This window comes from Takifugu flavidus, chromosome 5 (genome assembly GCF_003711565.1).
Source record: "Takifugu flavidus isolate HTHZ2018 chromosome 5, ASM371156v2, whole genome shotgun sequence".
Taxonomy (NCBI): domain Eukaryota; kingdom Metazoa; phylum Chordata; class Actinopteri; order Tetraodontiformes; family Tetraodontidae; genus Takifugu; species Takifugu flavidus.
In genome coordinates, this window is record NC_079524.1 from 5,647,908 (window position 1) to 6,187,967 (window position 540,060).

The window sequence follows — 540,060 nt, forward strand, 5'->3', positions numbered from 1 at the left end:
CTGCCCTGGGGCTCGAACCAAGAACCCTCCGCTTCTCAGCCCAGTTCCCAACAGACTGAGCTGCCACCAATGTTCCTAAAAGGTCAGTTTTGTAAAAAAAAATTTTTTTGTAAGCTAATTTTAGGGGAGCTGAATTGAACCAAACGTATCATTTTGCGGCGCCTCAGTAGGATCATAGTACGGAATTCCATCAATGTTCCTGAGCTGTAACGACTGGTTTTTATTAGTAGTGACAAACTGGCACGACCCCAAACGTGACCCCCAGGGACTTGAGTGACGCTGTCCCCGGCTCAGGAAATTCCTGAGAACTCGCAACAGAGACGCCTCTAAAACAAAGTGCGCTGCGGCAGGTTGAGCGACTCGGTCTTTTTGATGTGGGAACTGTCATTCCTGCTAATAAACTCTACAGCCGTGACCCATTTTCCACCAGAGGGAAAACCAGTAATCATTAACTAAAGGATTCTGTGTGTTGCTGGGCAGCCTGGAAATGTCAGCCCCCATCCCCTCCCCCTCCGCTGTTGGCAAACCAGCGTTGACTTGGTGATGTCCTTCACTTTCATAGACGGAGCTTCATCCTTTTGATGCCATCTGCCTCCTGAATCGAGGCCTCTCCTGTCACCATCTGGCCGCGGCGGGCCAGAGGATCAGCGCGGCTTCCTGATCTCGGCAGTCACGGCAGGGCGGGAGACACCTCTGTGGACTTTGCAACGTATACGCCGCGTCCTGCAGGGAAGCGGGGCTGGCCCGAGGCGCCGCCGCTGCTCTGAAAATGAAATCACAGATTTCGAAGAAACTCCATCTGCAACGACGCAGCCAGCAGAGCCGGCATCTGCTTCCATTCAACCACGTCACCATGAAAAATGTCAGACTCGAATCTTATTTCAGAGGCCAAATTCGATTCTTTAAGCCCAATAATTCAAGTGACTGCAGCTTTTTGAACACCCAACACATTGAGTAAAAGCGTGTTTTACTGTTGTATCACTGAAAGCACTGGAATACACTGGGCGTGTCTTGGAAGACATTCGATGTGTCTTCCAGATCTTTGGAGCGGCCCGGTGCCGTGTCCAAGACCACGTTACTGGTTAGTCCATCGCCACGTGTCACTTGGCCTAATGGTTGCCAGTGGTAACGTGTCAGGATTTTGTCTGACACTGTTGTTAGCCAACAGCGGGCGAAGGTATCTGGGGTTGGTCGCCTCACATGATCCATGAAGATTACATGGACTGTGCTTCCAAGTACGGTCGCCTACACATTTTCCAGGAAAGCGGGCGGACTTGCCGTTTGTTTGGGTAGAGTATTGTCTTACGTGGGCTCAACTGAACACACAGTCCACCAGACATCTGATCTGAGAGACCTGTTTATCTAAAAGGTGCATTGGGGTTATTACGTCGGGACATTTGTTGTTGTTTTCCACAGAGAGCGATTCTCTGCTCACCACCCGATTTCCCAACATGCCGAACATATGTCTCCACACTCAATCACAGACTTTATTCTTCAAGTGTTTCCACCTGTTCAAACAGGATGAATCTATCTCAACTATCCCGCAGCGTCATCACATCCGTTTGGCAGATGGAGTAAAGATGCTCCTTTGATTTATGAGAACAAAGAGTTGGTTTGTGAGTGTGAATGTTGCAAAGTTTGGCTCTTCCGGCAACTCCAAGACCGTCCGAGCGAGTTCCCAGTTGTATTATGAGACTATAAAACACGTGAAGTGACTGACGGAGGCCACGGAAGACGGCGCTGAAGGAGACCAAACGACTGCTGCTTTGCAGATGGTTCCTAATCGTTTAGACCCGTGTGCGACGTTTGGGACAAACACCCGTTTCCCAGCTGGTGGAAACACGAAACCTCATCGTTAAGTGAAATTCCGTGTAACCGGCAGTTTGAGACAAACCTGTCTTTGAAATTCCAAACACCTTCTGCATGCCCTCTGTCCCCGTCATGACAACAAAGGACACCGTCTCCCCAACCAATACCAGAACCACGGGTCACATGCTGCGTTGCACTATCTTTAGGTTTGTGCTGTACATACCATGTTTGTTTACAGTTGTTAAAATTACACTGTCACCTGGTCCCTCTGTTGTTTTATGTAAGAGGGGGGTGGGGTCCGTTTTCCATGAGTGTTTTCCTACCTGATGGGTGGACGCATCACCAGCTAGCACCGCGGTGTCACGTTCCCCCCTAAATCTGGCTAATGTGGACTGAACCAGGCATCAGTGTCCTGTTAGGGACCCTCGCAGAGGTGGGTCAGGTGTTCAGCTGCTCAGTCACAAGATCATTCCCAGGGTCGAATTCCCTAGTCGGACATGAGAAAGAAGAAAGGTAGTGAAGAGCGGGATGAGGCGAAGCTGGGGTCATTTTCTGTGGATAATCTAAGTTTTAATTAGAGACTCTTTTCCCAGAATTGAAGCTCTGGCTGATTTGTTTCACTTTGATGCAGCGCTGATGAGAAATCAGATTAAAGTTAGAACAGAAAATGGTTTATAGTGTTGCTGTCTGACATTTTCCAGTAAAAGCAAAGATCTTTTATGGTCAGTTATGGTCAGTTAAGAGGAGGCGTGTTAGAATCAGCATCGGCTCTTTGATGCGGGATTTCCCCAAATTAGATAAAAAGATGTACAAATGTCCAAGTTTCTGTTTGTTCTTACTTTGGTTTTTGAAGACAACACCGAGTAGTAAGAGAATAAAATCAGGAAAATGAGTAAGAAAAAGAAAAGAAAATTCCTATTTTACTCATGAGTGAACGAAAACAGAAATGATTTTGCTCTGATTATTGTACATTATTAAAGGCACATTTATGTATATTACCAGATCGTTCTGTAAAAGATCACTCATGTTTATTTCTTTTCCTAGTTTAGTGGACTGAGTGTGTCAAGCTGCTCCTCCAGCTGAGCGAGAGATATATAAGAGCAGATATAAGGCTGCGTTCTTTATCTAACTCTGGAACGTTCTGTGTTCTCCTGGAGAAGGTTGCTGCTGTGGAGACGACGACTCTGCTGTTGCCTCCTCAGCAGAGGACCGAACAGAACCTGCTGAAACGACACCTCCATCACCTGAGCCTCTGCTGACCTTTGCCTTTTCCTCGTCTCACTTTCTGAGTAAGAACCTTGAAAGAACGCCCCACCGGCCTTCTTCCCAGAATATCTTTTCCCCATTTTTAAAGGCAATTTTACGAATGTGTTGACATTCACAAAAGGCCGAACGTGCACCAACATGCGTTTAAAAAAACCCCCATCCGGCTTCCTTTGTGGGACTCTCCCACACAGAACATGAATGTGGACGAGCTGTTCCTACGCCGAGCTTCTCCATTTCTCCTATGGCTGCTTTATGGTGCCGTGACTTTCTCATGGGAATGTGCCAGAGAGGGGTCAGGGGAGGAAAGAAATGCCCTTCTGGCTGAAAGGGAGAGAAAAAACAGATGATCTGCTGAGTCTGGGATTTGTGTATCACACCCAGGATACACCCCGGCCTTTCTCCAGGGGGATTTTTTTTTTTTTACTTAAATTCTCTTCTGTCTGAAACCGGCTTATACATCGGCGGGCTTGAAAACAAGAATTTCAGGTCTGTTCTGAGTTATAATCTGGGTCTGCATTGGCAACTTTCTGGTCTTTGGCTCGGTGCTCGGCTTGGTCAACATGGCAAAATTAGTCCTCAAACTGGACATTGGTCTTCGATGGCAAAGATCGGAGGGATGATTTCTGCTGCCAAAACCATGCCAACATCCATGTATGTGTGCACGTAGTCGACTCTGGGGTCACATGGCTCCATTCATATGATTTAATAATCACAGGGCCCTTGTACAGTAGATCAAACACCGTGGCTGCCGTTGAATTCAGAGCTCCAATCAAAGGGAATTTTTCTTTTCATCAAAGCGAAGCTGCGGGATGGAAGGAGGATTTACTGTTAATCTTTTAATACCGTCTTGTGTTCCAGAGGCATCTATTCCCAGAGGAGGACCGGAGGGAGGCTGTAGGTGATGAGGAGCGTCGCACGCTTACAGATACGGTCGTTCTAACACAACACTGGAGCTGGGAGCAGAAGCCTAAAGGCAAAGAATTAAAGCACCGTCAGATACGCAAACAGGACGGCCTTTGATCAAAAGCGCACCAGCATCGATTCCCACCATAAAAATCACATCAGAAAATCTCTGTACGCTTTCTTTTTTTAATCTCTTTTAATCAGAAACACATGGAGGAGATTTATTCTCAGCTTTCCATGTCTGGAAATGAGCCACTGTTGCCCCCGGTTACTTTGTTATTCCCACCATTTCCCTTTACATCGCATCTACACTGAATTATTACTATATTACCTGCTAAAATGTCCAATATTTCATCCTGTGATATGATATTTGAGCGTGTTGTGGTGTCATAAACATGTATTTTTACAGCTGTCAAAGCCTGTCCGACCTCGCAGGCCTCAACATTCCCATCCTGCAGCGTTCCACTGAGATGGGAGATTCTCCGGGAATCTCTGTTGAGCAAGAAACAGAAACAGCCATGTGAGGTTACCCAACTGCTCCTGAAGGTATATGATGCCATTTCCGCTCCAGTGGGACATTTGTGCATGCTCACACACGCCTTTAAACCAAACTACACACACTCCAAATGTTAATGCAGCGGGAAAATGGATGGAAGCGGCGAATGGAGGTTTACGGAGTTCCCTTTGTGTCGTGTATTTTGTGAATGGGTCACTCTCTCTCTCTCTCTCTCTCTCTCTCTCACACACACACACACACACACACACACACACACACACACACACACAATGGCGTGCCAGACAAGCTGAATCAGGAGAAGGATGGGAGCTTTAGGGGGAACAGAAAGCGACGGCCTGGCACACACAAACAAATGATAACCACTTCCGGCTCTGGGGGCGGGTTGTTACTCATGCAATAGTATCTCAGAAAGAATGAGAGAGAGGAAAAGAACAAGAGAGGGAGAGAGAGACATAGAGAGTCAGGGAGAGAGGAGCAGCAACTTGTTGATTGGCTGAGTTTTGGCTGCCTGATTTCCAGCAGGCTCCTGATTGGCTGTGAGCTGTGGCCTCACCTTAAGACGGGGTTACTCCCGTTCATTGACACTGACGTTTTCATAGGTGCTTGTGCGTTTTGGCGTGGCTGCCGTGAAACCCAATATTCACAGAAGGACACTCCTCGAATTCTTGATCTCGCTATCACGCTGTCTCATGCTGACCAGAGCTGTAAAGGCTCATTTTCATGTTGTGACATACGGAATGAGAACAGCCTAGTTAGCCCATCGCACCGTAATAAAAGACACAGATGTGATAACCTAACCGAGAGTGTTTTTAGCGACGCCTAATCGATAGCTTCCGTCTCGGTTTTGCCGTCCAGGCGCTCACGTGTGAAGCGTAGCATGTCAGGCTAACCGGCTCTGGCGTGGAGGCGAGTCTGTTTAAAACCACCACCGCAGACTATAAAATCCGCCTTCAAGCCAAATTCATTTGCTGGCATCTGCATGCATCTCTCGCCCAAATCCAACCCTCACCCTGACTCTTTCTTCACTTTCCTCCACCAAACCTTTAAACTGACCCTAATCCCTGAACCGTGACCCCCAACGCCTACTCTGAATGTTGCTAACTGAATGTCTGGCACTCAGTCAAACAAAGGGACTTTGTGTCTGTGACTTGGTGGGAAAGAAGCTCTAATCAATGAGTTCCCTAATTAATAGACATCGCTTCCCAAATGTACGGAGATGTGTATAGATAAAACACTTTTAATGTGGAGCAGACAACAGGACACCTGATCACAATCACAGCTGAGAATTAAAGATAAAAAGTAACAAACTTTATGTAAAAAAATGAATTTTAGATGGCAAAACCTGCTCCTTAAAGTACCATTTTTCAGAATTTGCCTCTATGAAATGATAGAGTTGATAGAGAGTTTTTCTGGCACCAATTAGCCTAGCTCACACGCTAACCTCCCTCCAACGGCAGATTCCTGATACTCCCCAACATGTAGAATCGCTCCCATTTGAAATTATGGGTTGAGTTCCTTTCAAGTTCAGGCTCCAGCAAGACGATACATAAATCCACCAGGGTTGCGGGTAATCTCGTATTTTTCGTTTGAAGTGTGCAATGAGAGATTGAATCGGACAAGATAAATAAAATCATTAGGTCGTTGTTTCAAAATGACACAAAACCTCTTTTAGCAGGAAAAAGATCATCATTTTGCTGATTAGGCCTCGCGCTATCGCCGTTCCAGTCATATCCGCTGCGGAGGAAATCAGTGAAGATCAGGTTCTGTGTGTACTTGAGTCTAAACACGCGATAAGCTGTTTGAAGATGTTTGGAGAAAACCTTGTAAATTAACCAGAACAGACTGTTTCTGAGTTCCATTTCTCGCCCATCAGAACTGAAAGTGCCCCGGGGTTTAATTTTTGAAAGAGGAAGATTAAATCCTGCTATTTGGGTTTGCGAGAGCGGGAATGTCACTCAGCAGCTTTAGAAATAGCCCCTATGAAGCAGTCGCCCGTGATGAGTTCCGTATTCTTCATCACTGAATAGGAAACTTAGCGAGAACTGGAAACCAAAGGGCCGTATCAGTTCCTATACCTTTGTGTTCCTGGCAGCACCTGGCAGCAGCGTGCACGCTCCTCCACCCACCCACCAAAACACACAAACCATGTTTGGACACACACACACACCCCCACGTACACACATTAATGCTATTTATTTATAGAAATCAAATATTAATTCCCTTTTGTTTGTGAAGCCAAAATGCAGAGTCCAGCAGTTACTCATGCTTAGCCTTGACCCTAATTGTGACTATGGTCTGTAATCGTGCTGACTCATTAATCAGTGTGTTCTTATTTCGTTAGAAGTTTGCTTTAATTAGTATTACTGTCAGGGGTCATTCAGTGTCTCCAAACCTCACAACACAGCTACACACAGAGAGGGACATTGTGATGAGGCTGATGGGTGCTGGAGTTCTTTAGGTGGGAGGGGGGTTCTGGCCACAGCCTTGTGGGGGACCTGGAAATACTTCGCAATTTCTCTTTCCCAGAATACGGACATTCTGTAGGGGAAGTGATGAGGTTACGTATTTCGCTGATGAATGTCTCCAAATCGTCCAGGACCGGAATTCTAAAGAGGTCGTGAGTGGGTGAGGATGGGAGGATGTTATCCTGGTGTCAGCCATCCTTACTGGACTCTTCTCCCAGTTCCCGCTCAAACGTGGGCCTGTGGCTTCACAGCTGCAGGACCGTAGAGAGTCGTGGGTGCTGCCGTGACAGACACACGGAGACGTTCCTGCACGTCCCTCCTGTGAACATCAGGCTCAGAGATGCTTTGCCTGGGAAACATCTGCACATTTTCCTGGAAAACTCCAGGCCAGCTGCAGAGCCTGGAAACACTTCGGAGCACCAGTAACCAGGACCCTAACATATCTGTCCCATCTTGTGCTCGATAGGAACCACATTTTGTGCCTTTTTTTCGTCCAGACTTCGGGAAAATGCCCCGGTTCACTCCCAGATACACCGATACACGTCCGCGCTGAGAGCAGCCGTCCGAGCGTGTGCAGATGTGAGACAGCTGCAACAGATGTGCTGATCCCTGATGACCGAGTGTGGCAGATGCTGGAGGTGGAGTTGGGAGCGATCCAGGGTACCGTCCGGGAGCAGATCTCCCAGGCTGGAGTGGGAAGAGGTCTCACACAATCCGATGAGCTCCCTTCTAACGAGGGCAGCGTCATTAGCGGAACGGAATGCGGCATCAGATCAGTTCGCTACGAACCGCCGTGTTTAACCTTTGTTCTCCGCCACAAAAAACCTTTGGCTGCAGCCGAGGTTTCCCAGCGGGCCGCCGTTATCACAAAGATGCGTGTGTGTGTGTGTGTGTGTGTGTGTGTGTGTGTGTGTGTGTGTGTGTGTGTGTGCGAGCGTGCATGTGCAGTCATCTGAAAGATACACTTGACATCGGACCATATTGTCTGTCTGTCCGTCTGTGGCGTGCGTGGCAAAGCCCCTTTGAGACCTCCTACCAGCTCGCTCCAGGTCACCTCACGCTCAGTTCACCAATGAGTGGTGCTGCTGTGGTAGCAGGTGTGTGTGTGTGTGTGTGTGTGGGGGGGGGGGGGGTTACAAAAGTAAAGAAGCAGGTTTCCTTGCTAATGAAGACTCGCTTCGCGTCCGTCTCCACTTCGACCTCTGCTTCCTGCAGGAGGCACATTCGCCACTGACCTTGCATGACCTGGCGGCCATAGAGCCTTAATTGTTTCCTCTTTATTGTAACACAGTTATGTGCCGTGATGGTATTTAGCGGCTATTTCCCAAACACCACCAGACAATTGCCCCAGTCTGGAGAGGAAATAGTTTGAGGCTTGTTGACGCACACTGTGCACTACTGGGAATAGTTTTGTTGGGCAAGTTCCCTTATCCGTTAAAAATGAATCACGAACTTTATGATACCAGAATTCTGATGTGAAACTGTTTAATTTAGGCTGAATTTGCTGATATTGCTATCCGGTTTGGAGCAGAACCCGGGAAGGGCTCCTGTGTTGTTGGAGTTGTTGCCGTCGCCACGGAGAACTCTGGCGGTAAACACGTATGTTGGCTCGGTAAATGGGTCACTAGCATGTTTGAAGATTCTGCGGCGCACCGCTTCCATTCACGTGCTGCAGGGAATTGGGCTATTTTCACTCAGCATTTGTTGTATATTAGCGTAGCTACCAAGTGTGCTAATGGGCCCCCAACGATGCCATCAGTGAGGGGTCTCTCTCCTCGTACACATGGAGAAATATTAGATTTTCCACCATCCTCTGCTTAACGAGTTTAAATGACTGCAGCACCACCTTTAAAATCATCCTCAGCCCCTATAGACGGGCTGTGGACGTACACTGGCGACCTTTATCCTCCTGGTCAACAAAGCATGATCAGATTAAGATGAAGATACTCAGCCATGTGTTATTTATAGAAGCTGCACAGGAGGCGTGCTCACCAAAACATCTGGCAGACTGTGGCGCGTTTGATGACTACTCCAGTAAAAAGGACATTAGCTTGTCTCATATTTCAGTGGATCCCGAACATTCCCAGTGACTTTGAGGCGTGTGGCACCACGTGGGTCAGCGGAGGGACGCAGGGCTTCATTAGCATTACTAATGCAGCGTGTCTGGGCTCCACACATGGCCTTTAATCCTGTCTGCCGACAGAGTTTTGAGCTTTTTCCCCCCAGTTTTTCCTTTCGTTGGTCACATGATTCAGACTCCAGCTCTGATTGGCTGGTACGGCCACAAAAACACACCATCGCATTTTGACTGCGCCTCGAGACAAAATACGCGTCCTGACTTGCAGTTTGATCTGAGTTGATCTGAAAATATACCAGCGGATCGCTTATGAACAGGGCAGCTGCACAGAGTCTAATTCCTATTCATTTAGGTTTATTTCTAGGTGTTCTCAGACTTTTCAGCGCTGGTTTTTGATTAAGCTGATTAGCGGCAGAGGCATCTGACATTTAGGAAAAGCACTTGCTCACTTGCTAAGCCTTAAAATGCACATTCATTAACATTCACGTCGCTCCCAGAAGAGTGAGTCACTGGCCAACTTACCCCAAACAGGTTTTAAACACTGAAGCAAAGGCGGCCTTGTGCAAAATTACGTATCACACACATGCAAACTGTTCGAACGTGCTGGTTTATTTTAACCGATTGGAATTCCAAAGTGGTGAGGAATCGTCAGACAGCAGGCCACAAAGACTTCGCTTGAGGGATTACAGCAAGGGGTTGTGTGTTGAAAGGTTTTGCAACGTGCTGATGCAGGAATGTGGAAATCTGAATTTCTCCATTAAAATCCAGCATTTTATTTTTAGTTTATTACAAAAGCACTTAAAATGGGCCATCGGTGGCGAATTTGTTAGCATTGCTTGGAGGTTGCTAGCATCCGCTGTTACTGCCCCCGGCCGTGAAGGCCCCTGCACAGCGGACGCCCTCTGCTCCTCACGCACGCTTCAGATCAAACTAAAAGTACCTTCGTTTATCCTCATTCTGGGAGGAAGTGTGATACAGGCGTGCTGGAGTCAAGCAGGCAGCAGGTGAGAGGCAGGAATAGGTCCCCTGTCCATTACAGGACACACACGCCGTACACACACACTCACAGGTACTGTACTAACTGCCCCACCGTCGCTCTCCTCTCGCTTCGCTAGCTGACACCAGGAGGGAGGAAGTAACCGGTACCGAGGGCTCGGCTTCATCCGTTTTCTGGTTTCCTTATCCGATCACAGGACACAGCGGGTGGTCGTAATTTAATACTTAATGTTAATACTTCTGCCGGCAGTTATCAACCAGCCCAGCTTTCCCAGAACGGCCGTCACACGTAAAAAGGGGAAACAGTAAGACTATCAAATATGTGGTTTTCAATGCTTTGTATGGCTTTGGCTGCTTTAAACCAGGTAACCTCTAAAACAATCCCTCAAAGCCTTAAAGTTTGTTTAAAAAATGACTGTCTCTGTATGTGCTTAAGGGTTAGCTAAATATGTTAACGCTGGTCACCTGAGGCGAGCTCGTCAGGTTAACCTCTAGTAACCATCGACCGCCGATGCCTGGGTGGATTTAAATCATTCTGAGACAAAAGGGGGTTGAATTCTGTTGTATTAACGCAATGTCAGAACGTTAGGGAGGAGAGAGGGTGGTGCTTTATGGTTCACCTTTTACCTGCCCACAGTTCATTGGGGTGGTGGGTTTTATGGGGAAAGCTCAGAGGAAAAGAAAAGCAAACAAAGCAAGGGAAGAAACAGATAACCCGGCAGGAAATGTTGCGTAAGTAAATGAATAAACACATCAACAAACAAACAGATAAATAAAAGTACAGATGACACTAATTAAGTTCAGAACAGGAAACGAGATGGAGGCCGGAGCAGCCGCTTCAGCTGAGAGTGGAAGCACTTGGAATGGCGCTCGCTGCAGTTTGGAGGCCAAACCCGAATATTTTGGTGGACGCGACACCTGTATTTGTGCTGCAGCTGCCGGTTCTGGTGGAAAGTGTTGTGGTGGGCTCTCAAAGTGAGCTGCGAACACTCCGCTGACCCGCTGAAAAGCAAAGAAAAGGCCCCAAGTGGAAACTTTACGCAGCACCGCTGGATCATCAGCATAACCGACAGTTGGGACGATTCCAGTTTGAAACTATTCCCAAATGTTCTTTTTAAAATACAATTTTAATGCTGTAGCTGCCACGGCTGCCTGATTATTGGCGCTCTACTGAAACAAGTGTTACTGGGACACATGTGGAAATACCCTTTACAGAGGATTGAAATAGACGGCCTCTAAAATAGACTTTGTTTAGTCTGGTTATGTCACCTGAGCGGGCCTCAACGGCAGGAATAGTCTCTGTTCACATTACGAGCGACATTAATAATATTTTATCCATGCGCTGCACATTTACACATGGTCCGGTAGGACATCTGTGTGGCCCTGATGGAAATCAGCACCCAGGCGCATCTTCGTGCACCTGTGCACAGCTTCAAGCCTCGCGGATGAGTCCGCATGAGTGGGAAAAATGGCTGCCAGATCAGATGATTCTGGCCTGACTGCTCGGCGCCATCGTGCAGCGTATCCGTGCACGTGTGTGCAAATACACAATAGACATGTGATTTTCGCCCACTCACTTCGCTCAGGAAGAAGAATTCTAACGTTCTGTTGACTCAGTCAGTTCATGATGGAGGCGTGACGCACTGAAACTTGACCTCGGACTATATTAAGACAAAAGTGTCACGGAGAAGGAGCACACACACACACACACACACAACACACACACACACACACAACACACACACACACACACACACACACGCACTCCAGTGTTGTTAAAAATATCTCCCAGATTTGTGAGATAACATGTTAATAATACACCGAGAAGTTAATAATTCCATTTTCTAAAGGTGTGAAGGATAATTGAAGAAGCTGCTTTCATTAGGAAGAAGCTAAAGTGAACTGCTCAACATGTGACCCAGATCCTCCTCAGCTGCGCTGCACCATAAGAAGCCGGGCTGGACCCAGAGCCCGGACTGGACTCCGGGCTCTGGTGCACCTTGAACGTTTCCAGCAGTGTGTGTGATGGATTTGCTGGGTCAGTTTCCTGATTGAATGTGTCGCTCCTTTCTTTCTTAAGAATGCTCGCGGACTTGTTAGCATTCATCCTGAGGGTCTGACAAGAATAACCGCTCTGTTTCTCTCCAATCAACCAGGGGCCCCCCCTGAAAAACCTGTGCTGCTCTCCAAGTGCCTTCCAACGCTGCCGCTGCAGCTCGGATGTGATTCCAGGCACAAGAATTCCTAGAAACCGTTTCTTGCCACTGGTGCCAGTTTCCATGGTTCCCTGCTATCAAAGGGAGGTTCTTTCTGGACCCGATGTGCTTGTGGAGTCTCCGTGAAAGATGCCTCTGTCTCTGAGCTCACCGGAGGCCTGATCCCTCCACGGTTCCGAGATGGGGGTTGTAGGGCATAATGGACAGGAAAGAAAGCCGTTTAGGTTCTGGTTCTGGTTCAATGCCACGCACCAGCGAGGGGCTCACAGGGCTGGGTCAGATTAGAGGAAGGAACCATCCAATGTTTACTTGTTTACATCAGTAAACACGAGTCCAAACAGCCACACCTGGTAGGTAAAGTTGACATTTTTGCTCTTTGAAAAGCTCATTTGCATAAAGCTGAACACACAGACAATCTGCATAGTTCTGAAGAGCAACACAAATCTTCATTTTTGTTTGAGGCCCCGTGTTTGTGCTGAGGAAAAGCAAACATTGCCAGTGTGCTCTGCAAACTCTGCTCTGCTGAATGTCCACAGAACCACCAGCGGAATGTGGAGCTGCACCGGGACTCATCCCAGGATTCGGACCCACGTCCGATCATTCTTCACTCCTTCAGCAGAAAATTCCTTTTTACGCACAGAATTCCCGTAGCTTCGCATCTGTGTTTTACTAATCTTAACACATCCCTCTGGGCTACATTCCTCTGGCCACAGCTCTTTAAAAGGTCCTGCCAGCTGCTGGTCTGACTTTGCATTTAAGGTTCTGTTTCCAGTCTGACACCAGTGCAGCACCTGGGCCTCCCTGCACGGTAGATGATGCTCAGGCACCCACTCCTGAGACTGTCCCTGGGTGGCCAAGCATAATAACCCTCAGGATGGTCAGCTCTCCTACACTGTTCTCCTTTCACTGGTTTTATGATGTTGAGTCAAAGGTTTTCCATGATCGTGGCCGAGGAAACATCTGCCCGCTGCTGTGCTGCACTCTTTTAATCCACAGAGAAGTCTTTGTTGTAAATCGTGTTAGTAAAGCGCGTTGGTATAGGACATTAGACAAAGGTCAAACATCCAGTTTTAATCAGGTAATGAAGCGCTGCATGTTCACGCGCTTCCTCTGTGACTCTACCCACAAACATGAAGCCTTTCTGAGCCTTTTTACACGAGTAGATTCTCTCAATGGTAACAAGCATCGGCAGGAAATAGAAGGATGCGTTGTTGAATACCCCTGTAGCTAATGTGATGTATTGTATGATCAGGGCTGTGCACAAACATTGCCTGCCCAAAATTACACGTTTATAGTCCATTCCCTCCCTAATCAGTGTGATTGAATGAGGCTCATCTAGAATGTAAATGACAGCGTGGTAACTCCCCCTGCTGGTCATGTGCAGGTAGTGCTGCTTTCAGTAACTTTTATTAATGTTCTCCTAATGTTCTTCTAATTATTTTTTGTGGCACTAACACCGTCGTAAGTAACACCCTTATCTTTGCATTAACAGTTAAATATTACAGTATTTGTTTTTCCACGTTCTTATTCTGGATAAGATTTAAATTAAAAGTTTTTTTATACAAGCTGCTAAAATGCAATGTTTTGTAGTCATCTTAATACATTTAGAGACAAATGTGCAGAAATGGTTAGGATTCATAAACCTTGAGTTTGAGTGTGTGTGTTGTCATATTCGACGTTGAGGAACAGGCATTTCCGGGTTCGCAGACCAGAGAGAAGTGACCGTGACAAGAGGACAATCCCTCATCGCTTCCGCATACGCTATGAATGCGATCCAAAAAAAAAGGATTTGCGTGGTTTTGTCTTTGCACAGCTCATCTTAATAACAATGTGAAATTAAAGCAATGGTCGATCAACTGGAAACAAATGTACACACGCAACAATGTTCTACAAATTGGCATAGACCGAACCGGAAGTGTTAACTTAACACCAAGTCGGAAGCTGGTGGTGATTTAATTTCTCAGAATCTGCTTTATATTCGCGTGTGTCAGGTCGACGCTGGTTTATCGCAGCTCTTTGATCTTGAAGTAGTGCTCTGTTCTTATTACCACTTTTTTCGAATAAGGGAAGGATTTTAACGATAAACGACAGCACAGCTCGGACACAAGGATCTTCTGTTGAACGTACATGTCATTACGTTTACGTTGATTTCCTGCGCTTTGCTGACCTTTGTGGTACATTAACAAGACAAGGCTGCAGAGCTTAATTTGGCAGCATAATGTCTTCTGTTCTTGCGATGGATTTTTTTGTTTGTTGTGGCTCTAGTTTTGATCTAATTTACTGCAAAAAACAAATACAGCTTACTAGTGCAATGATGCAGCTTTGCATGTCTGTAAGCTAATTTAGCCGACATGATCACCTGATTCCTTTTATTTGAAGATAATCCTAAAATATTTTAATCAAAGAATTTGCAGTGCTTTTACTTCCATTTAATTATTTTTCATTAGGGGAGAGACGTAATATTCATTCTGTTTAGGGAGTAAAAACATCTTCTCAGTATTATTATAGATGACACCACTAGATGGCGCCATTGTGTTTACGCAACGAAGTTTTTATTCGGTTTTACAATAAATTCATTTTATTGATTAAATGTATATATATATATTTGTCCCAAGCGTTAAATTATATAAAGAATTGTTAGGTGGATAATCTAAAGGCTGAAAGATATGGACATCGGCATATATTTTCTAACAATTATTCTTTCAAATTTTGTAGGTAAGCTATACTGATCAGCTACATGTAAGTGTATCTCACGTTCAACGATCTCTCATAACTCTAAATATGAATATATTTCGTGTATGATTTATTATCGTCTTTCTTTTAAAAAAAAATTGAGGTCTGTTTTAAAAAGTCCAGTGGTGCTACCTGTAGCTGTGGGTCTCCTGTTGGTGGCTGTTCCATATTCTGTCTCAATGACTGTTCAGTGCATTTACGGCTGGCCAAACAAACCGGGATATAAGAAGTACATAGAAGCGTTAAAACCCAGGTAATTCCTAAAGCTGCCGTTGAATTTAGACTGTCACCGTCGTAACTGCTTTGTTTCTGTTCCGTTCCACAGACGGATCTATTGTATGACCAAAGCCGTGCTGGAACGTCTCAAATATCTCCAGTACGGGAGACTTTACTTCCAGTTGAAGTCCTGGTACGAGACTGACGAAAACAAAAAGCATTATGAAAAGGTGTGTCAACACTGACCGAAAAGTGTTTTTGATTGGTTTACCGCAATGTGCATAAATGCTAAAAGCCCTGATGCTGTGGACACTTTGAAGGGCATCACATTTGGCCGCCGGGGCCAGAAACTGGACCTGTACTTCCCTCCCAACGTGAGCAGGTTGAACGATGGGCCTCCGCCTCTGGTGGTCTTCATCTATGGAGGCGCCTGGGGCTCTGGAGAAAGATCCATTTACTGTTTGCTGGCCAGGCAGATGTCTGAAGAGCTGAGCGCAGTGGTCGTCTGCCCTGATTACTGCACCTACCCACAGGTGAGAACCAGCCAGCAGCCTCGGAATAATCAGCAGGGACGACTGGAATATGAAGTCCATATCCCTACTCCTGGAGGCAGATGGACGGTAAATTGACTAAATTGACTTTGATGGTTTCTTCCGATCGCCAGGGGAACGTATTAGGGATGGTCCAAGATATCGCCGATTGCTTGGTCTGGGCACGCGAGAGCGGAGCGAAGTTCAACTTTGACAAAGTACGGAAACTTTAAACCGCTTTCAGGCTGCACTGCGGCCAAGTCTGAATATTTCTGACGCCAGCGTCTGACCTTGAAGCGCCCCGTGTCCCGCTCCTTGTCTCTTAACAGGATAAAATAGTGCTGATTGGTCATTCGGCAGGTGCCCATTTATGCGCTTTGACCGCGCTGTTTCTGGCTGATGAGAGAGAGGAGCTTCTCATGGAGGCTGGCGTGCAGAGAGAGGTGGCGGAGTCCGTGAGAGGAGTCATCGGTAAGGGTCGCTGTGCAGTCCACCATCACCGCGTCAGAATACGTCCACCCAAATATATGCATTCGGTTCTGGGACAGGGCTGAGCGGCGTCTACAACATCCTGGAGCATTACGAGCACGAGCGGAAGCGAGCGGTGGAGTATGTCTCCACCATGCACAAAGCCATGAACGGAGTGGAGAACTTCCCGTACTACTCACCCACGCACGTCCTGAAGGAGGTCGGCCAGGAGAAACTGAGCAGGTGAGACAGCGGGAGCAGGCGGGCCCATGGTCAGCCTCCATGTAGCAGCAGCGTCTGTGAACCTGGTGACGTGGTCGGGCTCTTTTCCTCCAGATTGCCTCCGTTCGCTTTGCTTCACGGGAGCAGCGATTTCGTCGTTCCGGTCCAGTCCTCCTGTAAGTTCTCGGCGCTTCTCAGCGGTCTGGATGTCAAGGTGTCGCTCTACTTGCTGCCCGGCCTGAATCACATGGACATTGTGACTGATCTGATGTCAGCAGATAGGCGCTACTACCATCCCATCTACAGCTGCATCAAACTGGAGTGGAGGAAACTGAACCTCCTTCATCCATAACAGTTAATATGTTCATAACGGGGCCTCTGTTTCTATCTTTATCTATTTGGAAATAATTATATTTTACTTGAATACTCATGGTCTGACTCCATAATTATGTGTCCTGCAACAATTTCTCACTGATATCAGCCTGACACATGGACGGACAGATAAATGGACAATCTGATTTATTAGATATGTGTTGATAACATGAACACAAACATGTGTCATATGAACATCTCAATTTTCCTAATGTAAATGACTAAAGCTGAAATGTTGACTGTGGTTGCCAGGGTAACCATGGTGCAGGCAGCGGTGCTGGCAGCCTACAGCCAGAGGCCTGGAATAATCCCGTCGCAGGCTGATGACCACGTGATCTGTAATAAACGCGGGAGATCTGACGTCAGGATGAGTGTTTTGACGGGAGCATCCAGCTGGAGTCACATTTGACGTCAATCTGATTTCACTTCTGGATCGGATTTAAACATGATTCCCCCCCGCAGAAACGACCAGATTCCAAACCTGTTCCTGTCTATTTAATCCCAAAAGCCAGAGTTGAGCAGGTAATCCGAACAAGATCTATGACTATTATTTTGAAAACTGGGGCTCACGCGCACACCCATACACGCGCGAGCCGCTGGGGGCGGAGCCTAACAACCTCCGGGAGTCCGTCGGTTCATTCCCGGGCGCCGCTCCGCCGCTCCGGACGCGCGTTCGCCGCTTTGGGGATCAACATTCACCGTGTGGCGGCAACAAAGCGCGAAGAAACAACAACAGGCCGGTAAATATGTAAGCGCTCGGGTTAAAGCCAGAGTTTCCTCCCGGGGGAAGAGCGAAAGATGGAGCCCGCTGTGAAACGTACCCAGGAGAAGTTGTGGCTCGGCGGTCTGCTCTGGTGGTCGCTCCTGCTCCAGCTCGTCTACGGAGGTAACTTTTTTGTCCTAGTTTGCCCTTCGAACAAACCTCAAGTTTTACATGACAAATACATGACATATATATATATATTTTTTATATATATCTTATATATATATAAGTTATTTTTACAGCCACCCCTCAGTTTTCTTGGGTTTTGAACAAGTGTCCTCAAGTGTTTACCTAGTGAAGCGCCCCCCTCCTGTCTGGAAACGGTAAAGCTCCCCATGCACATGCTGGCGTTATTGTCAGTAATGAGGGTACTAATGCTGCCAATGGGGGACAGCAGAGTTTGCGTGCACGGTGCACGGGAAGGCGGTTTTCGGGCTGCAAAAGCGAGGCTGCAGCAGCAGAAATAGGACTGTGCTGCCCACTGCAGCGGAAGAACTATCTGACTGTGACAGCAGCACTCTCAGCTGACATCATGGGAGCAGACAGGAGGATCCAAGGTAGAAAGTTGTTAGATGTGCATTGTCTCCATGTACGTGCTGGCCTCTCTGCTTCACTTCATCCCGCGCATGTGTCATTGTGTTCAGTTCATCCAAGCTTTGCCCCTCGGTTAATCAGAAGCCACTTTACCGTGAATCGCCCTCAGCCTATCCTTCACTGAAGATATCTACAGTACACATTGTGGCTTTGCTTCAGGTCACGTCATCCAGAAACGACTGCGAGGTCAGAATAATGACATCCTGACTGCAGATTGCGGAAATTTGATCGAAAAGATCTCGTCCGTGCGTTTCATGTGTGCTCTCTCGTCTTTCACAGAAAAAGTGACGTGCGTTTGAATTTCACGAGCAGAGACCCGCTCTCACCCCTCAAATTGCAGTAACCGTGACTGTGTGTTTGCTTAAAGGTCACTGGCTTCACTGTTGTTAAATCTCACAATAGAAGGTCCCCAAGACAGCAACCCACTAACCCTGCAGACATAGATTAGCCTCCAACCCCCCCCGTCCTCTGTTAAAGGTGGACTCTTAATGGTGTCACTACTGCCTTGGGCTAAAAATCCCACAACTCAGAATGTTAAACAAAACGTGTCTTAAATAGAACTCTGAGGATGACCATCTTGTTTTTAGCCCCCCTCACATTATAGTGACGTCAACACTTACAATTAGGCGTGCATGTCCATCCTGGTAAATTTAACCAAGAAATGTCAGCTCATTGCTGCTGGCTGGTCGTACAAAATCTCTCTACCCTCTTAAGTATGCAGAGGCAGCTGGAGGAATGGAAATAATGGGTACGAAGAGTGCCTGTTACATGGATTGGGTTGTAAATATGGGTGACGCACGATGAAAAATAATCAGCGTGGGTCCAGAAATCACCACAAGCAGACTCTTGTCCGCTACTTATGCTGACGAAACTTGACGATTAAGTGTCTTGACAGCGTGGACGAACTGCTCACACATAAAACATCGCGTTTCCCCTCATTTTTAAACAAATCCACATACATGTGTCCTTTGCTGTATGTGCGTGTGGTGCCATTTGTTGCTATATTAGTTATTATACGTTCATATTATTTTTGATTTGTGTGGATGTTATATTCTTTAATGCATTTAGCCAAAGGTTTATTAGCACGCTTTGCTGGGTTTATGATCATAGTTTATGCTGCCCCATCCACACTGATTGGATTTGGGGTAGCAAAGCTCCCATTAGTGCATTAACCCTTTAAAAAGTATGCGTTAAGTCGTATCAACCACATCTGTCCTCTTCAGTGAGTCACTGCACCGTTAGCTGCAGTCGCGCTCTTGCCCCGGCTAATGAACGACAAATAAATCAGACGCAGAATTGGACGCGCGTCTCCGCGGAGACGGGTGTGTGTGTGTCAACGTTTGGCTGTGCGTGGGATTCTGGAGCTCATTAAAAACTTGGACTGGTGGTGCTGGGGCACAGAGGCGCAGATGAGAAATCAGAGCACGTTAGTCCAGATTACAGGGTAATGTGAGTGGGCCGGAAGGTGCGGGCGAAGAAACAGCTGGGCCTGCTCGCCGCCGCGCCGCCGCCCCCGAACACAGGACCTCCAGTAATGTCAGAGCCTTTCATGTTCAGGTTGATGGTTCCTGTCAGTGCCGAGCAGGCCCGAGCACGTCTGATTCTTTTGTGCCCACCTCCACATTTACTTCCTCAGTTTGTACACAGCTGTTGTGGCATTCACGTCAGACGGCTTTAGGTTTTATTTATGCCGTTTCCACGGTTCTACACAACACACACACAACTTTCTTTGAGAGCTACAACACAGGAGAAATGCCTACCTGCCATCTGATCTGTGGGAAGGAGGGTTTTTTTTTTGTTCTAAGTTTAAAGTGGTTATTACTACTGCAGGAAAAGCTTTAATGTGTCATAATTATACCTTTGGCTCACTTGGATGTATGTAAATCATCGTGTTCCAGTGCCTCAAGTACAGACATCTTTTGGACACCTTGAAAGCTGGAAGATTAAGAGAGTTTCACAGGCATTCTTTTAACTCTGAGGTGTAATTTGTGTGTGTGTGTGTGTGTGTGTGTGTGTGAGAAAGAGAGAGAGAGAGATCCTACTTGCAGGGACATTGCTCTCTTTCTCAAGGACATGATAATTAGCCTATTATATATGTAAATGTCATATGTTGGCTATATTTAGAGCACCAGTGGCTGATTTTACTGTTTGCTGATGCTCTGCTTTGTTTTCACACCACGACCTGACATTAAATTAGTGTAAATCACAGACTTCATCCTTATAAGACTCTAAAGCCTTTGATGATACTCTTCTTATTGTTTTTTTAATTGGGGAAAACCCCCATCTAATGTCTCTTTTCTCAGCTTCCTTCTATGGCGACGGCTTTGTACAGCTCAAGGCAGCTGAGTCATCCGAGCGTAACACGCTCCGCGTTCGCTTCCGGACCTCCAGCACCAACGGCCTGCTGTTTCTCGCTGCCGGCCAGACTGACCACTTACTTCTGGAGCTCCACGCTGGTCGCCTGCAGGTGGGTACATCTGTGGCTCCAGCACGTGTTCCAGCATACACACACTCATCTTTGTGCCTGTATTCCCCTGTGTAAATGTGTTATTATCTCGTAGAAGGTCATTTTCCAGAGGTAAAATTAAACAAATGACAGGCAGTGGCTTGCAGATTGCTTTGTGCTCACCACTGAAACATAAACTGACGAATCTGTCGCACTGTTCTACATTTGTTCACACAAAGTAAGTGGTTCTGTAAAGATCTACAGCTAATAAAGCCCCGCAGGTTCCTCTCAGGTTGGGGTTGTTATTCCCTGTGTCTTCACCAACAATGTTTTTGCTCCACAATCGCGCGCTTCAGTAGCAGGGACGGAGGAGCGCGCTTCGACGCGCTTGTCGCCTAAACGCACCATCAGCCGGGACTGTGACACGATGCTCGGAGGGCTGTGCTGCAGGCGACGGCACCTAAATCCGGCGTTGCTTTATCATAACGTCAGTTTGAACCGGCAGAACAAAAACGCTGTTTGGTCAAAGTGACTGTTGATGGTGCCAGAGTCGGATCAGGTTGCCTCAGTCTGAGCTGATGATTTCCATTCTAGTTAAAGAACACTTCAGCTACACAAGTGCAAGGCTCCTTCTGGTGACTCCTAATATTTTGTTTCCTTTCCTTAGCTGAAACTGGACCTTGGATCAGGGGAACAAGTGTTACATTCGGAGAAAAGTACCCAGCTAAATGACCTGGCCTGGCACACGGCGGAGGTTCGCCACACGCATCAAAACCTCACTCTGACCGTGGACAAGAACTCTCACGCCAGTCTGACAATGCCGAGCTCCCGGTATGATCTTCACATCTCCGATGGCCTCTTTGTTGGAGGATCCGGAGGCTTGGACCGAGTTTACCTCCCTCGAGACCCCACTGGCTTTCGAGGTTGCATGGACGAAGTGGTGTTCAATGAGCACGACGTGCTTTCGTCACTCAGGCCCTATGCTGGGTTCAAGAAGGTGTACGAGGTGTCTCTGGGGTGCAGCCCTCAGTTCCTGGCCACGGAGGAGGACCCCATCAGCTTCTTCAGTTCCAGAGCTTACATGTCACTTCCGACTTGGAATGCCCAGCAGGAAGCCGTGTTCGAGTGTGTTGTGCACACATCGGCCAAAGAGGGAATAATCCTGTTCAACTCGGCCAGGGAAGGGGACTTTGTTGCCGTGGAGATCCGGGAAGGCTTACCAGTGGCTATAATCGGTAAGGGTGGAACCAGAACTGAGCTGCGCTCGCTCACCTTTGTCAGCGATGGAAAGTGGCATTTCATTAAGCTGAGTTTCAGTTCTAAAAACTTGGTGCTGACTGTGGACGGAGAGGTCGTGAAGAACAGCCTCAGGGCTCGTCCCAAGGGCTTCCAGCTCAGAGGTTACCTTTTTGTGGGCGGCGTTGACGATAGCACCAGAGCGGAAGTCAAAAAAGTGGGTCTACTCTCTGTTTCCGGAAAGCGCGTGAGAGGCGGTTCTTTCAAAGGATGTCTGAGGAACATCCAAATCAACAGAGTGAAGATGGGTCTCTCCAACGCCATAGTCACCAGGGATCTTTCGGTCGGTTGCGAGCCAGAGAAAGAACCCGAACCAGCGACGACCGTGAGTCCAAAAACTCCTCCAGGTTCCCTCCTTCATATCATGACAACAACACCATCACTCCAGGTCTCCACCCTCGCCAGAGGCTTGGACAGAAGGTACGGGACAGATTTTATTCAGCTCAGAAATCTCGTGGTCCAGGAAGGCGGTCGGGCGTCTCTCGAAGCCAAACACGTCAAGGTGCATTTGGATTTCAAGAAACTTGGCATCCGACAGTCTCAGATCATGTTCAAAGTTGTGGAGCAGCCAGTTCATGGTCAGGTGAGACTAGACGTGGATCCAGATCAAGAGCAGAACACTTTCAGCATGTTGGATCTCTGGCATGGTCGAGTCATGTATATCCACGGCGGATCAGAGGAGCCGGAGGACTTCTTCATATTTTCCATTTATTCCAGCAGCAGGAGGGAAGTTCCCGATTACCTGAAGGAGAAAAGATTGTACCGCTATAACATTACCGTGTCGCCCACCAACGATGCGCCTGAACTGAGCCTCCCTGAAGGAAATCTGTTCGTCCTGTTGGAAAACACCAAAAAGCGTCTCACTACGGACGTCCTGAAGGCCACGGACATTGACAGCAACCACACGGACCTCGTCTTCTCCGTGCTCGGTAACCTGAACGTAAACGCCGGCTATTTAGAATTGGAAAATAGTCCTGGAGCGGCGGTCGCCTCCTTCTCCTACGTGGATTTGGAAGAACTGAGGGTGTTCTATGTTCACACAGGGGTCTGGAACTCCAGGATTGTTCTGAGGGTTAGTGACGGGGAAAAGGTCAGCAACACTGTTGTCCTGAGGGTCATGGCTGTAGCGCTGGAGTATAAGGTTGCCAACAACACGGGCATCGACATCATCCAGGGGGAGTCTGTTTTAATCGGCTCAAACCAGCTGGCCGTGCAGACCAACGCCATCAGGCAGGCTGTGGACATTCGCTACGATATGAGCGAAGCCCCTCAGTACGGAGAGCTCCAGAGACTTCACTCGAGCGGGGAATGGAGACCGACGGATTCCTTTTCCCAGAGGCTCCTGGAAAAAGAGCGCCTGAGGTACGTTAGCACTTTTCAGGAAATCCAGACATCCAGTGCCGCGGATCAGGTCAAGTTCAACGTGACTGTGGCTGGAAGAGCAACCACGGAAGTGCTGTTTCCCATCACCGTGAAGTGGGTCAGGTACCATTTAGTGCGAAATGTCGTCTTAGAGCTGGATAAGATTCGTAAGGTCACACTGGACTCGGACTGTCTTTATGCTACAACGGAAGGTGTGAGCCTCTCTGAGGACGACCTTTTTTATCGAGTTCTCACGATACCAAAGAAAGGAAAACTTCTGCTCGGCGCCACGGTCCTGGGGAAGAACTCCACCTTCAGCCAGAGAGATTTAACAAATTCCAAAGTCCACTACGAGCTCGTGGACCGACCTCACGAAAACACAACCGACAGGTTCAAATTTCAGCTGCTTTCCAAACACGCGCAGTCGCAAAACTACGATTTTCAGTTCTCCATTAAAGCTGATGCTAACAGCGTGTTTCTGAGGAACCGTGGCCTCTCCGTCCTGGAAGGAGAGAGCAAACTCATCACCAAAGACAAACTGTTTGCAGAGACTTTGAGCACAAAAGACATGCACTACACAGTAACGAGCAGCCCAAAACATGGGAAGCTAGCACGCATTAGCCACTCGAATTCCAACGCCAGCTACAGCAACATTCTAACGTTCAGTAATCAGGATGTACTGGAGGAACGCATAATGTATATCCACGATGATAGTGAGGCGACTCAGGACAGCTTTGCCTTCATAGCCTCCATCACTGAGGGGTTCCGATCGTCCATTACAGACCACGACGTTGGCACCAAAGCAGGAACCTTCAACATATCCGTTCGGTTAATCAACGACCAAAAGCCAGTACGTGTTATAGATAAAGTTTTCCACGTCGTGCAAGACGGACAGAAGTTGCTCACTATCGAGGATTTACGTTATCACGACCCGGACTCCGATTTTGATGACAGTCAATTGATCTACACCCGACGAGGGATCCCGATGGGAGACTTGGTGCTGGTAAACGACACCACCCACAGGTTGTTCCAGTTCCAGCAGAAGGATTTGGAAGAAAAGCGCGTCCTGTTCATCCACAAAGGTGCGAGCACCGGCCGCTTCGTTCTCTTTGTTTCCGATGGAAAACACTTCATCTCCAGCCTGTTGGACATCAGTGCTCGAGAACCATTCCTGAAGGTCGCTAACAACACCGGGCTCCTGGTTCAGAAAGGCCAGTCGGTGACCATTCACAGCAGTAATTTTAGCCTGGAATCAAATTTGGATATCAGAGATGATCAGGAAGTGGGGTTCAGTCTGGTCGAGGGCCCTAAATATGGAGAACTTCGCTGCAACCGGTCAAACGTGGATTCCTTTACTCAGTCTGACTTGAAAGAGGGTCTGATCTCTTATCAGCATGATGACAGCAGCCACCTGGCAGATTATTTCAATTTGACAGTCAGAGCTAAAGATCTTCAACTGACGGTGCGAATCAGCGTGAAGGTCTTCCTGGAGAGTCACCAGAGGCCGCCCATCCTGCACCATCACGGCACCATACTGGTGGAAGAAGGGAAGCCAGTCAAAATCGACGAGTCCGTGTTAGAGGTGAGCGCATCGTAAATATTCAAGCATTACATATTTATTGAAACAACATTATATCTTTTTAAAGAACCTTTGATTGATCAGAGACAATCTTTTAATACACAGTTTTGTTCAAAAATGTTCAAAATCCTGATGTTAGAATGCTGCAAAATGACAATTATAATGTGATAAAATGACACAAAAATGGTGACCTAGCTGACAAAAAGGGCTCAAGAAACCTCAAATGGGAAAACAAAATGGTGTGAGCCCAAACGATCATTTCCTCTAATGCTAATGCTAATTCCTCATGAGCTTTTGGGTGTCAGAATAATTATTTGACCGGTTTATATAATGCAGGTGTGTTTAATTTAAGTATAGATATTTAAAGTACAGCATTTGATGTTGCCTGAGAGTGTCTGAATATAGAGCTTACATGATATAATAAACAGCAAATTCTAAAATCCTTCATTTAAGTCACAAACAAATAAAAAAAACCTCAGCAGGGTTCCGGATTTTACCACTCAGTATTACGCAATCGTTGCAGGTCACTCACGAAGATAACCTGCCTTCTGAGATCGTGTTCACAGTCACGGTGGCGCCGCCTCACGGGTTCCTGCGGCGCTTTGACAAAGAGCGCTACATCGGAACCAAAACGTCCGGCGTCACGACATTTACCCAAGAGGACATCAACGGCGGGAACATCCAGTACGTGCAGGCAGAGCCAAATAAAGCCAGTGACGCTTTCGTCCTCCACGCCACCAACGGGGTCACTCACGTCCGTGACATTCGGATGTCTGTTGACATCATCCCCTGCCTCATCCCACTGCGAGTCACCAATATCACTGTGAAAGAGGGCGCCTCCAGGGCGCTGACCCAAGACGTGCTGAGCGTCACCAGCCCACACTTCTCTGGAATCAACTTCCTGTACAGCGTGATTGAGCCCCCGCAGCACGGTCACGTTGAGCACTCCCGACATCCCGGCGTCTCCATAACCTCGTTCACCAGGAGACAGGTGAGGGATTTATCCTGGAGGAGGGAGAGGAAGTCTCCAGTGAGGAAGAAATAGCTTTAAAAAAAAAAATCTTACACCTGATCTGAAAATCCGGTTGTTTTTGCCCGAAAGGTCTTCGGAGGTTAATAATTGTAATAATCATTAATCTTCCCGCTCCTTTATTACCAGGTGGAGCACGAGTTCATCTACTACGTCCACGACGGCAGTGAAACCGCGACCGACAACTTCACCGTGGGGGCCAACGACACGGGCCTGAGGAAGCACAGCGCCGGCCAGACGGTGCACGTCCAGGTTACAGCTGTCAACGACGAGCCCCCTCTTATTACAGCCAACAGGGTCCTCAGGGTGAGTCGGCACTGCTGCGCTATATTTAAACCCCTTTTTTGGTTGCAGGTAGGCCTCTGCTGTAGCGTTCTGTCAGTGGACTTGTGTGCAGGGATTGTTGCAAGTTGCCAGGGCCGGCTGGGTGGGGGGAACTATGCTAGTTATGTGGAGGAGGGCCCGGGGGCCGGCGGCGAGGGGCTGGCCTTCATTTGGAAGGGTCCCAGATTTAGCTGCAGCTAAGAATAAAGTGAAATTTAAAAAGTTCCTATTCGTAAGTCTGTTGACGCTGCTGGGATTTGTATGAGCAGGGTGCTGCCGTTTTATGGTTTGGGTTGACTTCAAATGATCTCAAAGTCCTCTCATGATCGCAAAAGCATTTTTAAAAAAGACCCCAGGACTTAAAGTGACACACCACAGAACGCCGCCATGATTTAGCCCCTTTTTACAGCATCCAAGTGTGGAGTGACATGATGGAAACAGCACTTACTGTGAGCTCACAGCTTCAGTTTAATCCTGTTTAAACTCTGTCCCCTATTTGACAAGGAGGGGTTGGGGGGGTTAAGAAGTTTAGGTCTCTATTGTCTGTGCAGCTTTTCTCCAAATGCTTGAAATTCCTCAAGAATCCAGCACCTTGAGGACAATTTCTTACCCACTTTATTATTCTTTTTAAGTCTAAAGTGGATGGTTATGTTTAAAGGGAATTATTGTTTGAGCGATGACTGAAAACTGACCCATTTATGAGCTCCATCTTCAAACCAACATTATCTTCAGGTGAAAGTGAAGGTTACCATAGTTCCAGCAGGTGGCTCTCTGTCCCTGCACTTCGCTCAGCTCCAGTCAGACGCTCACAGGCAGCAGTGCAAGATAGTCCTTCACATATGTGTGTGTGTGTGTGTGTGTGTGCGCGTGCATTTTTTAAGGTGTGCTTTGAATTATATCCCCAGATGACAACTATCTCTATTTTGTGCAGGCGCCCACACAGGAACGCATGAAAAAGAGCCTGATGAGCAGCTTGTTCTGGTCTTTGCTCTGAATTTGTGCAGTTTGATGTAATTAGTCTTTTTTTCCCATGCAGTGAGTCACACTGAAGTCTCACGGGACCGGTCCGGCTGTGACTTCCTGTAAAATGAGTGATTCGCTGAGGCGTATCAACCATATCAACACTCCTGCGGCGCTGGGGCGATGTGTTCAGTGGCTAGATGTGGTTTAAAGCGGCTAATTGGGAAAGAACCTCGGTTGTGAAAGCTGTGTTTTATTCAGCTGTTTTAATGAGCAACAGTGACATAAATAAAACAAAAGCAATAACATGATGGTGTGGAAAATGTGAGCTTGACCAACAGGACAGAACATCGTGGTTTTATCGTAATCCCCAAAGACTCAGTTCTTGAAAACATCAGTAGCGCAACAGGCTGTCCTCATAGCTCATGACGTCACACAAACTTAGGCAACTTTGACAGGAAGTTAAACTTAAATTGGTGAATATTAATCAGCACAAGGAGGTTCAGCTGCAGCCTGAAAGTTTAATCAGCATGGATTGAGCCCTAATTTATTTTAAATAAGAAGGGGCAGTTAATCAGGCCGTTAGCATCTCTGTGTTTATCCGTCTCGAAGCTCTGCATCCCTGCAGTACTTGGTGCCTCCACGGCTGGCATGTTATGCACCTGTTGACCTGGATAGAAGCTCATTCCTGGTGTGTGTGTGGGTCACTGATTGTGTTTTTTGTACGTCAGTGACCCTTTTTGTGACGACTCTGGTGTCACCTGTCCTCAGCGATCACCAGAGGGTAAATTCGGGCCTTTTCTCCCTCTCCCCCTCTGCAGGCCCCACCCAGATGTGGTTGCAGTAATCTTTTCAGATCCTTCCCCTTTTGTCACACACCTCAAGATTGTCACACACATAGTTTCAATCCCATCTGCTCCCATGCAGAAGCTCGGTGCTGCTACCCAGACCTGGTTCTGATGGCCTCTTGGCCAGATTCATGCTCCCTTCACATTAAAGAATCATCTTAACTGTCCCTCACAAACACTCCTACTGTGTTTCCACTTGCTTTGTGCTATATTTAGTCTACTTAATACTTAATGTGCGAAGTTTCTGAGATTACAGATTGAATCTGTTCTTCCTGTCCAGGTTTGGGTGTCCTCGGTGACAGAGATCAGGCCAGAGGATCTACAGGCGCACGATCTGGACTCGCCACCGGAGGAGCTGCACTTCATGGTGACCCCACCAAGCAACGGGCACCTCGCCCTGAAGAGTGCCCCCATGGCAGCCGTGCTCAACTTTACCCAGGCCCACATAGAAAGAGGACAGCTGCTGTTTGTTCACAAAGGTATAAACCTGCCCGCACATTGAGTTCCTGGGATCAACCCCAGCCTTTTGTAATCACGCTCATTGAATTTGCAGGTGCCATGTCTGGTGGATTCAACTTCCAAGTCAACGACGGCGTGAACTTCACTCCCAGGCAGATCTTCAGCATCACCGCCCAGGCTTTAGTTGTCAGTTTAGAGCGAAACCGTCCACTTAAGGTGTTTCCAGGTAAATCCTCCTGCTGATACATCCTCAAGTGTAAGACTGTAAAAATGATGGAACAATGCATTTTTAATTGCCCCTGCCTTCAATATTGACTTCATTAGCCTGCTAGAAGCTGATTAGACCTGTCCACGGTCTCTGTAGTTGAGTATTTCAGCACTTTTCCAGGAACTGCTCATTGATTAAACCAAAAACCAAACCAAATACCAGAAAAGCCAGATTTTGATGTACAGTGAATTTGTATGGTGGTAAAACAAGATGATGTCATCTGTGCGTGGGGTGGGTTATGCGATTTCCCCCAGTCCGGCTCAGATTTGGATGGAAGGGATGGTTACGGGGGGCAAGCTGCCAGCTGGCGCGCTCTGCTGAGCTTCCCAGCCACAGGCAGAGCGGGGGCTCCAAATGCTCTGTCAGTCCGAGGCAGCGCTGCTTGTGCCCAGTGCCAGGCGGGGCAGAGGGGTGGGGGTGAGCGCTGGCGTGATAATAGCTGTCACTGGTAATAAAGTGGGGGGGGGACCGCTCGTACTGAGGATGTTTTTTTTTCTGTTTGAACCCATCAAACCCCTTTTTCTGATGTGGAGCATGTTCTTGTTTTTAAGATGCGAAGCTTCCAACTATGCAACATTTACATTTTAGTCTCCTTAGAAAGGCCATTTGCAGTCTGACAGTCTTTATTATTGCTTCTATAAAATATAACAATTGGGGTTTTTTTACAATTTGCTATAAAAAAACCAACATGAAGGGACGCATAAAAACCCTGTCTCAGGGTAAAAACCCTGTCTCAGGGTTAAAATAGACGTGTCGACCACCCGCCTGTTTTTCCTATGACCGTTAAGTTTGAAGATCCTCTGACTCAAAAGGAATCGCACCCTTATGAATCGAGCTCTAAAGTCTTGGGTTCGTGGTTGCACGTGTGCAAAGCGCTACGGCAACGCTAGCACTTCTAACACACTGCAGCATCCTCAGTCTCCTCCGGTTCACCTGGTTTCTCTAAATCTTTCGTGTTGTTTGCTGAAAACCAGCCGGTGCCGATACGGAGCCGGTCAGCACACATCGGCAGGAGATGAGAGACGCGCGTCTCCCTCTCTTCCTCCGGATGGAAATTTCCCGTGGGAGACAGCCGAAGGTGGTGGGAGTGCTCGTGACAAGTGATGAATGAATTTCACTGTGCATCAGCCCCTCGTCCTCTCTCCTTCATTGCCTTCCCGATTCCCGGCATTGTCGGAGATCCACGACAGTTCATGTCAAGCAGAACAGAAGCTCTCAGTTGTTTTCCCCTGCTGACAGGATTTCTGTGTCATTCCCAGTGAGCAGATTTTATTTTTTCCCCTTCTTTTTGAACTGTACGCAGCTCTTTAGCAGCGATGTAAGACGCCAGCGTTGATGGGAGACTTCAATGGCCTCATCCCGCCGCTCAGCAGCTTGTTGATCGCAAACTAAGAACCAGCTGGAAAATTAAGGTTGGCAGCCGCTTTATCATCTATTTAATTAATTCCATCTCGCTTCTTTTAAGGGTCTTCGACAACCCTCACCAGTGAGGATTTACTAGCGGTGACGAACGACTTCAGCAACTCCTCAAACAGGGTCATTACGTTCAACGTGATTCGCCAACCAAAGCTGGGCCGTCTGGCGATGAGGCGGCCCGACAATTCCACATCAGACATTTCCACTTTCACACAAGACATGGTGAGAACATCCTCAGCGTGCTTCTCTGGCACACGCACAGTGGGAATATTTTCGAATCGTTTTGTGTCTAATGTATCATTGGAACACAAAACGGGCGCCAGGTTAGAGTGAGGATCTATTTCCTGTTTGTGCCTCAGGTGAACAGAAAAGAGGTGGTGTATGTTCAAAGTCCCATTGAGTCCGTTGGGTGGGAAGCCATGGACTCCCTGACCTTCCATGTGACATCAGCGCCTGCGTCTCTGGACAGTCAGACCTTCAGAGTGGACATTTCCTATGAGAACACTGGACCTGAACACAACACCGTCCTGCTTGCAAACACAGGTATGAACCTGATGTCAGCTATGCTAGCAGCGCTCTGCCGCCTCGCCGATTCACACGTAGAGCTTGATTGATGTTTGCTGGGTAACAGGTGCCGTGGTAACAGAAGGGGAAAGCGTCGTCATTGACGAATCCAAACTAGACGCATCCAACCTGATGTCCAAGCTGCCGACGCCTGAGCGGAGCTCCCACGAGGTCTGGTTCCAGGTGCTGTCTCTGCCTCAGCATGGCGTCATAGTGGTGGGGGAAAGGAACCTCACTAAGGAGAAACCCAACTTCTCTCAGTTCATCGTTAATAAGTACGGCATCACCTACCTGCACGACAATTCAGAGACGACCCGGGACTCTTTCATATTCAGCGCTTGGATCAATCCGAAGGGCAAAACGGCGCAGCGCCCTCACGAAGGCAGCAACGTGGTGGAGGAGCGGTTCAACATAACAATCCTGCCTGTGAACGATCAGCCGCCTCTGCTGAGGACCAAATCTCCAGGTCTGAGGGTGGTGCAAGGAGACACAGTCGCTCTCAAACCTGAGGATCTCCATGTGGAAGACCTGGACGACCCTCCGGAGGACATTCGCTTCTCTGTCATCAGCAAACCAAACAATGGCTTCCTGGCTCTTGAGGGAAGATGGAACGAGTCGATAGAGGCGTTCACACAAGCCCAGATCAATAATGGAAGTATCTATTTCATCCACGATGGAAGCACCGGCTCAGGGGTGTTCTACTTCAGTGTTACAGATGGTCATCACAAACCGCTGTACAAACTGTTTAACCTGGAAGTGACGGAAATCACCATTTCTCTGGTTAACCACTCACGGTTGTGGCTGGAACAAGGCAAGACCTTCATTTCTCTGAGCCAGGATCACCTCGCAGCCCAGTCCAATGGGAAAAACGTCAGCATCCGTTATCTTATCACCAGGCCCCCGCTCTTTGGAAAAGTCTTGAAGGAGAATTTGGAGGTCAAAGAGTTTGAAGAGGAGGATCTGAAGTCTGGAAAGCTCTCCTATCATATGACCTCTGTGGCCTCCGCTGAAGATAGCTTTGAGTTCACCGCCTTCACCTCAGAGGCTAATCTGACTGGACAGGTGCTTAACGTCACTGTAGCGCCCCTGATCCAAGTGGGAGAAGGTGTCAGGATTCCCAATGGGATCACTGTCAAACTGGCGACCAGCTTCCTGAATGCTTCAGCGCTCGCAAAGATCTGTGGCAGCGACCCCGTCTTTGAGATCAAGACCCATCCTAAGTATGGCAAGGTGGTTCGGCCTAAACCAGGCGTGTCCCACACATCTGTGCCAGTTCAGTCTTTCACCTTTCAGGAGGTGGTGCGGGAGGAGGTGGGCCTGGAGCTGAGCGCCAACCTGACGGAAGTCCGAGAACTCAATGATTCGTTCTCGTTTCTGCTGAAGGCCGACACCGTGCCACCCGCTGGAGGGGAGCTCCACTTCACCGTCGTTCCATACGACCCAGAACTTTCTTTGACTACAAAGAGTCCCGTCTCAGCTACAGCACCAGAGTCTCAGACACCACTCCAGGAATCCAGGAGTGGAACGACCTTCCCAGCTCTGACTACTGCTTCCCATCCAACCCAGCAAACGAGCAAGAACCAGCAGAAGTTCAAGGGACAGAGCCGCTGGGGAAACGCCAACAGGACCAGCGTCTTCAGCACAACCCTCGGCAAACCGACGCACCGAACTGAGGAGCATCCCTTCAGAAACACACCCGTCCGTGTGGAGTCGTACCCTCAGAAGCCCTCCAACCCCCTCCTGGTCATCCTGCCCCTCCTGGCTCTGCTGCTGCTCGTCATCATCTTCGTGGTCCTGGTCGTCTTTCTGCGACACCACAGGCAGCGGAAACAGAACACGGCTACACCAAAGGACCCGGACTCCACTGGCCTTCAGAGCAGCCAGGCCTACCAAGGACAAGCTCAGAGGAGCCCAGCAGTTCCCACGGTGACGGTCACGCCCTTGACCCGCACATCCAACGGTGGCCCGGTGCTGGATCGGTCACTGACGCCTGACTGGGGCTACGCCCGCCGCACGGCTGATTCTAACGTGCAAATAAGTTCTTGGAGGAATGGCTTCCCTTCCTCATCCTCCCAAGTTCTTCATCCCAGCACTCCAACGTTGCAGAAGAATCAGTACTGGGTGTGATCTGCTTCAATTTAGCTCACGTTTTATCAGTTCAAGCTCTGGTGTGACACACAATCACACCAACTAATCAACACATCCGTCACTCTTACTAAGGTAATGGATGCAATGCAACACAATGCAAGGCACAGCTAGCTAACGTCCAAACCAAGTGAGTCACGAAAGGCTTCCCGAGGTCACGCCAGGATTTCTTTGTTCTATTAAGACAAACTTGGCCTAACGGGTCATTTAAAAAGAAAACTGCTTTGGCCAAAGTCCTTTGCACGACATTAATTATTGTCCGCTAGGCTCACTTTTAGTCAACCATTCTTGCAACAAATGTCATTGTGGTTTAGTGTTTGGTGCCTCATCTATGACATCATCTGCTCCTCGTGCACGTAGAGCTCGTCCATTAATGATCTCACCTCTGAGGGGATTTTATTTACTTTAGGAACTAAGACTGAGGTCGCTGTAACCACTGTAAGCATTTTGATTGCATAGATTTAATATTGTGTCAATGGTAACACACATTATTGTGAACTCAGGCGTGAACATTCAGTCGTGCGATTGTTGCTGGTTATTACACTGGTGTGGTTGTGGGATGTATTTAAAGGGAACAACAACCACTATTTACGGACCTTTTTATGCAGTAATCTGGGTCCACTTGCAAGAGAGTAAACACTGTTTTGTTATGTTGTTTTTGTTACTGCGCCTGGTGGCACTTTGCTAAAAGAGATCGCAACACTGACCTATAACCCCCCCCCCCCCCTTTGTTCAATTTGCCAGCTGTTACTGTAAAAAAAGAAGTGCAAACTGTAATGGAGAAGTGCAGAAAAACTACCACAATCTTTAAAAATACCTGCAGCTATTTACGAGAAACGGAGGCTGCGTTTGTTTATCTGTGCACGTGTCAAACAGTCCAGATTGAGTTGTAAATCATTCCAGTGGTGAACGTGCACGGTTGTCCCGTTGTGGGGGCCGTCGCCACAGGAAGCGACTGGAATCATGCACTGTGTGTGATTAAATCTTTTTTTTTTTTATGACTAAAATGTCTGTGTCATGTAAAATGTCCTGATTTATCTGCGCGTGTACTTATTTATCTGGGTCAGGTGATCCTGCTCCCCTCGTCGTGCTGTCCTCGTGGGAACCGCGTCATGTTTGGAGGAGCTGTGGGATGTTTTTCTGCAGCGTCGCTGCTGTGAGTCAGCCCTCGTGATGGGATCTGCAAGCGCTCGGTGCTGTCATGCTTGTGCAGCCGCGGTGGAAGGTGACAGCTCATGATTCTGAGTCGCTCCACAGCTTTGGACAGCATTCGCTAAAATCTACAGCCGCGGCCAAGAATGTTGACCCCTCTGCTTCCAGGAATAACTCCTCCAGATATTGGCCTTAATGCAACATAATAAGCTAGCGCGTGGTCCAAAAAGCAATTTGCTCTCTTTTTTATTTTTTACTGCCCCCACATCTGACAGACACTTAGAAACTCAGTAAATCTTCTTTACCTGCCAGCTGGAGCTGCTGCTCACATAATACCCCGGGAGAAAAATCAGATTTTTCTTTTATTTATTTGACCGTCTCGAGCTGTTTTTATTCTGTCGCCATGCAGAATCTCACCACGGTCAACTTCAGCATTTATAAGCTAAATAAAAACGGGGATTTTTCCACTCGGTGGAGGATTTTATAAGAAGGCCTCGGCCCTCCCACCCACTTAACACACACAAAGTTGTTTTCTGTACTCTCTTCATCTCCTGTGTGTGTGTGTGGTGTGTGTGTGTGTGTGTGTGTGTGTGTGTGTGTTTAAAGCAAATTTGGCTTTGTTTTTTCCTGCTGATTCCCAGCAGAGGAGCCCAGTCAGTTAGTACCAGTCTGTCCCCGTGCACAGATGTGGGTTTAGAACCTTGTGAAGTCGAGCAGATTCAACAGTTATTGGTCACTTTTCGGTCTTTCGTAGTCATAAAGAAGGTTTGACTCGGATGTTTCGTTTTATTTATCATTGTTCTTGGAAAACCAGACTTGTGGACCGTGTCCCACTGTAGAAGCGGGCAGAGGAGGGAAGGAAGGCGCCCACGCAGCGGCGGCACAGGTGTCTCAGTGGGACCCCCCCCAAGGTGGCCTGTGACCCGGGGACACTCCCGGGGACGAGGTCACGGGGGGAATCTGGAGGCCCTGGAGCCTGCATGCATGGGTATGGAGTCAACAACCCAATGTGAGCCTCTGCTCGGAGAGGTCGTCATGGTTCTGCTGTGACACACAAATGGGTTGCCTGACTTCCAGAACCCAGCAGAAACCTCAAGCCCAGGAGAACCCTGCAGGAGCGAGGAGCCCTGTGTCTCCTTGGTGTGAGAGCTCAAAGGCTTTTGCCTGAGACCATGATCATCCTGCTTTGGTGCCTCTGAGTCCAGGCCCAAACCACTGAGCCACACCTGAGGATGCCCTCCACCCTTTGTGGAGGAGGAGAGACCCTCGTTGTTCTGAACTGGTTTACCGTCTGAAATCCGGGATTATTGTCTTATTCCTAATGAAACAGTCCATCCTTGAGTGGTCTGAGCCTCTTTCGTGCCTGATGGTGTCCTCCAGCAGCACTGAAATCTCCCCATTTAGACCCAGGACCGAGGGTCTGATCCCGGGCCCTTCCAGTGACTCTGATGTGGTTGGAACCTGCAGGCGCCCAGTTCTAGGGGGTCCTGTGACCTCTGAGGAAGCTGCGACCTTTGAGGCTAGTGGCCCAGGAGGCAGAAATGTCCCTGGTGCCCGTCCCCTTTATCAGGCCGCACGCAGCACCCAGGTCATGTGACCTGGTTGTATAATGCTTTGATCTGTGCATCTGCCTGAGGAGGAATGAAACAGAGCTGGCTGTGATGTACCGACCCGCTCAGCTTTGGCTCCCAGTCGAGCCTGACCAAGATTCCTGCCATGATATCGTTACATAGTAATTACAAAAATGGCTTTAGCACCGTTATCTTCCCTCGCCGGCCTTTAACGGCCTTCACTTGTTCATTTTTGGGATTCTTGAGAAGTGTTTCTGCTTCCAAGAACAAAAGTCAGATTTTGGCCCCAGAAAGAGGAATTCGAGTGTTGAGTAAATGCTGACGCCTAAGTGTTCAACGTAACCCAGACAGACAGGAAGCAGCCACAGGGGATAATTAGAACATGTTGTCACCCTCAGACGTTAGATTTCAGGGTGACGACGGGCGTCGTTTGTGGGTTAGGAAGCACGCGCGCTCCAGTTGGCCCTGGCCTCCCGCTGCCTGTCGCAGGCTCCCTCTAACAGGTGGGAAGTCCTGCCGACACCAGGCAGCTTTTTATGAAGGACGATCGGCTGGCGGAAAATTCTGCAGAGGCTTTCAGAATGTGGCACCTTGACGTTAAAGGTCTGCTGGAGGAATTTCGGAGGAAGCGTCTGGGCCACCCGTTCTGAGGAGGCCGTCTTCTGCCTCCCAGCTGTCGCGGGCAGTAATTAACAGCAAACGACCTTTAGTTACAGGTGCACCACAGGACACAATCGCTCACACCTGCAGGCCAGAGCCCCGTCGACGAGCTCATCCTCACCGCCACGAGGAGAACACGCAAACACACGAGATAATTAGCTGGTGTTCCTATGGCAACAGATGATAAAGCTGGTGACCTGGGTGGGATCAGGAGGAGGTGAGGTTCCACAGGCCAGACCGCCAGTTTCCTGCAGCACGCTGTGGTTCACAGGGCAGCTGCTGGTCAACGCTGTGTGTGAGTGTGTGTGTTTGTGCTTCCTTCAGAGTACCAAAGTAAGACTTATTTTACCAGCAAAGTGAGGACATTTGGGCTGGTGTTCAAAGGTTAAGACGTGGTTTGAAGGTTAGGGTTTAAATCGTGTAAAAGCCTGGTTTCACAGAACCGAAAAGAGAAGCAGAGAAGGCGCGTTACAGTTTTAGGGCTCAGCCTCAACCAGAGAAGGTCGCCCCCACCGTTATATTTAGAAAGAAGAAACAGTTTAAGCAATTTTTAGGTGCTTTGCAGGAACTTCACATGTTCTCAGTGCGGATGACTTAGTTTTAGCTTGAAAAAACAAACATTTTTTCCCGCTTTGGGACGAGTAAATATTTAGCCTGGGCCGTATCACCGAGGCTGATGTAAACAGGGGAAACGGCCTCTTCTGGATGTTCTTGCTTGTTTGTTGTAATTAGAGCTATAAATGAAACCCCGAGGAAGGAGGGGACGCAAGGAAGACAAAAGAGTGTGTGTGTGAGTGTGTGTGAGAGAGTTTTCTTTTCCAGACGGCATGAATGAGGCCCCAGCGGAGAGCACTTCCTGTGTGAGGGCTACAAAAACAGAGCGAAGGACGCCGTCGCCCCCACGTCCCCGACCGTTCTGCAGGTAGCTGCTGCTCTTCTTTTCCCTGACGATACAGAAAAACAGTCGTTTCCTCTGAAAACACCGACCCTGAACAACAAAGTGCGACGCCGCTTCCACTGGGGGAGCGTTGGTGGGTGGGGGATGCCCGAGAATTCTGCCCGCCGGCGATGAATTTTGATTGGCCTGTGAAAATAGAGCCAGACGTGACATCGTTCACTGCGTGACCTCGAGCGACTCACACCCGCCTCTTCCTCCCGAAGCCGTTTTAGGGAGGAGAAATCCGACTTCAGCCCTAAAGTATCAAGACGTGGCGCGTTGGTGTGATGCTGCAGCGCTGATGTCAGCAGATGATGTCATGGAAGCGTGTTTGTCCGGTCCCACTTCCTTCAGAAGCACGGCAGGGAGCCGACGCTGTGGTTGGAATCAGCTTAAAGTCCTTTTCAGCGAGTTCTCTCTGGGAGTTCCAAAGTTGGAAGGAATAAAAACAGCTGCATTGACTCATTTATTTATTTTCAAGGCAGCGTGACTTTGGAAATAGCCGACAAACGTTAAAGCTTGTTGAGGCTAATTACCTTTGAGGCACATTTGAACCCACGGACACCGTTTGTCTTCCAAACACGACAGACATTTCAGGAATGTTGTACTCCGAGCAGGCGGCGGGGAGAGAAGAGCGGCGGCGTAAACATTCATCCTGCCCTCATCCTCATCGTCAGCCATCAACACACAGACCAGCCCCACTTCCATTACCAACATGTTGGTTCCCACACCTGCAAACCCAGGAAAGGGAGCCTAAATCCCCTCTGGGTAGGGGTCAGGGGTCAAACCCAGGGGAGGGGTTGATGGATGGTGATTGCTCTGGAGTCCCTCAGCTTTGGCAGGATTGGGTCGGCTCTTTTTGCCCGAGTCAAGACCAGAACCGGTCCGCTCTTATTGAAAACAGACTCAGCCAGAATCCCTCCAGCAGGAATATGCTGAGTAGAGGGAAATTTTGAACATTCCGAAAGACTCCGCTCAGAATGAAGGGGAAAAAAGGCCGTACGTTTGCTTCTACCTCTTATGTGCTGTAGCAGTCAAGGTTAGCAGGTTAGCATTGTTAGCTCACAGTGAGGAGGATTCAAGGTTTGATTCCAGGAGAGGAAAAATAATGATGTTCCAAGTAGATAAAAACCTACTTTTCCCAGGTTCTCAAACAAGAGCTAATTATTTTTCGTTCTTTCCAAGCTATAATTATTGAATATTTTTAACTTATGCTAATTAGCTGGTGCTTTTTTTTGCTGATACACGTCATGTGTGGGTGTTTAGGCTAATTTGGGTTTTTTTTTCACTCGTGTTCGTTGAGTGCATCTTTATACAGAAGTGTCCTGTGCGGTTTATCTGATACATTAGATTAATTCTAATTTAATTATGCTTCCACTTGCACTGCCAGCTATTGAGAAAAACAAGCCCGAGTTCAAGAATGTGTCCCAGAAAAAATTGAACTAATCAAGCGCTTTAACCAGCAGCTGGGAGACGTTTACGCCAGATTTCTTCATTTTTGGATCATCCCGTGACCACAAAGAGGAGGTTTGTGATGTTTCATCAAGTTAAAACAGGACATAAGAACGGCAATATTCAGAATTCCTTTCCCGCTGCCTTGACCCCTGACCTGCCTGCCTTTAGCATTCAAACCTCAGGCTGCAGAGAGCAGGAGGGGAAACGGGGGCACCCATTTCCCCGGGCGCTGGCAGTTCTCATAGAAAGGCCTCAGGGACGATGACTGAAGGCCCTGAACGTCCCATCGTAGACAGAGAAAAACAGGGATTCTACCAGAAGAGACGGACACAGAAAGATGGCGATAATTAACTCTTTGTGGACAGAAGGCTAATTACCATGCTAACACAGCTGCTGCGGCTGTTGTCAGTCAAATCTCTATTTAACAGTGTGAATGTTTGAACTCTGACCAGAAATGTGATCATTTCAACAATCTGGTGGTAAATTGTACTCTTCCTGTACTCTTCCTGTTTTTACACTGTCGCAGATAAACACAAGTGCTGTAGTTGATAGTTCTCAAACTGATAACATTCGGAACCCACCTTTTTTTTTTCCAAAAAGGGGTGGAGCCTGACTGTTAGTTGGCCTATAGATGACCAATCGGAGCAGAATGGGCAGGGAAAGAACTGAAATATTTGCACAAACACTAATTAATGTTAGTGAATCTGTCCAATTTGTTGCATCAAAGAGCCGATCGATCTGTTCTAATCTCTTCCGTTGCTACTAGTTAATAGTCTCATACTCTGAAAATCTATTCGCGTCTCCTGCTGTGTCAGTGCTGCGTTAGCACGCTAACGTGGGAAACCACCTTGGAAAAGGAACAGCTTTTTTAACACAGTGACATCAGCAAACGGGCGCTAACTAGACGTATCCGAACGTGTTGCATAAAAACACTGACCGACAGAGAACAGCTCACCAAAAAAACCCAGTCATTGTCTCGGTTTAATGTGCTAATGACCGCCTCCTCTCCCTCTGACCTTTTCCTGTTTCGCTCTGGTTTAGCCGTCATCCATCCGGGCGTCTCTCTCACTGGCCAGATGTCCCAGATGGCCGGCTGCACGCCTGCGTGCTGTCAGCAGATCTGCGGGCCAAGTGCGAGCGTAGCATGAAACCCTGACATGGCACAGCAGGCCTCCAGAGATGCAGCCAAGGAAACCTGCAGAGCTGTGCAGTTTGCTCCGTCCGAGCGGCTGCCTCATGTAAACAAGCACTTCCTGTGGTATTGGTTACGGCACGAGGAGAATCTCGCCAAAGCAACACACAACACTCAGAACCAGTGAAGAAGGGCTTTATTTAGCATCTGAGCGTCTACGTTAATCTCTCCATGATGAACAGCAGTACAACCAAAAGGTCTACAAGAGCGCTATTAAAACGGCGCCACTGTTAAAACAGGTGGACCCTGGACCCTCAACCAGCCTCACCACAGCACCTCAGAGTCTGCGAACTAACAATCCAGCGACACGACAGCACACGTAGCGTTGAGCGTCCGTTCTGCTCCCCTTTACTTCCACAAACCTAAATAATCACCAGTGCTGAAAAAGTGAAAGACTCTATTATCAAAGCAGATAATAACTCCCTTTCTCACGCAACCCTGCGGCCGACAGGCCAATAAACGACACGACCGCTTAGCATTATCCCATAAAAGTCGCTGATCGGACTATATTCCAATATAAAGCTTTTTAGTATCCTGTATTAAAAAGGCCAGAGGCATCATCAGAAGGCACGGTGGGACGATGGTGACAGCCTGCCTGGTGAAGAGGTTGTAAACATTCCATCCTGTGGGTCACAGTGAGAGATTCCAGGAAGGCGTTAACAGGCAGTGAGGTGGCCCCCGCAGCGTGGCCGCGTGGTCTCTGAAACAGTCACTTACAAACCGTTGAAAGGCTAAAAAACCCTGTTGAAATAGGAAATCCTGGAGGCCTGGATACAAGGATTACACGGATGGGGTCAGATCTGCACACACACCAGAGGCGCCTCCATTAACGCTGCTTCCCATCCAGTAATAATCGAGGATGTGTTGTTAGCTTGACTAAAATAACTCAATTACAGCTCCCCTATTAAACACGGACATCCACTCCCATAAACGCATGCTCAACAAGCACAGAAGCCTGGATTTCTTATTAGCACAAGACTGTAAATCTCCATAAGCGGCTCGGCCGACGCCCGACGCCGCCCTTCAGCGGCGGCTGCTGCAGCCTCGCCACAGTCTGAGCCGCCGTCCCCTAGACGTCGTCGTACTTCTGCAGGGCCTCCTCCAGCTTGCCTGTGACTCTTGTGAAGAAGCTGATCTGCTGCTGCAGGTAGTGCTGCATCTGCGCCTTGAAGTCTCGCACGCGGATCTGGTGGAAGTGCTGGATCTCTGCCAGCGTGGCGCAGGAGATGATGTTGCAGCGGTCGTTGATGCCCTCGGCCTGCGCGGGGTCCATCTTGCCCTCCTCCACGTGCTTCTGGCTTTCCTTCACCTTTGTCAGGGCTCCTGTGGAGAGCAACCAGGAACAATCAATAATGTTCGGTTGCAGAAAACAGATTCCATGAAGGGAAAACACCATTTATTTTTTATAAATGTCAACGGCCAGCTAGCCCTCGGTGTGAGGGAAACAAGGTGGATTCCCTTAAACATCTGATTTAATCAGCACTTGAGGCTATTAGACGTTAACAGGAAATGTCATTCGGAATCTGAATGATGCGGTGTAATTTGCAGGCGGAGCCGGTTAAACAGTGTGTTCCAGACAGCCTGAGAACCGCTCCTGTGTGGGGGGAAATATCCCACACATGAGGTCACAGAGGCCTTTCAGAAACAGCCATTTAAGGGGATTTGATAGCATCTCGCCAGCGACTGCTGGCATTTCCTTAATCCTGATCTCAGCAGGCAGAGACACCCTCCACGGAGACGCAAACGAGGCGGGCAGACGGAGCGGGACCTCCAAGAACGGGTCAGTTCATCAAACAACCGCCATCGCGCCGTCAAAGAGGTCAGGAGGTCATGGCGGGCTGGGGCGGCTGCTCCTGGATGAGCTTGTGTTGTTTTTACTGCTGGATCCACAAATCAGGTCCATCTGCTCGATTCCGCGTAGTTTACGTTTCTGTTTCCTGATTCAATAGGACGCTGGTGGGAAGGCATGGCGGTCTGGGGCGTTTCAGCCCCCCCCCATGTGACCCAGCTGGCTCAGGACCAGTGCTGACGCACGTGATGGTGACACGGTCAGCAAGTGCAACAGCGCAAACGTGACCTGCAACAGGCGGCCGGGGCGCACGTCGCCATCAGGGCTGATGTCATCCCTGGGTAATATTTGTGCCCTGAGGAGGTTTAGTTGGACCGCCTGTGCTGGCCTGTCTGGGGGGGTTTAAAGTAAGAACCCTCCCTGAAAGCTGAGACAACAGAGGACGGTCTGACCTAATCCTGCCCTCTCTTGGCACCTGCTCACAGAAAATGTAAGATTACGCCTCACCCTCCGTGTAAACGCTGGCAGAAGTTCCCCTCATCGACTCCTCCTGCCCCCCCCCACCACCCACTCCCCAGGAACACGCCTGTCTGCCCTCAGGCTTCCTTTTCGCTGCAGCCCAACACGGATCTCTGGAATTCCTCTAAAGCACAAGAACGTGAAAGAAAAGGAGCGACCCGGGCCCGGAGTCGGCATAAAGGGGCCGACAAACAAAGCAGAGGGAGGTGTTCAGACGCGTCCAGGGTTGGGGTTAGGGAGGAAGGGGTCCACAGCAGCGGGCCAGCCGGTACCTCCCTGTCTGGACAAGTGGGGCCGGTCGTTATTTTCCAGATTTCCCTTCATCAATTGTGTTTTACGGCTATGAAAACGCCACAAAAGGAAGAGGACTGAGTTGATTTGGGAGCCAGCGACCGTGGTTGTGACCCCTCTGTCAGCAGCGTTGTGCTAACCGGAGCGTCCGCAGGTGTCCTGCTGTACGTCTGCGTCTGCCGCTCACACACGGAAGGCTGCCAACACGAGCCGCGTCTCACACGGCCGTCCATCAGCTTTATTACACGTTGCAGCCCGGAGCCGCTCCTGCTGAAGGTTTCTGACTCCTCCTGGGTGTTCAGAGGTGGCGGCTGGACTCACTGCAGGCCGCAGCTTTAGCTCTTACGTAATCGCTGCTTACACAACCCCCCCCCCCCCCCTCCCAGCCGTTGCGGGCCTTTGACTGAGCGACCAGCAGAGAGCCCACAGTCGTGCCCTTTTTGTGCTCTGGAGGACATTTAACCGCCCTCAAACAATGCGCGGCCCCAGACGGACTCGCAGCGCCCAACAGCTGACTCAGGGAAACCCGGCTTTGCAAAACGGGCGCGTTCTACGACTGCTCGCTGTTGTCGCCGCCGTGACGACAGCGAGAACATCAGACAAAGCAAACGCAACACCGGGGAGGTGAATTAGCGCGGCTGGTTTGGAGGTCTGCTCAGCGTCTCTGCTTTTTTTTACACTGATGTGAAACCTTCAACGTTTATTTGCTTTTAAATTCATTTGAGGCCACAGTAGCGGGTCTCATTTAGGGATACAGACGTCCAGCTCCGCTTGTCTGGACACCTGGACCGTAAATCATGACTCTGCCTCACAAAACATGAAATTTGACTCCACATTTCTCTGCTGGAGTGCTTCCTGTTTGCTCTATTCGCTGGAGGTCCTCTTAGCCAATGTGATCTGAACAAATACAAAAAACAAGTTACTCCACAAGAAAGAACTGCAGGCAAGATAAATATTAGCCCGATAGCTTTAGTGAAACATTTCCACTGTGACTGGATCCTAAAAAGCACATCTTTAGTGTTGGGTTTCCAAATAAGGATCCAGCTCTCTGAAACGTTCCTGCCACACAGGTCGCAGGGAAGCTAAGCGCTAACGGCTACCAGCCCCTCCTGAAGTGGAGTGTTTAGTGTCCCTCGGTGGGGAAACTCACACATCGCTGATCCTGGCCGTGACATTAAACACGAACTTTGTGAAATGGATGGAGTTCAAATTGGAATTCAATAGAATCTCATAAAATCAGGCCCTGACCAAACACACAAGCTACGGTCTGAACCTGCCTCCATCACCCTCAGACAGCTCTGGCGTGCAGGTCTGGAGTTTCGATGCGATGCTGCTGCAGAACCGTGGGTTGTTAAATAAAGAATGTGGTCTGGCCTCTCTGGGCTGTGAGCGGACAGCGATAAACCCCACTTCATGCGAGCAAGTGAGGACACTTCCTGCGTGCCGTTTCAAAACCACAGCAACAGACGCAAGACTCACACACCAGGATGGAGGAGGAAGCGTCTGATTAAATACAGAACAGAAAAGGTGGATGGAGGTCTAGACAAAAAAAAAAGATCCAGACAAAGAAAGAATGCCTACGTGGCTGGCACAGAGTATTGTCTCCACACAATGAGCGCTTTAAGCTATAGGTGTTAACAGCTCCTCTAAAACCTTCTTTTCTTTCATGTGACTTTAATTACAGTCATTTGGCGGCAGAGTTAACCTTTAACGGTTCTGGAAGGTTCTACAGAACCGACAGGTGAGACTTTGATAGTCTCGCCTGTTAACTGAGGGGTTAATTGAGAGTTTTAGAGCCTGCTGCAGATGCAGACATAAAACATATTTGCAATATGGTAACACGCTAAATAATATTGACTCCTGCCATTTGCCTGTGGGCAGAAGGAAATTAGAGATGAATCATTATTATTTTATTGTCACTGAGTAACGATTAGAGGGCTAGCTTAACTAAGAGTGCATTAGGGTTAAGATTAAATGAAATGTAATTACAGCGCTGATTAGTTCACAGCTTCACCTGTAAAGCTGTTCCTGTCACTTCACAGCCGCGTTCCGAGTGTCTGTGCACGTTAGCGGAGGGAGATCACGCAAGGTTCAATAAATAGCTGTTATTTGGGCTGCACGAAGCCGACGTGGCAAGCTAGTTGTGAGCCGACGGGGACGCCAAAAACAGGGCCGGTCCTGTCTCCCCAGCGCGGCCCATTGTGGAGTGAATGGGCCCAGTGTCTGCAGGGCTGCCAAAATCATAAACCGGGGCGTGCACGGCCAAGGTGGGGAGCTGGGGAGCGTCACCACAAACCTGGCCAAGGTTGCTCTAAAGCCAGACGTCACGCCCCGACGCATAGATGAACAGATCTTCTGACTCTCATCAGAAGATCAGATGACACATTCATGCCGGAGCGTCTGCATGAATGTACACACACACTGTTAAAGTGTAACGCTTAAACCACAGTTTCCTTCTAAGGCCGTTCTTTGTGTCCATGCTGCTTTCACACGAGCGTGACGTTTGCTTTCGGTTGGAACCGCACGGTCGGGTGGGCAGCTGATGAGTGTGTGACGCCGACTTTCTGTGACAAAGCGAACAATGATTCACCTGCAGTGGAAAAAAATCATGCCTGGTCAAATAAAGCTCCGCCCATTCTCGCCACCAGGAAGACGGGGGACAAACATGAGCGACGTAAGCTGAGGCCGCCTGCAGGCTGCTGAGAGACCACCTCGGTCAAATCAGCCGCTTTTCATTCATCGCCTCTCTATTTGTGTCTTCCTGGTCTCCGATTTTAGCCTTAACTTAGACTGGGAATGTTACAGGTGGCGAACAATCCCTTCTGCCGTGTGGTGTATTTACGAAAGCGCCGTTTTTTTTTTACCTTTCTGGACATGTATGATGTCTGGGAAGTTAGCTAGATGTCCTTGGTAGAGACCTAACAAATCCATGATGGGGTCCAGGTCCTTCCTCGGCTGCTCTGCAAAATAATCCCCGATGGCGTCGTAGGTGTCGGCGGTGAAGGAGATAGCCTGGTTCAGCCCAGCGGAGTACGGCTGCTGGTCCATTTCAAAGGCCTGGCTGAGGACCTTGAAGGACAGCCCCATTTTCTGGTATTCCTTCTTAAAGCCGCTCATCTGCTTGCGGGCAAACTCGCTGGCGGTGGCGCTGAGCTGCAAGGCGCTGTCGTCCATCCTCTTGGTGAAGGTCTTGAAGCCGTCCACTTTGCTCTCCACCTCCTGGAAGTCGAGGGGAGCCGGCGGGGTGCTGATGGTGAGGAAGAAGTTGGCCCCGACCATCTCGTCCTTCTCCGCCTTCCTCTTCCCCTGCTTCCAGGCCTTTTCGTCCGTGCTGCTGCAGGTGAGGAAGTGCTGGAAAACATCGCACCTGGCCAGGACGGGGTGGCTGGTCATGTGGTTCATCCACCATATGAGGCCTTTCCTCCGCTTGGAGATGAAGTCCTCCTCGAAGCGCCCCGTGGCCTGCTTCTCCGGCAGGTGCGGCACCGAGATGACGGGGAACTTTTCGGCCAGGCGGGCGTACAACCAGTCAAAGTGCTTATACCTGCGGTTCACCTGGTTCTGCGTGTGGGTCGGGGTCAGCTTGTAGGAGATGTAACTTTTCATGCCCTTGAACTTGGTCTGTTTCGTGGGGTCGTCGATGGTGCAGGTGAAGGGGTAGGGGTTCTCCTGCCACTCGGGGCCGTACTGACCCATAACCACACAGAGCTTGTCTCCATCCTTCACAAACCCCGACGCCTCCCCGAGCACAAACGCCTCTCCTCCCGACTTCACAAAGGTCGAAAACCTGTTCAGGTTTCTGCTGACCGTGGCGGAGCTCTTGGCGTGCTGGGCGTTTCCTCTCGCCATGGAGGACGTCGACACCCTGTAAGTGGACAATCCATTGCCGTCAAAGTCGTGATACCTCCTCCCCGCAGAGCCCGGCTCGTCGGCGACGGTGGAGTTGTCGTCCCAGTCGTCGTCCCAGTCGTCGTCGCTCCCCTGGCTGGCCTGCTGGTAGGGGGGCTGCTGCTGCGCTGGGGGCTGCTGCGTCAAGGTGGAGACACCAGACGATTTGTCTTCAACTTTCTGAGGGGCGTAGGACGCGTCAAATCCCCCTGGTGGGATGTTTGCATATCGGGAGTCCGGGTAAGTGTCCCCAGATGTGCTACAGCTGTTGTTGTTGAGCGTAGAGTTGGTGTTATTCCTCAAGATCTCCACGTAGGACGCGGGGAAGAGTCCCCTCTCCCCTTTGCTGTTCGCCCCTTCGAGCCAGCCGTCAATGTCCTGCTCGCTGTACAAAGTTAGGATTTCGTTCTCCCTCACCGACACCTCTCCCGGGTTTTCAGAGTTGAAATCGTACAGTGCCTTGGCTCTGAGCGCCATGATTTACCACAGCTGGACCGGAGCGGGAGCTGGAGCTGGAGCTGGACTGGAGCTGGAGCTGGAGCTGGAGCTGGAGCTGGAGCTGGAGCTGGGGCTGGAGCTGGAGCCGGAGCTGGAGCCGGGGCTGGGGCTGGAGCGAAGCGCAGCGCAGCGCCGCGGGCAGCCAGGCGATCTCACCCGACTCTACTCTCCGAAGTCAACGCAGGAACTTCTGGTTGTGTGAGAATTTTCCTTCTCCCCTCTCAAGCCGCCTCTCACCTTGGTCAAAGTTGACAGGAAACGGCGGCGTGTTAAACCGCCCTACTGGAACGACGGCGTCTTCCTCGCAGCAGCACTAATCTGTTCCTTTCTCTCTCAGACATGAGGAGGACGCTGCTCCAGCCTACACGCTGCGCAGCAACAGCAGCAACAGCGCCCAGGCCAGAGCAACCGACCGCGGAGCGACGACCGGCTGCGAGCCTGCCAGACCAAACCAATCAAATACCAAGTCTGTCACCCCCACACCCAAAGAACCTCAAGATTAAACCCATTGAATGCATTTTAGAGCCGTTAAAATAAGTGCTCCATAACTCACCATGTACAGCACAAGCTCCTTGAATAAATATATTATTTACTCAAGTTTATTATCATTTATTTTAGGCCGATTTGATTTTTGCTTATATAACTAATCTTAGATTATTCTACAGCTTTTGTGATTTTCAGAAAGATTCGCCATTAGGGATAAAAATGAAATATATCTTGTCTTGATAAAACAAATATGCATATAATATCCCAAACTGTATTAAGAATATTACAAAATTTATATCCACATTTTTCTGATATATTAAGAAATGAGCCTGGTATCAATATTATAGTGTTCTGGAAGTATTTTTTTTTAACATAAGATACTAAACACTCTTTGTATTTAAAGGAGAACCCACGATTTAGTAGTAGTAGCAGTATAAGTAGCTGTAGCAGTAGTTGTTAAAAAGATAAAACGTTTAAAATGGGGTAGTGGAGCAGATCAACAGCGACATCTTTCGCAAAATTGAGCTTGCTGCGTTAGTTTTTTAGTTTTACATTAATAACATCCTGACTTATTTTGATCACAGTCTGGTGAATATACTCTGGCTACAATAAAATAAAATAAAATTAATACTTCTATAGATTCCAGCGAATGAATAATGATTTAATGGTTAGGATTTATTTACTAAACGAGTTAAATTGAAAGTAAATCAACATTATATATTGATATTTTACCTAAAATTAGAATTCAACTTTTGCATGTAGGACTACAATTTTTTTAATGAAAAAAAATGTATTCAGTCCAACATTTTTATTTGGGATAAATAAACAGAATACCACATTCTCACATTGTGGGCGATAGTGCCCCCTTGTGGTTATTACGCTGCTTACGTAAAACTGTGCTACTAATGATGCTACGTACAATATTTAAAATGTCAATTACATGTTAATATGATTGTACTTCTTCCTTTACTCTGTGCTCTGTCTGTCTGTCTGTCTGTCTGTCCGTCTGTCCAGATAGCCTTTTCAGACTAGGTTAGAATTTCTAACAAGACAATACGAAGTTATTTGTAAGATATGTAGCAAACATTGGGTTTAGCTCCTCTCATATCTGTCAGACATCATCTTCCACTATGTTGTGGATGTTCTTTTAAGTAGCACAATGCATAAAATTTTAAAGAAACAATCCCCCTATGGAGCATAATAATAATCTTATTTATCCTAATTGCATCCCACACAGTAAATTCACCATTGTCCCCAATCAGAACTAGAATGAAACCTGACAAATGTTTGCTGGACATTTCAAGCAAACTAAATTGATTTGCATTACCCTTTTCCATGCATCACTGCCTTGATGTATATGAGCACATCGAAACCAACAGTCTTTGACTATGAACTGTTCTTGTGCTTCTCACGCTATTGCCTTTCATTCATTATGTATTGTGTAAGAGACTGTACAAGAGGTTGCTGCATTCTGTGCCGCTTTATGATGAATAATACAGGGAGCAGCTTTAAAGGCACGAATGTGTACATGGGGTGAGATTCTTGTGCAGGGTAAAATAAATAACTGTGTTTCAAAACAAATCCTCTAATGGTTTAAGAAGAGAAGAACAGTGTTTTCTTTTTGAATGGTTTCATTATGTTCACTCCAATAATTCTATTTTTGAAAGTAAGATTTGACCTTAGCTGGGCTTTTATACAGTATTACTAAACAAGTATTATCATGCTTGTAGTGTTCTAATTATCTTTAATGTCATATATCACCTATAAAGCTGCATAACATATATTGCTTGAGTGAAATATGGACTGCATATAAATTCATCTCTGGTTATTTTGACAGTTATTGCTTCAACTCCCTGCAATGTTGCAATGCTTTATGACTTCACCTTGAACTGTCCAACTTATTTTGAGCAAACCATGGTTGATATATTTTTCATTAAACAAAAATAGCACTTTGGATCATTCAACTCATTTACACGGAGTCTCTTGATAAGAGCATTTTCATTGTCAGGTGTGGCCGGGTGAACCAGATTAAAAGGTTTGATAAAAGGTCAGGAGTTAAACAGATGTTTGCCTGCAGGACCAGTTAACACATATCTCCATTTACTCAAAAAGAGACTGCGAACACTTGAATGACGAACAACAATGATTGTACATGTTACATTTGCAAAAAATGCACATTATACATTTACATTAACAAGAATTCAGTTTGACAGAAATGACTCAGTAAGGCAGATTAATGAAATAGTGAATTCTCAAGCGTTAACTCGATCTCACATTTAACATAACGCGGAAAAACTAAGATTTCACTTTTCATTTCAGATGATTAAGTTAAATCGTAGTGTTAAAAGAAACCATTTCACTGTGTTGTCTCTTTAAAAAGTACTCATCACAAAAAGTTGTTTGAATAATCGCGATTTAACAACAAAAAAGTAATGATATTAAATATAAATAAGTTGAAAAGCCACACAGGGGGACGAAAATAGGAAGCGCACCCGCCATGTGTTTGGTCATGTGACCACGCTACGTGCTAAAAGCGACGTGCGTGACGTCACACTGGAGGCTTCGCTGGTTTCCTCACCCAAACACTCAACTGATAATTTCTGTCATTAAAAACTGGAAGTCAGCCGCTGGAAGAGAACCTGTCGGTTCCGACAACAACGCGCCGACCTGTCGACCGCCGTCGTTCCGGACAGACCCAGTCGGTTCTGCTGAGAAACTGGGTTCCGTAGAAGAAGGACCCTGCGTGTAGACAAACCGACGCTTCTTTTTTTTTATTATTTTGCTCAGGCATTCAAAAGGCGCGGAATACAAAGCGACCAACGGCCAAAAAACGACCTATTTCGGAGTGAGCGAAGCGGCAACGGGACCCCTGCGAGGCCAGTTCTGCTCCTGTGACTGCCCGGTGACAGTTCATGGATTATCTGGTGAGTGGACCCCTCCTGGCGGTGGGGCTTTGTGTGCCTCTGCCGCCTGTTCCCGTCTCAGTTCCCAGGTGTGTGCGGGACCCTCTAAACCCGGGTTCCCTCTCATGTTTCCCAGTATTTAAGTGCCAGTAGTGTGAAACTGGTTGACCCAGATCCTGGTGTGTTTGCATATGAAACACGGGAACCAGCCTCACCCTACCTGCACCGTTTAATGGCCTTTAACATTCACTTGTTATGTTGAGGACAAAGCTGCAATTTCAGACACAATGTGGTGAAATCCAAGTGTCCTCCATTGTTCTATTCGTTGTTATGGTCGATGGGCGTGTCTTGGAATACTGTTTCTGGAATTAAGGTTATTGGGCCTTTGCCCAGATGGCAGGAATGGGATGGGTGCTGCTATAAAAAGTGCAACAATAGAAAGGAAGCCGTTCCGATGGCTTTCTGTGGGGACAAATATCGACTGTAGAACGTCCTGTCCTGTCCCGTCCCGTCCCGTCCCGTCCCGTCACGTCACGGTGCAGAAGGCAGGAGCATCTGTCCACCCACTCTTATCAACTTGTTGACAATGGGCCCCTCAAGACGGTGTAAAATGCCCCAAGAGCAGACCCAAAGTGTTGGACCTTTTAGGGAACTTTGAACTTCTGCTACACTGACATTCCTCAAGATTACAACTGGCAGAGTCCAGCGTGGGGCGCCGGGAAAGGCGAGTGTTTTCCAAACAGGCTGGTTGCTGGATGCAGTTCAGCTCCTAACGATCCGCTTTTGCTGCTTCTTGCAGGGCTTGATGGTGTCGCTCGTCTGAGTGATGAGGCTTTTTGCTTGTTGGTTTTCTGTGAGCAGAGTTTTCTGGGGACAGCTGTAACTCTGGAGTCAGGCACCCGGCAGGCGAGGGCCTCTCCTCCCGCTGTGAGACGCTGGAGAGCTTGGCACAAAACGTTCCTTTCTTTCCTACAATTCATAAAACTGCTGAGAGGCTTCCATAAGTGTTTTGAAGCGATGCTTTGCAGTTTTAGGATGCACAGGAATAGAAACGCACAAGTATCACACATTGTTGGGTAATAATAAGTAATAACTGTGGCATTAAGTTATGTGCAGCACCGTCAACGACTGTACTCCCACTTTGTCATAAAAATAAGATTATAAAGCAGCTTTAGCAGAGTCTATGCATTTTTATCCCACCCAGGTAGCTTGATGCAAGTCTGCCATTAATGCTTATAACAGGTCTTTCAGGGGGAGACGGCTATTGGAGGAAATGAAGGGCTTCTTCCTCCCTGCAGCCTGTGGTTAACTGTGGTATTATATTGGAATCTGAGAGCAGAATGACACTGTGGTACATGCGAGTGTCAACAGGCAGATACGGTAGGAGCCCCCACTTGGTGGCCAGGGGCTGTGCCAAGGTAATTAGTGGAAGATGAGGAGTTTTAGTGCATGTTTTCTGCACACAATCGGTTTACAGGAAGCAGACAGACAACAAAGACTGCACTTTAGAAATGAAATCGCTTGTTATTCTCTTTTTGACTTGATATTAATGTGTTTTTCTTTTCTTTTCTTTCTTGGGACTCTTTTAGTAACTGGTGGCCATTATTCAGATACATTGTATAACGTAGTGCTTAAGGCTAAGGTAAAAATGCTACTGGTGATATATTTACGATGAAAAAAGACATGATTGTACTTTCTTTATAAAGGAAGGGATGAGAACAGTCCCAGAGCCAGAGCAGAGCCCCGTGTTTGTTATCTTACTCCCATTTTAAGGTCACCTGACTGGTTACCTGCTGCCATCAGGTGGCGTCTGTGTGTGTGACACAACACGGAGTGAGTTCCTGCTTTGTTTGTTGCTGTCCAGTTGTTCCTCAGAGCAGCACCTTCGAACAGAGCTTTTGCTGCAGAACGCAGCAGGAGGGAATTCATGGCTGCATGCAAACATATTTTGGCAGTCAGGGATTAGGGCTGGATTAAACCATGTGATCATTACAGCATTGGGTATTATCACCATCTTTTTTTTTAGGTCAGAATTTAATAGCAATTCATTCTTCTTCTATACTCGGAAATCCCGGTAGATGACTGTAATATCTGGTGTTTTTTGGCACACGAATGTTGGGATGATGGTGTTAAGATTAATAAAGGGAAGTTAGGAATAGTGTTCTTCTAGTTTCAGGTTCCTACTGCACCTCATTGTCCTCTGCTCTGTTTTCAGGTGTTCTATTCGATCATTTGCTTTGTTACTGCTAGCTTCCCTCCTACTTTCCTGCCTCTCTTAGGAGTTTGAAAGTGTTTGTATGAGTTGCACAAGCCCTGCATATCCAGCAGCTAACAACGCAGGCTCCAGTGTTAGCCACCTGCAGGTAAATCCAGTATTTACACACATATAATGCAGCCCATGTTCTTTGTGACCAGCAGATTGCATGTTTAAATATTGCGCCAATCACCTGCCAGCCTTGTCTGAGATAAATGCTCATGATATCTTGTTTTCCTCTCACTTGTGTCCTCTGTGGGCTACAGGTGGTTAGCCTTTCGCCTCGCTAACAAGAGGCATTCAAAAAAAGGTTTTCTTTTCTGTTTGGATAGAATCCAGCAGCGAGGGTGTGTAAAATACCTTTGTGGAGAACAATAACATTCCATAAGCCATCCCTCCCTGACAGCAGCCGCGTGTACGGCTTGTTTCAGTATCTTTTGGTCTCGGAGAGACCCCGCGAGGCAGCATCTTCAGATTATTAAACTGGATTTATCTTATTTCTTCTGAAGGGAAAAACAATAAATCATGGATCTTTTTTTTTCTGTAATAAGACCAAATCTATGAATGCTCTCAACCCCTGGATTTAAACGGCAGTAATTAGGCCTTATGGAGCTACGGTTCGCTCGGCTAAACGCGTTCGGCTCGTGACTCACGGTCGTCCCCGCACGGACCAACTTGTGATAAGACGTCCTATAACTGTTATTGAAGTCCCAGTGGCCCAGGTGAGCCCCTTCATCCTCCTCCTCCTCCTCCTCCTCCTCCTCATATATAAGCAGTGGTTTTCATTCTTCGGAGCCAGGGATGCGAGACGGTCAGAGTGTGGGATGGTAATGGTGCCTGATCCAATTTGTAGTCTTATTTCAGATCCCTAGTTGTCACTGAGCCCTTAATCTCTGTGGAGGGACATTTCACAAACTAATCTCACGCTTGCGTCTGTCCGCCAATCCTTGGAGGATATGTTTTTGTTCCTCCAATGAATCACCATGGGGACCACACACATGATGACCTTTAATCTGGCACATCTGCACACTCACAGGGTCCCTCCGTAGAGCTCCTGTCTGTGAGGACAGAAGACAGCGAGACACCTCGGGGCTGGACTCATGTTGTTGACTTCTTCTACTCTTCCGTTCGCTCACTCCAGAGGCTTTATTTGTTTGTTGCCGGGAGTTACGCCTGTCGCCCTGCGCGATGTCGGAGCATGTGCAACTCTGCCTTGCCCTCTGCAGGATTGGGCTTTACACGGTAAGAACCACCCGTCAGGTCCGAAGGAGTATCGGGGGTCGTATCGGTCACGCACCTGATCCATTACCGTCAGTTTCGCTGCAGTTTAATCGTCCGTTGTTGCGTTTTCTAAGACCACAAACGAGCAGCAGCTGCCTGTGCCTCACTGTTGCCTGGCTCCTGAATAAAGAATACTCTCTGATTCATTCAAGGAGGTGTGTACAACCATACCAGGCGTCAGTGGGATGTAAATTAGGCCTAAAAAGCAGCAGCGGCCTTTGATTAGAGACAGTTTCTGACAGAAGAAGAGGACTCCAGACCCCTCTAACTGCAGGTGCTGGCTGCAGGTTTGTTGAATAGTGGTAATCCAGGCGCCCTTAAAACCAGCCCAGCCTCATCTGAGTGTCCTGTAATCCGGTGCCCCTCCAAATATCCTCATTCAGATTGATTAATGGCATTTTTAGAAGCTATTATTTTTATTTTCCCAGCTCTGTGCATGGTGATATTGTCACGCGGTGAGTCACGTTGAACATTGTCAGGTCTGTTATTGGCTGACTAGCTGGTGAAGATGATCAACTTTACTCTGTTCTTCTTGACGCGTACACCACAAACACAATTTAGATGCTTTTGCTTTTTCAAGGCAATTCTTGGATAAATCATCAGGAACTTTGTAATGGGAGTGAAGCTCAAAATGGAAATATTAACTGAATATGGATGAGCAAGTGAAGCATCATCGTCCGGGTAACTGGGTTCCCCGTCTCCTGTGTGGTAAAGAGGTTCTTTTCTGGAACCATAAAGGGTCCATGTGAACGTATTAGACCCTCCACAGTCGCCTCATTATGTCATTAATGGGGTGGAAAATGGCTCTGGCTCCACATCATTTACACCAAAGCGCTCCGGGCCGGTTCACGCTTGATTTAGAACGAAACCTTCTACGTCTTCAATACGACGGTGTGGAAACAAATCGGGGTTGCTATGGCAACAGCCAGTTGCGCTTTTACAGCGAACTGGTATTTTAGCTGAAAGGATCCCTCCGGTGGTCAGTATAGGAGTGGTCAGTAGTGTTTCTATATAGAGCAGAACTGCTGTTAATGAAACGTCCAGGTTTAAGAACTGCAGACGGGACAGCCAGAACTTTCCATCGGGCTTGTTAGTGTCACATCACCTTGTTTTCAGGACATTATATTTTTAACTCTCTCTCTCTTTCTTTTTGTTTAAAGTCAGGCGGCACCAGGATGCCGTCTGCTCGGGTTTTAATGATGTTTTAGCGTTTGGGTCGGCCTGTGTTTAAATCCAGCGCCGCGTTGGATCGCGACCTCCTGGGAATCGGTTTTATTTCTGAATGGCAGGATGTGAGCGGCCAGCTCCCCATCCTGAAAACCAAATATTCCGCCTTTCAAAATAACCGTGCGGCTCGATGACGCGATGACGAATAAGACAAAGGTCAACAGCCACTATCAAGCACCACTTCCTGAACTGCAGCGCTTTCTGATTTCATCTTGTTGCGTCAAGGACGTTTTGCCATGGAATTTATCTCCGGGTGTTTGAGAAAGTACAAAGGACGATTTCCCACTGGAGCTGCGTTGGCTCCCCAGCCTTTGTATGCCATGTATTCCAGGAACTCGTTGGAGGTGTTTTTGAGGGCCACATCCTTCCTAGTGGCAAATCGGATCCAGTAAATATGCCTGTTGAATTGTTGGAGGACTGATAAAGCACCACACAAGGCCGGGCTCTGGTACTTTTACTGTGGCCACATTACCTGCAGTAGGGTGATGGACGGTCAGTAGCTAACGCTTCTTCTCTTAAACCGCACAAAGCAGGAACCAAACACTTTGAATTATGTGTGTTTGTGCGTGCGTAGGATACCTGTATGACGCACTCAGGACCTAGTTGTCATGAGGATTTCTACAAGACACTCGAGGCTGAGATGGAGATGCTGTGGTATCACACACATTTGGTTTAGTTTGGTTAGTTAAGCCTCATGTCTTGTTTCCTATAAGATGACCCTAAAATAAATCCTCCATATTCTCGTGTTTTAAGGTCTCTTCTTGTTAATTGGCTGGGTGGAACTGACTGGTGAAGAACAGCTATGGCTTTATGAATTTCTAATTGTCTCACAGTGACTTTCACACTTGTCTTGATGTCTGAAGGACTCCTAATTGTGACATAGGAGCTGTCAGCTGCTCCAGTTACTATTTCAGCAGTGATGTCTGAAAGGAGGTCCTATTGCTCTTCTTCTCAGCTAATCATTTGTGAAACTTGTTAAAAATAAACTCTTCAGACAGTTCGAGGCGTCGGCCTCCTCATTCCACATTCCTCAGCTGTAATTTTGCCTTTCTTACACAATATGTCTGTATTCCTGTGCCGCCAGTCTCTTTGATATTGTACTAATAAGGAAATGCTGCTTGAACTAGTTTGGCTTCTTTGAGGAAGTAAAGATTCAAAGAGCAATGGCGCCCTCTGTGGGCGAGTTGGGAGCACTTCAACAACCGCTGAAGAAGTGCTGAACTTGGAGCCATTTTTTCCTTAATCATCTAAATTCTTGTTGCATGTTCTCTTCAAATATGACGTTTAGATTTTCAGATTAACCAAAATGTGAGAAAAAGCAGGTTAAAAAAAACCCCCAAACCTAAATAATAGCAGGTTTTTGTGGATCATTACTTATTAAAAGACTGGGTTGGACAGAGACTTGGAGCAACAATACATTACTGGTATGTCTCACACAGACTCCTTAGGTTTAAATCTGTGTTGTTTTGACAAGATCCTGGCTGTGACTTGTGTGTTGCAGCTCCGGCTCGGCCTTCTCTCAGCAGTCTCAGCATCAGCAGCACGTTGGCTAAGCTTCACGTGTGTGCGTGTACAAGAACAAGCCAAAGAAATGCAGTTAACTTCTTGAACATCAGTATCTGAAATGCAAAATGTTACCTCGGAGTCTCTGGGAGTCTCTGATTACTTTTCATAATTGGCAGTAAGTTTAAAACTGCTTTAGTTTTCCTGCCATACTCGCTGGACCTGAACCACTGAGCTCTCTGGTGACCTCTCCATTCAGAACAACGTGTTCTGACACAGATGGAAATGTGTGAATAGTCCAATATTCCAACCCAAGTGTCAGGGTCCTGTGAACAAAATGTTATTTTGCTGTGCTGTTTCTCTGCTAGAAACAGCTGCTCTCATAAATGGGATTCTTGTTTTTTTATTATATTTTTTGTGCTATGTTAGGTTTTGTCCTGATTTTGCCACTGATGTATCTGTATTCATGCGTTCCTTGCTCTTCCCCGCCTCACCTCAAGCATTCCGGACGCGTTCCTCTTTCCTTCTCTGGTAGTTGGTCTTCTGGGTTGGTTTCCTTGGTTTAACCCTCATCTGCCTTTGACTTGTGGCACAAAATCCCGTCCTCAGAAATGCACTCGAGCATCCTCTGGGTGGAGCCATGCAGTCACCGATTAGCTCCCTCCTGTTGCAGATTTAGTGGTTTGCATCATTTCCCCTCAGGATTATTGTTGCATTTGTAGATTTCACCGGGGTTCATGGTCATTGGTTCTATATCTGACTGGGGGAACACCACAATAACTGAACATTAGACTCCTTACCCATCAAAACCACATTTGTTTAAGTATAATAGAATGTGTGAGAATGTCGGTCGGTCGTTTTTTAGTGCTCAATGCTCACAAATCTCGAGGTGCACAAGGAACGCGTTGAGCTTTTATGCACTCGCATGAAAAACCACAAAAATCAAGAGAAAGAATTTCCCTGGCTGTCTAAAGGAAGGAATGCCGTTTTCATTTTCTTCCCCTTTAAGCTGGCTCATTATGTGCAGTTGTTTTCATGCTTTTAAACCCAAAACAGACACATGTGAAGTGTTTTAAAACCTCGTGCATCATCGGTGATTAAGCCCTGAAACTATTTGCCCTGGTACTTCTTCAGCAGCTTCAGGGCGAAGATAATTCAGCCCTCTGAAATGGATCTACCAGCAGGTTAATGGCAGATGCTTTTCATTAAGCCGGTTGGGTTTTTGGACCTCGAGAAGAGCTGAGGATGCCTCTGAGTCAGGTCGAGCTGCGGAGCGTCAACGGCGCGCCTGTGATGGATCATGGCACAACTGGCGCTTGTTCTTTCCTGTCTTTGAGTAAACGCTTCCCTCTGTGCTCACTCATTTATGAAGCGTGTTTGCGCAACAGCACCATATGCACATTTATCCACCAGCCTGGGTTTGTGTTGTGACTGGAGCACATTTGAGGTCCAGGTGTTGCTTTCCGTGCTTAAACTGCACATTATTCATACTTTGTACTGTAAAAGTCATCTGAAGCCGGAGCTGTATGGCATTTTGAGACGAAGCGTTCGAGTCGTTCCATTGGATTAGGAGTGTGGAGTGGTTCGGAGAGGACTGCTTCCAGGGTTTTTCCTCCTCCGTTTAAAGGAGGAGACCGTGCATGCTCATGTCTTCTGTTAATTTTAAAGTAGGAGAACATGTGGAGTCCATCGACTTCACTCGAATACTCCCTGTGTGGCATTTAGTCCTACTACTCGGATCGTGTTCTCGCCCGCCATCTTCAACACATGTGCGCTGGGACCCCGTGACACATGTTTTGTGGGACTGACTCCATCTCCACAGCTATGATGTGGACCTCAGTATCAGTTACTAGACGATGAATGAAAAGCAGCACAATTCAGCCGCTGGCTCCGAATCATAACATGTTATGATCCAGAAATGGGCTGCTGCACTGCCATGTTGTGACTCCTGTCAGAAGAATGTGAAACACCTGTACGACGTGGTGTCGTCTGAGCAGGCCTTTGCTGAGAGAGGCCTCGGTCTGGGTTCGATTTGCTCTTGCGTAATCGCTTTAAAACTACCTTTAAGCAACTTGTTCAAAGGAAAATAGCCAACAATGTGTTGCCTGCAGCCGGATGGTCTCAGTTTGACCGGTTGAGATCAAGTCGGAGCTCCGCAGACGCGTGGAAGAGGCCGAGAAGGGAAACGACTATCATGACAAGGCAGAAACCCGTTCAGCTGTCATGCATTTTTGCCTAATTGACTGTTTGGATGCTAGTTATTGTTTTCTCTTTCCATTTTGTTGTGGAGGAGGCGCCGACGCCTCCCACTCCCCGTTTCTGACGACCAGATCTCCGTCGGCTTTCAGCTTCACCCAGCAAGAACCTTCCGGAGGTTCTTTTGATGGCAAGAATAGCCCCTGGAGATCTGGGGGGGGCTCATCGGTCTTCATTTATGTATTGGCACCATAATGCTCCTTTCCAGATTGCTGATGAGGAATGAGTGAGGGGGGGGGAACCGAATGTGTGGAGGCCGCACAGCCAAAGTGAATGTGCTGCATGTACCTTGTGTGGTGTGTATGCACGGGTGTCAGCATGGCGCTGCTTTAAAGTGTGTAGCGTGAAAGGAGAGGCCACGGACCGCATGGCGGCGCTCCTCATTTGCATAATTAACTGTTGACGCTAACTGTGCTTAATGAAGGCCCATTGAAGTGATTTACTCTTTTACCCAGTTTGCCCCTGGGAATCGGAGCGCCGCTCCTCCCGCGAAGGTTAAAACAATGCGTCTGGTCAACTTCCGACGACCACGGCGAGAAGCTCCAGAACGCCCACCTGATGAAAACAGCCGTCATAACAAGTGTCAGTTTTATTTTTATAGGGGGAAAATTTAAACCTCTGGGGTGACGGTTGATTTTTCTCTCGTGTGTTGTGACTTGACTCTAACTGAAGTTGGAGTCAAGTCACATTTTTCCAGTTCAGGTATGATTATTATTTTTTTTTTCATCATGTATTTATTTAGCAGATAGACGACCGTATGGAGGAATCATACATTCACTCACAGGAGGATACTTAAATGCAGCTTGGAAACGGGCTCTTTTCAGCTGTGGAATCCGTCTGAACTGGACACGATCCACCCAACGCTGACATGACGGAGCACCGGCATGCAGACGCGTATGCTGGGCTTTATTTCACGCAGTGTTTGTAGAAACTGATAATTCCCCGTGGGGCAATTAACCGCTTGGAGCTCCCAAACAGTCGGCAGCGACCCGGAAGTGGGGGGGCAACGGACCTAACCAGTGTGGTTTTTAGAAGTTATGACAGGTTGAATAATGAGGTTTCCTCTGACCAAAACGTTTATCCGAGTAAGACGGTGTAAAAATACTGGCTGAGACCAGACGCAAAGAGATCCATTTTATATGGAAAGAGATGGCTCCAGGAAAGAGTCCCACCCAGGACTCGTGGATCCTCGTCTTTCTCCACCGGCGAATGCCCCGGGAGTGATACGGGGGTCATTTCCCCTCCTTGAGATGAGTTCACGAGTTCTGAACGAAGCATAAAAATTTCAGTGTGTGCTTCTGCAACAAAGTTGTCAAACATCCCATCCCTCGTGATTGCAACAGCTTCGGAATCCAGCTGCCGCTGATCTGTTGTGACTAATTCTTATTCTACTGAAAACCCCTGGTGCTCCATTAATGCCCAGCAATCCTCCAGGGTCACGCTCCTTCTCTTCCTGGAAATGTTCCTCTGATCTCCTCTTGATTTCACTATTTGTGGTTCACTCCTAATAATGGCTTTTCCATTTTCTTGCTCCCAAACGTCTCCAGAGGCCTATCTGTTATCCATCACGGTCTGTCATGGGGGTGGGGGTGGGGGTGGGGGGGGGGGCACTCTCTCTGTCTCTGGCTTTTTATCCAGTTCCAAACGCTTTTCTCTTTCACACTTCCTTGTGTTAAAGAAGTCTGCAGCTAATGAACGTTTTGGTCTGAATCTTTTAGCATTATAAGATCAACAGTTTCTGTATTCTGTGATATACTGTGATATGTTCTAGTGTTGAAAAGGCTTAACGAACTGGCTCCCCCCACTAATCACCCACATTCTCGGCTCCTGCGCTATATATGAAAACAGATTTATTGTTCAGTCGGTCCCCACCTATACTCTCAAAAGGGTCTCGGAATGGTTGAGGAGAATTCTTTCACGTTTTATGACAGCTTCCTCAAGCTTGAAATGTTCCCACACTCGTTTCAGGGAGATCGGGGGCCCTGAGGTTTTTATTTATTGAATTTTTAGTTAGTCGTCGATAGTTGGATGCTGTATGAAAATGTGCCATAACTGATGTAAGTGGGACAAGTGCCCTCCCTATTCACCCATCCTTTTTATGTCTATGAGATGGGGCGCCCCCACCCCCTGTGGTCCCTGCACACTGGTTTCAGGGCCTTCAAAAGGGGGCCCCTCAAGCTTTGATCCTCTACATGGGTGCAGAAAAACATTTTTTTACCCTACGCTGTGACCAGCAAACCAAGGTGTTGGCCATCAAAATGCGCAAGTCCAACCAAGTTAATGATTCCTTCAGATCAGGAGGTTTACATAAACGGTTCCCTAAATCCGACCGCGCTCGCTTCTGCGGACGCTCAGATGCCCCATAGAGCGAAGGTGTCTTCTATTCTTGCATGCAGCTGCCTTGCTAGCACCCCGATCTTGCTTTCTTTGAACAAAACGAGCCTAATATAAAAACGTTTTTGTGGACGGGCCCCCTGATGCCCGTCCCTTCAGTCCTCTGCCTAATGTACTTTTCCAGTAAATGTCATGATACACGCAGGAGCTCCAAGATAGGCTCCAGACGGATAAATGTGTCGTGCTGGGGGGATGACTCTGGGCTGTGGCCCTTGAGTCCCCCCAGCATGTGTAGCAGACCTGCTGCATAGATTATCTGATTCATTATCTTCTATACTTGTAATGAGTGACCTTCTTCTGAGTGATTACCTTCTTAAAAAACATTGAAATGCACATAAAAGTCCCAGTGATGTCATGGTATATTGAGCTTTGAGTGCATTTTTTCCTTCACTGGATTCTTTGAATTTAATAATGTATTCCAGCCGATACTACTCGGTTAAATGGTGGTCAGTATTCTGGATGCCATTAGGATGGGCCATTTGCATACAACTATGGGGTTGTATTTACTGTGAGGTAAATGAATAATTCACATTATATGGAAAGTTCTTAATGGTAAACTGGTCCAACCATGCTGATTGCGCAACGCTGTTAGCATACGCTGTGGACTCAGCGTGAATGCATGTGAACTGTGACAGCGGACACTTGCAGCGCTACTTGCAGATGGTGGTAGAAACAAACAGGGGTACTCTGTAGGACCTCTCAAAAGAACTGTCTAGACTGGTCCCTGTCCAGACGGACACAGCCTCCCATCAAATTAGTGTTGGTCAGATTTATGGAAATGGTCCACAACAGTCTTCCTGTCAGTGACACGAAGATTTACAGCAACACCCGACCCCCATCCCCCTGCCACACAAATGCACACATACACATGTATGCTATCTTCGTGAACAGGCATTATCCCACTACGCCGCCCCCAACACACACACTCACACACTCTTATTCCCCGCCGCCCTCCATATCTTGGTCACGACTGTGCGCTACCAAGACTCTTCAACCATCAGTCCGTGTCTGTGCAAGTTGTGGAAGCAGTCGTGTATTTACATACGTGGAAGTGGGTTAAAAAGTCTGTGAAACCCCCCTCCCCGTGTGCAAAAAAAAAAAAAGGGGAACCATTCGGGGTGGCAAAACCACCCAGGCCCCCTTTGCCTCCCTAACAATGGGTCATGTCAAGGTTTCGTGTTAATCCTCTGTGATGAAGCTGGAGTGTTTTTGGGGTGATGGGCTGTGGAGGATGGTTGTAGTGCTGCACAGAAGTGTGTGTATATTGTGTATGTGTGATGAATGGGGGGTGGGGGGGGGGGCATCATGGGGTTTTAGCTTACCTTTGTCAGAAAAGAGAGCTGGAATGAGGCAGCGAGGCATCGCTGGTGCTATGTTGGTGGTTGACCAGACGGCCCCGTGTGTGTGAATTAGCATGGCCTCCTTTTTCATGTTGCAGTTTTCGGTGGGTAACCTGATCCCGGGGCCCTAGCACCAGTGAGCCCAGTGGGAAAGTCTTCCTGACAGATATCTCGTCCCCTCTCGGCCCAAATGTTTTCCCAAAGCTGCGCCGCCGCCTTTGATCTGCTCCCCTCCTGAACTACACAGGGTCACAATACTCCCATGTCAGAGCAGACGGGAGCTGCTCAGTCGCGTACAAAAAAGGGAAAGGGAGTTGGGAATTGGGAGAATAGAGTCATTACAGGTTGTTATTTCATAATCTTGGCCCATTGCCCAGTAAGACCAGTCATGGCTGTCTCCATATGGTCTGTCACATCACCTCATACTGGCTGATAGAACCCCCCTATGCAGAAGTACTGTTCTGCCTTTCTTTCGCGTGAATATTCTAGTATTTGACTTCAGTTATTAAAATTTGTTTCTCTTCAAGTTATTTGGCTTTTTAACTTTTATCAGTACATTATGTGTACGTCGACAGTACGTCGCCGTGCTCTGCAGTGTAATATGCAATGTGTGGTAACAGACCGCCGGGGGGCGCTGTAACTTCACTCCGTAATGTCCTGTGTGTGTTTTCGAGCTTTTCTCCTTGTCCAGACACCTTAGCGTCAGTGCAGCAGTGTCGGAGCTGAAACCAGGGTCCTGCAGACACCACTGGGGTGGCTGAACGGGCTAGTGGGTGTGATGGTGATGGAGGGAGAGCAAGCAGATGCCCTTTCAGTATAAAGGAGATGATGCGTCTGTGAAACGGTGACAAGTAAATCAGCTTCAAAACAGGGCCGGCTCATACGCAGAAGCACAGGGGTAATAGATCGTGGGCCATTTTGTCAGGCATGGTCTCTTTCAGCGGACGGTAACATCGAGCCGGTGCCGGCTGCTGTGATCCCTGCGTGTCTGTCGAGCTCTGCAATAGTGACAACAATGATCATTTTGAAATGACCACTATTTGTGGGATGGTACACTGCAATCTACTGCCCCATTTAATAGTTAATTAATAAATGTGCTGGTGTCCTCCCTCCCTTCTTCTGTATTTCTGTGTGCGTGTTCATGTCTGTTTGTATTCAGATGCCTGTTTGCACAGCCATTTATTTCTGATGCAGGGGTATTTCACTTTCCCTACGGGGATGAATAAAGTACATCTTAATCTTAATTAAATGATTCCTGTTTTGAAGTCTTGCATTTCGTTGCCCAGCTACCTAGTGCACACCACAGTGGCGGCTACCAAGTACCAAGTTTTTTTGTTATGGTTCCATTTAAGGTTTGAAGAAATGAGTCATTTTTGCCTGTGGCAACAACCATCACCCAGATGCTCGTGCACGTGGTTGAAAAAGGGCGTTGAAAGAAGCGTTGGCAAGCCACCATAATTAATAAAAACAGTCATGATGCGTTGCTCTCTGTCCCTTTCGTACACAGGTGGTTCCGGACCGGCTCGCAGATGCAGCCTTTATATTTCAGGATTCAATATCTTGCTCAAGGACACTGTATCATGTAGTAAGTGTGCAGGTCTCCGGGATTGAACTGACAACCTTTGTATCACTCGAGCTGTTAATGATTATTCATGGGAAAAGTCCAGTGAGCTGCCTCGTGTGTCTAGCATGTCTCTCTTAGCCCTCTAACGAGAATGGCACGCAGGGAACCCCAAACACCCCCTCCCTCACTGTACTGAACCACATTGTGCCCCACCGTGCCCCCCCCCCCCCATCCGACTTCAAAGCAAATAACAACAAGGAGAGAGAAGATGAATGAGGTTGAATGAATGAAGGAATGAATGAACGAATGAATGGCATCCCCTCCCCCCTGCCTGGACGTCCCCTCCACCATATCTTCCTCTGCTCGGACTGCTCCCCTCCACGTACCGCTGCTTTGGAAGGCTTGTGTTATGACTGTAGCCAGTGTGTATTACACACATAACTCTTAGCCAATCCTCCGGTGGGATGCCCATATAAAGGAGTGTCATTTCCAAAGGTCAAGAGTGAGCCATGCACACAAGTGTTGTCCCGACACTTGGTCCGGAAAAATAAAAACAGCCTGCTTGCCCGTCCTCGTCCTGTGGTGGGTATGACTGTAGAGGCAGGTGTCTCAGATGTCCTTTCCCATTTCTCCTTATCTCTTGTTTCTTTTTCCGCTGTTGTCGGGAAATCCCAACACACGGCTTGTGTAAAGCCTGGGTGGATGCGGCGGGTTGCTCTTTGGTGTGCCTCGGTATAGGAGGTAGTGGAAATACTATACTGCAGATGTAAACAAACATCATTTCCATTGGTTATAACTGTTGAGATAGAGCCTCTAACCTCGGTCAGTCGGACCTTGAACTTCTGAGGAAGCATTTCTGCTCCTGTCCGGACTGCCTGTTTCAGCTTAGCAACCTCAGCCTGGAGATGAACTGCAGCGTTGTCTTGCAAGCCAAGGCTTTAACAATCCTTGTAGCACTCACTCCTGACCACAAAAAATGTTTTCTTGGAAAATCCAGCTGTCAACACCACGTTTTTACCTCTGTGTCTTACTCCCATGAGTAGCTTCGCACATGTTAAAACAAGGGCAAGATGCCCTATGGCAGCCATCTACAGAAGAGGACATGTGTTGCAATGCTCTTATGAAACACTAGGGGGAGTAGACCAAAACATACCGTTATTAAAATGAGGTTAGTTTATAGTTGTTTAGTGTAATGATAAATGTCTGCAGCAATGAAGCCTGACAAAATTTGTAATATTTTAATATGGCTGCCTATTAAGGGAGTTTGTAGTGATCAAATGGGTCATTATCTTGTTTCAATGGACTCTACTGTTACTGGTTTTCTTGTTTTTTTCCACGCGAATCGGTAAAGGTTTGCCGTTGTCTTTTATGTCTAATCACCAAATCAAGGTGTCTGTCAGTAGTGCTGGAGAATGAGCCTTCACGGACAGTCTCATTTGGCATCTCCCTTGTATCAAATCGCAACGTTTGTGGTTAAAAGGACAGGGCCATGACTTAGGTTAAGCAAAGGGCTTTGGACGTATTTATTTTTCTCCTGTGAGCCTTTTGAGCAGCCTCTCCTCGTCAATCTTGTGCTGTCAATGAGGGCCAGAGGTGGGTGCTCCCATCTCTGTCTCACTCACACACCCAGTGGCCGCTGTGTACACGAGGACCCCAGGGTCGTGCCCTGGATGATCCTTTGGAAACTCATCTAAAGCATGTGCTCAATATGAATGTCCTGTTAGTCCTTTCTGCTCCTTGATCCTTAAATGAGGCACTGTTCCAATCTGGTGCTTTCTTTACCGTACAGATAGACCATAACCTTGACCTTCCACGCGTTTCCTCGGCTTATGCGTGTGTTACTGATCATGCCATTTCCGTGGAAGTGGAGACTATTTCCTGTTTGAGGGTTCATGGAAGAGTCGGGGGGGTCAGGTTGCCGCGGCGTCGTCTGGTTCTGATGAGGCAGATTCCCCACATCTCCATCAAACGGCAGCTCCGCTTTGGCATGGCTCTAAAAGCTGACCCTGGCGATCGCTGACGTCTGGGGCTGTGATGGAGAATCGAGGCTATTGGACTCTCTTCCACCCAGCTTGGATGAATCAGCGGCTTGGTCAATATCTGAGTAATCTTCCTAATTTCTTTCATTAATTATTATTAATTCACTATCTTGTGTTTTAATGCACCCATTTCTTCTTATCTGTTTCTCATCACTACGGTATACATTAGTTATTTTGTACCCGTGCACACCTGGAGAAGTAGTTCCTGTACTCTCGTGCCTGTTTTCCTTCTTGTCAGTCTGTGATTGAGCAGATTAGCTGTGTTGAAGTGTGTGTGTGTGTGTGTGTGTGTGTGTGTGTGTGTGTGTGTGTGTGTGTGTGTGTGTGTGTGTGTGTGTGTGTGTTTGCGCCTTGTTCAGACTGGTTTCTGTTCTGCTAATAAAACCCTTTTTAGTTCTGAATGTTGACATTTAAACCGCACAGCTTTTTACCTGCATGTGATGCTCAGCAGATCTTTCCTTTCCCTCTCATCAACGGGCTGTCTGGTCTTCCTGGAAGTTTTAAACACTCTGCTCAGTTTTCTTTCCTTATCGTATCAACAGCTACGCAACGCTGCTACTCTGTAGGTGCTGGAGGGTGTCTCCGTTTCTGACAAGCATCCATTTGTGTTTTATCCCTCTCTGTTGCATCATAACCGAGGTGCTTGGTGTATTGTCAAGGTTTATAGATACGAGAGCAGCGCGATCCAGCGTGGGATCAATGCCACGTGTGATTGAATCCCTCTAAAGTTTCAACATGCCTGGAAATCAAATGCTGCGGTTTAATGTGTGGCTGGAGCCACGTTTTTACCTCCGCGAGGAGATTATCTGACAGCCGGTGTTTAACTGTCTGCCTGAACAAAATAACTCTTAAAAGTAAATAAAAGTTTCAGGAAATGTTGATAATGGGCCAAAGACGAGCTAATGAAAATTTAGTGCTGCTCTGAGTTGTGGAGGGACCTGGACCTTTAATCTTCCAAATATCAAAGCCAAAGGACTCTATGTTTTGTCAGTGAATGTTCTATTATCAAGGTCCAAGAGAATAATCTGTTTTGTAGACACATCTGTTTATTAAATTAATATAAACAGTTCATATAACATGTTGTCAAACCATTAATACTTTAAACGATCAATTAAATGATCAATCTCAGCTGTTTTCCCTCATGACTGATCACGTCTTGCTCAAACTATCAGAAACTTGATGCATTGTGTTGTAGCCATATGAAATTGATATACAAACATCATCATACTGTTTTCTTTTTATTTATAGCTATTGCAAAATCCAAAGATACAGACACATTTCAAAGTAACTGCCTTTAGATTTTATGTCTATTCTTGTCTTTGCCAAAATGCTTTAAAAGTTTGCTTAGTGAATTGCATAAATGGAACCTTTTGTGGGCATAAAAACAACAGGTTAAGTGTTTTCCTGCGCTGACGCGAGCATGCTAGTTTCCAGGCGTGGACGCTCGTCCTGTTGCTGCATCAGCTCGGTTTACTGAGCACTGATTAATTTAAGGAGGCTTATACCTTCAAACGATGTAGTTTTTGTTTTTATCGGATGTTCTGACACAGTGTTATGGTGATTTGTTCTGCAGAGTGTTGTGTGTTTTGCTGGAAGGGAGGACATGAACACCCGAGGCGCAGAAGTAGAATGGAAGTAGTCGTTCACAGAGCCAATCGTTGAAATGTTTTAGGCTTGCAAGTGAGCAAATCCCCAAACTGATTGGGCTCAGTATTCCTTCCACAACTCCTACAAATGACCTAGACAGATGTCTCTATGATCTAGCCTCCATGAAACAGGGATGCTTCCAAAAAAGAAAAAACCAAAGTGAAATTAAGGTGCATGCAAATGATAAGGGATAAAGAGGTGTCGACACTGAAACCTTTACTGTGTGTGCATATATTTGATACACTGTGATATCAGGATCGTAAAAAGACTGATTTGACGTGTTTTTGGTTTTTTTTCCAGTGTTTTCGGACGCTGTGCTGTAAAGGACCACCGCCACCACGACCAGAATATGATGTTGTGTGCATTGGCCTGACAGGTGCAGGGAAGACAAGCCTGCTGTCCCGGTTGTGCAGCGAGGCCAGCGATGGCATTGTACCCACAACAGGTATGTACAAATAACCTCTCTCATGCTTATGTTCAGTCATTTTAAAGAACGATGTATAAGAAGCCAATAAACAGCCTCTTTCTTGATTTAGGTGGGAGTCGAGGGTTTACTATGTCCATAACAGGAGGCTTTAGGGTTAGCACATCAGACTTTTTGCCTTTGCTCTGTTTTCCATACATGTAGTGTAATCCTTCAAGGACACAAGGATTTCTCGTCCCTCTCCAGGTTATATCAGCAATCAGCTTTGAGCTTTCACAGAAGCCCACCTTAATTTAGTCACTGTGCACTTTCACCTGTAGAAACTCCATATAAACTATTCACCAGGGAGCTGCCCCTAGCTGCTAGCGTGTTAGCCGCAGTGGCTCCTTTAAGGGCGGACATCTGTTAAATACATCGATTGCTTACCTTAGCAGAGAATTATAGCAGCAACTTGTCTGACTGAGATTTAGCTGTCAGAAATGTGAAAGTGGAAAAGACTGAAGAGGAGATCTCCTGTTTTATTATGTTTATCGCCACATGATTTCTGATATAATCCGCTTACACTTAAAATGGATATTTTAAATATTTAGAAAATTCATCATTGTTCTTCCCAGTTTTCCTCCTGTATATGAATGTTTAAAGTGAAGGAATTCCTCTTGCTACAGTCTAGCAGGATTTGAGCAGCATTAAATCTCTTCCCTCATGCTTTCCATGTCCCCCATCATTTGGTTGGGAAGTCCGTCTCTACCCGTGTTAGACAGACAGTATTTACTTGTTAGTTCAGTAACGGAGTTCTTTTTTCACTTCCTGTTAGGTTTCAGCATCAAAGCAGTGCCATTTCCAAATGCCATCCTGAATGTAAAAGAGCTTGGAGGTAAGAAACTGGTGCAAACATGACCCAAAAGAGCCTGATTTTCACTTTTCTTCCATTGGAAAACCTTTTTGAGTAAAACCTGTTATGAATATTATGACTTTTTAAATGCAGATCTTTAAAAAAAAGCTTTCTTTGTACAAACTGTTGCTTAAATCACATTGATTGTGATAACTGATTGTGATGAACTTGTGCTGCTTTTCTTTTTTGCACCTGTTCCTCAGTATTTGTTTTTTGTGCTCCAGTAGCATCACTTTTCAGTGGAGGCGTCACATTGGTGTACAGACGTCAGACCTGTTAATGTTTTGCAAAGAGGCTGTATAAACTGCACACCGTCGTTCCTGGAAAATGTAGAGCACTCTAGGAAGCTTTAATAAGCACAGGCGAGGGATCTTGAAGGGGAGATACGTAAACAGAGCCAATGTAGTGGGAGGCTTCCAGTCCTTAAAGGGAGACTTGAGAGCGGGACACATTTCTACTGTCCCTTCCTTACACAGCACACAGAGCAGTGACGCAAGAAAATTGTTTTGCTGATCACCAAAATAATTTGTTTTCTAGCAGTAGAGGAAACAGGTGCAGGCTGTGAGAGGTTCACCCACACTTTCGTCCTTGAAAAGGTGCAAAACACATGAGCGCATACGCACAAAGGCACCGGTGGACCACCAACAAGGCTGCTACCACATTTGGACTGAATATATATAAACACTTCAAAGGAGTTTTCACATTTTGCATCGCAGGCAGCACCTCTGCTGGTTATCTGTACAAATAGCAATATATCATTTGCACCTTATGTATGTAACTGATGCCACAGCTGGCTTACTTTCTCACCTTTAGTGCTTTTATCTACTTCTCCTTTGCATTCCTCAAAGGCGTATTCACACAGGTTACATAATAGAGTTGGTATGTACCACTGTGAAATAAAAACACAACAGCCTAAACCATAAAAAGCACCACTTCTCGTGGAGAAAAGGGCTGCAGGCCAAGATGAAGGCAGCACGGAGAAAAGTGAGCCAGACTGATCGTTATTCCAGAATAAGCATATTTCACTCCCAATAGCCAGGTTAGATCATGAGAGTAGATCTACCAAAAGAATTTTGGAAGAGGAGTAAGTAATGACAGGAGCAAAGTGAGGCAAGAACATCACAGATCACAAATTGGTGCCTTTTGAAGGTCACGTAAAATGTGGTTAGGGACATCAACCACAGCTAGAATAGCAGATTACTAGATTATAGCCACTGATACCACCTCCATGCCAGTGAGCTAATGGCCAGTTGCTATTAAGACCTGGCCCAGGAATCTGATCCACCGATGTTCAAGCAGTGAAGCTCCTCATAAAAGAGAATACAGCTAATGAGCTTATAAGTGACTAAATCAGGCAACGGCGAGCTGAGGGATAGAAGCAGACAAGAGCAGGAAGGAAAGTAGGCACCCCAGATTAAAAATGGTACAGAAAACTGGTGCACAGGGACACAATTGATGGAATTCAGGGTCTACCACACCAGAGGGGATTCTGGGTCTAGGCTAAATGGAAACGACTGAGAAAAAGCAGTTAACTATAAGGTGTAGGATGTAGGTTATAAACATGTGGAATGATGTATGTACAACTGGATCTTAAAGGTGTTTTCAATATGGAGAGGCTATTCAAAGCATCACGTGCTAATGTTAGTCTAGCTGAGAGGTGTGAGAGTGAATGAGTCCAGATCTAACACCTTGCTTATATGAATTATATTACATAGAGATAAATAACTGCATAAAGGGTATAGATCACCAAGCTTATAGGTAACTTGTGTCTAACCTGTACACCCGTAAGGTGTTGCTGCTAAGCCGCATAATGTATTTTTAAGTCTCCTTGACTTGAGTGTGCAGAACAGATTTTCATAAGCACAAGCTGTCCTTCAAATTAGAGGCAAAGCAGCTTATGGTCTGGCAACTCTGATGGTACGGCGCTCCTAAAGATTCAAACTTTATTCGCTCCTTCTCATCAGCCAGCTTTGTTTTGGAAAATATGCACTGAAATCATCCATGAGTTTTAAGACAATCTGTTTCTCAGATTCACAAGTCAACCCAAGTCTGCAGCTCAGTATTCATCTGACTAGAAGTCTGTTGTTTTTAGATGAAAGACACTGAGAATTCGTAGCGGGAGCTTTTGTCTGGCAGGTATTTTGCTGCTATTCTGGTATGTCAGGTATGGGGGTTAGATAGGAAGGGCACCTCTGGGGAATCAGCAAAGGACGTCTTAAAGTGCGTGTGTGTGTGTGTGTGTGTGTGTGTCTGGACAGTGACATGACGTCAGGTCTAGACACACCATTTCACAGTATTCATTAACGCCACACAATGACCGCTGATGGAGAAGTGGTCCTAATCAGCTTTTTTTTCTGTCGGTGCCTTCGTGTTGAACGTTAAACCTTTGCATGCACAGTAATCTGAAAGAATTTTCCATCAGCTATAATATTTAGATTTGAGTAGATTACTTATATAATTTTTTGCAAGTGTATATTTATCCGGTTTACAGGCAGCAATGCTGTAGAAATTAGTTCTTTTTAGGAGATGAGTGTTGGAATGAATCCAAAGCCAGTCCACAGATGAGATATCTCAAAACTCTTGTGTTATAAACTAGTTGTGTGACTGTTGTCATTTTCTGGTGTAGTTTAGTTTCCCACAGGCAGGATTTAGAGCGACATAGGTGAATTTTTGGTCGGATGTTTCAGCCAAAACACAACATTGGTAATCTGGTGTGGGGGTGGCTTCAGTTGAAGCTGTTTTGGTGCGCTGGTTCTGGTTTTGTTCTGTGTGTGGTGTTAACCCTGGTCCGCACCAACCGCCTGGTTTGAGGTAACAGCTTGTTGGTGTCTTCAGACGTCACGGTTCAGGAAGATTAAAAGCAAATGAGCAGCACAAGCAGATGATACAAAACTCTTTTTCCCTGTTCTGTCAGTCGTCATGGAAACATGACGCTCTGCCAGTGGTGTGGCGTTTGGACCAGAGTGAAATCACACTGCCTGTTTTAGCTGAACCTTTTTTTGTTCTATTGTGGGTCTTTGGTCTGCATCTGTATGTGTAAAAACGCCCTTAAACAGGACTGAAGCACCACGGAGGGTTTGACTGATGCAGGCAGTTAGCTGATGTAATTTATTATTAATAAAATTGTCATTTTGGTCTGTCATTCACACACTCTGCTCCTGGTTGTCCACGTCACGGGGAAAATGCTTGCAGATGTGTTTTTGTCCTTTGTGTTTTTCTCAACATCGGGTCCATGAGGAAGAATGTTCAACTGTGTGAACCATAAATCTAGATGGGATTCAAAAGTTTTTTAAAAACAGATAGTAACTATGTCCAGTTGTGGAAATATTGTTTTGTTACGTGCACATATGTAAGCAATTTCCAGTAGTAGAATCTGGCCTTAAATATGCTAAAAACTTTTATTGGAAGTATGTGAGCCCATCGGAGTCAGAAAGCACATTTGAGGTTTTTATAGATTGAATGTGGTCCTTATTACTTGTACATAGGACCAAAGCTTTACAACACTGTTACAACAGTGCTGTTGTGTTTATAACATGTGGACGTGTTAAATCTGTCTAAATGGTACACAGATAGAAAACAGCTTTTACAGTTGACTTTGGAGATCGTGCGTGTGCAATAACAGCGAGGAAGTATTAATGCTCACATTTCTCTAACAGACACTTCTGAAAGTAATTTGCCCAATAAAAGTGGCCAAATTATTCCTATGCAATAACACAGATAATTAGTTTCAAATATTTAGAGGTGCCACATTTCTGAGCGTCGGGCTTGTCACTGGCGTGCACGGTAGAGCGGAGCTGATTTGGGTTTTGGGCCAGGCCTCGCACAGGAAGTGTTTACTCTGAAGAGACGCAGCTGAGGCTGCAGGTTGATGGGTGGTTCGGCCGCTGAAGTGTTTTCCACCTCCCTCGCGCCTCAGCCCCAGCTCATTCCTCAACCAAGTAAGCAAAGCTCTCGCCAGGACCTCCCTCCGTTCTCGCCAGCCTGGCCGCGTTTTGTCACGACGGCGAAAAACACGCTTGGTTCCACGTAGAGAAACCACGGACGCAGCCGTCGCCAACGACCAGGACGTTCGACAGTCGCCACATTAGTAACAGATGAAAACGAGACAGTTGCAATGAGTCATGTTTTAAATGGACCATCAAACAGTTGGCAAATTAAAATTCCACTTCTGCTGTTGCACTCGGCTCGAGCGTCTAGCTGTGAGCTGCCGATCTAAATATAGATCATTTAACAGTTGTTTAAAATTGGTTGTCAATCAATTCAGCTCCAACCCAAAAGCACGTGAAGGTCGTCCTGAAGCGTTTGATTGATGCAATGTAGCCAAAGAATCGCCCCGCTTCAGTTTTAGAAATCCCGCTGTCACCAATAGGTGGCAGAAGCCGCCAACAAGATTTAGTGAGCCGTGCCGGACATTCCACCATTTCCAGACAAAGATGACACAAACTACCTAGTCAATCTCTCAAGTGGCACTTTGTCTGATAGGTTTCCACTCCAGAGAGAGGTGTGAGCGGGGGGGTGGAAGAATGGGGGGAGAGCATGAGGGTAGGGAGGTAAATGTCACTGACAGCACTCTGTAATGGTTAAAACATTTACCAGCCTCACGCTTTGTCACTTCTTGGCGATTACCTTACTATGAGCAACAATAACAACACAACAGATCGCAAGATTGCAAAGGAAGTGACCTCAGCAGATGGGGGAGGATAATTTTAGCCAGATAAAGTACAACCCCGAACAACACGCGCATCGCGGAACATGTGTTAGAACCTCGTGTGTTTCCATGTTTGCGGGGGCTTGCAATGCGCGCCTCGGTCAAAACATGTCCTGGAAAACACGAAAAAGGCGTTTCATTAGATGAATGAAGCGTGAAAGAGGGTTTTTAGTGCGAGACGGCGATAATGAAACCACACAGGTGGTTCAACCGTGAGAAATTGTAAAGTTCCCCAGCGTTTGTGATTAGAAGAGGAATTTGAATCTGCAGAGAATCTTTTGCGTAGTTTTCTGGTTAAGGCCGGAGACTGAGGTCAGCCTGTGTTCAGTCACAACAAAGGAGCAAGATGTCCCAGTGTTAGAGCAGCATGAGTAACGTGGAGGATGTGACTGGCATATCGGGATTTGTCAGCGTCTTGGACAGGGAGTGACATCAGACGCTGTCATCGGGCTGTCGATGCAAACTTTTCGTACCTTACTTTTTCCATACGTGCCGTGGAACAAACATTGCCGGTCCCGTTTACAGGTCTGAGGTGAAGCGGCGACGTAAGAAACGGGGTTTTTGCTGTGTTTCTGAGTTGAAAAGCAGCGCTCGGTGTGAGAGGGCCTCTGGTCGGGGAGAGTTTGTTAATATTTCACAAATCATTACGTCATTACGCTTTTCTCCAAATTTTCTGATTAAGTCGAGCTTTGTTTGAGGGACTGGAACAAGAAAAGGCCACACAAATCACTTTGTTGAGCCGATCCAGCAATCAGCAAAACGAGAACTATAGCACATCTGCGCGTCGGTTCCTGAACATTGGAGGCGGCGAGGATAATTGTCTTCTGCGTTTTACCCGTAAATTCGACTACAGACGCCAGATCATTGCTGCTATTACAGAAAATGTTTCAGGCTGTGAGTTGGACCTGAGCTCATGACAGCACGTCAGGCATGTTGAGATATTTTGTGGATACAGTCGAGGTTGTTTGGTGTCGAGCGAACCAGCGAATATTCTTCCTCTTAATCAGAGCAAACACAAAGCCTGCTCTGTCAACGCAGTGTTGGGAAGGTCCGAGCTGTGCGCCGCTCTGAAGGACGTATTGTACTGGCGGTTTATAATGTTGAACTTCCCAAAGCTTCCCATTTAACAGCTTCCCATTTTGTCTATAGGTGCTGACAACATCAAAAAATACTGGAGCCGTTACTACCAGGGGTCACAGGGCGTCGTGTTTGTGTTGGACAGTGCCTCTTCAGATGAGGACCTGGAGGCAGCGCGTAACGAGCTCCACTCTGCCCTTCAGCACCCGCAGCTCTGCACACTGCCGTTCCTCATCCTTGCTAACCACCAGGACAAGCCCGCTGCAAGGACGCCAAACCAGGTAATGACAGAATCCATCCCACTTAGATAAGTTACACGTTTGGGCAGCTTCCAGGACCTATTGCTTTTTGAGCTGTTCTTGAAGAAGTCCATCAGTCTTTTAGTCTATTTACGATATGGTTTTATCTGAAATCCTCTTTTCTTGGACAAGGCACCCCTGCTCAGTTCTTCCACTGCTAATCCATCTTCAATGAGACGTCAAACTTGGTTATTGCTTTAAAACGACTGTTTTGATAACTCTCAAGGAAGGACTGGGATGCAGTGGGAAAAGCACCGCTGCCCCTGCTGCAGCAGGAACAAAACTACTGTCGAAGGACTTTTGAGAGTCATGAAGATTGAGGATCGCGGGCCTGGACAGAGATGTGTCTGGCCGTTGGATGACTCAGGAAAGAGGAGTTGGGGCTTCGCAGCAGGGGATCAGACTGCTAACCTTGACTGGGGACATTACTGGACGGTGTGGGAGGAACACTTGTAAAAACTTTCAGGCTTGACAGACGTGCCCTCTGCGGAGGAGACAAAGTTTTATGACTTACAAACTTTGCATATCTTTTTTATTATTGATAATTAGAAAGCTCCCGGGGGCCGGCTGCCAGAGGTAAAAACAGAGTCACATTGAGATTCAAAAGGCTGTTAATGTTGTCGAGCAGTCGTGGTTGACATGCCTCCTCATTGTTGTGAGCATCACACTTTAAATCCTCCTGAGGAAGTCGCTTAGCCAGGTGTCTGGGAAAAGAGGGTTCAATTCAATGTTTTGTCCTGCAGTGTGTACAAAAATAATGGGAGGATCATTCTGATTATGGAGCTGCACTGCCTGATCCAGGAGATGTGAAGAACAAAACCATGATGGCAGAAAGATGTTCTTGAGCTGAGGAACCCACATTAATCTACAAAATAGATATATCCAAATTTCCCACTTTGTGCTCCAGCGTGTCCCCCGGAACTCCTTCCACTGGTGTTTTTTAAGCACATATTAAAATTTCATTACAGCAACCAATTCCAGCTGTCTGCACCAGCTGGATATTAATCATGTCTGTTGTCAAAGATAAGGAATTGGGATTTTCATAGGGAAAGGTCAAAGGTGAACCTGTTGTAAACATGATACGTTACATTACCTCTTTAATTTGCAAAGATGATGATGATCAGTGATGGCACTGACTGTGAGATAAATCATCCAAACCTCCACCAGAGGTTTACGTGTTGTTTTCTCTCCCAATTGACCGTTCTTTCATGTAATGTTGCAAGATTTCCAATCACATCTCTCACTTTCTGGTAAATTCATCTGTTTCACAGATTACATGAGCACCATGTGCTTTCATGATGCTTCCTTTTTCTCGTTGCCAGTAATTATTTCACGAGAGGGGTCACTGACTTTGGAGCAGATTCCTTTTCTTGCAATCCAATTTCCTGTTTAGTGTTTCTCCCCTTTTCAAGTCCGGCTCCAAATTTTTCGCTGTTACTTTTAGCTCTGCAGAAGTTTGTTTTCTTCAGAAATACGTATAACGCTTACTAAAAATATAAAATAACGTGAGGCCCGTGTGACACCTGAATCATTTTTACTCGACTTTTCAGAATGCTGTGTGTATGAACCCGCTTCTATAGACAGAAAATGCACTAAACTGATTGCAGCTCTGTGCTTTAGGCCCAACAACCATCGTTTCTCTGGTGTCACTCGTATGGTCTAATTAATCCAGTCTGGGAGCTGCACTCACTTGCCCAGCGGTCCTGGCACGATACCCCTTTGCCGTATTTGATCCGTCATCGCATCAGTTTCAGCAAGTATCGACTTTCTGAACTGTGTGCAAACACGACACGTGAGATTGGGGACAGAGGGACGAGGTGAATGTCAATTACAGATCTTTTTGGCACCGCGTGGGGACGAGCCATTTCAGTTCATGTCTTATGTAAAGTGAATTGATCAGCTCGTGTTATTACTGATACAGTTGGTTTACTTTTGCCAATTAACCATAGTAAGGATGGCAGAATGGGGGTATTGTCTTCTGTCTGTTTGGGTTGGCAGTTGTTTTATATAGGAGACACACAAAGCAGTTGCTGGAGACCCAGATTCATTGATTTTGCCATGTGATTTGACTGACATTGAAAATGTGTCACAACAGCACCTAGTGGTGGCTGCACACAACAGGGCCAACTTCAACCAGGACAATTAGGATAGTTTTTTAATTTAAGTTTTGTTGAATAAATGAAGGGCAGTTTCAATGAAAAGTTAGATTTCCATAATATTTTAATTATAAAAATGACTAAAAGGAGAACAGTTTTATAACATTTAGGGACAACTAACTAACTGCAGCATAATGATTCATCATATATAAACTGGGGTTAACAGAACCGCAGATTATTTTGGACAGTGTATAACATTGTGGAACATTAGCAACAAGCTAGCAGATTTTGTTTCTTTTGTCAGGGGTCACTCAAATTGAAGGTTTATTGCAGACATGTTGTGCTTAAACTCTTTGAAACTCTTGGCCAGATGCCACATCTGTGGGAATAATGATATAATTGGAATTAAGATTTGTTTGAATGCATCATTAATGCTGGTTGTGCATGTCTGCAGAGCTCCTGTGTCCTTCAGGCCCCACCTTCTCCATGCTATGAATATTTATGTGTTTCGTGACTTATTGATAGAGGCTGTCCAAATGCTTTAATATTAAATGAAAGTTACACTAAGAGTACCGATGCTGATTTCAGCCAGAGGTGGCAAAGCTACAAAGATACTAGTTTCCACCAGATTTTATCACCCTAAACATGGGCCATTAAATGATCTGGAATACCTTTGCCCTGCTGAAATAAAGGAAATTATTAATCCTACAAACCCATGCAGATTACGACAATAAATGTCAAGAAGTGCCTGTGCAGTCATACGTCTCTGGCTCCAAAAAAACACAAATGCTTGCACCCTGAAAGTACACATATATGTGTATCCAGTATGCTATGTCTGTTTCCATTATTCATTAGCATTTCCTGTAGTTTTTTTCCCCGAGTAAACAAGTCCAGCTCAGGGTCACTGCACATTGCTTTGAGACGAGCGGAGCTACTGTACTTTTCTTAAACTTTGACGTCATATAAGTTGTGCGCTGTTAGCTAGGTCACCGGCGGGTTAGTGGACTAACAGCATAGTGCCGTACGTTTTAGAGAAATTGAATGCTTTCTTTCCTTTAACCCTTCCCAGTCTGTTGAGTAATGAATTATACATTGATTGTGGGGGTGCGGATGTTTTCAACTTTTAAATGCAAAATAAATTGAAGGAATTTGGAATCATTACACAAAAGTGAAGGTAATGAATTGCACTTTGTAATAGAAAAAAGTAAACGTTCCTCTAATCCGTAACATGTTGGAAATACTATTTTCAATAAGAGTTATAACCACTGTAACAAGTTGCTTTGTAAAACCTAGTCTGGTTTTATCCTCGGTAATCCCGTTGAAATGTTTAAACGGGTTAAGCACATCTAAATGTTTATTTGACAGGTCAGTCTAAATTAAAACAAGAAGTCATACGTAAGGTCTGTGTATACCAGATGTGATGCATGGATTTAATGCTGTACATCCACACAGAGCCTTCCGACCCCTCATTCACACATGGACTTTAAAATTATGCCTTTTTTAGGTTTTCCACAGTTTAGTTTAATTTTTAGTTTAAATGCATTTTACCACCAAAAGAAAAATCATAATATGCTATTAAGTTAGATCATTTGGAAACACTTATATGTTTAATTCTTTAGCTCTTGGATTTTGATATTTCCCTAAGCCTTTTTAATTGTATTCAACACGACAGAAGGAATTTTCCACGATTATGCACATAAACGGACGTGCATCATCTTTCTGCTGGAAAATTCTTGTTCATAGTTCACCTGGTGGCAGTGATAAAATGCAAACACCATGTGTCAAAACCTGAATAACTTTCTAGCCACGTGACCTCCAACCGTCCCAGTCGACCTGTTTAAGAACCATCGCTCTACTATCGAACCCAAATGCAGTTTGAACTCCAAAAGTGATGGTGCGTGTGCCCATGTCTCCTTGTTGACCCTCTTCTTACAGCAGCCACCCTGTTGACAGAAAGAGGCGGCTCATTTCCTCCACACGTGCACGTGTATTTTCGCATTGCTGTTTTCTGGGGCGCTCCTTCTTTATGGTGTCATTTTAGTGACCTGTGGTGTTTCTGGCACTCCTGGACTAAAGGGTGAGAGAAGGTTGCAAAAGGGTAATGCAGCTCAGTGTGGCTGTTAAGGGCTCACTGGGGCCCTCTGTGCTGGTGCCAGAGTTTTTCAGGGTGGGTCTGGAGGAGGTTGAAGGAAATGTGGGACAAAATTCCTTGTTGACATCAATCTCCTGCCTTTGGGGGGCCCAAGGAAGCCAGGGAGGAGTGGAGGGGAGGGTCGCCCTGTTGATATAACACCTCAACAAAGCAGGTCTGTTTGGATGGATGGGACTAATGGACTGCATCCATGAGAGCGTTTGCATGGAAAACGCTGCCAGTGTAGCCTTTTTATGGTTTGTCTTATCTGAGGGAAAAGATGGCAGGCAAACAGAAGTGATGATCCAGTTCAGTGCACGTCAAAGGGCAACAGAGTCCGAGAAGAGAGCACATAACAGTTTAAAAAAAAACAGGTGTAGAGCTGCGTGTGAAATACAGGAAACAGGAGTGGATATTTTGATTTTAAAAAGCAAATGCAGGATAAAGAATGGAGGCTAATATCAAGCACAGGAAACTCCCCTCCTAAAATTAAAGACAGAAACGTTGAGCCCACCCTCAGACTCTTTTCTCTTTCATCTTACTCACACAAGCTCAAGTGGATCCGATCTAGAACAGTCCCTTTTCCTTGGGTGCCTTGCGAGAATTGGAGCACATCTGTTTTCAGTGTATCAGAGCTCATTGCGGTGTTGCTGGTACCTTTCAGACGATTGACACTCCGCAGACGGGCAGCCGGTCGGATGCGTCACACACTCGTCACTTTATCTGCTGCAGCATTAAGTGAGCGATAGAGTTTTGGTGGAAATGGTGACGTGCACGGGCCGCGGATGAATTGCTGAAATGCCTCAGGTATACCCAAAAGGGACTCATTTTCTACTGAATGGAGGATGCAGAGGATGCCTTCAAGGTTTTAAACTCTGCCATTTCTTCTTTCTGAGCGAGGCTTTCTGCTCACTGCCCTCCGCTCTTTAGACTCTCTTTCTATCCCAACTGTCTCTTTCTTCAGTTTTCAAACTTGGAAAGCTTTCACTTTAAATTTGTTGACTCCCACATTGTGAAAATGTGTAAATCATTACGGACCAGCTACTAAACAGCTGAGCAGCTCTTGGTGCAGCCTGTTCTTTTCTCCTGTGGCTCAGAAGAATGCGGCTTACACAATAGTGCAAAACTCCAAACTGAATCCCATTCAGAGTTTTATCCAATCGAAGCCCGCATGCCCATTTCTCTTCATTTTCATCTTCGTCAGCAGGAAATTTATAGACTGCGAACATTTGCCCCAGTTTGATAGAGTTGTTTCCGACTTGTGATGAGTGAAACCGTCTGTGACAGCACCAGATTAGCCTACCACTACAGATTAAGTGGGTGGTTGGGTCATGGTATAGGGATATAGTTAGCTTGCCTTTTTGTCTCCATTATCAAGCTTTCTGAAATGGAGTGGGTGGAGTGGTCGGGGGTGGGGGGTGAGCTTTTTGATCATTGATCTCCGTGACCCTGTTTGAAAGGTCTTAATCTCAGTTGACCTTATCAGGGAATTTTTTTTTGAGTGAGGGTGACGGAGTGGATATTTACCAGGAGTGAGGATGCTGTGGTGAAATTGACGGGGGTGTTTTTCCACTCGAGTGGAGATGGAGGGATGTAATGAGCTTGCAGGGAATGTGAAAACATGCATGCACACGCACACAATAGTATGCAAATCTGAGGTATGGAACTCAATACAAGCTTATCTTTCTGAGTGTTTAACCACAGGCAATCACAGCCCAGCAGATTTCACCACCAACGTTTACATAGGCCACGCTTACCTGTGCTCAAAGAATTGCAGAGGAGGTATTTTCCTCTAGCACACACATGCCTTCAACCTTCTGAGGGTTTGTTGTGCAATTTCGAGTGAAGACTGGTCGACATCACAGAAATATGTGCTGCCTTGATTGATACTCCAGATAACGGCTGATGTCAGTGATAGCCAGTTGGCATAAATAGAATCTACTAAAGATGTTTTGGTTTTGTTTCCACACAGATGTCTCATTTTATCCTCAAAGGTTCAAGGCCCACTTCATTTAAGACTTTGTGCCTCACGTCTTCAGGGACATTTAAGAGACAATCAATAAAAGGGTAAATATTAACATTTAGATTAGCGGCCACAGAGAGTAGGAGAAAAACATCCGGAATTGTTTTCTTTGAGTCCCCCGCCTGCTAATGAAGTGACTATCGTGATGAACTTTTCTTTTTGAAGACACTCGCCCGAGTGTCGTCAGACGAGGCGTCTCGCTCAAACGCGTCGGTCTAAGAAGCAGCTGCGCGGATGTGCTCGTTTATTCAAGCGCTCGTGTTAAACAACCTCTGGTGTTTTTCATCAACAGCTCTCGCAGCCTCAACTCCCTTTCATTGTTATGTCACACCCCAACGTGCACACCACAGTGTCATGTGGTCAATTCGGCACTCGCCCCGAGGAACGCCGCAGCGTTCACGAACACACCAGATGTAGACGCACACGTATACAGATGCCGGAGCGTCACTCTCCATTGTGGAACTGGAACTCAGAACTAAAATCTCTCCATTTTTAAAACAAACTCATGCAACTTACCATAAAACCAACAAGAACGCTTTTGGAGCAGAGGAAACCCGCAGCGCCGGGCGAATATAATGATGTCTCTTTCTGGTTTCTTGTTTTGAGGTGAGATACTGATCTCAAGTCGTGTTACCCAAGATCCTCAGCGTGTGCACAAGGCCCGAGGAAACGGGAGCGTTCCAAGGAAACAGAAAGCTTCAAATGAGAATGTCATTGCCCCAGAACACCCCTCAGCTTATCTTCCTGCCATCGTCTGGGGCTCTTTATCAACACACCAATTGTATCCAGGCAGTTTTAATATGCAGCCTTCCTTTGACAGTGTGCAGGAAAACAAGTTTGTGGATTTATTGCCTCATTTAGTAGAGTCTTTGGACGGCTCCTGCCTTTTCATTCATTACCGGGGTGAATCATTTTAATTGATCTAGTACTTTCAGGCAATAATATACAGTTTACAATGCATTTAATTACCTTAAAATAGCTTGTGTAAGTTAATCAGGATTCTCATCCGTGAATGCTGTAAAACACTCCAGAAAACAGATGGACGAATGTCTGGCAGTTATAACTTATGTTAAAATATATAAAGATGCCATATGTTCACGTCCAGAATAAAGTGGCATGTTTAATAAATAACTTTAATTTAACATTTCCTGAACCTGCTGTTTTAGTTTGCATTTTCAGGTTGCTGCAAAGACTCTTGGAACCACACATTGTTTACATTTAACAATAGCATTGTTGTTATTACCAGTAATTTAATAGTAGTAACAGCACAGTACAGTAACTCGAGTACCATCCCTTAGGAGGCGACTACCTCCAGATGTTCTCTTCCTATACTGTACATTATACCCATGTACATTAAAAAGTAAAAGGCAGAGGATCCCTGCACGGGTTGGATTTCCCCTATAAAACCACTTATTTTGCCAATGTTTTTCATCCCTTCAGAAGTCCTTGAAATAGGAGCCCTTGAACACGGCATTCTGGATAAAAGATTAAGAACTCCCTCACTGTCTCCAGATATGCTCGCGCTATTTTCCTTTAAAAGCAACTCTTTACCTTTTAGAGTCTCCCTTTTATTATTTAGAAGATCATCGCGGAGGGTGCTTTGCTGAATATTTTCACTGCTTTGGCTTTTGATCAGAACTTCGTTATGTCTCAGTTCATGATGAACTTGAGCTTTCCGAAGCTTGTTGGAGGTCAGCTAACGGGCGGGTCCGCGTACGTGCATCATGTGCAAGAGCTGCACCTTCGGTTCTCTGTCTGTCCTGCAGGCCACTTCCTTGCCTGTGATTGCAGACCAGACTGCAGCCTTGTCATGTAACATCAGTATAAAGCTGGTGCCTTGTGACGCTTACGGTGGCTTGCCAAAAGCTAATTGTGCTAATTGGCAAGAGCCAATCCTGTAACAAGGCTTTGAGGGGTGACCCACCGACACAGATGAAAGGGCTAAGATTTGTCAAGGACTTGTGGGTAATCGGTGCAGCCGTTGACCTGTAGGCCAAGAGGGCAGCACTGCTGCATCGTGGTTAGTCTGCGTGTAAGAATATGGCTCAGAAAATTACCTTTAGAATTCTGATGTGAATTTTAACAGATCATTACAAGTAAAGATTTGATTCCAACATTATTATCAGGTTTTGCTGTGGGAACGCTTTTTTATGAATCACATTAAAAATTCACCCTTTGTTTTTTCAAGCAGCTTAAAATAAAAACTAATAGTGATGCTACAATAAGTTCTGTACATATTTCAGTCATTAATTGATTCATTTTGTCTCTGTCCTGGAGAGTCCCTTACTGGCCCCTGATCGACACACACACACACACACACACACACACACACACACACACACACACGGCTGCTGTGGACCATACAGTGACTCTTGAATTTGTTCGTCATTGAGGTTAGAGCTCATGTCTGGATCTAGGTCCAGACCAAGCACCATTTCACATGTGGAGAGCCCAACATGGACAAACGGTTGCGGGTGGTAGCACCTGGAGACATCTGGGCACTCACCGCCCTGTCTAAAGAAAGTGCTTCTAAAGTGTTATACTCATTAAGTGCGTTTCCACGCGCATCTAAGTCGGACTACACTTCTCGCTCAAATGGCGTGAATAATTTATGCAAGCAGACTTTCTGTCTACAAAGCAGTTGGCAGTCGCTGGATTACGGGTGGAGTCGAGCCGCCTCCCCTCCGCCAGGTGGCGAGTTGAACTTTAACGTTGTTGTTCTTAGGCCACAACTGTGGACCTTTTACACCACACCACAACCATCCAGGAGGAAGTTAGCCAGCGAGGTAGTTAAGTCAACAGGGATGAGTTTACGCGTCAGGACTTGGCTGCCGTTTGTGTGTTATGAATAAGCATCGCAACGGTCTCCACGCCTTCCAAAAATACTTTGCCATCGTTCGCCAGGTTCCTACCGGTTGCTACCACACAGAGCAGACTGGTTTTAAACAACTACAGTAGGCGGGATGCTTCTGCTTCCTGCTCAGAGAAAAATAAGTAAAATGTAGCGCGTAAAATGTGAGGGACCTGGGGGTGTTAGTCCTCTGGGCCGATTTTAATGGAGCGCAGGCATCCATGTGCATTTTCTGTAATGGAACTAACACAGGGATACGATTTTCTCACCTGCACGGAAACAAACATATTGTTTTTTCTTATGGCTTCTGCATTCCATCCCTTGAAGCACGTTTGCGTGCACTTCTCATCTCCTCTTTTTCCTGGTGGGCAACAGAAAATACAATTTCACTTCATTTTGGAGGATTCTTTTCATATTTGGCTCCATCCCTACGTATCCAAATATTGGTGTACACTAAAATAGTTTTCTCTCATGCTAAATTGTACAGAAGTGCCGCACTCATCGGTAAGGCCACATCACCGAGTACACTAAACTAAAATATTAAACAAACACGGCTCACCCTTTGACTCCGTTACGCATATGGCAGCACATGTTGGACGAGGTTAAAGTCTGTGTGCCAGAAATCAAATGAATGCACAAAATACTTGGCAAATCACCCTCCTCCAGTGCAGTGTAGCTACATGAACATGTAAACTGTCTGAGTTTTGCAGACATCGCTGCAGGGCAGAGGGAATTACACTGTCACACAGAGGATATGGAGTGGCTGTGATATCCTCTTGGCACATAGTTGAAGACCGTCCAGGTGGAAATTGGCAGGCTCTGCAAAGAGAGAGGTTAGGAGTGAGGTAGCTGCGTGGGAGGTGCTCATCTGCATCTGCGAGCATTGTCTCTCATCTAAACAGTACATGGCTTTACCTGTCGGAGCCGTGAGAGCAGGGGGAGATGGTTCCTGACGTTGGGTGTCGAGGGGAGCAGATGTTAAGGCTTGTGTGCAGACGTGTCAGCTTTGCACACCTGTAGATGTTTTAGATTTGTGTTCACATCTGTCAGTACACCAGTCTTTCCACCCGACGGGGATATTTTCACGCCACTTTATAGCTTCATACTTACCACGAGTTGGTAGAAATTTTACTGACAAGAATTGTAACTAAGTACACATTCAAAACAAACTGATAGAAGGCTCATGTATTAATGAGAGTGCAAAATCTATGTTAATGTGCAGTAATTGTCACAGGGCTATCCTTTTTTTTGGCAATAAGTCTGATTTCGTCCGACTTTTTCAGACAGATTAAAGAATCTCTCGATATTTTTATATGTATAGATAAAACACAAGGAAATTATAACGATGACTGAAATCATTAAGATTTACTCGGGCACTACAGTATTCCACAGATTTTGATCATTTTTATGGCGGCAGACTTTTCCTTTTTAGAGACAGATGAGTTGGATGTGTTGAATGGTTCGGGGGTTTGGTCCATCCTGTCTGGCACGTCTCAAAAGTTGCATTCATCAGCAGAATTAGTAGCATTTAACTGCACAAAGAAACTATAAAGCGAGTATAACATTGTTTACGCTGTCATATAATTATATTGCAGATAGTTCATGCAAGTTAAAAAACAAATGATGAATGTCATATTTAGGCTATTAGCACTTGACCAGCCACCACTCATTGAAGACAAATAGGCCATAGACCTGCGATGAACGCCTCATTGCACAACACTCCTCCATCAGCACTGCCGGTTAGATGGATGAGTGAGTGTCTGTAAACACGGCCTAGTGTCTCATCAGAGGAGCTCACATGGAAATCTTCAGACTCCTCTCAAAGGACTTGAGTAGATGAAAGCCATCACTCAGTACCTTCGATCCTCTGTTACCTCCGACAGTCTGAGGTTGTGTTGTTTTCCCTGGAAAATGCTTTAAATTTGCTGTAAAATAAACTTTAAAAAAAATAAAATAACGGCTTACCTCGCTTCCTTCTCCAAACATTTTACACGACCTCAGTTAATATGAGGTTTGACTTCATATTTAATGTGCACTGAGAGTCACAACTTCACAGTTTTACTTTTAAGGACTGACTTTTAGCCCTAAAAGTTTTTCCTGACCCAGATCGAGGGACTAAGGACCCTCGGTGTCACAACTGTGCAGCTTTCAAAGCCCTCTGATGCAAACAATGCTCTAAATTTGATTTGACTATAAATTTTACAGCATGTTTTGATTTTTGTGGAGCCTGTCAACTGGACAAACGTCACAACAGTGCGAGTAGTAAAGATGGAACCAGTGAAGGTCCTCTGAGCAGAAAGAATGAAGGAAGGGGAGTAACCTTAGTCTGTCTGGTACATTACCCATGAATGAGGCCTTAGCTTTTCAGAGACTCCAGGAGGATGCACTTTGGCCCCAGGACACAAAGAAAGGGCACGGTCAGTCACTTTGTAGCACTCAAATTCACCGATCCTGTTTCCGCAAATTCACTTCAGTCACTTCTGGGATTTTTGCCTCTTTGGAACCTCCTCAATAAGTGCGGGCATTTAAACTTGTTTCAGTTTTTCACTCATCGACGCGCAATGACAAGAATCGGTCAAGCAAACAAAAAAACACATTTAGAAATAACAAATGAATAAACCAACCCAAGTATTGAGTTGTTTTGTCTTCCTGTTGGTGTCGGACTGGAACCGTACAAGCCTAGCTTTCATGTCTCCCCAGTTTGTATCTACGCTGGTGGGAAAACACCTTGTAAACAAGTGGCTATTTTATCCATGTGCCCCTTCTCTCTCCACTTTTAGAACAAAGTGGCCCCTTAATGGGGATGTCCCTGCTGGCACAGAGGTGTCCAGACTTGCATACCCCTCCCCTTCCCATAAGGATTGAAGGTCCTTGCCATGAATCACAAAGATACTGCTGTGTGATGGATATGCTTACATGAAATGACCAGTGACATTCCAGGTGTATGAAGGTTATATGATCATAGCCCCGTTTTTGTCCCTGGCTTCTTCTGTGCCGATGTTGCCCAAGAACTCTGTGACATATTTATACACAGACTTTAAATCCACGACACCAGCAGGGGCGGTAGGATCTGCGTCCTCTAATCCAACTAGTAATTCTGTAGTGGCGATGATTCAGTTTCAGTTTCAGTTTTCATCTGAGTGTTGGCAGCTGTGGCAAAGTGAGAGTCAGAAGTCAGATTTCCTTTGTTGTTTTCTGGTTTTGTTACAGCCCCTTGTGCTCCAGATGCTGGTTACTCATTGTAAGTTGTTAGTCCTTTGACGCAGCCTATTATAAATGATATCTACTGTGTGGTATTCATTGGTCTTACTCTCGAAGTACTCTGCAGTGATTTAGCCCCTGTGGTTACCAAGTAGAGGGGCTCAGTTTCTGTAGGCTGTAAGGCTGTCATGATTAGTCTACATGGGACGGTTTTAAAAATAACTGACGTCACAGGTAATTTCAGAGTAATGAGTCACTTCCCCATCATTCCAGTTATGCCACAATAGCCATAGTTTTTCATGGAAAATATCGAGGTGAACATCGGTTGTTGACGCGGTTGACATTTAACTAACCAGCTAATGACGGCATCATCGATTTCACCCGCCTCTAAAAGGTGCACCCAGACTTTTTAACAAACTGCAGAGCGGTGCAGCTGAAACACAGACATTGGCTGCAGACAGTATTGTGTGGGACTTGGCAGACACCCCCTGAAGCGTCTTTTCAAAGAGGTTACCTTGTTTGCTCCTTGAGCTATTTTCACTCTGCCTCTCTGTCTGGACTCGCCGGTCTGTGAAAATACTCCTCGCTAACCTTAACCACCTCCTCTCTGCCTTCACGTCTGTCATGACATCACCACCAAAATCAGGTATCCAAAGCAGATGGCAGTAAACACTGTTTTTGTAATAAGCATTATTAACACACCTGCTTTGAAGCACATTCCTGATGCTCTAATGGAGGGGCATTTCAAGTAGGATTATCACCCCAGGGGGCCTTCACCTGAACGTCAGTCCTACATTTTCTGTATGTACAAACATCCCCTAATCCGTACAAAAATGCCACACACAAGTCCATTATAACCAGAGTTAAACTTGATCAAAAAAGTAGGACTTTGGAGGGCAAAACACTGCATAGTAAAAATCTTGTATTTATTTATTTTTTCACATTTGCTAAAAGAGCTGATATGATTATGCAACTGTAATGAGGTTTTAATGGTCTTGGCCTAACAAGTAAATGCTGCACTGTGTTTCAAAAGCGAGCAGTAATTCGAGCTATTGGACGCCACTGGTTTGCATTTAATAAAGGCTGGTTAAAGCTGTCAAATGCTGCTTCCCTCATTAGGCCACACAGTAGAGACTAGAATTTATTGAGACATGTCTGTCATGACGCAGCCTTGAGTAGAGGCCTCACTGTGGTGCAGATAATCAACCACAGAATATCAAATCATGTCATCTTTTTTCTCATTCATGCTCTGTTGTTAAAACTGGTTTGACCATGTTTATTTGTCAATCAGGGCATCACGTGAGGGAGTGTGTGACCCCATGCTGGTATGCTTCACAACAACGCTCATGACCTTGGGCCAGGTATGGGATAGCTGGAACAAATAAAGTAGAAATGAAGATATCTTAGCTCGATTATTACTTCCAGAAATAGATTTAGAATGATGACGTGCAGCAGTTATTCTCAGAGAATTCCCAGCCTGAGCCGTGGTCAACAAAGATTTTATCCAGTAATTCAAACATAATAATTTGTCCTTGTGGCTTCTGCTTTTATTGTGATTCTCCCACATTTAACTCCAAACATTCCCTCTCGTTTGAATGAAAGTAATACTGATATTAATCCTTCTATTTAACAAAAAATGCCGCAGCCATGTTTCTCTGCAATAATGATCATGAGGGGTTTATGGTCCAGGCTGATCAACTGTTGGATGAACTGAATTATTTTCTGCACGGAAACGCTCTTTAACTATTGTAGTAATGGTCAGAGTTGGTAAACTGTGAGTGATTTGAAATATGACGCATCTCCTTCCTAGCCACCTCATGTTCTTACTCACCCTCAACAGGTGGTAGACATCCAGATGGCTACTTGAATATTACATCTGATAAATCACTTGCTTCCAGCCATTTATTTATGCATTAGTTCCCAGCTTGAAGCACAATGTTATCTTTTCAAGTATGAAATGCATTCAGCCGCCTGCCCCACCACGTCAGATTTATGGCGCTCGTCACATGTAGGATCTTGTCTGCCTTATTTGTAACGCCAGTATATTAGACATTCTAATCCTGTGATCAAATGTGAGTAATTCCGTAATAACCCTTGGCAGAAAAATCTTCTGTTAAAAACAGGTAATTTGCTGAAATTGACTCACTCATTCATATAATGAAGTTTCAAACAGTGACATGTTGATTCAAGCCTGAAGGTCCGGTTTGTTCAAGGTAACTCAGAATCTTCTACGTTGATTTACATTCAGTTAGTGTAACGTTTGGCTTTAAATTGTAATTGATTTTAGAGATTTTATTTTGCCACGTGCACACCCCGTTTCACCCTTGAAATACCCCGGATTCGCTTTTTTTTTAAATATAAATATTCAATGACCCAAAGAAAACTTGTGACTGGTGTGTGCAGAAGGTGCGTTAATGCGTTCCGGTCAAACTTCCAGGACGGAAGTGGCCAGTCAACCACTGTCCTCCGTCACACTCATGGTTAACTTGCAGGTTCCTGGCACACGTTGGGTGGTGGCTGTGCTCGGTGACTCATGTGGCACCCAGTGTCTGAAATTTTCGTCAAACGTCTGGCACATGGTGTGTGTGTGCGCGCGTGTGCGTGTGTGTGTCATTGTGGCCGGTGACGCTGGTGTCTCTGAATTATCCGGTGGACGCCGATTGGCCGCGGAGATGACGAGGACCAGGTAAGGGCCAATCGCTGAGCCCTCAGTTGGAAACAACAGTGTGTGTGAATGATTCCGACTAACTTGTTAAGATTTTAATACCATGCACTTGCGTCATTACCGGGCGGAAATGTCTTATTATTGCCAACTCATATAGTCTAATCAACAGTGCAGAAGTTGTTTAAAAGGTGTTTATTCGGCGGAGAGTTTGGGCCCTTGGCGAAACGGTAAATAGGAGCTGTGAAACATCGCTTCATATCACGCCGCTTCGGACGTTTAATCATCAGATCAGTCTTCGGGTGAACTTTTTGTATGGATGGAATCAGCACCAGTAAGCAATCAGGGCCAGAAGACATCAGTAATAGTTTGCTACAGGCCTGTCAAATGATTCAGCAGATGTCAGTATCTGGGCTGCTTATGCCCCAAGAGAGTAAAGTAATGTTGCAAACGTAAAAGTGAGCCAATATAATCTGTCCTCTGTCGAATGGTAATTAAGAGAGTTTCCACCGGGGCTCTTTGCCAACTGGTGATGAGATCATTGTCCAGTGTCAAATAATTTTTATCAGCTAGACTGACATTGATTGGGTCTAATGAAAACCTCAATTTGAGTGCAGTCAGCATTTCAAAAACTCTTTTGAGTTCTGCTAATTTCCCATTTAAGCCTCTTTTCGGGACACCAAATGAAGATGGATGTTCTCTGAACTCCACAGGTCCAGATGCTGCATAAATGTTTTAGGTGCAAACTTTGGACACTTCTGGAAGCAAGTGCGAAGTTATGCCATCACATGCTTTTACACAGGCAGTTAAAGATAGGTGTGTTACACCTCTGGCGGACCTCAGTGATTCATACAAACATTACAGAGGTGTAATGCGGCGGTCAGCAGAGGTGGACACCACATAAATACTCAGTCCCATAAACATTTGTGCAGTGAAAGACTGTTTTATGTGTTTCTGAGGACGTATGAGGCTGTTGCTAGACGACCATGCCAGGGTCAAACTGGAACTGGAAGGGGATCCTGGTTTACCTGGAGGAAACCTGTGCAGATCAAGAGAGAAAATGCACAATACATGATTGTCTCCTTGGTGTCATAGATCGTAAACTGCATAAAGGGAACAATAAATGTTTTTTGTTGCCGTTTAGATGCTAATCTTCCGTCTCATCTAGACATTTTGAAGAGTAAACTGTCGGTATAAGAATATTGGTGCATCGCTGGTCAAATTCTGTCCACGTGCCTCCAGCAAGCAGTCTGATGGAGGCAGTGGGGGAGAGACTGGGACGAGCTGCAGGAGGGGAACAGGCGGTGGGGGGGTGGGGGGTGGGGGGTCAGGTGGTGTGACTTGTTACTCTGCAGCTCACTGACCTTGACAATGAAGCCGCAGCCAGCAACTGGGATATCTCCCTCTGATAATGTCGCTCTCTCTAATGTCTGTTTCTCTGTCTGGCTCTCTCTCCCCAAACACTGCCCCCCCCCCCCACACACACACACACACACAGTTTGCTTGTAGCGAGACCTGTTTGTTAAGCTGCCGCAGTCCAACAGCACCAGCATCTCTCTCCTGCAGCGTTCCTCCCTCTTACCTTGCATCTGTTCCCTTTTTTCCCCCCAGTCAAGCTGGTCTGAACAGTCGACTGCATATTGAGCCGTCTAGACTGAAGCCAGTCAGCAAGTAACCCTCCCCACCTCCAGCTCCCACCTCCCTCCCCAGCCTCCAGTGTGCGAGTTGCTGGCTACAGTGGAAAAATGGATGAGGAGCAGGTGACCTTGCCCGGCTCATTTTAACCAAGTGTGAAATGGCGCGATGGCCACATTATGCAAAACAAATGATCCACGATGCATTTAGAACTCAGGTCCTTCTTTATCTCATCTGCGACACCAAGTAGGTGTTCTGGGAGGTTGATTCTGGCTGTAATAATGCAGTAAATCATAGCTGATGGAAAACCGTTTATTGTGGTCAGCTCCTCTTCCAATTTTAAAAAAAATAAATAAAATTGAGTATAAAATCCGCATTAGAATTCCGCAGTAAATTGCTCCACTTTTTACTTTACAATGTGTTAGCCCTTTAAATAAGAACAAAAATAAAAAAGCAAAGCCTCGTGCCAGTGCAGTTTCTCATTACTCTTTTTGAAGTTTGGTTTTATGAGTCATTTTCAACTTCCTGTTTTAGAAGCTGGTAATGCTTAAAGTGATTTAGAGTTAATGGATGCTTGTCATTTTTGGTCTGTGACGTTTATAATAAATTTAAGTAAAATCCTGGACTTGGAAATCTTACAAATAAAATCCGCTTAGCCTTGATTCACAGTTCTGTCTGGTCCCCTAAGAAACATTTAGCTCTCAAGTTGAAACAAAGCAGTAAAAGAAGCACAGCAGGAGCAGAGCTATCTGGGCTGAACGAGCCAATCACCTGATCTGACTTCATCCCTCTGAGTCTGCAGGAGTACCGACTCACCTCAGCAACGGACCTGAACCAGAACGTGTCCGTAGAATTCCACCTGTGCATGCGGTGTGTGGGGTGGCTCGGCTTGAGCATTGGCAGCTGTGGAAATTAATTGGAGCAACTTCTGCTTGTGTTTAATGTTTTTGAGGTATTGTTGTTTTGCAACAATGTCTGAAGCGGGAGCGTGTTCACCTCCGGGTTCTGGCAGCAGTGCGTGCTCTGTGGACCCGTCCCTCCAACAGCTCCGTGGTGCTTTGGGGGGGCAGAAAGATTGCTTTCTTCCTACAAAGATTTGCTTAAAAAATGAGATTGGTTTAACGGGTCTCGCAACTGAAGGACCGTTGTCATGATCAGAGATGGGAGGAAAATACTCGGGATTAAAATGTGCACAGCAAAACTGGCGTCGGTTAGACTGAGACTAATCTAAAAGATTCCCGGGGCTGTTTCTCTGCGTGAGGAGGGTAACGTCTCTCGTCTCAGCTTCTGTTCATGCGCCTCTCTGAGTTGTGTCTCAATCACAAACAAACCCAACCTCTGAGCTGCGTGTTTGTGTCGGCACCAACATCCCAGTGCACAGGTTTGCGTGTTCAGATGTAATTACGCTGCTCTTAATTCCCCCTTTAATGATTGACGGTGTTGTTATTGATTGCGTGGTTGTCTCAGCAAAGCACACAGGCTCAGTTCCTCATTCGTCCCACTTTTGGATCCAAGGGTTGGAAAACCAGTGGAGCAGCACAAATTGATTTCCCTCTAGAGAATGTGTGCTAGACACTGGAAGAAGAATAAGTGAAGCTACTTAGAATTTCTTCATTTCTTTGATGGTTTGTGTCGTTCACATCTTTGTCTGTCCCGCCTGTCTACCTTCATCTTTGCTTTCTTTCCTTTTCCCACCCATACAGCCTTTTTCATCCTGTCATCCCTGGGCTGGTGGTCTGTCACTGTGAGGTTAAGGGGCACCGTGGATGAGAGGGCAGTCGGCAGGTTGTGCGGGCATCGCTCCGGCTGTTTCCCACAGGCCGCGTCAAACGCAGCTGAACCCTGACCCCAGCGGGCCCTCGCGCCCAAAATCTGTGTGGAACGCAATTCAGCCGGCCAGACCCTATTCAGGACTGGACTTTCCATTAGAAGAGAAAAGAATCTCACCCATTTCAATTGTAGCCATTGCCCTCTCTTTGTCTGCTGGTCAAGCAGGGTCGGCCACTGGCCAGGACAAAACTTCCGAAAAGCCTATTCAGCATGTGATTTGACCCCCAGGTTCCACTGCTGACTCACATGGATCAAACGCTGGGAATTTCTAGGCATTCTCCTCCATGAAGGTTTGCGCCCTTTGAAATTTACCCTTCATTCAATTCAAAGTGACTAATGATATTTTTGTTTCCCTTTTCTCTCTCTGTGGCGATGGAATGCTGTGGTTGAAATCGTCAGTGCTGCTGTTGGTTGGACCACGCAGTATAATTGACTAAACACTCTTGATTTCGCTGGCAGTGAGTAAAAAAAGAGTTACAGAAGCAGCCCTGTTACAGAACAGGCGCTCAAAGGTAAACACATTTAATAAAGTGCGTAACAATTCACTCATGCTGAAGGAGCTTTGTTTCTATTCAAGGATTAAAAATCTGAGGCGCCACTTAAAAAAGAGCAGATTCTTATTGGGTTTGTTGATTTGTTATTGTTTTCAGTGTGTTATCTTCTTATCCTGAACCTCCACAGAGACCCACAATAAGGTGGGGTTTAGTAGAAGTAGAGGGTAGTATTAGTACCGGTAGTATCTGACTGTGTGTGTGTGTGTGTGTGTGTGTGTGTGTGTGTGTGTGTGTGTGGATGGGTGTGTGTGTGTGTGTGTGTGGACTCCATTTGGACTAAATCTTTTTCAGCATTGGATCACTTTTATTTTAAACCTTGCATGCTAAAGCAAAGGCCCTCTTCAGCTTTTAAGCTAGTCAACTGTCAGGACTGGAGTGTGAAAGGGGGCCCCCAGAGTGAACGGGCTGGAGGATCTCTCTAGGTGGGGTCCCGGAGGAGGAGGGGTGACTTGTAACAGACCTCCTGGACTTTGAGGGCCCCCTGTGTGGGCTGGTGCAAGGCAAGACGGCCCCTGTCACAAGGGAGGGGTTAGGGAAGGTGCTGGCATGTTGGCCCCCTGTAACAAAAAGGAGCCTGGGCAGGGCACCAGTTCACCCATTCACACCACACACACACCAGATGGTTTCTGCCATGCAGCTCTTGGTCCTTAATAAAGTGAGTTACTGTAAAATAACAGACATTTTGCCCTCACCTGCTTTTCCAGCATCAGTCAGGTCCGGCTCGTCTTGGCTGCCAAAGCTGCCAGTTTTTGTTTGTTTGTTTGTTTGTTTGTTCAGTCCTCATGGTTAAAACTTTAAGCTTGGGTTTGATAATCCAGGTAGGAACAACCCCAGCTTCTACATGTCGTCCAATCTGCTGCTTTAGAAATGTAAAAACCGATGCCTTGGTGCTACCGGTTCTGCTGTCAGGCTCAGATTTACCGTGCCTCTGAGAGTGGTTCTGATCTGGCAGCCATCGTTTGGTTTTGAAGAGTAGTGCACTTCAAGTGAATCACTTTGAACCGGGAAGCGGACGGAGCCCCGGGGACACCCGCAGACCCATATGAGTGGAACAGGGCAATAAATCTACATGCTCTTCATTTTTTTTGTGGCATTACGACTTCATTCTTGTGTCCTGCTAAATCCCCTGTTCCATCAGTTCTGCTGTGGCTCTCCTCCAGGATGACCTCAATGTTTTTACATGCTGGCTAGCATGGATGATTTCCACAGCAGTTGAAAAGGCCAAATTGAAAGTCCATGTCTCTTCATTTTGACTTCTTCCATCCCTTTGTGCTCAGGTTGAGTTTAGGATAAGCTTGTTGTGATGCAACTACTAGAACCTGCACCCTTTAGAGAGGTTGCTGCTACATGCTGCTTGCTAATTTGAAGCCGAGCTGGTACAAACCTCCAGTTATCATTGGCATGCTGACTTTCAAGTGTGCGTAGACATGAAGGGTTCTTCGGATGTGTTCACCCACCACAGCGTTGAGTCGCAGCTGCTGCAGCAGGAGCCACTCTGAGGTCTTTATCCATCCCCCAACCATATTTTTGTTTGATTTTCCTAATGCACGCCAATCAACGCTGCAGGCTAGACAAACAGGAAGGCTGGTGTCTGTGAAGCGTGCTCTCCTTTGGTTTTGTGTGACATTGAGGAGCTGGACCACCCTCTACTGCTGCTTGTCTATTGACACTGCATACAGATCCATGGACGACGTATCAAAAAAAAATAGAAATAAAATCCTGGATCCAGAATTAAATCATATAGAGTGACACTTTTAGTTCTCCCTCCAGTCTTTGTACATCTGAGGGAATTTGCTTAAAACCAAGCAGACAGGCTTTTTTTTCCTGTCAATGTATCAGAAGTGGATTATCTCTTTGAACGCTGAAGGAAACGGCCAATATCTTTGATGTTTTTACTCTTGTAATGGTGCATAATGAGTGATAAAAGTACCTCAACTGTTGCTAACACTTTCACTTAAGAGGTGCTCAGGTTGTTATCTACCTTGGTAAGACTTGTCGGCACTAATCCCTTCACATGGAACACCTCCGATGTTTCCCAAGGTGTGACACGCCAATGGCAAACTGGGTGTTATTTGCCGACTGGTGGGTTGTTTGATTTCACAGGCCTCACAGTTGGAGGTGCCATGTTTGTTTTATCGCCCCTTCCCCAAGTATCTCTCTTGGGGACCTCTGGGATCTCTCATCTCTTTAAGGCTCTTTAGGTAAGCGAGGAAGCCAAACAAAGGCATATCTATTATATGGTAAGTGGCTCTCGGGTTACCTTCACATTACAATGCAGTTGCCAGTGTGGGCCACTTTCCGTGTCACTGGTATTTTCACAGGGGGAACATGTCAGGGGATGCTCTAATTGATTGTCTTGGATATTTGAGTATGGCACTTTCTCTCCTTCAGTCTAGTTCCTCTGGACCCCTGAATGCTTCCGTCTGCTCCTGTATAGCTCACGTTTGTCAGTATAGACACCAGTATAGGCGTGAGGTCTTGTTTCAAGGTCATGGGAGGACGGATTTGGTGCTGTTTGAAACAGTGATCTGTAAAAGCTATAATTATATGTTATTATATTCTGAATATGTGAGGCTTTGCCTCAGCAGTGTTCTACTTTGGCTTCTTTTTTTGCACATGTGCCATGAATTACCATTGAAGCAAAATGCAGTTTTTTGGCTTTTTTTGGGAATCCTGTTTAGATTCATGCAACAAAAATCCAAGCTGACATTATTGTTTATTGAGTAAAACTTTGCATGTTCTGCAGAGACATTCTGATGGTGGCCTGCAGTTTACTTTTTAAAGATGGTTGAAAGGCTAAATCTTCTCAAGTGAACATTTCCTGTTCCTCCATGAACAAGCGTTTTCCTTAAACAGGAAGACATTATTACTATTACTGGACATAACTTAATTTAGCTTCGTTATCGCTGTCAGACTTTTGTAACCCACGGCAACGGCAGGAGCCCGATTTCAAGAAAAGATTGCCCTGTATGAGAGTCTGACATTAGATTGAATCCATCTTTTATCATACAGATGTGCTGAGTGAGGACGTGGGGGTGTTGGGCTGCAGCACAGCTGAGCTCCCTCTCGTATAAATGAATTCTGCTGAGTTGCTGCACAATCACATGAATGAGGTTTTAATTCTGTGGCCCATGAGAACATTTTGATTAAGCTGTTTTTTAAGAAAAACCTGAATGGGGATTATAATTTTTAACGAGCCCCAATAGAAAAAGGAAAGCAAATATGCTTTAAAAGTGCGACGGCCCGGCCGAAGTTAAACCCTTCAAGGAAAATCTAATGTGACCGCAGCTTTGGACGGCTGAACGACAGCAGCTCCGTCCTGCAGAAGGACGCTGAATGTGCCCAGTGTTGCCATCACGCTCTTGAGAGGGGCATTTAGCTGGGGCACGTTCAGCTGCCCAATAGATGGATGCCTATACAGGGTAACGAGGACGCGCCGCGGGTCATGGGTGGTGGGCGGCAACAAGGAGTGATCCTATTTGGCTGACGTGTCCAACATTTGGACGTGGACACGTGGACATTCTCTGAGTGCTCTTGTTTCCTCCCACAGTGTTAAAAAAAGCACATTAGGTTGATTAGAGACTGAAGGGCTCTAGATGTGAGTGTGACCTGTCCAGGCAGCATTTCTGCCTCTTACCTGCTGAGATCAGTCCAACGTCCACCTGTGACCATTGGGGATTAACAGAAAATGGATGGGGGGGACATTTCTGCTGCGTCCAGTCAGTTTTTTCCTCCTTATCTGCCTCCCATGTGCATTGACTGTGTCAGGAGAGCTCATCTCTGTCCGCAGTCTTCGTAGCCAATCACAGGCAGCATTTTGAGTTTCAGCATCCTGCTCAAGGACACTTGGACACGTTACCAGTATCACTACAACCCGAGTCCTCCTCACTGTCAGCCAAAAATAACAACTTATGATTTCCACCAGATTTATTTAGCAGAATTCTTCTTTTTTTTTCAAACCGTAAGGACAGTTTAGAGTTTCTAATCAACCTAATGTGCAAGTCGTTGGAGCGTGGGAGGAAACTGGAGAACCTGGAGAAAACCCACGCAGGCGGGGAGGGACCACGCCAACGCCACGTGGACTCAGCCGCCACTGTGCAGCGTAGATCATGAAACCTCCTCGACTCAACGCGCTTACATACCTGATGCTGTTGAATCCCCGGCTGGGACATCTATGTCGTAAATTGTGTGATGGGCGTCTTTCTCTGGTTCCATCAGTAAAGACATTAGATTTAAACTTGGATTTACGGCTGAATGAAATCACCACTGTCATTTTAATCGGCGCTTCTGCCGCTCCGCCTGTTTGACACGGAAGTTGGCCGTTAGCGTGTATACAGTTGACACAGGTGATTACAGATTTTTTGACGCCCTTATGTACGTTTAAGCCGCTTTCTCTCGTGCACAAGACGAGGCCCCCAGTCTGTATGACCTAGAAGGAGCTAGACTGGCTGACCCAGCGGTCATCCTAGGTGCCATCTGGCAACTTGTGTGGCTTACCCTTCCCACTGCCTCACGCGATTCCTTAAGCAAGCATAAGTGTGCTTAGTGGGCTTAATCTGAGGGAAACTGGTTTGGGCCACACTGCTGACTGCCAGTGTGGATGCACCCAGCTGTTCGCGGGTCACGGGGCTCCTCCCGTCATGTGGGACGGTTCTTCCTGTTTCTACGCGCATGACACAAGCGGCTGGATTGGTTGTGCTCTGTCACTGGGGGGGTAGCGTTGTTGTTGTTTTTTAATGTTTAAATCAACCTGTTTTCCTGACCTAATGTTTTTACATTAGGACATTGGTGACACCGCTTCAGTCCTCCTGGGTGTGTTCTGTTGTTGTGAGGAAAGCAGGGGACGTGAGGCTTGAGCCCGTCTGCACTTGCTCAGAGGTCACTGCTGGACTTTTGAGTGTCTGCCAGGGCAGGGGGCAGAGTCTTCCAGAGGGCCGTGGACACATGCGGGCCAGTGAGTCAGCCAGCCAGACAGGCAGCCAGCCGCATCGTCTGCAGTCTAGGTCTGGGGCTAGAGCCCGGGCTAGAGCAGCTCAGGTTACCCAGACAGATTTGTTAACACTGTTTGGGTCTGCTCAGCTTTCTTAGTGGGCCTCTGAGCCAAACGTGGCCGAGGTGACTTAATCTGTCATTAAACTCACATTACACCCGGACAAACTCCACTCGGAGGCAGAGACGGCGCTCGCTCTCCCCCGTGCTGGCAAAGGCTGGTTGGACCAAATCAGACACAAAGAACCCCCCCCCCCCTTCCTCATCCTCTTTATGCCACACACCATGGCACAGCGAGACAGCCCAGAGTGGTCTAGACAAAAGCAATTTCACTTGGAGCTGAAAGGCCATTTGAGTGTGTGGTGTGAAGCTTCCCGGTGGCACATGAAAGATTGGATTCATCACTTTCTACTGATGAAGCTAAAATAGCTCAGATAGCTTCGGTGCTGAGGGTATCGACCTCTGGGCTCTCACAATTACTGCATCATCAATACATCTTCATTCAGTGAAACACGACGCGAGCCTGTTATCAGGATTTATTCAGATGGGATTAAAACGGTTACTTGTTAGACATGAAATGATCCAGACAGGATAGATGCTCTTTCAGCGGAGCTAATTAGCAGCAGAGAGCAGAACGTCTGGACACTTTCATCTGTCTGGTGGTTCCTCAGATTTCCTCAGGAAATCTGCTGCCATTCTCCCCAATATTTGTGTTTTCCCAGCAGCATCGTGAAGTGATGATGTCCTGGTGGTTTCTGCCCGCAGGGATCCAATGATGTCTGTAAGATTGTGTTATCTCCTCTCGCCTATCTCCTGGAAACGGTAACTCTTCCAGCTGGAGATACATCACTTCCATGCTTTTCCATTTAATTCTTTCCTTTTTTCTTTTGTCTTTACGCCGAGTTGAAGGCCTGAGCCGCGAACGGCCTCCGGTGCCGTCGGTGGAGGTCTGGGCTGTTGTTTTTTGTGAAACAGCTGGTTCTGTTTCTCCCCTCAAACTCGCCACACCCCATCTGTCACGAGCTGCTAAAATGCAACATATGATCTTTATAATCAACGTGACCGAGGGGAAGCGACGCCATGCCAACAGCCCCAGACCCCTCAGATAAGAACAGCGTGTTGGTCCGTGCACTTTTGTTGTGTTTTATTTATTTATTAAGCGAAGTTCCGCTCCGAATGAAAAAGATGTTTAGACAGTTTCATGGCTGCAGCTTCACGTGTTAGTGAATGATTATGTGAAGAAAACATATTGTGCATGGAAAACTAATTGGGAAAAGGGATGATACGCAGAGCTCTTTTTTTTGTTTGTTTTTTGTGTTTCTTTTTTTTTTCTGCTAATGTTCTTGGCAAAGTGTTTCCTCTGGGAACTCCAGCGCTGAAGCTTTTCTCAGCCTGAGGTGGACCTAAAATTAAAGAAGAAAAAAAAGGAGAAGAACTTGTTTTATTGAACAGAACAATGAAATCTTTTTACAAAAACGTATGCTGGTTTTACGCCACTCATCTACGAGCCGCTATCGACGCAGATGTTAGTGCTACAGAAACTGTTTGTCACATCACTGGTTTGCTGCCAGTATACAGTCCCGACGCCAAGTTTCCACTGGGCGCACTAGCGGCATGTGACAGCTACACCGTGGCGAGTGGAGTTAAGCCCTGGCCGGCACCGTAGCACGTCTCAGGAGCGTCCCAGAAACGGGTCAACACGGCGAGTCTATTCTTGACTGCCAGGCCAACTAAAGTGAAACCCCTCTTTTTAAAAACAGTAAACAAGACTCCATTTTGGAGGTCCAGAAACAGGAAAAGGAATCACCAAATATCATGCAGCAAGGAAAGGATGGCAGTGGGGCTGCAGCCACGTGGCCTTCAGAATAAGACGGCCTCCCTGGAGCATTTAGTGTTTGTGACTGTACCCGTCTAAATGATCGAGACAGGATGTACCTGAACCGCTGTCCCCATTGTGTTTCTGCCGGCAGGTCAAGAAGTATTTCGAGCTGGAGCCGCTGGCGAGGGGGAAGCGCTGGATTTTGGAGGGCAGCTCCACCGACAACATGGAGGCAGTGAAGGAGAGCTTCTCTCAGTTCATAAGCCTGCTGGAGGACAAGGACACGGAACCCGCCAGGATATGAGGCTAACGCTGCTACCGCGAAGAGACATTAGCGGCAAACGACGAAGAAACACCACCCCCTGCTGGTGGCCCAGCACGCGCCACGACCCACAGACACGATTCCGAACACACACACACACACACACACACGCAGGAACACTGCAGATTTTGGCCTCTTTGACAGCCGTATTGTGTATTCTCCATCCATGTTACGCCTGTTTTTGGAATTAAGAGTTTGCACAATCAGCCACGGCAACCTGATGGTCAAAACCACCCAGAGTAAAGTCGTAAACGCCTCGTGACCAAAGCGGAAATGTTATTTGCTATTTTAGGTGCCATTGTGATGACAGCAGTGGCTTTTAAGACATTGGCATTCCTGCACTCACCACACACTCTCACTCTAATACTCTCATACACACACACACACACACACACACACACACACACACCAGGAGCCCAGGTCCTCTGTAGATGGGTCACAAGTCCAGTAATTACTTTCCAGAATGTTTGGCTGCTAAACGCTGATGTTTTCTCCTCTGAGGAACACTAACTAGCCGTCAGATGTGCTTCTCCTGGACTCCTTGACAGCAGATATCTAAACGTGGAGGTTCGTGTTATGTACGGTCGTTGCATATCGTCGTGTCTGAATATCTAATCACAGTAGCGTAGACTGAGTATCCGTGTGGAGAATATCTAAATTCCAATGAGCGTATTACCATGTACACTAACGCTGCGAATCATCTGACCACATGGATCTGGGAGAGAAGCCGGTCAGTTAGGGAGCGCGGGAACAGGTCTGAATGCTTTTTTTTAACGTGTTAGGATCTATTTTATAGCTTGGTATGTTATTGCTCTAGATCTGCTTTCAGATTATTTTATATACGATCTTGAAGTTATTTCAAATAAAGTAAAAAAAAAAAAAAAAGCCAAAAAAAAAATGGGGATGATTGACCAGGCTGGATGTGTCCACCAGGTAGAGAATTATTCTGGATTTATAGTTTAATTTCAGTGGTGAGCCGAAAAACCCATTTCTACACTACAGTTTTTTTTCTTTCTCTTTTAAAATCGACCTAATCCCCCCGGCTACTGACTCCAGCCTCCCATCAGGACGGAATACAAACTCAATCAATCAAGCGCAACAACAGCTGCATCTGACAAGTCCCTGTCCAACACCCTAATGCCTTCCAACTGTCTGCGGAGCCCCCTCCCTGTCTGCTTTTCAACATGGACCCCCTCCCAGCCTCATCCCAGCCAGCGCTGCCCCTCTGCTCCCTCTCCGCTCCCCGTCTCCATTACCGCTGGGTTTTTATCCCACATGTCATGTTTCATCACCGGCCGCCCTCGCGTGGCCTCCGTATTGCTAAATCGGGTGAAATCGAGCGCGGCACAGGTGTGTGGCGGCCCCGGAGACGCGCGGCGGTCGCTGGAACACTCGCCGCCTCTTCCCGTGCTTTGTGTTTTTAATGTTCCCGCCAGGATTTTGACTGGTTCTCCGGCTCCAGTCGCCCACTGCCGGTTCCTGTTGTGAAATCTGCCAGGCGGTGTTTCCTACGCCCTGGATGGAGCCCTGCAATCACTGGGATGCCAAAAAGAAAAACAAATCTGTGCATCAGTGCACGAGTCTCCGACCACATATCATGTCCACGCTGACACTCGATTTACAGATTCACTAAAGCCTGAATTTTTGCTCCTTTTTTTGAGTGTTCAATTTTGTTTAGTCTCAAATTGTAATTGAATAATTAAAAAAAAAAAAGGAATCAACTTTGACTCGTTGCCGCTTTATTGTTTGACGTTGTGATTGTGTTGATCACGGTTCTGCCGCTGCATCGTCCCTCCAGGTCGGTTTGGTGCTGTTGAACGTGTGTTGAGGTGAACATTTGCTCACTCTGATGCGTATTTTAAGGTGACCTGTGCAAACGAGGGGATAGATATGAGTCCAGAGGGGCGTCGGCCTGGAGCAGCCCGACGCCGTCCGTAGCCGAGCGTGGAGTTCCTGCTACCTCTGCCTCCTTTCCTCCACCCCGCTTCCATCCCTTTCAAATTAACCGTGTGGCTTTAATACAATGTGTGTCGTGCAGGTTGCCGTGGCGACTCTTTGATCCTGTTTTCCAGTCTCTGCATCTGGGACAGACATGGTTCTCTTCAGTCTGCTGCACACCAGCCCCCCCCCCCCCCACACACACACACACACACTCACACTGTTGCTCTCAGTTTTGTTGAGTCCCCTCCATCTTTTGTTTTAAAGCATTTCCTGGTCTGGGTTGGTCCCAGTTGGAGGTTTTATTCCCCAGTAAAAGATGCGGCCGCTTCTCTCCTTCGCCCACTTTTCTGCCTGGACCATCTTGACCTGCAGGAGCGTTCCGCTGCTCTGCTGCTCCACCACTATGTTGACACACCGCACGTATGCTAAACTCTTATGCTAACCCACTTATTCCTAACCGGGGTCATGAGCGTGTTGGAGTCCTTCCCAGCACTGGCTAAATATCTGCATGTGCACATTCTGATTCTTATTGTGACTACAGTGAGAGGCGCTGATTCATTTCAGATTTAGATTGTAATATAAATCTGAAATAAGACATAAAACTCATCCACGACGGTTCAACATTCTAATCTATCAGCAGCTGGTGTTTACAGCAATAAAAAATAAAGAAGTGATCATTTTAGCATCTCCTTCAGGGGTTGTGGTGAGGCAGCATCAACCGCTGTCTGATGATCCATCCAGATGTTGCAACCTTTGCACCGCAACATGGAGCCCAGCTCCAGTTTTATCTCAGCAGCTCGTACCAGCGCTGCAACATGGCACGCACGGCGTGGATGCCAGACACAACGGGAACCCCCCGAGCTTTGTGAAATGCAAACGCGCCACCTCGACAGGGGACCGAGCTTTTGTTTAGAAGACAAACAAAAGCCGGCATGTTTTCTTAAACTCTGCGGAGAATGCCCCCCCCCCCATCCAGTGTGTGTGGCAGAGTTGCTGCTGATAAGACCCGGCCAGGAGGTGGAACAGATGTTGGCCTGACATCCATCTTGGCCTCGTACGCCTGCTCTGACCTCCCACGGGCGATGCTCCACTGGACGCCCTGCATTCCCAAAGCCCAATACACACACGACCACAACGTGAGGAGCTGTCGCACGCAGGATGTCTGGGTTTGTCTGAAGCCATGTCCTGCTCACTCACGCACACACACACACACACACACACACACACACCTTTGAAAAACAAACACAAATGCATCAATATGATGTAAGCTTCGGAGGAATTGTTCCCTGGAGCGAATAATCATTCCCAGATATGGTCGAGGAGGCTTCACCACATTAGAATTTTGCAGCACTTTTTGACGTTTTCCCACCGTTGCTGAAACTAGAGGTGACCTGCCCGGGGGGGGGGAGGCGGTGACGGCTGATAAACAAGCGCGTTCTGATGTTTTCAGGTGTGCAGATGTGGAATCCTGCAGCCTCGTGAAATGAAATGAGATGCAGCCGGCCCGGTTCAGGCCGACCGGTCGCGTTCATCTCTCCTTTGCATCTGATGCAAAACCGGCGGCGGCGATTCAACCGCACAGTAAATGAAATTAGTCTGAATGGAATCTAATTTAAGCATCAGTGGAACTGGGAGCTATCAGACACCGAACGCCAGACAGCTGCGTCGGTCACTGCTTTCCAATCAATCCTAAAGTGGTAGCTCAGACGATCTAATTACCATTTAACGTGACTTTTGTTTTCTCCTCGATTTAGGCTCCCTAAAACCCCTCACAAATGTGTTTATGTCTGGAACAGCCCCGGCCTTCTGAGCTACCCCCCCATCCCGACTCACCCCCCTCAACAAAACTTCACAAAGATTTATGAAGCAGGATCTTCACGCGTCTGGAGGAACTGCAACTAATCCGTAGCAGGTATGTCTCGCTGGACTTTACATGACTTTTTATCGCCTGGAGATGAGAAAGAAAAAGGAACAACAGACGGTTTTTTGGGGGGTGTAAAATGAAGCCGATTTTTATTTTTCTTTCTTAAGACATCTCTAAAAGTCCCGATATGTTCAGGTACAGGTTGTTCTGACACCGCAGCCTCTCTTAGACCTCTGTGATGAGAGTTTCCAGCGGAAGTCGGTGCGACGCTTGAGGCTCTCTGACGTGTGTTTTGGATATTAAAGGCCTTTGGAACGTGGGGGGAGCCATGCTGTGCAATTCTACTCCCACCCTTTGTGGTCACCTAAACGCCTCTTGTTTTTTCTGCCTGTGTGAATGCCCGGGCTGTTGGGTGACTTCCGTGGGATTCCAGCAGGCTTGTCACTCAGATTGTTTGTCCTGGGGACGAGATCTGTGTGAGTTCTGTTTCTCTTCCTCTCTCCTCCGCCCGAGTGCTGATGGAGACCCGCATCCCAGGTGGCCCACACATCAAAACAAGAGGGATCGTGGCTCTTGGTTTCCAGACAAACATCACTCACTTTCTTTGTTGTCGGAGGGACAGGGGGCACGGCGGTTTATCTCCAGAGGATCTCCCCCCCGCTATCGCCTTCCACCGGCCCGCCGCCCCATCACACAGGAGCTGCTAAAAGCAAATGTCAGTCAGGGAGAAGGCGTTGCATTCCTCCCAGAGGTCAGTCCGTGGTGGCCACGGGAGGATCATTGCGCCCGAGTCTTTCCCAGCGCCTGATTTATTTCCTCATTGTAAAACAAAAGCCGGGTTCTGCGCGACGGCACCCCAGCCTGTGTTTTGAAGATGGCCGCCCCGCGGGCCCGCAGTCATTCGTCGTGCTGCCTGATTCATGATGCGCCGCATATGAAACCTATTGCTGCCTGGGGCCGTGTGATGTGGGGCCCGGTAGCAGCGCCGCCCCTGACCCGGGCGTGCAGGTGAGTCCTGCCTGGTGTCTCGGGGACTTTTATGAGCGTGACCTTAACAATCCCGTTCTGGGCGGTCCAGACCGGCCGCTCTGTTTACTGGACCTCGGTCCAGCGTGACTCCCCGACCATCGTTTGTCTGAAGGTCTTTTCAGAATTTACCATCACGGTTCAGGAAAAGGGAGGGAACATGTGCAGGGAGCAGCTGCGGTTTGGCTGCCACCAGCTTCACATTTGTATCTCGGCAACGCCGGAGCATCTGGATGGACAGATGTGAGAGACAAGCCGAGAGGAGTCCAAATTGAATCAGATAATTGCCTCATATTACATAAAAAGTGACTCCGGCGGCCGTCACGTCCGCGCCGTTTGCAAAAGCCTCTGCGTGTTTCCTGAGAGGCCACAGGTGATCGGTCAGCTGCTGCGGCCGTAAATATTTAATTGTTGCCTCTCAATTGTTGATTTTTATCGGTTCGGTGTGTTTGCCGAGCAGCGTGGCACGGTGCCAAACACCGTAGGTGGATTAGCTCATTGAATCCAAACAGTTTATGGAGAGAGCAGCTCCGGTGACGACACTATGTGGGCAGCTCTCGAAACACAAACATTCCATGTGAGAAGAAAAAAAGAGCCAAAGTCTTTCACAGGAACGGTCCAGCAAAAAGAACGCCAGTCTTTTACCCAGGTCTCTGGCACGCCGGGCTACAATTGGCCCATTTGACCCGTCGACGACGACGGCGGCGCAGCCTGAGTCAGGCTGAGGAGCGCGGGGTCGGTCACAAACAAGAGAGGAGACAAACACGGGCTCAGAAAGTAGGAATTAGCTTAGAGCCCGTGCCAGAAATAGTGCGGAGGATTAGCGCGAGAGGTCAAAAGTCACGTTCAGCTTGACTTGGATAAGTCAGGGAACAGTTACAGTCCTGAGGCCGCTCGTGCAGCAGCCAGCAGGTAGCACAGAGTTCATAAAAGCCTCTTTATTTTTGTTTGGATCGGCAAGAAACGTGACGTAATGAGTCAGCTCGAGCCGCGGGTCACGGGTTCAGCGTCCGCATTTGCTTGTTTTGAAGCCGCCGGATGCTGAAAGGTGGCTACAGTAAATAGTTTGCAGTGGATTTGTAAATTGTGAGGTGTCCCCGCTCCGGTGTTTTGGGATCACGCGGCACATGTGCTCGCCGTGTGTTTACCTTTGAGAACGGAGCCTAAACATCCTCTGATGGGATTATTCTGCAGGCGAGAGCAGCGGGGAGAAAATCCATCTTTACCTGGCAAAAGATGAGCCCCAGTCACAGCCCAGGTCATCAGCCACTGGGACGACTTTTATAGGTGTGCTGGGTTCACGGGACCTATTTCTGAAAGCCCCGCCCACACCAGGACGCAATAAAAGAATCAAAAGGGGTTCCTCTTTGATCTTTGCTTTATCAAGAGTTAACGTATGCTTTTAATCGACGAAACGTGTGAAATTAAGTGAGTTTTAGTGAAACTGGGATGACCGATTATCTGAAGCTGCGATGATTCGTGGCCAACGACCCTCCTGTTATTGAGCGAATTCTGTAAACGGTGATTATTAACCTGCGGCCACAGACAAAAACGCCGCGTTTGATCCGGACCCCATCTGCAAAAGTGCTGTGAGCGACGCCGAACGCGAGAAATTGAAAGTAAAAGATGCGAGCTGCTGAAAGTCTGCCTGGTTCACATACCCAAGATTAAGTAGCAAAAGTGACATCCAAGACCAATCAGGCCACCCAAGAGAAGCGCACCAGCAGAGAGGCTGTCAGAGCCCCTTTTGCAACATTAATCTTCCAGCCTCTCCCGCACTGCCAACTCACATCTCCTTCAAACGGGACGGGGAGGTAGAAAACTGAACTTTTCCCTCCCTGAAGGTTTTCTCCTCTCCATCAATTAACTCTTTGGGGGACAATTCATGGCCGGCCGCCATGTGCCAGACGACTTCAAACGCTGGCAAAATGGATTGCTTTTCCAGACACTTTGGAGGAACCCCCCCCCCCACCACCACCACCACCACCAATGAGCAGATTAGCATGAGCTTTCTGTTAATTTGTAATAATCCTTAATGCCTGTTCGAGGAGGCGCGGGCCCGGAATGAAACCCCACATAGTTAATTTTAACGTGATTTACCCCGAGAAAGTTTTTAAACCTCAAAAGTGCTGCTGTGCAGAGGCGTTCTGCTCCGCCCTCTTCACAAATGAGACGTTGGCGTCGAAGAGCCGTTAAAATAGACGTCAAGGGATCAGCGTGCTAACCCAGCTACAGCTAGCCGGTCTTTGTTCTTGGCCGACCGAATAGCGTCTTTGATCTCTTTCAGGGGGAAATTGCCCCGTGTGTGTGTGTGTGTGTGCTCTGGGGCTCGCGTTGACCCCCTGGGGGGGGGGAGGGTGTCACGTCCAACCTGATAGCGGTGTGAATAGGAAAACACAAAAAGATAAATCCAGCGATTGCTAAAGAGCAGAACAGGAGTGTTATGGCGCGCATGCCTTCGGTCCCAGGAGGGCGGCTTCCTAACCCCAACCTTCCCTCTGGCCCAGACCTGAGCAGCAAAGGGAGACGTCGCGCTATCTCACAGCGGCCCTTTGAAATCAAGCAGCATGCCTCAAATACTTTCTGCTAGTTTACGGTGAGACTCTTCGCACATGGCTGGAAACCTAATCTTTTGGAGACGTTTAAAGGATCTGGTGATATTTTGGTTTTATTTACCGCGGCGCCAAGAAAACGCGCAGAAAAACTGTAGCAGACAAGTTTATAATAATTAACTTCAGCGATCTAAGCGCAGTTGCTGGTTTAAATCGTTTCTCCCCTGAGCGTACGGTCTTTATACTGACTTATTTTCATCTTTACTCCATCTTCAGTGTCTCTGTCACTCATTGGAGCATAAGAACTAAACTTTAAACTTAATTTTTCCATACATCCATGACCATAAACCCCTGAAATGGAAATGAAAAAGTGTATTTTGGTCCTCCACAGCCACCGTAGGTGACGAGGGGGTTGATAACAGGTGTCAGTCTCTGTATTCTCACCACAACACCTCATTTAAAGTATCATAAAATTTAGTAAATGTAGCAACCTGCCACTTTTAGCCAGACTAAAAAGAGTTATTTAAACATTAACCCGTAATAATCTGGCGTGTGTTGGTCACACACAGATAATATCATTTAAATAATAACCGAGGTTTAATGGAAGATAATCTATGATGGAGGAACTAAGAACAGGCCGGTGCTGGTCAAGCTTGTTTAGATAACCTGTTGTTGTCTTCCATTACACACACACACACACACACACACACACACACACACACACACATACACAGAAAGAAGTGGCTCTCTGCCTGCCTGCCTGCGTTGGGGAGTTCACAGCAGCCACAGACGGCAGCGATGGGGGGGTGGGGGGGTCATCGTGGGTCGGGAAGCGGTTTGCGTGAGTGAAGGTGTGTTTGTGTGCGTCATTCAGAGAAGCTCCATTAGCAAGCATCTAATCACCTTGGCACGAGTTCAAACCCAGACTTTCACATCAGGCCTCCCGTCCAGCTGCTGTGCAAAAGCAGGACACACACACACACACACACACACACACACACACACACACCACACACACACACACACACCCCTGAGTGCAGCACCCGGCTGTTTCTGATGGATTAACATTTTATTTCCAATTGAAAACAATATTTGTAAAGAGCGACATTCCTCTCCTTACTCATCTGAAGCGCAGTTGGACTTTTAACGTGAGAACTGTTGCAGAAATCGTCTCCCTCCCGGGGGCCCACAGTTCCCAGTCAGCGTTTTTAAAATTGGAGAGGCCGAGCGTGAAGCTCTGTGGTCTGTTCCACAGTTGCCTGCTGCAGTTTCTCAGCCGCGTCTTCCAGCTGCTGCGGCCAACGATTACTTAACCTGTGAAATTATCACGACGTCGGTGACCGAAAACACCATAAACAGTAATGAGCAGGTGTTACACTTTATTAGTCGTGGCAAAGCCCGTAATGGTCCCCAAATCAGTCGGCACATACGTAACCGGATCACACGTATGAACATAAGCGCACGTGTGTGCGCACAGACGCGCGGCTCGGATACTGGGTTGGCTTCGATCCTCGGTCCGAGCGCGCGTTCTAAAGTTTGCCTCGTGTAAATAATCCGTGGATTTGATCCTGGGATTCGCTGCATCTTCGCTGGGAGAGTCGGAGGAGTCCAAGTGCGTTGATCCGGGTTCTCATAATCAGATTACTGCTGTTATCTGATAAATCATGTCGCTCTCTGCTGGTGACACGATCACTCCCAACTCCAGAAGTCAGATTATGATGGGAGTTTCCCGCCGGGTGTCATCATCAGGCTGCTAAAGGTGACCCAGATAGGCAGATGGGTTTTCCAGGGCCAATCTTTAGGTTCGGTCTCAGTGCTGGTACCGAGCGTTGGACCGATGATTTCGAACAATGCCCCCCCCCCACCCCCGAGCCGCCATTTTCACCGCGCATACTTCCCTCTGCTTATAGGCCAAGACGGGTGGAATGCTTTCAACTTTTTATGAATCAAAGTTGTGCCAAGAGCGTTCCCCCCCCCTGCTGCTTCTCTTTTGAGTAAGGGGGGGTTGAATAATAGGGGGAGGGGGGGACACACACAACACAACACATGCTGTCATTAATGTCCCGCCATTCTGATGGGCCATTACGCTCATATCAGACTCTGATGTGCCGAGCGACAGAACAAGATAAATAGAGAGCGCGAGCCCGTTCGAGGCTGGCGGCGCAGCGCCGTAATTAACGAGGGCTTATACCAATTAGACGCTCATGATTGGTGCGCGAATGTCGGTGCAGTCACGCAGTTCGGGACTGGGCGCAGAGTAACACCACTGTTTACTGAACACAAAGGCCGTAAACAGGCACTGGCAACAAGTACGAGTGTGAACAGCCGGGCATTCAAACAGGAATTTACAGCTTTTCCAAAAGGTCTCCACATGCTTTCGCAGATTAGTAAATTATTGAGACCAGTTCAATAACCTTTCAGCGGCGCCTGCGTCATCCACGGCATTAAACGCCGGTCGGAATTTGGATGGAAAAACAACAGTGTTGCTGACATTGCGCGTTTAATGCGGCCGAATCCGCAGCTCCAGACGGTCTGAATGGACCTGAGCCGATCGTCAACGGGTATCTACTCAATCCCGACGTCAGAGGACCGGGATGGGGATTCCCAGGACTGCAACAAGATGGCGAGGATTTGCTGCCTCTTCGTGGGACGGGACAGCGAAAGGTGCGCCCTTGATGAAACTGCGACAATTTTACAACTTTTGATAGATGAAAGCACTCAGGAGGATATTAAATATCAGTTGGATTCCGCTTTAGTAATACTCCAGCTATTCCGCTGCTTCGGTGTATCCAGGCGAACGTAGTAAAGAAATCAAAATCACATGTTTTGGGTTTCGTAAAAATGGAATAATAATTCAGGTTAATGCTCATAAAGGACACGGTAACCTCACTTCACAGATGTTTCTAAAGCTGCTCCAAGTTCCAGTCCTGCTGTTTTCCAAACACTAAAAGAATCCAGGTAACAGGATGGAAACAAACACTGGAGCAGAGAAAAAAAACCTGTTGCTGGGTTTGGCCTGCAGAGAAACTGTATTTATCTCCCAGTTTCAGCCTAATCTAATCGTAATAATACGTTTCCCTTTGTTTTGCTGCGGCACAACTTGAACAAACACTTCATTAATCCGGAGGTTCGTGTTAGGAAGTCGGTAATGAGGTGACTGTTTGAAGAAAAAAAGCGATAATGACCCAAATGTTTGGTTCTGGTGTGTATAATTATGTATTTATTGACAGGGATAGTACAGATCTGCTGCGGTACAAACTGAGGTCAAGCCCAGGAACAGATGGGATCTTCAGTTTACTTAGCAGACCTCCTGCTCCTCTTGTCCCAGGAAAAGTTCGCTCCGTAGGATTTGACCCGGGGCTTCGGGTTCCTCTTCTCTGTGATGTCGTAGCTCCAGCCTGAAAGGACAAACACCAGAGTAAGTGATGGGGGGGGGAGGAAGTCACGTTTGTTCACTTTGGAACGCTTCCAACCCCAACGAGGTGTTCTGGAGATGTGGACGGGCCCCGTGCACTAATCACTTTCACGGTGCGATAAACAGAGCGAGCCCGGTTTCCTTTGCTGCGTTTGAAGCAACTTTCCCAGATGGTCCCCTTCCCTGAGTGAGGGGGATTTCCCTGTGACAGGACGGCGGTGACCGCGTCGGACCCTCATAGGGACGCGCAGTGTTACAGGATCGGGGAACTACAGACAACAAGAGATCCGCCCACAAGTGATCTAATGTGAGCTGCGTTCATTCCCACTGATAATACAGTCGGTAATAAACCCAACACGCCCGAATCGTCGCCGACTGGCTCCTCTCTGATTAAACGTAGCGAGGCGAGGAAGCACCAGCACGCCGACCGTGCACGGCGCATGAAGGCGCGCAGACGGGTAAAAATCGGTGGGATTTGCGACTAACGGGGTGCAGAGATGAAGAGAAAAAGGGATTTTTAAACCTGCAGTGGTCCTAAATACATGTTACAGTCAGTGTGAAGGGGGGGGGGGGGGGGGGGGGCAGTGGTGTTAACCTCTGGAGTGGACCTGGGCAGCATGAGAAAGCAGCGCGCCCCTCCCAGGTGAGTTGTTGCTTTACCGTTTTTCTCGGCGAAGGCGACGGCGTCTTCCTTGGAGGCGAACGAGAGAACCATGTTGGATAAGGGGTCGGCTCTGAAAGACGGGAAACGTGTGAGACTAAACCCATCAACCATCGGGCTCCTGCGTGCGGCCGGGGGCCTTACGTTGACGCCCAGCCCATCAGCGGGTTCTCCCAGCGCTCCCTGGTGTCAAAGTCCATCTTCCATTTCTTGGTGCCGTGGACCCCCGACTGCATGGAGGACTTGGCGGGCACGAAGATGTGAACTTTGCGCGTCTTGATGTGCTCCTCCGGCACCCCCGTCAGAGTGGTGATGTCCTGCGTGGAAGAAGCAGAGGTGAACGTCAGCGTGTTGGGAGCAAGCTTCAGACGATGACGCCGTTCAAAAATACAGACCCTGACCAAAGAAGAAGTGATGTAAGAAGATTTAAATAATGAGAAACCAAACACGGTCAAACCTCCCCCCCCTTTTTTTTTCTTGCCTTGATAGATTGTGTGAGAACAGAAGTTTCTGACATGTTTTTGGTCGCGGACCAACCAGCTGACTTCCAGAAACGTTTGCTCTTCCAGCTGAACGGTGACTGATGTCTTCTTCTGTCTCTCTGAGGGACACTGGAGGTCACGCTCAGGTGTGTGTGTGCGTGTGTGTGTGTGTGTGTGTGAAGGCCATCTGAAAATCAGCCTGCAGGTGTTAAACCCTGACAATATGCTGCTCGTGGCCAGAAAACCAAGGTGGGAAAATCTTCAACGGCTGTATGGCGTCCTTAAGCAGTGGGGGGGGTTATACACAGTCTGTGGAGATTTACAGCCAGGCTCCAAAATCAAGGTCCAAAAAGCTCAAATACATGTTTGATATCACAATAAAAACCCAGAAATATTCAAGAGGCAGATTTTATGGGTGCAGTAAAACAGACCCACGAGGGCAGAACTGCTACAGCTACATGGAGTCTGGGCCTGAAGAGCAGGACGAATCAAAGGGAACCGCGCGGCCATCTTTAGCCGTGCTCGTTTGCATCAAGATGGATGAAATTAATGCCTAATACTGGAGGTGATTTATTCCAGACCATCAGAAAGTAGGCCAGTGCAACAAGAGCAGGAGGCGGGGGGGCTTTGAGTGTACTAAATGCATATTCCTGAACAACTGGAGCCCCTTCAAGCTCCTATCAAGGATCTGGTCCAATTCTTGAGGGAATTAGCAAACAAGCAATGGGAAGTCGGCGACAAAACACAGACGAACCTCCCAGCGCACAGGCACCAGCCACCCAAGACTGAGGGCTTTCCAGGGCGCTCTCTTTTCAATGCAAGAATTTTACACGTTTCAATGGCCATTACAACTTCAAAGAATCAAATTTTCATCATTGTCCGTCGTCCGCACGTTGATTTGTGGAAAGGGGGTCGTTTCGCGCGAACCCCCCACACAAAAGCCAGCCTTTTCTTTTAGCCGTCGAGGTTCCAGCGGAATTTAAGCCCAGAAAATCTCGGGCGAGACGTAAAACTACTGGTGGCGGTGGAACGTCTCTCGCCGCGCTCGGAGGCCGGTCTGAATTTAATCATAAACAAGATCTGCACATTGAAAAGATTGTTAAAATGAAAGGGAACAGACGAACAAAGGGGAGGGGGGGACCTCTTCACAAGTGCTTGGTAATTATTTCCGGCTGCCCTATCTACTTAACCTTAACAATTCCTTCTTGTCACAGAGAGGAAGAAAACATGTTCTCCTTACCCAAACAGGGTAATGGATGATTCATGACACAATAACACGCACAAAAAAGTGTGAGAGCAGCTAAACTTGCTGCTTCTTATTAAAAAACATCTCCAATAAAATGTGAATTCTGTTCATTTCACTTGAAAAGACCCCCGCGAGGACGCCCAAAGCCCGCTGCAGCACGGCCGCCGCCGGGGAACACGGACAGAGGGGCGGACAAACGGCACTTTAAGAGTCGAGGTAAATCAAATCTGCAGTTTAAAGCGGTTGCGGTGGAAGACTCAGGGGGGACACGACTACAAAAAAGAACCATCTTTGAGACGTATTAGGAACGATACCCTTGGGATTAGCGGGGCAGACCGTGGTAGCTCGGCCGTGTTGCATAAAACACTGCTGACACATGAGGCCCGTCGACGGTAAACCTGCGGCCATTTGTCCAGATGTAGCCGACTTTAAATCACGTCTTGGCATTGACGGACATAAAAGGTCCTTCGCGAGTGAGGGAGGATGTGTCAAAACAAAAATGTCCGCCAAATCGCTGAAAGGCCTTTGCTTATTATCCCGGTCTAGACTCATATGATACTCGCGCATCGCGCTGGAAGCTAGCAGGGCGATCGGCATAACGGGCTCGCCCACAATACCCGGATTCACAATGAGGTTGCGGTTGGAATGTAGTGTGTTCCCAGGAAGACTAGAGGGGGCCGTTACAAAAGGAAAACCCACACGGTGGGCACTTTTTCTTCTGCCATGTACAGGAAGCAAAATGAGAACGATCAAGTTTGACACTATTCACAGGGCCTTAACGGGGCCCGACAATACCTGGCTAGGCAGGCAGAATGCTGGGCTTAAGAGAGGGGGGGCAGAGGGCTGGCGAAGTCTCCGTCACTTGAAAGCGTGTCGCTATTTCTGACACCTCCAGGCTGCGTGCCAAATAAAGAGCATAGGGGCTTGTCGCTGTGGGGCCACCGGGCCCAGCAGAATGCTGAATGGTGGTACCCCTAATGCCCCAACACAAACCAGCACTGGGGGAGTTCTGCAGGCGGCAGCAAAAACCGGGGGGGGAGACGAAGTATTGAAATATTAAAGGTTTACGACAGGAGGCTGCGCCGATGGCGACAGACACTCCATTAAAGTCGTTTCAACCAACGAGACTTGATGTCAATCGGGTCGATCCCGTAAATGTGAAAACGCCGCCCTCGAGTGGGGGGGGGGGTTCGTGCCGGAGCAGAGCTGCGACTTCCTGTACTGTTAATGTCACGGCGAGCTGGAGTTGTTATTCCTGAGCACAGACCTGCAGAGCTGCATGGATCTCATCATTGCTTGTCTAAATACTGTAGTTTGTCTCCGGCGGCGCTCCAGGACGCTGACGTCCCCACGTTCAACCCGGAGTGCAAAACTCTGCTGGCTCTTTTCAGGCCGGCGGGGAGGGGACCCGTTACCGTGCACGGAAGACTACGGCTGCGGGGGCCTTTCAGCGGTAATCTCTGCCGCCCCACATGTCATCTCACGTGTCCTTTTTAAGGTTTTAGATGAGCAACCGGGGAAAGTTAGCCTCGCAAATCATAAATACACAACAGAATTATAATTATCTGTCCATTCACAGTCAGCTGGAGCGCCTTCCGTCTATAATCGAGGGTATTAAGAGTAAAAGATCGGGTTTTTGAGGCTCACTGGTGACGTGAACGGCGTAATTTTCTGTTTGTACCGTAACCAAAACAAGACAAACAAACAACAGATGACAGCTGACACGACGGGCTCAGACAAAACATTTATAGCGTCACGGCCGTGCTGTTAGGGGTAACACGTAAAGTCATAACACAAATACAGTCCGGCCGTCACACCCGCAAGCCAGAAACCGAAGGCCAGCAGCTGAGACGGGTCAGAAGGTCAGCGGGCTGAATCATGTTGAGTCAGCACGCGGTGAAAGCTCAAACACATCACCCTTAACCTCTCGCTGTCCACCCAGACCGGGACCCTCACTCATCAGCCTCCACCTGGGTCGCACGTTCAAACGGCTTTCAAGTCGACAAAGCTCGCCAATTACTGATTCAACGTGGGGGGGGGGGGCTGCGATAGATGCCAATATTGGGTTGCTTGCTGGCCGGAGGGAGCGGCCCGACGCTGGAGAACAAGGAGCATCTGGCATGAGGGTCATCTCGACTCTCACGTTACACATACCGGCGAGGATGCGTAAGAGGACGGGGGGTCGTTATTGGGAATGTCGGTCGCAGACGGACGTCTTGTTTGTGCGCCGCCAAAAATATTTCCCGTCTTCGTGGCAACGGCATTCACAATTTTAGCAGCGCCTCTGGTGATTTGTCATTCAAGTCCAATCCTTCTCTCTTACTGTCGCGGAAGAGAAGCGCCCGACGCACAACCGTGAAAGAACACCAAAAAAACAAACAAACCACGTTTATGAAACCACAAACACGGCTGGTAGAAGATGAAGAAAGGGGGCTGCGTGCGTGGAACTCCTGAATAAAGGAAAGTGTGGGCCAACAGAGGTAGTTTTTATCTGCTCTGCAAACACAACACTTAACAGCCAGACACTTCCTGAAACTCACAGCGCTGACAGAGCCGAGGAGTCCTCTTAAGAAGCTTAGTCTCTATGGACGAGAGTGTTAATGAATGAAATACCATTTAGTGGATGATACATAATAAAGCCTCTTGTCTGGCACTCTTCACAGACAAACATCCTCTGACCCACTACTCCAAACTTGAGCTGGGGGATTTTTTGAGGTTTTTTTGCATAAGCGCGTCGTATGAGAGGGCAACCAGACAAAACAGACACTTAAGTTGTCTATGCGGGAGGGTGGGGGCAAGGGTCGGAGAGGAGTGCAGGGGGGGGGGGGGGGGATGGGGGGGTGAATGTGGTCTGCTGCACTGTAGGTCACTCTGTGTCTGAGGCCAGACAGGCTTAGACAACATACACCCCTGTACCGTAGACTTAAACTGCCTGGGCTAAATATATCCTCACGCTGACGATAGCTGGAGCTTTGCTGCGCGCCTCCGTTGCAAAATAACCATTTTGATGGTGCGTAAGTAGGGAATGACCTAGCCTGCGTTACCAGTGCAGCGGCCAGGTGGCGATAGCGGCATCAGAAACATGAGACAGCGTGATGACGTGTAGCGTTGCAGTGAAACAGGACATCTCGCAGTAAACAACTAACGCTAACCAGACAAAGTAACTACACGGCACAAAATGGCTGGTGGTAGTTGTGATCACATGGAAGCGTTCGGGACCGGTGCCCTCTGCATCCCATAAAGTCGGACGGCCCGGGCCATTTATTTATGCCAACTTTCTGACAAATCTGAACTGCACCTTTGGAGTGACCTTCAGTTCACGGAATGTACCGATATTTCTGGATGACGAGAGAGGAGGATGTGAGCTGAGTCAACCTTTGTTTACCACATGCTGCCCAGATGTCCCGACCCTTTTTTGCTCCACATTTGCAGCAATCCCAAAGTTTCTGAAACAACAAATTCAGCATCCCCGCATCCTCTGGCCCTTAACTGATTAATACCCTCTTCCCATCTCCCCTCCCATTCGATTCCACCCTCCCCGCTAACAACTCTCCTCCTCCGTCTCGTAAAACCTCAGAGCCTTTCAAGAACTCTATAACGAGGCTTCACAAGCGCTTTAAGATGATGGTGTTGTCTTTACGTGGGGGGAGAGCGGAGCGCTCCACCATCATCGGCATCGACGTTGCATGAAAACACGCTGGAGCAGCTGCGCAGCTTTTTAGCGGCAGTTATTTCTGCGGAGGGCCAGACAGCAACGCATCGGCCTGCCTGGGAGGCTGCAGACGTTCCGTGTAAAGCTGTGTACCCGTGGCCACCCAGTTGGACCCTGGGAGCTGCCCAGCATGCTTAATCAAACAGTAATTACTAACAAAAGCAGGTCGGCACGGGCGCTCTGGAGAGCCCCGGAGCTCCATCACGAAGGTTCAGACTTTGCCTCCTCATTCTGAAAAGCAGCAAAAAATAAGCGGAGACGCTGCGTTGACAGGTTAAAACGGGTTATTTCTTAATGTTTCTTATTGTTGTGTAAAAACGTGTTATGAACTTTCTTTTTTTTGGGGGGGGGGGGGGTTGTATTGCCATTGCTTTGAAACTATTGGTACATTTAGTGACATTTATCCAGCGTCTGCTTTTTGTCCGTGTCGTGCTGCTTGCCAGTGCTCGCTAGTGCTCGCTGGTGCAACATGGGATTTTAGTTGCTTTTTCACTGAAAACAGCTGCTTAACGCCGCTTAACACTTGAGAACGGAGAGTAAAACCGAAACAGCTGTGAGCGAGAAAACCAAAACGACGGCCCGAAAATGCAGAACTCAGAAATGCAACTCCGCTGGTCTAATAGTTCCCTGCTCCAATTAATTATAAATTCAGCTGGCATTTTGATTTTTTATTTTTTTAAAGTGAAAAACCGCAACGTAAATCCTTGAAAAGGAGACAGATCGACCGTGGAGACATGAGTGAGGTACACACTTGGTGGACTGACAAGAACAATAACGGGATAATAAGTATCACAAGAGCTTTGAGACAGAGTTTTTGGAGCGCGTTCAGAATATCATTTGACCCGGCCAAAATGCAACCTCATCTAAACGAGGTAATTCACCACAGAACAAGCTGCTCATCACTTTCTCCTCGGGACAGCGTGCAAACTCCACACAACCTCCCGGCGGATCGGGACCTTTGTTTGATTGGTCGAACCAGAATGCAATTCACACTTATTGACGGCCTGGTGAATGAGTAGCGTGTTAACCCACGCTGAATGCCCAACGGGGAGACCGCTCTCGTTGCCCTCTTCCATGTGAGATTGAGACCACTGTACTGTAAACAGCTGAGGGCCTCTCGTTTCGGCCCGTCTGGGTGAGCATTAGCGTATATCTCGCCGCCGCCACAAAGGAACCTCTGTGGCTGACAACACTGAAGTGGCCACTGTCTTTTTCCCCGAGTCTCCAAGTGTCTCGCAAACTTTTTTCTTTTTTCTTTCCATGCATGCTTCTTTTCTTTCACCCCTCCCCGTTTTTAGAGGCCCTTTTCTCCTCTCCTCTGCTGTTCCTCTCAGTGGCCCCTACTGAGAGGACAGAGACAGACACTCCGCCCCACCAGAGGTTTGTCTGCCAGTATGGTCAGCTTTGGTCTTAAACAAAAGCGCACAGACGCTGCCCACACACAGCAGTCCCCCCCCCCCCCCCTCCAACACATGTCCACAAGAGAGTTCCAAACTCTACCCATTTGTCTCTTCTCTCCGTTATTTCATATCTCCTCGCTCTTGTACCGACAGCGTTCGTTTGACACCTCTTTGTTATGCACAGTAGGTGCAGTGTGAAACTTGGCTGCTTCAATAGCAGGATTACCGCTGTGGCGTGATCCCGCTCGCACGAAAAATCACAGTTTTGACCTCTTATCGGATATTTTTACGCGCCGTCATATTAAATGTTGTCCGGGAGAATTTCTGTCTATGCAAGGAGTGATATTGACAAAGACAAAAAACACAAGTTTCAACATTTGGCTGCACTTGTCACCAGGTACATCACTAGTTCTGATCTAAGTTTCAGGGTTCCACAAAAAATGTGGAGCTACAGGTGCATTATATGGTATCAGTCCAGATGAAAGCGGTTATCACAGCACGGAAAATGTACTTTGTTGGTGGCAAAACTAATGATCTGCTACATTCCTCAAAAAGAATTTACACCCTAATGCTGCAACACTACAAACTGAGACGGGACAAAATAAGAGAAGGGATTTATTTCAACGTCCCTGTTTCTGCGTCACCTCCTACAACGGAGCTCCTAAATGTGATTGAGGAGCAACCTGACAGCTGGAGGCACAGCAGCACTGGCCTTGGTGCTGATGGGGTTGCTGGGAGACGACGCACGAGTGAACACACACAGAGAAGGTGGGTCGGCTCATCTTTAAAGGAACTTAATATTTCCATCATTTGTTTCACCCCAGGTATCAAACCAATCACCAATCTTTCACCAATCTGAGAATTATATGTTGCAAGTAGTGAAAGCAGGAAACAAAACGAGGTGTTAAGCAGCAGCAAACTTAAATGAGTTATTATTTGGTGCACTTTAACAGGTTTAGTTGCGTCCACAAAAGAGAGAAGAGCTCACACTGGAACAACTCTACAGAAGATGTAGCTTCATTTTCTTATTAAAATATCCACAGACTCGGTCTTTCTGATGCTCCAGCATCTAACAAATCATTTCGCTTTTTGAATTTCTATTGCGACTCGTTTGAGATCGAGTAAACATTAATTATTCAACGCAGCTTGTTATAAAATGTCTGGACGTGAGCAAAGAGGGGCTTGATGGGAGCTGTGCGCACACAGGGCTACCCAACGATGACATTTGCCATTACCATCATATTGTTACAAAAGCCTACTGTCTAACACAAGCTGGCTTTGGCAGAGGATTAGCAGGGGTTTGGGATAGTTTTTCCAGGAAAGTAATTGGAAGATCAGACAGACACCCATCTGTGGGTCACGTTGAACAGGGAGGGATCCTTACCAATTTCTCATCAACAGTAATAAGTTGCGTGTCTTGTCCTGGTTTCTCTGCCAGCCTTGATGTTGATGTGCTTGTAGACCTGAAAACCATTAGGAGGACAATAAATGCACAGCAAAAGCTGTCAAACGAGGACAAGGGACGGCTACGTCGATCAAACAAATTTAGCTATCCGCCGCCGACCATCTTGGAGGAATCAGCAAGGCAAGGATACGGTGAGAAGAAAGAGACGAGGAGGGAAATCCCCCCCGCCACCTATTAGTTCTGTCTGGTGCATCCCTGGCAGACTCTCGCTCTCATCCTAATGACAGGACGTGCTTCATCTTGGCTCTGGTCAACTGTCAGGCAAGGACTGAGTAGCTCTTTGTGAAAGTGCAGCGATGTCCTGTCACAAAACTGCAATTTGCCACGGCTGAAGCAGCGAAGGGCAACTTTAGGTTATGACAAGCCACAATTTTACACTCCCATAATCCTTTTTTAAAAAGTGGTTTTAGGCAATTAAGAGATAGATAGATAGATAGATAGATAGATAGATAGATAGATAGATAGATAGATAGATAGATTTAAAGGAGTTCCATTTTATATCTTTATGACTGTCTAAGATCCATATTTATACCATCTAAACTTCAAATTTTCAGTTGATAAAGCCTGTAATTTTAGCAGAGCAGTTATCTCGTGTTTAGCATTGCTTTATTTTGACATTACTAAAGCAAATCTGCTTCAAAATCGCTGCGTTCACGTCATTATTGTTTCAGGAGGGTTTATTTTTTTTAGGTGTTTAAATCACTTGTGCTCAATGTTAAAAACTTCTGGGAACAGATTTATTCCCAGTTTCACTTTTATCTCTATCCCTAAAGCAAGAAAACATGCCCGTGGTAGATTACGTATCACGTTTTAAAAGGATTTACTTTTTATTTTAAAAAATGGTCTCATATTGCAATTCTTCATCACTTTATCATTCAAATCCAAGCTACTGCTGCATGTTTTTGGTTTATTTGTTTAGTTTACAATGCATTTTTATGTATGAAATAGAACCTGTATACAGTGGCTGGTTGATTGTGACTATGCTGAATGTTGGGGTAAATAGAATATTACAGAAAAACTTTAAGATGAAACTACCTGCTGTTAGCTGATATCTATATGGTGTTGAGGTTAACCACGATGAGATGGTCAGTAGAATGGCCCTCATTACTGTTTATTTAAGTAAAGCAAGTGGCCGCCACATCATGAAAACAATGTTAGATAAGATAAAGTTCTCAGTTGATTGTGCAAGTTAAAGGGGTCTCAATATTAGATTAGCTAATTAGCTTTACTGCGGATGCGACCGCTCAGAGGACATCGCATTGATAATAAATACCATTAACAGCTGTTTGACCGTGTGCTGAACTTCGTTTACTATACTGGTAAAGGGTGAAATCAAGGAATACGTGATTTGTTAAAGATTCCCAGCTGCACAGCACATTAGTTGTGCGCCCTGCTAGCTTCAGACACCTCGGCTCGGCTCACGCTCTCTTCCTTCGGCTCCAATCAGCTCGGGAGATAAATGCGTTCAACATGACTATTCTTAATAACAAGCACAGCTGTTAAACTTATAAACACGTAAAGAATTACCTGATAGAATTAAAGGCGAGTTTAGAAGCTGCATTGAAGAAAGACAAACGTCCCAAGCCAAGAAGTGACATTGAGGACGCCATGATTGTTGTCAACAACGGCGTACGGTGTCCGTGAAGGATCAAAAAGCGCGATGGTCAAAGTCGGCTGTCAACGAGGCAGCTGAGCAATGGCAGCAACTAATATTGTATTACAGCATTAAGGACAAGCCTGGGCATGTCTGGCTCTGTTTATGGCTCTCAGGCTATCTTTTCACAGCCCACTCACTAAAAGGATTCAATAGATAGTAATAGGAGACAATCTTTACTTTATTCTTAGTGAACTGAATACAGAAAGCACATGTTTTTCTTTTAAAATTTCACCTTGATGTAGTTCTCCATCAATCAGTGTTAAAACAGGGCTCTCGATTCATTGATTTTAAGAAATTTACTGTTGAGCTATTGGCCTAAAACCTTATAGGTTTTTTTCACTTTATCAATTTGTGAAGCGCTGAAATATTTCTTGCTAGTTAAGAGAAGAGTGAGTAAATGAATGACTGCTAACCCCAAATGGTACAAAGACATCGGTCCTCTCCATCATTTGGATTTTACGATTTACAGGTGAATTTATTTGAATATCATCATATGATACTCTCAAGCATAAAAAAGATTCTCAAACCATATAAGGAAAAAGGAACTTTTATTGTTTCACTCTTCATATCTGTACAAATACCATCAAACTTTGTATGTACATATGACATTTACATAAAAAATACAAAACTATATATTCATAACAGATTTTTTTTATTTCTCTTGTGATGCTTGAAAATAAAAATGCATTCATGAAAACAAGATGAATTCTGATATATTGTTGAGTACTGCAGTATGTTATTCCTATCTGAGCTCCCAGGGAGCATTTATGGAGCACATTGGCAAAATAAAAATAGTAAAAATGCACAAATGTTAATGGCACATTGTTTCCAAAATAATCAAGTATCCTCCAAAACTTACCTCTGCTCTAATTCAGTGGGACAAAATACATGCTACTGAATAATGTCTACAAATGTCATGACTGTGTAGAAGTAATACTAACGAGCTAGAACAGAAGAAGTAACCTAAAATATAAGGAAAGAAAAAACAAATGGCTCTTTTTCTCTTCCATTATGTTTCTGCTGTGTTGCAACTTTTACAATGCCGTCTTGCAAAACCATTGAGAAAATCCCTTTGGTCAGTTATCGTGAGTTGTAAACAAACCAGAAGCACTTCTATACATAAAATAATTGATATTTTCCTAATAAATAAACACACAGACTAAAACATGCATTTTACCTATGTGTGACATAAACATCTGTGATAGAGATTTGACAGAAAGTAGCAGATTTTTTACAGCACTGGGGAATGCAATTTACAGCTCGGAGAGGACTTCTACTTACATGGCAACATGGCAAATAAATAACACTGCTTCTCTTTGGACAAATATATTTCTTCATGTTAACAAAAGAAAGTAACGGGACATCAACAAAGTGTCGGAAAAATGAGTGGTAACACAAAATATCATGGTAGATAGTAAGCCTGACATTGTAAATGTATAAATTATAAAACACAAAACAGTATAAATAAACATCTAGCAGACTGAACTATATGTATACTTCCTTTTTCTTTAAAAATAAATAAGCATACACACAATTTACAGTATGGACATGATTCCTTGCCCTAGGACAGTTTCCCTAGTGATGGGGGACCTATCCATCCAGTATAGAAGATATATGGGCATAAGCCATGTAGTCTGAGTCCTCATCTTCATCATCCTCATCATGGTCTTCTGTGATGGCTATGTGGGAGAATATATGGTAGCTGTCACAGAATTTTCTCAAATGGTCAGTCTGTGTGTGTGTGTGTGTGTGTGTGTGTGTGTGTGTGTGTGTGTAGCAATGTAGAGTTCAGCAAATGGGGATAGGAAAAAGCGAAGGGGAGAGGTGGGTCGGGGGGCTGGGTGCGAGGAGTCGGGAGCACCGTCAGGTTCTTATTTTAGGATCAATTTCTGAAAGCAGACACACATCACAAGCAGGCTTCCGCATTCTCATATTTTCATCTAATTTATATTTTGTTTGCAGCTAAAGCGCTCGGGTATAGCGAGGATTCTGTCACAGCCCGGCCTTAGATCATCAACACAGTTCTGAGGTATTTCCTTTTTCTTTTTACAGAAGAAATTCACATGGAGACGTGAAAACAAAAGCACACAACAAAGAAAAATACAAGAAAAAAAACAGGCAGTCTCTCATTGATCCGATGGATTTCTAATGTTTCGTTGAAATTTTGGTAGACGACACATCCACTAGTAGCAACACAAACAAACGTTAGCTAATGTGGTTTTTTTGTTTGTTGTGGTTTTTTTGTCTTAATATCTGAATAAATGTTCTAAAAGCTTCTTGAGCACATTTTATATTTAGCTCATGAGGTTGTCACCAATTTGGTCCCTTGGATCCTGGAGCATACCTCAGGTCCGTGTCATGGGGGTAATAACTCAGGAGAAAGAAAGCAACAAGGAGACACTCTTCTTGGAATGTAAATTTGATACTTCCTCAAGGCTAATTGCTCAATTTGCCAGTTAATCCATATCACCATGGACTTGGATATCTGTGTTATAATCTACTAGGATCATCATGAACATGGTGCCAATGTCACCTTATGCGAATCAGGCGGGTGGAAAATTTCTGACGCGTCGGCAGAGTGGTGTGTGTCACGAGAGGCCAAAAGGAGCAAAAGGAGACATGATTGGAAACACAAATGAGCAATTCACTTGAAATCAGCGATGAGACCATGGAATTTACAAGCTGTAAGCAGTAAAACACACCATTAAACCTAAAAAACAAACATAAAAAAACCAAAAAACATAACTGCATGAGTTTCAAGGCAAGCTGCTCCTGCAGATCAGCATGACCATAAATAATCCAGGCTTAGATATCAAGATTGTTCCAATGCAAAACAGAATTAGTTTTCCTCAGTCATTTGCATGAATTAGCTGAATTTTTCCAGACTAACGTGAGTCTGCTGATTGAATTGTCGGCTTTTCTTTCACCATTAACGTCACATCACTTGCAGGAGAATAAAAGAAAAGGGGAAAAAAATCAAAAGAAAGAAGACAGCAACAAAGACAATGACATGCAGGTTCTTCTAGTCCCAAGTCCTTTCTGCTCGCTTAAGCTGTGCTTGGTGGTGTGGCAGGAGTGTGAGTTTGGGGAAAGTTGGATTGGGGGAAATCTCAGGGGGGGGGCTTTTCGTTGAGGAAGCAACATGGAATACTGTCTCTTGCTCAGAGAGGGAGGAGGGCGTTTTCTTTCATTACTCAGATTCTATGTTTGCTGTCTACTTACAGTTGCAAGATCCCGCGTGCTTGATCTCCAGCAGAACTCCCATAGAGCAAGCGGCCTGTTTCATGGCACATTCGCTGGGATATGTGGTGTTGTCGCTGGCACACACCGCCTCGTCCGTCCTGCTCTCCGGGCAGGTCTCGTCACACAGCGAGCAGCGGCCCCGGCTCATCCGAGCGTCCCACAGGCACTTTTTCCCAGCGCTGCACTGGATGTCCTCACACGACTTGGCCTCTAGAAGGACAGGGCGAATAAGCGATGGGTGAAATCTTTAATTGAATGATTATTGGGCTTTTCAAAGGGGGTCAGATGGCTGGAGAAAGAAGGTCTGGATGTAAAATCCTGTTTTAAAATGTTACATCTTGTGGACTGGAAGTGAAAACAATGGCGTAAATAACATCTTGATATTGACTCCATCCCGTTAGAGAGTCCATCTGACTCAAATATATCTAAGTGAAACACAGCACCACAGCCCCGAGCACTCCTCTGCTGCGCCCACTCCCCTTTTTCCTCCCCCTTTTCCCATGTAGTATCGCTCTGCCAACATCAGGAAACAATAAGATGTCTATCAATTCTTGAGAAAACATAAGCAACTACCAAACACACGCACTCCCAGACCAGCTCCTCTGAGGAATGTTGGCAAAGACGTGAATGTTGAACAACTGCAGAGCTGGTCAGAACTGAAATGGTACCATGGGGAGCAAAGTGGTGCCCAGTGGAGGACTTACTGATGCATTTCCCCTCGTATGCCACTCCAATTGACCGACCAAGGAGACAGGTAGCTCGTCTCAGGTGGCAGGCGCTGGCGTAGATAATCCCGTCGTTCCCACACAGGTAGTGCTCAGGAGAAGTCACTTCTGGGCAGATCCGATTACACGTCACGCAGTACGCGTTGTTTGTTTGGTCTACGACGCACGTGGAACTGCCGGGGCACAAGACATCGCGGCAGGTTTCTGAAAGAGTAAAAACAGTTGTGGCAAACTGAAACACAGAAAAGGGTATTAACATTTGGCAAATGTACTCGCAATGTTTCTTACTCTTGCACTTTCCCTGGTACTGTACATCCAGGTCAGGGTGTCCTTTGCATTTAGCCTTTAGCAGCGCGCACTCGTCCTTGTAGGTCTTCCCGTCGGTGCCGCAGACGGGTCCCTTCCAAGTGATGTTGGAACAGTCTGGGGCGCAAACGCAGCGCGGCTTACTCCTCCTGTTCATCTTGCATCGCTTCCCGGGGCCGCAGTCAACATTGTCGCAGGTTTCTACGATTCAAAGGACTGCGTTATGTCATGCGAGGGGACATTTTCGCCTTCGCGCGTTCAAATAGCCAACTCTGACGCGCTACAACGGTGAACATCAAGCTCGGCCCATCACTGGGAAAGCGGAATGATTGTGCATTGTGAGAAAACAAAGGGGAAATGAGTGCACCTCCACCTTAGCAAGGTATGCAATTGGGAGCTCCGCCATTGAAGATCATCCATCTAAAGAGCGTGCTGTTGGGGACGTCCTCCTCGGTCCAGGAAGTCCCCAGTCTCCCGCTCCGACAGCACTCCTCCCTGCTCATCCCGGGCATGTAGAGCACCTGGCACCTTCCGTTCTTTCCCTGCTGCAACCAGCAGTTTCCAGCTGTAAACAGAGAAAACAGCTCGAATGTCGCATGTTGCCCGTCTGAAACCGCTGACCCAGACGCACAGGACTCACAGCCCGTATTATCCGAGACGCTCCCTCCCTCCCTTTCCGCCCTCCCAGCAGCGTTTTGTCTGATTTTTTTTCTTTTCTTTTCTTTTTTTCTCTTCTTTTTCTTTTGCGAGACTTAACACTTGCCTAACTCACATGTGACTGACAGCCCAGAGGACAACCACAAAAGTCTGAATAATTTTCAGGGGTTAGCGTTACTCCTAAAGCCTGCATAAGAAAGTGGAGCGTCTAGACAGTGTGAAATGGCATCAATTCCCAAGCAGAAAAACAGGGATTTTCGGAAAACACACCGGCGCCGGACACCAATGAGCTCCAAACGATGTCCTGCTTGTTACCAAATCATTGTAAACTTCATTTTACGCATATTAGCTCCCAATGATATAGTTGATCCAGCCGACGTAGAGCGAACAGGGCATAAAGTGGCGATTAACTGAGGTGCTTCTCGAAAATAAGATCATTTTTTTAAATTCAGTAATGGCTCTGAAGTTATTGAGATGTTTGAAGCCTTTATTTACTACATCGGGGATGGCAAAGATCGCAAAACGTATAAAATACGTAGTCGGGAAAATCCTGCTGGATATTTATTCAAGTTATTAATATTAACATCCTTACTATTTTTCAGTTTAAACACAGCTCGAATATGATCAGGTACTGAGAGGAGCTGAAACAGCCTCCGACAACAGCGTGGCGGCTTTACAGCGCGCCTGGCGAGAGCTGCAAAACTTGCCATGTAGACTCACTTTGAAGTGTCCCATATGGCACCTGTTTTATGGACGCTTTACGCACGCACCGTCGGATGCGTGCAGGGTTTTCCCCCCAGCAGAAGAAAGAAACAGGAGAGAGGAATTTTGATGATGAAAAGTTTGCCAGTGGTTCTAAATGTGCCGCTCGGCACTGAGACGCCCTCTGAGTCTGACAGAAGCCGAAGTTTGGGTCAGGAAAGAAAAGGACAGAATAAGAGGAAGACTGATGCGGAGGGCTTACCTTGAACTTTTTGATGTTCCATGAGGTGACAAAGCCACATGAACAAGAGCAAAATGCCCGGGTGGAGGTGGTGTTTCAGCATCCCAAACATGATGGAGCGGCAAAGTGAAACACAGAAAAGGGTATTAACATTTGGCAAATGTACTCGCAATGTTTCTTACTCTTGCACTTTCCCTGGTACTGTACATCCAGGTCAGGGTGTCCTTTGCATTTAGCCTTTAGCAGCGCGCACTCGTCCTTGTAGGTCTTCCCGTCGGTGCCGCAGACGGGTCCCTTCCAAGTGATGTTGGAACAGTCTGGGGCGCAAACGCAGCGCGGCTTACTCCTCCTGTTCATCTTGCATCGCTTCCCGGGGCCGCAGTCAACATTGTCGCAGGTTTCTACGATTCAAAGGACTGCGTTATGTCATGCGAGGGGACATTTTCGCCTTCGCGCGTTCAAATAGCCAACTCTGACGCGCTACAACGGTGAACATCAAGCTCGGCCCATCACTGGGAAAGCGGAATGATTGTGCATTGTGAGAAAACAAAGGGGAAATGAGTGCACCTCCACCTTTGCAAGGTATGCAATTGGGAGCTCCGCCATTGAAGATCATCCATCTAAAGAGCGTGCTGTTGGGGACGTCCTCCTCGGTCCAGGAAGTCCCCAGTCTCCCGCTCCGACAGCACTCCTCCCTGCTCATCCCGGGCATGTAGAGCACCTGGCACCTTCCGTTCTTTCCCTGCTGCAACCAGCAGTTTCCAGCTGTAAACAGAGAAAACAGCTCGAATGTCGCATGTTGCCCGTCTGAAACCGCTGACCCAGACGCACAGGACTCACAGCCCGTATTATCCGAGACGCTCCCTCCCTCCCTTTCCGCCCTCCCAGCAGCGTTTTGTCTGATTTTTTTTCCTTTTCTTTTCTTTTTTTCTCTTCTTTTTCTTTTGCGAGACTTAACACTTGCCTAACTCACATGTGACTGACAGCCCAGAGGACAACCACAAAAGTCTGAATAATTTTCAGGGGTTAGCGTTACTCCTAAAGCCTGCATAAGAAAGTGGAGCGTCTAGACAGTGTGAAATGGCATCAATTCCCAAGCAGAAAAACAGGGATTTTCGGAAAACACACCGGCGCCGGACACCAATGAGCTCCAAACGATGTCCTGCTTGTTACCAAATCATTGTAAACTTCATTTTACGCATATTAGCTCCCAATGATATAGTTGATCCAGCCGACGTAGAGCGAACAGGGCATAAAGTGGCGATTAACTGAGGTGCTTCTCGAAAATAAGATCATTTTTTTAAATTCAGTAATGGCTCTGAAGTTATTGAGATGTTTGAAGCCTTTATTTACTACATCGGGGATGGCAAAGATCGCAAAACGTATAAAATACGTAGTCGGGAAAATCCTGCTGGATATTTATTCAAGTTATTAATATTAACATCCTTACTATTTTTCAGTTTAAACACAGATCGAATATGATCAGGTACTGAGAGGAGCTGAAACAGCCTCCGACAACAGCGTGGCGGCTTTACAGCGCGCCTGGCGAGAGCTGCAAAACTTGCCATGTAGACTCACTTTGAAGTGTCCCATATGGCACCTGTTTTATGGACGCTTTACGCACGCACCGTCGGATGCGTGCAGGGTTTTTCCCCCCAGCAGAAGAAAGAAACAGGAGAGAGGAATTTTGATGATGAAAAGTTTGCCAGTGGTTCTAAATGTGCCGCTCGGCACTGAGACGCCCTCTGAGTCTGACAGAAGCCGAAGTTTGGGTCAGGAAAGAAAAGGACAGAATAAGAGGAAGACTGATGCGGAGGGCTTACCTTGAACTTTTTGATGTTCCATGAGGTGACAAAGCCACATGAACAAGAGCAAAATGCCCGGGTGGAGGTGGTGTTTCAGCATCCCAAACATGATGGAGCGGCAAAGTGAAGTACGTATCTGACACAGGCAGCGCAAAAGTAATCTTCTTACGGTGGCAGTGTTGAATAAGTGTCAGTCTGAGAATGCAGCGTCTCTTTTTAAATCTATAAGGGGTCTGGGGTTGACTGTCTCTGGTGGGCGGGCTCCTCTTCTGTAGGGGTGGGGAGATTTTTTTTCTCCTTACCAAAGTTCTCTCAATCCTGATGGTTACAAGCAACTTTCTCTCGCCATAATAATAAAGGAATGTGGCAATTAAAAACAAGGCTTACAGGGCTTCATGTGTGATATAAAAACACAGTTGAATGGGAACAATAACAACAACTGTAATAATGATAACAATACCAATGTGAACGTGTATTTATATGTCAGTGTTTTATTACTGTATAATTAAACAAACGGCCCCGCAGCCAACATACCTTTCCGGACGTCTTTATTAATGTCTCTATTCCGTGGTAACTGATATTTTTTCCACCAACTGCAGACAAAAGTGTAAATCTTTTGATGAGAGTTTCCTCTTGGAATACATCCGAGCCCAGACAATAATAGAATTCATAGTAGCCCGCAGCCTGCCTGCTAATATTAGAACAGACAGTTGTTTGAGTTTCTCTCCCGGGTCAAGCTTTTAAATATAATCAAACCTTTTTGAGAGGCTTCAGACTGAGGAGCAGGGTGTTGCATTTCATTGAATGAAACGCACACACGTACATACACACTCTGGCGCGCACAGGTCCCTCGGAAGTCCTTGCGCGACCTCTTCAGCGGAACTCTGGTTACAGCTCTGAACTAAACGGACTGTGGGAATGCCCGCCGTTAAAGCACATATCAGGTGGTCCGTCATCTCAGAAAAAACAAGCTACCACGTATCCATGAGCCTGAAGCATTAGCTTTAAGTGGCAGTAATAGAATAAAACATTACGCACCTGGCGCGTCAGGCTGAGGGATCCGTTAGTTCAGCTGCAGCACGATGGTTTCCTGCCTTCTGATTGTAACAGTTAATCATCCATCTCCTCTGATTTGGACTGAAAAAGGTCATTATTTGTGACAACAGCTACTTCTGTCAACATTTTTTTTAAATGTCATTCAATACGTGTGTTTGTGAGACGGGCCTTTGGACGGCTGAGGGACTTTTCCCGAACATTTCTGGCCGCTAGATCAACTTTAAAGTGCTGGCCAGCGTCCCAAAGCCACCAGAAGAGGATCAGCAGATGAATGTGTCCCAGTCAGCTCACAGACAGACAGACAGACAGACAGATGATAGATAGAATAGCAGCAATAGTGGTTGAAGTCCTTTCAATTATTAAGTAACTCATGAATAATCTGGTGTGTATTCATACAATTAGTATTGTAATAGTGATGATGATGGTGGTCATGATGCATCAGTGTACTTCCTCAGCCCTGGGTACTGCGTCCTGCGTCCTCCCCCTGCCCCCCAATACCACCCACTGTGGAATTGTACAGTTTGATGGCACGGGGGAGGCGGGGGGTACAAAGGAATTCTTCAGTCTGTTGGTATTCCTCCTCTGGAGCAGCAGCCTGTCAGCGAAGCAGCTTCTCTGGTTGCTGAGGACGGTGTGCAGGATGTCTGACATTGTCCAGAGGAGCCAGCAGTTTGGTCCAAGTCCTCCTCTCTGCCACTGTCACCAAGGAGTCACGCTTCAGATCCACAGCAAAGCCATGACAGATGACCTTTATTATTATTGGAAATTGATATTTCCACTATCATCTATTAAAAACGGTCAGGGGGGGTTTAATGGATCCCACTTCTTGCGCCTTTTTCAAACATGCAAAGGAAAATGTCCAAACTTTCCTAATCAAACCCATTATGTGAAAAATTCATGACTCGACGCCCCCCTTCATGCCATCTCCTCGATCATTTGTCAAGTTAATGACAATCCTCTTTAAAGTCTTTTTTAAAAGCTACAGCAATTACAAGGACACCGCTGAGGATTACAGCCCAGATTTATGTAAAGCTGGTGAGCTGGGGAAAGAAAAGACCCGCAGTTTTCCTATGACATAATTTCAGATTCATGACGTTTGCAGCAATTTGCGAGCCATCATGCAAGGTCAGTAGTTTGGCCGTGGCTGACACTCATCTGCAGGCATTTCCTGCCGGGATGGGCTGACAAAGGTGTTTCTATATCCACTGATTTCATCCACGATTTCCACACAACTCCCAGTGCACATGGAATGTACCTGGATTCCAAAGGAGATTTCACAAGATTGCCGGAAAAAAAAAAAGAGTTGTGAAACAGGCCAATTTATCCGATTCTGCAATATCCCACTCCACAACAAGGAAATGAGCCCAAGCTAACAGAAATATGCTACTTATTACAGACAAGTAACATAGTTCAACTTGCCAGTTCCAGAAAAGTGAAAGCTGGAGAGTCTGCTGGGTGGTGTTGTTGGCTCAGGCGTAAGTAAAACAACCAGAAACATATTGCAAAAGAGTCCAGGGACAAAGAGGGGGAACTTGACAGTTACAAAAATGCGAGAGGAGATTTGAGGGAAAATATAAAACTGTCCCTGATGCCTGAAGAGAAGCGGTCCAAGTGGGGTTGCATGCAGTATCAAGTTATTTGACAGAGTTCCAGGAGGAACTGACAGGAGCCAACACAAGGCAAGACAGGACAAGAGAAGGAGACATTTTAGGATGAATGAGGAAATATGGTGTTTTAATTGGAGTAGGGATATATTGAGGTTGTTAAAAGAGCGGCGAGCAGGACAGCTGCATTATGCTGCCACTTAGTGGTGAGGTGGTGGTAATACACAAGAACCTGGCCTACAACAGCGTCAATAAAATAGCGACAGTAAAAAGGACAGTAAAATGACTGATTGAATGACTGACTGAATGATTATTTTAGAAACTTTATTTGTTTTTCATACTGCAGCAGTAAAGGGAAAATCTGCAGGTTTGGACCAACATCAGATTTAAATCAAATCACCCACAAACTTAATCAGCAGATCGTAGCCTCAGTTTTGAAAGAAAATTTAATTTGTTTTCAAAAACATTTGTACCTGACATGATCTACTATATGTGGTAAAAAAAAAAAAAAAAAATCTCCAAACTACACATTATACAATAAAAGTAGCAACTCCAGCAGAATCGTGTTGTCTCATAGCTTTTCATGTAAGACCCAAATGAAACACCATCATTTTATGTTACAGTATTTACAGAGAAGTCATAGTTCTCTAAGATAGGAATTATAATAGCAAAAGTTTAAAGTAAGAAAACCCTGAGAGCCAGAGTTGGCAGTCAATGTCTGACTGGATACAGTGTTCATGTCACAATATAAACCGTGAAGGTGTTACCAGTTCACCCTCGCAACAAGTGGCCTCTACAGCCTGGTGTCATTCAGGAATAAACAGTCTCCACATTTATTAATTCTGTGACGGGTGCAGTTAGGACCCAAATGCAGCACTCTGGAAAGCTGGACCGTAGTAATGCCTTTTATAAACAGGAACTCAGGCAGACAAGGAAACACAGGAAATAGTCCGCTCTTCAGGCTCCGGGCCCACACAAAGTCTATGGGTTGCAGGCTCGGGGAGTGGGACGAGCAGCAGCGAAGTCGGGGTCGGGCGGAGAAGTCAAAAACAGGTGAGCAGACAGGAACCACAGACGCTGAGGCAGAAGTCGTAGTCACGGGCAGAAAGCAGGCAGGTTGTCCGGGGAACAGGCAAGGCAGGCAGAACGAAGACAGGCAGGGTCGGTAACGGGTAATCCAGCAGGGAAACAACGCTGGAAAGTCTCGCATGAAAGCAGAAGAACAATCTGGCACTGAGTGAGTGTGAGGCTGGAGAATATATACACTGGTAGGTGAGCTGATTGATGAGTGAGGGCAGGTGTGTGATCAATGACTGAGAGCAGGTGTGGTGATCAGAGGGTGTGGTGTGAGCTGGGGAAAAGGGGCTGTGACAGAACCCCCCTCTCAAGGGACGGCCCCTGACGTCCCAAAAACAAAGTCCAAGCTGAGCCGGGTGGGTGGAGGGGGGCCTGGAGGAGGGCTAAAATTCTTCCGAGGCCTCCGTCTCAGCTTCCTCTTCGTCCTCGTCGCTGGAAGCCTCGGATGACAGGGAGGACAGAGTCTCTAAATTGGCACCCCCACCAGCATTGGGGATCTTGGGCTGGTCAGGGTGACAGTGATGGAACTCGCAGATGAGCTGCGCATCCAGGATGTGACGGGCTGGGACCCATGACCTCTCCTCTGGGCCGTATCCCTCCCAGTCTACGAGATACTGAAGACCCCTTCCACGGTGGCGGGAGCGCAGCAGGCGGCGAACTGTGAAGGCAGGACCCCCATCAATAATCCGTGGAGGTGGTGGCGGCTGAGAAGCAGGCATCAACGGACTCTCTCGAACCGGCTTGATCCTGGAGACATGGAAGGTTGGGTGGATCCGCATGGCACGGGGCAGCTTGAGCCTGACAGCCACAGGGTTGATGACCTTCTCGATAATAAACGGCCCGATGAACTTAGGAGCCAGCTTCTTGGACTCCACCCTCAAGGGAAGGTCTCGGGTCGAGAGCCATACCTTCTGCCCCACCAGGTAATTGGGAGCCCGGGAGCGACGGCGGTTGGCTGCCGTCGAGTAACGGTCAGCTGCTCGTAGGAGAGCAGCCCTGGCCTGGGTCCAGGTCCGGCGGCAACGGCGGATAAAAGCCTCGACGGACAGACAGGAAGCTTCCTTCTCCAGGGCTGGGAACAGCGGCGGCTGGAAGCCATAGGCGCACTTGTGTCGGTCATTGTGCTGCAGGGGGTGGTGTGGTGCACAATTGGTTACAGCTGGCACTGCTGGCAGGCGCACCTGTAGGCAATTTACATTGGGCTGCCGATTAAAGCAGGTTGCACCTGCCTGTCAGTGCCAGGGTGTTCTGTTCGTGTTGTGGTGCTGTTAGTCTTGTCAGTGTGTCTGGTGGTCTCGAGGCTGTCTGTTCGTCTCCCTTGTCGTGTGCTGCTGCTCTGCGTCTACTGGAGGGCCGCTCCTGCTGATCTGTCTCCTGGAGAGCCGCTCCAGCTTCGGGTTTCCTGGAGGGCCGCCCATGTTCCCTGCGCCCTGGAGGGCTGCTCCAGCTTCGTGTTTTCCTGGAGGGCCGCTCCTGCGTCGTGTCTCCTGGGGGGCCGCCCTGCGTCGTGTCTCCTGGGGGGGCAGCTCCAGATTCGTTTCTCCCTGTGCCCTCTGCAGCCCTGGAGGGCTGCCCCTGTTCCCTGCGCCCTGGAGCCGTCCCGCAGCCCTGGAGGGCCGTCCCGCAGCCCTGGAGGGTTGCCCTTGTGTCCCTCGTGTGCTCTGCAGCCCTGGAGGGCTGCCCTCGTGTGCTCAGTGTTCCTTGTGTGCTCCCTCCCCCCTGTTAATAAAGCTTGGTCGACCATTTTACCACCGTGTCCTGGCCTGCGTTCGGGTCCTGATCACCCCCCTCCGTGACAGAACATGTATGGCCAGATTGTACTGTGACGGGTGCAGTTTGGACCCAAATGCAGCACTCTGGAAAGCTGGACCGTAGTAATGCCTTTTATAAACAGGAACTCAGGCAGACAAGGAAACACAGGAAATAGTCCGTTCTTCAGGCTCCGGGCCCACACAAAGTCTATGGGTTGCAGGCTCGGGGAGTGGGACGAGCAGCAGCGAAGTCGGGCCGGGCGGAGAAGTCAAAAACAGGTGAGCAGACAGGAACCAGAGGCGCTGAGGCAGAAGTCGTAGTCACGGGCAGAAAGCAGGTAGGTTGTCCGGGGAACAGGCAAGGCAGGCAGAACGAAGACAGGCAGGGTCGGTAACGGGTAATCCAGCAGGGAAACAACGCTGGAAAGTCTCGCATGAAAGCAGAAGAACAATCTCCCCCTGAGTGAGTGTGAGGCTGGAGAATATATACACTGGTAGGTGAGCTGATTGATGAGTGAGGGCAGGTGTGTGATCAGTGACTGAGAGCAGGTGTGGTGATCAGAGGGTGTGGCGTGAGCAGGGCAGTGGAAAAGTACTGGGACAGGAGGGAACTGGGGAAAAGGGGCTGTGACAAATTCAGTGCATAGAGAAACTGTGAGCGGAGAGTCCATACCACCACAACAGCTTCCATTTCATCAAAGCACCCAACCTCCAGTGAGCGAGCGACAGGCCTTTTCTGCTTTGCAAGGACCAGGATCGATAACGGAACCAGTCCAGGAAGGAGGAAAAGCTGCAGTTTTCCCTCTCCGGCTCACAGAACTTCGTTGTCATGAGGTCGGCTCGGCTGGTCGTCGTCGGCCTCCTTCTGGAGCTGCTGGTACTTTCTCTTGAAAAAGCCAAACTGCAAAGGAGAATTCGCTGGTTATTATAAAAATTCATTTACGCAATTAGCTGCCTTTGGTTCGACTCTGATGTTTATCTGACTGTAACGAAATGTATCTGTGTACGTTGGTAAATATGACTTCTTACCTTCCAGAGCAGTCCAACAGACAGAGCCAACAGAACCAGTCCAGTAATGACGCTGCGAGCGATCACAGCCACAGGGATGTCGCCCTTTTCTCCAGGTTTACTGACTGCCAGCACCACCTGCGGAGCAGCAGAGGTCATTTACCGTCTCACCTGTACGTCTAACCGGTTCTGAGTGTGTTTAAACACAGATGAGTAGAACTTTTAAAAATGAGGTTGTTCAATATAATAAGTTTCTATACCACCAGGACCAAAACTGTGACATTAAAATGACCCTACTGGGAGGTTTGGGGTTGATGAGGAGCAGATCAGGGTTGGTGGTCTCCACACTGATGCTGGGGGTCAGTTCAGTGCTCTGATAGGTGGCCTGTCAAGCATCCCAGAGCACAGACAATGTGTCAGCGGCACCGAATCATGAACGGTGATGAATAAAAAACAACACCCAGCTGTAAGAGTCGCGCCAAGAGTGCTCACCGTGATGAACGTGCCGATCCAGATCCTCGTTTTAACCTTCACAAAGTAGTTGCTATTGACCTCAATGTCTTTGAGGATGCATTTGATGTACTTGCATTTCACACTCTTGCAGTCCTGGAAGATAAAACACTTTTTTACAGGGGGAAAAAACTGCATTTACACTCTAAGAACAAAGGAGATTAAAGGAAAACTGACCAGTTTGTCTGTCTGTCGTAGGTTCTCCGGAGAGAAGGTCTGTGTGTGGCTCTTTGTGCTGAGCTTCAGAGGGTCAACCAGGCTACTGGAGTCGCAGCTGACAGAACCTCCCTGTAGGGGAAGCCAAAGATCCTTCTTAGCTCCATTGGACAGAAAACCAACCTCCAGAACTGCTGACAGACTTAAAAACACTCACATCCGTGTCCAGTCTGGTCACGTACAGAAGCTCATTTCCACCCTTGGTGGTCATGGGCAGAGCGATGGCCAGGTACAGGAGGCTGACAGGGAAGGTCCCTCTTGAAACCTAAAAATGCCATTTTTGAAACATTTTTAAATTAAAAAGAAGTCTGATAATTTATGCTGACACAAAGTTTTGCCTGGCAAACCTTGACGGTAAAGTTAAACTCTGGGCCGATGTCGTCAAATGTTTTTATGGCCGTTTTTGGTGGAGGGGGAGAATCCACCACGTAGAAATTGATATTTGATTCCCTAAAAACAAGACTTAATGAGAAACTTTAACAATGTGTGATGAACTGAAACAATGAAAAGTGAAATCACCGGGAGAGAATAACGCCTGTGTCATAGACCAGCGGGATGGAAATGGCCACATTGTTGTCTGCGGGCTTTTCCTCTTTACCGTCGCTGTAGAGAAAGACAGGAAGGGACTTTTAACCTGGGATTTCGGGTTTATTGTATTAAAATGAAACTACGTTTACCTTTTCGCCTCAAATTTCACCTCAGCCTTGTTCTGCACTTGCTGCAGATTGTAATTTATCTGTAAAGACAGCAGACGACGTTGCAGATCACTTCGCAAACTCAATGAGCAACAATAATAAACGCTCCACTTCCCGTGCACCCACCTCTTGGTCGGTCCTTAATGCTGGATATCCCACGTGGCAGGTGACAGTCTGAGCTTGAGTCAAGCTGCACTTTACTCCGTCCGTCTGTAGATGCATAACTGGTGTTTAGAAGAGAGCAAATTCTAACACAGTCGAGTGCTTTAAAGCCGTCGTCCTGTTAAGGTCAGGCCCGTTGAGAGACGCTGGAGGATCCTCTTACTCACGGGGGAAACACGGACGAGTAGTAGAGGTTGCTGGAGAAGGTGGCCAACACCTGAGGGTTGTACGCACTCTCCTTTTTGTTCTTCACGACCACTTGGAAGGACAGTTCTGGGTTGTTGGCGCCGATGACGGCGGGCGAAGAGCTGCAACAACATGCGGACGTGGTAAAAAGCGATATGTATGTTTGACCCAATCATCTAATGAGCTCTAAAGCTCCTGCACAGGCTGAAGAACCCTCCTGAATGAATCCCAGCATTCAAGGCCGACTTCCAAAAGAGTTGATTTGGCACCTTTGGCGGCCTCTAGGTGGAGCCATTTCAGAGTCAATATAATTCCGACGTGCAGGTTACCCGTCAACAGCTTTAGCTCCATAAAATGTCCCCAGAACGAGGAGCAACACGGTGTGAATAACAATTTGTGAGGTTCACCTGGTGGCCTATTGTTGGAGCTCACGCTCAGCACCAGGTCGCTGGTGCACACGTCGTCTGAGCCGCAGTCTTTGGTGAAGGGGATCTGAAATAGCACAGGAGGCCGCGTCAGACCCGAGTTTCAGAGGCCAAAAAAACACAACACGCGGGTATCTGAGGCCTCGCGTGACTGAGGAAAAGTTCAAGTTTCAAAAGCCAGCAATCATCTGAGTCATCTCAAATAGTCACAAACAACAGACATGTCTTCTGCTCTCATTCCTGGAGATACACGTAAAAAAAAGAAACACAATGGGAGATGCAGAGACGGAGTCACTGCTCAGTTTCTTACAAAGAATTCCCAGGCGCTGACAGCGGAGCGATCCAGGACGGGGTTCACGTCTGTGTTCTGCTGCTCCACTTCCACCTTCAGGCTGAGGGAGTTCACAAAATCTGGAGTCTCCTAAAGAGGCCCAACGGGAGATCGTGAGGTGGTTTACAACATTCATGTAGAAATAAAATGTTCAGATGAGCGCAAAGCTTGATTATTTTAATATATCTCACCTGGACGTAGACATCAAAAGGCAGACACAGCTCTGTGGATGATATTTTTTTCTTTTCTGTGAGGAACCGCTCGTTGTTTTTGGTGAACAGTCCTCTTGACGTCACCCGTGAGGCCTGCAAGTCGGCGTCCAGAGTCAACGTGTAGGACAGATCTGTGACAAAAGCGTGACGCAGATGGGCACTGAAATCATCTACAAATTAGTTGACTAGACAAAGTTAGACTAGACATTTGCATCACAAGTAAAGCTAACAGCCAGCTAGCTTGGTTAGCAACTGCTGGTCTTGTCTGTCTTGGTTTTCATCAAAAACAGCAGTTTTATATCCTTCGTTGCAACTTCAGACAAAACTTTTTTGCCAAACACTTGGAAAGAACAATGTAATACAATTTGTCGTGCCGCTAACAGGAGGGGGTGAACAGTTCTTTTACCGACGGGCCCGACGGGATTGTTGGGCCTGAACGTGGCGCTGAAGCAGAGCCTGGTGGTAAAACAGGAATGCTTGCGTCCATTAATGTCACAGGGTTTGTCCAAGATGTTGATTGTATCGGGGTTGAATGAACCCGCAGCACTGATAGTTGCTACACCTCTGGACCTGAAAACAGCAGAGTAAAAATAGATGAGCCACGTGTATGACACGTTCTGCTTGCGCATCGTGATTGTCACACTCACCAGAGCTGCACCACTTTGCCGTAAGCACCAACAGAGATGTCAGGGAGACTATCGCCATTCAGATCCTTGAAGCTATCTAAAGACCTTCCAAAATACTGCAACTTTGGATCCAGGCTGGAGCCGAGGACTCTCTGGAAGGGAGTCGTATATCTCATGACTCGTGAGCATGAGACCAAACACAGGTGACCACAGCAAATCCTTCCATACCTGTGAGAACTCTTTATTCAACGTCCTTTTCTCCCCATTGTAGATGTAGATTACGCCCTTTTGGTTGTCCTCTAGTGGCGCTCCAACTACAACATCGCTGTACCCGTCCAGGTCCAGGTCAGGGATAGCGGAGATAGCCATCCCAAAACGAGCGTCCTCGGTCGGGGAGGGGCCGCTGAGGAATCCCTGCTCGTTCAATATGCCCTTCAGAAAGACGGTTAAATGCTAGAGAGCAGTACGGTCGGAGGGACAGAGGGCTTGGTTGACCAGCATTGCTGTCTGTTACCTTGGTGACGGAGAAGATGTAGACCCTGCCTTCTTCTTTCTTCATCTCACTCATGAACATCGGTGCCCCGACCAGCAGCAGGTCTGTCACGCCATCGCTGTCCACATCCAGAGAGCACAGGACGCTCCCGAAGTAGGACCCGATCTAAGAGAGCAACAAGCCCGGTTAGCTTTAACTTTTTATACCCTGAAATGATGAACAGCACGTTCTCTGATATGAGCACCTGTTTGCCTCTTTCCGAGTCGATGACCGTTGTTTGCTTCTGGGTGCTGACGGTGTAGACTATGACCTGGCCGGTGTGGTTGGAGCGTGGTGCACCGGCCACAAAATACTGCGTGCGACCATCATTCAAGCTGGTGACTGAATAACCTGGAAATCACCGACGATAAACGTGGTTTTAGCTGCTTTTCTGAACTCAAGAGTTTCCTAGTTTGATACAGAACCATGGAGGTAGCATCACATCCAGGAAAGTGCACGTAACCATCCTAGTTATGGGGGTTTGTGTTCATATAAACGGGCTCTGTGGTGGCTGAACTGTTCCCTGTTTGTTGGTTCGACTGTAATGATTGCTGTCTGCCGTCCTGCCTCAACACGCACGCCAACGTCACTGGCTGACACGGTCTGGGCATGTTCAAATACGTTTCAGATTAAACACGAGCTCTATTTCCCTCTAATTCTGCTGTGCATTTAGAATGGAATTAACAAAAGCAAGTTTAGTTTTGTTGCCTTTGCTCCAGGGTGACCTTTTGTTTTTCATATTAATTAAATCTAACTCTTTTATGAACTGAGCAGCTCAGTGTGTTACCCAGTAATGAGCTGTGACTTTTGTCTTGAAGCGTCTCCTCAAAGGCCGAGGAGGGCAGAATGTCCACGGTGGACCCTCTCTGGTGGACCACGGTCCCGCTCCAGGAGTAGGCTCCCACCGCTCCCAGCATCATCACATCCTGAACCAACAACAACAAAAAAGAAAACATTAACCAGCAGAGGGCCTGGAACGTCCCTGTTTTCAATGTGGAACAACAAAAACCAGCAGCTGCCTAAAACTGATAAAACTAGAGTCTGACCATTGTTAAAAATAGCTTCTGTCCGTGCAGCTGAGCGGCAGATAAGCGCAGCACATCGTCATACAGTGGCCACATGTGTCATTCTGACTGTTGCTCCTTCACATGGTGCCACTCACTCATCGACAGACTGGCTGCTTTCATTCACTTCACACATTCAACGCTCCGACTGCAACGCATTGGCCTCTGATTCATTCCAGACTTCCTCAAGCACGTTTGAAACGTGTCACGCAGCAGCGCCGTCCCCAGTGTGTGGGAGAGAGGATCCCGTGGGCCGCGGAAGCGAACGGGGCGGGACTCCGTACCTGTTGGCTGGAGTAGTGAGCGCTGAATCCCACCTGCGACATCTCCATTTTGAAGTTGTCTCCTCCCTTGCCTGTACCTGATGGGAACAGTGGCATGGGGACATGTCACGCCATGCTGCTGCTGATTCTAACGTCTCACCCCGACCTCTTTGGAAATCGGCAAAGAGTCGAACCTTCTATGTTGAAGATGCGATCTCCCAGAGTCCCGGCGATGTTGGACAGAGCCACCTCGTCTGACACGTCAAAGAAGTAATTCGCCGTGGGCTCGCTGGCGATGGATTTGATTTCTTTGATCAGGTTTTCCGTGTCGATGTTGTTTCTTGTGTAGTAACCCAGCACCTGGAAACGCCCCCAGACCGATCAGAAGACGTGAGCTCGCCTTCTGAGTGCACGCTCGTGTCTCAAACGCTGAGCGTGCATCGTCACTTACAGCTATGCCGAATCTGGTGATGCCTTTCTCGTTGCACTCGGCAATGACCGATTCCCTGAAACCGTTGTCGTGAGATTCCCCGTCGGTGACGACCACCATGACTTTGGCGGCCCCCGGGCGACTGCCGCTGCTCGGGTGGAAGCCCCGCTGACTGGCGGCAGCAAGCAGGCAGATGCGGGAATTAGTCAACGAATAAGAAAACAGAGACCAAACCAGGACCGAAGGAGTGAGGCAGCAAACCGACCTGGCGTACTGAATGGCTTGGAAGGTATTCGTGAGGTACCCGTACATTTGCGTGATCCTGGACGCCGCGCTCAGCATGTCTTCTTTATTCCTGAATTCGTTCAGTCTGAACTCAAACTTGGGATCGACGCCGTACTGGATGACGCTGACCTGGAGAGGAACGCAAAATAAAGGACCCAGAGATCGACCCCGGACATCTGGGACCCCCTTGCCGCTCTTACCTGGGTGGTCTGTGGCCCGATGTCAAGGGTGGGTATTAACTTCTGGATGAAGGCCGTCATCGGCTCCCAGGGGTAGATGCTGTTGGAGCCGTCCAGAACGATCACGATGTCCATGGGTCCGCCGCACTCTGGGAAAATCGAGACGTGAGAAGCGCTGGAGCTTTTTCTGCATTCTCCTGTAAGTCACGGGTCAGGAATATGAGGAATGGTTTCAGTCATTTACTCTGGACAGCAGGTGAGAACGCAGACTGAGGCTGAAAGAGGGGGGTCAGTCTTGCACATATCCCAGGGTAGAACTGCTGGCTGCCACACTGCTGCGCCCACAGAGGCCCACACATCTGTCACAGAGCAGAAGGGGACACCGGGTTGGTCAGTGCCTTAAAAAGGACCCAGGATGCTCGCAGCCAAGGTAGAAGAGCCGAGTGTGTCTTTGACTGCAGGTCACATGAGATGAATTCACACGTACCAGCAGGTCAGTGCCGTCAGGCTTCTGGGTGAGAGTCAAGCCCAGGGACATGTTGATGTTGATGTTTTTAACATCTGGAATACTGAGAGAGTCTGTAACAAAATCAAATTTAAAAAAAATCAAGACTGGCGTTCCCACAGGTTCAGGTGGTCAGTGTTTGCGTTTGTATAACAGAGAGGTCAAGGTCAAACACGAAAGCGCCACACCTCACCTTGGAGATTAAGCTTGTCGCAGCTATTCCTGGATTCAGAAAGGGGACACTTGTAAACGTCTCCCTTTCTGTTTCGGGTGTAACCGCTCCACGGAGCGCTGACCAGGAGCCTGTGGGAAACAGCATGTCATCCTCTCGGAAACAACGGCGGGGAGAGCGAGACGGGCTCGTGCAGAATCGGCAAGATGCCACAAACTCTATTTTACAGAGCTTGTTAGGTTTTAACAGGAAAGTGTTACAACATGCTGTGGTGTGATGTGGTGAATTTTCACACAGTTAAAATGGACTGAAATCCCAGCCCAGGCTGTAAAAACCCATATAAACAGGTCCAAAACATCATTTTGCTCGAACAATTCATGCTCAATTACTAAAAATACACTTCTTATAGCTGCATAAGTGGCAAACACACAATGCCAAAGCTTTGTTCCCTTGTATAGTGCCCTGCTGTCTGCCATACACTGGTCAGTGACATGGGAATTTACCGCATTAATCACTTCATATCCCTCATTTACACAAGCAGGATACTCCTCCAGACAGTGAGTGTGGTAGACTCAACAACACATCACCGATGAGAAGTTACTCGTCACCTAGCTGTTACAGATAAGTAGGGCCCTCAGTGCCATTTGAATATGAGCTCTACTACAAACATGACAAGCCTTTTACAACACTCTCCTTCTGACACTAACGGTGAACAGGTACGCCAGCGTCGCCAACCTCTGGGTTTCAGAACGCTGGTGCTCTGACAGCCAGTCGCACCGTCGGTATGCTAACATGTCAGCATTTCGGGGCAAACCACCGATGTCGTCCTCCCGTGGGGAAAAGTTAGGGGATTTTTAAAGCATCCCTTCACTTCGCAGGATCAGAGGAGGCGGCCTGAGCGTCTGAATGAAAAGCAGACACCGTCGTCTCCACAGCGGCGTCATCAAGGGTGGAAAACAAGGCCGGGTTCGGACGTGGAAGAGCGTTTAAATACAGGCATTACGGCTCAGAACACAGTCTTTCTGTTCCCTTCTGCTGAACCTGCTTTTGGAGGCCTGGTTACAGGCCGGTGAGGCCCTGAACGCTGCTGATAAGATGACGCAACATCCAGTTTCGACAGTCCTTGCTGGAGACTTCCGAGGAAAAATAAGCCTGTGGAACTTCCCAAAAAAGTTCTTATGTCATTCTTAAACTGGTGGAGGTTCTGCTAAAAATCTGGCCTGTAAGAGATTTAATAATCTGGCATCAGCAACGAAAAGTAAAGACTTGAATGCTGATACATGATCGTACTGGCACATTAATCACCTTGGTTTAAACATAAACCACGATGATGAGTTATTTATGCAAATATTGCTGCCCGTCCGCCTCCATGGGCCCTAGATTGCTGCTCTCCTATGTTTCAACAGTGGGCCAGAAAAGACGAACAGACTTAAAACTTAACTTTGACTTCTGTCATTACAATAAAAACACTCATTCCAAGTCACCGCCGACCCTCGGCGCCACGCTTCGCGGCCTAATTTGCAGAATTCCACATCGTGCCTTTGAAGAGAATTATTTTATCTTGTTAGCATCTTTTATCTTATTAGCATGCATTATACTATATGTTTTTGTTTTATGTTACAGTTAGTTTAGAAGTTAGGAATACTATATACTCTTTAGTAGGAATACACATAAGCAAGTCAGTTGACCCTTCTTTGACATGAATACTGCTTAGACAGTTGGAGCCAGGCAGACAGGAAATGGTAGACCCTCATCGTAAAATATGACAGCATAATTTACTGGTGATTGATAAGTTCCTGGACAGGAATAAGACCTCTGACCTGGCCATCTGAGGAGACAATGGAGAAGGACTGCACAAACACCAAATGAGGCAGGAAGAAGAAGATGAAGTCACCCAAGAAGAAGGACTGGATTGGACTGAATTAGCATCAATAATTACATATGTCTTTCTATATAAACTGGGCCAAGGGATAGTTAGGTTGTCAGACTTCATGCCCTGACAATTGACTTGTTGTTGCTAGGGTTATGAACTGGCCCGGAGCTCTGTAATATTTGTATCTTGAATTGATTCTGTTTGCTAAATACATTTTGAAATTGACATTTGTTTACTTGAAGTCTTCATTTAAAGAACACGCGGATTGGCAGTGACACACGAGAGGTATTGCAATCCAACACCTTCCAGCTGACAGTGACACGGAGGAAATCACTCCAGCGTCATCAGTCGTTTCATACCATTTGCCTTCGTGGTTTGTTGCTTGTTGGACTTGGTAGCCGAACTCTTCTGCAGCTGGGCCAGTGAAAATCTTGGCACCTGCAGTGCCGACGTTGAAGGAGTGCGAGCGCCAGATACTGTCAGCCACTGGAGGAGAAGAACGAGGATGCACGATCACATATCTGACATGAATATCCCCCTTCAACGCGCGTGTGTGTCTTTGTCTTCTGCAGCTAATCTATCCTGTCCCATCAGTTTATGTTTGTTTACTTATATGGCACCATCCTGCTGATCTTCTCTCTGAATGAAGGGTGCGTAGGACGCAGCTGAAACATGAAGGTTTAAAAGGAGACATCAGGTTGAGTCACGATTGTAGGGGAAAACCAACAATCAGAAGAGATAACTAAAGTCTTCAGCGCCGCTTTAATAATCATTGCTTATCCCAGAAGTCAAAAACGGACAAAAAAAGAGTGAGACCTTCTCTGCGCTCTCTGCACGAACATCGCGCTTCGTTTTAGGAATGTTCGCCGCACTCGAACACTCGGTTGAAAGTTTGCGCAAGTTTTAAAGTGACATTCTGCGACTCCGAGGTGACTCCGGTGTCTTTTAATCCACGTCGTGCTGAGGACAGACGAGGACAGGATGCAGAGAGAATTCCTTCAAAGCAAAACGATTCCTTTATAAAATAGCCTCCAAACACGACCGCGACGTGCGGTAAATTTCACAAGAGACGCTTCAAACCTAAAGTCTGATCATAAGGTCTGATCCGGTAATCGGTCTAAATCTCCCGATCGTGGAGAGAAGCGCGACGGTCTCTGTGCCTAACAAATGGGTCCGGTACTCACCGATGGCTATCAGAAAAAAGATCTGCCCCCGTAGATCCATGGTGGAGGTTAGTCCATCTGTGCTGAAATGAAGGCGCTGCACTTGTCAAGTGGAGCCTCCGCCGCCGCACTGTTAGTGGCAGTGTGTGGGGTGAGGGGGTCACACCTTACAGTGGTGAAGTCATGTTGGCTACTTCTGTGTGAATGTGAGAATGAGGACTAAAAACACATTCTATTCTAAAATGTGAACCTGTGAAATTCCACTGTCAACTAGACAGATGCACCGCAATGAATTCACCACCCAAGTATTTTCAACCACTGGTGCCACACTGACAGTGTATGCGCCCAAGCAGAAGAAGACTGTATATGTTCTCAGCAGCATGCACAGCATGATTCAGACACAGGATACCACCAAAAAGAAGCCAAACACCATCACACACTACAACACGACAAAGTGCGGCGTCGATGTCATGGACCAGATGGTGCGAGAGTACACTGTCCGCGCAGGAACACGGCGCTGGCCAGTAGCAGTGTTCTATAACATGATAGATATGGCAGCACTGAATGCACACGTGCTCTATCAGTTATGCACCGGGAGGCAGGAGAGACGGGTGGATTTCCTGCTGGAGCTTGCAAGAGAGTTGGCTCAAACCCACGTGGGTATGAAAAAGGCCCAAAAGGAACAATTATTTCGACAACAACCCTCCACACCACAACTAGGAAAAACAGCCAAGTGTCAGGCTAAAATTAAATGTAAGAACAATCATGCAACTGTGCGCTGTGTTGACTGCTACCGATATACATGTGGGAAATGCCGAAAGGAACAATGTTTTTTTTTGTTTGTTTGTTTTTTACTATTTTTAGCACAAAAATAACAATTATTTCTGCAACAACCCTCCACACCAAAACTGGGGAAAAGTTGCTTTTTCATTCTTTGTAAATATGTTGTTTTTTTTAACAATAAATGTCAGTGTGTCAATCCCTTCCTTCCTGTTGATCCTTTCCACTGCATACAGCTCATAGTCCAGTTTAAGTCTTTATGGCTATGTTCACTGAGGTATTTATCCATCTCACAACTAAAGCTTGCTCTCAAAAGAACCTCCTGAGCTGTAAGGTATGTCCCCTCCCCCACACAGGTTCAAGTGGCTCCGGCTGTGTGCCACTAACAGCCACATTTCCATAACAAAATGAGTGTCCACAGGGGGGACTTGGGGCCATTTGGCCCTCTTGTGGGTTTTCTAGGTAAAAACGCCAAATGGCCCCTCTCTGGGACTTCTAGTGTTAATTCGATTATTTACAGCCCAGCGATTCATGGTGTAGAGCAAAGCTGAGGAGATTTACAGGTCAGAAGGTCTAAACTGAAGAACAAATACTGTTACCGGAGAGTACAGAGATTGTAATTGTTACTGTGGAAGGAACGTGGACATTGACAGCTGTTTACTGACAGATAATTACATCCACTAAAGCCTATTTTTCATGAGCCGCTCAGTCACAGCAGCGATTCTGTCATTTAAGGGAGTCACGGCAAGTTTTGTGGGGTTTTGTTGCTGTTTTTCTTCTCTTTGTTCATGCTGCTGTGACTGAGTCACTTGTGAAGGAAGTCTGACGTCACTTTGATTTCATAGATTTACAACAGAAAGGCTGCTTTGTGAACAGAGGTTGTGGAATCCCAGTGATGAAACTCTTTTCTTCTCCTATTATGGGTTCCTGGCCCATCGAGACGGGATGAACGTCACGAACACCAAGACCACGCTCAGAATGTGCAGTCTCACTCTCTGCACAGGAAGTCATAAGCCTTGCTCAAGAGCACTTCACTAATGGCAACAGAGAATTTCCCCATTGTTTTACGCATTTTTGAAGGCATTAGTCCATCATCAGCGCTGTGACTGATTCAAGCCTTCTTTGTGCTTCCTGTGATGCATCAGTTCTCCTCAGCGGTGAAGGCCACAGAGCAATTCCTGGGAAATCTCACTCACTGGAGTCTGAAAACTGGAGTCTGTCTTGGCCGCTCTGCTACAATCTGAGGAAGGATCTGATGAAGATGTCTTCCTGTTGACCAAAAAGAAGGATTCTGACTCATCTGAGGCCGCGCCGAGATATTTATGAACACAGAGCTTCCAGATATGTTTTACTGTATTTCTGGGGCCTATTTGGTTCCTTCATTGGGTCTAATTGGGGTTGTTCGAAAGCTACACTCAGCAACTCGGTGCGTTTTTCTTTAGAATCTGTCTGCTGGATATTTTAGTTTTGAGGTTTTAGTTCTGACCTTTGGCCGCTGTACTGTTAGTCAATGGGGCCGATCCAAGGATCTGACCACCTCCCTCGCTCCCGCCACGTCTCCCAGGAGGTGAAACGCAGGATTGATTATATGACACGGGAGCATCAAGCCATAGTATTTTTGGATGTAATCAACTGGCAGAAAAAGGGGGGGGGGAGTTGTTCCTTCCCCTCGTGCTCCCACTCCAGAACCCCCTCTGTCTCCAACAGCCCCCCATCCCGTCCTTCCATCTGTGCCAGATGTTTATGTAGAGACAAACAACGAGCGTGAAAACATTTTATGTGGTCAGGCTCTTCGCCGCCCCGGCTCCAAAGGCAAGGGGCAAAGAGGGGGGAATCTGGTGGAGCAAACCCAGATTCTGGACCCGTGGATAATCTCCAGGCCGGTTTCCCAGCCTGAAACTCCCACAGTTCCCATCTCCATTTGCCCCTCCCTGGGCTACCACCTTATCGTGGTGGAGGGGTTTGCGTGTCCCAATGATCCCAGGAGCTCCATTGTCTGGGGCTTTATGCCCCTGGTAGGGCCACCCATGGCAAACAGGTCCTAGGGGAGGGATCAGACGAAGCGTAGCCCAGACCTCCCTATGATGAAGAACAGCATTGGTCCTACGTTTCCCTTGCCCGGATGCGGGTCACCGGGGCCCCCTCCTGGAGCCAGGCCTGGGGGTGGGCACGTTGGCGAGCGCCTGGTGGCTGGAACTCTGCCCATGGAGTCCGGCCGGCTACAGCCCGAAGAGGCAACATGGGACCCCCTTCCCATGGGCTCACCACCTGTAGGAGGGGCCAAGGGGTCGGGTGCATTGTGTTTTGGGTAGCGGCCGGAGGCAGGGACCTTGGCGGTCTGATCCCGGGCTGCATAAACTGGCTCCAGGGACATGGAATGTCACCTCTCTGGTGGGAAAGGAGCCTGAGTTGGTGCGCGAGGTTGAGAAGTTCCGACTAGATATAGTTGGCCTCACCTCGACACACAGCAAGGGCTCTGGAACCAGTCTTCTCGAGAGGGGTTGGACTCTCTACCACTCTGGAGTTGCCGATGGTGAGAGGCGACGGGCAGGGGTGGCAATTCTCGTTGCTCCCCAGCTCAGTGCCTGTATATTGGAGTTTACCCCGGTGGATGAGAGGGTAGCCTCCCTTCGCCTTCGGGTGGGGGGACGGATCCTGACTGTTGTTTGTGCCTATGGTCCAAACAGCAGTTCAGCGTATCCACCCTTTTTGGAGTCCTTAGAGGGAGTGCTGGAGAGTGCTCCTTCTGGGGGCTCCCTCGTCCTCCTGGGTGACTTCAATGCTCATGTTGGCAATGACAGTGTGACCTGGAGAGGGGTGATTGGGAAGAACGGCCCCCCTGATCTGAACCCGAGTGGCGTTTTGTTACTGGACTTCTGTGCTCGTCTCAGATTGTCCATAACAAACACCTTGTTCAGACAAGGTGTCCACATGTGCACTTGGCACCAGGACGCCTTAGGCCGCAGATCGATGATCGACTTTGTGGTTGTGTCATCGGATTTGCGGCCGCATGTTCTGGACACTCGGGTGAAGAGAGGGGCGGAGCTGTCAACTGATCACCACCTGGTGATGAGTTGGCTCCATGGTGGGGGAGGATGCCGGACAGACCTGGCAGGCCCAAACATGTTGTGAGGGTCTGCTGGGAACGCCTGGCAGAGTCCCCTGTCAGAAGGAGCTTCAACTCACGCCTCCGGGAGAGCTTTGACCATGTCCCGGGGAGGCGGGGGACATTGAGTCCGAGTGGACCATGTTCCGTGCCTCCATTGTTGAGGCAGCTGACCGGTGCTGTGGCCGCAAGGTGGTTGGTGCCTGTCGTGGTGGCAATGCCTGAACCCACTGGTGGACACCAGCAGTGAGGGATGCCGTCAAGCTGAAGAAGGAGTCGTATCGGGCCTTACTGGCCTGTGGGATTCCTGAGGCAGCAGATGGGTACCGGCGTGCCAAGCGGAGTGCAGCTACGGCCGTTGCCGAGGCAAAGACCCGGGCGTGGGAAGAGTTCGGTGAGGCCATGGAGAACGACTTTCGGACGGCCTCGAAAAGGTTCTGGACCACCATCCGGCGTCTGAGGAAGGGGAAGCAGTGCACTGTCAACACTGTGTATAGTGGTGATGGTGTGCTGCTGACCTCAACTCGGGATGTTGTGGATCGGTGGAAGGAATACTTCGAGGACCTCCTCAATCCCACCAACACGCCTTCCAGTGAGGAAGCAGGGCCTGGGGACCTGGACTCCTCGGTGGCAAGGCCCCGGGGGTGGATGAGATCCGCCCGGAGTTCCTTAAGGCTCTGGATGTTGTAGGGCTGTCATGGTTGACTCGACTCTGCAACATCGCGTGGACATCGGGGCAGTGCCGCTGGATTGGCAGACCGGGGTGGTAGTCACTCTTTTTAAGAAGGGGGACCGGAGGGTGTGTTCCAACTATAGGGGGATCACACTCCTCAGCCTCCCTGGTAAGGTCTGATTCAGGAGGAGCAATGTGGTTTTCGTCCTGGGCGTGGAACAGTGGACCAGCTGTACACCCTCAGCAGGGTCTTCGAGGGTGCATGGGAGTTTGCCCAACCAGTCCACATGTGTTTTGTGGACTTGGAGAAGGCATTCGACCGTGTCCCTCGGGGGGTCCTGTGGGGGGTCTCCGAGAGTATGGGGTGTCGGGCCCGCTGATACGGGCTGTCCACTCCCTGTATGGATCCGGTTTGGTGACCTCAGGATCGGGTCTCTGCTTTTTGCGGATGATGTGGTCCTGTTGGCGTCATCGGCCCGTGACCTCCAACTATCACTGGATCGGTTCGCCGCCGCATGTGAAGCGGCTGGGATGAAAATCAGCACCTCCAAATCCGAGGCCATGGTTCTCAACCGGAAAAAGGTGGAGTGCCTTCTCCGGGTCAAGGAGGAGATCCTGCCCCAAGTGGAGGAGTTCAAGTACCTCGGGGTCTTGTTCACGAGTGAGGGAAGAATGGAGCAGGAGGTCGACAGGTGGATCGGTGCGGCATCCGCAGTAATGCGGACTCTGCACCGGTCCGTAGTGGTGAAGAGAGAGCTGAGCCGAAAGGCGAAGCTCTCGATTTACCGGTCGATCTTCGTTCCTCCCCTCACCTATGGTCATGAGCTTTGGGTAATGACCGAAAGAACAAGATCACGGGTACAAGCGGCTGAAATGAGCTTCCTCCGTAGGGTGGCTGGGCTCTCCCTTAGAGATAGGGTGAGAAGCTCTGGCATCCGGGAGGAGCTCGGAGTAGAGTCGCTGCTCCTCCGCGTTGAGAGGAGCCAGATGAGGTGGCTTGGGCATCTAGTTAGGATGCCCCCTGGACGCCTCCCTGGAGAGGTGTTCAGGGCATGTCCCTCCGGTAGGAGACCCCCGGGAAGACCCAGGACACGTTGGAGAGACTATGTCTCTCGACTGGCCTCGGAACACCTGGGGATCCCTCCGGATGAGCTGGAAGAAGCAGCTGGGGAGAGGGAAGTCTGGGCTTCTCTCCTTAGGCTGCTGCCCCCGTGACCCGACCCGGATAAGCGGTAGAGAATGGATGGATGGATGGATGGATTTGCCAAAGACCCAGGTAGAGGTCGACCTGTCTTCACAGGCACATTGCTGCCATCATTTGTCTTGTCAGTTAAAACTGTTTTGTTTTTTTTCCCATTTGCAAGAACTTATGATTACTTTATCTATGGCAGCATTTTACAAATTCGGGTTCAGAGCTCTATCTGATCACCCAAACTCTACAACGATGTGTCGCTTCCTTTTCACTTGCAACCACAACTTCCTTTTCCTTAGAAAAATGAGCAGAAACTCGTTTCAACAGAGCCTCGTTTGCTTTATGAGAATTGTTTGGCTCAGATAAATGCATAAGAAAGCAGGAAGCATCAATAAATGAAACACTTATAAATATCTGCATAATTTGTTGTAGACTAGATTAAAATACTCATTTTCATTGCACATCTACACAAAAGTAATTTTTCTGCAAAGGTAGATTATTATTTTTATGCAATTAAAGTATAATTTCCAGTTACTGCTGATGTTTGAATATTGCTGATTCCTTTAATAGAGAAAGAGTTTGATTTCTGTTGTCATGTGTGGCTGTGAGAACATTTTCACTGATCCTCAATCAACTCAAGGAACAAATATTTAACTAAGAAGGATTTATTGCAGGCAAATAATACCATAAATAATATTTACAAACTATAAAACAACATTCTGTTCTTGTGGGGTTCAATGCTGGTGATGTCATCTATCATTTGAGACATCATTAGATGCTTAGAAAGCTAAATCCAGAAACTTAAATGTTGGCCTACGCTCTAATATTTCTTCCAAATTATTTAAAGATTAAATGTCTAAAATGTTTAGGTTTAATTACAGGAAAATAAGGGTTTAAAAATAAGCCATAATACTGAATGTGAATTCAGACAATGTGCAGTAAGTGTTCCAGCAACGTCCACAGGCTCTAAATAATGAGTTGGGTTTGACGGCCCGCAGCGTCTCTCTGTGGCATTAGCACAGAAGCTCTCACGCTTGAGGTCAATTTAACTTTTCTAAACCAACACCAAATTTCCACTTCGAAATGTGCTCTGAGGTTTTCTCACGGCTTCAGCAGCGTTTCAGGACAAATGGTGGTCTACGTGTTGATTTGGGTCATTTTTTTTGTGCCTCCACTGTGAGTGGGAGGAATATTTGATGAATTTGCTGTTGTAAGCAACTGCTCCGCGTCATCTTTAACAAAGTTAACTTGCCAAATTGCCCTGACGTGATAAAGGGAGGGTGACAACGGACTGAACCTGTGGTCCAGCTCAAGCGCTCCAGGTGGAAATTTGTGAGGGGGAAAAAATCCTCATGAAATAAGAAAGGAAGGAAAAAACAATCACTGCACTCGTTCAGAGAAAACAACAGTAGAACCCACCAACAAACACCCGTGTCTTCAAGGAGGAAAGCCATTCTTGATGTTGCAATAAAGGCCAACTTACAAACGTCAGAGGGGGCAACGATGCAGAAATGTTGTGATTTAAATGCTTGCTTTTGGTAGAACGAACTGTTCTCAAACCCTTCGTCCTTCAACGATCCATCAGAGGACCTGGGGAAACACGGGCACCCATAGAGCCTCGCAGGTTCTAATGGTTGGGTGGTTGTTGTCGTTGAATGTTTTCTATATGTTGTTTTATGTTACAATGATGGTATGGTGAATTGTATAATGTCATTTAAGTAACAGATTATAATTATGTATTAATTACATTGTACTTCCCCACTAATATTTAACTCATCATTGCGTTATGTCATGCGAGGGGACATTTTCGCCTTCGCGCGTTCAAATAGCCAACTCTGACGCGCTACAACGGTGAACATCAAGCTCGGCCCATCACTGGGAAAGCGAAATGATTGTGCATTGTGAGAAAACAAAGGGGAAATGAGTGTACCTCCACCTTTGCAAGGTATGCAATTGGGAGCTCCGCCATTGAAGATCATCCATCTAAAGAGCGTGCTGTTGGGGACGTCCTCCTCGGTCCAGGAAGTCCCCAGTCTCCCGCTCCGACAGCACTCCTCCCTGCTCATCCCGGGCATGTAGAGCACCTGGCACCTTCCGTTCTTTCCCTGCTGCAACAGAGAAAACAGCTCGAATGTCGCATGTTGCCCGTCTGAAACCGCTGACCCAGACGCACAGGACTCACAGCCCGTATTATCCGAGACGCTCCCTCCCTCCCTTTCCGCCCTCCCAGCAGCGTTTTGTCTGATTTTTTTCCTTTTCTTTTCTTTTTTTTTCTTCTTTTTCTTTTGCGAGACTTAACACTTGCCTAACTCACATGTGACTGACAGCCCAGAGGACAACCACAAAAGTCTGAATAATATTCAGGGGTTAGCGTTACTCCTAAAGCCTGCATAAGAAAGTGGAGCGTCTAGACAGTGTGAAATGGCATCAATTCCCAAGCAGAAAAACAGGGATTTTCGGAAAACACACCGGCGCCGGACACCAATGAGCTCCAAACGATGTCCTGCTTATTACCAAATCATTGTAAACTTCATTTTACGCATATTAGCTCCCAATGATATAGTTGATCCAGCCGACGTAGAGCGAACAGGGCATAAAGTGGCGATTAACTGAGGTGCTTCTCGAAAATAAGATCATTTTTTTAAATTCAGTAATGGCTCTGAAGTTATTGAGATGTTTGAAGCCTTTAGTTTACTACATCGGGGATGGCAAAGATCGCAAAACGTATAAAATACGTAGTCGGGAAAATCCTGCTGGATATTTATTCAAGTTATTAATATTAACATCCTTACTATTTTTCAGTTTAAACACAGATCGAATATGATCAGGTACTGAGAGGAGCTGAAACAGCCTCCGACAACAGCGTGGCGGCTTTACAGCGCGCCTGGCGAGAGCTGCAAAACTTGCCATGTAGACTCACTTTGAAGTGTCCCATATGGCACCTGTTTTATGGACGCTTTACGCACGCACCGTCGGATGCGTGCAGGGTTTTTCCCCCCAGCAGAAGAAAGAAACAGGAGAGAGGAATTTTGATGATGAAAAGTTTGCCAGTGGTTCTAAATGTGCCGCTCGGCACTGAGACGCCCTCTGAGTCTGACAGAAGCCGAAGTTTGGGTCAGGAAAGAAAAGGACAGAATAAGAGGAAGACTGATGCGGAGGGCTTACCTTGAACTTTTTGATGTTCCATGAGGTGACAAAGCCACATGAACAAGAGCAAAATGCCCGGGTGGAGGTGGTGTTTCAGCATCCCAAACATGATGGAGCGGCAAAGTGAAGTACGTATCTGACACAGGCAGCGCAAAAGTAATCTTCTTACGGTGGCAGTGTTGAATAAGTGTCAGTCTGAGAATGCAGCGTCTCTTTTTAAATCTATAAGGGGTCTGGGGTTGACTGTCTCTGGTGGGCGGGCTCCTCTTCTGTAGGGGTGGGGAGATTTTTTTTCTCCTTACCAAAGTTCTCTCAATCCTGATGGTTACAAGCAACTTTCTCTCGCCATAATAATAAAGGAATGTGGCAATTAAAAACAAGGCTTAAAGGGCTTCATGTGTGATATAAAAACACAGTTGAATGGGAACAATAACAACAACTGTAATAATGATAACAATACCAATGTGAACGTGTATTTATATGTCAGTGTTTTATTACTGTATAATTAAACAAACGGCCCCGCAGCCAACATACCTTTCCGGACGTCTTTATTAATGTCTCTATTCCGTGGTAACTGATATTTTTTCCACCAACTGCAGACAAAAGTGTAAATCTTTTGATGAGAGTTTTAATTGGAGTAGAGACGTATTGAGGTTGTTAAAAGAGCGGCGAGCAGGACAGCTGCATTATGCTTCCACTTAGTGGTGAGGTTGTGGTAATACACAAGAACCTGTCCTACAAAAGCGTCAATAAAATAGCATCTCACACAGATTTGCTTCTTATAAATAAAAAGGACAGTAAAATGACAGCATAGCTATTATTTTAGAAACTTTATTTGTTTTTCATACTGCAGCAGTAAAGGGAAAATCTGCAGGTTTGGACCAACATCAGATTTAAATCAAATCACCCACAAACTTAATCAGCAGATCGTAGCCTCAGTTTTGAAAATTTGTTTTCAAAACCATTTGTACCTGACATGATCTACTATATGTGGTAAAAAAAAAAAAACAACCTCCAAAGTACACATTATAAAATAAAAGTAGCAACTCCAGCAGAATCGTGTTGTCTCATAGCTTTTCATGTAAGACCCAAAATGAAACACCATCATTTTATGTTACAGTATTTACAGAGAAGTCATAGTTCTCCAAGATAGGAATTATAATAGCAAAAGTTTAAAGTAAGAAAACCCTGAGAGCCAGAGTTGGCAGTCAATGTCTGACTGGATACAGTGTTCATGTCACAATATAAACCGTGAAGGTGTTACCAGTTCACCCTCGCAACAAGTGGCCTCTACAGCCTGGTGTCATTCAGGAATAAACAGTCTCCACATTTATTAATTCAGTGCATAGAGAAACTGTGAGCGGAGAGTCCATACCACCACAACAGCTTCCATTTCACCAAAGCACCCAACCTCCAGTGAGCGAGCGACAGGCCTTTTCTGCTTTGCAAGGACCAGGATCGATAACGGAACCAGTCCAGGAAGGAGGAAAAGCTGCAGTTTTCCCTCTCCGTCTCACAGAACTTCGTTGTCATGAGGTCGGCTCGGCTGGTCGTCGTCGGCCTCCTTCTGGAGCTGCTGGTACTTTCTCTTGAAAAAGCCAAACTGCAAAGGAGAATTCGCTGGTTATTATAAAAATTCATTTACGCAATTAGCTGCCTTTGGTTCGACTCTGATGTTTATCTGACTGTAACGAAATGTATCTGTGTACGTTGGTAAATATGACTTCTTACCTTCCAGAGCAGTCCAACAGCCAGAGCCAACAGAACCAGTCCTGCAATGACGCTGCCAGCGATCACACCCACAGGGATGTCGCCCTTTTCTCCAGGTTTACTGACTACCAGCACCACCTGCGGAGCAGCAGAGGTCATTTACCGTCTCACCTGTACGTCTAACCGGTTCTGAGTGTGTTTAAACACAGATGAGTAGAACTTTTAAAAATGAGGTTGTTCAATATAATAAGTTTCTATACTACCAGGACCAAAACTGTGACATTAAAATGACCCTACTGGGAGGAGTTTGGGGTTGATGAGGAGCAGATCAGGGTTGGTGGTCTCCACACTGATGCTGGGGGTCAGTTCAGTGCTCTGATAGGTGGCCTGTCAAGCATCCCAGAGCACAGACAATGTGTCAGCGGCACCGAATCATGAACGGTGATGAATAAAAAACAACACCCAGCTGTAAGAGTCGCGCCAAGAGTGCTCACCGTGATGAACGTGCCGATCCAGATCCTCGTTTTAACCTTCACAAAGTAGTTGCTATTGACCTCAATGTCTTTGAGGATGCATTTGATGTACTTGCATTTCGCACTCTTGCAGTCCTGGAAGATAAAACACTTTTTTACAGGGGGGAAAAAACTGCATTTACAGTCTAAGAACAAAGGAGATTAAAGGAAAACTGACCAGTTTGTCTGTCTGTCGTAGGTTCTCCGGAGAGAAGGTCTGTGTGTGGCTCTTCGTGCTGAGCTTCAGAGGGTCAACCAGGCTACTGGAGTCGCAGCTGACAGAACCTCCCTGTAGGGGGAGCCAAAGATCCTTCTTAGCTCCATTGGACAGAAAACCAACCTCCAGAACTGCTGACAGACTTAAAAACACTCACATCCGTGTCCAGTCTGGTCACGTACAGAAGCTCATTTCCACCCTTGGTGGTCATGGGCAGAGCGATGGTCAGGTACAGGAGGCTGACAGGGAAGGTCCCTGTTGAAACCTAAAAATGCCATTTTTTAAACATTTTTAAATTAAAAAGAAGTCTGATAATTTATGCTGACACAAAGTTTTGCCTGGCAAACCTTGACGGTAAAGTTAAACTCTGGGCCGATGTCGTCAAATGTTTTTATGGCCGTTTTTGGTGGAGGGGGAGAATCCACCACGTAGAAATTGATATTTGATTCCCTAAAAACAAGACTTAATGAGAAACTTTAACAATGTGAGATGAACTGAAACAATGAAAAGTGAAATCACCGGGAGAGAATAACGCCTGTGTCATAGACCAGCGGGATGGAAATGGCCACATTGTTGTCTGCGGGCTTTTCCTCTTTACCGTCGCTGTAGAGAAAGACAGGAAGGGACTTTTAACCTGGGATTTCAGGTTTATTGTATTAAAACGAAACTACGTTTACCTTTTCGCCTCGAATTTCACCTCAGCCTTGTTCTGCACTTGCTGCAGATTGTAATCGAAATTGATGGTGAATTTTATCTGTAAAGACAGCAGACGACGTTGCAGATCACTTCGCAAACTCAATGAGCAACAATAATAAACGCTCCACTTGCACCCACCTCTTGGTCGGTCCTTAATGCTGGATATCCCACGTGGCAGGTGACAGTCTGAGCTTGAGTCAAGCTGCACTTTACTCCGTCCGTCTGTAGATGCATAACTGGTGTTTAGAAGAGAGCAAATTCTAACACAGTCGAGTGCTTTAAAGCCGTCGTCCTGTTAAGGTCAGGCCCGTTGAGAGACGCTGGAGGATCCTCTTACTCACGGGGGGAAACACGGACGAGTAGTAGAGGTTGCTGGAGAAGGTGGCCAACACCTGAGGGTTGTACGCATTCTCCTTTTTGTTCTTCACGACCACTTGGAAGGACAGTTCTGGGTTGTTGGCGCCGATGACGGCGGGCGAAGAGCTGCAACAACATGCGGACGTGGTAAAAAGCGATATGTATGTTTGACCCAATCATCTAATGAGCTCTAAAGCTCCTGCACAGGCTGAAGAACCATCCTGAATGAATCCCAGCATTCAAGGCCGACTTCCAAAAGAGTTGATTTGGCACCTTTGGCGGCCTCTAGGTGGAGCCATTTCAGAGTCAATATAATTCCGACGTGCAGGTTACCCGTCAACAGCTTTAGCTCCATAAAATGTCCCCAGAACGAGGAGCAACACGGTGTGAATAACAATTTGTGAGGTTCACCTGGTGGCCTTATTGTTGGAGCTCACGCTCAGCACCAGGTCGCTGGTGCACACGTCGTCTGAGCCGCAGTCTTTGGTGAAGGGGATCTGAAATAGCACAGGAGGCCGCGTCAGACCCGAGTTTCAGAGGCCAAAAATACACAACACGCGGGTATCTGAGGCCTCGCGTGACTGAGGAAAAGTTCAAGTTTCAAAAGCCAGCAATCATCTGAGTCATCTCAAATAGTCACAAACAACAGACATGTCTTCTGCTCTCATTCCTGGAGATACACGTAAAAAAAAGAAACACAATGGGAGATGCAGAGACGGAGTCACTGCTCAGTTTCTTACAAAGAATTCCCAGGCGCTGACAGCGGAGCGATCCAGGACGGGGTTCACGTCTGTGTTCTGCTGCTCCACTTCCACCTTCAGGCTGAGGGAGTTCACAAAATCTGGAGTCTCCTAAAGAGGCCCAACGGGAGATCGTGAGGTGGTTTACAACATTCATGTAGAAATAAAATGTTCAGATGAGCGCAAAGCTTGATTATTTTAATATATCTCACCTGGACGTAGACATCAAAAGGCAGACACAGCTCTGTGGAGGATATTTTTTTCTTTTCTGTGAGGAACCGCTCGTTGTTTTTGGTGAACAGTCCTCTTGACGTCACCCGTGAGGCCTGCAAGTCGGCGTCCAGAGTCAACGTGTAGGACAGATCTGTGACAAAAGCGTGACGCAGATGGGCACTGAAATCATCTACAAACTAGTTGACTAGACAAAGTTAGACAAAACTTTTTTGCCAAACACTTGGAAAGAACAAGTGTAATACAATTTGTCGTGCCGCTAACAGGAGGGGGTGAACAGTTCTTTTACCGACGGGCCCGACGGGATTGTTGGGCCTGAACGTGGCGCTGAAGCAGAGCCTGGTGGTAAAACAGGAATGCTTGCGCCCATTAATGTCACAGGGTTTGTCCAAGATGTTGATTTTATCGGGGTTGAATGAACCCGTAGCACTGATAGTTGCTACACCTCTGGACCTGAAAACAGCAGAGTAAAAATAGATGAGCCACGTGTATGACACGTTCTGCTTGTGCATCGTGATTGTCACACTCACCAGAGCTGCACCACTTTGCCGTAAGCACCAACAGAGATGTCAGGGAGACTATCGCCATTCAGATCCTTGAAGCTATCTAAAGACCTTCCAAAATACTGCAACTTTGGATCCAGGCTGGAGCCGAGGACTCTCTGGAAGGGAGTCGTATATCTCATGACTCGTGAGCATGAGACCAAACACAGGTGACCACAGCAAAACCTTCCATACCTGTGAGAACTCTTTATTCAACATCCTTTTCTTCCCATTGTAGATGTAGATTACGCCCTTTTGGTTGTCCTCTAGTGGCGCTCCAACTACAACATCGCTGTACCCGTCCAGGTCCAGGTCAGGGATAGCGGAGATAGCCATCCCAAAACGAGCGTCCTCGGTCGGGGAGGGGCCGCTGAGGAATCCCTGCTCGTTCAATATGCCCTTCAGAAAGACGGTTAAATGCTAGAGAGCAGTACGGTCGGAGGGACAGAGGGCTTGGTTGACCAGCATTGCTGTCTGTTACCTTGGTGACGGAGAAGATGTAGACCCTGCCTTCTTCTTTCTTCATCTCACTCATGAACATCGGTGCCCCGACCAGCAGCAGGTCTGTCACGCCATCGCTGTCCACATCCAGAGAGCACAGGACGCTCCCGAAGTAGGACCCGATCTAAGAGAGCAACAAGCCCGGTTAGCTTTAACTTTTTATACCCTGAAATGATGAACAGCACGTTCTCTGATATGAGCACCTGTTTGCCTCTTTCCGAGTCGATGACCGTTGTTTGCTTCTGGGTGCTGACGGTGTAGACTATGACCTGGCCGGTGTGGTTGGAGCGTGGTGCCCCGGCCACAAAATACTGCGTGCGACCATCATTCAAGCTGGTGACTGAATAACCTGGAAATCACCGACGATAAACGTGGTTTTAGCTGCTTTTCTGAACTCAAGAGTTTCCTAGTTTGATACAGAACCATGGAGGTAGCATCACATCCAGGAAAGTGCACGTAACCATCCTAGTTATGGGGGTTTGTGTTCATATAAACGGGCTCTGTGGTGGCTGAACTGTTCCCTGTTTGTTGGTTCGACTGTAATGATTGCTGTCTGTCTGCCGTCCTGCCTCAACACGCACGCCAACATCACTGGCTGACACGGTCTGGGCATGTTCAAATACGTTTCAGATTAAACACGAGCTCTATTTCCCTCTAATTCTGCTGTGCATTTAGAATGGAATTAACAAAAGCAAGTTTAGTTTTGTTGCCTTTGCTCCAGGGTGACCTTTTGTTTTTCATATTAATTAAATCTAACTCTTTTATGAACTGAGCAGCTCAGTGTGTTACCCAGTAATGAGCTGTGACTTTTGTCTTGAAGCGTCTCCTCAAAGGCCGAGGAGGGCAGAATGTCCACGGTGGACCCTCTCTGGTGGACCACGGTCCCGCTCCAGGAGTAGGCTCCCACCGCTCCCAGCATCATCACATCCTGAACCAACAACAAAAAAAGAAAACATTAACCAGCAGAGGCCCTGGAACGTCCCTGTTTTCAATGTGGAACACAAAAAACCAGCAGCTGCCTAAAACTGATAAAACTAGAGTCTGACCATTGTTAAAAATAGCTTCCATCCGTGCAGCTGAGCGGCAGATAAGCGCAGCACATCGTCATACAGTGGCCACATGTGTCATTCTGACTGTTGCTCCTTCACACGGTGCCACTCACTCATCGACAGACTGGCTGCTTTCATTCACTTCACACATTCAACGCTCCGACTGCAACGCATTGGCCTCTGATTCATTCCAGACTTCCTCAAGCACGTTTGAAACGTGTCACGCAGCAGCGCGCACGTCTGCCGTCCCCAGTGGGAGAGAGGATCCCGTGGCCGCGGAAGCGAACGGGGCGGGACTCCGTACCTGTTGGCTGGAGTAGTGAGCGCTGAATCCCACCTGCGACATCTCCATTTTGAAGTTGTCTCCTCCCTTGCCTGTACCTGATGGGAACAGTGGCATGGGGACATGTCACGCCATGCTGTTGCTGATTCTAACTAACGTCTCTCCCCGACCTCTTTGGAAATCGGCAAAGAGTCGAACCTTCTATGTTGAAGATGCGATCTCCCAGAGTCCCGGCGATGTTGGACAGAGCCACCTCGTCTGACACGTTGAAGAAATAATTCGCCGTGGGCTCGCTGGCGATGGATTTGATTTCTTTGATCAGGTTTTCCGTGTCGATGTTGTTTCTTGTGTAGTAACCCAGCACCTGGAAACGCCCCCAGACCGATCAGAAGACGTGAGCTCGCCTTCTGCGCGCTCGTGTCTCAAACGCTGAGCGTGCATCGTCACTTACAGCTATGCCGAATCTGGTGATGCCTTTCTTGTTGCACTCGGCAATGACCGATTCCCTGAACGCCTCGTCGTGAGATTCCCCGTCGGTGACGACCACCATGACTTTGGCGGCCCCCGGGCGACTGCCGCTGCTCGGGTGGAAGCCCCACTGACTGACAGCAGCAAGCAGGCAGATGCGGGAATTAGTCAACGAATAAGAAAACAGAGACCAAACCAGGACCGAAGGAGTGAGGCAGCAAACCGACCTGGCGTACTGAATGGCTTGGAAGGTATTCGTGAGGTACCCGGACATTTGCGTGATCCTGGACGCCGCGCTCAGCATGTCTTCTTTATTCCTGAATTCGTTCAGTCTGAACTCAAACTTGGGATCGACGGCGTACTGGATGACGCTGACCTGGAGAGGAACGCAAAATAAAGGACCCAGAAGATCGACCCCGGACATCTGGGACCCCCTTGCCGCTCTTACCTGGGTGGTCTGTGGCCCGATGTCAAGGGTGGGTATTAACTTCTGGATGAAGGCCGTCATCGGCTCCCAGGGGTAGATGCTGTTGGAGCCGTCCAGAACGATCACGATGTCCATGGGTCCGCCGCACTCTGGGAAAATCGAGACGTGAGAAGCGCTGGAGCTTTTTCTGCATTCTCCTGTAAGTCACGGGTCAGGAATACGAGGAATGGTTTCAGTCATTTACTCTGGACAGCAGGTGAGAACGCAGACTGAGGCTGAAAGAGGGGGGTCAGTCTTGCACATATCCCAGGGTAGAACTGCTGGCTGCCACACTGCTGCGCCCACAGAGGCCCACACATCTGTCACAGAGCAGAAGGGGACACCGGTTGGTCAGTGCCTTAAAAAGGACCCAGGGTGCTCGCAGCCAAGGTAGAAGAGCCGAGTGTGTCTTTGACTGCAGGTCACATGAGATGAATTCACACGTACCAGCAGGTCAGTGCCGTCAGGCTTCTGGGTGAGAGTCAAGCCCAGGGACATGTTGATGTTGATGTTTTTAACATCCGGAATACTGAGAGAGTCTGCAACAAAATCAAATTTTAAAAAAATCAAGACCGGCGTTCCTACAGGTTCAGGTGGTCAGTGTTTGCGTTTGTATAACAGAGAGGTCAAAGGTCAAACACGAAAGCGCCACACCTCACCTTGGAGATTAAGCTTGTCGCAGCTATTCCTGGATTCAGAAAGGGGACACTTGTAAACGTCTCCCTTTCTGTTTCGGGTGTAACCGCTCCACGGAGCGCTGACCAGGAGCCTGTGGGAAACAGCATGTCATCCTCTCAGAAACAACGGCGGGGAGAGCGAGACGGGCTCGTGCAGAATCGGCGAGATGCCACAAACTCTATTTTACAGAGCTTGTTAGGTTTTAACAGGAAAGTGTTACAACATGCTGTGGTGTGATGTGGTGAATTTTCACACAGTTAAAATGGACTGAAATCCCAGCCCAGGCTGTAAAAACCCATATAAACAGGTCCAAAACATCATTTTGCTCAAACAATTAATGCTTAATTACTAAAAATACACTTCTTATAGCTGCATAAGTGGCAAACACACAATGCCAAAGCTTTGTTCCCTTGTATAGTGCCCTGCTGTCTGCCATACACTGGTCAGTGACATGGGAATTTACCGCATTAATCACTTCATATCCCTCATTTACACAAGCAGGATACTCCTCCAGACGGTGAGTGTGGTAGACTCAACAACACATCACCGATGAGAAGTTACTCTTCAACTAGCTGTTACAGATAAGTAGGGCCCTCAGTGCCATTTGAATATGAGCTCTACTACAAACATGACAAGCCTTTTACAACACTCTCCTTCTGACACTAACGGTGAACAGGTACGCCAGCGTCGCCAACCTCTGGGTTTCAGAATGTTGGTGCTCTGACAGCCAGTCGCACCGTTGGTTTGCTAACATGTCAGCATTTCGGGCAAACCACCGATGTCGTCCTCCCGTGGGGAAAAGTTAGGGGATTTTTAAAGCATCCCTTCACTTCGCAGGATCAGAGGAGGCGGCCTGAGCGTCTGAATGAAAAGCAGACACCGGCGTCTCCACAGCGGCGTCATCAAGGGTGGAAAACAAGGCCGGGTTCGGACGTGGAAGAGCGTTTAAATACAGGCATTACGGCTCAGAACACAGTCTTTCTGTTCCCTTCTGCTGAACCTGCTTTTGGAGGCCTGGTTACAGGCCGGTGAGGCCCTGAACGCTGCTGATAAGATGACACAGCATCCAGTTTCAACAGTCCTTGCTGGAGACGTCCGAGGAAAAATAAGCCTGTGGAACTTCCCAAAAAAGTTCTTATGTCATTCTTAAACTGGTGGAGGTTCTGGTAAAAATCTGGCCTGTAAGAGATTTAATAATCTGGCGTCAGCAACGAAAAGAAAAGACTTGAATGCTGATACATGATCGTACTGGCACATTAATCAGTTATTTATGCAAATATTGCTGCCCGCAGCAAATATTGCTGCCCGGCCGCCTCCATGGGCCCTAGATTGCTGCTCTCCTATGTTTCAACAGTGGGCCAGAAAAGACAAACAGACTTAAAACTTAACTTTGACTTCTGTTATTACAATAAAAACACTCATTCCAAGTCACCGCCGACCCTCGGCGCCACGCTTCGCGGCCTAATTTGCAGAATTCCACATCGTGCCTTCCAGCTGATAGTGACACGGAGGAAATCACTCCAGCGTCATCAGTAGTTTCATACCATTTGCCTTCGTGGTTTGTTGCTTGTTGGACTTGGTAGCCGAACTCTTCTGCAGCTGGGCCAGTGAAAATCTTGGCACCTGCGGTGCCGACGTTGAAGGAGTGCGAGCGCCAGATACTGTCAGCCACTGGAGGAGAAGAACGAGGATGCACGATCACATATCTGACATGAATATCCCCCTTCAACGCGCATGTGTATCTTTGTCTTCTGCAGCTAATCTATCCTGTCCGATCAGTTTATGTTTGTTTACTTATATGGCACCATCCTGCTGATCTTCTCTCTGAATGAAGGGTGCGTGGGACGCAGCTGAATCATGAAGGTTTAAAAGGAGACATCAGGTTGAGTCACGATTGCAGGGGAAAACCAACAATCAGAAGAGATAACTAAAGTCTTCAGCGCCGCTTTAATAATCATTGCTTATCCCAGAAGTCAAAAAACACCTTCCAACACATCCCTCATGGAATCTGGTCGGAACACATCCCACAAGCCCGTACAGGCTCAGAAGGCTGCCAACCTCTCAATCAACAGACCAGAGGAATGTGGACGTGTTCTGGACAGAGTGAGACCTTCTCTGCACGAACATCTCGCTTCGTTTTAGGAATGTTCGCCGCACTTGAACACTCGGTTGAAAGTTTGCGCAAGTTTTAAAGTGACATTCTGCGACTCCGAGGTGACTCCGGTGTCTTTTAATCCACGTCGTGCTGAGGACAGACGAGGACAGGATGCAGAGAGAATTCCTTCAAAGCAAAACGATTCCTTTATAAAATAGCCTCCAAACACGACCGCGACGTGCGGTAAATTTCACAAGAGACGCTTCAACCCTAAAGTCTGATCATAAGGTCTGATCCGGTAATCGGTCTAAATCTCCCGATCGTGGAGAGAAGCGCGACGGTCTCTGTGCCTAACAAATGGGTCCGGTACTCACCGATGGCTATCAGAAAAAAGATCTGCCCCCGTAGATCCATGGTGGAGGTTAGTCCATCTGTGCTGAAATGAAGGCGCTGCACTTGTCAGTGGAGCCTCCTCCGCCGCGCGATGACGCACCGGACGCGCACTAAATATGGGCGTGTTCTCTCCCACTGTTACCTGCACCAGAAAACTTTGACCCCAGACTTAACCGAGGGTGTGTTTCCTGTTGCACAGAGGGGAATAAGGAGAGGGGGGCAAGTCCGTGAGGGAAAAACCAAAGGTGGAAGTCTGCAAAAGAACATTTGTTTAAAAAAAAACAAAAAAAAAATTGAATGTCGGGAACTTTAGTTCAGACCTTTAATTCGATTATTTACAGCCCAGCGATTCATGGTGTAGAGCAAAGCTGAGGAGATTTACAGGTCAGAAGGTCTAAACTGAAGAACAAATACTGTTACCGGAGAGTACAGAGATTGTAATTGTTACTGTGGAAGGAACGTGGACATTGACAGCTGTTTACTGACAGATAATTACATCCACTAAAGCCTATTTTTCATGAGCCGCTCAGTCACAGCAGCGATTCTGTCATTTAAGGGAGTCACGGCAAGTTTTGTGGGGTTTTGTTGCTGTTTTTCTTCTTTTTGTTCATGCTGCTGTGACTGAGTCACTTGTGAAGGAAGTCTGGCCATGTAACCCCGCTGACGTCACTTTGATTTCATAGATTTCCAACAGAAAGGCTGCTTTGTGAACAGAGGTTGTGGAATCCCAGTGATGAAACTCTTTTCTTCTCCTATTATGGGTTCCTGGCCCATCGAGACGGGATGAACGTCACGAACACCAGGACCACGCTCAGAATGTGCAGTCTCACTCTCTGCACAGGAAGTCATAAGCCTTGCTCAAGAGCACTTCATTGAATCAGGTTTATTGCCATTGTTCATGTAATACATAGTATTACACAAGCTAGGAATTTGTCTTGGTGTGACACTGCGACATTCAACATAAAGAACACAACACTAGAATAAGATAAATAAAATAAAATAAGACATATATACAGTATATACATAAATGGTAAGAAATAGTGCAGGTCAGTGCAGGAGTAATGTGATGTATTTTCGGGTCCGACTGGCTGCTGTACATGGTGCTTAAGTGATAAGTCACTTGGTGTTCAGCAGCCTGATGGCAGAGGGGAAGAAGCTGTTTTGTGTAGTGGGAGGTTTTGGTCCGAATGGACCGTAGTCTCCTGCCTGAGGGGAGGGGGGAAAACAGTCCGTGACCAGGGTGGGAAGGGTCGGCCGTGATCCGACCTGCACACCTCCGGGTCCTGGAGATATACAGGTCCTGGATGGATGGAAGCCTGCAGCCGATCACCTTCTCGGCAGCGCGCACGACGCACTGCAGCCTCAGTCTGTCCCTGGCGGTGGCACCAGCAAACCACACGGTGATGGGGGAGGTGAGGATGGACTCCATGATGGCCGTATAGAACTGCGCCAACATCCTGGGAGGCAGATTGAGCTTCCTCAGCTGCCGTAGGAAGAACATCCTTTGCTGGGCCTTCTTGATGAGGGAGCTGATGGTTGGCTCCCACTTAAGGTCCCGGGTGATGGTGGTGCCCAGGAAGCGGAAGGAGTCCGCGATGGTGATGGGGGAGTCCATGAGGGCAAGGGGGGGCAAAGGGGCTGTGACTTTCCTGAAGTCCACAATCATCTCCACTGTCTTCTGAGCATTCAGCTGCAGGTTGCTGTGTCCGCACCAGGACACCAGTCGAGCCACCTCCCTCCTGTAGGCAGTCTCATCGCCATTGGAGAAACCAGGGCTTGTCATTGGAATAACTCACCCTAGTGCGCGTTGGTAGAATGCACTCCTCACAAAAGTGGATATATGAGGTCACAGTGGCACTAATGGCAGTAATGGTCACTAATGGCAACAGAGAATTTCCCCATTGTTTTACGCATTTTTGAAGGCATTAGTCCATCATCAGCGCTGTGACTGATTCAAGCTTTCTTTGTGCTTCCTGTGATGCTCCGGCATCAGTTCTCCTCAGCGGTGAAGGCCACAGAGCAATTCCTGGGAAACCTCTGGAGTCTGAAAACTGGAGTCTGTCTTTTAAAGGAACATATTAATGAAATTAATCCAAACATCCCTTTAATCCTTTTACAACATTTGTATACATTATCCCCAGGGCCGCTCTGCTACAATCTGAGGAAGGATCTGATGAAGATGTCTTCCTGTTGACCAAAAAGGATTCTGACTCATCTGAGGCCGCGCCGAGATATTTATGAACACAGAGCTTCCAGATATGTTTTACTGTATTTCTGGGGCCTATTTGGTTCCTTCATTGGGTCTAATTGGGGTTGTTCGAAAGCTACACTCAGCAACTTGGTGCGTTTTTCTTTAGAATCTGTCTCTGCTCAGCTGGAGCTGAGCTGAGCTGGATATTTTAGTTTTGAGGTTTTAGTTCTGACCTTTGGCCGCTGTACTGTTAGTCAACGGGGCCGATCCAAGGATCTGACCACCTCCCTCGCTCCCGCCACGTCCCCCAGGAGGTGAAACGCAGGATTGATTATGTGACTGAGGAGCATCAAGCCATAGTATTTTTGGATGTAATCAACTGTCAGGAAAAGGGGGAAAAAAAAGAGTTGTTCCTTCCCCTCGCGCTCCCACTCCAGAACCCCCTCTGTCTCCAACAGCCCCCCAACAAAATCCCGTCCATTCCATCTGTGCCAGACCTGTTTATGTAGAAGACAAACAACGAGCGGTGAAAACCATTTTTATTGTGGTCAGGCTCTTCGCCGCCCCGGCTCCAAAGGCAAGGGGCAAAGAGGGGGGAATCTGGTGGAGCAAACCCCCAGAATTCTGGACCCCGTGGATAATCTCCAGGCCGGTTTCCCAGCCTGAAACTCCCACAGTTCCCATCTCCATTTGCTGAAGACCCAGGTAGAGGTCGACCTGTCTTCACAGGCACATTGCTGCCGTCTCCACGACAACGCGTCTGCTTAGAGAGCGTTTGTCGTCTCCACCATTGATGTGGGTTTTAGTTTTCCTGCCTTAGATCAACATAAACCAGAGCAAGAGGCCCCGGAGAGGCACACGCACGACTCCTGGCTGGAATAAAAGCGTCCTGACTCGTCCCCGCTGACAGAGGAGTGACATCACAGCTGATCCACCACTTGATCCGTGTCAGCTGGAGGCGTAGACTGTGGACAAATCTGAGTTATAGATCCTCTCCGTGGGTCTCAGGCTCTGGACAGGGATCATCCGCCCCAAAATAAAATTCACTCATCATTTGTCTTGTCAGTTAAAACTGTTTTTTTTTTTCCCCCATTTGCAAGAACTTATGATTACTTTATCTATGGCAGCATTTTACAGACTCGGGTTCAGAGCGCTGGATGAGTGGACGGTAGGAGAGAACTAATCCCCCAGTAAGACCCGTCTGCTGACCAGCGGGAAATTCGGGCCCCAGTTTTGGCTGTTTCTTTGTGGCGCTCGCATCCAGCAGGCCGACAGAGGCTCAGGGATCAGCCATGATTCCGAGATCAGCCTAAATTCTTAAGCGCTGTTCTAAACGAGTCACCACCGGTGGGTTCCAACTGCACCAAACATCCAGGAAAACACATTGCAAACAAAGATGTTCTGAGGACATTGAATGTTTTCTATATGTTGTTTTATGTTACAATGATGGTATGGTGAATTGTATAATGTCATTTAAGTAACAGATTATAATTATGTATTAATTACATTGTACTTCCCCACTAATATTTAACTCATCATTCATTTTAACTCTATGTGATCACCAAACTCTACAACGATGTGTTGCTTCCTTTTTCACTTGCAACCACAACTTCCTTTTCCCTTAGAAAAATGAGCAGAAACTCGTTTCACAGAGCCTCGTTTGCTTTATGAAAATTGTTTGGCTCAGATAAATGCAGAAGAAAGCAGGCAGCATCAATAAATGAAACACTTATAAATATCTGCATAATTTGTTGTAGACTAGATTAAAATACTCATTTTCATTGCACATCTACACAAAAGTAATATGACCAGTAAAAACGAGCTGTTTGCTCGCACACAACCACTAGATGGCGCCAGAGCCCGCATTTCTGCAACGGTAGATTATTATTTTTATGCAATTAAAGTATAATTTCCAGTTACTGCTGATGTTTGAATATTGCTGATTCCCTTTAATAGAGAAAGAGTTTGATTTCTGTTGTCATGTGTGGCTGTGAGAACATTTTCACTGATCCTCAATCAACTCAAGGAACAAATATTTAACTAAGAAGGATTTATTGCAGGCAAATAATACCATAAATAATATTTACAAACTATAAAACAACATTCTGTTCTTGTGGGGTTCAATGCTGGTGATGTCATCTATCATTTGAGACATCATTAGATGCTTAGAAAGCTAAATCCAGAAACTTAAATGTTGGCCTACGCTCTAATATTTCTTCCAAATTATTTAAAGATTAAATGTTTAGGTTTAATTACAGGAAAATAAGGGTTTAAAAATAAGCCATAATACTGAATGTGAATTCAGACAATGTGCAGTAAGTGTTCCAGCAACGTCCACAGGCTCTAAATAATGAGTTGGGTTTGACGGCCCGCAGCGTCTCTCTGTGGCATTAGCACAGAAGCTCTCACGCTTGAGGTCAATTTAACTTCTCTAAACCAACACCAAATTTCCACTTCGAAATGTGCTCTGAGGTTTTCTCACGTCTTCAGCAGCGTTTCAGGACAAATGGTGGTCTACGTGTTGATTTGGGTCATTTTTTTTGTGCCTCCACTGTGAGTGGGAGGAATATTTGATGAATTTGCTGTTGTAAGCAACTGCTCCGCATCATCTTTAACAAAGTTAACTTGCCAAATTGCCCTGACGTGATAAAGGGAGGGTGACAACGGACTGAACCTGTGGTCCAGCTCAAGCGCTCCAGGTGGAAATTTGTGGGGGGAATCCTCATGAAATAAGAAAGGAAGGAAAAAACAATCACTGCACTCGTTCAGAGAAAACAACAGTAGAACCCACCAACAAACACCCGTGTCTTCAAGGAGGAAAGCCATTCTTGATGTTGCAATAAAGGCCGACTTACAAACGTCAGAGGGGGCAACGATGCAGAGATGTTGTGATTTAAATGCTTGCTTTTGGTAGAACGAACTGTTCTCAAACCCTTCATCCTTCAACGATCCATCAGAGGACCTGGGGAAACACGGGCACCCATAGAGCCTCGCAGGTTCTAATGGTTGGGTGGTTGTTGTCGTTGTTGTTTCTTCATCTCCGTCTCCAAGTAGAAACTCTCAAAGGCTTCCGCCATTTCGGGCTCCAGCTCGTCATCGGAGTCATCGTACCTGCGAGCAGGAGAGAGCCTCTTTAGAGCCTGTGGGGGTCTTTTGGGGAATACTATAAATAAAAAAACTGCTGAAGGTGGTTTGTGTAACAGAGACAGAGACAGAGACAGAGAGAGAGACAGAGAGAGAGACAGAGACAGAGAGAGAGACAGAGAGAGAGAGACAGAGAGAGAGACAGAGACAGAGAGAGAGAGAGAGACAGAGACAGAGAGAGAGACAGAGACAGAGAGACAGAGACAGAGACAGAGAGAGAGAGAGAGAGAGAGAGAGAGAGAGAGAGAGAGAGACAGAGACAGAGAGACAGAGAGAGACAGAGAGAGAGAGAGAGAGAGAGACAGAGACAGAGACAGAGACAGAGAGAGAGAGAGAGAGAGAGATGTGAGCTCAGCTCTCTCTCACACCCAACTGCTGACTACACTGAATCTGAGGAAATGGTGGACACTGTTGCATTGTGGGCTGGTTTCTAAGCTCAGGGGCCCACAGGTTACATCTGAGTGAGGTCACATTAAAAAAATAAAAAAATAAAATAAAAAATCAAACTGGAAATTAGCAGAATTAGTGAAGCTCTCTAATCAGTGAACAGATCGTAATTAACATGCACGCTGGGACACTATGATAAAGACAACAAACCACATCAACATCTGCCAGGAATGACGTGCACGAGGATGTCCTGTACTCACGCTTCGTTTCCATTTTCTCCAAAGGTATCATGGAAGTAGTCCTGTCTAGCCAGCATTTCCTGGTATTTCTCAGCAAATTCTGCGGAAGCAGAGCCACAAATTCAACTTAAAAAGGCGAATTTCATCACTACTGAAGGATGAAGGGAGGCTGTAAACAAGAGTGACGACAGTTGCTGTACGGATCTGCAGAGATCTTGGATGAGGGATCTAAAAATGGTCACGTCTTCAAAAAAGTAATAAAACAAGTTCTATTCTCTGTAAACACCCTAAAAAAAGTCTTAAGTGATCCAGGCTGCCGTGTTTGCAGCGAAAGGATTCAGCTGAAGTCACGATGACACGTTCACTTTCACTTTTCTTTCTTCAGCTACAGTGATTTTCAATCATCAAGATTAGTTTCTTTTTCTGGGAAGCGCCTGTTGAGTTCTGTAAACTAGGGGGCGCCACGAACGCTGCGCCGCAGATGCTCGGGTCAGCTGCGGTCCCGGTCCCTCTCACCTGGGTCTGCTGCTGTAAACGCGATGCCGTCCTCGGTGTAGAACGTGGGCTCGTTCTGAGAGGAGAAAGAAAACCGGATGAGAAACGAACCCCGGCAGCAGAGCGCGGGCGGCGCAGGCGACCCTCACCATGAAGTAGTTTGGATCATTGTCTGGAGTGGCGTTGCTGGCAGGAACGGCGTCGCGGACTCGACCCCAGTCACTCGACCGCAACTCCACAAGTTTCAGAAGCATCTGCCTGACGTCCCTGAAGAGGGAGAATTGGAAAACACCTGTGTCGTGTTTCAAGCGTGTTAAAAAGGAAAAGGGTTGGCGGTGCAGACGATCCACACCTGCTGCAGGTCGCATCCAGGAGGATGGTTTCTATTCTCTGGATCAGTTCATCCATATGTGCTTTACCACTTTCCTTCCACTCGTCTTCCAGGACGGAACCTGTCAGCTGCGAATTCACAACACGTTTTCAAGACTTCGCTCAGCCACAGAGTCGCCACGCGCGTGTAAAGTTGTGAAACCTTGAGCAGTTTGACGGCGCAGATGAGATTTGTGTCGACCGGATGGCTGAACAGAGTGTTCATGAGGTCATTGAGGGCAGACAGCAGGACATGAGCTCGATCTGGAGACCCCTTTGCACTCTTCACCTGAAGAAAAAATAAATAAATAGTTGAAGATGTGCTGGTGGGCAAAACTGGGACCAAGTTAGTGACTGAAAGATTCGGTTGCTTTTCTCAGTAAGAATCCTCCGTGTGACAGATTTGCAAGCACGCTTGGCTTTTACCTCCAAGTTAAGGTAGAGCTCTCCGAGAAAGAGCACAAAGGAGTGGAGCTTCTTCTGAGCCTCGGCATCTCCCCTGGCAGCCGCGTCCCTCTGCTGGTATTCTACTTGACATCTACGGAGGACGCATTGTTAATTTAAGAACAATAATTACGGCTATTATTGTTTTGTACAGCAATATTATATGCAAATGACCTTTTTAGGAGAAGCTGACGGAAGTTGCCGCTCGGTGGGCTGATAGCGAGATGATGAGACAGGTAGTTACAAAGCCTGGCCCCCGTGTAAGAAAAGTTTGGAATGGTGGTAGACTGCGATGGCAGACATCAAGCAAACATGCTCCATTTAGACAGGATTTGGCTCCAATCTACACGATTTTGAGTCGATACTGATGTCAAATGAGAATAGAGTTCTTCTTACCTGCGTGAAGATCAGGTCAACAAGCTCATTCAACGTCTCTTCAGTATTAACCCAGGAATTGATGGTGTCGCTAATGTACCCAATATCCGACTCAAAGGACCCTGGTGAGGTGCTCAGGTGACCCAGAAAGTCTGTGACCATGTCAGCCAAGCATGGTTCTCCATAAAAGTGTTCGCCGTCAAAATAAAGATTGTTGTTCTATGTACAAATAAAAATCAATGACCCCCTCAAATTTAAATACAAGAAATATCGACACCATTGTGAATATAACAGACAAGAAAAGAAACTGAGAGTGTCAGGAACTTACCTCACACATCATCCCAGCTGGTACAAACTCTGGAGCACTGGCTGAGAGGGTTGATGAGTTCACCGCAGGCGCCTCTTGGGTAAATCTATCGGGGGAAGATGTGTTGTTTGCGTGTGCACTTTGCTGCGGGATGCTCTGCCTTTTTAGATCTGCAAATCAGATGGAGTCGTTCAGCTAATATGCAATAAAGACAACCCCACAACAGACGCCACTATCCTCGACGCATGCGCCTGGGAGAAACACGGGATCTACATTTCGTGAGAAGTGAAACTGAACCTTAGTCTTTGTTTTTGACGATTCTCAACTTTAAAGGCGTTAACCGGAAGATCGATCTCACTGGCCAACCGTCGACATCTGACTGGGAGCTTAATTTAGAAGCTACGTTACCTCACTTGAAATGACCATCCAACAGGTGCGGGTCACTGTGCCAGGATGCTAACAGTTACTAACATCTTGGCAACTAGCTGCTAGTTTAGCAAATGGTTGTGAGATTAATCCACTCAAGGAAATTGGGGACACAGACAAGTTCAACAATCACACGTTCTGTGACCGTCAACAAATGACATCGAAGAAATTTACACGAAATCGAGAACATGCTTAAAATTAGCCCTTTAACGATCCGTGTTGCTGTTTGACGTAGCTTATTTGGCGGTTTCCCACCTTCACCAGCCGTGTCGTTGTGCGGGCTCTCTGTAAAAGACGGGGATGTTCGCGGTTGTCTCAGCGGAGAAACCGTTTGGTTGTAAAAAGTGGTGCTGGTGTTGGGATCCCCGGCGGTGCCCACAAACCCAGGGTCTGCAGGAGGACTTCGGATTCTCCCAGCTCCTGGAGCTCGGTTAAAATTGTCATTCATGACTGTTGGCCTGTCAGTCTGACTCTCAAATCCACATCGGCATGAATTAAAAAAATCAAGCGGCCCCGCTTTTCTTTTGGAGACACTTCTTTATCTTATCAGAATAAAATACGCACTATCTCTCATACTGGATGTTCCGTATACACAACTTTTTGTCCACTTCCTTTTAACAACAAACCCACTACCAGTGGCTTCCTTTGACGTAGGAGCTGAACTACCGCCCTCTAGCGGCGCGGAGGACAACCGGCCAAATTTGGTAATAAGAAATAATGGAAGCAGATTTATCGAATGTAAGAATAAATTACTAAATTATGACATTTGAGTTTTACAAAAAATTTCAAGGTTTTGTCTAAAAATGTAAAATTAATTTTCGAATTTTCCATGGACTTTAGGTTTTTGTTTTAATTTTTTCAGCATTTATTCTTTAAATATAAAGTTATTGGGATATCTTTTTAATCAATGTACTCTCTGCTACAATAATTTCTTAAGAAAGTGGTGCATTTTTTGATTGAAGAGTATGTTTTGGCTAGACAATACCTTCAGTATTAAGAAATCCTTCCAAGAAATCAACATGACTGTAGTGCATCTAGTGTAATATAATGGTACAAATTGATTGATATCATAAAGAAAATCGTAACTACATTAAATGACCTCACATTGATTCAAATGTTTGTTAGTGGACAAATCATATCAATTTAAAAACAACAAAATGCATCGCAGACATGCCTCAGAAGTGCCTCCCTATCTGAACTCACTCAGTAGCTGCCCGCAACAAACATGTGTTGCACCAGACCTCTCAGCGTAAGTATTCATTAGTTGTTTCACCCTCTGGTCATTTTCCACTTGTTTCCCAAAGCTGGATCGCATTATAGCACAGAGAATTCCTGTTCCAGAAATGCAGAGACCCACTCTGATAAAAGATTACTGCCCTTATTTTTTGTTATTGTTGTTTTTTTCTCCACATGCCTGCCTCTTGGAGTACGTTCAAATATTCAAACTCGGAAATGTATAATGACAAAATGTCTTGCAAGTCAGTTGAATATGTTCTTTGCAACAGATATTAAACAGAGCCCCAACACAGCAATGCATTTCTTTTCCCCCCTGATTAAATTCCTGTAAATGTACTCACTGTATACACAAATGTATACAATGTGGTTTAACATTTGGTAACATTGAAAGTTCAACATTTATGAGGTGCGGAGCAGAGGGTTAAACAGTATCTGATATGTTGCCTAAACTGTTATGTTGGAATGGAGTGAAACATTCCTCAGAATAAATCATCAGTGATTGCTGAGACAACCATTAAATACAGAAACCCTTAACAAAAATGCTTTCCTCATCCTGGGATTCTTATTCTTATTCTGTAGTTACCAGCCTCTTTTCCCTGCAGCTCTTCTCCTACTTTTCAGATGAGAGGACATTGGGCCTGAGGTGTAAACGTTCTCCCTGCAATCTTTTCATCTGCCATCAGGGCCACTGCCACTGATCACATCCCTCATTCTGTCTCCTTCATATTTCTGCCTCCGTACGTATTAGCTGTGCCGAATGAATTAAAGAATCATGTGGCATTTCTGTCAGCCCCAGGTGCCTTCAGGGATCAATATTCATTGTTTTAATTAGGAAATGCTGAATCTGCTTATTAGATCTATTAGATCTCTCCCTCCCCTCCCCTCTCCTCTCCTCTCCTCTCCTCTCCTCTCCTCCCCTCCTCTCTTCCCCTATGAACCTGGTCCTATTCAAAGTTTCTTCCCATTAAAGGGAGTTTTTTTCTTACTTCACCAAAAGTGAACTGAGCCAAACCAAAATGAACCAACCTAAACTGGACTGAACTGAAGAGCGATGTCAGAACTGAGTGTGGTTGATGTGTCTGTTGTGGAGCTAAACACTGTAATAGCTGCATATAGACCAGCTGCAATGAAGTGAATATATATCTTTTCCAGTTAAGTTCTCAGGTGTGAAGAAACATGCATAGTCATAAAGAGAAGAGGACTAAACTGCAGATGAGAAAATGCTGTTTATTTTCACATAATAGAGTTCCTATAAAAGTAAAGAATGCAAAGGAATGCTTTACTCATGAGTGTCCCCTTCAGTTAAATATTTCACAAAATAAATAAATCATTACAATAACAACCAGGACACAGAGGATTAAACAATTGCTGTTAAGACATCTATTCTTATGCCCAGTCATGAAAAAAATGACCGCTCATTTCCCTCATCGGAAGCAATTTCTTTCCCTCCCATTTAATCTGTTGGTGAATAAGGATTATAAATAACATCTTACAACATCTCCTGTATCTATGTGTGACAGTATCTCCCATAGTTTCCACATTACACAAAAGGTCCAGTTTTCAAAAGTTTGGCACAGAGAAAAAAGGGGGAAAATCTAATTCCATGCCACAGAAAACACAGATCTTCATCTTTCCTCACCAATTAAGATGATCTTGATCAAAGCCATAGGAGCAGTGACCATGTTTTTATGTAACAGTGTTAGTGCCTTGTTTTTAAATGTGTCTTTTTTCCAACTGAAAGTCTTTATTCTACAGCTTCTTTTTTCAGTATTTGTCCAGTGCTGCATGTCCTCCTTTTCCAATAGCGTTCTCCAGTTCACACCACAATTGGAAGGAAGTGGGTGGCCCTGTTCTTCCTGCGGGTTTTCTTCCCTCTCAGCGGCTTCCCGTGGACATTTAGACCCACAAACATCTGCCGCTTCTTGTTCTTCCACATGGCCGATGCGTACGTGTTGTAGCCGTTCTCCTCGATCCGCTCCTTCAGACTGCAGTCAACGCCAAACTCCCGCTAAGAACAAAAACAAAGATGTGTTGCCATCATTTGACCTGTGACATTTAGGAAAAGCATAACCACTGTCTTCCATTGTGGTTGCACTTGGCGTCTTGTTTATACTCCCTCCTAATCTGCAATGCATGCTTTTCTTTGTGTGCAGGACTACGATACACTCAGGAAAATTGCACAGTTCTACTTGTGGTCTGTGTGCGCGTGTGTGTGTGTGTGTGTGTGTGTGTGTGTTCGCAGGCCTGGTTGTGATTCAGCTTTGACCCAGCAGTCAGAGAAGTAAAGATAAGGACAATACTCTGATAAGAGCAGAGGAATCCAACACTATCTCTCTATCTGGACCCTTCAGATTGACCCCTGACCCGGATACTAACCGCTCCGTAAACCTCTCCTTTCCTGCTGATAGCCAGGTAGTAGTTGCTGTTCACCCCTTTGATGGCCACCACTCCCACGTCCACCGAAGTGATCTCCAGAATACCTAGGATGGAGCAAAGAAATATTGCTTATTCAGTGCACTACAGGTCCCGAGAAACAGTCCTCACCGTGTGTCTGCTTGGCTCTTTAGCGGAGATAAATGAGAACAATACTCCGATTCACGGTGAGTAATAAAGGATAACAGCATATTTCATGTTCATTATGCAACCTTTGATTGTGGGAATTTCGTGTCGGGTTATAATTATTGCTCAGGCACATTTATCATTTCAGTGATATTATAAAGTTACTTTACAGCCTACACCTGTGTAACTGATTCCAGCTGCCCAGTCCATTTAGCCTGCAAAGTAATGGGTGGATACCACTGAAGGTCTAACGTTGTTTATGATTTGTTTGCCATTTGCGTTTTCCGAGTCCCCATTGAAGCAATTCGAGTAATTCTCCTGGTCTGTTATAGAACTAATTTATACCCCCAGTTAACAAGAACAGGCTTTGGCTGCAGACAGCTGTGGTTATTTGTGTGGTCTCAGTATCAGGGGTCAAAGAAATATAACTTCCTAACGTGTCCTTTGACCACAGAAGCATGTGTGTGTGTGTGTGTGTGTGTGTGTAACCCCATGTTCTCATGCCATGTTTGATGTCATGCCTTCCTTCCTGACTTTCTTTCCCCGTTTCCTGTGACCTGTCACTATTTTATCCCAGTGAGTGCGTGTGTACACAGACACACACTTCAGCATGGGGGTGTGAACTCTAAAGACTCGTTGACGTGCTTTGATCAGACGTGTGGCCCCTCCTGTGTCCGATGACTGCTTGCGTGGGAGCCCGGTCTACCGTCAGACCCACTCTGTGGTGACCAGGGTGCCTCTCGGGCTGCCAGCCTCAAATACGAGCGGACAGTGACGGATGCAGGTGTGCGAAGAACAATCCCTCTCTTAAAAATACAGAAGATTCGCTCCTCATCTGTGAGGTCTTAACTGTATCAGTTTCGAGTTCAAATAGCGGCACCTCGGGGCAGTGAGGTCTGGAGCGGCGATCTAACGGTGGGGACTGTGACACAACGGCCATTGAAGATCAGAGGGGGACTGGTTTCTGAATGGGATCGGGTGTCAGGTATGGAGTGAGGATGTAAGACAATCTATGGCGGTCTCTGGCTTTTCTGTAAACATGGGAGGGATGAAAGGGAGTAGAACAGAGGGGGACAGAGAGAAGGACAGAGAGACAGTGAGACTGGGGGTGGAGGGAGGATTAGTAAGGCTGTAATGATCACTGATCAAAGTCAGCCACCGGAGGCAGCGGCAAGACAGGTTGGACACACATGCACACACACATGCACTTAACATCCGAGCAGGTAAATGTAAAATTGCACCCTCGACCTGACTGTGGAACTTCAACCTTGACTATCTCCTCAGACCGCCAATAATAGCCAAATTATTGCAGCAGATTTGGGAAAAGATCTTAAAACACCTTGATTTAATTTCAGATCACACGTTGGAGCCTTAAATGTGCTCAGCATGGGACAAATTTTAAACCACACATGAAGTAAAAAAAAGTCAGTCGGCCTCATTTTGGTGTTTTGTCAGCACACTGGGTCTTATTTAATATACTCTGGCTGGAGTTACAGCAGTTAGTGTTGGGCTGGTTCGGGAATAAAGGCATTCGGTGCCCGTGAGAATTAAAAGAGGTTTTATCCACAGTGGGGCAAGCACAAACCCCTCACCTCAGCCGCATCGGTTGTTTTTCCAGGTAACCCTTGAACAGTTGGGAAAAAAACCTGGTGAGATGGTTTTATTTTGCAGAGAAATGGTGTGGAGTGAGGCATAAATCAGATGATATAGTAATCACACTTGATAAGGACCACACTGTGTGTATTTACACAGGCGGGATATTCATCTATTTCCCCGCCTCAGAGCAAAGCAATACATCTCTCTCCATGAAACTCCGTGAGAGCGCCATCTGTTTTCCCCTACATTAAAAAAAAGGCCGCTGCTTTGATTAAAGCACTTGAACATGCACGAAGGCACACACTCAACGTGCACACACTTGCGTGCGTACACACACATACATACGCAGGGTTACCTACACTTTACACACACACTTTTTAATGTCATGTCCAGAAGCATCTTGCACACATGGTCTGGAGCCCACAGCAACACAACTGGTGGGATCACACTCACACACGTGCACGCGCGCACGCAGACACACGCGCACACTCAGGGGGATGCACACAGGGTTACCTAAACTTCACATACACACTTTTTAAATCATGACCAGAAGCATCTTGCACACATGGTCTGGAGCCCACAGCAACACAACTGGTGGGCTCTCTCTTACACACATGCGCACACACGCACGCACGCACACATACACACAGCCGTGGATAATTAACCAAAAGACTTTTAACTCTGTGCTTTTTGGTCCCGTTTAACAAAAGTTCATCTGCCACTTGAGAGCTGCTGCTCGTATGAAGAGTCAGAGTGAGTTACAGATTCGGAATTATGTAGTTAGGCCATGCTAATGGCTGCATTGCTATCCTTTTTTTTCTTTGCCTCTCTGTAACCTCACCTTAGCCTCCAAGTAATTTGGACACCATGTGGGACAGTTTTTCACTGGCATCCCCATAAATCTGTGGGAGGCTGGATACTGGCTCTTTAACAGACAGCGAGTGGCGGGTCCTTGAAGGGCCACAGGCAGCAGCCATAGTCGAACTCTTATCTGTCACCTCTCACAGAATAATCAAATCCCATCCATTTTGACCTGAATGCATCGTCTTAGAGGGTCTGACACAGTTAAATTGAACCAGTCCTACACTTGGTGAAAAGGATGTCTGCCCTGGGATCATGTCCAGCCTCGGGGGGCCACAGCAAAGACTGAAGCTGCTGTTGTGTAGTATCCTTTGCAACGCGAACCTGATACGAGGGCACATAATCCACGCACAGTGTCCCCAGACCCCCTCGGGACACAGCTTTTTGATGGCACCACCGCTGACACTGAAGACGCACAGCTTTGATGTGGCCACAATGACGCTCCGCTATGTTATTCATGAACTTGTCCCTCCAGAGAGCCCCCCCCCAACACACACATTTTCATCTCCTTGCAGAACTCTGTATTGACTCAACAAAGAGGAATTGTGGGTCATTAAAAACACATATAGCCAGATCATTTTCCAAACATACATTAAATCTAAGGTGAATACATGCACGGCTGTTATGATAAATACTATTTAACCAAGGCTACAAAGTTTAATGTGGTCAGAAAATTAAGTTGTTGCTCTCTCTCTCTCCCTATATATATACCGTGTATATATGTGTGTGTTTGTGTGTGTGTGTGTGTGTGTGTATACTGGGCCTTGCAAGTGCCCGCTGGCTGATAGGCACACAGACGTAGCACGGTGGGAATTCTGGGGGACTAATGGGAAAGCTATTTTACTGACTGATATGCCGAAACGTACAGCATGTAATCACTTTAAAGACATGTTTCGACGAGGACACATGTCAAACTGCTTTAAACAAATGTCTGTTCTGTGACTGAGGGATGTAATTAGCTCAGCTCCGGCTGGCAGGCGGGCAGCCTGAGTGGGAGAGGTAGACACAGGGAGGCAGAAACAGTCTGCAAGCATCAGTGAGGCTGACAAGTTTGCACCCCCTCTCTGAAAGCCCTGTTCCTCTGTGGCTGTTATCAGCGCTGTTTACCCTAGACTGTGAAGACAGCATGATAATGACCTGGTTATCTGACCCTGCTTCTTTTTAAACCATCTGGGAGCTAAAATCATTGTGCTGAGTGTTTGGACAGCAAAGATATCAGCAGGACGTCTGGTTTAAAACAAAATGACAACTCTGATCGGGGTTGCCTTCTTCATGCTGGTTTCATTAAGACTATATTTAAATCATTTGGTTAAGGCAGCAGACAGCTGATCTCTGCCACTGTGAAGTCCAAAAACGTTTTTTGCAAACACATTTTAAACTCATTTTCAGCTCACCTGCTCCTTCAGAACATAATTGACAGTTGCTGGATTTGAATTTGTTACTTTAGAGTTACTTACTGAGAGGGTCATCCTTGCTTTTGGTTCCATTGACCATTCCAGCTTTATCGATTCTCAGGAAAAACTTCTGGAATGAAAACAGCTTCCTCATCCTTATGTCCCCTTGGAGATGACTGTAGCTGCGCACATGCCTACCCTGTGATCCCCGAGTCTGACCTGGGGGACCTCTAGCAGCTCTGGGCCTTAAGTCAACCTCAGACTCAGAGGCATTCAGTGAAACTCTGAGAGTTTGCAGGTTTGCAAAGCTCACTTTGTTCTTGTGAAGACGGCAGGTCGCTCCAGGAAGGGAGAAGCAGAAAACAACCAGTGCAAACAAGAGAGGCAGGGACAGAGAGGGAACCAGTGTCGACGAGCTTAGTCTGGAGGCTGTGCCCGATACAGAACTACAAGGAGCTCCTGACCCAGTCCTGGAGAAGCTCGAGGCAGAGGCAGCCTTACTCCCTCCAGCAGCCCATTGGATCATGGTAGTGTGCTGTGTGAAGGACTAGAAGCAGCCTCAGAGCCTGGGACATGCTGCTGGGGGCGAGGATGGGCTGGGAGCTCAGGGAGGGGAGCCCACAGTCTACAGGCTTCAAATTCTATGATTTCTTTCAATTTTGGTTTTAAATTAATCACATTAAAACTCACACCGTGGTCTCCTCACCACAGGAAAGTCAACCTCTGCTGTTAAAAATTAACTAATAAGGATAAAGAATTCTTCCTTAATTGTGTGATAAAGTTTTGACTGTGACCTTTTCTGCTGCTCCAACAGTTGCTCCTTGTGTTTCCAGGCTGAAATTCAAGGGGGAAAAAAGGCTTGCTTAAATCCAAGTCAAAAGTTTGCCACTTGTTGAATTCCTTATTCCCAGAGAAAAGCAGAAGGAGCACCCGGCTGTCTACCTGTCTGATAGCTGCTACAGACCACGTGTGCAGAAGGCATTTTCAGATTTCACTGAAGGAAGGAAAACGAAGAGCCAGGATTTATAGAGGAATCCTGCTCCATCCAGGCGCATGTCAGATAATCCATCTGTCTTCTGTTGCCCGGCTCACTCCCCTCTCTCTCTTTTGCTCTCTCCACCCAAATTGCCCCCACCTCCTTTCAGCATCAGGGCAACGGTCCGGGGAGGTCTTTCCCGCTGTCTGGGGGTTGAGTCAGGCTTGTCGGCCTCCTGTGCTTCAGTATTTTCATATGAGGATACCTGGCGAAATCGCTCACTCACACAAAATGACTGCGTCGGGCGTAGCTGTTAGTTATTTGGTTCCGCCCTCCCGTTACTCCACTTCCCCTCTCACATATGGGAGCAAGTACTGCTCTGTGGCATGCCCGTGTGTGTGTGCGTGTGTGCCTGCATCCAGATAAATACAAGTCACAACAGAATGCAATACTGGGGTCAGGTAGTACCTGATCGGAGCAGATTAACCCGGATAATGTTGATCAGTGCTTTATCGGCTAATCAGCCAAAAACCTTCAAAGGTGAGCGAGATGAAATGCATCCACTCGTGTCTCAGTTCAGGACATGATAAGTCAAACAAGCGTCTCTAAAAACTTATTAAATTCCAGCCTGGATGCGGCAGAGGCCACTCTGCTTCTCTCACTCTGCTTTATCATGGTGCTCTCTCCCCTGCTGTGCTGGAGAGCCATGATCCTCTCCAGTTTCACTCGACTGTCCTTCCTCTACGACTCAGGTGTCCGGCTGGCCTTCGCCTCGTTTGTTCCTCAGCAAGAGACGTGGGGATGGACCCTGCTGCGGCAGATTAGACGGCTACGCAGCCTCCATGTTATTTGTGGTTGAGGCAGAGATACAACTGACAAACGGAATTTATGCTGATCCTCAGGGGATCTGCCCCGTTCCTCGCGATCCCTCCATTAAATCATCATTTTTAGTGCCTGCTTTTAGGCCTGTCGACGATCTACAGCCAGAACAGCGGTCTGGTGGCTTTATCTGTGGACATAAACAAACCAATCTTATCAGCACTTCCTTTGCAGCGTCCCTTCCCTCGGAGATAACCTGAACCAGCACAGAGGAAACGGACCTGCTGATTTTGTACTGAAGCAAGAATCATCATTAATGTGGTTGATATTCCTATTTAAATCAGCAAGAAAATGTTTACATAACAGAAAAAAATGAAATGATTGAAATGAAATGAGGACATGTCTGTCAGCCTTTTCGATCCCCCATCAGCTCTAAATGTTGAGTTTAAATGTGATGTAAGTGCCTCCGTGAGCCTCCAATGATACTGGCATACTCATAAGATTTGCAGGATTTATTCAGAAGCAAGGAAAAGGAAACCATAACAATTCATGTGCACTTTTCCAACTAAATGCAATATAAGCGAGATTTGTCTCATCCCTGTCGTTGTTCCACAGCTTTGCCGTTCAATTTATCTTTATAAAACTTCCTGAATCGCATTTCAAGGTCAAAATAAACAAAAGGCAATAGGACAGACAAATGTGCTGCTGATCCCCCCCTACAGGCTGTGTCTCAACCTGGGATTTTTTACACTATTCCCAAAAACAAAAACATAATCGCAATGAAAAGGCAAATGCCGGAAATTACTACAGGGCGAACAGTACTGATTGCCAAGCAGAAAAAAAGAAAGGAGGTGGATGGAAAGATTCCTTTTTTGACCCATTTCTTACTCTTGCTGGTCTACGTTGTCAACATTTTTAGTCAGAGGGGGGAGCTGAAAATTGCCATTTACTTTCAACCACATCATCATCGTTGCTAAGGCAACCACTTATATAGAATGCATCAATATCAACTGAAATCGATCAATAATCGGGGTGAAGTAGGGAACAACGCAGATTTTGAACAGTCTGAGGCTGCTCTCATCCTGAGTTGGTACATTTTGACCTGTAGCTGCTCTCAGCTGCAGCAGGTGGAACTGCTTTGTATCACACTTCCCTCAGGAGTTCATGTCATGTGTCTCCGCTTTTGCTTGGCCTCATTGCGAACACATATTAGCTCCGCCCTCGTTGGGACTCTATCATTAGCCACTTTTATGAAGAGCAGCGCCGCGCTCAGAGCCACTTCAACCTTAATCCATGCGAGGGAGGCAAACTTACGGCTCGCAAACAACCCAGCGGGCCTATGGGAACCATGTGTGTGTCTGTCTGCGTTCCCTGGGGCCCATTCTGTGTGCGCTGGGTCAGAGGAGGCCAGGGCTTTAATAAAGGAAGACGGCTGGTACATGGATGCCAGTCTGAGCGCCTGCGGGACGCGCGGCCTGATGAGGACCAGATGAAAGCCACCAGACTGGACTTCTTCCTCCAAACCAGCAGCAGGCTGGTCCACAACCCGGTCTGCTCTTCCTCCAGCGTCTCTCCCAGGGTTTACCCCGGAATTTAAAGACTAAGTCACCAGATTAAAGTAAAATTCTGCTTTGATGGTGCTGCAAAGCTTTTCATCCGCCGCAGGATGACGATACGGACACACGCGGAAGGTCTCCTTTATTACTGTTAGTCAGCGAGTATAAATTTTTAATACCTTACTGGTGCTTGTGTTGGGGTGTCTAGTATCCAGCAGGATGAGGCTGCTGTTTCCTCCTCCACACTGATCAGTAGACGGTAGTCATGTTACCCCCTCCCCCAAAATCCCCCCCACCTTGAGACAGAGACATACAGCATCCATCTGTGCCGAGTGTCAGGTTCAACAGGCCCGGGGAATTTACTTACAGGTCACTGGATCAGCTGATCGGCAACTGTCGCTCCTAAGTGACAGTGCGGTTGATTTTACCCCCCCAACATTTTGTAACAGTGAGTTTAGAAGCAATTCATACCAATGTAATGAAATATATAGAATTTTAAAACAATCTGATTTGGACATAAAAAGAGCTGATTTCACATTGGTGGACGTGAAACTGAAGCTCCATATAAAACATTTACAATGTCACTTTTGAAAAACACACTTTTCAGTGCACAAAGTTGCTTTTATAAGTTGTGGGGGACTCTAAGTTGTGTAACGCCAGAACAGAGTTCTTTTGTTTTCTTTGATATTTTCAAGCATTTCCTCAATCATTTCTTCCCACTGTGCAACAATAAGCGCATTACCACAACAGACTGCAAGGTTAGGTAATAAAACTGGATGGTGTCTGCTTTGTCCAAACACAACACACACACTCAGACACACACATTTCCAGCTTTTAGGACACGGTGCACCACATTGGCACAGTATTGTGTTACACCTTTACATTAGTGCTGACTAACTCTTGGTTTCTGGCCTGATTGATAGCGAATGGTTACTCAGAGCCGGTCTGTTTCCACCTCAGTCGTGTTATCTGACAGGCAGAGAGGAGCATGGGAAATCGCGGCAGCGGAACCTAATCCTTGAAAGGAATCGGAGTGCCACTGCTTGGGCTGTTACACATGCAGCAGGAGTTAGCACTCGACGACCTCGTTAGCACCAGAGGTCACCATACTGAGGGGAGCAGGGGGTTCTGGAAGGCAAAGGGATTCCTTTGAACTTCCCACTGTAAATATACGCATCATACCAACACATTAGACACACGTTGACTTTTATTTCATGTCTACAATGTCGGTTTTCACAAACATCTGATTTAGACACATTTACGGATGGAGATGCAAAGCACGAATCAGTCGTGGTCGTGTAGCGTGAGCACAAAGTTGTACGACATCGAACAAAAACAGCGGCCATCTTTGGAGGGACCTGAGAGGGATGACCTGCAACGCCTCTTTGTCATTGGTCAGTTACAGAGGAGGAGCACCAAAGGTTCCACTGCAGAACTGTGCGGGTTCTGCTGCTGATTTAACTATTATTGACAACCAGGATGAATGGAACAGGAACATGAACCTAAAATAATGTAAACACAGTGTAGCTCTGACAGGAGGCACAAAGAGATTATATTTACTATTAACAATTCATTAATGAGGTAACAAATCTGTTTGTACATTCTAGTTTTATGAGTTCACTTATAGAGATACACTCTGGACTTGATCAAATTATGTACCGCTTATATACGCCGACTCATAAGGACATACAGGCCGCCGTCTCAGAATGATGACATCATTTGCAATATTGACCCCCGCCCACAAGCTGTCGGTCGAATATCTGATTATTAGCTGTCGGTATGTAGAAATATTGTATTTTTGTTATCACCTGTGGCGGTTTTGACGTCACATTCAGGAAGCCCTCATGTCGTCTATCGGCGACTTAAAGCACTTAAAACTGTTTGTCTGAATACCTAGTGTTACAGTATATTATATATTGGCTCGAGATTTTGTAGATTTTACATGCTTAACTTGACTATTTTATTACTTTCATATTAAAACACTTTTGAATTTAAGTCCATTGCACAGGCTGAATTACATTCAGTCGTGGGGGGTCCTGCATGCTGTACTTATGCATCACAAAATAGCATGCAGATAATTTTAATGACATTTCATAATTACAATCCTTTTCATCTTTTAGGTTTTAAGTACTGTGAAATCACCACTGGTTTGTGTTTTATATTTTTAGATATCTTAAATAATTTTTGCAAATTATCGCTGAGAACGGCCTAAGCTGGTTAAAAAAAAAGATAATTGAGAAAAAGCCCAACATTACAGCGTGTGAATCTTTGCTTTGGACGTGTTCTGTGGTTGTGGTACTGCGAGAGGACGCAGTGTTGCTGCAGCTCCGTTCATGCGCAGGTGCGTGTGAGTCCAGCTACAACCCACAGGTGAAGCAACACTGTTTCTGGACCGACCTGAGAGAGCAGCGACCCAACAGCTTTAACTTGTCGCAGAAGCGAGAGGACATGGTGTTTTTCCTACAAACGGGACCTGCGTGAGGAGGGAGGTGGCTCAGAAACGGATCCAAGCAGTTTAAAAAGCACTGCAGGTACGCTGCATTCACCTGTCTTCCCCTTGCAGTCCTCGGTGTTGCACTTTCTCAGTGTTTCTGGTTTGGAAATCTTCTCACAGAGGCTGTTTGGCATTACAGCAGATTCCTGCACGCTGACACACCTGACTTCCCGCTGCTGGTGACCGCCGCCACAGCTCACAGAGCACTACAAAATCACACACAGGGAGATAAGTGTTGCCAACACCTCTGAGTAATCTCACCCGCGGGTGACCAACCTCCTCCCAGTCCTCGGCCTGCCACTGGGCGCAGGGCTTCAGGCTGCAGGCCTCCGTGCTGTTTGGCCTCAGGGTGGTGTTGCAGCGATAAGGTGCTGGACAGTACACCAGCCGCTCCCGCATGCCTTCGCCACAACTGCCAGAGCACTGAGGATGACAGCAGGAATCATGAGAGCTGCCTGCTTTTTGCAGCTTAAACCCATAAGTGAGGTGAGTCTCATGCGACTCATGTTTGTGTGCAGTTACAGTGGCCTTTGCTTAAAAGTATTACAAAAAAGAAGTGTTTTAATTTATATAATGCTCCTACTGGACCCCATGGTGATATACTCCAGGTCACACAGGGCTTTTGTGGGCATGTCAGTGAGCTGGCAGGCCTGCTGGACACATTTTGACAGTGAAACGGTCTGAGAGGGCGTTGACTCTGAGAATCGACACACTGGACATCACGTTGTCTCCTTCCTACCACCCCACAGCCGTCGGGACACTGTCAGGGACACGATAAAACTGGCTTAGAAGCACACGAGAAGACGCTCACAAAGGGGGAAAAGAAAGCATCACCCCCCTGGAAACAGAACCAATAATTAATATTAATTAAGATAACAATCACCTTGCTCCAGCTGCCACTTTTCCAGTGGGCGCACGGCTGCAGGTTACACGTGCGCGCAGGTTCGGGCCTCTTAATGTTGGCGCAGTCCTCGTTGTTATGGGAGCTGCACGCCACCGTCCTCCATATCGCTCCAATCCCACATGTTGTCGAACACTGTGGACCGAATGAGGGTGCGCGCTCAAAAAATTGGTTTTTTAACTACCTCGGTGACAAACGGACAGAAACAAATGGACAAATTGCAAAAACGTGTCGCTTTTGGTTCGTTTTATTGATTTAACATTGACTGTTTTGGTAGTTCTCTCTAACACGGTCACCTCCATCCAGGCCGAACAACTACAGCCGTTAATGGAGGCGACAGAATGTGATCAGCTTTCAAGGCGCTTAATTTCATGGCAGTCACGGCATCACAGAGACGAGAGGAACGCAACCTTAAAAGGTTATGGGGTGGCCCTGAAAATGGGCAGCAGTAATTTTAAGTATGTGCTCAAAGGACCTAAACGTGAACAGTCCGCAGGCTGGTGCTTTTGAAGATAACGTGGTCATAAATTTTATGCACCCACCTCACTCCAGTTTCCTGCAACCCAGAAAATGTCCACGCTGACATGCATCGGGTTGGTCTGGTCAGTGGCGGGGCTGCCCGGTGGGATGTCTGGCTCCTGGCTTTGGCTCTTGAGGCGACTGGAAGTGGACTTTTTAGGGTGAGGGGTCGAGCTGTTTTTCTTGTGTGTGACAGCAGGTTTTTTTACTTTAATAATCTTCTTGGTGGAACGTGGTGACCCTGCAGTGGTGAAGGGTCTCCTTGCAGTTGTAGACGGAGGTTGTGTGGCGTGTAAGACGGAGGTGGTGGCGAGGGGAAGCCCGCGTGTCCACTGGCTGTACGGGTCGTTGGGACGGGTGGTGACAGGGTAGTGGTGAGTGGTCTCTGTCCATGTTTTGGCAGTGCTGTGTGAGGAGGTGGAGGTCGTGGGTGGTTTGGACGCGAACATGGTAGTTGAACCTGTCTGTAGAGTGCGCACGATAGATCCAAATGATGTTGGTGGGGTTGATTGAAGAGGAATTCTGAATGGCGCAGACGTGGTAACATCCAGGTCGATAATCCCCTCCTCCTCCGTCATCCTGTCTTCAACAACATAATCATATCCTGGGGTGTACCCGGCCATATTTGGCGTGCTTCCGTCCTCTTCTTCCTCCCTCTCGTCTCTGCTGTCGTCGGCTTTGGACGGGAAACCTTTTACCCCCTTGTCATTTTTCCTTGAATGAATGCCGAACGCGTCGTCTATGTCTGCGATTTCGGACATCGTGGTTTTAGAGACCGGAAAGATCGTGGTATCGGGGTAAGATGCAGCCGTACTTTCTTCGGCTGTGGTCTTCGTCACTGTGACAGAAGTTGTGGGAGTTGCTGATGTTGCGGCACTCCTGGGATCCCAGGTGGATTGAGGGGGTTGCCGAGTGGGCTGGTTCCTGGGCGGGTAGATGCTACGGTATTTAGGAAGCGGTCCCGGCCGTCGCTGAAGCCCTGAGTTCGGGCAGCTTAGTAAAGCGCACAGTGACCTGGATCGGGGCTTAGTCGATGGATCGCAGGTTTTCTTGGGCGCTACGGCACACGTCACTGTACGGGAGCGAACGCCTCCTCCGCACGTGACTGGACACTGCATCCAAGTAGGATAAGAAAAGTAAAACTTGCTGTAAAACAACAACACAGAAAAGTGAGGAGAAAATACCTGTCCCCAGACACCAACAGCCCAGTCCTGCCCACAGGCAACATCTCTGTTGCACGGCACTAAGGGTTTGGGTTTGAGGAGATGTTTGCACTCCACCGGGTGGAGGACCCGTTCCTCCCCTGACACGGTGCGGACGCACAGCACAGTTCGCTTCCGGGTCCCATCAGATCCACAGGTGGCCGAACACTGCTGCCAACCACCGACCCACCACCTGAGGAGGAGAGTATGAGAAGAGATGACAGGAACTGCTGTGTTGAAACCCCGAGGGCCATGGTAGCAGGAGACTATTCCCAAAACATTTTTATGGGTTCAAACCTTGCAGGACAGTCCATAGTCTTGCATTTCCGGTGTCTGTCGTCTGGACGGCTCTCCGGGTCACACATAGACTCATCCACAACGCCCACGTCCATCTCAAAACATCGTACCGGCTGCAGCTGCTCTCCTGAATGAGTTCAGAGCATCCACAATGTGACTAAGCAGTCACTGTAACATGGACATTTAATGTTTCTAGTTAACTGCAGCACCAACCTAATCCACAGGAGGTGCTGCAGTCGGTCCATGCCCCATGTCTCCACCTGTAAATGGGCTGCATGACCTCATTTCCTGTCACTTTGGTCTTCCTGACGCTGAATTCATACTTTAGACCAGGGTTTGTCTCCTGAAACAGCAACTGGAAAACCACGCAGGGCAATAAAGAATGTTGAAAAGAAAACAATAGAATAGAAGTAAGGAAAGACACCTACCTGCAGCATGACTGGCTGTTTGATGGGTCCTGGAGCTGTCAGGTTCTCCATGTTCCCGCTGCGCTCATAGTAGAACGTCGTCCCGCCAGCCACATATTCTCCATTCCACTGGATGATGTAGTTGCCATTGAGGAAATACTCCTCTGACGACTCGCTCTTCAGAGCCAGGAAGTTACCTGCCTCCTCCACTTCCTTCACCACGATGTCCCGCGCTCCAACAGGTATCACGCCCACGTCGGTGTACCCTGAGAGAGGGGAGGGAGGGGGGAGAGGGGGGAGTCAGAGTCACGGAGAGGGAACGGATGGCCCACCATGGCTGCTGCCACATGCCATCTAAAGTTTCTCTCTGATCTTTATTAGTGGGTGGGTTGAATCTGTGGGGCTAGTTGGTGTGTGTGTGTGTGTGTGGTGTGTGTGTGTGTGTGTGTGTGTGTGTGTGTGTGTGTGAGCGTGGGGGGGCTATGCCCTGACTGTTTTTTATTGTGTTTGGATGAAGGGTTGGCTGGGGGAGGACAAAAGTGGTTATGAGTAGGTCTGTAGAGTTTAATGATGTTTGTGGGGAGGTGAGTGTGTGTTTGTATAAAGGGTGGGGGTGTGTGGGGGGGTTGCCCTCCATTTATGCCTTTTGAAGTCTGTCACATCTGGGCTGTTATCTGGAGAGGATGATGTGTGGGGCAGAGACGCGCACAGTGAAGGAAAGGGGGGGTTCTAGAGATTGGCTCTCTAATAATTTTGTATCTTTATATGAATGAGCACATACACACATTACACCAGCAAAGAACATCAGAGCAAACAGCTGCAGAGTGGACAAGAAGGCTGCCGTGACAAGAAAGAATCAGAATGATGTAACGCTAATGGACCGTCACTAAATGACTTTATTAGCAGACATAAAAGTTGAATTCTGGGTTTTTTTCCCCCACGTTTGGAGGGGCATCAAGGCTTTGCCTCATTAACCGGTTGTCTGTTTCCTCCGTCTTTTCGTGCATTTTTTGTGAAATACCACTACCATTGAGTCTATCCCAGCTGCCCTCTCAGTCCTGGACTCACCCAAGCCTTCTTCTTCATCAAATGACTTGTAGACCATCTCACAGCTTTTGCCGTCACCCAAACACACACCGCAACTGTCCTCCACTGCATTTGAGTCAATGCCATAGTCACAGCCAACATCCTAAAGACAAAATACACAGAGACATTATAGAACCACAGGAATTTTCTTTTTGTTCTTGTTAATATAGTTACACTTGATATCCTACTCTGCCATAACACGCCGCCCCTCCCTCTCTTTTTTGTCTCTTACCCAGCCACACTACCTTGCACACTCCATTAACACAGATGCTCCTCGAATTGTTGTTTACGAAACAAGGCGTTCCATCTGACACAGCGTCCAGCATCTTCTCAGAAAAATACTCAGTGGACGGTCGACAGTGCAACTCGCAAGGGTGTACTGCAGAGTCAACATTGGTAGAGAAAAGAGGAGTTTACTTTTGGTGAAAATTCAAAAGCATTTCTATTGCATAATTTTGATTTTTGAGAATAAAATTAACAGGAAAAACTAACTAACTAGCATAATAATGGAGATTAACGTTAACATTATACGATCCTTTCAAGGTAACAGAGATTTATACAGATTTCCAGGGTGGCTATCGCCCTCTGTTGGTCATTGTGTGTAACTGCACCCATAGATTTTATTTTAGAATACTTGCGTGGATTTGATACAGGAATCCACTGGTACAGTTCATTGTTATAAGGCACAGTGTCGAACTCGCTGCACTGCATCTCTCGAAACGTTGGCTTATTCTTCTGACAGGGTTTTGTGTTGCACGTCCTGTAACGCTTCCGTTCCCCAGTGCAGTACTTGCCTCCAAACTCCGGTCTGTGAGAATCAAGAACAAAGAGCTTTCAGTGAGTACGGGAGAAGACACAGTTCCAATTTTCTTTGTGATGTGGTGCCAGTTAAGCGACTCACTTGGGGTTGTTACATTCTCGCTCTGCTGACTGTACTCCAGTTCCACAGGTCCTGGAGCAGTGGGACCAGGTGGTCCACTGTCCCCAGCCTCCATTCACTGTCTCTGGGAGTTTACCCACAATCACGCATTCCCCTGAGATACACCACTGAGGAAGAAAGCCAATTATGTTTTGCAATGTCTAAAATCATTATTGTTCCTTTTTCAGTACAGATCTTGATGATGGAGTGGCTCGCCTGACAGGATATAGTTTTATTTTAATGCTTCCCTCCCCTACATTCCTGTTTAAGCCAAGTGTGTGTTTCTTGTGCACCCATATATTTACGTAACCTCCAGACCAGTTTTTTTTAATGGTTACTGTTGCAAAGTTGCACAGCTGCCTCATCATACCTGTGAGCTAAAGTCACATCCAAAAGCATGTTTTATTTACATGGGTAATACCCTGTTAACTCCAATTAACACCCACATCATAATTAATGGCCCCCATTTGATGCACTGACAAATCCATAAATGCATTTCACCCTTTTGAATTTAATTTGAATGAAGTGCTGATAAACTGTGACTCGGCTAAAGTCATGGTGCTTTAGTGAGGAGTATGTAAAGTTGCCACCCACAGGTTAATGAAATCCAAAACTAACAAGACAAAACAAAAATCAGCACCCACCTTCTCCGGTCCACAGCGGGTGCCATCTATCGGCGAGTCCAGTTTGGAGCGACAGGAGCCGTTTACCGAACACCAAAGGATTTGGCAAACATTCTGAAGCAATGTTCAAACACGTTCACATAAAGTCTACTTTCGTCCGACCTTCAAGAGGAAACATTACTCACATCAACCTCGTTACAGAACGTGGCATTGGGGCCATACTGGAGCTGGCACTGGTGGTGTGTGGTGTAGCGCACTCCCAGGCGAGCCAGGGGTGTGGTGAGGTCCCTCTTGGAAGGACGATCATCCAGACAGAAACCCCAACCGCGACTTGGAAACACAGACGTGACTTTATTCACATTTATGTTATATATGTGCAGTTCGATGACGGTAAAAGATCAGGAATTGAGCTCAGTGCTGCTTAAAGGCAACTCTTCATAAACATGAATCTCTAGAAGCTTTAGAGGAACTAGAATCCTCCTGGACATTTTTCATACTAAAATAATGTGCTGAAGCAAACAGGGTGTGACTAGCCACCCTCTTATTTTCCTTAAGGCTTCTCCTTTGTGATTGTGGATCTTTTGCCTTCAGAATGTGCATGTTTAGCATATTCAGACTTCTTTGTTGCCATTCCAAAAACTCTGAACTCCACAGTAATTGCATTTGGTTTTTAATTTTCCTTCCGCCGCTCAAATCCGCAACCTTTACACATGTTTTATGAAAATCCAGTCTTACTCCAGGAAACGAGTGATGTACTCCTTGGAGCAGGAAGACCACGTGAGGGGGGAGCTGTCGTACATGAGCTGCCTGGACATGATGAACGGGTGCCTCCCCTCCAGCTCGCAGTCGTTGCCCTGCCCGTCGTGATGAATCCCAAAGCTGTGGTCACACCACAGCTTATTACAACTTCACAAACAAATGTTTTACAAACATACACTGCTGAGCAAATCTGTCTGCGAGACACCCCGATGGATTTTTCTCACCCTTTAAAAGCCATTTAATAATTGGATCCGATGTTTTCGTTATCTAGCGGGCATCATATTGCATCAATCACACACGCTGGTGCATGCACGCGCTCACAGACCTGTGGCCCATCTCATGAGCAACGGTGAACGCGACAGGCAGGCCCGAATCCTCATTGATGTTGCAGCTGCGGTGAGGTTGACACATCCCGGACAGATGGGACAGACCCAGAGTCTCGCAGGGCTGGTTCATCCCAGCACAGATGTCTTTCCTGGGGAATCACAGTCGCGTTAGGTATCCACATCGTATCCGTGTCCTATCACACGTTGGAAGGGCAGATGTGGGCGTGCCACTGGCCTGGTAATCAAAACAGCCACGTCGTGGTGAGCTGGGTGCGTGTCGCTCTGGGGGTTGAGGTTTTTTTGCCAAGCGCAGAAACTGGACAGAGTCGTGTCTGCATGGTGAACGATCTTCAACCCTTTCTGCAACACAGAGCCGAATTAGGAGTTCAGTATCATGCAGCTTTCTGTCATGGGAATTTTGTCAGCCGTCGTCTCCCAGGTTGTTGAGATCATTCATAAACCACTTTAGCAGCCTTTTGAGTTTGTTCCTGCAAACATCATCTTCCTATTAAGGTTCGTCTCAGGTAATCAGAGGCTGGAACTGCAGCCAAGGGCAGCTGAATCTCCATGTTTCCTTTTGAACCCAGTCGCTTCTTATTTCAGGTTAGTGTTACCTCTTCACCGTGCAGTAAAATGAGTCGAACTAAGATGACATGGATAGCATTCCCGATGCTGGCGTCATGGAAGATTCCAGCCACCTGTCCAAACACAATTCCCTGTTAGTGCTTTAAGACACCTAAGAGCGGGCGGAAAGTCCCTCAGTCCTCACCATGTTCATGATGGTGAAGATGTAGGACTCCACATTATCGCTGCCGTGGTATTCGATGAGCTTGGAGTCGGCCACCACCATGGACTCCACCCATCGCTCTTTGCTGACGGAGCGCTGAGAGCGCGGCCGAGCCTGGCCTCCGTCCCTCTGCTGCTCCCTCTCCCAGTCCTCCCTCTCCCTCTCCACATGTACAGAGTCAATGGGAGCATCTACAGGATGGATTATTGGAGACATTATCAGCAGTTTGTCCTCACTTGACACCTAAAAATACTCGTATGAGCACGCTTAGCCAAACATCTGCAGCGTCACACACATTCACACACACATACCTTGAACTCCACAAGGGCCGGGAGTTGCTCCGGGATCGACATTCCGCTTTTTTCTGTGAGTTTCTGTGACCCTTGGATAGACAACATGTGGCTCTGGAGCATCCGTAGCATCATGAGGGGAACTCTGGATAGGTTCAATAAAATACTGTCCCTCCGGCAGGGAGAAGAAGCCCCTCTGAGGGAAACGAAAATGAGAGAAACGAAGCAGATTTCATCACTTTCTAATCGCTCTACTCATCTTTAGCTTGGATGTGAATGAATATGCTGTGAGCAGAGCAACAAATCATAGAAAACTGTAAATCCAATGCTTTAAAGTTTGACTGTGGAAAAGGTCACGCGTTAATTCAACCATTATTGGGCCGACAGATCTGAAAATGACGCTTTCTGCTTCCCTGGAGCACATTCTCTGTCTGCAGACTTTTTTAAAACCTAAGAATGCCATGCGTGTTCTTACTGGTGCGGACTATTAACCTGCTGATTGGTGGAGTCTGCTGACGTACACAGATAGATAAGTACATAGAAACACACCCCAACATACAAACAGGCATGAAAACATACGTGAACAAACACGAATCACTCCAAAAAATGAAGGCGGCTTCTGTCATCTTTTCCTTTTGCTGTAAGCACATTTCTGTGTTCCACATCTGTGTGTATTTGTGTGTGCATGTGTGTACAAGCAAGCCCAGACTTTTCTGGGATGAACTCCTCCCTCTCCCCTTAAAACAACTTGCAGGCAACAGAATGAGGGTGATTCAGATTTCTTTCTTCAGCCGGACAAATGAAGTTTTCTTTTGCCTGCTGGAGAACGAGCTGACGCTCTATACGTCCATAAGATCGGTCTGAAGAGTTGGTTCTTGAGGAGGAGCCAAAGGCAGATGTCAAGCATTCAGGCCAGTTGTGGCTCCTCTTCCCCGCCGTTCGCCGCAGCGCCACGCTGCTCGCTTTTCTGGGTCACTCCATCAAGTTTTACGTGTTTTTTCGGGACACGTGTTTCAGTCGAGCTCTGACTGAGTGTATCGCATTTCTCCTCATGGGGAGTTCAGATGGTGCAAAGATGCAGGGGAGAGCTCCCTTTGGAAAGACTACATCATGTTACACCACCTGTTATACTGAACATTATAAAATAAGACAATTACAGACTGGGACTGAGACGCTCTGGCTTGTTCTTCCATGTGAAACCAACAGTTTAGCGTGCAAAAGAACCCCCTCGGACCAGATTTCCCAGAGCGTGGCCCACAGCCAGGGGTCACTGAGCTAAGGTGGACTCATCTACAAAACATGCATGTTGATATGGCTTCAGCCAGTTAAGGAAGTGCTGCAGGCTGCTGCAGGATTGACAGTTTACCAGATTATGTGAGACATAACACAACTTTCTGCAGTACATACTGAAGATTAATGTGATTCCTTTGGCTTTTTTCAACATCCCGCGCAGGATTTCCAAGGAGATTTGCTTGTACAACAACCAACTGAGATTATCCTGCCAAATTTGTGACCTAAATCCTTAATTCCCTTCCACCTGAAGCAGCCTCGGGGAGGGGTTCACTTTCCTCTTGTCTACCTCTGCCACCTCCTCTCTGTTGATTGCCTGCCCTGACCTGGAGGAAGTGTGTTTGGGTGTGAGGTGCCGGAGCCATAGGAGGTTACCAAAACACAGGTCTATGTTCTTAATACATCAGCCATGTGGAACTGCTTTATTTCCGTTCCCTGCTTCTGTGCAACAGAGCCTGGAAAAAAAGGTCTCTGCTGTTATGCTCTCTGTGGCGTCAGCAGTGATTAGTGGGACATGCGGTCTGGTGGGGGCATGCTGTGGGAGTCGCTGCCTTAATGGGTTATCACAAGTCTCGAAGAAGCAAACATGCATCACTCAGTTGTTGCTGACAATCAGAGCTTAGAGGTAATTCTGCCTGTGAGATGTTTTCTTCTTTAGAGGTCGCGCACCTTTCCATTCTTCATCTGCTCGGTGCAAAGAAACGTGCATATAAGTGAGGAAAAACTGCTATAATGGGTCTGAACTTGCACGCTCTTGCTCTTTTTTTCTCGCCTCAAGGAGCTTTGGGGAAAGTGAGAACGTTTTAACCCTAATGAAACGAGTTTTCTTTTCCACAAGAAAAAGAGAGAAACCAAACTTGTGCTCCCTGTGAGTTTGATGTGTCCAGAAAGCTGAAGTTCTGCAGTAAAATCAGTTTCACAGCCACATGTGAGGTTCAGCATTGGGGGACAATGAGCTGTAAATGTACATCAGGCTCTACTTCCGTGCACGTTCAAACTGAGAAATGAACGTGTTCTCTCTGTTTTATGAAAAAAAAAAAGTCCTGCCTGCTATTTCAGGATTTGCATGGTTGTTCCCAGAATAAATTCCTCCACCTATAACCCTCAAATTGTTTCCACAGTGGCCATAATTCTCCTCCTCTTTGTAATCTTTAGCAGCCGATGCTTGAATAAAACTGGATTACAGATTTGAGTTATGAAGATGCTGCTCGTTTCTGTTTGTCTGCTGAGGGGGAGTGACCTGCAGGCGGCATGGCAGGCTTTTCCTAGCTGAGTGGTCTCTCTGTGGAGTTAGACCCCCTTAAACCCTCCTCACATGTGGTAGAGGGATTCACAGGCTCCAAAGCCTGCAAAAAAAAAAAAAACAAGCGGGGGTGGGAGGCAAGACCCTGCAGGTGGGGCATGCCTGCGGGGGCACAATCAAACGCCGAAGCATTCTTCGGGAGTAAGACTGACACATCCCATCATTTCAGAGCTGAGATGTAGCGGGCTCTTTCAAAACACCGGTGAGAAAAAGAAAGACCGAATAATGATAGAAATAAAGCTGTACCTATCACGAATGTGCACTTAAAACGCTCTAACCAAAGATGCTGGATGCTGAGGGGCACAGGCAGAGATACGAGCATGAATGGACGAAAAGGAAAAACCTCAGAAGACATCCGTCATTCTTAAAATGAACACACACACACTCAGATAAGCCGCACTGGACCTAAAATACTAGTTTTCATCAGCGGTGTATTAAAACAAATTCCTCCTGTCAAAGGAAATCCACTCTCATAAATATGACCCCCACTCCTGCACGGGAGAGAGGATTCCAGGTGATGAATGAAAGGGAAGGAAACCCAGTTTCTGCTTTTTTAAGGTGTACGATTCCTGTCCTCTTACCAGCCCTCGACAAGTGCTGACCGCAGCGGTCCCTCGCCCATCTGAGCTTTCCACTGTGCCGAGGAGATGGCAGGAATTCCCTTCAGAGAGTGGGTGCTCGGTCCGGTTGGAGCCGCCGTTTCTCCTCTCGAGGACGTAGCCACTTGAAACCAGGTGATGGTTTACTGTCAGATTGAACGTTAAAGAGCGACCCTTGTAGTTGACCTTGTAGTAAACCAGTTCCTCCAAACCAGAGGGCTGCAGATCACGCCTGAAACGCCCACCCTTGAAGCGGTGAGACACAGAGTGGGAGATGAAGCTTCCATCAGCGGTGGTTTTCACTGGGTGGACAATGGACAGGTCTGACCCTGGCTGGAAGTGACCTGCAGGATGGAACCGCAAACTACGGATGTGATGCAGGCACGTTGATCCAGATGAGTGCAGAAACAAACCAACCATGCAGAGAGCAGCGTGGCTGCTGGTGTAACTTCTCAAAAACACTGACCTTTCTCTGCAAACAGGGAGATGAGGCGGCCTGGAGCAGACAGCTCTTCGTGGCCGGCCGCCAGAAGAAAAACAAAGTGGAGCAGGAGGAACAGCGGATACTGCTGCGAACATGGCATATTTCAGTTTGGCAGACTCGCAGCAAAGCGGAAGAGTTGCGGGCAGCGGGGCTCGATCCGGCGCCGCACGGTGTCATCGCATGTCTAACCTGCAGAGAGCTGCCCTCACCAGGGGAAACGCGGAGCCAGGAGGACCCGGAGACGCATAGTCACGGTTTATAAGAGCGAGAAAACTGCAGCTCTGTAAAGGAAAGAGGGGAGGAGAGTTTTTTCAGCCGGTGTCTACTTTCCCTGCGAGGAGGAGCGGAGCCGGATGGCGATTGCTTTGAAGAAAGCAGAAGTCCTGTGTCGAGACTTGCTTTCAGGTCGCAATAAGGGCTAATTGCCTGGATCGTTTAACATAAATAGTGCTAAAATAATTGCACATTTTTGTGCAGTGTATTAACCGATGAATATAAGAAGTTTTCTGAGACATACACGGGCTTCCGGTCTGGCAACGTGAATGAGATTACCGGAATATTTAACCGACTATATCAGCTTGATTAGACTAAACAGACCCAGTCAGCAGTGTGAACAGACTCACGACCCTTAAACACACACAAATGTCTGAACTCATGCAAAGGTCCATTGAGTGAACTCTCCTCACATCCCCTTTCACCTACATAATACTCATACACAATAGGTTCAGATTTGTGAAAGACATTCTATTCTTTTCCATCTGGGCAGGCAGCAGTGACTGCAGTTTAACAAAAAGTCTGCGATCAAAGAGTTAAAAACCCTGCAGCACTTCAGGGGTACGTGTCACGACCCCCACAGAGGAACGCCAGACAGCCTCAAGAAGAACACTCCTTCCTTGGCTTCTTTTCTGTCTGACACATTTGTAAACTATAAAGAGAATATAGTCACCATGACCTAATCTCGAATACTGTCGAATCTACCGGTAATGGGTCGTATTTTAGTCGGTCAATTGTGTGGCGTAATCTCTGACCTCAGTCCCCTACATTAAATATAGATAGATAAAAGGGACTCGACCACTTCAGCAAACACATTCCTGTGTAAACACATTCGCCCGTTGAGGTAAAAGAAATATTTGCTTGGTCCCATTTCCTGCTGCAGCATTCAAACTGTGATTTCTGTGAACATGTCTGAAGGAATTAACGTCAGCGTCAACACATGTATATGGAGATAGCTGATAAATCTGGATGCACAGGTTTTTCATAACAGGTTTAAATTTTTGGCACTCCTCTAAAAACAACTGATAGCTGAAGTTTCCAGATTTGTTTTTATTTTTTTCTGTATTATTATTACAGATATTAATGGGCCATACCAGGGCGTTCCCCCGTTTCTCCTTATAAAAGTGTGCTCTGTGTTGAAGCTTTAGAACAAAAGAGCTTCACACAACACACAGGCTCTGCTTTAACGGGGCAGAATGCACCTGGCATACAAGGACGGGCTTTTAGAGCACCATAAATTACTTGAAATATATGGAGAATCCCAGGTTTAAATATACATACATATAAAAACCCATAATCTGTTTGTAATTGTGAATTCAAGTCTCTAAGTGACTCATCTTTTCTTTACTCACACAGATCTGTCCTAAATGGTCTCCCTCAAGTAGCCTGTTACAGTTATGTGCAACAGACTGTGAAATGTTTGAACCTGGAAAATAATCAAGACCTTTTGTCAGTCTCTCGAGAGGCTTTCACACAGAGGGACTGTGGCCACATTCCTCATAAAGGCTTCGCTGTGCGCTGGTGAGTAGCATGTCTGTCAGATTTGGGCCATTTTATGACAGTATCGCTGTTCTGCAGTGGAGCTCAAATTACTCACACTGTTAGGAGCCGCTTGGGGCTTGCTGAGGGCAAGTGAAGCTGGGAAATTTTTAAGTATGGTTAAAAAAATAAATCAAAGGCATAGAAATGAACTGGTGACATGACAAAAAGTAGTGCACATATATACTTAGTTAAGTGGATGAGGGTCAGGAATGGACAGGAAAAAGGAAGTCACTACCGAATCACCAATCATATGAAAAACAAACCAAAAAAACAACCCATAAGAATATATATTTAAATCAAGCTGTTGAACTGGGCTGTGTTTTCATACAAACGTTCTTTGTGGTCAGGTGTGGTTCAATGCCACCTCTTTGATTTTGGAAGGGCATACACGTGCAATTCCCCCTCTGTCCACACGCGGCGCTGTTGGGAAAAAGTTCCCTGAGAACTTTGTTCGAGTAAAAAAAAATACTAAACAAAAATGGGCGTGTCTGTTCCCTCGTCCTTTGCGCGTCCCTTCAGAAAGGTAAGGATATAGATTAAAGTCTGCCAGGTAAGATGATTCTGTGCAACTACAGCTTTGCGGAGATTGTTGCAGCGCTGTTGGCTCGTTCGTGAACTTGCTGGCATCTGTATACACGCACTGTCCTTACCTGTCATTGACTCCGTGCGCGCTGTCACTGGGTTCATCTGGCGTTTATTTTGTGTTGTTGTTTGTTGTTGACCCTCAGACGGCAGGACTGCTGCACACACCTGAGCCACCTCGCGCACCGCCGTGGACATGGAGGATTTGGGGGCTGGAGCGCTGTGGGCGCTCAAGATTTGGCTTTACCTCATAATCGGCCTCATTATGATTCCAGCCATGTTTGGCTTCTCCCTGGGCATCTCCGAGACCTATATGACCGTCCTGGTTAAAACTTTAGAGGTGCTGTGGGGCTGGTTGTTGTTGTTTGTTTGTTTGATGTTGTATTTGTCTGTTGTTTTGTCTCGTGAAGCAGCTGTTAGACACAAATTGAATTGAATTGAATTGAATTGAATCAGATTTATTGCCATTGTTCATGTAATACACAGTATTACACAAGCTAGGAATTTGTCTTGGTGTGACGCTGCGACATTCAACATAGAGAAGACAACACTAGAATAAGATAAATAAAATAAAATAAGATAAGACATATATACATAAATAGTAAGTAAATGTGCTCCTCTTCTGCAGTGGGCGACTCTGAAGATGCAGAAGGCGAAAGCAGATGAGCAGTTGCTTAAAATGTCCTCATCTAATGGTGAGTAGAATGAGAGGCGGTGCAGCATTGTGACAGACGGGGGTTTTGACAACCACCTTATTGCGCAACGCTTAATTTCATCACATATCGTATGGCATGTCTCAACCTGCTGCGGCGGAATTTCTAGATCAAGTAGGACTCACTGATGTTCCTGTGCGTTTTCCAACCACAGCAGGGTTCCTCTGTCACTCACCCTGTCTCTCCACAACTTTATATGCTCATTTATCACTCAGTGACTCACGATTGCTGTAGTTGCCCCAGTTATCGCTCAACTGCTGAAGTCCTTGTGTCATACAGGGTGTTTCTCTCTTCTTACACAATTAAAATGGACTGTGTCAGCAAATCTCTGCCGAGTCCAAAGTGTGCCAGGGTTTAATTTTGAGACGAAAGGCCGATGAGGCCGGGATACAGGTGTGATTTCTAAGCACAAATATGCTTTCATGACTTTTGTCGCTGCATGTTTCCACAAGGTTATCAGATGAACCCTTAACGATTCTGAGGTAGGTGAGCTGAACAGGCTGCGCAACTCCTGTTCTTTATTGCTGCTCTGAGAACAGCTAAGGGTCGAAGGGTCGAAGGTGAAAGGCGCAGAGAGGCGTGTCTCTGGCACTTTGCCCAGGTGAATCTTTTTCCAAGTGACGTTCTGTAATCAAGACCTCCAGGTCAGCGTGTTTGATTGTGCTTTAATCGGTGCGGTTTGAGTTTGTCCACAACAAAGCTTAATCTCTGACATCTCCGCAGGGAAAACTGAGGAAAACCTGGAGAGCAACAGTTCTTATCTCGAGCTTGATATCACCCCAGCATGCTGCAGTGATGTTTGTGTTGGGGACTAATGACACAAATGCACTAGACATCGTCCCACCTACATATTAAAATAAAAAGGGAACAGCATCTGTAATTCTCTTTAAAACATACACCGTAATTCCCGTCCACGATGGAACTTCGTCTTCCTCTATGTTACAGTTTGAGACACAGTTCTGCTCTGTTTGTGAATGATTTCTACCCTGTGTCTTAGTTCTAATCCAGAGGGAGAACGGTTCTATGGAGAAGGAGCTGGAAGAACTCAGACGCAGTCGGCCCAAACCGCAAGACGGTGGTGATTTTACATTGAGCGACTGTTTCTACTTCACCCGTAGAGGAATTGAGAGTATAGTAGAGGACGAGGTACAGATGGACCCTCCTGTTAATACAGTTGGACAATTACAGTTTCGTAGCTTCCCACCCTCTTCTGCCTTGGTTCTTTCTTAGGTAACCCAGCGGTTCTCGTCAGAGGAGCTGGTCTCCTGGAACTTACTGACCCGGACCAACAACAACTTCCACTACATCAGCTTGAAGCTGACACTGGTGTACGGCCTCGGCGTCTTTGTGCGATACTGCATCCTCACACCGCTCAGGTACAAAACATCCCTACTTACTAACGCTAATTCCATTTTTAAACCACTCTGACTCCATATACATATACTTTAGATACAGAAATAAGAGGCGGTTGACTAAACGGATGGTAATTGGCTTTTCTAAAAGATCAGTAAAAGATTTGAATACATTTTTTCGTCCCTGATGAACCTGTTTTTGATTTGAATATCTAAATATTTACCTTCATTCACTTCCATCAGCAACATTTTTTACTCTCGGTAGGATGTTGCTGGCTTGCATTGGCCTCACCTGGTTGGTTTTCGGAACTACTGCGGTTGGATTCCTTCCAAACTCAAGGTGACCATATCAACATGTTCCGTAATATTTCCTGGTGGAATTTGGATTCCTTCACATGTGTGGCTGTGTGTGGTTGTGGTTTAGGGTAAAGTCGTGGCTCAGCGAATGGGTCCATGTGATGTGCTTCAGGATTTGTGCCCGTGGACTCTCCGCCACCATCCGCTATCACAACCCGTGAGTAAACTCCCTCCATGCTGGTCTGGAACAGAGCCTGCACAGCTTCGCCTAACCCGCTTCACTTAACGCTGACAGGGAAAACAAGCCCAGAAAAGGAGGAATCTGTGTGGCCAATCACACCTCTCCTATCGACATTGTGATCCTCTGCAATGACGGAGGCTATGCTATGGTACAGATGCGACGTTTTACTGGAAATTCTCGTTTTACAAGCGGAACCACACTTTAACTTAAATGTGTTTGCAAGGTGGGTCAGGTTCATGGAGGATTGATGGGAATCATCCAGAGGGCAATGGTGAGGTCGTGTCCTCATGTCTGGTTTGAAAGAGCCGAAATGAAAGATCGCCACCTAGTGACCAAAAGGTGGGATTTCCTGTTCTTTTCCCAGATCCTTCTTTGCGTGTCGTCTTGCGGTTGCTCAGTTATTATGACGTGTTGACGTTTTCCAAGCAGACATTTAGAGTTTGTTTGGCATTATTTTCTGCCATGGACTAGAAAGTTAAAAAAATGCAACTCAACATTATGTTCCAACAAAAAGAGAATTTCCTTGATTATATTTTAAATGCACTTTTGTGTAATTTAGTTTTTTAAATAGTTTATTTTAGGAAGTTGTTCAAGTAAAATCCAAGAAAGTGATCTCTACCTCTCCTTCAGGCTGTTTTTTCTCCTTGTTGCCTACAGGTTGAAGGATCACGTGAATGACAAGACAAAGCTTCCAATATTAATATTTCCAGAGGGTAAGCGTGACGCAAGCTGGACTAACTCGTTAGTTTTATCCCAACTCTCTCCAATAAATAAGTCCACTCAGAGTTTTGCCCCGGAGCCGCTGCGCTGTGACACACGTCTGCTAACTTGTCCTCATCGAGCCTCTGGTCTTTTCTCAGGAACCTGCATCAACAACACATCGGTCATGATGTTTAAAAAGGGAAGTTTTGAAATTGGAGGCACCATATACCCAGTAGCCATGAAGGTCCTGTAGTTCCATCACACCTGGTTCACCTTTTCTTGTTCAGTTTTTCCTCAACATTTCAGTGTTTTTTTTTTATTTTTAGTATAACCCAAAGTTCGGAGATGCTTTCTGGAACAGCTCCAAGTATAGCATGGTCAGTTACCTGCTGAGGATGATGACCAGCTGGGCCATCGTGTGCGACGTGTGGTACATGCCCGCTATGCATCAGAAGGTGTGTATCATGCAGCTGCGCTTGTGAGCACGTGGGTTTGCTCATTAAACTAAGCACATGTCTTTTATTATTCCCAAATGGCAGGAGGAAGAAGATGCTATCCAGTTTGCCAACAGAGTCAAGTCAGCCATTGCTCATCAGGGAGGGCTGGTAGATCTGCAGTGGTGAGATGAATCAACTGCACATTCTTCTACTCAGGCTTATTTTTATTTACGTTTACACCTGGACACCATCCACAAACATGTGGCATCTAATCAACAGCAGCTGACGTGCAGCAGTGTGAGATGGTCTCTGTCTCTCTCTCCAGGGACGGCGGTCTGAAGAGAGCCAAAGTTAAAGCGGCTTTTAAAGAGCAGCAGCAGAAACAGTACAGCAGCATGGTGGTGGGAGACGACAGCAACAGTGACTGACGGCCCCCAACGATAAACATACTGCTTCTGGAGAATAGGTCCTGGAAGGAGTCTGCTCCCCTTTAATACCTTTTGGTTTACTGAACCCAACTGCCATATGGACCTGACCCCAGCCTGAGATGTTGGCATGTTTGAAGGGAGGAGACTTACAGAAATCAAGATTACAAGACTGAACCTTTGTGGAAACAGAACTCTACGCTTTTTTGCTCCTAAGCTGCCATTTAAGGTGCTGCAAAAATCCTCCTGGAGGTGTAGTTGTATTTTTCAGATCATATTTTTAATAACAAAAGGAGATTCTTGGAGAAAGGCATAGTGAGATTATTGGGTTTGGGTTTTCGTGCATGTTGGTGTGTTACACTGGAATGCAACACGGGTAAGCACCTTTAAATTAGTAACACAGTTTGAAATACGGTCACATCGACTGATATTAGTTCGTCAGCGGCCTCAGGAAGCATAAAGATGGCACTTTAATAACATGTGGCACAATCAAAGGAGAACACACAACGAGGACTTTCTATGTTTGTTCCCAGGGGATGTTTTGTCTGAGGTGGCATCTTCACATCTGGTGTTTTCTTCTGGAACCTCCTCTTTGGTCCCTTTAAAAAAAAAAAAAATTGGAATTGAGGGGGAAAGGTTTGACTCCTGGTGAATAATGACGCAGGGTGGAATCTGTTTTTTTGTCCTCACCATTTTTCCCCTCATCCTTGAGCCCTGTGCCGTCCTCTTCGCCCTGTTTACGAGAAAGATTGTGTCAACAGCACAGTGGCGTGATCAGAACCTGCCTCTCAGCTACGGTAATCAGCTGCCATGACAATATTTACCTGTGACACGATTCTGTTTTTCTTCATCTGTTCCTGGTACCTGCAGACGTGGACAATGTTTACATGTCAGGGGAGACAATCTCGTCTCCACTCGTGTATGATGAGCAGCCTGGGCCGTCCTTTAAAAGTGTCCTCCTGAGTTTTTGTGAAGCCGCCAGGAGAAAATGACTAATAATATTCATGAGTCTGATTAGCGTTGTCAGAGCGTTTGCGTCTCAAAGCAATAAAACTCAATAAAGCTGCTTGAACTGATGCGTGTCTCTAACAACCTGAGCCTATATACAGTGAAATGTAAAGACATCAAATAAAAAGGATGATGCAATAACAAAAACAAACAACTCTTGTTCCATTTAAAGCTACTTTAAATGGTTGAATATTAGAGGTATCTATTCTGTGTCACATAAAGCCAATAACATTTATATTTGTGCTAAATTTAACATGGTTTTAGTTCAGATTTCTGACCCACCGCTGCAGATAGGAGTCATAGTTTCTGTTCACAGTTTTGCTTGTCCTCTTCAGTCCATCTGGCATCCATGTTGTGCTCGTATCTACTCCTGCATCTACTCTGCCTGCAGCTCCAGATGCAATGGGCATCTCTGTCAGTAGGAATACAGATTTCCCCAATTTAAGAACAGCCTGCTAACATTTGGACGCAACGCTGCTGCGGCAAGTGTGCTGGAGGCGTAAATGGCCTTCGCAGATCATTGCACATTGTTTTGTACTGGCTGTTTTGTTGTTGTGTCCATGGCAACAGTAGACTGAAAGAATAGAATGAGGCCCTGGTACTGAAATGTTTCAAATGACATGAAAGTGTTAAACATGCAAATAGAAAAGATTAAAACCAACCAGCAAGTAAATTAAACAGAAACTCCAAATTCCACTGCAAAAAATGTACATTGGAGTATCTTCTGTTATGCATTCATGATTCTATACACTCTTATTATAGACCCAAGTAAGTAAATGAATGTTTTTGCTTTATGTTTTAAATTTTCTTTCACCCTTTAATGATGTTATGGAAGTGTTAATGACAAAGCTGAAGTGTTGATCAGCCTTTCTGAGGTATCTTATGCCTGATAACAACGGTGTGTTGGTTCTCACATCCCCTTTTTGCTTTTTGACTATTTTATGCAGTGATAAAACTGTTATTTATATTGTGCAAGCGCTTGCTTTAGTTCTCAAAGTCTTTTTAATGGCAGCGGACAAAATGAGACTGGACAATTCTCCATTTTTTTGTATTTCTTCCCCCCATTTTGCTTCTCAATTTACAGTTCTGGTGTTTGTAACGAACAACTTTTAGTTGGCATATTTTGGTTCTCTGCTGTTTGTATAAATAGATTAAACCCAGTTACACACATTGGGTGGTTTTGCAAAACTCAGTAACATAAAAAGAAACGAGGCAGTTTTCATTTAACAGACGTGATAAATTAATGCAAAACTTCCACATTATTCCATCCGTCATTTATGTTTCTGCGTGATCAACTGATGACACGATTGTTAGGATTCCTCCTTCTCGTCTCCATGCGTGATGATGTAGCAGAGGGACTTGTAGTCGATGTTGCCAGTCGGGTCGATGGGAGCGACAGCAAAGGCCTGATCCACCTACATGTTTCATAAACACAATCTTAAAAATGTTTGTTGTCCCTACGTTTTGAATTTGGACAGCATTTGAACTAGAAATGACCAAACCTCTTCTGCTGTAAATTTATCTGCCTGGTTCATCAGCAATCGCCTAAATCTGGAAAGACAAGAAAAATGATTAATATAGAGAAGAAATGAAATGAAAGCTAATTAACAAAATTGATCGTACTCGTCCTTATTAACAAATCCAGTCCCGTTCGGGTCAAAAAGCTTGAAGGCAGCCAGAATGGTGTCTTCGGGGTCAGTGCCTGGAGAAAAGAAAATGTCAAGATAAGAATTCCTAACATTATAAAGAAGTGAAAGTGTTTGGAGGCTGTGGGACAGATGCTCACCGTTGAGCTTCTCCCCAAAAAGACTCAAAAACACAGTGAAGTTAATGGGACCCTTCCCTTCATTCAGCATCTCGTCCAGTTCTTCATCTTTGACGTTAAGTTTCCCTGAAAGGGAAACATCATCATCATCACCATCATCATCATCATCATCATCATCATCATCATCATCATCATCCAACCCTCATCATTGTCATCTTACCCAGCTGTGCGTACGTCTCCTTCAAGTCCTGTTTTTTTATTACTCCGTCTCTGTCTTGGTCAATGCAGCCAAAAGCCTGTCAAGTAAAATAAAAAGAATAATTCAAAAACCAAATCTAAAAAAATCAACATTTTTGACGACTTCTAGAGTGTCACGTGAAATAATATATAAAATAGAAAGCCTATTTATAGGTTTTAGCATTTTCCTCACTGAAACACCAAATTATTATCCTGTAAATAATTAAATATTGTTGCGTAGTTGTTTCCACCCAGACAGTTAATATACTAAACTAATATACATCAGTAACTTTATTTTAGATTAATTTAAAACATACTACCACCAAGGTCGGTCGGTCGGTCGGTCGGTCGGTCGGTCTGTCTGTCTGTCTGTCTGTCTGTCGGTCTGTCTGTCTTTTACCTAGGAACACTAGGAACAGTAAATGAATTCAGAAAATGCTGATAATGGGCCAAGGACAGGCTAATTAAATTTAGGTGATGTTCCAGTTTCCGGAGGGACGTTGACCTTTGATCTTCAGAGGATTAAAGCCAAGGGGCTAATTGCTATGTAACTTTGTATTACTACTGCCTGTGGGGGAAATGACCTGCATGGCGGAGGTCGGAGTTCTCCCAGTGATGTTCAGAGGGGAAAAAACGTACCTCCTTGAACTCCTGGATCTGGGACTGCTCAAACATGGAGAAGACATTGGAGCAGGACTTCTGTCCTCTTTGTCTCTTATTTGAGGCCTTCTTACTTGCCTAAAATGAAATAAACACAGTCCACATCTTCCATGATTCAAAGCAAGATTCTAAACATCAGTAATTGATACTGGTGAACACCAGGCTTACCATGTCTGAGTGAGTGGACTCCCATCCGAGGAGTGACGCTGGGGTTGATTTTATGTACGGCCGGCCTTATCTGCTGGCCTCTGATAATAGCGTGCAGTGGGCAGCAGGCAGCCTTACATGGCCATGGAAGCCTGCTGTTGGTGGCCAAAGCTTCCTGATAAGAGGTGAAGGATTCCACTGGGTTGGAAAATAGAAATACAAGGAGCAGAAAAGAGAGGCGACAGGAGGAGGCGACCTCTGACGTGTCAGTCTCCCATCAAAATCTATTATTTTCCTAGACGTATTATAGCTATTACATCTTAAGACTGTCTCCAAAGTTTATTTTAATTATGAGTATTTTATTTTATTTTCATTTGAATTCGAAAGAGGCATGAATTTATTTATTTTGAATGTACTTCCGTGTGTAAAATGAAGCTTGAGCAATTGTAAAGTTCAGTAAAAACAGGATTAAGAGTAATAATAATAGTAGTAATATGATTAATTGATTTATTTTCATGTGTACATCCTCTTTTTGACTGATAATGTAGAATTCTGTGTATTTTTCTATCCAAGAAGCAAAATATTTTTGAGAAATTATGCAGATATTTTCTTTTCATGCATGTAAGACCCCCCCCCCCCCCCCCCCCCCCCACACACACACACACACACACACACTGTTGGTCTATCCTCTTTTCTCTCTTGCTCTAAAATGTTTTAAAAATAAGAAAATATACTTAAAAACCTTAATTTTATTTTACATGAAGGGGACACAAAGGTGTTTGTGTTATTAAGAGTTATTAAAAAGTAGTTATCTTGCTTTAAAATCTTTTCAATCTGAAAATGAGACCAATGACAATAATTCCAAGTATGTAGTTTAATTTGATTGAGCAGCATTATTTACATTTATGGTTACGACATCAAACATTTTAGAAACCCACACATGGCTAACACATATATGTGGTAAACATAAAATTAAAATATACAACACCAAAGATATATTTTATGGCTCACAACTAAAATAACACACAACAAATAAATTATACTTAGTCATAGTTTACAACAGAATTTACAGAAATGGATGCATGTGTTATCACTGATAACTTATTGGCAACTTTTGAAGTCCATAAACATTTAAACCTGTTACAAGACTGTCTAAAACTAGCAAATACAGACTATAATACAAGTTCTGTCCTGTACAACTTGTAGAGCCTTTACGAGGTCACGGCTGCTGACTATCATCTGCCTCGGTTTTGGAGCCCTCTGGCTGGTTTCCCTGCAGCTTCTCCGCCCGTGACTGCATCAACATGCACGTGGCCATCTTGCAGGCAACAGCAGAGATGAGAGCGGCTCCGCGGCCACTCCCCTCCTCTGACTGCAGGAAGGTGATCTCACAGCGGGGCGTCAGGTCCCTGACTATTTTGTGGAACCTGTCACGGAAACTGAGACACGGTGGCGACGCGTGTCAGTGACAAGTTGAACAATTCTCAGCTCAAATCAAAACATGACACCGGAATATGGAAAATATCAAACGTCCGGGTGTTCCTCACCACGGGTGGAGCTTGTAGACGGAGCCATCGACCCCCACCGTGATCACCAGGGCCTCCTGGCTGCGCCGCTCTCGCATCCTGTTGATGACACCGGCGAGTCCTGCGCCGCACATATGAGCGGCGCGCGTGGAAACACTCTCACAGACCAGATGGACAATGTCGCAGTCCAGTTCTGAGGGCAGGACGCCCAGGGAGGTCAAGATATTGTAGATCTGCTTCCTGTCCCCAGTGTCACTAAAAACCAAAGAAGAAAAAGATGATTTCATCCTATTGTGACAACTTTAGCTCTGAACAGGAAGTTGTCTCAACGCAGCCGTACTGGTGCTCACCTTTCCACCTGAGAGACGAAGCGCGTGTCAAAGCTTCCACGTGTCTTCAGAATCTCAGAGGCCTCTCCATTAAACAGCAGGTTTTCATTCACCAGCTTCATCAGAACCAGTCTGACCAGCTCGCCCATGTACTTCCCGCTGATCAGCTTCTCGTAACTACATGAGACAAATAAGAGAGAATAAAAACGTACGTGAGCAAGGAGATGGAAGATGATTTTCTAAACAGCTGAGGGAGGGCAGAGAGCCTGAGCTGGTGCCCGTGCCCCATGATGGAGATGCCAACGTCAGTGCTAAAGTGGGTGAATACAGGTAGTAAAAGGCAAACAGTCATTAGGCCAGACACTGTGGCAAAGCACGGTTTGGGAGATCATTAATCTGACACCCTCGCTCTCCACTGACGCATGAGGGCACGTGCCATTGTCAGGTGCCCTCAGAAAAAACAACATGTCTCTCAGCAACAGCACATGCGCGTCAGGTGAGGGCCAGTAAGGACGGACACCTGGTGAGCCTCCCAGACTTACAGCTGATGTCCGGGGTTAATGGACGTCTCGTCCACCACCCTGTCGTACTCCAGTCTGAAGTCCTCCAGCTCTCCATTGTCCCCGAATGCCCCCCACTCTGTGTTCACACACATGCGGCCCTCCTCGCCTTCCACCAGTTCCACAGTCCTCATCTCCTCCATGTAACACACGTTACAGCCGGTGCCTGGCAATGGTTAAAATAGAGATGTGTTGAGTACCCGCGTCTCAGCGTCCCGCTGACGCATTTCTGCACGTGTGTTTGCTCACCGACGATCATGCCCACTTCACAGCTGCGGTCCTCGTAATAGCAGGAAATCATGGTGGCCACGGTGTCATTCACCATGGCAACCACATCCATCTCAAAGTCCTGGGGGACAGAGTAGAACCGGCGCATCAGCACAAACTAATATTTGATGCTTTGATGAAAGAATCGTTGCACTAAAAACTCACCCCACGTCTCTTGATGGCATCCCTGAGTAGACCGACAACATTGTTCCCCTCCGCCCCGGACGCTTTGAAGCCTTTGGTCCAGTTAATCAGGATTCCCTGGATGGACAAAAGGGAGACTTTTGGACCTACTTCTCACAGACGGTGGCGGATCTCCCCGTCACCACACCCTACCTTGTCGATGTCCTCGTGTCGCACGGGGAAAGAGAAGGTGAAACCCAGAGGAAGCTTCTTGTGCTTCATGTGATAATGGTCCAAAAAGTGGGACATGCACTCTGCGATGTAGTCGAAGAGCTACAGAGGAAGCAGATGAGATACGATGTGAAGAGACCACAAAACCCAAAGACACTTCTGTTCTGACTCTCCCCATATGTTTTTTTACTTGTCTTTAACTACAAGAAGAAACAGATGAGGCAGAAATAAAATTACATTTTCATCGGGTAAATTCGCAAACTACATTTTTTTGTAATCATTCAAAATATCATTAAGCGCTCCCGAACCATTTCAGCAGTGCCCGTCATGGCGTCTTCGGGGATGGAGTACATCTGCTTCTTGGTCAGCACCTTCCAAGTCCCCTCCTCATCTTCACCCACCTTCACCAGCATCACGCGGAAGTTGGTGCCCCCCAGATCCAAAGCCAAGAAGTCGCCCACCTCTGTCAAAACACACACACGGGCTGAGCGGACGTCTTACAGTCACGACTTTCTGCCGATACTGAACAAAAGAGCACCCACCTGATCCTTCAGGGGTGGAACAGACGTACGTCGGCAGCATTTTCACGCTGGCTTCCTCGTGCGTGTCTAAATGCAGGCCTCTCTCCATTTCATGCTGCATCCTCTTCATCACTTCGCTGAGGTCTTTTTTGTCCAGCTTGAACACTGACAGGATCTGCTCTACCTGCAGGGAGACGGGAGGGTCAAAAAAATGATATCATGTGGAAAAATAAGTAATAACGATAGAAGTTTGGATACCAAGAATGTTACGGTGACAAACGCTTAACTAAAGTATGCAAGTTTTATGGTACTTTACTACAGTTCATGCATTCATGCACCAGGCTGAACAATTATTTACAATCTAAATGCGGGCGCATATAAAGTGAATTAAATCAGTCTTTTATGCAAATTCATATTTTATTCAGCTTGTTAATTAAATCCAATCCCATTCATTTTTAATCTGTAACTGTTCCTAACCCAAGCACCTGCTACTATATTTTATGTTAGCACATCCCTCCAATGTTTGTCATTTTAAAGTTAATTTTTATGTTAGTTTTACTAGTTCTAAAGATATACATTTGCTTTTTTTATATATGATAAGAATTTAAAAGGCTGTGAAAACCAAAATCAACAATAAAAGAACAAAAACAAGACTAGGGAAACAGCAAGACAGATGTAAAAGAAACTTGAAAACATGAATCAGGTCACTCCTTCACATTTACAACAATGAGCCATTAGAACAGATTAGAAACAAACACTGTAACTATGTTTATTTATCTGAAAAGCTGCTCCCTGCCCAACCTTACCTGGAGGATTCTGTCCACCTCAGAAATGTACCCAGGCATCATCACCACCTGGTCGCTATGAGAGCTGACACACGGCATCTTCAGACGTTGCTTTGCAAAGGGATTCTAGGTGTGTGTTGAGGGTGCGTGTCCGCGGTGTGTGTGTGTGCAGTCAGTGATGTGCGTGTACCACTGACCGAGAAGCTCAGCTGTTATATGCTCAGCCGAAGTGGGCTGGATTGACCCCAAAACTCACCCTGGCGTGATATCACCCCAGCAGGCACGTATGTGTTTACACACACACACACACACACACACACACACACACACACACACACACACGCACACACACACACACACGCACACACACACACACACACACACAATCATAGACAAAAGTTTTTAAGAAGTGAATTCAGCTTTTTGTTTTGCTGATATCGGCATATAATTGATCATTTATTTATTTTTCCCAATGTTAAATATGTATATACAGTATAAATATGTATTTTTTATATATAATATATAGTTATTAATTTGCAACTTCTAATTACATCCACAATTTACCTATAGTAAAATGTCATTTTTGGAATGACTGAATGGAATGAATCATTTAACCAAATATGTATGATTAATTACCATACAATCAATATTACTACAGATTTTGAATATAATTAAGCTTTAGTTTATCTCTGTAACTAAACTTTTTAGATCAGTGGACTCCTGGAACAAAAGAAAAAGTTTGGGATTATTACGTATTTGTCTCCTTATCTGTAAAAGTTCAGGGCAATTACATCGATAGACATTTATTTTTCTTAATTCCTGTGAGCGTGATTAAAAAATATATGGAACAAGTTGGTATTCTTGGGGTTTATTGGCCATTAAAAGACATTTTAAAACCATATTGACTGAACAAATCCCCCTGTGAGTGTGCATGTTTCCTCCATGTGCCAGCAAGTTCTCTCTGGTTACACAGAGTACTGGCATCTCTGATGGGAAAGGCCAGAAATATTGCAAAAGTCTTACGCAAAATTGTAAAAATAGACACTGGTCTAAAATTAGCAACACGGACCAATGAATGACCGCAAAGTCTTACATTATTCTGCACAGAGGTGAAGGTCTCTCATGCTTATCAGCTGCTAAAGTTTACCTGAGCAGAGGTCAGAGCTAAAAAAAAAGCTCTGATCTATAAAGGGTGATGTTGACCCTCTCTCCAGCAGCCATCGTAACCTTAGAATGACTTTTCTTACTTAATAGAACATTTACTGTCCCTCTTTATTCTGATTTTTTTAAGTATTAGATGTTTCTTGTGAGTTTTTGTACCTAACATGATATAAAACAAACTGAAAGTCTCACTCTTTTTTACACTAGCTTATTATTTAAATAAAATAAGGACTCCACTGACCCCATGATAAACTATTAAATACAATAACATCAAAAGTCTATAGAATTTTACTTTATATTAGACATTAAATTAAAACTTTAAAAAGAAAACATGTGAATGTGAATGCAGGCAGGCAGATAGATAGATAGATAGATAGATAGATAGATAGATAGATAGATAGATAGATAGATAGATAGATAGATAGATAGATAGATAGATAGATAGATAGATAGATAGATAGATAGATAGATAGATAGATAGATAGAGCGACTCACCTTATCCATATCAAATGATCTCCCGATCCTTCATGTGAGTTTCACCTGTTTTTCCTGGAATTTCACACGCTTCTGTTCTCACTCCCTCAAGTGTTCCCAAGTGATGATTTACATATTCACTCAGTTTCAGGAAGACACCCTAAGACTATCTCATTCTCCCACAGATTGTGATACTAGGGTTTTATCCTGACTCCATTGTGTGTTTGTCTAAATTCTTCCTGTATCTGGTCCAGTTAAGCTCCTGGCAGGTACATCAGAGGCGCCTTCTTCAGTCCATTAAAAACAAATCTTAGTAACAATCAACTAAATTTCAGACAGGAAAGTCTTGAGGAAACATCCAGTTTGGAGCTGGTCTTGGCACTGGTCCTGTTCCTTCAATATTTTAACACCAAGTTCCAGGAAAGACAAACCACGTTCCCCAGATAGATCTAAAAGCTTAGTGGTTTCCATGACAAAAAGATTTCAATGTGTTGCCTTGGAAATGAATTACAGCCACATGGAAAACACTCAGCACTGAGTTAAGTGAGCAGGTGGAAATTGTTTAATGGAGCAAAATTACCGGGAAAACATAAATGAGGGTTCCATGTTTTTGTCAGAGAGAAAACTTAATTCATGATGCCTTTACTTTAGGTACTACTAATTATAAAAAATATAAAGGATTGAGGAAGTGGTTTTACAGGTTTAATGATGAGTTAATGATATTTATACCAGAACATCACTTTATTTTGCTTGGATCATGTATGACTCCCAGTAACGAGAGGAGTCAGTGAAACAGTAATAGATGCCACCTTCAAGCTCGCCGCAAGCTTACTGCTCACTAAAAACACACTAAAGCTTTATTTTTTACTTTTTATAAATGTCTGCCATATTTCTTAGCAGTTGTGTCCATAAGTGTTGTGATTCATTTAAGCCAACTTTTTAAAGCAATACGTAAAACGGCGACACCTGCTGGCCGTTGCTACAATTGAAAGGTGAGGGAAGAACTTCTCCGGCATAAACCTCTGAATGTGCTACAGAACGTGACCATTTTGATTTCATTGTAAACGTGAGGAGAGATTGGGGCACATGTATGATAAATAAAGACAACAGGCGATGAAGGGTGAGGGCGGTACGGCTTTAATCTCCTGAACGTGGGTCTTCCTTTGAAAAACTGAACAGAGAGAGGACACGTCTGATGCCCTCCAGCCATCGAGACAGTCTCAGAGGCACAAGACAAATATGGGACCAGTCCTGTTAATTTTTACAATAGCAGGGCTTCAAATCAAGCATTAAACGTTACCTGACTGAGAGGGGATGCAACACTTCCAATGCCGGATGAGGATTTATTTTTAAAAAGGGCAGCTGAACACTCATCACTTCCAAGACTGGTCCACAATTTCAGCATTAATTTGGAAAGAGGGGATAAGGGAGACATTCTAGGGCAGAGAGGAGATGCAAACGGGCACAGTGAGGTAAACTAAAGGAAATAAGGACACTGGATAAGGCTAGAAAAGATGTGCCCCGATGAAAACCTCTTCAACTTGAACCACGGGCAGTAGGCACATACTCTCTTCCTAGCTTACGTTTGTCTGAGCACCTCAGTGTCACAAAAGGGCTCAAAATATATAGATTCTGGTTCAAATATTTATGAAAGCTTAATGATGTAGGTCCTCCTATACAAATATATAATCGTGCCACAATACCAAAAAAAAAGGATATGCGGCTGCAGCTTTAAGGTTTTCTCACATGTTAAATACCTCTTTAAAACAAATATTTTCTGACTGCAGTTATCAGAGTCTTTTAGTGTTTACATTAATTACATACACTGTATAATCAAACACATCCTATAATCTCCATTCACAGGCTCACCAGTGGAAAAGGCTGTACTTCAGTCACCTCTGGGTTTAAAGGGTTAACCCCCCCCCCCCCCCCCCTTAAAAACATACAACTGTTTGCTAATAGGAGCACTGTGTAACTCTGTTCCAGTAAACCTTCGTGTGTTTACTTCTGCACATCTTCATGGTCCTGACAACTGAACCAAAACAATAAGCAAACCACTTCTGGAAAACCTTCTCTCTTATGTACACGACCAAAAAAAAAAAGAAAGGGTATCAAAATAAAACTTAACAGCAGTAAAAATGTACAGGATTATTTACAAAGTTACAGGAGGATATCATCATCATCCTCATCATCAGTTGACCTGACAGTAGTGCTGGGTCTGTTTTAGCAGAATTTCGATGGTGAATTCATGTTTAATAGCAATTAAATTAAGCATTATTAAAAGCAAACCGAGTCAAACGCCCTGTGAGAGCGATGCAGCCAATTATGAGACATTTCTTTTAACATTTTAAAATTTTTAGTTGGGGTTGCTGCAGTAAAATTTGAGTGCCAATACCCAGCCCTACCTGCTAGTCTAGACAAATTTAAATCAGGGACAATGGAGTGCAAAAGAGAGTGCGGGTTAAAGTGGCCGAATGCTCTTCTGTCGGGGACGCTGGACTCATCCCCACTCTGGTCCAGGCTCCGGGCCCCTGTCACACACCATTGGCACTCATCTTACTCTTCTGGGAAACCTCCGTTGCTGCTTTAGCCTGCCAAAGCAAAGGGGTGTTGGAACTTAACACCATGTTAGCCTCTAAAAGTGCATCAATCAGCGCTTCAGAGGGGAATCTTAGCATGAACATGCTTATTTGGGGGGATTTATTTTTGGAATATTTAGCTCCATCCATAAATTGAATATGGATGGAGCTAAAAATGGATTACAAACTGAACACACTTTATTTTAAACAGCATGTTTAAAAACTTTCTATAAATACAGCTTGTGACTGTGCTGCAATACTATATTTACCTACAACTATTATTAAAGTAACCTGAAGCAGGTGTTAACATTACCAACGGTCCTAGAGCCCACATGATGAACATGACTCTTCTGAAAGATGGAACTCTGGAAACTCGATACAGTTTCATCAGTCACCAACCCAAAAGTTTTAAAACTCAAGAATAACAAAGGGGTGAAAGCAATAATCTGGCTCAGACCAATCAGGCGACACTTCCTCTGCTGTTTTCACGTTCTACCAGAGTAGCAGCAGAGTCGGCTCAACTGGGAAACCTTCAGAAGCATCGAACCTCAGAGGCTTCCTCAAGGGAAAGGGATGCTCACCTGAAGGACTTCAGCAGGAGTCAAAGGTTTGTCTGACACCAGAGGAGCCGTGTCCCTCATCTCCTCTCCCTACAAGACAAATCGGCATTAACTAATCGCCATCAGTGCAGTTCATCTTATTCTCTCGTGTTCCGCGATGCACGGACCGGTCGGTCTTTGATGATGAGAGCGGGGTCCGCCAACGTGTCAGTGCTGCCCGAGGACTGGGTTGTTCCCGCGTTGTCCACGGGAGGAGAAGGAGCTTTCTACAAATGACAGCAACACCTAAAAATCACTGCTCTTTTCAACATTTCGCCACAGCAGCTTGAATAATCAGTGAAAATATCAGAAAGCTGCAAATATCAGTGACACGAGTGAGCTCAGGACTCTCTCCAACCTACGACTGTGATTATTCAGGAGAGTAATGCTGAAATACACCGTAATGGCTCATACCTCCACTTTAGGAACGGGCGGGATGATGGGGGCTTTGGGCTTAATGTCAGTCAGATACATGGCTCTGGAGAGCAGCAGCAGTGACGGAGGAACGTTCTCCTTCAGGTGCAGGTCCAGCCACTGTCAGTGGGACATTGTTTGCACAATGCATATTACTACGATTTCCCCCAATTTATTTTGTTCAAAAGGAAACAACTGCTTGAATGCCGTCGTTAAAGACTAAATCTCGTCAGGACTGTGCTCACCTGCTGCATCTGCAGACGGAGCTGATCGGTGGTGAGACCCAGAGATCTCATCCCCCGAGTTCGACACGCAGCCTGTAGCTCTGACACGCTCATAGCTGCCACCCCCTCAGCTGCAATCATCTGTGATATGTTCCAGAGACAGTGAAGGCAACTTTAAAAAGGGTCTGCAGTGGGTCTGCAGCGTCCTTTAAAACCGCCATCTCACCTCATCGTCTGACTTGATGGTTCTCAGTTTCATCATCAGCTGAAAACGGAGCAGGTTGTTGGTGCCGATGGGCTGCAGCTCCAACAGTTTACAGAGAGCCACCAGCTGGGGGCGCTCCAGGTGCTCCAGCGTCAGCTCGTCCTCGAACAACTTGGAGAATCGTACGATGTCTTTAGTTGTGGGCTGCTCGCCTGTACCCCGTACCTGGCAGAGACACATAACAGCACATCTGAAAACACTGAGGGCAGGATCAGACTTTCAACCCCCCCACAAAACTGAATTTCACCGTTTGCTCACTGCCTCGCCAACAAGCAATATGGCGAGCTGAAACTTACCCTCTGAACGAATGTGGAGAATCTCTGGGTTTCGTCCTCCGTCTGAGCTTTGGCTTTATTCCTCCGAGCCATCTCAGCGATGGTCTCTTGGAGGAACTTGGCGAGCTCCAGTTTAGCCGCCAGACCCTTCTTCTGTTTCTCCTCCTGCAAGAGATGAATAAAGATATATACGTTATACAGGTTTTTATTCAGGAAAGTTCCATGGTAAACAGAGCTGAAGAAAGGATTTTTTGGGTTGTAACAGAGATAAAAACAGTTTCACAATAAGATAGTGCCTGGTAAAGTGAGCAGCTGGATATTTAAAACACACCCGTGTGTATTTTATATTTGGAGTTGTAATATTAGACCTCTAAAGTCCCTGGTCATAGAGCACAGGACTGACAACCATATCTGTCAAATTACATCATCAAAATAAGTCTGACACAAAATTGTTCAGGCAGCTGTGCACACGTGTGTGTGTGTGTGTGCGTGTGTGTGTGCGCGCGCGCGTGTGTGTACGTGCCTTTTTCGACTCCGTCTCAAAGGTGGAAGGCAACATCTCTGGGAAGAGCTTGAGGAAGACTGGGAGAAGGAACTCCATGAACGGAACAATGAGGAAGACCATGAAGGGCACCAGGCGGAACAGGTCAGCGCAGGTCCTCATCAGCTACAAACAGAAACAAACGCTGACTTAGATAACTGAAGGTCTGAGATCACCTCTGTAGAATGTTATGGCTGCCATCTTATCAGCTCCTTTAGCATTTATCTATATTTGAGCAGACAGTAGTGATCTCTAAATTCTTTCTTCTGTCAGCGGCCACATGACGATGTTCCACGTCTCCATGGCAGCCATATATTATCAGGCCATAACATTGTCTCCAGTGTATCTGACAGATAAGGTCTCATGATTGAGGTCATACGCATCATCAACGCTCAGAGTTGGTCTAAGGTCACAAAAGCACTAAAAACTGTTGCAATTGTACTAGTATGATTATAACTGGCTGCATATTTCCAAGAGTTTCTTTTATAGGTTTCAGTCTGACAGCTGGTGTCACCATCCAGTAGCCAAAATGGATTTGGTTTGTCTCTGGTGGGCTCCAGAACTGTGTTCCTTGTATCCCAAAGGCCATGTCAAACCCTTACTCAGGGTGCAGTGAACACTACAACATGATGATGACATGCCCATGCTCTGGCCTAGCAGGGCCTGAAGCACCGTACGTCCAGATACTCCAGGAGGACAAAGAACCCAACCCAGTTAACAGGAGGACTAAAGGAACTTAATTGTCTCGATGTCAAAAACCATCCAACACCAATCTGCCTACGGAACAAACACGTTGCCCCAAGGCCAGTAGAAGACAAACAGGGAACAACCAAACATTTGAAGAAGGCACTCAAAATGAGCTACCAGACAAATAAACTCTCACCCTTCTCCTCTCCCGGCGCGTTAGCAGTTGTCCGTGCAGCAGCCTCCACACCATCCTGCCTGCGATCTTGATGTCAATACCAAGTAGCCGGAAGCCGTTGTAATAATGCTTCAACTCATCAACAACTCTCTGATACAGAGGCTTTTTTACAACCGCCCTCTCCTTCACAGGAGGAACAGCGGCCACGGTGCTGGTGGTGGATGCCGGGGCGGGAGGTTCCGACTGGGGTGGATCAGCCACAGAGTCATTTTTCACCCCCAGGGTAGAATCCTGGGTATCTGGTGGAGGGGTCTTACTATCTTCTTTAATATTTTGAAACCAAACACCTGAGTTGTGTAGACAGCGGGCGAGCAGGGCGGAGTTGTGGCCGTGGCCGACGCTGTGGCCCCGGTAAGTGTGGGGATAGCCATGGCGGGGGTGCCTGCGCACAAGTGAGGGCGAGATGTGTCGGGGTGGGTCTATGTGGAGATAAGCTTTAGAAGGCAGAGAGCAGCAGTTGTGCCTCTTGGACAACAGATGCGATCCCCTGCAGAATGAAAGAAGATAAACTTAGGGAAACAAGTAACGCATAAAACGTGAGGACGTGCAGATATTTTTTAACACGATGCTGAAATGTATTCTGGCTTTAGTTGTCAAGTACTGAACCTACAAAATAGGGCCAAGGAAAATTGGAAAGGCTTGAAAATGACGATTCTGCCATCTAATGACATGATCCCTCAATTACATGAAGCAGCGATCCCAAATTGCCTTTTGCTCAATAACAACACCATGTTATAATGAAGGTTACACCCTTACCTTGATCTCGTCACTGCGAGGAGCACCTGGTGACTGAAGACAGCCATTGCAGGACCAGATGGGAGCTTTCTGGAGAAGCAGAGGGAAGGAAGCCGGTCAGGAGTCGGGTTACAGTTCGCTGCTTTGGCGGTGGAAAAGTACAACTCGAAGAACAGTCGCTAGTTGTATTTGTGTCGAATAAACGCTCGCCAACTTGGTGGAAATTGAAAGACCACAACAATGTGTAGAAGCGCGCACCATGACAGTCATCTATTATGCAACACTTAAGTAAGATGAGATAGCATGACACATACTGGACACGTGACAAATGAAGAGTTTTCTCATTACGATTAATCCTAATTACTCTAAATCTGGAACCTATTTGATTCACATATAGGTGCACTTAATGTACACTGTTTAGCGTTAGTGACAAGTATTTAATACTGTATAAAGCTGAAGGGTCGTCATTGGAATCAATGCAATCCATTGCAAGTGTGTAAAAAGTCACGTTATGACAAATCCTAATGTTGACTTACACAAAAGAGGGGGGAAATTACGAATACAGAAGCGGATACGTGCTGCTGTTTGGGTATAGGCGGTATTTTTAGCCGCTAGCACTGGGCTAGCAACCCCACCACAACTAGCCCATCCGGGCAAACGCTAGCATGCTATCAGCTAAGCTAGCTAATGAAATGGCAGTTACTGGATGACGAGCTCACCAACCTCCTGCGTCAATGGCGGCGCTGTGGCAGCCGATGCTAAAAGACTTGTCCGTGATCCGTAAATGAAATAATCCATCCACGACAATCCACCGAGGTAATGTGGCGAGAAGAAACCGACTCTTCCTGAAGTGCCAAAAGCATCTATGATGGTTTTTAGTCTCTGACACGGTCCTTCTGTGTATTGCGGCTCAGCTACGGCTACAACGAGCGCAGTGGTCGCGAGCGCAGCTGCACTGTTAAGGTCAAACCGTACGTGTGTCACTGTTGTGGACGTCTCCGCCAAAGATCGTATGTCGTGAATGACCGCTTACTCAGGTTAGTTTTGAATTTACCCAAACCCACCATTATTTCCACATCAAAGCTCATACCAGATATGCAACCCCGGTCATCACATTTAAAATGCGAGGTGTAAAAAAATAACTCGCTATGCTGAACACCAAACCCAGAGATTTCCCAAATTGTGTTGCCCCGTTTAGTGCATCACAATCACTGACATCCATAAGGTTATAACCAACCATCAGATGAACTAAACTATAAATTAAGGTCCAGATACAGAATTCCAAAGTGTTGAACTGTCTTTAACAGGTTTGGATTTGATCATTATGTTGCATAGTTGTTTTATGCGGAACAACAACAATAAACAGCCAAAGGGATCGCGCCGGGAAACAGTGCCAGAGTGAGAGGTCGCTTCCTGGTGTTTCAGGCTTCGTGGTGCAGATATGGCGAGGAGGCGTGGCGAAGCCCACCAGGGCGGATTAAGCGTCGCTACCGCATCTGTGCCCTGTTGTGGTCGGGTGGGATTTTACTGTTAAAGTTTCTTCTTTTCCAGCGCTTAACAACAGTCCCCAAAAGCACCTTGATGACGTCAATAAAAAAAATGATGCGTTTGTGTTATAAATACTCATCCTCTTTTCTTTTTTTTTTTTAAGATAGACGGATTTCCTCTTTCAATTCTCCGTAGGTGTGACTTTCATTCCGGGCAGATGTGTTTTTTTTGTGCGTGTGTGTGTGTGCATTTGAGTTTATTCTTCGTTTTACTCTTGGTTGTAATGAGTTATCTCCAAACAGCAAAATCGGAGCTGACATTACACACCCTCGGTAACCCCTCGGGTCCGGATCTTGTTATTCTTTCTCCGGGCTGGAGACGGAGCGGGCCTGGCCGGGAGAAGAGGCGCTTTTTGGGAGCGGAGAAAGAATGAGCTAGAGTTTATTATCAAGACCACTGCACACCGGAGGGGGGGAGAATCCAACGGATCTGTCTCCAGCGGGGTTTTCACTAAGTGCTCCAGCCCCTACATTGAGGAAGAGCCAAGCTTTGGGATTGGGCAGCGACCAGTAGCGTAACACCTCCTCCTCCTCCTCTCTGTTGAGAATTGCGTTAAACCGAAAAAAGAAAAGGCCTGCGTTTTTATCACTATCGCAGTAAAAAAAAATAATATTTTTTTTCTTATAGTTTATACGAGGAAACGTTGCTGGCTGGTGTATGTGTTTAGAATGGGACACGCTGAAGGTATTGACATCTTTTATTCCCCTGCATCTTTCGACTCGGCTTAAAAAAAAAAATCTGTGCTGCTTCCTTTGCTGGTTCTTTAGCGCTCAGCGTGTTTTCCACCGCTGCCGCCGCTGTTTAATGCCTGTTGTTGCCGTTTCCGGACGGGGCCCTTTCCCCACTATTAATAGCTTCTTTTCAGGAGTATTTCTCACTTAACACTCAGTGATGGGGGTAAAAACCAAGCCAGACAATTTGATTTAAAGGGGCAAAGGCAGCCATATTGGTAATGGAATGTTAGCCTAGCCAACATTAGCTAGCTCCCTCTTTCATCTTGTTCCATGTGTGATGCACTTTGCAGTACAGCAATAAAACGCGAATCATTTACTCAAGTGTGTCCAAAAAAGGGAGTTAATGTCCCCACGCATGATTTGTTTTACAGACATTACAAACGATTCGGCTCCATTGAAAGAGAGTTCCTTTGATGGCAGGTAGCTTTGAGCTAACACCGTCGAAAGCTCAAAGATCATAGAGTGAAACACTTTAGTCGACGCAGTTAGGTTAAATCATAACCATGCATCGCCAAATAAGCACTCGCCTTTATTCCAAGTGAGCCAAATCTCCCCCAAATAGTATCACATGTCGCCGTATGTAGCAACTGACCCCTGAGTGACACCATATGGATGTTTACATCACCGTTATCAACCTTTGAAAATAGCTGACAGAGCAAATCTGCTCTCTGATAAGGCTCCAATGTGAGCACGAAAGCCTCAACCTTTGACATGTGATATTAGTAGCTGCATAAGTGGTTTAGATTGTAGACGCCGCAAACTTTTCTTTGTGACAGTTGCGTGTCTCTTGTCTCTAGAAGAATTACATCAGAATGATCCGTGCGTGTGATTTGGGTGTAAAACTATTATCTGGATGCTTGAAAGCCCCCAGTTCAAAACACGTATTGCAGAATATTGGGTGATCATGCATCCGTCTGTCTACGTATTCTTAAATAATCATTCAGATGTATGTCACCTTTTACTACTGCAGATTGATGTTGTTTCCAAAGTCTAAATAGTCTCATTACTATTAATCTATCATCTTTACTGGTTTCGCTTAAATTTTTGAGGTGGTTTCTGTGACAACACTTAATCTACCATTTGTTGCAGTGTATGTGGATGTGACGTCGGGTTCAAGCCAGGCATCGACTGCGTGTTTTCAGGATGTCTCATATTTTAACAATCATAAAACCCTCCAACTGGCATTTACTTTGTTTGTCACACATGCAAATGTGTTGGCAAATAAGCTCCTCTGAAGCACATTATTGGATAATTCCGACAGTACTGTTGTTAAGGGACCATTTTAACAGTTTGAATGCCTCAACAGGCTGCCTCTTGGACTCAAACCAGTGACAATCCACTGAGGTGTCTTGATTTACGTGTGTCTTTACTATTAGCCACCACAGAGCAACTTGTAAACAAAGTAGTATTTTCATAATTAGAAGCTGTGCAATTTAGGAGTATTTAAAGCATTACAAGACATGCAAGAAATTAATAGATGCATGCCGAGAATGGCAGGAACCAGAGGATCAACCCCAGCTTTAATTTAATAATAAAGTGACATCGTTGTTGGTAACATCTCTTTTGGTTGTGTGTATTTGTGCCAACAGGTCCAGTCAAAGAAAAAGACAATTAAGGATGCAGGAGCCCAACAATGGATTTCTCCTTTTCTTTCATGCAAGGGATCATGGGAAATACAATTCAGCAACCCCCTCAACTCATTGACTCAGCCAACATCAGACAGGAAGGCACCTGCGACACCGGCAGTGACCCGGGTGAGGATGGTGGACCCTCATATGATGCTGCCCTGGACTCAGAGTTTTCCTACCCTCCATCGGCCTCAGAGGACATGTCGCAGGTCTCGAACGGCTACCCGCCAGGTCTGGGCTTGTATGAGCCACAGGCCAAATTCTCCATGTACTCACAGTTCCCCAACGGCTCAGCTAACGGCTACGGGGCAATTCGAAGCTATGGAGAGCACGGTCTCCTGCCAGGGGAAGGGACCGTCCTGAGAGGGCCCGGCCTTCAGGAGAGACCGCTGTCCCCTGTCTCCCCCCCTTTGTCCACGCATCACCCACACCTCCATCATCACCACCACCATCATGCACACCACTACCACTCAAACCAACCTCATATACAAACCCATCCGCACACACAGAGCCCTCCACCGCCGCCCTCCCAGCACCACTTGTCCCAGACGCCTCACATCATGACCCATACCCTCCCCCATCCTCCCCCGTTACACCTGCCTTCCTCTAGTCCTCCTCCCTCACTTGTGGACAGTACCCCCTCCTCCCAACCTTCACATGCACCGTCCAACACCTCGGGTGGGGTACTAAAGAAAACCAGTTCCCCAGAGATCAAGCTGAAAATTATAAAGACTTATCAAAATGGAAAAGAGCTGTTTGAATCTGCGCTGTGCGGAGACCTTCTCGAAGAGCTACAGGTATTGCGTTCACGTCTGTCTTCGGAATATGAAGTGCATGCACGGTTATTCATCTTTTCATTTAATAATTGGCATTCACGTGGGTCTATTTGTCTTGTGTCTTCAGGAGTCTCAGAAGAAGGAAGCGTCTCAGACACAGCGCAGACATGAGCGGAAGAAGGAAAAGAGGAAAAAGAGTGCAAGGCTGCAGCTGCAAGTGCAAGAACAGAGTCTGAACCAGAGCCAAACGCAGGCGGGTACCTTAACCCTGCCGGACGACACCAACATGCACCCTCAGCTCGTAGAAATGCCGCAGACAGAGAAGCCTCAGAAGACCACTGTCAAAACTGTACCAAAGACACCAAAGGCAAGGCCAGCATGACCTGTTGCTTGCTGTTCTCTGGCTTTAATTTTCCGATGAATACATTGTCCTGGTGTCCATTTTCAGGTTCCAAAGGTTCACCATCAGTCCGTAATTCAAGAGACGGGCTTCTGTAAGGAGTTTGTGATAGGAGATCTGGTGTGGTCCAAAGTGGGAACCTATCCATGGTGGCCCTGCATGGTCTCTTCTGACCCACAGATGAAAGTCCACACCCGTATAAACACCAGGGGTACGAACACACTCATGGAATGGTCCCATAATATTTGGGTGAAATAGTGAGGTCAGGTAATCACAGAGTGTGGTTCTTTTTGTGTGTGTGCAGGTCACAGAGAGTACCATGTCCAGTTCTTTGGTAGTGTTGCTGAGCGAGCCTGGATCCACGAAAAGAGAATAGTCATATATCAAGGAAAGCAGCAGTTCGAAGACCTTCAGGCAGAAACGCTGCGCAAGGCAACAAACCCTGTCGAGAAACAAAAAGTATGTACTCCAGAAACACCCAGCGTTTGTGTTTCCAGGTTTTGTACAGTGAATTTAAAATAGAGAAAAATCCAGGAGGAAAAATCTGATTCAGTTCACAAGAGAGCTACAGCCTGAAAGAAGGTTTGGTTTCCAGCCAGAATCGAATAAAGTTACTCAGAAATACTTGAATCACAGCTGAGACCCCAGTCAGTTGGAGAATTTGTGGCTTGAACTGGGCTGTTATTTTTGAACCAGGATGCACTCATTTCAATTCAGTTTTATTTACAAAGCATCAGTAGCGATTCATTCCCCCCCACTGAGGATCTTAAGGCAAAAATGATGTGAAATTCTGTGACCTCAATATTCTAATGCTCATTCAGTAAAGAAGATGGGATCTGTGAAACAAATCAAAAAAATCATTATGTTTTTTTTCCCCTAGCTTATGAAGCCAATTCCTCAGCGGGAGCGTTCTCAGTGGGAGGTGGGTGTGGGCCATGCTGAGGATGCCTTCGTAATGACACGCCAGGAGCGGATTGACAACTATACCTTCATCTACGTGGACCCAGACCCGAATGAAGCCCCTCCCAGTAAAAAGCCCAACATTAGAGCAGAGAAACAAAATCGACGCTCAAGCGGCTCCGTGCGTAAGAAGGAGGACGGAGGTGTGAAGTCACCAGATAGGGAGCAGCCGCCTCGGCGACAGCTTCCACGCAGACAATGCAGCGTTTCGAACACAGACGACAGCACAAACTCTCAGGCTTCAAATGATGACCATAGGGAGAGTCAGCATTCAGCTGCCTCTCCTAAACAGAGTGTAGGTTGTGACGTACAAGACCAGCAGGACTCGCCGCCGCCAGTTCGAGCCTGGAAAACGGCAGCAGCCAGGAAACTGCTGCCTCTCTCCATCACCATGAAGCGGCTTAATGTAGAGATAACAAAGTGTGACTGGCCTCTTCTGCAGAAAAAAGCTGCTCTCTCTCCAAAAAATGACTCGGATGAAAAAGAGGAGAGAGTGGAGAGAGAGGCCAGGCAGCCTGACCTGGGCTACTGCTCCCCTGAGGTTGGTGAGACGAACACAGCGATGCGAATACATACCAGAGTTATCATAAATGAGAGTAACCCATTGATGTCGGTGTTTTCAGCAGGAGTGCAGGGCTAAACCTGAGCCCAGCCTTGAGGAAGATGAGGATGGGGATGAAGGAGAGGAAGAGAGTGATGACAGGAGAGGGTCACCCGCCAGTCAGAAGAGCGAAGAGGGAGATATGCAGCAGATGTACTCTCCTGGATCACACCACAGCAGTCCGCAGGGTTAGCAAAGCACAAGCCTGCAGTTTCTGTGAATTCAGGATTCAAGTTGGTTTTGGTTCTGATCATTCTAATGTAATTTCAGGTTCCCAGGAAAGGAAGTTGCAGCGGAGATCAGTCAGAAGCAGGTCTGAGTCAGAGAGAGGAAGCGATCCCGTCCCTAAGAAGAAAACCAAAAAGGAACAGGTATCTGTCTATTTATGATAGCTGATTGTATTAGCAGTATAATCAGAAGTATAAGTATCAACATAGATGAAAACTGAATCAAAATATCTCCACAATGATCCAAAATTGAACATTTATCCACCTCACAGGCAGAGATTGCTCCAGAGACCACCCTGAGGACCGGTTCACAGAAAGGTAGGATGTTACCCTTTGGCAACGTCTGCACGGTTTTGTGGATGAAATTTCTTGCGCAGTCATTTAAAATGTGCTCTTTTTTTTACCATCTAGGTGCCAGCGAAATATCCGATGCCTGCAAGCCTCTGAAGAAACGAAGCAGAGCGTCAACAGATGTCGAGATGGCTTCTTCTCAGTACAGAGACACATCTGATTCTGATTCCAGAGGACTTAGCGATCCACAGGTATTCTTGGAATTAAGGGCTAGACTGATGTTGAAAGAGTGAAAGACAGAGCTGCCATTCCTAACCCGGTTGGGAGAGGGGTAACAGGACTGCATCATATTCCATATTCCACTTAACATTTGAGCCCAATACTTTAGAGCTGTGATCCCTCTGAGCTTTTTCTAGTGAGGTGTTTTAGAAACTTGGAAAATGTTTAAAAAATGTGTGCACCTGTGCTTTATAAAAATTCATCAGCTGGCCTTTCCTTTTTGTGCTCAACTTTTAGGGTTTATTTGGTAAGAATCTTGATAGTCCAGCTGCAGCAGACGGCTCAGACACTCAGTCGGTGGACTCTGGTTTGTCCCGTCAGGACAGCAACACTGACAAGAGAGACACCGTCTGCCAGGTCAGCGCTGCTCCTTTTTAAACTCTTACTTTTAATTTTAAATTTGGAATATTATGCTTTATTAGAAGCTACATCTGTGTGTAGATCTGCGAGGCGTATGGAGAGAGCCTGGTAGTGTGTGAGGGTGACTGCAACAGACAGTTTCACCTGGAATGCCTCGGTCTGACGGCCCAACCTGAAGGCAGATTCATCTGTTTGGAATGTCGAAATGGTGAGTGAATCTGAACAAATCTACACTTTCACGCAGCTGAGGAATCTGGCTCTTTCGCTAAGTCGGTGCTTTGCCATCTCCAGGCGATCATCCCTGTTTCAGCTGTAAAACGGCAGGTCAGGAAGTGACGCGCTGTTCTGTGTCTGGATGTGGTTGTTATTACCATGAGGACTGTGTCCGGAAACTCCTGGGCACCACCAGCAGTCCAGGCGGAGGATTTTGCTGCCCCCAGCACATCTGTTCTACCTGCTGCTTGGAGAGAGATTTGCAAAGAGCAAGTAAAGGTGAAGGTTTTTCCAGTCCTGTTGAATGTGTTAAGACTGCATAGTGATAGTTGTTGAAGTACAACTTGAATCTGAAGCAATGGACTACAAAAAAGAATACAGCCGCCTGTTGCTCATCTTTCCTTTGCTTTCCACTCAGGCCGTCTGATGCGATGTATCCGCTGTCCAGTGGCCTATCACACAGGGGATAGCTGTGTGGCGGCAGGCAGCGTCGTCCTCACCCATCACATCATGATCTGCAGCAGTCATGGCAGCACCAAGAGGAACGGCCTCCTCACTTCCCCCATCAACGTGAGCTGGTGCTTCCTGTGTGCCAGAGGTAAGCGCTTCAATGTTGCTATATTACTAATAGTCTTTCCATCCTGCAGCCCAATCATCTCGTTGGCTCCTTAAATTGGAGCGCCATTTTTAGTGAAATCCCACATACTTAATTTAGAAATTTTGTGTTTTGATTTTGTGTTTATTTTTATCTTTCGTGTTTCGTCTTTGACGTTGTCGTTCACATAGTGCTGTATAATAAAATGTTTGTTTTCCACCACAATACTAATACTATGAATTCTTCTGGCTGTTACACTGCACTCCACTTTAAAAACGGTGTCACTTGATGCAGACAATGTCAAACGCACACAATATCATTGTTTCTAATGACAAAGGTTAAAAGAGGAGTGCACTGTTTGGTCACGTTGTGTGGGGACAAACTTTGTTTTACTTAATTCTTCTGTGTGTGTGGGAGAGAAAGAGAGAGAGAGACATTACGCATGTTTGGTCTTTCTCTTCATTTTTGTGACTTTTTGGCTAATTTTCCGAGTTTGACTGCGGCTCACACCCGTCTCTTCCTGTGTGTCTTGTGTAGGGCTGTTAGTGCAAGACCTTACTGACACCATATTAAGTTCATATGCCTATAAGTCCCACTACCTTCTGACTGAGTCAAATCGTGCTGAGTTGAAATTACCTATGATTCCCTCTCCTTCGTCAGCTACCAAAAAGAATGTTGGGAAAGGTAACTGCACAGTTTTTCTCTTTTGTCCCACTGGTCTGTGTTTGTGTCGTGCCTGCTCCCGCTCCGACTTAGTTTCTCCTGTTGTGCGTATATTTCATTTCAAAGCCATGTGCAAGATTAATTAACTGATCGAACGCAGTTAATTTTAATGCAAAATGCGCAAAGTAACCTCAGCTGTGTTTCCTGACTCCGTTAACAATGGGCCTCATGCAAGAAATGTTATTCTTACTAAACCTCTCATCTTGACAGATGAGGGGTTGGAAACTTAACTAAGCAGCACTCTGTAATTTGTTTTTTTATTTGCAGTTAGTCTGCACGCATTCATCTGGGGTTTCTCTAGTTAATAAAGACCACAAGAAGAACAACCATAGCAACACAGACAGTTTTAGAGCAAATGATGGGTGATACATTTTCAGCTCAAACATTAGTCAACATGGCTTCTTCAGGAAAGCAGTTGGAAATTTTTAAGTAGCTTTTTCGTCAATTTATGACCAGCATATCAAGGATTCAAAGATTTTATTTGTCAATTTCCAATATGCATTAAAGAGAGAGAATCAAAATGGCGTTTCTCACTTCAGTCAGGGGAAAACAAAATGAGGAACATGAATTTGAGTAACTAGAGGATTTAACAAAAACAGTACAGAAATCTGGGATTAGAGGTAGTGCAAATAAACAGACGCAAACATTGTTTTCTTCTTAAAAATGTACTTGTTTGTACATGTCACTTCATGCCGTTTCGGAAATACCGTTACTGGTTCTTGCATGAGGTTCTTTGTGGTTCATGCTGTGCATGAACAAACAAATCCGTCATCAGTCTCTGCAGTGTAAATTTCTTGTTAAAGTTTTGGAAAAGAACATTTGGTGGAAAGCCTTCCCTGTCTATTATTGAACCTGCAGGATGGTCTGGATTAGTTGTGGCTGTGTTCTGGGGAGATTCTCACTGCTGGGGCCACCGCTGCTTCTCTGCTTCAGCACTTTGGGCTTGTTTTTTTATTTTGTTATTTATAAGGACTCGTTCAGCCTGACCCACTTTGCTGACTGTAACTAAGTTTTATTTTCGAATGTTTTGATGGGATTGAAATACAAGCTCACCACATTTCATGACCTGCCTTGAATGGAATATAATCCCAGATTTTTATATAATCCATCAGTATTTGTAAGTATTTGTGAGTATTGATTTAAACAACACCAGAATAAACTATGAAAGCCGCAATTCCATGCAAGCTGTTCTGGGCAGGATGCTGTAAATGTGATGGAACTCATTTGCTTTAGCAGCAGGACTGCATGCCTGCTTTTTGCATTCACTGACCATGATCTCTTTAACCTGCTGGCTAAATTTTGTCACTGTGCTGCCGCATGTATTTCCCTTAGACTGGTCTTGGAACAGCGCTCTGAATCTGATTGCCATATATGATGAAAGTTTAAATCATAAACAAACAGAAAACCCAGAGGCATAGTTTCAATCCATTTTCAGTCTTCGTGTCGCAGTGAAGTTCTTGAAAGAGATTTCCATCGAGCAAATTGTGATAGTTTTTCGTTTCATTTAGCCCACTGACAAGATAGATTAGCCGTAATGCATTTTGTCTTGGTGCTGTATTTGTATACGTTGTAGTATATAAATCATTTTTGGCTTGTTGGCAAATGAGATTCAGAGTTTTTCCAGGTTTTAAAGTGCTTCACCTAATTGGTCACTCCTCCTGTTTTTGCATATCAATTTCCCCTAACACACACCCACACATACAAACATACGCATACTAATGCACACACACACACACACATATGCACACTCACACACACCCACACATACAAACATACGCATACTAACACGCACACACACACACACACACACTTTTACAAATGTAGGAGGCAAGTTGCTGTGCTGCGACTCATGCCCGGCTTCCTTCCACCCGGAATGTCTGGAGATGGAGATGCCTGAAGGGCCGTGGTCCTGCAGTGATTGCAGGACAGGGAAGAAACCCCACTACAAACAAATTGTTTGGGTCAAACTGGGAAACTATAGGTATGTACTGACCACTGTTATAGATTACTGAAGCTTCAAAACAGTTACAGTGACAACATGAGACAGCGGCCATCTAGTGGGCTGCTGATAAGCACATCATTTAAAAGAAAATTAAAGATTTTTTTAAAAATAATTACATTGGAGAAAATATCATATTTAAGGATCATCATACATTAAGGCTGGTCAGTGTTAGAAACCATAAAAAGAAACAGATGCATGGGGAAAACCAGTTTTTTCCTGTGGTAGTTTGTGAGCTATGCTCTTCAAGATTCACACTGCAGTGTTTCTGTTTGTGTGGAGAATATAAGAGGAGGCACTTGGAGGAATAAACTCTAGACTTCGAGTAGACTTTAACCTGGAGAGAGATTAAGCAGAGAAAATAACTACAGTATATAATACACTCTTCATACCAGTGGCGCGCATGTTACATGTTTTATGATCAGATTTTTTAAAATGCTCCCATGGTATTCTCATCTCTTGAGGTGGTGGCCAGCTGAGATTTGCAATCCTCGCCTGGTTCCATCAAACATTCAGAGCCTCCGCCACGACATAGGGGACTTCCCTGTCTTCTTTTTCGGCTCCCACGACTACTACTGGATCAATCAAGGCCGCGTCTTTCCCTACGTGGAGAGTGACAAGAACTTTGTCACTGGTCAGATCAACATCAACAAAACCTTCAAGAAAGGTACTTTCTTCCTCGGAGGCTTTGCCCTGCTTCTTTATTGAATTTTTACAAAGTTTATTTTTTAAAGTTGCTCATTTTCATGACTCATGAGAGGTTGTGTATGTTTTAGCTCTGGAAGAAGCAGCCCGTAGGTTTCAGGAGCTCAAGGCGCAGAGGGAGAGTAGGGAAGCTCTGGAGCAGGAGCGCAACTCACGCAAACCTCCGCCCTACAAATTTATTAAGGTATCGTGTTTTTATTCTCAAGACAGGAAGTGAAATTTAGTCCTGTGCGTCTTTAGCTTTTTAACACTTTCCCTGATTTCTGTGCCAGTCTAACAAGCCAGTGGGAAAAGTACAGATGCACGTAGCAGACTTGTCGGAAATCCAGCGATGCAACTGCAGACCGACAGATGAGCATCCTTGCGGCCTTCATTCCCAGTGTCTCAACCGCATGCTGCAGTATGAGTGTCATCCACAGGTCTGTCTGCATGGTTGAAGTGCTTCCTCTGATTGGACATGACAGAGAGGAGAATTATCGGGATAACGCTGCCCTTTTGTGTTGTTGTCAGGTGTGTCCTGCAGGAGACAACTGTGAGAACCAGGGTTTCACTAAACGCTTGTACGCAGAGACAGAAGTGGTCAAGACAGCTGACCGTGGTTGGGGCCTCAAGGCAAACCAACCCCTCAAGAAGGTTAGTATTGACATGACTATGTTATAGAGTCACTGTTTGAACAATTAAGCTGTAGCTCAGTAACTTATATGCTGGGTTTTATGCAGTCTAGCCTGCAGAAAGTTCAATATATGGTGTCCGAATCTGACATGAAATGTGTGTTTGTGTCCTTAGGGTGAGTTTGTGACAGAGTATGTGGGTGAGGTGATAGACGCAGAAGAGTGCCAGCAGCGAATCAAACGCGCCCATGAAAACCACATGACCAACTTCTACATGCTCACTCTCACAAAGGTAACTCGGCGACACCAAATCACCCTTCAAAGGAGAGCTCTCTGCCCAGTTTTCTTCAGTTCATCCGTGCTCAATTTTGCTTCATAGGATCGGGTCATAGACGCCGCGCAAAAGGGCAACTTGTCGCGGTTTATAAACCACAGCTGCAGCCCAAACTGTGAAACACAGAAGTGGACGGTAAACGGCGACGTACACATCGGACTCTTCGCCCTCTGTGACATCGACGCCGGTGAGTTTACACCGACAGCAGCATGTTGTCCTGTCCACTTATTTTTCTTGCTCTCAGAGCAAGCCGAATGATCTGTGTGCTGTGAAATGTTTTTACAGGAACAGAGCTGACATTCAACTACAACCTGCACTGTGTCGGCAACAGGAGAACCACTTGTAACTGCGGCTCAGACAACTGTTCCGGATTCCTCGGAGTGCAGCCGACGGTATGGCCGCCGTCCTCTGATGATCAGACAATAATGATTTCTAGAGCCATCCTGGATTCCGAGTCGTCGTTTCATGCAAGTTTTGCTCTGATTGTGTTTCCTAGAGTGCTGTGGTGTTGGAGAAAGAGGAGAAGGCCAGAAATGCCAAGTTGAAGCCCAAGAAGCGGAAGTTGCGATTGGAGGGCAAACACACTCATGAATACTACTGCTTTTGCTGTGGGGAGGGTGGAGAGCTGGTGATGTGCGACAGGAAGGACTGTCCAAAGGCATACCACCTGCTGTGTCTAAACCTCACCAAGCCACCATACGGTAATACAAGCTGAACGTGCGCTTTCCAGTAAATTTGGCTTCAACGGGACATTGTTGCAAACTCACGCAGTTCCTGTTCAAACTTTTACACATTAGGAATAATGGAGATGGCTAAGCAGAGGCAATATCTGCTCAATTTATTACACACTGGAACTAAAGCAAGTGGTTAAAAAACAAGAGAATATTTCTGAATGTACCAAAAAATAAGAACAAGCCTGCAGTTTAAAAACAGGGTATTTATGCCCTGAGCTTGTCTGAACTCCAGTCTTCCACTGTCTTCCACCGAGCATCAGCTGTCTGGTCTGTTGCCAGTGCTTCAAGTCCATTTTTGCTCTCTGTGGAAAAGAATTTTTGTCTCGCTCCCACACGTCTCAAGATACCGAGTAGTGTGTACACGCGTGTTGAAAAAAGTGTAAACATAACCCGCAGCTTTGTTATATTTTGAATGCAAGTTGAAGACATGGTGTAGTAATCGTCTTGCAGGGTTTCGCTTTAAATCCCATGCATTCTCCTTTGTAATGTTGTGTGTTTGATCGCAGGGCGCTGGGAATGTCCATGGCATGACTGTACCATCTGCAGTGCACCGGCGTCTTCCTCCTGCGATTTCTGCCCACGCTCCTTTTGCCAGGAGCACGAGGAAGGGGCACTCACCTCCTCCTCGCTCGAAGGCCGTCTCTGCTGCTCCAGTCACGACCCTGCTAGTCCATTGGGGTCCAACTCCTGCTCTACCCAGCCACACTGCTCCACCTCCAGCCCGCTCAGAGTGAAAGAGGAGCCAGAGACAGAGACGGACCCAATGGCTGCCGAGTGACTCCTCAGCACAGCTCAATACCTCATTCCCCGTAAAGTACGCTACTGTTGGCCTCCAGGCCACCTCTGGTCTGAAGCAGCGTGCTATGAAAGGGAATCCAGTGCTTTATGATCAGTGTTGTGGCCCCCACACAGAGAGGAGACACACTGACGAACACCTCAGTGCCGTGTGTGGCACGAGCAGCGTGTTGACAGGCAAGGCTTCCCGGCACCATCTGCGCTGTTTCTTGTGGGTTTTATTTTATTTTTTTGCCATGAAACACCACCTATAAGGCCCTGTACAGCTCAACTGTGCCCGTTGGGTGAAACCACCCCATCATTGTGTTATATTCTTTTGTCGCGTTTCAAAGTTGGAGAAATTGTCAGTGTTGTCTCACATCTTGGTATTCCGGCACTTTGATGAAACGAGGTGAGGTTGAGGAAGCAAAGACAGGGAGAAGGAGAGGCAAGGTCAAAGCTCTCCATCTCCTCCACCACCGAGCCGCTCCACTTCTTGTTTACCTGCTGTAAGACGAGTCTCACACACAGGAGGTCTCTTTCTCCCCCTCTGCAGCCAGTCTTCACTCCCAACATGGTCTTTATTCCTATTACTCAGTTTCTTCTTGGAGAAGGGGACAGGGCAGAATGACTGAATTTGTGCAATTTTTGTTTCCCCTGGGACCACACGACATTCCAATGTTCCTACATATGTTTTTAATATACTTATGGGTATAGATGAATATAATTATATACAGTATCTATGTTTGTTAATGTTTACAGACGGATTCTCTCACTTCATTTCAGTGAGTGGTGTATTATGTTTGTTTGTTTAGGTGTTAAAAACATTACACAGACCTCCTTGTGGAAATAATAAGTCCTAATTAGGTGAAATATAATGGTATATAGTGTAATGGTATGACATTACAGAAGTACTTGTGACTTTCACATTGCCAGTCTCACTTGCCATTTTGTACATAATCATACTATTGTAAAGTACTTAAAAATCTGGAGGGACAGAGCTTCACCTCTCTGGTTGTTCCTTGAAGAAGGAAACACCATTCTGTTAATTTTGCTTTTTTTTTTTCTTTTTTTTAACAAGACAGATCATTTTTAGTTTGTTTTTTTAATACAGGCGTCCTCCCAAGTCTCCTCAGAGCAGTTACTGTTATTTGTATTGAAGATGGAGGGGCTCCACTTGTGATCACTGGTGCTGTCTTAAAGTATTGTTAATGAGCCTTAAGTTTGAATCTGGCTGTACTAAATGCTGCCCAGATGCAGTTTTATTCAGTAATGTAGTGTACTGTGACCACTTTGATGCTGTTTATGTTCTTTTTTTTGCCAAATATTTCTGAAAAGCACTTTTACACAGCTTGTTGCTACACAATTTAGCTAGGTCATACATATACAGAAATGTATATATATATTAAAAAAACAAAACAAGTGTTTTAATATGGATACCTCCTCTTAAAGTAACATTGGAATTGGATCAGTGTTGTAACCTTTAATTAGTCTGAGAAATTGTTTTGTTGTGTTTGTTTTCCCCTAAATTGGCACAGTTAGGAATGATTACCGGCCCAGCTTTGTGCGAAAGAAGCCCCCTGTCCTCTTTAGACAGATCATTTGCCATCTGAGGACCACCCTCGAGGCTATATAAAGATATAATGGTATAACAGCAGAGTAGTACAGTATAATGTACAAATAGAAACTTCTGTACAGTCTTTTTAATAGCTCATCAGTCTGACTTTTTGTATTTATTGCACCATGTTTTATATCAATTTCTTTTTCTAACTCCAGTGCAGTAATTTGTCCTCCTCTACCCCACAGTGTAAGCGACATAGACTATTAAATGTGGGGTGTTTGACATTTAAGGCTATTTATTCGTTGCATACTAACTTTTTTTTTAAGTGTAATGATTCCACATTTGTAAACGGCTACACATGAACCTGTGTTGTGGCTCACTGTTAATCGGCTTGGAAGCAGGTCAACATTCAGTTGTTAAATTTATGTTGTTTTTTTCCTTTTTCTTGGACCAGAATTGTGCCCTTTTGCCTGTTCTCCTGTCTCCACCCTCTGTCTTTTATTGCTTAAATATTGGTAATCAAAATTGAATTATGAAAGTTTTCGCATGTTCTCCTAATTTTAAAGTTGAGAAAGTTAAAACATGCCCAGAAGCAAACTGGAGGGAACTTGAATTAGATAAATAAACACAAGCATGCTCCTATATGAATTTCAACTCAATCACCATTAAATGGTCCTGTTTCTTTGAGACTGCCAGCCCATTCTGGAAACTTATTCTGTTTATTTCTCTCATTGTTTTACAGTTTGATAGTCATCAAAGTACAGGAATAAGTGTAGGAACTGGGCTACATGCAGGAGGTACATGTTTAAAATCAGTCAGGTGCATCATCACGGCACTTTTTATTTAACACTCTCAAAATAGTCTGCTTATGGAAACTAGAGTTTTCTTTATTTTTTTATTAATGTAATATATTTTCGTTCTTTTTTACATGGACTTTGTGAATTTGTAATTATCAGACCACGGGTATCGTTGACCTTTGACCTGTGTCTGACAACATGAAATTATCTAACTGACCACAGACACTGGTTTATCCACATCTTAACCTGTTATACAGTTGTTTGTTGCCTGATTTGTTTGCCAATGTTGTTTATTTTTTTAATTTCTTCTCCTTATTTGTTTTCCCCACGTATCGAGATTGTGCGAAACCACACGGCCTTTGTTTAGCTTCTTTTTTTCACTTGCAGATTGCATGATTTATTAATTATTTGTGCCAGTTTCTAGATTTCTCTGCTCAGATGGCAGCAGTATTATGGATGTCTGGAATTTTGTTTAGTTTAAAATATACTGTCTGATCTATCTGTTCTGTGTGTTCCTGTTTGTTCTCATCGTAGTGCCCACTTTTCATTATTTTCCGAGAGACAGCATGCTTGTTCTCATTTAAGTGACCCTTAAATAGACCTGAGGAAGACTTTTCTAAGTGTCCAGGAATTTGATAATTCAATATTTTTCTTATATGTTTAAATTTTGAATGGACAGCCTTCCATGTTTTTCAAAGGGCATGTTTCAGTTCACTGTGACGTCTTTTGTTTTAGTGCAATGTTGCCTCCTGTCAGACTTTGAATTGGCGTTATTAATGTCAGAGAGAAAATAGTGTTGGAATAATAACAAATCCACCTCCATAAGCACTCTTCTATCTCCTTGTATTGTATTAAAATTACTTACAGTAACTCTAACTGGGGTTCTATCTATCTCACTCGGTGTTGCTTCAGTTAAAACGTGGATGAACACAAGATATCATTGATTACTGTTCAGCCTGTGTTACTGCATTCTGCATATTGTTAAAGACTTGTAAATAGTTTGCATTGAACTTGCATAGACTCATGTTACTGTGTTGTGTTATTTTGCCTGTATAATTCTGCTTCTATATGTGCGTGACTGTTGAGACGACACTCTTTTTGTACATGAAATGTCTTTTTATTTGAAAATATCAACTGTCTTTTTTTTCCATTCTAAAGTTGAAGAGTTCAGACATGCCTGAAGTTTGACTTTAATAAAGCTGTACTCTGTCTCAGTGAAATTATCTCACTGTACCTGGTATTGATTAATCAGGAGAGAGTCCAATTTGATAGCCAGTGATAGTGAGTCAGTGTTATGGGACATCAATAATAGTAAACATTTGTCCCTTATCATCAGCAAGTGGAAGCTTCCCTGATGAATGGAGTCAATGTGTTTGTCTTTCAGGGGTCTGGAAATGAAAAGCTAGAAACTAGTTGGGAGACAAACGTCCCTGTCTTACACTGAAGCTGGGCAGGGACTGCCCACACGTGGAATACTAGGGAGTTTGTACAAAGATCAGTGCTATATCCCTAAACAGAAGAAGTGTGATGTTTTTTATGGAGTTCATTTAGACAACAATAATAGCGGTTTTTAGTTCCGAACTTTACGCTTACAGTTTCGCTTAATAAAATAGAAAAATATTGTCGACAACGGCACGGTCCGGAATATAAAGCGCGTAGGTTTATTTTGAAAGTGCCTAACCGGATGTAGTATTTGGCAAATTGTCTCGTGGCGTTCTTGTCTCCCTGACGTTCCGCTGCGGTCGCGAGAGGGATGTCGACGCCTGATTAGCATGTTAAGCGGACGCGCTAATATGATGATCAAGAGATGATAATAAATGGATAAAAACGCGAGAATGTTCTCGTCATAGGTAAGCTGTGACTTCTCTGTAAATTCTCTGTTTTACAACGTTTAAATGAGACAGATGTCTTGCTGCACAGATGTTTCCTGTTAGCTTATCTCAGTCTGCTAGCTTCAGATCTGACATCTGCGGCTCACTTACCTGGTTGTGCACAGTGACACTGAATATTGTTGTGTATTTAACCTTAAAGTCCTGCTCCACTATGAAACACATTGACCTTATTCAGCGGACTTAACAGGTGTGGGAAATTGGCCTTCATTTCAGGTTTTGGACAGGATGGGGCCACGTAGTGCCGAAACATTGCATGCACTACATTAACATATAGGACAACATTGCACGGCCATTTTATTGCATCAAATAATTCTTTAATCGTAGAGACATTAAGAAGTCAAACGCATCTCTGTGACATCAGCCATCTAAAGTCAACAGAGAAACTGTGTGTGATCTTTCGAATGTAATCTGAATACGCGGAGATTAGAAGTCAACTCAAACTTAGTCGTAGTAAATCCATCACTGTAGCAAATGTGGTAATTATTATATGCAGATGGAGCAGAGGAAAATTGTAGTGAGCTGTGCCACATCTCAACTAATAATGTCGCAACTACCTTACATGTACAGTTTTGTTTTAACCTTGAATGTTTTTATTGGTTCCAGTTCTAGTTCCAGCAGAGAAGAGTGAGGATGTTTGCTGTTGGCTGAAGTTCGTTCCAAAAATGAACATGAAGAGGGGGCTGTTTCGTGGGCTCATGTCGGAGGTTTCCATCCGGATTGTGTTGCTGATTGTGTTCCTGTATGACTATACCCTTTTTTGTCATTGACTTCATTAATCCCTGATCAGATCTAGGTTTAAAACCAATTAATAAATACAATTATTTGATCTTTTGTGTTTGTGAAGTGTGACGGAGCAGCTTCCTCCTTTCTACCGTGAGATCCAGACGGAGGAAATTTGGCTGTATAAATTCCATCCTGTGGGGATAGACCATGTGCCCACCACTCTTATGTTTGTAAGTAATACCTGTAAATGCCTCTAAGATAAGAATAGAACATTTCGAAAATATCCCCTCCCTGTTGCTTGATACCAGGCAACAATTGAGCAGGACTAAGACAAATTCCCTTCACCGATGAGGGTGCTCTTGTACTATACTTCCCAGGATTGTAAAATATTTCCATGTTCCGCCACCCCAGATTGAAATTTTTAGTCTGTAATGTGTAGTTCAATTTTGCAGCTGAGTGATCCGGATGGATTTAAAAAATTATGAGATTTCCAGCCATCGGGGATGAACCAAAAATAGCTAGAAAGAGACAACACTTAGTTTGCAGATACCTTACAGGCTCCACTTTAAACCAACATTAGTCCAGTTCTAGTTTATCTTGTTTTACCTGTTTTATACTTTACATCAAAATCATGGTAAGAGTGCTCAGTAACTGACTCCATCTTACTGTGACCTGAGTTGCTGCCAAACAAGATTCAGCCTATGAAGAAAATCTAACTACCTTGTTTGTAAGTTTGATCTCACGTTTCTCTTTTGTTTCTGCCCGTCTGTCTCAAGAGCATTGCTGTCTTTACCCCACTGATCGTTATCCTGCTTTTCACCTTCCTGAAGCGGTCAGAGCGAGGAGATCTGAAGGAGTCCTTGCTCGGTAATGTTCTCCACCTCACAGAAGTCAGTTTCCAATTAGATCTCAACTGTCATCCTTTTGACTCCCCCGTCTTCTCCTTTTCTATCCAGCTGTGACTTTAACCTTGGTGCTAAATGGAGTTTTCACCAACGCCATCAAGCTTGTTGTTGGCAGGTAAACACGGTTCACAGACGATAGGATGATGGTAATGAACCGTAAATGTAAATGTTTGCTCTGCATTTTTCTCTCTGTCCTAGACCTCGGCCAGACTTCTTCTATCGTTGTTTCCCAGACGGTCAGATGAACGTGGAGTTACATTGCAGTGGCGACCCTGAGGTCATCATGGAGGGCAGGAAGAGCTTTCCTAGCGGACACTCATCCTGTAAGAGACTCTCTCTCTACTTATGTGTTGAACTTACCTGTCAGATCAAAGCACACATCAAAACTTCATCTGGCTCTGCTCAACTTCTCAATCCCCCTTTTTTCTTTTTTTTTTCTTTTCTTTTTTTTTACCTGGTCTCAGTTTCTTTTGCAGGTTTGGGTTTCACAGCGCTGTATATTGCAGGAAAGCTACACTGCTTCAGTGCAGTTGGCCAAGGCAAAGCGTGGCGACTGTGTGCCTTCCTCACACCTCTGCTCATTGCAACAGTAATCGCCCTCTCCAGAACCTGCGACTACAAGCATCACTGGCAAGGTCAGAAGCACACCAAAGCTAATTCCTTTATGGCACATACCGCTAAAGACATTTGGTCATGTTATACTGTTGATTGTTGGGTTATTCTTATCTTTTGTATAGAGTTAGGTTGTCTGAAGGCTAACAACAGACAGTAGTATTTGAATAGATGCCTGTTTTGCTCAATTTCCTTTTATCTGTTAACACAACTAGCCATTTTTACAGAAATCCCATTTAACCAAAGCATGTGTGAGGTTTTCACGGGTTTAAATTCGCTCTATCACTTTGCATATATTAACATTTGATTTGTTTATCCAAAAGAGGAAGTGGTTTTCTAATTGTCCTCCACCCACTTTTTAAACATCTTGGTCTGTATGCTTAACGCATTTCAGTTGTTTCCTTTGACAAACGTGGTCATCTGTTGCCATCAGTAGACAGGTTTGTTTGCAGCACAATGACAAAGAGGTGGCGGCAACTAAAACACAATAAAGGTTTCAGCGATCACCCAATATTCCTCTGAAAACATTTCTCTGAAGGGCAGAAGCCAGCTGCAAACAGAGACTTTTCATCTATGAGCAGTCATAATTCCATCATGTGTTCTATTGTGCAGATGTGCTGGTGGGGTCCCTCCTGGGACTGTTCTTTGCCTGCCTGTGTTATAGACAGCACTACCCTCCACTTAAGGACGCTGATTCTCACAGACCACTGCGTCACCGAGAGACTCTTCCAGCAGCACAAGAGCGCAAACTCTCCAGCTTCAACTACATTCTACCCCTCTAAATAACTGAATCCGTTGTCATTTATTTGTGCTTGTATGAAAATCCTTGTAATCATTTATTCCACAACCCTGACGTTTGTTAATTTAAGCTTATTTATTCTCAACACGATAATTGAAACCTGCATAAACGTCATTTAATAAGATTTCTATCGGTTTACAAATAATGAATTTCTTCAGAGATGTGTAAATTAAACAGTTTAATCAACCAACTATAAATACCAGTAATCTGGTATGAAGCATAAAGTGGAGACATTAGCAGTTGTGACACTTTTTGATAATCCACTGTTAGATATCAATAATGGTAATTTGTGGTTCTAAAGTATCAGGACCTGGCTTATTTCTGTATTTTAATGGAAAGGTGTAGATTAGAAGTGACAACTGTAGCTAAAAACTCAAATGGGATTTCTTGTACGACTCTAGAAGATGCAAAGTTCAACACAGAAAAAGAATCTGTATAAACAGGAAGTGTAAATCTCCAATTATCATGTGGTTATTTGATGCTGATGAATGTCTGAGTGGCTGGCAACCCCATTTGAAAGACTCATTTTTCTACCAGGTATTTTCTATAGTCAACAGGTCCACTGTAAAGAGCAGAACTCAACGGTGCATTCCATCACCTGTAACCTTGTACACCCTCAACATTCTTTCTGGAGACGATTCTGTCAATTGCAATTTTGCTAATGCAGTTTTTACTTCTGTATTTCTGAAAAATGTCCTCAAATCTTAGAAAAATACAGGTGATTGTTGACTCTTTTTGTGTAGATGAACGTGTATATTTAATGCTAAAGTGTTTTTTTCCCCTGTGACTGGAATAACAAATGTGCAGGAAATAAGTGATAGCACATTTGGACTTTGATCAAACCATTGACTTTGTTGACTTAGTGATGTAGACGTGGAATATCAATAGATAATGTATCTTGTGTAGATATTTCTACACATGAGGAAGCTCACTTTCATCTAAAGTCATCCTTTTTTTCTTGCCTTCTTTAAATTGCTTCTTTCTTGCTAAATCGCCGTCTTCCTTTATTGCATCTCGAATGTTGCCATTCAACGGCTGTTGCTTCATATCCTGAAGACGTTTAGAACATGCTGCCAACGTGACGCCCCGCTGTAGCAGTTTCCAACGACAGCTGCTGTTATCTCATTTGATACAATGCTTCTGAATGTCAGCATTTATTATGTTATAGTCTCATCACTTTCGTGGTTCTTGCAACCTGTCTAATGTCAACGTGTTATTTCAGGTGTGTGGGGTTAAGTGGTGGGTCCACATGCTTGTGATGAGCTCAGACTAAGCTCTGTAGATGGTGCTCGTCTCTCAGCACTGCTAGCTGGGAAGTCTTTCCACTGATACTTGGCACATTCAAATACAGCATCTTTTCTCACTTTCTGTTATTCCTTGATGTTTGTGCGATGGGATTGGGAAATATTAAAATTGGCAGCTTGCGATGGAATAAGATGTAAAAACAACTTTCCTTGTTTTCTTAATATTTCTGCGTGCCTTTGTCAACAACATCGCTATGATTCTTAATTATTTGCACAATTTGTTGCATGTTCTTGATGTCTGTCACACTCGGGACAGTACAGTGTTTTCACTATTAATGTGAGGTTTTTTGGTTTTAGCGTGTGGTATTCCCACTGTGGCACGCTGCATCTCTTTATTTACACAGTCAAAGCAACTGACTTGAGTCCAGTAAAATGTTAGTTTTGTCATGTACAGTACAGGTCTGCATTGGTTCAGGTTGGGGGCACATACAAGTCTACTTGAATATTGAAGATCTATTTTGTTTACCTTAAATGTGATCTTGTACTTTCATTAAAGAATCTCAGTCTTTAATCTCAGTATTTATTTATTTGTATGGCACTATTTATACAGTTTAGTACCACAAAGCACCTCAGAATACACTTTTGCTTGTAAAAGTGAATGAAATGGACCATTAAATAATCTAAAACTCATGGAATCAAAATAGGATAAAGATTACATTTGATAACAGGAAGGCAGAAGCATAAAAGGAATTTTAAAATAAGTACAAGAATTAGAATAATTGTGGGATTTAATCTGAATGAGATTTGCATATTCTTTAGTGTGATCATAAAACCTTGCATGATTTCTCAGGAATTATTGTTAGATTCCAGGGTTTCTGTCCATTTCAGCAACATGTATATGTATATAAGGAATATGGTTTGTTGTAGAAAGACTGGAATTTTACTTGGCATGTGCTCAGCATTTTTACTCAGCCTTGCAGCATTCTTATTTTCCTATAGTTCAAATTAGTCACACTTTTCATAGTTACTTTGTAAATACTGTTTTTGCAAATGTCCACTAATGCAATCATGAATCACGTTTTTTAAAGTACATATTCTCAGTTAACGTGTCAATCTAACTCTGGAAACTTTGGAAGATATAAATGTTTTTGTCTCAGTCTCACATATTTAAAATAATCTTCGCAGTTTAAAAAGCAAAAAAAATTATTATGACGACAGTGTATCTATAGCACCAAGGCTCTTGTGCAGAACGGCAAAACAGCAATAATAGTTTAAAGTTGTATTTTATGTGTTATTTGGATTATTTGTGTGTCATTGGGACTTTTGCCGTTTTTTCTATATGTGGGCGTGGCTCCGCTTGTTTGTGTCACATCATCTTCCTGTGATTGGTCGAAGAAAGGCGGAAGTGAATGAGGATAACGTGTTTTAATTAGCAATAAATGCAAAGAAATTTGCAGACAATATTTAAACATACCTGTCAATAAGGCCACATTCATAAATAATGATTGTTTTAAAGTTTCTTTCCTCCTTCGTAGAAGACCTGCATCGGAAGTGACGTAGAGATTTGGCGCCACATTTTCAAGAAGGAATACAATACAGGCGAAAAGAAGCCTGGTGTCGGTCTTCCGACTATTTATGCGATTTTAGTCGTCTTTTCAAACCTTTTAAGCTTTAATATATTAAAAATGTTCGTCACGGATATAAGGAAGGAATTTTATGAAGTTGTCGCCAACCAGGTAAGTATGAGTTCACTGCGACTCCAGTTTTTTCAACAACTTGTATGGAGCATTTGGTCAGCGTATATTCGAGCTAAGAGTAGATGATCTGTAAAGCAGCTATCTGGAAACAATCTCCATGTTATTATTGTTGTTTTACTTTTAGAGAGTCGCACTCCTGGTCGCGCCAGACGTCGACGCTCTCTGCGCCTGTAAGATTCTACAGGTGAGATCAATTCATTCAACGAGTGCTTTATCTGTAAATATCTTTAACTTCAAACTATCTTGATTTGCCTAAATGTAGGATTTGTGGTGCTAGTAAGTGGAACTTTTTCAGTAAGCCGCCGAATGAGTATGAAAAGTGAGGTTATGTTAAGTGTCCATGTTTTGGCAATTCGTGATTCATGTAAATGACATTTTATTTCCTCTCTTTGGTCCTCAGGCGTTGTTTCACTGTGACCAGGTCCAGTACACGCTTGTACCAGTGACAGGGTGGCAGGACCTCGGCACTGCCTTTCTAGAACACAAAGAACAGGTAAGATGAGCCAGAAAGTGTAATGGAAACAAGCCGTTATGTTTATCTTTGCTACCTTGTCAGTAGTGGTAAGTTTCCCCCCCCCTCCTTCTTTTTTTCTTATGTAGTTTCAGTATTTTGTCCTCATCAATTGTGGGGCAAATGTTGATCTTCTGGAGATGTTGCAGCCGGATGATGACAGCGTATTCTACATCTGTGACACTCACCGACCTGTCGATGTGGTCAATGTCTACAATGACACACAGGTGAAGATTGTTTGTGTTTATTGTTTGTGTTTTCTACTCATATTTCTCATCTGCTGATAGACTTCTGGAACCAAAATGTTACAACTGACTTTGCAGATCAAACTACTCATCAAACAAGATGATGACCTTGGCGTACCCTCATATGACGATATCTTTAGAGATGATGACGGGGACGAAGAAGGAGGCGATTCTGGAAATGAGAGCGATGAGGGTTCGGAGCCATCCGGAAAACGAAGGAGATTTGACGAAGTGCGTATTTAATAGAGGTGCGGTGCGGTGTTGCAGCGATACCAAGCGGTTGACTGTGGGTTGTCGCTGCAGGGGGCAGTGGAGAGGAGAATCGAAAGGCAGCGAGCCAAGCGAGAGTGGGAGGCACGAAGGTCAGGGTTGGAGAAGAGATGAAAGTCTTTTTTTTAATAAAAGGCTAATCTGTTCTTCTGTTTTTTTCAGGAGGGAAATCTTGTTTGACTACGAACAGTATGAATATCATGGGACTTCTGTGAGTGGACATTTGATAAAATAGTCACTATGATGGCTGTTATGTTATACATAACATAACTGCTTTAATTCTCTACTTGCAGTTGGTAACTAATTTTATGATTAAGCCTAAATCTTCTTTGTTGTTGTGTGTATTGTCAGGCTGCGATGATGCTGTTTGAGCTGGCGTGGATGTTAACTAAAGACACCAAAGACATGCTCTGGTAGGCACCCTGAACCCTTTGTTATAGTATTTTTGTGTTTAAATATGCAGATATGTGAATTCCTTTGGCAGGTGGGCCATCATTGGGCTGACGGACCAGTTGGTTCATGATAAAATCACACGGTACGAAGCAGGGTCATATTATTTTATCCACGGCATGAGATTGTTGTGTATATTGTTGTATTTCCATAATGTATATGCCCCTGTCTTCATATAGCATGAAGTATATAACAGACGTTGGCACGATGCAGCGACACGTCTCTCGGCACAGCCACCGAAACGAGGATGATGAGAACTCCCTGTCCATCGACTGTATGAGGATCTCTTTTGAATATGAGTATCCTTCATAGCGTTTCTGGTTCTACCTTTCTGGAGCAACTTCATTCTGTGTCTCTAGATATTCTTAACCTTTTGCATCAGTCTCCGTCTCACACTCTACCAGCACTGGTCCTTGTATGAGAGCATCTGTAATTCTTGTTACACATCAAGTAGCTTCAAGCTTTGGACCTTAAATGGCCAAAAGAAGCTCCAGGAATTCCTGGCAGACATGGGGTAAATGCTGAGAAATATAAAATAATGGCTCTAAATAACTATGTTTATGCTTTTGCGTGTCGGTGTCAGTCTAAGAAGTGAAATAAAAGATGTTATTAACAGACTACCCCTGAAGCAAGTAAGGCAGAAGTTCAACTCCATGGACATGTCGATAAAAGAGAACCTAAGGGACGTGATTGAAGAGTCTTCAAATAAATACGGGTATGAATTTTAAATTCTGTTCTAAACTCTGACACGTTGCCCCTTAGATGTACTTATGTTATTCTTCCTTCTCCCGTCAGTATGAAGGACATCCGCATCCAGACTTTTGGTGTGCATTTTGGATTTAAAAATCGCTTCCTGGCCAGTGACATGGTGCACGCCACTGCAGCTTTGCTGGAGAGCACTGAGAAGGAGGACAGTGACAATTTCATCAAGGCCCTGGACGCTCTTTCCAGGTGCACCCCATATCCAAACACACTCCTGACAGCTGTCACTCTTTACAAAGCGTGACGAACGAGTTTTTAATGACCATATTGTATATATTATTGATTCATTTTACATTCTAACCTGTGATTATCTGTGTCTCATGCTAGGAGTAACCTTGAACGTCTGAACTCAGGCATTGAATTGGCCAAGAAGAAGCTGGTTGCTGTTCAGCAGACAGTTGCCAGCTGCATCTGTACCAACCTAATCCTGTCCCAGGGCCCTTTCCTCTACTGCCATCTTATGGAGGTACTCACCCCCCCCCCCCAAATTCACCTGATCCTCCCAAATAGTGATTAATCACTCAAAATATTACTCTGCAACATTTCTCCCTCTGCTTTTCTACACAGGGAACACCAGATGTGAAGCTCTTCTCTAAACCTATGGCCTTAACTCTTCTCTGTAAATATCTTCTGAAGGCTTTTGTCTGCTCTGTAAGTATTTGTAAAAATTATTTTTGGGGGGGCTCTTCACATTTTTTACAAATTGTTTTTAACTCTTAGACCCGGAACAAGCGTTGCAAAATGCTTCCCCTCATCATGGCCGCTCCCAAAGATGTGGAGAAGGGAACTGTCATTGTTGCAGGGATCCCACCTGAGTCGGAAACATCTGACAAGAAGAAGTAAGACTTGTTTAATGTGCCGTATAATGGCTAAAACAATTAAGCTAAGGCTGTAGTTCATATAAAGAAAAGGTAAAATATTATGTAACCCTCTCAAAACAGGAATTTGCTGTTTATGCTTTTTACTCTCCCGCCTGTAGCCTGTCTGAAACACTGCTTTGCAAAATTATACAAGCATTGCAGTTTTAATGCGCTGAAAGTTGCCTCATAATGTTTGATGGCTAGAATTAGAAGTATAACGGAAAAAAGCAAAACTGAAATTCATCTTTTGTTCATGGATGTTTCGCATTTGTTATTCTCTCTCAACTTTACTCCCCCGTTAGTTTCTTTGGTCGGGCATTTGAGAAAGCTGCAGAGAGCACCAACTCCAGAACGCTCCATGACCATTTTGACACGTCCAGTAAGTCAATTTGTAGCTTTGTTGTTTGCGGGTGAAGGTGCCGTTTCTCCATCGGACACATGATGGCGCCATTTTTCTGCTGTATCTTTAATCTTGTTTGGCGCTTTCCTTCTGCAGTTATTGAGCTGAAGTCAGAGGACAGGAGCAAGTTTTTGGATGCACTCATCACGCTTCTGTCATGAGTGGAAGGAAGACACTGACTTTTAAAATGTAAATCCTGTAGTGATAGCTTTCATGTGCATCTTCACATTAATTGTGATGAACATTTATTCTTGCATGCTCTTTCAAGACGCTCTTGTCTCCATTTTAAATGTTTTTATATCAGTTTTATGTTCATACTGTACAGTAATTCTGTAAATGTTTGGAAGTTTTAATGTTGCTCTTAGCTTTGTGTTTTACATGGCTTTTATACCTGTTTATGTGAAGGCCTGATGGTTTTACATGGTTTTAAATAGTTAAATAAAACAATAACATATTTAAACGTATTTCACCTCCATCTTTTTTCCTGTGTGATCATTTTTCTGGGCCAGCAACAAACCAAGTAGCTGCAGCGCTGTTGAAAATAAAATTTGCTTAATTGTGTATTTGTTCCGGACAGCAACGATAAGAGGAGTCTGGGGAAGTTTTCTGAGATTCCAGAATCATTTAGCAAACAACTTGTATGCAGGAATGTTTTTACTTTTCAACGTTGATACTTTTAGTGGTTGATTCATCAGTGCATTTTTTTGTCACACTCAAGGTCATAAACAGTTTTTTTTCCTCTGTTCCTGGAAACCAGACTCAAGCAAACATTCACCCAGTCTGGGTCCAGCAGACGCTCTGCTGATATTCCAGTGAGGATCCACCTGCTCACTGGTGTGTCGTTAGGCCTCCTCCCCTCAGCCATCAATCACGGTGTTATCCATCCCCCCTCTTGCACCTCTGGTGAAGTGGGGCCGCTGCCCTTTCCGCCACGCTGCATCTGAGGAATTCGGCATGCGACAGACCCAACACACACACGAATGGAAATATACCCCCAGATCCTACAGAACCAGTATGGATGTAGTGATGGTGGCAGCCTGATGCACCCCTGTCAATAATCTGTCATGTTTAAAATCAATTGATAATTGATTTGCTGTCTCAGCCTTCCGGCAGCCTTGTCATCCCTATGAGATGTGACTCTTGAGCAGTTCCAGCTGTTTCCTTCCCTCTTTCTCCAAAAATGTCGGATTCCTAATGGGATTAGGAGTTCCACAGACAAGGAGACTGTGGACTGTGTTTGTCCTGTACATGCAGGCTCACTACATGACAACCCTCCTAAAGTACTTGTTGCTTTAAAACAATTAGAAACAATGAGATTGCCCTTCAATTCCTCCCACTGCCCCAGTGTAAAACCCATAATTGTCATGCTTAAACACACATAAATGTTGACACTCAGCAAAGTGGTAGTTTGTGATTCAGTTTTTACACCAGGATCCTCTTAAAAGCTCCAAAATATGATGAAACCACAGGCCTGTGCCATGTTCAGTCTCTGAATCCTTTCTATTAGTAAAATTATAATTCATTAAATGACCATGCCCCTGTCACAAGATGTTACTCCTAAGGATTTGAGGTCTCCTGGTGGGGGATTCTGCAGTTTGCCATTTTTATAATCCATTTTGATGGACTCTAAGCGATGGGCCCTGCACCACCATAGATAAGAGGCCGACGCTTCCTTATTTAGGACGGAGCTGTTGTGTGTAAACAGTTTACATCAGTTTTCACAGACTGAGATAAAGCTGGATGTTGATTTTGCTGTTGTCTTCCTGTCTAAAAGAGCAGAAGCAACAGAGCTTGATGCGGTTTAATCTCAGGAGATTGACGTTCTGCTAACCGTGCCGAATCGGCAATGTCTCCCAACACACCCATGGACGGGCCCACTCATCTGCTACAGCCTTTTTAATGGTGTGTGGTATGGAAACATGATCTCACTCACGCAGTCATGAAAGGAGTTGAAACACACTCCCTTCATATCTTCTCTTCATAGTTTTGAGATAAACCCTGGACATCCTGCAAGTCAATAGTGAAGAAACTTCTGGTTTCAAAAAGGTTTCTGAATAGTTGGAAGCACTATTTTAACATATATGCTTTTTCATGTGTGACCTTCTGAAGAACATCTTTGATACAGTTTTCACAAGTTTGATGCAACATTAAAGCAGCTCAGTGTTGTTGGACAGTTGTGGACAGTTGTGGTCAACCGTGCAGCTTCTACATGCAATCCAGTGCATGTGAGACATGGGGTCCCTGTGAGACACTGACGCACTCTCCCTCTCCTCCTTCCACTCCACACCTTTTGGATTTTCCTGTCCTGCTGTCCTCTGTTCAGGAAGCCTTCGTCATGCCGCTGGGCCGTGACAAAAACCCGTGAGTCACCAAGCAGTAAAGCAGAAAGGAACCTAATGTGACTCTTCTCTGATCTGCATCTCTAACCTCCTTACTAGGTCTTGAATTGTTTTTCCAGTAGCTCCTAGGGGGTCTTTGACCCAATGCACAAAGCCACATTTGTCCTCCGTGTTTAACCACCTGCTGACTCTTGGCTTTAATATCTGTGAGTAATCTCTGTCCTGCTGGGACGGCTGTCTTGTGTGCACCTGCTGGCTCTGACGGAAGCGTGAGTCGGTCTGTGAAAACACTGATTAAGATTCCTTCATCCTTGGCCTCACATACAGTGTTGCCTTCGTCCGTTGGCTGCACTTTTGTCTAAATTTAAACCTGGAATTACACATAGAGCTGCTTATTTGCTCATATATGGATCTCAGTGTGCTGTGTCCCGTTTGTGATTAATTCTGCCTCCGTGAGATCACAGCCAGTCGGTTGATGAAGGTGACCTTACACTTCACCTGAGGAGAGTTCAAAGTTCACCAGAAGCTACGCCCACAAAGAGAATGAAAGTTCCTCATTGACCAGAGCACAAATCTGATGTCTGATATGATGTCATCCTGGTTCTCATCATCTTCCGCTCTCCTTTACGTTTCTTAAATTTAGGGAAGTAAAACCCGCACACACAAACAAATCTGCTGTCCCAGCGTTTGTGTGATGGCCACTTATAAGTAAGTCCTTGTCCCATCTTCCAGACCCCCTGCATTAACTGTGTGTGCGTCCATGCTTGCTGGAATTTCTGCTGCCTGGGCCTTTTATTAGACTCATCCATACCACCACATTATAGGCCCTGGTAACCAGGCAACCACAGGTTCTTGCTGGTTACCATGCAAGCTCTCCATTGAGTGACGTCGCTGGCCTTATTTGCTTCTGTCCCCCCATTGGAATGAGGACCTTTTTTTAAAAGGTGCACCCCCAACTCCGCACGCCCACATACACACATGTGCTTAACACCCCTTGCTCACACATTGTCCCACACACACCCTTCTTCGCCACCCTCTGTGAGGCAACAACAGAAGTGAAACTAACAAGCCGACAAACGCATCTTGCTGAGGCAGGTCAGAGTGGAGAGAAATCTTTGTGGAGAGAAGAGACAAAGTAATAATGTTACAGTGATACCCCTGCCTCTGGATTCATACAGCTGTTGTTCTTCACATGGAGATAAACAAACTTGCAAATGCATAAAATTTGGGGATTTTAGAGCTGCAACCACTGTAACCAAGGCACAGATTGAATGTATGTGTATTGACCAAAAAAAAGGCCTTTGACTTTTTAAATCACATTTTAAGCAAAGGAAATCCTGTATATGATCCTGTATATGGTCTGAGTAGCTTCGTCCAGTGAGACAGCACTTTCAGACCTCTTTATGAAAGTGAGCTCGTGCAAGTGGACAGAACAGAAGTCACCAAAGAGAGTGTGACTTTGTTTGGTCACTTTCCTAACTTTTAAAAGAGCATATGACCTGCTAAGATTCTTACATGAACAGCAAAACAAGTATGGATAAGCTTTTATAATCCAGTCACAGTTGTAAGTCAGGGGACTATTAGTCACTACCAGAAATGGCCCGTGCTGGCTATTGTCCTTGTCCTCAGTGGTATTATAACAAAATATAATAATCCCATCTGCTGTACGCATGAATGCAGAAATGATCTGCGAAAAAAAAGTAATGGTGTCACAAAAATGAAAAGAGTGACGATTGTTGTAAAGCTAATCTATCGCCCGATAAAGAATGTGACTGTGGCCATGAATGGGGTGACTTGGGACAACTGCTTCACCATAGTTCTAATTTGAACGCCTTTCACTGAGTGTGTGGAATTGGAGGGGTGGGAGGGGTCTGAAAGTGGGTGATAATGATGGTGATGTGTGTGTGTGTGTGTGTGTGTGTGTGTGTGTGTGTGTGTGTAGGGGGTGCTGCAGTATTGTAGGCTGAACAGCAGAGCCCCCCACTCTAGCTGAATGGGTATTGTCATCTGGATTTCTATGGCTAACCAAAATACTTTCTCCCGCCGTGGGGGTGTATAGATTCATGGTGGGAATGGCATGCATTACTCATAACCTAGGAGGGCAACTCTGCCTCCGTTACTTTGTTTAGAAACACACTCCAACTGAAGACTTCAGCTGATATAATCACTTTAATTTCAATAAAATGAGTGAATATTGCATCTTTGCTTACATGAATGAATTGTTCACCTACAAACCACCAAGAAGATCAATGAAAACATGTTTATGCTTGGAATAATCTGAAAAGAAAAGACACCCCTCCCCACCATGGCAAGGATGGAGAAAAATCACAGGTGCTTACGGCGGCCGATTTACAAATCTGTATACTTTTGAATTACAGATGGCAACTCTCCCCCGAAACTCAGGTCTAGAAACATCACAACAATTAAAAGCATGTCCAGGGTTAAGTCATTCTTCACCATCTTCATCCTTTGCCCTTTTGTAACCTTCTAAATGAAGCATGGTTCCATTGAGGTAAGAGTCTTTGAGTGTGTGGGAGTGCAATCATTTTCAGTTACTGTACAGGTTTGTGCTGACAAAGCACATCGAGACAAAAGAGCAAAGTAATCACGGAGCATGGCTAAAGTTCCTCTAAAATTCTGGAGCTGCATCCACCTCGAAAATACTAATGATTTTGAAGATTTACAAAAACAGGTACCTAACCATGATACTCCTTTTTCACGTGTGCTACCTCTTTACGTTGATAGTCTTTAAAAAAAAATACAAAAAAGGATTTTAATGTAACTGAACGGTCAGTCTAAAAGCAGTAGAGGTGCTTCAAATTTCAAAAGTTCATTAGTCTTTTTTGTTTTTTTTAAAAAGCTGCAGGTGCAATGATAATGTCCGTCAAATAATGAAAAAAACAACAAAACAAAGCAAAAACAGTTTTTCTCTGTGCAGTTTTACGCACCAACCGCCTTTGGGCCACCTCGCTACACATAATTCCTCTTGTCATAGTCCCCGTTTTGTGTGGCTCTCTTGGTTGGAGAGTATTTAACAGAATATCCAGAGTTGCTACTGGAAGGACAGGAGCAACACAGCAGCGTTCCTCCGATCAGCAGCATCGCCGAGGCCGCCCAGCCGATGTAGAGCGCGGCGCCGATCTCCCTCTTCTTGGATGAAGGCACTTGTGGATTGTAGAAGTCCGAGATGATGTTGTTGGCCATCCAGCAGAGGGGCACCAGGACAAACACACCGCTGATGATGTAAATAACTCCTCCAGAATTCACCACGCGGGCTTTGACATACTCAGCGCGGATGCAGTTGGTGCACTGCGCCCCCGCAATTACGACCATGAGTCCCAGCACACCCATCACCGAGGAGATGATGGTGAGCGCTCTGGCCGCCTGCAGGTCGTGGCTGAGGGCAAGGACGGAGTCGTGCACCTTACACTGCATTTGACCCGTGCTCTGCACCACGCACGACATCCACAAGCCGTCCCAGATTGTCTGGGCCACCACGATGTTGGCTTCGATGAAAGCCGTCACCTTCCACATGGGCAGCCCGCACGACACCATCACCAGGAGCGAGCCTATTACGCACAGCGATAGTCCCAAGATTTCTAGTCCAGCTGACACCATTTTCGCTCGTCGTGTGGAATCAAGTCTGTCTGAAGATTTTCAAAGTCTTCCTTGCGTTGCAAACTCGACCTTAACCTGTGCGTTCGCCTCCGTATAAAAAGAGCGTGAGCCTTTAGTTGCGCATCACTCGGCGCATTTACGCAAAGATGGTTGATACAGCAGCTCAGGGTCTCTTTGTTAGTGAGGGATGAGAAAACAACTGGAATCACAGTGGCACCGGACCACGAATATCTGAAGGGTGGGGGCAAGAAAACTTTCCTCCAATCAGCGGTGGCCGCATCCTCAAGGGACCAATAACAACGCAGGGAAATTGTGCGGCCGAATAAAGCGGTACAGAGTAATTGTGCGTTTGAACAGTTATTTACAATGAATAAGAAGGGGGGTGGGGGTCGAGGAGGCTGAATGGAGCTAAATTGCAGTTGGATGAATCATAACACATACATTTTAATAAAACCAAAGTGAATGTTTTCATCTTAATGCCAAAATTATTAATTTAGGAAGACAGCATCAGTCTATTAAATGCAATAATTTTGACCCTCAACAGTCACAATCATAAGAATAATAACCATTACAAAATGGAAGAACTGGAAGAAACTTTATTTTCACAGCAAAAAAATGTGTGTGTGTGTGTGGGGGGGGGGGGATTGCGCAGTCAAAATAAAAAAAAGTCTAATATTATAGATATATATATTAAGATATTATTGATAGGCTATATTTATTTGAGTATTTTCGGGATTTTTTTATTCTGCAGGTGAAATAAAAATGTCATAACACTGGAATTATAAAGCTTTTGACATTAGTCAGGTAATATACATTAATTTATTACACTTTTATTTCTTTTATTACAATTATTTATGTAACACCTATGTGATTAGTTATTACTTACTTCTGGGGACATATTAATTCAAATCTAAATAATGAATATGGGGGAGTGAGGAAGTAATTTATAAAGCTTTAACTTAATTCAAATGCAACAATTATAGAATTTCCTTAATACAAACGGGCCCAAGATTGTGTTAAGTATTAATTCAAATCACATTTTAGACAGTTTACTTTCTGATAATTTATATGAGTTTATTGAGAAATTACAAAGCTGTCTAATGCTTGTAGTCATGTAAAAAAAACAAAAAACATTTTGTCTGATCTCACTACCAAAAACATTTTGGTGAAGAGTCATGAATAATACAATTCAAGAAAGGCTACGTTAGAGAAACTGTAACACATTGGCAGCCATGTTGGATCCGAGGAGGAATAGTTGCGGACGGGGAGTTGCTCTGACCTTCGAGCCCTAATGGCGTCCAAGACCGGCGCTAAGAAAAAAAAGCTTCAGGGAACGAGGCGGTCCCACTGGGACAGTTTCCGGGTTTCCCTTCCTGGGCTGGGACAGCGACAAGGATAAAACCCCCCCACTATCAACAATATATCACATTTAAGTCGAGGTAAGGCTTCTCTCGGTGTTCAGTTCCTTTCTGACTGCTTTATTGCGTGAATGAAATGGGTAAAGTGGCCAAAGTCGGTCCGGAGGGTTAGCAGAGCGTTAGCGGGCAACATGACACCAGTCGCAGTAACAACTGGGGAAGTTTGACATGTAGCGCTAACAAAGTTTTAGTGCTGTGTTGCTCCGAAAAATCGAATTATAAAACAGTTTTAAAAGGCTTGAATCAATTTCCCAGGTGTACTACAGTGAACCAGGCTACGTCCACATAAGTTCCAATTGCTGTTCGGTGAAGTTGGTCAGTGTTTGACCGACTGGGTGTGGTAGAAATGTAACAGGCCTGTACACATGTTACTCTCCTCTGGCTTATAATAAAGCTTTTTTTTAATGTTGCATTCTTTTTGTCTAATTAACATATATCTATCTACACATTCTAAACAACATTAATGCTTAAAATCTTTACAGATTTTCTGCAGTCTTATAAAATCTCGACTAACAACACCTTTCATAAACTTCCTGCAACGCCCTTTCATACTTATCATTTGATTTATTCCCAGCCTTTGAGTAGAAACCGCATTTCCACAAAATATATTTTGTGTCTGGACAAATTAACAATAACGGTGGAAACAATTCCATCATCTCATGTGTCTAAGACGTGGCTTGGTGCCACTATTGAAGAATTATCATCCATCTTGTTATTGACTTTGTAAAAACATGCATTTTTCACTTCCTTTCTTGTTGAATGCTGATCATTTTAGAAGATTATGCAAAATATAATCTCGGGGCGGCAGCTGAACTCCATAGTTCCTAAACATCCGAACTTGCTATCCGACTTGACGGTTCGGCTGGTTATCGTAACTAAAACACATCTTTGAAAGATGTCTGAAGCATCTGATCTGGCACCTTCACCGCTCTCTGACCTTTCCACTTCCTTTGACATCATCTCTTAAACTCTGTCCACCAGTATTGTGCAAGGGACGGAATCTGTCTCACTCCAGGGGGGATATTTCCTCCTGTTTTTGCACCATGGTGATAATGGAAAAACAAAACTTGATTTACACTGACAGACCCAAGTGTGGCTCAACTGTTATGGTACTGGTTTAAATGATGGCATACTTCAATAATATACAGCACCTTTGTGTGGAAACACCCATTCCAGATTATTTTGTAAAAATATTTCATGAAAAAAAATCATCTTTACCCATCATAGTCTGCCCAGAAGTACTTTGGCCCATGTTGCTATTATGTGTTGCTGATAATTTCATGTTTATTTGTGTTGCCACCATTTTCAGCATCTCTCCATCACATGTAATGACCAAATCAGTGTTTCCAGTAAAAGAGTTGAATCCATGAAGAGGGTCTGTGTAGGACCTTGATATTGCTTGGCAGGAAGGTGAATAGTTCTTCTTGCTCTGCTGCCCTTTCATGGCTTTTTGCCAGCCAATAATTCAACAGTAAATGCTTTACATGCCAAGAAACTTGGTATTAGCAAGGCAACATTTTTCCTGTTTGGCCCAAACTGTGTAATCTCCCTGACATTAAGTGTGCTAACAGGTTTGTGTGTGTAAGCAGTTTAGCAGCGCGGCTGATTAAATGGCCATTAATAAGAGAGCATTATAGAACTGAACCTCCTGCTTGCTGCTTGCCTGTCCTGTAGTGTTGTCTTTGTGATATTACAAGCATGATCTTGGAACCATTAATTAATCTGCTGCTGGAACAATGTTGGTTCCCACAGAGCCAGTCAAAGCACACCATTTGGGGAGGGTGTCTGTCTGTTACAAAAATGATTCAGATGCTCATTAATGAAAGCGCATATTTTACTGCCTTTGGCGGGATTTAGCGCAGATATTATTACACTGTTATTCTAACATTTCACCTTCTTCCATCACATTTTAGTGAGATTTTAGTGTTTTATCTACAAACGGGGTTCTTCTGTTCCTTATTTTTGAATTATGAGAGTATGAAAAGTGCTCGTCCTGGTCCTACTACTTCTGGGTTTACCTTTTACTTCTCCGGTTCATAACCTGGCATTTTCCTAAATTATTGTTCCGTCGCACTGCTGGGCAGATGTGATCGGTGGTGCCGGAGGTCTGGGTAGGACCAGGCACGTGTTCCCTCCACTGCCGCCTGTGTAGGAAAGGTTTCAGGAACCAGCGGGATAAACACCCATTGTTCACAGTTTAGGCTTGATGAAACCAGTATCGGAGATCTTTGTCTACTTTCATGTGGTGAAACGGGGCCCACATCTGAGAGATGCAACCATTGGGGAAGGGTCCTGCAAGAGTCCACCATCATGTATTTTGTGGGGGCTCATTAAGGTTTCTCAGCTGATTTTACATAAGCAGAGTGCATCTCTGCCTCTTTCTCACACTCCAGCCATCCAGTGAGCTGGTGATAAACCGGAGCCTGTGCTTCCTGCTCACTCAGTCTGTTCCTCATAAATCCAGCATGCTTGTTGCTCTTTCGTCTACCGAAGGTCATAGGATGGTGCAGAGGGCTGAGCGTAGTAGTTTAATGAGACCCTGGGAACAAGCATGGTCCTTGTTGCTCTTTATTAACCTTTGTTATATTTCATCATCCGACTCGCTAGTGTTGTAGCTCTGCTCTTAATTTGAGTCAGCATTAATATAAATAACTTGTGCAATAGGGTTTGTTTTTACTTTACTGGACTAGCCAAGAAGTCATATTTTAATTTTTTTTTTTTTAAATTCCTTGTAAATTCCTTTTTAAAGCATTGCAAATTTCTTTGATCCGACAACCAGGTTTGAGCCGGCGCGTCCTTGGCTCATTCATCATCAGCCTGGCGTGATTTGTTTAAACCAATTAAGCAGGATTGCGTTTTCTCTCAAATGTTTATGATTTATCAGAGGCTAATGACCTCCACACATTATCTTTTCTTTTTAATTATCTTTATTTCAGAAGAGTCTCTCAGGGCAGCAGCAGCGATGTCTCAGTCTGGTGATAAAGGGAAGGTGAGTGTGGAAGTAAACATCACTGTGACATTGAGTAGAGGAGAGGGCTTTCTAATAAAGTACTGGTGATTAAGACAAATGGTATTTGTAATCTCGTGCACACACGCTTGCACAGGCATCCAGGGAGGATATCCTGTATAAATACAAGTATGCAGTTTATTGCCTGTTGGAATTTCTCATCAATGTAAATCCTCATCAATCTTACTTTTATGTTCTTTTGCACATTAAGTTCATAAAATGATGAAAATCTCTGGTTAATGCTCAGAAATGGATGACCTGTTGATCTTACGGTCATGCTCTGGTCTTTATACAAATATGTCTCTGTGCTCTGCAGTTCCCAGATGCTGCAGGCTATGTCGGATTTGCCAATCTCCCAAACCAAGTGCACAGAAAATCAGTAAAAAAGGGGTTTGAATTTACCCTGATGGTGGTAGGTGGGTGGCCTCTCGTTGATTTTAGGCTTTATGTTGTCTTTGCTGGTTTATGATTGGATGCTTTATAATCCTCTAAATGAATTTTCTGTCACTTGTTTTGGTTCAGGGGAGTCTGGGTTGGGAAAATCGACACTAATAAACAGCCTGTTTCTCACCGATCTCTACCCAGAACGTTACATCCCTGGTGCCGCAGGTAAACGCCCTCACACAGAGCAATTTTGAGAACATCTCTAAATCCTAAAATACAGCCAAATCCGTATGACTTGACTTAGATTAGCTTTGTTTTGATTTTGAAATGACTCGTAGAGCCTCTCTGCTCATTTTCTGCAGCTACTGTAAAGATGCGACTGTATATTTCATTTCAAGGCGTATCCATCATGTTCCGTGCTGCTGTTTAACCTGCTTATTTACTCGTGTCAGTTCCGTCTCGCTTCCTCAGGATGTGTATGTTTCCAGACTCCACCCTTATGATTTTTTTGTACTTCCACCTCACAGAGAAGATTGAGAGAACTGTACAGATTGAGGCATCGACTGTGGAGATAGAAGAGAGAGGAGTTAAGCTTCGCCTGACCGTGGTTGACACACCCGGATACGGCGACGCCATCAATAGTCAGGACTGGTGTGTTTCTGAGCTACTACACACACTCATCCTCCTACTTCTGTGCTCTCTCAAAATTTGCCTCAGACTCCCTATTTCTTACCTCTCCTCCCACTGGATTCAACATGTCTGAATTGCTGACGCGTGTCTGTGTGTGTGGATCCTCTTATTGTGGTTCAAATGTAGTCTTTAGTCTATTTCTGCATTCTGTCAATCATCTCCTTTTGCAAGTTAAGGCTGCCAAGAACGACTCAGTGTTAGTTCACATATGATTAGAATTTCCTAAATCTGTCTATAATCATCTTCAAAATAATTAAATTAATCATTAAAGGAAAGGACAAATAGTCCCAAATCAGCATTGACAGAGTCCGGAAGGGCTATATATACAACAAAACATTATTAATGAGCGTTTGCCCCCATATAACGATTTAAATGTCTTCCTGTGTCTGTCATCCAGTTTCAAGACCATCATCCAGTACATTGACAATCAGTTTGAGCGATATCTTCACGATGAGAGCGGGTTGAACCGAAGGCACATTGTGGACAACAGGGTGCACTGCTGTTTCTACTTCATATCTCCATTTGGACATGGGTGAGTGTACAGACGTCAGTACTGAGCTGAAGGGGACGATTTTGTCATTTATCCTCAAACTCTCCTAACTCCCATGCCAATAATCACCCTTTACTTTTCTTTCCATGATGTTTTATCTGTCTAGTTTAAAGCCCCTGGATGTGGAGTTCATGAAGGCCATCCACAGCAAAGTGAACATAGTTCCAGTCATTGCCAAGGCTGACACGCTCACGCTGAGGGAGAGGGATCGTCTGAAGAGAAGGGTGAGCGTGATGCAAACACTTCAATGCGTGGCTTTTTGCTAATTCTTTCATCTATTAGTAGTTCAGTGTTGCTAATGGAACACATAAATACTCACAGATCATAGTTAGCCTTTGGCATTTTCTGTTTATTTAATCCACTTGATAAAAAAAATAAGTCATTTTTAATTTGTTGTTTCATAATCCATGAATCTTTTGCTACACTTGCACTACAGTCTGGGTAGACAATGGGCTCTTGTTACAAATCACTTTTTTGGTTCAGACCACTTTGCTGTGTTTTTAATTGGAAGTCAGCTTGTCCCCCCACCTGCCCATGCAAGCCAAGACCTCCCACCCGACTCCCATTCAGGTCTCAGGGCCGGTGGTCTGGCACGGCGTCAGGCTGACAGGAGTCTAACGCTGCACGGTTCCCTTGAGCAGCGAGTCCACATTGTCGAGGGCTCCCACTGTCACATTGCTTGAATTTGCTGAAGCAGCACCTTAGAGTCGCTGTTCTAGAGCTCCCACAGCGGCTACCTTCTCTTACTTAGTAATACAGCCGGTATGTAAAGCCGCAGGCTTCAAAGGTGAAATTCCTTTAATGATTGTCCTTAATGAACAGAACATCATTCTGCTCTGCGGAGTTTGTTACCAAAAATATATTTTGCCTCTCATGTCAGTATCAGCAATAGCTGTTGTAACGGTATCGCTTCAATCTGACCTCATTGCTGCTGGACTGTCTTCATTATCTCTGCGGCTGGATTTGTTCGCATTCTTTTGTAAATGCTCCCCTTACAGACGTTTCCCACCACTTCAGGAAAGGCAACAATTAACTACAAAGTTCAACAGAATGGACAGACCTCCACAGTTTATCATCTCCATTAACCACAATCTGATGGGAACATGAACAACAAAAAATAGCATGAAATAAAATAGAAGATTCTAGCTGTTCTAAACTTCATGCCTTTATTTGTCGTGTGCTCGTGAAACAGATAACTGCCTAATTTAGTTTGAGTCTGTCTCATGATAGTTCCTGATTATTATCCTGATCGTTATTGTCAGGAAATATCTTCCACACAATTAAAAAGGCATCACATGTTCCCGAAGGGGGAATACTATCTAATTCGAAGTCACATTTTGGGGCGTGCTTTTTTGGATTTGCCTGTTTGTTTGTGAAGATAATTATGCTGTAAATCAACACAATAGCTCTTTATTTAGTCATTTTCCTGGACCTTCTTTAAAACAAACACAGTAGTAAGCAATTTTTGCCAGTTGTAAAGACATTTAGACGGACTCACAAGTGAAACTAAGTTCTCATCCAGCACCATCATTTTAAATCGTTCCGTCTATAGAAAATGGCAACATCACGTCAGTCGGCGTGTCCGCAGTGGCATTTTCACGTCTTTAGATGAACTCTCTTCTTTAATTTCATCACAGTTTGCTGTTAGCATGGAAACGCAATCATTGTCGACATCTTACAGCACTGCTCATTCACCCCTCAAGTGTCTCTCATGAGAACAAATATACAGCGTATGGCTGGTGTATTTGTTTTGTTTGATCAGATTAGGTGAAGTGGCTCTTTGGTGTACGTGCCTGAGTCCAGCCATTCAGTCCAGCACAGGGTAGCAGACCTTCCTTTGAGGTCAGCGTGGCAGCAGCCAAGAAACTGCCTGAAAACAAAGTGCTGGAGGATGATGGATGCTGTAACTCCCAGCATTTCTCCCACAGCCCTCCTTTGCTTATTTTGCCCTGTTACTTTATCATCCTTGGAGCTGCTTGTCTCTCTGTGCAGTGGCTTCACTGTTGGGATAACGGCTCCTTTGAATGTGTTTAAACTGCTCTGCATACAGGACACATCCGGCTGCCTCTCTGGGCTGGTTAACAAACCAGTGTTCATCCCCTTAGTTCTGCTCGCCTGTCGCAGTCCTTCCTACTCTCACAGTGCCTCACAGCTGCCTCGCACTTTCTTCCTCTCCTTCTTTGTGTCTTTGCTTTTTTTTAATTTAATTTGCTTGCATGCCAATTTCCTTTACTGGGGTCGCTTTGGTCTCCACCTCATAAGTTTCCCTGAGGAGGGTATATTGAGGGACTTATCTTCTCAGTCTGGAACCTTGCACTCATATCCTGTGTCGGGTTTTAGTCTCAAACTCCGTCACTGGGTTGTTTTCAGTTTGAAGGTAGACAGCACATAGTTGGTTTAGACTGGAATTCTAATAAAACACTGAACCTGTCTTCTTTTGCTCGGAGGGTGTTTTCCATAAAAGATTCCAACTCCTCAAATAAATGAAATCGTTTGTCTTTACTAAGATGAAAGTGCCATCTAATTCTTTTCAGCTAATTCATAGCAGCGAGTTCCCATGTTTTGCTGTTTCCAAATGTGAAATTTGGAATCGTCAACAGTTTGAAAAGTGCAGAGTTGTTTTTCTCTTGAAGTATTTCAGATACTGGATTTATTTAAAAGCATCTAAAGAGGTTAACAATGACTTTTTAAAAGCTAAATACTGTTGGGTCCTGCACCAGTTTAGTGCTATTAAAGATGCTAAAAAATGACAATGAGTCGTGGGGAAAATTAAACGCATGAAACATGGCATAAAGAAAGATCCACATTTTATACACCTGTGTGTTTCTCCCTCATAAGTTCATTTATTTTGTGTGTGCTAGCAGCCGGAACCAAAAGTTATACTGAAGCATGTAATAGTCTTAAAACCTTTGTTTGATATTTAAAGTGGGTCTCATTAATCTGGAGATGGTTGGGGAACCCAGCTGCACACTTGTTCTCGCGCAGGGCGGGAAACAAAACATCTTCCCCCGCTTCACTTCTCCTCTCAGTTCTCCTGTTGTCTTTCCCCTGCAGCCTCTGGACAGTCACTCCATCCTGCCCCCCAGCCCTTTATTCCCCTCCCCCCACCACCATATTTCACCCCCGGCCACAGTTTTCGTAGTGTTCAGGTTGTCACAGTCGTGCAGTGTGAACCATCTTTACGGCCCCGTTGGAACACATTAGAAAGGGAAAGTGTGAGGCAGAGTTTCACGTTTAGCTTCCTTTTGTCTTATAACTATGCTGGTGGCACATGATTAAAGAGCAAGTGGCGATTACCTCATTTCTGCTTTACTGGCCCCAGGTCAGCTTAATCCAGTCCCTTTCCTGCCGGTGTTTTAAACACGCACACATATTTATTTTTCTACCCTCCAGTGATCATTGTACCAGGCTTATTTCATGTCTCTGCAGGTTTTGAAACAATAAATATGCCCTTTTCCTCACCGAATGAGCAGCTCTTTACACACAATCATCAGTTCACAGTGAAGAAAGTCAAAGCCAGCAACAGTGAGCAAACTGCTCGTTTCCTTGTTCGAGGGCCAACCTGAAAGGTGGCCCTTCCGGACTTTGTCAGGCTGGTAATGAGTGACTTTTATGTCTCGAGACCCTTTTGATTAGCAGACCAAGTCACAAGATCCGACGTTTAATTGAAATTTTACAAACTGTCCTTTTTCCAGTCTCACTTTTAGGCAAGATTAAATGAATAGGTTGATCGTTCCTCCTCGTGCACTCTGATCCGCAGGAGTCGTGGGTGGTCTGAACTGTACTTAAGCTAAGCCCAGACAATAGAGGCGTGGGTGGTGTGTGTGCCAGTGACTTTTGATCAGTTACTCATATGATGCCATCACCCCACCACTTTCCAGTACATCTGTCCCTTCTGTTGCCTTGACAGCTTTTATGAGGTGTCCTTTGGCTGGTTTCACTTTAAGGTGGAAAGATCAGCCCACTTGTTCCTTGTGCTTACCTTCCTCTGACACCAGATTAGGCAACAGGTGGCTACTGTGTTCGTTTTTTCTATGCTGGGCATCAGTATGAGTTCTAAATCCCTCCAGCCCCCCTCAGATCAGGTATTATTGGGGCTCCGTCATCCCCCTGAGACTCTGCAGGCAACAGAAGGCCTGACCTTTCCTACCGGAGAGATTTGTTCTTATACACATTGGAGTGGGCAGATTAACTTTAAAAAGAATGTGCTGTTGTAGAAATCAGCCTTTTTGTTTTAGTGTGTCTGTTGCTGGTTAACTACTAAATAAGGTCTGTGTGTTAACAACATAACTCAAAAGTTACAGCCAGAGTTTAATGAAATTTCCAGGAACTGTTGACAGACCAAAGAAGAGCTCATTAGATGTAGTGATGTTCTCCAGAGGGTCAGAGGGCTTCTATCATATAGCAACCTACTCAGTTATGTAACCCTGTATTACTCCTACCTTTGCTGTATATCTTCTACTGGTACTGCAGTTATTTTTATGTTCATCAACTCCATTACAGGAGGAGAGGATACTGGAGCACCTGCTCCTCCTACATGAACACACACAAGTTCTGGGTGTTTTTGGCACAAGTCACAATAACAACATAAAACGAGCTGCTTGCATTTCAGTTGAATCACCATTGAAGGAGGACAACTCAGATATCTCTGTCATAGCTCATCAAGTCATTGAAGGTATTCCAGTTGATTGAAGTATTAGTTTTGGGTTTTTTCTAGTTATGATAGTGATGTAATTCTCTGTGCTATTCCGTCCATGTAAATGTTTCCCACTGTTGGTAGATTTACCTAAGACCCACACTGATACCCCCGGGAGCCTTTTAAATAAAGATGATTCACTTTTGTTGGACGGTCTTTATTTTGAGGTCTTTATTTTGCTTAAATAGCTCCCTACCATTCTTGCCCTTGATGAGATCTGGAGCACGCTTGAGTTTGGATTTTATTTGACATGGGACGGAGCCATATATCTTTCCATAAATAACATTTGACTTATTTTCTTTGGCTGAGGAGCTAGAATTCACCAGATCTCCCAGGGTTTCATTTTCTCAGGTGCGTTCCGAACCGGAATAGATTTACACTGGAGCTGCACTTGGAAATGTTTCCCGATACGATCAGCAAATATGATTATTTCGCCCCCATTTTACCGTTAAAGAAACTTCACTCTCCCTATGACCCAGGTAAGACGAAGCCGTGTTTGCACAGAAAACTTGTATGTTAAACTGCGACCACTGTTTTAAAAAGCAGTGTTTGGCCTGAGCTGCGGACCTGAAGGGATTTTCAAAGTCGTTTCGAGGGGAACAGACTGGACTTGGAGACGATACAGAGTGAGCCTGTCCTTTTTCTTGACTAGCGTGTTATGTAGACATAATCAGACATTCAGGAACGTTGCGATTGTTTCACGTTAAGATCCTGGCATCTAGGACTTTCCTCTTTAAATCAGTGACAGTTTTGGGAATTTTCTGTCATATGAGAGTTTTTCATTGTGACACCACTTTTAGAATCTGATAAATCACATTTCGAACAACAGTGGTGACTTATTGAACTCAGACGGCCCCTCAGAAACTGGAAGGCAGCTCTGAGGTTACATAAATGTTGTATAAATGTGCTAGTCATGGAGAGCCTAGCTCTTGTCAATCATTGTTCATTGATATCAAGATTCAGTTTGACTCTTTTGCCAATGTTTTTTTTCCTAAGCAGTTAATTTCCCAGGAATGCTCTGTTACATGTTTGTACTTCCAAGTATTGTTCCCTGTTGGAGTTTCATATCAATAGTCTACTGTACAATTGGGTGGTCATGTAATGAATGTTGGCCTGCACCGCCGTCCCTTTTTAAAAATGCATTTTAGTCCTTTTTAAACTTGCTGTTTGTTTCTCCAGAAAGTGTCTTTGCTTAACGGACGTTCGAGTCGCTCATATTTTTGTGGGATTCCATATGAGAGCAAAACACCAAAATATTATTCACTCTCCGGGTTGACGCCACGAGACTTTTCATCCCTGTAATGATGTGTTTGCACCCGGCTTCATTGTGATTGGTGGGTTTGGTTATAACTGCTGTGCAGCATTAGCAAGACACGCTTAGCCGTGACTTTATCTATATAATTATATCTATATATACTGTAGCCTTGTCTGTGTGTTCTATATTTGGGCTGCTCCTGACCACATTGGTGTGTTTAATAATATAACCTCAGCCTAACCTATAACCCCCCACCCCCCCCACCCTAATGCCCAGCCTGGAATGGAACACATGTCTGACATGATTCACCTGCTTTTTTTCTTTCTGTGCATACCATCCTCCATGTTTACACCTTTGATACATGCTTTTCTATATTGTAGGAGATTTACACATGTAATTGTGTGTGTGCGCATGCATTTGTGTGCACGATGGCAATAAAATCGAAAGGTTTCAGCTGCCAATATCCTTTGCCAACAACAACACACCGTGCAGAGGAGGAGGTGGAGCATCTGGTGTAACGTTAGGGATTAAGGTCCACATTGTGTACAGTAAATCAGCAGGAGACAACTGGGATTTGGAACAGGCCGTGATGTTGACACCTGGTGATCCCCCAGATGTTTTTATTACAGGTGTCAGGCTGTACAAAGCACATATTATGAAAGAAAATACTTGTAGTGAACTGTTATTTTGCAGCTTTGGGCTCATGAAGGCTAAACAGGTGATAACAAGACTCAAAGTCAGGCCATGACTGCATGTTTTTTTTTTTCAAAGATAAACTCTTTTAGTTTGTGTTTTGCTGCATTTGCATTTACTCTGAATTTTGTATTTGCGTGGAACTGCAGTTTACTTTAGTTTTTTCCTGCTATTGTCATCCATGTTTATTTTCACACCGAGTCCAGATTTTCTTTTAGCCGGGCTCTGTCAGAATGATGTTTGTCCAGCCTCTATATTGACAGAACTATAAATTGTGAGCCAGTGAATGAAGGAACAGGAGCCCCTGGCCCCGTGTCACGCCGTCCTCTGAGTCCTGCAAAGCCTGTTTGTTTTTAGATCCTCCTTACAACAATACCCAGTATTCCACACACACACATGCACACACACAGTGTTTCAGATGCTCTGTGGCTCAGAGCTGGCTGAGAAAACAAGCGACAGCCATAACAACAGCTCCAACAGGGGCTGTCCCTATAGGAAAACCTCTGCTCACTTCCCAGTCGCCCGCGCGACTAACCACTGTCCTGGTGTACAGTACAGCACATGAAAGTCCCCCCAAAAAGACCGGAAAACTGCACTTGACTTTTTTGGCTCCATTACATAAGGTTGCATTGTTGACCCAAAATTGTGTTCTCAGGAAAACAAAAGAAAAAACTCAGCTTTGATGCTTAGAATAATAAATATTACCATCTGTCCCTGAGGTACAGGGGAAGAAAGCGCCTTTGTTTCCAGAAATGACTCAGAAAATAGGCTGTGAACTTCACATTCCTTCAGAACTTAAAACACACACAGGTTGTTATTAGTTTTCACCTGTCTCCCCTCTCTGTCTCACCCTTCCTTGCCTCCACAGGGGGCTTTAATTAAATGTGCTGCAGCAACAACAGCCACTCACTCACCCTCCCATTAGTCTGTACCTTTATCTAAACTTCTGTTTACGGGTGAAATGAGTAACCAGCCTGTATCATTTTAAGAGTTTAATATAAGCGCCTACATCTTATTTATGTATTTTTTTGCCTCCTAGTAGAGACAGCATCTTATTAGCACTAATCATGGACTATAAGGTTAAGAGAGGACATTGATACACACGCTCACATCTGGCATTTACATTAAACTCACAACAGTTGCTTCTCTTCTGGAAATGAAACATATGTATCAGGGTCTGGGATCTTCATTTGTGATGCTGAATATGCTTCAGTTTTTAATTAGTGTCTTTTCTCCATTGATGATTTGTATGAGGTTTAAATCCTTGAAAAACTTCCAGAGTCGGTTTGTGTGCAGTAGAGTGTCACAGGAGATCACAGCCAGGTCATGACCCCCATCATTTCATCCTGTCTCTGTTTTCCATCATCAGATCCTGGATGAGATTGCAGAGCACGGGATCAGGATCTACCAGCTGCCCGACGCCGACTCTGACGAGGATGAGGAGTTCAAAGAGCAGACCAGGGTCCTGAAGGTGAGAGACCCCCTGATGCACCAGCATGCATGAAAAGTGGATGGGAGAACAAGTCTGATGTCTGACCTTATGTGTCTTTTTCAGGCCAGCATTCCCTTTGCTGTGATTGGCTCCAACCAATTGATTGAGGTGAAAGGAAAGAAGATCCGAGGGCGTCTGTACCCCTGGGGAGTGGTAGAAGTGGAGAACCCAGAACACAATGACTTCCTCAAACTGCGCACCATGCTTGTGTAAGTGTTCAAACCAATGGCTGTTAGGTGTTGACAGGCGTTTGCCAAGATCTAAACTCCAGTGAGTCTGAGTGCTGTGCTCTGTCGCCCCCTAGTGGCTAAATAACTGACTGCACGTTTGTCCGTTTGCAGTACTCACATGCAGGATCTCCAGGAGGTGACTCAAGATCTGCATTACGAGAACTTCCGGTCAGAGAGGCTTAAAAGAACGGGCAGGTGAGCCATGAATGTATCTCACACATACATGAGATAAGCTGCTTTTGAAAAAAATCTTGATTTTTATTTATTCATTTATTTATTTATTTATTTTACAGAGCTGCGGATGAGGATGTGATGGATAAAGACCAGATTCTCCTTCAGAAGGAGGCTGAGGTAGGAACACAAGTGTATCAGCAGTCAAAATAAACAGCAAAAACAATAAAAATGACTTAAGCGTCTGGAAATTGCATGAAAGAATTAATGGGAAACTATAATTTCTTCAGTGATGACCATTTTTGTTTACCTTTGGGAATAGAGCACCAAGAGATGAGGGTGCATCACACTGCTAAAGCTCTTTGTTAACAATGTGCATATACAGGATATGGAATCATTTCTGTCCTATGTTCTAACCCTAACCCTAAACCTGTTATTATTTATTTTAGGAAATGTCCAAAAACCTGAAAAACAAAAGCTCTAGTCATGATTATCCATTTACTGCAATGTTGTTATGGCTTTGGACTCCCCCCACTTACATTTTAATTATATATGCACAATATGTGCTCATACAATTATACATCATTTTTTAAATAATGTTTCATATATAATTTATTGGTATTATATTTTAACAATTGGAATTGTTACATATTCTGTAAAATAACAAAAAAATTCTCACCACTCAATGACGTTTTGGGTTTTTTTTTTTGCAGTTCAAAAATTGGTTGATTTCTTTTTTTTATGGTTAAATCTTGTTTATTTAAATACTTAAGTGTTTCTGTATTTTTGTGAGTGTTCTTTCCAGCCAATAGATTTGAAAATTTTAAGGAAGTGAAGTTGTAGTTTTCTGTTTCCGCCGGAAGATGGAGCTAGATAACAAAAAGCCTCACCTTTAGATAAAGATGGGTTCCAAAACACAAGTGATGTACCTGCATTTGTATTTTTTATATATTTTGGTGACATAATTATTTATCCTTTACTCACCATTTGTGTATAACAATAGACAATTTTTGTTGTCCAGGTGCAACTCTGAATAAAAGCATCAATGTGTTTTGTAAGATAGTAATGGAATTCTATATCTACAACAAAATAGTTTTACTGGAGAAGATAACATGTTATTTTGATTTCTTTTCTCTCCCTAGCTGAGGCGCATGCAGGAGATGATCGCTCAGATGCAGGCCCAGATGAAGATGAAATCAGACGAGTGAGAGTTGGTGCAGGACAGAAACACGTTATTTCTCCCCGACCTGTTCGCCACACCCACACGCATGTCTGCATACACACTCGCTCACCTGGTCCTTCCACATTCATCCATCCCTCCACGTGTTCAGGAGCGCATCATCACAACACTGTTTCTGCTCCAGAAAAATCCATCCATCAGCTGTTCTGGAGCTTATCGCTGATGTTCTCTTTCTTCATGTTTTCAAGACCTTTTTGAAAATTCACATGTACATCAAAGTGAATTGAATTGAATTATTGAATTATTTTATAATAATTCACCAGGTGGAACAGGGTAAAGTGTCTCAGTCAGTTCTGTCTTTTAATGATAATCATTGATACATCAGGTTATGTCATCTTTGATCACAGCAGCACTTTTTAAAGCTGCTTTCCTGCAATAATGGTACATTATTTTTGCATGTATACTAACCTTTTTACAAAAAATTATGCATTTTTGGAAATTTTCCTCCCTCGCTTAGTTTTTTTTATCATTTAAGAGGCATTATAGTTGAAACTTTGAAGGGTAACCATGGTCTCAAGCCAAATAGCTCATTGCTAAAGACAATTTCATAAGATATCGATACTTTCAAGCCGCTTAAACTGTTAGTGTGTTAAACATTTAACTACGTGAGGTACAGGAATGTAAATTTGGTCCCAAATACAGGCTACTTCATTTAATATCTGACCTTTTTATTTTGTTGATGTCATTAGATGTAATAAAAATATCTTTCTGTAACATGTGCACTTATTCATCATACTGTACGTGGGCTGCCCCACCTAATATTACTATATCATTAATATGTAATGCTTTTAAATTGGGTCACTGTGAGGTAAACACTTCAACAAAGACTGCTTTTTAGGGCATCATTTTTTTTTATCTCTGAAATAAAACTTAAGACAAACAACATTTGTGTTTGTGTTTTATATGCTCAATAAACAAGTTGAAATTGTAGAATTGATACTTCCGGGTTCTTCAGGCTGAACCAATCAGATGACGATCTATTATCGGCGAGGACCCCCTGCGATATATACCGAGCTGTGATTGGCTGTATCCACTGGGGGCGGGGCTTGTCGCTGCCATCTGAACCCGCCCCCTCCAGCCGTCTGTCCGAGCTCTGGAGGAGAGGAGGGCCGCTGTCTGAGAGCCGTCGCTTCGGGTAAGGTCGAGGGTGGAGAGCGGGCATCATGACGACCAGCATCAAGTACAAGAGCCGCATCCCGGTGAAAACAGGTGAGAATTCTGCCTTTGATTTCAGTCTGTCAGTGCGTCAACTAAAGCAGTGATCGCTTCATGTCTCTGTCCCGGGCGTCGCTCCGCCTTCCTGCACCTGCATCGCCTCTACATCCATCCTCTAATGGCCAATAGAGGACAGCGTGGAGGTAAGAAACAACCTCCGTCCTTGGCTTTTGCTTGGATTATACGTGCACATAAATGCGTTTGTTTTCCATAATTCTGCGTGAGCAGCGTCCTAGATTTTCGCGTATAGGTCCGTCAGTAACGGAGGTAGTTATCCGACCGCAGTCAGTGATGCCCAGACTGACAGGCGGAGGAAGAGGAGGGTGTAGGGTTTCATTTTTAGACACATATGTGGAGCAGAAGCGTCAAGGGGGGCTGCGCGCTCCTGAAACCAGCCCCCATCGGCCACCATCGGCTCCGTCCTCTCGCCAGCGATGGAGTTGTTGGCGATTATTGGTCAACGAGACCAACGCCGGGCTGACCCAATTGCCGACATTAGATCAAAACCCCACTTAAATTGCCCCTGTGATGAGGCTTCCGCCGCTATTGTTCCACCCAGAAGCGCAGCTGCCCCACGAGCATGCCGGGGAGGTCGCCTCCCTGGTGACCCGGCTGCCCCCCTCCTCCACCTGGCGCGGCCTCTGAAAGAAGCCCGGGTGCGTGTGTTGAGCGTGTCTGCCGTGATATAGCAAAGCAAACTCCCACCTTAATGAATTTCACCTGGACGTATGCAGCGGAATGACCTTTGACCTACATACAGATGGATCGGTGACATGATCAGTTTTGCTGATCACATGTGGAAGCTTTTCACTATATTTTAATGCTTGATCTGATCTTTGGGTAACTTTGGCTGTCCTTAGTGATGACTGGGACTGACCCCAACAACCCCCCCCCCCCCGAGACCCTGGTTGGGGATAATCTGCAGGTAACAGAGTGTAGATGTAGAGCTCGAGATGCACGAGGAGGAGGTTGATTCCTTTCTGTTCTATGAAAATCCCATTTGGAGCAAATCCAGTAGTTGTAATCACATGACACACCCCCCCCCACACACACACACACACGCATCACTCTCAGCTTTTTACACCCTGCACGTTCTTCACGCCTACGTTCTCTCTATCTGGCCCCGCTTCGCACTGTGAAGGAGGAGCTGGAAACCAAACCTGAGATCACCGCTGATAATCAATCCTAAATCAATATTTTCCTTCACTCCTCTCCGTGCCCTCCTCTCGAGCACTCCCTTCACTTATGCTGTCATACCGCGTTGCCAGGCGACCGCCTTCCTTTTTTAAGCAGTTTACATCACCGCTCGCATGCGAGGCAGCGGACATCACGTTCGTAGTGCTTCTTCATATGTGGGCGTGTGCGGAACACTCGTTTTGGATTTAGAAACTCAAAAACGCACGTTGTAGACATCTCTGCTGTGCAATGATGGCGGTCGAAAACAGTTTGCCAGCACTTTTCGACGCGTTTCTCTGGTTTTATTGTCAAAGTTCTACCTTAGTTTTTGCGAGCCATCGCTTCCTCTGTTTCAGTGTCTGAGACGGATGTGGGGTCAACATCCCATCTCAGCTCTTCGTCTCCCTCGCTCTCGCTACCACAGATGGCGGGACCCCAGCTGGCTCCCGTTCAGAGCCAGCTGCAGACCAGGAGCAGGCGTGTCCAGGGAGGGGGTTTACAGGGAGGGAGCTGGAGCCTGTCCCAGCTGCAGGCAGGGTACCAGCTCACTGGGGGGGGGGGGGGGGGTCAGGGGTCTCTTGTTGGTGTCCTGAATGTGTCTTGACATCATCCCTACAACCAGAACACCGTCCTTGTTTTGTCTGCACCGGGACTTGAACCAGGAACCCCCCCCCCCCCCCCTCCAGACTGAGCTACCGCTGCCTGCACATCATGAAGCACGACCGTACGTTCAGAGGTGTCCTGAGAGACAGGGAAGCTCCTGGCAGCTGTGGGTGTTTGCGGCTCTGCTTCATCAGGTTTTTCTTGAAGAGCGTTGCTGTGTGACAGGTGATGTCGTCCTTCGTGATCGGGTATTTGAAGAGTTTCAGCCTGCGGTGCGCTGGGATGCCGCCACCGTGCACGTGCTACCGTACCTGCAGGCTGGTGCAGACCAGCTAAAGCAGCTCCCCGCTGCTCCTCATTCCTCCACCCTGCATTCCGAGAATCTTGACCCAGATTGTGAGAATCTTTAGTCGGTCAGGGTGTGTTTGGGATTACAAATCCTCTGGAAACATGGATTTGGTGTCTAATCCAATGAAACGAAGGTTGCTGTTGTTCAGTTGGGCGATATGATTAATCTGAACCACAGCAGTCCCTCATGTCCACTGCTGCTTGAGCGATCACATGCTCTCAGATCTCAGAGTATGTGAGTCTCCATGGCACCAGGGAGGATGAAGAGAACCTCCACAACCATCACTTTTCTTTTCTCCCTTTCGCTGGTTGTCACACAGCAGTTTAGGCAAAGCTAGCGAGTGTAATGGTGCGAAAAATAGAGAGAGACAGTCTTTACTGCGTGTGCATGCTTCTGTGGCCACGCAGTTGACTGCTGGATCATTTTGACAGCGACTTCCTGTAAGGCCAAAGTATTTTACCTCAAAGTTCAGCTCTGGCTGTCCAAGCATCCGCACAGAGGAGCTACAGTGTTTGAGCAGAATATAAATATCCTATTCTATATTTCTTTTAACATTATCATCCAGCCGCTGATCAAAATGAAACTCTAAAGAACAAAGTAGTTAAGAATTATAATTAATTCAGGCCAACCATAAATTTAAACCATGTTCTGAGTTTTGAATGCTAATAATAATTTTGTGTAAAACCTGGATGAAATGTGCAAAATAAGCAATAAAAAAATCTGAATGACTTTATAATGACAGTCCTTGGTCTGAAATAGACCTGAGCAAAGATCATCCTGTGTGCAGATGTTTTGTAAGAACATCCGTTGGTGTTTGTGGGACTCTGCTTTCACTTTTGTCTGCAGAAAAACTAAACTTGTTCCACTGAGGTGGAGGTCAGGTGACTGATTCACCTTCAGAAACTCTGAAGTCTGCAATGAACAACAAAGGCTTTACTGTAACCACCTCTGGGTGTTACATTTTCCATCAGGCTAATGTGATTTTAAATCCCCCCAACAATGGGAAAATTTGTCATGAACCACCTAAATTATTCATTCAGATTTGAGTAAAGCCCAGGGAATAAATTAGCAATGATAACAGTATGAATGCAACAAATAAAATCTGTTAATTTGGTGTGGAAAGACAATATCTGATATCTGAAACAAGTGTTTCCGTATGTGGCAATTTGTTAACATCCTATTTTTGTTTCTAATTGCTAAGAAAAGTGAATTAAAAAGATTAGTCTGCAACAGGGAAACTGACAGCTGGCGACTGAGAAAGACTGAATGGGTGGGCGTAGTTGGAGTGGGGGTGGGGGGGGGTCGCATTATAATATCGCTCAAGACATCTGTTCTTTTTTTAAAACATCCCTCAGAGCCCATCCCCACATGTTCTGCTGTAATGGCACAAATGGTATTAACTCTGATCCCTCCCTACATCATAATCTGAGGTGAAGATTATTCATCCGTTCCCACAGAAAAGTGTGTCCCTGTTGCCCATGAAGTTGGATTATCTTTGTCTCCCCCCTGTGGCGAGTAGTGGAAGTGAAACACCTATACGCGTGTGACGTCACTCCCAGGCGTGTCTATTGAAATAAGGATTTACTTTTTTTTTTTTTTTAGCATAATTAAATGTACGAGCTGGACACACACCTACACACACAGACATGCACAAGTGCACACACACAGAACATCTGGAAGCAATTAAGTGCAACTTATACCATCGAACACGCAACTTTCAGACTGCACCAGTTTTAAGACCACTTTATTCTCCACCCACAGCAGTTTGCAACAATGACTGACATCTTTAATGATGACAAATTGATGTTAAACAAATTGATGTTAAACACACATCACACTATTGGCTGTCAAGCAAGGACATTCTCATAAATATGTATTTGTTTATGGCTGAAGTCAAGATATGCGTTCTTTAAACCTTTTTTGATGTCAAGCATTTTACCTTTTAAGTAAATGAAGGCATGCTGAGTTAAGATATGAACGTGTGGATGAACTAACCTGGACACACACGTACACACACTCATTTCTCTTCCTGAATGTTCAGACGGTACAGATCCGTCTGGCTCGGCAGGCCGGTACTTGCACTTTTTGTGTCTGGTCTGGATCTATTGTCATTCTGTGAGTTGCATCACAGCTGAACTCAAACAAGTTCTTCTCTTTTCTTTACTTTTATGATACATTCTGGATCCATCCCTTCCCTCCCCGGCTTCCCATGCGGGGTAACCGTCGCTTTTTCCCCTCCGTGCAGAGTTCTGTTTTTTGGCTGCCTCAGCTGGGGGAGGGAGTCCTGGCTGAATGAATGACTTTCTTATAGACATCCACTTCTGCCATCCCTTACTCGTTTCCTCCCTCAAATTGCTACCTCTCTTTCCCTCCCTCTCTCGATTTCCCTCCCTCTCTGTGAGAATTCCTTCATACCTGTCTGAACAGGGATTTGGATCGCTGTGAGGCAATAGACAAGAGAGAGAGGAAACAAATCAAAATAAGCAGTTTGGGTTAGGACACGCCATCAGGGCCGAGTTTATCAAGGCTTCAGTTTTTTTTTTACCCCCCCATTCCCCGCTGGGCTGTTTTGCAGAGTTGTGTGGAGCCTGTGGCTATTTCAGACTGTCGGCGTTGCAGTGGTTTGGGATGGATGCCATCATGCTGCAGGAAAAACTGGTGGAGCGGCTGCTGTGCCCACGAGTGAGAACAGCCCGGCAGAAGGTAAAACCAGGCTCGATTCTGGGGACGCATGAGACGAAACATCAGGAAAGTCTTTGAGACGTGAAGAGTCAGGGTCCAGAGGTTACTGCTGGTGGCTTTTACTGGGCTTCTGCTGTGATGGTCTCACCCCCCTGCGGGTATTTATTTTGTTTTATTCCTGAATGGGAGTTTTAGAGCTGTGGTGCTCCCTGTGGGGAACCTTCGGAAGTTCCTTTAACAAGTTATGACAGCTTATCAGGACGCCGGCTGTGTGCTCGGCTGGGGAGGCTGCAGACTGTAAAAAGGGCTTTACAGTATTACTGAATGAGTCCTCTGTCTATGTGTGTGTGTGTGTGTGTGTTGTGTGCTCTTCAAATGTGCATGTTGTAGCTCGGATTGAAGGACGAGGGTGACGTCTCCGAGGCTGCACAGAGAGATCAGTGTCTCCTCGTGAAGGTCGTCGTGGAAATCTTCCCTACAGAGTTTGAAAGAGAGAAAAACTGCACATGTTTTTCCGTCATTTTTTATCACACTGAAAGGCTCCAGACGTGTTTTTCCTTCAACATTAAAGCATGTGGCAATAAGAAAGCCCCCCTCAGCCCACAGGGTAATTATAGGTCCAGGTCTGGTTCAGCCCATAAGTGCTGACATCACACTGATGATTACCAAACCAGCTCTTCGATCATTTTTGATCCTTCTATAAATTCTCCTCTGATGCACTAATACTAACTCTCTCTTGGTTTTTCTTCCGTTTTCTCCCGTCTGGTGCCCCAGGAAAAACAATACGTGGGTTTCGCAACTCTGCCCAAACAGGTCCACAGGAAGTCGGTGAAGAAAGGCTTCGACTTCACACTGATGGTGGCAGGTCAGCGGAACACACTCAGCTCTCCCTGCATTAAGATACGAGGCCCAATTAAGCTGCTGCGTCACCTCTTTAAGCTACAATAGTGCAGACGAGGTTTCACTTCTCATGTATTCTGATCAAATGTGTGTGTGTGTGTGTGTGTGTGTGTGTGTTTCAGGAGAATCAGGTATGGGTAAATCCACCCTGATCAACAGCCTGTTCCTTACAGATCTCTACAAAGACAGAAAGTTACTGAATGCTGAAGGTGAGTCTTCACTTCTTATCAGCACAACTCATTCAAAGAACCGGTACCGGTACCTTCCAGCCCGTATCAAGCCAATATAATGAAACGGATCTTTCCTCGGCCTGCTGCTGATCACAGAGCGCATAAACCAAACAGTGGAGATCATCAAACACACTGTCGACATCGAAGAGAAGGGAGTGAAGCTCAAGCTGACCATCGTGGACACGCCGGGGTTTGGGGACGCCGTCAACAACAACGAGTGGTGAGCTGCAAGACTGCTCCTCCGCCTGACCGCAGCTCAGCACATCTCAGACTGTGTGTGTGTGTGTGTGTGTGTGTGTGTCTGTGTCTGTGTGTGTGTCCCAGCTGGAAACCCATCACAGATTACATCGATCAGCAGTTTGAGCAGTACTTTAGGGACGAGAGCGGGTTGAACAGAAAGAACATCCAGGACAACCGAGTCCACTGCTGCCTCTATTTTATCCCACCGTTTGGACATGGGTAACCCAACCTACACACACACACACACACACACACGCACACACGCACACACACACACACACACACCTGAATGTGTCCTGAACATGTCTGGAGGACTTTCCTGTCCCCCACTCGGGGATTCTTTCCACAGTTTGCGCCCAGTGGACGTTGAATTCATGAAAGCGCTGCATGAAAAAGTGAACATCATCCCTCTCATCGCCAAAGCCGACTGTCTCACACCTAATGAGATCAAAAAGCTGAAGGACAGAGTGAGTCCGACTTCCGTCACAGCAAATTCAGCTCGCCGCTCTGCCTGCCACTTCCTAACGGGCTCGTGTGTCATTGTGTCTGTGTACGTGTGCGTGTGTGTTCAGATACAAGAAGAAATAGACAAGTTTGGGATCAAAGTCTACCAGTTCCCAGAATGTGACTCTGATGAGGATGAAGAGTTTAAGCAGCTCGATAAAGAGCTGAAGGTGGGTGTGTGCACTCAGACTTAACCTCTGCCTCTTTTCTCTGTTCAACAGAGGATTTTCTTTCAGTAGAAGTGAAGGACACGTCGTGTTTTAATGTCACCCATGCTTGAAAAATGCAACACTTAGCCTGAGATCATAGTTTTGAACTTCATTCCCCCCCCAACCTGTGAGCAGGAGTGCACCCCCTTTGCTGTGATTGGCAGCAACACAGTGGTGGAGGCCCGAGGACAGAGAGTGAGAGGGAGACTGTACCCCTGGGGAATCGTCGAAGGTACCGTCCCGTCTCCCTTTGTTCCTAATGGATGAGTTGGACTTGATCGTTCGAAATGTGATCAGTGACTTTGTATATCTGGTGTTAGTGGAGAACCAGTCGCACTGTGACTTTGTCAAGCTGAGGAACATGCTGATCCGCTCACACATGCACGACCTTAAAGACGTGACCTGTGATGTCCATTATGAGAACTACAGAGCGCAGTGCATCCAGGAGATGACCAGGTACCTGCGAAGGGAGAGAAAGGCTCCTCCCTCCTGGGTTTTACCTGCTTCACCTTTTCTCCCCTATTTCGTCCTTTTCAGTAAACTGGCTCAGGACAACCGTATGGACAGTCCCGTCCCCATCCTGCCCCTCTCGACTCCCGATGTGGAGACGGAGAAACTTATCAGAATGAAAGACGAAGAGGTAAGAAGCACCTATTTTAGTAGTTACCACCAGGGGGCACTCATGTGCACACATAATTGAATTATCTGGTATATAACTGTAATCGTTGGCAGTTCAGCCGTGATTTTTGTTTTTATTTTTAAAATGAAACCCGATCAAAGTTTGGCCGCACATGAGCACTGATATGTGGAACTTTTCCTCCCTGTCTGCAGCTGAAGAGGATGCAGGAGATGCTGAATAAGATGCAGCAGCAGATGCACAAAGACCAGTGACGTCTCTCCCAACAGAGCTGAGCTGCAGCGCCACCTGCTGTTTTTTAATCCCCTAAAATACGGCGAGCCCCTAAAATGTCGGACTTGGATGTTGTGTTAGTTGCAACTCTGGCTATATTTTTATCCTCAGTTTGGTGCTTTGACTAGTGTATCTGCCCGGAAGGTTGGTTGTCAGGGGTAACCTTGCTCCCAAATCGTTTTGAGCCCTTTGCTGTGGTTGAACAGTCCTAACATATATACTATAAATGCATAATATAAATTCCAACTCAGTGTATCTAATTTATAAATACAGTGTTGAATATTTGGAATATTTTGTCAGGGTATGAACGTTGTGTGCTGCAAGATGTTTTGTAAAAAATAAACAACAACTAGGTTTTTGCTGTTTAAATGTTAACTTTTTTTTATAGATATATATATATTTGCTTGTGTGTTTGGGTGTGTAAAGGTATGTATTTTGTTTTCTCTGATTACATATCAGCAAGCATACATGCAGGAAAATCCCCCGTCAGCTGTTGCTAACTGCGTTTTTCCTCCCGTTCGTTTGTCCTCTGATCTACAGAAACCACCCAAGTCCAAATATCCTCTCACAGCATTTTTACATGTGCGGGCTGAGCTGAATATGCACTTATTGCCAGTGGCTAACTGTGAACGGAATGCCTTTGACATAATGAGGAGGTTGGTGCTGTACTCCTGTGTACGAGCGCACAGCTCTCAGATCTGCTTAACAGTGTGGGCCTATTTTTACTGCTTTATAGCCAACGCCCTGTGCTTGTATTAAACTGCATCAAGAACTAAAGTATGCCTCATTTTTCACTATCAGTATAGTGTGTGTGTGTGTGTGTGTGTGTGTGTGACCAATGCCCAGAGGATGAGAGCTCATTCTGTGCCCCAGTGATAAAGGTGAGATAATTAAAGTCTTGCTGGTCATCTCTGTGATGCCAGGCTCCGTCCGTCTGGAGCTCACCACGCTGCTTCCTCCCTCACGTCCAGCTGTCAGAGTCCACATGTTAGAGAAAGAGCTGCTGCCGGAAGGTTATCTGAGAATTTGTGTCTATCTCCAGTGGGTTTCTACATAGACGGTGAGTTTTTCAAAAAGGAATGTCAGAATTTTGAAGTGAGAAAAATAAAATTAATGCTCAATTATTAGGACATTAATGTGCTGCTGGTGACTAGACTGACACTGACTAGAGGGAGGAGATGAAAAATAATATATTACCTCACACACAGAGGAAGTTACTGACAATTACTAACTACACTAACTATACACACACTATAGTGTTCCTACAAGAACACATGCACATTCACTTATCTAGCAGAGGTGTCAGAGAGAGTTTCCCTGCACAGCCACTTGGGGGACCCCATCGCGTGCGCGGCCCCGTGCGTGTGTGCGTGTGTCTGTTATTTTTGACAGTCGTCTTATCAAAGTCTTCCAGCTTACAGTAACACCACAGAGTGACAGTAAGAAGCAGTCCTGAGCTGGAAAAAGTTGCACTGAAGGTACGTAACTTTTATTGCACTTAAAACCAGATACTAAAATTATTCCAACTGATTTTATTATTTAGTTTTTAACATTTCCCTTACAGAATTTTTGTTCTAGCACATTCATCTGTTAATACATATTAGTGGTTTTACTTTTAAATGACTCCTGAAATTAGAAATATACTTGAAAAGTTCCTATTTTCTATAGCACATTATCTTTATTTATGTTTCTGGACTAAATTTATTTTGTTAGGTTTTTACTATTGCGGAGAAAGTCATCCAGTCATCCATGAGGCGACTTTTGCTCCTGTGTCTGCTCCTCATGTTCGGGGGTCAAAGGTCATCAGCATGCCCTCAGCTTTGTTCCTGTCTAGGCAGCCAGGTGAACTGTACCAGCAGGTCCCTTACCTCAACCTCACTGCCCACCAGTTTCCCTTCAGGGACCACTAAGCTCCTTCTTCACAAGAACCTGCTGACCAGCCTCCCAAACGGGATCCTGGATGATCTTACGTCGCTCCACTTTGTCTCTCTTCAAGACAACCCCTGGATTTGTGACTGTGGCATCCTCTATCTACGTGCATGGCTGCTTCGGCAGCCTGCCGCACTTAAGGCACACTGGGGGGTCAGCTGCCATTCTCCTCCCAGTCTAAGAGGACGGCAGGTGGCTTATTTAACAGAGGAGGAGGTCTTGAAGTCCTGTCATTACTGGTACTGTAACCTGGCTCTGATATCTCAGGTGTGTCTGTTTGCGTTTGTGGTGATACAGGCAGCTCTACTAATCGCCCTGCTTGTCTTCCTGAGAAAATTTGAAAGGCTGTCAAAGGAAGCTCGGAGAACAAGAGCAGAGAGCTTTCTACCAGGGGAGGATCTTCAGCAGAACTAATGTATATGATAGAATATGATAGCATCAATAGAATCTCACCAGGATCTCATTCAAATGATGAAAATAACTTGATATCAAAGGTTGTTGTTCAATGTGTATTTAACATTTTCATGTTAACATTTTAATGAATCATTCTTCTACATGGAACTTTTCTGTGTATAAAGTTCATCACCATCAATAGTAAAATAAAAAACATTAAAACAACATAACGTGGCAATACGGCTCTTTTTCTTCTCCCTTTTTTCGCCGTGTAATATCTACAACGCAACATATTCCAACACGGAACCTTTAAACAAGACAGCATTTCCAAGACGGACACATTACTTGACGGACCGTTCGTGTTTACACGTGAGGGTTGCTTGGAAATTTAATGCAGAGCGGATATTTCTACAGTTTCTTTTAACCCATTAGAATAGATCCATTTGTACGATATTTAAATATTCATTCAACTGTACAAATGACGTTTATAGCGAATTGGATGCCGTCCTCCTGTGTTATTACCGCAATCTTCCATGGTATCTGACATTACAAGTTAACTATTTGACTTGCTTTGATTGCACATTTTGTTACTACAAACTTTTGACCTCGGTTAATGATGGGAAAACTAAGAAGGAAACACAACTGGAAGGGAAGACAGCAAAATGAGCCCCCGAAATCAGCTGATGACAACAAGACAGACGTTGTGGTTGAATTGCAAGGTAGTCAATCGTATATTATATCTCTGTACGATTTATTTGATTACCAATTGTGTTATTTGCTTGGTTTCTAACTCTTTCTAAACTTAACTGCTCTTCAGATGGCAGCAAACTTAAAGGTGTAGACGAAAGTAACGCTTTAGTCCTGCCAGCAAACAAATCCAAAAAGAAGACAGCCTCATTAACTCGCGCATCTAAGAAGAAGCCTTTAACCAAGAAGCAAAAAAAGGAGCTGCAGAAAGTGTTGGAGCGCAAAGAAAAGAAAGCCCAGGTGAATGAGAGCTCACTGGTAATAACAGACAAATTGGTTTGGTTGATAACAGTGTACCTACTAGTGTGTGCCTCTATTTATCACTCCCAGAGAGCAGACATCCTCTCCAAACTGGCTGAAGTGCAGCTTCCAGAGTCAGAACGGAAGCTGCTTTACACCACCTCCAAGCTGGGAACTGGGGAGAAACTCTTCCACACTAAACAGTAAATGCAACAATCAAACACATTGTAGTCAACTTATCTTTATAAATGGAAAGAAAATGAGTCACAGGTTTATTTTGGGTTGTCTCCAGAATATTAAATGAAGTTAAAGATGGAGACTTAGGCACCAAGATCAGCAGCATCAGTGGAGCTCACCGAAAAAGGAAGTGGAAAGAGGAAGATGATGAGGAAGAAGAACACTTGGAAGAAGAAGAAAGCGATGATCCGGACACGTCTTCGGAGGATGAAAGTGAGGTAACAGAGAAGAACGAATGTACAGACGCAACCACATCAACTCTGGAAAATAAGCAGACGGTGAAGGAAGAAGAGCACAATACAGAGAAAGAAGGCGAGAATGAGAAAAAGACTTTGGGTGAAGAAAGAACCCAGAGCAAGAAGCCATCTCAGCCAGCTATCTTTGTTCCTGTTGACAGATCACCACAAATACAGGTGTGTGTGCTTGTGCATGGTCATTGTATGTGTCTGACCATTTTAACAGTTCATATCACAAATTCTCCAACTCCGTAGGAAGCTCGACTCAAACTGCCCGTGCTATCAGAGGAGCAGGTCATCATGGAGGCGGTCCGGGAAAATCCTTGTGTTGTCATATGTGGAGAGACAGGAAGCGGAAAGACCACGCAAGTGCCCCAGTTTCTGTATGAAGCTGGCTATGCTACGTAGGTTATCCTCATTTGTTACCTGCCATAATGACCTGAAGATAAATGGAAGGTGGTGATACGTGGCCACTGTCATCTTCATCACTATTTCTCCCACAGCAACAGTGGTATCATAGGTATCACAGAGCCGAGGAGGGTGGCTGCTGTCAGCATGTCCCACAGAGTGGCCAAAGAGATGAACCTGCCAACGCGGTAAGAAACTACTCTGCAAGTATTCAAAATATGTGATAAAATATACAGAATGCAGTTTTAAGGCACATTCACACCAACTTGAAGGAGATACATTTTGTAAATGGAAAAAAAATGCTGTTTAGGGTGGTGTCGTACCAGATTCGATACGAAGGGAACGTCACAGATGATACAAAGATCAAGTTCATGACCGATGGTGTTCTACTCAAGGAGATTCAGAAGGTGCTCCTACTCTCTTTTCTCATTCATTTCAAATGTCTTTTGCTTCTGTGTGGGGAGGGTTGCACCTTTATTCACAATGATGCTACAGTTGTTTTTCTCCATCTGTTTATTATAAAGGATTTTCTGCTTAAAAGATACAGCGTCATCATCATAGACGAGGCTCACGAAAGGAGCGTCTACACAGACATCCTTGTTGGACTGTTGTCTCGCATCGTCCCACTAAGAAACAAAGTAAGAGATGGCTGATCGCCGGGTTTTGTTTAATTCCTTCATCGTGTTGTGCTTTTTTCATGAGGATTCTCATTGTGTCTGTGCAGAAAGGCCTGCCAATGAAGCTGCTGATTATGTCGGCCACTCTGCGTGTGGAGGACTTCACCGAAAACCCAAAGCTCTTCACCACACCTCCGCCCGTCATAAAGGTGGATGCCAGGCAGTTTCCAGTCTCTATACATTTCAACAAGCGGACCCCGCTGGAAGATTACACGGGAGAAGTTTTCCACAAAACCTGCAAAATCCATCGCATGCTGCCTTCAGGTTCACTTGAGCCACATCTCAGATTTTACCTGTTTGAATATTAAAGAGAGAACTAAAGTCTATCAAGACCTTTTTAAATTCTCCCCATTTTTTTAAACACAAATCAATAATGTACGAAAATTAGGTTTCATTCATTTTAAAGGATGCGGAACATTAAAACATTGCGGAACATTAATATGGTGAATTTATTCTCTGTTGTTCAGGTGGAATCTTGGTGTTTCTCACTGGTCAGGCAGAGGTTCACAGTCTGTGCAGAAGGCTACGAAAAGCTTTCCCCTTCAGGAAGGGCAATGCAAACACTGGTGCGTCTGTTTTGATCCCTCTATATGCTTATATACTGTATGTTTAAATGTGCTTTTGTTTACTTGTTTTCTGAATAGGAGAATCAGAGGAATTTGATTCCACTGAGGCAATGAGGAAATTTAAGAAGTCCAAGCAGAAGAAGACTATTGTAAGTGTGTTTGCAGTGCTTTTTGAACTGTATCTGGGTTGATGGCACCAGGGACCTTCACAGATAAATCTGTAAAAGATTGCTGTCTCTGCTACCAGTCTCTGCCCAGAATTGACCTGGATAACTACTCTGCCCTCCCAGTGGATGAAGGCGACGAGGACAGAGAAGCCGGAATTGGAGACGAGGATGAAGGCTCTGATCTGGACCTTGGTGATGATCCCACCGGAGCAGGTGAGTTTCTCCACAGGAATATATGTGGGACGTGGTTCACATGAGTGGTACTAGTTCCTCTGTGTTTTGTCTCTAGAAGAGAAGGTCGACCCATCGATCCCCCTCTACGTTCTCCCCTTGTACTCACTGTTGGCTCCAGAAAAGCAGGCTATGGTGAGATTTACCCTCCTAAAAGGGGATGCTTAAATCAGCGTAGCAGTTTGACCTCTGGCATCATTATCCGTGTGCCTCTCTGACCACAGGTGTTTCGGCCGCCTCCGCCTGGGACTCGTCTGTGCATTGTTGCCACAAACGTAGCCGAGACGTCTCTGACCATCCCTGGAATCAAGTATGTGGTCGACTGCGGGAGAGTGAAGAAACGTTTTTACGACAAAGTGACCGGAGTGTCCTCCTTCAAGGTCACATGGATTTCTCAGGCCTCAGCCAATCAGAGAGCAGGTCGAGCTGGCCGAACGGAGCCCGGCCACTGCTACAGGTGAGCACTGTCAGTCTTAACAGTATAATGATTAGCTTGGTTGCATCATATTCACTCCCTGTGTGTATCTGCAGGCTCTTCTCGTCTGCCGTGTTTGCAGACTTCAGTCTGTTCTCAGAGGCAGAGATCACTCGCAGGCCCGTGGACGACCTGGTTTTACAGATGAAGGACTTAAACATCGATAAGGTCAACACCTTAACAACAAATCAACACCTCATGGTCCCTAACTGGGCGTTTCCATTGTATGAATCTCAAGATGATCTTTAATTTTCTGTTCCTGCAGGTGGTCAATTTCCCCTTCCCCACAGCTCCCTCTGCCGAGACTCTTGTTGCAGCAGAGCAGCTGCTGATCTCACTGGGGGCTCTGAAGGAGCCGCCACACACTGGAAGGTAACGCCAGTGTGATTGACTGGTTGTTTTAAGGACGTTTCATTTAACATTTTCATTTTTTGGCACTTTTAAGCCACATTTTCTTCTGACTTAATTGCTTGTTAAAATATTTTATTTCGTATGAATCAGAACGATGAAAGATAGCTGGCCATATGTGTGGCCTTATGTAATCATGCAATGAGAACAAGGAATTTCTTTGTGTTTCTGTTTTTCTTTTAATAAATCCTACTTAATGCTATCTGTACTTTATGCTTAAAGCTATTTATGCTAAAAGATATTTTAAGATGTTTGGTTTCCTCTAAAGAGTTAAAGAGCTGGAGCAAGCAAGGCTGAGCTGCCCCATCACCCCCTTGGGCAGAGCCATGGCTTCATTCCCTGTGGCACCACGCTATGCTAAGATGCTAGCTCTCGGTAAGCAGCAGGACTGCCTGCCCTACGTGATTGCTGTGGTAGCCGCCATGACAGTCAGAGAACTCTTTGAAGAGCTCGACAGGTAAACACACGTTTCATGCCACATTTACCCTCAGATTTAACACTCGTTGTATTATTTTGTATATTTGAGTAACATTGCTATTCCTCCTCAGGCCTGCAGGAAGTAACGACGAGAGCTCCACACTCACCGAGCGTCGAGCTCGGCTGACACAAATGAGGAGATTGTGGGCTGGACAGGGAGAGTCACTTCTACTGGGGGACTTAATGGTCATGCTGGGTAAGTTTACTCCACTGTTGGGCCAAATTGAGCTCCAGACTGAGATGTGTGTGCATTATAAGTTGATTTATTTTCATTGTGCTATATTTGCATATACAGGTGCTGTCGGTGCTTGTGAGTTTGCAGGTTGTTCTCCTAAGTTTTGTGCAGACAATGGCCTGAGGTATAAAGCTATGGTGGAGATCAGGAGGCTCAGAGGGCAACTTACTAACGCAGGTTAAATGTCTACATGCATACCCACCTAACCGTGCTCAAGGTTGCCATGGATCTGAAGCAGGACATCTCTCGTTTCAGTGAATGCAGTAAGTCCAGAAGTGGGCACATTCGTGAATCCTAAGATGCCTCCACCAACAGAGCACCAGGTCGTGTGTTTGCGGCAGATCGTCCTGGCTGGACTGGGTGACCACCTTGCAAGACGGGTACAGGCAGAAGATTTACTCGACCCTAAATGGAAGAATGGCTACAAGGTACGTCGTTCAAGGACTCTGTTTGGAATTTGGAAGCATCAACAGCCTCAATTTTTTTCTGTTTTGCTTAATAGACGCCTCTTATAGACGAGCCAGTGTTCATTCATCCGACTTCTGCGCTCTTCAAAACGCTGCCAGACTTTGTTGTCTACCAGGAGATCATGGAGACCAGCAAGATGTACATGAAAGGTAAAGGCTCTTTGCTGTTTCTCAGTCCTAATCTGTCACTTCTCTGCCAGATTAAAGGTTATTTATGTAGATCTCACACACCCAGACACAAAACGCTAGATTTTCAGGACACCAAGGTTAGGGTTCACTTGCTAAATGTCCTTTCTGTTGATCCTCAGGCGTGTCAGCAGTAGAAGCTGAGTGGATCCCCAAGCTCCTTCCTCAGTACTGTCATCTGGGCCCCACCCTGGAGTCACCATCACCATGGTTGTGTTCATCCAGCGGCACCATCAGATGTCACCGCTCAAGCACCTTCTGTAATTCGATTGCTGTGTGTTCTGACTCGTGTCTCTGTCTCCGCCTCTGTAATGCCTGTTTCTGTCCTGCAGTCCGTGTGGGTTGGCCGCTGCCTGCTGTGGAGATGGAATATCCGGAAGGCCTGGAACGTTACAAACTGTTTTCCAGGTTTCTTCTTGAGGGACAGGTAGGAGAGTCTGCCTATTTAATCATTGTAAACTGTCTTACATAATTTGTCTAAAAACTTGAGACTTTAGAGATGGGCGAGTTGTCTTCCTACTCTGTCTGGATATTTTTTTATGTGTATGTTAATTGTATAAAAGTTTTGCTCATTAATTTTCGGTGTTACTTTGCAGGTTTGTCCGAAACTAAAGAAGCACGTTCACCACCTTCTGTCAAGCCCGTCTATCATGCTGAAAACCTGGGCTAAGTATGTTTGTACTGACGCTCGCACACGGCTGGTCACATCCCTGTCAACAAGTTGGTTTTTGACCGACTTTTGTGCCACTGTTACTTTAGGCTGCAGCCCAGGACAGAAGCCTTGCTGGGAGCACTGGTGTCAAAGGGAGTTGACAGCAGAGCTGCTCTTCTCTCTGTCTGGAAAACTGATGAGAAATGTAAGGATATCATTTCCTTGATATGACCTAATTTGGTTTAGTTTTATTCATTGAATTCCACTCTGTATTTGTCTGTTTTCCCAGATTTACTGTCTGCTTACTGCCAGTGGTTACCTGAGGCCCTGCATCAACAAGTAGCTGAACATTGGCCTCCAGTGTAGTTTTCATCTGGAAGGCAGACATGCCTTTAACACCCTGGCCTGAGAACTGCTTTCATCATCAAAAGTGATAAAATATGGCCTGGGGTTTTTTTTAGGTCTAAAAATGTAAATATACAACTGTCAAATTGTATGCTTCTGAAAGTTGTTTTTTTTAATTTAGGAAAAGTTTTGATGGATTCTTTACACTAGTTTTGACTAATGTGCCAACTGTCAGTCTTCATATGAGTAAACGTTTCTCTGCAGTGAAAGTTGTTTTACTGAAGATTTACTGATTATTTTTGTCAATCAGAACAATTTAGTCTGATAACAGCCTTGGGTTCAGCATCTGATCTGGTTCTAGCTAAAGTTAACTAATCTGAATCATCAAAGTTAAAATTTCTGTCCCAATGATGATTTATAGATTAAGACAATTAGCAAATGATACATATGTTACTGAGCTAAACATTCACATGAGGTTAACAGTTGACTGACCTGATGTAAAAGTAGGATCAAAGAGCTTTGATATTTGAATTTTCAAAGGCCACAGGAGCTTTATACTACTGCCATTAATCAACGTCAATGTTGGCAGCTATAGAAAGAGAAAAAAACCAAGGTAAGATGCTTAAAACAATACCCTTTATTCTGAGTGAAATGCAAATTCATGTCTCAAGATATGGGGGGTCCTGAACACTAATGGAGGTGAGAACATGGACAAAGATGGGTAGATAGGAGCACTCTAACTTGTGAACATATCTGAGGCACCACAAAATAAAGGTCACAATTTATGTAGTCACCATTTGGGGAGGAAAGGAAAAACCTCAAGATCAAAGGATCAATAATCAAAGCTCAGTTTTTTATTATAGCAGCTATGTTACATTTTATTATGACTTATCAAGCATCGGTTTTGAAAGGAATCCAAAATACGACAAGGTGAATTTGAAAACAAAAGACATTTGAGTCGGTGGGTATCTGCATGTAACAAACATCTGTTGTTGTGGCCTTCAGGAGAGATAGAGGATAATAGAGTATAAATTAGCTGTAGCTAAGATCATAGAAAAACCAATGGTGTATCCCGTTAGACCTGGCAAAATAATTGTGATGACAATTCGTGACCGTCCTCTTGATCATATTCCAGAAATTCTTAGTGGGATTCAGGGCCGGAGATTTGCTGGCACTGACCAGATCTTGATCTTGATCTGGTCAGTGGTATGTTGTCCATGCATTGAGCGAAGTGTGTAAGGTGGAGCATTGTCCTGGAAATACGAATGCTCAGTCGGGGAATGTTGACAGAGCAGAAGGCAGCAAGTTTTCATCAAGGATGACCTTGAATGGAAGGCTTGAACACGCCAGGAATGGTATAAAGTCATTCAACAGTAATGTTAAAGACTGGAGAAGAACATGCCAAGATGCATCAATTCTATGATTACAAATTAGTTATTACACCAAATGTTGATTTTTCTATCGAAAGGACGTTGGGGTCACAGGAGAGAGGGGCCCTTTGAGATGTCTCTCATTTATCTTCAGTAGTTCCATTGAGAAGCTGAGAAGTAGGAAACAGAAATTCCAAATCACAAGAGAGTCCTGCAAACTTAATTTCACTAATTGATTTGATCTTTTGGCCTACAAGTCCTTCGACAGAGCATCCTGCTTCTTTCTATTTAAAACCATAAAGCGTTTAAATGTGAGACGTCAACCAAAGCCTTATAATTTGTTATGCAATAGTCACAGAAAAGGCTAATTCCCATATTGTATGTGGGTTATTATGTAACTATTCGGTGTCCAACAACTCTTTCCTCCACTGGCGTGATGCTCTGCACCCAGGAGCCTGCAGGTAGATAGAAACGCAGGGTTTATTACCAGCTGCGCTGTTTGCTTGTCGACGCCTCGGAGAAGATGTATCCTCAGCTTGTGTCGCTGTTGTTTCCCAGAGCAACCATGTCTGAAAGGAAGGCAGTGATCAAAAATGCCGACATGTCGGAGGACATGCAGCAGGACGCCGTGGAGTGCGCCACGCAGGCTCTGGAGAAGTTCAACATTGAGAAGGATATCGCTGCCTACATCAAAAAGGTAGTTCGACACACATCAAGAAACAGAGATGGGCTACAAGTAATGTAACGGAGCGGGGTCACCGAATGATTTTGTCCCTCACAGGAGTTTGACAAGAAATATAACCCGACCTGGCACTGCATCGTGGGAAGGAACTTCGGCAGCTACGTGACTCACGAGACCAAGCACTTCATTTATTTCTACCTGGGCCAGGTGGCCATCCTGCTCTTCAAATCTGGCTGAAGGGAGAAAGGAAGGAATGTCTTCATGAGCTGACTGTAAACACTATACTGACTGACTCCACAAAGGCACTTATCATTCCTTGGCGAGGGGCCGCTGCCTTTTCTGTTGATTTCTATGTTCCATTTTTGAGGATTACAAAAACTGTGGCCATGTTAAAAAATGAATGAAGAGCTTAAATGATACAAGGCACCATCTTGATCCTTAATGATAGAAAACAAGCAAAAAATTCAGTGTCTTTCAATACTATGAAACAAAACAAGAAACTTGGAAGCAAATTTAATTTTTTTTTATCTTGGCTTATGATCTTCTGATGATCAAAGGTCAAAGTGCCTCCAGATGTAAGATCACCATAATATATATGGCATATCAACATTTTCTCTAAGGTTAATTGAAATCCGTTGATCCGTTCTTATTTTGCTAATCATACAAATGCACATAACCTCACAGCCTCTCTCAGTGGAGGTCATACATTTTTACCCAAGCAAATAAGACAACAGGATGCCCCATTGTGCTTTCCAAAACAGCAGTTTTTTGTTGCTTTGTAAATAAAAGTAAAGCTTTTTTTTCTTTGATGTTCTGTCTCAATCAATGTAACACAGAAGTATTAAGGACATGTACTATAATTAGTAGAACATTTAATGAGCTTAATTAATACAAGACATATTTATATATGTTTAAAACTATTTGGAAAACAATTCCCCTTCATCCCAGCTACATACTACAGCCAAGAATTGTACCATGTCACCTTGTTTTGGAAGCTTATAATACAGGTAAAAGTAGGAACAAAATATTCCAGGATATATAAAGAATAAAATGAAACCCGTCAAGGCACTGTGTGCAGTCCCCTGCTTTTCAAAATGAGATAATTTAGATATATTTTGCAATAAATCTATAAAGTTTATTAATATACTCCGCTGTGTGTTACAGGAGCAGGAGTAAGTAAAGCAGCTTTATGTAATATGTACTGGGCACTTGTGAGGTCTGTTATGTAGCATAAACATCAGCAACATAGTCACACCTAAAGGAATGACAAGTATCACATGCTCAGTCCTGCAGACTGTGAAGTGGATCCTTCATCACATCCCCCAACAGCCCAATATTTATTTTATATCTAGATCTTTAGGATGGAACACGGGTTTAATCACACATTGTTTTTTGTTCCCGCTCATGTGGGTGTGAAGGGAAATAAGCAGGCAGATTTTTTTTGCCAAGCAAACACTAAAGCGGAAACAGGTAAGCCTACTGGTTCCACTGAGCAATGCTGAAGCCAAAGGACGTATGCACTATCAGGATGGCAAGAACTGGGAGGATGAAGGGCTTCAAACTGCTCAAAATAGGGTTAATAGGGCACCTCAGCCATAAACAATATAAACAACTGTGTCGGTGCACTTTAATGTTTGTACTGTCCTGCTCTGTCTCGATAATTGTCTACGTATGGGACAGCGAGAAACGTAATTTCGATTCGATTGTATATCATGGACTTATGAAGAAATTGACAAATAATCCCGATTTGACTTGACTTACTCCACTGGTTGGAGAAAAGAAACAGAGAGACATGTCACCAGGATGAGACTACAACATCCAGGATTAAACCAGGCAATACATGTTATGGTAAATTTGATAGTTGTAGGGAAAGTTGAACTATAGAACATGCAATCGGTAAATGTAAGAGGTATGTAAGGGAAAGAAGGAACCAAAGATAGAGAAAATAGAGGGGGAAGGAATAAAGTTTATAAAGTAATTATGAATCAACAGATATATTTTGGAATTTGTGAGAGCAATGAGATCAGGTAAATCTGTGTGTGTGTGTGTGTGTGTGTGTGTGTGTGTGTATTTTATTTAAATTAATAAGGTTATACGTACGTCGTTGCAGTTACCATCACAGGCCACCGGGCGGCGCTCACCCACCGTCATAGTTTGCTGCTGCCGTAGAATCTCAAAGAAGAAGAAGAGAAAGAAAAACAGGACCGGACATTTCTCTTTAAGACTCCGAACGACGTCCAAAACTGCCGATATGGTAAGAGATGGCGATAAAAGTGCTTAACTCGAAGATGAAAACACGCGGTGTTAACGCCGATGACACTCCCGGCTGCTTAGCGAGACACGGCTAACAACAACAAGGCGACATCAGCAGAAAGCTGCGTCGTCATTCTGAAACTTAAATCCACGTTGATTGTTTGGAACATACATAAAACAGCACATGTGTCGTAGACTGATTTTGCTTTTATTTGCTCCCCAGTTTTCCTTCCAGGTGTTTGATCACCCAATTTCGAGGGCTTTCCAGAATCGTTTCTCCACTCAATACCGATGCTACTCCGTGTCAATGCTGGCAGGACCCAATGATCGTTCCGATGTGGAGAAAGGGGGAAAAAGTAAAGGCCCAGAAATAGTCCCTATGTTTATTATGTACTGGGAAATGTGTTTGTTTAAAGGGCCACTCACAACAACCAATGGAATAATATATATAGACCTAAATTAATTACAATAATGATATTAGAATGGCTCCTTCTGGTTCCAAGAACTGTCAGCTGGCACAATGGTGTTTATGTTCCTAGTTTATTGTTGATTGTTGTTCTTATTCTTCCTTCAGTAATCATGCCACCTTCAGCACTTGACCATCTCAGTAAGTGGGGTTCTATTAAACTTACTAAACAATTTAAAAAAAGACAAACTTTTCCAGATTATTCACCTTCCTTTCATTACAGGCAGACTTAACATCACCTATCCGATGCTGTTTAAGCTCACCAACAAGAATTCAGACAGAATGACGCACTGTGGAGTTCTGGAGTTTGTGGCTGACGAGGGAATCTGTTATCTTCCACATTGGGTAAGTTGATTTTATTTAATTTAACTTCAGGGTTTGCCAAGCCCAGTTTGTATGTCAACGTCTAGTTTAAAAAAATAGTGAGATGAAATGTATCTGGGTGAATACAAATGTGAGTACAATTTGAATATATTTAAACAATAAGCATGATGGCTCAAATCACAACTCAGAGCCTTTTCAATAATCATGTAATGAATGATTGAATTGTTTATATATTTGTGGCCGCTGTAGCTTTTACTTAAGTACACTTTTACTTTGTGTTTAGATGATGCAGAATCTCCTGCTGGAGGAAGGAGGACTCGTCCAAGTGGAAAGTGTAAACCTCATGGTGGCCACTTATTCAAAGTTCCAGCCCCAGAGCCCCGACTTCCTGGACATCACCAACCCCAAAGCAGTGTGAGCATTATCACAGACATGCTAGCTTTACAACGAATTGTGCAGCTCATGATGGTTCTCTGTGGATTGTCATTGAAGACTGGAGAATGCCTTGAGAAACTTTGCCTGTTTGACCACAGGCGATGTTATCGCTATCAACTATAATGAAAAGGTGAAACACTTCATACAGATTGGACTAATTCTGAAAGTGTTATTCTGAGTAATACTAATGGGAGTTGTGGGTTTCTTTCAGATATACGAGCTACGAGTCATGGAGACAAAGCCAGATAAAGCAGTCTCCATCATTGAATGTGATATGAATGTAAGGTCACAGACAACACCCGAATGTTCTGCTTTGGTCTCCACTGAAAACTCCACGTGTTTCTCAGGTGGATTTCGACGCTCCTTTGGGTTACAAAGAACCTGAACGGCAACCACAGCACCAAGAGGAACCAACTGTAAGGACCGTACCCGTACACACAAATGTCTGTGTGAGCAAGTTGATTCAGTGAATCTCTTTACAGGAAGGAGAAGATCACAGCAGTTACGCTGACATGGACACAGGCTTCAGGGTGAGTGGGTGTTCACCGTCTTTACCGCTGTCCCCCAAGAGCAGGTGAACTGATGAAAACTACATCTCTAACCCAGGCTTTCACCGGCTCTGGCAATCGTTTGGATGGTAAAACAAAGGGAATCGAGCCCAGCCCAGCTCCTCTAGACCCAAGTGACATCAAAAGGTGAGCAGATTTTCAGCAGTGCAGAAACGAAGTAGTTTTACAAATAAATATTTGAATGCAACGTTTTAACCAAAAATTATGTTACTTACTGTTAACTCAGCACATAGTAGATTGATCCACTGCTACCTGGTATAAATGATTGAATTATTGCAGCGTTTTCATGTCTTATTATTCAAGGGATTAATGACACGTCCTTTGCGACCCACATGCATGTTTTCCAATCAGGCTTTGGCCTTTATGCCACCGGACGTCAGTGTTGCCGTGCAGTTTAACTTCTGTGTTTTAAGCTCTGTGGTTTCATTTCACAGAGGTATTCCCAACTATGACTTCAAAATCGGAAGGATCACTTTCATTCGGAATTCAAAGCCTCAACCCAAGAAATTTGTGGATGACGTAAGAATTGTTATGTTTGTAGCTCTTGAATGTAGCAATATTCTGTGTCGTTCTGTTTTACTTGGTTATGTTATTTCTCCTGCTTTAAGGACGATGCTGTAAATAAGTTCATCGCCTTCTCCGGAGAGGGACAGTCACTACGCAAGAAAGGCCGGAAGCCTTAAAGCCTTTCACCTCAAGAGACTGGCTGATACGCAGAAGCTGACTATAGCTTTTGTCAATCTTCCCTTCAGATGTGTTTGGTCTCCTTTAAAGTATTTTGCAGATGATTTGTGAATACATCTTTTGAAAACTTTTGGGAATTGTTTTTTTTGTTCCCCAGAGAAATGGATCTGCGTACATTTCCTGTCACCATAAAAGTGAATGAACACCCCAACCACGCAAACATGTATCCACTTTAAAATAAGTTTTATTTCAAGCATATTCTGATCAGTTGTAATTTTTCTCATTCACTTTAATAACGTAGCAGTGTGAATATTGGTGATACCGCTACCTTTTTTTTTTTTTTTAAGTATGAGACTTGAATTGTATGTTGGATTTTTTTTTTTTTAAATCTTTGGTTATTTTTCTTCATTCCTTAAATCTATTTATAGGCAAATAAAATTGTCTTTTTTGAAGCTTGACATGTTTTGATTTATTAGTTTATTTTGTAATGTGCAAGCAAAGATGTACATTTTCATCAGATAAACTAAAACCTAAACAGATTTTCTGAATTTGGAAATTATTGGAAATTAAAGAAAATGGTTTTTTGGCAAAAGAAAGCAACTTTAAAGTTATAATATTAAAGCTAAAATGTCATTTCTAAGTCTTTTCAAAATAAAATAAACGTTGAAAGCTTTTATTATGAAGCGCACTGAAACCGGAAGTGTGCTTGCTGTAGCGCCGGTGTTAGCATAAGTAGCTATGGAACAGACTACTGAAACAAACTGGAGGGTAATTTGTCACTAATATATGTATTTTTTATCATCTTAATGTGGTCACATTCGTAACAACCTTCTCGTTTTGCGATATATATGATAGAGAAGAAATCGTTCATTTAAAAAAAAAATTCAAGGTTACAAGCGAGCTACTGTAGTGTTTTGATAACCTGACCTAGCAGGAAACTGAAGGGTATTTTGATAGAAAACCTTTTACACCAGTAGTGTTTATTGTTTGCTTTTGGAATCTAATGCTGATAGTGTCATAATATTGCCCTAAAATATCGTTGTAAAACGTGGTACCAAACGGCGCCCAGTTATACGATATATTATGTAACTCTCGGATCTTATCAGGTATATTTAAATGGCTAAATGATGCAGTGGCTTATTTTGAGCAGTAGGATATTCCAGAATATTCTCTACGATGGACTTAGTGTTGATAGATATTTGTGTTGTTCAGACACCCCGGGACTGTGGCGACTACTTGAGCGAATTCAGACACTGCAAAAGTTTGTGGAATCGTTTTCACCATTATTATGCTTATGGGACGATTCCATCCTGCCACCAGTGGAAAGAGGACTACAACAACTGCAAAGAGTGGGAAAAACACAAAACACTGAAGGCCAAGGTAGACACTGCAACTCTACTCTGCTTTCATACTCAAAAATATTATTTTATACTACGTATACCATCTCGTTGAGCTGATTCCATATCTGATTTTTAGTTTTATAACTTATTAGACCGTATGTGGAAAAGACAATGTAATATCTTGAATACTGTTATCCCAATTTTCTGACACTAAAATATCTTTTGCTTTCATTACTTTTTGCAGGATGCCCTGCAGATGAGTGAGAGAAATCGAGTGGAAGAGCAAAGAAAGTTCACACCAGTATGGACGATGAGGCAAGGCCCCCCCAGTGACTGGCACATGCCACTAACCCAGGAAAAGCCTCAGGATCCCTGAACAATCTTTCCTTTATATGGACTAAAAAAATGATTATCGGTAAATGTAAAAGGAGCTACTTACATGAATGTTCAGAGCCACAGAATGGAGACTATATAGTACCATCAGGAGTTGAAATTATTATGGTGCTATTTAAAACAGATTCTTCAGTAATGTGTGCTGATGACCTATGCTGTATACTGTAATAAACTTAATTATACTGGCTTTTTAAAGTAATGTCTTTATAGTTATACACATTTGCACTGGTGCAAAACAATATCTAATTCTAGGCTTACAATTTTTTAAATTTATTGCTGCATATCATTTCACAGTAATACTTCATGTGAATGTTAGAATATCAGAAATAAATTTGTTTTTCTGCAATTTTAACAAGGGCACTTAAGTTTTATTCCTGTGCAGATCAATGACAGCATTTAATGAAAATATTAATTTTAAAATGCACTGACAGTGTAAAACTGCTTTAAGTATAGATATTTAAGTGGCAAAATTCTAAAATAAGTAGATTGTCACTCCAGATGTTTTTATTGTGTGGTTGTCCTGCAGTATTACAACACTCAAAGCTTGGCTTCAACTCACAAAGCTTTAATAAAAAGTACATTTTCATTTTTGTCTGGATTTTGTTAACAGATGTGAATGTGAAGGAAGAAAAGTCCATTTCTGTTGATGTGAAACAAGACCGGATGTCTTGCACATCTACACCAGTTTGGGTCTTGGCTTTTTGACCATTCAGCAATATCAAACATGGAAATAGTGAACAAAGATACACACAGGCTACAAGCCACTGTCCATCACTGTGTGTAAACCCTTGTAATGTCATTGTATTTTCCATCAGGAGCCTCATACTTGGGATTTGGTGGCGTGTATACGGGACCTTCGTGAGTAAAAGGAAACAGAGAAAGGTCTGGCTTCAGTGCTGCTCGGTACAGCTCCTCAGATTCTAATTTTAACTCTTCAAGTGCCTCCCTCTGTGCTTCTAATGCATTTTCAACAGCCTGCACCTCAGCCATGTGCTGCTCCTGCAAAAAAAATGCAAATAACTATATTAAATAAAGCCCAGTAAGGGTCAAAATTGAAATTTGCGAAGTGTCAGTGATAGAAAAAAGGTAAAGAATAATGACCTGTTTGTAGCGAGACCAGTCTTTCAGCAGCAGAGCACGGCGCTCACTTTCTTCAAATGATAGCTTTGGTACAGTGCGCTCCCTAACAGAGAAGAAGCAACAATTTCTTTAAGCAAATATTGCATTGCAAGAGTAAGGGGTCACATAATGCTAATGCTAGAAAACAGTTTTAGATTCACTAATTGGCCAGGAAAGCTTTATATTACAGTAGCAATCATAAGTCAAAAAACAGAAGAACACTTCAGAATCTGGATGGTAAAAACTTTGAAATAATGAGATTAAGATGACTCCTTGTACCTCGTTTCATCTAAAAATTTAGTTGGAGTAAGAAAATCTTCTATGGGTATAAGCTCTGGGGCAACCTTCTCCAGCTTCTTCAACTTTTTTTTCAGTCTGTCTTTGGCTATTTGCTCCCTTCTAGGATCCACTTTCTTCTTCTTTTTGGGCTCTGCTCTAAAAATGGGAAAGAAAGTTAAATGTGAGGTTCTTCATTAACAACTCCCACTCAAATCTTAATGTAAATAACCATCCCCCCAGTCAGAAAAGAAAAATAGAGACATTTAATTCGTGTTACAGTGATGTTGACAAGATAGGAACGTTTCATGTCGGAAAACAATAATATTGAAGGCAATATCTTAAGAATATGCAACATTCATTGTACCTCAGAGCAGCTGATGTCTTAATTGTCATCACAGGTGCAAACCAAAGACTTCGTGCAGCATGGTGATGTTCTCCGAACAGGAAGATGCTAAACAATACAATATTAATAATACTGAACCCAAATGACAACATTCCTCTGTAACCTTAGCCATGTTAGCTCCATTTAGCTGGCGCATCGCTTCATATGGTCTTTTACTGAAGTAAAAAAAATCACTCACCTTGACGCAGTTTGTCGGGTTGAAAAACAAGAGAGACAGCGCGACAACGCCATATTTCTAGTGTAGTTTCACAGTAAACGCATAACCCTTATCAAAAGAAGAGAAGCACTCACATGCATAAAAATCCTCTCTATCTCTTGACATAGGATAGACGCGGCGCGTAAATATGACGTAAAGGTCGCGTCATAAATCATAAACTTGCACTTTAGAGAATGACACTTAAATATCCAACGTATAATTATGTGAACCTACAGTCACAGGCCAATACACAGATTGCCAAAATATTTCAAGTTTGTTTCAGATTTCTAATATTTATCTTAGAGTGATTCTAAACCGGCACACTCGTGGTAACCTTAGTTTTTCCGAAAGGACCACATTGTTTCCTGCACAACAGCGACGTAAGGTCAGGTCTTTCCCGAGTCACCAGGACTTGAACACATCATAATTTGACCCCGAGTTTGTTCTCTCCGAATTATGGCGCTTCTCAGAGGTAAAGTTAACGTTTGTTGCTCCAGGAAAGTATAAACGTTTTAAACTCTTAGGCTCTGTAATCATCAAGGCTACTGCAAAGGCACTTGTCTAAAAAAAGCAAATATCTGCAAGACAAGACGTGATTCGTTAATTTCATTGATTGATGTTTTTCCATAAAGAAATTAAGAAATTTACTAAATCTTTTGAGAAAATGTTTGCATCTTAAAACGAAGTGTAAAATACAAAGATATACATGCATTCGTTGCACATGAAAATAAATATAAAATAATTGTTCTTTTCAAAGGAAACTGCAGTTTTGTCAAATGGTTTTTGAAGTTATCTTGTACCCTTTGATAAATACCTTGGTGCATTTAAACTTTTAAATTGCCTGAAAATTTATCTCGAGAAAGTGTAAACAAGTGCACACTGCATTCTTGTTCCTCTACTTTGCTTTAAATTCGTTTCAGAATCTATTTAATCCTTGTTACTGTTGAAATGTTACTGATACATTTTGAATCCAGTGTAGGTATGTTTGTAGTGGATTGACTCTGTTGCTGTACAAAAGCCTTGTTTTTCTTTGCAGGTGTATTCATTGTAGCAGCCAAGCGAACTCCATTTGGGACATACGGGGGTGTTTTGAAGGATCACAGTGCAACAGATTTAGCTGAGCATGCAGCCAAAGCTGCCCTTGCTGCAGGGAGGGTTGCACCAGAACTTGTAAATAGTGTCATTATGGGAAATGTAATGCAGGTACAGCAAATTTAATAAACACCAGCAATGATTATTTACATTTGTGTAACACTCAACAATGCTGTTATTCAATAATTATATATGCATTGAGTAATATCTATGTTTTTCCCATGGTTCATTATTTTATTCTGTCATCATAACATCAGAGCTCAGCTGATGCACCCTACATTGCCCGTCATGTGGGTCTGAGGTGCGGTATTCCCATTCCAGTGCCTGCTCTTACGGTGAACAGGCTGTGTGGATCTGGTTTCCAGTCCATCATCAATGGCGCTCAGGTCAGTGCTCCATCAGAAACTGGAAAAATTTGGCAAAATCGAAATTGTCAGTCAGCTGAAAAATTAATTTAGCTGAATCTTACACGCGTTATTTTTAAAGCACCTCCCATTACATAGTAAAGCAATTGATTCAGAAATTCTGGTGTGTAGATTCTTTCATGATGTATGACATTGTGAAATTTAATCATTCAGACATTATTTGTGTGTTTGTAGGAGATTTGCCTTAGAGAGTCCGAGGTGGTCCTGTGTGGAGGCTCAGAAAGCATGAGCCAGGCCCCATATGCTGTCCGAAACATAAGATTTGGTACTAAGTTTGGAGTCGATCTCAAGGTTTGCTTTGGATGGACTTTGCCTTTGTGTTGTCCTCACTCAAATGAGTACTTATGACATTGGAATAGCAAAGAAAAAACATGAATGGATTTATCCGTATCAACCCACCAGAAGAATAAAATACCCGAATCAGACCTATAAAATAACACAATGCACTGATTTATTCTGGGTATAGGATGAAGCCTAGTAACCATATATATTACATTGTCACCTGACAGCTAGAGGACACCTTGTGGGCAGGTTTGACCGACCTGCATATCAAACTCCCGATGGGCATTACAGCAGAGAACCTGGCAGAAAAATATGAAATCACACGAGAAGACTGTGACAATTATGCATACCAAACACAGCAAAGGTGGAAGGCAGGTAAGATTGTCCCCCCGTGTGTTATGACAAAAGACAAGCTTATTTTGAATGGTAATTTCCTTTGAATTCCAGCTCATGAGGCTGGTCACTACACAGCCGAAATCACTCCTGTAGAGGTGAAGGCTAAGAAAGGCAAAGTGGCAATGGCTCAGGATGAACACCCTCGTCCACAGACTACACTGGAGCAAATGGCCAAACTGCCTGCGGTCTTCAAGAAGGGAGGCACGGTCACTGCTGCCAATGCGTCGGTGAGTTTACAACTTTGGACTCTGATCTGATGCAGTTATTTCTCTCAGTGGTTATCTTGGAGGGGATAGCTTTGTGGTGTGTGTTGTTTCTACACTCGTGATAGCTCTCCAGTAAATACAGCCCCTGATTCTTGGTCTCCAGGGCGTCTCAGATGGCGCTGCTGCTGTGATCATTGCAAGTGAAGATGCTGTGAAAGAACACAAACTTACTCCGCTGGCCAGAATTGTGGCCTACCACGTCTCAGGCTGTGATCCGAGTATTATGGGAATTGGTGAGTGCCACCATAGTGTAATGTTGAATAAATGAAATAACTGCTGTTGCTCTGACAGCTTCTGTACATTGCCTTAGGTCCTGTGCCAGCAATAACTGAAACCCTGAAAAAAGCTGGTCTGACTCTCAGTGACATGGATCTTGTTGAGGTTTGTTAAGTTACTTGCTGGAAGTGGTTTAGCAGTAGTTATGTTTCCACATAAGATGTAATTAACCATTCTCTATTTTCTGTGCACAGGTGAATGAGGCTTTTGCCTCTCAGTATCTGGCTGTCGCCAAAGCTCTTGGACTTAACCCAGAGAAAAGCAATGTGAACGGTGGGGCGATTGCGATTGGGCATCCGCTCGGTGCTTCTGGAGCCCGCATCACCGCCCACTTGGTTCATGAGCTCAGGTACCCTATTCATTATGTGTGCATCGGACCTGATATGCTATTTATTGTAACATTGAGTAATTGCGATCTTATTTTCTATTTTGCAGACGTCGGGGTGGCAAATTCGCTGTCGGCTCGGCTTGCATTGGTGGCGGCCAAGGCATCGCTATCATCCTTGAAAACTGCTAACGGAGGAGACATTGAAAGGAAGAATTGTTTAATGTGAATGTCTTTCTGCCACCTGGTTATGAAATGCCTTTGAACAAAGACTGCAAGAATCAAACCGCCATCATCGATCTCAAATCACGAAGCATTGCTGTTTAGGATTTTTTTGGTATCACGGTATATATAATACCATAACAGCCTACCGGTGCCTTGGTAACACTACGTAGTAACATGTGGTTTAGTTTTAACTTGACATATATCTTGTGTGGCGTTACAAAATTTAAATGGGTTCCATTTGATAGGCACTTTTCTAGCACTCCGTGAATGGTTTTCTGTCAGAATCCAAGGTAGTTTTCTCTGTCAACTGGACTGGGTTTCTTCTCTTGAAGACATTTCGCCTTCTATCCAGAAGGCTTCTTCAGTCCAGTTGACAGAGAAAACTACCTTGGATACAATGACCTGGATGATTGAGAATCTACACAGTTTTCTGTCAGAAGAAACTGATTTGTATTTTCATATCCAAAACTCAATAAATAACTAAATGCTTAAAATCATACAGCGTTTTTGCTTCTCCCCCACAAAAAAAAAAAAATTGCCATCAGTCCCTGTATTTGGGATTTTATTTTGCATGTAGTTTCATGGAAATCTCACAAATTAATTTGTTTGTGTATTTGTATTTAATTTATTATATCTTAAACTAATTAGAATTGGCATTATTAATATGATCACAATGATAAATATGAATGAAATATTTAATTTGAATTTTGGTAAAACATTTTTCATGGAGAAAAATTAGGTGGCAAAGGTGATCGGTAGAGTTGATCAATAAGAGGGAAAGAAAAAGCCTTTTGAGTTTAATAAACCTTAGTGGTTCACTCAAACGTAATGTTGAGTCCCAGCCACTGCAAGACTACATTTCCCATAGCAACCTGGGCTTTGACGTCCTTGCGTCACATTACAGCGTCCTTATATACGTCACGTTCCCGGATGTCGGTCTTTTTTTCATAGCAAAGGTAGGACGCTCTTGCCTTCGTGTTACTGTAGGAATAAAATCTACTCTCATCTTTGCTATAGATTGAATGTACTGTCTACATATATCCGTGTGTGAACATCTGTATTTATATAATACATAAGACCCCATTATTGCCACGATTTATCCATCGCCTTTCCTCAATAATGTATCGTATTTTCTGTTAGCCGTCGTAGGCCACCGGCTAGCCGTAGTGCTCCCGGTTGTGTTAGCTACTTGCAGCAACGTGCCATTTACGTCAGTGGTTTTTAAATCGTACTGATCCGCAAACACACCCGAAATCATACTGTAAACTTTTAATCGTCTTTTCGCCTAAATACGCGCATTGTTAACCAGGTTTAAGTAACGTCTGGGCTATGTGGCTAAGTGTTAGCCAGCCTTGCTTGTCATGCCTCAGCGTTGGAGGCAGCCGCGGTGTTACCACATTACAATGAATATAGCATACTTGTTTCATGCGGTGTTTACAATGATGCTTAATACGATTTGCATGGCTAATTAACGCTCATCAGTGCAGTGTATGTGTTCTATGTTCGCTTTTATCCTAAAATCTACAATATTCTTGTATTAGATGGCAGAGGGAGATAAAAAATCTGCCAAGAAGAGGCACAGGAGCCGAAACCCGGTCCTGGCCCGGGGCATTGGCCGGTATTCCCGTTCGGCTATGTTTGCACGCAAGGCCATGTACAAGAGAAAGACCAAGACCACTGAGACCAAGGTGAGGGAAAAGGTTGTCACACTTTGGTGTAAAATAGTAAATATGCAGTCAGGTTTGATTGCTTTTCTTCTGTTAAGGTGGAGAAAAAGATCAAGGAGAAGCCCAGGGCAACAATTACCAAGACTGTTGGAGGTGACAAGAATGGAGGTACTCGTGTTGTCAAGCTGCGCAAGATGGTGAGTCCATGCATTTTAATTGTTGTTCCTCGTTTCAATAGAAATTACATTTCCTCATTTGCCGGTGTTCTTAAATAATTCTTTTTCTGTAGCCCCGCTACTACCCCACAGAGGATGTTCCCCGTAAACTGAGGAGCCATGGGAAGAAGCCCTTCAGCCAGCACAAGAGAAGGCTGCGTTCCTCCATCACCCCTGGGACCGTCCTTATTTTGCTGACAGGTCGCCACCGTGGAAAGGTGAGAACTTTTTGGGCTAACCCAAGTATACACCAATGGGATGGGCATTGAAAGTTCTAATTGTTAATCACAGGGGACTAATCGACTATACCCATTACGCAATATAATTGATTGCGCGGACACAGCTATTCTCTTCCACATGACAAGTTATTGGAAATCAGTCTGACGTGTGTTACAAAGCTAACATTGTGTTCTATGCTAATGGCACAGCCGAAAACACATTAATACTGTCTTTCGCACGTGTAACTAACTCAAAGGTGTGGGTTTAGCTTCTCAATTGCATCATGACAACAAACCATGAACATGAGGAAATTTTTGCGCTGACTTGATGTGATAATACTGATTTTAAACAGGTTTGGTCTTCTGAACATACCTAAGACGGCAACGAGTCACCATCTTCTACTGTAGCATCAAACGTTAGCCAGTCCCACAGTGTTTTAAATGATAGATTGTGCAGAAAATACCAGTAAAACAAAGGAGTATCTTATTAAATACAAAACTCTTCAATTATTTATATGGTATTGTCATTACATTGGTGCCGATTATAGGTAGGAATGAGCCCCTGCTTTGCTTGACCAGTGCAAGCGTTACTTGAGTCTATTTTAAATCAGCTCTTTTAATTATCACAGTTTCATTGATGCATCCTTTAGTCCCACTCATTCTGAAAGACATGCTTGAATCTGTTACTGATAAGTGATATTTGGGATTTGCTCATCTAAAACTAGAGTTGTTTTCTCAACATCTTGGTGTCACCCAGTTTTCTGGTATTAACCTATTTATCAGTAAGGTAACATTCAGCAGTCCAAAACTCACAGTCCTTAGAAAGTTGTGGGCTTTAAGAGTTTAAGTGTGCTAGCGTTTCTAGTTTTTCTTTAGCCAAGATCTTGTGGATTTGTGTGTGCCCCCAAATTAAGCCTCCTAAAACCATCAGCATAGTTGCAGTCGGAGCTGCTGTTGTGATCTTCCTGGGCTGCTCAGTCCACCCTTTTAGCAAAACACATGTGCATCGTAGTAAGTTTCCCTGTTTACTGCCATGTTTAAGGGAATTGTTAGCATGTAATGCACTGTGCAGGTGTGAATGGAGGTTTTCCTAACAGCTAATAGTGTGCCTTTGTTATCCGGGTTGTTTTTTAAAGGCACAGAATGTTTTCGGAACCTTTTTGCACCAAATGTTCAAGATGGTTTGAATGATGTGTGAAAATGTCCTGATGTTCAGGTTATTTAGTTGTAATTATGGTGGACTGCAACTTCTATTGAACTATTCTCTAAAAAACCCACTAAAATGCTGTTGGTCGGTGTTGGTCTAGGTGTGAGGAGAGATGCATTTTAAAGGCTATATTTGTGTGTCTTTTGGCATGACTGTAACATGCACGGTGGGCATACAACTATAAACAAACTGTCAGTAGCACTGCATTGTCCCTTCCTCCCACTCAAAAGGTTCACAGGCGAGTTGGAGAAGCATCTGAACGCCTGCACACTTTGAGCAGCAGCTGTCCTAAATGTTTCAGCCCAGAAATGTATCTTAGTGAAATCTATCGACTGCATTTAAAGAGCCGTTCAGAGATGTTGACTGGATGGCACTCATTAAGATGTTAAAATGATTTCAACCCTACTGGTGCATATTGAGTTGATATTCATTTAACGGTTTCTTCCCCTAGCGTGTGGTGTTCCTGAAGCAGCTGTCAAGTGGTCTCCTGCTTGTCACTGGTGAGGATGACTAATCACAAGCATCCATATTAATTTTGTCTTTGCCTTTTTTTGATGCAACTTTTCCACCTTCTGTTTTCCACCCTAGGCCCCCTGGCTTTGAACAGAGTTCCTTTGCGCAGGGCTCACCAGAAGTTTGTCATCGCCACAAACACCAAAGTTGACATTGCTGGTATGAAGATCCCCAAAACTCTCAATGATGCCTACTTCAAAAAGAAGAAGCTAAGGAGACCTCGTCACCAGGAGGGAGAGATCTTTGACACGGAGAAGGAGGTAAACTATATTCTGCTGTTCAGCGTGCTACATTTAGCACCATGTTGTGAGACTCCAGAGCTGATGTCTTGTCTTCCTTGGTGTGCAGAAGTACCAGTTGACAGAACAAAGGAAGGAAGACCAGAAAGCTGTGGATGCTCAGTTGCTGCCACTCATCAAGAAAGTCCCTCAGATGAAGGGCTACCTGCGCTCCACCTTCTGCCTGTCTAATGGGGTTTACCCACACAAACTGGTTTTCTAAATGTGTTCTAATAAAGACAGTCTTAGACCTGACCTCATTTGTGGCAAATTGTGCATATTTCAGATGAAAAATTAAGTTGAAGTAGTGGAGTTGTTTTATTTGAAATTATCAGTCAGTCTACAGTTTAGTTCCATCTCTGTACACCTGGCAGTAGTTCTATGCACTGGCCATCATTGGCTTCATGTGCAGGGTTGCAATAAAACCACACCAAGCAACAGTAAGAGTATAAGCTACGCTTTAATTTAAAAAACAGATTTCTAAAATAATGACAAAAATAAATAGAACTGTTTATTTTTTTCTTAACATGGCCACAGTTTTTGTAATCCTCAAAAATGGAACATAGAAATCAACAGAAAAGGCAGCGGCCCCTCGCCAAGGAATGATAAGTGCCTTTGTGGAGTCAGTCAGTATAGTGTTTACAGTCAGCTCATGAAGACATTCCTTCCTTTCTCCCTTCAGCCAGATTTGAAGAGCAGGATGGCCACCTGGCCCAGGTAGAAATAAATGAAGTGCTTGGTCTCGTGAGTCACGTAGCTGCCGAAGTTCCTTCCCACGATGCAGTGCCAGGTCGGGTTATATTTCTTGTCAAACTCCTGTGAGGGACAAAATCACTCGGTGACCCCGCTCCGTTACATTACTTGTAGCCCATCTCTGTTTCTTGATGTGTGTCGAACTACCTTTTTGATGTAGGCAGCGATATCCTTCTCAATGTTGAACTTCTCCAGAGCCTGCGTGGCGCACTCCACGGCGTCCTGCTGCATGTCCTCCGACATGTCGGCATTTTTGATCACTGCCTTCCTTTCAGACATGGTTGCTCTGGGAAACAACAGCGACACAAGCTGAGGATACATCTTCTCCGAGGCGTCGACAAGCAAACAGCGCAGCTGGTAATAAACCCTGCGTTTCTATCTACCTGCAGGCTCCTGGGTGCAGAGCATCACGCCAGTGGAGGAAAGAGTTGTTGGACACCGAATAGTTACATAATAACCCACATACAATATGGGAATTAGCCTTTTCTGTGACTATTGCATAACAAATTATCAACTGCAAGCTAGCTCAATGTGCGCTCTGCATAGTTTCTATGGATACGCAATATACTTAGGTTGATGCCTCGCATTTAAACGTTATTGAACGTTATTGCTATTGAAACAGAAAGATGACACCCAAACCAGAAAATAGAGGCGAGAAAACGATTCATCCACAACGAGATGGGGGTACGAGTGCAAACACGCCATTGTAACGATACAACTTAGAAGCATCTTGAACGATGATAGCGTTTTGGGTTTTGTTTTTTTTAACCGGCAAATAGCGCCATATTTATTCGCAGCAACAATGAGCTGTGGATCAATTGGCGGTCAATCAACGGCCGATTCACCTCTGAATGAGAACTACGTAGTTTCAAAATAGGCGAACACGCTGCCGTGAACACACCGAGCTGCGCATCACATTTAGCGGGAGGACTTCTTAAATCTTACCTTTTGCTCTTCCGTGTGCTGTAAATTGATCTTTGAAGAGAGGACCGCACTGGCAGCGACAACTCCCGCGAAGTGCTCGACACAAAAGTAATGTGGGTGTGTGGCGGTGAGAAACTGCTGCCCGACTCCCGTCTCCATTCGCTGCCGTTAGAGCATACGAGAAGGCCATTGGTCCATTCTGGTGGATCTTTCCGGTGTTTGTGTCTGCATTTTATTTCAGACCATCATGCCTTGCGAGCACGGCGTCACCGTGGCAACCGTTGTAAATAAATTGCTCGTGTTAAGCGCGTGCTGCAGTTGGGGTCAAACAGGACTTCGTTTTCTTTTGTTTAACGTGTCTTTTTTTTTACAGGAACTTTGCTGGATTTGTAGTTTTGTCGACCCTCGCAACGGCTTGTAATGTCGGAACTAAGTGGTGTAATCAGGGCCAGAAACATTATCTTTTTGAGTTAAAAGTTGTATTTGAATCCATGGTAATTAAGCGTAAATCTTAGTACCATAATGAACCTCAACACGTCCTTTTTTGTTGTTTCTTTTCAACATCTTGTTGACTTTTGTATTTCTTTTCATCGTGGTTATGGATGTAACATTGGATGGATGTAAACATTTCATTTGTACAAATATATGACTTGGATATAAGTCTTGGTTGTTCAAAATAGCTAGTTACCTTCAAGATTGATTTTTTCAAGTCACAATATGATTCACTGGTGGTGATGACAGCAGTAGCTCAGGCTGTTAAGCACCAGGCTGATGAAGCAGAGGGTTCCCAGTTCAAGACCCACTGCAGACAAAGGATGGCAGGTACCCTGGAAGGGCCAGAACACCCCCAGAGCAATGCCAAGGTACCCCAAACCTACAATCACCCACATAGGGCACAACAAGCCAGCAACCCAGACCTGGACACCCACCAGCAAAAAGGAAACAAAAGACCACAATTCCCTTTCAGAATACATAATTATGCACTGCACAAGGTATCAATACACAGCCACAATGCTAGGTAAAAACAAATGTCAGAGTATGCTTTATAAATAAATTCATTAGAATGAGGATGCACTTGAAATTTTTAAAAGCCCACAACAATGACTACATAGCACCAAATATACTATACTGAATATCCAATATTGTCTTCATAAAAACAGACATCACAAGCATGCTCTCTCTATTCGCTGCGGTCTTTTGGCTCTCTGTATCTGTAGTTGATGTAGTCAAAGATGTCCCTCTCGCTATTCACCATCAGAGGCTCCCCGGCCATACCTACAAAAGAGACACAATCAAACCTAAAATACAAATTCTGAATGAAATAATCAATTCATAAGAGGCCGATGAAACAATTCACACAACGCCAAAAGACGGTTCATTGAGTTCAAGAGCCTCACCAGTGACCCCAAGTGGGCGAATGGTGTACTCGTTGAGGGTGAAACCCTGATCCAGAGCATGAGTTCTCATATTCTTATTGAAGATATCACTTCCGGTGAAGTACAGAACCCCACAGTAGTACTGGTCCTTGGGAATTAACCTTCCAAAGAACAGATAGGAGAAAAATAACAGATCGGTAGATTAAAATCTGCTTCACGCCAATGTGTTAATAATTCAGACAAAGGACCAATTAATTGCTTCAACTCCAACAGTTGAAAATAATAAGACAGGTACCTGATATCAATACGCCTGTGAAGGTATTCTTCCTCATCGTCATCACTCTCCTGCAGCTGGCAGACGCCCTAGCAAAACATAATGCACATCCGATATTGCTCAAGTCAAAGCCTGGTCAGACAGATTTGGGTTTGCATGTCAACAAATTCCGCAAAATCTGTTGTTTAAGGCACTCAGTGACAGCAAAACCACAAGGGACTGTTGCTAAGCAACAACACTAGCCAAGATTCTTAAATGCAATGCTAATTTGCTTGTAGTCTGGAGTTCCCCATCAAAATCATAGTTATTACATGTGGTAAATCATACACCACCACAAGTACCAGCACCAATTTCTCCCCAGTTACTGCAGTTTCCAAGTAACTGAAATTTTTGATCACTGATGCAAAAATCCCAAATAGATAGTAGCAAAAAAAACACACCAAAAATACTTTATGGATCTTAGAAAGCCACAAGCAGATAAGAGGAGATAAGCACAGGCCTCACCATAAACTTGGTGTCTCCTTTGGACAAAGTGTCGGTGACAAACCCAATAGACTCCAAATGATCCACAACTGCATGCAGAAGTTTGGGCTGAAAAAGAACAAATATGAACAAAATTACTATATAAAACTGGACAAAATGTAATAACCAGCCAACAGATCTCACTCTAGTCCTATTGAGAAAGATAGTTGTACCTGCTTCTCTGTCTCAGAGGTGAAGTCTGGGTGGGTTAGCAAAATATCAATATCACCACTCGATGCGGCACCTGGAGCATGAGGAACGTGAGAATCGACATCATGATCAGAGCTGATGGCGATTTCATCCAGCGGTGTTATCACAACATCGTCACATACTGTAGAATCATAAAGGTAAAGTCTAACCTCTCCTGTAGCTTCCACATATTGTTCCAATATAATCAGTATCAAGCTTCTTTAGCTCTCCAAGGATAAGGCTCTAAATAAGAGAAAATCTGGTAGGAAACACAGAAACAACCAAAGAACCTTTGTGCTTATCAGAAACAAGAAGACTGCTGTATCACCTCCATTTTCTCCATTTCGACTCGTGGAATCCTTTTCTCAAATTCCTCGAAGTACCTGAAGTCACAAAAAATCTTTAAGCTCAGGTATCGGCAAAAAACGAAACTATCATAAAATGCAACTTGTTTAAATTCCTTTACTTAAACTTACATGAGTCCAATCTTTTGATGATGATTCAGTTTGTGTTCAATCTTTTTCAGATCTAAATATTCAGTAAGATATACAGTGTTGCAAATTTAAAGAAATGACAAAATGCTACATAAGATTCTTGAAAATCGGCCACAAGGCATCTACTAAACAAACCTTCCAACGTCTTTACTCCTTCATCAAAAAATTTTCTGGCAGCAGCAGGGCTGAATCAAAAAGGTAAAGTTGGTCACATACAGAGAAAACAGTAAATACACATTACCTGCTGATGTTTAGCTGATCAACACTCATTCTAGTGTCACTTTAGACAGCAGTTTATTTTTATTTTTTTTAAAATTTGAATAAGAAACAAAACTTACCCGATTCCAGTTACTCTGGTGAGTAAATTGATGGAAGTGCTGGTATCATCGTTTCGAATCTAAAACACAAAAATACAACATGCGTCCTTATAAGTATGGTTAAAAAGGAACACAAACACTGTGGTATCAATCACTTTGCCAGATTTCACCTTTTCCAGTTTCCGTAGTTTGCCAGTTTGTAGGAATTCATCAATCTTTTCTGCTATTTTAGCCCCAACTCCATCCTTTGAAAAAGTAATAAAGATGAAGGTGAAAGATACCAATAAACAATAGAATCACATTAGTGGGAGTAATACTAATCAAAATGTGTCATGAAAAGTCTTAAATGAAAACAAAACGAAATCTTTAAGTATAGAACTGGCATCATCACAATAAGACCTTTAAACTGAAAAAACAAACAAACAAATGAGATCATAGTGGCAATTTCATCTTACACAAAGGGACCATTATAGCATAACAATGTGGCACTTGGTTAAAAATCAGATACTGTGTAGCATTATCTTAGCTTGCAGTCAATAATTGTTAATTATATATTTAGACTTTTCCCTCCTAAAGGTGGCCATTCCTTTCAGAGTCTTTACCAGTTTCTTGGCCTCTTCACCATTTCTGATTTTGCTGGGATACTTGGAAATGGTAGACGCTGCTTTTCTAAAGATGGAGTATTAGAAATAATTTGTAGGAGGAGAAAAAAAGAGATATTAAAAATGCATGTATTTCTTCTATGCCCCTTCTAACATTACAGAACTGCACAGCCTTTGGAATAGCTAAAGCACTTCACAGGTCCAAGCACTTACCTGTAAGCATTGTACTTGTGTATCGCTCTGTTGACATTTTTCTCATAATTGGCCAACTCTGAAGAGACACAGAAAGATGATTTCAGTGACTCTCTTCTTCACAACAGGATGAAAACAGCCCATAACTGGTCACAGTACTTTATAGTTGACATACACCCCAATATCCATGGTTCTCAGATTTTAGACTTTAACGATCACTTCAACTTTGTGTGGAGATATTTCCCTTCATAATGTGCGCAGCCTTGTTATAGTCTGGGAATTTATATCGATGTGGCACATCCAGCTACAGACAGTTGGAGATGTACTGTTGCAACTATATCTTTTGTATCAGGTTGTATTATTAAATAAGTTTTATATTCAGAGGTAGTAGTGATTGTATTAAATGGCCTTTTCAAATTCCTTTTTAATCTGTAATTCATTAACAGCCTGTTCTGCTTACACAAGTCCTGTTGGACCTGTAGTCCTCAGACCCAAAATAAGAAACTGCCAGCTCAGCTTTACAGTTCAGGACTTAGTTACTGAGATATTCTATTCATTTTAAGCAAATGGATGTGCAAACGAAGACCTTTACAGCTTCGGTATGGGTTATATACTGTTGTCTAGATTATTAAAGGGAACTAATGATGTTGATTTTTATTTTTAGTCATTTAAAGCCCAGCTGCAATGCTAGCTGCTGCTAATCAAGTCCCCTGACTTCTCACATACCGACAAGAAAGTCTGTTATTCCCTCATTTAAGGATTCCTGCGGCGCTTTCCTTTTGCTCATTGTTGACTCGTAGGGTTCTTAACTGTCTACAAATTCAGAAACCTTCAAGAATACATGAAAATTTAGTCTTAATCTTCGCTACCGTCGTATTAGCTTAGGAGCTAAATTTGGATTTGAACAAAGACGGAAAGACGTGGAGGGGGAGGGGCGTGTGACGTCACATGTAGGTTCTTCTTCGGGGGTTTTGGGGCACAGTGTAGCTATGTACGCGGTGTCCGTCTGTCCGTCCGTTCAGCTGTCTGTCTTCTTTTACAATGTCACTGAGGTCATAACTAGCTGCTTTAAACAATAATTACAGCGTCACACCTTTTATTACAAAAACAAGAAAAGTACATCAAAGGATACATTTTTTTATGTTTTACATTCAAAAACTGCATAATTTTTCACATATTTATTTTTCTTACACACATTATTGGAAATGCTTTTTATGCAACAATTTAAGCTTTAGTCTGCCTTATAAGAACATGTTCATTAGTACAATAAGCCACTCTTTTACAAGGTTCAGTTTATAATATAAAAAAAACACTGACTGCAAAATTATTTGTTCTGTTTTTGGCTACTTCTTCCCATTCATCCATATGCGTTAAGAATCTGTCCTTACGTAAACTTTGTTCCTGGAGAATATTTTAATGGCTTCTTCAATTTCAGAAAGCCTGCATTCAAGATGAGCCCGGCGTGAGCAAACGCTCAGCGTGTCAGACTTGAGAGGCAGTGACAGCAGCTCGGCCACCAGAGAACGATGGGCTGAGGGACAGAAAACACCACCAAGGGAATTAAAGAAGTAAATGTACAACAAACAGTTTGGACTTTGATGCTTTCATATTTGTGAAGACAGAGAGAAAGGACATTACAATCTTTGAGGGAATTCAGCGTCTTCTGTCTCTCATTTTCAGACATCAGAGTGTGACCAGCTGGAGCTGTCGGATCGGGGGCATTTCTCCTCCTCTCCTCCTCTTCTTCCAGCCACTGCTTCTTTCTCTCCTTAAGGCTAAGAATATTATTGCGACAAAAACATCAAAACTACTGTATCATAAACTACTTTTTATTTTTTACAAACATCTGATTAAAATACTCACTACTGGGGCACCTGACCCTTCACTGCACTGGTAACAGGTTTATCTCCGAGGCTGGTCAATGACTGAGACCGACGAAGCGCCGTGTGTCCTGCAGCTCGCGCATTACGTTTTATGAAGTCTATGGACTGACCTTGTAGCTGTAGTAAAGTAAATAGCAATGTAAAAGGTTAAAACAATGGAACATTCAAAATATTAAAACAATACACCACATCAATATAATTTTAAAAAAATCACTTTTTTTTGCTTCAAACACTGATTTCATACCAATCTGCCTTTTATCAACTCATCCCAAATAAATGTGATAAATATATCAAACATAGGTTTGAGTGCTGCTCACTTGCAAGTTCTGGCTGCAGGACTCTGAGCGCTGTAAGGCATCAGAAGGTTTGGATGGAGGTCTCCGAGGGGGCGCAGATGTACTTTTAGAGTGGGCCCTTAGAAAGTTTTGACACTGAGGTTTAACATCTGGACTCGACACCTGCACAAAAAGATGCAATGCTGAAGTGATTAGGAGGAAACATGACACAATTCAAGGACTTATGGCTGACTCTTACCTGCAGCTGAACCATCACCTTGGAGGGTACATTTTGGAATTTTGAAGAGGTCCAAAGAGCTTTGACTGGAACTGGACGTGACTGTGCTCTCTCAGCCTCCAGCTCTTTGCAGCGCCTTTGGATCTCCCGTAACCGGCGCTTATTCTCTTTCCCAAAGTCATACACCCGCTCTTCTAAAGAGCAATGGATTGCATAATGGTTATTCTCATATGTGGTTAGAGTCTTTACATTCTAATAAAGGATTATATGATCAGCCTCTTCTTTTCTTTTTCAGAAGACAACCCCTGAAAATCAGCTGCACTTACTTTGTTTCGGTACTGGAGTTAGAGGGATACTGTCTATTTTCAGCAGTTCTCCCAAGATCCCACGCTGCCCCCGTTCCAGAATGCGGGTGGCATCAGGGCCAATCCGGGGACGCTGCGCTGGGGCACGAGCACTGTAGCAACCAGGGAACATCACAGGATCTGGGGGGACCGGGCCCAAAAGCAGAGTCGCTGTCCCATCACGGTTTCCCTCTAATCGGCCACGGGCTTCAGAAAGAAACCAAACACAACACTTCACAAGACAGCATTTAATAAAAGTTCCACTCCGTTCAGGAATAAGCTATCTTAATTTATAGAAACAGCTTACATATAGACTTTTTGGTTTATTAAAGCTTGGTTAATGCATAATACACAATAAAAGTTGCTGCATCTAACCTGAGGATGGTAGTTTGTAATACTGAGGAAACAGAGATGGATCTGGGGGTATTGGTCCAGCTATGGAGGAAGGTCCTTCACACATCTGAAACAAAACATGTCCACAAACCATTCAGAGGTCAATATTAAAGAAATACAAGCAGTTGTTTATGGACAGTGGATGTCATCCCACGACATTCAAACAGTGTCATTTACGGGCTCTTACCTCTGGTTCCCGGTGCGCTGCAGCAAAAATGGTCCTTTACTCTTGTAAACCTACTGAAAAAGACTGAATAAAGCACCCCAGATGGGACTATTGGCTTTGTTATAAGATCCGCAATGACAACCTAACAGCATTAACATGATCGTATTTAGGAAATGGCTACTAATTTAAAGCACTACACTGACGACTAGCATGGAACTTTAGCAGAATAATCAACATGTCGACGAATCCCTGCAAATAAATGACGCGCAAACGTAAAAACAAACGTATACGGGCTCGTTTAAAGGCCGCTGCTGAAAGACAAATAATGGCGCGTTAAAAAGATGTATTTAGATAGTTTACCGCTAATATCGTTCTACGTTAAAGATGTTGTTCACATGGATGACGCAGATAAACAGTCAGTTTAATACTCGTTACCGTGGCAACGACGCAGGCGCACACGGGATTAGAACAGGATTAGAATGATGTAAACTTCAATAAAAACGATAAATTGGTCCAAATTTATCCATATAACTATATTATATATCTGCAATCAATGCAGTTAGGGGAGGGTGTTTCAAAAAGGTTTCTATGGTAACCATATAGGCTGCTCTTTTTCTGCGAATATTGGAATTGAATATTAATAGTTTATCAATTTAGCAAACACCAAAGGAAAACTACATTGAAAAATGTGCACAGAGATATTCTAAACTATCTACGTATTACATTCACGTGATTATTCGTTAATAGGCTGATTGATAAAAATCAAATCGCACTTTTTTGCGGTGCACATATTACAGATGTTACATGTGTTAATGTGTTACATGTGTTAATAACAGAGAATTTGCGCTTGCTGATTATATTTAATGCAAGTAAAAGTTTAACTTTGCGCGTTTGTGGCTCCTGACGTAGATGAAACGCTGGCCCCGCCCCCGGTCGAGGGTCTGAACTGCGCATGCGCAGTACGGCCCATCTGTTTTCTCCTTCACTCCGCTCCGCTGCAGCAAACAGCGTTGAAAACCCATAAATAGAGGTAAGAAAATCCAACATAATATTCGGCCTTTCAGGGAAAAATGTCTTTGTTTTCATTTTAAGATCTGTTAACTTCTTGACTGTTTACGCATGTAACGGACCTGGGTGTTTGGTAACGTTTCGGTAACTTTAATCAGACGTTTGTGCCATTCCACGCCCTTAAACATGTACTTTGGTTACAATAACTATTAAGGAAGCCGTGAAGTTGTTTAAATCAGATTGTGAGCAGACAGAAAAGGACAAACGGGCAAATAATGAAGACCACAGGCAAATTTATCCGCTACTGTTACATGGTACCATAAATCTTGTCAAAATGGTACAAGCAGCTGTTTTTTAAAAAAAAAAATTAAAAATAGGAACAATCTCATTTTCTTTTAATTGGTAAAAGTAAATTTAATAAACGGACAGTTATAATAATCCTAATCCATCTGTTATGGCTCCTTCTGGAAACCGCTGGCTGTACCCCGACTAAGTAGGCGAACAAGTGGGCTTCATCACCACCTCCTGCACACGTTAAAGCTATAAATTGTTTGGGTGGGGGTCATTTGAGCCTATCTCACACGTTACACACCCCACACGCTGAAGGTTTGGCCGGTGTTGGGTAACTGCTCAGTATCTGTACATCCACAGAAGGGGGAAGACAGTTTAGCTGTTAAATTATTACTCTTAAACTATCAAATGAATTAGGAATAACCATTGTGAGAGTTTCTAAAAAATGATCAAACCCTTACATGTGTGAAAATGTTATGGCACTGTCCAGTTTACATCGACAAAATAGATTTTGTTGCCTTTGTACAGCACAGAGTTGGAACTATATCAGTATATATTGTTTGCCATGACCTATACTCTCTAATTCCTGGAAATTCCTGCGTTTGGCCCGTTGTAATATTTGCTTTTCATCTTATTGACAAACCTTTCTAAAAACTGTAAATGTGTTTATCACTGGTAATAATATTTAAGGTGTAACGGTACAGGGTCAACACAAAGAGAAATAATCTGGCACTTAAATACCCGAATTTTAAGCAAAAAGAGGGACGTATCTGTTTTATACAGTAAACTGTAAAAGGACACATGGCTATTTGACAGGTTGTTATTTTATGCTTTTGCACTCCTCTTAAAAAGGGTTCCGACCTTTGTGCTCAGGCGCTGCGGTCACCTGGCTGCAGCCTGAACGCATGGACTGGCTTAAGTGTTTGTATGTAAATACAGTGCCCGGCTCAATGGGTAAATCTATATTTATAGGGTGTTATAGGCTGAACCAAGAGAAGGACACATGTCGAAACACCGGTCACATGTTTCCTAGTGTTGGGTTCACCTTTTCTATATTTAGACCAGCGTGATGACTGGGAGATTAATGCTGGGAGATGTGTGTTTTTTACCAACTCACCTCATGGACACACTGCCAGGTGAATACAGGAGCAGCAGTCATTGAAAGATTCAGAAAACCACCCAATCATTTAGTTGTTTTACTTAAATTGAATATATATCATAAAAATGTCACTGTCATTGCAATACAGACAACCTCCTGTCCTCCTGTCATACAGACAAGTCCCTGCTCAGTCCATGTATGCTAAAAAAAAAAAACACAAAAAAAACCTGCCCACTCAAACCAGCACCAAACTATGTGCCAAAGTTTTTCTTCTCTCCCTTCTTGTGCTTCTTCCTGTGTGAAGAATCATGGAGGAGAAAAGGTTGAGTGTGGGACAAGAGGATAAGACAGAAAAGAGCAAACAGGGTGGCAACAAAGGCAAATGTGGTTCGTGTTGTCATCACAGATCCAGAGAAAATGGTGAGTGTGTGTGTGTGTGTGTGTGGAGGGGGGACCTGCAGGGCATCATCATGCTCCTGCATTGACCTCTGTGTTTACATTAATCCCTCATCATCTTTGTGCTGGCTCGCTGCTGCAGTTTTCTCACTTATCTCACATATCTGGGCTATTCATAAAAATCTGCTAAATAAACTCATAAAAGTCGTGCGTGCGTGTGAGCGTGCGCCCTTTGAAGTGTTTGAAATAGATCAGCAGGACAAAAGTGCAGGCAGGATGAGATAAAGTAGTAAACTATTTACAGGTTCTACAGTAAGTGAATGTGTGATTGTCTGAATGTCACCTTGTCGGAAACGGCCTCCTCAGACAGGCGGGCAGAGAACATGCGCGCACACTGCCTGTGCACGTGTGGCTGTCTCTGACAAACCAGAGCTGCTTCTGCGTTGGCATCCTGTTGCATTTGCAAACCTGCTGTCTATTCATGATGCTTATTATATCCGTTTACCTTCACCACATTCTGGATACTAGTCATTCTCTGTACTGCAAATTAGATCTGCCTTTTGTCCCTCAAGCTCAGTCCTGATATGCTTGTAGGTATCTGTCAAGGTTGTCAATGATTGGCTGTGAGGGCAAAAGATCACTGTTCAGAAACAGCTCTTGCTTCCTGCTGTCTTATTTTGCTACTGTAAAGACACTAGTACCCAGAATTAGATAAATGTGGACATGATGGATTTCCAAGGTGTGTGTTTGTACTATATTGTTGTAAAAACCACATTGGATGGACTCAAATGTTTGTTCCCAACAGATACAATGGCTGTCCCTCCTGGATTCTCAGATTTGGGCAAATCTGCCAAAGACATCTTTAACAAAGGCTTCGGTAATAAACATATTCTGTCGTCATGCCTTCCGTGTTGTTTGGCCCTACTGCTTTCACCTCATCTCATCTCTAACCTCCTTTCTCTTCAGGTTACGGCGTTCTGAAGCTGGATGTCAAGACCAAGTCCCAGAGTGGTGTGGTAAGTGCTTTTCTCTCGGCGCTGTCTGACATCTGTAACAAGCGAATAGAATGTTTGCTGACTCCGGACCCTCCAGCACTTCGCGTCAGAGCACATTTGCTGCCTTGCAGGTTCTCTGTCTAACACACGGAGTCAGCAGACGTAACACATCAGGTCTTGGTGAAGGGAAACCGCATCCATCTTTGTTTAGTTTGCTCAGATTTGCGGTTTAAACCCGTCTCTCCATGCTTCAAAAAACCAAAAACATTCTAAATGCACCAGGTTTCCGCTTTTAATTGAGCTGCTTTTCATTCTCTGACTGCTGCATGTGAGGTGTGTTCTTCTCTCTAATGGGGTCTTTTCTCTCCTTATGCTCTCTTCCTCGGATTTTCCCGTCAGATGGTAAGAGACAGCGTGCGTTTGTAGCGACCAGACGCAGGCGTACCTCAGCCCGACACTAGTTTGTCCGCAGATGATGTGTGTCTTAGAAGCTGTAGCGCTGAAGCACACACAGCCCTGTCTATATTTAAGTTTTCTATCCCAAATATTCTTTTTTCCTGCCTTAAACCTGTGGTTTAACTCAGACTGAGACGGACTGTGTGGCAAAATGAGATGCTTTCCTCTCTTAGCATGCTTTCTTTAGCTGCTAGTTTATGTAATCCTCCCTTTGTTGTCCCTTCCTGTCTCATTTTGACCTTTGTTATTCCCCCCTCACTGTCCTGCAGGAGTTTGCCACCTCTGGCTCCAGCAACACTGACACAGGAAAGTCTGGGGGCCACCTGGAGACCAAGTACAAAATGAAGGAGCTGGGCCTCAACTTCAGTCAGAAATGGAACACTAACAACACTCTGACCACCGAGGTCACCATGGAGGACCAGGTACACACACATACCAGATCTAAGGCATCTGCCACTTTTAGAAGCCATATATAATTAATTCTGAATAATCTAGCAGCACACTTGTGTCTTCCATTTGTGTGTAGCTGGCTAAAGGGCTGAAGCTCGGTCTGGACACATCATTTGTGCCCAACACTGGGTAAGACACTCCGTTACTGCCAGGCAATTAGCTCATGGGCTTTAATCAGAATGCAGCATCACTGTTCTCTTCTTTTTTGTCCCTTAGGAAGAAAAGTGCTAAACTGAAGACAAGCTACAAGCGCGACTTTGTCAACGTGGGGTGCGACCTTGACTTCGACATGGCCGGCCCCACCATCCAAGCAGCTGCCGTTCTGGGCTACGAGGGCTGGCTGGCCGGCTACCAGTTAGCGTTTGACACCGCCAAATCCAAACTGACTCAGAACAACTTTGCCTTTGGTTACAGAGCCGGCGACTTTCAGCTTCACACCAGCGTGTGAGTCACGGTTTCACAGGCCGTGGAAGCGTGAACCGAAGAGAAGTGTTCACTGGTGTGAAATCTCCGTTCCTCTTTCGTTCCAGTAATGATGGCACAGAGTTCGGTGGCTCCGTTTACCAGAAGGTTAACAGCAACCTGGAGACGGCGGTGACCCTGGCCTGGACAGCTGGGAGCAACAACACACGCTTTGGAGTTGGAGCCAAATACCAGCTGGATAAGAATTCTTCTTTGTCTGTAAGTGCTGATTTAATGCCAGTGATTTATACCTGAACACGCAGTAGTGCTTGTGCTCTAAAGATCAATATTGGATCAGCTGTAAGTGAAAAGATGCTCAGTAAAGGCGCCTAAAGTGTAACCACAACGACTTAAGGTCTGCCAAGAAAAACACTTGTCAATAAGCAACAAGTTGTGTTAATAAATAGTTCGAGCTGATTGATTGAAAATTGCCAAAATAAGGAAAAAAAGCTGCCTAAAAAGAAAAAGGATTTAACAGGTCATCCGATGAGGAAATAAAGGACATTATTGTTGACTTGATGTCACATCTATTGGATAACTTGCTGTAGGTCAGTGTGATTCAACATTTGAGTTTCTCAGTTGTCCACAATGGTTTTGTTTCTCCTCGCAGACTAAAGTTGACAACGGCTGCCTTGTCGGACTCGGATACACACAGACCCTCAGGCCAGGTTAGTCTTTCACCCATTTTCCTTCAGCAGCCATGTCAACATCATGTAACCAGTTACGTCATGCATCGCCGTCATGTGACGCTCACCCCCGCAGGAGTGAAGCTGACCCTCTCCGGCCTGATTGACGGGAAGAATGTGAACGGCGGCGGACACAAAGTCGGCTTAGGTTTCGAATTGGAGGCGTAAATCTCCGTTGGAAGGACACACGAGGAGCACTGGGCAACATGCAACAAAGCCTCAGTCATGCATACACTCTTTGGCCTTAACTCTGACACCTGCAAACATCCCAAGGACCTCCTGTACTGCACAAACCAAACACGCTTCTGCCATGACTTGTGCCTGGCAGCCACGTTTTGATCATTTGTTTTCAAGAAAAGTTGGGGGGAAATCACACCGTCCTCCAGATAACGTGCCACTTCTTAAAGTTTGACCACACAAAGTGCAATTTCAAAAAGCATTTGTGTCGTATCTTTGTTTGTAAAAAGATTATTTTACCCGTGATGACTTCTTCTTTGACCAAAATAGGAACTTAAAATATGCAATAAGAGAAGCAGAGAACTAACCCGAGCTGCTCGCCACACTGAGAGTCAGTTTTACCTCAGCGAGCTCAGCCATGTCAACTTTCTGCTGCTTCCTTTTCTGTCTTTCTGGTTGGGTTAAAGGGCAAATTGGAAATTTTTCAAGTCTCATTTTGTCCTGTGGCTGTTCAACCTTTAACTGTTCTGTGTTTAGGACCTCAGACAGATTCTCTGGACAAACTGAATAAACTATATTGAACACTGGACCTGGATATATGATTGACTTGAAACTGAATATCTGCTCTTGTGGCAAAATTCAAAAGCATCATAAAAGAACACAAAGCTTTCTTGGTGTCTGACAAATTGTATTCTACTTTTGTACAGTATTAACTCCACACAATTGTACAGGAAAATGTAACATTTCATAATGTTTATTATCTATATACATTGACCTGCTGTGTTGTGGTTCAGGATGGATTAAAACTGAAGGCACTAGCCACGTGCCTATTTACAACAGGCAGAATTTAAGATACAAACAATTGTATCTTACTGTCTTTGCTTATTGGGAGAAGATTAGACTTTAGATCATTTTATAATGGACCAAAGCATCTAATGGGACTGGTTATATCTGACCATTCCGATACAGTCGTAAGACGGATTTATCAAAATGAGCAGCTATTTATCAACAGTTAATCACTGTTAAAGGCTCATTTTTGTTTGTGGTCTCCCTTTAGGTAAGTATCAGCACATGTTGAGGAAAAACTACATTCATACAGTCATTCAGAACACAGATAATAAAGATGCAGATAAACATGGCTCCCACATTGTGCAGTGACTGTCTTAGTACAGTATAACTATCAGAAAGATAGCATAGGTTCCAGCACCCCCTGTGCCCCTCGTGGGTAGTAGATTTAGAATAATAGATGGATGGTTATGTAAGAAAGATAAAGAGAATGTAACAACACATTTTTGTCTGCACATCCGCAAAGTTTAACGTTTACCCCTGAGATAAAGTCAGCTTTCAAAGTACATCTCAGTTCACTGGAAATCACTGTAGAAACCACATGGTAGTTAGAACAGTTTTAAACTGGAAAGGATAAATAAATAAAATCCATAAATAAAATTTCTTTATCTCAATAAAAATCAGGGAAGAGATAAGTCCAGTGCATGCCAGGATGGCATTAAGTTTAGGATTTCATCACGTCAGGCACTAGTTTGGGTGAATTATCTTCCTTTTAAGCTCGTTCAGCAACTACAGACGTTCTGATCACAATCACACCTTTTGTAGTTAGAGAACAAATCCACGCGGGGGCAGCAGCGGGACACAGGAACCAATTTAGGAGAGGTCACTGGAAAAATTCTGGTCTCCACGCAGCCACGTCCACTCACTCAACATCTAGGACAACAAGGGGGTGGCGTTTCTTTTTTAGAAGACTGTCACCACATATAATTCATGGAAAAAAGCAATAAGCCACAGCTGGCAGCTGCGTCGTACCTCCATACTGGTCTCTGACTCCTGGATGGTGTCATGCAGCAAACTCTGGAGTCGACTCTCAAACGTCCGGCTCTCTTCCACAAGAGACTCATCACTGCAAACGCACATGACCAGATGTTAACGAAGCCTTTTCAAACTAGGTTTTCAAATCTTGGTATCTGTGAGTGTTTTTAGGTGCAGTTACAGCTGTTGTAGACTCGGCCTGGGAGTCAGGAGAGGCGGCACATCGGAACTCCCACTCACAGGACTCCGAACTTTGCTCTACATAGGACAAGATGATACACCCCATTACATGTTAGATAACATCATACTGCACACAGCACAAGGATGGACGATGCCTCAGCTCCGACGGAGTGAAGACTACGGCTACATTCGCAGTGTAGGCCTGAATGCTTTTGTTTGGCTGTTCATATCATATTTTTAAATGTGACCCGTCTGCAGACTCCGATGTGAACAGCTCACGCTCCTGAAGTGACCCACCTGCTCAGTTGAACATGAATGACGTCACACACAGAACATTGTTTACGGAAGCGAGCATGAGGCAGCAGTTAAAGCTAGTCTCTACCGTCTAGTTTTAAAAACAGTGTGTGGCGGCAGCGGGCAAATTTGTGAACTGGCGTTGGTTAAAATAGGATTACGGGCAATTACGAAAAGATCCTTCAAGTTTGGCTTGCACCCCAATTATATCCAAGACTTCATGATAACTCCATTGGCGATCTCCATCAGTACTGTGTTCTATGTGTATTGTGGTCATGGTGACTCCCCTTTGTGTCAGCGGCGCAGAATTGTGACGTATTTCGCTCCACAAAGACATCAAAGTTGCATTAAAAGCGATCTGACTGTTTGGCCTATGATCAGGTTCAAGGAAATCTGATAAGCATCCAATTCAGTACCACATTTGGTAGTGGGCTGAATCGGATTGTTCTGCTGTTCACACTGTCAAAAACAAAGCAGATCCAGGTCACATCTGACGGCCCATCTACATTTAACAATTATGTGCGAGCCTCTCGTGCTTCCTCACACAGGCGACTTTGAGCAGATTCCAAAGCTCCCTCTGTCGCTTCTCCTGCAGACGTATCAGGACTTGCTCACTCTCGGCCATCTTCTGAACCACGCCCTCCACTTTCGGCAGCAGCTCCATCACACGTTGGCGACACAGCGCCGTCTTACTGTGTTGTTCAAACAGAAATAGAGAAACAGAGAGGAAAAATGTTTTAATGTTTCCCTGTTGCAAATAAAAACACGAACCAATTAAGCCACGATGTTCTAGAAAAAGTGTCCAGACTTGAGTCATCCCGCAACTTTTTTTTAGGACTTTCTGCTCTTATATAAATAACAGACACAGCAACGGTCACTGCAAACTTCATATTTCAGCAGAAAAAGCTACAAATCACCTGGGGGGCCGTTTGCTTCGACAATTTCATGCAGATATGTTTGGTTCTAACACAGGAAATACACTGAACAATTGTACGTTCCATTATTTTAAGTGTCTCATTGAGCTACAAGAGTGCACAGGCCTGGAGAGAACAATAACAGGAACTGGCCTAGAATTTATAGTTCCTGGAAAGGAGGGAACAAAATATGTAGTATTTGGAATTTATGCTCTCTATATACAGACTCATCAGCAGAGCTCAGTCTTAAGGTGAGCATATGAAATACATGGGGGGCACAAGTATTAGTAGTGTACATTACATATTTTTGATAAACCTATTATCTATGCAACATATTAGATATAACACCAACTGTAAAAAGCACCACAGTGCATTTTAAAGCAGTGAAGGGAGGGATAAGCGTTGGCGTTGCCATCTCACACACACATATACACACACTTTGAACTAGGGCTGGAAATCTTATTTAAACTTTGGGAGACAATAAACAAGACATTTCCCAACTGCAATTATTGAGTACGCAAACATTGCCATTAAACTGTTTAGCAAAACAATGTGTACAAGTGCTTAATTGTAGGGAAAACCTTATTTTCTACTTTTGGAATATTTAGTATAATTGAAAGGGGAACAGTTTTAACTAAAGTAAAAGAAAATGCATTTTCCACAGATGGAGTAATTCAGTTGTTCTTCACACTGTGAGGGGACAGCACTAGCCACCGCACCGCCATGCCACATTGATGCATCTCCGGTTCAAACATTCGGTTTGAATCCAAAATACGGCCATTTGAGTATCTGCCTCAGTCCTTTTCATGATTGCCTTCAACATCCTACATACCTGAGGTGTGTGTAGAAATCCCTCAGTTTCCTCTCATAGAAGTGCACCGCTTGAACCACCAGGCGCACCACCTCTTGGCTGTCCCCTGAACACCTCTGGTCTGAGAAGGAGGAAAGGAAAATGAAGGCCGAGAGGACATCCTAGTTTAGTTTCACATGAAAGAACCATTTCATGTAAAGAGTGAGAGGTAAGCGTGACATCCAAACCTCTGGGTTTCTCTCGGAGTTTGCGGAACAACTCCATGGCCTTTCCTTCACTGAGGAACAAAGGGGGGAAGAGAGCAAGGTCAGAGTTCACAACTGCGTTTTAATCGGTGCTACAGTGAAGCTTGACCGTGGCCTACAGTGTATCCAGGGCCTCTCCGCTCCTCCAGGGCTGCCTCTGCACATCCACAATGTCTGGCTGCAGCTGCATCATCTCCTCCTCCAGCTCACTCACCCTCGCCTGGACACCCACATGGGGAATTTTTAAAGTGCACACACAGTTTCACATGTAGAAACACAGCGAACTGTACCTGACTGCAGGTGACAGCAGTCTGCTCCATCGACCTCCACATACCCAGGAATTTCTCATACACTAGAATGAGATTTTTAAAAAAACAAAACAGTTTACACGCGTTCAACTGTGACTAACAGGACAAGGAAGATAAATACAGGGGTTGTTGTCAAAGCAGAGTTTTCTATTTGCAGTACAAACTTAATGTTAACTTCTGTAACATCGTACCGATCCCAGTGGATGTCTGCTCCTGGTATTTGTCCATGTCTATGTGGAGGCTGGTGGTGAAGAAATCCAGCTTGGCCATGAGTCTCTGGTACATGGAGACCATGTCGTTCTTCTGTTTGGACAGTGAGGAGTTGTGCCTCAGGAGGCTCATACTGAAAAAAGGAGAACAGATATATATCATAGCATCATATGACGCTGTTCGCATAAAAACGTAGGTGTGTGTTCGGTCCTACATGGCAGCTTTCTGGCCCTGCTGCAGCCTTTGCCAGTCTTCCTTCAGAGAACGGATGGTGTGCCACGCCTGACCACAAGTCCTCCTCAGAGGTCTGTAAGCCAGCACGATCTTAGGGTCAGATTCTATGAAAACATGTCAGAGAATCAGACAAAACCAAAGTTTGATTTCTTCCATACTTGTGTCACAATTTGAAACTGAGTGAACTTAATCAGAATCATTTTTTTTGTTGTAACATTAATGAAAGATGTGTTTGAGTGTTTTACTCAAACATTTATAATGAAAGTGGGTTGGATGCAGAAACGTCCTGAATGTGAAGGTTCTTTTCACATCACGTGTTGCTGGTGTGCACTCACGGACGTAGCTGATGTTTTCTGGGAGGGTGCGAGGAGCAAACTGAGGTTCGTAGCTGCATGTGGAACGGACAAACAGGAAGACCAGAGGTAAGTCTGTCCGTCGCCCGTCTATCTGCTACACATGTAAAAATAAATAACTCAGTCCATCATTATACTCTTCTGTTCAACAATTTTATGCACAGTGTTCAAAATTACAGAATAATCGATGGCGCACTGCATGGCCAGTGCTTGCGGCTCCAAGGCTAATCCTGCTTCGAGCAGCAGTTCCTGATCCGCGACAGGGATTTCGGTGTCTTTTTCTATCCTGAGCTGCAGATCTGCCACAGTCTCGTCATCTGACACCGAGTAGCTCAGGATCTTAGCCGACATCATGTTTAGGACATGAACCAGCTGGTGGGAAAGAGAAGGTCCAAGCACATTGGTAGAGAAAAATAGTTTCTATTTTAAAGATGATCTACATTTTATTTTACAGGTATTCCTTTAAAGGGGAATAAAAAAATGAAAAAAGGAGAAAAAATGAACCTTGAGCTGCAGAATGACCTCCAGCTGGGAGAAGCAGTCGCTGGGTGTAGCCCCGGGGTCTTTGCCTCTCTCCTGAGGAGACCACTTCAACATCAGCTGAAGCCACCTCTCCAGTTTAAGGGACAAAAGACTGCCAAACACAAATTTACACATAGGTGAACATTTAAAAGAATACCGAAAAAAGAAAAAAACATCTCTCTGAGAAGAATTTTTAGAAAAATACCTGTTGAGATTGTTTGGCTGTGGCAGATGTTTACTGAAATGAACTTCCCTTGTGAGGTTCTCATACACCACAATGTCGTTGTCGCCCTTCAGCATCACTTTATTGTGCCTGAAGAACACACGACTGAATTAAAGCTAAAATATATGTCACAGGCTAGCATTTTTCCCCCTTTTTGTTCAAACAGGATCACCTTTTAAAGTATATTAATATTGAATTCCAATGTATCCATGACAACAGATGTAACTGCAAAAACAATGAACCGAAACTAAAGCTCTCTGAAGTAAACCTTCCTCAGATGAACTCAAACACATCAACAACATTCATCACATTAGAGGCTGAGAAGGAACAGCCCGCATATCCTGTAATTCTTCTCAACCCATATGTATTTATTTATACTGTTGGAAAGCTACAATCCAGTGATGCAAAAATAATATTTTACTTGGATGTGAAATTATCATCACTCATTCTTTGAAAACCCAGATTGTTACGCTGGTCTTGTAAGACCTATAAGAAAAAAATTGTGTGCAACAGGAAAGGAGAAATCATGAACGCCCCCGGTTCGAGTTTTGTTTGGTGAAATGTTATTACCATGGAACAGGCTGCCAAGAAGGTAAGAAAGGGCGAAATCCTGTGATGCATTCAAATACCAAAGTTCCAAAGCTCCAGTAGTCCACAGTGACCGTGTACATTTGTCTTTCGATAAGCTCTGGAGCCTGGAAACCAAAAAAAAAAGATCCTGTCTAGAATGTAATAAGTAAAAGATGCAGAGATGTGTCTCCTCATGTGATCAACACTTACCAAGTACTGAAGAGTTCCCACAAAAGAGGTGCAGAGGCTGCTTTGGTCCAACTGTTTGGCGTAACCAAGATCTATAATCTTGTGAATCAACTAATATGAAGAAAAGGGAACAGAAAAAAAACAACATAAAAACACATATTATGTGATGTGAAGATGAAAGAATCAAAGCTGTAGAAGGAATTTCCAGTCAACTTAAATCAAAGGTCAGACTTGCAGATATGGAAAAGCCCGGTCTCTTACTTTCTATCCACATCACCCACAGAGAGGCTGTATTTGAGTTATTTGTTGTGGTGTGGGCCTTTTTTTCCACGGCCCAGGGGTTCGCAGGGTCCTGAACTCACCCTTTTCTCTCCCTGCTGGAGCACAATATTCTCTGGCTTCAGATCTCTGTGGATGATCCTCTTCTTATGGAGGTAGGTCAGAGCCGAAGCTGCAAGTAGATTATAGTTAGGAGCGAGTCGAGACAGGGAAAAGTTCATCATATACTGAAAATGCGTGGCTTTTCCTCACATATATATGTATGTCACGGTGCCAATGATGCATTAAAACCAAAGCTAACAGTACAAATGTCTTTCTTTTCTTTCCAAAAAGGAGTTCCAAAGACCATCACCCTCTTTTTTGAGAAGACATTTTTAATAGTATAGTAAGCTCATGATAAAGCCTTTATTGTACAAGATCTGAGTGAAAAGGTTTTGTCTCAGTTTATGAGTTAAACTATAATGTTACTTTACGCGTGCGTCAAAGGGTGACTAATTTATGTGCTGGCAAGGTTGTTCAATGAGGTGGAACTCATATCCTTTGAGCCACCTGTGTGTGTGTGTGTGTGTGGTGTGTGTGTGTGTGTGATCCTGTGTGTCTTTAACCTCCGTCAAGATTTAATCACCAACTATCAAAAAAATGTGCAGACCTGTGTCTGTGCGAGTGTCTGTGTGAGTGTGTCCACTCTCCTTTACAGATACCAGTGACATGTGTGTATCCTGTCTCAAACCTGTTTATATTGCATCCGATTTATGCTGTTGATGTGAGCATTTGTACATGACGTAAGCCTGTGGTGACTCAAGAGATTGGGCGTTTGAAGTGATGATGTCATCACACTGATCGCCGCCATCATTTCCTCGAGTCCAAAGGAAAGGAAACGCTCTGCCAGCTCGACCTATTGCTCTTGTGAGCACAGAAGCTGAAGTTTTGAGTGAAATACTCACAGATGTCACAGAGCAGGATCAACACGGAGCCTTCCCTCATTCCACAGCAGTTCTCCAACAGGTTCAAATACTGCAACAGGGTCAAACACATACGCTTGATACTTGAATTAAATGACCCATGAACAGCGAGAGGACAGTGTTACAGGCTTCATGGGAATGATATGCACTCTTATATCCCCCTATAAAAGAGCCATTACCATCCATTTAGCACTGCGTTTATAAGATAATAGTGACAGTCATCAAGTGGTTCAAACATAAACAGCCAAATATCCTCTCTTAAAAATCTTTCCATATGTGCTCTCAGCCCTGAAACAATTAGAGGAGTTGGGATGTGGTGGGCTAAAGTCCCTCACAATTCTGAAACTGAACCGTTCAGTGAGATGAAGCAGATGTTGCTTGTTTTGTCATAATTTGGCCTAATGCAAATATACTAATTCAAGTGGATAAAAACCCACTAGAACTTGGAGAGGCAGTACGTCTAATCTGTGTTTTCACAAGCTCCTTATTATGTTTTTAATTAAGATTGTTTTCTGCACCAGCGCTAAGTAATTCCTGGTGGCTGAAGTCAACAACATACCAGAGCTACAAAAGAGCAAATGATGAATAACAGATCCTGATTGTCTCCAGTCATCAACGAACAGTGCAAAGGCTCACACACCTTTCTCAGATCTCCGCCCTGACAGTACTCCATCGCCAGCAGAGGCAGGTCATTTGTGACCATCAGTTTCTGCATCCCCTCAGGAACTTCTCTTGCTGCAACCACGTTGACGTGATCCAACCTATGAGAACACAAGCAATCAGTCAGTGCACCCCATCATGTTTTTCTGTAGCTTTTCCACAACACTCCTGCTGATACGGACAAGACAAATAGCTGCTCTAATCTCACGGCAGGCTGAGCAAACATATATAATCGCAAATTGACTGAAAACAACTTTTTTTTTTGGCACGGAGCTTCGTGAAAATGAAGCATAATCTAACAGGAACTATTTTAACAAGACAGATTTGTTCTAAAATGATAGAAAAGTAGGGAGAAGGAAAGGAAAACAGCTCATGATCCAAATCATAAAACATGTCGTGTCAAAGAGGGTGGAGAAGCAATTATGATACGAGCATGTGTGGCTCCCAGTGGAACTCATTCAATAACATGGGAGGTTGAGTCTACTGCTCATCAACCTTTGTAGATTCAAACTTTATTTTTCTCTTGAAACACACCATGACTTCGATTACGGGCAGGAACAGCAGAGGTTAGAGAAATATCGTGAAAGGAGGGCCCCAGTAAGGATCTGATATCACTGTGACTGTTGTGATTTCATCAAGGACGGCCGGAGCCCTGGATCCAAAACACACCGTTTCAATTAGACTTATGAAATCTGCAAACAATCAGGACTGGGGAGAATCTTTCAAAAAGATCCACTTGGATTTAGTCGGAAAGCTTTAAAGTCTGTAAAGTGATAAAAGCCTTTTTTTAATCTGGCTGAACATGTGCCATTTTCCATTTCTAGAACAAAAACAGCCTATGTCTCAGCTAATAAGATGCAGACATAAACATGACTTATGTGTTTCTTCAATGATGAGCGGTTCCTGAGGATGCGATAAACATGAAGCTGGAAAAAAAAGGGTAAAGACAAAACGGCTGCTACCATTGGTTTATACCCTCTTCATTCATGCCAGACACACAAAGAATGTCAACATGGACGCATAGAGGAATCGATGAGGAACCGTCAGAAAGACTTTGATTACTGCTGACCCCCCACCAGTTCCCTCCGGAGTAGACCTGCTGCTTCTCTTCACTTGTTGACCGCCTTTCCATTCCTGGCAGATAACTTTCAGCGATGACATCCCAAACCTGTTTTCCAGGTTCTCCAAAAACTGCATTGAGGACCTCTAAACTGGGTACTCGCTTTGATCCCTTAAAAGGAGTGATCCAACATTTTAAATGGATCCATGGAGTCACCTGGGAGGAGGCAAGACTACCCCATAAGTGCACTTTAGAGTTTCCAATCTTAAAAGAAATGTCAGAGCAAATAGAGACCATGCAAACTACAAAGAAACGTCTGAGCTGGAATCAACCTGAGAACCTTTGAGAACGCGATTAATGCTGATTAATTTGAATTTATCATTTGTTTCCATATGATTTGTTTCAACATATCGCCAGTGCTTACGGAATTTGTTCATTTTGCTACTAACATTGAATGAAACATTTCACAATAACTGTAAAAAAGCATCTGGTGTCTCTTTTTATCCCATGACAGGGGTGTGGAGATGCAATCCACTTAAGCTAAACTAAAAAAGAACCATAAAAATAAAGCCTTTTGCGTCTATATACATGTGTACATCTGTGTTAAGCTGCCATAATAGCAGCTGTCCCCTGCCCAGTGGCGTCTTCCTGAGGCGTGGGTGCATGGGAGAGCTGCGGCTGCATGTCTGAAAACAAGAAACTTGTTAAACAGCTCATGTTTTTCAACCACAGATGAGAACACACACTCACACTCACACACACAATCAAATCCCACTGTTAACCAACTGTTAATAGACTACGCAGACATGTGGAAATTAAACACGCCAAAAGTGGAGCAAAATTAGGATTCGCCAGATTCTTCTGTCAAAAATAACCTCTAGTAGACCAAAATAGCCCCAAGCCAACAGTCTTAAGCATTTAATGAGTGATCTTCACTATTCCAGGATGCAAACTGAGGTTTTTTTTATTTAGATGGATGGACAAAAATCAAACGTCAAGCTTAATCAGAGCTCGTCATGGAATGTACCAAATTGGGTCATAACATCATTCCTCCCATGCAAAGAAAATGTTTATCATAATGAAAAAAAACACTTAAAATAATAATAAAACAAGCCAAATAAGGAACCTGGTACATCTTGGCAAAATAAATAGATGATGTGGTCAAACAAAAACATTTGGGAAGGTGGGAGAGGAAGGGCGGCGGGGCCTGTGAGGCTGAAACTGACCTTTTAATGATCTGGATCTCCAGGCACCATCTCTCCTTGTTCCGCTCGCTCAGCTCCTGACGACACTGTTTTATAGCAATCTGTTCCTCTGTTTCCTGTAAGACCGCAAGCTCCTTTTAGAAACACGGACCTAAATTTCCTACATAAAAATTCCTATGTATACACCGGTATATTGTGCACGCTATCGCTAATAAAACTGTAATAGGTATAGGTACATCATTTTTAAGTCGAGGACCCCGAGTGAATCTTACTACCTGCTTATGTCATCATACGGAAGATCTCCACCCTGCTTCCCACGGGTCGATCAATGATCTAATAATAACCCGCCGTATTGTCGATTACTGTAGATAATCCAGTAAGATGGGAAATTTCCTGCACAGGAAGTTTAATCATCGCAGCAGCAGTGCCAGGCTAACAGTGGCTTTGTCGGTCACTTCCGCCTGTCTTTCCCACTGGCGCAGACTGTTGTACAATATTGGCATTTAATGACACATTGTTTGATTGATAATTTTTTGCTTGCTGTATTTTCAGTGCAACTGTGAGAAACACTGAATCTCAGCCGGACGTAAAACCATTCATAAATCAATATTTGATGATATCAATAATAATTTGGCCAAACTTTAGATTCCGTAGTCAAAAACACAACCCCAGATTCCACAGAAACACATATTTTCTTCAAACAAACAGTATATTCTTAAAAATTTCAAAGGGATCACATTTTCATATCGGGTTCTGATTGTCAGTTGCTTGGTAATTTATACAAATGTGATCATGCTGCCTGATAAACACAGCTGTACATTAAACCTGGAAGTAGTGGTGAGTAACACCACTCTAGTCTGAACAAGAGGAAGACCAGCTGACTAATAAGAGGGTGTGTTCAGATTCCCATACAGTCCAGTTATAAGTGATGTCACTGCTCTGGGCTCATCCTGTGACTTACAGTACCGTAACTATAATACATTACAAACCGTTTCGCTTCAGCTTCCTGAACTGATTTGAATTTGAAAAATTTGAATGAGGTTTCTTTAGCCTTAACACGATCAAAATAACTCAAAAGGTGCCATGTGTGATTTCTGGATTTGAACTCTATAATAACGTGATGATAAATTAATTTAATAATGATGTGTAATATGATGATGCAGTGGGTGAGACATTGGCCTCATAGCAGGAAGGTTTTATACAGGTACTTTATACAGGTGTTTTATACAGGTACTTTCAGAGACCAAAAACGTGCACGTTAGGTTCACTAGAGATCCTAAAGCGCCACAAGTTTAATGTGTGTGTGAGGAAATGGAGTGTGTGTCCAGTGATGGCCGGATGACCTGTCCAGGATGTGTTACCGCCCTTCATCCCGACCCTTGGGACCTTAAATAATTAATAACTAAGAGAAATGGATGATCGTGGATTGAAACTACGATAAAGAACAGGGGTTTTAGGAAATTAGACAGAAGAAATCCAGTACGATTTGGCAGCATCAAGTGGTGAAAACACAGTCTGCAAGAATTAGTGAACCGTTGTCATTCCCCCCATTTTTCCAAAAGATTGTTAGTGGTGGCTTTTGAAGGAGAAACCAGATTTTTACATGATGGCACCCACAAACATTTCCAGTCTAGAAGTGAATATAAATACAAATAACACAAAGGTCACAAAGGTCTGTGATAATACTGTATAAACATGCAGAAACAACATTCTAGCACTCAGGTTTGACCAATTCTATCTTGCTGATGAAAGCAAGATAGATAGTTTAACAAGAGAAGATCTACGTGGGTCGTGAGTAGTAGTAGATGCCATCCATGAGCTACGGTTGAAGTTCATTTAAAAAAAAAAAAATAAACATAGCCAACTAGATCCAACAACCTTTACTTATTAATTACTATGCGTGTAAATAAGTAAAGAGAGTGATATCAAGGTGTGAATAATAGTGAATATTTTGGATACCGCGTATATTACTGATACCAACGGTTAATTATTATTGCAGTATCTTAAAATGAGCCAATGAGAACAGGAGTTATCGTAACACCTTGATTGTAGGGATCCGTACCTTGTTTTGCCACCTTGTGACGTTGCCGAAGCCTCCAGTTCCGAGACGCTCCTTCAGCTCCCACAGACCGCAGCTCTGCTGCTGCTGCAGCGGGACGCGATTCATGTCCTCCGCGTCTCTGCAGAACCCCAACAAACACCTGAAATAAATGCCAGATCACGGCCCACTGAGCAAATCTTGCTGACTAAAAACAAATCAGATTGAAAGGAAAGGGACCATAGTCATAAAAACACAGGTGGAAAGGTCAAAAGGTTTATTTTATGGGACAGCTAAACACAAATTAGATGTAGCACAAAACAGGAAGACTTTCCCCTTTGGTACATTAGAAAACAGTGCTGCCATTAGTATAATGGTTCCCAGTGTCACAGAGTAAGTTATGGTGGCTTTACTTTTGAAAGACGTCGACAGTATTGGTTGCTGTTCCCTTTGTATGTTTTTCAGTAATTAACCAATATCCTGGATGATATTTTTAACAGAGGGGAATATGCAATAATGATCCTTCCAACAGCTGATAAAATGACAGTAACAGGCCCATGCAACAGAAAATGAATCAGAATGTCGCTGTTTTGGATTATTGTACTGTAAGGTGTAGAATTTTCTCTTTTTGACACAATAATGCATTAGAGATGTGTTAAAAAATGTTTGCATGCATTTCCTCTCCTGGGTTCCTGCATTACAAAACATTGAAGCGTGTTAGTTTTATTCCAAATCAGAATTTGCTTCAGCTCCACTTGGACATAATTAAAATCCTACCTTTGACTCTAGACGAGGCGTTTACACTTTCACACCCGCGTCTGTGAAATGGAGAGACTATCCGGTGTTTAAACGAGGCACACTTTGATATTTTAGCACTTTTTTAGCGACACAAGTCTGACAAAACTTTCTACTTCCTGATTCTGGCGTTTCCTGTAAACCTCCGCGGACACGCCCACGCGGAGGAAGACACGTGTTCAGCGGCGGCGTTCACTTTTATTGATAAAAACTTTCTTTACGATGTATGTGTCTATGCAGCAGGAACAGCGCACATTGGCAATGTTTTAGTTCAACTTTATATTATTAATAAAGGACATTTTAAATGTGTGTGTGTGTGTGTGGTGTGTGTGTGTGTGTGTGTGTGTGTGTGTGTGTGTGTGTGTGTGCGTGCGTGCATGTGTGTGTGTGTTGGGGGGGGTTGTCAAATAATTCTGTTTAATCTTGTTGAAGTTAAGTTAAAGTTAAGTTCAACTTGAAATAATACAGACGTTTTCTGGGCATGTGAAACTAAGACAGTTGGGTTCCTGGAATGGTTTTCGATATTATTCTTCAGTAGACTTGTATGGTGATGTGAGAATAGTGAACTAAAAGAATAGCGGAACAAGAAAAGAACCTTGAAGTACCCAGCAGAAAGTATTTAAAAAGAATCCTATTTCCCTACATCTTGATGTGAGTCAATCTCTCAGAACAGGACTTGCAGGCTTTAAATATGACCATTGCGGTGTTACCTTTTTGTCACTTGCCTGCGTGTTTTTGCTGCTGTTGCGCTGTAAATTTCCCCATTGTGGGACAAATAAAGGAACCTTTTTTTCTTTGTAGTTACACACTAAAACCAAACTCTTGACAAAGAACTTTGTTTTAACCCTGGCTTAGCTGCTACTCCATCAAATGAGCTGTTTATTGGGTGCACCAGAAGAGGGATCAGACTTTGAAACATTCTGATTTAACAGTGATTTGTGCATCACTACTACAACAACATAGCTATAATCATACTATATGATTGAAAAACATCTAGTATTCCTACAAAAATATCTGTATGATATGTTAGCTTCATAAAGTACACGTTCAGTCTTAGTTTTGCAATTGTAAACTCTTAAGTAACATCTCATTATATGTGAGGGTTTACATCCCCTCTTCAGTGGCACTCCTCCTTTAATGGCGTTTCCATTTATTACTACCGTTCTTCTGGAATGCTGGGTGTTTTTTTATTAAATTACCAGATCCTCTGTCACAAAACAGTTATTCCAACATTCCTTACAGCAGGGGTCCCACGGGCTCCAAACTCCAGGTTGGTTTTCTGTACCACGAGGTAGACCACCGCTCTCACTAAGGAACTTGGGATCCCAGGTGAATGCCAGCGTCTCCCTGGTTCTGGGCCTCGTAGGACCGGGTTGATGACCCCTGCGCACATTCTTAACCTGTCGGACTTTGCTGAATCATTACGGATGTTGTGTTTGGAGGTGATGCACTCTAGATTTTCCAGAAAATGACGTTTATCATTTCATCATCTGCTATTCTTGGGATGAATCGCTCGGATGAAAACACAATACGATGCTGACAGATCTTCATCTCCGTGCTGCTCAGACGTTTTCCCGACGTGGTCTGTGGGGCTGCGACACCACCTTCATTCCACTGGGAATGTTTGCAAGAAGGAGCGATTCGTGTTTATGCTACCCAGAAAACGGGGCCAACTTCTCATCTATTGCCTATTTTGGTAAACAACAGAGACCAAGATGTGTAAACAGAACCCGTCGATCAGTTGTACAGTTGCGTTTTACTCTGTAAAATCCAACAAAAGTGATTTATCTCAAAAGTGCACGTAGTATGAAGGTTTAATTCCAAGTGAAGTGTTTTTCTATAGAGAGTGCATGTTTTGCCCATGCTGGCGTGAGCTTTCTACAGTTTCCTCGTCCAGTAAGACAAACCTTACGTAGTTTAAGACTCCAATTGGCCCATTTTCTAATGAGCGCCAACATATTGATGATTAAAAAGGAAATATAGGATACCTTGTGTTAAATAGACAAAACAGGGTTAATAAAAGACTCTTTAAACCAGAAAACAATTACAACACAAAAACAGTCTTATTTATAGCGTTAAAATCCTCTATAAATGTCACAAATGTGTTTTATTGGCACATAATGTAAACTATGGGTGACAGAGGATGATTGACCAGAATTTCTAATCAATCTGGCTTTTCTCTGAGGCAAAACAGTAACAGAACTTTGCAAAATGCATCTTGGATTATCAACCCTGAGAGTCTCACTTATAGAGTGTGTGTGTGTGTGTGTGTGTGTGTGTGTGTGTGTGTGTGTGTGTGTGCATCCGTGTGTTCTATCATCAAAAACACATGGGAAGAGAACAAATCAACACCAAATTGGCTGGAACTGTGAGGAAATCAGAGGGTTTTGTGGCCAAAAAACACATTTCCAGAGAAGAGGAGGCTGAATACAAGATTGTGACCAATTAATGCTCAATTTCTACACAAGTTTCGGGGTAAAATGTGCAATTTGCCTCGTTGCCCCGCTGAATCACTCGGGACAGTCCCGTCCGTATCGGCACCGCCCAGTTGGCTGCATCATCATCATCATCATCATCATCATCATCGTCTTCCTCATCCGGCCCAGCCAGCTCTGTTTCTCCGCTGAGGTCACAGCAGCCCTCCCCTCACACGCACCAGCTCGATCGGAGCGCAGCGATAAAGGGCGCCAGCGGCGTGGAGCTCAGCTCACTGCGAGAGGACGAGCCGAAGAGCTCCTGCTGAGAAGGCGATACGCTGAAGACGCAAAAGATCTCAAACTCGGTAAGAAGGAGGGTTTTTTGAACCGATTAAAACCGGTTTTATGGAGGAGTTTCGTGCACCAGCCTGTTCTCTGCTGGTGGTCTTATTGTGCTCATCTCTACCAATTTGTCCGCTTCAGAGCGAATAACTGTGAGGATTTTGCAGGCGTGTATTATTCAAGGGCTTGAGTTGCACATAGCGGTGTAGTAATAGGATATTACAAGACCTTCACCGAAGTTAAGCAGTTTTTTAAAAGATGGATACATTTAATTAACCCAATTCTATGGACACTTCACAGTTTTGATAATACTGATTTTGAGGGTTGTAATTATGCTGGTGTCACTTTTATGATCTTATTTCAACCTTGTTTTTTTTATCATTTCATTTTTTCACCTTCTTTGCGCTCATCAACCTGTTCGATCATCACAAACCCATCTCACACTCCCTCCCAGTCAAAGCTCTCCTCACTCATATCTCCCTATGACATCACTTTAAATCTTTTTGGACACAAAACTACATTGTTAGAAATGCCGGCGGTCCAGTTTGCTGCTGCCGGACGCTGCAGACGCTTGTTATCAAGGACTGGCTCTGTTATTACTCCTTTTCTTTTACACGTGTGTTTTTATGACATAGAGCCATAAGTCATAAAGCATCCCAGGCTCTTATCAGGCTAATGGGCTGGAGGATTTGGAGCTGGGAATCCTCCTCCCCGGCACATCCGTCACCACTGATACTCTTTATCGCTCCAACAGCGAGTTGTAGGTGGGGAGAAAGTAGAAGTTGTATCCGTTAGCAGCATTCCCGACATCACGGCCAGCTGTGTTTCTGACTCACGGGTCGTAAATCTCCAGCGTGGAGTATGTCAGCCAGAGGATAAAGATGGGTCACACAATGGCCACAGCAGCAGCAAAACCTCAAGCGTTAGCCTCTACTCTTATGCTCCCAGAAAGGTGCACATTATGCGAGAGCGAGGGCTGTCACAGCCAATCTGATGTGCAGGACATATAAACAGAGCTCAGTCTCGAGCTGCGGGTCACTGAAACTCCGGACAAAAACTTCCTTTTAATGCGCGGCCTGACTACTTTCAATTGTGTGTGAATCTATTGATGCTGCTAATCGGCAGAAATCCTATCACTGCCTCCATCTGTTCCTCTTCTTCGACCCTCCTTGGAAGCTGGGGTGACTCAGGACGACTCACAGTCTTTGTGCTGACCTCTGGGTTTTTTATTCATCCCCTTGCCCCCCCCCCCGCCAGGCCCCTTCTCCTCTTTCTCTCTCATCTCCACATACCTCTCTCATCCTCCCATATATTTCATTTCTAATGTCAACACCTGCTCTTGCTACATGTACTTGTCTTGGCTACAGGCTCCCGTTTCTTGTTAATAACCGAGCCTACGGCTCCCCAGCACAGAGGGATGGTCTAGTACAACAATGTGACCCTCTGTTCTTTAGACCGCAACTAGTTTTGTGAAGCTTGACTGAAAATCCTGGAGGAAGGAATGCATAATACCTTCTCACGGCTCACCAGCATGACGTTAAATGTCATAGCACACCCACACAAGAGACGTAAATGAAACTATTGGTCAGGTTAAATCCCAGCCATGTCCAGCCAGTTTGGCCAGAAATATACAGTTTATGTCCCATAAATGTTGCACTTCTCAGAACTATTGTTGTCATCAGAAAACTAAGGACTGTTAAAGTGCTACAATGGTGTCATAAAAGTGTTTCCTTTATCCTCTGGGTGCCAGTGTGGGCAGTCCACCCATCCGCCATTAAGGTTTAATATTTCACTAGCAAAGAAACACACACACATGAGCTTAACGTCACATTTAGGTGCAACTATGTTTCCTGCATGCCTTCTAACCACACTACCAATTTTAGACTTTGACATTTCCTCCTTGTTACTGGAAGACAAGAATGTGTCACCTGTAGCCCTCGCAGCCTCAGAGCAGAATCATCATTGCACGTCCGTGCCAGTGCGTTCGCCACAGATACGGCGGCGGCCGTCCCAGCACTTTTGAAAATACTGCGGAGTGCACGGCGGCCCAGAGGGCGAGGCCTTCAGATCCGCTGCACGTTTGTGGGGGTTCGGCGCTGCATCTCAGGCCACTGCTGTGAAGCCACGGCTGACTCACCGTCTGCTTGGCATTGCATCCAAACCTGTTTTAATTCCTTCCATTCATATTTGACCTACTAGGAGAACCGCAATAACTGTTTCAGGCTGCGTTTGCGACTCAACGTGTCTCAACTGAGTGTAACCGAAAAATGCCTTAATCGTTTCAGCGTTAGTGGGTCAGTGGTTTATGCTTACTAGAGCATATCGACTCATCTGGAGATGTGTTTTTTTTTTTTTTTTTTAATCAAGGATTTCTTTTCTCCTTTAGTTAGGGAAAGTTGGGGGGCCCCAAGCACCCTTTAATTGTGTACAATTATGTGTGTTCAAGTGCATTAAATGTTTCAAAAGAGACCACAAACACAACACAAACATGGACCATTTGTACTGCAGGATCCTCAGATGAACGCCCACACGGGGCCCCCTGTGTGACCCAAACCACAGCGTGTTAAAAGGGGTGGGATGGACACACGGTCTAATCGGACGCGTGCATGTGCTGCATGTTTGAGTGTGTCCATATGTTGATATGCATGCACATTTCCTGAATCGCACGAGGCCTTCTCTGGCATTACTTTAGCAGGAAACACATGTTTTTAGCTGACAGGGCAAGAGGGAGCAAACAGAGCCCAACAGCTGCACAAAGGAAACAAAAAGGAAAAGGAGGCTGCTGTGGCCCTGCCAGCGAGGCTCGTTCTGGGGGCAAAAGTGCAGGTCGTTGGGTGTTTTTTATTCGTCTAAAGGCTAAGAGAGATCACAGGGGACCCGTCCTCTTAATGGTGAGTGAGTGTGAATAAGTGTGGCTGTTTTTAAAAGTCCGACCCTGAGAGGGACTCTTAGTTCCCTTGGACAATAAGCAGAGCGAAAAAGTAAAGTCTGGTGTAGCGACAATAATTAGCCCCACATTCCTGAGCACTTTGTGTGCGTTGCTGTTTAACTGATGTATGAAAACAGTGCTGTTCTTTATTATCTCGCTCAGCCACAGATGATGATTCAGGGGAGGGCTTGAAAACGTGAGCTCATGTGTCTGTCTGTAAAATCTTTCATGTGGCGTCAACAGCTGATACAGCAATTCTTTTAGTTTGGAGAGCCCTTTGTTGTAATCGCTAAAATATTGCGTGTGCGCCTCACACCTGCAGGACAGTTTAAATATATATCAGCATTTCCTGAAAATTCCCTTAAAATGCACCCATAATTTTTTGAGGTATTTTGCTAACAGACACATGGCAGCTGTCACATGACCTCTATGCCGCAGGTAATAATCCCCTTCAAAAGAGAAAAAGGAACTAGTCTAATATTAAAAGCTAGCAGGAAAGTGCTAAAGCGACATACGAGCCTTGCTCAAGGGTTCTCCTTTTTGAGTCATGTGGCAAAAACACAGCTGGGAGTTTTCTGTTTAGAGGGGGAATGCTGTCAGTGTGGTGCACAAAGCCTCGGCTGTGCATGCTTCCTGTCATCCCTTCAGAAATATCCCCACTTGGTTGTTTTTGATGTGGAGCTCAGCATCTAATTTAGGATTCATTGAGGATAATCTCCTTCCTGTTTACTCCCATCCTGGAAGTCATAGATGAAATAGGATAAATGGGAAAACCATTTAGGCAGGAAGATGACTGAAACATGTTCCCCTGTCAGCTAAAACATTCTGTCTAAACTAAAACGACTTTCCTACAAGCACCTGACTTTGTCCAGTATTTCCCCTCATGTGTGACCCTGCAGCAGCTTAGAGGAAGAAAGCTGTACAGATAAAGTATACAGCTGGGAGAAGGTGACCAGGGCTGATAGTGTGATCACCGTCCAATATTACTATTATCAATATTCAATTCCGTCTAGTAGAATATAAATGTCTCAATTCACAACTTCTATTCTTATTTCACAGCGACCATGAACAGAACTTTCCTCGTCTTTTTGTCTGCTCTCTGCTGCTGCCTAGCGGACAACGTGAGTACTGCACCCAACATTTCCCAATATTGAAGCCGTAATTGTTTAAAAATAATTTTAAAGTTATTTCAAACCAAGACAGAAGCAATAGCAACATAACATTTTAAAAAGCTTTCTGTGTTCTTGCAGCAGGTAGACCTCATTCGCACGAAAAGAGGAACCCGATTTTACAGAGGTGAGCCTGACCGGCAGTCATCTAGACGGACGCTTTTGATAATTCATGTCAAGAACCCGCCACCTTCCCTTGACACCTCCCGTGAGCCCCATCACACTTGCATAGTTTTTACCCCCAATAACACTACCACAATCACCCTCACTGTCTTTTAATTCACTGTTTTTGTGCTCCTTCCTGTCGGCATAGCGAGCTTCTCCTGCTGTGATGTGACCCAGATGTGTGTTTTACACGTATACTAATGTTCCATGTGCATGTGTGTGTTTTCTCAGTATATTGTGTGGATAGCGAGACCTCAGCCATGCGTAGTTCTGGCGAAACCTGGCTGCGTTGGAGGGGCCAGCGTGTGGAATATTGCCGTTGTGCAAGAGGACAAGAACTTTGTCACATTGTGCCTGTCATAAGTGAGTGTGGATGGATGCGTAACGCCGGACACACACAAACACACGCACTCAGGTGTTGATCGTCCGATTTAAATTCCTTTAACAGCTTCTTTTAATATGAATCTCTCGGCCAGTCTCTGTGTCCTTGTCCTACCACATAACTGTCCCTCTCCTCCAGTGTGCCTGCACCACTCACGTGTCCATAATCCCTGTGATTCCAGCGCGCCACATGACCCACTGCAGCGTTTCTGTGTTTTTGAGTGGGTGTATTTAGTCTAAGATGCACCTTGCCAGGCATTGCTTCCTGAGCACTTTCACTCCAGCCGTGAATTCGACCGCCGCGCCTTCGGATAAATTCAAACCACATTTTCAGACCGCCAAACTGCCAGTTTTTTTTTTTTTTTTTTTTTTTAAATAACACTAGTATTTAGGAAATGCTGAAATAACAAATGAAAAAGCAGAGTGACGATGGTTTCGAACCAGTTCTGCTCCAGAAAAAAAGAATGACATCACATTATAAAGCTATAAAAATACGGGGTGTGATACAAGAGCCACGGAGCAGGCACACACACACACACACACACACACACACATATGCATCAAATTTCCATGAAACATGTGCAGCACAGGGATGACAGATGTGTGTGTCTGTTCACAGGCTGCTACACCTCTCAGTGCTATAATGGAGGGACGTGTAAGGAGGCCGTCTACACCTCGGACTACATCTGCCAGTGTCCGACGGGCTTCAGCGGGACTCACTGTGAGATCAGTAAGTCCCTCTTAAATCACGCTAATCAATGAAGCCACTCATTCCGGAATCACGCTTTGTTGTTTTGCCCAAATACACCAAAGACTCATGCGCCTCATGAAGGTCGCAGCTGGTAACGCGTCAAGATAAAGTCACATTCTGACGCCAGAGACGTGGTTTGGAAAAGAGAAGAAAAAACTCCATAAACCACGGAAAGACAGTTTGGGATGTGAATGTTTTTGTTTCTACGGCTTTCGACACGCCCCACCCTTTCAGTGGGATAATTATTCGAACCCAAGTAAAAGGGTAATGAGACACGATGTCCAGACCCAATAATTCCGCCGGCTCTTGCGTTCAACACAGTTTACGGTTGACCATTGTTGCAAACCACAAATTGCGGAAAAAAAAAGAAAAAGGTGCTTTAAAAGCTCACGAGGACCCCAGCTGACGCAAATGGGTCCACTGGTTCTATAAACAAACTTCATAATTCCTCCCAAGTTATTTTTGTAACGAGGCTGATGAAATATCGGGCATTATATCCTGGTAAAACTAGTTTTTTCTCCTCAATAGACACTAATGAGAAGTGCGCTGTGGGCCGGGGTGAGGGGTACCGTGGCACATGGAGCATCAGCCACTCGGGGGCGGAGTGCATCAACTGGAACTCCACAACACTGAGAGGAAGGAGGTTCACAGCCAGGAAGACGGACGCCAGCAGCCTCGGACTGGGCAACCACAACTTCTGCAGGTAAAGTGCTGGAAACTCAAAGCGGTTTTGAACCTGGTGGAGAAACCGGAGCATTTAAATGTTTACTTGTCCCCTTTTTTTCCCCCTCAGGAACCCTGACAACGACAGCACCCCGTGGTGTTTCGTCTATAAAGGCACCCAGGTCATCTGGGAGTTCTGCTCTGTTCCCAAATGTCCTGAAGGTGCAGTTTCTCACAAATGTGCTCAAGCGAACGATTGCAGTCAACCACCTTAACGCTTTGTGTCGCTGCTTGTTTTGAGCAGATCGGTACCACGAATGCATGCTGGGCTCTGGTCTGACATACAGAGGAACCGCGTCTGTCACTAAGAGCGGCTCTCGCTGCCTCCCGTGGGACAACCCGGCCATAACGCACAAGCTCAACAATGCTTGGAGGTCTGATGCACTGAAGCTGGGGCTGGGCGGCCACAATTTCTGCAGGTAGGTGTTCCAGTATATAGAAATAAAAGGGAAAAGAGTCTGGAAAAGTCTGGTTTTCAATGCAGTTTCTTCTCCCTTTATCCAACAGAAATCCAGATGGGGACGTAGGTCCATGGTGCCACGTTTATAAGAACATGCGTCTAACGTGGGAGCTGTGTGATGTCCCTAAATGCTGTGAGTTAACCCATGATCCTATAATCAAGATGCAGTCACTTTTGAATTCAAACAGTTAAGGTCAAAGGTCACGTGTCATCAGACTGACCCAGCTATTGTCTTTATTTAGCCAAACCAGCCATCCTGACCACCTCTGGCCCCCGTGCTCCTACCAACACTAATAATAAAGGTATTACCGCTTCACGTCCTGTGATGATCACCGTTTCCACTTCCTCTGATGGGTTTGGCGCGTAGTAACCATTACCGACCATCATGTCCGCTCTGTAGCAACCTGCGGCCAGCGGTTGGACAACACCCTGAATCACCCGGTGTTCCGCATGTTTGGGGGCAGAGAGAGCGACATCACCGAGCAGCCGTGGCAGGCGGTCATCAACGTCTTCCAGAGGCGTCACAAGCAGCACTTTTACAGATGTGGAGGGGTCCTGATTGATTCCTGCTGGATCCTGACTGCGGCGCACTGCTTTGAAGAAAAGTAAGAGCGGAACCGCCGCAGTAAAGCCGACACATCTGCAGGAGATGAAACACGTTCTATGCTCGTCTTGTCAGTGAGAAAGTTGAAAATCTGGAGGTGATTCTGGGGAGAACTTTCCGGAAAATGAATTCCAGCAGCGAGCAGATCTTTGGTGTCGAGAAGTACTGGATACACAAGAAGTTCGAGTCAGAAACATTCGACAATGACATCGGTAAGCGAGCATTTCGGTTTTCTAACCTGTCGGAAACAAACTCCTCTTTAACCACTAAGGCGTACGTTTCTGGGCCCTTCTTTCTTCGTACTTTCCCTCATTGGTTTTCTTCCCACTGCAGCCCTCTTGAAGCTGAAGACAGATATCGGCATCTGTGCCATCAACTCTCCGGAGGTTTACCCAGTGTGCCTCCCCGAACGTGGCCTGGTGCTGCCCGACTGGACCGAGTGCGAAATCTCGGGCTACGGAAAAACTACAGAATGTAAGCTGCCCTCAATCACTCATGCAGTTTTATGGCATTCCCCAGATTGTCCAGCAGAGGGCGGCGTTACACATACGACTATTTAACATAATTACTGTCTCCAGTTTCACCTGAGTACTCCGAGCGCGTTAAAAGAGGCCACGTTCGCCTGTGGCCCAATGAGCGCTGTGTGCCGGACGTGCTGTCGGGACGGACAGTTACCTCCAATATGCTGTGTGCGGGCGACACCCGAGGCCGGGATGACGCATGCAAGGTGAGAATGTCACAGTCTGCCGGGGGTCGTAGTGTTGCGCAATGTCACAAAACTTCCCATTCTTGATTGTGTTTTTTTTCCTTTTGGCTCTGGTTTAACCACAGGGAGATTCTGGGGGTCCTCTCGTCTGTCGAAACAACGACAGGATGACCCTGATGGGCGTGATCAGCTGGGGTGATGGGTGTGGACAGAAGGACAAGCCCGGGGTCTATACCCGCGTCACCCGCTACATCGATTGGATCAATGGCAGAATGAAAGCCAATCCTTTGTAAAGCCACGAGAGACAGAGCAGGTGCAGTTTAGGGACCGTGAAGGTCAAACATGGATACAGTTATCCTTGAGGAGATGGCCAGGGAAGACCACCAGACTCTCGTCGCTTTCGTCCATCACCCTGAGATGGGGAGATGAGGTTTTAGAGAAGCGGGACCTCAGCTAATCTGTGATATTTTTGTATTTTCACCCTCAGAATTTTGACATTTTCTCAGCATACTGAGGGTTTTGGGAGGACAAAAATCGGAAACAGCAGGATGGTCCAATGCTTCTGGTTTATATAGGAGTCACACTGGCTGACTTGAGGTCAGCTGTTCTTCACCCAACACAAGCACTTGCTCAGAACAGGAGTTTCGGTGCTTTTTAACTATTTCTGTGACGTCATGTTGGCGTAAAAGCCACATTTTTAGGTTTGCCAGCTCACAAGTTTATCTGCTGGTTCAGATTTTTTTTAACTCTGACAATGCTGACATTCAGACCTGTGTCAGGTTTTTAAGCTTCGTTATGGGGGAAGCTCAATCTCACTTGGTTTTTTTCTCACGTACACAAAACCTGGGTTGAGCCCAGAATGTAAATAACTTGTAAATTCTGATTTTATGAAAGTTCTCAAAGTATAATCAACTATTTGTCTCATATTCCAAACTTAGACTGCAGAGCACCATAGAAAACGTTCGCTTTGTGACCATGACTGTTTTATTTTTTCAACTTAATATTTATGTTTGTTATTTTGTATAAACTGCACTTATTTTGCAAACTGTACTTAAATAATTTATTGTCTTTGACATTATACAGACATCTACCATCATCTTTTTGGGCTAATAAACAGTATACAAAATGCATCATTTGCTTCTCTTTGTCTTGAATAGGTGATATAAAGGTGCATGCAGTCATTAGAAAAATGTGGTATTTCCAGCTGTCCATGAACTCTAAGATATTTTGTTAAAAACTGTCAATCAATTGGACCATGAGGTGAAAACTGTCAAAAGGGACCTGGATAACTGGGCAAGAGCTGCTGAAAGTGAACATCTTAATGTGAAATGTTTCACTGAATGTGTGAGTGCATCTTAAAAACAGGATGCGCGTGGGAGAAGTGGCTGGAGGAGGAATGTAGTGTGAGTTCCAAAACAGAAAGTCCACCAGATTTAACGAGAGGATGACTGATATTTATTGTGCAAGACCCTGACAAGAAGGGAGAAGAAGATGAATATAACAGCATTCATCATGGAACAGGGGCTCAAATTAAAAGAGTTTTTTATTATTTTTTAAAAAGTTTGAAAGATTTTTTTTTAATGTATATATCAAAATGTCAAATTGCAGACTTCAGAAGGTTTGAGTATACTCGATAACGTTTCCCATGAAGACATCTAACGGTGACTGAAGAAGCCCTGAGGGTGGTTGTACTTGAACGGCTTCAGACGATTGGGTCCCCTGAGGGAGACACAACTGTCAGAGATCCAGAAACTCTTCCCGTCTTTACAGTGTGTCAAAAAATAGTTGTTTAAATGTACCTCACGATGCGTAGACACATCTTCTCCCGCGGGAACTCTCTCGGCCCCTCCACGCCATCGTCTTGCCCTTCAGTCTCCAGGTACACGTCCAAACAGACACAGAGACGTGAGATCTGATTGGTCAAGAGCTGGTGACCCGGATGCGGCCCCTGTAGTTCATTTTTGAACACGTTCACTTCGCTCTCCATAGCCTTGTAAAAGGAGGCAAAGGTGGGGAAACCTGTTAGTATTAGAGTGTGCACAACACTCAGCTATAGAGCACGTATGGCAGAAAGCAGTCGTACCCTGAGGTTGTCGTCAGTTTGTCCGCTACGCTCCCCCTTCCAGCTGAGGGACAGGGAGAACAGAGGAGAGACCTCTGGGTAACGGGGATTCAGCACTACGGCGGCCTGGAGGCAAGCTGCACACAGTTTAAGGCAGGGATTTTCTTTTAAACACTTAAAATGACAAATAGTGGGCAAATAACCAGCAGCACAAAGACTCACCTGTGCCCCTCTCCACCACACCCATAAAATACAGATCAGTCTCCTTTGCCAGCCCAGCATCAGTGACATGTTGTGTATAAGGCAGGTCCTACATGGACAAAAATATGGAACTTCTTAGTATTAGACATTAACTGTAATGCTGCACGCACACATGCATACAATAATACACACACCCTGTACTCTTCATAGGTGATAGCGACCCAGCGAACTAACCGGGACATGATCTTAGCAGGGAACAGGTACAAGCACTCACTGGAGACCGGGATGATGCTGTGCTCTGATGACACAAGAACGATTAAGTCTGAATATCTTTGTAAATTATTTCATCTGGTGGTGGTACAAGGAACATACCCAGTGAGGCGAACTGTCGGTGTAAAGCTAAGCGGGACTGGAGTCGTCGCTTGAGCAGCTTCATGGTTTTCTCCATCTGGCTGGCACTCAGGGAGCTGCCACTGCAAACACTCTGGGAAAGAACGAGAGTGCGCCAGCATTATACCAGTAAGTGTCTGTGCTCCTATTGGATGACAGTACGGATAAACACCCACCTCCGAAGCACCCACTGGAAACTGCAGTCCTCCCAGGTTCTGGACCCACATGTAGGGATGGCCGAGTTCCTCCACATAATCACTGAAGCAAACAATGCTAGAAAAAAAAGAAGAAGCAACAATTAAACCACAAATGTTTAATAAATGCGGCGTTGATGCTTGCGTTTCCGGTTTGTAGCCGTCTTTGATATTCTCACCTGACTTTATCAAACTGGTAGCGGTTAGCCGGGTTGGGGGTTTCTCCTCCGTGGTCACCGGCGTACAGACAGCTGAGCAGAGTGTCTGATTTCAGCAAATCCCTGAAAAAGAAAACAGTCTTAAACACTTTCCACTCCGATGCAGATGAGCGAACGTGCACACAACACACCCTCCGCTGATGGTTGTGTTGAGATCCGTGGGAATGGACACTTTGGTCTTCACTGTCATGATGTTCAGATTCATCAGATAGTAGAAGTAAAGATAAAGGATGCTGCCATCTGTGGGAACAAACCAGAGATCAAGAAATCCAACATTTAATGCCACAGAGGCCCAACGAACTAATCATTTATTTCAACTATATAGGGTAGAAACAAAAAACATTTTATACACTGAAAAGTTAGCACTGGGTCGGAAAAATAAAGGAATGTGGAAAGATTCCCTTTACCACAGCATGCGTTAGGCCTGTAGACAGTGACAGACGGGTAGAAGAGCTTACCTTTACACTTGAGATCTATGCAGAGAGACAGAGGGTGCCTTTTCAGCATCTCCCTTCTTTTGTCATCCAGCTGGCCACCTGTAGTGGCTCGTCTCCGTTTCTGAAAGGTAAAAGAAAAGAAAACAACTGAAGGCAGGAAACGATCAATAACATCCACAAAACTATAAAGTGATAGTTGAGGAACGGTTATGTGTCAGAATAGAGTGTGTTTATTAAGATCTGAGCACGAGCGTGCGTGTGTGTGTGTGTGTGTGTGTGTGTGTGTGCAGCGCACCGTTTTCTCCTGCTCTTCCTCTGCATCTGAATCGCTTTCATCATCTGTGGGAAAGCAGAAAGTGTTGATAAATCTGAGAAACTGTCGAACCCAAACACGGCAGAGTCCAACTGGAAAATCAGCTGCACAAAGATGCGTCTCATAAATGTGGAGTCACGTGAGTATAGAATTATTGTTAGTACCCTGGGAATCCTCTTGAGGTTTGGATAGAGCCTTGGCCTCATCCACGTCACCATTGATGGAAACAATCAGGTTTTTATCTGAAATAGAAATAAAAAAGTGCATTGACACTCCAGAGTGTGTTTTGGACTCCAACCAGTACAACTTGACCGGTCCTGGCTACCCACCACAGGCCTCGCCGTAGGCATTAGCTTGAACAAACAGGACATAGAGAGGAGGGGGGAGGTGGCGGGCAACCTCTGTTTGTTTCTGGGTTTGTTCAAAAGGCATGGACAGATACTGCTGCACAGGAATTGATGCCTGTGGTTGGAGACAAACAGGAAGATGGATCACTGATTGCGATTAGACAATAAATATGCATTTTTAGAAACACTCACTCATGGAGGGTAATTATCTGACTTGATCAAAAAAAGATACTTATATTGTGCTTTTATTGTCCAAATAACCTGAAATGCTAGCAATAAAGTTGTTATACCTGCATAATAGCAGTCAGTCCAGGCTGCAAGCTTGACAGATGTTCTTTTTTCACCTCAATGCTCTTCTGGATCTTTTCTTTTGAGGACAGTGATTCCTTGTATTTCTCTGCCAGCCTGAGAGTTTAAGCAGAGGGGTTAATTCATGCTTTATGGCTTCAGAGAAGCATGTTTTGAGGGCAGTATGCGACTTGTGTGCGATGACACGTGCAGGTTACGGACCTCTTCCTCTGTTCAAGCTCCCAGTCCAGTCGTGCCAGTGTGAGTTGATGGGAATCGGTTTTCGTGAGGTTGGGCCTTGAAATGTCTGGCGGGGCGTCCTTGTAAAACTCTTCCTCAGGAACCAAGTCGATTTCTTCATGTTTAGACCTGGTGTAAAAAAAGATATGTCAATGAACTCTTCAGTTCTCACACAATATTAACTATACCACATATGTACATTTTAAACGATATTTAAAACAGTGGACACCGTCAACAAAAAACTATGGGTTGGGTCCAAACATGGGTTGGGCCAGTATGCTGGCCATGCAAGAACTGGGGCATTTTCAGCTCCCAGGGTTTGTGTACAGATCCCCACATCATGGGGCCGTGCATTATCACGCACGTTCCTATGCCACACCCATGATGTGGGTGGACTATCTCGGCAAAAGATATATATTTAGAAGAAAGATTTAAACAGATTTGTGAACAATATTTGAGTGAAATAGAACCTTTGTGTACACAGAAAAAGTCTTAGATTATTGAGTTCAGCTCATACAGAAATGGGAGCCAAAACAAAAGTGATTAATGTATATTTTTGATCACTGTATATGTGAAATTATACTCAGAAGCATGACTAAACGCATCTATATTTATAATGGATGTCTTCAATACCTGTGGTGAGGTGCGTGTGGACTGATTTCAAGACCCAGAATAGATCCAAGGCCTGATTAAACTCAGAAGTTCAGATCCCCTCTTATACACAATACACAAATCTCTTACTGTTCTTTCTGCATAATGGGAAAACCTCTATTACAACTGCAAATAAGACATTTTGCAGAATATTCTTTACTAACTTGAACTCCAGACACTTGCTGATCTCCTTCTGAAGATGCAAAACCTCATACAACAGGTTCTGGAGTTGAAGGTGCAGCACGTCGACTCGCTGCTTCGCCTGGAAGAGACACCACCGTTCAGAGACAATAAAGAGCATAAAAAGACTCTGGTGAGGCATAGCCCCATTTTCTAATTGGTGTAAGGTCTTTATAGACTTACTTCATGCGTCTGGTCCCTGCCTCTCTTCAATCGTATGTGAGTAAGGCGATTAAGTTTTTTCAGATTCATGAAGAGGATGCAGCTCTGCATACGTTTCTGCTCCACCTCGACACACTGAGAGCAGATGTGAATTTTATTGCTTAACATTTGTATTTAGAACACAGGCACAAATTTGAGAACAAATCTGCATGGTTTCTTTCTTTAAACATGCATCTTACCCCCTCCTTGGCTCCGTTTGCTTTAAGATTCTGAATCTCGCTCATCAGATTAGCCAGACTGTCACACGACTCCTTAAATTGCTTGTAATCTTGCTTGGCATCCCTGCTGTCCAGCTCAACCTCCTCACTATACACTCGTATCTCCTGAAAGTTGAAAAAAACAAACCAAAACAACAATGGTAACCCTGAACCATTGAAAGATGTTCACATAAGTTCAACTCACTTATCTTCATACTCAAAAAGGGGGGTTCAATAGACAAATAATTTAAATTGAAGCAATTCAATCTCCCCAAGTTCCTCTATAATCTTTGCCATTGTCAGGTAATATTTGTCTGGAATACTCCGGGTCTAATGTCCCAAGTTGGTCGAGGCTGACATCTGATGAGAACCCCCACTGCGGCCCACCACTGATATTTTAACTATAATTGTAATCTTTCGTTTACATTGTATTTGCGAATAACAAGTGCAGACTGGAGATTTTATCAACTTCGATTATCTTCAACCACTAGACAGTTGGTCCAACAATTCGGGCTTTATGCGGCCGTAGGTCGATACCTGCTGGTCTCCTTCAACGCGACCTCGCTTCATCTCTGGGACCGCTCCTTCGCCCCGGAGAACCTTCGACTTTCGCTTCTTCAGGGTATCAGACGACATTGGTGCCTGCGAAAGGATTGGGGATATATGGGGGGGAAATCTGATAAAATCTGAAAACTTTCTGGCAATAGTTTCGCAGCATTTCTCTGCCAGCGGACAGCTAACGTTAGCATAGTAGCTGTTTCAGATGAACAACAGGCTAGGTGCCCTTAGCTGCTCGGCTTATAAAACCCATAGACTCTAACGCTGATATATTTTTTACCAGACTTGTATGCCGTTTAGCTTACCTGTGTAACGGTTGAGTTTATCTGAAAATACAAGACCGCTCGAAAACCACTTTTTTTATTAGCAAAAGGAAGACCAGTATAAAACAGTTGACGGAAGCCCTGAAGTACCAAAATTACTGGTTAGCGTCGACGAACGTGCCTACACTGCCCCCTACAGTCAGACGCTCTTATTGAAAATATCCAGTATATGTCTCTGGAACTATTCAATATGCTATATACAGTATATGTGTGTGTGTGTGTAAATATGCAATACAAAAGGTCAAAGCCACATATTTTTTGTAAAAATGTATTTACATCTGGTTGAAAAGTAATAAAAAAGACAACATACATTCAAAAGTTTTATTAACACACTAGCAGATTTACAAAGACATTAAGGACCAAGAAAGACAGGATCAAGAAATGTTAAAAAAAACAAACCAAATGGTTCACTCTCATTTAGCCATATCTATCAGACTCTGCAAAGATGTGGGCACCCAAGTTTTCTCTCCTTGCACAAACACAACCCCTCTGTCCATATAAATGACAATGCGACCAAACGTGTACAACTGTTTACCCTCATGGTATTTGGACACGATGGGCATAAAGACAATGTTGTTCTCATCTGCCTTGACCTGGATAAAATCCAGAAAGTTATTTGCCAAAGCAGAGCCGACTTCTCTGTGAGAGACACTCTCAGAATCTCGGCGTTCCTGCATCGCCTCATACTGAAAGTCTTTTCGTCTTTCCGTCTGTGTTAGATATGCAATATTCTCCCTTGCTCCAGGTTGAACATATCCACCTGTGAATGCAATGAGAAAGAATGGATACATCACATCTTTATATCAGTATATATTTGAAAAACAGAAACAGGAATTATTGTTTATTTTGTGAGACACAGTGCGATACTAACCCCCGCCGGAAGACACTGCACGGTTCATGATGTCCAAAGCCTCATTAAACTTCTCCTTAATAACCACTTGTGAAAGCATGAGATCGCTAAACATACTTTTCCAGCCCAAGTACCATTTGATGATTTCATCATAGTTAGAGCTATTCACCCACAAACACAGGACCTAGTCACACAAAAATATGAGAATTTAAGAGTAAACCCAGATGCATGTTCGTATTCATAGCATAGCAACAGGAAGGAAAGAGTTGCAACTGACTTGTAACCACTTTGGAAAGAAGTTTTTGACCAGCAGGGACACAAGGCTGGAGGGGGACAGCATTCCCTCCCAGTCCATCACCCAATTAAATGGCTCCATTTGCTGCTGGTGAGGGTTGATAACCAGTTCTTCCAGACACAAGGCTGGAGAAGAAACACGGAGATGTCACAAGAAGAGAAACTGAAAGGACAAGGATGAAAAACAATACATTTCACACATTGGATATCAGAAAGAGAAATACATACCTAGTTTGGGGATGATGTTTTTCACCATGAAGGCCTCCCAGGCCCCTGGAGTGAAAACATCTTTCCAGGGCTGCAAGATGAGGCGAGCTGAAGTGTCACTGGGATGCCACCTCTGCAAAGCATTGGCTAGTTTGCTCCTGATTGGTGGGTAAAGTGGTTCTAGACGTGCCTGAAGCAGAAGCAGCCAAGGGTGGATCCAGGAGTGGATGGGTACTGTGTCAGTTAAAGGGTTCCAGTTGTCCACCTACCAAACAGGAAATGTAAATGAACAGAAATAATTAAAAAATAAGTAACGAGACATTCTCCACTTCTAAATCCATCTTAAAAGGAGTTGTGTGTTAGGTGTGTCTCGCCTCTCTCTGAAGACGTGGCAAAAGAAGCTGCTCCAACAAGTAATCAGTGATCCAGCGGGGGAGGAGAGGAGCCCATATTTCTACACATTCCACCATGGGTCTCACAATACGGGGCTGCCAGCATAACACACACGAACGCATCACTGGGATCCAAACTTCCCACAGAAGTCTGAACCGATAAAGAAGGAACAGATAACAATAGTCACTCAATGCAAATAGAGAATCACAGCTTCATGTTGGTGAGTGTTGAAGTAACCTATGGTAAGGGTCCATGTTTGAATCTGGCCCACTAGAGTGAAGGTCTCTAGATTCGAGAATGGCCCTCCACTGACCAATCTCTTCCAGACAATAAGAGGGGTCCTAAAATCAGAGAACATTGGCTTAAGAAAAAGCAAATAAACTAAGAATGTATTAGGAAAGCTTAAAACTCATACCTTCAGAGGATCCCATGATCGAAGTTTTTCTTTCAGCAATGGGTGAACAACGGGTACAGCAAGTTCTCCCAACCCCAATGTTTTGTATTCTTCATAATAGTCTGATTGTAAAGTTTCAAAAATTTCTGCACACTCCTAAAACCACACATATACTAGAATTCACGACATGAATTGAATGTCTGAGACAAAGAAAACATACAAATTCATTTAAAAAGTAAAATCTGGCATGACAGAGTTCTGAGTCACACATCAACCTGTGATCAGATTTACTGGTCCAACAAAGAGGAGGTATGACACTTTGTGCTGAATGCTGTCTTGGTCCGTGTGTGCTCACCTGCAGGGTGGGTCCCTCCCCTGGTGCCATGTCCTCAGAAGGAAAACGATCCACCAGTGCCTGTACAGCCTCCATTCTCTGGATTGCCTTTTGCTCAGTGTCCAGTGTAATCTGCAGCGCTTTTGCCTCGTGGGTCAGAGACACAACTATGTCTTTCTCATGCTGCAGACGTCTGGCAGACTACAGGCATTAACAAAGAAGAGACCAAGCATGAAGTGGCAGAGAAAGACAGATTGTACAGTGCAAGCATACCAACCAGACACCTTGTAGGTGTGACACTGTGCAGGGAGTTGAATTTTCTTTGACATAAATGACATCTAATATTATGGATGTGTTATAAACCTTTAGAAAATGTTATATCAGCTTCAGTAGTCAAGGGTTATAAATAGATAGGACACAAAATACAGTCAAGCCAGGATTATTAGATGGAATATTGACTCGTACCTGTAATATGTTCTGCTCTGTGAGATCAATCAGCAGCTGCAAATTATGCTCCAGTTCAGGAACAGCAAAGCCAGATCCCTTCTGATCCCGAGTAGTCAGACTGGGGGGACCTTCGTGTGGAACACTGTGCTTGTTGGACATCTGGCTGTAACTGTAGTACACTTTTTGCTCTCTTCCAGTCATATCAATCACCTACAAAGTGAAAAAATAAATGGGAATGAATTAATTTGAGAGAAAAAAAACCTTTACACATACTGTCAAATATCCACAAATTTACATTATCACCAACTGTTCTTTGAGTGTGTAAAATGCAGAAAAGAAGCACAAATGCTATGTACAGAACCTATATTGTGTAGGTATGGATAGAACGGCTGCTGATCCTTTAGGCCAGCTCTAAAGTAACTCATGTGAAACATACCTTGACCTGCGCCAACTCTCCTGCGGACGCCGCTGTGCTCCGAGCTGCCAACTTTCCTTTAGCTTTTAGCTCGTCGACAGTTTTATAAGAGTACTTTGGTTTCTTCTTCACTCCAGTGCCTGCAGGATCCTTACGCCACTGTCCTAACTCTTTCTGAAATTCCTACAAATATAAACAGATACATTTTATTGATTAATGTTAAATAAAGATGGCTGGTGCAGCTGATATTATCTTGGGTGTACCTTTTCTTCCTCTTCCTCTGAGTCAACTACTGGGAAATCCTGAAGACTCTGGTGAGTTCGTTCATTACCATAAGCACCCACGGCTCCCTTTCCTTTACGTACCTTTGCCTCAATGGGATTTAAAATGCCTGTAAGAATAACAGGTGGAATGTTAGAATATACAGTACAACTACTATATAAAAATCAAAAAAGAAATGCAATGTTGGTAAACAGCTCAGCAATACTGCCATTTCAAGTCTTCCCACCTTGAGCATTCTTGCCCAGGCCTTTGCCTGCTTGGTATCCCATTTTCTGCAGCAGTTTTTGTCCAATTCCTTTTGTATGCTTCTCCCAGCTTCCTAGACCTTTACCCGTCTGTATGCCACCTGCAAACCTCTGGTGCTTGGTACCCCCAAAATTACCCTGGGAAAATGCATTTTGTTACAATATACATAATGCAATGTACCATATTTTTAAAAGGACAAAAAAAATTATATTCACCATCTGAAGTTTTTTGGGTGCAGTGCCGCGAGAGAGGGGAGGTGCAGAAGGACCGCTACCATCAGAGTCATCTGAGCCTTCTTCTTTTTGCCGTTTCTCTTCAGATGCAGTTTTACGCAGACCAGCACTCACAAAGTTCACTGGTGCAGTGTAATCTTTGGATCTATAAATGAACAAAACAAAAAAGTGTCAGGACAAATTTTGCCCTTGTCATTTACATAGGTAAACAGAATTGACCCAAAACTGACAGTGATACGACTGTTAGAGTTTTACTTTTTGTTTCCAAAACTAGGCCGTTCGTCCTCATCCGAGTCCCGTTCAGCCCAAATGCCATATGTTGCTTGTTCCTTGGTCTGCCTGTATTTGCGGCGGTCTGGGTTAAACTCATTGGCCAGGTCCCAGTCTGTCACCTCAAAGCTTTCCACCTCCACACCTTCATCATCCTCATCTCTCCGTCCATAGAGATGAGACATTGACATTACTGGACAAAATGTCAACAGTTAATACAGTTTAACACCTTAATGTATTTTAAACACACTGTCAGTTTCCAAAGACGAACCTTAACACACAGGCTTGTTCAGTAAAGCCAAAAGAGGTGTCTTATAAGTCTCTAAACTAAGTGGCGGTACCGGTATTTATTTCAAAATAATGTTTGGTTAATAAACCGTTCTTGGTACGTTCCTAGCATAGATGAAGTCAGACAGAAACACAAATACTGCATTTAAATGACTAGACTACTAGATGATATATGTTATTAGCCAAGAAACGTTGTTTCGTTGCTAATAATGAGCTACAGCTATTTTAAAGCGGTCGTCCTAACACATAAACACTAAGTAGAGTCACAAGAAATGGGATATTTTCACTCACCTGAAAACTTTTATTCGTTCTGTTTAGAGTTTAAACATGCATTACTCATAAGCAACCTTAGCTCAAGGAACGCAACTTCGTGTCATTCGTCGTAAAATTGCAGAATGGCTACTTCCGGTTGTCACAATGAATGTTGCCGTACCAATCTTACTAAAATCTCTAGTCAAATTAAGCCTTGGCCTTGGCGCTTATTCTGATGCATTGACAACATGTTTTTTTTTTGTTTTTGTTTTTTTTATTTGCTTCGTTAAACAATTTACCTATTATTAACGTACAGATATCACTGCGCTTTCCTTTAAAAAAGAAAAAGCACCGGAAGAGGTTGTCGATCGATGTGTTACACCTTGAGAAGTCCCACTGCTATTTTTTAAGTTACCGATGTTAGATGTGCTAACGAGTGTTTATGTGTGCGTCTAGACAGCATATATATTGGTATAAATGTCGGACAACGAGGAAAGGTGGCAGGTAGTTCGGCGACGAAAAGGACGGAAATCAGAAACAAGTCAGGTATCTCCCGATTCAACGTCCCCACAGGAGCCGCTGGATGTTAGGAGCATGATAAATCGAATCAGAGTTTTAATGTGAGATACTAAGTCAAGTTATACCAAAAATCACCACAATCTTGGAAAATGCTAATGATTTAGATGAATACACGTTTTTGTTGCTTCTACCTAACTTCTTTGTGAGTTATTTTGCATTCCTTCAATTGTAGGTGTGAGATCAGGTGCGAAGATTTTTGGGGCAAGTGGAGAGGTGAGAACACACGATTTATTTATTTATCACACACGAGGGAAACTCTTATGTTACAGCAGTAAAGTGACTTCTATCAAACTGTGCAATAGGACCAGGACTAACAGCTGAACATACCGAGTTGTTATTTTTTATTTATTTATTTTTAAAGAAAATGTACCAAAAGGCGTAACAATAACAGAGTACTGAGCATCTTGCACATGCATTATTGCACATGCATTACGAATATCTGGCTGCTAAGTGATCAGATTTTGCTCAGTTACCCTATCAAATAATTGTTTTTTTCAGAGCAGTTTTTGAATAGTGGACCATCAGCAGTTTCTCCTCCAGCCAAAGACGGTGATGCGGGAAGACATGATGATGGCGAAGCATCCCAGCTGTGGGAGTGTGTTTGTTATGGCCTTGGATCCTTTTCATCTTCAGTCTCCTCTCGTTATCAGCTTGCAATGCTGCTGCTGTTGCTGGATACCATACAGGTTAGCAGTTATGTTGATAAAAGAGATTATGTATAACAACCCTTTATATGATGTCACAGTTGTCTTCCATTTACCTTCTATAGATAGCAGTGAGGGACTGTTCTATTTATGACCCGGTTTTCACCTCTGGAGAGATAAATGTTCTGAGAGAGTTGGGTCTGACTGTGCTCACAGAAAATGAGGTTTGTTGCTGACAATTTGTGTGTGTGTGTGTGTGTGTGTGTTGTTTTTTTTTAGAAACACTCCAAAATCTGGGATGTCTGTAAAATTTCAACTCTTGTTCTATTGTGACTTTGCAGGAGGGGAAGCGTCTGGCAACTCGACCCACTGTCTTTTACTTGATGCACTGTGGGAAAGCCCTGTACAACAACCTCCTCTGGAAGAACTGGAGTAAACAGTGCCTGCCTCTGATAAAAATAATTGGAAACAGCTTCGATAACATTAAGCAAAGGTTTGTACAAGTCATGGATTGATGGAATTTTACATGTATGCCTGTGGGGAGGTGACATTTTCTGGGTGTGCTCCACACAGGTCACTCGCGAGACATCTCAAACGAGACTACAGTTACATTTCTCAGGCTGTGTGTTTGTGCCAAGAGAGGCAGCTTCCCTGTCCATCCGACATGAATGGCATCTTCAACGACACAGCAGTCATCACTTTTGAAGCCAATGTGCTTGACAGTCTCCCACAATCCACCTGGGAAGATCCACCTGAACCAGAGTACCAACATTGCCCTAAATTGGAGATTATTCGCCGAGAAAATTAAGAAAAACCTGGCCAAAGAATGACACTACTGAATGTTTTTATGGTGCTGCAGGCCCAAGCACTTTTCTAAATAAAAAAACCTCTGGTAGAAATTTTTATGACAACAGAATGCCTCAAGGAAAGGAAATGCTTTTTTATACAAGATGGAAATTACCCTACAGAGGTTTAACATTTGTTTAATTATTAGTTGTTTTTTCTACATTTTACATGATATTTTTGGGGGTATTTAGCCTGATGCTATTTAGTTCTAGTGACCTGTGTGGGATATGGAAATGATTGATGACTGAAAGGTGACTACCAACCAATGCTACACCTTTCACATGGTGCTTCACAAATTACAAATGTTGTCAATTTTTTTTATTTCTACTTTCTACATTGTATTATGATTTAGCAAGAAAATGAAAAGCAATCACTATTAAAAAAAGACAGTTACAAACCTTTGAAAATAGTTTTTGAATGCATAAAACAGTATGCATGTGCCAGAAAAAATACAGCATGGAATTTACCAGTGCCACAGACCACAACCCTCTCCCCTCATCACAACTCACAAATTGAAACAAAATACTTAAGCTTCTCTGTGGTCTCCTGGATTCCACGTCCATTTCTATCTTACAGTAGTGATATCAGCAGCACCGAGTTAGAAATCTACGAATCTTCCAGTTTTAATCCCCAGTTTTTTAGTCCTTAGCTGCTCCACTAGCAGTGTTATTAGCAGTGATAACTTGCTTGTTTTTGCTATTGGTTGCAACAGAATTTGACACCACATCTGCCCAAGTTCCTTTACTCTTGAGGACTGGCGGACTGTTCAAATCTCCATTTATTTTCCCATTTACCTCAACTGACTCAGTATTGTCTGCAACATCGTTGGCTGGTTTGACCTCTGACACCCCATTCACTGTCCCCACCACTGCCTCTGAAGTTGTCCTGTCACTGTCCTCATGCTGGGTCTGTTCAGAAGGGCCATTAGCTGAAACAGTGGCCACACAGCCCTCATTTACTGGTTTCACAGTACTTTCCACTTTAGAGCCAACATCTTCAGGGTCAGTCCCGCATCCTATTTCTTGAGCCGGGTTTGTCTCACTCCGAACCATCACTCCTGAGGTGAGCAGCTTGAGTCCCAGTTCTTCTGCCACAGAAGCTTTTAGCTCTTGGTGCCTCTGCTTAAAATCCTGGAGACTGTCACTGTCATATGTGGAAGATGGAAGTTACCAATCTTTCAAATACACATGCATGCTGTTAGAGCCTGTGTGTGTGTGTGTGTGTGTGTGTGTGTGTGTGAGACAGTATATATCATATATTGGAGACTGCTTACCTTTTTGCAACTGTCCTGATCCCTGTCATGAGAGCCATTTGCTCCAGAATAGTGTCAGTTGTAGGAGAGAAACACTGAACAGCAGAGCATAAAGATTAACAAAAAATATCTCTTTGTAGGGTTTATATTTAGGTGTTGAAATACCTCCACTGGTTGCTCTGTACAGTCAGCTCCTGCCTGTCTGAGAGAACGCTCCACTTTCACAGCTTGTTTGGTGATGGTGGATAGGAACTCTGTGCTGCATTGTGTCTGAGAGTGATCCTCTCCAAACTGATACAGTAAAAGGGAGGAAAAAAACACTTGGATACATGCATGCACAAACCAATTCACTCATCTCCATCAAGCAGATATACGGACCAAGATGGTGAAAGTTGTGAGGGCTTCTTTTTCGTGGGTCATAGCACTTCGGTAGTCGCCTCTGATGCACATCCACTGGGCCAATAAGTGCTGACTGCACATTAGGGAAAAAATATGACTTTGGAGAAGGACACACAACAGATTAACTCAAATTTATAACTGGTGGCTTACTTGAGAGCAGTGTGCATGTTTATGGAGCCAAAAAAGGAAATATGCAGTTGCAGGGCGTTTCTCAAGTAATGTCCCGTGTGATCTCCTGCCAGCACTAAACCAAGACAGCTCTGCAAAAACCAGCTGGATTATCAACAAACGTTCTCACCACCTGACTAAATACGAGTGTAACACAGGCAGCTGACTCAGACTTTCGCCTGCTAAAGGCAATACAAATGCTTAAGTATTGGGAAAATGCATTTATATTTTTTGCCACATTTATAATATATTTAATATTTTAATGGTCCTCACAACTTGTCACAACAAATCAAAATTATGCATTTTTATAAAAATGAAAAATCAGATGTTTGACATTTTTGAACCTTTTATCCACGTGCAAGCCTCGATATTTTACCAAATATAATAAAGAAAGTGAACTTGAGGCTGTAACTGTTACAGGTAACACATGTCCTTTTAAATTTTACCTGTAAATTACAACGTTGTGTCAATGATAGTAGCAGAAAGTACACTGGCAAAATACAACAACCTCAAACTGTGATTTTTATCTAGAACTCGAGTGAATATACACAGTGCAGAGTGTAAAGTGTTCCTATTTTTGCTGTATATAAAGGTGTAACTTACATCCACTGTTGCGATGTATGGATGATCCTCTCCATGGACAATGAGCGTCAGTAGACGAGCTCTGAGGAAACATTTCTGCGCCAAGACGGTTTCTCCTCCAGCAAAAGCATACACACCCAGGAGGGCCTGAACATGTAAAACAAGTGATAAGAATCACACCTCCTACCAAGAGGACATTTAGGTGTTTTTCTGTATGTTGTTCCGGAATACTCACATACTGCTGGATGGTGTTCGGATGGTCGAAGCCAAGAACCCTCTCGCTGATGACCACAGCCTTCAGCTGGACACTACGAGCCTTGGAAAAATGTGGCACATTAAGGATCATAATTTACTGCCCAGTAAAGGAATTTAAAGGAATATACACCCTGTATTATTAATATACCAGTCACGTATCCCCATTTTAATGTTGAGAATGTATATTACGAGGTCATGAGTGATTTGCATACCAAAGTAGTGTTACTGGAACTGTACTGAAACGTGTTCATGCTGCTGAGAATTGTTGCAGGAGTACCTCAGCTGCCTTCCCCTGCAGGAAGGTTGCTTTAGCCAACAGGCTGTGGCAGTGACAGGCCTCAGGCTGGAGATCATCACACACTCTTCCATACAGGTAGACTGCTTCCTTCAACTGCTCGAGTGCCTGATTCAACAGACCTGCAGGCAAGACCCAGATGACAAGTGTTGCACATGGGTTCCGATTTAGATTTTAGTCCAAAACAAACCACCAAAATGACGGTCCTGGAGCAGAACCAACCCACCTTTCTGCATAGAAGTCTGTGCAGCTTGATAGGCTTTTGATGCATCTGGAGTTGGCATGGAAACATGCTTGATGATTGGCAAGATGTTGAGGATGTCATCTGGACCAATCGGACATTTGTTTTGGTGATCGAGGAAGTAGTCTCTCAGTCTGACCTGTTGTACACAACAACATTTTGAATTGTTTCGCATTGATTCTGCCATTTTCATCAGAAGAGTCATTAACTTTAGAAGATTTTAAGACATAATCTTGGGCCGTAAATGTGTTGATTTGGATTAGAAATATTTCTGTCTGTTGACATAAAGATGCAATTCATTTGATCATGAATTGAAAAGCCCCACATCATGCAGCCATTTCTACACTTGTATTTCAGTTCACACTGACTGCTTGATTTTTTTTATATGGATATCACTCAATTAGTCCACATATGTGGCACCATCTTGGAAAGGCTATCGATAACAGATGACGTTATAATTGCCTGTGGTCACAATTCCAAATGAGATTAAAGTATTTGCATGTGTACATTCCACATGTGTCATGTACCTGCACTCCTGTCTTTAAACAGAACTCTCGAAGTAAAGAGATCTTCTGCAGGCCATACTGCTCCACCAGGTAGTTTGGACCAGAGCTGTCAAAGAGAAAAAAAAATTAAATTGTTAAACATCCTTTTAAAAACAAACGCAAACAAACAAACAAAGGTTGTGTCCTTACCCAAGGGCATCAGTGATGTTGTATGTTTCAACAGACTCCTGGCAGACCAGGTTCCACAGCTCAGAACCCGTTAGAGTGCTCCAGGGAGGATTTTCCATGGCCCCAGTTGCTCGGCCACGCCGCCTTGACTTTTTCTTAGTGTCCTCCCCGACAGAAGTGGGAGTGAAATGGTTGACGAGCAGGCAGCAGAGAAAGTGACTGATGGCTGCGGAGAGGCTGGACACATCCACACCCTGCCATAATATTAACATCAAAGCTAAAATTCCTCTTTGAAAGCAGACCTGCTAATTTATCACTCCTTATATTTTAGGTGTGGAATAGTTTGGAATTCTCATCACTGAAAAGTTTAATATACCTGAAGGTAGTTGTTGAACACCCGTCTGGCCGAACGGCAAAAGATTTCACCCACGGCAACTCTCTGTTGGAGACAGAGAGCATGATGTGATGCTAATTATCATATCACTGAGACATATTTGATCATGGCTCTCCTGTAGGCTAAGCAAACCTTGATATGCCTCAGGTGCTCCTTGTGCTCTGAATGGCCTATGGCCTTGACCACGTGGCCCAGATAGCGAAGATTGATGCCTCGCTGATGTAGCGCCTGTTTCAGAGAAGCCCCATCCATCGGCGCTTCGTGACTCTTCAGGCAAAACTCCAACTGCAAACACAGAATTAGCTCAATTGAGCCCTTTCAGTGTAGGTGGCTGGTGTAGAAATGTAGAAATTTACAATAATTCTTACAAATGCTGGTATCTGGCGAGTGATGATGAACGCCGCAGCTTCCCTCAGCAGTCTCTGCTGCAGCTTTATTGATTTACTTTCACTAGCCGGGAAAAATACTCCTGAACACAAGACACAAAAATGACTCATTGTGTTCTTGTAACTATTCCTGCGTGTGTTTGTGGCATTTCTCGCAGTACCTGGAGAAAAGACATTGGTATTGAAGCGCATCTCAAAGATGATGTCGCTAACCGAGCCCACTTCTTTACACGCCGCCTGTACTGCCTTCGTGCCTCGAGAGTCACCTGCAATGACGTAAATATTATTTAGTGTTAAACTGGTTGAGATCCCACGTTTGATCTGCTGAATCCCTTCTTACAAGCTATTGCACATTCTTCAAATCCTCCATCCTGTTCCAGCAGCTCTCTGACATGATGACTGAACTGACAGTGTCTGTGAAGCAATAAACAAAATATTGCAGAAAAAAAAACCACCTTTCATCAGCTGGGTTAAATCATGGGTATTACTTCACGTGGAACTGACTTGTGCTGGATGAAGGCCTGCAGCAGCTGTGGCTTCAGTCGACAGAGTTTGTGAACAAAGCCGACCGGGAGTCCATATTCAGAGTGATAATTGTCTGGCCAACCATCAGTTGTGCAGTCCTTCTTGTCCGCCTCTTCTGTAGAGACTATCTGGCTTTCTGTTTCTGCCTCTGGACAGAAGTTGGCATCAGCGGGGAAAGTCCTGAACACATCCAGGATGTAGAATCTCCCATCAGCCCCCAAAAGTCCCTGTGCATCGATGGAGGTGAACAGGGGTACGCGGTAACCATCCGGCTTTACAACAACATTTTTCTGAAGGGAAAGAGGTTTGCAGGCCTGAGCTAAGAGCTCCAGTAACCGCCTGCGATGGGGGGACTCTTGAGGTCCAGCCTGTACCCCATACAGCAGGCCCCTGATGAACAAAAGAGGACATTTCTTAAGCATTAGCACACAAAGTTAATGGAGTAATGATTGATGGGCTGTGGGGGAGTTACCGCAAGGCTGGAGAAGCCCCCTGATCCTGGTCTGAGGCTTCTAATCCAGGTGCCAGACCCTGAGCAGACAGGCGCACTCCTCTGTAATCTACAATGGCTGTGGGCAGAGTGTGCAGCCCATGCAGCCCTTCTATGTTACTGTAGGCCTGAACCCCTTGGAGCTCCAACCTCTGAGCAGTCCTATGAGTAGGAAATGAGAAAATACTTAAAGAAATCTGGATGTATATGACTCCTACATCGCAAGCTGTTATATTATTTCTACTGTGTAAAAGCCTGGCAACATTTAGAGAAATGTTTGCAGGGTTTAAATCCTATTTGTTCTTGCACTTGTTTTTCTCCTCAACCCATTTGAATGGTGCCGTCCTAATTTCATCGGCTGGAGTGTTGTCCTCACACACTGGTGCTTCCCTGTTGGTTATCTGTCATCACTGTCACACTGCTTCTTCCTCTAGAAAAGGCTGTTCAACTGAGCAGGAAAAAAAGACTGACCGACCTCACTAGAGTGGAGACAGTCAACAAGGCTAAAGCAACCTCCTTTCCCCTCCTCATTCTTGCTAGAACTCTTGCACTGACCTCCCCAGAAACCTCCCTCCCTTGTAACATTTCTACTTCATAGTTGCCAAACAAATATAAGCAATGGCGAATAGACTGTGTTTGGACAAACTCTGGTTTTTTGAAAGACTGGTTCATTCAAATCCGTTCAACGTTATTTATGCAGCATCTGCTGCAATCAAGACTGGCGGCAGGGGGCCCTGACAGTCCAGCCACCTTCCTTTTCCTGCGTGCAGGCAGTTCTATCAGAGGTTTGATTGTTTGTACAGCTTCCTCAGAAATGTTCTCTTTGCTGCTGCTTTCTCCTGCTTTCCTTGAGACTCAACGGAGCCAAGCTTCAAATGTTTCCTTTTCATCTTGTCCAAGACTCCGAAACCTCATACACAACAAATTCTTTGTTCCACTTCTGCGCCAGTCTGAGGTCAAATGCTGGGTTCAGTCCTCTCCTGTCTCTGTCTCTGTTCTAAGAGACTTTTACTGCCACTCAAAATTCTTATGGTCATCCTTAAGAAAGAGTGTTTCTGTTCTCTCATTCAAAGCTTCAGTCTTCTGCTTCCATTTATGATTTATTTCCATTTCACTGTTACCATTTAACTTTTTTGAACAGAGTATATGGTCTTGTAGTCCTGAATTACGTATTTAGTCCAGTTTAGTGTTGATGAGAGAACTTCACATCATTGATCCTGTGTTTTTGGCTCACCTGCGTCCCCTTTCACTCCCAAACAATGCGACTGCTGCCCCTTGGCTCATGAACAGTCCACCCCACAGGAAAGCTGGGTCTTCAGGGTTTCCATTTACCGGCTCCACAAATCCATCTAAAATATTTTCTGCTCCTTGCCTCACAGCCCTTACAAATGCGCTGTTTACCTTGGGGGGGGAAAGGTGTGTAAATCTCAACCCTCCTGCAATTGCAAAATAAGGATCATTTTAGTACTGAGCTACCTGAAGCAGAGTCCTGTCCCTCTGCAGCCTCTCCTCCAGGCTATTGACGGGAAGATCTCTGGCTGCTTGCAACTCCTCATTCCAGTCTGGAGCCTGTTGGTTACAACGCGCAGTTGCATTTAGTTTCATTAAGATCGACAACTGCATTAACCGCAACAACTGTGTGGTTGTAGTTCACCTGTGTTGCTGGTTCTTCATCCACCCCCAGTCTGGTAAAAGCATTTTTGTGAATGCGAGAGGCACATGAAGGCCCGAGCCAACTCATCGTATGGTAGGGAGTGGGCAACGTCTCTACTGGAGACAGCTGAGGCCTGAAGAAAGAGGAGGCGGAGGACAGACTGGTGAAAATCTACGTTTAGTTTTAATTTCAGAGCAATTATGTAATTTGTCTGAATAATTCAACAAAAGTCAATGATTTTTCTTTGGAATGCACAACATTCTATTGTGGGTGCCCTCACTGTTTTAGGCACGCTTTTAATAATGTTACCTGTTTTTGAGCGCAAACGTTTGTTTGAAGGCGGGGCTAATGTGACAGAGTAGGTCAGTGAGACTGTGGCAAACAGGTGATGACTGTGCAGGTCGAGGATCGAACACATCCTCTGTGGAGCTGGCAAAGAAAAGGAGTGTGGTTGGTTCAGAAAGCAGGATATCACACAAATGCACACCGCTAGCATGTATTAAAGTTTTCTTTCATGCAGCACGTGGTGTTTCTTTACCGATTGAGAAAGAAGCCCTTCGGACAGGAAGTGATGTCACATTGTCGACCCTCAATTGTCACCACAGTAATGTAGAGGAAGTCTCCCTGCAATTTCCTGTGTCCAGGTGGGGGATTCCAGCAGCTGAGAGATATGTCCTTTAGATAACTAGGGGGCTGAGGAAACAAACATCACAGTTAGTCACTTTTGTTTCGATATGGGCTGGTCCAGTGGTAAATAGATGGAATCTGTGCACATACTTCTGGTTGGGATGTGTGTGGCAGCAGGGCCATTAACGGTCTCTCTGAGGAACCAGGGTGGAGGTATTCGGGAAGTGCCCCACTGTGATTGTTTTCTTCTGTTTTTGTGTTGCTTAAAGAGCGTTTCAGGCTCTTTCCATTATGCAAGTTAGAGTCTGTAACACCATTTAGAGACGGATCAGGTTGTTTTTTGTTTTATTTTTTGCATCCCTCCATTGTATTGGGATGCAGGTTTGTGAGGGTTTAGGGGTGTATCAAATGTGTATACCTGTGGTTTGTGTGTGTGTTATAGTCTCCAGCACACTTGGTGAGCATCCATCTCTCAGAGCGTCTTGGGGTCCAGGGGCTCTTAGCAGATCCAGCACACGAGCAAGGTGGATTCGGGCTGCGCGGATGGTGTAAGGTTCTGGAATGACGTTCAGTAGCCTTATTACGCTATAACAACCCGAGCTTGTTTTAAAGCCCTGGTGCACAAATACAAGCTTGATGCTAAAAGACGAACTACACCTTGAACCAATCTACCAGGCTGCATATATCCCATAATAAATAGCTTAGTCGATTGTTTGGGTATTTTAGCATCTTGGCAGTAAAATTCTACTTTTTTGCCACCTAGCTGTAATCTGCAACTATAAAAATTATTATGACTTTGACTAGACGACTCAGCAATTTACACTGAGCTGAGAGAAACTCATGTGTGTGCAAGGGAACAGGGAAAGAAGCATATGATACACAAAGGGGCATCTGACAGGGAAAAATTGGCTCTGAAAAACTATTAAAGTTTAATGTCTAAAATAACAAGATGTCCACCAATTTTCTGAACCTGCTCATTCGGAACTTAGGTCAAAGGGGTGCTGGAGTCTGAAGCAGGAGTCACAGGACACACACCAGTTACTCACACCGAGGGGCTATTTACAGAGTTCAAACAACCCAGCGTGCATGTTTTTTAGACTGCGAGCAGAAACTGGAATAACACGGAGCTGACGTGCTCCGCTTTAAGGCAACTGTGCAGGTCAGTTTTCTAATTACACATCTGATGTTTAAATGACTTGACTAATAAGAATAATGAATAATGGCGAGAAACGCTACACCGCTGTTACCTTCCACCAGGCGGAGGATGGCTCCCGGTTTAAGCCCCTTGAGACCTTGTAGTTCTGCCAGGGGGTCCAGAGTTGTGCCCGCAAAGGAAAGTGAAAGATTGGAGCGTGGAAATACCTCATCTCTTGAAAGTAGGTTAATCAAGGCATCTTTAACGTGCCAAAATCCATGAATCTGTAAAGATGGAGTACATGGTTTACAAAGGGCACATTCACACTAGGCAATTGTACCCTGCCTCAGCACAGTTGCCCTTAAAGTTTGGATATTTTGGCTAAAAACAAAAAAGTCAATTAAAGTCATTAAAATGGGAGCCATGGTTTTGGCCTGCTGCAGCAGCACATAAACCACAGGGAGCATTCAAGGATTGCAAAAAACATGCTAGCCAGTACACCTTTTCATCACAGCGCCAGAGAAAAGGTTATTTTACCTGCATCTCGAACGCCTCTAATCCTGCCCCTTGAATCTTCACGGTAAAGGAGCTGTCGTCTTCCTGCTTCATAACCACTGAATCTTTTCCACCAGTCAGACTGCCCCCATCTACAGGAAAACCAGAGAAACCCCACCAACTGAGCAACAGAAAAGATGGGCTTTCTGCATGAACTTAACTGCGACCTAAAGAAATAAAGGTAACAGCAATACACCAACAGAATGTCAAATGAATCAAACAAACGAAGCGCAAGCGTGCGCACATGTGTGTGTGTGTGTGTGTGTGTGCACGTTACGGGACCGACACACCCCACTTTCCGTTTATTTGACTGGTTTTTTCCCCTACAAATACCCAGTCTTACCCTTGGGCATTCTTTTACTCTCTGTTTCTCTCCCACACCAGGAGAGCAGGACTGAGCGTGTCTCTGCAGTGAGAGTAAACCTGTTGAATTTGTGCATTTGGCCTTCAGTCACCTCGTGGTGGAAGGACAACCACACCCAGCTTTGGTATGTGAGGAAAGCCAAGTGATAAAATGCATAAACTTCTGTATGTCTTAACAAAACAGCCTGTGTGGATTCATGCGAGGACTGTTTTTTTTAAAAACAAAACAAAAACAACAACAAACAAACAGTTAAGCTGCACAATCTAAAACCTGCCTATGGTTCATTCTGGTGTAAATTTACTATCTGTCGGAAGCTGTTTCACTCTTTTAAAGCAACAATAAAGTTCCTCTGCTGATAATTGGCTGGTTAAAGGTCCCTCCTCTTTTCAGGCATTGACATTTTTTTCCTTTCCTGTCTTACTACACTACTACTGCGTGGAACCCTCATTGATAACACGACAATTACATAATATTACAAATAAAATGGTACAAAACCAAATGATGTATTAACACGACTACAATGTGCAGAGACGTGTGCATTTTTTTTATTCAGTGTACCACAGGACAAAAATAGATCAAAAACGAAAGAAAGTAAAAGGAATAAAAGGGATTGCATTTAGTTACACTGCAGAAACTCAAAGCATTCGGTAGCCTGGGAGACATCAGGGATAAAAGAAGGAAAAGGAAAAGTGCAACAGACCGGGAGAGACAAAAATAGGGAGAAAGGGATAGACTGAGAAACAGAGAGAGAGAGAGGAAGGGGAGGCAGAGGGAAGGTAAAAGCATTACAGAGAGCTCTCACCAGTCTTGGGCAGAAGTTTTCCTCCCCCTCTCTTTACTTTGTCCTTCATATCTGCGTGTTGTGGACTTTCCTCAGCTCTTTCCTCTCCTGTTTTTGCCTTTTATGTGTGGTTTGCTGTTGCCCCTCCGAGCCTCGATCCTAATGCTGGGAAGAAAATGCACCCGGGAAACCCGGAGAGGAATGGTGTAAAGAGGGCTGTAAATCAGCCCGGTGGCCTGGGAGGTGATCCGGACTGTGACTCCTGCTCTTCTGGGAGAGCAGAAACCAAGCTGATCCGTTTTTCCTGAGTGTGCGCAAAGACACGCCCTCTGATTGCTCCACACAGGCCCATTGCTCTGCAGGTCTGTCACACTTGTTGAATTGGGTGTGTCTGGGCGTTCAGGCTCTGTTGACTCTTCCTCCTTTAACATGGTTGCACCGCCCCCCCCCCCCCCCCACCCCCAGCTGCTCCTGCACAACCGGGACTAGTGGAAACTGGCGGGTTGGTAGCAACCCAATTCCAGCCGGCCAACCATGCTAACATTTTTGATTTTATGGAATTCTGTGCAAAGTATTGACATAAAATGAATCATCTGTGCAGGTTATTTCAAATCAAATGTTCCTCTTTTTTGTAGAGGTATTAATATTAGACACATACAAACCTGGTAGAGGGCAGACTGCGGAAATTTAGGCTTTAAACTATCACAGACGGGTGTGTCTTCCTCAAAGTTATGATGCACACACCCACTACTTTAACATTTCAAACATACTTCTGTACATATTGTACAAAGCTAAACTTTCAGTCCAACCCAGCCGTGCAGCGTTTAGGACACTTTGACCGACATTTTGACAGAATGCCAACTCCTGCTACGTTTGGTTCTCAGGAAAATCTCATTCTGCTCAAACCAGTCCCTCATTCGTTCTTGGTAAGGTAGAAAAATGACTGATGACTAGAAGAGGTTAAAAGAAAAGTATTTATTTATTTTTTCTTTGGAATATAAAATGAATGAAAGTCGCAGATTCTGGACAATCCAAAAACTTGCGCGTATATACAATTGAGCAAATAACATCAATGAACTTTTTTGAATATAAAAACACGAAGTATGTTCAAAGTAGTCTGTGGTAGATATGTTAGGACAGAAGGAGGTTTTTTGGGTTGTTTTTTTTGGCTTGGAAATCACCGAACTCAATGATAAATCTATGACGTTACAGTCTGAGCGGCGGTACATTATGGTGCCTTCAATGTCTCCTTAAAAATTGTAAATCGTGCATTCAAAGTTTGTTATTTCCCATGAATGTTTTTTAAAATTTGTTTCGCTCTTCTTTGACATTTGATATTACAACCCCCATATTTTTGTATTATATAAAATATTCGTCCGAAGAAATTTTCCTGTTTTGTCCAGTTCTGTGAAAAATAGTGTTGTATTCCCTTTAAGCTGTTTCCGCGTAATTTAGCTCCTGATTGCCACCTTTTTAAAAAAATCGCGCACCGACCAACATCCATCTCAATTGTATAATCGTTTGCATGAATGTAGCCGATCGTTATTGCTCCCGTTGGCAACAGTTATTTCGGTAATTTAGTTCTATCCGATAACACGTAATACGGCATCGCCTGACAGCAGGCTGTCCTTGGCTAACAGAGGCAGCATGAGCGACAATAACAACATCAAGCTAATGGAAACACACTGATTATCAACACCCTGTGCGTTGATTTCGTCGGTGAGTCGAACTATTCGTGTTTGTGAACAGCGATGTGACAAAACTTAACAGTTTGGTACAATGGAGAACGTAATCATGCAGCGTCGTAACTTAACTAGCATTGCTCTAAAAGAGGTTAATACCCTTTGGCCTCTTTAATATTTTTCCTGCAAGAAAGCACACGACTTCCGTGGACAATACGGTAATCTAGAGAACTCCCTGAATGCAACCTTACCCAGGTCAGCAAATGTTAGTAAAGGTTAGCTTTCCCATTATCCTAGCTGTTTTGGATTCTACGTCACTGAGCAGCAGCTGATGAGGCAGCCGACGGGAATGAAAACCAGCCAAATCTCTCTGTTTTGTTTGTTTTCCTATCACTGATCGCAAATATCTGGTTTGGCTTCGTTCATCTTAAGCACTTTTTACAGGCTGTGAGTGTCACATCTGCTGATGCACTTTGCCCTTTGGACACTTTCGATATTGCAGATCCCTTGTGTCAGTCCCTTTATGCCAGAGCTGGTGGTGAGGAACAGATGTCAAAAACCAGTCCAAGTGAAGATCGGGGCCCATCTCTGGCCTCCAGAGATAACAAGCAGAACCAGTACGAGACCTCCAATGCAGCAATAGAGAACACAGCAGAGAATCAGGTTTGAGAGCATGCCTTATTTTATCGTGTTGTATGGTTATTTTGTGGGGAAACGAGCTGCTTGTTTTAGTAAAGGCAGTTGCCGCTGAGCAGAATTTTAGAAGACTGGTCAGGTTAAAGTCCACATTAATATCCTATATGTTTTGGAATGGAGTCATCATTAGAGAATATTGAATCCATGAAACTAGAATATTGAATCCATGCAGGTTCTCATTCATCTGAAACATCTTCAACAGTGCAGTTGACTCTACTGGTTCTTTATGAATAGGACATTGGATATTTGAAACACATAGCAGCAACAAAATAGGCTGTCCACAGGTTTCCATTGTGCAAATGACATGAATATAAAGACACAGTTGTGGTTGCTGGATCAGGGATTGATGGAAGATGCATGCTGTCCCCTCTAAAAGTGTAAATCAGGAAAAAAACACCAAACCCCGACCCCTGTGACAACATCCCTCGACCTTCAAAGAACCGAATCCAGGGAACAACTATGGCCATAATCTTAATTGCATCTCTATACTTACAATAATCATCCTACTATACGCATCTGTATGGACGCGATCTTAGCAACTATAAATTCATCACCTCTGTAACCTGGGACACTGTAAGTTTCTTACCCAATCTCAATTTGGGAATAAAACATATAAAACCCAGCCAGATCCATCCTTTCTCTGGAAGCACCTTGATTCTGTAACCGGAATCACAGTCCATAATCTGCCGCCTCATCCAGCCATCACTTAAATCTTACTCTATTGTGTCCAGAGTTGGTGTCTACCAGTACTTTATGGCATTGATAAGATAAACAAACAAAAAAATCACGGAACGCCTGTTTCCCCACATTCTTTATCATGTTGTAGCTTTCGTGTTGTCAGTTTGGAGTGTTTTACTTGGAATCATATGATCGTCAGATTGAGAAATAAAAGCAGAATTTGGGAAGTGTAAATAGACCTTTGTACAAGATAATCTGTGGCTAAACTTCATTTATGATGTTGCGAAAGGAAGAGACAAGGGCCAACTCGTAGTTTAGAGGCGAGTAAAACATGGTATCATGTGTTCAAAGTTCATGTACGGTCTGTCTGATCTCAGATTTCTTGAAATTAAATTAATAACAGACACCTGGCTTCACTCTGAATTTCATTGATCAAGCAGTTTTTATATACGTTTTTAACATTTAAAATGGGAATTTTAATAAGTACCAGGTCAGCTTTAATGCAGATTAAACAGCTTAAATTTAAATGTTCCAAGGTTTTGGATCAGCCACAGCAAATGTTACAATTTTCCACTGTTTATCTTTTAGCCTAAAATAAATTGTCCTGACTGTCCTGTTGGGAATTGTCAAACTACCGGTAATTAGGTCAGAGAAGAAGCTTGTAGAAAGGAAATTAAGATGTGAGGGAAGAGCAGTTGAGTAAATAGAAGAGGCATTTTTGAGGAATAGTTTAGTAATCAGATATTATACTGAAAATTCCTTCAATTAATCGAGTACTTGGATAAAACATCTTTTAAAGAGTTAGAGAGCAATTAGACATACACAAAAGAAAATGTCATCATTATTACTTTCCCTCAAGTCTTCCATTTCCTGTTCCTTCAGACCAACATTTCCACTTCCTCCTTCTTTGTCTGGTTGACTCAAGCACATCACGCCACATTAAAGAAGTGTGTATGAAATACCGTGCTTTTAGCTTTATATTTCAATAAACGATTACTCAAGGGAGAGAAAATTCCTCGATTATTTATTTGTAATCGAGGTACTCGAATTACCAGAAGAATCGTTTCACCCCATGTACATTTCAAATCTAATACTGCAGTTTTGACAGGAACTCCAGTGTCGAGAATGTTACATTAGGGGCCATGAATAGAACCTTGAGGTGTTCCATAAGCAATGAAATAAACATAAGAGTCCCTGGATGTTGATGTGCAGAGTAGGGGGAAAAAATCAGGACTGAATGGTCCAGAGAGCATCGAAGGCTGCTATAAGGCCCAGTAACAGTATAAGAACTGGAAACAAATACTTTATTAACCCCTTGTAGGAAGGAAATTCTGGCCAACAATTGTGTGCTGACAACAGATTAAAGGTTATTGTACAATTTTTTTGCATTGGTTAATTTAATGCCATGTAAAACCAAGTTTGAATTTGTTAAGCACAGCATTGTTGTCCCCGAGGGCTGTCACTGAATTTTCATGAAATTTTAGACAAGAAGCCAATTAAAAAATGTTAAAACCACAGATAGTGGATGTGCAGTTGAGTAGAATTATAAAGGTTTATAGAGATGAGATTTGCTTTAACTTCAAACTTCGGACACAATGAGCAAATACTTGTTCTCCCCCACAGGGTTCTCATGTGATGGATGAGACCTCACCCTCATCCTCATCCTCTTTTGAGATTCTAGACATGGAGTCAGTTGCAGCTCCTTACCAGGAGGTCCAGCCCCACTGGTTCTTCTGCCGAACGGCTGTGGACGACACCTCCTGGCTGCCATTCAGCAGAGAGGACTCCGAAAAACTAGAGAACGTGTGCAAAACTGGTAAAGGAGTCTTTAAATTTGAGAAACCAAGCACCATTAGATTGTTTTTATGCTTAAGCTTATACTTTTCATTCAGTAGGTGAGAGTGGGGAAGAGGTGGTTGTGGCTGTGGATGGAGAGCGGTATGATGTGCGTGTCAAGGAGCGGAAGCGCTACGCTGTGTACTGGGAACAAGCGCCCACGGAAGTCCGTCGCTGTACCTGGTTCTATAAAGGCGACAAAGACACCAAGTTCATGCCTTACCCTGAAGGCTTCAGTAATAGCCTGGAGGTAGTCTGCTCTCCTAAAATCCTACATTAATTTGTTCTCTTTCCTGTTTTGGTCGATTTTTCATTGCTCTCCTCTGATCACACAGGAGGCTTATATGATCGCGGTAACATTGGGCGAATGGAAACGAAAACTGGATTTTCCCACCGGAGAGACCGTTATCTTACACAATCCTAAAGTAAAGCCCATTGAAACGAATCCCTTCATTATAAGATAAAAACACAGCAAAGCAGCGGTGTGTGATTTTCTGGTTTTTGCTCTTCTGACAGCTAATAATGCAGTATCAGCCACTAGGATTGCAGGATGAGTGGATGTCCTCCCCTTCGGAGCAGACTCGACCTCGGACAGTCAAGAGAGGAGTGGACAACATCTCTGTAGAAATACCCGATGGTATAAGTGATGCCCTAACCATTATACATGCAAAGGAATTGAATCCTAAATTGTGTTGATTAATAACAACAGCGCAGGTTCTGACTTCAATGTGTGATTCCAGGTGAACCAGAAAAAGTAGATCACCTCGTCTTCATGGTCCATGGTATAGGTCCTGCTTGTGATTTGCGTTTTAGATCCATCATACAGTGTGGTTAGTGAAGCTTTTTGTGGTCATACCATTCATATTCTGTTGATAATGTGCAGACAGTGCTCTGATACTTCTCGCCTCTCTTCAGTAAATGACTTCAGGAGTGCGTCCCTGTCCCTCTTGGCGTCTCATTATAAGCGGGCGCAGCAGGAAGGCAAGATAGGAAGAGTGGAGTTTCTTCCAGTCAACTGGCACAGCGCTCTGCATGGAGACGCCACCGGTGTAGACGAGTACGTGTGACAGAGCAAGGTGAAGTGATTTCTCTTTCAGCGTTGAATAAACAGTGAGTCCTTGTCTCCCATTTCCCAATTCTAGGGACATCCAGAGAATCACTCTGCCCAGCATCAGCAGGCTAAGACATTTCACCAATGACACGCTGTTGGACTTGTTTTTCTATAACAGTCCCACCTACTGCCAGACGATAGTGGACACAGTAGCTTCGGAGATCGACAGCCTGCACACCCTCTTTAAGAAGAGACACCCAGATTTTAATGGGGCAGTTTCGGTAGTGGGACATAGTCTCGGTAATGCATGCAAAACACACACAATAAAGGAAAAATAAATCACGTAATGTGTAATGAGGGTTGTTGTCTCTCTCTCCTCAGGGTCGCTGATCCTGTTTGACATGTTGACCAACCAAAAGACTGATTCTGATTCTGATTCAGAAGCAGAAGGGGTACATTTGCTTTCCCAGTAAAAGGATAAAAAGTCTGTGAATGAAATAGTTTCTTGTCCTATATGTCATTTTTGAAACCATGATTCTCCCTTCTGTTTGTTAGATCCCAGCAGATAAACCCTTACAGCTGAGCTGCAACACACTAGAACAGACTCTGTCCAGACTGGGCCTCCAACAATACCTGGATATTTTACACAAAGAAAACCTCGACCTGGAATCGCTGGTGATGCACGCACACAAAAGGCATAACAGCCAGAGCATAGCTGCGTATGTGTGTGACTGTGACAGATGAATATCTACCCCCTTTAAGGCTCTTTGCCAAGACAGCGACCTCAAAGATTTAGGAATTCCTCTCGGACCTCGGAAGAAGATTCTGAATTACATAAAGAGGAAACTGCTGCTACAGGTCAGACACTGGAAATGGTCCTCTGGAAACTACATCTACATCCTTAATGACACCCCCCCCCCCCCCACAACCATCCTACATCCTTAGCTGAAGACCTACTTTGTGAAATGTTTTTGTTGCCTACACTGTCCTGCCAGATAAATATGTGGATAATTTTGATTCTTAAACAATAAGCCTACATACTGAATATTAATTATATCCATTACGCTATTAAATAAGTTATAAAGTAAAGGCTTTACTTGTGTCTTATATATTTTGTTCTTTGTTTTTGGGTTTTTTTTCAACAGAATTGTAAAACAGGAGCTGAACGTCAGAGGGAAGGACTCCAGGTCCCACCTCAAAAAATGCCCAATGATCAAGAAGGAGACCAGTATTCAGGATTGTCGTCCCAACCATCCCAGTTCCACAGGACGCAGTCTGTTACCAGCGCTGTAGACTATAATTATTTTGACGTGGGAATTGGGCAGGTACCAGACACGGGTATTCTAAAATGATGCTTTAGTATGAGTAGATAAAACCTTCAGCACATCACCCTCCTGCTTCTCTCCCCTGCTTGCCTGGATAGACCAATGGAAGCATAGCCACGGGACAGGTGTGTCCGATATGGTGTCCCCCGCGTTTTGACCTTTTTAAGGAGTCCAGTTCACTTTTTGTTTCCCTTCATTCACTGGGTTCACAGAGTCTGTGTTGGTGGGGTCAAATCTCAGGCACATGCATTAGAGAAATAATGTATTTTATGAGCGGTAGACTTTCCTCCATTATGCTGCCATTGAGGCTTCCATCGTTGTTCCAGCTGAGATGTTTAACTCGACACCACTGTGTCTGCGCTCATTGAGCCCTGACTGAGTCATCGGCTTTCACCGCTGTTGTGATGTCATGAAATCTTCCCAATTGCACTCTCCTTTGAAGAGAACGGATTATTTTATATTTAACCAGTAATGGGAGGCCTAGTTTCTGACCACATTCTCCTGTCATAGGTGTCCATTGCTTACCCACAGCTGGCTTTTCACCCTCAAACTTTTTTCGCTTTTGGTTCTCCAATCGGAATGTTCTTGACTGTTCGTGGACTCAAACACATTGATCCCAGCTACTCTTTCCCAACCTGCAAGAGCTTTTACAACATCTACCACCCAGTGAGTATTCAGATGACACCGGTTTTACATTATTCAAGCTGATTACACTGCATGTCATTTTTTGCACAATATTTAGATTAGAAGCAAGTAAGTCAGGTGCTGTAAAAGTGCCAGTAGCAAAAGTAGGAATCAAACCGGTTCTTCTGATACTTTTTGTCACTATAATTATTTTCCAGTTTTGTTCATTTTTTGATTTAATCTCAGTTTGTGATTATGGTGTTTTTTATTTTGACTTTGAGTTTTGGTAACACCTTATAAATATCAAAGTGGTTGGTGACATAACTATGTTGGTATAGCTCCTTGAAAAGAACTGAATCATTTCCATTTCTTTATAGTACGACCCTGTAGCCTATAGGATAGAACCCATGATTGTCACAGAGGTGGATGTGGAGCCAATGCTGATCCCTCACCATAAAGGACGCAAGAGAATGCATTTGGGTATGGTTGCCCATTACCTTCTCTTTTTACCTTTGAGAGCTGTTGTCTGATTGGCTAAATGTCCTGCTTCGTATCTTGGAAACAAGAACTAAAGGACAGTCTGACCCGCATGGGCATGGATTTGAAGAACAATGTTTGGGGATCGCTTCGAACAGCCTGGCAATCCTTTGCCAGACCCGTCGCTGCACTGCCCCCAGTGGTCGAGAAAGAGACTGCAGCAAAGAGAGATACTGAAGAGCCACAGGGTAAAAAAAAAGAAGAATTTGTATGTATATGTGTGTAAGAAATGTGTGTCTGCAACTGGCCTGGGTGCTTGCATGCTGACTTCTCCCCTATGGTTTATCTGGTGTTTGGTGCTGATTCCCTCACCTCTTATTACTTTACCTTAAACCTCAGCCTCAGCGGCAGTCACTGCTTCTGGGAGAGAAAAAAGTGCTGATTTTTGGACTAAAATACTGGAGTGGCCAAGAGGCCTTTATAGGCATTACTTCCAAGGTAAGCCAGGATAGTCACTTGGCTTGAATAATGAATAAATAAGGAAATTAGTTCTTTCCATGTCCTTTTCTTTATTTAAAAAAAATTAAAAGTCCCTGTATTATATTATGCTGCATGCCTCATTTAACTTTCCCAGAATTAATCTTAAAAATATGCATTACTTGCAGAAAGAAGACTATATGACTCAATTACTACACTGCCTTTCATTGGTCCTTTGGCTCTACAGAGCAAATGTTATGGCATGTAATGTATGTAATTGCTCAGCCTCCTTCCCTGTCTGTCTGTCCAGAGCCTGTGAAATGTCTAATTCAATGCTGCCTTTAAAGGTCACTGACAGGTTTTATTTTGGGATGCAATTTCCGGTTGATTCCTCTCTATCATAATTATCTGTGGCAGTTGAAGGACCGTGTACTGTAGTGTTGTGAAAGAGAAAATTACGTGTCTTTTATGTGATTTTGTTGTTTTACTAAAAGGAGTAAAGATACCTCCTGTTGCTTTTTAGCAGCAATTTTGGCATCGTCATACACAGCCTGGTTTCTGTCTCTGCAGAGGTGTGTGAGGCCGAGTCCCCAGTAGCAATAGAACAGACGGAGCAGCCTGAGATTAAAATGGGAATGCTGAACGGAGGACGAAGGATCGACTTTGTCCTTCAGGAAAAACCCATCGAAAGCTTCAACGAATACCTGTTTGCTATCCAGTCTCATCTGTGTTACTGGTGAGTCAAGTTTCACCTTCATTCCAAACTTTGGTGGTGCAACCAGTAAGTTTAGAGAATTGTCGGAATTTCTGTATTTTTTAGAACCCTCTTATAATTGAGAGTACTTGATACTCTCAATTATAAGAGGGATTATAAGAGAGATTTTGACTTTTAGTGAGTGACATTACATGCTGTAGCATTATGACATCATAGAAAAACTGGATACAGGTGAGATGGAACCTCTGACTTGTTTTTTCTTGTGTTTGGAGTTTTTTTTCACATGTTCATGCTGTGTCTGTTTAGGGAATCGGAGGACACTGCTCTTCTGTTGCTAAAGGAGATCTACGACAAACTTGGTGTGCCCGTTGAACAGCCACAGTAGTAATGGAATTTATAGAAATACAGACATTCTCTCTCACTCAACCCAAACTTGGGCTATTGTAGGACATGAGACCAAGTCAGGAACTCACAATCCTCTTCCAGAATGCCTTACCATCCATCAGCAGTGGCTGTGTGACATTCTTAAAACACTCACACTTCCTCCAGCTATATAGCTGCTGTCTCGTTTCTGGTATCAGACTTGAGTGTTCTTGGTGTTGATAAAGCTCCTGTCAGGCCCAGGTTTATTCCATTGTTTGACCCAGGATGTCCTTCCTTGACTGCCTGTTCCACATCTCCATGTAACTCGTTTGTCTGGTTTAAATTTGAGAACTATAAAATGTTTACTTTTTAATTAGGAAAATGAAGAAGGATGCATTGCCAGTTGAAGGTGCTCCAGGCGGTTCTGGATTCTGCCTGTCATCATTGCTTGAAATCCATAAGCTATTATGTCTACATATGCGCAATGTAAAAATTCAGGCGCTATCTCCGTAAGAGATATTGAGTAGAAAGGAGAGCCTTGGTTCAAGTCATTAAGGTGAAACACAGCTGCTTTAAAGGCCAAGCAAACCGCTTGGTCTTTTTATAGTGTGATTCTACATTAACTGTACGTGCAAACAACGTAGGTATTGTATATGTATAAATTGGACAGAAAGTCTAGTTGAGTTTTCTCCTCTTTCTATGCATTCCTCTTTACCAGTTTCTTCTTCCTGTGTTTTCCATTCGACCCAACTGGAAACCCAAATGACAGTTTCTCCCTGTTCTTCTGTCTCATTGTAGATTATATATCACATATAAGAACATGGTGTATTAAATCTAAATCAATGTGAGAAACAACTCTGCACCTTCACATACTGTGTGTAAACAAGCACACACACACTATTAGGTCTAGAAGCTCTTTTGGACACAGCAATGCCTGTTCTGCCAGGGTGCACCAGCTCTCCACACCAAAGCTCTGAATGGCCTCTAAATCATTTTGCTCTGAATCCTGAGGTGTTTTGACACTATTTATCTTTTGTCTTCTCTGTTTCCATCCATGTTCCTGTCAATAATAACAGAGACATGTTTTGACCAGTGACAACTTTTCCTCAACCTTTTTGCACTTTGTACTAAAATGTTGGCACGTACCAAAAATCCTTTGTGAGTTTAGCACAATAAATATAATGTTTTGTTTGCCATAATAAAAGAGCAACACAAATTGCAACCTGTTCTTTGACTTTCTTCCAGCCATTTGTATAGTTTATTTCCTTCTGATGATGAAGCAACGATTAAATAAATACATAAATGGGCTCAAGATCTGTCAGAATAACAGTAGTGTGTGATAAACAGCAGGGTGATTAAAGAAAGAATGTATGCAACTATAGCTGCCATCATAGCAAAGCAGAGATTGTAAAAGGGGGAATTAAGTGTTTATATTTGTTTATCGTCTTCAATTTATGTCGCGCCTCTTTATACATTGCGCATGCGCACTGGAAGGCAGCATCCGCACATCTGGCAAAAGCTAAAGCTTCTATATCCACAGTAAGGCAAGTTAAACTATTTAAGTTTATACATTGATCTTTAACTGTTATATTTCAAACCTTTGCAAATTCCCAAAATGTTTTATTCTAACCTTGTTTTGATATTGTCTGTGTCTCTTGTTTTGTCATTGTCTGGTTTTGTAACTGTCTTGTATGATTTTGTACTTTTTAGAGGTTTTATAGTCGTGTGTGTTGTTGTTGTCAATAAATGAAATGAAAAATATTTATTCGTACATAACCTGACGACGATGTTGAGTAGACTTGACATGCTAACAAGTAGGTAACTAGCTTGTAACAAAAAATATTGGCATTTTGACTAGACATGCGATTATATGGTTTCAATGCACTTTTTACAATGAAAAGCTATTTTTTTTGTGTTGTGGCCACATCTCATTATCGTAGTCATATCATTAACTTTGACTTGAAACACTTCCATTGTTTCAATCCTTTTTCTATGACTGGGAAGCCTAAATTGGGACGTCGGATATCATTGTCCCGAATTTACTATAATTTTAGCACAATTGTAGCTTTTTTCAGTCGTTGTTGGGTCTTTAGTAATATCCTTCGAGTTTTATTGTCACTATGTTTCGAAATTTCACTGTGAGTGGTCAGAAATGAACGTGTCTGGGTCTTTATTGTCATGTAAAAAGCGTTTAAAGGCTTATTTAGGGGGTGTCCCAGCAGGTAGGTGGGACTGGGAAACAACAAGTGGGGCTGTGTTTCCACCATCCCTCCCTCCATCATCTTCCATCCCTCCCCCCTGTTCTGAGATCTGGAATTTAGCTGCCCAACAAAAGAAGGGGCTCTTTCACATTTGAACAATACCCTCTCCCTGCCAGATACCCCCATGACACGGTGACACACGTTCTCCACTGCACACACACACACACACGCACACACACACTCTCCTCTTTTGAAGACACTGCCTGTTTAATCTCCAACTGTGTGTGCAGGAGGAGTGAGAGAGAGACATTGGAGCGAAGAGGCGGGACACTGGCGGAGCTATTCACGTGAGATCACTTGTACTTCCAACCTCTTGGATTCTACAGCATCAACGGGGGAAAAAAATACATGCGAGCAGACGAGAGGCTGGATGTTCAAATGATAACAAATGCGCTATTAGAAGCAGCGCAGCGCGGGGCTCTGGTGGCGAGCCGGGCTGGGAGAAGGAGACGCAAAGGTGAAACTTGTGAGAGGGTCTTCGGTACGAAGCGACTGGGATAAACCCGAAACAGCATCTCAGCTGTTGCCATGGGGGGCTCCCTCAGCCAAAGCAGAAAGCGATTGGTCAGCTCTCCGGGGAAACAGAGCAGCATGTAAGAGGTGCTTTATTGTTTACAGCTGACTGGGTGTTTAGGATGTCTATTTTGGTAGCGTTGTCTTGTGCGGGTGATCTGTGCTGTGTCAGAGAATGGCAGAGGGGGATGGAAACCTCAAGACTTTAAAGCTGCCTTATACAAGTGGGTCTCGTCTCGTGTGTGTGTGTCTCCAGGGCTGTACTGCACATAACCTCTACTGACAAGCTTTGAATAAGATAAGGATAATCTAGGGAAAGAGGGGAGAGATATTGCTGTGCAGCCAATGCCTTCAGCGACCTTCAGCTGATCAGGTCGTTCACTTGACATTAAGTCAGCCTCCAAGAATTCTGTTTCACTGTTTTGAGTGTTTTAGCAGCAGCTAAACATCTCTGCGTTTGCAGTCTGTTAAAAGAAATAAATCCGCAATGAGCTATTAATTATAAAACAGTGAGGCCTAGTCTAAATTTGTCTATTTATTATTCAAGCTGCAGTTTATTTTTGAACGCCGTGGCGACCCAGCTTTCGCTTCCGTTTGTGCAAGTTTGTATTCGCAGAGAAAAGGAATGTTATTTTAAGGCATTTGACAGAGCTTAAAAGCACTTTCTCGCTCTGATCCCTGTTCGGTTTCTTTAATCCTTCCTGACAAAGAGAGGATCCTTTCAGCTGAGATGAGTTATAACTCAATTTCTAGCTGCTGCAATTCAACATTGCAGGACAGTGGACGATTCTGTCGGTCTATTTTTGAATATCACGGTGTTTTCAGTGACCTCACTGATGGAGCTGCGGTTCCTTTGAGACGCAGGCTGAAGCAGACGATTCACAGAAGGAACAAAAGTGAGAGAAAATCGTGCAAACTCAGTCGAAAGTGAGTCGCATGTGAGGTTTAAAACATGTTGCTGATCCAATCAGTGACGGACACAACAGTAAACCTGCAGACTTTTGCTAATGCTGATGCGTCTTGTTCATTCACTGTGGGGAACAAAAACAAGTCACTGATTACATCAACCTTACTGTCGACTTGTGCACATGGGCCCTTGTCGGGGTAGGCGGGGGTTGGGGGGTCGGGTTGGGGGGTCGGGTTGGGGGTCCTCCCGGTGGGAAAATGAGAAGCCTACCAGCATGGTGGGATTAGAGTTCACAGCATCTGGTCTAATTTTCGTTGGCTTAAGCACAAATTGTAAGTCTTAACCGGAACAATGTTTGATGCAGGGCAGACTTCCTGTTTTTTTAAACCTCCTCACAATTACTGGTGTGGGAAGAGCCTGACCTGCATTTCCTGCTGTGGCGAATTTCAGCCCAGCGTGGGCTAAAAGACTATCTGTATTTCTAAATATTGTGGATGCAAGAAGTCAAAATTGCCCCATTTAATTATGCACACGCCTACACCGATGAGGCCGTCCAGCAGGAAAGCGAAGCCTCTAACTTACACAATACCTCTTATGTTAACGGGGTGACATTCTGGATGGAGGTGAAGCCCAGTCTGAAGTGGGAATGTGGTGAAAGTAGAGCAGTAGGGGAAGTGTCTGCTTGCTTTGTGCACTCGTGTGTACACAATATGCACATTTGTCTGGAAATTATGTGTGCACATGGAGCTGTACATGTACGTGACTCTTCATGGGCAACACCCCCCCCCCCCCCGTTAATCTTTTGTTTCCTAATAGCGTCTGTTTCACTACGCCACTGTCAGTTAGGTCATCCGATATGCTCAGACAGTGATTCAACTCCCTTTAGGGATCTAAACACAGCTGTGTATTCCAAAAGCATATGAATGCCTGTTTCTGTATATTTTCCCTCTGAGGGCTTTTGTCTCAGAGCCGCATTAATCAACCAAGGAGAGTAAACATCATTGGAGTTGTGTATTGCACCACTCTGCTGTGATAAACAGAATGAATTGTATTATAGGGTATGAATGCAGTGCATTTCAAAATTGCTGCCACACAAGATATCCGGTTAAATATAAAAGAAGTTTTATTTCTTAGAGTGAAGTATTTTTCGGTCTATTTGGCTAAAGCGTTTCAGAGGTGAGATTTAATTAATGGCCACTAGGTGGAGCACTGTGAATGTAGTACCATTGCATTATATAACAGAATAATGTAAAAAGTATTCTGTGGTTAAATAATCGAACTGTCTGTAAAATAAAGACAATTTTATGCACATATACTTTCTATCAGTACTGCAGTTCTACACATATTTTGTGGAAGAATATATAGTTGCAAACAATTACAACAGCCTTTCAGTTTAAGTAGCATTTTTCAAAAGTTTGTGAAATTTTGAGTGCAAGATAAAAACTATTAGGTATATTTTGCTTAACTCTTAACGTCACAGAGCTTTGCCATAGGAGGAGATTGAGAGAGTATTATGAATAAAACCATTCTTGTAGTTCTGTCTGCCCATCAGTAATTCACCTTATGTAGAAAGCTGACATTGACTACCTTGATGTAGGCGGGTAGGTACCCTTGAGCAAGGCACCAAACCCACAAATGCTCACATATGGCCCTGCAATCAGCTGCCGACTCATTCGGGGGTGTACCCTGCCTTTGCTACAGGCAGCTGGGATCTGCTCCAACACCCTCCCCATGACCCCAACAGGTATAAAACAGTCAAGAAAAAGAAAAGCAAAAGCTGACATTTAGTTAAATGCTAGTTTTTATCCAAGCATTAGCATGTGAAGCATTGGCACACTAACATGCTCTAAAATCTGCAGATCTATTTTAATTCCTGTCTTTATACTGTATTTAATGGTACTGCAGAATAGAACTGATGGTCTCTGTGTACCAAGCTGCTGTCTCCATCCCATACATCCTGACCCTTTGTGTTGTGTTACCACTGTTCACTGCGTGCTATTTGTGGTTTGAGGCTATTACATAAGCACTTATTCATTTTCCTCCCTCTCTGTTTTCCGTCGGCTGCTCTGGGGCCATAAAAGACATGTGTTGGCTGCTTTCAATGTATGTGCAGGGCTGAGTTTACAGCTCTAAGGTGTGGGAGGGTAAACAGTGTGTGCACCGCAGGCTGTCTGTTAGATGGTCGCTCCTTTAGGGGATTTGTTTGTTTTTAGCAGATGAACTTCCCTGCAAGACAGACGGGTTTGTCCTCTTAGCTGTACCGGCTGAAACAAAAAAAGGGGAAAGTAGAAAATGCCAGGAATGCTTAAGAACAACAAGAGAGCTTTTCACCTCACATTCTCTACATCCGCCTGGGTCTCACTTTTAAAATCACTCACGTTTTTGCGTTATCTCATCTCTCTCACACATTAAAGCCGTTTTTCATCGGCTGCGCTAACGTGCTCCAGTTTCCAGTCCAGCTATCACAGATGGAACAGAGGCCCTTTCTCTGTGCTCATCAGTCTGTGAGCGTGATGGTGCCTGTGTTCGTCAGCACCACCCACCAGCTCAGAGGGATGAGGTTTTTACTTCTCTCATGTGGAGGACAACCCCGGCACGCAAATCCTCAATGTGCAAATACGTTTGCTCGTTCGCCATTTTCCCTGAGGATCAACCTTCCCAATCTCTCGAGTCGTGTTCTGTCTTTCCTGCAGAATTCACACCCTTTGGTGTGTGTTTCAGAGAGAGAGATGTCCAAATGTGAGCACAGGGACTTAAAGTTACATAAGCTTCCCATGAACAGCCTCAGTGGCACATGTGTGTGTGTGTGTGTGTGGGAGAGAGTCAGAGAGAGAAGATTTAATCCAAATGACAGTCAAAAAGGCGTTAGGTTTGTATTGATTTTCCTGACCCACATCTATAACCTCACAACAGAGCCACTGTTGTGCTCAACCACGATGAGCTTAAGAGTGAAACATACGGCTTAAATGAGTCATTAGTCCTGAGAAAACTCTTTTTCAGGGAAGCTCTGGATTACAGTGGCCGTGAGAGACGTCAAATAAACAACCTGCTCATAACTCAGCGTGCCTTCTAACCTTTGACACACTGCCTACACTTTTCAGGTCGGTCACGTGTGCGATGTTTTACACAGGGCAATTAAAGATAACGCTTGGTTCAGCGGAGATTCTAAAGTAGCTTTTACAGAAGCATTTCCAGAAAGTCTTTTGAAGGCGCAGACATCTGGTCGTCTGACTGTGGAACCAGACTTTTCCTCTTAAAACAGGAAGCACTGCCTGTAACCCCCCCCCCCCCCCCCCCCCCCAACCTACCACACACACACACACACACACACAAAATGCAGACTTTAAAAGAATCAGGGCGGGCAGAGGAAACCTCCCAAAATCCAGCACTGGTGTGCTAAACGGGCTGGTCATCCATGCGGACGGGGAGGGAGGGAGGGAGGGGGGGAGGGAGGGAGGGAGAGGAGCAGAAAGAGGAGTGACTGCTGATGCTCCAGTAATCTGCACTTTGTGAGTCAGTGTTGTGGAGAGGGAAGCAGCAGCGGCGGCGTGAGTTGCCTTTTTATTTCCTCGGGCAGGCAACGGCCACGCAGAAGAGCAGCATGGGAAAGCTGCGCGAGTAGGCGAGACTAGGAAGAAGAGAAGGAGAGAGCGAGAAGATCCGACCGATCGGCAGCTGCTCCTCCGGGATTCACCGTCCCTGAGACACGGCCGACGTGATAAACTGTTGTTAACGGCAACGTTCTAAACTGCTACAGAGGGGGAGGAAGTTAACGGCTATATTTAGGTGGCGGTTCAGGGTGCAGGGATGTCCTGGCTGTCTCCGGTGCAGTGGGCCAAGTGGACGTGGTCGGCGGTGATCGGGGGTGCGGGGGACGAGGGGCACCCCAGGTCCCAGGATGACAGAGACAAGTAAGACGTCAGAATGAAAGCAGCTATTTCTTTACTGGGGTGATAGTTGGAAGAGTGGATCTGGTGGTGACGTGAGCCTGGGGGGGCTGTTTGGGTGATGACTGCAGATACCCCTGAGTCATGCTGACAGGTGGTGGACACACACACACACACACACACACACACACACACACACAAAGGCGGCTCCATTGATGCTGCAAGAGAATCTCAGATTCTTTCCGATGCCTGAACGTGTTTCTGCCTTCTACGCAGCATCCTGTTACTTTTGAGGACCCGGGCCAGTGGACCGGTCCGTCTGGGCCCTTTTTCTTGTGTGTTGGGGTGCGTTTGAAAGGGCTGTCGGGGGGAGAGAGAGTGGACTTTCCCACACAGATTTAGATGTTTGGTTTTTTTTTACGGTCCATTTCTGCGTTCTAAAGAACTGTCAAAAATGGCATCACTGGGACGTTTTGTCTTCATGTGTGTTCAAGGGGAATAAGACCACACACAGAAACGCACCCTCTCTTCTCTTTTTTCTGTAATAAATTTGCCTTGGGTGTCCAGACAGCTGGCCCAGACTGTGTGTTTTGTCAATGTGCATAATTGGTTTGTGTGTATGTGTGTGTGTGTGTGTGTGTGTTTGCCTTTATTGAAGGCCAAAGGATGCAGGTGGCCTTGTATTCTCTGCTTCCTCTCCTCTCCCTTCCTCTTCCTCTAAAAGAAAAACAGCTTGTTTTCTTCTTCTTCTTCTCATCTCTGAGAGGTCTTGTGTGTTGTGGCGCTTCGAGAAGACCGGTGATTGGAACATTGATGCTACAGCGCAGAACAATCGACGACAGTGATCAGCTCAGATTGGCCCCCATTGGTAAATTCTTTCCCGTTGTTTTCACAGTTCTGATTCCGAAGGGACGTTTGACACCCCAGAAGAGTCCCCGGGTGCTGAAAAGCAGCTGGGACAGCTGGAAAATTCCAATCATACAGGTGAGATGGCTACATACTTTGTGGAAATGGCAGTTTCTACAGGGTTTTTCAATATAGCCACCATACCACGCTTTAACTGGACAGAACTGTTCTGATCCCCTCTGACAGGTGGCCTCCTCCTGCTTTTACCGGTAATTTATTGAGACGTCATTTGGGCCTCTCACAAACGTAAACTCTAATGAGCTTCTTGGTCTCTGTTTGGCACAGGCCTGTTGCTCAGCTGCTACAGGGACAGCAAATGAATCCAGTCTGTTTAAAACTGTCAAAGGGGCCCCTGCTGTGGCCCCTGGCTCCCCCATCCATCCCCACGGGCTTGCTTTCACATGAAGTGTCATCTGTTCTGACCATAACAGCATCGTCTGGATTAGGACTACTGTTGTCATGACATCGTTGTAGTTGTACACAGCTATAGCAGTAATACACATGACGTAAACACGTATGAAGATTAAACGTATCTGGCTGTTTTTGATATATACCACAGATTCAATGTCATTTGATCAAAATAACGTCTGTGCTGATTCAGTCATGACTACATTTGTAGTTCCAGAAATGGCTGAAAAACTGATATTCTTGCCTAAATCGACTCAATAACACACACCTCTATGACTTTCTGCGCCACTGAAACTGTAAATAGTTTCTTGTTTACCTTCATGATATCTGCTTTCTCTTCTCGTCTCAGTCACATGACCTTTCTGTCTGATTTTTTCCCCCTCTATCGTTTAGTTGTGAGACTGTAATAGAGCCTGGCCTTGTTGGTTGTTGCTCAGCCTCGTGGTTGCGGGTACTTTGCATGGGTGTGGTTCTTCTATATTTGTTCCCTGCCATTAAAGGGTGTGTGTGTGTGTGTGCCCGCGCGAGTAAGCGCTCTTGATTTTGAGATTTTGAGCAGGAGTCTTCATACACTCTCTTTAATTCTGTGATGCCGTGAACATGTTGTGGAGCCACAATAGGTCGATTCATATTGTGAAGAAGAATCAGAGCAGAAACCGGAAGTGTTTTTGGGATTAATCGTTGGGTGTAGTTTACAGTGTGTGGGTGTGTTTGGGGGAGTGTGTGGAGAGCCTTGTGTTTTGGCAGCAGTGTGACTCAACAGCAACTGGCCTGCTGCTTTGGCTGTTAATGGGATGTATGAGGACACAGGATGTGGGGTATTCTAAGAGGAAGCCGGCAACCATTTTCAGCAGTCTAACAGGAAATTAAATATAAATCTCCCAAGGAAAAAAAAGAGATAAAAAGATGTAATTGTTTTGAGATATTTAATGATGTTTGTCCGTATTAAAATTCAGAAGCTGACTCGCATCTTCTCCCACTTTCACAGATTTTCATCCGGGGGTGACAAACCACTTGAACTTGAACCAGGAAGTAGGTCAAGACTCCCTGAAAAGTCTCACTGCATCTCCACTTAATGGTAACGGCCTCTGTTTGGACCAGAACCTTAACTTGACCCAAAGCAGCAATGCCCGCTTCGGCCCGCTTCGGCCCCCGTCGCTGCCAATTGTCTCCCCGCTGCAAAAGCCCGACCCTGCTGAAGTGGACGACGAGGCTCCAGCATCCTCTGACTCCAGCCCGGAATCAAACTCGATCCTCAACCGTGACTCTTGCATTGACCCTGATTTGCTCAACGGCAACAGGCCCTCCGACACTGTGCTGTCAAATACAAGACTCACCTGTGAGACCAGTAACACAATTATCACGTGAGTCCTAAACCTAAAAGTGTTCATCCGTCTGTGGCTGAGTCACTATGACTTTTAGTTAGTAATCATTGTTCCTCCTTATCCAGATGTCATGTGTGCCTCTTGTTTATCTCTTCTTTCTCACTAATTCAGTGTTGCTTCAGTTTCACAGTCCATTCATAAATAGGAAATATTTAGTGTTACAGATTTACATTTGGGGGAATATTTATTTTAATTTGTTTGTACTTTTGTAGAGATTATCACTAATGTTTAGGAATTAGTATTGTAGTATTGTTTAGCTAGTGGTGTATTTGCCAACGTTATTTTTTTAAATTATTTTTAGGCCTTGTAATATGGTTGAGGTCCCTGTAAGGCAGGCTAAAATAATGGTTATAGGTCAAACAGTGTCCTCTTGTGGCTGAGTCGTCTCTGCATCCCCTAAAATGAGCTAACAACCATTACTGTTTTAATAACATTGATCAATCCTAATGTTTTTTGGAATTATTAAAGGTAATACGTATGAACAGTGTTCAAAGTAATTGCCATTATATTGCACACCAAAACTATACTTAAACTGAGTGCTTACATTTCTTACTTAAATTAAGATCTTCAGTTTCTGTTGATATTTCTGTCTGTCTTTGTTGTTTGGCTTTTCATTCTGAACAACAGGATTTTAGACATCAAACCCTGTCCAGCAAAAAACAGCCCAACACTCACATAGCAATTAACATAATGTCCCATCCTCTTCTTTGTCTTCCCCACTTTTTGGAACTTATTGTTGGGCTCTGTGTGGCAACAGGACTGCTGAGCAGGTCCATTTCCTCTGTAGTCTGTTGTAAGTAAATGTGTACAGCAGTGTATGTACGTGTTTCTATAAGACAAACTCACATAAAACTCTATAAACTGAAGCTTGCTCATTCCACAGCCTGCCGGCTAATTACTTTCAGCTCATTTTTTTTCCTTTTGTGGATTTTAGTCATAGCGGCCAGAACGTTTTACAGGAAACTGGGTAATTCCCCCAGATGCTTTGTGCAATCGTCCATTAATCAGCTTTTGCTTTGCCTAATTCAGTACATTTAGCTGAGCATGCAAACTCAGGAAACACAACAAAACAGAGCAGTGAGGTCTGTGAGGATTTCTGTCTTCCCCTGCTTTCTCTTCTTATCAGCCCAGATGTACACACATGCAGCCGTGCCAGTCGCTTTGGTGTTTTCACTGATGATGATTATGACTGTCATTCTTAGGAACTCCTGCAAAGTGAAACCGATCCAACCAATGCAAAAGGAGCCGAATGGGAAGGTGAGAGCATCTGAACACTGGCAGAAAGACGTAATATTAGACTGTGTAGCTCAGTAGAGTGAGCTCATGTGTCAGTTTGATGCTGTTTAAGGATGAACACCACTTGGACCATGCCACTGATGAAGAAAAGCTGGCCAGCAGCGTCGGCCTCAGATCAGAAAAGGAAGAAAGCGGTGGGTAAAAAACTACCATGAAGATTTATTTTAATATTGCACATGTACCGGTCAGAGAGCCACATGGTTACAAGACACAATACTGCAGTAAATAGTTCAGTTTTCCGACTGTACTGTACTGACAGCACCTCTGTTAATTATTAGCATTGCAACGATTCTGTTATTTATTAACTTTATCACACATTCCACCCAGAACGTATGACTCCGCTGACCATATGTGATCTTTGTAAGAGTAACAGGACAATATTTCTATGCCCATTTAATGACACCAGTTGTGCTCTGAGTAAATTGGATTAAATTATTAGGATTGCTATTGTAATTTGCACATGACACTGTGGTGTTTTGGGTTCCAGACTGCCACGTGACACCAAAACCTGACAATGCAGACTGTTGCTCTGTGGTAAGTGGAGATCACAACTTACTGTGGCTTTTCTCCAGTTTGAAGACTTCAGCAACATCACCCATTTGGCCGCTAGAGGGGGCTGAAACACTGATCAGATGAAATGCCTACATCTTCGACAGATATTCACACGTGTTTACCCTATTATTCCTGTCATGTATTTTTCAGAATCTCATGGGAGGGGCAACTCAGTGTGCAATTTTAATTTGCATTTGAATTTTACAAAAAAAAAAAACCTGCACAATGATCACATCTGATAAGGCAGCCGCACTGTGTTGTTGGTCTGTTGGTGTCTCCCATCACCTTCATGTACTCAGATGACAGCTGGATTAACAGATTTATGATAGGGATTAGAATATGGCTGTCATAATCCCTCAAAGGACAATGAGAGAGGACAGAAAGATGGAATGGGGGTATATGGCAACAGGGCAAGAGATAAAAAGAAATTGAAATAAATCAGACTTTTGAGCGACTTTTGTTCTAAAACAAATACACGGCTTTACATCTGCCAAACCGATCCAATATTAGTGTGTAACTAATAAGCGTGTCTTAAATTGTGTTAGAATATACCAAGTTGAATCTTGAAATTGAATCTTTTTGCTCAGCAGTATGAGGACACATGCAAACTGAAGAACATGTCCACGGGCAGTGAAGGGGTGAAAACAGGAAGTCAAGTCCTGGATTCAATCTGTATCAGTGAGGCAGAAAAACAGGCAGTGCTCACCCTCATTAGAGAGGAGGTACAGAGTCCAAGATCTTTGCTTCGCTTAAGGGATTTCTTTGATTTCACCTCAGTGAATGTCTCTCTCCAGATCCTCACAAAAGAGGTGGAAGCCAATGACTGGAAGGTAAAGTTTGAAGCCAGCAGACAAGAAGTCAGTGAGATGAGGTAGGAAAAACCTCGCTGATTCGCTTCATCCATGGTCTGTGTCTGATGAGAGTCTAATAATGAACGTTTCCTCACAGGAAGATCGTTGAGGAATATGAGAAGACAATTGCTCAAATGATTGGTGAGTAGAACTTGGAGGGGGGGACCATTTGGGGAGGTTTGAACCATGAGAGCATAAACATCTTCCTCGTCGCTCCTCTCAGAGGATGAACACCGCAACACCCTGAAATCCCAGAAGGCTTTGCACGATGTGACCGCGGAGAAACAAACGGCCTTGGCGGACCTGAACTCGGTGGAGCGCTCCCTCTCTGACATGTTCCGCCGTTATGAAAACATGAAGGGCACCCTGGAGGGCTTCAAGAAGGTAGGAAATGGAACACATTCATCGTACAGTGAAAAGGGTCAAGAGCTGAGGTGATCAGACAGATATAAGAGGATTAAGATCTCAGTAAGGCTGGAAGGTGTGGTGTGATTAGGGCCTGTAGTTTCCTGGACTAGTTCTCCTTTCCCCAACTGTGACATCAAACACTTAATTTACTTAACAACAGCTCCAGAAAGAAATGAGCAAAAAAGCTATGAAAGAATAAAGAGCAGAAAGTAAACAAGGATAGAGAAACAGAGGGTCAAAGCTGCTCTATCACTTAGCTCCTTCTAGCAGATAAATTGCGATGAGTCTTTTGTCTTTACTCCTCCAGAACGAGGAGGTTCTGAAGAAGTGTGCCCAGGACTATCTGGCCAGAATCAAGCAGGAGGAGCAGAGATATCAGACACTAAAGCTGCACGCAGAGGAAAAACTAACCAAGTACGCAGATACTTGAGTAAAGATCTGCCTCAACGGGGGCCTGACGTTTCGAACGACTGTTGATTTCACACGTTGCTTGTATTTTGAAGTGCCAATGAGGAGATTGCTCAAGTGCGCTCTAAAGCCAGCTCAGAGAGCACGGCGCTGACCGCCAGTCTGAGGAAGGAGCAGATGAAGAACGAGTCTCTGGAACAGGCTCTGCAACACAAGGTGAAAATACCCCTCTGCGGTTCTTGGCTGCTTTCACACACACTGCTGTTCTGTTTTGTAACCCTGTCACCTCTCTTGTGTCATCGTAGAATCAAGAGATTGAGGAACTCACAAAGATCTGCGATGAGCTGATTGCTAAAATGGGAAAAATAAACTGAGAGGCATTTCCAGGAAATCACCTCCTATCACCCACGTCGTGGAGCTCTCCTCTCCACCGCCCCTCTAGCTTTGAGACTGACGTATATATCCTGATGTCTATAGCAACTTCCTGTTAAATGTATTTGCACTATTTGTGACCCTGACTGAGGGGAGTCTGCACATACTAGTCATAGTTTGAGTTTAGACTCACACGGTCACATGGTTTTGTTTGCATTGTTGCTCCCTGTGAGGCCATCTGCACCTCTAGAGCGCCGGCCCATCACGCCAGAGAACAACAACGACCCAATTGTGACTCACTTTAAATTCCCAGCAGCTTACCGGCTAAATTCCCAACAGGATGACATCGTTCAGGCCGGCCTTGTTCGGAGCTACGGTTAAGCACAGGGAACATTTGATCTGAGGGGAATTATTTGCGTTAAAACTTTGTTCATGAGAAAAATAGGGAGATGGATGAAGCGCAAGCTCAGGGGTATTTTGTGTGGCAGAATGACGCCTGGTTAAACCGAATCTGCACACGGGGAAGCCGTGATCCTCAGGGGTTTCACCATGTGGAGCAGTGACGCTGACAATCATTGATCGGAACTTTGTGACATTGTCTTGTCCTATTTATTGACAAACTCTGTCACGAGAGAACTTTATCCTACAGTCTAAAGTGTGAACCCCACCGCGCCATATGGCACGCTGGGGGAAGGTTTTGCAAAAGAAAAAGAAAGAAACAGTATATCTTTATTCTGTTTATGAATTAGTTAACCTTAAGCAAATGCGTTGTGTCAAAAACTTGCTTTCTCACCTGTCACTTCAGTACTAAATTTGACTCATTTTCACAGATTCACAGAATACAGACTCATTAAACACCAGTAGATATTTTTGTGTCTGGGAAATATGTTTGGAGGAAAAAAATACGACAGCTGAAATGTCTGAGCAGGAAACTTCAGTTTGCTTCACTTTAATATACTCTAGAACGCGTGCATGAATATATTTGGTCAGTCCAAGTTAATCAGCTGCATTCAAAACCGTTTTAAGGTCTAATACCCTCACAGACCCTCTGGTGTGCCATTGTTAATGCTTGTTTCTTCTCTTTTTTTGTCACTCCTGCACATGTATTTTTTTGTAATGTAGAAATAAACATTAGCATTGGCATATAGAATAAATATACTTTATTGTGACTTTGTCCAAATAAATGTAAATATAATTTCTCCTTCTGCAGGTTGGGTGTTGTTTAAATTGTTGTGATAGCTTAATAGCTCCTCTGTCTTCCTGTTAAAGCTCACCCCTTTAAGTCCACAGGGTGCTGCCTGTGCAGCACAGATCCAGATTACAGAGATAAGACTTTAATTCCCCCTTAGACGCCTCTCCACCGCCTCAGACCCCTGCTTCCAGCTCCGCCCGACCGTCCTCTCCAGGTCATCCTCTCTCTTTCTCTGGACTTCGACAGCGAGCAGCCTGGAATGAAGACCGAGCTCACCCTCCTGCTGCTCATCTCGCTGGCCTGCCACGGTGAGTTTTCTGAGACCGATCCCAGCGCCGGGTCATTACGGAGCAGAGCGGGCACGGATGAAGGAAGCAGAACACAACCGAGCACGGCACAATCAGCCCTTTCTATGGGAATCGGTGCCGAATACTTTTTAGATATAGGTGCATAAATTCAGCCTGTAGTTTAAACCAAATATGTGCTGAAACGTGTGCAAACTGTTGTCGGTGAATAGTTGATATGGCCTATGTTTACCATTAGAAGAAAGACCTCGTAATTCCATCTTTGAGAATGTGAAACCGGTATTACTCCACCTCAGGTGTGCTCTGTTGTTCTGTCTGTCTAGGCCTTGCCCTTAAATGTCACACCTGCGTGGCATCCAATGAGGACGACTGCAACCGGCAGGGCTCCGCCTCGTGCCCTCAATATGCTGACGCCTGCTCCACCATCATAGGAGCCAGTGAGTAAACACACACCTGGGAAAGAATCCCATACCGGTGTGATTTGAGCAGTCTTGGCCTCACTAGAGCGCTCTCACACACACACAAATGGGCCTCACACTGACTGCTGAACATCTAAGTGCTGCTCAGCTCTATCTGTTTCCTTGGTCTATGTGTCTCTAAGTGAGCACCAACACCCATTTAATCATAGCTATTGAGCTTTAGCTGACCTGGCGCTCCTCGTCTCGCTGTTCACTTCCAGACACCGTGATGAAGTCCTGCACCTACAAGGATTTCTGCAACAAGGCTCATGGCAGCAGCTCCGGGGCCAAGATGCAGTGCTGTTTCTCCGACGACTGCAACGGCCCCCACAGGAGCCACCACCGCAACAGCGCGGGGGCCGTGGCCCCCAGCCCCATCCTGCTGGCATCAGCCCTCCTGTTGCGCCTGGCCTATCGGCAGCTGTGAATGCCTGCGGTGGTTCATCATCATGGTCAGCATAAGCCTCGGAGATTTATAGCTGACGTTCTATGGAAAACGTGCGACGTTTGCTCCTGTGTCCCATAAACACCAGCTTCTATTCAACGCCTTTAACTCATCATTCTTTTTTTTTTTCTTTTTCTCAACTGTCACGAATAAGCTCAGTTTCTGTAGCGGTGCATTCGCTGTCAACTAATGTAAAGCTGTGAAGGTGTTTGTGGTGACTTAATATGCACTGGCAATTACATATTGGAACTGAATGGTGTGTTCTGGGTGTGTGTAGCTGATGTGCTCAATGGATAGTGCACAGTTGTGCACCGTATGGCACCTTAAACACCAAAATATTCGCCTTTAGGCTATCATTGCAAAGACAACCATAATGGACATTTTAGCACTTAAAACATTGTCTTCATGAGTTATTAATTTTTGTGCGTGTTAGCTTTTGTGAGTAAAGATAGCACCACACCCTTATTTTTGTGTATTTGTGTGGTTAGAACGTGCGACTTTTGTGACCCCCCACTTGACATTTAAAGGCCACAGACAACACCCATACATTAATATTCATGTCTCATTTGCGAAAAGTGATGTAAAATTAATAAACCTAAATCACGAGAGGCATGTGGAAAGTTCAGGGCCTCCGAGTGCAACTGTATAAAAGTAATCCTGCGTGCTCGCCACAAGATGTGAACTGGATGAGGTAAGCCTCCCCCTCAGGAAGGCCACAAGACGTGCAACCACTTCCTCTTAACAGGCAACCAAGTCAAGAGACTACAGTCACTCCTCTAAATGCAGGTATTTGATAGCTCAGTAAAGATGTCTGAAACCAGCTATACGTGTGTGTAGTCTATATATATATATATATATATATATATACAGTATCTATATGTAGTAAAAACCCTGGAGATGGTTATATATATATATATATATAGACTACTCTCTCTCTCTTTATATATATATATGTATAGAGAGAGAGAGAATTTGAAGATATCGAAACTGCAATCGCTCTAAATCAGTCCGTGAAGTTAATAAATTCTGGTTGGTTCTCAGCGGGGTCCTGATTTTAATACGTATAAAACTTTCCTTGGGTTTGGGATTTGTGCAGCAAATCTTAATTCTTCTTATTGGTTTTGCGCCTGATGGAGACATGTCAGTAAGACTTTTGATAATTCGGTTCACTTTTAAAACGCTGAATTGTGTCAAGTTGCACTTCAGCAGTAGAAAGGAGGAGGAGGAGGAGGAGGAGAGCACGGCCGGAGCTGAGCGGAGCATAGATCACATCCGGGGCTGGTTTAATCTAATAACGAAACGTCCAACCCGGAAAAAAAGACAATTCTTCTGTTATCTGAGCACGCAAACAAATAAGCGAGGGTGTCGCAGCGCCGTACGCGCCGGCTTCGCTGCTGCTGAGGGCCGATTGGTAAAGTTGTTCGGAGTTCATCAACAATGCAGCGAGCTCTTCCCCGGGGCCGCCGCTGTCCTCTGCTGCTCGGGGCCGTTCGGGGCGCTGGCCGTGGCGCACACTGACTCTCCGCCGCGGGTAAGTGCAGGCGCGGGGCTTCGGTGTGTGTGTGTGTGTGTGTGTGTGTGTGTGTGTGTGTGTGTGTGTGTGTGTGTGTGTGTGTGTGACAGTCCTGGAAGTGCGTGTCGGAACCGTAGGTGTGGCGGGCCATCCGAGCCTCGTCAGGTGTCGCTGACTCATTTTAATGGTGGCACAAAACCCCGCGTTAACGTCGCGAGGCCAACGCGTCGCGGAGGCCCGCGCGTGCACAGCTGTTGCTGCTGCTGTGGTGACATAGTTGGAATATCCAGCTGTTGCTGCAGAACAATGGGAAAGTTCCCTGCTGCAGCCCCGGAACGCATCCAGACCGCTTCTGACTCCCATCCTCGGGTTCCAGGCGAACTTTTTTTTTGCCTACTTTTTCAAACAGTAAATATTTGGACCTTTACGACCACCTCTTCATGACTGAGTATAAAAAAAATAGAAGAACTCTCCCTGCTGTATTCAGAGTCTGTTACCTTCAGGCAGAGACATTTTGTCATTATAAAATAGACACAAACGTGCATAAATGCTGTGCTGAACTGGAGTATATGTGATTTCTGTTTATTAATGATAGTGGTCAGCGTTGATGACTTATCTAGCCAGACTAAAGTTTCAGACTGTTTTGGTTTTGTGGCTTTACCTCACAGAGTTCCTGCAGGCAGAGTCATGGAAGTTTAGGAGCCATGAAGCTTCAGTTTGACCAGAACCAAAGGTGCAGGTGGGGGTCTGTTTTGGAGAGAACCCTCAGTTATTCTTTTACTCTTATTTAGGTGCTCTGAGTGAACAGAATACAAGGAAGTGCGTGCAAACCTGTGCTTCGGGCGCTTTTCCACTGGTTCATATTGCATTTTTTCCACTGCAGAGTGGTTTAAATCTTGTTTCTGACGAGTTCAACTCTTGGTTTCTAACTGCAACCAGCTTATTGAGGTCACTTTTATCTAGTTGGATGAAGCACAACTGTTTCCGAGTGTTATTGTTGAGTGATAGTGTTCTCTGTGCTGACATCCGACCCGCACCGGGTCGGCTGATGCCTTTCAGCGAGCCCGACATGTTTCAGTAGTAAAACGCGGTCAGGAGCTCGACGCTGGCCACATCGCCGCATCTTTCTGTTCTTCTGAGCTCTCCCGTTGGGTTTTTCTGACTGGTCTTGGGGAAACTTTAAGTAATTCCAACTCAGTTCAGCGTTGAGCCCCGTGTCCACGTTCAACAAGAGTTTGACACCTCTGAGCACCAAATCCCCCCCCCCCCCCGAGCTCAACGATTGTGGGACAGCGGCTGGGTGATTCACATACACGTCCCCCTCCTCCGTCTCTCCTCTCTGGCCAGTGGAAATGTGCGTGTGTGCAGATCCTAAGCGCAGTCTGTAATTTCTGGCTGCGGTGGAGGCCTTCGCTCTGCCTCGGGCTTCGGGGTTTGCTGCTCAGCCTCAATCATGTCACATGAAAAACTGCTGAGTATGAGCTGGGATCTTTCTTCCTCTCTTTCTGCACATATGCATCAGCTTGTGTGTACGTGTGTGTTTGAGTAATAAATGAATGATGGTTTATCCTCCGTGTCCGTCCGTCTGTCTGTGTTATGACTCTTTCTCCTCTTCCTGCCTCAGCGTGCAGCTGACTGAAGAGTCTGTCTGTCTTTCCGTGTTTCCCAGTGATATGTGATAGCTTCAGCATGCCGTACGTGGACCGGCTGAACCGTATATGCGGCTTTTTGGACATCGAGGAGAAGGAGAACAGCTGCCGCTTCCAGAGGCGATACTTTATCTTGGACACGCAGGGAAATGCCCTGCTGTGGTACATGGACAACCCTCAGGTGCTCCACACTTACATGAACTTGCACACACTGAAAGCCCCCCCTCCAAAAAAAACCAAGAGGAAGTGAAATTGACCAATGGCGCCCACATAACCTTGGACTCTGAGCCAGTGACGATTAAGTGTTTGTGTTTCTGCACGCAGAATCTGCCCAGCGGAGCCAGTTCTGTTGGCAGCCTGAAGCTGACTTACATCTCAAAGGTGAACCTCATGCAGAGGCCTGTGAACCACGCTAGAACACACACACACACACACACACACACACACACACACACACAGAGGCCAGTCGGGAGCACAGATACAGCAGGATACACCAAAATCGCTGTAATGCCTAGTTAACTGTGACGTGCAGAAGTTTTCCAGATGTCAGTGCACTCGCTGAACTGACTTCAGATAATGACTCCCTGAGCTGAAAGGCTGACAGCTCCTCCCCACAGCCAGACACACGTCATAGATATGAAATATTTCCTCCGTCCTTTTGTCGACTGTCTTCTGGTCTCCTTTTGGCCTTTAGTCTCCATCTTCTCTTTTCTTTCTCATGTCCCTCTTCTTTTCTCCTTTCCACCCACCGTTTTCAGGTGAGCGAAGCAACGGTGAAGCAGAAGCCCAAGGTCGAGTTCTGCTTCGGTGAGTTTTTCAGGAAGCTGAAGTGGCAGACAATCACTCGCGCTTGTGATACAACTAGAGCATGTAGTTAGGGCAGATATTCATGGCACCGAGGTCTGGTTTTTTTGCAGTCATCAATGCCGTCTCCCGGCGCTACTTCCTCCAGGCGAATGATGTGACGGACATGAGGGACTGGGTGGCTGCTCTCAACAAGGCCAGCAAGATCACCGTGAGTTACACACACACACACACACACACACACACACACACCACACACACACACACACACACACACACACACACACACACACACACACACACATCGTGGGCCCATGTGACGGCGATTGCTTTTTCTCTCACCTGCAAACTAAAACAGGAAGCAGCACCGTTCACTCTCTCTTTTACTTCCTCTTTGATAGAGCGGCTGAGAATCGGCCGCGTGAATTAACTGATGAACTTTTCATGGAGTTTATATTTGTTTTCTTGTGTCAGGGCAGATGATGTTGATATTATTTTTACTTGGCAGCAGCTGTAGATAACGGTACGTTATGGTATATATGCTGCATTTGTGCCTTTTTTAAATTTTGATATGTGCCCCTTTTTTTTTTTTTTTGAGCAGAGGTCAGATGACAAACTTCCCTGTTAGATTAGCATAATGGTACTTATTGAGCGGAAGCAAATTACAAGTCAGTTTGCTTCCAATATGCACTGAATTTTACTTCATTTCTACATTTTGACGTGAGATATACTGGCGGATGGACACATTTTAGATGCAACACGGCCCCTATATGAGCTCTTTCTTTATCAGACCTCAGTCTGCAGAAGTAAATTACGTTTCATTAAGGATTTGTCTTTGAGCGTTGTGATTTACTCTGCCTTAAAAGGCCAACTCTTAAATGTTGAAACCAAATGCTTCTCTACTCTAGAACTCCGGATGTTATTTTTCTCATGTTTCACTGTTTAGAACATCTGCTTCTTTGGCTCTATAGATGTTTTTGGATCCTGAAATGTTTAAATCCTCACTGATTTATGAATCCCTCAAACAAATACACAAGATTCTGCACAACATCGACTCCCAGTGGGCATAAAAGCACAACCGCTCGGCTTCGCTTGTTACTGATATGCTAAGTTGCTCCCTGGTGCTGTGTTGGCAGGTCCCCAAGGCCGGTCCTGCATCCCCACGGACAGATGTGGCCACAGTGATCAGTGACCCCCAGGGAAGGAAGCGACAGCAGGCCTACAAGACGGAGATCATCGGTGGCGTGGTGGTTCACACTCCTATTCAGGTAATCAGGAGGAAGCTGTGGTTACTACAGTGATAAGAAGAGTCAGTTATATTTGTGTGAAAAGGCATTGTCATCGCTAACTTTAATAAGGCAGTGCAGCATGCTGTTCAACCTGCTTCCTTGTGGTGCAGTGACATATTTGAAGCTGGTGGTTTTGTGCGTTGGGGTGAGAACACTGACAGTTATGACGAAACCTTTCAGAATGACACTGAAGAACCAGAAGGGAGAGACAGGAAGGGCAATAGGCCGGGCGTGCTGAGGTGCAGCTACTGCGTCAAACAGGGAAATGTGGTGAGTACACAGCTGGTTGTAGCTGATCAAAAGCGAGGATAATAGCTGAGTGGAAGTAACATGCGTGTTTTTATTTACGTAACTTTCAGAGGAAAAGTTGGAAGAGGAGGTTTTTCACTTTGGATGACAATGCAGTCAGTTATTACAAGTCTGACATGGTGAGAACCCCCCCCCCCCCCCCCCCCCACCCCCACGTGTTTCCTTTTTGGCTGTATTCTTTTCACATCTGGCCGCATCTGAATCGTCCAAACTTGTGTCCCAGGATAAGGAGCCGCTCCGATCTATTCCGCTGAGAGACATACAGAAGGTCCACGAATGTCTCGTCAAGTCCGGGTGAGTCAAGCGCGAGTGACTAAACCTACCGCCGTGCTGTCTAGTACCAACAATAGCCCACGCTAAAGCGTGTGTTTTAAACGGGGGAAAATGTGACTACACCCAGTTAAGAAACAAGAAGTGTCTACACAAACTTTGCACAAGATTAAGGGAGGTCTGATAGTGATGGATCAAAAAAAAGGTGATCCACACTGTTTCCTGACACGATGCGCCCACTTGTACTGGTCGTGTGATGGCGGGTCCTTTTGTTCGCTCATCATCAAAGTTCTTTGAGCAGACACTCGCCTCTGTTAGCCTGAACACCTCAGAACAGTCTCTGAGCCCTCCAGTGAAAGGAGCAGACTTCTCTGCTTGGATGATCACGTATTTAGACCTACTGCCACCAGACCAGCCAGGGAGACCCACTCATGCATAAAGCAGCTGTGCCAAAGGAAAAAACAGATCTGCGACCCCTGTCACAACACCCCATTTATAGCAAATCGAGCTCATTCTCACCAGCCTTCATGTTACTGGACTCTGAAGCTGATGGTGATGGAGAAAATGGGCCAACGTGGGGCACCTGTTGACTGATGAGCTCAACTCCATCTGAGCCCATCTCATGATTGATCACCGTCAAGGTCCTCATGTTAGCGCAAATATTGACACCGATTATTTCGCTGATTATTGATTTAATTGAGGAAGAAAATTGGAGCCAGCAACAGATGGATATCAGGAGAATTTATTATTTCTGGAAAGAATCATTACTAGAACTAAAGGATGAACTGAGTTCTGTGAATAGATTCATTTAATAATTAACTTAATCACTAATTTAATAGATTTAGATTTATCAGAGTAATTATAACAATTTCACATTGAACAACTGTTTAATGTGATCATTTGATGCCCCTTTTACCCTGGTTCTGGAGCCTTTCTGCACATTAAATGGCTTCATTTTTTTAATTCAATAAACTGTGCATGATTCTGTCCAATGAATTTAGTGTTGATGCACCTTATGGTCAAAATATGTGCGTGAACCTGTAAGTTAGGACAAGAACATAACCTGGACAGAGAAATTCAATTATTTCTGTTACTGTGACCGTCAGAGATCTGCTCCTGAGAGACAACCTGTTTGAGATCATCACAAGCTTCAGAACCTTCTACATTCAGGTAAAAACCCGTCTTTCATTCAGAAATGTATTTACCGTCAGCCTGCCTCTGTTTTTCCAGGTGTATCCGTCCACGGTTGTTGTTAGTATACGCTCTACTGCTGAAGTGCTGCAAAGGACCTTATAGAGCCATGCAAAGCTTGTTTTTGTAATTCCTAGGCAGCCATCTGTTACCATAACAACAGCATTATCTCACTCTTGACCCCTCTCCTGGGAGAACAGCTGACAGACACACTCAGATCAAATGGGAAGTACTTGGTGGAAGCTTGTGAGAGCATGCGGTTTTATTTTTGTACAGGCATGTTTTTTAAAAAAAAGGAAGCAAAAATAAAACAAAAACAGGAGAAAAAGAGAAAACTTTACTGAGGATTTTATGATTACTGATTCATAAATAATAATTATGTAATACTTTTATGGTGATTTGCTCCATTTGCCTTTCCATTATGTAAAGAAAATGTGTGGGTTGTTTTAACAACTACATTTCCCAAAATCCTTTAGGGTCACAGTATTGGTGACTGGTGGAGTCAAGTTTGGATTTTGGATGCTATTGTCAACTGCACTTCTTTGCTGCTTGATTACATTTACCCTCATGTTTGGGGGGTTCTAATACTGGTTGTATTTCTGGGTTATTATTATTATTATTATTATAACTCCCACTGGACATGAGCTGAGGTTGAGCCACCTGGGACAGGATGTGAAGAGCTCATTATACTGTAGATGGGTGAATGTTGGTGTTGTGAGCCACAGATGCTGAATATGAGTTTTCCTAACAGACGGACTCCCCAGAGGAGATGCATGGCTGGATCAGGGATATTGATGTTAAGATCCAGGAGTTCAGAGGTCCTCCAAAGGTAAACCGTGTTTTGTCTCTTTCCCGGGGAACCTGCGATACGTTAAGCATTGCTGATGTGTCCTGTCTCTCCCTTTGCAGGCTTTTTCATTCAAATCCGCCCCTTCTCTCTACCGAACTCATAACTCTTCCATGGTATCCCACGCTCGCCAGAGCAACGAGCGCAGGCCCCAGCTGATGAAGTCCTGCTCTGTGTCCGCGGGCTGGCAGCCCTGGATGCCCGTCCCGCCCAGCGAGACCTCCTTGCTGGACGTGGATGACGAAGACAGCGCGTTCAGCTCCGTTCACACCCAGCCCTCGCTCTCCTCGTCCTCCACCTCCTCCTCCACCTCCTCCTCTTCAAACTCCCTCTCCACCCCGACCCCTTGCCCCAGCGCTCCCCCGGCGTCTTCGACCAGCAGCCTCGGGATCGTGGCGGCGTCGGGGGACGCGGCCTGCGGGCGCCGGAGGCACCGCTCGCAGCCCCAGCCTCCGAGCAGCTGCAGCTTCCCCTTCAGTCTGGATGACGACGGCATCCGCACCACAGACGTGTAGCTCGGCATGTTGGCACCTGCGTTGAGATGAATGTGACTAGATCTAATGATCTCTCCTGCCCATGAGGTGACGCTGCAATCATCCGCCTCGATGCCGCCACACCAGACTCAGGCCCTGGCTGGTGTCGGAAGGGTACCGGAGCCGGAGAGAGAAGAGTGAGGAGCACAGTGTTTATTATCAGGACTGTGAAAAAGGGCGAAGGATTGTTTTTTAGTAACTTCCTCCGAAAACTTGAATAATCTCATTATTATTTGTTCTAGCAGCTAAATCAAGGCACATGCTTTCAATCCGTTGCACTCGGCTCTCTTTTTATCAGTCATCAGATGCCGCTCTGGCCTCTATTTTAAGTATTCAAACTTCACAGATTTTGTGTGTATTCTAGCAAATGCACGCTAATTTTGCTTCGTTCTGAGCCCAGCAGTGTTCCTCCCACGTTTATAAAAAAAAAACAACCTCACAATGACTTGCCTTTAATAATAATAACATGCATTTAACACTTGATCTGCCTTTGAGGGAAAGCGCCATGAAAGAGGTACAGCAGACTGAAGGATCCTGTGTAACGAGACGATGCGCTCATCAGCAGCTTTCATGCGGTTGCACTATATTTAACACAGGAGCTTTTTTTTTTAGACGTTTGGCTTTAAGATCAATTGGCCTTTTCAGATGCAGCCACAGCAGCACGCCACGTTCAGATGGTACTTGTTAGCAGAATGTACTTCCAGCACTTGCAAATGTGATTTACTTGTCGCAGTACAGGGGAAAGGTGCCACTTTTTGGTTAATATAACTGCAAATCGGCACTTTGCTTTTGCTTTTTTTTTTAACGTTTTTATTTTTTTTTGGACTTGTGCATTTAAAAAAAAAAAAAGCTTCCTCTGAGATGATGTTTCATGTGTTGTTACATCAGCAGTTGCAGCCCGTCTCAGGTTCCGCTCAACGCTTCACTGATGTGGTACCACAGTTGTTTCTGTTTCTTTTTCTTCTAAAGTCAGTTTTCTTGTACGTGATTGATTTTTTTTTCGCCCCCTTCTATTTAATATTTTGTTAGTTTTGAACGGCTGTTTTCATTTGGCCATTTCATGGCCGGAAGTCTACATTTTGCATACAAAGGAAGCACAAACTAACTGAATTTTCTTCAAGTGATAGCATTAAAAGTTTAAGTGTTTTTGGAATGTTTATCTGTTTTTCCTTGCAAAAATGTCCGACTGCCTGACACTCAGAAGGTCACATCCAACACATTTGGCCTTTTATCCTGTCAGCTTAAGCACATGGACGCTGGGCTGTGTCAAGTGGAGCGTTTTGCACGTCCATTTTCAAAGGTCTGTGAGGTAAAGCGCCTAAAACTTTGTCCCATCTTCAGCCTTCTTCCATCTCTTCCCGCTGAGGAATAAAGTCAACTGAAGAGTTTAATGTGTCACATAGGTAGAAGAGCCCTGAGAGCCCGTGAAATGTCAGCCGTGCTGAAATCAGGTTTCTCCCCATTAGAGCTCCTCAAGGCACCGAGAGAAACCCAAGTGGAAATATATGACCTTGCCGGTGGTGGTCAAAGTTTGCCTGTGGCTTCGTCCAGCCATCCTGTAACATCTGCAATCATCTCTTTTGGTGGGTTTCTTGTGGCTGCGTTAGTACGAACGTGTGCACAGACTGAGAAACTGCAGAGATAAAGTGCTGAAAACGCTGTCAGCCTTCCAGGTTGATTCTGAACAGACGTTCTGTAAAGGTCACATCACACTTCACTTTGACGCCTGTGAGTGATGGGCACCTCTGAGGGCAGACGCGCTCCCTTTAAATGTTAATATTCCCACATGGATGGTTCTGCACCAGTCTGCTCTTCTCCTCCTTCGCAGCCCTTAGAAACAAGATATCTGGCTGAACAATTTGTTGCTTGTGATGACGAAGACTACGTGGTGTCCTTTGTCACACTTTGACCGGGTTCTATCGATATCTTGATTATTGCTGTTTGCTGATGGCGGCCACCAGGGGGCGCTACAAACGCTGCTTTCGCCTGTGAGCGCCGGGATGTTACGCAATGCAATATCAAAAACCCCATTTTCTACAAAACAATTCAATACAAACATCATAATTCATAGTTAATGTGGCATTTTGAGCATCATTCAGCTGCATCTGGAAAAAATGCTGATCATACAAATTAGAAATCCACAGTCGATGAACTGTAGGCCAGAATGAATTTAGTTTAAAATGCTCATTGCTGATAAATGCAGCAACAGTAATACAGATATAGTATCAGAATCTTTTTTATAATAAAATAAAACTACAACCAAGCTCAATTTTAAAATTCACACTGATAAAAGGGGGGGGGGGGGGGGTGAAGGTGAGATCCTGTTTGATTTGATTTGATCCTGATTCATTTAATTCTTTAATACAAGCAAGTTACAGCTGATTATACTGTTATCAAACAGCACTTCAGTTGAATAGAACCCTTCGCTTCGTCTGTTTGTTTGTTGGTTGGTTTGTTTGTTTGGTTGTTTGTTTGTTTGGTTGGTTGGTTGTGGCAAAAGATGAGTTCTGAGTTTGTTGAGATGTTTCCAGAGTTGATGTGTGATGTACAAACTGACCACTAAACCGACCATTGAACCACTAACTGGTTTGATCCGGTCCACCTAACCACCATACAGAGAACACACAAGAGTCTAACTTGTGGCCCCGTCTGCAGGAGGACTCTCCCCACTTTTAATGAAGGTATATTAATGTGGAACAGGTTTTCCTTCATCTGGCCTCAGAGGCCTCCAGCTGGCCCCCTGCCAAACCCCCACCCGCTCCAGCGGTCCCACATCAGACCACCTTACATACTGGAGGTTATGGGAGGGGGAGTGGAATGTATTTTGCCCTGTGTGATGTGATTGTTTGCAGAGAAATGGGTTGACCTTGCCCTATGATGCCACACACACACACACACACACACACAACACACACACGCACAAACGCACCGCGCGCTTTGACCATACTGGAGGTGTGTGAGACAGACCTGCTGAGTGCAGGAGGTCTGGGACCCCATCAGCACTTCCTGCAGACAGAGAACAGAGGGTCCAGTCAGCTGAAGCCAGGATGGGGCCATAATGAGCCGTCCGGCCGACACCAGCACCACCTCATTCCAGGTATTGTTGAAACTTTTCCAATACACCAGCAAAAGTAAGGTTGGCTCTGATTTACGGGTAATACGCAAACGACTTTTTAAAACTTGAACAAAAAGTAGTTTGGATTTTATCTATTTCTAAAAACGATTTAAAGTGTGGTTATTGTCTTGACTGTGATTGTGGTGTCTGCCCTCATATTTAATGGCAGTTTTAATTTAGAAAAAGTACCTCGGCGTTTGAGTAGGTTGACAGAACAAAAAAGAAAAGAACTTTTAAATTCGGTTTGTTTTCATTTACGTGGTTTAGGTTACTTTGAATGTGTCGCTATTGAACTGGTGATTTTACCTTTTTGATTCAACAAATACACGATAAATAGGGTTAAAAAGTGGCGTTGAGCTAAGAAATGTAATTTGGCTTTACGGCTCTGGACTCAATTATTTTTTTAATTTTCCAATTTGGTCTGCGTCGTCGATTTATGGGATATGAAGTGTGTTCGATTTCAAAGTAAATATAACGTAGCTAGGCTGAGTAAAAGCCTGATTTATTTATTCAAAATTTAACGTCAATTTGTTTCTCATGCCATTTTTTTATTATTATTTTTCCATTTTGTAATTTTAAAAAAAGTAGTTTTTTTTCCGAACTCAGATATTATTCACTGTCGAAGAAAACGTACATTTCAAAATAAACATGAAAACAAAAGTTAAATTATCAACACGTTATTAATCAAAACAGATAATCTTTTAATCAAATGACTTTATTGCTGAGCTGAAACCAAATGTTTGTGAAAACATATTAATATCATAGATTAAAATCTTCTTTCTGCATATTTATTCTTTGAAACGTAGATTTAGCTCATTTTTTCAGATACAGTAGTGATTTCTGACAAAAAATAATAGTACAGATACGCACACGCTCTCTGTCACATACTCACACGCTCACACACACACACACACACACACACACACACACAACACACACACACACACACACACACACCACACACACACACACACACACACACACAGCGCGCTCTTGTTGTTTACCGCTGCTGGTCACCGGAGGTTTCTCACCGAGGATCTAAGGATCTGAAGTAAGCGCTGCTTTCTTGGCTGATTTGTGCCCGAATACAGATTATTATCAAATCCCTGCTCTCATATCTAATTTATGTAATGTATTATTCATTTCAATTTTGAATGAGCTAGCCAGTGCAGCTGTACCCATGCATGCAGGTTAACGTTCTAACATTTATGTCTCTCGACGCATATTGTGACCAATAACACGTTAAATTAGCTGGTTGATGACGAGAGGCTAACTGGAGGAAAATATTTAGGCCCGTGCACGCGGATGGATCGCGCATGTTGACCCCTCGGTGACCTCTTCAAAGCCTCAACAGTGCGTGTCTCCGGTTATCAGGTTCTATATAATCTGGTCACAGTGATGCGCGGTGCGGTTGCTGCGAGCTGTGCGTATTGTGTGTGTCTGGATGCTTTTCCGTCATCAAAGGCAATAACGGGGCGGAGTGGGGCAAATGTGACATGAGTGTTTTTTAAGGACAGCACCATTAAAACAAATGATTGCGCGTTTTAGCCCTCACTGCAATTCAGATAAATTAAATTAAAATACACCCCTGTGCGGATTACCAATCCCTGGTTTACTATAAATCCTGTCCCTGGATAAAGGTTGTAATTAAGTGTAATTCATTGTTGTAAACGAACACTACTGTCCTTTTATGTACACACAAACCTGTTTTATTAGTCACCAAAGTGACGGGGAACGAATTATATTTTGTTGGTGCTTTAAAAGAAATTAAATAATCTTGTGCGTAAATGCGTGGACCTCTCCAGCGTGTGCGCGTGCTCGTGTGTGTGTGCGTGTGCGTGTGTGTGTGTGTGTGATTGGCCAGTGTCACAGCAGTGATTTGGCCTGCAGATACCAACGCACCGTGCGGACCTATGGGAGAGCGGGGAAGGCGAGAGGGAGGAGGGCTGAGCGTCTGAGGCGGACTCCATCTGAAGCTGCAGGGCCCGGTTGACAGAAGGGAGGTTCAGATCGGGCCACCGGTGCCATCGTAGGGGGAAGCGAGCGGAGCGCCCGTTTAAACGAGGAGAGGTCACATCCGCTTTGGAGTGACCCTAAAAGCCTTCCGCGGCGGCGGCGGCGGCGCGGCGCGGCGCGGCGGCGCGGAGGAGACGCGGTCTGCGCGCATGGATGGAAACACATCAAAACCAGAGATAACTGAGAGCTACGTTCGGATTGGGATGAATATTTAGAGGAACGCATCGCAAAAGTCCGGACACTTTGGATGTTGACATTTTTGCCCAAATTCGAGCAACGGCGAGAGGCGGAGAGCAAAAGGATGAGAGTGTTTTCTGCAGGGAGAGCAGGGCAGTGCATCTGAGGTAAAACACTTGAAGAGACCGTCCAAAAATATACAGGCCATACAAACACACTTATACACCAGATACAAGCTGCGGTTAGCTGCTGCCCTAAACAGTAGTTTAACACACAAAACCGCAGGCTGCAACTATTCAACATTCCAACTCAATACGAAATCAGACAGTTTGATATAAAGGGCGTCCAGTGGAACGCGTGAAACAAAACAGTGTCAAAGTTCAAGTTCCTTTACACTGGATGTCCATTAAAGTGGTGTGTGATGGGGTTACTGGAGAGGCTGTGATGTCAAGTTAGGTATTGTCCTCAGGCTGTGTGCAGGGAGGAGACCATCATTTGCGGCTTTTCAGCAGCACCAGAATATCAGATGCCAAACAGTCTGCGGGATTTAATGGCTTTTAAACTTTAGGTGGAATCAAGTTCTGTCCGGTGGTTGCATTTTTTGGCTACAACCGAGTTTTCAACCAGGAAATATAAATCATTACAATTAGAAACAACGAAAGGAGAATAAACAGGCCGTTGGAATGGAAATTGTTTTTAACTGAAATTGTGTGTGTGTGTGTGTGTGTGTGTGTGTGTGTGTGTGTGTGTGTGTGTCAGAGGGACATGGCTAACGGAGGGGACCAATTCGGTCTCTCAGACCCTCCCAACTCGGACTGCATGGATTCTCCCAAGGAGACCAAACAGGAGAAGCAGAGCTACGCTTTAAACTCTCCAGCTTCACCGCACACAACCTCCACCCAGCAGGTCCTGGCCTGCTCTGATCAGACTGTAAATATTGATTATTAATGACATGCTCTGAACTCATCCCATCCTTAATGCGTTGATTTATTTTTCCTCACGAATTTACCGACGATAGAATTTACGCAGAATTTAAGGCACGATACAAACCCTTTTAAAAATAAATAAATAAATAAACATATTACATAAATAATATCAATATGAATCGTTTATCATAATATTGCAAGAAATAGATAATAAGGTTCTGCATTTAGATGTATCTGTAATTGACCAGACTTTCTCTCAACAGGGGATGGAGGGAATTAAAGTTTTCCTTCATGACAGGGATCTCTGGACCAAGTTTGATGAAGTGGGAACTGAAATGATCATTACCAAGGCTGGAAGGTAGGAGGAACTGTCATATACTCTGCACCCATTTTGTTTAAATGTATCATTTTACCCGAATTCCAATATTATTTTACCATGTTTGAATGTCATGGTGGGAGAATACTAAATTTATATATATATATATTCCTTTTTTTGTGGGGGATTTGGTCCTTGTAGGAGAATGTTCCCTGGTTACAAGGTGAAGGTCACGGGACTCAACCCCAAAACCAAGTACATACTCCTCATGGACATTGTTCCTGGAGATGACCACCGCTACAAATTCGCAGACAACAAATGGTTCGTATATTAAAACACTGATACAAAAACACAAGTTTCACCAGCGGCAGCGTCGAGGCCGCGGTGGACCGGTCTACTCTGTCAGGGCGCAAGGGAACTGCTCTTTCAAAACCAACGTTTTTACACCCTCTCCTACTTCAAATTCCTACAAAACAACCTTGCTACATAATTCCTACTTTTACGCTTATTTTCTGCCTGTGCGCAAAGGTCCGGTTCTTCTTGTGGACCGGGGCGGCCTACTTCTCCCCGGTTACTGCCCTCCGGATAAATCTTCGAAGGTTCACTGGGCGGACAGCGGCGCAGACGGGATTAAAGTCTGCTTTTCTGATGCGTGATGAACTGCGGGGCATACCCGAATGGATCACGCGTGGAGATCCATGAGGGTTGCGCCTTCCTCAAACCTCAATGTTTGCGCGTCTTTTTAGGCGATTATGCTTTCATATAGTGTATATGTGTTTTAATCCAAGACACTAAAACATTTTACAAAACATTTCTGGAGATGCACATCTAAACAGATTTAACCCGTTGATTAAAAGTTAAAACGCTGAAAGAGAACCTCATTCCAACAGGTTGCAAAATGTTAATCGTTGCTGCTGTGAAACGGTGAAAAGAACCGGGCACCGCACACATTTCTGGGAGTCGGTGGCCGTTTTAATGTTTTTGAATCTCTCTGTGGCGTGATTGGATAAACGGAGCGCGCGGAGGTTGGAATGAGCGCGCTCCTGTCCTCGGCTGCCGATCCCTGACACGCTGATCTCTGATGGCCCCGCGTTTCTCCTGCAGGTCGATGACGGGGAAGGCAGAACCCGCTATGCCCGGAAGGCTCTACGTGCACCCAGACTCTCCCGCTACCGGTGCGCACTGGAGCCGCCAGCTCGTTTCATTCCAGAAGCTGAAGCTCACCAACAACCACCTGGATCCCTTTGGCCACGTAAGCCTCTCTTTTTAATAGTAGGGTGCTTTGGTCACGTGGTGAGGGTTAGAGGTCATTGGCATAGTGTTATCAGTGCCAAATTCAATTTCCCTACGGGGATGAATAAAGTACATCTTGAAATTAGCCAGATGTACATTACTGCAATAACTAATAACATTTTATAAATATGTATGGATGATATGGAAATTATATAGAAAAGAAGTTCAGGCTGCACTAATGTTTTTGACCTTTTGCTCTATGTGAAATGCGACCATAGTTCTGGGCAGGTAAATCAAAATGTCAGTGGCTTGCACACAAAGTGGGGAAATCTGAATAGCTAGAATACTGTGGTTCTGCCTTCCGTCTCATTTAATCTCCTCTGTGAATGTGGTGGTGTTCTGGAAACACGGCAGGTCTCTCACTCTCTCTTTATCAAACCATCCGCTCCCATTGTAGATAATTCTGAACTCCATGCACAAGTACCAGCCGCGTCTCCACATTGTCAAAGCAGACGAGAACAACGGCTTTGGCTCCAAAAACACAGCTTTCTGCACCCACGTCTTCCCCGAGACGGCCTTCATCGCCGTGACGTCCTACCAGAACCACAAGGTATGTTCAGCTTGGGACGTAAAAAAAAAACGGGGGATGGGAGGGGGGATTATCTCGATCATTTAATTATCGGTAACAAAGGGAAATATTGTAAAGTCTGGTGTGAACAAATAAAAAGATGAACATTTAGGAACATTTAAACCCATTATTGTCTATTTTTTTTTTAAAATGATGCTCTGTGCCCAAACTTGTGTCCACACATCCACATGGCCTCAGATTGTATTTCTGATGTTTCTGCCTTTATTTGTTGTCCACCAATACAATTTTAATCTTCAAAATGCGTATGTGTGTGTGTGTGTGTGTGTGTGTGTGTGTACAAATCATTTTTATACATTTTATGCGCTAAACCAAAGTTTAATCCTGATTATTTTCTCGGAAAAATAAAACTTACGACTTTGTCCAGCCACATGCTTAAACTAACCCCGAATTTCCCAGATGAATTGGCTGTGCGGTGTGTCCGCCTGGACGCTGGGGGCGCTATGAGAGCGAATTAGACGGTCGCAAAAGAGAGGAAGTTGTGATCGAACGTACAGATGCTACCTGTTGAGCTACGTTCTTAATTATGTTTATTAAATAATTAAAAAAGAATTTAAATGCTTGCTTCCCGATAACGCAACAAGTTGACTTTAGGTTTATCTGTAATTCAAGTTAATAGTTGGTAATTGAATGTATACCTTAAACTACTTTAAAATTATGCCAACAGTTAAGGTATATATGTTAATTGATTAAACTTTCATCGAGGCAGTTGGGTTTTTCCTTAATGCAAAATAATTTCAATTTTAAAAATCTGGCATTTCCATCATTACGTTGATCAGTCTCTCCCTAAAAATCATTTTTATCTGACAACCTAAAAATCTGTGTTCACACCGGCTCAGAATTTGTTGGGCCTGAGTTTATGTCTTCAGAGGTTTCCCCTCATAGCATCACCGAGGAACGTAGAAGCATCAAAGTTCTGAAGTTTGGACCTCTAAAAGCTTTGGCTTGAAAACCTTAAACCTGGTGACTGTTGGGATAAACAGTTTATTCTGTGTCAGCTGGCGAGAACAGCGTCCACTCCACTGCAAGCCTCAGCTGCAGAGGAATGTTGACCGTACGCGGCTTCATCCAGGCTGCTTTTAACGTCTGCTGGGCCTCTGACGAATAGTAAACTTCTTTCCTGTCGGTCAGTGAAAGACATGTTTTAGAAGGGGGGTGGCGGCGTGTGCATGGATTTGTGTGTTTGTGTGTGCGTGTATATCTGCATCTAAATAAAATGAGTGCTCTAATTTCTGTGCCCAGATTACGCAGTTGAAGATTGAAAATAACCCTTTTGCGAAGGGATTCAGAGGCAGCGACGACAATGAGCTCCACCGCATGGCCAAGTTGCAAAGGTGAGGGCATTGTTGCCTGATTACAGCCTATATGTGGATTTAATCAGTTTTTCCTAAAGTGTGCTACTTAATTCAGGCAAATATTGATTTAGAAAGGTGGATTGTGAAAAAATGTCCTTTTAGAATGAAAAAAAAATCCCCAAAAAACAGGCGGCCCCTGGCTCCGGGTGGGCAGACATCTGCCATGACTGTTATGAAGGGGAGCATATGGTCTCTGTGAGACGGTGTATAAAGAATCCTAAGCTGTCACCTAGCGGATACCTAGCAGTCTCGACGCGTCGAGCATCGATGACGTCGCAGCTGATGTGCTAGTGGACTTGCATGGTATCTGTTTGCTTTCATTCAACCAGTCAGATTAGTGGCTTTGATACGTCAAAGGGTATTAGCGAGGGGAGGAAGGACGGACCTTTGTATCACAGGCATCTCGGCAGTGTTGCTGTACTGCTGCGGATGGTGGAGAACAGAGCCGAGAGCTGAGTCTATCTGAAGTGACACGAGGATGGATGTTTATTTTTAGAGCACTGAATTATCTCACAACCGCACTGACTCTCTCTCTCTCTCTGACTATCTCAGTGAGAGTCAGAGTGATGCGGCCCGATGTCCCCACATACCACAGGGTTCATCAAGAGGGCAGCGTGTAAAGAAACAAGATCAGAGCTGAAAGGATTGTGAGAGGTCGAGGGGAATTAAAAGACAGGAGAAAAGGAGAGGAAAGAGGAAATCAGGCAGGATTGAATGTCAACGAATACCTGCAGAGATTCAGGAACCATAGCAACAAGAAGCTATTACAAAATCGTCACTGAGTCAAAATTAATAGTCAGTAATCGTCATTTGCATGAATACTTCAGGTATTCTTTGAAGTAGTTCTGATAATTTTGCTCACAATTGTGTGGGCAAATAAAATAAAATTAGATTACTAAATAGATTTTTGTTCCTAATTTATTTTGCCAGTGACTCTTTATTTTTTCCTCAATATAAAACAAGTAAAAATGAGAGCTTCTCCTCTAATGCCTCAGTAAGGACTTCCCGGTGGTCCCCCGTACTGCCGGCCGTCAGAGAGCGTGTCCCACTGGAAGCCCATTTGGTGGGGACAGTCGGGTTCTGCGGCGCTCCCCAGATTGCGTCGGGTCTCCCTACAGCTGTGACAACAGTCTGAACAGCAGCAGCCCCCAGGAGCTGCTGAGCGCCGCCCCCTACATCCTGCCTCGCCCTCACCTGCAGCACAGCCAGCTGTCACCTGTGTACCACTGTCCCGAGAGGAAAGGTAGGAGGTCACAGCGGTTTTAAAGAATATACACACAAAAACATTCTGTATTTCTAAAGGGGAAGTGTCACCAAGATTCAATTACGTCTTAAGATTGAACATTATTTTCAGAAGAAGGCTCAGGTCACTGCCTTACCTGTGAAGTATAATATATAGGAAAATGAAGGCAAAATTGGAGTTTCATTTTGAAGATGCTGAAAGAGTCCAGCCTCTATATTTTTCCATCTTGCTTCCTCTGTGTCTCCTGTAGCAGACAGCTGCTCTTCAGGAACTCGCCACCATCCGTACAAGAAGCTCTTCCCTGGTAGCTCACCGAGCGAGTCTGATTCCTACTATCACCCCTCCTCCTACCCTCCTCCCCCTCCACCTCCTGGTCTCTCCGGTAATCCATCCCTAGCTTTCGCCGACTCTGCCTACAGCCCAGACGTGGGGCGTCAGGCGTGCATGTTTGCCGGCTCTGAGCCCAGGCTGGAGGAACTCAATGGCCCATCCTGGTCCTACAGCTGCCCGCTGCCACCTGCCATGACCCCTGTGGACCCTTACCCACCTTATACTCCTCATCCTCACTACAGCTCCAGTCCTCAGGGCTCTCGTGTCAGCGCCGTGGCCCACCAGAGCTCTCCGCCTCAGCAAGATCACAACACCCACGATACCTACCAGAACCAGAGCGCCGGACCTCCATCTCAAAGTTCTCAAAATATCCACAGCAGGCAGCTCAGCCCCCCACTCAGAGAATATCCTCGGTATACACCCAACCCGTCCCCGCCTCTGTACCACACGCTAGAGACAAATACCCAGGTGAGGTGTGCCGTCCCTGAATGGAGTGCAGCCTCTTAAAAGGAAGAAGACCAGCTTCCTGATTGTGAAATAATGGTGACAAGTGTGATTTTTGTCTCTTCGTCATGTTCTCCCCCCCGGATTTAAAAAACAAACTGATTTTGGACACATCAGACATCTCAGAAAGACATCTGAGGAACGCAACTATGACAACATCCTTCTCCTGTGACCCCATGACTGATACCATGCAAGTGTTTGCACTGTGAAGCCTGCCTTCCTCCCAATGACTCCCCCCTCCTCCTCCTCCTCCTCCTCCTCCTCCTCCTCCTCCTTCGCCTCTTTGAAGCTGTAAATAATGACCCTGCTCTCAGACAGGTAATACCACCAAAACTGATCAAAATAAACTCTCACAGCACCCCTGAGCCAGAGGTGTGAGTCTATTTTAACTTTCCCGGAGCAAAGCGCAGCTCCGCGTTCAGTATCAGTGAAGGAGAAATGGCACGGGCCGTCTGCGTGTGCACGTCCGTATGTAAAACCTATGTCAGCTCAGCTCAACCATGCTCTGAGCGTAAGTCCAATGAGACAGGCGGTGATAGCTGCAAGCGCTGCACCACAGAGATAAACAGCTAGTTTAGATCGCGCTACAGGCCGAAGGACCTTTAAACACAATTCCAATGCATTCTGGGTAAACGCAGGACTCTTATTCCGCAGCGACCGCTGTCCTCTCGGTCACCTCCGGCTGACCAATCAGCCTTTCCTGTTCAGTGGATGTTCATCCAATGAGTGTGCAGCTCTGTTTAATTGTGAGCTGACAAGACAGAGTTGGAGTGCAACATGTCGTGTGTGTGTGTGTGTGTGTGTGTGTGTGTGTGTGGTGTGTGTGTGTGTGTGTGAGTGTGAAAACGTGTCTGTGTTTTTGTTTTCTGAATTATTCATGAATCCAACATTGACATGTAAGGACTTCTCAGTAAACATAACCATAGAGCTGTAAGTGTCATAATGTTCCAAATCTATTTTTTATCTCGCCGTTGTATTTCTAAATGTTCAGTGGAACATCTGAACATCTCGAATACTGGTAACTTGGTTATAATCACCTGCAGATTTATTATTTATCCATTTTCAGCCGACCGTGGAGAGGATCTGTTGGCATGCAAGCCGATATTTGGATTAATTTTGGCGTTACGCAGCACTTCTTATTTTTGTTTTTTTATATTTTAACATGCAGTAACATCTGAGATGCTGCTAGGACATTTCAAGTAACTCATTTCCAGACAGATGATTCTCATCTTATGATTTGTGTGTGTGTGTGTGTGTGTGTGTGTGTGTGTGTGTGTGTGAGGGAGGGAGAATGCCAACATTTGTGTACGTCAATGAGATTTTTATAACCTCGTACCTGCCTACAGTATTTATTACTCTTGATTTGTAAAGACTAGTTTGTGAAACTTGTGAAAGCTGATGTTTTTATTCAAAACTGTCTGGTTTTGTCCTGATTTGTCTCCATCTCTCAAAGTGGCAATAAAAAGTTGTTTTTTTTGTCATGATAATAAAGACAAATTTATCTAAGAAATGGCTTTAGATTGCTTGTTTACTGCGTAAGCGGCTGCTGGTTGTGGGATTTGTTGTGATTTGAAGTGCTCTCCGCATGACACCACCAGATACTCACTATTAACATTCCCAGTGGGGTTATGTTTAGCACCTTGGGATTCTCCTTTAAGTGCACTGCAGTTTATCAGTCTTAATATATGAATCATGCGGGGCCTGAAAACAATCAGCAGATGTACCCCTCAAAAGTCTCCCATGATGTAGCGAGTATTGTTGTACCAGTGTGTCATCTGCTGTCCTATCATGTATGATGAAGCCCGCGGTGTCAAGCGTGCAGCCCAGCACCCACACAGCACTCAGAGCCGTGTGGGTGCTGGGCTGCTGCACATACCTTGTCCACCTCCTCTTATCTGTGACAGCTTGTTTGGCTACTCCAGTCTCCACCAGCTGGACGCCCTCACTGACAACGTGCTGCCCACAGAGGGGCCGACGCTGCCAGGATGATGGAGAAACAAAGGTGGGGATGGGCTGCTGGTGGTCCCGCCGGCAACACATGAGAGCAATCCTCATTACTCTCATTCCTCCCTCCTGACGGCTCCACAAAGTCGGCCCGGTTTCATCCTACACCTGCAGATGCAACGCAGGCCTTCTGTGGGAGGGGAGAGAGGAGGGAAAAGGAGCTCGGCACGAACAGGTTTATTCAGACGGCTGTTAAGTCCATTTCTTTCCCTCTCTTTCCTTTCTCTCTCTTTTTCATACACCATAAGGTCAGAGGTTAAGCAGGCAGTCCTTCGCTGGGTCTGTTCCTCCTTAACCCCTCGTCTCCAGACAAATTCAGGCCAAGATGAGGAGGGGGGGAGCGGAAAGAGGTCCCACGTGGGGGGAGGCATACACTCCGAAGATGAATAACACAACTCAGTTCCCCTATGCTCACTTGTACAGTAACAGAGCTGTGAGCTGAGCTGTGTGTGTGGAGGGTGGCTGAAGGAACGGAGCTCTGGCTGAAACGCTAAAGTAATATTAAACAGAGAGCGTTTGCTCGAAGACTTTCTCAGACGGACACTAGATTGATGAACTCGTGATCAAAGAGCTTAAGTGGTGCTTATCATTATCTTCCCAACGACCCCCTAACCCCCCCCCCCCCACACACACACACACATGCTATTATCATGTGCATTTCTAAGTGTCACACATTTAGCTTGTGTCTTTCTAGAAAATGGAATGACTTTGGGGGAATTTGGTTTCTTTTTGTCTTGCTATGTTGTTTTTAAGGCTCTGTGCAGCAATTTCTCTTGAGACTCGCACACTTTTCAAAGCAATCAGACTGGTTTAATGCGGATCTCATTACCGTCAGCATACGCAAACGTGCACTTGGGCGCTGTCCTGCATTGATGATGCCACTTTTAGAGGAATAAGTGGTCTGAGATAAAGCATAATGGGTAAAGCTGATTATGTTTTTGTGCGTGGGCCTGACAGTATTCTGCCTCAGTGGCAGTTAAAATTGACAGGTACACAAAAAAGACAGCAAAAAAGAGTTAATGCAGTAAAGTTAAAAATCAGAATGATGATAATCGCACTACGTTAGGAAGGCATGGCTTGTAAAGCACATTTTAATATACTTAACCAGCTTCTACTATCTGCAATTACAATGGGTGAGTAAGAGGAGGGCAGAACAATGGCAGGACAATAATGTAAAACAATGAATGCTTGGCCATTACATGTGGTGCAACAAAGTAGGCTGGAGGAGGTTTATTTGAATGACACTATCCATCCTTGTTGTTATTTAAAAGCCACAAGAATGGTCTAATGCTGTTAAGCATAGAATAGTAACAAGACTGAGAGCAAGCTAATTCTGACCTAAATTAGAGTTTATGGTGGAAACAGCCCTGAAATCACTGGAGTAGATCTTAATATGAGTGTAAGAGCTGTCAAGGATAAGAGGCCGTGTGTGTGTGTGTGTGTGTGTGTGTGCGCGCGTGTGTTGAGAGGAGCCGGGCTTGTCCTGTGCGTCGTTCTGAAAGACAAAGACAGAGGTCAAGGGTCAAACTAACAGCAGCCAGTCTAGTCCAGGGTCAGAGGGCTCAGACTAACCTGATCAGTGATGGTTGTTTATCTGACAGCCATCGAACTGTCACCCTGCTGGAACTGCATTATCTTCCAGTCTTATGTTGCAGTCTCACTTTTAGAACAGTTGGGAGAATAAAGCAAAGAGAACGAAATGTTTGGATGTAAGAGGACAAAGATTTGCGCCTTCCTGATTCGTCCGTCTCTCCCCGTCGAGGAAATCGAGGTTTGTAATACGGCACGGTGATGTGAGCAAGAATAAAAGCTTTAAAGCTTCCTAATAGACCGCCAAGGTCCCAAGAAAAGCAGCCAAATATTCTTGACAGGGTGAAAGGAACAGAGGCGCTCCCCTCAGTGGGTGGTGTGGGGGGGCTTCAGGACGTCATGGAGCCAATGTCCCATCTGATTACAGCCGGAGGACTGGAGAGGCACGCCAATATCACACACACACACACACACACACACACACACACACACACACACACACACACACACACACACACACACACACACACACACACACACAGCCTATTCAATCAAAAGATTACACATATAGCCCCTTGACCTCACCCCAGTCCCCAGCGTGTCCAGACTGGACACACAACATAATGATATCATTAACAGCAGGACTTTACTTTGCTGACTGACTGTTTCCCCCACTGGACAGTCAGACAGACCCCCAAAGGAGCTACAGGAGCAGCGATATTTTGTTCTGCCCGAGTTGCAGCCGTGTACAGAATGATGGAGCTGTGACCACATAAATGATGTTCTCAGAAAGCGTCCGTCCGTGGTTCATCGCCACAGTTCTCATGGTGACAGTTCTCAGTCCTTTTAGCCTACAACTGGCAGACATTATCTGGCGAAGCCTATTTGGGAACCAACTTGTTTGGTGATGGATCACAATGCTGCGGACTGTCATTTATTAACACTGTTGTTTTGTCAGATGAAGCAAAACGTCTTCAATTGAGAGCCCACGTGTGCAGAATGTGTAAAAACACAACTGGTTTCTTCAGGCAAATCAAAATGTAGTTAATACATCCCAGCCAAAGAACAGCCAGGCTATAGGCATGTTAGTCAAGAGATGGTCCAAATTCAAACATTTATTCTGAGGGGGATCAGCCTCCAGACAGCAGACCAGCAAAGTGACTTTAATGTGCCATGTTACAGGCAAACTTAGAGCAAAATTACAGATTTCACCTTTTTGTCCTCTGCATTTGTCTACATTATTACAATTTAACAAAATCTTCAACACATTGTCACGTTCATAACTTCCAGTTATTATTTTATGTGTCATATAGCGGTCCCTCAAAGTGCCTTAGCTTCCCAAGCTGGCGTCCCACCTCCCCACGCTTTGGCCTTCCCGGCAGGCTTGTAGCCGCTCATGTACGAGCATGTTTGCAAACAGGCCAGACAGGGCCACTGCTGTGAGACAAACACAAAACACAAACATCAATACACAAACAGCTCCATTCATACGCTCCCTAAAGATACGCGTGCAGCACTCGCTCAGCCTCCCGTCATTGTTTGCCAGGAGCAGCATTGTTTGGGTCGTGCTCGGTGCGTTTCTGCGATGCTATCTCATCATTAATAGATGGTGTCAGAGATTCGGTGGCCTCTCTGTCTGACAAGGCATTAGCATAAACACAGACTTCCTCTCAATATCTGTTTGCGTCACCCTGTTGACCTTTAATTATAGATGCGGAGATGTTTGCTACCTGCGCATTCAAGTGTGAGGCGAGCTGTGGGGGAACTCTTTTACATTAAAGACTTCCCAAAATACCACTCATAAATGGAGATAAATGAGGAAGGCAGTCTGTTTAAAGTGCCTTAAAGTGGAAATGCAGGTAAAGATGGTTGCAGAACATAAACATTCAAATACAAAAGTACTTTAACAAACTCAAGAAATAAAATAAAATAGAAACTACAGTCCTATGATGCACATGCTTTACTGTATACAATCATTAGTAATGTATAACAGCTGATGTCATGAAAATTTGCTTTAAATATTATTAAAAGCATCACTTTCTCCCTTTTCCATAGCATTAAGGGTCATATATACATTCTACAGTGGATTTCGAGTGTGTGTTAATCATGCTGATGCATGACACAGCAGCACGCTTTTCTTCTCTGGTCTGTGTGGCGAACGTGTCAGAGGAAAGAGGGGTTTTGACTTTGTGCCCAGTCTAATAATCCACAGGCAAAACTACATTCAGACACTTCTGTAAACACACTTAGGGACAGTTTCATAAACACGCAGGTCTCCTACTGAAGGCGATGCAAGAACGGGCACGTTCTGCTTCTAATCATCAAATTCTTCTTGTCGTACGACGGCTCGCTCCATCTCTGAATAAGTCTAATGCAGAAACAGCGTTTCCTCCATTTAATCTACTGCTGCATTAAATTTGATTTAGTGGATTTCGCGGTAAAAAGGCCATTCCTTTGGATTTAATATGTCACTGAAGAAAGGATCATTTCCCTTTTGTGATGCCCAGAAACCACACATCCAGCTCCCAAAGACACTTAAAGTTTAATCAAAATAAACTGTTTGGCTGTTTTCCTCGCAAGCTCTCTGCCTTCCTCTACCCTCCGTCTCCTCACCCCCCCCCCCCCCCCCCCCCCCCCCAGCTATGAAGGGGTGTTTACATGGGTGTGATGTCTCCATCTCCACCGTGCCATCACCTGATGCAACATGCTTTTATTATAACAGGCTCGTGCCATTAGCAGGCCGTCCATTCATCAAAAATATATACAGCTGCATTCCCGCCTGCAGCTATCTGTGTTGTTGTTTTTCCCCTTCACTGCCTCTCCATGTTGCCTCTTTGCTGTCGTCCTCTCCCCTTTCCTGGCTCATGTCAAGTGTGTGTGCCGCGCGTGTGTGCAGCAAGTGCGCATGAGGATACAGTCGGAACAGATGCATTTTTCTGGTTCTGGTGCTTTCACCATCAGAGCCACACCTGGCAATTATCATCCCAAAACACCACCACATAACACTTCCATTAATGTCGCCTACCGCCGTCACCTCACGGCACCACTGAGGACAAGCAGCTTCCAGAAGGTGATGACAAGATATTCCATCTTAAATATCATTATTTTGTGATATTGCTGAACTTGAAATTGTGTTTCCCCTGTTTTTTTTGGTGGATCTCACTGTCAACTTTGTTGTCTCTGTCAAAACTTTAGATATTTTATAACCATGTTGACTCTGAGCTCCAGATCTCCATAAAATTTACTAGCTGCATTTAATCATCGTTACTGTGGTCCACTCACCACATTTGTCTATAAAGGTTTTCTTTTTAGGTGTTTAATGTTCCGTTCCACTCCATGAACATGTCCAGAATGACCTGATCTTGTTTTAAACAGGTTCTTTGTCTATGATATTTAGTGCTCAGAATGCAGCAGTTAGAGAGTCACACACCTAAATGTTATCTGAGACTTGAACGCTAACCTCAAATCCTGTTTAATGCTGGCAAATGGCTGCCGGGTTGAAATAAACCATCTCGGGCCTTTGTGTAGTACTGAAACATTTTGTCATTTATGGCACATTTCTGTTGGATTTGGATGCAAATGCAGCATCTGGCTCCATAGGAGCACAGGTGCACACGCTTGAAATGTGTGAAAAATGCATTTTTGTAAAAATCCTGCAACCACAGCATGTTTGGGGTCAGAGTTAGGGTTAGGCCTTTTAGAGGTGATACATATTTAAATTTATTTTGCCACTTAAGCTCTTTATGCAGCATTAATAATCAATGTAAATACTTCTGCAGAACGATGCCTTCCAGTTGGGCAGCTGCGAAACTAAGGCTGGAACCTGAAACTCCAAAGCATAAAGATGTCTAGCATACATACAAGGTGACTGCTGGGAATTGACTTTTTCAATAGTAAAGTTGGTGTTCATGTTTGTTTGTCCACTCTAGGCTACTGTACAAATATGGCAGCGTCAGCAAAGTGGATCCTGTCAACATTTTTACATAACATCTGAGTCCAAATAGAGCAAAAACATTACAAATAGTGTGTATCCGCGATTACAAACATTTATATGTGTATATTACCGTCTATATTGGGCAAGTATCATTACAGCTCTCACATTTCAATAAAACGTCAGATTGCGCGTTCAAGTCCATTGTTAAGTGTTACCATGGAGACAAGACGAAAAGAGTCCAACAAATGTGTTATTACACTAGGAGGAAGAAAGTGTCCAGCTGGAAATCGCGCAGAATCGTAGAGAAACTTGCAACAGAAGAGTTTGATGGCGTCTGGGGGAGTCCGAGAGCAGCAGGGCCCTGCGTAAGTCCCGGAGTCAGGATCAATGCCAGCGATCAATGGTAGGTTAATAAGTTTCTGCCACGTCTGTGCGTAAACAGGAGCTGGCCTGCGGGGGAGAGTGGTGATCTAACAGAAATGGAGTCATACGTGGCTTCTATCGTGTCTGATGTACTGAAGAAACGTCGGGAAATGGACGATCTGGAGGCAAAGGCGCAGGAGCGCAAACTGGTGCGGATGGAGCAGCAGCTCTCAGTAGCCGGGGGCTGTAGAACGGATGCTTCCTGAGTGAATTATGAAAATGGCATTAAGACCAACGCTTCTCCACAATAACAAAGCTATAGTGTTCTCTAAAGTGTGTTTTAAGAACTTTTGTGCTGCCAAAAAACTGTATTAGTAATAACGTACTTTATTATATGTGTTCTCTCTCTCTACATGTTAAAAGCGTGAAAGATAAAAGCGCCCTGATTACATTTGGGTTTCTTTTCGATTGTTGTGCTAATGCATCATTGTGCTGCAGGCGTTGGACAACTTGCATCAGCATGTGCAGAGGCTGCAGAAAAAGGTTGAGGAGTTGGAGGAGTTCAGTCAAGGAGTCCACATGTTCATCAAGGTATCACACCATTTTTAATCCTCAGAATTCTATCGTGCTAAATCTCTGTCGATCTCTGCAGGATGATCATATTAAACAAGTGACTCTGAAAGCAGTGAAGCAGCAGGAGGAGCGCCGTGAAAAGGAGGCAACCGTTCAAGGACTGAAAGAGCGGCGTGTTCAGCTGGTGCAGAAGCAGCAGCGGCTGCAGCAGCAGGTCCAGAGACACGGTCGGTATGGAGACTTTTTGGAGGAGGTGGTCAAAATGACAAAGGTACTGCAGGACTGAAAATCATATATTCCTTTAGCTCTATTTTCTCATGCTTTGACCAATTTATTTACTAATTACATCATGAAATGGATCGGATTAATCACAACTGATCTTTTTGAAAGCTGACTTTTAATACAATGCAGATAAAATCATACAGTGGTTGTGCACATGGAGACTTTATGCAAGGGGAGTTGGTGTTGGTGACTTTGATTTACCAAACCCATAGATAGTGCAATTTTATTTTCCCAACATTAATTAATCCACTGGTGGGATGGTGGAATGAACGCGTGTTTGTATGCATGTGTCCAGTTTGAAGACACGCAGTCGTTCATGGATCATGTGGAGAACCTCCTTCACCTTAGAGAGCAGCTCTCTGAAAAGGAGAAAAGTGCACAGAAAGACGTGGACAACAGGAAAAAGGCTCTGCAAACCCTGGAAGACCAGCACCACTTAGCATCCCTACACATGAACGTCCAGCTGTCCCGGCTCCACAGGGAATTGGATGAGATGTGCTCCGAAACTCTGACATGGGTATCAGTAAAGTCTATTGGAGAGTCCCATCAGATGCTGGTTGAAGGTTGACATTCAGTTCTCTCTGTCTGAATACAGGAGAGCAAGTGGAACCACCTTCTGGAAGCCTCAGCAAAGAAAACACTCATGTTGGTTCAAACTAAATTGGTAAGCCTCAACCTGTATGAGTTGATCAAGGACAAGATAGAAGAAGAAGAAATTGTGGATCTGGCGGAAACAGAGAAACAGCTGGACAAGGTATGAGTTCCTGTACAGTGCCGACCTAAATGCATGATAATCGGTGCACTGCTTGATGTTCACAGCTTCCTTCTTCTCTTCTTCGTTAAGGTCAAGATGTTTGTACATGATTACTCTCTTGCATGGACAAAACTGTTGAGAGAACAAAATGGAATAAAAAAGGCCACAAAATAACACATTCGCTCTGGAGACAAGGATCAATCTTCAATGATCATCACATCCAAAATTGGTCAGTTGGTACATTTAATAAAAATGGGTTAACTCAATTTTAAGCACAAATACAATGACAATTGGCCTAAAAATGCAACATCTGTTGCAAAACTACATGTGTAATTATAAAGAATGTCATTATTAATGTGTCTTAATTACAGGTTTATTAGATAATCATATTTGTTTAACAAATATGTGCCAACATTGGTTATATTAGTTTGTCTTATTTCTGTAATTATTTTAAAGTACTTTATAGCACCAAAGTCAGGAATCGCTTATTTGATGAATATTTTAATTCCTGGCTATCACTTGATGTGTTATTGCCAAAATACAAAATTGACCGTGTTGTTGCTGTATTGTTCTCTACTGCCGCCCTGTGGAACTTTGATAAATTTCACTCGTTTTAATGAGCACTTTTAGCTTCAAGATGCTGAAAAGTTTCTGAGGTAATCAAACAGACCGTGTTTGTATAATGTGTTGGCCTTTAGTGCGTTCTGAAACTTAAAGCATTTACAGGATATGCGTAGCTTCTAAATAAAAGCTCAACCTGTCTGAGTAACCATTTGTAAATCATTCTAACAAGCACCCTTTATTTGTGTAATATTATTATTATTGTTGCCATTATTATTGCTGTTATCATTATTACAATGTTTGTTTTATTAAGGTCCTTCCTAAGCTAGATAGTTAATTTGTGTCTGAAGTGTTTAAAAATGTATATATTTATAAAATACCTCAAATTTTAAGGTAAGTAGGAAATGATTAAATCTGATTTCAGTGTTTCCATGCAATCAAATTAACTTACAAATGAATGAACAAATGTACTTTTATTTTGAGAAAATGCCAACGTGTGCCGTAAATCGATTCAATGTCGTAAATTACTGTGCGATGCGGCTGAAATCTGGAGCTTCCACGCAGCAACAAGAGATATTAGAGATGGTTTAAGGTCGAGTATTGCTCATGGATGTAGATTCATCTATGACCCAAGTTCTAGACAGTGCTCATCTTACTGGAACCCCAGCGCTATTGTTTATCTTCTCTCGCTGATCCAAGGTTGCGCCTTGAAAAGATGATGTTGTGACGGACGCAGCCTGTCTGTGTCTGTTAGCTTGGCTGGATATCACTGACTGCGCAGCGCTGTGACGACACAATCCCCAAAACCTTCTGTGATGCTCAAAAATACTTTGTCGTTAGAATTTTTTTATGCACTATAGATACAATCTCATGTGTTTCTGACATATGAGGCCACCACACATAACTTAAGTGCTAACTTGTAGTGATCATTTTAACGCCAGGCACAAACTGTCCGGTTGTGTCAGCTAACGCGACTGGTAGCATAGGCGTTAAACACCGGGGTTGCACTCGGACATTCGTCCTGCAGCTTGCACACCAACCATGCACTTATTCAGCTAGCAGCAGCAGCTGTTAGGCCAGTTGTAATTTAACTTTAGCAAATCAAGGCTGTCAGAAGACGGTTATGCGTGACTATGGAGCCTGACGACGATGTACCTCTGATCCTGACCTGGGACGAAGCAAACAGCGGTCTGCTTAACGAGGACACTGAGCGGAGGGACGAAAGTAAGTTTGTCCTCTCATCTTCCAGCCCTTCTTGTTATATTGATATTATTAATATTATTGATACAGTACAATCGAGATGCGCGCTGGTGCTACGCCGAATGTCTCGAACCGAACCGGCTAATTACAACCCTTTTAACCGGGAGGGTGTTGGCCGCAACTTTCTGATCATTTTTAACTGCAACAAGTGGAGCTGTTGCCTTTTGAACCCCATTTAATGACATACCGTGAGCAAAACACACCTCGTAAAGCCATCTAAATCCTCTCAGTTGTTTTACTTTTAACCAAATGAGAAGCAGACGCTGATTTCCCTCCAACGACGAGAGGATCCGGGGTAGTTTGTTTAAAGTATGCTTTCATGGAAATATTGTGGCTCATATACAAGCAGCACGTTGCCCAGCAACTATTGTTGTCAACTGCGGTATGTTTGTGTTGCTCTGTTTACCGGATGTTCTGTCTGAAAGCTTTGAATGTTGTTGACAGGCAGCTATCACGCGGACCTGCTGCATATGTAGGTCACATGACTTCCATCGTTTCCCAGGACCGAGTGTGACTGTATGCTATTACATGTATGTTATCCATGCATCCGCGCAGCCGTAATAATCCATCTACCCTTGTGCATGCGCGGCAAAATGATCCAGATGGAGACTGCTGCCTCAGCAGAGCGGGCCTCCATCAGCCCCTTTATGGTGCCCGTGGGCAGCATGCCTGTCAATGTCTCACTCTATATGTGACCTTGTGACTGTGTATGAGCTAACTGGGTCTTTCTCCCTACCTTGGAAAGCTGCAAGGTTTTTTTTTTGACAAGATATCTTGGAATGGGAAACAGGGAGGGGTTGTTTTCTGTCTGCTTTTGGAGCCTCTGGGGGCTAAAAAAAAAAGAGTTACAAACCTCTAAGAGCAAGAAAGAAGCGTTTGTTGCAACGGCTCAGTTATAAAACTCATGCCTGGATAGAACTTTGATGTCAATACTCATCGTTGGCGGCAGGGGCCACTTGGATCAGCGCAGAAGTAGGTTTTTTTTGTGTCTGAGGGCAGACATGACTGCTGTGATTGTTGTGTTTTAGTGAGCTGGAACCCATGATGTTTTGGACCACAAGCAGCCCTAAACATGTCATTGTTCTCATACAAATGCAGATGGGAGATGAGATCACACAGGACAGAAACGCTGTCGCTCTCTCAGAATAACAGCCGGGCTGCTGCTGGACTGGGTTTAATCTGTGGGTTAAGATGGTTACACAGGCTGTCCAGTCCTCTCAATTGTTCTTTTGACTCAATGCAAATTGTTGTTTTGATGCTTTGTTGCTCTTAAATGAGAGAAATCACTCTTCTTCCAGCAAGTCCCAGTGTTCCTGGTCACACATGTCTGTATCCTGTCTGTGGCTGGAGGGAGGGGTAATAGACTGGATGATGTGCAAACAAAGCACTTTCTCATGGGTTTGTCACACTAGAATCAAAGTTCAATCATACAGCAGAAAACCCTGAAAGTCAGTGACGCTGTCTGTTCTCAGGAGGACTGGAAGAAACATTCTTCCGTAACCAATCCCATTCTTAAAGGAGGATTTGCAGGATTCAAATTGTATTTGTGTTTGTGTGGATGAATATGGGTGTGTGAGGCCTCTCATTTGGACGCAGATTTGTGTCTGTTCCTGGAGTTTGCATCTGGAATGTTTGGCCGTGTGTCTTCAGATGTGTGTGGGTGCTGGGATAATGAGAATCCCATAATGTGAATGAGAGGAGGCCGCTTGCATGCTGTGGACTTCAGGGATCTTATTTAACTAACGCAGCTGAGACAGACTGACAAATCCAGACTGATTAATGGAGTGCTTATGTGGGCAGCTGGCTGGTTTCCATAGTGATCTGACCTATGATGAGAGTCCAGTGGTGATCTCCTCCCTTAGCTCTCAGCTCGAGCTTGGCTGCATTGTTAGGGGTAATCCAATGTACCATGCTCTGTTTTCCAGGCGAGGGCGTTCGTTTGCCTTTAACGTTAAAGATGTAGTGTTACATTAAATCTGAATTTTATTTGTATTCTTTATTTTTATGTTGTTTTTTTTCCAGATGGAGATGGCAACTATGACATCACAAACAATGCTGTGGTCTCTACACCCGGGCCTCAAAACTACAGATCCCAAAATGCATCTTTGCAGCAAAGCTGGGAGATGAACTACCAAGAGGCAGCTATTTACCTGCAGGTATTAAAAACTGGATTTAGAGTGAGCAAATGAAAGTCTTAATCATTTAAAAAAAAAAATTCATATAAATGGATCTTTTACCTACCAGATGTTTTTAAAAAAAAATGCGTGTTCAATAACATTTGTGCCGTTTTTATGTGCCCACAAAAAGGAGGGAGAGAACAATGATAAGTTTTTCACCCATCCTCGGAATGCCAAGGCCCTGGCAGCGTACCTGTTCGCGCACAACCACCTTTTCTACATGATGGAGCTGCTGACCGGTCTCCTCCTCATGATGCTGTCGCTTTGCGAAGCTCCTGCTGTGCCCTCGCTGCGTTTGGATGTCTACGTGAGTGCATCCACACACACAGACACACATGCGCGCGCACGCGTGTGAGATATGCTGCAAAAGAGCGTTTGATGCCTCTCTAGGTCCACGCCACTCTGGAGCTGCTTGCTTTGGTTATGGTGGCGTTCGAGCTATGCATGAAACTTCGATGGTTAGGCTTCCACACCTTCATCCGACACAAGAGGACTATGGTGAAGGTAATGCACACACGATGAGGACCCTCCTGAACGGTTTAAAAGTCAGAGGTTCTCATTTTGTGCTTCTGTGCAGACGTGCGTGCTGAAGCTTCAGTTTGTGGAGGCCATCGTGGTTCTGATCAGGCAGACCTCTCACATGCGAGTGACCCGAGCTCTGAGGCCCATTTTCCTGGTGGACTGCAGATACTGTGGTGCCGTCCGCAGGTACAAAAGGACAGTTTGATTTGAGGCCACAGTGGAGCGTGCTCATACTCTCACTGCTTGTTCCGAATGACTTCAGGAGAGAACAAACCTACAAACAGCGTTTAACAGTTACTGTGTTTCCTCCAATCAGGAACTTGCGTCAGATCTTCCAGTCACTTCCACCATTTATTGATATCCTCCTATTGCTGCTTTTCTTCATGGTTATATTTGCTATATTAGGTAAGAAAACACCCTATTTGAAAGTCAACCAATACTATATGCTTTTTCTATTTTAAAAAAATGGCTAAATCTGACAATAAAAGAGTCTGTTGTCTTTCGGTTTCGGTGTTTGTCCTTCCAGGTTTCTGCCTCTTCTCTACGAACTCCTCTGACCCGGTATGATGACTCTTTATTTTCTCTGTGTTATTTCCCTTCTTGTTTTTTTAATGTGTGTGTGTGTGTCTTTCGCTCTGCAGTACTTCAGCACACTGGAAAACAGCCTCGTCAGTCTGTTCGTGCTCTTGACCACAGCTAAGTAAGTTTAGCAATACTTTCAGTTCCTGTTGGTTCATTCCAGAACTCTTTGAAAATGGGATTTATTTTACCAAAAATACTTTTTAATAAAAAGAATTGCACAGTGTGGCTTGTTACGTCTTTTATATTTATAGGCTTGCATTCTGCTGGCTGTAATTCTGCCTTTAGAGCATCATGAGTCGTTTTCTTATCTCTTTTTTGTAGTTTCCCTGATGTGATGATGCCAGCATACTCCAAGAACCGCTGGTCCTGTGTGTTCTTCATCGTTTACCTCTCCATAGAGCTCTATTTCATCATGAATTTGGTACTGTGGGGCTTTTAGAAACCGTCCTGTTATGCGCTCAGCATGGGTTCAAACTGGTCAGACTGAAGGGATTTTTTTTTTTCATTGTCATTTCTGTCTCCCTTCTTGTAGCTCTTGGCTGTAGTTTTCGATACGTTTAACGACGTGGAGAAGATGAAGTTTAAATCTCTGCTGCTTCACAAACGCTCTGCCATCGACCACGCCTTCCAGCTGTTAGTGAGCCGACAGGTGGGCCCTCGCTGCTCCGTATACTGCACGCGTGTACGTGTGTGTGAGTTCATTTCAAGCTTTCTTTGTCACACCTCTACTCTCATTGCTGCCGTTGTCTTTCAGAGGCCGATGGGCGTGTCGATGAAACAATTTGACGGTCTGATGAGATTTTACAGACCACGTATGTCTGCCAGAGACCGCTTCCTCACTTATAAAGCTCTGAACACATCAGGAGCTCCTATGCTCAGGTGACACACTTACTTTAAAAGGTCCGATATATAATTTAAGAGATGCATTTGTAAGCATTGTAATTAAATGGCTTTTCTTTCCTGCTTTAGTATACAAGACTTTTATAAGTTTTACCAGGTCACTGGTCTTAAATGGAAGGTAAGTTGCTTCACATTTGTCACATGTAGTTAATATATATTTATTTTTGGGATGTTTTTTCACTACAATACTTGCGTGTGTGGCTCAGGCACGACGCAGCGGAGAACATTGGTTTGATGACCTTCCCCACACAACCTTCCTCATCTTCAAAGGTTCAGACTCTCTTCAATCCTGTTTACCCAATGCAACACATCGACCACTCTTTCCTGATTATCATGGCTTTTCTTTCTCCTTTCAGGCATCCACCTGCTTGTGAAGTCTAAGGCCTTCCAGTACATCATGTGTAGGTGTAAAGCTGTACATTCGCACTGCTGTCTTCTGAGATATTGAGGTAAATGTTTTCCTTCGTCTGTTGCAGATGTGGTGGTGGCCATCAACGGGGTGTGGATCCTCCTGGAGACGTACACGCTCAACAGTACGATCTTGCGTAGCCTCTGAACACAAATGCTGGAGGAAAGTATTTTCCACTACAGATGTGTCTTCTTTATCCTCTTGCAGATGGATTTTCTGGGTTCAAAATTGTTCCCTGGAGTTACATTGTTTTTCTGACAAGTGAGTGTGCTGCTCGCCATCTTTCTCTCCCGTACGAACTCTCAAAACTGCCCTTTGCCTGCACTCAGCTGGCTTCTTGTCTTCTTCCTATTAGTTTATGGTGTAGAGGTGTTGTTGAAACTTTTGGGCCTGGGACCGATGGCTTATTTCAGCTCTGGTTGGAATCTGTGAGTAATAAACTAAACCCTGGGTTAAATGATCGGCTGTTAAGCTGTCTTGACCCACGTGCATCGCTTACCTTTTGTCCAGGTTTGACTTCTCCGTGACAGTATTTGCTTTCCTGGGCCTGATCGCTCTTGCCTTCAATATGGAGCCCTTTTATTTCATTGTGGTCCTCCGACCGCTTCAGCTGCTCCGGTAAATTACTTTTCCAGTTCTTGACATGATTGCAGAATACACTCAATCCCTTTTTGTCTGTCAGCAAAATGCTAATAAATTTTGCAGGTTGTTTAAGATTAAGCAGAGGTACCGTAACGTGCTGGACACAATGTTCGAGCTCTTCCCAAGGATGGCAAGCCTCGGTTTGACCCTAATCATCTTCTACTACTCCTTTGCTATTGTTGGAATGGAGTTATTTGCTGATGTCGTTTATCCCAACTGCTGCACGTGAGCCAATTATCTGCAGTTTTAAGCACATTGCTGCATATGAGCTGATTTACCATTACACACCTGTTTGCTAAATATTTGATGTTTGTTCCATTTCGTTTGTCTTCTCGCAGCGGCAGCACAGTGGCAGAGTCCTACAAACAGGTCAACAAAACGATTGGGAACAAAACTGTGTTAGAAGAAGGCTACTATTATCTCAATAACTTCAACCACATTCTTAGCAGCTTTGGTGAGGAGTGGATTTCAAACCTATTTGGGGTGTCATATTTGTGCGTTTTATGTTTTCCTCGGTGAAATGTCCTGTTTCTTTGCAGTGACTCTGTTTGAGCTGACTGTGGTCAATAACTGGTACATCACCATGGTAAGATCCAAATATTTACATTCACATATTGACCCTCACTATTCTGGAGATGGCGCTGATCAATAGGGGGCGCTGTTCAGCTGCTGCTGTGTTTATTTCCCAACAGGAAGGAATTACTTCTATGACAAATCACTGGAGCCGGCTGTATTTCATGACCTTCTATATAGTTACCATGGTGAGGGCTGTGAAATTTCACTGTCCTTTTTGTGGTTTTGATGTTATTTTGTAAACGTTTGCGTTGATGCTTGTGAACGCCACCATGTGCGTCACTGATATTGTGACCGTTCACTCTCCAGGTGGTGATGACCATTATTGTGGCTTTTATTCTGGATGCCTTCGTTTTCCGCATGAATTACAGTCGGAAGAACCGAGAACCGCTGGAGAAACCAGAGGGTGGGATGGATTTTATTAGATTTCAAATGGTTTGCTAAGTTGAAGCTGAGGTAGAGACTTGGAGAAGGGAAAGAATCAATGATATATTGGAGCCACCATTACTTACTCAGTTTAGAGTGTGTCTGCATGTTGTGAAGCGGCCACTAATCTGTTTTTTTCCCTCCTCCCTCTGTGCAATTGTAGATGAGAACGGCATTGTGTTTGAAGTAGAGGTGAGTCGTGATGAAGCTCTGGCCTCTCTGGAGTTCTACAAACACATTTGTCCAGGACCGTCCTCCATCAGCTCTCTGCAAGGTGTCCTCCAAGCCATGGACAGAGGCGGGGTAGGATAGCACAGTCAGGTCTCCATTCTCTTCATGAAACTTCTACTTACCTGCTTTTCACTTCGGTGTGTGTTGTGTACAGCACTTGTCTCTAGTGTACCAAGGTCGTAGGTCAAGAACCAAGACCGACCTCAGCATGAAAATGTATGAGGAGGAGATACAGGTAAGAAAATCAAGGCAGTCTGTAACTGATGGTTTAGTCGATCATACTCTGATTCTGTTCCACACCTTCATTATTCAGGAGTGGTACACTGAGTATTCAAGGGAGAGCCTTCCTGAGCAAGACCAAAGCCTCCAGCCACATCCAGGAGATGCTGCCCCTGACCCGTCTTCCTTCCTAGAGCCCCGACTCGACTCACAGACTGAACCTCACAGCATCAACTAACACCGTCACAGCAGTCTGGACTCCTCACGCCTCTAGGTGTATTTTATGTTCCTCTGACACTCTGGAGCCTTTTGGACTGAACACAGAGCAAGCCGAGTAAGAGATGAGCCCATCCTGGAGCTGTCAGTACAGCCGTGTGTCCCACCAGGCGTCACGAACAGTGTAAAGACTGCAGTAATTAGAACCAGAGAGCTTTACTACAGTATACTGTGTACTATACGTGTACTGCTGTAGGCCTTTTGTGACCTATTATGTATTTTAGAACTTACACCCGATGCCTTAGTTCACTGGCGCATAATGATCAGTATTAACACGCAGACTAAGCCCTCTTAAGACTGAAAGTAACGCTCCATTTTAACACCAATATGATGTGTCTCGTACCTAACAGAAAATACTTTTATATAACTTCCTGTTCTGTAATTAGTCGAAGTGGAATTTTATTAAACTCCTCAAACTGTTAATGTATGTTTCCTTCGCCGTAGTGCAGCGATTTGCTTAATAATTTAACATAATACCACAACTCCAATATATTAAAAAAGCAATAAAATATTTTAATTCTCCCAAAGCAGCTGGGCACGAGTTCAAAAACGCTTGATTGGCAGTGCATCTTAGTTTGTTCCAGGGTTTTGTTTTTTAAAATTCATTCTTAAAAAGTTTGATTTGCTTTAAAGTGTCACAACAGCTCCGGTCGGCACAAATGTGATTCGTTAAAAAGGGCACACCGTCCCAGTTTCATTTCTCCCTGAGAACAGCGGTCCTTATTTGTTATTTTTTGTTGTTTCACGCGTTCTGTCACAGTTCATATAAATAATGCAGTTGTCGTAGTTTGTAATGAAGAATGTTCTAGTGTGTTGTTGAATCACGGTAGGATTTTCCTCTGCATATCGCCGACCTCAGATGTGGATCTTCCCAAATTCTGTGAGCAGTGCGACAAGAAGGAAGGCGGCGTAGAAGACGAGGAGAAAGATCCCGTAGCCCCGATCCAAGTGGAAGCGGCTCAGTGGGATGGTGATGAAGGACAGCGCCAAAGACAGTCCCAGAGCTCCTGTGAGGATCCAAGTCAGCAAGCCCTCTGCTTCAAACTGTGGAGCGGAAAAGATGAATAATGCTGCCTCCAAAACCGTCGCAACGTTACACAACTGCTGATTCTGTGACTCACCTGAACATCTGACTGTGTTTTAATCATCTGCACCAGACATCCCAGGCCCACACCGAACAGCATGTCTGTGGGAATTTGAGTCAAGGAGGTTGTAAAAAATTGGTGCGTTTCCATACCGACAATGAGTTCTTTTGGAACAAACAAGGATACTGAAAATGATGCCTCCGAAGCAGGCAGATATCGCCATCTGTGGGTACCCCTGCTTGGCAACGGTGATGTCAGAGAAGCAATCTGCCAAAGAGATGAACGGGGTTTAACACAAGGTTATGGGTCTGTGCTGCAGGGTGAAATGCGCGTATCACCTCCGATGCTGTTGCCCCAGGCCAAAAGAGTGAGGCCCAACACGGTGTTACTGAGACTGAGCACCACGCCCAGCATGTGCAGGACACTGACCACCTCGGAGGCGGCGGCGCTGATCAGCACGGCGCTGGCCATGAAGCCCAACACTGCAAACACCTGGAATAAGCACACAAGCGAGACAGCACATTTGATCATGGCTGCTAGAATAGATGATCGCATGACATGGACATAACACTGGCTTCTGTCTGAATATCAAAAAAAAAAAAGATTAAACATCCTCCAATCCTTTAATAATGGAAGTGTTCTTACGGGATGATATTTTGGGGGACAGTCATTGGAGGTGGAGCAGAAGACAATAGCAGACAGGAAGAGCCCCAGGAGGAGAATAAGCAGCCAGAGAGGGAACTCGCCCTGGATCTTATAATCTCCATCTTGATTGAAAAGTCAGGGAAGACAAGAGAAGTAAAAAAATAATTTTGTAATGTGTCATGCTGCGTAAATATTCACAGGTGAGGCACTTACACACTCCAGACTGGAAGGCAAGTACACACACCAGAGGGGCAGTGATCAGATGGAGGCAGTTTAGCGGGCGTCTCCAGTTTTTATCTTCTTTATCAGGGTCGACTACAGGGATGCAGAGCAGCAGCAGGACCTCCACAGGCGTCTGACAGCAACGACATCGTTCAGGGCAAACCTCAGCAGACACCTCTGAGACATGGGATCCTACACACCTTCAGTACTTTGAAGACTCTCCAGCTCCACGGTTTCCTCCTCCACTTCCTGCTGTCCACTGGGTTCAGAGAGGTCAGCAGGATCTGACAAGTAGACTCAGTGGATGGTAAGAGCGGCCTGTACTCCGACTCTGAAACACACACACACACGTGCCCATCACGGAGAGCCTAAATGCACCATTTTGATGACCGTGAAATGCTGCGGGTCTACCATATTCTTGTTGAATGCTCCCATCGAACAAGCAAGGAACGTCATCATCCGAGGACTCCGACGAGTGAATCTCTGCAAAAGCAGACGATGCTTTCTTTTTAAACGATATTTATTTCTTCTTTTCATTGGCTGCCTGTCTGTGTGTTTGTGACTGTAACCTGGGACAGAAGTGCTCTCACTGCTAGCCAGCATCAAACGTTTCTGACGTTGGTAGATGAACGAACTGACGATAACTATGACGACATACACCACATAGAGGCTCAGATACCCTGGAAAATAGAGAGGCTTCAGTCCCATCGTACACTGCTGTTCTCTTCATTCCTGACTGGACCACTGAATGTGCAGGTGAGTGTGTGTGTGAGAGTACCTAAAGTCTCGCCCAGGCTCGTGGTCCGTCTGAACAACATGAGGAAAGTCCAAAACACCGCCACCATGTAGAAGCTGACGTCACGCAAAAACGGACGGGACGCCACCACGAAGGGCTTCACCAGCGCCACCGAACCTGCAACCACTGTGGTGACAAATATACCTGCTCCTGTGGGGGGAGGAAGACGGAGCGAGCAGAATGAGGATGAGCAGGTTTCCGTTGCTGTTCTTGTACATCCTAAATCGGGAGGTCCAACACTTGCATTTCACCAGCAAAGTGAAGACATTTTAGCTGGCGCTAAAAACTACAAAGGGCTGATTGACCTACGATAAGGGTCAGGGGTTTAGTTAGATGGTTGGGGTAAGAATCTGGAAAATGAATTGTGTGTTTACCCCCGATTAAGCATGAGACTTTGCCTACCAAATAAAGCTCCGACAGCCAGCCCGGCAGTGTTTGGGTGGGAGAAAGCTGCGATTGCACTGAAGATGTCTGGAGCTCCGTTACCAAGAGCCAGAAACGTCACGCCCTCAGCAAAAAAAAAGCAGTCAAGGAATACATTTTTCCAATGTTACGCTGCTGGCGGACGCACAGTGGACGCAGGTCAAGGATACAGCCACGTTGTGGGAAAGGTGCAGGCAGGTGGAGATGGCCGAGAGGTTGGGACAAAAACTGCAGAGGGAGAGAAAATGTGGGAAAATGGTGAGCAAGCTTTAAATAATTGCAATTTACATCCTATTTTTTGAATAGCCTAGCGTTAAAACCAGCGTCTGTAAAGTGCAGCTTAAGTGAGAGATAAGAGGAAGCAGAACAAGTGCTTGCTTTAACGGAAATTTAAAGCTTTAGCCTTGGTGTGGGAACATATTTGTGCACCCGAGTGTGTCTTTGTGTGTGTGTGTGTGTGTGTGTGTGTGTTTGTGTTAAATACGTTTGAATATGCCATAATTAACGGGAATAATCAATGATCTACTGAAAAATGTGGAATATTCTGGCAATGCGAAACACTTACAACTTTGATGCTGTCAGTCCAAGAATAACGAATAAAAACAGCAGCCAGATAATCTGTGGAGCAGCAGGGACAAAAAGACAAATATTCTTGTTCAGAAAAGACCAATTTGAATGTTAACTGATGCAGATTTTATAATAACAACTCTGAGACTTCCTCTAATGTGGGTATTTTTTATGTTGCAAAAGTGGAGGGCTCTATGTTCACACATGTGTTGAGCAAAGAAGAATGTGTGAGCAGAGCAAGACAGTTCTCCAAAGGTGTGGCTCCTCTTAGCATTTCTTTTAAGCATAGTTTTACATGTATACACACACACAGACACACATAGACCTTACACATAGGGTGATTGTGAGGGGCGTGAGGTTGGGAGGCAGCAGACAGAAGGCAACTTGAAGGTAGTCGATGAAGCCATCTACCATGTTACAGTCAGGTGTTTTCTTCACAAAGGCACATCGGCCATCGCTGCTGATGTTCATCACACTGTGGCACTGAACACACACAAAACATTATAATAACTCCTCATTGGTGTTTACTGAACATTGCACACACACACACACACACACACACACACACACACACAGACACAATTTTGACAGTGTTGCTTCCCACATCTTAAAATAGCCTTAATCTAACGAGATGAAATGATCTCTTCCAAAGCTATATTTGCTTAATGAGTCCAGCTGACATGCTTGTCACACATTTCAAACATTAATCGTGCAAGGCTTCCTCATCATGTGACAACTGGACAAACCTGCTGACAACCTGGCAGCTTGATATGAATCTGTTTAGAGCAGATTTACCACTAAATCTGCAGCCCAGAGGCTGAAAAGATGTTTGTTCCCAGCAGCACCAACCTCATCGCCGTTGTTGTTGTAGTTAAACGTCGTGGCTAACGTGCTGTCGAGGGATCTTGTGGCTAAACCGACTTCAGGCTGAGCCCTGCTGGTTCCGGAGGCGAAAGCAACTGGCTGGTGGCAGGACAGCACCAGCAAAAGTGACAGAAAAATAGAAAAAGGCATGATTCGCTTTATCCTGGGTTGTGTTCATTCTAGCTGTACTTTAAACGGAGAGTGTTGAGCTCCCCTCGATTAGCGATCCTGCCACCATATTTCAATTAAAACCGATTAACATGAATTTAAAAAAAATTAAAAGTATTTCTCTGTAAAAGCCAGGGTGTTTGTTTCAGATGTATTTAAATGACTGAACGTTGATCGGCTGAACATAGTGTGCGTTTTCGACTGAAGCCCCGCCCACAAGAGACGTGCTGCCTTTAATGACTCCTGGGAAACTTGGTATCTTTAACCGTCTACTCGGAAGCGGTAGTAAGGCATCTGCATAGAAACATTATTTCTTTTTATATAGTGGGGTGCAATACAATCCTGGTATTGAAAGGTAATTTAAACTCATGCAATGTGTTTATAGAGAAAATAATATTTACAATTATTGTTCTTTTGAGTCTTCCCCATGTTCAAACGCGCCGTACAAATTTTTACCACATTAAAATTACGTCCCTAAAGGTGCTCCAAGCTTGTGACCTGTAGTCCACTCCGTTTATGCTTATGTTGTTTTGTTCATACATTAAAGCAACCGCTGGAATTTTGACTCATTGGAAATTGACTTAAATTTCATTCATCCACTTCCCAATTCTTTTAAATCACAGATCAACAAGACAAAATATTATTAGACATTTTGGGTATGTTTATTTATACATGCACAAAATACAAAAGTTACAAAAATATCAGTCCTCAAAAATAAAATAAAACAAATCCTCACATGAAAATCATGTTAATAGTTTTTTATACAGGCAGGATTCCATTTATTAAAGTTGAAGTAAGGCACAATAATGCCAGTTCAGGTGGTGGGTTCATCTGTTTTCAGGGAACACTTCGGTCTTGTGTCAGCTGGTCATACACCAGTGCAGCATCTAGTGCTGGAGTACTGGGATCATAGCAACCTCTGGCCTGCCTGGTTACCACAGGACACAAGTCTTGTTCACACCACCTGGCAAAGAATCAAACAAAACAATAAAGTGGTGCATTTAAACAGTTTACAAATCCTAACAAATGACGTTTTTTACCTGAGAGCCGTGTAGGTGTCAGATGCTGATGCTCCTTTCCAGCATGCATGATCAATGAGGAGGGCACCTGTCAACACACACACACATGCACACAGTTTTCACCCACCACAGTCGTATTTAAAAAATTAAACTCAGACCATCCTACAAATACTCATTTTGGTTTTGACTGAACTTGATATAATAACATTTTCTAAGTTTATTATGTATTATCAGTGTTATTATTTTAAAGGAGTATATGAACATATATGGTACGAACCTGTGTATGTACGAGCCAAGCTGTAAGCCAAGTCTCTGGCTGCCAGCTCCAGGTAACCTGGTGCTTTAGTAGCTGCTCCCTGAATGAAATCCTTCAGTTCAGAGAGAGCCCGGTCCACAGAGTTTACTGCAGGAGCCAATGAAGAAACCCCAGATGCAATTGCAAGCAGGGACTATAAGAGACACACAAATGTGAATGACATTTCAGTTCAACTCTCCCTGACCTGGAACTTGAAGGTGGTAAGGCATTCAGCAGGATCATTTCCATCTCTGCACCTTGGTATGTGTGAAATAAGCATGAAGAACCATTCCTGAGCTGCGTGCAACACAGCGAAGCACATCCAGAGACAGAATATTTGTGGTACCTTCCCAAATACTCAACACCTGAGAGAGAAAGACACCAGAAAGCCTTTAGATTTTAGAACCATTAACACAGATATAGGTGGTTACGTCTCCCCTCACCTGTGCATCACGAAGTAATCCTGGCAAACCAGTGTCTTCCATGTAGCCCTGTCCACCAAAACATTCCAAACCCTCTGAAACCACAGCCACTGCCTGAAACAGACACGGATGTTCATGAGGAAATCAGTATTTTTACACCCTATATTTACAGATGCTTGCATGTAGATCCATTATCTCATCTTGTGCTTTAATTACTTTAGAATTCCAAATGCTTTCAGCTTCTTCAGATAGCTGAAAGTGGAAATATGAGACTTGGCCAGTAATAGAAACCACTCACCTGCTTCCCAGTGTACAGTTTGACCACAGGAGTCAGAAGACGCAGTAGGTTCGTATCAAGCTGGGAAGCTACGCCGCTTTCCTCCCGACCCAGCAGACGGCACACATCCATGACCATGAGGAACGCTCCACGAGTCTCTACCTGCTCGTGGAAACAATGAATGATGCGGTTCTAGAAGCAGTGTTGAGGGGTGATTTGTGCTCATCATCTCACCTCCATCCTGGCGAGGGTCTGCGTGTGAAGGGTGTGGTCCTTAAGAAGTTTTCCAAAGGCGGTCCGTCGAGTGGCGTAGTCACGAGCTAACTGGACCACCCTGCCAACACACCCCATAGGAACAGCATAGTTTAGAAGGAAGCACAGGATGCTGTGTAGTAATACCAGTTGAGTCCTATCGTGCCTTCTCATCGCAGCAGCTGCAGAGATGCTGTTGTGGATTCGGGTTATAGTCAGCATGTTAGCAATGGAGGCCACGCCTCTCCCTTCCTCTGAGAGCTGCAATCATCCAAACAAAAGTATTTACTCAAACACAAATCATTGTGCATCATCTCAGCAGGCACTACAAATCAGACTTATCTCGTCCGTTTAGTTTTTATTTTCAAATAAATGTAAAAAAAACCCAAAAAACCTCATAATCTATGATCGCAACTCCACGGCAAATCAGTGCAGATGACAATGATCTTAAAGTTTTACTGTGGGAAAATCGGACCCTGTGTGCCTGCAAGCCATCCAGGAGCAACTCAGCAGTCGGCATCTGTCTGGTCCCCAGCTTGTCCTTCAGTCTCTGAACCTCGATGCCCTTCAGTCGGCCATCTTCATCGCGACTGACCTCTGCATAGAACAAAGTCAAACCCTTGCTGCCCTGTGTGTCAGAGACAGGCACACATGCTTACAATGATTAAATCATTCTGATAACTGACGTTTAGAGAAGATTAAGAAAACTGCTGTACCGGTGTGGTGGCTCCTCTCCTGTCCTGCACTCTGGCCAGTGTGAGAGTCACATCTGCGTCTGTAGCGGAGGTGAACCACTTGAAGCCGTGTAGCTTGTACGAGCCGTCTGTCTGCGGAACGGCCACCGTCTCTGTACCACTGGCTGAGGAAATACATGAGAGCTTCTTTCTGCAGTGATAATTGTAGTGATACAAATCTCTACAACCGGTTTTATTTTCAGCATTTATTTATTTGCTCAGTTTCCTTTGCAATTTTTACTAAATCTATCTGCCCAGTAAGTCTTGAAAGAGAAGAGAACAACAAAATAATCACCAGTGAGCTAAACAAATAAGAGTTCCCACTCACCCACATCAGATCCTCCACGCCTTTCCGTCATCCACTGCCCAGAAGTCCAGAAACTTTCTGGCTGACGGGTGGTCAGGCGACTGTAGGCTTCCTCTACTGCCGATGAAATACCTATGGACTTGACACACACGCAACCAGAAAACCACCAAAGTCAATGAGATCTAGGGAGTTTATATGTTTATATGATACAGCTGTTCAACGTGCATTTCTACTCACACTAAACATTTAATAATTTCAGCAGTATTTCAATTATATAGCCGAGGCATGATGAAGCAGAGAGAATTGCACTGTTAACTGCTAATGAGGCTGTTGTAAAACTTATATTATGAATGACAAACCTGGATGACTTTAGCAGCTCCGTCTGTCATGGCCAGTGGACACGTGTAGAGTCCCGAGGAAGGAGAGAAGAGGAACAACTTGCACATCTGGTACACACGACTGCAATGCCCATACAACACAGTTTAATATGCAGCAACGTCCAAACTAATTGTGTAAAATGGAAAATGATTGGTGTTCATTTAAAAAGGAAATGGCGAGCTCTCCTAACCTCCACTCTCCAAAGGACCTCTCGTAACCAATGGCTACCAGGCCTTCCTGTGCTGACAGGTCCTTCATACGTTTCCATGCTGGGGAGGTCACGATGTGGTCCACTCTGCCTCCCCAGGAGTCAAAGTGCACCAGCCGTGGAGGATTAAGCTCACACTCTCTGCCCCACTCGTCCACCTCATTGGCCACTCGCTCTCCAAACTTACACAAGTCTGAAAGGGCTTCCTGTGCACAGGTGAACACATCGCCTGCCTGGTATCATAGATCCTGTGCAGTCAAACTTAAGGAAAAACTGTTATATTTTCCGAAATCAAACACATTTTCAAAGTATTTGTACCTTCACCGCGCTTTGGATGCTTTCGTGTTTTTCCTTACCCGTTCAGGCAGATGTCTACTCAGGTACCCTCTGAGCAAGGCATCCTCCAGAAATGGATTCTTCAGAACTGGCCTATCCTGAAAGAAAGATCCTATCCTGGCTCCAGAGAATGGGACTTGGGCTGTAGCCTCCCAGACTCGCTCCTCATCTGCTGTTGAACCTGTTGCAGCTACATGAGCTGATCTAACACAGACTAGAGGGCGGGAGACACCACGCCAGGCCCGAGAGCAGCTTCCTGCCAGGGGACGGTTCAACAGGGCTGTGCTCACCGGCATGGATGACAGCTTCCTACAGAGACAACAAGGAAGACGGCAGAAGACTTATTTTCGTCTCTAGGCATTTTATGGGTTTTTAGAGAATCTTACATCATTTGCATTATTTAGCAGTATTTGCTTTTCCAATTTTTACAAATCTGATTTTTTAACATCTTTTAAACCTGTATATTTAGCTCTCGTTACTTGTCACATGCTCTTGTTAAACTCCTTTTGGAATGCATTCTTGTGTGGACTAAATATGGGAAAAAAATCGTAACATTCATTTGCAAAAAGACCAAACTTTAAAATACTTACTTCAAGCTAATGGTTAGTGGCTGCTAACGTTATAAAGAATATATTTGCGATCTTGTTTAGAATGGATAAGATTTGTCGCAGAGTCGAGAGCTTTTGTCACAAAAACCTAAGAAATCTGCACGACGGCCCAAAAGTGGGTTAAAGTTCAACACATTTGTGAATCGCGTAGCTTCATATTTTCTGATTAATATTTTATCACATTTAAAGCAGGCGACCTTGCAACTGAGAATTGTTTTCTGCAATATTCACCGAAATATTATAGAAATGCAACACCTATGACAACAAAACCAGTGTTAGCAATTAAGCTAATAGAAACCATAATTAGGATTTAACTCGATACTCTCGATGTAATAGTAGTCGTCAAACTTATAGATACAACAGAAAATATAAGGTGACATGTCTTACTAGACGCACAGGCAGGTTTTGTGGCTGCCAAACACCGCAACTTAAACGTAAAACCTGAACACGCAGCTGAGCAACTCTCGCGAGAGTCTGGTGTCTGAACGTGAATTGAAAGAGCGTCCCGGTTCAAAGTGGTTTATCATTAATGTGAAAATCAGGCGAAAGACTTAAAATAACCTTAAGCCTGAATTGCTGGTATTGCATTATCTTAGTTTAAATTGGCAGTTCACTTTAAAAATGCAAAGCTTCTACCTGCATGTCTTCCTGCAAGTGGAAATAGCAAGAATATAGATTTTCTCATAATTTAGACGCAGATATTCACGTCAACGTTGTGTGTAATCATCCTTTTATCAGAACATGAACTGAGCAATTTAAGCAATGACTAGAATTAAGCCACAGCCCAGAAAGTGCATTCTCTTTAAATAGATGAAAATGACAAGGAAGAAAAATTCTACATTTATTTACATTTACTTTAAGATTATTCATGGCAATACCAACACTGAAACCATCTCACCAAGACAGAAAACATTTCAGATGCAACCCAGCAGGAAAGTTCAACTGATTTGACTAAATTATGTAAAGCGAAGAATCATGTCTTTCATTTGTATTTTTGCAAATCCTACAATTGCTGGAATTGTGTAATAATTCCACTGTAAATTAACAACTGGTAATTTTTTTTATCAAAGTTGGACTGAATGTCACATTGGTTCTGCCTCATATATTTTCAGAAAACAGGCAGTCAAGTGGACAAATGCGAGACAGAAAAATAATAAATGAGCCAAAAGAATGTTTGTTAACAACATTCACACACAAAAGCTCAGACTGTACGGATTTATTTTCTTTTTCAGTAGATCTGTCAAAAATACATTTTTTGTCCCAATCAGAACAAAATGAAAGCATGCATCTTGTAATAAAACTTTTCGATAGTTTAAAAATCTGTTCAAAAAGGAGCACAGAGGCACTGAATAGTTATGAACATGTAGCCTTTGCGTTTAAATGAAATTTTTTTCTCCAAAAATAATCTCGGAATACTAGCGTAAAGTGTGGGGGGATGAAGGACAATATCTATACTGATAAAAACGTAACTCGTTTGTCGATGTAACAGAAACATTCAAGCCCAATAGTATTCTGGTAGTTTAAGATGAAAAAAACTGGGCAACACTTGAGAATCCATGATATAGAAAAATAAAAATATATAATACAGTCTGAAAGTTGGTTTTAAATCTTACTGGTGATCCAAAACACGTGTAGTCTGCAGTTTGTCACAGCATTAGGAACAGATAAAAACAACTGCGTTAAACCTACATTAAGTTGAAAAATCAAAGTGGTTTTAAACATAGATTAAACGAAGATCAAATTTAGTATAAGTGATGATCACTGGAGGGATAAATCAGGAATATATTCTTAAATATTTACAGTCTACTCTCTACATGTGAGTCTTTGGGAGCATAATGGTATGTAGTGTTTATTTATTTAAAAAAAAAACTGCATATCCTGTTTTCTCCACTTGCTGTTTTCCTTTAATCACCCTTGGTGAGAAGGTCTTCTATGTATGCGTCCAGTTCGTCATCTGTGTTTATGTCAATGTCCTAGAAAAGCAAGAAAAGGATTTTATTTACTGCAGCAGTGAGAGTAGGGGTGTACTTAACATAATCAGCAGTCACCTCTTGGACTTTCTGTAGAAGTGCTACAATATTTGTTCGCAGGTTCTGCAGTTTCTCGTCGGCTTCTTTCAGCTTGAGCTCAAGGCTGTTGCTCTTCTCTTCCACAGCTTTGGCCCTGGCATCAGCTCGGCTCTGGTAGGAGTTGCACAGTGACTGGAGACCGCATTCATACTGCTGGAAATACTCTTTCTAAAAGGAGAAGAGAGCATATTTGATGCGAATGGCCTTAGAAGGAAAGACCAGGTTTGATTTACTTTTAAACTTCAAGTTCATCCTTTTTTTTCCCTTCATTTGTTTGTCTTACCAAAGGAAAAGCGACCAGTTCCTCAGCTGCCATGCTGTTAACGTCATCCTTCGAAATCCGAAAAGCGGGAGGGAAAAAGTAACGCAGCATTGTCCTGCCAACATGAGCGTGGATACATCAGTGTGATAGATATATTTAGTATAGCTGCTAACTTCTGTAGTCCTCCCACCTTAACATGTTGACCAGGCTGTCTGTCACCTCTCGACTGGTTCCTGGCTGAGTGGTGTCTGGCTCCATAGGTGCCGGCCCCTTCTCAGTCTCCTGCTGTGTGTCAGGAGTCTGAGAGCTCGGGGATGCCGGCCGCATTAACCGCACCTCATCGCTACCCTTAAACACCCTTTGTAGGCACACAAACAAATTGTTGTTTCATATGTTAGGTCAAAACAACGTGGAAAGGCATGAACGGAAACAGCATCGTACCATCGGTCCTTAGGTGTGGATCTGGGTACATAATCAAACTTCACTTTCCAGCGAACACTCTGTTTATTGGTCTCCACAGCGATGACTTTGCCGGTGAACCACTCCTTGTTGACGCGCACTTCCACCAGCAGACCTTTATCTGTAAAAAAGTAAGCCCCAAATACCTTCATAGAAGTTCTTTTTAGCTTTTACGGCTTCTTTTTTTAAGGATCCGTGAGGGGGGGATGTGCAGTGCAGGGCAGTTCTCTCACCTTTCTGAGCATTCTTGGCATCGTTGTCTGGTTCCTGCTGTTTGGAGTTTGCGGGATGCAAAATCAAATTGTGTTATTATCATTGTAGTGAGAATGAAAATGCTTAGTTAAACAGGGTTCCAGAAGAAGCACTCGCTTTTCTGGTGAAGAATTACAGCTAAAGCCCATGCAAGCTCAAGAAGTGGTGACTATGACATGTCACTAACAGGGATACAGAATGATACAACATTAGTAGACACTAGAACAACATTAGTGGTGAGAACCATGAGCTCAGAATACACCCGGACCAGATGAGGTTAGAGAAATTTAGAGAGCGAACCAGGTAAAGCTACCTTTAATCTAGCCCCATGCTGTGGCATGGAACTGGATTTAGCAACAGGTGTTGGCATAGCTGCTGTCTGCCACATAGGAGTACAAAGTCCTTTCTGCCCGCATTTGTAAACCTGCAAAGTCAACATCACATGAGGTCTAATTTTAAGTGCCATCTTCTGCCCTCTCATCCAGGAACTCCAATCTCAGTCACCAAATGAGCCCTACATGGTCAGATGTGTCATCTTGAAAGTAGTTTGGAATTCACTTTATGACAAGGGTTTGTTTTATAGCTGACCATTGCTTTATAACACCTTTATACTGGTTCTCTTTCTTCACTTATACTGTGTGATTATAACAATTAGGTTAACCATTAGCAAAGGTAAGTTTGCATGTTAGATTGTTATTGGCATATCTCAAAAAGCAGTGCACAGATGAGGTCATTTTGTACCCAGTATTTGTGGCACTGGGTACAGGTATGGATGGGGAGTAACCGTCAGTTTTCAAACCTGGATGGGGCCTCAAAAGCTAGTTTTAGAATTCCACTATGGGAGAGCAATTAAAAGCAAGCGAAGGAGTGCGCAAAATTCATAAAGATGCTCCACCAGAGTTTAAGAGTAATCTTATTTAGCATCTTATTTAACAAACATTACTAATCATGCAGGAGATCACACCAGTGCCAAAGTTTACCTCTTCCAACTTGCCGCGTTTGGGGGGGGTGGGCTTCTCCAACACCTTTCCAAGGGCCGCAGCCATTTTGGATTTCTTTGATTGTGTTTTGTCCACTTCACTGTCTTCATCTTCCTCTTCTTCGTCCTCCTCCTCCTCTTCTTCCTCCTCCTCCTCCTCTTCCTCACTGTCGTCTTGCTCCACAATTCTCTTGCGCTGCCCAGTAGCTACAGCCTTGGCTGCTGTTTTGGCAGCCGTCTGAAGAAAAGGAAACAGATATTGTGTCAAACTGTGTTTGGAAGTTGGTCAAGTGCTGATATTTGAACTTTGTGCTGACTCTTCAGTCTTGAATTATCAAACTTTTCACCTACCCGTGAACTGCGGCTAGCTGCTGGGGTCTTTGCGGTAGCTTTGGTTACAGGTGTAGGCAGCGGAGACTTGGCTGCAGCCCTGGACTTTGGTGGCTCAACTTTTGGTGGCAGCGATGGGGCGGGAGACCGAGTGGGGCGCTGAGAAGCAGTACGAGCCTGTGGGTTACTGGGGGCATTTTTGAGGAGAGCAGGAAGTGGTGGGGAGCGGGGTCGTGTCGCTGTCCTTACAGAAGACCGGGACGGCTGAAAGGCAGACAAGATCATAAAGTAACTGGAAACAAAGCGAACAGTGACGTAATTCTGAATGAAGCAGACAAGCAACAACAGCAAATAAAGAGGGTAATGAATAAATAAGGACAGTACAGTAGGAACAGCACCTGAGTAGGGCTCTCTGTTGGTTTCATGCTGACCTCCAGTGGTAGTTTCTTAATGTCTGCTGCTGATTTGATGGTGCTGGTTTTCTGGGAGTAAACGTTATCATCCATCAGCAAACGCATTGCAAGAAACCCAGGTAGACATCAATGAAAGAGCTACCTGCAGTGCCTCTAATTTCTCCTGCTGCTGTTTGATTTTCTCTGCCAACTCTTTCTTCTTGTCTTCGGAGGACACTTTTTCTTTCTTAAGAACACCACATGGAATGTTCTGTTTCTGCTCGGGGGCATCACACCTGAAATCACAGCGGTACATATTATATGCATGTAGCAGAGTAAAAGGCTGCACTGATGAGCTCTGCACATTTAATTTACAAAACTGGAATTTGCAGCACTCTTTTTGTACCTGTCCTGCGTGCCGTCAGGGTTCATGAGACACACCCAACTGTCTGGATAGCGCTTGTCCACGGCATCCATCTGGAATGGTAATGTTCTCCACTTTAAACATTTATCTGAAAATTAAGAATTCAGAATGTTGCGTTATTTTGGTATTATGTCTCCGTTTTTGAATGTATGAGAAGTCTGACGCTTACCACACTGAATGGTAATGGGAATCTCCATGGCACGGCGTCTCTTGTATCTCATGTCAGCTGATGGAGCAGAAGACCAGCTGGCAGAGAGATATCCAAACTCATCCCAGAACTTCACTATGCCTTTCTGAGCTGTGGACACACGCACACACACAGGCGTTTCATGCAGGAGGTTCTTCCATTATCATCATGTTATAAGTGATCTTTGATCGCCCATTAACACCAGAGAGAAACTCACCTATGTTTGCATCCTTCCAATACTGGGCTAGGTGTTCCCCCATGGATTTCAATAAATGTCGATATTCCTTTGCATCAGCAAAATCCTGTTTGTTGTGAGTGGGCTCTAAAACTAAATAAGGGACATCCACCACTCCAACCACACCTCCGCAGGCCCTAGAATGGACAGATGGGATAGGATTAAGGCCTTTTCCAATAACCAAAATGTGACTCTCACCTGTACATTGTGTGCTTTTAACTTACGTGCCTCCCTCCAACTGGGGACCGGTTTTCTCATACATCTTGATGAGGCGTGAGCAGTTGTACACAAACATCCCATCCAGGTCCCTCTGTTCAATATTCACCCCAAAAATAAAATTCAGCTCCTTTGGCTCCTTTAAAGCTCTGAGAACACAGAGGGGCCAGCACATATAGCAAAGCCATGCATTTGAAATTAAACACAATTCTAAACTTCTTATATCAAATCCAGGTTCTTTTCTGATCATACTTCTGTTTGGCTTCCAGAATTCTTTTCTTCATTTCAGCATCCCGTTTGAGCATCATGGCTGAATCTTGAACCTTTCTCAGGAGGGCCTAAAGTATGGCACGATTGACAACAGGGGGAGACATCAGATTGAGGTTGACAAAATACACAAACATTGGAATAAACACAGAACTTACACGTGATTCTTTTGACACGCTGTCTCCCACTCTGGCCTCAAATTCTAAGCGCTTGCTCTCTGCCTCTCTTGATTTTTCCTCAGCTGATTCAAAAAAAAAAGCTGCGATGAGCCGGAGCAGCGACAGTAAAAAAACATATGAAAACACATGCAAAGACCAACCCACCGATCTTTGCAAGATGATCGGCTTTCTTGACCTCCTGCTCAGCACGGGTTTTAAAACGAGTGGATGAGTATTTATAAACCCTATCATCAAAAACAACGCAAATTACTTCCCGAAATAACAAATGCAGATACCGTATTCATATTGTTGCACATTACCTTGGTTTATACAGGCAGCAGGACAGTCTCTTGGTTCGGACCTTATGACCCTGGATAAAAATCCTCATGCGTGGATCGATGTACAGAACAGCAGCATAAGCTCTGAACGATCTCCGCTCAGGCTTTCTGTGTGAGCAGCAAATATGGCTCAATATAATAAGAATAAAACCAAGTCCACATGAAGTTTGGTGACTATATGATTAAACTCACACTCCTTCAGCCGGTGTCCCAGCCATGAGTATGTCCTGGTGATCCGTCTCAAAATCCAGCTCCGGTTCTCTGTTGTCCATCAGCTTTAAGTTATAGATGATCACCAGGGTCCCTTTAAACAAAACACTTAAAATGAGAATGCTAAATAATAAAAAATGTCACAAAGACCCGTTATAATCATGTATTTTATAGAAATGTGGAATCGCGTTGTATGTCACAATTGATCCCATCTGTTCCAACATCTGAACACTTTACAATCAGGGCATCCTTCTGCTGTGTTTCCCATCAAGATACTGGTTATGAATTTGATATTTGTATTTATTGATTTCTTTACACGGACACTTGTGCTTACCGCTGCTACTTTCTATTTTGCTGAACTGCTCCATCAACTGGTTCCAATCACTAAAAGGTGAATATTTGAAGATCAACTCTGTCTCTACAGCATACTTTTCTGGGTCCAAAGTTATCGGCTCTTTAGTATTCAAATCCCATGAGGGAAGTGGGACAATCACCTGTAAAGACACAATAATGGAAACGGGTTATACAACTATATGCTCGATTGCCCCCCTAATGAAAACCTAATATTAGAATTTGCAAACGACAGAATCTAGTTTACTTTCACCAACTATACAATTTTAACCACTGAGTATATTTTTTATTAGAATCTGATGCAAATTTTCACGACATATCTTCTATCTACATATTCAGAAAATAAAAGCATCACACAGATGGTTGAGATACACTGAGCAAAAGTTTGGATTTGTTATTTATTTGGACACGCTCAACCATGCATATCTATAGACTCATAAAAATATTAGGTTTCCTCTCCTGAGCTTTTGTTCATCCATATACACACCAGTCATCATGTCACACACTGCCTGCTTTACACAGCTTCACATTATTTATAACAAAAGAGTTAGAAAATAAATAGAAAATACAGCTCCAGACAACTCTTAGGTGTGGTTTTGTTATGCTGCGACAGGCCTAGACCAATAATTTAAACTCTGACCTCATCAAGTCCCTCCTCCTCATGAAAGGTCCTCGACAGGAAAAGGCATGTCAGCTTGTTGTCCTTTTTTGTAAACAAGATGAAGTCTTTCCCAATTCGCATTGAGCCACTGAAATTAATTTTTTAAAAAAAGAAAAGAATTAAAATTGGTGCACCACAGATCTTGAATATTTGGCACTCAAAATGGATGACAGTCTTACGATTTAAGTCCATTTCCGTACTGGCCAATCTGAGTGGACTCCAGTGAGCGTTTGCTTGATTTGCCAAACTGAATGACATGCGTGGCATCATCTACCAAGGGAAGGTGATAAGCATTTTTACCCCAGAAAAAACAAACATTACATAATCAAGTAAATTTAAGAGTGAGATGAGCTTACTGGGATCCATTCCAATGCCATCATCCAGAAAACAAAGCATATTACCGCCTCTTAACTCAGGTCTTTTTTCTGACAGCAGATGGAAAAGTGTAAGAGGTATTTAATGACTAGGAGTGGCTTATATTCTCTGATCTACAACCCCCCCAGACATACAGTACCTGTGTAAATGTCTATTCGTGTAGCACTGGCGTCTCTGTAAAAAGAAATAAGACAGAAATAAGATGCAGACATATTTCAAGAAACGATGTTGGATTAACAGAATGTTTAAAAATAAGGCCTGCAGCAAAAACATTATGGGTACCTCGAATTGTCAACCAGCTCTGCCAAGGCTCCAAATAAGAACTCGTGGGTTGTGCTGAAAACACACCAAAAATCTCATGAGTTTTTTCTTTAATATTAAAAAAACAATATGTGCATATAATCTGCTGGGTTGTAACTTATTCATTTCATATCGATTGGTATTGTTTAGCAGGATTTATAGAACTTGCTTTTAATCACTATTCTTTTGGTGAAAGGTTCCCAGGGTTTCTGTGTACGAGCCCAGGATATCTTCGACATCTTTCTGAATATACTAACTTGGTGGATCGTTCCAAATTCAAGTGAAAGAGTTTTCCAGTTGATCAGGAAATGCCACTGGTTCCACCTTCATTAATGTGAAACGACCAATATTGTTCCCATCAACTGTCAAAAACTCCAGTTACATCAAAAAATGACCCATAAGTTACAGAATTAGATCAATCTGAACACAAAAAAGTAGATTGTAGCATGAAATCAGTCTATATAGTGACAACATTTCTCACATCATTTGTTCCAGTCTAAGTCTAGAAAACCTTTCTCCTGCAAAATTAAATGTTCACATTATAATCTTTCTACTGGAATACTAGAAAGCTTTTCCAAAAGCATTTGCCATGCCAGCATTTATATTTAGTAGGTGGTAGCTTTAGTAGTAGGTGCGCTTCATATGAGCCATAGTAATGTCATGTAATGCCAACATCAGAAACCAGGACTTACGAATTTGTGTGCAGGTATTCGAACGTAAGCTGAGCCCTGCTCAGAGAGCTGTAGTTGGAGTAGGCCATGGCCACAAACAATTACTTCTGGATTCCCTTCAACGCTCTTTTCTTTCCTCCGTTTCAGTGGAGCTCCAACGAAGCTGTTATGCTACAGAGACGAACACTGTCAAGGCAGCGTAAAGCAACGTTATACAATTGACAAGCTACAGACACAAACTGACAGATATATTTGGATGCATCATTAAGGACAACATTCACACATTAGTGAACCAGATCACACCCGCCTCCCAAAATATGGGATAACACGTGGAGGCCCGTTTTTCTTTTTTTTTAGTTTTAAGGCAAAGGCAGATTCAAGACTAATAATTATGCAAAACAGAATAGCCTGCTTCTGCCAAAATATCCGTTCATGATAAAGCGTAATGATTCAAAACTAACGACATTGTAAAACGTGTTCATCACCCCTTATATTGCGTGAAGCAAATTAATGTAGCTACCGGGAGCACGCCTATTTAACGCAGTGTTTATAATGTAGCCTTAACGTTAGCGTGTTAGCTTCATAGAGTAGAAATGTAGTTGAGGCTTAGTACATCAGGCAATTTCTGCAAATATTCAGACCGTTTCGTGTGGTGGCGACTTTGTGCTGGCTTTGCGATGTTGTCATAATCCACACAACTTTGCAGAAAGTTATGTTTTCTTCCTTCCTCGATAACATTAAATAAGCAACCAGGCCGCGCGAAATCCGACCATTTCGACACAAGATACTTTTCTGGGGCTGCACAATTCCCGCCTATTTCCGGGTTGTCAGCCAATAGAAATGCTCATCATAAAAGCTTCGCCATGATTGGCCTAGAAGTGTACGTAACCGTCGGATCATGTCGGTCCGTCTGTGACTTTTACTCAGCAGTGGAATATGTGTCACCTACTATTGTATTTAAAGCAATAAATTTAAGACGTTTTAAGGTTCTTTTGACAGACTGACAAATGATATGATTATGAAGTAATGATATAAGAAAATAGTAATGTTTTCCTTATTCTTAATCAAAAATGCCCTCCAATAATATTTTTAGGTTTGTTACGTTTGTCAAATTTTATTCGCTGGAATGTAAATTCGAATAAAAGGTTTTGTATTCTATTGTTCAAATTGCCATTCTGTCTAGGGAATTTTTAAAAATAAAGCCAGTAAAGTTGTTTGTTTTGTTTGTGTTAAAAACAGATTTACCTTTATGTGAAAGATGATTTGGACATGTAATATTCCAAGTCACATTCGTAATTTGTACATGTTATGTTAAAATGTTGGCAATAAAGACAGAAAATATGTACAGTTACCAGAAAAATGCACACTAAAGGTGTTTATTTTGCATATTAGAAAAACAAAAATATTCTGTACTTTCAATTTTTTAAAATCTAAACCAATGCCTTAATATACAGTATTTCACTTCCTTCATCTTTCAACCATATTTCTGTGCCTCGGTTAGTGTAATTCATTTAATTTCTCTATTTATATATCCATTTGAATATTCTATAATAAAACTTCAGATAATTTTTCATCAGATTCATAAGCCCATGGACTGGAATATCCCCTCAAATTCCCCAAATAATACATTTAATTATTTTTATTCAACATACCGGTAAGTCTAAGCTTTAATATTTGCAGATATGGCAATATGATTAATTGTAAACAGATTAAACCCGGTACATACAAGACTTCCTCCATCTGAAAAAGTACCTTAACATCCAGACATTGCCTGGAATAAATACTGTAAATTTATACTATTTTCACATTTTAAAAATATTGCATTCATATCCAAAAAGATAACTAAAAAATATTAAAGACAAAACTATATGTTGAATGAAAAACAGTAATGTGTTTTCAAACAGTAATTTACATTGGTCCTACCAATAAAATAAAGATTAGCCACATAAAAGCCATATTTCATACTCAAATCTCCTAAAATGGAGATGGCCCACTGATTTGGTATTGGACTTTTCAGGTAACTTGATGCAAAACCTTCCAATGAAAAAACATGGTCATAGTTGATGCAGCTCCAGCTTAGGTTGCATTAAGCAAGACTGAAAATGTAAACAATACTTGGGCTCTGAACCCATAGATAGATACATTCATAGAGAGAGAGAAAGAGAGAGAGAACCCTGATCATCTTTTAAAAAGTTAATTCCTTGCAGTCCTCATCACAGCATTTGAAAACAACATACTCTTGTTTTCACAACTTCATTGTTGCTTTCTGAATCAAGTAAACACAATTTCTCTTGTAAACTTGATGGCATAACCCCCAAACAGGCAGGACAGTTTCCATGTATAATGAACTGCACGTAATTGTTTCCTGTTGGCCATCAATTTTTTTTGAGTTCCTCGTGATGCAGAGGATGATGAAAAACAACCAACGTGCCAACCTAAGGCCACTGCAAAAAGAGAACTGATGGTTAAAAGGGTATCTTTAGTTTTCTCATACACTCTGTGATATAAAAGGTAATTCATTGGTGATTCTTGCAAAACTACATGCAGAGACCAAATTCACACTTATCATTGGATAAAGGTAATGACTGTGACAAAATAGAAATTACTTACATTTTATGGATCCTGTCTGGTCCAACTGTAGTGATGCAGAAGTGAAAATCTCATGCAGGAAACTACACAGAGTACACAACAAATTCCCAGTAGACACACACTGACTTCCAACAGATGATGCACTGACACCATTTGTTCCTGCTAAAGAAGAAAAAAAGTTGAGCATGGTTGACCGGAGGCCAACAAAGTATCTGTCTTTCTACGTCTGAATGAATTGCTTGCTCAGTGTGGCATACTGTACCCATGTCAACATGACTGTGAGGGTAGGGTCATTCTTGAAATTTAGGCTGTAGCAGGTTTGAGGAGCTTTGGGCTGCTCGTTGCTGGCTTCCACTTGTATGTATGAAATGTTTTTGTCATACTTGGGGCAGTCAGGTGGAAGCCTATCGAGTGTACATATGACTCATGTAATTTCATGTACTTAAGCAGATGGTGCTGATCAATTAAAGCACAGAGAGGAGACTTTTAAACCTGTTATTAAACTTACATGTCAATTGGCAGGATGTGCACTGGCGCACTTATGGTGAGACAGGTATAACCATCCACTCCACATGAAAACTGCAGAGTCAAATTAACAAGCTCAATACCTGAGGGACAAATGAAAATACCTGTCAGAAGTTTTGGTCATGCACAGAAGAATAATCCAATGCAATCTAACCTCCTAGATGCAGTTGCTCAGCTCTCAGGGTAGTTTGTAATCCAAGGCCTTCCAGTGAGCCATTGTGCAAATTGGCAGTCACAGCCAGAGGGACCTTCAGGTGCAGAGTGATGACAGGAGCGTTTGGAGAGGTGTTTGAATTGTATGTGCTTGTCACCCGAGAGGAAGTCGGCGCGACAAGCTCAGAACTCGCAGTCGCTTTCATACACAGCTGGAACTGTGATAAGGATGAGAGGAGATGATTCCAGTCCTGCAGCAAAGTTGAAGTGTATTATTGAAATATGTTTAATCAGCTTCGACATGATGTAACAATGAGAAGGTGAGTCCATACCTTTGTGGTGTCGGGGTTCGGAAGAATGTGAGTGTAAGTGTAAGAGCTGAGGCAAATGAATGAAAAAGCCAAACCCAGCAGACACAACAAAAACGTTGCCTTTGGAGGATTGTTGTAAAAACTATCTCTAAGGTTGATCACAGACTGGCAGAGAACCATAATTACACTCCACGTTTACCTGCAACGACACAAAAGTACCGCTGTCATTTAGAGGAAACTGTTCAGAAGCGGAAGAATAAATTTAATGTTTTATTTGGTTTTAGTGGCATAAATGTACGCTGCATAACATTAGGGACTAGTTAAACAACTGTTGCTGTAATGTGTATTTGCCAAATGTCTTGACGTCTACCAAATAATTAAAAACAGCATCGTTTTTGCCCATGAATGCGAAAACAAAACAGCCATAACAATTAGTCGTCATAGGACAAATAAAACATAACTTGCTTAAGAGAATGTTACACTTTTAATGCCGCTTTTAATTGCAGATTAACGGTCACGCCACAAAAATACCGTAGCAAGCCGCAAACTCTATTAAACGTCACACCCGAGTACAGAATTTATTCTCGATAAAATAGCAACAATTCAAAGGTCAATATCTTGGCTACTTACTAAGGAAAAATTACCTTTGTAGTCGCTGAAACGTCCCCAGCTGTTAAACAGGTGGCGGTCGCGACAGAAGTGCAAATTTGCTTCGAAAGTTCAGAAGAAAACGATACATTCACGACATTTGTGTTTATTTACGACAGCGTTCGACTCTACGGCATGTCACGTGACTGCATCATCTGGGTGAGCGAAAGAGTGTAAATTTTAATGCATTACTCGAATGTTTAACAGCTACAGCATACCTGATTTTAAAAAAAGGACAGCGACAGGAATTTTGTTTCGTTAACAAGACTGACAACAAATTAAAGAGGGTCCATTTTACAAACAGCGTAATACTGCCAGTTGATCATTCTCTTGAATCAGTAACAACAATATTAATGGCATGTCACATAATCAGTGTAATTTCCCTATCTCATAACATATTGCACCAATTGACAAGATAGTTGTCATACTCTTCCAATGTATAATTAAGGCGTCCAAATGACTGTAATAGGCTTAAATGTCCAAGTGTCCGGGTGACCCATGTGCAGCAGGTCTTTGTATGGGGAGGTGCTCCACTGGAAGGGTGGCACCTGGTCCCATGTAGGTCCACTTACAGCTATCAGTCCATAATCACGAAACATCTCGTAGGAGGTCAGCTGCATTTGGACAAACACATTACTTTTCTGTGATAAAAATGTTCACAATGACAGAAAAACAAAGAAAAAATTTGTGTAAAAAACCTTCATGTCTGTTCCTCCATGCTGTCTCTGTCTTAAGGCACCAAATGGATATGTTCCATTAGCTGGATTCAGGTCTGATCGAGCCGAGATAGCATTCTCTCCATTAGCAGGAGGATCACAGCCTTCACACTGTGATAACGGATCTTCTTTGAAATTATTATACCTGATGAGTGGAAAAATACATCTCTTCACACATGACCATCAATGCAGGCCAAGACAGAGTTATTCTCCATAAAAACTGTGGAAAACTCAACCTCATTAGCCGAATCATCGAGTCCACATCTGTCACCGTTGTCTGGTTTCTCCTGAATATCTGAGCTCGAGGATTATGATCCAGGGAGAACCATGAGCCAAAATTCTCAACCAGTTCATTGTAGCCACTTGTATTAAATACGTCCACATAGTACCTAGACATGAACATAGGACACTCCTACTGAGCCCAACAATATAGCAAGTACTTTAGGGTGCATGTATTATATTCAAGACTTAAAACAAACCTTAGGTTCATAGGTTGAATAATGAATGGATTTTTAAGCTTAGATGAAGTGTTTAAGTATTAACAAATTGATATACAGAGGCACTTAAACGTTAATCATCAAACATCAAATTGGCCTTAAAAATAGAGCATTAGACAGACGTACACCACATGGAAGCACAGAAGAGACATAAACTAAAGCATGTTTCTGCCAATATGTGCGACACTTACGGAATATTGTAACTTGCCCAAAATCCCTTCTGCATTAATTCTTGGGTTTTGTCAGTGCTAACAATGAGTCCCCTGTAAAACAGTAAGTAAAATAGTTTAAGCAGCAACATTAACAGTAGAGAAGCTGAATTTTTTTTTTACAAATAGTCTTACGGAATCTGTTCTAGCACAACAAAGAGTCCTTCCTTTATGCCGGTCTGCCCTGGAGTAAAGCGATTATAGTCCACGATCATCCACTGGTTGTTATACCTGTGTACACACACACAAGAAAACACACACACACACACACACACACACACACACACACACACACAAAAGCAGATTGGTCGGTATATTGTCATTTATTACTGTGTATCCATGTTACTCTTACTGAAGGTATATACTCAATGTTACATATGTTGAATTCTCACTTACATGTGTTGACCTTATCAATACTGTGTAAACAAAAAGACTGTTCGTGTGGCTGTGTTTACGCCTGTTCCATTTCATAGTCCAATCTCACGCATTCTTTTCTAATCTTATCAACACAAGGTGACTTAATTAACCAAAAACAACAGACAGCAAACCAAAGCCTGCTCCTGCAGCCAATCTGAACTAAAACAGGCCCATAACATTGGTGGTGTATATAAAACTCACGTTCCACTATTGTACTTGCTGAATATTTCTGCCCACTGGTTGCCAGTTGCAGCCAGTCGATTTGCCACAATGTTCCTCAACCATTCAAAGACGGTTCCCGTTGGATGAACATACTTCCACAGGGCAGGATTATGATTGCCAATGGTTGTTTCCAAAGTAACCTGAAGACACAGGTAAAAACATGTCTTGTAACAAGTTATTCTGCAGTTTGGAACGATGTTTTACATTCAATTTGGAAGACTCTGTTCTCACCAAGCCACTACTTAGGATATAGAAATCATCTCCAGAGAAGATTGATCCAGGATATGATGAAAATGCCTGAATTCCTCCAGGAAGAGGATTGTCATCTGAAATAAATATACAATAAATGTGATTACAACATACTTTAAAATCCTCACAGCACCATAACAAGCAAACAAAATTTGCACATTTCTTGTTTTAGAAATCTTTTGGTTATGATAAAACTATCATCATGTCAGACTGACCGTGATCTCTGAGTACCAGTCAGTTATTTGTGTGTAAATAATTACCTACTGGGGAAACTTTAAATGCAAACATGTATTTCTTAATGATGCGCAGCATTGACTGGTAGGTGTTCCAGGTATCGTGTGAGATTAGTAGATCCTTATGGTTTGGCAGCAGCTTAATAAGAGCAGAGCAGGAGCCGGATCCAAGAGGACGGGTTTGGCTTGATTTGTTCAGAGCTGATTCCAGGTCTTCCAGATCTCCACCTAACTGGAAAAGTCTAGATGAATAAACACAGAGACAACAGTGAGATGGCAAATTTATCATCTTAACAGCAAACAAGATTCATTTATTTAAAAAAGAGAGATGATCATTTACATGAAGCCAAATGGGTTGAATGAGAACGGTCCAGTTGGAAATGACAGCTGTTCATTGTAGCTGTCCTCCAGACCTTTCAGCTGCAGCAGTGCCAGACGCACCTCACGGAAAACAAACAAAAAAACTCATTTCCAGACCATTAACATTTAAAAATCAGAAACGTTATTGTGCCTGAAAAAAGAGCCTTAAAAGCCCATGTACCTGATGCCAGTATGGTGAATTTGGCTGTGTCGCTATTTGGTCTTGAATCCACTCCAGGCTGGTACTGATGAAAGCTTTAAGGCGCTCGCAGTAACCACTGTGAGCTGTGAAGGGCCCGCAGTAGTCCATCAGAGTGTTCATCCAGTGTTTATAGATGAGCTAAAATGAACCCATGTGGAGATTTTAGATGGCAGTCATTTCTCCACAACACATGGCAGCGGAACGAGGCGCACCTGAGACGTAACTGCAGCTTCCACGGCACCAGCGGCGTACGCCTGAATGCTGTCATTGTACTGACTGCTGGTCGTCACTTCCAAGAAAGACCAACTGGAAACAAAGAGGAAACAAAGTGGACAAATGGAAGATGATACAACACTTGCATCAGTTGTCTGATAGAAGCAGATGTATTAGAACCCCGTTTCACTCCTTCTCAAGGCCGTTATGCATCCTCTAAAAAAGACATTTGTTTCAAAGGTTTTGGATTTGATGATGTCAGCATTTTCGGTTCTTGGGTTCATTATCTGATGAGCTCTGCAAGTTTTCTTTTACTTCCCGACTGTGGGATCAATTCTCCGTTCACGTGATTTTACCCTTATTTAACACAAACATATTGTGTTTTACTTTTGCAGGTCCGATCCAGCCCTTATTGTACACGTTAAACATTAAGAACAATTACAAATCACGAGTGAGGTTAGTTCATTGGCGCCATGCTAATAATACAGTAATAGAAATCTATTCATTTAAAGCAAATTCGTCGCCGTAGCCATTATGTTATAAAACCATAAAATCGCATATTTTTACAACATTGTCACGGTAAAACGCGGTCAACTCACCCTGTTGTTTTAATTTCATCAGAGAATTTGGCCAAAGCTACAAAGTCCTCTCTGTAACCGTCCACGACGGACAACTGTCCGCTCTCTTTATTAATAACTGCGCTTCGTGTTTCGGCACGAACGAGAGAAAACACTGAACACAGCGAGGATAAAATCACCAGGATATTTAAAAATGATGGGAAGCCTCCAAAGGCGACCACTCTCTTTCGTGCTGCCGCCATGTTTACAAGGGAAGTCAGGTGATTAAGAATAAAGGTGGGACGCTACAAAATAAAAGTACATCCGGTTACCGTTCAAATAACAAATCAGAGATTCATGACAGTACAGAAAACGTACGACTTTTAATATGTAAAATACCAGTTTACACAGAAATGCAATTTTAAAACTTGGAAACACAAATTAGAAGTATGTCGTTAACCCCGCAGGAACTCAGTCGGGTCCTTTCTCCACTGTTTCCATTGTCTCCAGGATTCCCTCCATCACCTCCGTCTTTCTCTGCTTCTTACTGGCCACTGATATTACGAGAATGAGAAATATAAAAAAACGCAAGTTAAGCAAAAAGCTCCATTAAATATCAGACTAAATAGAGAATGGCAGATCTACCGTGGAAATGATCAGCTGTTTTTCGTCTCAGCGCCTCGACCGTTTCCTCAGCATCAGCCCACTCCAACACCAGGCGTCTGCCGTACAGATGTGTGCTGTGGCAGAGCGCATCAAAAGCTTTCTATAGCAAAAACAGAGGGACAACATTCATGTTCATAAGGTGCATTCTGAGGATTTCATTTGATAAAAAAACAAAAAAACAGATAAAAGCCGATTAAAACAAACCTTAGCATCATGTTTGGTGACAAAGTCGATAAAACCAAATCCTCTGTGGTTCCCGGAACCAGCAGCCTTTTTTGGGAGACGAACCGTCTTTAATTCTCCAAATGTACTAAAATGACAGAAGAAGGTATTATATTATTAACATCGCTGTTAGCTCAGGCAGAACACGTGTGTTTATGTGCCAGGTACCAGAAAAGTTCTCGAAGTTCCCTGACTGAGGCTTGGAAGGGTATGTTGCGCGCTAGGATTTTGGTTCCTGTCTGTTTCTTTCCAACTTGCTTCTTCTTGCTTGACACCTCAGTTTTCCTGTGTAGTGGAGCCAAATGCCCAGTCAACATTTTATAACCCCATGACCTGTAACTGGTGTTTGGATCTGGCCTCATAATGAAGCGTCCTCTCCATTAGGATATGAACGTTTATTGGTAAAACTCTTCATTGTGAATTTATTTAAAGAAAATTTCCTAAAGTCAAAAATCTCATACCTGGTTGCTCGCTCTGAAATCTTTAACTGCAACTGGTGACCATCCACACTACAATGCTGGGGGAAGAACAGGCATTAGCCAAACAAACAAATAACAAACATACATGTGATAGAGGAATAGAGGAACCTGTAGCTGTCTGAGGGCCTTCTGCGCTGCCTCTGCTTTATGGTACTGAACAAAACCGTAACCCATGGACAAAGATTTTCCTGGGGGATAAAAAGAAAGCATCTCTTCAGCTTCTACACACAATATAATGAATTTAATGGTAAATTTTAATTTAAGAGGTTTCACAAAAAATCTGCCAGTTAGCTTTTAATTGTTGCGACCATTTAATTTGACGACCTTTCAACTTTAGGAGCTTTAGAGTAATTGAAGACTGTCAAGAGTCTAACCCCTCAGTATTTCATTACAACTGACAAAGAAAGGTTTTACAACTAATGTATTTTAGGTACTATATGCGTAATGCAACTGATCCCCACCTGATTTATCCTTTTTCTTGGAAACCGAGCAGGATTTCACCTTCCCACATTTGGAAAATGTCTGTATTGAAATAATAAACCAGGTTAACACCACACAAAAAGAAGTCTCATGTAGAATCTCAGGCTCGTGGCCATGAATCTCAGTACCTCCTGCAGTGTCTCCTCTGTTGTGCTGAAATTAAGATTCTTAATGAAAAGCGTCGAACCAGGTGAAGATTCTTCCTCCTGCTCCTCCTCCTCCTCCTCGACATTCTTCTTCTCCTCCTCCTCCATCAGTCCTTCATCCTTTCCTGTTACTCAATGAGACAGAACCAAATGTTCCCATCGGTTGAAAAGCTCTATAACTACAGCTGGCTGTTAAGCATTGGGACGTTACCTGATTCTTGTTCTTGTTTGGCTGCCACAAACACGTCCCCTGGCGCCCACTCCAAATACAGTGGCACATGTTGGAACTGCAGTTGTCACATACAGAAACATGTGTTTAAATGGAATCTTATTACCCACGTTCTGCCTTTATGGATCCACTGTATGTCAGACGTTCAGCGCACCTTGCTGTACGCCAGTCGAGTGAAAGCTCGTTTGGCCTCGGTCGGCTCGAGGAATTCTACGATGGCCGTGAGTCCCGAGGGTGGCAGCAGCACTCGGCCCAAAGAGCCGTGGGCTGAGAACAGCTCCTCCAACTCTGACGACGCCACTCCTGCTGGAAGGTTCTTCACCAGGATCACTGTTGTGCTCCGCGGTGCTGCAGCCTGTACACACCCGGTACATGAGGAAACAGCTGAGAATCACTGGGAGATTCTCTTCTTTTTAGATGATTCGGACAGAATTCGTTCAGATCACATCACACACCTGGCTAAAGGAGTCCAAGCAGACACTGTTGGCTAGTAGAAACTGCCGGGTCTCCTGAACAATCTGTGTCTCTCCCAACGCCATCCTCACTGCAATACTTCCCTTTGACTCCTGCAAAATCAAAGCAGGCGTTCAATTGTGTCGATACTAAAGTTATACCCAATTATTTCCTGTAAGAATTGCTGACTGTTGCACTTTGATAGTCCAGAGAAAGATCATGGGGATGATTTATGATTAAAGAAGAAAAAGAAAAACTGATAATATGTAGAGGAATAAGATGTGTGGTGGCTCACGTGGTCAAGAACTTGGCTTTTTGTCGTGTTGTATTTTTCAGCGATGGCATCAGCCACTGCATTGGTGCCCAGAAATAAAGTGTTCCAATTGTGGGAACTAAAAAAGACGCATTAAGTAAGTTCAATTGTCAGAAACTAATATTCCTGTAGGAATCTACATACTTGGAACTCAAAGCTTTAGTTTTAGCATCTTTTTGTCGTTTGTATGAAGAAGAGCCGGGAGCCCCAGCATCCGAAGGGTCTGCCTTTTCCTTCTTGACTGTGGAGGGAAGCAGGTGAAGCATCCTGCCCTGATGAAAACAGTTTTTCATTTGCGGTGTGACGATTTTACACTTCAAATCAGAAACATATATTTTTTTATGTCACTGTTACCTGAAATACATGTCCATCCAGCTGAGCCAGAGCTGCCACTGCATTTTCTGGTATCATATATGTTATAAAAGCAAATCCTTTAGTCTTCTTGGTTAAACTGTCAATAGGAAAGTGCAGCTCCGACAAAGGTCCTTTTAAAAAAGTAACACAGATTAAAAAAGAGAGCATTTTTGAAAACATTCTTGTCAGTTCTTTTCTGACCATGCTTGGCAAACAGCTCTTTGAGCTCTTCCTCGGTGCAGGTGTAGGGGAGGTTTCTGACGAACAGTCGGCCCGACTCTGCAACATCTTCCTCTTCTTCATCTTCCTTCAGAGTCCTGGTGAAGTTCCTGTCGACCTCTCTGTCCCTTTTGTCTCTCTTGGGTTTCTCAGAGTTGTCCACGCGGAAAACCTCAATGTAGCGCCCGCCTGAAACCCCACATTTACAGGATTACTGGAGAAACCACTTGCTGTTCATCTATTAATTTCAACACCAAGTATCTTACTTAAGAAGGTCCAATAGTTACTTGATGTCTGTTATGCATAAAATATATTTGCTCTTTGTATTTTATTCTGTAATATGCACTAAATGCTTTCAAATATAAGACATGCAGTGCATGTGCTCTTTGTCACCAATGTAGTCTTTATTCTTCTTCAAGGCTGCTTCCACTTGTTCCGCGGAGTGTAAGTCCACATACACATATCCTGAAGAATATCAACACTGTGCTGAGAAAAATATCTAAAGAACTCTAAAGCTCTATCATTCAACAAAACAATAACCTACCTGTTCGATTTCCACTGTCATTCTTTCCGATTCGGATTGCTGCCGGCTTCAGAGGGGTCATGAACTCTCGAATTTGTAGCTGTCATAAAAACCGAGTCAGAAAGTGCAAAATGTGCAGAGTAATACCAAATCAAAATGATGACTTTCAAGGCCAGCCGCCCTTTTGTGACCACCTCTTTCACGTTGAACGGGACTCCTCGTAACTTCACAGTGAATGCTGTCGCTGGTTCCAGCTGCAGGAAAACATGTCAAACGTGAAATGCATGTGAAGAAGAAACACAGTACCTCTGTACAATTGTTATTAATGGGGCACACCTCTTGTTTTTCAGATTTTTTTATCTTGCTCTCCTTTGTCTTACAGAGAACAGGGGTTTTGGCCTTTGATGAGTTTTCACCACTCTCATAGGCACTGTCTGTGTGCTGCAGAAGGATGGGATCCTCATCACCCTCCTCCTCCTCCTGCTCTTCTTCACCATCACTCTTCTCCTCTTCTTCCTCCAGGGTGTTAACAGTCTGGGCCACCTTAGAGCGCAGATAATCCATATCTGATAAACCAGATGTCAGTGCTCCTTTATCGGTACCTAAAAGGAACAAGGCATTAAAAAGGTTGTCACTAAAATCAATAAATTATAACAATTAATTATATAATCATGCTGACAGTATTTTGACAGACCTTGTTAGTACTGCACATTTATTTAAGTTCTTATCTCATGCATCACAAGTTAGTTAAGAAAACGTACTTTGAAAACGATATAGCTGCAAATACACATTCTTAAATATGATATTTTCTGTATTTAAAATTAAAAGTTATGAAATAAAACAGCAGAAGTGGTAGAAATGCAGTCAGCCAATCAGGAAGCCTTCCTGACTGTCAGAATAAGGGTAGTTGATTCATGTGCAGATGAACTTATAGGTGAACGTATGGATCACCATTACCAACCTTCACCGTCATCATCATTATCATCTTCTGCATCATCATCTTCTTCAGCTTGTTCATCTTCTTCCGCAACATCAGAGTCGTCAGAATCAAAGTTGAGGTAATCATCTGAGACATCCTTCTTGCATTGACTCTTTAGTTGAATGCCAACAGCAGCAGATGTTTGTACAGTGTCATTCGTCCAGGTTGGTGCTTGGTCTCTTCTCTGATGTACTGACAAAAACTCTTTAAATTCCTGATCCTCCTCCAGCTGAAAAATCAGATTTGACATTTCAAAGAAACAATTGATTTTAAACCGTATCCAGAATTGGTACCAACATAGATATTTACTCACGTTTAAAAGTGTACTGCTGGTTTCCTTTTTCTGTTTCTTTTTCTGAACATAGAAAGAAAATGTGTTAGCTTTTGAAATTGCATTATCAGGAAAAAATATAAACGCTATTAAAAGGTTGTTGAAATTTAAAAACAAAACAAAACAGCTTTTCGTGTATTTGGGCACCTTCTTGCTGTCAGTGTGAGCAGGGTTGAGGTTGGTGGAGGGTTTGTCAGTGGGTGACACCTGCGAATGTTTGCTCCAGGCTTTTGCTTTGGTCGGATCTCCAAAGGCTTTACATATCTCCACCTAGACAGGTTGGAAACAGTCAGAACAGAAACAGAAACAAAAGGTAACGACACCAACAATGATCAGATAACTGTTATATACCGTCACTCTTGACGTGTCCACAAAACTCTTGTTTAATTGTGCCAGAGCTCTGTTCGCCTCTTCCTCCGATCTAAATCCCACAAATCCAAACTTGCGGAATTTCCCGTCCTTCGTGAATTTAAGAGAGCAGTCTGTCACGGTACCAAAGGCAGCAAACATCGACTTGAACCTCTCCTCCTTCATCTGCAGAAAACATTCACGTTTACAGGTGGATCAAACTGAATTTATCTTTAGTGGGTGTTCGAGATTCGCTCGGATAACTTACCCCATTGGGAAGATTTTTAACGATGAGTCTTGACATCGTTAAAATTATTGTAATAGCAGTGATATAACTTAATCTTGACGTTTAAATATATGTCAACAAACACGCATGGACACTCAACTACGTCGCCATTATTATATGTGGGAGGAGCCTTTTTCTTCTTCTTCTTGACTTGTATCTATACTAAGGTTTATTACCGCCACCTGCTGGAGAGAAGTATGTAGACGAAGATCAAGTGTAAAACCTGCACTGGAACGCTACATCGTCTTCACATTTGTCCCTATTCATCATCATACTCACCACTCACCACTGTTTCACTAGTTCATATTTCATATTGTGTGAAACCATGAACCAAATGTTAAAAAAAAAACACAAGCACTGTCCAAGGCAACCCAAAATCTTGCTGTGATGTTGATAGTAACTTAGTAGTTTAATTTTTTTTGATCCAGCATCTTGCATTAGGTAGATTGTTAAATGTAATATCTTCTGGCGATTTGTTTCACTGATAAGCTTCCACGCAAGGCTAAGAATATTCCTTACTTATTTTGAGTTATATCTGACCAAAATGTATTCACACAAATCATATTATCGTCAAAAAAAAGAAAGGAATTTGAGGTGAAGAAAGAAATGTACTCTAATCCTATTGTTCACAAACCACTGGTCACAGTGTTGGTTGAGATAAGCTGATTATATCAAGAATTTGAGGCACATGCTGGAGGGGTGTACTACTGTTTGGAGTGATTACTGTGGCCGAATGACTTCATTTTCTTGTGAATATTTACCAAGCTCTGGCTGCTTTATGAGTGCATCATGTTTGCTTTAATGCGGTGAAATTCAGCTCTTCACCTGTAACTCATGGATAATCCAGTGGCTCTCTATCAACACTATGGGGGACTGAATAGATACTTGTTCATCACACTCCTAAATGTCCTTGTTTATGTTGTGATTGAATGAAGATGATGTTTTTGTGTCAGGCCTCTTTAATTTTTCTTTCTTCTAAAAATATTTGTTAGTACACTCTGCATGGAGAGAATATTTATTGTGACATAAGCATAGTATCTTTATTTTTTAAACACGAACTGTTAAACAACAAGTATCAGCTCTTATTCCATCTGTGCCTTTCTCAAACAATATGAAAATAAAACATCATAAATAAAATAAACTATATTAATGAATAAATATTCATTCATATAAAACATCAGAAGCTGAAATATCAGGATAAGGTTTTTAGATTGGTCAACAACTGTTGGAAAATAAACTCAGTAAGTAAAAAACTTTGTTGGTGGTAAAAGAGAAACACTTATTAGAATGCAACTCTGAAAAAATAATTTTGATTTATTTGATGTTCATCATCCATCATGGTTGTGTTTTCTTTCATGTGACAGTGGGACACTTGTTGAATACATTCGTGATTGTGAAATAGATACAAAAATTCCAGGTCTGGACCTGAAACTATGCACAATCACATAGAGGTCGATATCAGTGTTGCGCTGACGCCATCGGTGTGGCAGGAGTTGCTCTTACGGAAGGAGCGGAACTCATTCTGGATTTCCAGGAATGTTTTGTTCTTGGTCTCGGGAATGATGAAGAAAATGTAGGTCGCCGTTAAGGAGCAGATGACCAAGAACACCAGGAAACAGTACTGCTGAAGCCCGATCTGATCAATGAAAGAAGGGAAAACACACTTTCAAGAACCAGCTGGACACAGATTTAGGTTCTAATCAGCAGGAGGAACATAGAGATGAAACAAATCTGGGACATAAACATTTCCACCATCGATTTCTCCAGACACCTACCACAATGAAAGGGAAGACCAGGCCGATGAAGAAGAAGTTGAGCCAATTCACCGACCCTGCGATAACATACGCAGCCGGCCGCGCCGTCTGAGTGAAGAGCTCAGTGGTCAAGATGTTTGTCACTCCACCTGCATGGAGGGAGGAAGCGCATGAGGAGCCAGCAGCAGCAGCTGGTTTGAGGGACTCAAACCAAAAAAATATTCTGGTTCCTTACCCGGGCCTAAACCGAAGCTGAGGATAAAAGCAAAGACACAGGCCATGCTGATGTAAGGAATGACCGGACTGGCCGCCTGGGGGAAGGAAGACGAGTGTGATCTGTAGTCATGCATGTCAAGTGAACTGACACTGTATACCAGGGGTGTCCAAACTTTTAGCAAAAAGGGCCAGATTTGATAACGTGAAGATGCCCGGGGGCCAGTAGATCCTTCTGATGTTTTTTTAACCAGAAAAGTTACATGCAAATGTACACTATTATAAAGCAATTTTCATTGTCACAATTCTCTTTATTTTTCAAATGGCAGTGTAACCAAATATAAGCCACTCAGGCAGACGTGAACAACTCTAAAAACACAATTCTGCCTTTAATTCATATCTGGAGAGTCAGATAACATTGAACACTGAACTGTATGGAATACCTTAAATTTCCATGAGTTTGATAAATGTAATGCAAAGTTGTCTGTTATCATTCAAGTTTAAAACAAGTAAATTTTGCTCTTGTCTTTTACAAGATCTACAAGAAAGGAGGAATTACATTTTAGTGATTTATTTATTCTGTTAGTGCCAGCGGGCCATAAATAATACATTGTAAGACTGAAGTTGCGGGCCGTAGGAAATCTTACTGCGGGCCGTGATTGGCCCCCGGGCCGGACTTTGGACATGCTGCTGTATACAAATGAATTACCTGGAAAGTGAGGGCCACGGTGAATAAAACACAGCAGATGCTCATCAAAGTGTAGCCCCCCATGATGAGGACCCTCCTTCCCAGAGACTCGATGAGCATCCCCTGCAAGAAGCACAACCCACCATCACCAGGGGCCTCTGAGGTCGGTCCCTCTGGGACGACTGATAGAGAAGAACATGAATATCATCCAACACTTACACACGTTAATGCGGTGATGCATTCACAGGCACCGGTGCCAATGGTCACGTATGGGATCCTCTCAGCAGGGATGCCTGATTCTTTGAACAGGTAACTTGCATAGAAGTAAATCTAAAGGGAAACACACAAAAACACAGGAATTGCTAAGCACCGGTGGTGTCCTCTGTCTTAAAGAAGAACAGGGCCGCCCCTGCGGCGTCTACGTACCGCGTTGATGCCGTTCAGCTGCTGTGCCGAGTTGAGCAGCACGATGGTCAACAGCTGCCAGCGTAGGCTGCGATCCCTTAAGAGCTCCCATGGCTTCTTGGCACAGAAGCCCTCCAGGTTATCCTTCTCCTTAAAGATGTCATCCCATTCCTGATTCCAGGAATGGCCGTGCAGTTTCCTCAGGGCTAAAGGAAAGCACATGACACACTTTGGTTCCTAGGTGTATTATCCACACATGATCGTCTCCATATTTGATCAGGCTGCAGGGTGTGTTTTTAAAAAAAAGAATCCAGGTGCATATAATTACTTTCTTCTCACATTAGTTGCTTGAAAAAGGAGCGGCATCACATGCTCGACCCACCAAAACCTCAAGGCTGAGTCGCTTAAGACGACAAACTGAGGCAGCAGCTTTTAAAACTTTCGATTCTTCCGAAGAGTCTAAACACCACACGGGCCAGTGTTTGCAGGTGACCTTTTTTAGATCCCTCCTCGTCTCCTCGGTCGATGAACATGTAGCGTGGACTCTCAGGGAACCAGGGCAGCGTGACCAGCTGCAGGAGTGCAGGGATACATGAAGTGGACACCAGAATGGGCCAGAACTCCTCTCTCCCCAGGAGCTCTCTGCCAAATCATATCACAATTTAGTGGCTCAGGAAAAGTTTGGATATTGCCTGAAAATCATTCCACGTGCGTACTGGAGGCCAACCACTTGTCCGATCAAGATGCCAGCGGTGATGAAGATAGAGGTGCCCATTCCCATGGTGCCTCGGAGCACCGTCGGCGCTATTTCAATTAGGTACATCGGCTGAACACAAAGGCCGATGCCTGAAAAGTGAGAACATCTTCACATCACTTCAGATCTTTCACTTTTAACTGAAGCTTTCACAAAGTCGGTTTCATGTGGACATTTTTTTTTGTATTTCTGTAATTTTCACCTGCGTTTATTCCAATTAAAAGTCGGCCAATGATGAGTAGTTCGAATAATCCGGTCGTGTAGCTTAAACCCATCAGCAGAGAAGCCGTCAGTGCAAATATATTATTGGCCAACAGGGTCCCTTTCCTGGAACGTTACAACAGAGACCTTAGCGATGATGTTCCACGAGTTTATTATAGTTTATTCTCCTCTCACCTCCCAATTTTCACAGACAAGGTCCCACCAACTGTTACCCCGATCAGGCCTCCGATGGTGAAAATGGACACGATAGTGGACCAAATGAGGGTGAGGCCACTTTCTGATATGATGGTGTTGTAACGCTCAAGCCAGGTTTGGTTGACAAAGTCCTGCACATACTGGAGACCAACAGCACAAAGTGCACGTTCATCATCCCGAATCACGATCTCGTACTTTGTTATGATCACGTTTTACCTGCAAATGTCACTTTAATGACTATTTGTCCCACTTTGGGAAAGTAGCATTACTGTCAAATCATAAATCACGTGGGCCTTCCCCTCTCTCCTGCAGGAGCCGACAGACACTAATCACGTTCACCTTCGTGGGTGCGTTGATGACCGACACGTTGTAGCCGTACTGGAAGGTTCCTCCAATACAAGCAGCACATCCGGCGAGCAGAAGAGTTCTGTTTGGAACCTGCAACAAAGCAGAGATAACCAACACTTGGGCAGGCAGACAGACAGACAGACAAGCAGACAGACAGACAGACAGACAGACAGACGACAGACAGACAGACAGACAGACAGACAGACAGACAGGCAGACACAACATGACACGAGCACTTTCACACCCACTGTACCCTCAGAAGAAACTGGACTGTGCTTCGGTTGTATCTGTCATGATTTCAGAGGTTTGGACTGAAGAAAAAGCTGTTGTGATGAAGAGGAAGGAAAGAACCACAGAAGCAAGAGGAGGCAAGAAAAGCTGTTCTCAAATGGGTCCCTCTCCACCCAGTTACAGATTGGACGTCCAGTACGTGACACCAGTTGGGATGGGTGCGCGCACGTTTCGCTTCATGCTGAAGTAGAGATTTATTTCCTCCTCAGGGCCTTTAGTCAAGGCCCACATGTTACAGATGATCTAGAGATTTAAGCGGCTTCCTCAAAGAGGAAAATTGAGAACTGCTGCGAATGGATCCACCACCGTTGGCCAAGATTAAAGACGGGTTTCAAAACGTTCCGTTTAATGGAGCAGAATTATAACGTTCCCTGTTGCTCACATTCCAGCCAGCGAGTTGTCAGAATATATTAAATACAGAGCTGTTTGAATATTAACGATGAGCCCATAAATCAGGTTACATGTAGTATTCTTGTTACTAGTCATCACATGTTCATCTCACAAATTTGCTATTTGAGTGTTTCTGTACAAACCTCATCATGTGTGAGAAATAAACCCTATAATGGAGAATGTACATACGCTCGGGTAACCTTTAATCTTTAACTGATCAGTGAATAAAGGCTGAATTCACTGATCTGGACCATGTTTGGTTGCCTTGGATACGTCTGCACACTAAAGAGCGACCCCTGAGCCTTCTAGTTCAGGGGTTGAGCTGATGCAAATGAAACATTTCAGAAATCAAAGATAATTTACTAAATTACAATAAAATGAACACTCGCCGCTGTTTGACATTGGTTGCAAGCGTAACCTGGCTCATGCAGCCAAGCGCGAAAGGAGAGGGGAAAAACACCGGATAATTGAGTTTCAAATAATCTGAGTGCCCATTCAGCCGGAACAGCAGTGATGGTGATAACGCGGATGCCACAATCACGCTAACTGGCAACCAGCTGCAACCGGCTCCACAACAGCCAAAACTAACAACGGCTCAGACGATCCTGCCAACAACCAAGCATCTACTGTACAACACGAAATATTAACATAATGGGTTGATGCCTCCCTTTTTAATATTTCTCACATATACAAAATATTCAATGTCAACTTTGGGGTTGGATCAGGGAGCTAAAGTTTACGTTGAAAAACTTGGTAAAGAACGAGACCAAGCTGGCGAGAGCAAGTGCATCGACGGAGAAGTGCAGCCAGTCCCGGAGCTTTGTGGTTCTCAGGTGTGAAAGCACTCTGAAGTCCGCCACCTACCTTGGGCCTCTTTCCAGCTTTGGGTTCTTTAACAAGCAGCGGCTGATATTCTTCCCCCACATCCTTTGGCATTTTGTCGCTGCAGCTGAGCTCAGTGTTTGGTCCAGGTCGGTCTATACTGTGTTTGCTCTCAGGGATCTTAAATCTGACGGGAGGATGACTTCATCACGAGGACTGACCAGTTTGTACAATTGAACTGTTGTAACCTATTTCCATAACTGCTGGGAGCAGAAACCCCTCCACATTATAGTGTGAAATTGATGGATTTGTAACAGTAGAAAAATGTTGCCTCAGCGTAGAACGCTGAACGGCTCATTAACGGCCCATTAACGGCCCTGAGGCTGGATTCTTCTGCTTTGTATTTGTCTCCTTTTTTAAAGAATGCTAACAAATGAGTGACTCTGTTGCCTTCAGGTGTGAATGAGAGCATGAATGGTTGGATTATTCTGGCTGCTGGTGGCTCCAGCTCCACTGGCCGTCACCCTGTGTGTAAGGGTAAGGTGTAGAGGATGGATGTATGGATGGATGGATGTATGGATGTATGGATGGATGGATGATGGATGGATGGATGGATGGATGGATGGATGGATGGATGCTGAAGTACAGTTTAAATGCAATAATAAAACTGTTGCAAAATAACTTATATCCACAAAGTTCTTGAATGTTATGATATTTGATATTAGAAGTGGATTCCACTAAAGAGTTTGTGGTGTGTTCAGGGTCACTACTTATATCTGCACCCCTCTGTTAATGGGATCAGATCTGAGGCTCCATCAGGCTTTCTCACTATTGCTTCTGCTCGGTCGCCATTCAGCATGTGATGCTGAACTTCTGCCAAAACCCATCTGAGAGTTGGGGAGATATTTTGATAGTTCTACGGCATCACTAAATCAGTAAACACACAACCTGTTGTGTTGCAAAACAGGTCAAAACCAAATGCAAAATCCAGGTGCCGGGCCAGACCAGTTGTGTCTCTTTTCCTCATTTAAATAAACGATTTTATTTACAGCTGCACCGATACAAAACATGGAAATTAGGACTTAACACCACTTGAAAAATCCCAAAAGATCAAAACTATGAAAAGTCATGGAAAGTTAAACCATATGCAAAAAACTGAAAACTGAGTTTTATTCTTTGATAGATAGTTTTTAGTTAGTATAGTTTAGTATAGTTTTAAAAAAAGACTGAATAGTAATCCTGCCCAATAAACATTCTGTAGACTCTAATCTCTGCAGGCATGACAGATGATGTGATAGGACCGCCGCATGGATCGGAACAAAAGCAACTCAGACTTGAGTGATACAAATAAGCGAACAGCTCACCTCTCTCTTGGGCTGTAAAGATTCCTGGTTCAAATTCATTTTTGAAACGCCAGTAAAATTAAGTGTGACTAAAGCATTTGGGATGGAGGCACCGTCTAATCTGAAACTCTTGTATGGTGGTGGATTAGTGGTTGGTGAAGCATATGATCCTTTTAACTGTAACCCCTAGGGCGGCGGCGGTGGTGGTGGTGGGGGACTTAAATACTGACGCATTTATGTTATTACAGCCCCCAATCCTGTTCTTGTTTCCATCTCTAAACAATGCAAAGTGATTGTGGCATGAAGTTTATATAGATGATCACACTTTGAGACAGATGTCATACACTCTGATGACGCCCCCCCCCCCCCCCCACACACACACACACACACACACACACACACACACACACTGCCAACCTGCTCCTGCAGCACTTGGGTCACTGACGTTAAAGTTGACCTCTGATATGATAAAATAAGGGATGTGGAATAGTTATTATAGTGCCGACTCATTCCGCCTCAGACAGCATGTGATGATGTTATCTTTATTCAAAGTTCATAAAGCTGCTCCACAATGGGACGTTAGAAAGGCGTGCATGTGATCTGCAGCTTCGGGAGGTTCATGTGATTCACAGCTCAGGGCGCTCCGTCCCAATAAACCAGGAGATTCTTTAGACGCTGCAGCAGTTATCACTCACGCAGTCACCAAGATGTCGCTGCGGGTCAAAAACGGATAATGGCAAAAGAATAAAAAAGGTGTCATGGAAACCAACCTGACATTACTGGAGCTTTGGTGAGACAAGGGGACTGGTCCGTGGCTGTTACGCAACACCAGGATGTCTAAGGAAACACTAGGAATACTATTGTAGCTTTGTCTTGAGTGGTGTTCAGGTCACTGGGCCCATTCATCACATTCATGCTTCACGTATAAAGTTGCACATCAGCTGATGGAAGCCTGAAGAGCTGTTAAATTTCCTAGTAGACGACTGCCGATAAAGTGTCTGATGCTCCCTGAACTACTCATTCACCACGTGAGCCCCACATATCCTGGCTTTGGAATCTGGGTGTCACGGGGAAGATAAATTTGATGGAAAGGCCTGGCTAGCCGGTATATTCAGGTAGTCAGCTGACCTTAGAACAGAACGTTGCCACCTGACCCACTGCAGCTGCCCCAGATCATAACACTGCCCCCACTGGTAATGTGGGCATTACTCCATTTGTCTCACAAATTGAAGGTGTTGGTTCACCATTATCATCATTGGTTCTAACAAAGACATTGAATGTTTCTTGACCCACAGTAGTTTTAGCAATCTCCTTGATTGTTTTCTTTCCTTGATTCAACTCATCAGTGTTATTGTTGCACGTGGAGGAAAGGGGGGGGTTAATGGCCTCTCAACCGGTTTTGGTGTCTTTGACAATTTATGGAGTTGCCAAGTCCTGCTGGGAAAGAAAAACAGGGCTTTATTGGCACAGATGATTGTTTACCTGATTAATATGACTGACTGTAAAACATGGAACTTTTCTCACAATATTTTAATTTTCTGAGAAATCTCTCTGGTTTCTGAGGGGTTTTCATGAGTTGTAATTGACAATAAAAAAAGTAAAGTCTTGAATGAAAGCAATAGATTGCCAATAGAGTCAAGAGTGTACAATTCTTTAAAATTTCCTTTACATTAAGAGATTGGTTCTGTGGTAGATTCCACATTTGACCACATGGGGGCGCCAAGCAAACAGGCGCTTGTGTGCAACAGTGAAATCCTTCCCCCGGCGATTTGGGGAAAAATAGATAAGCGTCTGTTCGGCCGCGTTCATAATGTCGGGCAGGAAGCCCCGATCCGTGGCGAACCCCCTGGAGTCTGCCATCACCACACCGAGCGAAAGGATACTGAAAGAATGCCACAGTTTATACGTGGACGCCGAAAACGGTAAATAATCGGTAACGCAGACCAGGGTCAAAGTTTACAGCAGAGCTCAGACTGAAATACGGTCAAGACAGTTTGGGTTCGCGTTTAAATAAGTTTTTTTTTATTTTTTAAAGTGGTGCATAGTCTGAAGTTTCTGGGGATTGTGAGGGTGAAATGCAGCCGCCGTGTAACGCGTCGGGTGACCAGCAGCTGTCCGTGTCAAACACATGTCACTGAGCACTCGAGGGCTCTGCAGGCTCGCCGGGCAGCGCCCATGTTCGAGCTGCACCTGCGCGCCCCACAAGTCAACCGTGCAGTTCCCTTTAAAAGGCCCGAGTTCATTTCACGTTTGCTGTTTACATGTTAGAGTTTGCCATCTCATAACAGTACGTCTATATCCTCAGAGGGGACACGAGACATTAAGCCTCTTTTTGGCACCCAGACGTTTCTACTGTAGGATGGTTCTTTTGTTTTTTCATCATTTGTTTTTGCTGTTGATTTAGAAAAAGTTTTCAAGCGTCAACATCCATCAACTGACCCCCCCCCCCCCTTTTTTTTCTTTTAAAAAAGGTTTTACTAAACCAAAACTGAAGGCACGTGTTGGAGCTGTGTTTTGCTTCATTTCTGTCTTATGTAATGGTTTCTAAGCAGTTACATCACTTGAAAGCTGTTTCCTGTATGTGTTTTCAGGCCTGGTGAAAATAGCGAGCAGCCTCGGTGTCCGCCTACTGCCTCCCAGAAAAAAGATAATTGTGATGATAATGGGAAACCACTCTGCAGGGAAGAGCTCCTTCATTAACTGGTAAAGCAGCTTCTTTCATTGTTCCCCGGACTTGTGAGATGGTCCAGGCTGCCTGACATGAGCAGAATTCCTCCGACACGAACACCATATTCAAAAGTTCTTTGAGTAAAGTTTCTCTCTGCGTTTTAGCTGAAACCTGATTCCAAGTTCCTTGTGTGTTCAGGCGCGCGTGACAGGGCGTCTCCGTGACGATGTGGGATTTTGAGGAGCTTTGCGATTTAATGGGTTTTAAATTGTTGTCCGGACGGTGCTGCTGACACGCCACGACGGTCTAAATCAGAAACATTTGTGCGGCCCTCTGACATATCCTGCAGCTGAACTGTAGACGAGGCCTCCACGTGCACGGCGCTCCGCCCGACCTTAACGTGTGCACGGTGAGAAAATGAGACGTGGCGTGAGGGTCTGCAGAGAGTTTTGGGTGGCAGACACGTTCGTTTAATCATTTCATCACGACTTTCACGGCTTCAAAGGTGCGAGTGGAGCCCCAGCATGAAATTAAAGATGCTGCAGGGCGACTGATGTTAATAGATTTTCATATGGAAGATGTCTAGTTCTCTACAGGTGAAATGAAAAGGATCTGTCAGATCTCACCCTCACCTGCTGCGTACTGAAAGACAACAAGCGAATTGTTATTGTGATCAACGTGATCCTCGCTGCTGCGTTCGAGATCCTCGTTCCTGACTCGCACACGTGCCTCTGACGCCTGTTGCCGTTCATTTCAGGTACGTCGAGGAGCACATACAGAAGACCGGCGTCGCCATCGAAACGCAGGGGTTCACGTTCATCACGAGTGGCCGCAAGAGAGAGTCGCTGACGGTAAGAAACACGGGAGAGCGGGAGAAGCTCCCGAAAGCTGAAAACGCCATCGAAACGGTGTCCTAGGTTAGGCTAGCTGTGTCCGACGGTCCTTCCATTGAGGAGGAGGGTCAATAAAGCAGCGGCGCCGTCGTAACGGCTCAGTTGGAGGTGATTTCTCATCTTGCCTGCTGCTCTGGCGAGAGGCTGTGTTGCATGAGCGCACGCAGGGAGGCGTCTTTGCAGCTTCTGAACAGGCTCAGGGGACACCTGCCTCTTTGTCCTCCATCATCCATTTCCGCTGCCTCTCTGCCCCCCGTCCTGCTGTGATGAAGGCGAATGACGCTGTGCGTCGGCAGTGCACGGCCGCAGAGCGGAAGGCTTATCTCTCCTGCACAGGCGAAGCTTAAAGCGCGCCGAGCTGCAGCACAGAGACGGGAGATCCAACTGCAGATTCATATTTGGGTTCGTTTGTTTTGCTTTTTTTTTTTTTTACAATGACTTTTAAAATATCTTTTCACAGGGGAATGCAACCTTACACCTGTATCCTCACTTTCGACCCCTGCTTGAGTTCAAAGGTAGGTTTTTCCCTCAGCGGTCGGGTGAAAGTTTGTGCTGTTTCGTGCCTGCGAGCGTTTCAGCGTCACCGTTTTGGCGGCTCCTGAGGTTCACGCCTTAGTTTGCTCCTTCTGTGCTGAGATGTGGGTGTAGGTCTGCAGGAGATAAAGCGATAAAATGTGGCGGGCGGAGGCTGCAGACGCAGACCCAAAGGCGGTGCTCAGAATGTCTCCCGGAAATCCCGAGTATCCTCAAGTTGCAGTGCAGAAACACGTGGATCCCCCTTTTGTTTTCGTTGACTGACAGTTTAGACGCTTTACCTTAATGACTCAGCAGTGAGTCACAGCTTTGACGCATCGGTTAGTCCTCAATCAACCCTGAGTGCATCCTGCTGTGGCGATACGTGAGGTAAACCGGACCGGCGGACAGGAAAAAGACAATTGGTCTGATCCGCCTGTGCGTCAACATCTGTCTGGAGCCTCTGGATGCTGAGGTGGTGCTGCGAGTCTGGGTGTGCCTGCCGCTGGAGCGCCGGCGCGGCCGGGATGGGAGGGGGATAACGTATGTGTGCGCAGGGAGGGCGGGCGAGCGAGCGAGCGTGCGGAGAGTAAGGGTTCACGGGGTGCGTACGGGAGCGCTCTCGATATGGTGCGTGAGTCACACACCCTCATCGACGGCAGTGCAGCGGAGTCAGGAGGAGCTGCTGAGAAATGTCCCAGCCGTTGGAGACGCCGCAGCCCCGAGCGCGCAGGCCCGCGGAGCCTCGGCACAACCTGCTGCTGGAATACCACCACTTTTTTCTCTTTCCTTTTTTTCCCATCTTAACTGTTCGCTGATGATGAACCCACAATAGGAAGCGTCTGTGTACCTGTAACAGCAACTGAGGATGACTCATCAGAAAGAACTCGCCCTATATCCTTATGAGGGTCTCATCTGGTCCCGCTTGGACACACTTGGTGATTTTAAACTTACAGGAAAATCTTTTAATCTGTATTTAGACGTGGTGCTACCCTGGTTTGGCTGCTTAATGCATGGGAGTTTATGCTTTACTTGTCTGTGCTGCGTCTGGTTTTACTGGTTCAGTCCCAGAATCTCGTTTTCAGCCTTTCAGTGAATGCAGCAGGACTGTAGCCTTTAGCCGCCTTTTCTCCGTGCATACGGGGGTCGGCAGCCTCGCTTATGTCACTTACATCCACCTGAGGAACTTGGCACCCACCAGCGAGTATCTCCCTCACTCTATTTACACTTTTCAGGGGCACTGAAGACTCCCTTCAGAAGGAGTTGACTGTTTCGTGTTTGAGTTGCGGGATTATTTACTTTTAGGTTTATTTTATTGTAGTTACCTAGAGCTTTGTGCAGTTGGAAGCATCGTTAATATTTTGATCCAGGGGTGTAACGGGAACATCGGAGGATGTTAATGCGCTACAATAGCTGCCACCCTGCTCTCTGCAGCACAAGGATGTGATTTGTGCTGATCGCTAACACCTGCCTCCTCCCAATGAAACAGCACCGTTGTCATCCTGTGTGTGTACGTGTGTGTGCGCCCCCGTGCATGCGGCTGTGTGTCCAAACAGTGAATCTCTTCTGAGGCTCAGATTTGGGGGATAGGCTGGATCTGGCGTGTGGTGGAGCATCGTTGCCTCACAGTCGTTCTTCACTGGCTAGCTTTATGTCCTCTGGCCCATGCTAAAGCTGCCAGTTGAAGAGCTGTTGTGTGTAACCATGACAACAAGACGGCTCCTTCGAAGGAACGGAGTGAAGAACTCGAGTCCAATGTTTTCCTGTGTGGAAGAATGACTGGTGTGTTATCTCAGCACGCTCGACGATGCTGCTGCTGCTGTTTTAAGCTCGTCAGTGCAGCGTGAGCTCAACCCTGTTCCTGATCCCTGAAGTTTGTCTGGTTTGTCTTAGCATCACAGCCTTTCTGTATTCCAGGTGTTACGGACTACCTGTCTGCAGAGATCTCCACCTCCAAGCAGAAGAAGTTCAGTCTGGTGACGTATGTGGACACCCCGGGGTTGGTTGATGGGGACATGGTCTACCCTTTTGATGTCAACAGCGCCATCACGTGGTTAGGTATGTCTTTGCTGTTGTAACGTCCCTCTGAAGCGGCGATTATTGAGTGTTTTCTTTTTTTTCCTGTGCAGGAGAACAAGCCGACCTGATATTTGTGTTCTTTGACCCGATGGGTCAGGCCCTGTGCAAACGCACCCTCAACATAGTGGAGAAGCTGAGCGAGAAATGTGGAGACAAACTGATGTTCTACCTCAGCAAGGCGGACGAAGCAGGTAGCGAGATCGACAGACAAGTAGGTCCCTTCGGAATTGTCCCGTCTCCGTCCTGGGAGTCCAAGCTGAATGAAAGGACACGTGCGTTTGCCTTTGCAGAGGGTGATGATGCAGATAGTTCAGGAGCTGTGTCGCCGTCCAGGCCTCAACAAATGTGGCTTTGAGATGCCGACAATTTACATTCCCAACCCGCAGAAGGTTTGCATAAATTTGTGGTGGCCGGAATTTTGATTTATTATGACGTTTTACAGTTTCAAATAGCAGATTCACCTTTGATACAGACATATTTCAACTGCATCGATGATTCTATATTTTTTTACATTTTATGTTTTAGCCGAGCCGCTGTGTGAACCAGATTGACGGTGTGTGTCAGACCATTGAGAAAACCATCAACCAGGCCGTTCAGAAGACTTTGGATCAGCTGGAGAAGGACTCGGATCTCATTTGTTCCACCATCAGTGGCAGATTAGAAAAGGACAGGTTAGATTTTTCTCTTCTGAAGCTCATTTAAGGAGAACCTGAAACATACGGAGGCGTCTGGATGCAATGAAAAAGCAGATCAGAGGGCGCCGGAAGGCTGATGTTAACTCCAGATTCCGTTTGCTTGCACGCAGAGCCGATGTGGCGTACAACAAAAGCGTCCGGCTGCACTCGTTTCTGTGCGGCGCTCTGGGCGTCGTCCTCCCCGCCCTCTTTGTCCTCAGCCTGATGGCGAACACCGTCTCCAGAGAGCAGCTGGACGAGCTGCTGGGCGAAGGGCCGGCTCGCTCCATCAGCATTCTGGTGGTAAGGCCCCAGACTGACGGAGGTGTTTTCTGTCATGACGCCATCCCCGAAAAAGGTCTTTAATGCGTCTTTTGTCTCAGGGCGTCGTCATGTATTTATGGGAATGGATACCAGAAGACGGACAAGTTGTGTTTGTGATCCTTTTTGGAGCTTTTTGCTACCTCCTGTTTTTCTTAGCCAAGTATTTTGCAGGGTAAGTGTTCCTCAGCACAGGCAAATAAAAGCCACCCGTCACGATTGGGGACACCTGCTGAAGGCTGTTCTTCCTCCCCAGCCGCCATAATAAGACCCTGACGAAGAAGGAGAGGAAGATGATGACCGGTTACAGTGATTACGTCCAGGACGTTGTTAAGACTAAGAAGGTTGGCTCTTTATTATAATGCAGTTTGCCTCATCTGATAATTATTTTACATGATAATAATTTAAAGGCATGTTTCTACATGTGAAAGAACAGACTCCAGAACCTTGTTTACTCCCCAGGCAAAGCTCTATGACTGGTACCTCCAGCAGTGCGCTGCAGAATACGACCTCTGACCCGAAGACGGCCGGAACACTTCTTCGCTTTTAAAGCGTGCGTAGTTTGTTGTGTCACTCTTGAGGGTCACCAAACCTTCAGGTGGTCTTTACTCAGGCAGGCGTGTCACGCCAGAAGGGACAGGCTCTGTTGTCCAACAGCAGAAGTCGCTACGACGAGTGCCTTAATTCACCAGCTCAGCTCTGATTGTGTTCATGTGATTAAAACCTTTTTCGGTGCTTAAAATCTCAACAGTGACCTGAAGCATTTATAAAACGAATCACTCCCGTCGCCTCTGTAGGACGCACGGACGTTCGCATTTTCAATCGCCTCAGGCTGCAAACGTTCTTCTGCGTCCAAAGAGGCGGCTCGTAAACTGTAAAACGCTGATTTCTGGAGCCATCAGACGTCTCCATGTCCATGGAGCTACAGTATTACAGTGTCAACGGGTGAACGGCGGAGTCTGATTGGAGCTCCTCCGGCCCATGAGCACTGAACTCTTTATGCCATACAAGCTAGTGCAGTATGTTTTACCCAGTTTTTAAAGACATATTTATTAGGGCTGGGAAGTGTATTTTAGACTGAAATATAGATAAATTATATATGTGATTGTGAAGCTGTGTCAGTTGCTGTTGTGTGTTATTAGGGAAATCATCAGTTATGATTTTATGTACATCCTCAATCAGGTTCTTTTAATCTCTGACTGGTTTTATGCATTGATTTTAATAATAAATCATATTATATTCTATTCAACTCGCCAGTCCTGTCTGAAAATGTGTCAGTCACCTCAAATGAAACAATCGAGCTGCTAGAAAACTGCAAAAATCTGGTTTCTGTCTTATTTTATAAAAACACTCGCTGAATGACAGAGAAACTGTTGGATGACTTTAATTCAAAGTTTAGTTGTAAAAAAAAAAAAGAGTTTCTATGCTCCTCATGCCAAACAATAACATTTTAATACAGGTAAAGGAAATATTTTGAGAAAAAGTAGCAAGGCAATCATTTCTAAGGCAGTAACACGGTTTGACCAAGCTCAGTTCCCTGAGTTAGTAACAGAACATAATCATGCAGCTGCTACAGCCTCTCCGTCAACATACATCATTAGAATGTAAATCTATAAGGGTTGGCTAAAGTCTGATTCTCCTAGCATGCTAACACACACAAACAGGCGTCGGGTCATCCAATAGTGATGCATTTTTAGAAATTAAAGCCACGTCTGGGCTGTGCAGCTTTTTAAAACTTTTTATACTTTTTTATACTGATGTGAGGTTTCTTTTTTGGGTTTACAAGTTTGTATTATTGTAAGCATACAATTCCAGTTAAAATAGGTTTAAACGATCATACGCATAGTACAATACTATACATTGTTATTTGTATAAAAGGTCACTGTCCTTCCTGATGTCTCAAGGACAAAGGTAGGTATTTTATCAGCAACCGAGTCCCAAATGTTGTTCTGACCAGTAATGACAGAAGGATTCAGTGTGTTCTGCCCCCCAAAATGGTCCAATGATGACAAAAATGTACCATCAGGTAACAAAGCTGAGTTCACAGTTGTCCTCTGGTGTCCTCATCGGTCCTCTCAGCAGGGTGGTGGGAGCGTGTCCAGACTGGGATAGCGGCTCATTGTCTCAGCACCATTGGTCCACCAGTCCACCTCCACCAGTCAGGAGGTGGATCAGCCCCCGCGACCTCCAGAAGGTCATTGAGAACCTTTGTCAATCAGCCATGAAATGTCTCCGGTCCTGACACACACACACACACACACACACACACACACACACACACACACACACACACACACACACACACACACACACACACACACACACAGTCAGCTGTGAGCCGATGTTGCTGCACGTGAACAGTGAAGGAGCAGAAAGGGCTCACTTGTGTTCTTACTTGCCAAGCTGAGCTAAAATCCTTCAAAGTTTCAGTTTGCGTTACAAGAAGCAGAAGAAAGAGGAGACGTGAGACGGAGGCTCAAATCCACGCGTGAGAGTGTGCTTTGATTTGGGTGTTACCGTGGGGACAGTTAGTCATTTAGTCAGTGCTAAATGTTAAACTTCTCAATGTGGATTTATAAAAATGTCAAGCGGACACACACATCTCTAAAATTGGGCTTTCAGTCATTGGCCATTTTTCTTATTGTTTTGACCCTCATTGACCCTTATTCCATTTCCAAACAATATTTTCCCTGAAGAGCTTTGTGGTGTACTCAAAAGTCAAATGTAGCTTGTATAATTCTTTCCATGTGATTAAAGTCACAAGTTTCCTGCAGTGATAATAACATTTGACATGAATTTTCTTCCCAGTAAAACCTGAAGGCTAAAGAACACAACAGCTATTGTGACCGTGACAGGAATTATGTTTGAGAAGGCGACTTACTCCACATCTCGCTTCTTAATCGTCTTGCCGGACCCTAAGACTTCTGCCACCCGGGATACAATGGGATCATAGTTCATGCTGGCAACAGCAACCACCTCTTCACTCCTGTAGGTAAATATAAAAGCAATGATTCGATTTGGCTTCTAAAGTTTCATTTTATCTTGGCAGAGATCCAATGAAAGATCACCTGGTGTAAAACGCCACAAATCGGAGTTCATCCAAGTCCCCTTGTATGATGACGTCATCAAATCCATCACCATAACCTTCATAAACAGAGACCCGGTCAACAAAGAACAGGAGCCCAGGGATCCGGTGATTTTCCGGGTTTTACCGCTAGGTGGCGCATTGGGAACCCGTGCACTCACCTCACGATTTCCACCCTACCTGCGTAGCGGAGTGTCTTCCCAAACATGGCTGACCAGAAGAAAGGCACAGTCTTGATGTCAGCAGCTCTGTCCATCATGCTGAGTGCTGCCATCCGTCCTGAGGATGAAAAAAAGAGCACAACTTGGGCAAAGGTCCTGGGCTTGGCGGGACGGCCCGGCCCGGCTGCCACACACCCACCGTGCACGTGAGCCATCTGCCAGTGGGGGATGTTCACCTTCTTGTTGTTACGAGGAGGAAAGGGGAACGTCACCGCGTCGCCTCCCGCGAAGACCCCATCAGCACTCGTCTGCATCATCTAGGAGAAAGTCCAAAAGCTGAAGCGAAGGAGGGGAAACAGCCGATCCCACAGGCTGCAGGGCTTCAAACACACCTTGTTGACAGTGATGAAGCCTTTGGAGTCCATGTTTATGCCGCTCTGCTTCAGGAAACCTGTTGCAGGAACACTTCCTGCGGCAGAGACAGGGAATCATACCGACTGGACACACGGCCCCGTGAGGAGCTCCAACACTCGCTACATGTTTTGTCTTTAACACGAGCACGTTTAAGTGTGTGTAACCGGAAAAAAGGGGAGTTAGTTGTCATTGTAAGTCACCTGCTCTGATGACGCACACGTCGGCCCTCAGGACCTTGCCGCTGTTCAGCACGACTTCTTTCAGCTGTGGGACGAGGACAAGACGTGTTGGAGCTGCATTTTATTCAGATGAATTGGATCTTACGAAGAAATCCCGGGGATGTCCCGCTCTACCTGCCCGTGATGGCCGACCATCTCCGACACCTCGCTCATCATGTAAAACTTCACCCTGTTTGCTTCAAAAAGCTGCAGAGAGGAAAATCATGGCGAGCGCCTGTAAAGTGCGACCGATTTCCCCTCCGAGTGCTTCTCTACCTTCATTAAGGCCTTCCCCACTTTCTCCCCGAGAGCCTGTTTGAAGGGAACCGACTCGATCCCGATCACAGAGACGGAGTGAGCCTTGTCCGTCAGAGCAGCAGCCACCTCCATCCCTGCAAGCAGCAGCCGTGAGGAGCACGATGCTCGGGTCATTCAGGGGAAATGACACAAAGACTGAAGGAAACCACAGGAATGAGAAGACTGGAGGCAGAAGCTTTAAAAGGCTTGTGTTGAATTACAGACATTGAGGAAGAAGAGGGTATAAATCCGTTTATGAATGACCTTTTGACCTCTGCCCTTGCCGATGGCTCTCCACACATAATAACACCGTTCCTGGTAAACATTTACCTTTCGGCTCCGTATGGGAACGTTTTTATCTCCCGAATTACTCAACGTGGCTCTTGAAATGTTTCTCACCGACGAACGACGTTCCTACGATGACGGCGTTCTTGTTGTTGGACAGCTGGGCGATGCTGTTGGCGTCCTCGGGGGTGCAGAGATGGAACACGTTCCTCACATCTTGGCCTTTGTAGCTCATGGGTTTGGGGCTTTTCGCGCGACACATGGAAGCACGTTTGCGTTAGCTCGCTCCCCGTGGCGGCGGTGAGCGCTCAAGAGGTCGTACTCACCTGCTTCCCGTAGCAATGAACAGCTTCCTGTAATCCATTTTCAGGCCATCTCCAAAGGTCACCGACCGTGACTTCACATCGACCAGCACCGCCTGAAACACTTATTGATCACGGTTCTGGTCCTCCAACCCTCTAAGGGAGGTGAAGCAAACGCTGGAAAAAAGGGAGGCTCACCTCTTTCTCCGTGATCAGCTCGATGTCGTGGTCCCGCAGGAAGTCGGCGGAGCGCAGTCGCAGCTGCTCTGCTGTGCTCTCTAAAGACTGATGGCAACAAGTTAGTGCATCGCAGCACAAACGGACCCAAAGAACCATGCGTCCGGGCACCAGCGAGCAGCCGATCGACGCCGCCGTCAAGGTTACTTATGGGAATTGACGTCGTTCGGCTCTCTCTTTGTGCACCGTTGCCATGGCGGCGCTCTCTCTGTTTAGTTTGGGTCTCTGTGTACAAACCTTACTCAGTTTAGGTCTGTCGTACGGAGGATGCCTGTCCATGGTGCACATGACGATGCGGTCAGTGAAGCCCTCTTGGCGCAGCGTCTCTGCACACACCAGACCTGCCGGGCCTGCACAGAGCGTCCACGTGGCGTAAAGGGGGGGGGGAGAAGCCAAACGGAAGCGAGGGGGGGGGGGGGGGGGGGGGGGGGGGGGGACTGGCCTCACCGAGCCGATGATGAGGACGTGGCTGAATCCCGTGCTGGAGTTGATGACAGCGGAGCATCGCGCCATCGCCTTTGACCTCCTCTGCGACTGGAGCGCCTGAAACGGGGGTCAAAGTTCGGCCGTTAGACCGCTCGACCTTCCCCCCTTAAACCCTCGGCCATCGTTATCTGCCTACCTGCTTGTTTGCGCGAATGATGACTTTGTCCTTTTCAACTCTGACCTGCAGCAAACAGACAAACGTTACGACGGCGCCCGGAGACGCGATAAGGCGGCGAGGGTGTTCCAAGCCAGCGTGGGAAGGTCACCTGGAAGGTGGGCAGGCTGTCCAGACCGGGGAAGTCCTCGATGTCTCCGGTCGCTATGTTAAAGCAGGCGCCGTGCCAAGGACAGCGCACGTGTCCTTTTGACAAGACACCTGAGAGGAAGATGTTCGGTATAACAGAGGGACGGGAACGTTGGAACGATAACCGACAGTTCCGTCTTCTCTCACCCTTGACCAGCGGCGCTCCGTAGTGTGGACACTTGTGGCCGATGGCCGAGAATTCCCCGCGCTGCTTGATCAGCAACGCTCTGCCACTTCCCAAGTCGACCTCCCGCATCCTGTCAAACACACAACCACAAGAGTTGATCCGCCTCCGTCATGGACCGGACCTTTCTCGTATCCCTGTGATGGGAATATCTCACTGTTCGTTTTCCAGGTCTTTCACGTGGCAGACGGACACCTCCACGTATTCCCGCGGTTTGTGGTAGAGCGCCAGCGGGGTGGAGTCGTCGTCCGAGCCGTGTCCCAGGGCCCCGTTGGGTCTGCAGTCGGCGAAGGGACTGGCTTTGCCGTTCGGTGAGAGTCCGTCCATCTCTTTTTCTTTATCCAAGAGGGAGAGTTCCACTTTAACTTCAACTGCATGACACAGTGGGATGATGGGAAACACAAACGCGTCACTGTTTAACGCCATCATAGAGCAAAAGTTCCCCCGCTGGGCTGGAAAACTGGATTTGGGAAGCAATGAAGTTAAGTTTCATTGAAGGTAAAAAACAGAGACGGAGAGAGAGCTCTTTCTTTCAAATCTTTATATTATATAGGCGATAGCAACAGCAGCAAACGCGGTGGAGCTCGTTCACGCTGCAGCAGGCTTCCTCTGCTTGGCTGGAAAAATGTGCCGATCATCCGTTTCTTACACTGTAATCTGGCAGGAATTTTCTCCCGCTGAGCGAGTCTTAATTAAAATCAATGGAAAATCATGCGAGCGAGTGCAGTCACAGGAGAAAAGGGGGGGGGGGCGTCCTGCAGGCGAGGGGGCAGCAGGCACGTGTTTATTAACACGCACTGACATTCTCATCGGTAACAGTAGAGGTGAATCGTGGCATTTTCTCATGCAGAAAGAGGATAAAACAGAAGAGTTTCAGTTGCTCCCTCCCTAAAAGGCATATATACCCCCCCTCTTGTCACATATTTGTACTTATTTTCTCAAATGGCTTCCTTACAGAGGCTGCTATAAGCCCATACATGTGTAATTAACGTGTAATAGACCTTGACTCTTGTGTTCAAAGGTAATTCTTAACCCAGCATCACCCAGTGTTGATTCCCTGTCACCTACAGGATCAGGAAAGCTGTAGGTTACCTGGTTTGGGTTTGGAGAAGCATCCTCCCATGGTGGGCCTGGAAACGAGGGACCCCCGGAGAGACGGGGACGAGGGAGGGGGGAGGATGGTGCGGTCAGATCCTCAGCAGTGTGTCCATGAGAACCCGCAGAGCCACGCTGGCCATCGCTACGCTGCTGCTCGTGCTCTGCGGGGACAGACGGAGCGAGGTCAGAGACATTAGCACGTCAGCGCTCGTAAAGAGGAAACATCGGTGTTAATTAGGAGCATTGCCCCCCCTCGCTGTTACCTTTGCTCATGCATATTGTAGTGAAACCGTTAAATATTAACAACACTCCAACACCCATTAACTTTCTCCTCACACCGAGCTTTAACGAGAAGAGGGGCCCCTCTCAGCCCCACCGACCCCAGCCCTCCCCCCTGCTCATCCACCCCCCATCCCCGGGTTTTCTGTTGCCACATTTCCCTCACATTTCAGCCATTCCTGGTATTTTTCACACACACACACACACACACACACACACACACACACACACACACACACACACGGAAGCACTCGGTGTTTCCATCGCCAGGGGATCCTTCCGAGGTACAGTCAAAGGAACAATCGGAGGAACTGTTTGATATTCCGAGCACATCTTAATGACCTTGAACTCGTCGTGCTGAATGGAGAAAGTTCCAGGGAACAAACAAGGAACGGAGCGATTTTCCTCCAGGCGACCGCAGCCATGTTCTAAACCGTGTTCTTGCTCGTAGAACTCTCACGTTATTGCAGATACACTCCCGTAGCGCGGTAGAAGCTGGATCTCTGTGTAAACGCACAGTTGAAGCTGTTGCTTCCAGCTCCCCACCCTTCAGAAGGTAATGGGCACCTTTGGATGGTCCATTAGCTACTAAGCATGTTAAACATCCATTATTAGCTTCTCAGTGCATTATTTTCACGTGTTATACTGTGTTATGGTTGAGTTATACAGAATAAAACTGTGGCCTCTGTACTGGTGAAATACGACCCCCACCTTGGTTTCATTGGTTTCATTAGCCTATGTAGGTAGATTGGACTGATGTATTCTGATGAATCAGATCACAAACGGCTGCCATCCCAGAGGCGTAACTGACACCTGATATTTTGCGCAAAGCCAAAGTAGGTTAAGCAGATTTGGTCCTCACAACATATGACGCAGATGCTAATAATCCTGCCTGTAAACAGGATGTCACTTCCCGACAAATGGAATTACCTGTTGCAGGAATGTTGGAGGGGGAGAATTATGAAACAAGACGAGAACAAATTCAGTCAGAAACATATATGTCTCAAAAAAACATCAGTCAGAACCTAATGTTCATCTCAAACATTACAAAGAAGCTATTTTGAACCCCTAATCCTCATTTCTGACCTTACTGACCCTAAAACTGCAACAACACCTGGAAAAATTCACTCTCACACACACACACGACACAAATGTGTGTCTCATTTAATACTGGTTGGACAGGTAAGTGAGCAGGTAAAGATGAGGACTGTTGAATGGCTGATAAAGACCTGACCACCCACCGGCTGCGTCACCGCCACCTGACCACGCCTGTGCTCAGGACTGCACCCTTCCTGCTCTGAAATGACCTGAAGGGTCAGAGGAAGAAGCACAATCTAGGACTATAAGGTCAGAATTCACTCATGATGTTGCCTGCAATTGACCAGAAACATGAAATAAACCTTCGCTCTCCACTCGAAGGGGAACTATTTTTTCGCCCTGCATTTGTGTTTCCTTTGAACTGGACCCCGACTGCACTCAAACCGACAGGTGAAACTGGCTGAATCACAGTTTTGCTGAGCGATAACCTCTCCATGATGTCATGGAAAACCGGACCTGTGATTTACTGGGGGTGTACACCCCCCAGAGGGGCCGTGCTCCCATGTAACACAATGACCTGTTTGGAGTGTTTGATCTGCTCCCCCACATTTACAGCTGAGAGTGAAAATGAGGATTTTAGGGCTGCACCACAGTCCCTCAGGAGGAGGGGGGGGGGGGGGGGGGGGCGTGCAAGCAACTCCCACATAAGTTTGTGTCAGCAAAAGACACAGAAAATCTCCTAAACACGTCAAATGGCGGCTACAGGGCTACGTTTTATGACTGTTTGAGGAATAAATCAGCTTACCAGAGCACACGGGGCAGGGGCACCTTGGTCCCGTCAGATTCTGTGGCTCCCAGCAGCCCCTCCGGAGCGCCGAAACACATTAACCCGACTATCCTGAGCAGCGTGGGCCCACTCCCTGGTAAGTTCTTGGGTCCACTGTCCACTGTTCTTAGGTCCGTCCTTACGTACGTCTTCCTGTTCTCTCCTCTCCTGCTGCCTCCTGATGCAGCAGAGGCTCTGGTGTACGTGTGCGTGTGTGTGCGTGCATGTGTCTGTGTGTGTGTGTGTGTGTGTGTGTGCCCCCCTCCAGTAGTCCTGGGAGTTGCTCTCTCTCTCTCTCTCTCTCTCGCCCCTCTCAATCTGCCGAGCTTGCAGATGCAGCAGGCGGGACCTCGGCCAGCCTCTCAGCTGAACCCAGTATTGATGGAGTTGCTGAGGGGATGCTAACGTAGCCTGATCCCCCCCCACCCCCACCCCCACCCCCACCCCCACCCCCACCCAAGATCTCTGCTCACTCGTCCTGTTTTTTCTGTTCAGACCTTTTCAGATTTCAAGGACCCGACCCACCAGTTAGGCTTGTCCGACCATGAGCTGCCTCCTTGCACCGTGGACGTTCAATCACAGATTACTGACCTCAGGCAGACATTTAAAAACTCTTTTGACTCTCCACCTCATCCAAACCTCCAACCCCCCCAAGAGAACCCTGGACGTGGATCTAATAGACATGGGTGGATCCTCCTTTTGTAGCAAGGTCATCCCCCCCCCCGCGACCCCGAGGAAACAGCGCCAGCGGCAAGGCAGCAGCAGCAGCAGCAGACTTGGGTTGATAACCCCACTGTTGTGCACGCTCAGACGCAACGTGCTGCGCTGCTCTCAGCATGTCGTCAAACCGGATGGACAACAGGACGAGCAGTCAGGTGTTGTTCTGTCAGAGACCCGACACTCAGTCCTTCAGGGTTCAGACGAGGGTCGTGTTGGGATTAAATGGCGTTTTATCACTTGTTTAACAAATGTAAGATGATAAAATACTGTGCACAGGACTGTTAAACTGCTTTATTTTAGTTTTATGTGACTGGCGGGGTGAACAGAAGAGGCTTTGAGGAGGGGAGACACGGCAGCTTTGACAATAACAATCTTTAATTTCAAAGACAAACAAGTGTTTCAATATAAAGTGATAATAATACTTTGATCAGCCAAAGAACAAAACACACTTTTGTATAAGTTCACTGTGAAAATACATACATACATCTGTCCGTCCGTCCATCCAGAGCCTCCAGCTGCCTTAATGTGGACGGTCTGGACTTGGGGAGAACTCTGGTGTCCCTGGGGAACGTGGAAACTCCAGAGAGTCCCTAGAGGGGGACTAAAACCTGGGATCTTTTCTCGATCTCTTTCCCGAAGACTTTGGTTTTAGCATCTGCTCACTTAGTATCTTATTATCTACTCGTAAAAACTTTGATGGAACAACTATTTGATGAGTGGGAACTCTAAAGGACCTCTGTCTTCAGGTAGTTGTTGGGCCTGGGCTTCAGCTCCGGGCCGTTTGGCTCACGCAGTCGTCTTTGGCTGAAGTTCCCCATACACACAGCTACAAAAAACAGAGTTCCTCCGATGACGAGAGCCAAACCTCCGAACCATCCTGAGAACATGGCCTCTCCATACTCCCAGCGTGGCATCACATCAGGAAAACCCTGGTCCCAGAATTCCACCACGGTCGTGTAGGCCACGACAGAGACAGGAGCCAGGGTGGTGAGGCCGGACACCCACGCCAGGACCCCGCTGACAACCAGGATCCGTCTCTTCAGTCCTGGCTGCTCCACGCACACGTCCACCCCGTCCAGCCCTGGAAAGACCACCAGCAGAGCCAGACCTCCAGCACCTATGGACACCGACATCAGAACCCTGGAGATCTGCAGGTCCGCGGGGAGTCCGAGGACGGAATCGTACGCCTTGCACTGTATGGCCACCTCATCGGTGTAGAGGCACATGTGCCACAGCCCGGAGAACCAGTTCTCCACCTCGTTCAGGTCGGAGTTCATTGTCTTCCACAGCGGAAGGAAGGTGGTAACGAGAGAGGTGACCCAGCCGCCGAAGGTCAAGAAGAGAGCAACCCTCTGCATGACTTTTGGGGTTAGAAGACCCATCTGGGCTCTGCCCGGGACCGCTGTCTTCACGGCTGTGGAGGCTCATCCCAGCGCTGAAGGAGCAGCCCCAACACGACCAAACCCACATATTCAGCCTCCTTAATGAAGCCTGAACCATGGAAATTCAGCTCGGACTGCGGCATAACAACAGGCGCACTGTTCAGGTGTGTTTAATATCCTCACGGTGAACAACGAAGTCTGTCTGTGCATGAAACGAGATACGTGCACGGGGACACCGGCCTGCGTGCGCACAAGTGCGTTTAAATCAGTGAAATATGAGGAACCTGAACGTGGGGGAGAGGATTGTTCTTCTCCAGCCTGTGGTTACGGGAGCAAAGTCGCTGACCGGACGCCAACGTGATCACGTTTAAGACTTTTAAAAGTGAACTTTTGGTTTGTCAAGACTCTCACGAAGTCAATGATTTCATTAGTCCAACATTTACATTGAGACGATGTCATGAAAGCGTCCGTCATCAAGGCGGCTCGGGGGGGTCACAACCTGCAAGTGCAGACGCTGAAATGGAATCCTGCCTCTCGGACTGAGAAGCATTGTCCCACCTTATCGCCACCCATCAGTGGAAACTGAAACCTCTGAAGGCCATGGTGGAAGGTCAAGATATTAACCTTCACCGGTTCAAAGCCAGAATTGTTTCCTTATACAGGGATTCTTAAATTCTTGGGAGCGTGCAATTGTAATAAGGTGATAGCGTTTTGGGATTGACGCATCAGTTTAAAACACTCCGCCTTAACTGTAATAAGAGTCTGTGACAACTCTCCAAACATATAAGATTTATTAAGGCTTTAAATCTGAACATGAAGCAAACGGATGTCACGGATAAACCACGTTTGTGGTTTAGAACACTTATTTGTAACTGGCTACAACCACCTGTTCCAGTGAATTTCCCCCTTAAATTACAATGTAATTATAGTGTCGAACCTCATATATCGACTTTAATTAACTTGCATTAAGTGCAGCCATTTTAAATGTTAGATATGAGAATAAAGGAAGTACATAATGGAGTGCATGGTACAGTGTAATTGTTTTAACTATCTAAGCAGATAATGTAAAACAGCTGAATGTTGTCAAAACCTATAAAAAATACATACAATGACAATAATAAGCAATCGTGACAGATAAAAAAAAAACCTTCCTGGCTTCTTTTCTTCAGCATAATAAATAAGTGCACAGGTAAACTTGAAGGGGTTTTTAAAGTGATCAAAAACACTGAATAAAACATGCGAGGTCCAACATAAAGAAAAGCACAGTGTGTTGGAGAGAGAGAGGGAATGTAGGAGAGATGTATGGCTTCTGTGTGAGCGGCGTCCTAAATGTCGGAGCCCATCTCGGCACACTGTTTGTCTGATATGTGAGTAGCTAGAGACTCAATGATGTCCAAAAGCAGCAGCTGGCTGAGAGATCGCAGGTTGGGGAGCTTGGATACCTTCAGGAGGGGAGGAGAGGGGGGAAAAATAAGTGCCGTAAATTTAAAAAAAGGAAAAAATAAATGAATAAAAAAAAAATCAATGAGAGTAGAATGAGAAATAAGCTGTTTGGCTGCATGAAAATTCAAGATAAACAGGAAGAAGCAGGAACAGAAACACTAGCAGAATTCCTTTGAAGGAGGGAGAATTGAGCGCTTTGTTACGTGTTTGAAAAACAAGCAATAATCGGTGTTGCACTTTGACCCCGACTGTTCTGAGGTGCTTGTACAGCCGGCTGGACTGTAAACAGTCTCCTCTCTACGCTCAAGATGGGGGCTTTTCCACTAGGAGGCCTAATGTGGCCTATATGGTTAGCTCAGCTGCAGCAAGTGGGCAGCAAACCCCCAGGACTCCGGCCACAAGCCCACCCACCTTAATGAACTGGTGGACAATAATGTGCAGGCAGTGTTTCTTCATGTCCAGAGCCTGGGTCTTATCAGCCGCCTCTAGAATCTGAAGGAGAAAAGAAGGGATAAAGTGAGAGAAGAAATAATTTGTGGCATGGCACATTATGTTTAAATCCTCGGCTTTAATACCTGCAGAACATTCTCCACAGTAACGTTCATCTCCAGGTTCTGCTTGCAGTAAGCCTGCAGCCTGTTGTTGGAAAACCCATAATAATATGGGGCTGCAAATAGATAGCTGTTTATCACAGGTCAAGGATGTGGAAATTTAGCTGAAAATTCAAACAGCAAAAAAAGCAAGATCTACATGTCAATTTAGACATAAGACCTCATGTGTAGTTAGATGAATGGCCACTAGATGGCAGACTGGGACCTGAAACGCTTGTCTACTGAACATGAAACCTTCAAATCTGTTTATACAGCACATAACCTTGGTTTTAATCAACATACTTACGTAATTCTGATTGTATGGATAAAAACCAAGGGGTTTCAAATACAGCATATTCGTGCTGCCATTACACTTCCTCTCAGTTTGTCTCATTTCAGAAAAGGGATGTGATCCGTCACAGGTTCTGTTCATAATCTTCCTGGACAGTTTCTAGGCATAGCTGGAGGGAGTCCAGTTTGGGAACCACAGGATTTCATCTCTGCTTTGTGCAGATGATGTCCTATTGTCTTCATCAAACCAGGACCTCCAGCATGTACTGGTGTGGTTTGCAGCTGAGTGCAAAGCAGCTGGGATGAAAATTAGCACATCCAAATCCAAGGCCATGGTTCTCGACCGGAAAAGGGTGGGTTGCCCTCTCCAGGTTGGTGGAGAAGTGCTGCCTCATGTGGAGGAGTGTGAGATTGGCAGGCGGATCGGTGCAGCCTCTGCAGTTATGCAGTCGGTGTACCGGACCATTATGGTAGGGAGAGCTTCGATTGAAGGCAAAGCTCTCTATTTACTACTCTCACCTCCCTTAGAGATCGAGTGAGAAGCTCAGTCACTCGGGAGCAGCTCCCAGTAGAGCTGCTGCTCCTTCGTGTCGAGAGGAGCCAGCTGTGGTGGCTCGGGCAGCTGTTTCGGATGCACCCTGGACGCCTCCTTAGGGAGGTGTTCCGGGCTTGTCCCACCGGGAGGAGGCCCCAAGACAGACCCAGGACACGATGGAGAGACTGTCTCTTGGCTGGCCTGGGAACACCTCGGAATACTCCCTGAAGAGCTGGAGGAAGTGTCTGGGGAGAGGGAAGTCTGGGCATCTCTGCTTAGGCTGCTGCTCCTGTGACCCGTAAAGCAGAAGATGAGACAAGACGGGACGTGATCTAATTCATATTGTACAACTATAAGCTCAGAAAACATGTTCAAACTGCCCTGGGAATGTTTTCTGTTGCGGTAACTGTTGACAGTCTGAATTTGAAAAGGATACAGAGAGTCTTCTGGTGGCATGTTGACGTCGCCATAGTAGATGTATCGCAGCATGGAGTCAAAGGCCTGCTTACTCGGCACCATCTCCCCAATGGAGATATTAACCTGGCCGTCCTCAGGCATAAAGGAGCGGAACATTGCCTCAAAGTAACTGCAGAGCCACAATACAAACGTTGCTTACGCCGTCACAACATACACAAATGTAGGTGAACTGCATCAAGACCTTGAACGAGCTGCCAGGATGGCTTTATGAGCCGGACGTGGGTGTCCGTCCAACAGGAGGATGATGTCACAAAACTCCAGGCCGCCTCCTTCCAGGTAGGCCTTCATGTCCTGGACCAGGGAGGTGCCGATGTCCACAGGCTGGTCTGAGTACAATCTGGGAGGGGGTTGCTGCTTTCGCCGGACTATTTCCACTATCAGCGGAGTAGACAGATGTTCAAACTCTTTGGTCATGATCACCTGGTTGAAGTGTGACTCCTTCACCACAAAATTAAGGCAATGTTCCTGAAGGAGGAAGGAAGTTAAATATAATGAGTAAAAACTAGACTGGAAGTTGGTGCTACTCCAAAGATGGAGGCCTACCTTGAGCTGGTCCAGTTGCAGCTTGTTGGCGTTTTCACAAACACTGAGTACGTTCTGCAGGTCCACCGACGCCTCAATATACTGCACGCACAGCTGCTCCAGACGGGAAAGCTTGAAACTCAGGGCCAGCTTGTACACATCCATGATTAAAAGAACGTCCTGAACGTGACCTGGAGGTGCAACCAAAGAGAGGACAAAGCGTTCGCTGTGTCGGCAGGTTCAGCTGAATCCTGAGAAGCAGAGCAACTGGCAGGGCGGAGGTACCTCTGCGGGGATACTGGATTTTGTCTGTGTAGAGGAACTGCATTAAGACTTCAAAAGGCTGGGCCTCCGCCTCTCTGATGAACACTTCTAACATAGGCTGGGTGCCTGATGGCCTGTGGCCTGCTGGGAGATCCCTCGAGGCGGCTTCGTCACTGTCTTCACTAGTCTCCTGTTTAGATTTCTGCACACAAATAAAAGAAATATTTATTTCCCAGCTGGAGTTTCTCTAAAGCATAGAGATATTTCTTTTGGAAATAAAGTGTCCAAACCTGTCGTTGCCTATCCCTTGCCTGCAAGAGTTTTTTACGCAGCCATCGGCATCTTGCAGTCACTATGGCAATATGGCCCAACACGCGCGCTTCCTTCTGAGAACAGCAGGAGGATTTTAAAAGGATGAAAAAACCTGATAAGAATAAAGTGTTTTCCAACAACACTAAGGTCAAATTTCCTCACCTCGCCCAGAATAAACTCCACATCACAGAACTGACGGTTTTCCCACAGTTTACCGTAGTCCTCGTGCAGAGTGCACTTTGGGTAGCACGAGAACTGCAGGAGTGAAAACGCTTTTGAAAAAGTACTTCATTAACACCGTGTGCCATTATTGCCGTTTTGCTTAGTCAGAAATAGCAGACAATACTGAATATAGAGTTAAACGCCAAATGACAACAAAGAATGTGTTTGACACAAACCTGAAATCTGTACATTTCTCCACTGCGCACGTTATTGTCCACAGTTCCTCCAAAGATGTACATGGCATCTTGTATCACGGCAGCAGCGTGGAAGAGTCTCCCACTGGGCATCTGAGTGGCACAGACAAAAAAAAACACTTTTCAAATCCAGAATGCTTAAATAACCAAACAAAATGCATTTGTAGAAACTGGCACATGTTCACAACACAAGTTTACAGCATTTTTTTTTCTAACAATGCAGAAAAGATCAATCAAATATTAGCATTAGCATATCAGCATTAGATTCCTACCTCGCTGTCCAGACTGGGGTGGATCACCTCCCAGGTCTGAGAATCCACATCGTAGCAGTGCAGCTCGTTGGGCAGCGTGTTATCGGCAGCACCTCCAAATACATAGAGGTGGCGGTCAAAGGCAACCATAGTGTGTCCATAACGTCTCTGGGGGGGTGGAGGGGAGCCCCGCAACAGGTGCTCTGTTGGGATGCGCGTCCACCTGAGAATATGAGATAATTATCAGTCTCGTGAGGCGCTGCCGAGAACTACAGGCTACAGAGGCATGAGTCGATACACACATGTGGCCTTTGAACTCAAACTGAAAGAGATTGTTGGTGATTTTGGCTCCACTCTGACCAGAGAACACAAACATCTTGTCCCTGCATACAGCTACAGGAAAGTTGCAACAGGATGGAGGAATCTCGCCGCTCTGATCAATCTGAAAGATGCAACCAAAGAGGCGTTAAAACAAAGCTGCGATGGTTGCTGCTGCTGCTGTCCAGCATCTGGTGATATACTGAAACATATTGGACTGGCCTCCTCCCAACATGCATGCTCTCGATCTTGTAGGCTGATGGTCCACATGTCGTTCAACCTGCCCACAGGGGAAAATTTCAACAAAATGTGCTACATTCAGGTCTACAAATGCATTGAGAAGTGTTAAAAAGGTTGAATGTACCTGGCATTTCCATCATAACCAGCAAATATCCAGAGTTTATCACTGTAGACAGTGGCCCCATGAGCAGATCTCGCCACAGGCAGGCTGAAACAGAGCCGGTGGACAGTACAACTTAATGTGCCTCACTAACTATCCAATTTTACTGGGTTGTTTAATAAAGTTCTTCCTGATCTAAATTCACAAATTGCAATTACCTCCCTTCCACTTTCCATTCGGTCCACTGCCCTGTTGCAAACTTGTACTCAAAAAGGTCGTTTTTGTTTTTCAAATTTGAATTGGAGTAGATATCTCCAGTGTAGCCCCCTGGAACACAGTGTCACCAGATTCTTTAATCAATAAAAGAATCGATTACATACTGAATGACATTCATCTGTGATGAGCTTTAGAACGGTGCACGCTGTTACCAAAAACAAACATGCTGCTCCCATAAACCACGGCTGAATGGTGATATCTGGGGGCAGGCGGGGTCCCAGTGGTGAAAGCTCTGGAGAGGATGCGAAACAAAGCCACGAATAAACACAGATGCAATGCAACGTAGATGAAGAGCTGCAGAATCATCATTTGCTGATCTCACCGACACCACGAACAGTCCTTCACGTCGAATCTGAGCAAGTCATTCAACATGTTCTTCCTAATAGGATATAACAAGTCAAGAGCTTGCTGATCTGAGGAAAAGTAATGTCAGTCGGTTCCAACTCACCCATTGTCGCCCCCAAACACGTAAATGGCATCTCTGTACGCCACAACAGTGTGTTTGCTGCGCCTAAATAAAGCAGAGACACGTCGAGATGAGCGAAATCTCCACTCGATCACGGAACGCCCGTCAGGATCTTACCTCGCACCGACGAACTCATCACAGGGGGGGAGTCTCCTCCATCGGTGGACGGTCTCAAACGGGCCAAAATTGAGCGTCAGATATTCGACGCTGTCGGAGCAGCTGTGGTCGAAATCAACACTCGGAGCAACTTTGGTTGATTTGCAGGACATGGTTGCTGCCGCTTCTCAATGCCACTCAGCGTCTACCGTGAACGCCATCGTTAGTATTACTATTCGGTGTGACAGCTGATATTTTAAATATTAATTGTCAGTTACAGTTAGTTATTATTATTATTTACAGTCAAGGAGTATGTCGACCAAAACGCACGACGCTAGACTCTAAAGACTCCCATTAGCCGTAAGCTAGCCCTCTGTAGCGTTTCCACTGCCAACGCAACGAGAATAATTAACAAATTGGATTAAAAGTTTTGGCTACAAAACAGACGAGAAGCGTTTCGACACTCGAGTTGCTCTACATAGAAAAAAACCATGAGAATCGACACATAATAGCAAGTGAAACTGAGGATGTTGTTAAAGAGCAGTCTGTCACAGGCCCCCAGTTTCGTCACTTCCGGTGTCAAAATAAAAACATTTAATCTGAAAAAACTCAAAATACTTTGAATGTGTGTTTTCTTTTTAATGTGTGTTTTCTTTTTAAATTCTCTGAGCAAAAATACAAATATATATCGTACACAAATGGGTGTTGCGTTATGTTCCTTTAATTAGGTGAGATGTTAAGGTTTAAATCATGCTTTATCTGCTACCTCATGGTTGAATATGAGGATTATCACTAAATAAACAAGTAACTCATATACTATGATTCTACTATGAATGAAAGTAATGATTTGCTTCATCATTTAAAATTACTTTATTGCAATTGTGCAGTACCACATAAAATAGATCAATGAGTTCGCAACTAATAAAAATACAACAGGTGTGATTAAAAAAAAACACTATGACTGTACCAATCATCTTGAATCTGAAAAACTGAATACATAATGGAAGGATCTTAATTAAATGTTTTAATTAATAACTGTCTCAGGTAGGCTGGAAACCTGTTTGTCCTATATAATACCATATTACAGCCGTTATGAACCTTTTGTGGCCAAAAAAGTCAGAACATTTCTAATTATCCCTCTATTTAGCACCCGAGAATTCAATATATCAGTCAGGTTATGTTGAAATCACACTTGAGAAACACATAGGCTGGTTTATTTAGCTCACGAGACAGGACTGGCGTAATTTCACTGTGACAAGGTGATTAGTGATAGTTGACCTGTAGGATGGAAGGGTTTTCAAGATCTACAGAGAGGCATGTAAATAATGGTGGTGTTTTATCTCCTGTAGATGAGCCAGACTTTTATGTTCATCCATTCATCCTCTCATCACATCACATTTCATGAGCGTTAACATACAGTACAGTTCTTGAAAGCTGCCCGTTCTTCTCCTCATACAGCTCTGTCAGCTTTGGCATGTTGATTTCAGGACATGGAAGGGTTGTGCCAGGCCGATTTGACTTGATTGACATGAACGATTCCACTGTGAAAGCTAAAGAAGTAATGTTTGAACAAGTCCCTCCTAAACCAGCAATACCCACGGAGCGATCAAACTTGATTTCGCAATTATGTTTTATCCAAATCCACAGCTTTGCCGGAGTCTCTGGGAATGGAGAAGCTGAAAAATGTAAGCAAAGAGTGCATTATAAACCATACTTCATTAATTATTATGTCTGTTTGGTTCATTTACTTGGTGTTTAAATTGGGGTGCTCCACCCTCCTCAATATGCCAAACACGTTTTACTCCAAACGACAGAAAAAATGTGGGTTTACGGGATCCTGCAGACCAATATAAGGATCCTTGGCCTCTCAGCTGAGATGGCTGACCTCACCGGAGAGGACAACGCTGCCGTTTTCATGGGTAATTTGTGAATTACTTGCAGCAGATGTGCTGTCGTTCCAACAGTTCTCCCCTGGTGAAACCTTGTCGCTGCAGGACAGGTTACTGGACGATTACTACTATACATTATTAAAATTGTGGGAGATTTTCTAAATGACAGACAGCTAAATATGCTCTGGAGGAAAAGATGATAATTAAACCGTCTATTCTTGCTGCAAACAAATAAGCTGTCTCATCAAATCTCTCAATGGCCGAATGGCTAATGAACAAACAAAAAACAATAATCTCTTATTTTTCTTTCGGCACCAGACCCAGCAGGTGTTAGCTGGTTTTCAATTTGTCATGTCAAACACAGCCTTAAATTCCATGATTAATGTCTGCCTTTAGTCAATGGCTCGTCAACATGTTGGCCCGATACCGCCACCTCAAACCAAACTCCACCAAAAACCCAAAACCCTTAACTTGAATGAAGATATCCATATAATTTTCTTGGACATTTCATCATTCGGGTCATGATGCTGTTCCAGTCCAGTAAAGACTGGTAGAGACTGGTGTTTATGCTGTTGTTCTTAAACTGGCTTCAAGTTTTCTGCTGAACAAGAAAGTGTGAAGTCAAACTTTCTCTCATTTTGATTTAATAAAGAAGGAGCAGAAAGAGGAGGTGCGTGGAAGAGAAAAGCAGTAAATTTGAAGTAGATTAATGATAAATGGATTAATTGCATAGTTCACACAGTGGCGTTATTGATCGCAAAATAAAAAATAAAACAGAATTAAAATAAAATGCATTTGGACAAATTTATTTTTTTAAAAATTAAATACAGAGAAGGTTTTCTTGGTTTAGTTAGTAAATACTAAGGCATTCCTCTTCATTTGCATGTAATTATGTGGTCTTTTGCAGCTCCTTTTTCATTATGTCCAATGAAAATGTCGTGCAAAATTGCAACATTTATTTAATTTAACTGATTTTGTCCCCCATAGACAGCAAATCTATGTTTTCCACTCATATTTCAGCCCTTCAGTTTCTTTCTTTCTTAATTTTTTTTTCTGCCCTTTACAAAACTTCACCACTTTTGAAAACAGACACAAATGGGACGCTTGACCTCACGTGCACATCCTGGTTAGGAATAGCAGACTTTCTGCAGCCTTTTATTAGATACAGAGCAGCACAAAATCAGATGAAGCTGTGAAATTATGGTGAAATCATCTCAAGAGATAAAGACCTTAAATATTTGGGAGGACTGAGATCAGAATATCTCTAAAACATTGATTTGTACTCAGATTTCCCTCCTTTTAAAATTCCTTTAGAACTGAATCACCAGTTGATGATGTCACGGACGCGGCCCCACAACTTGGTAATCCACAGGTTCACTCCGAGTTCAGTCAAGTACTGAATCTCCGGCATCAACATCTTGCGGCACAGTTTACGGTGCTCCTTGTCCACGTTCTTCTTGATGTTGTAACCCATTATGGACTTCTCTCCGATTGGCTGCCAAGGCTGCATGTCGGTCTCCTGGATGCTGCCGGCCTCCACAGCATGGCCGCCTTCGATGCAGATGGACGCCATCGCTGCGTTCCTTTTCCTGAGCTCCGCCACGTCGTCGGCCATTCGCCCTTGTCCGTATGCGTCCACTTTCTTCCAGAATGTCTGGTTGAAATGCTGGTATAGTTTCCAGTCAATGGCGTTCCACTGGAGAGCTCTGGCCCTCAGCTCAGGGGTCAGTTTAGACACAGTGGATCCTTTACGGGCGTTGAGTTTAAAGAAGAGCAAGTCATCCATCTCCCAACAGAGGGCCTCCTTGAGAAGGATGAGGGATTCCTCAAAATATTCCACCAGCATGACCAGTTGAAAATGCTCTGCGATAAATTGGATTCCCTCACCCACCCGTGGATCATCCAGATCCAGTTTGTTGTCCTGCCCGAAGTCAAAGAACAGCAGGTTTTTGAGGTAGAAAGCGTTAAAACCCTCTGGGTCGAAGTAGTGCTGGGGGTCACGAAGGAACTCACTCAGCTTGTCATCACCTGGGATCTTCCAGGTAAAAGGAACCAGTCGGCCAAAGTAGTGGAAGGAGGATTCGAAGAGTTCTGCGGGATCTCGCAGGATTGTGATGTACGAGGTGTCTGCAGGGAGCAGCTTGGCCACCTCCTGCACGTTGAACCGCATGTGATTACAGATGACGTTGAAACACATCCCAGGCCTGTAGTCTTTGACCTGGGAGCGCTGGAAAAACGACGGATAAAAAAAGTCATTTCTGCCGCTGGGGAAGGCAAATGTGAGCCGATGCTTCTCTCCGAAACGGAAGAGGATGTTGAGGAAGGTGCTGCTGGCCGTTTTGTGGGTCTTCATGAACATGATGTCCATTTTTGGAGAGCAGCTCTGGCCCGCAGCTTTCTGCGAGCTGTTGGTGGCCGTCTTGCGTTGCATCTTGGATGGACGGTGGGAGCACGAGTAAGGCACTGGAACCCTGCCCGGAGGAGAACAAAATGGCGTAAGGAGGGTGAGCGACTGTTTAGAGGACACTCAATATGTGTGCAGAAGGTGGAGGTGCACGTCTCACTCGGGATGGCTGATGTGGACCTGCATGGTGTTGAGGCAGTAGAGCAGGATCGTGCAGGTGGTCAGGAAGGTGCCCAGGAGCAGACCTTTACAAACCGATCTCCACTGCCTCCCTTGTCTGCCAGCCATGGTCCAGAAAGAGAACTACACCTTATACAGTACAAGAAAATATGATTAGAACACAGACATAACCGTATGATTTCTGAGGGCATTCCTAACTGCGGGAGCTGTTGCCACGTAACAAATTAGTCTCCACATGTAAAAAGTGAAACAGCACCTATTGCGCACACTGGTGTTGCTGCGTCTGCTGGTGCTTGGCTGAAAACAACTTATTAGCGCCTTTAAAAATTGGTGGGTTATAATTTCGGAGTGCACAATGTTTTCGGCAGATAAACCACGAACGCAGCCATAGGTCAACTGCGTGGACATTTTAAACACAGGGTGCTGTCAAAATGACAAGGTTAGTTTCAAAATGACATACCCGGGACTGGAAATGGCACTGCATTATTTCATTAGTGGCACAAATTAAATAATGCATTGCCATGGAAAGTGATATTGTACTCCCCCCTGCGGCTCGCAGGTAAGACGATCCACCTGCTGACTCATCTAAGAGAGTCCCACACTCACCAGCTAGAATTAAGAGCATTAAAAGACCCGATGTGATCCCATTATCTGAATACAAAACAGGATCTGCAGATCATTACTGTTTTTCCCCATTATGTTGCTTTGCAAACTCAACAGGTGCCCCTATATGATGCACCATGCAAAAGAAAATGTAAATACAAATGTGTTTTACACACACTTTCCATCAAAGGGAAAAATGATCCGGATGTTACTCAGCCGATTCCTCGCTGGACTGTTCATTTCTGTCTTTTCCAAAGATTTTGAACTGTACATTGTTCACTGATGCAGAACCATAGCCGTGGTTCAAGACCAGCCTCTGTAAAGATGTTGAATGTATCCTTTCATACAGCAGTCCATGAACCAGCCTGAACGTTGCAATCTGACATTGTTGAAGCCGAACATGGTGGGTGCTGAGCTGACAACTGCAACCACTGAATCTACCATCCCAGCACTCATGGACAAATGACTAGTTTGTATTTCTTGATATGACTGCAAAGGGAAAATTCAATAACTCTTTCAAACTTGTATTTCTAAGTGACACATTCGAGAGTTGTTTTTCATTTCAAGTGTAAAAATGTAATTAAAGGCATCATTGCTTGCTTATTCTTGTGTTTGTTGCCCGCCTGCTCTGGTGGTCTGTGTCCTGCTCTGAGTTTTAATTAAAGCAGCATGTAACCATGATCTCTTCCAACAATTTAATCTTAAGTAACTCACCCTTTATTGGTCTCAAGTGTATCATTCATTATTCATTTCATCCAGATGGGGCTAAAAGTTGCTATCCTGGCGTCTTTCTCAAAATATTCTCCAGACAACTTTCCTCCATCCAGGAAACACAGCAAACCTAACCCAACTCTGAGTTTTAAATAGCAGTGTCCCAAATCCCAGCAGATCTGGATCAGAAAGTCAACACTGTGTTGAGAATTTACTATATCACTTACAAAACACCTCAGGGGAAAGAAAGAAGGGTTTCTGCATTAAAAAGTATCTTACCTCATACACAAGTCCAAAAAAAACCCTTTGTGTTCTGCTGCATGATCTATTTCCACTTCCAGATGGCTACAATAGGCTGATCGTGCTCCTGCTGGGTTTCTATCCCTAATCTGGATACACACATACCGTTAGCAACACAGCAAGGTCCCACGCTCCCCTTATCACACGTCCAGGGTTACAGAGCTCATTCATTGGATTGCTTCTCCTCTTTCTCTGTGCTCACACACCTGATGCCCTGAGCTACCTGCTGCCGATCCTCCTCCCTCACATCTAAAAGTGACTGTGCATGAAAGACACAGCAGGGGAGGCTCACTTCGCCGCCCATTGCGTCATGCACTCTGTCAGGGGACACGCACTTGTCAGTGAGTCCGAGGATGGGGTTAAAAGGGAAAGGGTGGGAGGAGAGCCACTATAGTGGCTTTTCTGTGTCTGCATACAGAGGGCTATTGAGCACAAACACACAAGTCTAAGCTGCGAGCTGACAGAAGGGGAGCAAAACAACACAAAAAAAAGAACAAACGCGCAAAGCCAAAGGACAAAGTCTCTGATTGTGGGACTCCATCAAGGTTTCTCTGCTCTATTGTTTTGAAATCCTCATTCGGCATCTGAGTAAATAGACATTATAGGTAGAACGTGCATGGCGTAGGGATTAAAACTGGTTAACGGGCAATTATGCAGAGCAGCACGGCACATTGTCACGCAGCACTATGATGCACAAGATGGGTTTATTTTTAAAGTGGAAATCCGTGGGTGTATTACAGTTAAATAATTCTGCACATGTGAATTTCAACATTCAGTAAAGCATCTTTACTGAACGAGCACTGACAATAGTGAGTCTGTCTGGGTCTTATCAACAGGAAGCATCAATATGTGCTGATAAACTCAAGAGACAAAGTGTAAGTCATAAAAGGGACACATGTATCTAGGCAGCTCATCTGTCACACCACAACCATACACACACGCACACACACGACACTGCTGCTTTTGTTGGGCAAGGCACGCCTTTGCCTGCTGGCACCCAGAGTGCCAGGCTGAGACCCGGACTGAGTGGGCCGGCACTGGAATCTAGATCAGGGCGGCAAAGAGCGTCATGGACTGAATGAGGAGATTGAAAATGAGGAATGATCAGACGGGCCTTTGACAACCCCCCGCCGGCAAGATGATGTCGAACAGGGCAGAGGGGCTTATGGTTCTCCGTCAGTAACGCCCACCCAACAACACAGGGCAGTGACCTTTGACCCTACACCATCAAAAGAGGCGGACATGAGGACGTGACAAGAACAAGCTATGTGAGGAATCATTTATATCAGTATTGTTTTATTTTAAAATACACCAGACTGTTCCAAGCATATTTCTTAGAATAAGGTCAAACAACTTGTGGAATCTAGAATAGCTGAAACAAAAGAACATAAAGAAAAACATCACCTCTTACATTAATAATTCTACATTTAGCGTGTTCCACATCCTGTGTTTGATTCTGACAGAGGTGAATGAGACCACACCCTCAGAGTTGTCAAACATGACACAGGCGATTCTTTGAAGGTCCGACTTTCAAAAACATCGATAAACCGGTCACTTCCTGGCCTTCTTCTTTTTTGATTTTTCAGCATCGTCATGCGCCTTCCTCTTGGCAGCCAGCTTGTTGGCCTGTAAGAAAAGAATGAATTGTTGTTCAGGCATGTCAGAAGCCAGTGACCAGGGCCTAGGCTGAGCATAAATTGACTCTACAGGTGAGGGCTGCACTATAACGTTGAACATTGTCAGGCTCTGATAAGATATCTGATAACGAGAAGAATGAATCCAATGTGAAAAATGCAAATGTCGATAAGACCGCATTGTTAAATGGAACCAACCTCTCGAATCTTTCTCTTCTTTCCAAACATGATCTTGTTGTAGAGATACTTCTCTTTCTTCTTCATCATCATGATGGCCAGTCGTTTTTCCTCTGCTTTTTCCTCTTGCTCCCGACGTACCGGATCTTCAATCCTCATTTTTCCTGGGGTGACTTTGACTTGCAAAGACTGAAAAGGCCACAAAAATCATGATAAGAAACAAAGCAAAAGAGAGCAGTGGAGAAGAAACGGGCTCAAAAAGCTCTTACCTTGCCCTGTGATCTTTGCTTTTCCATCTTCTGAAGACTCTTTTCTTCTCCCTTCTCATCATCTTCATCCTCTTCATTGTCATCATCTTCCTCCTCCTCATCTTCCTCATCTCCTTCATCTTCCTCCTCCTCCTCCTCTTCTTCTTCCTGATCCTGGGCTAAAATTCAGATAAGATGCAACCTAACTCAGGAATTTGACTTTGACAACAAGTGAAACTCCATCTGTTAGAACTACTGTAGTTCTACATAAAACATTAACCTGGCACAATCCCTGGGTGTGGCCACAGTGGGTGGGTCCTTTGTGGCCACATCCCATTTAGCACTTAGGGGCGTGGTTACGATGGGCAGAATTGACACCTATCAACACTTATGTGATGTATTAACATGAGAATGCTGGAAGAGATAAGTCGTGCAGTTTTGTACCAGGTTGTTCTCCTCGTTGTAGAGCCAAGATCTTTAATTTCTCTGGCGGCACATAGTCTCCCTCTTTCTCCTCAACGAAGGGAGACAGGTGGGGGGGCAGAGTGACTCCCAAGAAATAGTCTTCGACAGGCAGGAGGATTTTGGCATTGATGCAATCGAACACCCACTGGGGCTGAACGTAGTATCTAAGGACACAGGGTTGAACGGAAAAATACTTTGATCATGACTAAAATGAAATGCGAAAGGATTTTTTAAAGACGACGGCCTTCTTGGCCCTTACCTGTTGATGTATTGTTTGTCAATATTTGGTCGGTCAACTATTTGATGTGTGATAGTCTCATCCGTCATCTCAAATGTGCTGCCGATGCAGACAGACTTGTCCCAGGACACCTGGCCTCCGAAACACCTGAAGGTAGAAACAAAACGAAAACCCATCAAAATATTAGTAGCGTCTGCGGAGCTGGAAGTCTGGGCGTCTCTGCTTCAGCTGCTGCCCCAATGACCCAGTTCAGGAGAAGATGAGACCAAACAAAAATGATCCAGATGAAGTTTCCTACGCGTCCCCTCCCTCCCTCTTTCACTCACCGAATGACAAAGGCCAGTGACTCTCTGGGGGTCTCCCTGTTAAGGAAGAACTTGAGCCCCTCAAAAAGCTTTTTCTGAGCCTCCAGCTGTTTCTGTTCCTTTTCCTGTGCCTCCATCTTCGCCATATCCTCCTGAAGGAAAGAAATCATGATTAGTATGTTTTTGTAATCCTAATAAATATTTTAAAGAGACCATCCTGCATTTAGCTACAGTTTGATTCTGCATTAAATGTGAGGATTCTGTCGATCTGTTGTCAGGCATGTAGCAGTGTTGGGAATTTAAAAAGTGAAGGAATGAAAACCAAAATCAAATACTAAACTGTGCAAAGGTCAAGAGTGTGTTTGGAGTCTGCACCTTTACAAAAGTTGAAAAGGTTGAAGGAAAGTTTTGTTTGCACAGTCTAAATTCAACCACAATCTCTCTCGGTCTGGAGAAGCAGGAACTGTTTAAATGCTGAGATGTGTTTGAATAACCCCTAATTATTAACTACATTTTTAACTTACAACAGACTCACTAAAATTACGAGGTAAAAATATGCCTTGAAAATCTGAAGAAATATTGAAAATCAATATGCAAGTTGGTGAGTTGGAAAAGAGGCTGCTGTTCCTGGTACAGTATGTCTCGTCCAGTTTAATAATTAGTTACAGTATAACCAGGAAACACTTCTGATATTTTGAGCCAACCAGTTTGAAAGAAACCTGAAATGAACCATAACATGTATTATTCCACAAGGTCTCATGACTTGAAAGCTAGAACTGCTTCTAGAATAGAATACTTCTATTGTGGCTCTGTAAGGTGCAATGTGTGAGGCTCGACCAAATTTATTCATATAGATTATTGGCGTCGGTATTTTTGGGGGGATTTTGGTGCATCCCCGGCTACAACCACAACGGTGAAGTGATACAGCGTAATTTGAGCATGTAAAATTTGAATGTGGTGTGATAATTCAAAGGTTGTAGATAAAACAAACGGACAGAAAGTCCCTGTGGCAAAAAAGATCCCAACATGTTCAGGAGCAAAATGAGAAGTTTAAATATCCCCAGTCGCATCTGAAGATATTAACTCTCACCTCTGTCCTCAGAGACCAATTAGTTCATCACCTGCTGCATGTGCTGATGGAATTGCTTAGTTATTATAATTGGGGTGGAAGTGCTAATTTAGCATTTCCTACAATTTGTGGTTCTCTAATATTTTTGTGATTTAATGTCTAAATAACTCTGCCTTTGTAAGTAACTGATACATCCAAATAGTCAGCTGCATTCAGATGTTTCTATTTATGTAGTGGCAGCATTCAAACAAATAGAATCTTGTTCAAATTAATGAACTGCAGCTTATGCCGATTATTTCTCAGCCTGTTCGATTGATTAATTTAATGCCCATACTTTGAAACGCATACTTTTTTGGAGTTTTTGGAGACGGGCACATGTTTTGATTACAAAAATAGAACTCACCCCATCAACAGGAAATTGGTCAACTTCAGCCTCCTCATCCTCGGCAGAAATCACACGTGCAAGACTGGAACTCAGAGCGGACAGTTTCTGCAGAATGACAGAACACACTGAATTAAAAATAATCCCCACACATCATTTGCATAACTCTCATCAGATGTGCTGGTTACGAGGATGAAGTAATGTGACCTGGCTTGTGATGAATACCATTTAATCCACCTGTGCTGTGACGTTTTGCAACATTCAGCATTTCAGAGCTAACGAGCTGGTTCCAGTTGGAGTCATCCATGGTTACTCTTAGTTGCTCTCATTAATCAATGGTAAACGCCAATGTTTTGCAAAAGGGACTAACTAATCTCACATTCAATCATGTAAACTCATCTGAAGATCCACTAGTGATGAGAATTTTAGTCTTGCAAACTGGTCAAAAGTGTTCGAAAGTTACGCAGCTGACGTTATTTCCTTTCATGACTTCATGATCTTTCTCTGATGTAGTGGTGTGTTCAGTGTTATTGAGCAAGGAAAATCACACAAGCAGACATACAGAAGTCATGATGCCAGGAAGCTCACCTCTAAATAGCTTTCTGAGTTCATGGCATAGTCTTCATCATCTTCTCTCAACTGAGACTCTGTTTTTGTGTCAATCTTAAAATAGAGAAAGAAAACAAGAGAATAGTAATGTGTAATCTGACTAGTGAACAATTATACAGTTATTGGTGATCCCTGTAAATGATGGAAGTACATTAGAGTATATCAACTTAAGAGTGGGAAATATATGCATTCTTGAAATGTTGTGCTATTAGCGGTATATAAATACTGTATAAATCTTTAAAAAAAAAAAAAAACACACCAAAATATACCTTTGGTGGGTAGGCCAGGTTGAGGGAATGGTAAAGTCTGAAGTTTACAAACCCCAGAAGAGTGGTGTACACCTCTGTGAAAGTTGCCATTACCCTGTAGTCGACATCTGTTGGGTGCTGAAAGAGACACAGCAGTTGAATGATAGCAAACTCCATGAATGCAGGAGTAAATATCTAATTAGAATAAATACAGAAGGGGATAGATATGAATGATTCTCAAAATATCCTGTGGCAAAGGATGATTTTATCATTTACAGAGCCATCTTAGATCTTTTTATCAAACTAGCCCTTCACTGCACATTATTTACTTACGTCATGAGCGAACTGATATGGCACCAACCATGTTACAAGCTGTCCCATCACTTCAGCCTGGTAATATATTCCCTTGATGGAAATAAAAACCTTTTGGGAACAGAGAAGTGCCGTTAGCGAACAGTGGTGACAGAATACAAAGATAAACACAATATGAGACGTCTTGATATGTCTCAAAGAAGTACAGGTGGCTGCTGTTTACTGGCACCTTTCTGAGCGCACGGGATGTAATGACAAAGTTCATCCACTCCACAGTGAGGCGCCTGCAGAGCTGGATGGTCTGAACGTGACATTTTCCTGTCCGAGCAAAGGTAGAGAAAAGAAAGCACATGCAGAGGGCATCATCGATATCACGGAGAGCATCGATAAAGGTGGGATACCTGCCACAAACCAAACAAAAAAGTGTGAGGCAACACAAAACAACATGATACATTTAAAATGAATGCAAAAAATGTCTGATGCACTGATATTTTAATATGACTTGATTCAGAGAAAGTAATTTAAGCTCATCTATGCCTCCAAGTGCTGGGGGGAAAGAAGTCTTACCTTTCTTTGATAATATGGTCCAATTTATAGGTTGGCTTGTTTTCTCTCAGTCTCTCTACAGAAGACCACTCTGATTTACTGCGAGCCTTTTTAAGTTTGCGTACAAATACCTACAAAGAGCATAGTAGTGGAGTGGAAATGAATAGGATGTTTTCCAACCATACACTCACACTTTGGAAATATACGTGACCAGGTGTGGAAAAACAGGCCATCTATGATACCTTATAGTCTCTGAACTTGCGAACGACTGGCTCATGCAACAAGAAGCGTATGTCTTTGAGCAGGTAGAAGGTCCGTGGAGCCGTAGAACCCTTGTTCACCTTCTTCTTGTGTTTGGGCTCATGAGGATAGATGCCTTTAATTATACATAATCGCCTAAAATGAGAAATCAAAAATGATTATGTATGCATGGACACAATAACTATTGGTGTTTCAGCCTGCGTCAATTTTCGGTATTTTTCCAATGTTTTCTGTGGTAAAAGACACAGTAATAAATCACCCATTTATTTCTTAAAACATGTGTTCTAGCAAACAATGAATTACTTTAATAAGTATAATAGTGAATGTATGTAAAAATGATCAGTCACTGCTACGATCTGATATAATTAAATATTACATCGCAAGCAGATTGGTGATCCTCCACGTTAACCTCATTAATGTGTTCATTTTACCTGAAATCGGGTAGACTCAATTGCAACTTCTTGCGTGCTTTATTTCTGGTGATGTAGTTAGTAGCAGAGCCCCTCTCAAACTGCAAAACACGAGCAACTTATTACACGAAACATTGACCCTTAACAATTTACGATAAAAATCAGATTAAATGCTAACCTGCGCTATATTGTACCGTTACAGAAAAACCAACCTGGATTAGCTGTGGTAGCTAACTGACTAGCCATGGTAATGTTTATATCATGTTGACGATGACACAAGGTCAGCTCTTACCTTTTTCTTCTGAAGACCACCCATTTAAAAAAGCGTGAATAGGCCGTCAGATGATAAATTAAATGTCTTCAAATCAAATGTAATGTAAAAAACAACAGAGCACCATCACCAAGAGTCAACGCACGTGTTGTTTGACATGCGCGGAAGAGGCAGGGAGAGAAAACGAGAAGGACCAGGAAGGGTTGCCCGATGAGCTGCCTGTGCAAAAAGAAAAGATTTCCTTCAACAAGATCAGATAGTTTAATGAATTTCCAATATTTAATCTGAAAATCTAAACTTAATTGAATCAATCATATTGAATATAGCTATTGAACCTATTATTTACATTTTATTTAATTATATTGAGAGAAAAAAAGTTGTCAGTTATTCTTATTTTTACCCTACGAGATTGGTACCCACATACTGTACTTATTTGGGTACATTAAACATACATTAAAAAGGAAAAAAAAGCATGATTGTTTTTGTCCCCCTCCCTAACATCATTTGGGGTCCAAATTGGTAGCGATAATATAATTTTCAGTCAAATACAACAGATTAAAGAAAGGTAAGTTAATTTATCAACAGACATGAAACATGAGGTTGTAAAACACCAGATTAATACATATACATGGAATAAACAAAGGTGTGTTATTCGGTCAGATCCAAGCTCCACCCCTTCTCATCTTGCATTACCAGGGATGAGAGATGCTCTTGGGGCTGCGCGGCAGTAAGGAGTACAAAAGAAAAACCTCTGCTAGAGAAAGAAAAAGAGCTACAAAATCTAATTAGCTATTAGACATCCGAGGACATGTGTGAAGTATTCCATAAGTTCATCATGGGGCTACATCATTTTCTAAAAGAGTATTTCCTTGGTTTTTGGGACTACGAGACCCCAAAGGTGATGGTGATTAAAAACAGAACTCTCGGACTCATTTACAGAAGTGTGCAGTTTCTTGTCATCACCTATTTCATCTGGTAAGATCCATGTTGCATGTCTACGCACTAGAAATTAAAATAGCGCTTTACTGAGCATTGCACAGACCAAATTTTGTAAATGATTACTCTAAACTGTGGGCAAACTGAGAATATGTCGTAAAACGTCTTAGTTTCATTGTTTCAAATATTACTCAGGCTTTTCGATCAGATGTTATGTGAATAATTGTGTCAGCTTACTTTGTTCTTTTGCTTTAAGAGAAGCAAATGTATATAGTAAGTATATAATTGTATGCTTATAACATAATCTGAGGTCACAACAGAAAATATGATATGGTCTATCTCCTCTGTCCTCTTGAAGGTATGTGTTTATAAGTCAAAAAGCATACCAAGAGATCGAAACCCGTCCCGAGATTTCAGTTTATACACTCATGAAAGGAATTGCAGTTCATGGAGATGAAATCTTGGACACTGTGGAGTATGCACGGCCATCAGAGGTAGCTTCAGAACAAAGCCTTTCATTATGATGAAGCACCTCAACTCCGCCATCCTGAGCTAAAACCAGCTGACAATAACTGAAGACCTTTTTCCTCCCAGGGTGGCGACGTAATTAGTACAATATTAAGGAGAGAATTTACTTATGATCAGAAGCAAGGAACCTGTGCAGAGGTGAGAGGTCACCAAAGTGTTTTTTTTTAATTGTTCAGAGACATAAACATTTATGCTTTGTACTGACTGAGCATCTTTGTTACTTTAGTATTTTGATGTTACCAATGCCAACTGCTCAGCAGACTCCGACTGCGTCCAGGGAGAGGTGGACTTTGATGGCCACGGTATGGTTTTCATTTTGAAACTCTGCACAAGCGATGTTGGTTCATAGTTATTACATTACATTAATTTCAACGTCTGGAACACTTTCTTATAGGCAGAAGAACTGGCAGATGTGTTCAGTACTATAACCACACGTTCAAAACCTGTGAGATTCAGACCTGGTGCCCTATCGAGCGATTTGCTGCAGTACAGTAAGAACATGATGCAGATCTAAAAGAGGTTTTGGGCCAGTCCATGTCACGTTGAATTGATTTACCAACTGTCAAGATGGTTTCAAATGCACTAAAAACAGGAAGTATGTAATAAGCTAGTATATTAGAGGCATACTCAGATTTTTTTTCCTGTAATATTATTTAATGGTAATAATATAATATGCATTTGTGGTTAATAAAGGTTAATCATTGCTATATCTGTGACTAATCAACAAACATGCCAGAGCTGAACACACCTGTAATTAACTCAGTATTTAACAGCTAATGGGCCAATTTTCATTTGCAGGTGAGCTATCGCTTAATGTCGATTTGGCTTTGTTGTTACTTTGCTGCATCAGTGCCTCCAAGCACATTAACATGTCTAGAGCCTGCTGGTTTAAGATCTGGCCTCATAAACAGGTCACAAACAGCAGGAAACAACCACAAAACTGAACTATTCAGCAAAGATGGTCCAGCCAGACTATTTATGGGTGTCCCTGTTTGTGCGGGCCAACCTCAGAGAAGGTGATCCAGGTCCATTTGAACACACCACAATTCTGACTGTCTGTTGTCTTTACCAGAGAACCGGAATTGGTGGAAGCCATCAATTTCACTATCTTCATTAGGAATTCCATCCGCTTCCCCAAGTTTAAAGTGCTTCGGTAAAGACACACACAGACACACACACCCACACAAAATGATTCTGCAAAGTAACTGTGTTCATTTGTGTGGCAGGGGCAATATCAAGGATGCTTCAAACAAGCGTGACATGCAGAAATACCTCAGTAAATGTCATTACCACACGGACAAAGAGCCCTACTGTCCGAACTTCCGCCTCGGCTACATCGCAACACAAGCGAGGGAGAATTTCAGCGAACTCTGCAGGACTGTGAGTTTTGCATACCAAAGTTTGCTGCTGGAATTTGAGACGTTCCTAATCTGGAAATCATATTTCATTTTGATCAACATCCGTGTGCCTATTTTTTTTAATTATTTTTTTTACACAGGGAGGGGTGATCGGGGTTTTCATCAACTGGGACTGTAACTTGGACATTGACCCTTCAAACTGTAAACCCACGTACTCCTTCCGTCGTCTTGATCTCAGAAAGGATCAGGCCAACTCTGGTTACTATTTCAGGCAAGTTATAACACGCAGGAGTCAAGTGTTTGCCACTTTACCTCAGTGTTGCAGTGTTGCAGTTATGCTGTTTGGGTTTTTTCGTGCAGGTTTGCCAAATATTACAACAGAAATGGAGTGGAGTCTCGAACCCTTATCAAGGCCTACGGCATTCGTTTGGACGTCATCGTACACGGACACGTGAGCAGAAGCGACCTTTTCTTCAGTTAGCTGTGGCTTCTATCAGTTTTTATTCTTTCGAATATCATTCCATCTTCTTTTTTTTCAGGCTGGTAAATTCAGCCCAATCCCGACCATCATCAGCACAGTGACTGCGATGACTTCAGTGGGGATCGTGAGTAATTCTCACATTAATTCTTTTTTTGGGACTGAGATTGTGATTTTACAGCTTTTTCTTGTACGCCACCGTCTGTTTTTGCCTCCCTTTTTTTAACCTTCAAGTGCACCATCATCTGCGACTGGATCATGCTGACGTTCATTGATAAGAACGAAGTTTACAGCGAGAGAAAGTTTGATGAAGTAAGTGCAAGCTTTAAAGACAATAATGGGAATATCAATCCTACCCCGGCATTTTGCTACTCTGAACTATAAGCTGTTGGTTGTGGGTGAAGGAAATCTGTCCTCCACAGGTCGTTAAGGAGCCCAAGGAGCCCGTTTCCACAGAACTCAGTTTCATCAACAGCTTTGGCTCAGATCACTCAGACCTGTCAGAGGGCGTCCCGCTGTAGCGGCATCGGTCACTGAAACTAGAGCATGGACCTCCCTTTGGCAGATGCAGGGACAACAACTCTGAGTGGTTTCTCAGGTGTCTGCTACAACTGCTGCCTGCTGGGAGTTGCTTTGCTGTCGGCAGTGGGTGTAAAATGGCCACAAGACCAGGCTGACAGAGAGCGTCTCCAGACAGACAGCTGGTCCTCTTAAGATCTCCCCAAATGTACAACAATGCAACTGGTTGGTTTCCTTTGAGTCCATCATGGAAGATACATGGAATCCAGTGTACTGCGATACATGTCCTCTATTAAGTCAACTTACAAACATAAAAGTTACCATAGCAGCGTATGATGAGACATTAGTGATACGTTTGTACTACTGCAAACATAAACCTGCAGCGTTCGAGGAATCTGAAGATTCAGGCTCATGGGTTCAGCTGACCTGATGTTCTCAACTGAGGTTTCAGGAGGAAGCGCAGAGGATACTCAGAGAGCGATGGAGCGTAATCAGATAATGCAGACATTTCCCATAAAATGGTTTAGCTAACAAGATTATAAGGCAGTGTGAATCCATCTGGATGCCTGAGAGCAATACAAATGTCAGCGGTGAAAAGACTTAAGTCAAGTTTGACGGATCGATATCTACCACCATGGGAGGAGGGAGCACGACTCAGTGGCACGTCAGTCAGAAAATTGTTATTTTTAAAAAAAAAAAGATAATATAAATCACTGCAGAAACTTGATCAACTGTCATTTATGTTAGGATTTCTATGTCTTTAATTCATAACTCAAGCTTGTATCCAAGATGTAGTGAAGATTTTCAAATTGTGATCTTCTTCACGCAACTTTTTTTTGCATATTTAACCTACAGTAATTATTTCTATATTGAATATTAGACATTACTATTACATTTCTCCATGCAGTAGATTTGGTTTTAAACACTTGTATGCTTTGAAGGTGACGCCCTCTTTTGTACAAGTGCACCATGTGTCAGTGAGAATCTGAGCAGTTAATCTAATCGGGTCCAACATCGGTATGAAATGGGATTACTGGAGGGGAAAAACCCCACCCAGGAGGCAAAGTGAGTGTGTAAGGATACCGTGTGAGGTATCGATGCGCAGGGTTATTTTTCAAACCACCTTGCTTACAGTAGCTTCTATCTGCTAAATAATTCAGGCATTTGGGAAAAAGGACTCTACTATCTACTATAATTTAACCATTACATAAACCATAATTGCAATTAGCTTCACTCTTAGTGAGTAAGAGGCATACGGTTAAGGCTAATTGCCCAACAGAGAAAACGATGAATGCAAGGCGCATTATCATCATTAGCTCTGCATATCAGCAATAAATGAGGAGAAAGCTCATTATTGGCAGTGACGAAGCAGTCTGGAGAGGATCATCTATAAAGATCTTTATTAGCAACAAAAATATAAAAGTTCCACAGTATCTTACAACAAAAATGTGAGAAGACCGGTAGACTCCATTTTTTGACCCCCCGAGGTGCCAGTTTTCCCCTTGATTTAAGTTTCCACTGATGTAGCTGAGACTTAGTGAGAATTCAGGTTGATGTTTGGACTCATGGCGCCTAACCAGTCAATCGTCTCCTCCAAGAAGCTCATGTTGTAGTGGGACGCGATGTTCCGAAACACTCTGATCTGCTCAGAGAAGCTCTTTACAGACAAGGGAAGGAGAGAAGCAAAAACAGACGTAAGAACATATTGAACCTGCCTTCATGGTTGGATTCAGTGACGATTCAATGATATTTAAGAGAAAAAACCTTGATTGAAAAAGTGAGGTCAAAATCTCTGGCACATGTGCAGTACAGGGGCATGTTTGCTTCCTTTACTCCTTTACATTTTCTGCACATCTAAAAACAGTTAAAGTTAAATGAGTATTTCCACAGAGAGAACAGAAGACATATTTCATATGTAAAAAGAGAAAAATGATCAATTCTGTACATATCTATTAAAAAAGCTAAACAAAATGTATTCACCAGGTCCTGCAGAGTGTAGCTCATTAGTTTCTTCTGCAGAGCCTCCACTAGTGCCATCTCAATGACATTGGTCTCATATTGTGCCTGACAGTTGGAACAGAACCACTGAGGCAACACAGAACCATCCTGAGGAGAGGAAAATACCGTTCATCAAATTCTAACACTTCATCTTTACCATCAAGGCCGGTGGTGAGGATGCTGCCGCTCTCACCTGTGCTACAGACGGGTCCTTGCAGAGGTCAAGGTCACGGCAGAAGTTGCAGTGGTGGCAGATGACCTCTGGCAGGATATAAGAGTGACAGGGGTCATGGAACTGGGCCTCATCAGAAAACTCCCCGACATCCACGAGGCGCAGGAGGTCTCTTTTCAGTTTGTTCATCTGGTTTATGATATTGGCATCCAGAGAAAGCACCTGAAGAAAGAAACAACAGAATTAAGGTAGCAGCTATTATAGCAGCTAAAATGGACAGTGGCACATGCAGACAGGAGCTCTGAAGCTTGGTAACATACCTGACAGACATATTTGATGAATTCAAGTGCTGGGTTGTTGAGTGACAGGTGAGATCCCGGCAGGACGGGGAACATCTCAGAGGGCTGAGTTACATTTCGGGTACCTGTCACCTTTTTCTGGATTTTTTGAGTAATGGTGAAAATGTTCTGTGTTAGCTCACTGGACACGTATTCCTGGGAGAAAGAGATCATTCCTGTGGGAGAAAGTTAAAGAAAAGATATAATATGATTTATAAGGGCCTTGGGGAAAATGTGAGCATTTTAGGCAGCTTCCTAAAAGATCTCGTACCAGGAAGAGCACTCAGATCCTCCACTGCCTGCTGGGAAGCCTGGCTGCCGCCGCGTCTCTTGACTGGTGTTGCCCCGGGAGCATTTCGCCGCAGCTCCTCTTTCATGCTGTGGTAAACCGCTGCGATGTAAGCTGGGATGGAGACAGAGCGCACGTTTGTTAGGATTTGCAGGAGAAAAAAAAACCATGTGGGGTTTGTATTGCTTCTTTTACCAGAAATGATCATGAGGAAGTATTTCTGACAGGAGGCCGTCTGGGGTAAAAACTGCATGATATTCCAGTTACTCTCGATCAGCTCCTCCACCTCATCAATCTCGCCATCGCCGTCAGCTTCCTCAGCTTCTTCCTCCTCTTCATCATCGCTGCCTTCCTTGTCTCCCTCTTCCTGGCCCTTTTTGGTACCTTCCTAGAAATAAAAGCATACACAGGACTGAGTTTGTCCTGCTTTTCTCTGTCATTTGATTCCACCCGGATTTCCTTAGTTACCTGTCCATACAAGACGCTGGACGGAAGTTTACCCTTCACTCCACCATAGTTAGCTGGATCCATCCACAGCAGGAACTCCCAGCATCGGGAGAATGAGATGGATAGAGAGTGAAAGATTTCCTTTGAATGGATGCTGGAGGAAAAATGAGTAAATAAATTAAAATGCACTATTATTAACAGTGCTTTGTAAGGTTATTCAAAGAGAGAATAGCCATTAGAGGCTATTGTTTAGCTTTAACTATAAGGATAGGATTTTTACTCTACACATTCACACAATTTCTCCAGGTCTAAATTACATGACATTTAAAGAAATCTCAGCCTGGATCACTGATATCTGTGACATTGTTAGAGAGACAGCTACTGTCTGTAGATGCATTAACATGCTTAGTCTGTCTGACCTGTTGGTGATGTACTCTACGTAACCAATGGCGTCATCAATTCTCCGTTTCTTGGTGCACAAAATGATCCTGTTGAAGTTTCCGTAGACGACAGTCGACCCAAGTCGCTTGAACTCGGAAATCAACCTGACGATTAAAGGACGGTTTTAAAATACTAAATGTGCCTGAGGCCTGAGCAGCAGGAGGACGGTACGGGACTCACTGCAGAAACACCTTCTTCATCATGTTGTGCAGGGTGCGGTGCAGGGCAGGGTCATAGAGCAGAGAGCTGGGAGAGCGAAGCCAGCGGTAGAAGTGCATCACCTGGTTGTCTGCATACACGTTGTGGAACTGTGTGATCTCTCGGACCCACCCAACCACCATGCTTTTCAAGATTCTACAGGACATACAGGGAGAAAAACAGGTAAACCAGGTTCACAACACAGCAAACCTGCTTCCACAATAAAGTGGAGGGTTGACGTGATGGTTTTATACCTGAAGGTGTTGGAGCAGAGAGCCGTCTCGTCATAGCTGGCGACAGCGCTGGCTCCTTGGTTTCCCATCATCATGTCCTCCAGTGAGGCCTGCTGGATCACGTCAAAACTGACGCCCACACTGGCTCCACCCTCCATATCATTGACGTGCTGTGACTGGAGGATAGTGTTCACTGCCAGGCTTTGTAGGTCCAACTCAACGCACGCTGAAAGAAACAAACACTTATTAAAACACCAATTTGCCTCCGAAAAACAAAAGGATCATTCCGATTTCTCCTCCATCTCGGGTACCTGTGGAGTAACATCCCTGAGCGTTAATCTCCACGGATCCTTTGTCATCACTGTCCATGACGAGGCGACTATCGTCGGCCTCTTTACCTCCCAGGTCGGGCCTGGACGTGGGCGAAAGCCACAACAGGTGGTTGTGTTTCCGTAAATGCCTTGCTAGGAACAAATCCGAACCAAAGATGGACACATCCTGAGGCAAGTTCCCAACAGGTAGGTGGTAATACCTGACAACAGGAGAAAAGAAGAAAGTGTGTTTTCTATTCATCAACACACAAAGGAAGAGGTTGAAACGGCAGTGTTACAGTGGACGATACCTGGCCATGTCAAAAGCCTGTGAAAGGCAGCTGTCCAAGTTGAGGTAGTGTCGAATCATCCGCCGGGCCCCGAGGCGTTGCCAGTCCAGCACATTATAGCTGATCTCATCGACTACGTGCACTGGTACGACTGGGAACTCCTCGAGCACAGGCATTCCAGATGCCAGCCGCTTCAACTCCCAGTTTGACTGCATGGCGATGAGAGTAGGCCCACGCCGCTCCTCCTGTAAACACAAAGTGTGTGTTAATGTACTCACTTAAATACAACAAAGTCTTGAAATAATAGTATTTTACCTTGTAGTTCAGCAGTATGCGTTGGAGGGCGCGGTAAATGGCCTTGATGTCACTTTCTGCTCTGACTTCAAAGTTGTGTTTTTCTGGGGGCAGGAGCTCCTCCGTGGTCTTGTCCAGCAGAGCAGTGCGCTCCGCTGTGTAGAGGTTGCTCAAGTTGGGCATCTGGTTGCTTCTGACCTAAAGAGAGAAAACAAATGATACAATAAGAGTAAATGCCAACCTGGAACAGATAATCTGGCCCAAATCAGGGCCAAGATGATAGAAAATGGCCTCTCACTGTGTCCAAGATGAAGATGCTGGCTTTGCGCTGAGATGGAATGAACAGACCAAACAGAGCTTTGTGGCCCTGTCTGTGATGGTACAGGAACATGTGCCGAACACTTCCTAAGGACAGATGAAACAAAGTAGGGCAAGAAATAATACTTTATCTTAAATAAACAAATTGAGAAAAGAAAAATCTATTCGGATGAAAGAATTCAGGCGTGAGACTTTACCAGGCTCCAGGTAGCTGAACTGGGCGAGAGACCTCATCTCCAGATGCTCCAGGTCAAAAGTGTCGGCCTCTCTGCCTGCCAGATCCCTAACCACATGTTTATTCACCATACACAAGCATCCGAGCTGCACCAGTGCACGAAACAGCAGCGGGACCTGAAAGAACTCACATTAATGCCACCCTAAACACACAACATCATCTTGCAAATGACCGCAGATAACTTTGATACCTGTGTTTCATAGACACCCTCAATATCTGGAGCGGAGAGATCAGCATTGATCTCATTGATGTGTTCTTGGTACATGTCCTCTGGTACACAGTACTCGTAAAGGTAGTAGACAATGTTGGAGCGCGGCAGCATGCGATTCACCTGAAGGCGAACACCAGCAGGACGGTCATTCACCAGTGGCAACAGCTTTTATAGCATTTACTGGGATGGTTATGTCATTTCTCTGAGCGTGCCTTTTTGTAAGTGGCTCCCTCCTCCTGTTTTTGCACTTTCTGATTGACGTAGAAGACGCGTGGGATGTTGAGCTTCATGCAGTGGAGGTCATTTCCAATCACAGCCCACAGCTTGAACAAACCAGGGTGACTAGTCTCTGCAATCTGAGGGTTTGGGATTGCGACAGATCTCGTGTGAGAATAAGAGCAAAGCGAACTTTAATAGAATGATATTAACAAGAACTTGGACCCACCTGCACAATTTGCCACGGCATGTCAAGGATGCTGCGAGCTGTCCTGCGGAGGAAGCTCCCCAGGCCGGTGATTGGGCCATCTCTGATCACACCTCCTCCTACAGGTTGAGCATCGCCATCCAACAGTTTCCTCCTCTTCCTTCTCTCTTTCCTCTGCTTCAGCTGAAGCTCCCACTTCTTTTTGTGGTAACGTAGCCACACCAGTATCTCCTCCTGTTTACACACATCGTTTTGAAAGAATTTTTAAAATGTTTCTCAGGAAGAGCTCGAACATATGAAACTGTCATGCCATGTACATAAAAGCTGACACTTTAATCTCACCCGAGTCTTCCCCACAGGTGGAGGTGGGCCCAGGATCTCTCTCCAGGATTGAGTGAGCTCCACATCCTGAGATTCCACCTGGCTGTCATCTCCTTGCGAAGGCCGTTTCCGCTTGGTGCTGATTGGGATGGCTGGTTGCAGAGGCCTGGCAGGCATTCCGAAGTCTTCCATGTCTACAATCTGGCCAGCTGCAAGGGGCTGAATGGACACCTGAAAAAAGAAGGATGTAAGAGTTGATTTAAAGAAAGAAAATGACCATCAGGCTGGATATTATAATGTTCTCAGGTGGACAAACCTGTCTTTTGCCCTCACTGGAGAAGAGCTCATTGATTTTCTTTTGCTTATAAATGTCATTTTTCTCCAGAAGTTTCTTGTGAAGCCAGTCGGGATGTCTCACTCTGGGTACTGGATTCTTCACCTGAATAGAACCCATTTTTAACCAGGTACACCAATCTTTGACTGACAGAACAGTGTCAGATGATCTATTTTTACCTGTTGAAGCGCTGCAGGGATGGTAATGATTTTCTGAATGGCACTTCCCAACCTCTCTATGTAATAACTCCAGTCAAGGATCTGGAATTACAGAAATAATCATAATACACTTAAGGGCAAGCATGTTCAGCCAGAATTTGTAACATAATACTGAGAAAATCATTAAAAACTCACAGTGCGGATGTCCAAATCATGCAGGCTGGGCATCTTCAGCCACTTACGGAGGAAGTGCTTCTTCACACTGGGCTCTGCCTGGAAGATGGCTAGAGGAATGGCCCTGATGGAAATCCAAAGTGTCAGTGTCAAACTCCTCTTAGTAGCATTACATGGCTCTCTCTCTCGCTCTACAACCATTTGACATCAGGACATGATTTTATGGCACCCAGAAAACCATCCCAGCCTGGACTTCAAACTAGCTGCCTATTGTTCTAATTAGGAATATAATATGGAAAGAAATTAAAATCAAACAGAAAATACGGTTTTCCGTCACAACCTATGCATTTAAACACGTTATTACTGCTTACTGCAACCATTATAAAGAATGAATGACTATTATTACTGCTGCAGTTACAAACATGGGGTTTTCTTGCACCTTTCTGTGACAGGAGAACCCTCAGGTTTTCTGGAGATCACATAGCGACAGCTCAGTCCGGCATCTTTGACCATCTGGTCTCCCAGGAACTCGGCCAGTCTCTTAGCCGTGCTGATTGAAGTGGATTTCTGTTCTCCGTAATCCTCCAGCTTTCTGGACATTGATCGGTTCTCTGAAATCAACTCAAACAGCTCTGCATCTGGCATGTTGGCAGCCTGGGAAATAAAATTTGAAAGTGGGAAACTACATTTCGTCCGAGGCTTTTCTGCTCATAAAACTGTTAGTAAAACACCAAATGGCTGTTTTGATTAGCCTTTTTACTTTCCTTTACCTTGCTGTACAGCACGTCCAGCCAGTAATCAGCTACTTTGGCCACAGAGGCATAAACCTCTTCCAGAGTGGTACCTCTGAGAAAAGACTCAAACACCGATGATTGAAATATCTTAATAAGCTGGAGCTCTCCTCTTCTTTTCACCTCAAAGCCCTTCAGCTCAGCCAGAGATCCATCTTCATTAAACACAGCATACCTGCAGTGAAGGAAAACCTTAACCCGTCACCAAAAAACCTTTTCACGTCATGTCAGATTTGTATAGTCCACTGCCAAGTTACCTTTTCTTCAGCTTCTTGCCCTCCTCTTTTGAAGCCGGCAGGATCATGGCCAGATATGGTCCGTCCACTTCGAAGAAGATGCTGTTCTCCGACTTGATGTTGTACGTGAGGGATGCAGGCTCGACCAGCTCGTGATACTGATCGTTGGTGAATCCCTCCTTCACCATGATGTTCAGCATGGCCCCCGGGTAAGACACGGTCACCTTGGGCTTCTTCTCGTTGCTGGTTTTCACCACAAAGTTCTCAGGAAAAGTGTTGGGGAGTACGCACCAGATACCGTCAGTGTCCAGCTCCAGTGGCCTCCTGAGGTGTGGAGGAAGGGATGTGCGGAAAAAGAATGGCTTTAATGAACATTAAAAAAGAGGAAACTACGGGGTACGGCTTCACGTGGTAACTTAATCTACAGCAAAATAGTCACACCGAGTTCTGAGACACTCACCCTATCTGCTCGATCAGCTCTCTGGCCTGAGTGATGATGTTTGCTCCTGTGAAGCACACGATGCCGGCCATCTCCATGGAGTACCAGCGAGCCCTGATGGAGACACAGGTTACAGCAAAATTAATACAGCTTGACAGTACAGTAGTGTTCAAAGGCCAAATTCCTGAGAATTATACTACTAATACTTTACTAAAGCCCTTGATATGAGAACCTATGTATCAGAACCATGCGTGACCCCTACCCTTTCCTCATGACGTAGCCATAGAAGGAGTTCAGAATACACTTGTGAGCCAGCTGAAGCGAGTCATATAGGATCTCCATATTTTTACAGCGCTTCACTTCGGCTGCGTCTCCGCTCTCCTGAGCACCCGAAAGCTTTTTCTTCCACACCTGGAGTGAGAAGTTAGAAAAAAGAAGAGGAATTTCAGATAAACAAGAAGCTTTTTTAAAATCCAAAAACTACAAATTGGAAAATACAGCGATTCAAAAAGGTACCTTGTGAAGTCCTTTGAATTCATAACGCCGATCTCTGAAAGCTCTCACGGTATCGACGTAGAAGGAGTTTTCTCTCTGGCAGATGGTGGTGACGCGCTCCTCCAGCTTGGTGACATGGATCTTCTTATATGCCCTCTTACAGTAATCTGAGACAGAATCACATGGGGGAATCACACCCTGCCTGACTTGTAGAACGCTTCTAAACATTAGGAGAGAAGGGACGGACCTGCCAGCCGTTTCTTCTCATGCTTGGCCTGTTCTTCCCTGTTGAGCGTGTGGAACGCCCTCGGTGGGCCATTGGGGAACAACGGCGGGAACTTCTCCGACTCCAGTTGCTGCTGGATGCGATGGAACTCGCTGCGGCTGGCTGGCACTGCGGGAAAATAAAAATAGGGAGAGAAAAGCTCAGCTCTGGTATTCAACCCTTCACGGGGACGCGGTGGCAGAAATGCCCACGTGCACTTACTGATTTCGCCTCTCCACTGCCAGGTCATCCTCCTCTGGCATGCAGCGCCAGGCTTGTTGAAGTCACAGGCAGCACAAGTGGCCTCATCAACCATAGCAGAGGGCTGTTAAAAACAAAAGCACTCAATTCCGTTTGTCCTTCGTCCACCATTTGAAGTTTTGCTTTTAGTTCTGTACCTGCAGGCGGTTGGTGAGGATGATATTTGGGTACATCGCCCCAACATCCAGATGGTAAATGAGAGGACATTCAATTCTGTTTGGAACCTCTTTTAGAGAAGTTAGCTTGGCTTTGATCTCCTCGCAAACCTGGAGGAAGGCCAAGGATGTTTTAAAACTTCCAGCTGGGAATGTTGGGGGGACCAAAGAGAAAGCCCACAAACCTCATTAAAGTTGGTGACTTCATGTAAGGGGATTTTCTCCTCTTCTTCAATGGCGTGACGCATAGTTTTCTCAACTCTTTGCAAGAGGAAGTCAAAAGCAGCTGGGTTCTGTCAACACACCACAGCCAACGGTCAAGCTCAGGTTCACCCAGGAATCAAAATTCAAACGTACCATTTTAAAACGACACGGGATATCACTGCGAAACACTCCCGACTCCAGCGCTTCCACGTGGCCGCCCACGTAGGTCTCAGAGTCCAGGACGTGGCCATCATTGGTGAGTTTGTTGAAGACCTGTTCCTGTTTGTTGGGGAAAATGATGTTTGCGTGGAAAGCCTGCACCATGAGCAGAGCTTCACACAGAGTCCCGGAACCTTTACGAAGCACCTGTTAAGTCGCGAAAGAAAAACTTTTAAAGTGAGCGCTCATTTTCAGTGCTCCCCTTGAAATGATATACAAACCTCATCAGGTTCCATTGGGATGATGGTGCACAAGGCAAAGATGAATGGATGAACGTATTTCATGTACAGGTAATATGTCGCCACAGCATCTGACACAGAGTAGGTGGCTAAAGTCTAAAAGAAACAAAAACCAAGATAAAGTCATCTGAATGTCAGTGCCTGTCCATGCTGTCAAAGTCTATTAAGGTACCTGTGGCTCCTCAGTAGCCATGCGGCACATCTCCTCTGGGTCCAACTCCACTGGGTCGTAGCCCAGTTTAGCCTTGGCTGCTGCCTTCAGATTATGACTTCCCACTGGCAGGTAGCTGTCTCTCTTCACCCACCTGACATGCAGGAATATTGACAATTCTAATGACTACCGGTAATTTTGAGCCGGTTCTTCAACAGCTGTAGCCCTGGGAGTGTTAATGTGTCTGTGATAGCTCAAGCATTACTGTGATTAATGCTAAATCTGTTCAATCAACACGGGTGATGGTCCAATTAGCATGCTGTGAGAGGATGACGCACCTTAAACAGTCCATGTGGATGGCTTGACTGGACTTGTACTCTCCCTGACTGTCCTTCTGGAAACCAATCTCTCTGTGCATGCTCAGGCCATAGAGGGCGGCTCGCGTCTCGACGAAGGGCCTGATGGGAGACAAGGTGAGGGAGGTGACGACCATTGTGAGGTGAGAAACACAGCAATGCAGCATAAAAAAACAAACTCACCAGTCAAAAAAATCTCCATTGTAGGTCACAAAGATGTTTGGTTTAGTTTCTTGAACGTGATCAAACCATCTCCGGAGAAGAGCCGCCTGCAGCCAGAGCCAAATTGCCACATATTATGGAATGCAGTAATAAAGCATTCCATCTCGCGCATATTGGCTATAACAGCCTTGTACCTCATCATCCTCATTGAAAACAGTGAAAGGTCCTTCATATTCTGGTTTGGGAGTGAATTCAAAGTCTTCAATGTTCTCAGAGACAATCTCTCTGTTTGTGATCAGAAATCCCTTTTGGAAATGAAAGGAAGAGATTTAATTGTATTTGTAGCAACAGATATTGTAAATACCAAAAGGATGCGGAACTGACCTGTCCATCAATCATGTAGGAGATCATCATAATCTGGTCAGTTTCTGCATCTGGAAATTTCAGAGGAAGTTTGGTGGTCTCTATGTCAAAGGCCAGCACGACAGGGTCCTGGAAACATTAAAAAAAGAAAAAAATCAAAAAGAAACCAAAGTGATTTGGAATTAATGACATAATTCTTCTCTCTGCAACATCATCCATAAAACTGTCATACCGGTCTCTCCACAAGATCATCTCTCCGGACAATTTCTGGTGGATAAGCGCTGCTTCTGTATCGGACATTGTACCAGTGAGCCTGACAGACAGACAGACATAGTTGGAATTAGAATAGTTTGTGCATATACTGGGCTTTCCAAAACAGATGAGATACACAAACACATTTCTACCACATGGATCTTGAGGTCGATGGACAATCGGACATGATAGGGAACGTCATACTCCCTCATATCCACTATGTTGTCCAACTGGTCCGAGATGCTCTTGAGCATCCTCTCATCATCTGCTGAGGCCACATTTCCTCCGGACAAGGCGCTGGAAAAACATTTACATTAAAATAAATATTATACTCAGGGGAAAAATCCGAAGGACTGACTGAGTGGTAGTACCTTGATAACATTGATGTGTAGGCATCATTGGACTGTTCTCGCTCTCTGTTCTTACGCACTGCTGGGGAGATCTCACGCTTAACCTTGACGAGGTCATCCACAGTGTTGAACGACAGCTTGATGTAGCTTCTCTTTAGTCCAACTAGATGGTTCGGCTAAAAGGAAGGGAGACGATACAGAAAAAACAAAACAAAATCTAAGCATCGGTTTAAGTAACATACAGAAAGTAACGTGCAACTCAACAAGGCATCAATTCTCATTTTATTCTCAAAACCATCTCTCACCAGATCCAAATCCTCTTTGGGTACAATTTCCAGCTTTGCCACTTTTCCTTGGAACTTCTTTGACACATACGAGCTAACTTCTCTCTCACAGTTCTGGAAAATAAAGCTACCTATAAACAAGTAGGTTCTGAAAAAAACATATATTTAGATACACGCCAAACATGAAACCTACCTTTTTAGTAGCAATGTAAAAATATGGCTTAAAAGGGAGGGCCACCTAATAACAGACATGCCAGGAGGGATGTATTAGAACACTGGGATGCTTGCGGAATTATAAACATGTCATGTTCAGGTGATCTCACCTTAAACCTGCTTCCATCCTCCTGGATGAAATAATAATCCACAGCACTGATCATCCTCTTGTCTTCATCCAGGATCTCTGTCTTCAATTAGATGACCACAAATTGTACATGTCTATACTCAGTCTCATCTTAACGTCAGTTCGATATGTGTACTTACTGGATGCATGTTGATCAACCAGCCTGTTTTCTCTCCCGGTTCCCTTATCCGGTCGAATCCAAAGCGGGCGTCCATCTGGTCGGCGAACTGGCTGCGCTCCAGCCGCTTGAGGGCGGACATCGAGGATCCATCGTCCCTGTTTGAGACAAATTCACTGAATTCGTGTTCATTCTGTCACGGATTGCCTATTTGAGTTTCCAAAAGAAAAAAAAATACTCACGGGTTTTCCTGATCTCCCCCACTTTGTCCTCGGTCCGCTCTGTACCTTCCACTGTTTTGCAGAACCATATTCCCTCTAGTTCTGCCGACAATAACACGAATGAACAAAGCGGAGGCCCGTTACAGAAGCCACATTTGCAATTTACGCTAAATTTATGTTAAAAGTAGCACTTCTGGGTTTCAACCAGAGACACTGCTGCTGTTTTCCTATTTTGGCGCGTTTCTTCAGCAATTGCCGCGAGAGTAGGAAAAACAGAGATCGTTTGTTAATTAAAGATGGATCGCCGTGAGAGGACTACAGCAATGGCTATCCTAAACAAACCAAATCTTATCAAATGAAAGTTTTTTCTGTTATCTTTAAACTCCCCAGGTGCAAACAAATATAGATATCAAAATAAACAATACAGTCACATTTAGGACATTAATATTTCGAAGAGTGGTGAGGGATCTTTACGCAACCTGCTACAGCGTCCACTGTTTAGCCTATTTATTTAAAAAAGGGCTTTTGCTAGGGTTGATAAGCCATATAGTTCTCATACATATTAACGATAAGTTAAAAAAATCGGTTTCTTATTCGCTGTGTTCATCTTTGCTCTACAGTTTAAACATCGTGACCACACACGATCTTCGGGTCGTTATCTTCGTCGTGGGCGGGGCTTATCTCACACCCTAGCCGCATGTCGTGTTTACTATCCCAGAGAGCAGCACCGATGTTGGGGGCTGAGGGAGGCTGGTGTGGTGGTATGTTGCTGTCACATTTCTTCCTACTGTCATTTACCCTACGACACTAAAGACTATTGCAATTCACTTCTTAATAGAGATGAATCTACTGTGCAAAAATAGTTACCTCGACATTTAAAAAAAAAAACAAGCGGTGTTTTGGTTGTCAGCTAGCTCGATAGCATGTTTAGAAGCAACAAGGGCGAGTAATCGTCCTTCAAATGTTGCGAGTGTAAAAGTGTTTCAACAGTGTGCTAACTGTCTGAACATTTAAAAAAAAAATCTTTTAGTTTTTAGTTTTTTGAGTGGAGGAACCCAGTTTTCCTTTAGTCGCCCGAGGCGAGGGTGGAGAGATAAAACACCTCAAGTTTTTTAAGGGTTCTGTCATTAAAACTTGAACCCCCCAAAAAATCTAATAATAAATATGTGATGCGTAAAATCGACACGCTGAATAGTTTTCTTATTCAAATCCTTATAATCAATTTATAAGGATTTTTTAAAAACAGGCTGTTCTTTGTGTACAAATTTAAAATTTGCCCGCTTGTCTCATCTCTTAATGCTTCTGTCACACACAAACTATAATTTTAAATGCAGACTGGTTGACACAAGCCATCGACTATTCTCTACAGAATACATGCAATTTTTGTTTCCTTTTAAAGTTTTTATTGAGGTGTGCTCTGCATAGATGCACTATTTGTGCGCGTCGTCCTCACCCACCATTCCCACAGCATTGACCTTTAACCTAAATGAAGCAGCCACATTTGGCTCTCGTGTCAGTTGTCACAGGCTGTTGACTGGCTGGAAAGCACTGACGCTCTGATAGAACAATAAACTGCATATCTTCATTTATTGGACTCAAAGTTTAAAGTATTGGGAGCATGACTGTATAATGAACCGTTGTTCATGACAGCAGTGCGATGTCTTTCAAATAATGAAATGTAAATAAAAGGGGCGTGGAGAGAGAGCTGGTCAACAGATCTGAGATTAACTATTGGATTGATTGATCAACACGGTTTTTATATATTTTATTCACAACTTTGAGTTTGGGCAGGAAGCTTGCAAGTGTTACACTTTACAGATAATCAAGGTTGTTATGTAAAGTGCAATGTTGCAGACATAGAAGGCAGGATTATTAGTAATGAAACAAAGTTGTGGTAGAGGTCACGCTGAGTTGATCACAGCCTTTGTGATCAAAGACCCTGGATTTTAGTCTTTGCAGATGTCTTTTGTCCTATTTCTGCAGGGGGCCTGGTGTGTGCCTCAACTTGAACCTCAACTTTTTGGGCTACCTTGCAGTGTTTTAAAAGACATCGCTTTAAATAGCTTTTTAACAGATTTAGCTTGTGAGTTATTCTTTTGTTCTGTTGTTGCAGCCTCAGGAGAATGTCCATGAATGCTCCCTTTAGCACTATTAGGACTTATCCTATGGATATTATACTTATTCTGGAGGATTAACACCAAATCATTGATGATGCCTGTGGAAGAAGACAAATCTGATGGTTTTCCACCTTCAGCCAAGGTCTCACCCACTGCACAGTCTCCACCTCCAGGTGAACATTCCCCGTCGACTGTTCCTTCTACCTCAGAACAGAGGGAGGGTCCCGGGCCTCAGATCGGGACTACGTCTGGGGATCTTGAAGTCAAAACCGTAGATACTGAGGCTCTGCAGGTGCCTTCTGCGGCCAGAACTTCAAACACACGCATGACGAGTTCAGGACCTGAGATGAGGGAACGCCTCAAGTTCATCCTGGGAGCATCAGAGGACAACTCTTCAGACGACGAACCCATGGCTGACAAACCCCCCAGTGGTGCGCCTCAGCCTCTGACCAACGCACTCTCTCCCCAGCAGACCACCTGTACACAGGCACAGTCCCGCTCCTCCACCATTAAGTAAGCCCCGTTTGCCCTGAAGTGAATTTAATGTCAACTGTTCGGAGTCTCAACAGTAAATCATGTGATTACGGCGAGGTGGGAAGCCTTTTTTGGAGGTTCTAACGGCGGGGGCATTCTTTTATCATCTGCCAAATGTCGCTGCGCTTATAAACTAAAGCGTGTGCCTGTGCTACGCTTCTGCTCGTCCTGTCTCCACAAGCTGTGTGTTATCACCGCATCGTGTTGACCTGCAGCGCTGTTGCATGCCAAACACTCAAACTCTATTATTGGAACAAGAGTCCGAACCAAATGACTCTGAGAACTGACGAGTGATGCAGGTTGACGGCGCAGAAAGGGTTTGTTTATGTAGCTAACCTGGATGTTGCATGGAAAGTTGCTTTTCTAATATTCGTAATAGTTGCTTTTTCAAATACTTGTGCAAGTTGGCGTGCTTAGTCGGACTGTGGCCAGCTTGGTTGTTGGATTGTTTCGCTGAAGAATGATGAAGAGGGACGGTAAGAAATATTCTAAACCTTCGAATCTTCTATCTGCAGTTCAGATTTCAAATGGAGTGGATCCGTATTTTCCTGTTTGGTCTTAGATCTGTGTGTAATTGGGAGAAGCTGCTTGTGTGAAGTCACAGAGGACTGTTGATCATTTTGCTGTGGGAGGAGAAATGGAGGCAGGTCTTAAAAGGAATACATGTTTTGGTCACGTTTCACAAACCAAATTTTCCTTCTAAGGAACTAAGGAGTATAAAGCATATTGTATAATGGAGGGAATAGTACGGAAATGATTAACTCCCACCGCTCAGATGGTAAGTTTTATCTGTCGAATACTTTCTTTTTTTTTTTGGAAACTTGATACTGCAGCGATGAGCATTTGAACGGACTCCACACGCTTACAGCAGCAAAAACAACGGGAAATATTTGACAACCCAGCAGCAAAGTAGAAGCGAGAGCAATTTCAGCGTGGAGATTTCCAAAAACAGGAAGTGTGGCTGGACTTCATGACAATATAAAGAAAGTGTTGAACATGTAGCAGAGGTTTAAAAGTGGTGCAGAACTTTGGTCGGTGCAGCACATCCACTCTGTTACGCATGCCTTCCAACAACTGCACGGAGCGTACACAAGTCTGGATGAGGTCATTAAAACAGGTTCCATAAGAGAATGCCTCCAGTATGTTTAGTTTAAAGTTCGTACAGGATGTGCGCACACACACACACACACACACACACACACACTCCAATCTCACAGATTAGCTCATTTTGCAATTCAGCTTTCAGCGATAACTAATGTGGGACAGAATGCACACATGGCCAGACGCATGTGCAGCAAGACTTGGGAATAAATACGGTATGAGATGGCCGATAGTCATGGAATGTATTACATCTGCTCATGCTTGTATGCTTGCCTGCCTTTTTTTCTTGCCAAGATTTGCAGAAAAGTGGGGTTTTTTGTGTTTAAAAAAAAAAAATTAAATTTAAACCCTGGTAGCAACATCTCAGTGTCCTCATTGTTTGTTGAAGGTTATTTATTTCATTGATGTTCATTGCTGGCATGCATGTGTGAACGCACTGTACATTCAATGAAATCTGAATCATTTCGTCAGCTTTTAGTGGACAATGGGGACAGTCTGTGGGACAAGACTGAACTTTGTGTTTATGGTTTTTTAATCAGTCTCAGGGTTCTATAAAAACTAAATGTAGGTTGCTCACAACATCAAACAACTTTTTTTAAACACAGTGCCTGAGGGCTGTCCCTGTTGGGACGTGGCGTTTGGGGAGCTAATATTCAGCCTTGTCATTGTGTAGCAGCCAGGTTAACACGAGCTCTCCACTGCAGGCCCAGCATGTCTGGTCTCCACTTGGTGAAGAAAGGACGTGAACACAGAAAAATGGACCTCCAGAGGGACTTCACCGTGGCCTCCCCTGCTGAGTTTGTCACCCGATTCGGGGGTACCCGTGTCATTGAGAAAGTGAATGTCAATTCCTTATTAGACTTCCAAGTTGTATGTTTTTTATGGACAATATTAGTGCATTGTTTTCTGATTTCTGCCTTGCTTGTTTCTGTCATAGGTACTAATAGCCAACAATGGCATAGCTGCGGTCAAATGCATGCGCTCCATCCGTCGCTGGGCCTACGAGATGTTCCGCAATGAAAGGACCATCCGATTTGTAGTCATGGTCACCCCTGAAGACCTGAAAGCCAACGCAGGTCAGCATGAACTCAACACTTATCGTATTCTTTATTACCCTGCAGTTATCACCAACTATATCCAGTCTGCACGCTGGCTGATTTGGAAGCCTTTCCCTGAAGATTTATCATAATTAGAGATGTTTGTCTTTGTTTTCTTGACAGAATACATAAAAATGGCTGACCATTATGTTCCTGTACCCGGGGGACCCAACAATAACAACTATGCTAACGTAGAGCTGATAGTGGACATTGCTAAGAGAATCCCTGTGCAGGTGCTAATCAGCGTCCTCTCCATGTTTAATAACATGCAAAAGATATGACAGAAGATGACATGTGTGTTTCGCTGTCAACAGGCCGTGTGGGCTGGATGGGGCCACGCATCAGAAAACCCCAAACTGCCTGAACTGCTGAACAAAGCAGGGATTTCGTTCTTAGGTAAACTGCTTTAAAGTAACAAGGAATGTAACATTATTGTTCTATGCTTTATGTCGTATTACATGTTTGAGTTTTCTCTCACCTTAGGGCCGTCCAGTAAAGCCATGTGGGCTCTGGGGGACAAGGTAGCTTCCTCTATTGTGGCTCAGACTGCCGGCATTCCCACTCTACCGTGGAGTGGATCAGGTGACCCTTCGCTTCCTGCAATGTCTCACTTAAAGTGTATTCTGGTGGTTTTATTTTCATATTGTATGTTGCACTGCTGCAGGGCTGAGGGTGGACTGGGTCGAGGAGGACCAGACACAGGGCATCATGATCAGTGTTCCTTCAGAGATCTACTCCAAAGGCTGTGTGCAGGATGTCGACGAGGGCTTGGCAGTAAGATAATTTCTAAAAATCATATTAATGGTTAAAAGGCTACCTATTGGTGTTTGTTAAACCCTGTGTGTCTGTGGTGTTTCTGGGCAGGGAGCTGAGGAAATTGGCTATCCAGTGGTCATCAAGGCTTCCGAAGGAGGAGGTGGAAAGGGCATCCGGAAAGTAGAATCTTCGGAGGATTTCCCAGGTTTCTTTAGACAGGTTAGTTTGATAACAAGTTGCCGCTTTTTCCGAATCAGTCAATGCTTGTTGTGGGTGTTGTTGACATTTAGTTTTACAGATCTATGGAAACAGGTTGAAAAGTATCAGTGATTTTCCTTCTTGGTCTGTGGTGCTCTATGTTCTATCATGTGTGTGTGTGTGCTTGTGAGAGAGTGAGAGTGTGTGTCTTTAAAGACACAAGCTAGGAAGTGACTTTAGTTGCCTAACTTAAGTGTTTTTTGGATGCAGGTTCAGACAGAGGTTCCTGGCTCACCTATCTTCATCATGCAGCTGGCTCAGCACGCGAGACACCTTGAGGTTCAGATTCTTGCTGATGAATATGGAAACGCCATCTCTCTGTTCGGGCGAGACTGCTCCATCCAGAGAAGGCACCAGAAGATCATTGAGGAGGCTCCTGCTACCATAGCAGCTCCGTCCACCTTTGAACAGATGGAAAGGGTCAGTTCAGGCCTCTATCTGCGTTTGTGTCCCCTTCCGGTCAACTCTTGTTGACGCTCAACATTTCTCACTCTTCCCTCTGCCCAGTTTGCTGTGCGACTAGCTAAGATGGTGGGCTACGTGAGTGCAGGTACTGTGGAATACC

At 44.7% G+C, this 540,060-nt stretch overlaps 64 protein-coding genes and 4 long non-coding RNA genes across 124 annotated transcripts in view; 31 read left to right on the forward strand and 37 right to left on the reverse strand.

Moving 5' to 3' along the window:
* The first annotated feature begins 11,827 nt into the window (after window positions 1-11,827).
* On the forward strand, window positions 11,828-13,886 carry LOC130525840 (uncharacterized). The gene is made up of 3 exons (XR_008950600.1): window positions 11,828-12,071; window positions 12,190-12,599; window positions 12,711-13,886. It is a non-coding gene; the product is annotated as an uncharacterized LOC130525840 (long non-coding RNA).
* Window positions 13,887-14,174: 288 nt separating this feature from the next.
* Window positions 14,175-16,848, forward strand: si:dkey-193c22.1 (uncharacterized protein LOC567837 homolog). Of its 3 annotated transcripts, none has more exons than XM_057033046.1 (9): window positions 14,175-14,276; window positions 14,965-14,988; window positions 15,086-15,235; window positions 15,308-15,428; window positions 15,519-15,731; window positions 15,863-15,946; window positions 16,058-16,199; window positions 16,277-16,439; window positions 16,533-16,848. In XM_057033046.1, coding segments are annotated over exons 2-9 (1,113 nt in total). In that variant the 5' UTR covers window positions 14,175-14,276; window positions 14,965-14,986; the 3' UTR covers window positions 16,771-16,848. The 3 variants fall into 3 exon arrangements, with proteins under 3 accessions (XP_056889026.1, XP_056889027.1, XP_056889025.1); XM_057033047.1 differs by having other exon boundaries at window positions 14,214-14,423; XM_057033045.1 differs by having other exon boundaries at window positions 14,215-14,372.
* A 96-nt stretch (window positions 16,849-16,944) lies between these two features.
* cspg4ba (chondroitin sulfate proteoglycan 4ba) lies at window positions 16,945-34,237 on the forward strand. The gene is made up of 10 exons (XM_057033035.1): window positions 16,945-17,676; window positions 20,451-20,614; window positions 21,261-24,833; window positions 25,354-25,821; window positions 25,990-26,166; window positions 28,273-28,471; window positions 28,546-28,677; window positions 30,185-30,357; window positions 30,495-30,678; window positions 30,767-34,237. The coding sequence occupies exons 1-10, from the start codon at window positions 17,589-17,591 to the stop codon at window positions 32,824-32,826; spliced, it is 7,218 nt and encodes a 2,405-aa protein (XP_056889015.1). The 5' UTR covers window positions 16,945-17,588; the 3' UTR covers window positions 32,827-34,237.
* Window positions 34,238-39,930: 5,693 nt separating this feature from the next.
* snx18a (sorting nexin 18a) lies at window positions 39,931-46,775 on the reverse strand. 2 transcript variants are annotated; one of them, XM_057033042.1, is made up of 2 exons: window positions 45,275-46,775; window positions 39,931-41,134 (listed from the first exon to the last, which is right to left on the reverse strand). In XM_057033042.1, exons 1-2 carry the CDS (start codon window positions 46,773-46,775, stop codon window positions 40,881-40,883), a joined length of 1,755 nt encoding a protein of 584 aa, XP_056889022.1. In that variant the 3' UTR covers window positions 39,931-40,880. The 2 variants fall into 2 exon arrangements, with proteins under 2 accessions (XP_056889022.1, XP_056889023.1); XM_057033043.1 differs by lacking the exon at window positions 39,931-41,134 and adding an exon at window positions 43,096-43,307.
* A 3,036-nt stretch (window positions 46,776-49,811) lies between these two features.
* LOC130525836 (ADP-ribosylation factor-like protein 15) lies at window positions 49,812-102,930 on the forward strand. Of its 6 annotated transcripts, XR_008950597.1 has the most exons (7): window positions 52,322-52,548; window positions 67,991-68,135; window positions 68,929-68,988; window positions 74,864-75,072; window positions 93,393-94,031; window positions 99,788-99,884; window positions 101,033-101,169. XR_008950597.1 is itself a non-coding variant. In XM_057033053.1 (5 exons), the coding sequence occupies exons 1-5, from the start codon at window positions 50,195-50,197 to the stop codon at window positions 101,183-101,185; spliced, it is 579 nt and encodes a 192-aa protein (XP_056889033.1). In that variant the 5' UTR covers window positions 49,812-50,194; the 3' UTR covers window positions 101,186-102,930. The 6 variants fall into 6 exon arrangements, 4 of the variants coding, with proteins under 4 accessions (XP_056889033.1, XP_056889034.1, XP_056889031.1 ...); XR_008950596.1 differs by lacking the exon at window positions 99,788-99,884 and having other exon boundaries at window positions 101,033-102,930; XM_057033053.1 differs by lacking the exons at window positions 52,322-52,548; window positions 93,393-94,031; window positions 99,788-99,884 and adding an exon at window positions 49,812-50,206 and having other exon boundaries at window positions 101,033-102,930.
* An 8,848-nt stretch (window positions 102,931-111,778) lies between these two features.
* ndufs4 (NADH:ubiquinone oxidoreductase subunit S4) lies at window positions 111,779-122,668 on the reverse strand. The gene is made up of 5 exons (XM_057033703.1): window positions 122,495-122,668; window positions 120,887-120,965; window positions 112,807-112,979; window positions 112,662-112,735; window positions 111,779-111,984 (listed from the first exon to the last, which is right to left on the reverse strand). Exons 1-5 carry the CDS (start codon window positions 122,575-122,577, stop codon window positions 111,881-111,883), a joined length of 513 nt encoding a protein of 170 aa, XP_056889683.1. The 5' UTR covers window positions 122,578-122,668; the 3' UTR covers window positions 111,779-111,880.
* Window positions 122,669-123,155: 487 nt separating this feature from the next.
* fsta (follistatin a) lies at window positions 123,156-128,623 on the reverse strand. The gene is given in 5 exon segments (XM_057032091.1): window positions 123,156-126,077; window positions 126,572-126,796; window positions 126,881-127,099; window positions 127,272-127,463; window positions 128,520-128,623. Coding segments are annotated over 5 exon segments (966 nt in total). The 5' UTR covers window positions 128,611-128,623; the 3' UTR covers window positions 123,156-125,838.
* Window positions 128,624-128,660: 37 nt separating this feature from the next.
* Window positions 128,661-130,609, reverse strand: LOC130525952 (follistatin-A-like; the record flags this gene model as incomplete). The annotated part of the gene is made up of 3 exons (XM_057033268.1): window positions 130,322-130,609; window positions 129,066-129,263; window positions 128,661-128,899 (listed from the first exon to the last, which is right to left on the reverse strand). Coding segments are annotated over exons 1-3 (528 nt in total), but the record flags the coding sequence as incomplete, so codon positions are not given.
* A 2,455-nt stretch (window positions 130,610-133,064) lies between these two features.
* On the reverse strand, window positions 133,065-166,645 carry LOC130525366 (integrin alpha-2-like). Of its 4 annotated transcripts, none has more exons than XM_057032087.1 (31): window positions 166,446-166,645; window positions 165,521-165,647; window positions 163,958-164,067; window positions 163,746-163,837; window positions 163,504-163,618; window positions 163,281-163,408; window positions 163,060-163,208; window positions 162,816-162,966; window positions 162,563-162,728; window positions 162,386-162,462; window positions 161,822-161,960; window positions 161,236-161,381; window positions 161,013-161,156; window positions 160,727-160,930; window positions 160,520-160,650; window positions 160,279-160,442; window positions 159,971-160,122; window positions 159,759-159,869; window positions 159,430-159,515; window positions 159,003-159,144; window positions 158,800-158,883; window positions 158,643-158,719; window positions 158,485-158,568; window positions 158,313-158,415; window positions 158,123-158,230; window positions 157,927-158,037; window positions 157,731-157,844; window positions 157,534-157,623; window positions 157,258-157,374; window positions 156,257-157,129; window positions 133,065-133,195 (listed from the first exon to the last, which is right to left on the reverse strand). In XM_057032087.1, the coding sequence occupies exons 1-30, from the start codon at window positions 166,483-166,485 to the stop codon at window positions 157,040-157,042; spliced, it is 3,552 nt and encodes a 1,183-aa protein (XP_056888067.1). In that variant the 5' UTR covers window positions 166,486-166,645; the 3' UTR covers window positions 133,065-133,195; window positions 156,257-157,039. The 4 variants fall into 4 exon arrangements, with proteins under 4 accessions (XP_056888067.1, XP_056888068.1, XP_056888066.1 ...); XM_057032086.1 differs by lacking the exon at window positions 133,065-133,195 and adding an exon at window positions 153,029-154,484 and having other exon boundaries at window positions 155,545-157,129; XM_057032085.1 differs by lacking the exon at window positions 133,065-133,195 and adding an exon at window positions 153,029-154,487 and having other exon boundaries at window positions 155,545-157,129.
* On the forward strand, window positions 136,528-137,755 carry LOC130525371 (uncharacterized). Its single transcript, XR_008950469.1, has 3 exons — window positions 136,528-136,668; window positions 136,828-136,972; window positions 137,508-137,755. It is a non-coding gene; the product is annotated as an uncharacterized LOC130525371 (long non-coding RNA).
* On the reverse strand, window positions 137,023-138,090 carry LOC130525370 (integrin alpha-2-like). The gene is made up of 5 exons (XM_057032092.1): window positions 138,045-138,090; window positions 137,683-137,975; window positions 137,487-137,597; window positions 137,292-137,405; window positions 137,023-137,184 (listed from the first exon to the last, which is right to left on the reverse strand). The coding sequence occupies exons 2-5, from the start codon at window positions 137,734-137,736 to the stop codon at window positions 137,038-137,040; spliced, it is 426 nt and encodes a 141-aa protein (XP_056888072.1). The 5' UTR covers window positions 137,737-137,975; window positions 138,045-138,090; the 3' UTR covers window positions 137,023-137,037.
* On the reverse strand, window positions 138,740-146,785 carry LOC130525367 (integrin alpha-2-like). The gene is made up of 19 exons (XM_057032089.1): window positions 146,650-146,785; window positions 145,825-145,951; window positions 143,614-143,723; window positions 143,403-143,494; window positions 143,160-143,274; window positions 142,937-143,064; window positions 142,717-142,865; window positions 142,473-142,623; window positions 142,216-142,381; window positions 142,043-142,119; window positions 141,482-141,620; window positions 140,900-141,045; window positions 140,677-140,820; window positions 140,391-140,594; window positions 140,184-140,314; window positions 139,943-140,106; window positions 139,516-139,667; window positions 139,304-139,414; window positions 138,740-139,060 (listed from the first exon to the last, which is right to left on the reverse strand). The coding sequence occupies exons 1-19, from the start codon at window positions 146,687-146,689 to the stop codon at window positions 138,755-138,757; spliced, it is 2,652 nt and encodes an 883-aa protein (XP_056888069.1). The 5' UTR covers window positions 146,690-146,785; the 3' UTR covers window positions 138,740-138,754.
* LOC130525372 (uncharacterized) lies at window positions 153,029-154,438 on the reverse strand. Its single transcript, XR_008950470.1, has 2 exons — window positions 154,316-154,438; window positions 153,029-153,969 (listed from the first exon to the last, which is right to left on the reverse strand). It is a non-coding gene; the product is annotated as an uncharacterized LOC130525372 (long non-coding RNA).
* A 4,045-nt stretch (window positions 166,646-170,690) lies between the features above and the next one.
* paip1 (poly(A) binding protein interacting protein 1) lies at window positions 170,691-175,462 on the reverse strand. Its single transcript, XM_057032090.1, has 11 exons — window positions 175,097-175,462; window positions 174,437-174,585; window positions 174,130-174,327; window positions 173,908-174,020; window positions 173,716-173,827; window positions 173,453-173,578; window positions 173,273-173,379; window positions 173,070-173,187; window positions 172,942-172,996; window positions 172,447-172,525; window positions 170,691-171,766 (listed from the first exon to the last, which is right to left on the reverse strand). The coding sequence occupies exons 1-11, from the start codon at window positions 175,287-175,289 to the stop codon at window positions 171,655-171,657; spliced, it is 1,362 nt and encodes a 453-aa protein (XP_056888070.1). The 5' UTR covers window positions 175,290-175,462; the 3' UTR covers window positions 170,691-171,654.
* Window positions 175,463-177,284: 1,822 nt separating this feature from the next.
* On the reverse strand, window positions 177,285-183,870 carry LOC130526399 (fibroblast growth factor 10-like). Its single transcript, XM_057034032.1, has 3 exons — window positions 182,551-183,870; window positions 178,454-178,557; window positions 177,285-178,085 (listed from the first exon to the last, which is right to left on the reverse strand). Exons 1-3 carry the CDS (start codon window positions 183,011-183,013, stop codon window positions 177,894-177,896), a joined length of 759 nt encoding a protein of 252 aa, XP_056890012.1. The 5' UTR covers window positions 183,014-183,870; the 3' UTR covers window positions 177,285-177,893.
* Window positions 183,871-187,027: 3,157 nt separating this feature from the next.
* On the reverse strand, window positions 187,028-200,452 carry adamts12 (ADAM metallopeptidase with thrombospondin type 1 motif, 12). The gene is made up of 24 exons (XM_057033656.1): window positions 200,107-200,452; window positions 199,623-199,984; window positions 196,470-196,644; window positions 196,141-196,349; window positions 195,986-196,069; window positions 195,607-195,731; window positions 195,371-195,520; window positions 195,022-195,165; window positions 194,472-194,616; window positions 194,308-194,400; window positions 193,646-193,791; window positions 193,383-193,552; window positions 192,990-193,123; window positions 192,727-192,847; window positions 191,680-191,924; window positions 191,465-191,606; window positions 191,252-191,378; window positions 190,937-191,147; window positions 189,776-190,864; window positions 189,216-189,368; window positions 188,916-189,092; window positions 188,609-188,755; window positions 188,385-188,538; window positions 187,028-188,311 (listed from the first exon to the last, which is right to left on the reverse strand). The coding sequence occupies exons 1-24, from the start codon at window positions 200,222-200,224 to the stop codon at window positions 188,196-188,198; spliced, it is 4,737 nt and encodes a 1,578-aa protein (XP_056889636.1). The 5' UTR covers window positions 200,225-200,452; the 3' UTR covers window positions 187,028-188,195.
* Window positions 200,453-202,356: 1,904 nt separating this feature from the next.
* agpat9l (1-acylglycerol-3-phosphate O-acyltransferase 9, like) lies at window positions 202,357-207,764 on the forward strand. Of its 2 annotated transcripts, none has more exons than XM_057032056.1 (14): window positions 202,357-202,462; window positions 202,668-202,861; window positions 203,150-203,216; window positions 204,232-204,380; window positions 204,465-204,610; window positions 204,852-204,926; window positions 205,011-205,100; window positions 205,179-205,272; window positions 205,348-205,463; window positions 205,782-205,837; window positions 205,985-206,070; window positions 206,153-206,281; window positions 206,366-206,445; window positions 206,589-207,764. In XM_057032056.1, the coding sequence occupies exons 2-14, from the start codon at window positions 202,718-202,720 to the stop codon at window positions 206,689-206,691; spliced, it is 1,335 nt and encodes a 444-aa protein (XP_056888036.1). In that variant the 5' UTR covers window positions 202,357-202,462; window positions 202,668-202,717; the 3' UTR covers window positions 206,692-207,764. The 2 variants fall into 2 exon arrangements, with proteins under 2 accessions (XP_056888036.1, XP_056888037.1); XM_057032057.1 differs by having other exon boundaries at window positions 202,424-202,489.
* Window positions 207,765-208,730: 966 nt separating this feature from the next.
* myl7 (myosin, light chain 7, regulatory) lies at window positions 208,731-210,695 on the reverse strand. Its single transcript, XM_057032059.1, has 7 exons — window positions 210,527-210,695; window positions 210,338-210,436; window positions 209,682-209,757; window positions 209,483-209,587; window positions 209,320-209,398; window positions 209,199-209,247; window positions 208,731-209,111 (listed from the first exon to the last, which is right to left on the reverse strand). Exons 1-7 carry the CDS (start codon window positions 210,527-210,529, stop codon window positions 209,007-209,009), a joined length of 516 nt encoding a protein of 171 aa, XP_056888039.1. The 5' UTR covers window positions 210,530-210,695; the 3' UTR covers window positions 208,731-209,006.
* Window positions 210,696-211,364: 669 nt separating this feature from the next.
* On the reverse strand, window positions 211,365-216,896 carry gck (glucokinase (hexokinase 4)). Of its 2 annotated transcripts, none has more exons than XM_057032055.1 (10): window positions 216,504-216,896; window positions 214,084-214,246; window positions 213,850-214,004; window positions 213,524-213,643; window positions 213,353-213,448; window positions 213,170-213,269; window positions 212,903-213,086; window positions 212,382-212,537; window positions 212,053-212,286; window positions 211,365-211,944 (listed from the first exon to the last, which is right to left on the reverse strand). In XM_057032055.1, exons 1-10 carry the CDS (start codon window positions 216,510-216,512, stop codon window positions 211,725-211,727), a joined length of 1,437 nt encoding a protein of 478 aa, XP_056888035.1. In that variant the 5' UTR covers window positions 216,513-216,896; the 3' UTR covers window positions 211,365-211,724. The 2 variants fall into 2 exon arrangements, with proteins under 2 accessions (XP_056888035.1, XP_056888034.1); XM_057032054.1 differs by lacking the exon at window positions 216,504-216,896 and adding an exon at window positions 214,869-215,051.
* Window positions 216,897-217,598: 702 nt separating this feature from the next.
* Window positions 217,599-224,019, reverse strand: letm2 (leucine zipper-EF-hand containing transmembrane protein 2). 2 transcript variants are annotated; one of them, XM_057032053.1, is made up of 11 exons: window positions 223,756-224,019; window positions 223,058-223,126; window positions 222,263-222,788; window positions 221,362-221,505; window positions 220,860-221,003; window positions 220,525-220,728; window positions 220,320-220,439; window positions 220,075-220,194; window positions 219,789-219,887; window positions 219,643-219,711; window positions 217,599-219,073 (listed from the first exon to the last, which is right to left on the reverse strand). In XM_057032053.1, the coding sequence occupies exons 2-11, from the start codon at window positions 223,102-223,104 to the stop codon at window positions 219,017-219,019; spliced, it is 1,530 nt and encodes a 509-aa protein (XP_056888033.1). In that variant the 5' UTR covers window positions 223,105-223,126; window positions 223,756-224,019; the 3' UTR covers window positions 217,599-219,016. The 2 variants fall into 2 exon arrangements, with proteins under 2 accessions (XP_056888033.1, XP_056888032.1); XM_057032052.1 differs by having other exon boundaries at window positions 223,760-224,011.
* A 715-nt stretch (window positions 224,020-224,734) lies between these two features.
* On the forward strand, window positions 224,735-241,109 carry nsd3 (nuclear receptor binding SET domain protein 3). 4 transcript variants are annotated; one of them, XM_057032047.1, is made up of 25 exons: window positions 224,735-225,268; window positions 226,908-227,743; window positions 227,850-228,089; window positions 228,171-228,333; window positions 228,427-228,581; window positions 229,003-229,623; window positions 229,706-229,871; window positions 229,954-230,054; window positions 230,183-230,228; window positions 230,322-230,452; window positions 230,718-230,837; window positions 230,922-231,048; window positions 231,132-231,332; window positions 231,472-231,651; window positions 232,186-232,332; window positions 234,196-234,352; window positions 234,835-235,037; window positions 235,147-235,259; window positions 235,348-235,494; window positions 235,586-235,708; window positions 235,862-235,978; window positions 236,066-236,207; window positions 236,306-236,412; window positions 236,517-236,721; window positions 237,261-241,109. In XM_057032047.1, the coding sequence occupies exons 2-25, from the start codon at window positions 226,952-226,954 to the stop codon at window positions 237,530-237,532; spliced, it is 4,776 nt and encodes a 1,591-aa protein (XP_056888027.1). In that variant the 5' UTR covers window positions 224,735-225,268; window positions 226,908-226,951; the 3' UTR covers window positions 237,533-241,109. The 4 variants fall into 4 exon arrangements, with proteins under 4 accessions (XP_056888027.1, XP_056888030.1, XP_056888029.1 ...); XM_057032050.1 differs by having other exon boundaries at window positions 224,736-225,268; window positions 232,309-232,332; XM_057032049.1 differs by having other exon boundaries at window positions 224,736-225,268; window positions 229,709-229,871.
* Window positions 241,110-241,575: 466 nt separating this feature from the next.
* Window positions 241,576-246,265, forward strand: plpp5 (phospholipid phosphatase 5). The gene is made up of 8 exons (XM_057033510.1): window positions 241,576-241,736; window positions 242,382-242,517; window positions 242,623-242,731; window positions 243,278-243,368; window positions 243,458-243,521; window positions 243,605-243,729; window positions 243,871-244,041; window positions 244,631-246,265. Exons 2-8 carry the CDS (start codon window positions 242,441-242,443, stop codon window positions 244,798-244,800), a joined length of 807 nt encoding a protein of 268 aa, XP_056889490.1. The 5' UTR covers window positions 241,576-241,736; window positions 242,382-242,440; the 3' UTR covers window positions 244,801-246,265.
* A 1,250-nt stretch (window positions 246,266-247,515) lies between these two features.
* cdc45 (CDC45 cell division cycle 45 homolog (S. cerevisiae)) lies at window positions 247,516-251,780 on the forward strand. The gene is made up of 18 exons (XM_057032711.1): window positions 247,516-247,797; window positions 247,943-248,002; window positions 248,219-248,311; window positions 248,419-248,556; window positions 248,653-248,805; window positions 248,878-248,936; window positions 249,007-249,055; window positions 249,196-249,257; window positions 249,329-249,379; window positions 249,474-249,593; window positions 249,677-249,808; window positions 249,911-250,009; window positions 250,090-250,245; window positions 250,384-250,522; window positions 250,624-250,707; window positions 250,777-250,895; window positions 251,219-251,295; window positions 251,413-251,780. The coding sequence occupies exons 1-18, from the start codon at window positions 247,747-247,749 to the stop codon at window positions 251,475-251,477; spliced, it is 1,707 nt and encodes a 568-aa protein (XP_056888691.1). The 5' UTR covers window positions 247,516-247,746; the 3' UTR covers window positions 251,478-251,780.
* A 4,025-nt stretch (window positions 251,781-255,805) lies between these two features.
* On the reverse strand, window positions 255,806-257,479 carry cldn5a (claudin 5a). The gene has a single exon (XM_057033714.1). It carries the CDS (start codon window positions 257,271-257,273, stop codon window positions 256,626-256,628), a length of 648 nt encoding a protein of 215 aa, XP_056889694.1. The 5' UTR covers window positions 257,274-257,479; the 3' UTR covers window positions 255,806-256,625.
* Window positions 257,480-258,563: 1,084 nt separating this feature from the next.
* Window positions 258,564-273,982, forward strand: zgc:63587 (uncharacterized protein LOC393431 homolog). The gene is made up of 12 exons (XM_057033484.1): window positions 258,564-258,712; window positions 261,628-261,680; window positions 262,015-262,114; window positions 262,221-262,307; window positions 262,610-262,733; window positions 263,170-263,304; window positions 263,429-263,546; window positions 271,336-271,437; window positions 271,522-271,667; window positions 271,800-271,883; window positions 271,982-272,039; window positions 273,002-273,982. The coding sequence occupies exons 2-12, from the start codon at window positions 261,654-261,656 to the stop codon at window positions 273,065-273,067; spliced, it is 1,047 nt and encodes a 348-aa protein (XP_056889464.1). The 5' UTR covers window positions 258,564-258,712; window positions 261,628-261,653; the 3' UTR covers window positions 273,068-273,982.
* A 181-nt stretch (window positions 273,983-274,163) lies between these two features.
* septin5a (septin 5a) lies at window positions 274,164-282,894 on the forward strand. 3 transcript variants are annotated; one of them, XM_057033476.1, is made up of 11 exons: window positions 274,164-274,308; window positions 274,444-274,457; window positions 279,899-279,989; window positions 280,147-280,233; window positions 280,351-280,474; window positions 280,579-280,713; window positions 280,844-280,961; window positions 281,067-281,168; window positions 281,343-281,439; window positions 281,528-281,847; window positions 282,039-282,894. In XM_057033476.1, the coding sequence occupies exons 1-11, from the start codon at window positions 274,263-274,265 to the stop codon at window positions 282,096-282,098; spliced, it is 1,194 nt and encodes a 397-aa protein (XP_056889456.1). In that variant the 5' UTR covers window positions 274,164-274,262; the 3' UTR covers window positions 282,099-282,894. The 3 variants fall into 3 exon arrangements, with proteins under 3 accessions (XP_056889456.1, XP_056889455.1, XP_056889457.1); XM_057033477.1 differs by lacking the exons at window positions 274,164-274,308; window positions 274,444-274,457 and adding an exon at window positions 277,802-279,145 and having other exon boundaries at window positions 281,528-281,663; window positions 281,745-281,847; XM_057033475.1 differs by lacking the exons at window positions 274,164-274,308; window positions 274,444-274,457 and adding an exon at window positions 277,784-279,145.
* Window positions 282,895-283,862: 968 nt separating this feature from the next.
* On the forward strand, window positions 283,863-284,669 carry gp1bb (glycoprotein Ib platelet subunit beta). Its single transcript, XM_057033491.1, has one exon. The coding sequence runs from the start codon at window positions 283,867-283,869 to the stop codon at window positions 284,458-284,460; it is 594 nt and encodes a 197-aa protein (XP_056889471.1). The 5' UTR covers window positions 283,863-283,866; the 3' UTR covers window positions 284,461-284,669.
* A 109-nt stretch (window positions 284,670-284,778) lies between these two features.
* Window positions 284,779-291,462, forward strand: dhx37 (DEAH (Asp-Glu-Ala-His) box polypeptide 37). Its single transcript, XM_057033473.1, has 26 exons — window positions 284,779-285,158; window positions 285,257-285,426; window positions 285,517-285,629; window positions 285,719-286,076; window positions 286,155-286,303; window positions 286,403-286,495; window positions 286,618-286,714; window positions 286,832-286,945; window positions 287,032-287,248; window positions 287,452-287,550; window positions 287,629-287,699; window positions 287,798-287,930; window positions 288,007-288,083; window positions 288,173-288,405; window positions 288,480-288,591; window positions 288,689-288,795; window positions 289,100-289,288; window positions 289,380-289,504; window positions 289,604-289,720; window positions 289,799-289,971; window positions 290,046-290,160; window positions 290,319-290,456; window positions 290,529-290,623; window positions 290,793-290,866; window positions 290,956-291,053; window positions 291,138-291,462. The coding sequence occupies exons 1-26, from the start codon at window positions 285,053-285,055 to the stop codon at window positions 291,212-291,214; spliced, it is 3,450 nt and encodes a 1,149-aa protein (XP_056889453.1). The 5' UTR covers window positions 284,779-285,052; the 3' UTR covers window positions 291,215-291,462.
* Window positions 291,463-291,812: 350 nt separating this feature from the next.
* On the reverse strand, window positions 291,813-293,006 carry LOC130526108 (uncharacterized). The gene is made up of 2 exons (XR_008950659.1): window positions 292,920-293,006; window positions 291,813-292,733 (listed from the first exon to the last, which is right to left on the reverse strand). It is a non-coding gene; the product is annotated as an uncharacterized LOC130526108 (long non-coding RNA).
* Window positions 292,968-294,313, forward strand: LOC130526105 (dynein light chain LC6, flagellar outer arm-like). The gene is made up of 2 exons (XM_057033493.1): window positions 292,968-293,260; window positions 293,345-294,313. The coding sequence occupies exons 1-2, from the start codon at window positions 293,087-293,089 to the stop codon at window positions 293,480-293,482; spliced, it is 312 nt and encodes a 103-aa protein (XP_056889473.1). The 5' UTR covers window positions 292,968-293,086; the 3' UTR covers window positions 293,483-294,313.
* A 1,041-nt stretch (window positions 294,314-295,354) lies between these two features.
* ufd1l (ubiquitin recognition factor in ER associated degradation 1) lies at window positions 295,355-298,107 on the forward strand. The gene is made up of 12 exons (XM_057033488.1): window positions 295,355-295,499; window positions 295,722-295,854; window positions 296,073-296,105; window positions 296,188-296,309; window positions 296,572-296,702; window positions 296,781-296,853; window positions 296,935-297,003; window positions 297,071-297,139; window positions 297,206-297,253; window positions 297,330-297,418; window positions 297,727-297,811; window positions 297,901-298,107. Exons 1-12 carry the CDS (start codon window positions 295,497-295,499, stop codon window positions 297,973-297,975), a joined length of 930 nt encoding a protein of 309 aa, XP_056889468.1. The 5' UTR covers window positions 295,355-295,496; the 3' UTR covers window positions 297,976-298,107.
* Window positions 298,108-298,631: 524 nt separating this feature from the next.
* c5h22orf39 (chromosome 5 C22orf39 homolog) lies at window positions 298,632-299,896 on the forward strand. Its single transcript, XM_057033492.1, has 3 exons — window positions 298,632-298,744; window positions 299,189-299,356; window positions 299,561-299,896. The coding sequence occupies exons 1-3, from the start codon at window positions 298,715-298,717 to the stop codon at window positions 299,690-299,692; spliced, it is 330 nt and encodes a 109-aa protein (XP_056889472.1). The 5' UTR covers window positions 298,632-298,714; the 3' UTR covers window positions 299,693-299,896.
* Window positions 299,897-300,253: 357 nt separating this feature from the next.
* Window positions 300,254-301,860, reverse strand: mrpl40 (mitochondrial ribosomal protein L40). Its single transcript, XM_057033490.1, has 5 exons — window positions 301,689-301,860; window positions 301,472-301,558; window positions 301,108-301,263; window positions 300,811-300,892; window positions 300,254-300,708 (listed from the first exon to the last, which is right to left on the reverse strand). Exons 1-5 carry the CDS (start codon window positions 301,739-301,741, stop codon window positions 300,481-300,483), a joined length of 606 nt encoding a protein of 201 aa, XP_056889470.1. The 5' UTR covers window positions 301,742-301,860; the 3' UTR covers window positions 300,254-300,480.
* Window positions 301,861-302,020: 160 nt separating this feature from the next.
* On the forward strand, window positions 302,021-305,490 carry acaa2 (acetyl-CoA acyltransferase 2). Its single transcript, XM_057033478.1, has 10 exons — window positions 302,021-302,178; window positions 302,743-302,909; window positions 303,056-303,184; window positions 303,398-303,514; window positions 303,733-303,880; window positions 303,953-304,128; window positions 304,271-304,400; window positions 304,478-304,548; window positions 304,638-304,792; window positions 304,879-305,490. Exons 1-10 carry the CDS (start codon window positions 302,163-302,165, stop codon window positions 304,958-304,960), a joined length of 1,191 nt encoding a protein of 396 aa, XP_056889458.1. The 5' UTR covers window positions 302,021-302,162; the 3' UTR covers window positions 304,961-305,490.
* A 1,044-nt stretch (window positions 305,491-306,534) lies between these two features.
* rpl6 (ribosomal protein L6) lies at window positions 306,535-309,346 on the forward strand. The gene is made up of 6 exons (XM_057033489.1): window positions 306,535-306,681; window positions 306,759-306,857; window positions 306,950-307,093; window positions 308,752-308,800; window positions 308,889-309,073; window positions 309,162-309,346. The coding sequence occupies exons 1-6, from the start codon at window positions 306,535-306,537 to the stop codon at window positions 309,312-309,314; spliced, it is 777 nt and encodes a 258-aa protein (XP_056889469.1). The 3' UTR covers window positions 309,315-309,346.
* Window positions 309,347-309,532: 186 nt separating this feature from the next.
* LOC130526106 (dynein light chain LC6, flagellar outer arm) lies at window positions 309,533-310,989 on the reverse strand. Its single transcript, XM_057033494.1, has 3 exons — window positions 310,790-310,989; window positions 309,992-310,130; window positions 309,533-309,907 (listed from the first exon to the last, which is right to left on the reverse strand). Exons 2-3 carry the CDS (start codon window positions 310,121-310,123, stop codon window positions 309,770-309,772), a joined length of 270 nt encoding a protein of 89 aa, XP_056889474.1. The 5' UTR covers window positions 310,124-310,130; window positions 310,790-310,989; the 3' UTR covers window positions 309,533-309,769.
* A 735-nt stretch (window positions 310,990-311,724) lies between these two features.
* polb (polymerase (DNA directed), beta) lies at window positions 311,725-315,674 on the reverse strand. Its single transcript, XM_057033485.1, has 14 exons — window positions 315,461-315,674; window positions 314,756-314,813; window positions 314,543-314,609; window positions 314,111-314,185; window positions 313,962-314,020; window positions 313,759-313,808; window positions 313,606-313,657; window positions 313,458-313,512; window positions 313,300-313,372; window positions 313,114-313,184; window positions 312,923-313,009; window positions 312,440-312,507; window positions 312,166-312,305; window positions 311,725-312,043 (listed from the first exon to the last, which is right to left on the reverse strand). The coding sequence occupies exons 1-14, from the start codon at window positions 315,519-315,521 to the stop codon at window positions 311,949-311,951; spliced, it is 1,011 nt and encodes a 336-aa protein (XP_056889465.1). The 5' UTR covers window positions 315,522-315,674; the 3' UTR covers window positions 311,725-311,948.
* A 139-nt stretch (window positions 315,675-315,813) lies between these two features.
* On the reverse strand, window positions 315,814-318,470 carry enkd1 (enkurin domain containing 1). Of its 4 annotated transcripts, none has more exons than XM_057033481.1 (9): window positions 318,394-318,470; window positions 318,055-318,117; window positions 317,850-317,934; window positions 317,457-317,681; window positions 317,152-317,324; window positions 316,935-317,075; window positions 316,598-316,734; window positions 316,373-316,509; window positions 315,814-316,265 (listed from the first exon to the last, which is right to left on the reverse strand). In XM_057033481.1, the coding sequence occupies exons 3-9, from the start codon at window positions 317,932-317,934 to the stop codon at window positions 316,105-316,107; spliced, it is 1,059 nt and encodes a 352-aa protein (XP_056889461.1). In that variant the 5' UTR covers window positions 318,055-318,117; window positions 318,394-318,470; the 3' UTR covers window positions 315,814-316,104. The 4 variants fall into 4 exon arrangements, with proteins under 4 accessions (XP_056889461.1, XP_056889462.1, XP_056889463.1 ...); XM_057033482.1 differs by having other exon boundaries at window positions 318,055-318,107; window positions 318,394-318,469; XM_057033483.1 differs by having other exon boundaries at window positions 318,055-318,104; window positions 318,394-318,460.
* Window positions 318,471-318,944: 474 nt separating this feature from the next.
* Window positions 318,945-324,640, forward strand: vdac3 (voltage-dependent anion channel 3). The gene is made up of 10 exons (XM_057033486.1): window positions 318,945-319,063; window positions 320,736-320,851; window positions 321,633-321,704; window positions 321,794-321,843; window positions 322,548-322,700; window positions 322,805-322,857; window positions 322,945-323,172; window positions 323,259-323,409; window positions 323,801-323,858; window positions 323,953-324,640. The coding sequence occupies exons 2-10, from the start codon at window positions 320,740-320,742 to the stop codon at window positions 324,042-324,044; spliced, it is 969 nt and encodes a 322-aa protein (XP_056889466.1). The 5' UTR covers window positions 318,945-319,063; window positions 320,736-320,739; the 3' UTR covers window positions 324,045-324,640.
* An 80-nt stretch (window positions 324,641-324,720) lies between these two features.
* Window positions 324,721-338,064, reverse strand: ikbkb (inhibitor of nuclear factor kappa B kinase subunit beta). Of its 2 annotated transcripts, none has more exons than XR_008950657.1 (22): window positions 337,909-338,064; window positions 337,156-337,294; window positions 335,115-335,209; window positions 332,809-332,929; window positions 332,151-332,220; window positions 331,290-331,378; window positions 330,949-331,038; window positions 330,739-330,863; window positions 330,151-330,258; window positions 329,928-330,057; window positions 329,601-329,795; window positions 329,406-329,520; window positions 329,051-329,174; window positions 328,818-328,969; window positions 328,609-328,670; window positions 328,438-328,538; window positions 328,301-328,350; window positions 328,095-328,194; window positions 326,655-327,040; window positions 326,056-326,610; window positions 325,872-325,965; window positions 324,721-325,772 (listed from the first exon to the last, which is right to left on the reverse strand). XR_008950657.1 is itself a non-coding variant. In XM_057033474.1 (22 exons), exons 2-22 carry the CDS (start codon window positions 337,258-337,260, stop codon window positions 325,713-325,715), a joined length of 2,211 nt encoding a protein of 736 aa, XP_056889454.1. In that variant the 5' UTR covers window positions 337,261-337,294; window positions 337,909-338,064; the 3' UTR covers window positions 324,721-325,712. The 2 variants fall into 2 exon arrangements, 1 of the variants encoding a protein (XP_056889454.1); XM_057033474.1 differs by having other exon boundaries at window positions 326,056-326,132; window positions 326,893-327,040.
* A 2,167-nt stretch (window positions 338,065-340,231) lies between these two features.
* Window positions 340,232-349,703, forward strand: plat (plasminogen activator, tissue). Of its 6 annotated transcripts, none has more exons than XM_057033962.1 (15): window positions 340,233-340,708; window positions 344,674-344,735; window positions 344,865-344,991; window positions 345,180-345,311; window positions 345,949-346,059; window positions 346,609-346,783; window positions 346,874-346,965; window positions 347,048-347,222; window positions 347,311-347,396; window positions 347,506-347,565; window positions 347,664-347,868; window positions 347,943-348,079; window positions 348,201-348,341; window positions 348,446-348,594; window positions 348,699-349,703. In XM_057033962.1, the coding sequence occupies exons 1-15, from the start codon at window positions 340,375-340,377 to the stop codon at window positions 348,864-348,866; spliced, it is 2,154 nt and encodes a 717-aa protein (XP_056889942.1). In that variant the 5' UTR covers window positions 340,233-340,374; the 3' UTR covers window positions 348,867-349,703. The 6 variants fall into 6 exon arrangements, with proteins under 6 accessions (XP_056889944.1, XP_056889942.1, XP_056889943.1 ...); XM_057033963.1 differs by having other exon boundaries at window positions 340,238-340,708; window positions 344,865-344,910; XM_057033965.1 differs by lacking the exon at window positions 340,233-340,708 and adding an exon at window positions 343,427-343,576.
* Window positions 349,704-350,013: 310 nt separating this feature from the next.
* Window positions 350,014-355,532, reverse strand: thoc5 (THO complex 5). Its single transcript, XM_057033968.1, has 20 exons — window positions 355,377-355,532; window positions 355,051-355,155; window positions 354,496-354,639; window positions 354,278-354,391; window positions 354,079-354,176; window positions 353,246-353,392; window positions 353,026-353,140; window positions 352,718-352,850; window positions 352,553-352,630; window positions 352,371-352,414; window positions 352,097-352,196; window positions 351,770-351,878; window positions 351,600-351,701; window positions 351,403-351,499; window positions 351,209-351,320; window positions 351,031-351,134; window positions 350,858-350,945; window positions 350,657-350,772; window positions 350,373-350,563; window positions 350,014-350,292 (listed from the first exon to the last, which is right to left on the reverse strand). Exons 2-20 carry the CDS (start codon window positions 355,147-355,149, stop codon window positions 350,229-350,231), a joined length of 2,055 nt encoding a protein of 684 aa, XP_056889948.1. The 5' UTR covers window positions 355,150-355,155; window positions 355,377-355,532; the 3' UTR covers window positions 350,014-350,228.
* Window positions 355,533-355,701: 169 nt separating this feature from the next.
* tfip11 (tuftelin interacting protein 11) lies at window positions 355,702-360,634 on the reverse strand. Its single transcript, XM_057033949.1, has 15 exons — window positions 360,339-360,634; window positions 359,745-359,952; window positions 359,472-359,634; window positions 359,237-359,393; window positions 358,992-359,119; window positions 358,750-358,911; window positions 358,332-358,523; window positions 357,888-358,067; window positions 357,554-357,688; window positions 357,376-357,479; window positions 357,120-357,288; window positions 356,767-357,010; window positions 356,522-356,664; window positions 356,266-356,428; window positions 355,702-356,154 (listed from the first exon to the last, which is right to left on the reverse strand). Exons 2-15 carry the CDS (start codon window positions 359,948-359,950, stop codon window positions 355,808-355,810), a joined length of 2,493 nt encoding a protein of 830 aa, XP_056889929.1. The 5' UTR covers window positions 359,951-359,952; window positions 360,339-360,634; the 3' UTR covers window positions 355,702-355,807.
* Window positions 360,635-360,662: 28 nt separating this feature from the next.
* srrd (SRR1 domain containing) lies at window positions 360,663-362,765 on the forward strand. The gene is made up of 6 exons (XM_057033978.1): window positions 360,663-360,919; window positions 361,051-361,091; window positions 361,377-361,564; window positions 361,648-361,746; window positions 361,864-362,015; window positions 362,096-362,765. The coding sequence occupies exons 1-6, from the start codon at window positions 360,777-360,779 to the stop codon at window positions 362,328-362,330; spliced, it is 858 nt and encodes a 285-aa protein (XP_056889958.1). The 5' UTR covers window positions 360,663-360,776; the 3' UTR covers window positions 362,331-362,765.
* si:ch211-166a6.5 (clustered mitochondria protein homolog) lies at window positions 362,665-373,424 on the reverse strand. The gene is made up of 28 exons (XM_057033948.1): window positions 373,167-373,424; window positions 371,983-372,092; window positions 371,558-371,729; window positions 370,729-370,866; window positions 370,461-370,615; window positions 370,222-370,376; window positions 369,993-370,112; window positions 369,684-369,816; window positions 369,506-369,598; window positions 369,264-369,430; window positions 368,012-368,191; window positions 367,519-367,929; window positions 367,355-367,428; window positions 367,176-367,280; window positions 366,997-367,097; window positions 366,761-366,913; window positions 366,611-366,673; window positions 366,256-366,488; window positions 366,088-366,172; window positions 365,546-365,699; window positions 365,302-365,441; window positions 365,005-365,085; window positions 364,791-364,916; window positions 364,170-364,279; window positions 363,999-364,092; window positions 363,786-363,911; window positions 363,642-363,715; window positions 362,665-363,511 (listed from the first exon to the last, which is right to left on the reverse strand). The coding sequence occupies exons 1-28, from the start codon at window positions 373,213-373,215 to the stop codon at window positions 363,007-363,009; spliced, it is 4,107 nt and encodes a 1,368-aa protein (XP_056889928.1). The 5' UTR covers window positions 373,216-373,424; the 3' UTR covers window positions 362,665-363,006.
* Window positions 373,425-374,584: 1,160 nt separating this feature from the next.
* ddhd2 (DDHD domain containing 2) lies at window positions 374,585-384,291 on the forward strand. 10 transcript variants are annotated; one of them, XM_057033953.1, is made up of 20 exons: window positions 374,585-374,847; window positions 375,330-375,490; window positions 377,825-378,017; window positions 378,094-378,287; window positions 378,373-378,462; window positions 378,554-378,674; window positions 378,778-378,867; window positions 378,953-379,094; window positions 379,180-379,388; window positions 379,470-379,540; window positions 379,644-379,763; window positions 379,851-379,946; window positions 380,234-380,413; window positions 380,512-380,538; window positions 380,924-381,079; window positions 381,415-381,517; window positions 381,604-381,762; window positions 381,914-382,012; window positions 382,562-382,727; window positions 383,013-384,291. In XM_057033953.1, exons 2-20 carry the CDS (start codon window positions 375,377-375,379, stop codon window positions 383,089-383,091), a joined length of 2,409 nt encoding a protein of 802 aa, XP_056889933.1. In that variant the 5' UTR covers window positions 374,585-374,847; window positions 375,330-375,376; the 3' UTR covers window positions 383,092-384,291. The 10 variants fall into 10 exon arrangements, with proteins under 10 accessions (XP_056889933.1, XP_056889934.1, XP_056889936.1 ...); XM_057033954.1 differs by having other exon boundaries at window positions 374,617-374,864; window positions 378,097-378,287; XM_057033956.1 differs by having other exon boundaries at window positions 374,617-374,864; window positions 377,876-378,017.
* Window positions 384,292-385,594: 1,303 nt separating this feature from the next.
* On the forward strand, window positions 385,595-398,377 carry LOC130526363 (transforming acidic coiled-coil-containing protein 1-like). 6 transcript variants are annotated; one of them, XM_057033976.1, is made up of 14 exons: window positions 385,595-385,923; window positions 391,533-391,621; window positions 392,940-393,315; window positions 394,094-394,129; window positions 394,539-394,593; window positions 394,685-394,766; window positions 395,120-395,166; window positions 395,775-395,906; window positions 395,979-396,055; window positions 396,133-396,176; window positions 396,259-396,419; window positions 396,751-396,857; window positions 396,947-397,067; window positions 397,157-398,377. In XM_057033976.1, the coding sequence occupies exons 1-14, from the start codon at window positions 385,859-385,861 to the stop codon at window positions 397,223-397,225; spliced, it is 1,461 nt and encodes a 486-aa protein (XP_056889956.1). In that variant the 5' UTR covers window positions 385,595-385,858; the 3' UTR covers window positions 397,226-398,377. The 6 variants fall into 6 exon arrangements, with proteins under 6 accessions (XP_056889956.1, XP_056889955.1, XP_056889952.1 ...); XM_057033975.1 differs by having other exon boundaries at window positions 385,596-385,923; window positions 395,772-395,906; XM_057033972.1 differs by lacking the exon at window positions 385,595-385,923 and adding an exon at window positions 390,216-390,661.
* A 110-nt stretch (window positions 398,378-398,487) lies between these two features.
* On the forward strand, window positions 398,488-399,722 carry si:ch211-113d22.2 (uncharacterized). Its single transcript, XM_057033979.1, has 3 exons — window positions 398,488-398,723; window positions 399,044-399,157; window positions 399,400-399,722. Exons 1-3 carry the CDS (start codon window positions 398,675-398,677, stop codon window positions 399,603-399,605), a joined length of 369 nt encoding a protein of 122 aa, XP_056889959.1. The 5' UTR covers window positions 398,488-398,674; the 3' UTR covers window positions 399,606-399,722.
* A 1,123-nt stretch (window positions 399,723-400,845) lies between these two features.
* plekha2 (pleckstrin homology domain containing A2) lies at window positions 400,846-409,174 on the forward strand. Its single transcript, XM_057033977.1, has 12 exons — window positions 400,846-401,154; window positions 402,806-402,966; window positions 403,110-403,166; window positions 403,544-403,592; window positions 403,703-403,800; window positions 404,726-404,857; window positions 405,059-405,148; window positions 405,238-405,306; window positions 405,411-405,481; window positions 406,564-406,627; window positions 407,400-407,477; window positions 407,558-409,174. Exons 2-12 carry the CDS (start codon window positions 402,826-402,828, stop codon window positions 408,008-408,010), a joined length of 1,302 nt encoding a protein of 433 aa, XP_056889957.1. The 5' UTR covers window positions 400,846-401,154; window positions 402,806-402,825; the 3' UTR covers window positions 408,011-409,174.
* Window positions 409,175-410,941: 1,767 nt separating this feature from the next.
* Window positions 410,942-421,399, forward strand: LOC130526372 (T-box transcription factor TBX5-A-like). 3 transcript variants are annotated; one of them, XM_057033984.1, is made up of 9 exons: window positions 410,942-411,125; window positions 414,096-414,266; window positions 414,526-414,620; window positions 414,780-414,899; window positions 415,683-415,830; window positions 416,269-416,421; window positions 417,700-417,791; window positions 418,808-419,055; window positions 419,306-421,399. In XM_057033984.1, the coding sequence occupies exons 1-9, from the start codon at window positions 411,087-411,089 to the stop codon at window positions 419,890-419,892; spliced, it is 1,653 nt and encodes a 550-aa protein (XP_056889964.1). In that variant the 5' UTR covers window positions 410,942-411,086; the 3' UTR covers window positions 419,893-421,399. The 3 variants fall into 3 exon arrangements, with proteins under 3 accessions (XP_056889964.1, XP_056889965.1, XP_056889966.1); XM_057033985.1 differs by having other exon boundaries at window positions 414,096-414,242; XM_057033986.1 differs by lacking the exon at window positions 410,942-411,125 and adding an exon at window positions 413,039-413,503.
* A 5,934-nt stretch (window positions 421,400-427,333) lies between these two features.
* On the forward strand, window positions 427,334-430,098 carry LOC130525862 (coiled-coil domain-containing protein 42-like). 2 transcript variants are annotated; one of them, XM_057033083.1, is made up of 7 exons: window positions 427,334-427,722; window positions 427,800-427,929; window positions 428,219-428,311; window positions 428,373-428,564; window positions 428,871-429,092; window positions 429,171-429,329; window positions 429,420-430,098. In XM_057033083.1, the coding sequence occupies exons 1-7, from the start codon at window positions 427,685-427,687 to the stop codon at window positions 429,501-429,503; spliced, it is 918 nt and encodes a 305-aa protein (XP_056889063.1). In that variant the 5' UTR covers window positions 427,334-427,684; the 3' UTR covers window positions 429,504-430,098. The 2 variants fall into 2 exon arrangements, with proteins under 2 accessions (XP_056889063.1, XP_056889064.1); XM_057033084.1 differs by lacking the exon at window positions 427,800-427,929 and having other exon boundaries at window positions 427,336-427,760.
* A 311-nt stretch (window positions 430,099-430,409) lies between these two features.
* tpcn1 (two pore segment channel 1) lies at window positions 430,410-438,530 on the forward strand. Of its 2 annotated transcripts, XM_057033081.1 has the most exons (26): window positions 430,410-431,114; window positions 433,173-433,306; window positions 433,458-433,634; window positions 433,718-433,831; window positions 433,905-434,035; window positions 434,166-434,254; window positions 434,376-434,410; window positions 434,491-434,549; window positions 434,753-434,852; window positions 434,964-435,080; window positions 435,186-435,310; window positions 435,401-435,449; window positions 435,538-435,601; window positions 435,688-435,732; window positions 435,808-435,864; window positions 435,948-436,001; window positions 436,096-436,168; window positions 436,251-436,358; window positions 436,446-436,607; window positions 436,721-436,836; window positions 436,922-436,968; window positions 437,075-437,143; window positions 437,265-437,361; window positions 437,545-437,684; window positions 437,767-437,847; window positions 437,926-438,530. In XM_057033081.1, the coding sequence occupies exons 1-26, from the start codon at window positions 431,024-431,026 to the stop codon at window positions 438,067-438,069; spliced, it is 2,478 nt and encodes an 825-aa protein (XP_056889061.1). In that variant the 5' UTR covers window positions 430,410-431,023; the 3' UTR covers window positions 438,070-438,530. The 2 variants fall into 2 exon arrangements, 1 of the variants encoding a protein (XP_056889061.1); XR_008950605.1 differs by lacking the exons at window positions 437,767-437,847; window positions 437,926-438,530 and having other exon boundaries at window positions 437,049-437,143; window positions 437,545-437,672.
* A 67-nt stretch (window positions 438,531-438,597) lies between these two features.
* slc8b1 (solute carrier family 8 member B1) lies at window positions 438,598-443,084 on the reverse strand. Its single transcript, XM_057033082.1, has 15 exons — window positions 442,695-443,084; window positions 442,176-442,328; window positions 441,844-441,896; window positions 441,449-441,506; window positions 441,258-441,363; window positions 440,838-441,005; window positions 440,629-440,739; window positions 440,471-440,542; window positions 440,260-440,390; window positions 440,051-440,192; window positions 439,838-439,959; window positions 439,531-439,684; window positions 439,379-439,459; window positions 439,229-439,293; window positions 438,598-439,151 (listed from the first exon to the last, which is right to left on the reverse strand). Exons 1-15 carry the CDS (start codon window positions 442,857-442,859, stop codon window positions 438,963-438,965), a joined length of 1,770 nt encoding a protein of 589 aa, XP_056889062.1. The 5' UTR covers window positions 442,860-443,084; the 3' UTR covers window positions 438,598-438,962.
* A 431-nt stretch (window positions 443,085-443,515) lies between these two features.
* On the reverse strand, window positions 443,516-448,248 carry LOC130525917 (acyl-CoA dehydrogenase family member 11-like). Of its 3 annotated transcripts, none has more exons than XM_057033222.1 (15): window positions 448,134-448,248; window positions 447,126-447,414; window positions 446,752-446,975; window positions 446,543-446,642; window positions 446,205-446,322; window positions 445,859-446,001; window positions 445,618-445,770; window positions 445,309-445,403; window positions 445,125-445,224; window positions 444,912-445,052; window positions 444,635-444,727; window positions 444,449-444,556; window positions 444,174-444,345; window positions 443,918-443,984; window positions 443,516-443,841 (listed from the first exon to the last, which is right to left on the reverse strand). In XM_057033222.1, the coding sequence occupies exons 2-15, from the start codon at window positions 447,399-447,401 to the stop codon at window positions 443,715-443,717; spliced, it is 1,917 nt and encodes a 638-aa protein (XP_056889202.1). In that variant the 5' UTR covers window positions 447,402-447,414; window positions 448,134-448,248; the 3' UTR covers window positions 443,516-443,714. The 3 variants fall into 3 exon arrangements, with proteins under 3 accessions (XP_056889202.1, XP_056889200.1, XP_056889201.1); XM_057033220.1 differs by having other exon boundaries at window positions 448,101-448,206; XM_057033221.1 differs by having other exon boundaries at window positions 448,110-448,202.
* A 293-nt stretch (window positions 448,249-448,541) lies between these two features.
* morc2 (MORC family CW-type zinc finger 2) lies at window positions 448,542-457,664 on the reverse strand. Of its 3 annotated transcripts, none has more exons than XM_057033218.1 (27): window positions 457,491-457,664; window positions 456,871-457,020; window positions 456,161-456,214; window positions 456,018-456,052; window positions 455,860-455,928; window positions 455,683-455,773; window positions 455,483-455,591; window positions 454,826-454,985; window positions 454,474-454,585; window positions 454,264-454,389; window positions 454,109-454,188; window positions 453,944-454,026; window positions 453,771-453,856; window positions 453,527-453,667; window positions 453,285-453,439; window positions 453,050-453,178; window positions 452,863-452,968; window positions 452,620-452,752; window positions 452,463-452,546; window positions 452,086-452,328; window positions 451,736-451,972; window positions 450,737-450,773; window positions 450,486-450,624; window positions 450,235-450,402; window positions 450,066-450,159; window positions 449,762-449,950; window positions 448,542-449,686 (listed from the first exon to the last, which is right to left on the reverse strand). In XM_057033218.1, exons 2-27 carry the CDS (start codon window positions 456,936-456,938, stop codon window positions 449,618-449,620), a joined length of 2,997 nt encoding a protein of 998 aa, XP_056889198.1. In that variant the 5' UTR covers window positions 456,939-457,020; window positions 457,491-457,664; the 3' UTR covers window positions 448,542-449,617. The 3 variants fall into 3 exon arrangements, with proteins under 3 accessions (XP_056889198.1, XP_056889199.1, XP_056889197.1); XM_057033219.1 differs by having other exon boundaries at window positions 450,737-450,770; window positions 456,871-457,035; window positions 457,491-457,658; XM_057033217.1 differs by having other exon boundaries at window positions 456,871-457,035; window positions 457,491-457,658.
* Window positions 457,665-458,473: 809 nt separating this feature from the next.
* Window positions 458,474-461,206, reverse strand: zgc:158398 (uncharacterized protein LOC568894 homolog). The gene is made up of 7 exons (XM_057033080.1): window positions 461,072-461,206; window positions 460,449-460,626; window positions 460,118-460,367; window positions 459,947-460,046; window positions 459,701-459,842; window positions 459,460-459,600; window positions 458,474-459,293 (listed from the first exon to the last, which is right to left on the reverse strand). The coding sequence occupies exons 2-6, from the start codon at window positions 460,605-460,607 to the stop codon at window positions 459,463-459,465; spliced, it is 789 nt and encodes a 262-aa protein (XP_056889060.1). The 5' UTR covers window positions 460,608-460,626; window positions 461,072-461,206; the 3' UTR covers window positions 458,474-459,293; window positions 459,460-459,462.
* On the reverse strand, window positions 461,166-465,231 carry plbd2 (phospholipase B domain containing 2). The gene is made up of 12 exons (XM_057033079.1): window positions 464,993-465,231; window positions 464,393-464,486; window positions 464,160-464,318; window positions 463,959-464,059; window positions 463,646-463,860; window positions 463,368-463,462; window positions 463,116-463,276; window positions 462,633-462,728; window positions 462,480-462,551; window positions 462,028-462,180; window positions 461,774-461,936; window positions 461,166-461,689 (listed from the first exon to the last, which is right to left on the reverse strand). The coding sequence occupies exons 1-12, from the start codon at window positions 465,211-465,213 to the stop codon at window positions 461,519-461,521; spliced, it is 1,701 nt and encodes a 566-aa protein (XP_056889059.1). The 5' UTR covers window positions 465,214-465,231; the 3' UTR covers window positions 461,166-461,518.
* A 73-nt stretch (window positions 465,232-465,304) lies between these two features.
* On the reverse strand, window positions 465,305-471,109 carry rbm19 (RNA binding motif protein 19). Its single transcript, XM_057033078.1, has 24 exons — window positions 470,961-471,109; window positions 470,696-470,878; window positions 470,492-470,614; window positions 470,327-470,368; window positions 469,996-470,242; window positions 469,371-469,636; window positions 469,229-469,288; window positions 469,056-469,134; window positions 468,905-468,976; window positions 468,494-468,700; window positions 468,293-468,423; window positions 468,083-468,210; window positions 467,921-468,017; window positions 467,628-467,738; window positions 467,327-467,527; window positions 467,155-467,230; window positions 466,926-467,068; window positions 466,779-466,839; window positions 466,426-466,505; window positions 466,300-466,355; window positions 466,007-466,123; window positions 465,821-465,926; window positions 465,596-465,716; window positions 465,305-465,504 (listed from the first exon to the last, which is right to left on the reverse strand). Exons 1-24 carry the CDS (start codon window positions 470,994-470,996, stop codon window positions 465,422-465,424), a joined length of 2,826 nt encoding a protein of 941 aa, XP_056889058.1. The 5' UTR covers window positions 470,997-471,109; the 3' UTR covers window positions 465,305-465,421.
* Window positions 471,110-472,272: 1,163 nt separating this feature from the next.
* On the reverse strand, window positions 472,273-478,530 carry slc2a11b (solute carrier family 2 member 11b). 2 transcript variants are annotated; one of them, XM_057033917.1, is made up of 12 exons: window positions 478,425-478,530; window positions 475,549-475,647; window positions 475,189-475,349; window positions 474,995-475,119; window positions 474,755-474,884; window positions 474,532-474,680; window positions 474,060-474,244; window positions 473,853-473,963; window positions 473,655-473,756; window positions 472,968-473,043; window positions 472,754-472,881; window positions 472,273-472,614 (listed from the first exon to the last, which is right to left on the reverse strand). In XM_057033917.1, exons 1-12 carry the CDS (start codon window positions 478,461-478,463, stop codon window positions 472,420-472,422), a joined length of 1,500 nt encoding a protein of 499 aa, XP_056889897.1. In that variant the 5' UTR covers window positions 478,464-478,530; the 3' UTR covers window positions 472,273-472,419. The 2 variants fall into 2 exon arrangements, with proteins under 2 accessions (XP_056889897.1, XP_056889896.1); XM_057033916.1 differs by lacking the exon at window positions 478,425-478,530 and adding an exon at window positions 477,103-477,600.
* Window positions 478,531-480,157: 1,627 nt separating this feature from the next.
* Window positions 480,158-486,807, forward strand: si:dkey-98f17.5 (uncharacterized protein LOC569123 homolog). The gene is made up of 12 exons (XM_057033499.1): window positions 480,158-480,325; window positions 480,995-481,106; window positions 481,829-481,922; window positions 482,425-482,479; window positions 484,395-484,535; window positions 484,607-484,767; window positions 484,847-484,945; window positions 485,082-485,227; window positions 485,362-485,533; window positions 485,614-485,726; window positions 485,808-485,895; window positions 486,014-486,807. Exons 1-12 carry the CDS (start codon window positions 480,214-480,216, stop codon window positions 486,065-486,067), a joined length of 1,347 nt encoding a protein of 448 aa, XP_056889479.1. The 5' UTR covers window positions 480,158-480,213; the 3' UTR covers window positions 486,068-486,807.
* A 112-nt stretch (window positions 486,808-486,919) lies between these two features.
* On the reverse strand, window positions 486,920-495,067 carry LOC130526114 (apoptosis-inducing factor 3). The gene is made up of 20 exons (XM_057033500.1): window positions 494,745-495,067; window positions 492,617-492,783; window positions 491,682-491,895; window positions 491,488-491,597; window positions 491,303-491,412; window positions 491,173-491,217; window positions 491,000-491,093; window positions 490,788-490,903; window positions 490,512-490,598; window positions 490,338-490,429; window positions 490,126-490,256; window positions 489,706-489,821; window positions 489,565-489,636; window positions 489,412-489,475; window positions 489,190-489,266; window positions 488,997-489,114; window positions 488,817-488,915; window positions 488,620-488,695; window positions 488,433-488,537; window positions 486,920-487,789 (listed from the first exon to the last, which is right to left on the reverse strand). The coding sequence occupies exons 2-20, from the start codon at window positions 492,645-492,647 to the stop codon at window positions 487,747-487,749; spliced, it is 1,800 nt and encodes a 599-aa protein (XP_056889480.1). The 5' UTR covers window positions 492,648-492,783; window positions 494,745-495,067; the 3' UTR covers window positions 486,920-487,746.
* A 737-nt stretch (window positions 495,068-495,804) lies between these two features.
* Window positions 495,805-496,905, reverse strand: cldn26 (claudin 26). The gene has a single exon (XM_057033408.1). The coding sequence runs from the start codon at window positions 496,865-496,867 to the stop codon at window positions 496,211-496,213; it is 657 nt and encodes a 218-aa protein (XP_056889388.1). The 5' UTR covers window positions 496,868-496,905; the 3' UTR covers window positions 495,805-496,210.
* Window positions 496,906-497,643: 738 nt separating this feature from the next.
* lztr1 (leucine zipper like post translational regulator 1) lies at window positions 497,644-504,045 on the reverse strand. 2 transcript variants are annotated; one of them, XM_057033407.1, is made up of 19 exons: window positions 503,486-504,045; window positions 503,351-503,413; window positions 503,225-503,281; window positions 503,055-503,134; window positions 502,845-502,953; window positions 502,651-502,734; window positions 502,509-502,566; window positions 502,271-502,410; window positions 501,990-502,191; window positions 501,700-501,810; window positions 501,464-501,556; window positions 501,280-501,372; window positions 501,011-501,191; window positions 500,747-500,916; window positions 500,385-500,668; window positions 500,163-500,312; window positions 498,886-498,991; window positions 498,722-498,802; window positions 497,644-498,309 (listed from the first exon to the last, which is right to left on the reverse strand). In XM_057033407.1, exons 1-19 carry the CDS (start codon window positions 503,635-503,637, stop codon window positions 498,193-498,195), a joined length of 2,331 nt encoding a protein of 776 aa, XP_056889387.1. In that variant the 5' UTR covers window positions 503,638-504,045; the 3' UTR covers window positions 497,644-498,192. The 2 variants fall into 2 exon arrangements, with proteins under 2 accessions (XP_056889387.1, XP_056889386.1); XM_057033406.1 differs by having other exon boundaries at window positions 501,280-501,375.
* A 274-nt stretch (window positions 504,046-504,319) lies between these two features.
* On the reverse strand, window positions 504,320-509,869 carry gal3st1a (galactose-3-O-sulfotransferase 1a). 5 transcript variants are annotated; one of them, XM_057033771.1, is made up of 4 exons: window positions 509,531-509,869; window positions 507,938-508,066; window positions 506,679-507,824; window positions 504,320-505,140 (listed from the first exon to the last, which is right to left on the reverse strand). In XM_057033771.1, the coding sequence occupies exons 3-4, from the start codon at window positions 507,782-507,784 to the stop codon at window positions 505,089-505,091; spliced, it is 1,158 nt and encodes a 385-aa protein (XP_056889751.1). In that variant the 5' UTR covers window positions 507,785-507,824; window positions 507,938-508,066; window positions 509,531-509,869; the 3' UTR covers window positions 504,320-505,088. The 5 variants fall into 5 exon arrangements, with proteins under 5 accessions (XP_056889751.1, XP_056889748.1, XP_056889747.1 ...); XM_057033768.1 differs by having other exon boundaries at window positions 507,918-508,066; window positions 509,657-509,867; XM_057033767.1 differs by having other exon boundaries at window positions 507,918-508,066; window positions 509,531-509,867.
* Window positions 509,870-510,827: 958 nt separating this feature from the next.
* On the reverse strand, window positions 510,828-516,911 carry pes (pescadillo). The gene is made up of 15 exons (XM_057033710.1): window positions 516,748-516,911; window positions 516,477-516,556; window positions 516,027-516,180; window positions 515,806-515,915; window positions 515,468-515,639; window positions 515,260-515,349; window positions 514,948-515,064; window positions 514,658-514,732; window positions 514,091-514,177; window positions 512,640-512,770; window positions 512,335-512,460; window positions 512,055-512,239; window positions 511,632-511,789; window positions 511,384-511,551; window positions 510,828-511,177 (listed from the first exon to the last, which is right to left on the reverse strand). The coding sequence occupies exons 1-15, from the start codon at window positions 516,769-516,771 to the stop codon at window positions 511,103-511,105; spliced, it is 1,752 nt and encodes a 583-aa protein (XP_056889690.1). The 5' UTR covers window positions 516,772-516,911; the 3' UTR covers window positions 510,828-511,102.
* Window positions 516,912-517,441: 530 nt separating this feature from the next.
* On the forward strand, window positions 517,442-521,267 carry p2rx2 (purinergic receptor P2X, ligand-gated ion channel, 2). The gene is made up of 12 exons (XM_057032620.1): window positions 517,442-517,701; window positions 518,021-518,156; window positions 518,257-518,328; window positions 518,417-518,492; window positions 518,585-518,681; window positions 519,263-519,343; window positions 519,417-519,570; window positions 519,689-519,819; window positions 519,909-519,999; window positions 520,088-520,153; window positions 520,261-520,338; window positions 520,449-521,267. The coding sequence occupies exons 1-12, from the start codon at window positions 517,535-517,537 to the stop codon at window positions 520,545-520,547; spliced, it is 1,248 nt and encodes a 415-aa protein (XP_056888600.1). The 5' UTR covers window positions 517,442-517,534; the 3' UTR covers window positions 520,548-521,267.
* A 661-nt stretch (window positions 521,268-521,928) lies between these two features.
* Window positions 521,929-533,869, reverse strand: pole (polymerase (DNA directed), epsilon). The gene is made up of 48 exons (XM_057032459.1): window positions 533,654-533,869; window positions 533,434-533,569; window positions 533,277-533,357; window positions 533,147-533,191; window positions 532,975-533,067; window positions 532,691-532,845; window positions 532,472-532,616; window positions 532,300-532,380; window positions 532,089-532,196; window positions 531,899-532,009; window positions 531,726-531,811; window positions 531,525-531,644; window positions 531,208-531,340; window positions 531,018-531,131; window positions 530,731-530,943; window positions 530,559-530,666; window positions 530,356-530,484; window positions 530,180-530,282; window positions 529,940-530,086; window positions 529,714-529,859; window positions 529,460-529,608; window positions 529,219-529,311; window positions 528,780-529,082; window positions 528,502-528,697; window positions 528,171-528,385; window positions 527,753-527,855; window positions 527,579-527,659; window positions 527,382-527,504; window positions 527,087-527,296; window positions 526,766-526,978; window positions 526,533-526,676; window positions 526,300-526,440; window positions 526,072-526,225; window positions 525,855-525,961; window positions 525,578-525,754; window positions 525,284-525,507; window positions 524,973-525,193; window positions 524,683-524,887; window positions 524,411-524,584; window positions 524,209-524,334; window positions 523,811-523,943; window positions 523,538-523,730; window positions 523,325-523,456; window positions 523,036-523,229; window positions 522,737-522,937; window positions 522,526-522,651; window positions 522,310-522,399; window positions 521,929-522,202 (listed from the first exon to the last, which is right to left on the reverse strand). Exons 1-48 carry the CDS (start codon window positions 533,719-533,721, stop codon window positions 522,080-522,082), a joined length of 6,873 nt encoding a protein of 2,290 aa, XP_056888439.1. The 5' UTR covers window positions 533,722-533,869; the 3' UTR covers window positions 521,929-522,079.
* A 421-nt stretch (window positions 533,870-534,290) lies between these two features.
* Window positions 534,291-540,060, forward strand: part of acacb (acetyl-CoA carboxylase beta) — a 17,010-nt gene continuing 11,240 nt past the window's right edge. Inside the window, 11 exon segments of the mRNA XM_057032458.1 lie at window positions 534,291-534,393; window positions 535,746-536,262; window positions 538,089-538,221; window positions 538,322-538,460; window positions 538,605-538,714; window positions 538,796-538,872; window positions 538,960-539,063; window positions 539,146-539,255; window positions 539,346-539,456; window positions 539,706-539,915; window positions 540,003-540,060. The exon segment at window positions 540,003-540,060 is cut by the window's right edge and continues 113 nt beyond it. Of these exon segments, the coding sequence (XP_056888438.1) occupies window positions 535,766-536,262; window positions 538,089-538,221; window positions 538,322-538,460; window positions 538,605-538,714; window positions 538,796-538,872; window positions 538,960-539,063; window positions 539,146-539,255; window positions 539,346-539,456; window positions 539,706-539,915; window positions 540,003-540,060 (1,549 nt within the window). The 5' untranslated portion in view covers window positions 534,291-534,393; window positions 535,746-535,765.

Bases quoted from the DNA above. Each gene is read 5' to 3' on its own strand.
- slc8b1 (XM_057033082.1), bottom strand. From the start codon at position 442,859: ATGCCTTTTTCTATTTTTCTGTCACTTTTGCTGGTGCTGTCCTGCCAC. The intron at 441,006-441,257 runs GTAGGCAAAGTC...CTCCCCCCACAG, and splicing joins GGCTGTCGGAGCTTTATTTG to GAGCAGGTATATTTGTCACC. The intron at 440,740-440,837 runs GTACTCTCACAC...TCTATTTTCCAG, and splicing joins GAGCCTGGGCGAGACTTTAG to GGTATCTGAGCCTCTATGTG.
- LOC130526399 (XM_057034032.1), bottom strand. From the start codon at position 183,013: ATGATCCAATGGGCTGCTGGAGGGAGTAAGGCTGCCTCTGCCTCGAGC. The intron at 178,558-182,550 runs GTAAGTAACTCT...GCTCCATCCTAG, and splicing joins AAGCAAGGATGACCCTCTCA to GTATTCTGGAGATCACTTCG. The intron at 178,086-178,453 runs GTTAGTATCCGG...TTTTGTTCTTAG, and splicing joins AAGGAGAGGTTTACGGAGCG to CGGGAGTTTGGCGTTGACTG.
- plat (XM_057033962.1), top strand. From the start codon at position 340,375: ATGCTCAATTTCTACACAAGTTTCGGGGTAAAATGTGCAATTTGCCTC. The intron at 346,784-346,873 runs GTAAAGTGCTGG...TTTCCCCCTCAG, and splicing joins GGCAACCACAACTTCTGCAG to GAACCCTGACAACGACAGCA. The intron at 347,869-347,942 runs GTAAGAGCGGAA...TCGTCTTGTCAG, and splicing joins GCGCACTGCTTTGAAGAAAA to TGAGAAAGTTGAAAATCTGG.
- si:dkey-98f17.5 (XM_057033499.1), top strand. From the start codon at position 480,214: ATGTCGGGCAGGAAGCCCCGATCCGTGGCGAACCCCCTGGAGTCTGCC. The intron at 481,107-481,828 runs GTAAAGCAGCTT...CGTTCATTTCAG, and splicing joins AAGAGCTCCTTCATTAACTG to GTACGTCGAGGAGCACATAC. The intron at 485,896-486,013 runs GTTGGCTCTTTA...TTTACTCCCCAG, and splicing joins ACGTTGTTAAGACTAAGAAG to GCAAAGCTCTATGACTGGTA.
- slc2a11b (XM_057033916.1), bottom strand. From the start codon at position 477,174: ATGCCAAAGGATGTGGGGGAAGAATATCAGCCGCTGCTTGTTAAAGAA. The intron at 475,350-475,548 runs GTGAACGTGATT...GTTGGTCTCCAG, and splicing joins TCATCAACGCACCCACGAAG to TATGTGCAGGACTTTGTCAA. The intron at 473,044-473,654 runs GTAATTCATTTG...TCCTTCCCCCAG, and splicing joins CCGTGGCCCTCACTTTCCAG to GCGGCCAGTCCGGTCATTCC.
- LOC130526363 (XM_057033969.1), top strand. From the start codon at position 390,558: ATGTCCTGGCTGTCTCCGGTGCAGTGGGCCAAGTGGACGTGGTCGGCG. The intron at 396,056-396,132 runs GTAGGAAAAACC...GTTTCCTCACAG, and splicing joins CAAGAAGTCAGTGAGATGAG to GAAGATCGTTGAGGAATATG. The intron at 396,420-396,750 runs GTAGGAAATGGA...TTACTCCTCCAG, and splicing joins CCCTGGAGGGCTTCAAGAAG to AACGAGGAGGTTCTGAAGAA.
- septin5a (XM_057033475.1), top strand. From the start codon at position 279,071: ATGGATGCCATCATGCTGCAGGAAAAACTGGTGGAGCGGCTGCTGTGC. The intron at 280,234-280,350 runs GTGAGTCTTCAC...TGCTGATCACAG, and splicing joins AAAGTTACTGAATGCTGAAG to AGCGCATAAACCAAACAGTG. The intron at 281,848-282,038 runs GTAAGAAGCACC...CCCTGTCTGCAG, and splicing joins TCAGAATGAAAGACGAAGAG to CTGAAGAGGATGCAGGAGAT.
- LOC130526114 (XM_057033500.1), bottom strand. From the start codon at position 492,647: ATGGGAGGATGCTTCTCCAAACCCAAACCAG. The intron at 490,599-490,787 runs GTTTGTACACAG...TGTTGCCATCAG, and splicing joins ACAGACCTAAACTGAGTAAG to TCTTTAGAGAGCACAGCAGA. The intron at 488,696-488,816 runs GTAGGGTGGAAA...CTGTTTATGAAG, and splicing joins GAAGACACTCCGCTACGCAG to GTTATGGTGATGGATTTGAT.
- acaa2 (XM_057033478.1), top strand. The intron at 303,185-303,397 runs GTCAGTGCTCCA...GTGTGTTTGTAG, and splicing joins CCATCATCAATGGCGCTCAG to GAGATTTGCCTTAGAGAGTC. The intron at 304,401-304,477 runs GTGAGTGCCACC...ACATTGCCTTAG, and splicing joins TCCGAGTATTATGGGAATTG to GTCCTGTGCCAGCAATAACT.
- myl7 (XM_057032059.1), bottom strand. The intron at 209,248-209,319 runs GTACGATCAATT...TTGTCTTTCCAG, and splicing joins GGATTTGTTAATAAGGACGA to ATTTAGGCGATTGCTGATGA. The intron at 209,112-209,198 runs GTTTGGTCATTT...TGAAACATGTAG, and splicing joins ATAAATTTACAGCAGAAGAG to GTGGATCAGGCCTTTGCTGT.
- zgc:63587 (XM_057033484.1), top strand. From the start codon at position 261,654: ATGTCTCAGTCTGGTGATAAAGGGAAG. The intron at 271,438-271,521 runs GTGAGAGACCCC...TGTCTTTTTCAG, and splicing joins AGCAGACCAGGGTCCTGAAG to GCCAGCATTCCCTTTGCTGT. The intron at 272,040-273,001 runs GTAGGAACACAA...TTCTCTCCCTAG, and splicing joins TCCTTCAGAAGGAGGCTGAG to CTGAGGCGCATGCAGGAGAT.
- ndufs4 (XM_057033703.1), bottom strand. From the start codon at position 122,577: ATGGCGTCCTCAATGTCACTTCTTGGCTTGGGACGTTTGTCTTTCTTC. The intron at 120,966-122,494 runs GTAATTCTTTAC...AATGGTTTTCAG, and splicing joins CTCGCCTTTAATTCTATCAG to GTCTACAAGCACATCAACAT. The intron at 111,985-112,661 runs GTAAAGCAACAA...TTGTCCTTTCAG, and splicing joins CGCCTTCGCCGAGAAAAACG to GCTGGAGCTACGACATCACA.
- LOC130525917 (XM_057033222.1), bottom strand. From the start codon at position 447,401: ATGCCGGTGAGCACAGCCCTGTTGAACCGTCCCCTGGCAGGAAGCTGC. The intron at 446,976-447,125 runs GTAAGGAAAAAC...ACCTGTGCACAG, and splicing joins GTAGACATCTGCCTGAACGG to GAAGCCCTTTCAGACTTGTG. The intron at 443,842-443,917 runs GTAAAAAACGTC...ATTCTTTGCCAG, and splicing joins GACACCTACACGGCTCTCAG to GTGGTGTGAACAAGACTTGT.
- dhx37 (XM_057033473.1), top strand. From the start codon at position 285,053: ATGATGGGAAAACTAAGAAGGAAACACAACTGGAAGGGAAGACAGCAA. The intron at 286,304-286,402 runs GTAGGTTATCCT...TTTCTCCCACAG, and splicing joins TATGAAGCTGGCTATGCTAC to CAACAGTGGTATCATAGGTA. The intron at 287,931-288,006 runs GTGAGTTTCTCC...TTTTGTCTCTAG, and splicing joins TGATGATCCCACCGGAGCAG to AAGAGAAGGTCGACCCATCG.
- ikbkb (XM_057033474.1), bottom strand. From the start codon at position 337,260: ATGAATCGCGTCCCGCTGCAGCAGCAGCAGAGCTGCGGTCTGTGGGAG. The intron at 329,521-329,600 runs GTAATTTTGAAC...TTACATGTGTAG, and splicing joins AGTGCGCCATCGATTATTCT to CAGATAGACGGGCGACGGAC. The intron at 328,195-328,300 runs GTTTGGATGTCA...CCTCCTTCTCAG, and splicing joins ACTCCGAGAGAAACCCAGAG to ACCAGAGGTGTTCAGGGGAC.
- si:ch211-113d22.2 (XM_057033979.1), top strand. From the start codon at position 398,675: ATGAAGACCGAGCTCACCCTCCTGCTGCTCATCTCGCTGGCCTGCCAC. The intron at 398,724-399,043 runs GTGAGTTTTCTG...CTGTCTGTCTAG, and splicing joins CATCTCGCTGGCCTGCCACG to GCCTTGCCCTTAAATGTCAC. The intron at 399,158-399,399 runs GTGAGTAAACAC...GTTCACTTCCAG, and splicing joins CTCCACCATCATAGGAGCCA to ACACCGTGATGAAGTCCTGC.
- LOC130526105 (XM_057033493.1), top strand. From the start codon at position 293,087: ATGTATCCTCAGCTTGTGTCGCTGTTGTTTCCCAGAGCAACCATGTCT. The intron at 293,261-293,344 runs GTAGTTCGACAC...TGTCCCTCACAG, and splicing joins TCGCTGCCTACATCAAAAAG to GAGTTTGACAAGAAATATAA.
- plekha2 (XM_057033977.1), top strand. From the start codon at position 402,826: ATGCCGTACGTGGACCGGCTGAACCGTATATGCGGCTTTTTGGACATC. The intron at 403,593-403,702 runs GTGAGTTTTTCA...GTTTTTTTGCAG, and splicing joins CAAGGTCGAGTTCTGCTTCG to TCATCAATGCCGTCTCCCGG. The intron at 405,482-406,563 runs GTGAGTCAAGCG...TGTGACCGTCAG, and splicing joins GAATGTCTCGTCAAGTCCGG to AGATCTGCTCCTGAGAGACA.
- srrd (XM_057033978.1), top strand. From the start codon at position 360,777: ATGTCGGACAACGAGGAAAGGTGGCAGGTAGTTCGGCGACGAAAAGGA. The intron at 361,565-361,647 runs GTTAGCAGTTAT...TACCTTCTATAG, and splicing joins TGTTGCTGGATACCATACAG to ATAGCAGTGAGGGACTGTTC. The intron at 362,016-362,095 runs GTTTGTACAAGT...TGCTCCACACAG, and splicing joins TTCGATAACATTAAGCAAAG to GTCACTCGCGAGACATCTCA.
- plpp5 (XM_057033510.1), top strand. From the start codon at position 242,441: ATGAACATGAAGAGGGGGCTGTTTCGTGGGCTCATGTCGGAGGTTTCC. The intron at 242,732-243,277 runs GTAAGTAATACC...GTCTGTCTCAAG, and splicing joins TGCCCACCACTCTTATGTTT to AGCATTGCTGTCTTTACCCC. The intron at 243,522-243,604 runs GTAAACACGGTT...TCTCTGTCCTAG, and splicing joins ATCAAGCTTGTTGTTGGCAG to ACCTCGGCCAGACTTCTTCT.
- morc2 (XM_057033218.1), bottom strand. From the start codon at position 456,938: ATGGCCTACTCCAACTACAGCTCTCTGAGCAGGGCTCAGCTTACGTTC. The intron at 454,390-454,473 runs GTGAGTTTAATC...CTGCTCACACAG, and splicing joins GGGACACCGGCTGAAGGAGT to AAAGCCTGAGCGGAGATCGT. The intron at 450,774-451,735 runs GTAAACTTTGGC...AACTCCAAACAG, and splicing joins AACGCGGCAAGTTGGAAGAG to CAGGAACCAGACAACGATGC.
- tpcn1 (XM_057033081.1), top strand. From the start codon at position 431,024: ATGGAGCCTGACGACGATGTACCTCTGATCCTGACCTGGGACGAAGCA. The intron at 431,115-433,172 runs GTAAGTTTGTCC...TTTTTTTTCCAG, and splicing joins CACTGAGCGGAGGGACGAAA to ATGGAGATGGCAACTATGAC. The intron at 435,865-435,947 runs GTACGATCTTGC...ATCCTCTTGCAG, and splicing joins GGAGACGTACACGCTCAACA to ATGGATTTTCTGGGTTCAAA.
- LOC130526106 (XM_057033494.1), bottom strand. From the start codon at position 310,123: ATGTCTGAAAGGAAGGCAGTGATCAAAAATGCCGACATGTCGGAGGAC. The intron at 309,908-309,991 runs GTAGTTCGACAC...TGTCCCTCACAG, and splicing joins TCGCTGCCTACATCAAAAAG to GAGTTTGACAAGAAATATAA.
- ufd1l (XM_057033488.1), top strand. The intron at 296,703-296,780 runs GTGAGCATTATC...TTGTCATTGAAG, and splicing joins ATCACCAACCCCAAAGCAGT to ACTGGAGAATGCCTTGAGAA. The intron at 297,254-297,329 runs GTGAGTGGGTGT...TCTCTAACCCAG, and splicing joins ACATGGACACAGGCTTCAGG to GCTTTCACCGGCTCTGGCAA.
- zgc:158398 (XM_057033080.1), bottom strand. From the start codon at position 460,607: ATGGTTCTCTGCCAGTCTGTGATCAACCTTAGAGATAGTTTTTACAAC. The intron at 460,047-460,117 runs GTTAGATTGCAT...TTTGTCCCTCAG, and splicing joins TGAGCAACTGCATCTAGGAG to GTATTGAGCTTGTTAATTTG. The intron at 459,843-459,946 runs GTAAGTTTAATA...TACACTCGATAG, and splicing joins CACATCCTGCCAATTGACAT to GCTTCCACCTGACTGCCCCA.
- plbd2 (XM_057033079.1), bottom strand. From the start codon at position 465,213: ATGGCGGCAGCACGAAAGAGAGTGGTCGCCTTTGGAGGCTTCCCATCA. The intron at 464,487-464,992 runs GTGAGTTGACCG...CTTTGTTTCCAG, and splicing joins GATGAAATTAAAACAACAGG to TTGGTCTTTCTTGGAAGTGA. The intron at 462,729-463,115 runs GTGAGTTTTATA...GTGTGTACACAG, and splicing joins AGCAAGTACAATAGTGGAAC to GTATAACAACCAGTGGATGA.
- LOC130525862 (XM_057033083.1), top strand. From the start codon at position 427,685: ATGGCGTCTGGGGGAGTCCGAGAGCAGCAGGGCCCTGC. The intron at 428,312-428,372 runs GTATCACACCAT...CGATCTCTGCAG, and splicing joins GAGTCCACATGTTCATCAAG to GATGATCATATTAAACAAGT. The intron at 429,093-429,170 runs GTATCAGTAAAG...GTCTGAATACAG, and splicing joins GCTCCGAAACTCTGACATGG to GAGAGCAAGTGGAACCACCT.
- cspg4ba (XM_057033035.1), top strand. From the start codon at position 17,589: ATGGAGCCCGCTGTGAAACGTACCCAGGAGAAGTTGTGGCTCGGCGGT. The intron at 28,678-30,184 runs GTAAATCCTCCT...GCTTCTTTTAAG, and splicing joins TCCACTTAAGGTGTTTCCAG to GGTCTTCGACAACCCTCACC. The intron at 30,358-30,494 runs GTGAGAACATCC...TTTGTGCCTCAG, and splicing joins CCACTTTCACACAAGACATG to GTGAACAGAAAAGAGGTGGT.
- thoc5 (XM_057033968.1), bottom strand. From the start codon at position 355,149: ATGTCGTCTGATACCCTGAAGAAGCGAAAGTCGAAGGTTCTCCGGGGC. The intron at 354,177-354,277 runs GTAAGTCTATAA...TGTCTCTTCCAG, and splicing joins GCAGGGACCAGACGCATGAA to GCGAAGCAGCGAGTCGACGT. The intron at 351,702-351,769 runs GTGTGTTGTGTG...TTTCTTTTTCAG, and splicing joins AACACAACCATCAGCGGAGG to GGATTTGCTGAAATCAGACA.
- pole (XM_057032459.1), bottom strand. From the start codon at position 533,721: ATGGTTCTGCAAAACAGTGGAAGGTACAGAGCGGACCGAGGACAAAGT. The intron at 532,381-532,471 runs GTAGAAATGTGT...TCTGTCTGTCAG, and splicing joins TCGACCTCAAGATCCATGTG to GCTCACTGGTACAATGTCCG. The intron at 527,856-528,170 runs GTGCAAGAAAAC...GATTTCCATCAG, and splicing joins GGTTCTCCTGTCACAGAAAG to GGCCATTCCTCTAGCCATCT.
- ddhd2 (XM_057033953.1), top strand. From the start codon at position 375,377: ATGTCAAAAACCAGTCCAAGTGAAGATCGGGGCCCATCTCTGGCCTCC. The intron at 379,764-379,850 runs GTGATGCACGCA...ACCCCCTTTAAG, and splicing joins ACCTCGACCTGGAATCGCTG to GCTCTTTGCCAAGACAGCGA. The intron at 380,539-380,923 runs GTGTGTCCGATA...CTCCTGTCATAG, and splicing joins GAAGCATAGCCACGGGACAG to GTGTCCATTGCTTACCCACA.
- pes (XM_057033710.1), bottom strand. From the start codon at position 516,771: ATGGGTGGTCTTCAGAAGAAAAAG. The intron at 515,065-515,259 runs GTAAGTAAATAA...TGTCTCTTTCAG, and splicing joins CATATCAGTTCGCTCATGAC to CACCCAACAGATGTCGACTA. The intron at 514,733-514,947 runs GTATATTTTGGT...CTCTATTTTAAG, and splicing joins ACCTGGCCTACCCACCAAAG to ATTGACACAAAAACAGAGTC.
- mrpl40 (XM_057033490.1), bottom strand. From the start codon at position 301,741: ATGGCGTTGTCGCGCTGTCTCTCTTGTTTTTCAACCCGACAAACTGCG. The intron at 300,893-301,107 runs GTACAAGGAGTC...CTTCTCTGTTAG, and splicing joins AAATTTTTAGATGAAACGAG to GGAGCGCACTGTACCAAAGC. The intron at 300,709-300,810 runs GTCATTATTCTT...TTTTTTTTGCAG, and splicing joins ACTGGTCTCGCTACAAACAG to GAGCAGCACATGGCTGAGGT.
- adamts12 (XM_057033656.1), bottom strand. From the start codon at position 200,224: ATGCCATGTTCGCAGCAGTATCCGCTGTTCCTCCTGCTCCACTTTGTT. The intron at 196,645-199,622 runs GTAAGAGGACAG...CGTTTCCCTCAG, and splicing joins TCAGCACTTGTCGAGGGCTG to AGGGGCTTCTTCTCCCTGCC. The intron at 195,732-195,985 runs GTAACACTAACC...TCTGTGTTGCAG, and splicing joins TTTTACTGCACGGTGAAGAG to AAAGGGTTGAAGATCGTTCA.
- enkd1 (XM_057033481.1), bottom strand. From the start codon at position 317,934: ATGTGTGAAGGACCTTCCTCCATAGCTGGACCAATACCCCCAGATCCA. The intron at 317,682-317,849 runs GTTAGATGCAGC...TTCTTTCTGAAG, and splicing joins TTACAAACTACCATCCTCAG to CCCGTGGCCGATTAGAGGGA. The intron at 317,076-317,151 runs GTAAGAGTCAGC...CTTTTTGTGCAG, and splicing joins AGGTGATGGTTCAGCTGCAG to GTGTCGAGTCCAGATGTTAA.
- LOC130525836 (XM_057033051.1), top strand. From the start codon at position 52,483: ATGAGTTGCACAAGCCCTGCATATCCAGCAGCTAACAACGCAGGCTCC. The intron at 52,549-67,990 runs GTAAATCCAGTA...TTTTTTTTCCAG, and splicing joins CCAGTGTTAGCCACCTGCAG to TGTTTTCGGACGCTGTGCTG. The intron at 75,073-101,032 runs GTAATGACAGAA...TTCTGCCGGCAG, and splicing joins CTGCAAGGACGCCAAACCAG to GTCAAGAAGTATTTCGAGCT.
- rbm19 (XM_057033078.1), bottom strand. From the start codon at position 470,996: ATGTCAAGACTCATCGTTAAAAATCTTCCCAATGGG. The intron at 469,135-469,228 runs GTGGTCACAAAA...TTTTTATGACAG, and splicing joins TCCCGTTCAACGTGAAAGAG to CTACAAATTCGAGAGTTCAT. The intron at 468,701-468,904 runs GTGACAAAGAGC...GTGGGGTTTCAG, and splicing joins GAAGAATAAAGACTACATTG to GCGGGCGCTACATTGAGGTT.
- paip1 (XM_057032090.1), bottom strand. From the start codon at position 175,289: ATGAATGACAATTTTAACCGAGCTCCAGGAGCTGGGAGAATCCGAAGT. The intron at 173,828-173,907 runs GTCATTTGCATA...CGTCCTCCGTAG, and splicing joins CGTCAGCTTCTCCTAAAAAG to ATGTCAAGTAGAATACCAGC. The intron at 173,579-173,715 runs GTAAAAGCCAAG...TTTTTTCTTCAG, and splicing joins AGCTCTACCTTAACTTGGAG to GTGAAGAGTGCAAAGGGGTC.
- p2rx2 (XM_057032620.1), top strand. From the start codon at position 517,535: ATGTGTGAAGTATTCCATAAGTTCATCATGGGGCTACATCATTTTCTA. The intron at 518,682-519,262 runs GTAAGAACATGA...TGTCTTTACCAG, and splicing joins GAGCGATTTGCTGCAGTACA to AGAACCGGAATTGGTGGAAG. The intron at 520,339-520,448 runs GTAAGTGCAAGC...TGTCCTCCACAG, and splicing joins GCGAGAGAAAGTTTGATGAA to GTCGTTAAGGAGCCCAAGGA.
- cldn5a (XM_057033714.1), bottom strand. From the start codon at position 257,273: ATGGTGTCAGCTGGACTAGAAATCTTGGGACTATCGCTGTGCGTAATA.
- LOC130525367 (XM_057032089.1), bottom strand. From the start codon at position 146,689: ATGGATCTACGGGGGCAGATCTTTTTTCTGATAGCCATCG. The intron at 140,595-140,676 runs GTAACAGACAGC...GTCTTTCTGAAG, and splicing joins ACATCTTCTCCGTCACCAAG to GGCATATTGAACGAGCAGGG. The intron at 139,415-139,515 runs GTGAGATATATT...GGGCCTCTTTAG, and splicing joins CTTTTGATGTCTACGTCCAG to GAGACTCCAGATTTTGTGAA.
- snx18a (XM_057033042.1), bottom strand. From the start codon at position 46,775: ATGGCGCTCAGAGCCAAGGCACTGTACGATTTCAACTCTGAAAACCCG. The intron at 41,135-45,274 runs GTAAAAAAAAAA...TGCTCTCCACAG, and splicing joins CATCATACATGTCCAGAAAG to GAGCCCTGACAAAGGTGAAG.
- polb (XM_057033485.1), bottom strand. From the start codon at position 315,521: ATGAGCAAAAGGAAAGCGCCGCAGGAATCCTTAAATGAGGGAATAACA. The intron at 314,610-314,755 runs GTAAGTGCTTGG...CTCCATCTTTAG, and splicing joins CACAAGTACAATGCTTACAG to AAAAGCAGCGTCTACCATTT. The intron at 314,021-314,110 runs GTGAAATCTGGC...TTTGTGTTTTAG, and splicing joins AACTACGGAAACTGGAAAAG to ATTCGAAACGATGATACCAG.
- gck (XM_057032054.1), bottom strand. From the start codon at position 214,946: ATGCCGTGTGTCAGCTCTCATAGCGACCAGGTGGTGATGATGCCTGGG. The intron at 214,005-214,083 runs GTGGGTGCTCTT...GTGTTTTGACAG, and splicing joins TTCCACCCCTGAAGGATCAG to AGGTGGGCGACTTCTTGGCT. The intron at 212,538-212,902 runs GTAAGTCTGGGA...TGTCTCATGTAG, and splicing joins ATTAACCCCGGACATCAGCT to TTACGAGAAGCTGATCAGCG.
- gp1bb (XM_057033491.1), top strand. From the start codon at position 283,867: ATGAGGCGACTTTTGCTCCTGTGTCTGCTCCTCATGTTCGGGGGTCAA.
- si:ch211-166a6.5 (XM_057033948.1), bottom strand. From the start codon at position 373,215: ATGAAGGACAAAGTAAAGAGAGGGGGAGGAAAACTTCTGCCCAAGACT. The intron at 369,431-369,505 runs GTAGCTCAGTAC...TCCCCCCCCAAG, and splicing joins GGGACAGGACTCTGCTTCAG to GTAAACAGCGCATTTGTAAG. The intron at 364,280-364,790 runs GTAAGTTACACC...TGGTTTTTGCAG, and splicing joins CATACATCGCAACAGTGGAT to AGCTGTCTTGGTTTAGTGCT.
- cdc45 (XM_057032711.1), top strand. From the start codon at position 247,747: ATGTTCGTCACGGATATAAGGAAGGAATTTTATGAAGTTGTCGCCAAC. The intron at 249,809-249,910 runs GTAAATGCTGAG...TGTTATTAACAG, and splicing joins GAATTCCTGGCAGACATGGG to ACTACCCCTGAAGCAAGTAA. The intron at 250,896-251,218 runs GTAAGACTTGTT...CTCCCCCGTTAG, and splicing joins GAAACATCTGACAAGAAGAA to TTTCTTTGGTCGGGCATTTG.
- c5h22orf39 (XM_057033492.1), top strand. From the start codon at position 298,715: ATGGAACAGACTACTGAAACAAACTGGAGG. The intron at 298,745-299,188 runs GTAATTTGTCAC...TGTGTTGTTCAG, and splicing joins CTACTGAAACAAACTGGAGG to ACACCCCGGGACTGTGGCGA. The intron at 299,357-299,560 runs GTAGACACTGCA...TACTTTTTGCAG, and splicing joins ACAAAACACTGAAGGCCAAG to GATGCCCTGCAGATGAGTGA.
- gal3st1a (XM_057033768.1), bottom strand. From the start codon at position 508,045: ATGGCTGGCAGACAAGGGAGGCAGTGGAGATCGGTTTGTAAAGGTCTG. The intron at 507,825-507,917 runs GTGAGACGTGCA...TCCTCCGGGCAG, and splicing joins GTCCACATCAGCCATCCCGA to GGTTCCAGTGCCTTACTCGT. The intron at 505,141-506,678 runs GTGATTCAGTTC...TACATTTTTCAG, and splicing joins GTCCGTGACATCATCAACTG to CTTCTCCATTCCCAGAGACT.
- cldn26 (XM_057033408.1), bottom strand. From the start codon at position 496,867: ATGGGTCTTCTAACCCCAAAAGTCATGCAGAGGGTTGCTCTCTTCTTG.
- LOC130526372 (XM_057033984.1), top strand. From the start codon at position 411,087: ATGAGCCGTCCGGCCGACACCAGCACCACCTCATTCCAG. The intron at 414,267-414,525 runs GTAAATATTGAT...TTCTCTCAACAG, and splicing joins TGGCCTGCTCTGATCAGACT to GGGATGGAGGGAATTAAAGT. The intron at 415,831-416,268 runs GTAAGCCTCTCT...CTCCCATTGTAG, and splicing joins ACCTGGATCCCTTTGGCCAC to ATAATTCTGAACTCCATGCA.
- rpl6 (XM_057033489.1), top strand. From the start codon at position 306,535: ATGGCAGAGGGAGATAAAAAATCTGCCAAGAAGAGGCACAGGAGCCGA. The intron at 307,094-308,751 runs GTGAGAACTTTT...TTCTTCCCCTAG, and splicing joins CAGGTCGCCACCGTGGAAAG to CGTGTGGTGTTCCTGAAGCA. The intron at 309,074-309,161 runs GTAAACTATATT...CTTGGTGTGCAG, and splicing joins TCTTTGACACGGAGAAGGAG to AAGTACCAGTTGACAGAACA.
- si:dkey-193c22.1 (XM_057033046.1), top strand. The intron at 15,236-15,307 runs GTAATTCCTAAA...TCCGTTCCACAG, and splicing joins ATAGAAGCGTTAAAACCCAG to ACGGATCTATTGTATGACCA. The intron at 15,732-15,862 runs GTGAGAACCAGC...TCCGATCGCCAG, and splicing joins ATTACTGCACCTACCCACAG to GGGAACGTATTAGGGATGGT.
- LOC130525366 (XM_057032087.1), bottom strand. From the start codon at position 166,485: ATGGATCTACGGGGGCAGATCTTTTTTCTGATAGCCATCG. The intron at 163,619-163,745 runs GTACGTGTGAAT...GCTCTGTGACAG, and splicing joins CTGACGGCACTGACCTGCTG to ATGTGTGGGCCTCTGTGGGC. The intron at 161,961-162,385 runs GTACGGAGTCCC...TTGTTGGTTCAG, and splicing joins CTCACTACTCCAGCCAACAG to GATGTGATGATGCTGGGAGC.
- LOC130525370 (XM_057032092.1), bottom strand. From the start codon at position 137,736: ATGACCACCAAGGGTGGAAATGAGCTTCTGTACGTGACCAGACTGGAC. The intron at 137,406-137,486 runs GTCAGTTTTCCT...TTTATCTTCCAG, and splicing joins TACGACAGACAGACAAACTG to GACTGCAAGAGTGTGAAATG. The intron at 137,185-137,291 runs GTGAGCACTCTT...GATGCTTGACAG, and splicing joins GGATCGGCACGTTCATCACG to GCCACCTATCAGAGCACTGA.
- vdac3 (XM_057033486.1), top strand. From the start codon at position 320,740: ATGGAGGAGAAAAGGTTGAGTGTGGGACAAGAGGATAAGACAGAAAAG. The intron at 322,701-322,804 runs GTACACACACAT...ATTTGTGTGTAG, and splicing joins AGGTCACCATGGAGGACCAG to CTGGCTAAAGGGCTGAAGCT. The intron at 323,410-323,800 runs GTAAGTGCTGAT...TTCTCCTCGCAG, and splicing joins ATAAGAATTCTTCTTTGTCT to ACTAAAGTTGACAACGGCTG.
- letm2 (XM_057032053.1), bottom strand. From the start codon at position 223,104: ATGGCTGTCTTCAGTCACCAGGTGCTCCTCGCAGTGACGAGATCAAG. The intron at 222,789-223,057 runs GTAAGGGTGTAA...TTCATTCTGCAG, and splicing joins CTCGCAGTGACGAGATCAAG to GGGATCGCATCTGTTGTCCA. The intron at 221,506-222,262 runs GTGAGAGTTTAT...TTCTGTTTGTAG, and splicing joins CGCGCCGGGAGAGGAGAAGG to CTGATGAGGACCTGCGCTGA.
- nsd3 (XM_057032047.1), top strand. From the start codon at position 226,952: ATGGATTTCTCCTTTTCTTTCATGCAAGGGATCATGGGAAATACAATT. The intron at 230,838-230,921 runs GTCAGCGCTGCT...ATCTGTGTGTAG, and splicing joins AGAGAGACACCGTCTGCCAG to ATCTGCGAGGCGTATGGAGA. The intron at 236,722-237,260 runs GTAATACAAGCT...GTTTGATCGCAG, and splicing joins CCTCACCAAGCCACCATACG to GGCGCTGGGAATGTCCATGG.
- agpat9l (XM_057032056.1), top strand. From the start codon at position 202,718: ATGGAGGATTTGGGGGCTGGAGCGCTGTGGGCGCTCAAGATTTGGCTT. The intron at 202,862-203,149 runs GTGCTGTGGGGC...CCTCTTCTGCAG, and splicing joins TCCTGGTTAAAACTTTAGAG to TGGGCGACTCTGAAGATGCA. The intron at 204,381-204,464 runs GTACAGATGGAC...GTTCTTTCTTAG, and splicing joins AGAGTATAGTAGAGGACGAG to GTAACCCAGCGGTTCTCGTC.
- tfip11 (XM_057033949.1), bottom strand. From the start codon at position 359,950: ATGTCAATGTCTCATCTCTATGGACGGAGAGATGAGGATGATGAAGGT. The intron at 359,394-359,471 runs GTGAATATAATT...GCATTTTCCCAG, and splicing joins CACCCAAAAAACTTCAGATG to GGTAATTTTGGGGGTACCAA. The intron at 356,429-356,521 runs GTCAGTTGCAAC...TTGTGTGACTAG, and splicing joins TCTTTCCAAAGTGGTTACAA to GTCCTGTGTTTGTGGGTGAA.
- lztr1 (XM_057033406.1), bottom strand. From the start codon at position 503,637: ATGTCCTGCAAATCAACCAAAGTTGCTCCGAGTGTTGATTTCGACCAC. The intron at 503,282-503,350 runs GTGAGTTGGAAC...ATATCCTATTAG, and splicing joins GTGTTTGGGGGCGACAATGG to GAAGAACATGTTGAATGACT. The intron at 500,313-500,384 runs GTCTTGATGCAG...GTGGCTCTGCAG, and splicing joins ATCCTGGCAGCTCGTTCAAG to TTACTTTGAGGCAATGTTCC.